A 576,716-nucleotide genomic window follows, 5' to 3' on the forward strand; every position below is an offset into this window, starting at 1 on the left:
GGGTACAGATTCAAAATAAGTGGTACCTATCAAAAAATGGAAATTTGTTTTTAAGAAGGTCATTAGTGTCTGGAATTCTCTCCCTCAGAAAACACTTAGTCATTTAGTATATTCAAAACTGAATTCAATTGACACGGGAGTCAAAGTTTATGGTGTACAATCAAGAGAGTGGAATCACGGCCACATCAGAGCAGAAATATCTTTATTGACTGGTGGAGCAGTTCATCTATTCTAGCTCTGATTTTTATATTCTTACTCAGAATTAGATATTCTCTGCTGTACGCCAGCACGGCTTGAGCCCATAATCTCCCGAGAGAGGAAATGCTATCCCGTTCCAAGGTCGAGAAAAACATGAAAAATTTATACTCAGGAATAAACAATAAATTTAGACGGTGTTGAGTGATTCATTCACTGTTTGCCTTTAGTCACAATTTTACGGACTAGGAGCTGATATTGGGGCACGCTGCAATTTGCAATTTGTACATGAAGCTTTGTACCCAAAGACAATATTTGACTTTAGTATAGTTCATTCTTGCAGCTCAAAATCTTTGTTCAAGTAATTTATGCGTAAATCATTCCTTTCCAATTGCTGCACACTTAAAGAAAAGTAAAGGCATATCTAAACAGTAATAAGGTTGCATACCATTTCTACACTGCAGGAAATAAGGTAAAGCACTTCTCCAAAGCATACATGGCTCTCAAGGTAAATTAACAAGCAGCAGATTTTACTGGTATTGATCACAAGATTGAAAAGGTTTGACCCCCCCCATTACTCATTGACCTTCCCTGTGCTAAATTCCAATATCATTGGTCATTTTTGTGTTCATGTGACATTCCACTTTATTTTCACATTCCAGCATGTTTGTCCAAAATTACTTTCAAATCATGCCTCTTCACTTACTAGTTCAAATGATTTAAATATGACTTACGTTGCTTTTAATGGTTCTCAATTTATTATTTTCAAGAGACTTGTAAGATCAGAAGGATAGTTGAAATTATGGTGTGACTATTTTTCCACGAGTAAGGTCTGTACTGGTAATTTGCCAGAGGCACGTTGGAAAGAACAATTACACCCTTGGATCCGCCTGACCAGATTTACGAGAAACATGTTTAGTGCAGTTATGTGCAGCCAGGATAGATGCCGGAAGAAACCACCCTCGAGATACCAACCACAGATGCATCACACAAAAGTGGTCCTTCCTTCAGGGCTTTCTCTGGTCATATTTTTGGTTTTTCTTACTTTTTATGTGAGCAGGCTGGAACGTTGTCTGCGTGCATTTCTCATCTGATACTGTATTGTAGCTAGATGCTCATGGGAAGGCATGAGGACTATGACGCACAAATACTCTGGCCTCATCTCACTGGAGCAGACAACTTGCAAGGTTTGTGGTAATGGTGGTACTTAGGAGAAAGTGAGGACTGCAGATGCTGGAGATCAGAGCTGAAAATGTGTTGCTGGAAAAGCGCAGCAAGTCAGGCAGCATCCAAGGAGCAGGATAATCGACGTTTCGGGCATGAGCCCTTCTTCAGGAATGAGGAAGGTGTGCCAAGCAGGCTAAGATAAAAGGTAGGGAGGATGGACTTGGGGGAGGGGCGTTGGGAATGCGATAGGTGGAAGGAGGTTAAGGTGAGGGTGATAGGCTGGAGAGGGGGTGGGGGCGAAGAGGTCGGGAAGAAGATTTCAGGTTAGGAAGGTGGTGCTGAGTTCGAGGGTCGGGACTGAGACAAGGTGGGGGGAGGGGAAATGAGGAAACTGGAGAAATCTGAGTTCATCCCTTGTGGTTGGAGGGTTCCTAGGCGGAAGATGAGGCGCTCTTCCTCCAGCAGTCGTGTTGCTATGGTCTGGCGATGGAGGAGTCCAATCCTGCATGTCCTTGGTGGAGTGGGAGGGGGAGTTGAAGTGTTGAGCCATGGGGTGGTTGGGTTGGTTGGTCCGGGTGTCCCAGAGGTGTTCTCTGAAACGTTCTGCAAGTAGGCGGCCTGTCTCCCCAATATAGAGGAGGCCACATCGTGTGCAGCGGATGCAATCTTCTTCCTGACCTCTCCACCCCCACCCCCAATCTGGCCTATCACCCTCACCTTGACCTCCTTCCACCTATCGCGTTTCTAACGCCCCTCCCCCAAGTCCCTCCTCCCTACCTTTTATCTTAGCCTGCTTGGCACACTCTCCTCATTCCTGAATGGTGGTACTTACACTGGTTGAGTGGACAATGCTATTGGCCTTCTTCCTACAATGCTGTATGTTGTGACAGGACTACCGAGACTGCACTGACCTTAGTGGTAACCTTGGATGAGGCTGACATAGTCTGGTGTCCTGATCTTCACAGTGGTCCTGGGAAAAAACGAAGTCCAACCTGTGCACCACCCTGTCCAACAGGAGCTCCAGAACCATGCCTGCAACACGGGATGCCGATTTCCCCGTTTGGTATATCTGGGGCATTATGTCAGGAACTGCATGAAGCGGCTGAAGGAGCAGGTAATCTTGAGGAGGCTGGGAAGCTGCAGAAGGACACGGACAGGCTCAGGGAGTGGGCAAAGGAGCGGCAGATGGAACACAATGTGGGAAAGTGTGTGGTTATGCATTTCAGTGGGAAAGATAGAGGAGCAGACTATTCGCTAAATGAGGAAAGGCTTTGAAAATCTGAAGTAGAAAGGAACTTGGGAGTCCTAGTTTAGGATTCTCTTAAGGTTTACATGCAGGTTCAGTTGGCAGTTAGAAAGGCAAATGCAATGTTAACATTTCTTTCAAGAGGGCTAAATATGAGAGCAGAGATGTACTCCTGAGGCAGAATAAGGTTTTGGTTAGATTGCATTTGGAATATTGTGAGCAGATTTGAGCCCCATATCTAAGGAAGGATGTACTAGCTGTGGAAGTAGTCCAGAGGAGCTTTACAAGAATGATCCTGGAGATGTAGAGTTTGTCATATGTGAAGTATACCCAGTGATGTTTAGAAGGATGTGGTCTATACCCAGTGATGTTTAGAAGGATGGTGGGGGAGGGGGGGGGGGGGATCTGATTGAAACTTACAGAATACTGAGACGCCTGGATAGAGTGGACACAGAGAAGATTTTTCGACAAGTATGAGAGATTAGGACCAAGGAGATAGCCTTAGAGTGAAGGGAGCGGCGGTGAAGGAGGCCCAGGACCTCCATGTCCTCGGCAGAGTGGGAGGGGGAGTTGAAATGTTGGGCGCTCCCTCACCACCAGACGCCTGGAGGAAGAACGCCTCATCTTCCGCCTTGGAACACTTCAACCCCAGGGCATCAATGTGGACTTCAACAGCTTCCTCATTTGACCTTCCCCCACCTCATCCTAGTTTCAAACTTCCAGCTCTGCACTGTCCCCCTGACCTGTCCGGACTTGTCCGACCTGCCTAGCTCCTTTTCCACCTATCCACTCCACCCTCCCCTCCTTGACCTATCACCTTCATCCCCTCCCCCACTCACCTATTGTACTCTATGCTACTTTCTCCCCACCCCCACCCTCCTCTAGCTTATCTCTCCACGCTTCAGGCTCACTGCCTTTATTCCTGATGAAGGGCTTTTGCCCGAAACGTCGATTTTGCTGCTCCTCGGATGCTGCCTGAACTGCTGTGCTCTTCCAGCACCACTGATCCAGATGCTGCACATTGATATTCATTTTACAAAGTGATTGGACTGGTACCAGGAGGTACAACAGTTAGTATAGGAGTCCTATCTTTATTTATGAAAACAAGAAAAGGGAGTTTTACTTATCAACTTACAGACTGTATCTAGTTGACCATTTTACAGATCAGTTAGAATACTGACAGAGGACAATTCTGGATCTATCTTGAGTTTCAACAGGAAACAAGCAAAACTCAAGAACATTTATTCATTCCCATATCTGCCTATTTTAAATGAAAACTGAAAGAACTGCGGATGCTGGAGATCAGAAACAAAAATAGAATTTGCTGGAAAAGCTCAGCAGGTCTGACAGCAGCTATGTAGAGAAATCAAAGTTAACATTTCGGGTCTAGTTACCTTTCCTCAGGACTTCCACAAAACTTTTCAGTTATGTAATGATCCTGCGAATAGTGAAAGTCCAAAAATAAATTTAAAAATCACACAACACCAGGTTATAGTCTAACAGGTTTAATTGGAAGCACTAGCTTTCGGAGCGACACTCCTTCATCAGGTTGTGGCCTCAGAAAGCTAGTGCTTCCAATTAAACCTGTTGGATTATAACCTAGTGTTGTGTGATTCTTAACTTTGTACACCCCAGTCCAACACTGGCATCTCCAAATCAAGAATAGACTGTTTGATTAGATTAGATTCTCTACAGTGTGGAAACAGGCCCTTCGCCCAACAAGTCCACACCGACCCTCCAAAGAGCAACGACCCAGACCCATTCCCCTACACCTAACACTATGGGCAATTTAGCATGGCCAATTCACCTGACCTGCACATCTTTTGGATTGTGGGAGGAAACCAGAGCACCCGGAGGAAACCCACGCAGACACGGGGAGAATGTGCAAACTCCACACAGACAGTCGCCCGAGGCGGGAATTGAACTCGGGTCCCTTATGGATTTCTGTTGGTTGTTTCCTAATAGATAGATATTTGAATCTATTCCCATCTCTCTTTATGAATGCTAAGTCAGTTTATAATCTAATTACTAGTATTTCCATGAAAGGTAACTTCCCTTAAAAATACCATGCACAGCATTTTATCAAACTACTTCCATTCATCATTTTTCAACCTCTAGAACTTTAGACTTTGGCAATAAACCTGGGCCTCAGGAAACCAGACAGATGGAGAGAGGTGAAGAGCAGGGATACTTTCTCCTGGACTCCCACTACCAGACCCTACAAGGACTTCCATAATCAGGGATCAGATCATACCCAAGGTATGGAGTTTAGAACCCTATTGGCTCTGGAATATAATGAACTCCTGATTTGAACCCTCTCAGAATCTGGGATTAGACCTTTTCCCCGGGATCATGGATTGATCCAAGTTGGTCCAGTGGTCTGCTCTGACATGCTATCTGCTTAAAGCCTGTCAATCAAGTTGATTCATGATGATGTAGTTGAGGGCATCAAACGACAAGTGCTGTGAGTGAAAACTCCAGGGAAACCCAGGTATTTAGCTTCACAACCTGAAACTCTACATTACCATCTACCACTGCCTAATACACCCAGTAAGAGCACAGTAACAAACATAGAATCCATACAGTGCGAAAGCAGACCATCATGTCCACACCAACCCTCCGAAGAGCATCCCACCCAGATGCAACCCCCTGCCTAATCCCTGTAACCCTGCATTTCCCATTGCTAATCCACCTAACCTGCACGGCCTTGGACACAATGGACATCTCAGCATTAGGCCAGTCCACCTAAACTGTACACCTTTGGACAGTTGGAGGAAACGAGAGCACATCCACACAGACACAGAACAATGTGCAAACTCCACACAGATAGCTGCCTGAGTGTCGGATCAAACCCAGAACTCTGGAGCTGTGAGACAGCAGTGTTAACCACTTGATCCACCCCCGGGTGGGTGCAGAATCGACAAATGTGACCCATCTTTAACAAAGATGTTCTGATCTTTCTAGATGATGCCACTACTTTATCCTAATTCGTTTAGCTCAGTTGGCTGGATTGTTGATTTGCAGAACAGTCTGATGCCGATAGTGTGGGTTCAATTCCTAACCCCTGTTTGAGGTATCTAACCACCTTCTCAATTTCTTCCCTCACCTGAAGTCTGGTGACCCTCAGGTTAAATCACCACCAGACATGGCTCTCTCTGATGAGAGAGCGGCCCCAATGGTCTGGTGAGACTTTGGCAACACAACAACAACTTTATCCTGAAAAATGGAATGCTAAGAGATTTCCCTTATTTTATGTTAGGAAAAGTGGCCTAAGCATTTTTTTCGTGAACTGTTTGGACATACTACAACACAAGATGGGAGGGACTTGAAACTGGACCTTTTGGCCCAGGTGGTAACGACACAACCACTGCACCAGAAAAGCTTTGACAAAGCGGTGTCGAGTTTAACTCATTGGTTAGGCAGCTCAGTTAAGTTTGGAGTCGATTTTTTTCTTTCTTTAAATGTATTCTGCTACATGATGGTTGCAGATATTTTTACTCGCCTTTTTCAGATAGGCTATGATATACCTCTGAATGTCCCTGAAGGTGGCAGGACAAGCTAATAGGATGGTGAAGAACGCCAACAGGCCATTTGCTCTTATCAGGTGTGGCATAGCTTATAAGTGTGGGAAGGTGATATCGGAGCTATATAGGACTATGGTTAGACCACAGTGGGAGTACCGTGTGCAGTTCTGCTCACCATACTATAGGAAGGCTGTGACGGCACTGAAGAGGGTTCAAATGAGATTCACCACGATGTTGCGTCAGATGGAGCACTTCAGTGACAAATAAAGGTTGGGAAAGCTCTGGTTATTTTCTTTGGAGCAGAGAATGTTGAGAGGAGACGTGATAGAAGATATAAGATCATGAGGGGCATAGACAAGGTAATTAAAAGGCAGCTGGTCCCCTTAGTCAAAAGGTCAATAACAATGGGGCATGGTTTTAAAGCGAAAGGCAGGAGATTTAGAGCGGACTTGAGGGCAAATGTTCACATATGGAGGGTTGTGGGAGGTCAGAATGCTCTGCCTGGATGCCTCACAGAATGTACTTGGATGAGAACTTGTATATTCAAGGCTATGGGCCTAGTGCAGGAAATAGCATATTTTTTGGCAGTACAGACTGCTTCTGAAATATGTAATTCTATAAAGGTGTTCTTGAGCCCAGACCTCCTGGTTCAGACACTGCTTGGACACCACTACTGTACCACAAGAACCTTCTCCAGAGGACAAACAGGTTGTAGATACTTATATCTTGATGTGTTATCGCATACCTTTGGTGAGACCTGAACCTGGGTCTTCTGGCTCAAAGATAGGGAGCCCTAACATTGCATCACGAGACCCCTGCTAAAATGAGCCTGTACAGTAGTTTAATAAGTTGGTTAGGCAGCTCAATTAAATTGGAAGCGGTTCTTAGCTCACAGCTGCCACCAAGTGGTATTAGTTAGCAACATCCCTTGAAGTATAAGAATAGCCAGAGTGGTTAAAAATTCCTCCTCAGGCCACGTCTAAGACATATTGGTAAAGGGAGGGAAACTCTTGGTTCTAAAGATTCCTTTTTAATGGGATAACATTCTTTCCACAACACAGTCATAGTTTACTTCAGAAATGTAAATGTTGTCGTTATGCAGACCATTCAAGTATACATTCTCTCCCTACAACGTCTCTTGAAAACATTCAGTTTGAAACCATTAAGATATGCACTGACTCCCAAAGTGATTGTGTTATTGGCAGAAGGCATAGCTTTAAACCAGCCCGTTGTGTAATCCTAATTACAGGATTGTTCTACGTGCTGGAAATTCTGCATTTATGATCTTGTATGCTCAGCTCAGGAAGATTGTGAGGCAACATGGTGGCTCGGTAGTCAACACTGCTGCCTCACTGTGCCAGGGACCCAGGTTCAATTCCAGCCTCAGTCTGTGTGGAGTATGCACATTCTCCCCATGTCTGCATGAGTTTCCTCCCACAAACCAAAGATGTGCAGGTTAGGCAAATTGGCTATGTTAAATTGCCCATAGTGTTCAGGGATGTTTAGGTTAGGTGTATTAGGTAGGTGTAAATTTAAAGGAACGTGTCTGGGTGGGTTACTCTTCGGAGGGTCAGTGTGGACTTGTTGGGCCGAAGGGCCTGTTTCCACACTATAGAGATTCCACTCTGTTCTGTAAATCTTAGCTCAGATTTTTCTGCTTGTCCCTGTTCTTCCCAATGGGGTTATTTCAGAATGGTCCCATTAATTCAGGTCATTAGAGTGGTCTGACAGGAATGAAATCTTATTTCAGGATTTCCATTCAACAACAATTCTGTAACTTTGGAAAAAAAAGCTTATTAAATATTTCTGGCAGAAATATTGTCAGTAGAGGAGGAAGGGATCAATGACAAGGGAGCATGGATTAAAGGTACAGGGCAGGAAGTTTGGAGAGACTGTGAGGCAAAGCCTTTTCAATCAGACCATGGTGGGAATCTAGAATTCAATGCTTGTGAGAGTAATCATAGAATCCCTACAACATGGAAGCAGGTCATTCAGCCCATCAAATCCACACCAGTCCTTCAAAGAGGCATAGAGTGAATCATCAGAGGCTATTTCCTAGGGCAGAAATGGCTGTCACGAGGGGGCATAATCTTAAGATAATTGGAGGAAGCTTTAGGGAGATGTCGCAGAGAATGGTGGGTGCATGGAATGCACTGCAAGCTGTGGTAATAGAGTCAGATACATTAGGGGCCTTTAAGCGACTCTTGGATAGGCACATGGATGATAGTAAATTGAAAGCTATGTAGGTTAGCTTGTTCTTAGAGTAGGATATAAGGTCGGCACAACATCAAGGGCTGAAGGGCCTGTCCTGTGCTGTACTATTCTATGATCTAAAGAGGATACTACCCACCCTACCCTATCCCTGCATTTCTCATGGCTTATCCACCTAACCTACACATCTATGGGTATTTTAGCATGGCCAATCCACCTAACCTGTATATCTTTGGACTGTGGGAGGAAGCTCATGCAAAAATGGGGAGAACATGCAAATTCCACATAGACAGTCACCTGAGGGTCGAATTGAACTTGGGTCCTTACACTGTGAGGCAGCAATGCTAACCACCATGCCACCCTAATAGAGACTAGCAGAGGCAGAAATCTTCACTACATTTAAAAAGAATTTACATGGGCATTTGTGATGCCAAGGAATATAAGGCTATGGGCCAAGTGTTGGAAAAGAAAATAAGAATAGTCAGGTGGTTGTTTTTGAACAGCGTAAACACAATGGGCCGAAGGGCCTTTTCCTATGCTGTAGACATCCAAGGTTCTACGAGGAGTGCAGTCTGAACATTTGAAGTAGTCACCTGTGATTTTCATTTCACTGAACTGAAGAATATAGGAAGCTGATTTTGACATAAGTCTGTAACGTAAATGCGGGAAGTCATTGTGCGCTGAAAATGTAAGCGAAAGGATACATACCTTGACACAAACAAAAATTCATTGAAATAATTTGGGGAAGAAATGCCATGTTTTGTCTCTTTATATATCTTTTCCTCAAATCATTATTTTGGAGAAGAAATTTAATTCATTGCTGTCCATTTTTGCATCTCAAAAACTGGCATTTAAGAGTGAAAAATCAGGGATTAATTTCCAACAATGGCAAAGACTCAAATATTCAGCACATCACCATAAGACAGATTCTATTTGTCTACCAAAAGGGTATCAGATTATTAAGTCAAATTATGTTTTTAATGCTAAGAATTCCAAGATTTTTGCAGGCTACTTTGAAAATGTAATGATGTCATCTGTTTTTTCTATGCATGCTTTAAATGCTAACTAAATTGGCTATATGAATGCATTGTTTAAAATTTGCATCAAACTGCAGTTTTACCAAGCTACCATTAGGCCAACAATGTTTACCATTCTGCCATAATTTCAGTGGAAATTCATCAGAAGAGACACAAACACTACTGCGGTGCATTGTAACAGAACTTAGTCAGCAAATATTATCCCAGGGGTGGTTTCCACCCACTAGCAGAAAAGCATTGGCTTAAGTGGGAGGTGGATCTAGACATCAGATTGGGAGTTCCCAACACTCTAGCCCTCAGGAGGGACTTGGTTCTTGGTCAACACCCCATGTCATCAGGAATACCTCTCCATCAAGTCCAAAGATGTGCAGGTTAGATGGATTAGCTATGCTAAATTGCTCCATAGCATCCAGGGGTGTGCAGGCTAGGTGGATTAGACGAAAGTGAGTACTGCAGATGCTGGAGATCAGAGTCAAGATTAGAGTGGTGTTGGAAAAGCACAGTACATCAGGCAGCAGGGAAGAAGCTTTTCTTGAACCTGTTGGTGTGTTTTAGTCTTTTGTACCTTCTGCCTGACGGAAGAGATTATAACTGGGGTGGGAGGGGTCTTTGATGATGTTGGCTGCCTTTCTGAGGCAGCAAGATGTATAGAAGAAGCCAATGGATGTAAGGTTGGAAGGTTGGCTTGCGTGATGGACTGGGCTGTGTTCACAACTCTCTGTAGTTTCTCACGGTCCTGGGCAGAGCAGTTGCCGTACCAAGCTGTGATGCACCCAAATAGAATGCTTTCTGTGCTACATCAATAAAAGCTGGTGAGGATCCTTATGGACTTGCCAAATTTCCTCAGCCTCTTGAGGAAGAAGAGGCAGTGTTGTGCCTTCTTGAGCAATGCAACAACATGGGTGGTCCAGGACGGATTTTTGGTGATCGTCACTCCCAGAAGCTTATCATCTGTATTCCCACAGAAGAAAAGTGACTGATCTTTCAAAGGTATGTTGCCAGATTTTATAATAATTAATAATAAAAAGGTCAAAAAGGCTCTATTTCTCTTTTACAGATGTGAGGAATTTAAAGATATGATACTTAACTCAGCCGAAAAAATGCAGAAACTCCTTATTTCTTGCCCAAGTAAAATATACAAAACGCATTCTTCCTAATGTACTGGGCAGAAAGCAAACAGCCCATTAATATTGCTCAGGACTGAGGCAACTAGCAACCAAATGTGACTTTGATGTCACAGGAAAGAGACAGAGAGCTGTCAGAGTACTGTCGCTTTCTGAATGCAGAGCTACTGAAGTTGAGGTTGCCATCAATAACTACCAAATTCCTGGAAAGACTGTGCATTGCTAACATAGAATCCCTAGAGTATGGAAACTGGCCATTAGGCCCAACAAGTCCATACTGACCCTCCAAGAGTAACCCACCCAGACCCATTCCTCTACACTTAGCCCTAATGCACCTAACCTACACATCCCTGAACACTGCGGGCAATTTAGCATGGCCAATTCTCCCTAACCTGCACATCTTTGGACTGTGGGAGGAAACCTGCAGAGAACGTGCAAACTCCACACAAGTCACCAGAGGTTGGGAATTGAACCCAGGTCCCTAGCACTGTGAGGCAGCAGTGCTCAGCACTGAGCCACCATGCCATCTACATGCAGGAATCTATCTGCAAAGTAACAACATAAGTCACACAGAGCAGTGACTTGATGAACAATATTTCCAATGGGTGGCACGGTGGCTCACAGCTCCAGGGACCCAGGTTTGATTCCACCCTCGGGTAACTGTTTGAAGTTTGCACTTTCTCCCAATGTCTGTGCAAGTACCATCTGGGTGCTCCGGTTATCTCACACAAACCAAAGATGTGCAGGTCAGGTGAATTGCCTATGCTAAATTGCCCTTAGTGTTAGGTGCATTAGTCAGGGATAAATATAAGATGGGGAATGGGTCTGGGTGGGTTACTCTTTGGAGTCTGTACTGTTTGTCCTGTTCGGGTCCGAACTCTGCTGGTTTAAAGGTGGTCCGGAGTGCCTGCCTCCGTAACCAATTCATCCCACACGGACTCCGGACCACCTTTAAACCAGCAGAGTTCGGACCCGAACAGGACAAACAGTACAGACTACAGATTCAAAAACACCAGCAACAGTTCTCCTTCAAGATCCTCCGCTCCACGCTCGCAGCAATGCGCCGGCACCTAACCTCTCTACAGTCATCCCTGCCTCAGCTGAGGGGCACACTCTCTCAGAATTGCAAAGGACCCACTCTGTACTACATCCTCAGGAGAATTCATACTCTCAACAAACAGTATTTCAATTCCATCTCAAACATCAAAAACTGTAAGTACAACAAACTTTTATCCACCCACCTCCATAACCAGCGCTCCTCGAATATTCCTGAAGATTCCCTTGGCCTCGGAAACACCATTAGCCATGTGGCTGATGCAGCTACCACCCCCACGCTGATTGATGATGTCACTTCTGCCCCCATCATGGCCACTCCCACAGCCACTTCCGGCCCTCACATCATCGCCGATGCCACACGGTCAGTGACTTCCGCCACCCCTACTGCCATGTCTGCCACCACTTCCGCCCCCACCAGCGCCACTCATCTGCATTCTGCTGACACGCCCCCCACAGACCCCACTGTCACTATCCCCACCCCCCAGAGCCCCGAGGGGAACACTACCCCTGCTCATGACTCTACCCCCATTCCCCCCACCATCACACCCACTCCAGGTACTGGCTCCGACCCCACTCCCAGCTCTACACCCACACCAGCTCCCAGGTCCCAGCCCTGCCGAGTTTTCACCATCCCTCCAGACCTCCCCCTCACTGAGGACGATCAGTCCTCAGCAAAGGACTCACCTTCGTTCCCCTCCGTCCACGCATCAATGAATTTAATACACGCTGTGACATCGAACAATTCTTCCGTCGCCTCCGCCTCCGAGCTTACTTTCACAATCAGGACTCCCGCCTACCTTCCGAGGACCCCTTCGCCCACCTCCAACACACTGCATCCACCTGGACACCCCGCGCTGGCCTATTTCCTGCCCTCGACCTCTTCATTTCCAACTGCCGCCGGGACATTAACCGCCTCAACCTGTCGACCCCCCTCCCCCACTCCAACCTCTCACCCTCACAACGTGCAGCCCTCCAATCACTCTGCTCAAATCCTGACCTCACCATCAAGCCAGCGGACAAAGGGGGTGCAGTGGTAGTCTGGCGCACTGACCTCTACATCGCTGAAGCCAAACGCCAACTCGAGGACACCTCTTCCTACCGCCCCCTTGACCATGACCCCACCCCCCATCACCAAACCATCTTCTCCCAGACCATACAGAACCTCATCACCTCAGGAGATCTCCCACCCACAGCTTCCAACCTCATAGTCCGGGAACCCCACACTGCCCGGTTCTACCTCCTTCCCAAGATCCACAAGCATGACCACCCTGGCCGACCCATTGTCTCAGCATGCTCCTGCCCCACTGAACTCATCTCTACCTACCTCGACACTGTCCTATCCCCCCTAGTCCTGGAATTCCCAACATACGTTCGAGACACCACCCACGCCCTCTACCTCCTCCAAGACTTCCGTTTCCCTGGCCCCCAATGCCTCATCTTCACCATGGATATCCAATCCCTCTACACCTCCATCCGCCATGACCAGGGCCTCCAAGCGCTCCGTTTTTTCCTCTCCATACGTTCCCAACAGTACCCCTCCACCGACACTCTCATTCGCTTGGCCGAACTGGTCCTCACCCTGAACAATTCTCCTTTGAATCCTCCCACTTCCTCCAGACCAAAGGGGTAGCCATGGGCACACGTATGGGCCCCAGCTATGCCTGTCTCTTTGTTGGCTACGTAGAGCAGTTGATCTTCCGTAATTACACCGGCACCACTCCCCACCTCTTCCTCCGCTACATTGATGACTGCATTGGCGCCACCTTGTGCTCCCGCGAGGAGGTTGAGCAATTCATCAACTTCACCAACACATTCCACCCTGACCTTAAATTTACCTGGACCATCTCTGACACCTCCCTCCCCTTCCTGGACCTCTCCATCTCCATCAGTGACGACCGACTTGACACTGACATTTTTTACAAGCCCACCGACTCCCACAGCTACCTGGATTACACTTCTTCCCATCCTACCTCTTGCAAAAATGCCATCCTGTATTCCCAATTCCTCCGCCTCCGCCGTATCTGCTCCCAGGAGGAGCAGTTTCATCATAGAACACACCAGATGGCCTCCTTCTTTAGAGACCGCAATTTCCCTTCCTACGTGGTTAAAGATGCTTTCCAACGCATCTCGTCCACATCCCGCACCTCCGCTCTCAGACCCAACCCCTCCAACTGCAACAAGGACAGAACGCCCCTGGTGCTCACCTTCCACCCTACCAACCTTCGCATAAACCAAATCATCCGCCGACATTTCCGCCACCTCCAAACAGACCCCACCACCAGGGATATATTTCCCTCCCCACCCCTCTCCGCCTTCCGCAAAGACCGTTCCCTCCGTGACTACCTGGTCAGGTCCACGCCCCCCTACGACCCACCCTCCCATCCTGGCACTTTCCCCTGCCACCGCAGGAACTGTAAAACCTGTGCCCACACCTCCTCCCTCACCTCCATCCAAGGCCCTAAAGGAGCCTTCCACATCCATCAAAGTTTTACCTGCACATCCACAAATTCATTTATTGTATCCGTTGCTCCCGATGCGGTCTCCTCTACATTGGGGAGACTGGGCGCCTCCTAGCAGAGCGCTTTAGGGAACATCTCCGAGACACCCGCACCAATCAACCAAACCGCCCGGTGGCTCAACATTTCAATTCCCCCTCCCACTCTGCCGAGGACATGGAGGTGCTGGGCCTCCTCCACCGCCGCTCCCTCACCAGCAGACGCCTGGAAGAAGAACGCCTCAGAACACTTCAATCCCAGGGCATCAATGTGGATTTCAACAGCTTCCTCATTTCCCCTTCCCCCACCTCATCCTAGTTTCTAACCTCCAGCAAAACTGTCCCCTTGACTTGTCCGACCTGCCCAGCTCCTTTTCCACCTATCCACTCCACCCTCTCCTCCCTGACCTATCACCTTCATCTCCTCCCCCACTGACCTATTGTACTCTATGCTACTCTATCCCCACCCCCACCCTCCTCTAGCTTATCTCTCCACGCTTCAGGCTCTCTGCCTTTATTCCTGATGAAGGGCTTTTGCCCGAAACGTCGATTTCGAAGCTCCTCGGATGCTGCCTGAATTGTTGTGCTCTTCCAGCACCACTGATCCAGAATCTGGTTTCCAGCATCTGCAGTCATTGTTTTTACCTACTCTTTGGAGTGTCAGTGTGGACTAGTTGGGCCAGAGGGCCTGTTTTCAAACTGTAGGGATTCTAATTTTAGTCAATGTGGGGGTGCTTATTCATTTAGGAGACAGTGAGGTCTGCAGATGCTGAAGATCAGAGTTGAGATTGTGGTGCTGGAAAAGCACAGCAGATCAGGCAGCATCCTAGGAGCAGAAAGCAGAATAACCTGCTGCTGACAAACTGTTAAAGTTTCTGTACACTCAACCACTTGTGTTCGCTGCTTATCAGCAAGATCAACAACTTACTTTGATCAAAAACCCTAGAATAACGCAATATGTGCCTACAAAGGGAAAAGTTGAGAGATTAGCCAGTATATATTTGGATGAGGTGGACATGAAGAGAATTATATTATACTAAAGTGCTAATTCTGTGTTACTCTTTCCATGGATATTGCCAAGTCTGTTGAGTCTCTGCTTTTTCTGCTTTTATTTAAGACTTCCAGCATCCACAGTATTTTGCCTTTAAAGAGACAGATAACTGTGAACATACTTCTATGTTGCTTAGTTAAAAATCAGCGGAGACTGGGCTCAAGCTGACGTTTGTGAAACGTTTTGTTTCCCATGACATTGGCAAACACTCTTGGATCAGACCATCTACTTTCAAGCAGATAGTGGTCACTATAACACGTGGTTGATTGCTGTGTCTAACAAGCAACATAGATTCGGAGGTGCCGGTGTTGGACTGGGGTGTACAAAGTTAAAAATCAGACAACACCAGGTTATAGTCCAACAGGTTTAATTGGAAGCACACTAGCTTTCGGAGCGACGCTCCTTCATCAGGTGATTGTGGAGGGCTGAAGGAGCGTCACTCCGAAAGCTAGTGTGCTTCCAATTAAACCTTTTGGACTATAACCTGGTGTTGTCTGATTTTTAACTTTGTACACCCCAGTCCAACACCGGCACCTCCGAATCTATGTTGCTTGTTAGACACAGCAATCAACCACGTGTTATAGTGACCACTATCTGCTTGAAAGTAGATGGTCTGATCCAAGAGTGTTTGCCAATGTCATGGGAAACAAAACGTTTCACAAACGTCAGCTTGAGCCCAGTCTCCGCATACCACTGAACATTACTAAATTCTCTCTTGCTGATGATGGCAATTGCCTGACACTTCTATTTCTCAGTATTACTTGTTACTTCTCATCTCAAGTTTAAGTGCTGTCCAAGTCTTCCTGCACATGGGCAAAGGCCCCTTCACAATCTCAGGTGTTGCAAAAGGTGCTGGACATTGCACAATCGTTCATGAGTTTTTGTGATAGACAAGTAATAATTTGATTAGATTAGACTCCCTACAGCATGGAAATAGGCCTTTTGGCCCAACAAGTCCACACCCCCCCTTCGAAGAGCAGCCCACTCAGACCCATTTCCCTCTGACTAATGCACTTTAGCATGGCCAATTCACCTGATCTGCACATCTTTGTGACTATGAGAGGAAACCCACGCAGACACAGGGAGAATGTGCAAACTCCATAGAGAGTCGCCCGAGGCTGGAATTGAACCTAGGACCCCGGTGCTGTGAGGCTGCAGTGCTAACCATTGTGCCACCCCTTAAAAGCCTACTGCACCTGGTATTCACAGGCAGTCTCCCATCCAAGTACTAACCAGGCCTGAGTCTGCTTAGCTGCCAAGATCAGATGAGATCCGGCTTGACCAGACTAGCATGGCCGCAGGCTACAATCAGGGGGTCCATTGTTACATAGGATGCTTTTGATACCTCAAAATCAAACTTATGTTAGCAGCTAGCTAGGGCCCTATTCATTGGCTTCATTAGACTGATCTTGTGTCATGTGGGAATGTAAGAATTGCCAAATGTAAATTGACCATGTAAATTTACTGTGGTAGACCAGTTAAGAACCATTTGCAGACTTCATACCTAATACATCATGGAAGGGAAACTCATTTAGTTGCTCCAGTTCAATGGTAACTTTGAGTGCAAAATGGAGTTTGTTTAACTGTGTAAACCATGAAAACAGGGTAATCTACTCATCTACAAAGGGGATACATGTTTTGTATTGAACACTGCATTGTGCATTTTGTCCATGTAAAGCTACAATATCCATGTACCAACAGAATGAATTAAGAGCAAGAATAAATGAATGCATTCTGAAGTCTCCTTGCAGTTTCTTCTAAAGGACTTCAGAGACTCAGCAAGTCGGTCATATTTATGTACACAGTAGGTAGGTTAACATTTCATATTTACACCTTTCAGATACATTAAAAATAAAATGTACTTATCTGAATTGCATTCTTAGTGGGTAATAATGAAACTAGTCAGATCTTCTAAGTGTTTTCATGATTCTGTCATAAAATTTAAACACCGTTGGATTTATATGGCACAGTCACAAATATGTATCAGAAATCTAGTGGTTTTCCAGTACATGGTTATGCAATTTCTCCAAGGTTTCCATAATATCAGGAGAAAATGTGGAAGTTCCCAGTGCAAATTTTTAGCTTACACTCATTACTGCAATGGGATATGAATAAATCATGCTATTTTATTGGGTGAGCTTAAACCAGAATACAATATGCTTCCTTAATTAGCAAAATTATCAGATTGATACATGAATTTTGTAGCTTTTTGTTGGTCCGTTGCCATAGTCTCACCAGACTACTTTCTTATTAAACAGAGAAGCGACTAGTGGTGATTTAACCTGAGGGCCACCAGACCATAGGGGCTGCTCTCTCATTAGAGAGAAGCGACTGGTGGTGATTTAATCTGACTGCTACCAGACCTCAGGCAAGGGAAGAGTTTGAGAAGGCAAGTCCTTCATGGCAACCTCAAACCAGTGATGGGAACTGAACCCACGCTGTTGGCATCACACTGCTCTGCAAACCACCAATCCAGCCAAGCTTTATGTGGAAAAATGCACAATGCAATGCTCAATACATAATGCGCTGCTCAACACATTAATTCTCTCCTTCATACATGAGAGGAATACTGACTTTTCACTAAAATGGAACAATCCAATGAGGTACCCTTTCTTGATGTGTTATGTAAGAAGTATGAAAATGGTTCTTAACTATGATCTACTGAAAGTCAAACTGATGAAAGGCATATGGGAAATTTATGTCACAATTGTCATGAACATTTCAAAGGCAAGCAATTAAACTCTACGGGATTTAATGAAAAGCACACTCATGCAGTGCCATGGCAACAACAATGAGGAAAATGAACCACAGCACTGTGCAATTCTAAAGGCTGGCCTGAGCTGGAGCAACAGCGCCATCATATGGCATGCCAGGACATTTCTCAAACATTTTCCATTACTCCAGTTGGGTCAGTAAGGAATCCACAAGGTCCATGTACTGGTCTGAGCCCACTCACTTCCACTTCAAGGAATCTCAGCAGAATTAATAGGAAGAACGATGGTGCGTGTGACTGAGACGCCAATGATGAGAAATCATTTTCCAAGGTGGAGAATTTAAAGTCAGGCTCCACATTCATTTTCGTTTTCAGCCCCACAAATGTGCACTTTTGCAATTACCTGTATATGTTGTAACAGTAGCGGGCTAATAAAGAAGGAAATTGTTGCTGTTTGATCCTCTAATGATATGTGCCATGCGGATGGCCTGTTTGCGTGACCTGAGGATGACTCCTGGCCTGTTCTTTTCTTTGACCTCAGCTGTGGTGCTTTTCCACTTTTTCCATTGGGACCTCCAGTTGATTCTCTCCCATGGTTAACCATTGATCTTTCACATACTGTGTAGATACAGAACCAGCTGAGTGCACCTCTTGATAAGACCATCCTTTTGCAAATATTATTAATCAATCCAGTCAGACATCTTAAACACACATCTAGTGTAGGTGGGATTTAAACCTGTACCTCCTCAACCAGATGTAGTGACTCTGCTGCTGTGCCACCAGACTGCCTTTAGTACTCTTTTAATAACCAATTTTAACCAATGTCAATTTAAATGCATCACCCTCTGCATGAACAAGTCACCCCTCAGGTCTTTTTCAAACATTTCCCCTCTCATCTTAAACTGGTGTCCTCTAGTTTTGGATTCCCAAGCCATAAAGATCTTGGCTATTCACCTTATCCATGTCCCTCATGGTTTAATAAACCTCTGTAAGGTTACCTCTCAGCCTCCAACACTCCAGAAAAGAAAGCACCAGCCTATTCAGCCTCTCTCTATAAATCAAACCCTCCGACCCCTGGGATTGAAATACTGTACAAGTATAGCACTGTATTCCTAAGTGAAAGCTGGCAGAATAAAGTGCAAATATAAATATGAAAATAATACAACAGGTTGCTTTTCAGACTGTGACCAGTGGTGTGCCACAAGGATTAGTGCTGGGTCCACTGTTTTTTTGTCATTTACTTAAATTATTTGGATGTGAACATAGTAGGTATGTTTAGAATCTTTACAGATTACACCAAAATTGAAGGTCAAGTGGACAGTGAAGGAGGTTATCAGAGTGTACGAAGGGATCTTGATCAGAGGGGCCAATGGATTGAGGAGTGATGGATGGAGTTTAATTTCGATAAATGAGGTGCTACACTGTTGGAAACCAAATCAGGGCAGTACAGGTCCTGGAGGAGGTGTGCGTGCATGATAACAAAGAGACCTTGAAGCGCAGGTTCATAGCTCCTTGAAAGTGGAGTAGCAGTAGATAGGATAGTGAAGGCGACATTTGGTATGCTTGCCTTTATTGGTCAGTGCATAGAGCACTGGAGTGGGGAGGTCATGTTGCAGCAGTACAGGACATTGATTAGGCCACGTTTGGAATATTGCAAGCAATTCTGGTCTTCCTGCTACAGGAAACTTGAAAGGGTTCAGCAAAGATTTACAAGGATGTTGCCAGGGTTGGAGAGTTTGAGCTACAGGGAGCTGAAGAGGGATTATTTTCCCTGGAGTCAGAGGCTCAGGGGTAACATTATAGACATTTATACAATCATGAGGGGCATGGATAGGGGAAATAGACAAGGTCTTTTCCCCCAGGTAAAGGTATCCAAAAGTAGAGGGCATAGGTTTAAGGTAAGAGTGGAACGATTTTTAAGGGACCAAAGGGGCAACATTTTTATGCAGAGGTTGGTGTGTATATGGAATGGGCTCCCAGAAGTAATGGAGACTCATACAATTACAACATTTAAAAGGTACCTGGATGGGTACATGAATAGGAAGGGTTTAAAGGGATTGAGCCACATGCTGGCAAATAGGACTAGATTTATTGAGGATATCTGACCCGCATGGACGAGTTGAACCAAAGGGTCTGTTTCTGTGCTGTACATCTCTATGATTCTGTATTACCTCTGTACAAGTCATTTAAAACATTCACCTCACTTTCACTGGAAAGCCAGAGGCTGAGCAGTGACCTGATAGAGGTCTGCAAAATTATAAACAGAGATAGGGTGGATAGTCAGACACCTTTTCCTAGGGTGCACAACAAGAGTGCACATGGCTCAAGGCGAGAGGGGTCAAGTTTAGGGGAGAAGTGTGGGCTAAGTTTTTCACTAAGAGGGTAGTGGATGCCTGGAATGCATTGCCAGTGGAGCAGGTACATTAGCAATGTTTAAGTCATATCTCGATAGATACATGAACAAGAGGCAAACAGAGGAATATAAACCACCTATGTACAATAGGTAGCGTGTCTAAACAAAGACCAGGAATCAGCACAGGCTTGGTGTGCTGAGGAGCCTGTTCCTGTGCTGTATTGTATTGTTCTGTACTTTTAATCATGTTCAATTTAGTAGCATAAATTAGTGCAGGAAACTTCATCTCTGCACAGGCAATCTCTGCCATTAGATGGAGCCCTTCAGAGAAGTTCAGAACGTAAAGCCGAAGAAGGAAATTCTTCAATCACAAAGGGAGCAGCATAAATGAGAGTAGAGACAAGAGACGTCAGGCTGGAGTAGCACAAGCTGGGAGGCAATGTTGGGGCAAAGGTGGAGAGAGGTAATGCTCAGGATAAGGGGTGATGGAGGCAAGAGAATGTTAGACTGGAACTGCAGACATATTAGGAAATACTCCTCAAAAATAAGGTAATGTCTATAAGAATCTAAAGCATGGGCTACGCTTGTGAAGCAGTAAACCAAAAAGCTATTGTGACCATGGATAAGTATTTTATAGAAAGACTATGCCAATAAGAGAATTTAGGTAAGTTTGATGTACTAGCTACTTCACTTTAATTAAAGTACACTATCTAAAAGCCCAGCTGCATTATTATACAACATTGAGTAGGCTAATAATTGTCTTTATTTTTGAGTCTTTAAAAAATTGTGGATTACAAGGAGAAAGAAGTGCTTTTAGGAACACTGATTTACTAGGATGGCTGCATCATCTCACAGCAAGACATCTAATACCTTTTATTAACTCTTTCTTTGACTCCTGCAATGTTCAGTTGATCAGGAAATAAGGAGTTACATGAGAAGCTGATTGTTGTTCAGTTAATTGAACAGGGGAGGGGGAGGGAGCCACAGGAAGGTGTGCTGTTGTTCATCTCAGAAGAACCTGCCAGTTCTCTGCAGTAACAAACTCAATTTAAACTTGATAAATCAGATATTTCCCAAGTGAATTAGTTGCTCTGTACTTCTAACAGACCAGTGGAAGCATCCAGAGGAGCAGAAATGAATATCATGAGCCTGGCTAAAGTTGGATCATCTCAGTATTGGAATCAGGAAGCAAAGATCACTAAATTGACTTGCCAGTTTTTCTCTATCTCCACCAATACTCTATTATCCCTATTTATTGCACCTCCCAAGGGGAGTTTGTTAGGGAATTAGAGTTTTAGTTAGACCATTAAGTGTCAATGGTTTGTATCAGTTTATTTGCAATGATAATTCTTGGTTCAATTAGAAACCTGGTCTATACTTTCTCTCAACCTTGTCTGAAGTTTTAAAAAAAGGTAAACATTTTGTATGATTCTGGGAATACAGGAACTCAATTTATAGTAGACTTCCCCACTGGGTCATAAAAATGCATTACTCCTACAGGTAACTAATCTCTTTGCTAATTAGTGATAGAAATATTTGAGATAGTCCCAATAAGTTAGAAAGAATTGGTTTTAAAACCTACAATAAAACAGGTGGGCCTTTAGTGAAAGAGAGGTGGTGGTGGTGGTGCTGGTGGTGTAGGTAACAGCGAAATTAGCTGTTGCTAACATTTCATATAGATCAATAAAAAAAAAAAATCAATCTATTGTGCTGTCAATTCTGTGTAATCACAAGTGGGGAATATATATATGATGGACATCCAAGAATAATGAAGACCTCAACGTCATTACTACTTAATACAGTCAAACAGACTGCTTTGTTCTGATGTTAAAGTTTAAGTATTGTGACCTTTAGTCACCAAAGTGAGTGCTGAATTCTCCATTGTTTTCTTGCCAAGATTTATAGATGACCAAGATAAATCAGGTAACGAGCCCCTCCAGCACAAATATTTACTCAATGCATTTTGAAATAACTGGTTCAATTAAGTTTCCAATTAATTATGATCCTATTGTGTTTGTTTGTTTATTCCAGACTCATTTCCAATAACTGAGGAAAACTGAAAACCCTCAAACTGATCAGCTCAGATAACTGCATATTTGATATACCATATGCTTAGCAAAAGAATTTCCCCAGAAAGTCGACCATAGGCCTGTGATTTTATTGCTATCACTAATACAGAATAAAGAATCCAAAAGGAAATGCATTGTTTTAAAAGCTACTTATCGTAAAATTCTGTTCTTTTTGCCTTCTAGAAAATAGCAGTGCTAGAAGTGATGACTTATTAAATCTAAATAACCTTTAAATGCAGAGAACGTTAACTCAGGAAAGCATTGTTTACTAGAGTATTTACTTTAATCTCGTTACATCCTTTAAACAATCCTGTTCATTTCTACTACATTGAGAGCTAATCAAGGCTTTACTGACCAGTGTGATTTAATAAAGGAATCTTATGGTCAAAAAAACTACCACCAAATGTAGATACATTTTTATGCTTCTAGCAAGGAAACAGAAGCATGGGTTAATCATTAATTTTTTGCGCTTCTTTGATCATTTTCCTAGGATGCAGATTGCCTATAACTCTCAATTTGAAGCATGCGAACATCAGTCTGGAACAGGCTCTCAGCAGATGTGTAGGTTGCAGTTATGAGAGTCTTGCAGCGAGAGGAATAGGGTTATGTTTTCCACTTCATTTTAGTAGGTTGCTATCTACATTAAAATTAAATCTGAACCAAAAAAGAGTTTTCCCAAAGCACACCTAATACAATGCTGTTCCAGATGTGTGTGTAACCAAGTCATTTTATTGTTTGAGAATGGATCATTTTGCATTCTAACATCAGCTGCCTTCATGCCACATTATGGGTGTTCTGCTCTGTGGGCATGTGTAAATAAAAAGGTCCCTACAGCAGTGAAAGGAAGCTTTCATTTAAAATCTGTGCAAGCTGAATTTAGACTACAGGTTCCCGGGGTTGGCAAGAATGGAACAGAAGAGAGAAAAGACAAAAAAAGGCATCATCCAATTCCACTCAGACGAAAGACAGCAAGTTGCTGATTTAAAAGCAAGCCGAATATTAAACTATTAACTGTAATGGAAGTAGCCAATGATGTTGGAATTTTTTTTATACAGTACTCTAATGGCAATCATGAAACTTGTCCAGCTGGCAAGAAAAATACAATTAAGATCCTTTTCCCTTGTAGAGGTGATTGAAAGAGTTGGAAAAATAATGCTTTATAAAAGTACGTGAAAAAAAATTACACAAATCACTATGATTTAATTATTTTAATCACTCCAGCAATTCCAATGCTTGATGGTTCACAATCTAATTAAGTTGTGCAGATGTGTTTAAGCATCAAAAAGCTAACAAGTTAACAAAGATCGTAGCATGTTAACAATCGAGATGTCACTTTGTAGTAATAAACATGCTTAAACCTCTATTGTAGGTTGTCTGCTTCTTTGTTGCACCAACCTGAGGCACATGCTACAATCAAAAGGGTTTGAAAAGTTGATTGGGAAGATAGCCAAAATGTAAGAAAGAGGATTGAGCCTCCTTTTCAAGAGCAGCCAATTCTTGTACTGCAGATGCTAAAGCATCAACGTGGCCCCTATACTGCCCACCTGCCAAGGGGAAGAGCAGAGAAAGTTAAAATAAGACAAAACTTGAATTACTTGGTCAGTGTTTTCTCATTAAGTTTCATCAACTACTGTAACACACATTCAGTACCAAAGCTGCCAGGCAAACTTATTGCTGTTGCTATGATCTAATTGGAACCATTCAATGAATGCAGTTAGCACAAATGAAGACTGGCAAAAGGAAATGGAACCCTTAAGTACATTTTTTAAAAAAAAGTAATTTTGTTGACAACAAGAAATAGCCAATTATAGACTAAGTAGAGAACACAAAAAAAGTAGGTATAAGCTCTTGGTACGGAAGTGATTTTACTTTGCTTCAGACCGAACTTGTACCCTTTACTTTCCTGAAAATGGTTTGACCCCATTATAGCTTTTGTGCTAAGTTGACTTCCTCTTCCCAGATTTATATAATTGGAAATAACATGTGACATGCGTCAAATTGTAATCTCCAGGTTAGCCCTTCACTTCAAGTCCAGCCAATGAAACGTTTGCAGGTTATGGGGACATATAGGGAATTGGAACTTTATTTAAATTTTTAAAAATATTTGTTCACAGGGATGACGACATCACTGGCTAGGCCAGCATTTATTGCCTATCCCTAACTGTCCACAGGACAGTTAAAAGTCAACCACATTGTGTGGGTCTGGAGTCACATGTAAATCTGACCAGATAAGGATGGCAGTTTCCTTCCAAAAAGGTTGTTATCAAACACTTGGGTTTTTCTGACAATCAATAATGGTTTTGCAATTAGATTCTTAACTCCAGATTGATAGTTCGTTCAAAGTATCAGCACAGAGAGGATGGCCAAATGGCCTTGTGTGTTGTATGTATAAAGTGTGTTCCCAAGAACCTTAAAAATAATTCAATGAGAGCTGAGGGCTTATGCAACAATAACCTGGGCAAACCCATTTCAGAATAAAAAGGAACAGAAAGTACCATGAACTTGAAGTTAATGAAGCAAATTAAAAACAGCATGGTTCTCAAACTGATGTTAATTCTTTAAAGATCTTCTGGTATAGTTAGATATAACTAAGTACTTTATTTTAAACAAGCTTATCCTTGGGAATTTGTGAACACTATAAAAATAAGGTAGATTCATTTAATGTTACAGCATTGTCTTTAAACCTCTTGCTGGTAATTTAACAAGGAAGATGTGCTTGCAAGACTCATCAAGACAAGATAATTTCCAAAGTTCAGGAAAAGGGGATTTAAAAAGAATTGCTCAGTAGGCAGGACTTCTGGCATTCATTTCACGCTCATGCGGCTGTCTGTTTCCACAAAATGGAAACTTCCTAAAATACGCTGGACTTTGTTATTTGTGACAGCAAAATAAAGTTGCACTTCATTTAGTGTTGTACTGACTTAGTTAATTATGATTATCTTTAGGAATAGGTGATCTAGGACACTTTCATGCATAAATTATCTAATTTCCAAAATGGTATGGTGTGAAGATGAGGAAGATTGAAAGAAGGGAGAAAGAATTATTTTTACAAGACGACATTTTTTGGATTAACTATTCAACTATTATTCACTCAAATGATGGTGACATGGAGATGACAACACAGTGGTCAGCACCACTGGATTAGAAGTCCAGAGGCCGACAGATTTTAATTCCTATCATGTCAATAAATAAAAAGTGGAATTTGAAAGTAATAGTGACCATAGCAGCTTATTGTTATAAAACCCATCTGATTTATTAATATCCTTTCAGGAACATGCCTTCTTCAGCCTGAATGGCCGACATATGACTTTCGGTCCTCAGCAATACGGATGACTTTAATTAACGGTCTGGCAAACCATTCAGTTGAAGAAAAATTAAATGGATTTATAACAAATGCTGTCCTTCCCAGAGACAGCCACATCCCATTAGAGATGCAAAAGTAGTATTAACCAAATAAAAGGCAGTAGTTACAGTCCTGAAATACGTAACACTATGCCCAATATCACAGATCATACCACTGGTATACAATGGTCTACATTTACTGCAAACTTTATTCACAGGTTTGGGTAAGCATTCATTATACCTTCAAATTTAACATTGTTTTGGAGATAGTGATTAAATGAAACAGAAAAAGGAGGTTTATGACCATTAAAAATTGTATCGTGGCAAAACGCCAAAAATTAAATATAGAAAATAAAGGAGATCTAAATTGGAAGAACAGATTAGTAAGAACCTTGAAAACAACCTTGAAGTCTTTTTTTGAAAAATGTAGGTAGGAGAAAAATAGCCAAAAGGAGAAGTGGGATTGGATCAATCAAAATCTCCTTTTTATACAAAAAAAGAGTTGTATAGGCAGCTGGTAAAGATTCAATGGGCTAAATAGCCTCATTCTGTGTTGTCAGTGACTCCATGATGTCAGTACAAGATAGATAAACATCATCATCTTTTGGGATTTTATGAACCCACAGAAAAGCAAAGATAACATGAATTTTTTTTTAAAACTGATGAATGTAATGTATCATAGTTCTACCTCTGTAAAATACTCACCTCCCGTTGCTCTTTTCTTTCCATAGACTACTTTGCCATCAAACTCATCCACTGGTATTTTCAGGTCAGGCTCAACTTGAGTGATGATGACATTCAAGTGCTCTTCAATGTCAGACAACAGCTTGGAAAAAAAATCAGATATTTTCTTATTGCCTTCTGAGATAACTTAAATGTATTCAAATATTTATAATTATAAATAAATGTTAAGTCATTCTAGCGGACATACTACCCATTGTATTATGCAGAAAAGAAAGATTTTTGTTCTCAATTGGTTATTTTTTAAAAACTAGACAATCTGGGCATGAATAATGTTTAGCATCCAAACTCATGAAGGAACTAGTTTAGGAGAACAAATTACTTGTTTTTATTTTGGGGGAGGTGCCAGACGACACTGTTGGGGAGGGACAAGTAGGTTGATTAAAACAAATAATCTGAATGAGTTCCTATTTGCATCAATACATTTGCACGATGTATGATTATTAGATGTATGACCTTCCCCAGAAACATTGCAATGTACTTCTCCTCAATAGCACAAAGCTCAGCTATATAGCCCAAAATATCAAAGTCAAATTCTTGGTCACTGTTAAGCAGCTAATCGTAAATGAATGTGGTTGATGATGTGACCATTCATCTTCAAAGAAGAAAGAAAATTAAAAAATGTTTAGCACAGCTTTACCACAATGTACATCAGCAGCAGGGTCAGAAATGGTTTAGTTGAGATCAAGTTTCCAAATCAATTTCTTGGATCACAGGTTCATACCTCATAACAAATGTAATCTTTATAAACAGCACACCATGCAATTCACCATAAACAATCTTGCATTCATTTCAACAGCTTCATTAGAATATCACATTTTGACACAAATACAAAGCAAAAAGCTGAGTCATTCTATTAACCAGACATTTACAAATCAGCTAAATCTGTCAGAAAATAATTACTGATTTTATTAATTAAATCCTCAACATGTGCTTATTTATACAATTAAACCTAAATGGCTGTAAAGATAGCCATAACACAATAATGCATTGAACACTATAAAATTAAATACCCCTATCCTCGTCTGCATTCTTGGATTAAACATGAAGATTGTATGATAACATATTCTGACAACGTTTTCTTTTGCAAAGGACAAAGTGAATGATATCCCAAGTTGGTGGCCAGCTGGCTGGCCAGTTAGAAATCTACCCTGCATCAAGCATTGCAAATAAGCTAAACAAGCTCCTATGGCATTCCTGCCCCTACCCTTCATGTAATCTTGCACCCAAACACTGTAGCCCTGACAGCGCCAGAACATCATTGTAGGTGCTGTTGGAACTGCAGAGGAAACCTGATAAGATACTGGAAGCCTTTAGACTTAGGCTGGGAGTTTCAGTAATTTGGGATATCTTCTCAAGGAGGGTACCCGTAATAGGAGAGGGGAGCTCTTCAATGATAGCAACCTTCCCTTCCTCCAATTTTCAACACTTAAAAACAAATTGCACATTCCTACCCACACTAATCATTTTATTCTCTGGACAGTGTTTTATTGGAAATTGAGCTTTTGACAGTTATTTGTTTACATACAGTGGCTGGGCTGCTGACATTTGTGCCTGCCAACTTTTTCTGATGGAGCTGATCTGGCTGGGTGGATGGAAAGGTAATGGGCTAATCACCTTATATCACATGTCACAACGAGTTCACGGCATTAACAGTCAGTTCAAGATCCAAGGCAGTGTTCGAGTTGTAACACGTTTCTCAAGTTCTATCGATTACTAACTTTATTTATTTGCTGCATTTCAAGAGATCAAATATCACTATTTTGATCCCTATGAGAGAAACTTCTTATAATCAACTAATCCATAACATACAGGTCACCAAAGTCTGAGATTAGGTATGTTACATTTAGGTGGAGAAAGTGAGGTCTGCAGATGCTGGAGATCAGAGCTGAAAATGTGTTGCTGGAAAAGCACAGGTCAGGCAGCATCCAGGGAACAGGAGAATCAACGTTTCGGGCATAAGCCCTTCTTCAGGAATGAGGAAAGTTTGTCAAGCAGGCTAAGATAAAAGGTAGGGAGGAGGGACTTGGGGGAGGGGCGTCGGAAATGCGATAGGTGGAAAGAGGTCAAGGTGAGGGTGATAAGTCAGAGTGGGGTGGGGGCAGAGAGGTCAGGAAGAAGATTGCAGGTTAGGAAGGCGGTGCTGAGTTCGATGGATTTGACTGAGACAAGGTGGGGGGGGGGGGGGGGGGGGGGGGGGGGGGAGGGGGGGAGGGGAAATGAGGAAACTGGTGAAATCCGAGTTCATCCCTTGTGGTTGGAGGGTTCCTAGGCGGAAGATGAGGCGCTCTTCCTCCAACCGTCGTGTTGTTGTGGTCTGGCGATGGAGGAGTCCAAAGACCTGCAGGTCTTTGGACTCCTCCATCGCCAGACCACAACATATGCAGGTCTTTGGACTCCTCCATCGCCAGACCACAACATATGCAGGTCTTTGGACTCCTCCATCGCCAGACCACAACATATGCAGGTCTTTGGACTCCTCCATCGCCAGACCACAACATATGCAGGTCTTTGGACTCCTCCATCGCCAGACCACAACATATGCAGGTCTTTGGACTCCTCCATCGCCAGACCACAACATATGCAGGTCTTTGGACTCCTCCATCGCCAGACCACAACAACACGACGGTTGGAGGAAGAGTTTTCTTTGTGGGAAGCCTCTAGTTACAGGCAAACTTGAAAATGCTCTCATTCATCTCTTCTGTTCCCTATTTGAAAGCCAAACCTTTATCCATGCTAACATATTGGCCAACATCATATGTATGTTTGCTAAGCATATCCTTGAACCAAAACAAGCATACATTCCTTACTAATATAGGTTTGAGGACCAGTTCAAATTTCAGCCATATTCAACAGTTATTCTGAAGTTAGGCTGAAACTCAGTGACTGAACAATGCCCAAGTATATTGGTGAGCTATTACAGTAGGAGAAAGGGTTTACATTTTTAAAATCGCACAAACTAACGTCATGAATAGCTGTGATCATTACTATTTAGGTGTAGAGGTTAACATACCTGCAGTTCATTGTACCATATGGTGCACCCACCCTGATCCTTAAGTCTGGTGTTATAGCAACCTCTTCCACGATTTGGACATACATGGTACCAAACCTAGAAATGATTACAATAAGATTTTCTTATTAGATCATTCCTAATAGTAATCTCTGAACAGCCACGATCTTTTTCCCCACAGTAGGGGAGTCCAAAACTAGAGGGCACTGATTTATAGGGAGAGGGGAAAGAATTAAAAGGGAACAGAGGGGCAACTTTTTCACACAGAGGGTAGTGAGTGTAATGGCGTGTGTTGCCAGAGATGGTGGTGGAGATGGGTGTATTTACAACATTTAAAAAAGGTATCCGTGTGCGTATACAAATAGGAAGAATTGAGGGATATGGGACAAATGCTGGCAAACGGGACTGGATTAATTTAGGATATCTGGTCGGTGAGGACAAGTCGGATTGAGGATCTGTTTCCGTGCTATGTAACAATACGACAAGTCAACTATTGGAAACATTAATTTAGTGATCAGATAGCAACAAATCAACATCAATGGTCCTTAAACATTTCTAAATTATGTATGTTCCATACGGATACAAATCATCTGATTTGCACTTCAAATGAGTGTGTGTGACAATTTACCCATCAGATCAATATATTTAAAAACAAACACTAATTGACAACAATTACAAACAGCTCCAGCTAAATTAGCAGCAATTTAGATTAAAGCACTCACAGGTTGTGGTTGTTATGATACTGAATAGTTTAAAAAATAACAAAACAATTTTTTATTATAGTAGAATTAACACAAAAGGATTACCTTCTCTTTCTCAGTTGCCACCAAGGAAACGGCTAGACCCATCCTGAAAAAATATTATTGCCATTTGTTATTTTGCAAACATACAATAAAAAGCAATATGTTAAAAAGTGTACATATAGAATGAATGCAAACTTTGTATCTTACCGGTCAGCTCTGCCCACTCTACCAATCCTATGAACATAGTTTTGTTTTTCGTCGGGAAGAGTCACATTAATTACTGTTTTTAAAAGCAAAAATAAATCAGTACTGAATTAAATTAATAAACAGCAATACACTAATGAATACCATACTTACCAAAAGGAATTCCATGAATGTCAATACCTCTGGCAGCAACATCAGTGCAGATCAGGTGTCTTACATCTGCTCTCTTCCCAAAACAAAAACCAAGCATCAAATCTTTGTATTTGACCTCTAATGTTTAAATCATGCCAAAAACATTTTTGTCCTTTATCCCACATTGTGTAGCACCTTTGATTTCTATCTATAGACTCCATCCCACTCAGTAATTGGAGGTGGCAAAAGACAAAGACTCATCATCAGTTCAAATGAATAATGACAATTATTGGGTGAGCTGAATTATCACCAACTAATGTCATTAAAATTTAAAAGACTACACATGATGTTACAAGATTATAGTGAAAAAATGTCAAATCTAAAAGACCAGTTTAACAAGAAATGCTGGTCATGAAACTTACTTACCCTTTACAGCGAGAAAAAAAATAGAATTAAGTCACATCCAGCTAAATATAAAATGCCCATTCCTGTTTATAATTATTTGAGCAATTATTTAATCCAACGTTAGTCACTAACATTATTTAACATTATTCATTTTCACTGAAATAAAATGTGTAACTTCAAATAAAAATATGTAAGAGAATATAGCACCTTGAAGTTTTTCAAATTTAGCTGAATTTGTGGTTCAATAACTGGCCAAATTCTGTAAAAATTGAATTATCCTCACAAAGAATTAGTCTTCAGATCTCAATTTTAGATTAGTTGCTTAATACTCAATGCTAAACAATACAAGTGTTGCCTGCTTTGTTCAGAAGAACAAACTAAAAAGCTACCAAATCCAGTTTCAAATGTCTCTAAAACAAAACAAATTCTCTCTTTCTCTCTACAATTTCACATTTTTAGATTGGTCTAAATAGGACTGACGATAATGGAACAAAGGTAAAAACAAGGACTGCAGATGCTGGAAACCAGAGTCTAGATTAGAGTGGCGCTGGAAAAGCACAGCAGGTCAGGCAGCATCCGAGAAGCAGGGGAAAAAAAAAATTCGACATTTCGGGCAAAAGCCCTTCATCAGGAAGAGAGGCAGGGAAAACATGCTGACAAACTGACTGAGTATCTCCAGCAGTCATGTTATTTTGCTGCTGAAGAAGCCATAAATCTTCCCTGAATTTAAAAAGAAATGTTGTTGTATCATCTACTCACAGCTTTTATAGTGGCATTTTTATTCTTTGAATTGGTGGAGATGTTTATATTTAATATTTGATCTTTAAGCATTATATTGGTGAATACATTTCTGAAGATCTCAAAATTTTAAAATTAATAAAAACAGTAATACATCAAGGAATATAAACCTATTCTTGAACTAAACTGATTTAATATAAATCATCACATATATAATGCAAATAGTCAGACACCAGGAGCTGAAGTTAGCAAAGTAACGTGCAGCAGTTGCTCGCCAATTAGACGTTAAATTGACAATTACATAATAAAATAGCAGCATAATCAGACCATTCATCCCTTCAAGCCGATTCTGCTCTTCGATAGATTCACAAATGATTTTGTATCTCACCTTTCCTTTCCTTCCTGCACAACTTGGTTCCCTTTGCATTGCAAAATCTATTGGATTGTCTTGCATACATACTCAACGAGTTACTCTGAAAGCAAGAGGATGCTCAAAGATCTACAACCCACTGAATGAATAAATTTCTCCTTATCTCTGTCCTAAGTGGATGACCCTTTATTTTCAAACTGAGCCCCAAATTCTGGATTCACCAGACAAGGAAAACATCCTGAAATAGAAAGATACTACTAGACAAACTCATGCCTGGCCGTTTCTGTAGAGACAGAAACAATTCATGTTTTGAGTCCAATGACTCAAAGCTCTGAAGATCGGAATTTATAGGTAGTTATGAGATTTCAAATAAATTACCAACTAGCCAGCTGGGTAGATAACTGCTTACACATTTGAGGACTTGAGTTTTGTGGCCACACAGAGAAAAGGCGAGAGACTCATTACAGCAGAAGTGCTGTTGTCAGCAGTCTCAAAACTTTCAGGGCTGGTAATGCTGAGAGGCCAGTAAGAAGATAGTTCCCAAAGCAGAAGGTTGTGGGGGTGTCAGAGACAGAAAACATCCAGGCTCTTGAAAACATGAATCTAAGGAACTTGTGTTAAACAGTAAGCAAACCGAATTAAAAGTTTGTTTCACGTGCTGCAGGGAGGGACGTCAATGTTCTTTTGCTAAAAGTAGGTTAGCAAATGAATATATTCAGGGACTGATTTCCATTGTCAATAGAAAAGGAAATAAAATTCATGATCTACCAAGTCAGATTTCACTCTGGAATATAACTTTACCAATGTTATCAGCTGGGATCATGACTATTTCAAGACAACAGACCATAATTCCTTTATGCTAAAAGGAACATTAGCTTAGCTTTGCTAAAAGGAACATGAGCTTAGCTTACACAGCTTCTCATACTCTTATGTACTTCAATACTTGAATCAGTCCAGTGAATCTTTGTTGCGCACCCTTTAAAAGGCAAGTACTCTCTTGGAGTACTGTGTCCATTTTGATCTCTACACCCTTATGCAGCCTTGGATCTTGCATAAAGCTATAAATAAAATGTATTTGCTTTCATACACCAATTCCTTCACTATAAAGGCTAATATAGGATTTGCATTCCTACCTGTTTGCTGTACCTCCATGTTAACTTCCTATCATTTGTGTACAAAGGTACCCAAGATTACTGAATTCTAGCATTTCGTTGCATCTTTTTAAAAAAAAATTCTGCTTTAATTTCCTTATCAAAGCAGAAAACGTCACACTTCCCACTGAGTTTTGTATTTTTACTAAACTTAGATGAGACTGTTAATAATGTATCCAAGTCATTGACACAGATTGTAAACAAGCACAAAAGGAGCAACCCACCAGTTACAGCTCACCAATGCAAAAATGATTTAGTCAGACAGTTTTCGATGAATCAATCCTCTAAGTGCAATCATGTTATCCCCATCCCACTCTAACTTTGTCTAATGAACTTGCTTTGTAAGTTATTGAATATTTTTTGAAAAATCCAAATTCACTTTGAGCTTGCTTCAGTTCCAAAAGAATCATATTGAACGGTTTCTCATGCCACAAAATGCTGCCAGACCGCAAATAAATTACTCCAGTACATTCTGATTTGATCTTAGACCCCCTTATCTGGTAACTCAAAAATGAGTTGACAAGTATTTCAAAACTACCTTGAATCTTTCCAGGTTTTGCTTTCGTTCATTTGGTTTTCTATCACCATGCAAGCAGACACACGAAAATTGATGTCCCTTTTTGTCTGGTCCTGAAACAATAAAAAAAAAATCTAAGAATCGGTACCTCAAAACATAAATGGCCAAAGAATAGCCATCAAAACGATCTCACCTCCTCCCATCTGAATAAAGTACTGTTCCATGTTATCACAGTCAATCTTAGTCCTGCAAAAAATGATTGCTTGGTCCATCTTGTGTTCTTTGATTGCACGGACTGTATATTCTCCCTTCAGCATTTTAATAGCTTCTGACCACATCTCTGGAGAAATTAGAAATGGAAATACGCGAATTAAAAATAGAACACTGATATTTCTAAAATACAAGCTACTGAATCCAGTCGATTCAGAAATTCCAAGTGCTAACAAGTTCATTAATGATTAAAAAAACCTTTTACTATTTCAAGCTATGGAAACCTGATATTCAATAATTAAATTCAGTACAATGTTTCTTGCTGCTAATGTACCATTTGAATTCATAGGATAAAGCTTTTAACTTAAACTGTAATGTGAAGGAAAGAGAATTTGCAGATTAATAAGTATTACTCGAAAAATGTACAAAGTAGTAAATTAGCTATTGGAATTTGGACATCAAGATTAGAAAGGGGGCCAGACAGCAAACAGTTTGACTTCAAACTTTCCATTTGGGTGAAAGACTTTAGCCCTGCATGTAGCTAATTAGTATTTCCATTTATAAGGCCCTTGTGATTCATGGTGCTATAATAAAAGGGTACAGAAGAGGCCATTGTAAAAAAAACTGACCTCAGACTTTCCTGGAATATCATCAAACATTATAGAGTATTTTGAGTCTGCATGGATCTGGGACGTGAGCAGCTGAAATTAAAAAGGTTTCTGTGGATCACTGTGCGGGAGCTCTTGCTCAGGTGTGAAAGATCAAATTTATGGGGAATTAACGAGCCAGGAATTGTTGATTAACTTGAGATATCTCATTGTAAAAGACAGTTCAAAGATTTCAAGCTATTAGGTAAAGAACAGAACAGGAATGAACCCACGAGAACTAAGAATCACTTTGGTTGAATCAGGGGAAAATTGAGTATGTAAAGGACAGTACAACTATACCTTTGAAGTACGTTTGTTGGTTAGACTAGTAATATGTCTTAATACATGAAATCTTGAGGAATGCTTTCAGTAATTAACTGGAAGTTTGAATTTCTTTTAAAATGTCATCACTCTCTCTGGAGAAGCTAACAGGTTTTAAAAGAATGTTTTGTGGCTACTCATTCACACCTATATAGATACAGGAGGTTCAAGAATTTCAGCTTGATGTTTGTCCACAATGTAAATAAGATGAAATAGCTGCACAAAATAGCTTTGCTCCCTTCCTGGGCAAAGATGTTGAGCTGCACATTCTTGAATTGCCCAAGACAAAGAATCACTGCTATTATCCTTGATTACTTTCAATATCCAGTTCAGAATTCTGCAGAGTTCGCATCATTCTTTCCGCAATAGAACAAGGTAGATTGAGATTGACCACCATCTGTAAACATCACAGGTAAAGCAGAGGGCCCTCTTGTCGCTCAGCAGTAGAATCTCTACCTCTGCAGCAAGAGGCCTGTGTTAAAGTCCCATCTGCTCCAGATGTGTGTAATGGCATCTCTGAACAGGGTGATTAGGAAAAGTAGGTTAAAACTTTTACTATTAGATGAAACACAGAGGGTCCTCTTGTGGTGCAGTGGTAGTCCCTACCCCTGGACCAAGACGATAAAGGTTTAAGTACCAATTGTTCCCCAAAAGTGTAATAACAGGATGACTAAAAGAATAGGATTTTTAAAAATTAATGAAAATTTGGATGAAACAGACTCAATTTACTCCTCTTTCCCATCTCTTCCAAGAAGACAGTCAGAAAACCAAAGTACAAATTAAAACTAAAGGGAATACCAGAAGGTGGCACATTTGAGGACCTTGAACAGCAAAGCTCACGAAAAAGTGATGAATTACACTGCAATGGTATGTACAGTTTTCATCAGCTGGAAATGCAGTTTTGATTTTTCAGGAGGGAACTATGAATATTTAGATGATACATAGGAAATTCAATTAAGATTACGTGCTACATGTTCAATAAGAAAAGCTTTTAGAATTCAATACCAATAATTTTCATTTAAAAAGATTGCGTACATTAGTATTTAGTAATCTAAGAAGGAAAGCTGGCAAGTATGACATATAATGTAAAGGCACTGACCTGAACTATTGGCGCCAGGTCTCGTGTTATCTTTTGCATGGACTTCATCTGTCTAAGGAAGCAAAACAGTTATATATTCTGATTATCAATTGGTTCAATGCATATTAGGAGTAATATTTTCTTGTCATAGCAACAAAAGTAAATTAAAGCACATCAAGATTACTTTGAAATTAGTTCTGAAGCTTAATTCAACAAATTTTCAGAGGAACATTTGTAATTTTTGTTGGGGGGAGGGTGAAAGCGGGAGAACAGAATATGCAGTACCTTGATAAGAAAGGTTCCACAAACATTAACACAGGATTAGCATGTTCCCTTTGTTTAGGCACTGGGTCCAAGATTGCTAGTAATTGCTAAATTGCTAATGAAAACAGTCCAACCCTCTTTACCCGGATATGCCTTTGAAGTTTCTCCCAGTGACGATCAGTTTTTGGATTAACTTTTAGAACAACATGATGTACGGTCTCAGGAACAGAATCTTCTCCTTTAAGATCTACCCAGGTTGGGAAATGCATTATCTTCTCTGACAACTTCTTAACATCAAATGAATGCAGTGTGGCAGAGCAAACAATGACCTAAACAAAGCAGAGTAAACAAAATCATTTCAGGCCATTTTACTACCTCGAGTGGAGGAATCATACATTTAAAGATACAACGGGTGAAGTCAGCATTTCAATTTCAGAAAAATTATCGTTTTCCATTGATTTGCACTCATGTTGTTAGACGTACGGCAGAGGATGACTTCCAAGGTCTTTTATTCTTTACCTACTCATTGTACTTATGAGTTAAAAAAAATGGAAAGAGCACTTTGCAATTTTTGACAAAATTGAATAGCTCTTGTAGTTCCCAATTGCAAGAAGGTAATGCTTTCAAAAAACAATTTCAAAACATGAATAAAAGATCCTTTACCAGCCAAGTTTCCAAATATCACTTTCTAGCAACTTTTGTAATTTGAAAAGTACCAATCCGCTTTAATTTCATTAATGAAGTCAGACTGGATTTTCTGCAAAGGCAAATTATGTGATATATTAAGAAACCCAAGTGTTTTTTTTAAAGAAAACAGCCCAATCACAGAATTGGAATATTTTTTTAACAGCCATTTCTACATATGGGATCATTTTAAAAAAAATGTTTGGTTCAACTCTTGAAGCCTTTATCACATTTATTTTTGTGTCAAGGAAGTCTGGTAAAATTTGTAAATAATTAATTAAATTTCAGTTTGCAGCTGATGAAAATAATTAGTCTTTTTCAAAAGCAAATTTCAGAATTCTGAAATCAATGAGACAAACAAAACCAAAAGCAGTGATTCCCCGATTGTGCTAAATACCCAGCCTGACCAAAATTACATGAAATATCAAAAGAATCCCCATGTGATCTTCAAACAAGACACCTTGATGTTACAAGGTGTTAAAATGTCATTGCCTTGCTTAACAAAGTTCATACCTGCAACCTTTTGCCATCAGATGTTACTTGAGGGATCTGAGAATGTATTCTTGAAATGAAGTCTGAGTAGCCTTGAGTAAGCAGTCCATCCTGCAAGTAGCAATCACACAAGATAGTTCCATGTGAAGTCAGCAAGAAATATGCAACATAAATCTTGTATACAAATATTTTTTCAACTTTCAAATATGTGATGTCTTTTAATCCAACCTTTTATATGTGGAAGTAGTAGGTCATTTGCCATCGAACTGTTCATGGCTGGTCTGATAATCTTGAACTTCACTTTCCTGCCTCTTCCCAATAACCCTGGATTCCCTTACAGATTAAAAATCTGCCTGAACCTTGATGACCCAGCCACAACAGTCCTCTGCAGTAAATTCTACAGATTCAATACTTTCAGACAATGCATTTCTAAATGCTCTATTACCACATTCTTTATAACAGACTCTACACATTTTCCTAATAACAGACACTAAGCTAACTGGTGTTTAGCTCCCTGTTTTTTTGTGTCCTTCCATTTTTAAATAAAGATGTTCCACTAACAGGTTTTTAATCCTCTGGAACTTTACCAGAATCCAAGGATTCCTGGAGGATTACTAACATTGCATTTGCTTTCTCTGTAGCTATCTCCTTGAATATCCTAGGAAATATATCACTAGGTCAGTGCATGATTTTGTCTTTAGCCCCATTAATTACCTCTAGTGCTAGTTCTAGTATTTATTTTCTCTCCTCCTTTTGCCTTTGATTATTCTATTAATGTTTTCTACTCAGAAAAAATATTTATTTAGCTCTTCTGGCATTTTCTGCTTTCCCCAAAGTTTCACTAATGTTTAAAACTTGTCCAAACCTCTGACTCAGAGCTAATATTCGCCATGTGTCACGTTTATTTTCTTTCAATTCGATACCATCCTTAACTTCTGTTAACCACGGTTGACTTGTCCCTTTCAAAGAATCCTCCTTTCTCTTTGTAAATACTTAGCACAAAGTTTAGACTTATTACCTACACAACCAGAGAACTTCCATGAACATATGACACATTAAACTTTGTTCTTTTTTAAACAATAGGTACCTTCTTTTGACTCAAAAGAAAAACGTCAACACAATGCTAACACACCTAAGGCTAAGGTAAATAAAACAGGGTTTTGTGTAAATAAATATTTGACAAAATCTAAAACTTTGATTTTTGTTTTTACTGTAAAATATAGGATGGTAAAATGCTCAAACTGTTTCCCATAATAGTAAGATTAGTCTACACCATTTTAAAATAAAAACACAATGTAAGTATTTCTGAAGAATGAACAAAATGTTGGCCTGAATTTTGTGGTGAGCAGTGCAACAGACCACCAACACAGGATAAATATCCTGGTGAATTTGCTACAATCATGGTGGTAAGAATTACAGCTACCTTGTGGGAGGCGAGCTACCTTGAAACCCAGCAGCACAGGCTTGTGCAGGCAAAAAGGAGACAGTCATGGCACCAGAGAATCTGAACATTCAGGGTTACAATAGGCTACAGCAGTAAAACGGCACAGGAAAAATCCCTTTTCTGTACACATTTCACAATTTGAAAAACGTTAAGATTTTTTTAAAAAAAGGTACAATAATTTTGATCAGATATATCAATTTAAAGTGTGACACTCAAAATGCTGGCAAGTCATCTCAAATTCATACATTTTACTTTTTAATACGATTAATCAGATTTTTAAAAAAGGTTCTAAAGTGAAGAAATAGTACAAAAAAATCATGAGTTTGAAAAATTATATAAGAGGGCCTCCCATTGTGAAGTTACAAATTGACCGTTGGCTCCTTACATTTTAAAATTTCACACCAATATTTTCAAAAGTATCTCATTCAAAATTTAGACTGTTAACGCAAATCCCTACTGGCTCCTTCGTGAGTGAAGTGTTGAGCCCTTGGTAGCAGCATTGGCTCATCAATTGCAACTTTCTGATCAATATGCCACAGATGTAATTCGAAAGCGGTGAGGCCTCAAAGTCGGGTCTTGTAAGTCTGTCATATTCATTTAACAGGTACCTGAATCAGTCTTGCAGCTTAGAAGACAGAATTAAAAGTAACTAAAAGCTGTTTTATTGAAACAGAGATTACAGATAGTATGTGAAGTTATGAAAAAGTGCTGGTGAAGATGAGCACAGATGCTATTCAATTTGCAGGATTGGCAGTGACAGTGACAGCGACAGCATTTCAGTTTTGATGAATAAACACTTACAGCTTCATCCAACACCAAGAATCTAACTTGGGACAGATTCAGTTTTCCTGTTGAGACAAGGTCATCTACTCTTCCAGGAGTTCCGACAACAATATCCACCTGGAGAATAGGCCAAAAAATTCATTTATTTGTAATTTAATGCCATCAAGACTTCAAATGTAGGATAGAACTAAAAGCTTGAATAATTGCTGAAAATGTGGTTTTCAAGAAAGGCACCTTGAGAAAAATAAAACAAATAGCTTAGTATTACAAACTAAGGAGATCCAAATAAACCATGTTGACGGCGTGTAATAGATTCAGTTAAATTTTGTCAAAGCTCAAGTTTAAACTTAATGTTGATAAAGACATAAAAACATTACCAAAATAAAGCTGAATTTTGTTCTTAATAAATTGTCTTCAGAGTGAAGTGATAAAATGCATAAATTAATTTAACCTCTCTTTTAAAGATGGGGGTTAACACAATTGTCAGAGAACACAGAAAACTGTACATCATGAAAGCTTGAGAAGGTCCCAGAAAGGAGGTTAACATACAAAATTAGAGTGCATGGAATAAGGGTAATATACTGGCATGAATTGAGCACTGGTCATCAGAAAGAAAACAGCATAGGTCAACGGGCATACTGAGCCTACTGGGATTTGGATGAGGGGGGGCAAGTGGAATATTTCTAAGTTTTTGGCTGAGACAAAATTGGAAGAGGCTGATGCATAGAGTCTTTGAAAGGGTACATACAAATTAGTCGGTAAGAACATAGCAATTTAAATATAACATGGATAAGTGAGAGGTTATCAACTTTGGCAGGAAGAAGACACGCAAAGTATTTCTTATAAGAGAGCAGTAAGTGTCAATGTCAATACACAGATGCAGATAGAAATCAGAAAGGTCAACGGTATGCTGATCCTTACTGCAAGAGAATCAGAGTACATTAATAAAGTTGAACAAAGGTGAGAGAGGGAATTAGATGGGTGCTCGTGAGGGAGAACAAATGATTGTGGTGTGAAATTGGGAGGGGGAGTAGGAACAGCAAAAGGATATTTTATGCAAAATGGAATGGTTAGGAAAAGGCAAAGGAAAGCTCCAAAAGAAAGGTTTAGGGAATGAAATTGCAGATCTAGATCATAATTAGAGAATACAACCTCAGGAAGAAATGGATGTCAACAAGATGCCTTTTTTGTTGGTGGGGCTGATGGTGTGCATTTATAATGAGGAAAGTGAAGGTTAAAAAAACACAGTTTCTCAAAACAACTATTCATTAGCAGTATGAGATGTTTGGCAGTGGTTGGTTTTAAGTAGCCCCAAAAGAAAATTGTGCAAATACACAAAGCAAAAACATTAAAAATACATTTGCAATGGCTATATTTTACATCAATAGCTTGCTATGGAAACTATTGGCAGTAATTTAAAAATACGTTGAAAATAATATTACTGTTTCTCCGTTAAGTCACAATAATTGATTAATAGTAGTATATATTAGGAAATAGAAGTTGTTTTAAAAGAAAATAAAATTTGAGACTGACAAACTTTGGGGTTTCATCAGTGCTTGGAAAGGAGAATTATTTATATTCAGACACCATTCACAACCTAGGCCATCACAATCCACTTTTAGCTCATGCTTGGTACTGCTGTGCACAGAACATCACTGCAACTACTGTTGAATCTTTTAACTCATGTACCATAAATTTATTCCAGGTTACTTTGTTCAGCTGACATGTTCAGTGAAATCACAAATAAATGTGTACATCAACGCATTTTCTTCAGAGTAAAAAAGTGAAAACTTACTCCTTGCTCCAGGACAGCTAGCTGATCTTTTGCAGAAACACCACCAATTATCAGAAGCTCCCTAAAACAGAACAAGAGAGAGTCCCAAAATAAGACTATCCATGCACGAACAAAAGAGTACAACACAGTTCAGTAGTTGGGTTTCGTAGTTTCCCAAAAGGACTGTTGTAAATTAACCAAAACATTTATCTTTAAAAATCAGCATTTGTACCATTGAATCTGAACATATATATCTGTGAAGATCAAATCAGAGACAAAAGTGCCCTGTCCTTTCTGAATGAGTTGGTGCAACAAAATAAAAACCTTGCGGTCAGAGGAAGAGAAAGTCAAAATTGGGATTCTAATCTCAGTGACTATCTGGTGAACACCGCTGCAAAATGAAGTGACACTATGTGGAGATATATTTTCTCAATGTGCGGTGTAAAGTTTTCTCTAGGTATGCAATGATGAGTGATGTTGGAGGGCTGATAGCATCTATGGAATTGTTCTCCGGATGGTAAGTCAAAAAGGGAAGAAACTAAAAACGTTCTTGGTTACCTTCCACTGACGATTCATACATACAACGTAACTGACAGCTTGACTGTTCCAAAGCATTTTGGGCACACTGCCAATTGGAATGCAGTCTAACCAAAACATTTGGTTAAACATTTACAAACAATACTTGCACAGAATTATTTCAACACACAAAAACGTGCTTTATTATCAGCATATTTCTATGACATACTGCCACTTGAGGAAATGATAGCTTGGCAATTTTATGCATTGTCTTGTATATTTACAGAGTCAAACAAAAATTTGACACATTCTTTGACCAAAAGTCAGAATTCTACCAAGTGTCAGAAACTTCTCATTCCTGCGCAAGCAAAATAACTGAAAATAATGCAATGTATTCTCAGAGTTAATAGAATGCTGGACAAAGATGCAGGATATAACAAATTACAGTTGAAATTAAATACAATAGAAATGATTCGTGATTTCAGAATGTTCAAGTGCAATGGCATCACCAACCAGATAATCCCATTAAGGCCATTATTTGTGATAGTCTGAGAAGTATAAACGACCCATAGCAAGTAAAGGACAGTTGGTCCAACAGTACAATTATTTATTGGATGGCTGGGGTAAGGGGGAAAAAAAGGGGCAAAAGCTTTGAAGACAAGCTACCTTAGTTTGGGATCAGAAATATTTTTCTTGAACTGCTTGACATTATTCAGGGTTTGTTCAGCCAGTTCCCTTGATGGTTCAATAATGAGTGCCTTTGGAGCATTTGGTAAGTTTTTAGTTTGAGCCACTTGTGCTGTACCTGGAAAAGAATGAACAGTACTGAATTGGTTTCTCTCATAACTTATGATCAGGTATGGTCTGAAGGAATTCTCTTAGTTTACAGTTTCAGTGACATTTTCAACCACCTACAGAATGAACAAGCCAAAGTCATGACCAAACATCTGGAAATTTCACAATCATGGATTTATCCAGAATTATTATTTAATTCAACAGTCCTGAAATGAGGTCAATAGTTGTGACAAAACATTGTTGACTTGAAACTTTAACAGTGTCCCTCTCCACAGATGTTGCCTGTTCATATTTCCCTGTCATGTTTTTACTTGAGACATTAGAAATCCAAAGCATTTTGTGTTTTGGAAAAACACTACATTAGGTATCATTGAGGCTGTTTGAATTCCTCCTCACTGTTGTCAAGTTTTGGCTTTCCCTCAATCCAGGTAGCAGTCTTCAATTACATTGGGTTCACTTGTGAACTTGCTCATCTCATTATCTCACTCTCCTTTAAAAATATTCTTAATATTCACTGTGTCAATCAGCAACTACTTCCCCATTTGCTAGTTAATTTTGACATGACTTTTCTAATGATTTCCTGGTCAGCCTCTCATCTTCCACCTTCCGTAGAAACTGACCTTACCTAGCATTCCTTGGCCTTATCCTAACTTGCACCAAGTCCTGTTTATCATGCTCACTTACCTACAGAGGTTTCAGATTCAACAAAACCTCAACATTGCAATTCTTATCCTTATTTTCATAGCTTCTATCACCTTGCTCCTTTCTCTCTCCAGTCAAAACCCTCTGAAATCTCTGCATTCAACACATTAGCAGCAGCTATTGTGTCACTTGCCAACTGTTTACAGCTCTAGAATTTCTTCCTTACACCTGTTACTTTCTATTCTTCTAAAATGCCTCTTAAAACCTACCCATCTAACTCATTTTGTTTTAGTTGCTGGTCCAAATTACATGGTATCAAGGTTTGCATAAAGATTTGTAGCTCAGATGCCAGTTGCCATATTTGTGAGTAAGTTCGCTGAGCTGGGAAGTTGATTTACAGACGTTTCATCCCCTGTCTAGATGACATCTTCAGTGTGAAACGCTGCTGTACTCTCTCTTCTGGAATTTATTTGGTTCAGTTTCTGCAGCTCCAGGGTGCCGGTTCCAATTGATCATTGTAGTGGCCAGTATTTTGGGTCTCGGTCTGTGTTTGTTGATGGATTCTGTGGATGAGTTGCATGCTTCTTGAAATTCTCTGGCTGTCCTCTGTTTAGCTTGTCCTATGATCGTTGTATTGTTCCAATTGAATTTCTGGTCCTTATCATCAGCGTGTGGCTATTAGGGACAGCCGGTCATGGCGTTTAGTGGCTAGTTGGTGCTCATGGATGAGGATTGCTAATTGTCTCAAGAGTGTGGTGCTGGAAAAGCACAGCAGGTCAGGCAGCATCCGATGAGCAGGAAAGTAGACGTTTCAGGCAAAAGCCCTTCAAAAGGAACGAGGCTGGGAGGCCTGGGGGTTGAGAGATAAGTGGGAAGGTATGCGGGGAGGGGGGGGAGAAGAGAGAGAGAGAAAGGTAGCTGAGAGTGCAACTGGTGGATAGAGGTGGGGGTAAAAGGTGCAGGTGTCCCAGAAATGTTCTCTGAAGGGCTCTGCGAATAGGCAACCTTTCCCCCAACGTAGAGGCGGCTGCATCGGATACAGTAAATGATAGGTGTGGAAGTCCAGGTGAAATATTGATCAATATGCTTTGGGACTCTAAATGGAGGTTGGGGGATGGTGGGGGGAGGTGTCACAGGTTTTGCAATTCCTGCAGTGGCAGGGGAAGGTGCTGGTAGGGGAGGGTGGGTTGTTAGGGGGAGTGGACCTGACGAGGTAGTTGCGGAGGGAACAGCCTTTACAGAAAGCAGATAGGGGTGGTGAGGGAAATATCTCTCTGATGGTAGGGTTCATTTGTAAGTGGCAGAAATGGGTGGAGGATGATGCGATGTATACAGAGGCTGGTGGGATAGATGATGAGAACCAGTGGGATTCTGTCCTTGTTGCAGTTGGAGGGGTAGGGTTCGACGGCAGAGGTGCGGGAAGTGGATGAGGTGCGCTGGAGGGCATCAACCACCACGTGGGATGGGAAATCGCAGTCTTTAAAAAGGAGGCAGCCATCTGCTATGTTCTGTGGTGGAACTGGTTCTCCTGGGAGCACATGCAGCGGAGGTAGTGGAAATAAGGGATAGCATTTTTGCAGGAGGTAGGGTGGGAGGTGGTGTAATCCAGGTAGCTGTGGGAGTTGATGGGTTTGTAGAAAATGTCAGTGTGGAGCTGGTCACAGTTGGTGGAGATGGAGAGATTCAGGAAGGGGACAGAAGTGTCAGAGATGGTCCAGGTGAATTTAAGGTCGGGGTGGATTGTGATGAAGAAGTTGATGAACTGTTCAACCTCCTCATGGGAGCACGAGATGGCATAGATGCAGTCAAAGTAGTGAAGGAAAAAAGGCGGGGAGTGTTGCCAGTTTAACTGTGGAAGATAAAATGTATAACTCAGCCGACAAAGAGACAGGCAGAGCTGGGGCCCCAAGCGGGTGTCCATGGCTACTACTTTCATCTGGAGGAGAAATTGTTGAGGATGAGAACCAATTAAGCCAAATGGATAAGAGTGACAGTGGAAGGGTACGGGTGGGGATGTCAGGACAAGAAGCAGCAGAGGGCTTGGAGATCCTGGTCATGGTGAATGGAGGTGAATAGGGACTGGATGTCCATGGTGAAGATGAGACATTGGGGACCATGGAAAAAGCCGCCTTGGTGGAGGTGGAGTCCCTAATGTTGTAGGGAGGTATGTGGAGATGAATTCGGTGAGGCTGAGTAGGCTGAGACCTTCACCTGGTCGGAGAAGTTAGTTCAGAGTGCTTTTTATATAACCAAAGTTATATAAAGGAATTTAAATATATTGCCTGTGAACACTTAAAATAGAGAACACAGATTTTATCTGCGCGAGATAATGTGTTTCTCAGGGCAGAATATGCAAAATGAAAATCATGAGGAATGCACTAACTGGCAAATACAACCCAACCTGATCCAGACATGGCACAGGTATACACACCATCACTTCCCTCCCACATTGCAACAAGGACAGAATCCCTCTGGTTCTCATCATCTAGGCAAGCCCTACCTAATCAACTAAGTCAAATTGCAGCAAATTGACAATACCCGGGATAAGTTTTCTTGGCCATTTCAGAGGCACTGAAGAGTCAACCACATTGGTGAGAATGTGGAGTCACATTTAGACTATCATAGATAGGAACGCAAGTTGGCTGGATCGCTTACTGTCTTTATGTCTTCTCCAGTTCCATGATATTCCTATGACATGCAGAGATATGAGTGGAACATAACTGCTGCTGTACCAAGATAGCTTTGAAATTTTATTTTCAGTTTCATATTGAACTATTCTAACCAAACAGTTGCAAACTCCTAAGTCCTTGCCCAAATGGCCTAACTGGTAGTATTAGAAACAAGTTTTTATCAAAGCTATGTAGCTAGATCGCTAATATAGATTAATAGATTGCAGAGAGATCAACTAACATTTTAATTTTCTGAATTACTCAAAGGAGTTGGAAAGTCAACATATTACTTCTAACGTACCAGTATGTGGCGACTTTACAACATGGCCATCGACAGCTTTGCTTAGTGCTGTAAAACCATCTTTTGGCGGGAACTTGAATTCTTCCTCACCGAAGTTAAATTTAAGTTCAGCATTCTAGGATGCAACAAAGACTTTTAGTTATCAGGACTATTTGCTAATCATAAAATTTGTCTCAAGTGATGGAGAAAATTACCTTTAAAACACAAGAAGCAAATAAGCCTTGGGTTTTTAAATGAGCAGGAATATCAAAGGCGTGTCCAAGATCTCTCCCTGAAAAAAACAAACAACTCTTAAAAACAATAAATAGTTATTTTGCAAGTGAGATATAACCAGAGAGTGTTAAACAATCTGTGTTAAAGCAAACGGATTGTGTCTATCAATTAAGTTTCAGTCGTTACACAAGATTGAGATTCTTCTAATAATTTTTCCATTCACAAATCTCCTTCACAGATATATAGCAAATGAGGAATAGAGTGAGGAACAGTACGAGGGGGAAGAAAATAAACTAGTGGTCACATTATCTAACTGTACACTGAAACATACAGTTTAATTATAAGAGATGGCCAGATATACAATCGTCCATTACGTCAAGTCATCCATTACGAAAAGTTAATCATTTGAGAGACGGAGCAGGAAAATTATAAAAGCCAAAAAAACTTACACCAGAGACTCACATCTGCTTTTAAGCCAGCATATTTGAATTAAGAGCAGTAAATGCAGAACATCTTGGGGAAAGCTTACCATTTTTTGAAAAGCTTACATTTCCTTTATCAAGATCGATATAGCATCCAATGGTATCATGCATGGTAAATTCCTAAAACGTAAAAAGTAACATGAAAAGAGTCATGAGCAGAACTGCAACATACAAACAAAACCACACCATGTTGAATTACATTCAACTTTCATTGTGATAGCAAGGGTTAAGTGCAAGTACCTCTCCATAGCTGTCAAACTGTTTGCAATGGGACTTCTTTCCAGTACCACCAAATCCAAAGCCAAATTTGTCAGTACCTATTCAGAATTCCCCAGAAAAAAAAAGATCAGCTGTTAAATCAAGAACATCCGTCAATCAAAACACCTTCACCTCAATTTTATTCATGACTATAATATAATTAGGGACCCTTGTTTTTGCCTCCTTCACAATTGGAAACATCTCCTCTGTATGTATCATATCAAACTCATGATTAAACCTCAATACCACTGTGGATGATAATTTAATCATCTTGCTTTGAGAAACGATTCTCACCTGATTGCTTAAAGATGGATTTTGTTCCCAAATTTAATCTCTGCCCAAAAAGATTATATATATGTTTATAAAAATTTTAAAATGATACAAGAATCAGATAGACTATAGATTCATCAATATGTATCTGGTCTAATACAGATGACTTGTGTCATTGTTTAGTACATTGTTTGAAAATGATCAGAAGTGACGATTTAAGATTAGCCAAGAGAATAACAAAAAACAAGATTACTGACTAGCATGGAAGTAATAGGAAAGTCATTTGCAATCACGTGAAGTCAGAATTGCCAAATCATCGAAGTATAATTAAAAGTTTTTAAAATATTTAGTGGGGCTTTGTGGTGTAGTAGGGGAAGTTTATTTATAAGAAAGTGAGGACTGCAAATGCTGGAGAGTCAGAGTCAAAAAGAGTGGTGCTGGACAAGCACAGCAGGTCAGGCAGCACCCAAGGAGCAGGACAGTTGACATTTCGGGCATAAGCTCTTCACTCCTGAACTCAGGCTCAGAAACATTTGCGGAGGGTTCATGGCAGCAAGAAATCAGTCCATCAGATTTTTAAACATTCCAGGCTGGTCCCACGTATGTCTGTGTATCAGACCTTCGCAGTCTCTCAAAAATGCTTTCTTTCCCCCCCTCCAGTGATCTGGAGTCACCTAAGAGGGTGGAAATTGAGCTATCGGAATAAACCTGATGTTTCTTAACAAAAAGTATGTACCTCAAACATTTGTGTGCATCTCAAAATTCATGGTCCCACATCATTAAGTGGTATTATCCATTGAATTGATCAAATGAAATGTGACTTGCGGTTATTAGCAAGTCAAAGTAGATCTGCAACCTGAGAGAGCAGAGCAAGCAACTGTGCGTCTCCTCAGCCAAATCTTTTTGAAGGCATTTGATGGAGCCATGATGGGTCTAAACTACGAACTGTAAATAAGAATAAGTTATGTGATGTTACACTCATTACCAAAGTGGAGTAGAGACAGGAACAGAGGATGAGAGAGAAAAGATAAGTTTGTTTTTAAATTTCATTTTAATTTGTCAACTTTAAGATCTTGAACAATAATTAAAATTTGAAGCAATGATGCTCCATATTTAATTAAATTCTTAACTTTGTTTTGGCAAATTTATTTAGCACACACTAAAGTTCACTTAATGTTGAACAGACACTCTTAATATTTTCTGTATTGTGGGTGCATGGGACAGCAGCTTCATGTCATATCTACATGAATGCTGAATCTACTGGAGGGATATCAACATAACATTTACAGAGAATGGGAGGACTGCAGAGTTGGAGAATCAGAGTTGAAAAGGGCGGCACTGAAAAAGCATTGGAGGAATTCCCGATGAAGGGCTTATGTCTGAAACGTCAACTCTCCTGCTCCTCAGATACTGACTGACCTGCTGTGCCTTTCCAGCGCCACACATTTTGACTAGTGGTGCAGAACTAGTGCTCCTGACACTGTGCCAGAAGTGCAGGTTCAAATTCCACCTGCTGCAGCACTGTTATCTACTAGATCGTAACAGACGGAATACAAATGTCTACCAAACACTTACTGGGAATGGTGAAAATATTAATTGCTTACTTTGCATTGGTCTTGAAAATTATTCATGATTACTGGAATTTCTTCATATATAGAAACAAACAATGGTGAAGATTAAAAAAAAACATTTTTGTAAATAGAAGTCGTCCATGTTCAAATGCAACAAGATCTGGGCAATATCCTGGTTGGGCTGACAAACGGCAACTAACATTTGCACCACACAAATGTCAGGTAATGCTCATCTCCAAAATAAGACAGGCGATCTAACCACTGCCCCTTCACATTCAATGATACAATTACTGAACTCCCATTAATATCCAGGCGGATTACCATTGAACTTGGACTTGCCATGTAAGAATAGTGATTACAAGAGCAGGTCAGGGGTTACAAATACATAGCAAGTAACTCACCTCCTGACTCCCCAGAGCCTGTCCACCATCTACAAGGTCCAAGTCAGGAGTATAATGGCATACTCTTCACTTGTGGTTGATGCAGCACAAAAAACAATTCAAGAAACTGTACATCACCCAGAAGAAGGCAGCCCACTTGACTGGCACTACATCCAGTCCCTCCACCACTAACATTCGTTAGCAGCACTATTGACATAATGCATTCCAGAAATTCACCAGAGGTCAATCATACAGAAGTACAGTGAAGCAGCAGATCCTTCGGTGAACTCATCCATGTCAACCAGAGATCCTAAACTAATCTAGTCTCATTTGCCAGCAGTTGGCTCATATCCCCCCTCAAATTTTCCTATTCATTTCGCCATGCAGATGCCTTTTAAATGCTGCAATTGTACCAGCCTCCACCACTTCCTTCTGGCAGCTCATTCCATACACGTACCACCCTCTGTATGAAAAGATTTCTCCTTAGGTCTCTTTTATATCTTTCCCCCCTCACCCTAAACCTACGCCCTCTAGTTCTGGACTCCCTGACCCAAGGGAAAAGACTTTGTCGATTTATCCTATCTATGCCCCTCATGATTTTATAAGCCTCTAGAAGGTCACCCCTCAGCCTCTGACGCTCCAAGGAAAATAACCCCAGCGTATTCAGCCTCTCCCTATAGCTCAAATCCTCCAACCCTAGCAATGTCCTCCTTTCAGGTTTTACCTCATCCTTCCGATAGGAAGGAGACGTGAATTGCACGGAATATTCCAAAAGTGGCCTAACCAATGTCCTGTAGAGCCGCAACATGACCTCCCAACTCCTACAATCAATGCTCTGACCAATAAAGGAAGTGCCTTCTTCACTATCCGGTCGATATGCATCTCTACTTTCAATGAACTATGAACCTGCACTCCAAGGTCTCTTTGTTCAGCAACACTCCCCAGAACCTTACCCTTAAGTGTACAAGTGCTGTTCTGATTTGCTTTTCCAAAATACAGCACCTCATATTTATCTAAATTAAACTCCATCTGCCCCACACCATCTTCCAAATCCATTACCATTCCCATTTAGAAAGACAAGGACAATAGATACATGAACACCACTACCTGCAATTTCCCCTCAAAGCCGGTCACTATCCTGACTTGGAAATATATGACTGTTCCTTTACTGTCGTTGGGTCAAAATCCTGAAATTCCCTAAGGTGTGGTGGATCTAGCCACAGCACATTTCAAGGTTGCAGCTCAGCACCACATTCTCAAGGACAACTTGGGATAGGCAAAAAAATTCTAGCCTGCCAGTGATGCATATGTTTGAAAATTGACTTAAAAAAAATTAGTAACCTGAAAAAGCGACATGACAGACCTGGGTACATATGACCCAAGTCTTTGTCATTAGAGGAAGAAAGGATACCCAAGGGAATAATCTTTTGGGGAAAAAAAGCTGCATTTATACAACACATTCTTCATAACCACTAGATGTTTCAAAGGTTTGCAACCAATGTAGCACTTCGCAAGCATAGTCAATACTGTAATGCAAAAATTGTCAGGGACACAATAGATAATTGACCAGATGGGGGAAAAAATTACTTGAGCACCATATTTGGTTTCACAAAAAAGACAGTTTGTATTAGTCCTACCATTGCAGAGTTTGGTAGTGGGACCAGAGGAAGTTGGAAATCTGGTGTGGGGTGGATATAGCTAATCACATGGCAGCAAGCTCATGGATGTAGGTGACAAACACATGGTAGAAGCTGCTCCGATGTCAGGAAACCAATGCCACCTGATATGGGAGAAGTCACCGGATTTAAACTTAACATTGCTCTTTAAAGTTGAGAAGTTTTATTATAGCCTTTAATCAGGTGCCTTGGCCATCCCTGCAGTTTAATTTGTTTTGTTAGATCTTGTAAGAGGTAAATACCAGCAGAGTGACTTGCCAAATTTAGGCAATTGCTGTCTTGATGCTATTACAGAGGGCAGTTAAGAGTGAACCACATGAAAAGGGGATCTGGATTCATTTTTAGATGACAAGTTGAGAATGACAATTTTTTTCCCGTAAATAATTTTACTGAATCAGATGGACTTTTGCAACAATCATGGTCACCATTAAAGTAGGTTTTAATTGCAGGTATCTTAATTCTAATCAAATTTCACTACCTGCTATGGTAAGACTCAAACGTAGGACATTATCCTTGTTCTCTGGATTACTAGCCCATTGACATTACCACTACGTCATCATCTCCACAATTAAACAATCATTACCTTCGAAAAGAAATAGTTTGTGCTTGAGGTAGCTAGATCTTTACCTCTATTGTAAAAGTAATATGAAAGGGGGTTCTTATATAGTGAAAATATCAAACATTAAAAAAAGAGAGTTAATGGCAAAACCAGCACTTATTGCCCAGGCCTTAATTCCTTTTGAGAGATTGTGATGAGGCACCTTTTTCAAACACTACAGTCCAGATGGTGGAGGGACACATCTATATTGCCATGGGGGGGGGGGGGGGGGGGGGCACAAGGTGGACGACAGGGATCAGCGTCCTTCAGGAGGGGCTGTACCAATGAGATCACCTTAGTTTGTGTGCTCAGCAAGCTCAGTCAGCAATTAAGAAAGTAGGATTTGTTTTGTTTCAATCCCATTTACACTATCTAGGTGCTACAGCAAAAGAACATGGATTCAATACATATACTACTCATTAATATTTGTACCTGATACAGTATGAAAAAGTACAGTAGTGCTTAAAATAGCTACCACTTTTACAGAATTTCACATAGGATAAAACTGAACATAACTGCAAAATAAAAAATGCATGGTAAGTATTAACCATCAAATTCATGAACAATTTAATCCTGATGTAAGCTCAGGAAAAGATACTTAGGTTAAATAACTTACCCAAATCTAGTGATGCCTGTGAGGTAGACCAACCAATTCTACACAAGCCTTGATCATGGCAATGTACTTCATAGTAATATTTGCCTGTTTGTAAAGAGGATAAGACAAATGCCAACATCCAGAAACACTGTTGTAATTACATTTCAAAACGCATTTGAAAATTGATAGAAGTTTTTACTAATAGAAAATTTAAATAGCTTGTAATTGAACAAGAGCTGGAAAAGAATTCATCTATTTTTTCAGAGGGAAGATTACAAAGCAGAATAGATAAAACAGCGAATGTCAGAAATCAAAATCACAAAAAACTGGAAATGCTAGAAATAAATAAGCCAGGTAACAATCTTTTTTGAAATTCTGATTTGACCCATGTTATAACACATTCATTATAAATGTTGGTAATCCTCAAATATATTCTGAAGTATTAGCAGTGTAGCCATTTTCTGCACTTTTCATATTAATGCCAGTTTTATGCACATTTAAAACATAGCACAAAACTAAAGATTGTACAATTCAATACAATTCCACATGAAAGATCCAGTTACTAAATTTCTAAATCACTGTAAATCTTACTAAACATTGTAACAGTTACTTGAAATATCAATATGCATAACTTGGTCTACCTTATTTATTGTATACTTGTAAGTGAAAAAGATACAGCACCAATTAGAGTCAATTAATCCTTCAAGAACAGAAAAGGAGACAACTTCCCCCCCAAATTCTACAGTTTGACGAGCATCGGAAAAAGATTGTTGTTCAAAGGTTGCACTAAATCTTTTATGAGCCAACTTCAGAAAGAAATGTTGAGGCTGCACTCAACATCCAAACATTAGAGCACTTCAGCAGTTTTAATTATAGAAGCTGGTTCAATAACATCTAATTTACAACACTTACCCTTGATCACTCCCTTTGTGGACCTGCATCCATGCCACTCTTTTACTTCCCTGCTCTGACAACACATGCCATCGGATCCAATGGCTGAGAAAAATAAGAAACAAAATGATTAACACATTAGCAATAAGCTAAAATTGGAAAAATAATGCTAGTTTTCACTGTCACAGTATAGTCTATTAAATTGCTCGAGTCTGTTTCAACACAAGTTATATCACAACTAATTTTTTTTTTAAATTTCACTTTCATTTACATATCTTTGTTCTTTATTCTTTAATTTCTTTAGCCAAGAAACACAACTGGTTTCAAAATATATTAAACAACTAAGCATGGGGAAGGAAGCTACGGATTTGTACCATCCCTTTGTGCAAACCTGTTTAAATGAATAAGCAGAGTTTGAAGGTTAACTCCAGTGCCCCTTTGTACCAAGCTATGCAGAGCTACATTATGCATTGTGTATCTCCTTTCTCTGCATTATACATTGATTTGAAATAAACCAGACTATGTTAGGTCACCAAGGATAAACATTCAAATTTTACCAAACAATTCAAAGTGAAGTGGGTTGCTAATTCATCTCCTGGTCTCTACTGAACCAATTAATCATGTCTAGGAGAGAAATTAAGAAGGAAGGGATAGCTCAATTCTTTGTATTAAGATAAAAGGAAGAACTCAGCAGTTCTTTAAATAACTATTTAAATAAGAACAGGTTCAGGACTGGCCAAGATTCCTGAAGAACAAAATTCTCTTGATCCTTGCCAAATAGTTTATCAAGACATGGAATACACTTCATTAGGGGAGATGATGCATAGCAGGTTAATTAATAAAAGCATAGAAGACAGATGGGTATGGTTGACCATAATGCTATAATTGTGTATTTATTGCATCTTTTTATTATTCTTCAATTTTGATTAGGGATGAAGTTGTAAAGGACTAGTTTAAAAAATAAGGATTGTGGAAGGGATTGCTGCACTTTCAGCATCACTGTCTATCAGCATACAGGAAGTTTTATAAGGAGGTTAGATTTTAACTTAAAAAAACCCCACATGCTGATAATTTACAATTGTTTCTGTTGCTAGAATCTATTCACTTTTAATAAGTAATAATTCTTGTTAAGTACAGAAGCCTGCGCCAAGGGCGAAAAATCAGGTAAATTGGGAAATTTTGTAAAACTGTTGTGCTTCTATAGAGTTTTTAACTTTTGTGACAACTCTGGGAACAGAGGTGTTTGAATTTCAATACAGTACCCCAGTGTGGTATAACAATTAAAGTTGATCAATCTGGACTAATTCCTTGAAAAATTCATTTAGGATGCTGTGAAGCAATGTTACAAAACCAAAAAACAGGAATACATTAAAAAAAGAGACATTTCTCCTTCATATGAATTAAGGCAATTTACATTCACATGTCACAAAATTACTCCCATTAATATGAACATGTCTGGCTGCTTTCTTCATAAGCCATATTTGAAAAAAAAACATTATAAAGCTGATCATTTGCATTCATGGTCAATAAAACAACATTAGTTTTAATTAAAATAACTCTACATCGGGCATTTTTAATGAAATTGCAGTTTCAAGAGTTGCAATTTTTATAAATTTTCATCCTAAAACTTTCATGTCTTTACTTGCTCTTGTGATTGCTCAAAAATAGCAACCAGAAAACTAGCATACATCATCTTTATGTTTAACATTTAACAAAAATAAGATTTAACTTACCAAAGGCTGAACCTCTATCATAGGGGTTCATCTGCCATTTGCTAAATACTGGAAGAGAAAAGAGCATGCATTAATAAAATTCCCAAATTACGTTACTGAAGTTTCAAAATACTGACAGTATGCAGTGCTTCTAAGTATCAGGATCACAAATTCTAAGTATCTTATAAAATACACTATGGAATTTGCTTGAAAATATCTGAACATTCAAGACTGTCATTGATCAATTCACAGAATTGATTTTTATTTTCTCTTACTTTCAGTCCTTTGTATACCGTGCTACAACAAATATATTAAAATCTTTATTCTTAAAGATTGAACATGAGCACATGATCTCATTGAATATGAGCTCTTGTCAAAGCTTACATTTACACAATATTAGCAAACAAAAATAGCATTTTCAAACTCAAAACAAAAACTAGGAACATTTCAATTGCAACATGTCATAAATATTTAGGATAGGACAAGTCAAGAGTTATTCTTAAATGCAACAAAAATATCAAATGCCATATCTTGTGATCTTAAGTTATTCCCAAGTCAGAATACTGTGCATATATTAGGAGAATGTATTTTTCAGCTGTTTTCCTGGAGTCAAAAAAGATACATTCAAAATGGGACATTTTCATCTACATATTAAAGCAACCTTAGCATCATTACCTGCACCACCAGTCTTGACAGATGTTTTTCCCCCTTTTTTGCCTTCTTCGTGGTCCTTGAGCGTTTCATATACAATCTGTATAACTGGTATACTGAATGCCTAAAAACAAATGTTTGTTAAAAAATATTGTACTCAATACAGTAACTGAAATTCTACCTCAATTAATTTTACAAACGCCTTTCAGGAACTCTGACATCTAGAATTCAATTTTGCTGAATACTGTTTATTTCACTATAATGGTGTCTAATCAGCAATCACTCTGTTTTACACATGATATTTTCAAAAATTGATATTAAATTATTCTGTACTTACTCCAGTCTTGCCACTGCCAGTTTCTGCTGCCTGTAAGTTAGAGGTTAGAAGTGAGCACCTAAGTTGAATAAGATGTCATTCCGTATTCTTCAGAATTGTATATAATGAACAAAATATAAACCAGGCCAACACAACCAATTGTGGACACACTTAAACATTGCAATATACTCACCATTAGCACATCGCCGCCACCCAGAATCAAAGGTATAGATTCAGCTTGGATATCTGTTGGAAGACTGAAGAAAATCGCTACATTAGGAAGAAAGGTATCTACATATATAACTAATAACTATGACCAAACAATTTTAAAAATCCAGCATATACTAGTTGTAACATGAAAATAATTGTTCTGATTTAGCCTGAAGGGGCAACAATTCATCTTAACAGATGAATTAAGAACAGAAGTAGGTCATTCAGGACCCTAACCCTGCTCTGTTATGCAAGAAGATAATTTCCAACCATGTGTTTTGAATTCTACTCCAATAGCCTTTGATTTCTTTGCCTAACTAAAATCATCATGCACCTTAAAAATATTCAATGATCCCACCTTCACCACCTTGAGTCAGAATATTCCAAGATTGGCAAAATGTTCAAATTCTAATTTTTGTGCAAAAAAGGTGACCCTAATTTGAAAATAGTACCTTCCAGTTAAGTAGCATTCTGTTAAATGCTTTCTGGAAATCTAAACAGAGAACATCCGCAGGTTTATCCATGGTGTACATTACACCCTCAAGGAACCCCAATAAATTGGTTAAATATGATGTACGTTTCAGAAAACTGATGATTTTTCTTGTTCACCTTGACTTTTTCTAAAATGTCCACCTGTAGCCTCTTTAATAATTGATACTAACACTTGCCCCACAATAGGTGCCAAGGTAGCTGGTCTACAGTCTCCTGTTTTCAACATCAGAACAGTCCAGCATCAGGAATTGCAAGTCATTTTGTCAAGTTCTCCAAAGAAGAAATAGTTTGCTGCACAAAGTTGCACTGGAAAATTAGTGGCACAGTTATAAGATGTCAGAAGAAGAAGAAATGATCAGACATATGAGCAGAAATTAGATCATTCAGCCATCGAGTCTGTTCTGCCATTCAATCGTGGCTGATATGTTTCTCAACCCAATTCTCCCACTTTCTCCCTGTAACACTTGATCCTCAAGAACCTATCTATCTTGGTCTTAAATATATTCCATGACCTCGCCTCCACAGCCTTCTGTGGCAATGAGTTCCATAGATTCCCCACTCTCTGGCTGAAGAACTTTCTCCTTATCTCCGTTCTAAACTGTCTTCCCTTTACTCGAAGACTGTACCCTCGGGTCCTAAGTCTCTCCTACCAATGGAGACATCTTCCTAACATCTACTCTGCCCAGGCCATTCAGTATTCTCCATGTTTCAATTAGATCCCCCTTCATCCTTTTAAACTCATCAAGTATAAACCCAGAGTCCTCAAAAGTTCCTCACATATTAAGCTTTTCATTCCTGGAACCTCCTCTGAACACGCCACAGGGCCAGTACATCCTTCCTGAGATACGAAGCCGAAATCTGCACACAATACTCCATACATGGTCTGACCAGAGCCTAACAAAGCCTCAGAAGTTGCATCCCTGCTTTTATATCCAAATTGCATTTGCCTTCCTAACTACTGACTCAGCCTGCAAGTTTACCTTGAAAGAATCCTGTACTAGAACTCCCAAGTTTCTCTGCACTTCAGACTTCTGAATCTTCTCCCCATTTAGAAATTAGGCTATGCTTCTATTCTTCCTACCAAAATGCATGAGCTCACACTTTCCCACATTGTACTTCGTTTGCCACTCTCCTAACCTGTCCAAGTCCTTCTGCAGTCTCCCCGAAGCTACCCCGATCCCTTTGTATCATCTGCAAACGTAGCCAGAATGCTCTCAGTTCATGTAGATCGTTACTGCATGAAATGAAAAGTTGTGGTCCAAAAACAACAGCAAAGAATATCCTGATTAATGGAAAAGGGAAATTTAGAGTATGAGAGAAAGCTAGCTTATTGTTTATTATGAGGGGAATTGAATGTAAGTGTAGGGGAGGCTATCTTTAAATTATACAGGACATGGGACTACTGTGTATATTATTGGTCGGCTTTTTTAAAGGGAGAATTTAACTGTGTTGGAAGCAGTTTAGAGGCTTACAACACTAACCTGGAATGGCAGTTTGTTTTCTGAGGAAACACTATACAGGCCAGTTTTGAATCTACTGGAGTTTGGCAGATTTGACAGAGTGTCTTGACAAGGTGTATCTGAAAGGAATGTTTCCTCTGGTGGGAGAAACTGGAACTAGGAGTAATGATTTTTTAAAAAACTCATCTATTTAAGACGGAGATAAGAGAATCCTTTTTCTTATTGAAAATTGAGTGTGTCCTAGAACACTCTTGAAGGATGTTGTGGAAGCAAGGCCTTTGAATATTTTTAGGGTCGAGGTAGGCAGATTCACAAATGAGAGAAAAGGGAGGATACTCTCATCAGCTAAAGGGCCAACTTCTTTTCTTAATTTTTTTATGTTTGCGAAATGTTTGTATCTTCGAGTGGAAAGGGTGAGGGACACTGCACTGCAAAATTACTTTTGGTATAATAGCACTGATTGTTATAAAACCTAAAATTATGCATTATAGAGGAAGCGGATCTCCTTGATTGATGCCAGTTTTCATTTGAATTGGTGACTGTGGATGCAATTACCACCCCTGGTAGAACAGGCCCTACTTGATTCACATAAGATAGTTAAAGAAAATAGGTATTTCAACCTCAACGCAGGAAATTTTAGAAGGGATTTTTTTTTCCTTTACAGCAATTATTTTTATGCATACCTAACTTTGCAATTAGGTAGTTGTAAGCCATTACTAAATACATGTGTAATTACTGGACAACTGATAGCAAGGCAAAAACAGAAATTGCTTGAGAAACTCAGGAGGTTTGGAAACATCTTTGGAGACAAAACAGAGTCAAATGTTTGAGTATGAAGACCCCTCATTAATTCCTGTTTTGTTTTCCCAGACTTCCCGTATCTGCAGATCTTTGTTTTATGTAACTGATAGCAAGACCTTCTATTAAATAAAAATCAGTTCAGGCATAATTACTTAGATAACAAATTCCTGAATTGACCAATTAACGATTTCCATTATTATACTTTTCTTCAATAATCCATCCCTAGGTTAATGTTTAATGTCTTTCTAAACCTAAGCAAAATTTATTCAAATCTGACCTCATAATATACAATATTCAGGTTTGAATAAACTTAGAAATCATACTTACAGCCAATCCATCTGTTCTACTGCCTCGGCAATTTCCGGCATAACACCCATCTCTTTAAAAAGAAAGCAGTTCTTGAGCAAACAATAAAGGAAATAAACAAACAGCTAGCATAGAATAATTTCATGACAGTTCTGATTCTGAATTGTTTCGTGCTTTAGAAATACAACATTTAAATGAGTGGAATAATTAGCCAAACAATTGCCACATTGTATAACATTGAAATCAAATGCAATCCTTTCAAACCTTCCAAGTTCCATCTTAGGAGTCTGATATCCTATATACATCTGTCAGCATTTGAAAAGACAATTCAGAAATTATTTGTTTTGTGTCACTTTCATGTAGGTTTTATGTGAATATGGGATCGTGGCTAAATGAAACATTGGAACAGAATTAAGTATGGAAGGACGTTTCCATCTCTTTTGAGAGTCTACAAGTAATTTTATGATGAAGGGCTTTTGCCCGAAACGTCGATTTTGCCTGTCCTCGGATGCTGCCTGAATTGCTGTGCTCTTCCAGCACCACTGATCCAGAATCTGGTTTCCAGCATCTGCAGTCATTGTTTTTACCCAAGTAATTTTATGTACCATCCATATGAAGTATAAACCTATTACAACTGCTAAAATGCAGAGTGTCATAGCGTCATAATGCACAGAAACTGACCCTTTGGTCTTCCCCGCTGTTAAGATTTCTAAAAGGATGTCCCAAATTTCAAATCTAATGTTGATCTTGCCTTTTGTGTACTTGGTAGGCAGCCGTAACTTGGTATTCCTTGCTCTGTTCAACCTTTGTTTGTTATGACCTATCTGAACTGCATGCAAAACAAAACTTTTCACTGTACTTAAGTACTTGTGATAGTAATAAATCAAATATCATCCATGCCAACCAGACATTCTAAATTAATCTAGTATTATTTGCCCATATTCCTCTAAACCCTTCCAATTCATTTACCCACCCAGATGCCTTTTAAATGTTGTAATTGCACCCATCTCCACCACCTCTTGTTCTATACATACATCATCCTCGGTTTGAAAAAGTAGCCCTTCAGGTCCTTTTTCTGTCCAATGTCTTATAGTTTCAAGGTGAGACAGAAGAGCAGAAATTAGGCCATTAAGCTCGTTGAGTCTGCTCTGCCATTCAATCATGGCTGAAAAGTTTCTGAACCCCATTCTCCCACTTTCTCCCTGTAACTCTGACCCCCTTGATCCTCAACAGCCTAGCCCTTGGTTCCTAGTCTCTCCTACCAATGGAAACATCTTCCCAACATCTACTCTGTCCAGGCCATTCAGTATTTTGTATGTTTCAATTAGATCGCCCCCTCATCCTTTTAAACTCCATTGAGTATAAACGCAGAGTCCTTAAACACTCCTTATATGTTAAGCTTTTCATTCATGGGAGCATTGTCGTGAACCCCCTCTGAATTTGCTCCAGGGCCAGTACATCCTTCCTGAGATATGGAGCCCAAAACTGTGCACAATTCTTCACATGTAGTCTGACCAGAGCCTTATAGAGCCTCAGAAGTACATCCCTGCTTTTATATTCAAGTCCTCTCAAAATAAATACCACCATTAAATTAACCCTCCTAACTACTGACTCTATCTGCAAGTTTACCTTGAGAGAATCCTGGACTAGAACTCCCAAGTCTTTGTGCACTTCAAATTTATGAATTTTCTCCCCATTTAGAAAAAAATTCGTCCTTGACTCTATTCTTCCAACCAAAGTGCATGTCCGCTCATTTTCCCACATTGTACTCCATCTGCCACTTCTATACCCTCCAGTTTTGGACTCCCTCACTTTGGGTGAGGCTATTCAACCCTATCCATGCCCCACAAGATTTGATAAACTTCGCTAAGGTCATCCCGCAGTCTCTGAAACACCAGGGATTTAAAAAAAGCCCCAAACTACTCAGCCTATTCCTGCAGCTCAAACCTTCCTATCCTGGCAACATACTTGTAAATCTTTTGCGAACCCTTTCAAGTTTCGCAACATCTGAGCTATAGCAGGGAGGCCAGAATTGAAAGCAGCAACCTCAGTGGACTGACGAATGGTCTGTACAGCCGCAACATGACGCCCTAATGAACAAGAAACTTCATTAACAAACCATCTTTAGCATCGGCAAACATCCCAGGGGGAGGCCAAAAGCGCGTCAAACAAAAGTTGGACCTTTAGCACCATTGCATTACCAAATCTAGAACCAATGAAGATGAACGACCTTGCGGATATTAACTGAGAGAGATTTGCTGCAAAAAAGGCAGATCATGGGAGGAGAGCGCTTTGGACGCGAGCTGGGATTTAGAAAGGGCGCAAGGAGAAACCGGCCGGCGGCCTCGGATGCTGCCTGACCTGCTGTGCCTTTCCAGCACCACTCTCAATATAAACGCATGAAGCGAATGACAGTGCCACGTCCGTGCGAGGCATCGTGCATTTTTCAGAGCTAGAAATTGTCCAACAGTGGGGCCTCCCGGGGGAAGCGTCCATGCGCGATTAAACCATGTAACTCGGAGGTGGGGGAGGTGCTAACATTTGGTTGTGAATCCCGTTGTTTTGGCCTTAAACCCAAGGCCCTGGAGAACCTGCTTGCCCCGGCCTCAGCTGCCCGACGCTTCCGAGAGAGGAAAGAGAAAGAAAGAGAAAAATTGAGAAGAGAAAAAGAAAAAAGAGAGAAAGAACGAGAGAGAGAAAGGAGAGAGAAAAAGGAGAGAGTATGAGAGGTGTGTAGGCAACATTAACATTAGAATATCTATCTATATGCACATAAAGGATAAAACGACAGCAGCCGGTGAAGAGCGGAGCAGGACTGACCTGAGAACGCCGCCATGTTTGTGCCGTTAGTGGGATCCGCGCGCGAGCTCGGAGCACAGCCCCGTCCCGAGACAGAGACAGGGGGGTGTCAGGGTCAATCAGCTCCGCCCCGAGACAGAGACAGGGGGGTGTCAGGGTCAATCAGCTCCGCCCCTCACAAAGGGCAGAAACAAACCACCCTCCCCTCCTCCCAGGGCCAATACTCAGCCGACTCCCTTCACACCGCTTCGCTTTTTGCAACTTCGTTCAGGAAAAAAAGATCGAATTTAAATGTGCCGGACGCATTTGAGTGACGGACCCCCCCCCCACCCTTTTTTGTTGTTGTTTCCGGCGGTGTCACACGATGAATGTTTCCCCCCCCCCCTTCCGGCCGTTTCCGCTGGTGACGATGGCGGTGGAAGAGGAGAACGTTCTGTACGACCTGCTGGTTCACAGCGAGTGGCTGCAGGAGAGCGAGGCGCAGGTACTGAGTGTGTATGTGTGGGCGAGGGAGGGGGAGAGACGGAGAAATAAATAAATAAATAAATAAAGGAGAGTGAGGGAGGATGCTGACAACACAACACGAAGGGCTGTGGAGTCTTTGAAGAAGTCTCACTGGTCCTGAAACGTTAGCTCAGTGTTTGCTTCTCCACTGATGCTGCCAGACCTGCTGAGTGTATCCAGCGGTTTGTGTTTGGAAAGGCTGTAATTGTGTTCCGCTGGGTTAGCTGTCCCCAGGCTGGACCATTTTATAGCGCTATCTCGCCCTGATAGACCTGCTCCCTCTTGGTGGACCCGTCCCCTGCTAGCTGTTCGTGGACCTGTCCCGTGACCTGCCCGGTATTTCCATCCCCTTATTGCAAAGATCACTTCTGATGCTCATAGAGAGCCACTGGACTCCGAACTTTAAGCCTGCTTTCTCACCATGGGCGCTGCTTGATCTACTGAGTTTCTCCAGCAATTTCTATTTATCACAGTATCAAGGTTTCAAGATTGAGCTCAATAACTTCAGAAACTGATTGTTATGTTAGTTCTTCATTTTTCTTGCATTCTCTCTTCCCCTGCACCCCCTGTCCTCCACTCTTTCTCTCTCTCTCACATCTACATGCAGTCACAACTTTGCCTTGTTTACTTTGCTCTCAGTAGATCCATAATGTCCTTTTCACCCCTTAATTTATACACATTTTACATAGTCATAGAGATGTACAGCACAGAAACAGACCCTTCGGTCCAACTACTTCTTGCCGACCAGCTATCCCAACCCAATCTAGTCATACCTGCCAGCACCTGGCCCATATCCCTCCAAATCCTTCCTATTCATATTCATATTCATATACCCATCCAGATGCCTTTTAAATGTTGCAATTGTACCAGCCTCCATCACTTCCTGTGGCAGCTCATTCCATACACGTCCACCCCCTGCATGAAAATGTTGCCCCGTAGGCCTCTTTTATATTAGATTAGATTACATTACTTACAGTGTGGAAACAGGCCCTTCGGCCCAACAAGTCCACACTGACCCGCCGAAGCGCAACCCACCCATACCCCTACATTTACCCCTTACCTAACACTACGGGCAATTTAGCATGGCCAATTCACCTGACCTGCACATCTTTGTGACTGTGGGAGGAATCCAGAGCACCCGGAGGAAACCCACGCAGACACGGGGAGAATGTGCAAACTCCACACAGTCGCCTGAGGTGGGAATTGAACCCAGGTCTCTGGCGCTGTGAGGGAGCAGTGCTAACCGCTGTGCCACCGTGTCGCCCCTTTTTCCCCTCTGATCCTAAACCTATGTCCTCTAGTTCTGGACTCCCCCACCACTGGGAAAAGACTTTGTCTATTTATCCCATACATGCCCCTCATTATTTTATAAACCTCCATCTCTCTTTCCTCTTCACCATGAACATCCCTTTTGTTTTTGTTCTGGGTTTCTGCCTCTGTCATAAATAAATCAAAAATAAAACACATTCCAACACCTTTCAGCTCTGAAAAAGAGACATAACCCAACTTGAAATGTCAACTCTGTTTCTCTCTCCACAGATGCTGGCAGACCTGCTGAGCTTCTCCAGCATTCTGTTTGTTTCAGATCTTCTGAATCTGCAGTATTATGCCTTTTAAAATAAGTGAAAAGAACTTTTATGTTCTGGTAATTAAAATTGAGACCATCTAATCCGCTCCCTCTGCAGTTTCCCTAACCCACCAGAGAAAACTTGCTTTACAGTTCCCTGTGTTAACCCCGAACTTGCAGCTTGCACTTGATGCTATCTTTTCATGGCATCTCTGGGCACATAATTTTCACATGACCTCTCTCCTATTCTCCCAACTCTATTTCCATTAAACTGCTTACCATCTAGCTTCCTCCCTAGTTCCCATACTAGCTGATAGAGCATTCTATCTCTTCAAGCTAGTCCTTTCCCTTTTTAAGTCTTAAGTCAACCATCATCACCCCTTCCTCAGTAAAGAAACCCTTACCCTCATCATACTTTGCGAATATTGTCCCATCTCCAATATTCCTTTTCATGCCAAAGCCCTTGACATTGATGTCATCTCCCAAAACTATGCCCATCTTTCTCAAGTCCATGTTTGAATTCCCTCCAATTAACTTTCTATGCCTCTTATAGTACAAAATGGATCTGACCAAATCACAAATGACTGGACAAAGGTGAACAATAAGATTCCCCAGACTTCAGTAATAATATTTCTGGTTGATATCAATGAATTGGACTTCGTTTGTACAGCACATAATGTTGACATTTGCAGAAGACATGAAATCTGGGATTATAGTGAATTGCGGGTAGACAAGTGGTTGACTTTGAGGAAGTGGTGGATTGGATGGACAGTTATCAGAGATGTTCTCCTTCGAGAAGATCAGGTTGAAAGGAGATTTGGTAAAAGCATTTACACTCCTGAGAGGCTTAAAGATTGTACATGCACTGTTTCCATCAACAGAGAGGTTGAAAACCAGAGGGCATGAGTTTAAAGTGATTGGCAAAAGAATTAGGTAATCAAAGGAAAAACAATTTTATGGAGTAAATCGTTCCAAACACAGTTTGAAAGGCTGGTGGAAACAGATCCATAGTTTTCAAAAATAAATTTGATAAACAAAATTTAAAAAGTTATAGGAGCAGGCAGGGCCTAGCGAAATTGACGTTGCAGAGAGGTGGCACAGATTCCTCGGACCTCAGAATGACCTCACTCTGTGCTGTAACTATTTTATGATTCCATTTGTTACGTCTAGCACAAAGCTAAAGTATCCCCTTCTGATCTTTCTCTATCAGTCTGCCAATTTTGACATGGTTGATCACAACACACTGCTCCAATGTTTCCCCACTGTCATCTAGCTGGTTCCAAGAGGTCCCACTAGTCTAGGAATCTTTTTCTGCTCCTGGGTTGTCAATATTGATGTTTCACAAGGATCTTTTTCTCTGTTCCCCTTCTGTTTCTATATATTGATAATCAAATTATTACCTGAAAACATAATTCATTTAGCGTTCACATGTGAACACTCAGATTGCTCATCAAGCATCCAGTACTGAACGATCTTGGGGTGCAGTGATAGTGTCCCTACGTCTGAGCCAGAAGGCCCAGATTCAAGTTCCAGGTTCAAGTCCCACCAACTTCAGAGATATGTAATAACATGTCGGAATAACTTGATTAGAAATCATTCTAAAACGTCCAGTACTGACCCCTGAACCAGGAGACCTGGGATAAAGTGCCACCTGCTCCAGAGGTATGAAACAACATCTCTGAACAAGTGGACCAGGCAATGAGAACATCTAGGACTGACTTTGTTAATTTACTGAGAGACACGGTTTAGTTGGTGCCGATTTACTGTTTCAAAAAAACCCTCCAATTCTGACAATGAAAGATTCTTCCAATTCTATATTAGGAAGAGTAAAGCCATTGACTTAGATTTCACTCCAAATTTCATTCCATCAGTAGTGACTGTGTCGCTCTCCCTGGTCTGCTTAATAACCCATTTTCTTGATCAAGCTTTGGACTATCTACTGTAATATTTCTTTTTATGGTTTATGCTCTAATTTGCTTGACTAGGATCTTGTGCAATGCCTTTGAAAGCTTTATTTGTCTTAAATGTGCATTCTAAATTAAATTGCTATTATGTTGGGAGACAGCCTGTTATGCGAGTTGGATGAGTGGGAGCTGGTAATGGTGAGGGAGCCTGTTAAGACAGTGTATGTATTTGGGTGAGCCAGGTGGTGGAGGTATTGTTGGAGAGATCCTGGTGGGAGAGGGAGAAGAGGTCATGGAAATGGTTCAACTTTGGAGCTTCTGATCTCAAGGGGATGCTGCATCATCAGAATCAGTGAATGCATCAACAACATGATGAGGCTGATGCTTGAAATTTTGTTTTGCTGGTTAGATGTTCTATCAACTCAAATCAAAAGGTTTTTTCAGCATTAAGGTCAAGGAACATGGATTTATTAAGCTTACAGTACATGCAGTGATAAAACTTCAAATCACATTCTATCCACAGCTTGTTATTGCTGTGTTAGGGAAACAATTATGTTACAGCTCTGAATTCTGTATCAGCAATTGTGAATACTCATTATAATCTGCAATTAGAATAATTTCTTTCACCCAACTAGATGGCAGTTAACTGATTTTAGTATTATATGATTAAATAGAAGTTAAATCCTCTTAATATCAAGGTGCATTTTAATCAAATCTTCCCTTATCAATCACTTCAATTTATAAACTGGTTTACTTGCATGAGTAGATTTTGAGCTTGGTGTAACTTATTCTGTAACATTATTTAAAGCTTCATTTCTGTAACGTATAATTGGAGTTCCATCAAGTGAAGTATTTTTTTGTAATGATGTCTAATTATGTATAATTTAGTACCAATCTCCTGATTCTTCAGTAACGCCAAAGAAAAGGGCTGATTTATTGCAATATGTTTCCCTTTTGCAGGGCTTGCTATTATGCCTGGAGCAAGCATCATTGATTGCACAATGATGAAACTAAGATTCAGTATTTATTGAAATGTCTTTAATTCAGTCCTCATTAATCAGCCAAATAATTTATCTTTGCTGTAGGACAAACGTTTATTCAAAAATTTGGTTTCAAAGTTGAATTATAATTGTGAAGAAATTGGATTTGCATTTCAAAATAGAGGCAGATAGCTCAAGTTCGTTGTCTGAAGGTTGTAACAGGTTAGGAATTCATTCTGGGACAGTGGCATACATATACCAGTTCCACAAAGATGCGTGACTACCATCAAGACCCTGGTGCACCTTGTTGAGTGTTAATTAAGGAGATGTTTATCATTTTGAGTTTATGACAGGAAGACTAAACAGTATAAAACTATTAGCTCATTTTTAAAATTTCAGTTTAGAAGAAAATAAGTGTTTAGTTAAAAGGGAAAATGTTTTTCCTTAGCAGGAGTTTGCAGTTCAGGGCCACAAACTACCACCCGGCAAGAGCGTTTTCTAATCTGAGGAACTTCCAAATCAGGACAGTTTGGGATAGAAGAAGCCCTCTTGTTGTTAGCCCAAATTCTTCTTCTTCTTGCAATCAAAATGGTGAAAGCTTCATGCCATCGGATTTGAAAAGCAATTCTAAAATTGTCTTCATAGAAAGAAACTAGAAATAATCAGTTAAGTCAAGATTTTAAAAAGCTTTAAGGCTGAGATTTTCCAGCGATTGAATCTTGGAATATATTGTTTTGAGAAACAAATTAAAACTTTGTATTGGATGTGTTGTGTTATAATCTTTCCAACTGTATTTTTGTTTGTTTGCATTTCTTTGTATAATAAACTTATGTCTTGTTGTTAAACAACTGCCATCTAATGTGAATATGTTTCAGTGACTAATAATCACAGAAACCAGCTGGAAAAGTTAATTATGCTCAATTAAGCAGGTTTAATTCTGAAATCTGACTTGACTAGTATTAGCATTATTTGGGATCATAACACGATACAAAGATAATTCAATTGTAGTCGAAATTAATAGACTTTGACAATCTGATCAATGTTTTCTTTACGTTAAAAAAGAAATGTTTGTGGCAAGCAAAGCTTGAATAAGCTATTTGGTGTCATGAGCCTCACTTGTTGCTTAATGAAGGCTTGGCTGGTCTATGTTTTAATTTTAATCCATATCCTTTAAATGTCATTGGCTTAATAATGTTGTTAGTAGGAGATTCAGTGATGATAATACTATTTACTGTCAAGACACAAAGGTTAGACTCTCACTTATTTGATCTTGCAGAAGATAAGACCTCATGGTATTGGCAATAGTATATTAGCATGGATTGAGATTTGATTAACACACAGAAGACTGTTGGATTAATAAGTCTTTATCAGGTTGGAAACAGATGGGTATGAGCAAGAATCAGCCCATGGCTCTCAATTATTTACCATGTATATTAATTAATTGAATGAAGGGGCAGATTGTAATGTATCCAAATTTTCTGTCTATAGAAATATGTAAGAGGCATTTTGTAATGAGGCAGAAGGGATCAGCAGGGGGGAACATAGATAGTTTGAGTGAGTTGTCAAAAAGTTGACGAGTACTTGAATGTTGGAAAGTGAAAGACCTTGATAGGAAGAATCAGAAGGTGTACTATTATTTAAAAAGTGCTGCCAAGAGGGGATCTGGGTGCATTAGTCCATGAAACATGAAAGGATGAAATGCAGATGCCGCAAACTTGATTGAGTTTTTTGAAGAAGTAACAAAGAGGATTGATGAGGTCAGAGCGGTAAATGTGATCTATATGGACTTCAGTAAGGCAATTGACAAGGCTCCCCATGGGAGACTGGTTAGCAAGGTTAGGTCTCTCGGAATATATAGAGAACTAGCCATTTAGATGCAGAACTGGCTCAAAGGTAGAAGATAGAGGGTGGTGGTGCTGGATTGTTTTTCAGACTGGAGGCCTGTGACCAGTGGAGTGCCACAAGGATCGTGTTTGGCCCACTACCTTTTGTCATTTACATAAATGATTTGGAGGTGAGCATAAGAGGTACAGTTAGTAAGTTTGCAGATGACACCAAAATTGGAGGTGTAGTGGACAGCAAAGAAGGTTACCTCAGAGTACAACGGGATCTTGACCAGTTGGGCCAATGGACTAAGAAGTGACAGATGGAATTTAATTCAGATAAATGCGAGGTGCTGCATTTTGGAAAGGCAGATCACAGCAGGACTTATACACTTAATGGTAAGGTCCAAGGGAGTGTTGCTGAGCAAAGAAACCTTGGAGTGCAGGTTCTTAGCTCCTCCTCATTGGAGTCGCAGGTAGATAGGAGAGTGAAGGAGGAGTTTGGTATGCTTTCCTTTATTGGTCAGAGTATTGAGTACAGGAATTGGGAGGTTATGTTGCGGCTGTGCAGGACATTGGTTAGGCCACTGTTGGAATGTTGCATGCAGTTCTGGTCTCCTTCCTATCAGAAAGATGTTGTGAAACTTGAAAGGGTTCAGAAAAGATTTACAAGGATGTTGCCAGGGTTTGAAAATTTGAGCTATGGGCAGAGGCTGAACAGGCTGGGGCTGTTTTCCCTGGAGCGTCTGAGGTTGAGAGATGACCTTATAGAGGTTTACAAAATTATGAGGGATATGGATAGGATAAATAGACAAAGTCTTCTCCCTGGGGTCGGGGAGTCCAGAACTAGAGGGCATAGGTTTAGGGTGAGAGGGGAAAGATATAAAAGAGACCTAAGGGGCAATGTTTTCACTCAGGGTGGGATGTGTATGGAATGAGCTGCCAGAGGAAGTGGTGGATGTTGGTACAATTGCAACATTTAAAAGGCATTTGGATGGGTATATGAATAGGAAGGGTTTGGATGGATATAGGCCAGTTGCTGGCAGGTGGGACTAGATTGGGTTGGGATATCTGGTCGGCATGGACAGGTTGGACCGAAGGGTCTGTTTCCATGCTGTACATCTCTATGACTCGAAGTAATTAAGAAGGCAAATGAAAGTTTGGCCTTTATTGCTCGGGGTCAGAGTTTAGAAGTAGGGAACTCTTGTTACACCGATACAGGGTGATGGTGAGGCAACACCTGGTGTCTTGTGTATGATTTTATCTCCCTATTTAAAAAAGAATACATAGGCATTGGAAGCAGTTCCAACAGATTCACTGGGTTGATGTCTGGATGCTGAAGGTAACGTTTTAAGAATGGCTAAATGGGTTAGGCCTTTATTCATTAGATTTTAGAAAAATGAGAGGTGATCTTATTGAGATCTTTAAATCCAAAATTTCAAAGAGGCTTGACAGGATATATGCTGAGATGTTTCTGCTCATGGGAGAAACTCAAATGAGGGGATATTGTTACACATTTCATTTAAAAGTGAAGAAATCTTTCAATGTCTTAAATGTCTGGCACTCAGAGAATTGTGGATAGTAGATCATTGACAGTATTTAAAGAGTTGGTAGATTTTGTTTTCAAGTATCAGGAGTTCAAGGCTTAGAAAATGGTGAAGCAGGCTAGAGTGTCTGAATAGCCTATACCTTTTATATTTATGTTCTTATGGTCATGCCTGGCACGTGTGGTGTGAATGTCATTTGTTCACGCAAACCTGGGTGTTGTCAGGTCATGCTGCATTTGGACATGGACTGCTTCGTATATGAAGAGTCATAACTGATGCTGAACATTGTGCAATCCTTGCCAAAAATCTCCACTTCTATCCTTTTGATGGAGGAAAGGTCATTGATAAAACAGCAGAAGTTGGTTGTATTGATGACACTGCCGTAACGAACTCTGCAGAGATGTACTGGAACTGAAATGACTGAGGGTCAGAGGGCATAATCTCAGAATAAAGGAGCACACTTTTAAGACACAGGTGAGGAGGAATTTCTTCTGAGGGTAGTAAATCTGTGAAATTCTTTACTACCGAGGACAGTTGAGGTTGGGATGTTGGGTATATTCAGGGCTGAGAAAGACAGACCAGTCCTTCCTCAGGAAGGAAATCGGGGAGAAGGCAGGAAAGTGGAGTTGAGGGTTATCAGATCAACCATTGAATGGCAGAGTAGACTCTGGCCGAATGGCCTACTTCTGATCCCATGTCTTACGGCTTTATGGACCTCAGCAACTGTAACCATCTTCTTTTGTATTGAGTGTGACTCCAACCAGCAGGGGGGTTTACCTGGATTCCCACAGGCTCTTATTTTGCTAGGGATCCTTGATGCCTCTGGCTAATCTGGGCTTTATCTCAAGTGCAGTCACTCTCTTAATTTCAAATTCAGTTGTATTGTCCAAGTTTGAATCAAGGCTTTAATGAGGTCAGAAGTTTAGTAGCCCTAGTGAAACCCAAACTGAGCATCAGTGAACAGGTTTTTGCTAAGTAACGTGCTAAAAACCGTTGATTACTCTTTCCATCACTTGATCAAAAGAGAATTGAAGGGGCAGAAAGTGACTGGGTTGGGTTTATCTTGCTTTTTGTGAACAGTACATATCTTAACAATTTTGCACCTTGTGTAGGTGCCAGGGTTGCAACTGTACTGGAACAGTTTTGTTTCGGGGAAATGGCAGGTTTTGTTGTACAAATCTCGGTACTTTGTCAGAATGTTGTCAGGGCCCATAGCCTTTGCAGTATTCAGTGCCCCAACTGTTTCTTGATATCACATGGAGGGTATCAAGTTGGCTGAGTCTGGCGTCTGTGACACTAGGGATGTCTGGAGGAGATCGAGAAGAAGCATCTGCTCAGTACATCTGGCTGGATATTGTTGTGACTACAGTCTTGTCGTTTGCACTGATGTGCTTGGCTCCCCCATCATTCTCTTCAGGTGAGTTGTTTGATTGCCCCACTATGATTCACAATCGGATGTGGTAAGACTGTAGATTTTAGATCTAATCTGTTGGTTGTGGAATTGCTTCGGTCTGTTTACAATTTGCTGTTTATGTTATTTGGTATGCAAGTAGTCCTGTTGTGTAGCTTCACCAGGTTGACACTTCAGTTTTAGGTATGTCTGGTGCTGGCCTTGGCAAGCTGTCCTGCACTGTTTGTTAAACCAGCATTGATCCCCTGGCTTGATGGTAATTTAGAATGGGGCATATGCTGTACCTTGAGGTTATATGTTGTATTGGAGTGTGATTCTGTTGCTGCTGATGGTCCATACTGCATCACAAATGCCCAGTCTTGAGTTGCTGGATTGGTTTGAATTCTGTCTCACTTAGCATGGTGATAGAGTCACATAACACAATGCACAGTGAAGGTAGGACTTTATCTTCACAAGGTATACGTGGTCACTCTTAAAGATATTGTCCAATTAGTGAGGTTGAGGTCAAGTACATTTTCCCTGTATTTGGTTCCCTCCTCTGCTGCAGTCTCAAGCTAATAGCTACATCCTTTAGGACTTGACCAGCTCGATAATAATGAATGGTGCTGCTGAGCTACTCCTGGTGGTGGATGTTGAAGTTCCCCACCTGGAATCCATTTTATGCTCTTCTCACCCTCAGTGCTTCCTCCAAGTGGTGTTTAACCTGGAAAAGTATTGACTCATCGATCAAGCATGAGTGGTTTGCGATAACCAAGAATTGCCCATGTTTGACCTGATGCCAGGTGATTGCATGGCTTTTGGAGTCAATATTGAGGACTCCCAGAGCGACTCCCTCTCACTGTATACCACTGTGCTGAAGACACTGTAATGACAGAACACATCCAGCAATAGTATCTGATATTTTCAGAAGGGATAACTGGGTTTTATTACAAAAGGAGTGGAATATAAAAGTGCAAAGGCTTGCCACAAGTGCACATGGAGGTAATGTGATGTGGATATTATATTCTGATGGAGCTAGGCAGGGCAGAGGCTGAGAGGATGTTTCCATTTACAACAATTTAGTATTGGATGCATTGTTTCAGAATAAGGGCTCCTCCATCCAAGTTAGAAATGAGGATGAATTTATCCTGAGATTCATTAATCTCCAGAATTCGCTACCAGAGAGCTTAGACATCAAATATATTCAAAGTTAAGTTGAACATATTTCAACCCTCAGGTGGGGTTGGAATGGGGTGGATTGGAAGTGGCGAGTTGAGGTGTCGCTGGGTTAGATCATGGCTGGGAGCAAGGTGGGGGTGATGGTGAGTTAGGCTAAGGTAGAGTTGAAGGAGGCAGGAGAGATGGATGTATGTTCTTGTAAGTTTTGTGGGATATATAGGGCATGTTGTTTTGAGTGGGATGGAGCCAGATTAGGCTTCATTAGGGAGCCCCTGCACCATGAGCAAATTTTGGGTTTGACTCAGATTGATCCGCATTTCTCAGATTTTCACCTAAGGGTGTGTGGGTTGGAGGGGAACTTGGAGGTGCCAGTGATTTCAGGCCTCTAGATGGTACAAGCCACACATTTGGAAAGTACTGTCGAAGGCGCTTGAATGAGTTACTGCAATATATTTTGGTCAATATCTAGTAGATACTGCAGTCATGATATTTTGGTGGTTATTGTGATGTCACTCAAGTGCATTGCTTAGTCCTGGATGGTGTTAAGCTTTGTGACTTGTTGGAACTGCACTTGTCCACGTAAGTGAAGAATATCCCAATGTGTTTCTGACTTGTGCCTTGTAGATGATGAGCAGGCATTGGAAATCAGGAGGTGAGTTATTTGCCACAGTATTCTCAGGGTCTAATCTGCTCTACTAGCTGTAGTACTTATCATATATACTCAAGTAATAGTCAAATCTTTTTGACTACTTTTAAGGTTAAATTTATGGGCACATGTTTAGCTGAATAAAGAAAGTGGTTTGAACGTTTTGGTTGTTTTCCAATCAACCACTTAACTTTTATGCTAGATGTCTTAATCCTGAAACAAAATTTCAGTCACTTTACTTCAGGATTACATTTTAAATTGATTGAAAATAAATTTATGTTCTGAAATCCTAACAAGCATTTTTTTTAGACAGTATTTAGAATCTTTGTTATTACATGAATGCAACTTTCGCGGGGCTGAAATTCATGCCTCTCAAAATTCATACCATATCATTAGCAGAAGCCTAATTGATTTCTAAATGAAAAAAGAAAAATAAACAGCGGATTGTGGTAATTTTGAAAACCCGAAGTGGAACACAGCAGCCGGCGAACTAGAAGACTGGGAGTGGAGCGAAGCAACTGGCGGATTGGCAAGCTGAAGTGGGATGTGACAGCCGGTGCACTGACTCATAAACGTTGATCCATTATCTGTGAAGAGCTTGGTTCGACTTTTACATATATGGAAAATTCCAAATTATTTGGCCAAAAAAGGGGATCGACTTTTACATGAGATTGACTATTATTGTCGTATATAAGGTATGTGCTTGGTACATGATCAGGTTGATGCTGGGGAGATTCAGTGCTCCCAATACCTTCAAAAAGAGATGGCAAGGTTCTCTTTTGTTGGAGATGATTATTGCCTGCGCTTGTGTGGTCGGATTGTTAATCAGCCCAAGCGTGAATGTTGTCCTGGTCTTTCTGCCTGTATTACAGACTGCTTCCATACCAGAGAAATTGAGTCGTGACTTGTGAAGTATTGAACACTGTGCAATCAGGATCAGCATCCATATTTCTGACATTATGAAAATTATGAATGTATTAGCTGAAGTATGTTAGGTCGAGGACACAACCCTAAGGAACTACAGTGATATCTGTGATATAGTGGGATTTTTAATTTTTATTGAGTATTGTTGAAAGTAAAACATGTTTCACCATAACCTGCAGTTTAATGCCTTGTTTTATTTTGCTGCAGCCCAGACGCCACCGACAATGTGGATCCATTCTTGTCAAGACCATTTCTGGTACGTAATATTAGCACCTCCACTCATGGTGAACAGCTTGGAATAAATTTCCAACACCATCTTTTGAGAGATGAATTATTAAAATAGAAATAAATATACATGAAGCTTATTCCTTCCATAAAGTCATTATGTGAATGACATGGCTGTTTTGGCAAAATAAGAAATGTAATTTCGCTGTTATTTTCCCTGAAGGCTTCGTTTATACAATCTGTTTGTGATTGAATTTTGTTTGTGACGCTGTGTATAATTTTAGAGATGATATGCTGAACATTTGTTTCCCAAATGTAAAAGTAATTTTATTTATATAACTGAGATTTATCAACCAAAGAGCACACGTTTAGCTGAATAAAGAAACTGGTTTGAAATTTTTTTTTTGTTTTCCAATCAACCATTTAACTTTATACTAGATGTCTTAATCCTGAAACAAAATTTCTGTCACTTTACTTCAGGATTATGTTTTAAGTTGAATGAAAATAAATTTATGTTCTGAAATCCTAATGAGCATAAATTTTTATAAAGTATCTGCATTTTAAATCTGCATACTGTTTTTTAAGACAGTATTTAGAATCTTTGTTCAGTTGTGAAATTCGTGAAGGTTGTTAGATTTATTTAAAAGTATTAAAGTTGTGTATTATCTTTGCAAATTAACAAAAAGCTTCATTGTGTATTTTGAATATTATCTTGCTGCATCTAAAAATATTAACACTGAATAAATATGTTCATTATTGTTCATTTCTCAACAATTTTCTGTTTTCAGGTCCCCTGAAATTTGTGCTTCAGTATGTCAGATATAGGTAATTGCTATTGACATTTTCTTTTCATAATTTTGGGATTGTAGGGAGGAGCGTGTCAGAGTTTGAAATTATTATTGATCCTGTCACAGATTAATTTTTAATTCAAATACTGAATAAATTTCCTAAGTCAACCTGTTCATTCACTATTAATTACACTTTGTAGTGTTAGTGGAGTGTTTATATTACTCCATTTTGAAACCTTTAAGTGACAATACATATTGTCAGTTCGTTGTGTTCTTGGTGAACCTGCATGAGTGTAAAGTTTAATTAGTCCAATAGTGTTCTTAGTTGGTTTACACTGAGTTTTTTTTATAGTGACAATGTTCTTGAACTCTCTCTCCCACACAGCCACTCCAGCTCTTTGCTTTCTCCTAGTTTTATCCAGTTGGTCAACAAGCAGATCAACTGGCAACTTGTTGTAGCCAGGTAATTATCTCAGTTGATAGCTGGACTGTTTTGATTTTCTAAACAGACTTAATATGCAGTATGATTTATCAATTATAGTAACGAGAGGCTTTGAGTGCTAATAACTTGAATGTTACCTATTTTGTCATCTTTCAGAATGAACCCTTTTACTGTTAATAAGACCTAAAAAGTCATGGCAAGGTTGTGTTAAATGTTAGAAATCACTTGCGTCACAAAGATACTATGTTCAAAATGAGCAAGATTTAATTTTGTGTTGTGCTTATCTAATATTCATTGCACAAGAATATCACTTTCACACCATTTAATATATTTTGATAAACTTAATTGCATAATAGTATTGTGAGGCTAATGGAGCAGTGCATTTTTGACAGTAACCTTTTGACTTTCATGTTTAAATCAACATTGTGTCCTCATCTGAATGTGTTACCACATTTGCACATTAATAGCAATAAGTGCCATTTGCTTTATTAGACAGAAAACTATTGTGCAAAGTAACCATTAAATCCAAGTTGGTATAGATTTTTTTAAAAAATCAAACCACAAAACATTTATCCAACATAATAAACCAGGTTTAAGCTGGTGATAAAAACAAAAGACCCTAATCAATGTATCTTTAAAACATTTTTAATGTATTTAGTATTGTTTTGCATTCCCAATGCTGTTGCATTAGCATGTTCACTGAATCTTGTTCTTGTGCACAGGAAGTGATATTCTGAAAACCTTTATGGTGCTGACTGTTCTGTTTTCACAGTTAATTTTAATGCTGTAGCGTGTTAGTCTCTTGCAAAAATATTTTAGCATATTATAACTCATTAAGTAATTTTGTTGAGAACACATAATAACCTTTGAGTATACTGGTTAAGAATTTTACATTTGAAATTATGTTTGTAGTTTTTTATTTTTAGGCATGACAATTTTGTTGAAAGTTATGTTCTGTTTTCTGACAGTAATGGGAAATTGTTGGCAGTGGTTCAGGACCAATGTATTGAAATCAGGTACTGTATGATATCAATCAAATATCCAGTTCTTTCATTATATTATTAAATTTTTGTATGATGGATGAGTGTTGTAGAATGAATTGACCTTTTTTTTTCTGTCATATGTTAATGTTGTGTGTAATTTACAGTACAGAGACATGACATTTGTTTCAGCTCGTTTGTGTCAAAGGTTAGACTCCACAAAAGCCTCTTCCCACCCACTTTGTTTAACCATACCTATTTATCCAAACAAATTGTTTAAATTTTTGCTTCAGTAAGTAATTGTGATTTACTGACTTTATTGAGGGATTTCTAACAGTTTTCTGTTGGTTTATTATACCACTAGAGGTGCTCTATTTTCCCTTTTTGTCTTCTTGCTCCCCCTCCAAATCAATGCAGATCACAATACAGCTTCTAACTGACTATCGAAAAGTTTGCAAATCAAAGTTTCTGTTAACCAGATGGTGGTGGGGGCGGTCTGAGGATGGAGTTCATTTTTGTTTTGTCACTTTTCACCCTCCAGTTCATAATTTCCCAAATGAGATCAGCAAACTTAGTTTGGCAGATCAGTCCGAGACCATGTAGCTCAGTTACATAATGTTAATTAACCAAATATGGTTAAGTTTAACTATCCATTGGTGAAGATATTCTGAAGAAATAATGAGAGAGTCCAAAAGTAATTGAACAAAAGTTAACATTTTTCAGTCCTTAATTCTGACATTTTTTTCCAGATCTGCAAGAGATGAATTTGGATCTGTCTTTGGAAAATGTCTAGGTACTGTATCAATTAGAATGTTCCCTACTGTCATTAAGGGACTCTATTGTTTAAAGGAAAGCTGGAAGATGGGATTTAGTTGTCATCTTTTTACAATGGTAATCAATGTTCATATTTGATCTTTGATCATTGATTGTTGTGCACTTAAAAACATCAGGTTGTAAGTTTGCTCACTGAGTTGGTAGGTTTGTTCTAGACGTTTTGTCATCATGCTAGGTAACATCATCAGTGAGCCTCCATTGAAGTGCTGGTGTACTGTCCTGCTTTCTATTTGTGTCTTGGTCTGTTAAGATGGGTGACATCATTTCGATTCTTTTTCTCAGGGGGTCCAAATCTATGTGTTTATTGAAGGAGTTCTGGTTTGAATGCCAGGCCTATAGGAATTCCCGTGCGTGTCTCTGATTAGCCTGTCCTCGGAGGGATGTGTTGTCCCAGTCGAAGTTGTGTCCTTCTTCATCTGTATGTAAGGATGCTAGTGCTCGCTGGTGCTCGTGTATCCTGGTGGCTAGTTTCCTGCCTGAATGTCCGATATAGTGTTTGTTGCAGTCCTTGTAGAGTCTGTAGAATACCCTGCAAGAACTGCAGACCCTGTAAGGATTGCAACAAACGCTATATCAGACAGACAGGCAGGAAACTAGTCACCAGGATACACGAGTACCAACTAACCACCAGAAGATATGACCAACTATCACTAGTATCCTTAGACACAGATGAAGAAGAACACCATCTTGACTGGGACAATACATCCATCCTAGGACAGGTTAAACAGAGAGACAGATGAGAATTCCTGGAGGCCTGGCATTCAAACCGGAACTCCATCGATTTGGACTCCACTTAGCAGCCTCTGAGGAAAAGAACCGGAAATGATATCACCCATTTTAAGAGACCAAGACACAAATAGAAATCAGGACAATACACCAGCACTTCAAAGGAGACTCACTGAAGATGTTACCTAACATGGTGACAAAATGTCTGAGAACAAACCTCACAGCCCAGTGAACAAACTTACAACCTGAACCTCAACCTGAGCTACAAATGTTCTCAAAAATCGCAAGCTTAAAAACATCCCAATATGTAGTTAACCCCTCGAGATTGATCTTTCAGTAGGTTACCTGCTGTTTAAGGAACCTGCTATGCGGTCTTGTTTGCCCATTTGAGCAACTCACTACTCAACTAGTTTCCATTCCTTATGCAATTGCTGACTCTTTGCATCATAGCTTGCAGCAGATGCACTGAACAGGGCATCTTTGACACCATTCATGTACCTTTTAACTGTAAGTTGATAATCTTTTGGGTTTCCCCGAGTTGAAAAGTTTGAGATTCATGTAAATGTTTGTGGTTTAGTGATGCTAATGTGATCAGTAAAATTTAGAAAGATGTGGATGATTTGAGTGAGCATCAGATTGGAATTTATAGAACAGAGTTTCTGAAATGCTTATGACCTTTTCCAGTGCTGTAAAGTTCTAAGGTTAGTGGTTGAAAAATGTTTACGTGGCTCAGCTAAATCTTCACCACAGATAATGTTCGTACAGCTACTTTTTATCATTAGAATGCAAAATAAACTTAGATCTTAACAAATGCATTTAGCATCCTGCAGGAACCTTTTTTTTTTAATCTGTGTCCTTATCATTGCTATCTCAATTTGATTGATATGTGTTGCATGTTTTTAATTTGGTGGATTGAAAGATAACTAGGATAGTTGAATCACAGCATTGTTTTTTGTTAAGGAACTGCTTGAAGAAACTGACACTAAATAGATGATGTATCTAGTGACTAATTATTTCTTTACAGCTGTCTTTCAGGCAGTGGATGAAAGCTAGTTTTCTTTCCAAAACTCATTGTGCTGATATATTAATGGTGTGACTTGTTTGGATGTTAAAAGTATAAAAAAATTAACAATTCCTCTTTATATCTGTCCATAGTTCCAAAAGATCCACACCCTCAGTGGCGTCATGTGACGTGGAGTCATGATTGTACACTGTTGGCTTATGCTGACAGTTCAGGCACAGTGAAAGTGTTTGATTTGATGGGCAGTGAACTTTTCATCATTCCACAGGTACCACTGAAATATCATCTTCTATTTTTTAAACGTAAATGTGCAAAGTATCATTCCCTGTAAATGATGTGCCTGTTTTGTCCTGTGGGCTTTCAGGTCCAGAACATCTTGAGTATGTAAGATTTCATTGAATCCGTACAGTGTGGAAACAGGCACACACTGATCCTCCAAAGAGCATCCCACCCAGACCCAACTACTTATCCTGTTCCTGTAACCCTGCATTTCATATGGCTAACCCAGCTAACGTGCACGTCCCTGGACACTGTAGGCAATTTAGCATGGTCAATCCACATCTTTGGACTGTGGGAGAAAACCAGAGCGCCCAAACGAAATCCACACACACATGAGAATGTGCAAACTCCACACAGAGGGTCTGAGGGTCAAATCAAACCTGGGTCCCTTGTGCTGTGAGGGATATTGTTGGGAAAAGTTAAGGGGAAAATATTTTTACCATGAATGCATGTGTTTAATTTTTATGTGGTCATCATAGAGTGGTAATACACTAAATTGAACTGGATTGAATTATTTGGTGAAGTTTCTTATTTACAGAAATGTAGAGAATGGTTGAAATAAAAGTATTTTGTCCAGCTTGAATGCTTTATAATGCAGTACTTGCAGTCTGTTTTGATGGCTCTTTCTGCCAATAATTTAAAGCATAAAAATGTATTGAATGTGGTGTGATGTCGATAATTGAAGGCATCATAAAGTTAGCCAATTTTGAGAAGATTTGTAACTCAGGTTGGGGTTCTGGATGTAAGTTTGCTCGCTGAGCAGGAAGGTTTGTTTTCAGATGTTTCGTCACCATACTTGGTAACATCAGTGAGCCTCCAGTGAAGCACAGGTGGTATGACCTACTTTTTATTTTAGCCTACATCAAAGACATCTCTGAAATGACTGCCAGACTACTCAGACCTCTTGGCATCATGGTAGCCCACAAACCCACCGACACACTAAAACAGCAGTTAATGAACTTGAAAGACCCTATACAGACAACTTTAAACTAATGTCATTTACAAGATACCTTGCAAGAAATGTAACAAACACTACGTTGGACAAACAGACAGAAAACTAGCCACGTGGATACATTAATATCAACTAGCCACAAAAAGACATGACCCACTCTCTCTAATATCCTCACATAGAGATGAGGAAGGACGCCACTTTGACTGGGACAACACATCCATCCTAGGACAAGCCAAACAGGGACACTCAGGAGAATTCCTAGAAGCATGGCATTCCAACCGGAACTCCATCAACAAACACATTAACTAGGATCCCATTTATCACCACTGGGAAAAAGAACAGGGAATGACATCACCAACCCAAGGAAACCTAAACACACACACAAAAAGCGGGCCATACCACCAGTGCTGATGATGTTGCCTAGTATGGTGACAAAACGTCTGAAAACAAACCTTCCAGCTCAGTGAGCAAACTTACATTTGGCATAAAGTAACTATCAGGAAGGTTTGCAATTTAATCAACACTTTGATCAATGCAGGTTGATGCAGAGGAATAGGACTCGCCAACTCTACTTGAATGGAAAGCAGAGAGAAATGTTTTGTTTCTGTATAGGTTGAGAGTAAGGAAATACTGGAGTACAAGTCTAAGCTCTTCCAGTACAGTACAATTCTGGCATGTACCTGACAATGTGGAAAATTAACTATCTGTGGTCTGTTCACAATACGCAGAACCAATTCAATCTGGTTAGTTATCTCTTCAATGATTTACTCTCAATCATCAGTAAAGTGAAGGGAGGCAGTGTTGACGATGAGGAAGGTTTAAAGTGTTTATTATTACTTGGGAGTTCCAAAGTAGAGGTGAATTTTTTTTTTCAATTCTGTGAAGGTGATATTTTCCAAGGTCAGGAACACTTTGGCATTGAGCCAAAATAGTATTTCCAATAAATCATGATTTGGAGGAGCCGGTGTTGGACTGGGGTGTACAAAGTTAAAAGTCGCACAATACCAGGTTATAGTGCAACAGGTTAATTTGGAAGCACCAGCTTTCAAAGCGCTGCTCCTGATGTGTTCGATTTTTAACCCAATGAATCATGTGATTTAGGATAAATACCCAAGCAAGGCAGGTCTGGTGAGATAACTGAAGATTTACACCCGGAGAAAGACAATTAATGAAGAGCCACAAGCACATCCATACCAGCAGAAGAGCAGTTAGTCTCCAAGGCCTTGGTGCGAGAAAGATGTCCTAAGCTGTTTCATCAGTTCAAATATACTGAGTTTGGGAAAGGCCCAATGTTTTTTCCTGGAATTTTGTTAGTTGTCTGTTCCTGTCCCTCTTAGGAAGCGATGCAATAAGAGAATATTTGGAAAAGAATTCAGTATTTCTTTTTGTTGTTCATGTTAAGAACTTTCCAAAATATGTTTACTTTGTATGGTATATTTATGTTTCTTTTTAATTTATAAGACTTTGACCGTCTTGTATGAATATGTCCAATTACTGACTATCTCAGTAACCACTCTGTAAAAGTTAAACATTATGGTCTATCAAGTCAGATTCATTATTGATCTTTTTCATGTCTGCCACGAGCTTGGTCATAACAGACCGTGCTATTAGTCTAATTGGCACAAAAGATGATGATTGTCACTGTTGTTGGCTAATGATCTCAGCCACAGGAAATAGCTTCAGGAGTTCCTCAGGATTGTGTCCTAGACCCAGCCATCTTCGGCTGCTTTATCAATTCAGTCACTCCACCGGATTTATTTTGATGCTTCTCACATTTTCACATTTGAATGACAATTGACATGTGACAATCCCAGAATCCGATTATGGAGGACATTTCTTTAGAAATAGGATTGTAGTCAATTAAAGGTTCAGGAGAAGATATGATTGAAAAAAAATCATGAGTGAAGACAGTGAATACCTGTTTCATGGTGTTTACTTTTGTTAAGTGATTTTTAAAAATATTGTGTGATTGGACTCCCTTATTTGTGAAATGTTAGGTCTTGATTATGTTATTCAAGTACAAGTTTTTGAATGATTAATATCAAATCGTGCAATTTTGTCTTTTCTTTCAGACTACTAATTCTGCAGGTGACCTGAGTTATGCTGTGGCAGGATTGATATTCCTGGAGTCTACTGATAATGCTCAATGTTCAACAGAGCTTCTGGTTATAAATTATCGTGGGCAACTGAAAAGTTACTGGCTCAGGTAAGATAGATTTTTAGGAACATTCAGTCCCTCTCGTCATACACTGAGATCATGGCTGTTCTGTGGCCTTACTCAATATCTCCTAATATCTTTTAACAAAAATGTATGTCTCTGATTTAATATTAACAATGGATCCAGCATTCAATGCCATTTGTAGAAGAAAACTCTTTTCCTGTTAAGCTTTTGAAGATTTCAATCAGATCACCCCTTAACCTTCTACATTCTGAAGAAAACAGGCCTAATTTGTGTAATGCCTCTTCATAACTCAATCCCTGAAGTCCAGGTATTATTCTTGTAAACCTATGTCGTACTCCTTCCAAGGCCAGTATATCCTTCCTAAGGTATGGTGCCCAGATCTGCTCATCATACTCAGCATTTCATATGACTGCAGCATAATTTCTGCGTTCTTGTATTTCATTACTCAAGATATAAACAACAATATTCCATTAGCTTTCTTGATTATTTTATGCACCTGTTCATGACATTGTAATGATCTATGCACCTGAACCTCCAAGTCTCTTTGGGCATCCACTGTATTTAACTTCAGGCAAAAGTGAGGACTGCAGATGCTGGAAATCAGAGGCTAGATTAGAGTGGTGCTGGAAAAGCACAGCAGGTCAGGCAGCATCCGAGGTGCAGCAAAATCGACTTTTCAGACAAAAGCCCTTCATTAGGAATCAAGCATTCCTGATGAAGGGCTTTTGCCTAAAACTTTGCTTTTCCTGCTCCTCGGATGCTGCCTGACCTGCTGTGCTCTTCCAGCACCACTCTAATCTCAACTCTATTTAACTTCATACCATCTAGAAATTACCCTGAGACTATTTTTGAGATTAATTTACAGTATTTTGCATTAAATTCCAGCTGTAGAAACATTGCTCTCTCTTTCCATCTGTATAATGTCATTTATTGCCAACTCAACTTAATTTCTAACAAACATAAATCAATTATTTCCTTTTTCAGGAAAAAAAATTACACTGTCAGAACTGGTAGCACATGCAGGTGTTGATCATTTCTAATTTTCAAATTACATCAATGTATTTATAGTGATTCATATACAAAACAAATTCTACTGAAGATTATTTGGTGTAGCATGGATTGAAATTAAGTAATGGCTTTGCAAACTGAAAGGCAGCTGCACTACGCATTTCTGAAATGTTTCAATTCCTGCTGAAGCAGAAGTTGACAGTGCAGCATCTCCAAGATAAATCCATCAAGCAGAGTTAAGCGAAGTAGAGGACATGCCTCTTTTTTATGCCTCTAGCAGCTGTATTCAAGTAAATTTGCAAACATCTTGAGTGTGGTTTAGTGAACGGCTAAGTGAGTGAATGAATGAAGAGTTTGATAAGTTGGTGTGCGTGCCCTGAAGGTAGTCCTGTTAGTTTAGGTAAAACTTTATTCATGGCTTAAAGATGAATGGGGCATGTGATGGGAGCGATTGGTACGTTGGTTTTGACACTAGGTTGCTAGCCAGTTGATAATTCGAGCATTAGACTAGCTAATGTTTTTCGGATAAGTTCACAGGAAAGTTACGGACTTCTGAACTCAGGATCAGAAATATTTGCAGAGGATTCATGGCAGTAAGAAAATCAGCCCAGCAGAGTTTTAAACCTTCCATGTTGGTCCCAAGTATGTTTGTGTATCAGAACTTTGCAGTCTCTCAAAAATACTTTTTCTTTTCTCCATTGATCTGGAGGCACCTAAGAGGGCAGAAAACGAGCTATCGGAATAAACCTGATGTTTCTCAACTAAAACATGTACCTCATCAAACATTTGTGTGCATCTCAAACTTTGTCTTCCCAAATCATTACGTGGTATTATCCATTGAATTGATCAAGTGAAATGTGACTTGTGATAATTAACAAGTCAAAGTAGATCCCAAACAGTGGATCTGTAACCTGAGAGAACGGGGCAAGCAACTGTGCGTCTCCTCAGCCAATTTTCTTGAAGACATTTGACTGAACCATGGTGGGTCTAAATTCGAAACTGCAAATTAGAATGGTAATTAATATTACATCATGTACTCAAAGTGGAGTAAAGATAGGAACAAAGGATTGGAACAGAGAAAAGACATGTTTGTTTTTAAATTTCATTTTAATTTGTCAATTTTAAAATGTTGAACAGCAATTAAAGTTTGAATGAATGGTGCTCCATATTCAATTTAATTAAATTCTTAATTTTCTGTGCTGGCAAAGTCATTTGGGATGCACTAAAATTCACTTAACATTGAACAAACAACTCGAAATATTTTCTGGATTGCTTGGTCCATAGGATAGCAGCTTCATGTTGTATATGCATGAAGGTTGAAACTTTTGGAGAGATGTCAATAAAGCAATATTCATGGTAAAGCAGAGGACCTTTTCACGAAATGTTCTAATTTCCTTGTTTAACTGTGAATATGCAAATGCTGGAAATTGCTGCCCAATTTCTTCCTTGAATAATGTTGTTAGTTGTAATTGTTAGACTTCTTAAAAAACCCTAGCAATTTTATTGATTGTTTTCCAAAATCTTGAAATTCTTTGGTCTTTTTTTCTTTTTTCCTGTGCAGTGTTGGAACTCAGCAAAGTTATCAAGAAAGTCACAGCTTCAACTTTAACAGTCATTATTCTCATGGAGTTATTACAGTGATCTATCACTCTGGCCACAAGTAAGTACACTTTTGTACATGCTGTAATGGAAATGTATTCTGGTATAGTTGGTAAATTATTGGAAATGGTCAGCATATCAAATGCTGAATCTGTTGGCAGGGTATGGTACCAAAGCTTGCAGTAAAGCAGGGCAGGAAAACTGCTTCAGCAAATATGTAACATCTTGCATATCTTTCTCAGACACCGATTGGATACACAACTAGTACAGATTAAACATTTATTTTTATTTGTTTGGACATGGAATGTGGCATTGCTGGTTAGGGTACCATTTATTGCCCATCCCTAATTGCTCTGGAGGAGTTAATGGTGAGCTCTCTCTTTGAATCACTGCAGTTTTTGGAGTATAGAGAAACCCATGGTTGTATTAGGATGTTAGTTCCTAATTTGACCCAACGACAATGAAGGGATGGCAATATTCCCCAACTTGGTACTACTGGCTTAAAAGTGCATCATTGAGGACGGGGATAATGGTGGAGACTCCTGTTGGTTCTTTAATTGTCCGCCATGATTCACAATGTTGGTTGGAAGGTCTTACAGGGTGAACAAGGCTTTGGTTGCTTTTGTTGCTTCAGGTTGCTTGCTAGGTGATCTATCTGGTTTTCGTTCCTTTTATGAAGATCTTGTAGTACTCTAATGCAACTGAGTGACTTGCTAGATTGTTTCAGAGGAATTAGCCACATTGCTGTGGGCATGGAGTGTATGTATTTTAACTACTTCAGTTCAAATATTGTACTATCTCCCCAGATTCTAAACTATTAACCTGCATGAAAGTGATCAAATTATTTAAGTATTTGTTTTGAAAGGGTGAGAACAGCAAAACTAAATTGCAATTATATGGTTTCTGAGTAACTGTATTGAACTTGTGCTGGTATCTTGCTAATAGTCTGTCAACTTACAAATACTGGAAATACACAGTAACACAGTCAGCATCTTTAAACAGAAATGCTGCTGAATTGTCTCTCTTCAAGTAGAAAACTTGCATTTGTCCATGTCTTTTGTAGTCACTGAATATCTCAAAATTCTTTGCAGGCAGTTAAGTATTTTGGAAATGTAGTGATGGTTGCACGGTAGGAAAGCAGGAGTGAAATAATTAATTTGCTCACCATGAACATGAACAAGGAAATGCAATAATGACCACTGAGTGTGTTTTTGTGATATTGAAGGACAAACTTTGACCAGGAGAGGTGATTTTATTGAAACATTGGATCCTGAGGGGACTCAATAGGATGGGTACTGAAAGGATAAGATTAGAAATAGGGGACACAATTTTAAAAAAAAAAGATTTCTCATTTAAGATGGGAATGAGCAGATCTTTTTAGAGATCTTTGAAACTCTATTATCCATAGTGTGGAAGCAGAGTCATTGAATATTTTAAGGCATTTTTTTGATCACCATGAATCCTGACCAGTGAAGTCCAAGATTATCAGTAATATGTGAGAATGTGGAATCTATGCAACAATTAAATTAGCCGTCATATTATTGAAAGGTGGAGTGTGTACAAGTGTCTGGCCGATTCCTGCTCCTAATTCATGTGTTCATCAACTTGTAGGACACTGATCACTGCCCTACTACCCTACAAAATAGTGCCCACCAGAGAGGGCAGACAGAGCCTCTCTTTAATATGTCATTCCAAAGATAGTGTGAAAAATGAAAACTTCAGTGGTGGCAAGATATTGATTTGTAAGTTTAATTCCAAGAGGCTTGATTCCAATATTTAATGATTATTAGAAGTGGAATTGAGGGTGATCGGAGCAGCCATGATCTCATTGAATAGCAGAGCAGATTTGATGGGATGAATGGCCAACATCTGCTCCACAGTCTTGTCTTAGACTGATAATAGAATTCTATCCTTTATAACTAGAGAAAATAAAATTGCAAGTAGTAATATTGTGCTTCGGTTTTATTGGGCCTTGGTGAGTCCATATCTCAGAAGGTTGTGCAGTTTTGCTCTCTTATTTAAGGAACAATACAGATCCGTTGGAGATGTTTCAGAGGAGGTTTACCAGATTGAAAGCCTGGAATGAATGAGTTGTCTTATGAAGGCAGGTTGGACAGACTGAGCTTGTTTCCCTGTTGTTTGGAAGACTTAGGGGTGACTTGATTGAAGTAAATAAGATGCTTAGAGATCATGATAAAGTGGTTGCCTCTCTTATGGATGGCTCCAGAATTAAGGAGCACTAATTTAAAAACTGGGGTCGCCATTTTCAGACAGAAGTGGAAATTATTTTTTTCTTAGTGAATTCTCTCAACATCTGTGGAATGCTGCTACAGAAAGCAGTGAAGGTACAGTCATTAAATGACCTTAAAGTAGTTGTATATTGATTTACTTTCTGAACAGAAATCTAAGTTTACTGGAAGTAGATGGGAAGATGGAATTCAAAACTCACCATTATCCCACTGAATGATGAAGCAGGCATGAGGAGCCTGAAGTGTTCATAACGAGATCAGCCAGATTGGGGCTGTTAATTTGCTCCAATCAAGGAGCCTTAGATGACTGACATAAACAGGAGTGTCAGATATCCTGTTCACTTTGAGACCTGGCTTTGAGGAAGCTGGATCAATGTCAAGGACTTTCCACATGTAAATAAAAGGTCACTTGGTGTCGGGCTACCAAGCCACTGTGAATTTATTTCAGGGCCGAATGATGTAGTTCTGCTCCTAATTCATAATATTAAAAACATGCAAATAATCTTTTATGCCCTAAAGCATTATTATGCAAGCATAAAATGTGTTGTTGAATTTATTTTGCCCTACTAAAATTTGAGTTACTTTACAAACATAACTTGGAAGATTGTAAACAGTATTTTCTTTAACATTCTACCCAATACCTTTCATTAAGGCGTGTAGTTTGGTATATAGCTGTCCAAAGACATGAAGGATGAATGATTGAGTTAAGGAAAGGGTATTGTGCATTTTTTTAAAGCACCATTTGCATCTGTGTAAAAGCAATTATTTTGTACAGTATTAAAGGCAGAATTTATAATGATGCAGGTTACTTCTGGTAGGAGGCTGTGAAACCAGTGAAGAAGGAATCTCTAAAGCTAGCAGTTATGGGATAACTGCGTGGCGGGTTCTTTCTGGTGCACCCTACTACAAGCAGGTCACCAACTATGAAGATGATGTTGCTGGTGTAAGTAGAAAATTTTTTTGTAGTTTTGTTTAAACGAATAGCATGTGTATTGCATTGGCAGAATTTAAATGAACAAAATTTTGGCCATCAAGTTCACAGTTTATATAAAATGCTGCAATTGGAGAAACTAATTTGCACAATCATTCATTTGAAGAACATAAAACCAGTGAACTGTACAGTTTAGAAAGAGACTGTTCAGCCCATCTAGTTTTGCCAGTTTCATTGAAGAACAACCTAATTCATCCCACTCACTCATTCTATCTTCAAAAGATATTTATCTAGTTCCCATTTTGACGGCTATTAGTGAATCAATATCTATAATAGTGGGAAAACCATTTCGATAATCGGAGGCTGAAGTTCCTCAAGGCGTAGAATCTGGATACAATATCAGTGTTAGAACTGATAAGTTCAATTTGAAGATCGTGTACTGGTTGCATCTCCAAGAGAAACTTGCAATTTACAGGTTAGCATTACAAGAGAATTGCTCAGTTGTACAGCGGCAGGAAATTATGTCATTCTCATCGTATCTGGCATGAGTACTTTTAAAAAAATAAATGTAGCAAGGGTTTTATTTTGTGATCAGAAACATCTGTTAAGCCATCTGCGAGGTCAAGAGCTGGAGTTCCTTCTTCAGGCATGGTGGCTCAATGGTGAGCACTGCTGCCTCACAGCACCAGGGACCCGCGTTCGATTCCAGCCTCAGGTGACTGTGTGGAGTTTGCATGTTCTCCCAATGTCTGTGGATTTTTTCTGGGTGCTCCGGTTTCCTCCCACAATCCGATGATGTGCAGGTTAGGTGAATTGGCTGAGCTAAATTGCCCATAATATTCAGAGATGTGCAGGTTAGGTGCATTAGTCAGGGTAAATGTAGAGTAATTGGGTAGGGAATGGATCGGGGTGGCTTACTCTTCAGAGGGTCGGTGTGGACGTGTTAGGCCGATGGGCCTGTTTCCACACTCGGGATTCTATTCTTCTAATTCTGGCGTCGATATTTCTTTTGTTCTGATGCTGCCTCTGCTCTCTCTGTCCCATGGATACATGTAACTACATAGTATTCATTTTGGAAGTTCTACTTTGGCTGCAAAGACCTCATCCACATCCTCATCACCTCATCAAAAATATCAATCAAATTAAGGGAATTTGATTTTTTGCTAGAAATCCATGTAGACTTTCATTTACTAGTTGCAGAACTGTTCTTTTTAACATTTCCAAATGTCTCTCCACCACTGACATTGAAGTGGCGAGCCTTTTTTTTTTCTTTCTCCCTTTTTTTTAATCAAACGGAAGTCTGAAATACCCAAGAGACAAAGGATTGGGTATCTCAGAAGGTTTGGAAGATTTCGCCTCAGTCAGAATTAGTCAGTCCGGTTAGGGTTAAGCCTGTTTCTTTTTTAATTCTAATAGTATGTCACAGATCTCCTTCCACTCTTTCCGTGGGCAGCTATGTATGAAACAGCCGAGATAACATTATTTTATTGTGTCACATTGAAACTATAACCTACAACCTCTGCTTTGTTTACAGTCACAAAGAGGGCTGTTAAAGTTGCTCAGTTTACGAGGATTGTGGAGACAGGAACCAAAGCAGGTAAGACTGTGAAACAAAGTCATCATCCTGAGTACAGTGTGTGTTACGTAAATCCTATTCCACTTGACTAATAATTTTAAACTTTCAGCTCACATTGGAAAAATAAACCCTAATGTTAATGTTTTAATTGTCCTTTTGTCCTGAGGCTGCTGGTAAACAGTCTGGTCAGGTGATTAGAGGTAAGATCCCCATCTTGTACCTTTCCACCTAATCACATGGCTCAAATCTGCTTTTTGTATCTGACTTGACATAGTGGAAAACATACACAATTTTTGCAATGAACGGGCAACTATCAGCAGCTTTGATTTATGGAGCATCTTTAATAGAGGAAAATGTTTAAAGATGCTTCACAGGAACATTATCAAACTACATTTGACACCATTAGGAAAGCATTAGAACCAGAGAACCAGCAGCTTGGTTTGAGGGAGTTTTGAGAAATATTTTAGTGGAATAAAGAGTGGAAAGATTGGTTGTTTTAAAAGTCTTCCAACAATAGTGAGAAACTTTATGATTTCAACTTCTGGCAGTTATATTTTTTAGTGAGCGAGAACTATAAACCTGCATCTACCCAATGGTGCAAAACACCACACCTATTCCATGGACATTTACGTTTCTGAAATTGGTTTTGTTTTGTGTTGAATTACATATGTCTAAAACGAGGTTGACATTTGCACTTGTAATGAAATGTCCTCCTATCTGCTCATTATCAATTGTGGTATTCTATTCAATTTGGAAAAATGTAACCATTTGTTTACAGTACCTCTCAGTATGAAGCGAGAAACAAGTTGCTATGAGTTACAAGCCCTATCTTCTTATGCAATCAAACTTTGCTTGGACACTATTTTCATTAGTGTAAAATAAATCAATTACGCACTAACATTAATAATCCAGAGTCCAACTATAGTAGATGGTGAACTTTTGATTCAATTAATTAATGGCTAATTTAAAAAGAACTATGGTGATTATGAAGTCATTACTGTCCTTACCAGGTCGAGCCTACCTGTGACTCCACATCCACAGCAATTTGATTCTTAAATGCCATCTGAAATGACCAGGAAGGCACTTTACTGTATATAACAGCTCTACAAAGTGTAAGAGTAGGATAAAACTAGATGGATCACTAATCTGGGCATCAGAAACACAATAGCGGGTTGATGTGGGGAGTCTTCAGCATTGGTTTTGGATGCCATGAAGTCTGAAGGTATCAGGTCAAACAAAGCCTATTACCTCCATCACGAAGAGGACCCTGACTGACTGATCTGCAAGAGTGGGTCTGAGATTACAAGAGGGAAAACCGTACATGACCTCATCCTCACTAAGTTATTTATCACAGTTGCTTTTGCCCATGACAGTATTGATGGGAATGACCACCTCACACGTATCTTGTCGGGATAAAGTCCCATGTTCTCATTGAGGATACGCTCATCATGTTGAATGGCACTGACATCGTACTGAATGATTTAGAATTATTAACAGATCTGTGTCTCAAGATTAGGCACTGTGGATCATTAGCAACTACAGAGGAGCTGCATTGAACCAAAATCTGTAACCTCTTTCTCCAGGATGTCCCCCACTCCACCAATACCAAGTTCAGGACCAACACTGGTTCAATAAAGAGTGTAGTTGGGCATACCTAAAAATGAGGGATCAACCTAATGATGTAATTTACAGGACAACATACATGATAAACAGCAGAACCTGCTTGTGATAGATGGGCTAAAAAATCTCTCAACCAACAGATTTGATCTAAGGTCTGCAGTCATGCCACATGCTGTCATGAGCAGTGGTTCACACTGAAGCAATAACAGGAGAAGGCAGTGCCCATAATATCTCCATCCTTAAACAAAGTGCATCTGTGCAAAAGACAAAGCTGAAGCATTTGTATCCATTTTTAACTAGAATTGCCAACTGAATGATCCAACTCATCCTCCTCCTGAAGTTCCTCGCATCCAAGGTCCCAGTCTTCAGCCATTTACCAACGTTCTGCACATGGCAGTCGGCATGCTGACATTAATTGCAGCATGGACTACCAGTTCCGGAAGTCACTGCTTCACGCTGACCTTTGAGGTCCGTGCAGAAGGCAAAAAGCATTGAACATGTGCTGCAGTGAAGTGATTTTAAAGAAACTGATTGATAAAGTTCATACAGCTAAAGGGATCAAAGGGTGTAGGGTGAAAGTGGAAACAGGGTACTGAGTTGGACAATCAACCATGATCATATTGAACCGCTGAGCATGCTCAATGACCCGTTCTTGTTCCTGTTTTCTATGTAAGTGATGGTAAGTGATGTTGACAGTGCTGTCAAGCAGCCTTCCTACAGAATAATCCACTTGCTGACAGTCCGTCTGGGTCTGTCTAAGCCACTCTGCTCCTGACCTCATTACAGCCATGATCCAAGCATGAACAAAAGAGCTGAAATTTGGAGGTTGAAATGACTGTCCTTGACATCAAGGTAGTATTTGAGGAGCCCCAGTTAAACTGGAGTCAGTGAAATCTGTGAGAAAGTTTTCCGCTGGTTGGAGTCATATATAATAAAAAGAAAAATGGTTATGGTTGCTGGAAGTGAATCATCTAAATTCTAGGGCATCTCTGCAGGAGTACTCAGGGTAGTGAGCTTAGCCCAACCCTCTTCAGCTGCTTCATTAATGACCTGGCTCCATCATAAGGTCAGAAGTGAGAATGTTCACTGATGATTACATTAGGCTTAGCAGTATGTTCAGTTTCTCAGATGCTGAAGCAGTCCATGTCCATATGCAGCAAGACTTGTAGGACATTCTGGTAGGAGTTATTAAGGACCAGGCTAGACACCCCTCAAAACATTTCAAGAAAGTAACTTTGCCAGTTGATTGAAGCAGATCTAATGCAGATTAGATTAGATTCCCTACAGTGTGGAAACAGGCCCTTCGGCCCAACCAGTCCACACTGACCCTCCGAAGAGTAACCCACCCAGACCCATTTCCCTCTGACTAATGCACCTAACACTATAGGCAATTTAGCATGGCCAATCCACCTGACCTGCACATCTTTGGAACTGTGGGAGGAAACCCACGCAGACACGGGGAGAATGTGCAAACTCCACACAGACGGTCACCCAAGGCTGGAATTGAACCTGTGACCCTGGTGCTGTGAGGCAGCAGTGAGCCACCATGCCGTCCCTATTCCAGGAGTGTTGCACGTGGTCAAACCACTTAGTTTTAAACAAAACAGAATTTATTTACAAGATTACTAAATGAAACACCAATAAAAGCAAACAGAATACCGAATAACTTAACTGAAAACCAAACAGATTACACCAACTTAATGATGCTGTTCCCAACACTTGCAACAATCCCAATAAACACCCCTTGGCACAATAGGTAAAATCCAACACAGGGTCTTACAGGAAAGAAGTCAGAGAGAGGGAGGATCAGCATGGACCTACTTCCTTGGGTTCAGCAGCTTCGCAACTGCCTGACTGCTTTCACTGAATAGCCAGACTGCCAAAACCCAAATCAAGCCAGAGAAAAGCTGAGCTGGGATAACTGGCCACTCCCCTTTCATTGTACAAGTGTGTTTTGTAAATTTGAAAGCCTTTGTCTGATGCAGTGTCTGTTAGCGAAAATCAAATTGGCCCTAAAATCCTTCAAACTTAGACTTCTCGGAGTCTGTGCCTTTTACAACCTCAGGAAAAAAAGGCCAGGACATCATGACCTTGTTAAAGGAGCAGCATTACACAGGGTTGACAAGTGAAACTGACATTTTTCTTTCCAAGCAAAGAGCCTCTTAAAAAAGAGAAAATCTAACCAACTACCAGTGACCTTGAATGATCATTGCTGAATTCCCCACTTTCAACAACCGAGGAGTTGCTATTGAACAGAAACTAACGTCAACTAGGCATACATATATATATATACACGAAGCTTACAAGAGCAGGGCAGAGCTTTGGCATCCCACAGTGAGTAACCCTCCTCCAGAATCTCCAAAGACACTGCTATATCAAGTGCTGAAGTTGGGACTGTGATGAAATACAACCCACTTGTCTGGACGAGTGCAGCGCCAATAGCTGTTAGGGAAGTTGACACCATCGAGGGCAAAAGGGCCCTAATGATCAGGACCTCAGCCACCACCTTGACCATTTACTCCTTCACTCTCTCTACCACTGCGCTCAACGACAAGCAATGTATGATACTTGGAAGATGAGCCCCAACTCTCACAGACCTCTTTGATAGCACCTTCTGAGCTCTCAACCTGTATCATTTTGAAGGACAAACCTATCATATGTATCAACAGCTGTAACTTTCCTCCCAAGCCACGCGCCATTCTGATGTGCAACTAAATTGGTATTCCTTCACTCACTGAATCAAAGTCCTTGAGGTCCCTTTATAGCATTGTGAGCATATCCATACAATGGTTCAAGAAGACAGGCCACCATCACCTTCTCAATGGCAAATAATAATGGGCAATAAATGCTAGCGCAGCTTGTGACTCTACTGCAAACATTTCCAAGTTTCAAAATGTCTGCGCTGCACTATTTGTACTTTTACCATCTCTGTTTCAGCTGAAGCTTCATTTATTAAACCTTTTCTCTAAAGGTTTTGATCATCAAAATCAGTGATTTTCATTTAGACTTTGCATGCTCGAGTTTTACAGTGTTGTTAAAACTCCTGAGATACTACTAATGCTTCTTGTTGTTCAGCCAGCTCCAGATCTGTCATCTTGAAATATTATGAAAATTTGATTTTGTTCACCCCATGCAAGAGGCAAATACTTGCACTTTTCCTGACGTGAAATGCTTAGTAAAAGCCCAGACTCAGCAGACAGTACACATTATGTTAATTAATGAACACATTGGATTGAACAGGTGTGATATCATGAGAGAGCCTCATTCAATGTTTTCCTGATTTAAGACACTCATTTAATGCTCAAGATAATCATATCCAAAGAATGATCAGTTATTATGGTTGTTGACCAGTGTTAATATGCACTAAATCAGTAAGCCTCGACAATAGATTTAAGTGCAGTCTTGATTTATGATGACATTCCATTAGAGGATTGAGAACATTGCCTGCGAATACTTGTGGTATTGAATAAGCAATTGACATCCGAGTGTGCTGTTATCGAATGGGAAGAATTGTGTCAGGTATCATTAGTGAACACATGCCTGTTTTTTATGTTGCTTGTAACTGTGTGGGAGAATTACTTAAAAAGAGTGAATCAGAAATGCAGGTGTGTTCTGAAATTTTTAACTTGAGTCCATTTCCTGGTAAATGTTGTCCACTCATACCTAAGGAATAAGCCACCAAAAACAATATTAAAAAAGAAACTATGATCATTGAGGGCTTTTTAATACCAATTGTAGTATTACAGCACGGTGTTAGTATCACTGTTAAAATAAGTTTGTAAGAAATTGCATTCTTGCCCTAGTTTTACAGTTTGAGAAAAAAACATTGTGAGGCACTTCAGGTGTGCATAATACAACTCCGAAATTAGGCAATTGCAGCACCTGCATCAATAAGTTGTGGAGAAACCTGCTTTTGGAACAACCAAAAAACATGAAACTGCTGGGCATTCTTCAAAATATTTATTCAGTTCTTGCACCATATAATGCTTTGAAACTGGAGGAGAAAGTGAGGACTGCAGATGCTGGAGATCAGAGCTGAAAATGTGTTGCTGGAAAAGCGCAGCAGGTCAGGCAGCATCCAAGGAACAGGAGAATCAACGTTTCGGGCATAAGCCCTTCTTCAGGAACTTTGAATACTTTGAAACTGTCATGATGTTATTTGCTGCGAAACATAATTGTAAAAATACTAATGAAATGATATGCCTTGAGATTTTAATTGTTGAAGATTGTTTTAAATTTTGTTTATACAGCTGTGTGTAATGGTTATGTATAGTTATCTTTACATTTCTTTGCGTCATTTTTCCAGATATTGTGCAATTGCGTTTTCAATTACACAAAACTCGAGTTGTATATTTATCTGTCGAAGAGTGTGGTGCTGGAAAAGCACAGCCGATCAGGCAGCATCCAAGGAACAAGAGAGTCGACGTTTCGGGCTGGCATTGACATTGTTAATTAATGAAACCCCTTTTTCTCCTTGTCTATTTTTCTGTTTGTCTTTAAATTGAAAAACAAAGGGTACCTTAATGTTTGCCTTTTAGAGTCATAGAGATGTACAGCATGGAAACAGACCCTTCGGTCCAACCCGTCCATGCCGACCAGGTATCCCAACCCAATCTAGTCCCACCTGCCAGCACCCGGCCCATATCCCTCCAAACCCTTCCTATTAATATAACCATCCAAATGCCTCTTAAATGTTGCAATTGTACCAGCTTCCACCACTTCCTCTGGCAGCTCATTCCATACATGTACCACCCTCTGCATGAAAAAGTTGTCCCACAGATCTCTTTTATATCTTTCCCTTCTCACCCTGAACCTATGCCCTCTCGTTCTGGACTCCCCGACCTTGGGGAAAAGACTTCGTCTCTTTATCTTATCCATGCCCCTCATGATTTTGTAAACCTCTATAAGGTCGCCCCTCAGCCTCCGACGCTCCAGGGAAAATAGCCCTAGCCTGTTCAGCCTTTCCCTATAGCTCAAATCCTCCAACCCTGGCAACATCCTCTTTCTATCAAACAAAATAATAACAATGCTATTTTAATTAAACATGCTTGCATTTTCTTATGCCATTCTTTCTGAAGGTCTCCAGTGTGATCATGGACAATGGATGTATTGTTTTGATGACTGCAATGTTCTTGTCATAGAATACGGTTTATACTTGAGTAATAGTCAATCCTGTGCCCTATTTTTGGCCAAAACAATCTTGAATTTTCCATACATCTTGTGTAAAGGTCGACCTTTGTTCTTCACAGATAACAGATCACATTTGTGAGCCAAGGTAATATCCTGTACATAAATGTTAAGATGAGGAAATGAATTTTTTTGTGCTATCATGTGATGTGATGGACAGTTCGGTGTGAAAGAGTCAGGTGACAACCAACATCGTGAAATACAGTCATATATCTAGATGAGGTTTTGACATTCCTCCATAATTTTGTCTAAAAATGTCCTAGAGGAAAAAACAAGTAGTATACAGAAGCATTTTTACTGAAAGTTACTGAAATTGCAGGGAAGACCAATAACTGCATAACAGCAAGAGAATTTTGTGTTTCAGAGAAACTGGAGAACAACTTCAGACAAAGCTAAAATTCAAGTGTCAAGATTAGAGTGGTGCTGGAAAAGCACAGCCGGCCAGTCAGCATCCGAGGAGCAGGAGAATCGATGTTGCGGGCTCCTCGGATGCTGCCTGACCTGATTTGCTTTACCAGCACTACTCTAATCATGACACTGATCTCCAGCATCTGCAGTCCTCACTTTTGCCTCAAACAACGTGTGCCATCAGAGTAAGCCTACCAAGTGGTCACAGTTGGAGGAAAACCGCTGAATGGCTACAGGTAGACAATCCTTTATTCCCAACCCTCCGGACCAGCTGTGTTTCGGATTTTGGAATTGTTTGGATAAAGGATTAAATGACAAATTCATAGTAAAAATAAAACTAAATGACCAAACAGCAAATGCACCTATGATTACGACAAGCACCAAGCAATTGACACCTGCCAGTGCTGGACTTACTCCTCTGTCACACCTGAGTGACGTGGGTCAAGTGGTGTGGAGTTGAGTTAATTGTTTGCACACCAAACAACATGGTTATTGAGAAAAAAGGTTCAGGGAAAAACTTTGGATTTTGGAGCTTTTTGGATTTTGGATAAAGGAATGTCTGCCTGTACTTGAAAATTGTCAAAAAGGAAGGTGTGTTAGTTGTGCAGCCATCCGAATCCATGCATGAAACAAATGAAAGGAGAATGGAATTTTGGATTTTAAGGCAAGTGCTTCTTGAGAAGGCATGGCTTAATCCTTCGACAGAGAACTAAGATTGCATAAAAGCAGCCTGCTGAACTAGAAGCTAAGATAGTACAGTTTCACTTGTTTGGAATCAGAAATTGGCAGAAGGAAGGCTACAAGTTATAATGCATTGGAAACATGGACGAAACGCCTGTTACACTCGACGTGCCGGAGAATTGAACTGCAAAGCAAATAAGAGAGATAACAGTATTGGTGAGTTCCACTGGCTATGAGGAAAGTAGGTTTACTTCAGTTCTTTCTTGTATGGCTGATGGCAGGATTGTTATGGAAAAGGACCAGATCAGTTAAAACTGATGGCTGTTTTTAAGAGAAAAAAGTTTGCCAAAAGAGAAATTTCCAAAAAGAATTGTCATCCATATGCATCCACGTGGGTGTAAAAAATGGATAAAGGAAGTTTGGGATTTATAACCTGGTGGTCTATGCAAGGAAAAAATTGTACTCATCTGGGACCAGTTTAGATCACATCTCACGAAGAATGTTGTTGGTAACATCCAATCCCGTAACAGTGACGTATCTGTAAATCCTGGCAGATTTACAAACAATAGATGTTAGTACCAATAAGCCATTTAAGGACATGATGAGAAGGAAGTGGAATAACTGGATACATGATGGAGAAAAAACATACACAAAAGGAGGCAGTATGAGGGCTCCATCACTGTCATTGATGTGTGAATGGATCATTGATTCATGGAAGGAAATAAAAGCTGACACTGTTTCCAAATCATTAAAAGTAGTATCGATGTAATAGTTGACCCCATAAATTTAACCTTAAAAGTGATCTTAAAAATTTGACTATTACTCAAGTATATAAGGTAGTTTGGAAACAGGTCATTCGGCCCATCGAGTCCACATATCCCACCAAAGAACATACCACACAGATCCAGCACCCCCTCCCTTACCATATCCCTGTAACCCTGCATTCCCCATGGCTAATCCACTTCACCTGCACACTCCAGAGCAATTTAGCATGGGCAATCCACCTAACCTGCACATCTCTGGACTGTGGGAGGAAACTGGAGCACCCAGAGGAAACCCAAGCAAACACTAAGATATTGTGCAAATTCCACACAGGCTCTCACTTGAGGGTGGAATCGAACCCAGGCCCCTGGCGCTGTGAGGCAGCACTGCTGACCACTGAGCCACCGTGCTATCCATGTGCATATCCTGATTTGTATTTTTCTAAGCAAATTTTAATCAGTATTGCACTGATATAAAGGAAGATATATGGATCCTGTGAGCTGTAATTTTCATTTTTGACTGGGAAAATAAACTTAATTTATTGAAGCTATTAATACTGATATATTAATAGAAATTTATTCAGAATCTGAGCATTGTTGAAAATTTTTTCCTTGTCAGATATTGTATGGCAGCATTTTTAACGGAGGAAGAGTCATTCAACTCAAAATGTTAACCCAGATTTCTCTCCTCAGATGCTGCCAGACCTGCTGAGCTTTACCAACTATTTCTGTTTTGGTTTCTGATTTAGTGTCTGCGGTTCTTCGGGTTTTTATTTTGTAACAATTGTGTTTATTTTTTTCAGGATGGGGTTTTCAAAATGAGTTTGTCCCCTGATGGGACGATCCTGGCTGTCATCCATTTATCTGGCCAGCTGACTTTATGGGAGCTTCCCTCCTTGAGGCACCAGAAAGAATGGAAACAAGAAATGCAGGTAGAATTTGTAAGTTCTGTTTAATACAGAGAAAGCATAGTGTAATACAGTAAGTATGGATCTCTAAAGAGAAGGTTATGTTTGATCAACCTGATGCAGTTCGTAAAAGTGCAGGGTCAAGAGTAGACAAACTTTTTGGATTTTCCACAGGCCGTCCAAATACTGCATTGTAGATTCATGATTAATATTAGAACGTTTGGATTCAGGGAGCATGCAGCAGAATGTGTAGCAAACTGGTTGATAAAGAGAGGTGTAAGGGCTCAAGGAATTTACTGAGATTGGCAAAGGTGGGAAGTGGTGCTTCATTCTCAGTTTCAGCATGATGGCTATTACATAGCTTTGGAATGTACAGCTATGCTTGTTTTTTTTCCAGGTTGGATATGATGCCATTAACCCGGAGTGGACAAAATGTATGGAGAAAAGGAAGAAAATAAAAGGTATCCAATTCCTGAATAAAGGAGTGACTTCTTTCGGATTTTTAATCGAGATTTATTTCTATTTTGCTTTTCAAAGTCCTGCTGTAGGAAATAACTTTTAATTAGATAGCTCATCCTTTTTCCTTTTCTTGTATTGTTGTGCAGTATGTTATGAACGGACTCCATTTATACAAAATAAAGCCCTCGCTCTCATGGTTTGTTTAAACTGTGTGTAATTTGAAAATAAATCTGACAGCAAGATGTTACAAAACATTTTTCTATGACTCTATGGTCGTCATTGGCAAGGCCAGTAGTCTTCAGTCAATTGAACATGTGCTCCAAGCGCATTAGCCTGGGCCTCTGGATTACCATAAGACCATAAGACACATGAGCGGAAGTAAGGCCGTTCGGCCTATCGAGTCCACTCCGCCATTCAATCATGGCTGATGGGCATTTCAACTCCACTTACCCACATTCTCCCCGTAGCCCTTAATTCCTTGTGACATCAAGAATTTATCAATTTCTGCCTTGAAGACATTTAGCGTCCCAGCCTCCACTGCACTCTGTGGCAATTACTGGCCCAGTGATATTAGTTGAAACTTTATTGCTGGAACAGCACAGCAGGTCAGGCAGCATCCAGGGAACAGGAGATTCGACGTTTCGGGCACAGGCCCTTCTTCAGGAATGAGCAGAGAGTGTTCAGCAGGAGAAGATAAAAGGTAGGGAGGAGGGACTTGGAGGAGGGGTGTTGGAAATGTGATAGGTGGAAAGAGGTCAAGGTGAGGGTGATAGGTCGGAGTAGGATGGAGGCGGAGAGGTCAAGAAGAAGAATGCAGGTCAGGAAGGCGGTGCCGGGCTGGAGGGATCCGGCTGAGACAAGGTGGGGGGAGGGGGGATGAAGAAACTGGTGAAGTCCAAGTTCATCCCCTGCGGTTGGAGGGTTCCCAGTCGGAAGATAAGATGCTCCTCCTCCGACCGTCGGGTTGTTGTGGTTTGGCGGTGGATGAGTCCAATGACCTGCATATCCTTGGTGGAGTGGGAGGGGGAGTTGAAATGCTGTGCTACAGGTTGGTTGGGTTGGTTCGTCCGGGTGGCCCAGAGGTGCTCTCTGAATCGCTCCGCAAGTAGGCGGCCTGTCTCCCCAATATAGAGGAGGCCACACTGGCTGCAGCGGATGCAGTAGATGATGTGGGTGGAGGTGCAGGTGAATCTGTGGCGGATATGGAAGTTTCCTTTGGGGCCTTGGAGAGAAGTGAGGGGGGAGGTGTGGGCGCAAGTGTTGCACCTCCTGCGGTTGCAAGGGAAGGTGCCGGGAGTGGAGGTTGGGTCGGTGGGGGGTGTGGATCTGACAAGGGAGTTGCGGAGGGAGTGGTCTCTACGGAAAGCTGATAGGGGAGGGGAGGGAAATATTTCCTTGGTGCTGGGGTCTGTTTGGAGGTGGCGGAAGTGACGGCGGATGATGCGCAGTACATGGAGATTGGTGGGGTGGTAGGTGAGGACCAGTGGGGTTCTGTCGGCTGTACATGGAGATTGGTGGGGTGGTAGGTGAGGACCAGTGGGGTTCTGTGTCTCCAAACAGACCCCAGCACCAAGGATATATTTCCCTCCCCTCCCCTATCAGCTTTCCGTAGAGACCACTCCCTCCGCGACTCCCTTGTCAGATCCACACCCCCCACCGACCCAACCTCCACTCCCGGCACCTTCCCTTGCAACCGCAGGAGGTGCAACACTTGCGCCCACACCTCCCCCCTCACTTCTCTCCAAGGCCCCAAAGGAAACTTCCATATCCGCCACAGATTCACCTGCACCTCCACACACATCATCTACTGCATCCGCTGCAGCCGGTGTGGCCTCCTCTATATTGGGGAGACAGGCCGCCTACTTGCGGAGCGATTCAGAGAGCACGGTGGTGGGCGGCACGGTGGCACAGTGGTTAGCACTGCTGCCTCGCAGCGCCAGAGACCCGGGTTCAATTCCCGCCTCAGGCGACTGACTGTGTGGAGTTTGCACGTTCTCCCCGTGTCTGCGTGGGTTTCCTCCGGGGGCTCCGGTTTCCTCCCACAGTCCAAAGATGTGCAAGTCAGGTGAATTGGCCATGCTAAATTGCCCGTAGTGTTAGGTAAAGGGGTAAATGTAGGGGTATGGGTGGGTTACGCTTCGGCGGGTCGGTGTGGACTTGTTGGGCCGAAGGGCCTGTTTCCACACTGTAACGTAATCTAATCTAAAAAAAAATCTAAAACCTCTGGGCCACCCGGACGAACCAACCCAACCAACCTGTAGCACAGCATTTCAACTCCCCCTCCCACTCCACCGAGGATTTGCAGGTCATTGGACTCATCCACCGCCAAACCACAACAACCCGACGGTCGGAGGAGGAGCGTCTTATCTTCCGACTGGGAACCCTCCAACCGCAGGGGATGAACTTGGACTTCACCAGTTTCTTCATCCCCCCTCCCCCCACCTTGTCTCAGCCGGATCCCTCCAGCCCGGCACCGCCTTCCTGACCTGCAGTCTTCTTCTTGACCTCTCCGCCTCCATCCTACTCCGACCTATCACCCTCACCTTGACCTCTTTCCACCTATCACATTTCCAACGCCCCTCCTCCAAGTCCCTCCTCCCTACCTTTTATCTTCTCCTGCTGAACACTCTCTGCTCATTCCTGAAGAAGGGGCCTGTGCCCGAAACGTCGAATCTCCTGTTCCCTGGATGCTGCCTGACCTGCTGTGCTGTTCCAGCAATAAAGTTTCAACTTTGATCTCCAGCATCTGCAGACCTCACTTTCTCCCAGTGATATTACCACTACATCCACCATCTTCGTAAGTTGATAGAGACTCCAATAAAGAATGTCTTCGGATCCATGTATTGATAAAATTAAAAGCAGATACAGAAAATCTGCAATGAAAAGAACATTTCTTGATAGATACTACCTCACCTGCTAAGTGTTTTCATTTTTAAAGTTCCTTTGCTCTTACAGGTAGTTAAATATATCTTTAATCGTGTCTGACCATTTTATATTGTTGCTTTGAATGATCTTGACACATAATTTATATTTTCTCCCGTCCTTTAGATCGATCATCATTCTACCCCCTCTGTGACATAAACTGGTGGTCTGACAGTGCAGTTATTCTGGCTCGCTGTTCTGGTGCTTTAACTGTATCATCTGTGAGGACGTTGAAAAACTTGCTTGGACAGTCTTGTGAATGGTTTGAACCTTCTCCTCAAGTCGGTGCTGCTCATAATGGAAGCTTCATGTGTTTAGAGGTACTGAATGTAAAATGTATTTTACTAGATTGAAACTTTAAAAAAAAAGCCTATTCCTATTGAAACTTGTTTAAAAGTTATTTTTCGTTTTGTTTTGCTGTTGTAACTTAGACTTTTTGATCAAATTATTTAAATGTTCGTGACTGAGTTTGTTTTCAACCAATCTAATTTTTTCTCCCCATCTTACTCAAGATCTAATCATAGTGCAGCAGAAATAAAACTAGTATCCTGGACTCAAAAATAATGGCATACCCTGAACACAGAGTCTTTCTTCATTTCTGCAATTTCCAATTTCAGAGATGGAAAGGATTAGGGAAGCCCATTTCAAGAAGATTAAACATGTCAAAGATGGGAAAGGTTCATTGATCCTAAGCATCTAATACACTTCCCTCGGCTGGGAAAGCAAGATATTGCATGTTGACATTTCCAACTTGCCCCAGAACTGTAAATCCCATGGTCTCTTCATTTTCTAATTTATTTGATTGAGATTTCTTCAGTACATATCTCTGCTGATCATGCTTCATTCTTATAAACAGTACCTTTGCATTTGATAATATTAGAATCCAACCTTTTCTCGACTTAGTGATCTAACTGATACGTTGTTCACTAACATGCTTATGAACCATAACCCAATTTACAAACCCTTTGACAGATGAGTGCTGTTTTTGTTTGATGTCTTAAAGTATGTATGCATGTTGGTCTTCTGACTATGGTCAGTTCAGCAATGATATTCTGTCACGAGTGATATCTTGGGTTCAATTTCTGGACCACATTCAACTCTCCCATTAACCATTTCTACTGATCTTTTTGCATACTTAACAACCTTTTTAAAATTGATATGTTTGACTAAAGCTTTTATTAACTGCCCATCTTGATAATCAGATAATAAGAAATAGAAACTGGATTATTGGCCATTTAGCACATCAGCTCCACCATTCAGTAATCCATTTGATAAATTGGCAAATTTGACTAATCTATAGTCTGTCCTTTTATCCAAGTCATTTTTAATATAGTTTATAAAGCGCTGAGGCTCCAACAGTGACCCCAGTTATAGTTTACTAAGCTGGAAATTATCTATTTATTCTAACTGTCTTTCCTATTATTTAACCAATCTATCCACGCTTTTATACCATCTGGACTTGTTGGCTTTCATGTAGCACCTTATCAAATGCTCTTTTTTGGAAATTGCAATGCACTCCATCTGAGTTTCACTTTATCCACCCTGCTTGATTCATCCTGAAAGAATTCTAATAAATTTATTAAACATGGTTTCCCAGTCACAAAATCATGTTGACTCTCTTTAATTATGTTTTACATGTCCTGCGATTTCCTCGATAATGGAGGATTTCCCAATGACATGCTTTACTATCCAGTCTGAAGGTTCTTCTGTTTCCCTACTTTGTTGAATGGTGTTGTTAGATTCATGTTACAACCACAATCTTGCTAGAGTTTACAGAATTTTGGAAGGTTTGCATGAATTAGCCATTCTTTTATCCTTCATCTTTGCTTAGCCCTCACTAGAGGAACAAAAGATTAAACTGGCAGGTGGTAGATTGGCAACAATCACAGTTATTACTTTATTTATAATGAATAATGTGTCATCTTTTTCGAATTCTCTGAGATACATTTCCAAAAAAAACATGGTGCTCCTTCACAAAACAATGCAGTCCAACTTAATTGCTCCATCTCAAAATCCATTCTCGCCTCCACTCGAGTTAACTGTGATTAACGCCGGTTCGACTAACTACCTTCTCAAAAGGTGGTTACTGGAACCTGTAAGAATAATACACTATTTTTCTTTAACATTCTTCTTAGTGTGAACAGAAAGTAGCTTACAAGAGGCATCGTTTGGAAACTAATACATTAGAAGATGATGAAGGCGATGAAGAATCTGACTCGGATGATGAGTCCTCTGCCAAAGCTCGATATTTTAGTTATGTGAAGCAGGGCTTGTATTATTTGACAGAAATGGAGCGATTTGCTCCCCCTCGAAAACGACCACGAACAATCAGTAAAACTTACAGGCTAGTAAGTTTGAGGTCGACAACTCCAGAGGAGCTGTATCAAAGGAAGGTCAGTATATGTTTTGATCTGATACTTTTCACAAACATAGCATTGATAAGAATTAACCAGAGAACATCCTTTTGCGTTATGAACCAGATCGTACTGTTACACAATCAACAAAACCTTGGAAGCTGTGGTGAACCCAAGGTTTGAAAGATGCACTTGTTACTGTAATTTATTTGCTGAATAGAACAATTTGCTCATTTACATCCCTTGAATTTGGATGGCAGCATATAATTTAATTGCACAGAAGTCCTTATGAATAGTGCATTTCTGAAGTGCAAACTTTATGTGAATTATTGGTTCCCATCTGAATCAGTGCTAAAGTCAGAGTTTGGTTCCTTCAGATATTTTTGCCTGCAGAAAGACAATGTACAAGTTGAAATACTATACTATGTATGTGTAACACTGTGCATTCCTAGTTAAAATAACCAACAAAATAACATTCACTGTTAACTATGGACAAAATGCAGTACAGTAAATACTCTGCGCATTACTGTAATTTTACTCACTTACCTGCAATTTTAAATTAACTAGGCTCCAACTAATGGCAGAAGTCGTGCTGGCAATTGCAGAGTTCCAGCACCAATCAACCTCTTCCACAAAATGGAGCCCTTCAGTATAAGTTCTGAATCATGTTTAGAAAGGAAACTGCTTCAATGAAAAAGAGGTTGCCCTTAGTTTAAGGGCAGATGGTGTCAAGGCTGGAGGGGGAAGCGGGGAGAAGCAAACAAAGGTGTGTTGGGGGCAAGGGCAAAGGGTAGCAAAGCCTGGGGGAGGAATCAGTACAGGGGAGGTAACTTTGGGAGACATGAGGGGAGCAAATCTGGGATGTGGGAGTGGGAGGAAGAAAACTGGCAGACAAGGTCAGATGAGAGGAAATGACTTTGAACCCATAATGATGCTGGCCTCCAAACAATGTTGAAACAAAATTACATTGAGTGATGGGCACAACTTAAAGCGAAGTCTTAGTGTAAACCTACATGTACTTCCAATAAAGTTTTTGTCATTGCATTTTTCCCTTCTGAACTTCTGAATGTCCACACTTAAATCCCTCCATTCCTGTCCAACAGAGGACCTCATTTATCTTAACATATTTCATAAGAGTCATAGAGATGTACAGCACAGAAACAGATCCTTCGGTCCAACCCGTCCATGCCGACCAGATATCCCAACCCAATCTAGTCCCACCTGCCAGCACCCGGCCCATATCCCTCCAAACCCTTCCTATTCATATACCCATCCAAATGCCTCTTCAATGTTGCAATTGTACCAGCCTCCACCACTTTCTCTGGCAGCTCATTCCATACACGTACCACCCTCTTTTTAAAAAAAATTTCCCCTTAGGTCTCCTTTATATTTTTCCCCTCTCACCCTAAACCTATGCCCTTTCGTTCTGGGCTCCCTGACCCCAGGGAAAAGACTTTGTCTATTTATCCTATCCATGTCCCTCATAATTTTCTAAACTTCTATAAGGTCACCCCTCAGCTTCCGATGCTCCGGGGAAAACAGCCCCAGCCTGTTCAACCTCTCTCTATAGCTCAAATCCTCCAACCCTGGCAACATCCTTGTTAATCTTTTCTGAACCCTTCCAAGTTTCACAACATCCTTCTGATAGGAAGGAGACCAGAATTGCACATGACATTCCAATAGTGGCCTAACCAATGCCCTGTACAGCCGCAACATGACCTCCCAACTCCTGTACTCGATACTCTGACCAATAAAGGAAAGCATACCAAGCGCCTTCTCTACTATCCTATCTACCTATTTTGCTTAAATAAATTAGACATTTCATTAACTAAATTATTATCATCCAAACTTATTATATGCAAAGAATGGCATAATATAACTTAAAATTGGTAATAATTATCGCATGTGTCTTTGGAATAAAATTCAATAGAAGTAAAGTTTCATGGGTTTTACAGTTGTCAGATTTAAACAAGCTTAGCAGTTAACTATTTTTGGTTAACTATTTTATTATGGCATCTGATTTGTCTAGAATTAGCATCAGCTTGGATAATAACAAATTCACTGTCTCACTTCAGAACGATTACCTTTCACTTCCTTGCTTATCAAGAATTGATCTACATCTGTCTTAAAAATATTCAAAAACTCTGCTTCCAATGTCTTTTCGGAAAGAAATTCAAAGACATATGACGCTTAGTGATAAAACATTTCTCCTCATCTCTATCCTAAACCTTTGACTTTAAAACAGTAAACCCGAGTTCAAGATTCTCCCAGTAGAGGCTGGAATTGAACCTGGGTTCCTGACACTGTATGGCAGTAGTGCTAACCACAACCACCGTGCTCCCCCCAATTTTCTACAGTATGATGTGGTGCCTTATCAAATAATTTTTTTTCGAAATCTAGAAGCAGTATTAGCAAGTTTTGAGAAGATTTATAGCTCAGATTGAGGTTCTGGATGTAGGTTTGCTCACTGAGCTAGAAGTTTCATTTTCAAGAAAATAAACCTTCTTGCTCAGCGAGCAAACCTACACCTATATGCAGTGTATCCACTGGTTCCCCTTTATCAATAACATATGTTACTTCTCAAAGAACTCCAATAAATTGACCAATGATCAAACTGTTGTTTATGTTTTGTGACCTTGAGCTTTTCTAAATGGCATGCCAAGTTGTCTTAACTAGTAGTTTTCTCTGTGATGTGTTGAATTTGGTTGATTGTTTCAGAATCAATTTGATTTATGTTACTATACTCCATTTAATTACAGTCCTTTGGAGACAACTGCACACCAAAAGCTAACTGGATTGATTGGTATTTGTAATGAACTGATAGGTAAAAGTAGGGAGAATCTGTCATTTTAATACATGTTCAATGATTTCTCCTCATCTGAAGCTTACTCTAAGTGATTTGTAAAAATTTCATAACTTGCATAAGTAATTTAATTTATGTGGATGCATATATATGTATGTTTCTATTTGTATAAATAAATGTTATGCATAAGTTTTTTGAGAGGGATAAATGGTTATAAACTTGTTTGTTTTCATGTTCCTGAGAAAATTAAAATTTGAGTATACTAGACAAATTTGTGGATATAGAACAGTACCCAGTTAGGAATGAGTTTCCGTGTAATCTTCTAAAGTAAAATTGAATCACTTTGTCAAGGCTGTATAAGTATGACTCCATGGATTTCCTCATCTTCCATTCCCCAAGATACCTGATTTTTTACTTGACAGGTACAAAATGAAATTAATTCTGTATTTCCCTCGGTACTGTCTACCTCTATCTTATGCATCCAAATGTGTTTCTTTAAAATGTTGTGGACTAGATTTTGCCACGGGCAGACAGACAGTTATTCCAGTATAGATGCGAGTTGCACGTGGGGACCTTATAATAACCACCATCTTAGTAAACTCTGAAAGAATCATCTGGAGTTTAGAATTGTCTCCATGAAAATTCCACCATGCCTTTTATCAACTTTTAAATAGGATACTTGGGAGGTTCTGATGAAATTCAATAAAATGGTCTCTCAGAAAATGTATACTTCCACAAGAACACTCAATTATACCTCTTATACCTACTGATCCTGACCTAATCTCTCCCAGCCCCAAACTCCTTATTGCCACTGGAAACAATCTGATTTCCTTTCCTACCCACACCATTGAAAGCAACTTCTCTCACCCTTCCCTGCTAGACCTGATTTCTCTCACCCACCCAACCTACCTAAGCGTTGCATTGATAACCTTGCTAACTTGCCCCCTATACGGCGACAAACCGACCCATCTGATATTCTACCCATCTGGTACCTGACATCCTCAGCAGCTGGCACTCTACTTATCTGGCAACTTTGCCAATACTCACCTGGTGCCCTAGCCTTGGCTTCCTGCTCCCAAGATGGAACCCTTCCTAGCTGGCATCAGATCCTCTTATCCATATGATACTCTACTTCCCAGCACCCAACATCATAATTACCTTACCTATGTATCATTTAACACCTATCAGAGTGGCTGTCAGGACCGATGAATGTCAGAATATACCACTCGACTGCTTTAAAAAGGGGTGTGGTTTGTCTTCCATTGACTGTTCTGTGCTATTGAAGAACTGTCAGAATGGAAGTATGACTTTGCACTTTTGAGAGAGCCCTGAGCAGAGTATCCGCTCTGAAATGTGAATTACCTTCTTTCGGTAGTAAAGAACGGCTGGATTGTCATTCCTTAGAAGATCCAACCCTAAGTTTTTTTTTTATGCTGTAATTTGCCATTTTGTCTGACCATTATTTTTTTCTTTATCATTATACTTGAATTGAATTGAATTTATTGTCACATGTACTGAGGCACAGTGAAAAGCTTTGTCTTGCGAGCAATACAGGCAGATTACATAGTTAACTAGCATAGGTAAGTAAATAATAGGTAAACAGTGGCAAAAACAAAAACACAGGTACAGGCGAATGTTAAGAGTTTGTGAGTCTGTTCAGTGTTTTAACAACAGTTGGGTAGAAACTGTTGAAATCAGCTGATGCATGTGTTCAGGCTTCTGTACCTTCTCCCCAATGTTAGCGGTTGGAGAAAAACATTGCCAGGATCTTTGAGAATGCTGGTGGCCATTCCTTGACAGCAGGCCTGCTGGATGGATTCTGTAGATGGGAGGTTGGCCTTTGTGATTGTCCAGGCCGAGTTCATCACTCTCTAACTGTCTCCGATCTTGATTGGTACAGTTGCCATACCAGGTAGAGATACATCCAGACAGAATGCTCTCAGTTGCGCATCTATAAAAGCTGGCAAGGGTATTGGCTGTCTTGCCAAATTTCCTCAGCTGCCTGAGGAAGAAGAGACTTTGGGCATTTGTATCCAGTGTTTCCATGTGAAGAGTCCAAGAAAGCTTGTTGTGAATGACCACTCCCAGGAGCTTGAAATTCTCCACTCGTTCCACCTCTGCACTGTTAATGTGTAGTGGGGCATGAGTAGCATCCTGTCGAAAGTCAATAATGAGTTCCTTAGTTTTGCTGGCATTATGAGCTAGGTTGTTCTCAGTGCACCATTTTTTCAGGTCTTCCACCTCCTCTCTGCAGTCTGTTTCATCGCCACCTGAGATTCAACTGACTATGGTGGTATCATCGACGAACTTGCAAATGGGATTAGTCTGGTATTTGACTACGCAGTCATGGATATACAGTGAGTACAGTAGGGGGCTGAGTATGCACCCCTGGGGGGTTCCAGTGCTGAGTGTTAGTGAGGATGAAATATTGTCCCCAATTTTCACTGATTGTCTCCTTGTCTATCTGAACATGAGATGCTGTTCTCTCAGACTTGTATTGTTCTTCAGTTGGTTGTTAAGACTGTAAAAAGCAGTTTGGTGAAAATTGACACTTTCCCCACACTAATCAGATTGTGTCCTGCTTGGTGCTTTCCAATTGTGGTGAATCAGATCAAACTCGCAACTCAGAACTTCATAGTGCAGTAAATTATAAACATGCTGTTGTACCAAAGAACGAAGAGCAATACAGCTCAGGGACAGGTCCTTCGGCCCACTAAGACTGCGCTGACACATGATGCCTTTCTAAACCTAAAGCCTTTTGCCTCTATGCAGTTCCTATCCCTCTATATGCTGCCTATTCATAAATCTGTCAAGATGCCTCTTAAATATTGTTACTGTGTCCACCTCCTTTGGCAGCACATTTCAGACACTTACCACCATCTGAGGAAAAACTTGCCTCTCACATCTTCAAACTTGCCTCCTTTAACTTAAACCAATGTCCCTTACGTATGTCCTTTTACCTTAAACGTATGTCCCCTTGAAATTGACATTTCTACCTGAGGAAAAAGACTGACAATCCATTTTCTTCAAGCCCCTCATAATTTTGTGAACTTTAATCAGGTTGTCCCTCATCCTTTAGCGCTCTAGTGAAAACAAATCAGGTTTATTCAGTTTCTCCTTATAGCTAATACCTTCCAAACCAATCAACATCCTCGTCAACCATTTCTGTATCCTCTCCAAAGTCTCCACATTGTTTTAGTAAGCTAAAAATCACTCAACACCAGGTTATCGTCCAACAGGTTTAATTTTAACTTTGTACACCCCAGTCCAACACCGGCATCTCCAAGTCCTTCTCCTAATGTATCGACCAAATCAGCAGTAATATTCCCAAGGTGATTTAATTGAAGTTCTCTACAACTGCAACGTGACTTGCCAATTTTTACACTTTGTCCTGACTGATAAAGGCAACAATGCCATGTGCGTTCTTGATCACGTTATCCACTTGTGTTGCCCCTTTCAGGGAATTGTGGAGCTGTACGCCTAGATACCTTGTATGTTGATGCTACTAATGGTACTGCTATTTACAATATACTTCCTCCAGATCTCCCAAAATGTATCACCTTGCATTTGTTTGGATTAAACTCCATCTGCCATTTTTCCGCCCAAGTTTCCAGTCTGAATAAATCCAGCTGTATCGTCTGGCAATCCTATTCACTATCTATAGTTCCACCACTCTTTGTGTCGACCACAAACTTACTAATTGAGCCACCTACATTCATCTCCAAATCCTTTATAATTATTACAAACAGTGGGAATCCCAGCACTGATCCCTGTGGGATACCATTGGTCACAGATCTTCAGCCAGAATTGCTATTGGCTACTTATGGCAAAATCATCTGAATGACTGGATTTGATTAAGACTTTTAAACAAAGATGTTGTAATAGTCCCAAAATATGTTTTTGGTTTAGAAAAAGGCGATGAGCTTTAAAATTTATTATTTTGACAAGAAAATAGGACAAGTGGATTTCTAAAAAAAATTGTAACTATCATATAATTTTATTATGAGACTATGTATTATATGTATTTAAAAATATTTTGTTAAACCATCTTTTTTTCAGATTGATAATGAAGAATATGGTGAAGCACTGGCTCTGGCACAAGCCTATGATCTTGACAGTGATCTAGTATATCAAAGACAGTGGAGAAAATCCCCCGTGAATCTTGAGTCTATTCAGGACTACCTGGTATGTTAATGGTTTGCAATGTTTTGGTATTCTTTCAGTGCTGCAAATTACTTCTGTATTTTGATTACTGCTCAGTACTTTTTTTTTGTATTTTGCTTGATCATAATGCTGATTTTCTTATCGGTAACTTTTTGCTCCTTGAATCTGCCTGATTGGTTTTGTTCAGTGATATTACCAGCTAATGTGTCCATATGATAATTGCCCTCTGTGTGGAAAAAGTTCTGCCTGAATTCTCTACTTGGATCTTTCGCACGAAACAAGAACAGGATTGGGCCATTCAGCCCATCTAGCCTGCACCACCATTTCATAAGATCATGGCTGGTTAGCTGCAGGCTTCAATTCCTCTTTGGTACCAGCTTCAGATAGCCTCAGGTCCTTGATTTGTTCAAAGATTTACCACCCAGGTCTTCAAATACTTTCGATTTTGTTCCCACAGCTCTCTGAATTCCAGTCATCCATTAACCCTTGAGAGAGGAAAATCTTTCATATCTCGGTTTTAAATGACAGTCCCCTTATTTTGTAACCATGAACCCTAGTTTGAGTTTCTTCCACAAGTGGAAATATTTTCTCAACATCTACCCTGTGGAGTCCCCTTAGAATCTTGTACACTTCAGTAAAATCACCCCTCATTCTTCTAAAGTCCAATGAATAAAAGCCCAACTTGTTTAGCCATTTTTCATAAGTCAGCCCCTTCGTCCCAGAAATTACCCCAGTCAATCTCTGTTTAAAACCAGCCTGTATTATCTCAAATATGGGGATCAAAACCATATGCAGTAGACTAGGTGCAACCTCAACCACACCCACTGCAGGTATAACAAGATTTCCCTGTTTTTAATCACCAAACCCCTCTTACATTCTAACGAAGAGGTATCTTTTTCGTGCTTGCATGGGGTGTAGCCCACCTGTAATTGCCTTTGAACTGAGTGGTTTCCTCTGCCATTTCTGAAAGTACATTGCTGTGTCTGCAGTCATGTGGAGCTAAGACCAGATAACACATACCATTTTCCTTCTCTAATGGGCATTAGTGAAACAGGTAGAGTATGCCACATTGGGACATGAGTCTCAACTTCTAGTTCCAGATTTTATTGAATTCAAATTTCAACATATGCCAGGATTCAAACCTTTATCCCTATGACAAGAGTTCTGAATTACTAGCACAGTGATATTATCATGAGGTCACTTCCTCCCCTTGGTTAGGGACCATCACTTTAGGTACTTGCCTCTCTTTTAAAATCTCTGCTGGAATAGACTCAAATTAAATCTAATATCTTTTCTACACTTGCAGCTCTGATTTTTGTTTTCTTGTGTTATTAATTTTGGTGATCAAATTGTGTAGTTTCATGCTTTCATTTTGGTCCCTCTCTATCCTGAATTTGCTCACGCATCTGATATTTATTTGAGCTGTTTCTGCTCATTTTTCCCCACAGAGTAAAATTAAGAAACGTTCATGGGTGTTGCATGAATGTGTGGAAAGAGTGCCTGAAAATGTTGATGCAGCAAGAGAACTGCTTCAATATGGATTGAAAGGGACTGACCTTGAAGCACTTATTGCTGTAGGAAAAGGAGAAGATGGAGGCAGGTTTGTCATCTGTTGCAGTGGTGAATTGCTAGTTATTTGTCCGAACTATTGAAGAGTCACAGCTGTACAGCCTGAAAACAAATCTTTTGTCTGATTCATCCATGCTGACTGGATATCCAAAATAAATCTAGTCCCATTTGCCAGAATTTGGCCCATATCATTCTAAACCCTTCCTTTGCATATACCCATCCAGATGAATTTTAAAGGTTGTAATTGTACTAGTCTCCATCACTTCGTCTGGCAGTTCATTCCATACACACACCACCCTCTGCATGAAAAAGTTGGCCCTTTAGGTTCCTTTTAAATCTTTCCCCTCTCCCCTTAAACCTATGCTCTCCGGTTTTGGGCTCCCCTACTGTGGTGAAAAGACCTTGACTATTCACCCTATCTATGTCCCTGATAATTTATAAACATGTATACGGACCCCCCTCAGTATCTGACGCTCCAGGGAAAATAGCTCCAGCCTCTCCCTTTAGCTCAAACCCTCCAACTCTGGCAACATCCTTGTAAATCTCTTGTGAACCCTTTCAAGTTTTACAATTGTCTATATATTTTTTATTTTCCACTAACAGCAAGGAAAATTTCAATTCCATCTCCCCCGTCTTTCTGTTTTAACACTGTTAATCTTCTCTATGAATGCTGGCAGACCTGCTGAGTTTCTAATTTGGTTAACTGAATTTTGAGCTGGTTTCAGACTATTCAGAACAATTCACTCTACCCCAAGCTTTTCTGCATTTTATACTGCTTTATGTACACAATACTTTAAATGTTATGGTTGCTGGAAATGTGAAATGAACACAGAAAATAGTGGAAATACCCAGCAGGTTAGGCAGCATTCGTAGAAAGAGAAATACCAGAGTTAACAGTTAGCTCTGTGACCTTACATCAGAACTGCATTTTCTGTTTTTATTGCTGTATTTTCTCAAATCTATGACTTGCTTTAATTTATTCTAAAGAAGTTTCATTTTGGAAAAGTTTTTAAAAGAACCCTATAAATCTATCATTTACATACCATAAAAATAATTAATGATTCAGAGGCAGTGTGTTTCACAAGTTCTTTTCAATTATTTGAATTTTATGGCAACTAAATTTTTTTTTACAACACTTGTAAAATCTACTCTGGTTTACTGCATTGTTCAGAAAATGTAGGCCACTGGGAGAATATTTTTACACACTGTAATAAAACCTCTTGAACAGGTGCATTACTTTATTGAAACAGTACCTTTATAATGATATACATTAAAGTTTGAAGCAGTTTTTGGTTCTTGGAGAAATATTCTCTTTCATTTTAACAGATTTATTTTGCCTGGAGATGTAGATATTGATGATCTCCCCTACGAAGATTATATGTCACCAGTTGAAGAGATGCAGAAGAGAAAAGAAAAAGAGGCAGCCAAGAGACAGGAGCTGCTGCAATGTGTAAATTTTTCCATGTGAGTAACAATAGTTACTGTATGCAGTTATCCTGATTCCTGATGAAGAGCTCATGTTTTGAAATGTCGACTCTCCTGCTCCTTGGATGCTGCCTGACCGGCTGTGCTTTTCCAGCACCATACTCTTTGATTCTGTATGCAGTTATATGCCTAATTGCTGTGTGTTTCTCAAATGTTGTCCGAGCAGTTTATATCTCACTTGCTCTAACTTGACATTGTAGCTCTGAAAATCCACACTGGTGTAATGTATGGCTAGCATAAACTTAATATACTGAAATGCAAAATCTCAGCAAAGCACTTAGCTATTCTTTATTTCATGAGATGAACTTGCTCCCAATGTTTCACTTATGAATAGGACTAATGTGTAATCCTGACTTCTGGTCAAGCTTTGATTTTCACATCAAATCACATAACTAGCTTTAAAAACTATTGTCCACTATTAGTATATGTAATGTTAGAAAACATCGTGCAGAGTAAGGGAAGACTTTATAGTGACAGTTGATTGTGTTTCGTGATATTTCCAAGCATTATAATTTTAAAATATTGATCACCCTATTTTGTTGAAGCCATTATTGTGCAATCTTGCCAATCAACTGACCTGCATTTACTTTAAATTCATGCATTGTTACTGATGCACACCAATATAAATGTGCAAATTGACCAGTAAATTCAGAGATTGAAGAGATTTGGTGTAAAGTACAAATCTAGACAACTTGGTGGGTTGGCATAAATCCATCAGCTTTTTTTCCCACAGGCAGAGAGTCCTTATCCTGCCTTCTGCTTAGCATTAAGAAAGATTCTTGTATCGAATGATGGCCACAGTCCTGGCTGTAGGGGAAATGTAAATTTCAGTGCTTTAGATTTGTGAATACTATGGGTATGCATTGGAATAAGTGATCTGTGGGAATCACATGATTGTCAAATCCCTGGAGGATGACTGACTGCACTAATGAGAATTGCCAGAAGTAAAAACTGTGCAGAGTTCCGTTCTAATTGTACATTTGCAAAGAATTTGTTTGGAGATTGAAAAAGTATCAACTGTAAAAGGCAAGAGCATTGTGAAGAATTGAAATCAATGTTATATGACTAACTTTGTGTGCTATATTTGAGATGAGGCACTGCAATGCCTGTTGGAAGAAGAGTTTGCTCATTTTTTTCTGTTGCATGGAGCTTTGATTGCAATGGAAAACTGCTAGTGTTTTCTCAACTCTGGGCTTGGATTTATGTCTATAATTTACTGCTTGGAGCCTCAGCAAGTCTTCTAATGCTGAGAAAATTCCAATACATCACAAGATGTAGCAGCTGAAGTAGGCTATTCAGCTCATCGGGTCTGCTCTGCCATTCAATGAGATCATGATAGATCTGATAGTCCGCAACTCCACTAGTCTGCTTTTTCTTCATAACCTTTAATTTCCTGACTGATTAGCAATCTTTCTGTCTCAGTCTTGAATTTAATGATCTAGTTTCTACAATCCTTTGCAGTAAACAAATTCCATAAGTTCACTATCCTCGAAGAGAAGAAATTACTCCTGATTTTTGTCTTAAATTGGCTATACCTAATTTTGAGATCTCAAGATATCACTGAGGTTTAGTTGCTAAAACTCTGCTTCGTTGCATCCATTGTCCCTTTCACCTGCTTAAAGGATTGCTGAATTTTGGCACTTCTTCGATATTTAATTTAACTCTATTATTTATCATAGAATCAGATCATAGAATCCTTAAATGTAGAAGCAGGCCATTCGGTCCATCAAGTTTACACTGTCTCTTCTGAAGAGCACCCCACCCACACCCACCCCATCCCTGTAACCCTGCATTAAATTCTCTCAGGCCCCAGTAAGAAACAAACTCATAAACACTGGTTTATAAGACCAGAGTTCAAACCACTGAACTACAGAACCAGCAACTAAGCTACATGAGACTGTGCAAATGCCTGCTTATGAAATGTTATTAGCTATTATTTTTCCTTTGTACAAGTGTGTGAAATGGAAAATAATTGGGTATAATAATCCCAGGGAAGAATGGCACATCATTGCGTATGAGTTGAGTATGGAGTTGAGTATGGTTACCATTACAAAAGAGAAAGTGCTAGAAAAGCTAAAAGGTCTTAAAATTGATAAATCTCCTGGCCCTGATGGGTTACATCCTAGCGTTCTGAGGGAGGTGGCTGAGGAAATAGCGGAGGTGTTGGTTGAGATCTTTAAAAAGTCACTGGAGTCAGGGAAAGTCCCGGATGATTGGAAGATCGCTGTTGTAACCCCCTTGTTCAAGAAAGGATCAAGGCAAAAGATGGAAAATTATAGGCCAATTAGCCAAACCTCTCTTGTTGGTAAAATTCTAGAATCCATCATTAAGGATGAGGTTTCTAAATTCTTGGAAGAGCAGGGTCGGATTAGAACAAGTCAACATGGATTTAGTAAGGGGAGGTCGTGCCTGACAAACCTGTTGAAGTTCTTTGAAGAGGTGACAAGTAGGTTAGACCAGGGAAACCCAGTGGAAGTCTACCTAGACTTCCAAAAGGCCTTTGATAAGGTGCCACACGAGAGGCTGCTGAGCAAGGTGAGGGCCCATGGAGTTCGAGGTGAGCTACTGGTATGGATTGAGGATTGGCTGTCTGACAGAAGGCAGAGAGTTTGGATAAAAGGTTCTTTTTTGGAATGGCAGCCGGTGACAAGTGGTGTCCCGCAGGGTTCAGTGTTGGGGCCGCAGCTGTTCACATTATATATTAATGATCTGGATGAAGGGACTGGGGGCATTCTAGCGAAGTTTGCCGACGATACAAAGTTAGGTGGACAGGCAGGTAGTACTGAGGAAGTGGGGAGGCTGCAGAAGGATCTAGACAGTTTGGAGGAGTGGTCCAGGAAATGACTGATGTAATTCAATGTGAGCAAATGCGAGGTCCTGCAATTTGGAAAAAAGAATAGAAGCATGGATTACTTTCTAAACGGTGAGAAAATTCATAAAGCCAAAGTACAGAGGTATCTGGGAGTGCTAGTTGAGGATTCTCTAAAGGTAAACATGCAGGTTGAGTCCGTGATTAAGAAAGCGAATGCAATGATGTCAATTATCTCAAGAGGGTTGGAATATAAAAGCACTGTTGTGCTACTGACACTTTATAAAGCTCTGGTTAGGCCCCATTTGGAGTGCTTTGTCCAGTTTTGGTCCCCACATCTCAGGAAGGACAAACTGGCACTGGAGTGTGTCCAGCGGAGATTCACACGGATGATCCCTGGAATGGTAGGTCTAACATATGAGGAACGGCTGAGGATCCTGGGATTGTATTCATTGGAGTTTAGAAGATTAAGGGGAGATCTAATCGAAACTTACAAGATAATACATGGCTTGGAGAGGGTGGACACTAGGAAATTGTTTCCGTTAGGCGAGGAGACTAGGACCCGTGGACACAGCCTTAGAATTAGAGGGGGTAAATTCAGAACAGAAATGCGGAGACATTTCTTCAGCCAGAGAGTGGTGGGCCTGTGGAATTCATTGCCACAGAGTGCAGTGGAGGCTGGGACGCTAAATGTCTTCAAGGCAGAAATTGATAAATTCTTGATGTCACAAGGAATTAAGGGTTACGGGGAGAATGCGGGTAAGTGGAGTTGAAATGCCCATCAGCCATGATTGAATGGCGGAGTGGACTCGATGGGCCGAATGGTCTTACTTCCGCTCCTATGTCTTATGGTCATATGAAAAGTGGTCGATGACTCTGGGTCTGTACTTGATAGAGTTTAGAAGGATTAGGAGGATCTAAATGAAGCTTTAAAGGATATTAAGAAACATGGATAGAGTGGACATCGAAAAGATGTTTCCAGTAGTATAAGAGACTAGGACCTGGAGGTACAGCCTAGGGATGACCATTTAGAACTGAGGTAAGGAGAAATTTCTTCAGCCAGAGGTTGGTGAATCTGTGGGATTCATTGCCATGAAGGACTGTGGCGGCCAAGACATTAAGTGTATTTAAGCCAGTAAGAGATTGGTAAGGAGATCAAGGGTTATGAGGAGAAGGCAGGAGAATGGGGTTGAGAAACATGTCAGCATGATCAGATGGTGGAACAGACACAATTGGTATATTAGCCTAACCCAGCTTCTACATCTTATAGTCTAATGGCCACAGGAGTAGGTTGTCACTAATGAGATTCCTGCCTCCTTTCAGAATGAAGTTCTGGGTAGGAAGGCTCCTGGTAAATCATTTTCACCCAATACTGATCAAGGTCCTTCAGAGGCTAATTAATGACCATAAAAGTGCCTCATCCTTCCACTCGCCTGATTAACCTGTTTCCCAGCAGATTAAAAAAAAGTGACAGATTTCCCAACTGATGAAATGGGTGGCCCACCTGCCGGGTTGTGCATGGGATCCACAATGGGGGGTGGGGATGGGGGTTGGGGTGTTCATGAATAGTGCAGGTTGGATGACCACCGAAAGCCAACTGCTACTCTTGCTTCCAACCTGCTTGATCCCCTCTCCTCACAACTATCACTCTATACACTCTCCCAAAACATCTCACTCATCTTCTTGCTTTTCCTGGTCTTCAATAATGCAGTGTAGCCAGCAGTATGACTCTTCAAAATTGTTACTTTTTAGTGTGGCTGTTAGATTGGGTGATAGCTTCTTCCAGGGTAGGACATCATAGTGACAAAGCCAGGGAAAGGATCATGCTGCCACACCAATGTCCCACCCATCCCTTCGCATGACCATCACCTGCCCTAAGTGTGACAGAGCCTGTGGTAGCTACCTATGGACTCACCCTGAGAGTGAAAGAGAGTCTTCCTCGTCTGCAAGGGACTACCAATGACGATGAAGTGATTGATGTGGATTGCCCATGGGACAAACAGTTGGGCAGCTGATTGGTACTTAACCTGGTGGGCTTTCTAGTTGGTGGTAGGAAGTATCTCACTTCAAAAGGTCTCCCACCCCCCCCCCCCCCCCCCCCCCCCATGCTTTATGTATAAACTTCCTAACCCTTATAATTTTCAGCATATCAAAGAAAATGCTTTCTTGTACATAACGCAATGTGCATAGCAATATTTTAGTTGTTATTGATCATAAAATTAAATTTAATCATAGAATCCCTACAGTGTGGAAACAGACCATTTGGCCCAGCAAGTCCAGACCGACCCTCCGAAGAGGAATCCACCCATGCCCATTCCCCTACCCTAGTACTCTACATTTACCCCTGACTAATGCATCAAACCTACACACTATAGGCAATTTAGCATGGCCAGTTCACCAGAGTTGTACATCTTTGGAGTGTTGGAGGAAATCCGATTACCCAGAGGAAACCCACAAAGACGTGGGGAGAATGTGCAAACTTCACACACACAGTTGCCCAAGGCTGGAAACGAACTCGGGTCCTTGGTGCTGTGAGGCAGCAGTGCTAACCACTGAGCCACCGTACTGCCCACAGTGTTTGAGTGTTTAATGTTTGAACATCTGATTTCATTTTTACAGGTTGACATTAGAACAAAAGGAGCTCTGCCGCTGTAGGTTGAAATTATTAACTTACTTGAATCGCCTAGCAACATATGAGGTATGATACTCACGTTTTGTACACTAAGTGAAAAAAATCACTTCTTGATGATATAGTTTTCTCTATAATGGAGTTGTAACAAGTGCATATTGATTCATAGTTTGTTGTAGCTCATTATTCTGATGGCTTGACTTCATTGCATTGGAGGTGCTAGTAATTAACTATTCTCTAAGTTGTCAATGCACCTTTAATGGAGCTATGTCTTGAATCTAGTACATCGATAACAATTGCTTTTATTTCTACGTATAGGAAATTCTTGGAGGGCCTCATGCTGCTGAAAGAAGATATGATTCAGAATTTTCCAAAAAGTTTAGAAGTCAAAATATTGTATTGTCAGCAAGAACTTATGCAAGGGTAAGATGTACTTTCTGAAAACGCATCTCCACTCATGAACTAAATTTCATTCAGTGCATGGAAATAAATTTTATCTGATTTATATCCAACAACTTGAATTCATATGATGTTTATAGTACTTGTAGCAGGGCCTAAAGACTTTGAATTTGATTTCTGCTCATCTGGTGTTAGTTGTCAGATACCTTAGGCAGTTTGATACCTTAGACAAGTGATGGTGAGGAAGAGGTTGGTTTGGAAACTGACACTGTTTCAGCAAAAGGCAAAATATAGCTGATAATTAAGAGGAACTCTAGACTAGGTTTGTTGGGAGAAAAGCAGAATTAAATAATTTATTTGTCAGTGTTTAACTTGCAAACATGACAATATGTTCTTGCATTTTATTTTAATATTCGCTACAAAAAAAAATCAGATATTGCAACTGGATTGCCAAATTTCAAGACTCTTCCCTTGTCATGATCACAAGTTGTCAGATAAACCAATGTACGACCAAGTAGTGGTTGTATTACTGACTGAGTAATCTAGAAGCCTCGACTAATACTACAGAAATATGAGAGTCCAAGTTCCCCAATGACAGCTTGAAAATGTAGAATCTGTTGTTAGAGAAATCTAGAAATTCAAAGCTAATATCAGCAAAAATAACCAGGATGCTGTCTGATTGAACAAAAACATTAACTGTCTTTTAGACCAGAAAGCCTACTTCCTGCCTTGACTTGGTTTGTCTTGTGTGTGATTCCAATCTATTACTAATACGGCTGAATCTTAACTTATCTCAGACAACCTAGCAAACTATGAGAGAGAATAACAAAGACATACTTCTCCAACAGGTCCACTTGACAAAGATAGTCAATCTTCTAAAGTTCACCTCACTTGCGTCTCAGGGCTAATACCAAATTTGAGCTGGCCTGTGGATTAACAGGGCAATACCCTAATGTAGTTATTGCAACAGAATCATACAATTTAGCCAATGCTCAAAACTCTATCTACCTCCATTGTCCTATCTTAGGAGTCAGATAGCTCCTCAACCCTCTCCCCAGATGAAGGGACACAGTCGTATGCAATTGCAGTCAGTGGCCCTAAGAAATCCTTACATTGACTTTGTATCATGTACCAACAGGCCAAATATAGAATAATATACCTCATGCTGAAGACGACCAAATGGCCCATGCTTAGCTTGAGTCTGTACTGGCTTATATTTCATACCATTTGAAAGAAGCCTTGAAGGTAGCAAGGACAATGGTGCAGGACCTCAAAGTCCATTATTGAAGGTATCACTAAAGTTCCACCAAAAATGGAACTGACTGGACACTGAAAGACTTGGCTGCCTTGCAATAAGTGTGGAAGGAACTAAGATAACAATTATGACAAGGATAATTTTTGGTTACCTCTCATTGCACATGCAATGTTCATTGATAATAGTGGCTACCACACAGAGCATTTCGAGACTGATTCCAATTTCACAATAAGGGGACCTTTCACTGTTCTTGCATGGCTTGATCACCGTAATGAATCGAGAATAAATCTGGAAGCTGAAAACTGGGTATTCTTGAGGCATATTTCAACATATTTCTCAATGCTCTTGAATGAGCCGACAAACCAATGATTAATCTGACTTGAATGAATAATGTAGCAGAACATGATTTCGGCACGTGTTGGGACAATGAAAGGGTAGTTGGGCCTACATGATGTAAAGAATGGACTCTTAGCCTTTCATGATGAATAAAGGATCAGTTAATGTAAGCAAAGCTATTCCGAGTAATAATAAAAATGTACAGCATACTGCAGAAGTTAATTTTATTAGAAACACATTTCCATTATTACGGACAAAAGGGGAAACTGGGTAAATTTAAATTAGGATTGTTTTCCTTTCTTAAACCTAAGATGGCAATATGTTGTTTGATTTACTCTTTTCCCTTTTTATTCCCATCCCGTAATGAGGGAGCCAAAGCAAGTTCCCCAAACTCTGGTTTACAAATTTCAACTTCTGAAGCAAATCCAAAGCAAAAATCCTTCAAGGTCATATCAAAGATAGAGTTTATTGACACACGTCCAAAACTTGGGAATTGCTTTTGCTATTTCATCGACATGTACCAACATTTGGGAAATTAAGAGAGAAGAGACCCTCTGGATTTACCAAAGGTTTTAAATTGAAAGTTATGAAAAATCAGTTCGTCTAAGTCACAATATCCTGGAGGTGAATGCACAATAACAGTTTACTGAGCCTGGGACAAGAAGAAGGTTTCTTTCTAGCAGTCAAAGTGTAGGTTTCTTTCTAACTAGCAACTTTGAAATAGATGGTGGATCTGTAGTATGCTGCCAACTCAGCGTGAAGTCTTGCTGACTGGAGGTTAAACAGCAACTGGCTGTGAATCCCAGAATCGTATGGTAAAGGAATTCAGCAAGCTCAGATTTCAGTTGTGTAACAAGACAGCCATTTCAGTTGGCAATGGTCTATCTCAGTGGGAAAATTAAGATTATTAAGATCATGGGATAACTTTACTTCCTCCAACAGACTTCCAGTTGTGAGGCGAAGAGGTAACAGGAGTGATTGTAATGTGGTCAGCTAGCTGGACCTCAGATAATGAGTTCCCTATTTGGACCAGATTAACAGCCCCAATGAGGGAGCCCTGGCTGACATTAAAAAAGGGACTGTTGGAGATACAGGGTGGCACAGTGGTTAGCGCAACTGCCTCACAGCGCCAGGGACTCTGGTTCGATTCCAGCCTCTGACAACTATATGTGTGGAGTTTGCACATTCTCCCCATGCCGGCGTGGGTTTCCTTCGGGTGCTCCAGTTTCCTCCTGCAGGCCAAAGATGTGTAGGTTAGGTGAATTGGCTATGTTAAATTGCCCAAAGTGTTCAGGGATGTGTGGGTTAGGTGCATTAGTCAGGGGAAATGTAGAGTAATAGGGTAGGGGAATGAATCTGGGTGGGTTACTCTTAAGAGGGTTGGTGTGGACTTGGGCCAAATGGCTTGTTTCTACATTGTAGGGATTCTTAACAAAAAATACTGACATTTTGATAGGTGACTCTGAAAAGGCAGTATGAAAGTCAAACACTTTGTGTGTAAATAAAGGGTGACCTGGTGACAGGCTACCAGCCTTTTTGGGGCTATTTGAGTACCTGAAAGCATTAGTGCCTACTTTAACATAGTGCATTTTAATGTTTTCCTTCATCCAGAGCTGGTGGGCAAGACTTAGCTCGTGTCCAATCTTTTTGTGACACCTTTAGCTGGCATCTCTCGACAATGCAGGGTTTTCAGAAACCTCTGAAATTAAAATCATGTGATCACCATCTGCAACTTTGAGCCCAGAAAAGTCATCCATTTAAAAAAAAAAAGAATTTAAGCAGAATAATACCAAAGAGAGTAAGGTTTTTCATGAGATTTCTCATCGGGATATAATATTCAACTGTCTGACTGTCAAAGTAGGATAGACCAGCTTTTGTAAATCATATTGGCCATGTGTTCTGATAAAAATAGTTATTGTATTCTGTGCAATTCATAAATATGTCTAGTTTTTCTGAATGGAAATTTAAATTCTGTTCCAAATCCAAGGAAGGCCAAGCTAGGTGTCAAGAATTGTACACCAGTTTTGGGTTTTCATATTACAGTGTATATGCAAGGTATTATAGCTTCCGAAGTATATTTACCTGTTGCATAAAAACACAATCTTGACTTTTGCCCTCCCTTGTTGACAATGTAATTTTCACTCGTCTTTGTTCGTAGACGTACAAAAGCCAACTGAGTGCAGGGCATTAAGGCAATCCATTACAGGCTATAAGTTACAGTTGGAGAAGCATTTAAATGAAATTGTACTTCATTTGCTAATGTAAAAATAAAAAAATGGTGGCGCTGTTCTCTGCTCATGACAGATGTGACTCCTATCTATGTGTTAATAGGTTTGCTTGGCTTTATTAAAGGAGACTTTGTGTAAATAATGTGTAATCATTCCAAATACTAAATATTTCTTCTGCCAAATTATTGCATCTTTGCTGGTGGCTCACTTTCCCCTGAGTCCGAAGCTTTTAGATTCAAGTTCCATTTGGGCACTTGAGCACAAATATCAAGACCATCTCTTCAGTGAAATACTGAGAAAGTGCTGCACTGTCAGAAGTGCACCATTTGGGCAATTCATTTAAATAAGGGCAACCCTGCCCTCTGAGGTGGAAATACAAACTTTCACAGCTGTATTTCTGAAAAGCCCCATGTTACCTTGTTTGTTGCTGTAGCTGTTTGTGAGAGCTGTCGGTCTGCAAACCTCCACCTTCTCGTCAAACCCTGAATATTTGTCCAAAACAGTTTACTGATTGTCAAGTGCTTTGACACATTCACTTGTTGCAAAAGACACTCATAAGTGTAATTTATTTTCTATTCCGCTGTTTCATTTTTAGATAGAAGATTATTGGAAGAATGAATGCTTGTTGCATGAAGGCAATTGTTTTTCAAGTGTTGATGCATATTAATTTGGTTATACCAGCTCGAAACTTTATTTTAGTGCCAACTGTGTTGGCAATGTCGTGGAGAAAATGTAGAGAATCACAAGGAGACACGGAGAGTTCTTCAAGGAGTAGGTCTTTTATTTGCAAACAAAAACCATGACACTCAGAAAACAGATTCTTGAATGCCCACGAATCTCAGGGTGGACTCTTTATACCTTTTTTATCATGTTTTTATTATCATGGGCTTTTTTTCTTTAAACAGGAGAGCAATGTTCAGGCTTTGGAGATTCTTTTTACCTATCATGGATCAGATTTGCTGCCTCACCGGTTGGCCATTCTTTCAAACTTCCCTGAAACAACGACTCCTCATGAGTATTGCTTCCTTCTTCCAGAAGCCAGGTAAGAATATTTTTTTAAAATACACATGTGCAGATTTATATGAAAAAGTTATTATCAAAGCACAGATTATTATATTTCATTTTATAATCTAACCTGAAATAAAGCTGAGTATTATGATGTGAGTCATTTACTATGCCAGTTCATTAATGTCTGAAATATTGTAAACTAAGGCTGCCACAGGTAGCCTAGTGGCATACTATTTCAGAACTGAACAAACCACTAGATTGTAGATATTTCTTTTTTTATAAAATTTAGTGATAGTTATAAAACTATAATTAATTGCTGATCATTTCAAAAGCACAATTCTAATTAAATCTGACACGTTTACCATGTTTGAGAGGTTTTTTCAATTGTGTCTAATTCTGGAAAATCCTGGACAGTTAAAGCTATCTACAAATTACAGATTCATTAATTTCTTGAAATGAAAGTTTAAGTTACATTAGCAAATACATGATCACCTGAAGATGATTAGGTTTCAGAAAGCTATTGTATAGTTCTCTGTGCATAAACCTCCTATTCAAGAATAATATTACTTCAGTGTTAAAATAAAATCAAGAACTGCAGATGTTGGACATCTGAAGCAAAAACAGAAATTACTGGAGAAACCCTAGCAGCGTCTTTGGAGAGAAAACAGAATCAGCTTTTCATGTCCAGTGACCCTTCGTCAGTACTCGTAGTATCTAGAAAAAGCTAGTATATACGCTGAAAGCTACCATTTCTGATACCTCTAGTGGGATGCTACCACCAGACTCATTCCCTCATTCTCCTCCCATCCCCTCCCTTATCAGCATTTCACAGGGGCCATTCCCTCTGGGATACCCTGGTCCACTGCTCCTCTCCCAATATCTCCCCACATCTACTTCTCATGCAATCACAGAAGGTGTAACACTTGCATATTTATTCACCATCCAAGGCTTCATCATACTTTCCAGGTGAATCTGCGATTTACCTGCATATCATTCAATTTAGTCTACTTTATTTGCTGCTCACAATGTGGTCTGCTCTACAGTGGGGAGATGAAGCACAGCCTGGGTATCTGCTTTGTGGAACACCCACATTCTGTCTAAAAAAAATGATCCTGAGCTTTCATTTGCCTACTGCTTCAATGTGCCACCATGTTCCCGAGCCTAACATGGTGGCACATTGAAGCAGTAGGCAAATGAAAGCTCAGGATCATTTCTGTCTCAGGCTTGCTACAGTCCTACAGTGAAGCTCAGCACATGCTGGAAGCCCAGCATCTCACCTTCTGCTTGAGGACCCTGCAGCCTTCAGAACTGAATATCAAATTCAATATTTTTTAGGGCCTCAACATCACCTTCTATTTCCTTTAACTATTGCCACATCCCCAGGCCTTGTCATTACAAGGGCTGCTTTCAGCATAGCCAACCCCTTTTAGGGTCCCGATTATTATCTTTTCTTTCTTCATGGCTCACCATTGTTACTTCCTTTGTTTGCTTAAGTGCTATTCTGTCTCCCTGGTTCCATCTCACATATCGCGTACTCCTTTACTCCACTGTCTTCCAGTATTCAGTGTATCTACCACCTTTTCCTAGCTACTACTGGTTCTGAAGAAAGATCACTGGACCTGAAATGTTGACTCTGCTTTCTTTCCATAGATGCTGCCAGGGCTGCTGAGTTTCTCTGGTAATTTCTGTTTTTGTGTCACTTGAATATTGTTGGATCACGTACTTTGAGGTACAAACTAATGAATTGGTGGTGAGATATGAAGACCTTGTGAATGTCCAACATCAAGCTTGCATTTCAGAAATAATATTGTTATAATTCTGTTAGAGAACATTTAAAAGGAAATCCGAACACCCTATAATCAACTGAAAGAACAGTGAGGAGAAAGTGAGGATTGCAGATGCTGGAGACCAGAGTTGAAAAGTGTGGTGCTGGAAAAGCTCAGCAGGCCAGGCAGCATCCAAGGAGCAGGAGAATCAACGTTTCGGGCATAAGCCCTTCTTCAGGAATGAGGCTGGTGTGCCAAGCGGGCTGAGATAAAAGGTGGTGGTGGGGGGGTGGAATTGGGGGAGAGGCGCTGGAAATACGGTAGATGGAAGGAGGTGAGGGTGATAGGCCGGAGAGGGGGTGGGGGCGGAGAGGTCTGGAAGAAGATTGCAGGTCAAGGGGGAGGTGCTGTCCCTTCCCCCCCACCTTATCTCAGTCCCAACCCCCGGATTCAGCACTGCCCTCTTGATCTGCAATCTTCTTCCTAACCTCTCCACCCCCACACCCTCTCTCCGGCCTATCACCCTCACCTCCTTCCACCTATCGTATTCCCAGTGCCCCTCCCCCAATTCCTCCCCTTACCTTTTATCTCAGCCCGCTTGGCACACCAGCCTCATTCCTGAAGAAGGACTTATGCCCAAAACGTTGATTCTCCTGCTCCTCAGATGCTGCCTGGCCTGCTGAGCTTTTCCAGCACCACACTTTTCAACTCTGAAAGAACAGTGACACAGGATTTAATGTTTTTACACAAAACAAACTTTGTTGTCTGTAAAAAAAAAAAATTCAGCAAAGGCAGGCACTATCAATTTAGGTTTATATAATTGCTTATGCAATGATCTCAGTTCCACTTTGTATGACTCTCCAAGAACTCCTTTGTACATGAGCAGAATCTTGCAGATTAATTTACTTCTTGAGAAATGAACCCAAAGGTATTCCAGCTTTCTCCAAGGAGCAAGGTGTACAGGGATTCTTCCGCTAACTTTTGGCTAAAAGACTCTCTAATTTTGCTTTGAACACCTTAAAACTGTGAACTCTGCAGCTTCTTGCTTGGCAGTCAGTACATACCCAAATGCTTTCTCACAGCCTTGCAAGCTAGCTGTGCTGACTGCTTTCTGATACTGCACTCTGTGAAGGCCACTGTAAATTTCATCCTGTAGCTTCGATCTGGACAAATCTTCAACTTCTTCCTCCTTGTATATTCCCAGCTAAACCTGAAAGCCTTCTGCATTCCATGTGGTAAATGATCAAGTTAATTTTTCTCTCTGTTTAAGAACATGCCTGATTTAAAGTCATTGCCGTTTGCTCTTGATTGAGGTGCAATTGATAGCAAATCAAAACTGCCAACTGCCTTCTGTGAGAAATACTCACCTGAATTAAACAAAGGAACCTTCTTAGCTCCACAGGCCATCTCCAAGAAAACCTAACATGCTTTGGGATGGTCTCGACAGAAAAGTGAACTGATTATTTTATCTTCAAAGCAATTCTCTGGTTTTCTAACCCATATGAATAATTTAAATCTAGCACAGGGATTTACAATAACTTCTCAGAATTTGTAGCCCTGTTAAGCACCTATCTCGTTTACAACCAATGTTAAGCATCTTTTCATCTGAGAACAATATAAATAATTTATATCTTATATTGAAGTTAGGATAAACCTTCTGACACCATTACAATTCTAAACATGGGTCATCCCATCGTTCAGTAATTCCCACTCCTCTCTCTGATTTTGTAAGATAAACGGTGGTTACAATTGAACTGAAATGAATAATTCAAATAGAAGTTTGGATTTAGACTTGCATACCAATTTCTTAACCAGATATTTCCATTCATCGCGAATTTAACATTCCAATTTCCAAAGCGAAAAGTTACATTTTAAAGCTTACAGATTATGAACCAGATGATGACAATATTATTGCATCTGAAACAAAAACAGAAATTACTGGAAAATCTCAGCAGGTCAGTTCTGAAGAAGGGTCACTGGACCTGAAACGTTAACTCTAGTGTCTGTCCATAAATGCTGCCAGACCTGCTGAGCTTTTCCAGCAACATCTGTATTTGTTTCGGATTTCCAGCAACTGCAGTCTTTCAGGTTTCTTTGGGTCCAACCCCAAACTGACCTTAGCCTTAATCCTATCAGTTTTTTTCTTTAGTATTATTGTATCAGAACATTTTCAAAGTAGTTTCCAATGTATTAACAGTGCTCAGATGTTCTAATTTAACTTCTAATAATTCTGTAAAAAGCCAACTCTCCTCTTTGTGAACCAGGTGATAAAATCTCAACAAGCTTCATACCGAGATGAAGTCAGAGGACTGTTTGCCTAGTTTCTTACTGGGGGAAATTTTTAAACGTGTGCTGCATTAAGAATGGATTCTCGCCGTTCCTGCACAGAATAGTTTGGTAGACACTTAATTTGTTTTATACAGGAAAATATATTGTCAAGCTTTATTTTGAAAGCAACTAGATGAAAGATACGAAGAATAAAAGTTGCTTTCAAATAAAGCTGACTTATTGGTGCCTCTGATCCATCGTGGTGGGGATTCTGAGATACCAGTTGATCTTGGCTAAATAAGATAAAATCATCAATCATCAAAAATCCCTTGCATGTTTCTGTTTTTTTTTAGAATAGTGCAAAGGTCTTTAAAAATTGAAATATGTGAGGGTGTTTATTTTGCCCTAATTTAGAAATTCTGGAGAATGACATTTGATGATTTTGTTGTTATCAAATAAAATGAACCCCTGATCCAGGAAGTTTAACACATTCTTCATTTTGTATATTCTCATGTTGATGAGTTGCACTGATTGGATTAATTTGATTTCAATCATAATTGCAACTCTGTTCATTCATCGCATGAAAGAAAACATGTATTATTGATTTGTATACAGAATTGTCTCATCATGTGTTTGCCTGTTTGCTGATAGAAGGATTGAAGAAAAATAAATGTGAAAGATGTGAATCTCTTGCTCAGATCACAAGGGGGTACTGTTGTTATGCCTCAGATTTCACTATCATGCCTGGAGATATGGGACAGTATGAGTCAATTTCTATTCAAGGTGGATACTCAGACTGATTGCATGAGTGACTGCACTGGGAAATTGTCTGCAGTAGACCAGACATTATTAAACACAAGTATAATGTATAGTAACTACAGGTTTTTTTTTTGCATTAATGTAATGCCTTCATATTTTCTTTGAAATATTGCTGCTCGATACAATAAAACTAGTTGACATGATGACTGAGTTGATATACATCAGTGACAATATCAGCAAAATAAATCTGGAGCATTGTATAATGTAGTCATCTGCCACAAAATTTGTTGCCAGAGTCAACTAGGAACACTGGGTAGTGGCAAAGTAACAAAAATGTTCAAAATTAAATGTGTTATCGACAAAACTAATTTGTAAGTATTGTCTCTTGTAAAATTTTTGAATTCCCTTGTGTGTCTGTATACTATGTACTGAGATTATACTTTATTTTGTTTGAGCTATGTTATGGTTTTGGGGGAAAGAAAACTAATGCAAGCTACTTTTATTACTATAAAATGAGATTTTGTTTACATTGAAAACTGCCAGAATCTCTCAAAAACAGGATAACAAAGGGGTACATTTGTGAAGTCTGTTGCTGTTTCTCTGTTAGTACTGTTAAAATCATCTCTTAGTCGGCAGGGACATGGCCCCCAGCATGGTTTATTTGGAGACCATCACATTGACTCTGATTCCACCTTCCCTGACATTTAGTGCCTATGCCCCACAACAGGAACACACTTCGCCCACACCAGTCATTGAGCAATGTATACATCTGTCTAATCTGATTTACATTTAATGCCGAGATTATGATCTGTGGGTTGTGCTGCTTTATTTGGTACCTAACTCCTCATATTGACTGTGCAGAATTTCCTGTTTTAACCTGCCAATATTTGGAGGTGCCAGCATTGGCCTGGGGTGCACAAAGTTAAAAATCACATAACACCAAGTGATAGTCCAACAGGTTTATTTGGATGCACTAGCTTTCAGAGCACTGCTCCTTCATCAGGTCGTTGTGGAGTATAAGAGCATAAGACACAGAATTTATAGCAAACGTTTCGTGTGATGTAACTGAAATTATATATTGAAAAGACCAGGATTATTTGCTAAGTCTCTTATCTTTTAGAATGACCATGTTGTTTTCAGTTCTTTCATATGTAAGTCACAAAACTTCTTAAAAAAAAAAAGTTACATTCTCAAGTGAACTTTAACATGTCAGCGCAGATAATGCATTGAAGATGTGAGGCAGGAGACGGTGAACATTTGTATTTTAAGGTTTAGTATGAGGATTGATCTGTCTTAGTTTTGAATGTATTGCATTTTTTTTTCCACAGGTTTGTTGATGAGCAGGGTGATTTGGTGGTATTGCCGTGGAATGAACAAAGGCATCAGGATCTAGATTGGTGTGAAGAACCAAATTTAAGGTAAATTTTTGCATGTTCGTATTCAGTTTTATAGATTTACCTACTGTGCTGGGTACAATACAATCAACACTTTCTTCTTGAAATATTTTGTTGAAACATTCTTTGGAAGGGATTGGGTAACTTGGGGTGGATTTTAAAAAAATAAATTGATCAGCTGATCAACACAAAAGCTGCGCAAGATTAGTGAGGCAAGTGGGGAAGTCATGTTGCTTACCAGTCAGAATTATAGATTAGTAGCCTGTAGTAAAAGGTAGAATGGCTGTGACTGAAGTGTTTCTTAACAAGTTTTGGGAGCTAAGAGGCATTACATTTGTGGAAAAGTATACATTAAAGAGGGGCAACTTGGAAGGAAAGCTGTGCTTTTTTGATATCTTAGTAAATGTAGGGGCAGCCAACACATTTTGATGCTCTTTAATGTGAGTTCAAAAATTGTGACTCACTCCAACTGCAAATATCTTCCTAAAGTTTTGCATAATCTCTGCTGCATGATCACCCTGTAACAAAAGTTCACTTTTGCTGTTGCTGTTGCTGTTGACATAAAAAAGCTAGTATCAGTGAATGATGGTCACATAATATTAGATAAAATAGAATTGTGCTACTGTGTCACCTGCAAGAATGATGGTAATAAAATGTTGCGGTCATTCGTGATTTTTAGTATTTAATTGATAGGTACACAACAACCTACAAAAGAGCCAACAATTTTATGTTTAAAAATAAACTAATTTTGATTAAAATTCATATTTGTAACTGACATTAATAACCAATTGTTTCTGACATTGCCATCTTTGACTGAGGTTTCTGTATGTGCTTTCTGTGATAATTCTACAGTAATTCTGAGTAATAAAATTTGTTCAATCTTGTCAATTCAGCTCAGGGTAATTAGCAAGTTACTGGACCTGAATGACTGCATTCTTCAAAATAAAGTATTTCTTCAAGTTAAATTATTTTGATTTTGAAATGCACGTTCTTGTGTTCAACTTCCTCCATGGCCTCATCCCTCATAATCTACAGCACTCCCAAGATCGCTGAATCCCTTGTGCCTTGGTGTTTTACATCACAAATCATAGGTTGCTAGTTATTAGCTGCACAAACTCCAAATTCTAGTTTTCTACCTTTCTCCTCCTTTTGAGATAATCATAAAAATCTGTTTGTTTTTTGGCTAAGCTTTTAGTCATCTGTTCAGTCACATCTCTGTAAGTGACTGTCTCATCTGTAAGCAAAAGAGAGGAATAAGATTAGAGAGCAGAAAGCAAACCTCCAAAAAAATCAAAACATGGTGGCTGCAAAGGCTATAGTCTCAAATTATTGAGTTCAGTATAAGGTACAGAAGGTTGTAAAGATCACCATGATGCAAGAGTCAACAGATCAGGTCAAAACAAACTGCTGCTGCTTTGATAGAACCTTCTATTGTAACCTCTGCCATGTAAGACAAAGGCACAGACACATCGTAGCAGACACACCAGCTGCAAATTCCCCTCCAAGTCAAGCACCATCATGACTTAGAAGTATATCATTATTCCTTCAGTTCATTGGATCAAATCTTGGGAACTCCTTTCCTAACTGCAACTTAAGTGTTCCTAAACTGAATGGACTGTAGTAGTTTAGGAAGACTGCTCACCACTAACTTTCCAACATCACTTTGGGTTAGGCTGCCAGTGACACCCATGTCCTGTGGATAAATTTTAGTAAGTTTCTAGGGAAAATATGCGGTGTTGCACTGCAAGCTTGCATTGATGTTCACTGCATTACTGTAAAACTGAAGAACAGAGAAGACTGAAAGGGAGTAAGGTGGAAAATTTAATGAAAAGTGACTGGAAGGTCAAGGTCACATTTGTGAACTGAACTCTGGTATTCTGCAGAACAATTGTCCAGTCTACCTTACTTTTTGACTTGGCAGTTTGCAAGCTTTCATGTTCAAACATATTCAATCAAAACACTGCCCCAATTTATTTCGTTCAATATTGTTTTCTTCTTTTCTCGCTAATTTTCTCTTTGCTTTTATACAGCAGCAATTCAGATTTCTGCCACTCACACCTCCTGCAAATATTTTCACCTTCAATGAAGAGCATTCCTGCTTAATTATACATTATTTTTCCCCATTCATTTGTTTTTGTTTAAAATCATTAACTTTGTTCTTATTGGCTGCTATATGTGGGAAATGCTCTGGGGATCCAACACATCATGAACTTTTTTTCTTTCCCCGGCCAATTGAAAGCTCAGATTTAGGACATTATCTAGTTCTGATGTGTGTGATTGAAACAGGTTTTGATGCCTAGTGATATTCAGCTTTCGAGCCTGGAAATGCTCAAATGGTTAAACTTGATTGGGCTCGATGAAAAAATCTTGATATAATAAGTTGCTGGAAAAGTAGACTCTGTTACTGAGAAAATAGTATTACCGAGCTTTCTAGAATAAGAGCCTTAGGTCTAAAAGAAAGACAGCTACTATAAAATAAGATGATCAAGATCCCTCTCCACAGATTATGCACAAATTAGAATATTCGAGCATTTTCTAAAATAATTTATATTTTCAATGTGTTAAGTTCTTTGCTTTTAGTCCATAATCAAGTTTATTTCCTTAGTTATTTTGGTAAATATTTTGCAACAGGCATCCTAACTTGATAATTTATATTAACATTCTCAACTTTGATACGGTACATACCCCTAATGAATAAAATGCATTCAGCCGTGACTAGCTTATTTTGTTCATCGTAGACTAGCTTATGGCTTGCATAGTTATTCCTTTATTTGTAATTTCTATTCATCTGATTAAATGCAATGTGTGTTCCATTCCTGCAGACAGGTCATAGACTGCAGTCCACAAGATGTAGCTGAATTTCTGTATCAAGAGCAGCCTGAATTGTTGAAGTTCAGCACAACTGAACCCTCTATTGAATGTCTGACAGAGTGGTATCAGAAACGTGCAGAGGAGATTGAGAGCTACTCCAGACAGGTGAGATCAGAAGAAAATTCTATGTTTTCACCTTTTTGTTGAAATAGCGTTATAAATTGTTGGAAGTGAGAATATTTCTATGCAAGAAGGTGACATTCACCACCTTATTTTAGAGTTTTTCCTCAAAAGATATTTATTGTTACATGTAGCATTCAGACTTCTGAATTCTAAAGGATTGATGGGAAAAGCTCTTAAGGTCATGTGTGTATATTTCTTTAGCCATTGTTATAACTGAGATTGGAGAGCTGCATTATTCCTCACTAGTGGAAATCAGCCTCACTATTCCAAGAGTCAACACAGAAATTAAAGTTTAAAAAATATAAGAATTCCCCAATTTAGCTATCTTGCAGATCCTGATTGACAGAAAACATGGACTAAGTTTCTGTACTTAACAAGATTTGTTACAAATAAGTCGATTCAGTCTCTGGACAAGCAATTATGAACTGTTGTATATAACTACTAGTTAAGACTCTAGCTCTCTTTTAAATTCTCCATTTACACACAAATACAAAAGAGGGAAACAAACGTGTGTGATGGGCAGATGGAAAGACTGGTAAGGTACTTTAATGGCCCTTGTTCACAGCGTGCACTCATTTGGCTTGTCAGGACGTGGTGCTCCCTGATTCTCTTTCTCAAAAACATGTGTTTGGTCTGGGTCTCAAGCTGAGTTTGATGTTGCCTCTTGGTGTCTCTGGAGTTTTATGTATAGGTCAGGATTTCCTGGGGTTGAACGCCTCAGACCTGGACTTCAGTTGGGGGTGGATTTCCCTGTCCACCAATGATTTCCATTTGGGGAACCTTCAAATTAACTTCCATACACTGTCGTCTGCACACTAATGAAGTTTGTAATGGTAGTAGCGTACTCATATAGGTTGACTGCTGAGTTCGCAAATATGGACAAGTCCCTTGATTCTAAGCAGTCCAGTAGAAACCCTTCCGTTGCCTCAGACCAACATTGCACTACTTTGTGTACTGGGTCCTTACACTTCAATCCCTGCATGTAAGCTGGGAGGGGGAGACAGCATTGTGATCTGATTGTCCAAAATGCAGATGGGAGATGGAGCAGTAGGCACCTTTTAGTTGCATGGTAATAGTCAAAGATGTTCAGACCTCTGGGACAGGAAAAGTGTTGACAGTATCTTGGTAGCATGTTTTTGAGGTTGGTATGGTTGAAGTCACCAGCTACAATGAAGAGGGCCTCAGGGTATTCTTTCTGAAAACAGTTTGTAGTGTTGTATAGTACATCAGTGCACTTTTCACTTCTGCATTGAGTGGGATGTAGACTCAATCAGCATAGTGAAGGTGAACTCATCTGGCAGGGACAGCACTTCACTTCTATGATATTCCAGACCTGAGGAGCGGTAACTTGCCAGGATTGCCATGTCTGAGCACCAAGAATTGTTGATTAGGAGGCAGGCTCCACCGCCCTTTGCCTTGTCCAAGGACACCAAGGGGTCCATTTGGTAAACTGAAGAACACTCCGGTTGTAAGGCACAGTCAGGTGTAGCAGGAGTGAGCCATGTCTTTGTAAAACAGGACACAGTAGTCTCTGAATTCTCTTTGGAAGGTGAGTCTCGCTTTAAGTTCATCCATTTTGTTTTCAATGGCTTGGATGTTTGCCAGAAATATACTTGGGAGAGGGGACTGGGGGTGTGGGGGCGGCTGGTGGGAGGGGGACTTTAAACTCCAGAGTTTCAGTCTCCCCTGAAGTTCAGCCCATATCCCGAGTACAGTCCAAGATTATACTTCGTAAAAATGACTACTTATTACAATTGGTTAGACTAGCTACAGCTAAACATTTACCAACTGTTGGCATTTAACACTACTAATTAAATTCCCTTATAAACTCTCCATTACACAGACAGGGAAATAATATATGGGGAGGAAAAACTGGAAAGAGATTCAAAAACTTTTGTCTACAAATTCTCTTGGATTGGTTCTTGCTGATCTGAAAGCTGCTGCTTTTCCAAATGTGTCAACTAGTTTGCAAGAGGCACAGGGTGGTTGATTCATTTGTAAAATATTTCTGATATCAGTTAAAAGTCACAGCTTATATCAACTGTTTAAGGGAAGATTAATTGGTTTTCTTAAGGCTTAAAGTGAGTTTTGACTGCAGAGAACTGAAACCACTTCTGAACTGGTGGATATCAACATCTTCCCATCTTGTTCCCAGCCCCAAGCCTGTTGGTTTACCTGACAACTAGTCACACAGTTGTTGGCAGGAAAAAGGCTTTTGTCATCAATAACTGGTGACTATTCAATCGACCAATTAACTTATTGTTGCTACTCAGCTGCATCTATACATAAAACTCCATGGATCCAGTTCCACTGCAAGTACTTCAATTACTGATTGTTAGAATAGCTGTTTATAGAATGTTCACCACGGGTGTCAAGCTACCAGCTGTTTACATAATGTTCACCATGGGTGTCAAGCTACTTGCTTTTCAAAACACGAAGCACTCTTGCAAGACACCAGGTTTGAAAATAGTTCTTAGTAATTTTAGTTCATAAATTATGAAAAGCACAAAAATAAAAAGACACGGTTCTCATACTAGCCAGCAATGCCTGTGAACAAATAAAAACAATTATTTTAAAGATCAGAAATAGAAGGAATCAGGTTAGTGCAGAAAGCTCCTGTGGGAACTGTACTCCATAATTCATCACTATAAATAAGTTGTGGCTTCAAAGTGATCCAAAACCTAATCATAACTGCAGTGGGAGATGTGACATTGAATCTTGAATGTTTCCCCACACGCTGTTGTAGAGCCTTCATGTAATTTGGTGAAGAAGCCAGAAGGCAAATCTTCTGTGGATTAAAATTGAGGTTTCACTGACATTCAGTTGCTCTTAAGCAAAGGTCTACCAGTATAGACTTCAGTACCATGTGTGGACCTTCCTTTTCTTTCAGTAGTTTCTTTCTAATGGCAGAATTGTCATTAGAAAATATAGACCTTTTTTTTTGCTATATTTGTTGATTCTCTCCCTGCAACTAGCTCTTATCAAAAGTTGTATTGCTTTTAGTGACCACATAGTGGCACCCAATCTTAATTTATGTAAGCAATCAATTTAAAAATAATGAAATCACATGAATCATTGCATCATATCAGTTATGGATAGTGTAACAATTTTGCTTTCATGTTCGTAAGGGAAAAGGAAGGAGCAATAATTTTATTTGTACATAAATGGAGCTGCAACTATTCTTGACCATAAAAAGTTTAAATAGGAGAACACATACTTGAATGGATTAACTATATAAAAATCAGAATGAAAAAAATAGTAAAGATTCTGTCATTTTTTTTTTGCTGAAATTTTAGTCATTAGGATTCCTGACAAATGGTCAATAGCAATTTTTTTTAGCTACATCAAATCTTTTTGTCTGAGTCAAAGATTGTTTTGACAATCAAATTTAAATATCATTTAGTGATGTAATATATGTGATCTACAAAGTATTTATCAAAGTAATCATCCTGTTCAACATTGCTTTGGATTAATACTCATTGACTCAGACGAACATAATGAATAAAAGTAGCAGTAGATAATGGCCCCTTGTGCACATTCCACCATTTAGTATGATTATGATTAATTCTCTGCTTCAACTCTATTGTCCTGCCGGTTTCCCCAATATCTCTTGATTTCTTAACTGACCAAAAATGTTTCTATTTGCTGTCTGGGATGCTTTCAATATGGGGCATCCATAAGTCTCTGAGGAAGCAAATTCCAAAAATACACAACCCTTTGAGTGAGAAAACTCCCCTCCTTTCGGTCCTAAAGAAATGTCTCTTTATCCTAAAACTGTTGCTCTCTGTGTTAGATTCCCCTGCCAGGTAAAACGAGCTCTCAATATTTACCCTGTCTGATCCTTTCCAAATCTTGCATGGTTCAATGAGATTATGTCTAATTCTCAAAGAGTGTAAATCCAATCTGCTCAGTTTCTCAATATAGGGCAGCCCTCTCATTATGGTGATCAATCTAGTAAAGTTTCACCACCTGCAAGGCAAGTATACAAGCAGCAATCCAGTGCTGTCTTACTGTAGAGTAGGTAAACCCTTCAGGTTTATTTTTCTCAATTGCCTATCCCAGTTATCTCTTTAAATAATTTATTGTCTCACTTTTCCTATCCTTGTGGGCATTGACTGTTTACTTTTATAGTTTTCATTTATTTAGAGAGTGATCATTTTTATTTTGAGCCAGTGGCAAAGTTATGTTGATTTATTTTGCTCATTTTCCCCCAAACATCTGATTGAGCACAGTTCAAACAGAGTAATAACTGTGTTAGAAAAAATGTAAAGGTTATGCAAGAACTTTTTCAATTGCATGAAATAATTCCACCTTTCCCTCACTAAATCTACTACATATTCAAGAAATTCATTGATGTGCAAGAGAAACACTGCCATTTTTTGAATCAAGATATGTACAAAGACATGGGAAAATGTCAGCAGCAGTGAGTGCATTGACAAGAGTGGATTTTTAAAAAAAAGTGTCTGATGAAGATTACTAAAGGTTAATGAAATGAAAAGCTGCTGGCAATTATTTTAGCTCCTTTGTGACATATGTAGATCTTCCATTTCTCTGTTTAAAAAAAGTTTTTGCATGTTATGCATTGATAATTCTCAGTACATTCAGTTTTGAAAGATTATTTTTAAGCACTTGAAATGCACACCTCTTACTTCATAATATCATTTTTAACCTTCATGCAATAATACATTTCTGAGCTTCATCAATAATTCCCTTATTGATGGCATTGGTGGAATTAAAATAAACAATATCAGTTCTTTTCCATTTTTGATTATTTGCAGCTTTCAAATGACCTGTTTCCTTTTAATCAATTAAATTGGCGTAATGTAAAGATGGGTAGGGACAGAGGTAGGCCATTCGGCCCCTTGAACCTGCTGTGCCATTCCAAAAGATCATGGCTGATCGTAAAGGGTGACCTCGAATTTTTAAACAGTGACCCCCCCCCACCCGTTTTAGACTCGCCCACGAGAGTAAACATCGTTTCCATGTCCACCTTATCAAGAACATTTAGAACTTCAATTAAGTCATTACTCACATTTTAAACTCCTGTGTAAATCAGTTCTGTCTGTCCAAGTTTTCAATGTTAGACAACCTGCTCATCGAACTGTCCATCAAGTAATCTTTCTCTGATCTGTATCTGACATATTTGCATCCTTCCTTAATTGAGAGTCCAAAATTGTGTACACAAATCAAGATGTGGTTTTATCAATACCTTGCACCACTGAAGCATAACACTTTTTGTATTCACTTCCTCTTATTATAAGGATAACATTCCATTAACCACCTTAATTATTTACATTTAACATTTTGTGTGTCGTGCAGTGGAACACAGTGATCCCTCTGCACCTTGGATTTCGGCACTTATTCTCTATTTAAGTAATGCACTTTTTTTTTTAACTTTTTCTGCCTCATGAACAACTTCACATTTTCAAACATTATGTTTCATCTGCTGGATTTTTGCCTACTCATTCAATGTATCCATGCCCAGCTACAACTTGATTTTGACTTCTACAAATCTACTTCCCTACTTAGCTTGGTGTCATTGGCAAATTTTGTTTCTGTGTTTTTGTTTTGCTCATCTACATCATGGATACAAATTGTAAAAACTCAAGATTCCTACAGCGCCCTACTTATCACACCCTTCCAATCAGAAAAAGATCCATGTATGCATCCTTAAGGCCAGCCAGCCAATCTTCCTGATGAAGGGCTCCTGCCCAAAATGCGATTTTTCCTGCTCCTCGGATGCTGCTCGACCTGCTGTGCTTTTCCAGCACCACTCTAATCTTGACTCAGATCTCTAGCATTTGCAGTCCTTTTGTGTGCATCTTGTGAAATGTCCTTTGCAAATCCAGTTGATTAAGGAGCTCCCCATTATCCACAACAAGTTACTCATTTGAACAACTTCAATAAATTTGTTAAAACTGACTTTCCTTTCACTAAACCATACTGGCTTTTTCCAATTATGTTGAAGGTTTAAAGTGTTCAGAACAAGCTCCTTTAGTGATCAATTCTAGCACCTTCCCTACATTAGCTATCAAGCTATCGTGCTTAAAATTCCATTTCCTGCCTGCCTACCTCCCTTGGCTATAATGTATATGCTTGCTACTTTCTAGTCTGATGGCACCTTTCCGACGTCAATTGAATTTTAAAAAATCAACACCAACTCATCAGCAACCTCATGTGAGACGCTCAAATGGAGTTATTCAGGACTGAAGGCATGGAACCCTGCAGTTCATTAGTTTGTTAGTACTGTTTCCTTGATGATTGTAATTTCATCAAATCTTTGCTTTCTTCCACATCCTAATTTATATTAAATCCATGTAATAACTGTTGCCTCAACGGTGAAAATAGAAACCAAGTATTCAATCATTATGATCGCTGCTTTACTGTTATCAATTATTAACTTTCCTTCTTACTCTGTAGAGGACCAGCATTTACCTTTTCTCTTTTTAGATATCTATCGAAACTCTTGGTCTAGCTTTACATGACGAGCTTGCTGCCTCTCATACCCTATCTTTCCCTGATTAAACTTCGAATCATTTTCTGCAGTTCTTTGTATTCTGACTAAATATCTGAACTGCCACTTTTTGTGCAATTGTACACTTTTTCTTTAAGTTTGATGCTTTCCTGAACTGATTAGCTACAGGCGTAGATCCTCCCCTTTGAATTTACCTTTCTAGTCAGATTGTAATTATTCTGAGAATTCTGAAATATTCGCTTTAATATCTGCAACTGCTTGTCTATTTATCTATCCACTGGCTAGCATTGTAGTTCACTTCAGCTTTCATTCTCATATAGTTGCTGTAATTTAAGTTTAAAATACTCGACTTCTCCCTTTCAAACTGAAAGTACTGTAAATAAAAATCACATTGTCATTCCTGCTGCAAAGAGGTGACTTTACTCTGTGGTTCCTAATTAATCCTGTCTCATTACACAATTAAAATGTAAAAACCTGTGCTTTGCTTGGTTCCAGAACTTGCTGTTCTAAAGACCTATCACAAAAGCATTCTATAAATCCCTCATCTAAGCTACTATTGTACGTCTTATTTATCCAGTTTATATGTAGATTAAAGTCATACACGAAAATTGCCACCCCTTTATCATAAACCCCAATATTTAGAACATAGAACATAGAAGAATACACAGTATTTCTTCTTGTATACTGTGTCTCACACTGGTTATTGTGTGGGTGCAGGTAGATTGCTCCCACTAGTGACTTCTTTTCCCCTACCAAACCAATTCTATGTAATCTCCTGAAACAAGATCATTTCTAACTACTGCACGAAAACCGCCTTTGATTAACAGTGCTTTACGTAGCCTCCTATTCAACTAGAATGTCATGTACCCGTCAATATTTCAGGAATGATCCTTGTCCTCTTGCTGTCTGGTCTGAATAATGATCAGTCATGTTTATTTACTTGATTATACACTGTCAATTTATTTAATTTCTTATGAATGCTATGCACATTCAGGTACAGCACTTCTAGCTAGTCTAGGTTTTTTTTTCCCTCACTGTCCCTTCCTGCCATTCTTGATCTTTTCCCATATTTTCTTTTGCTCTCCTGCCTTTACATTCTCTCTCTTCACTGCCCCCACTACTTTCTCCATGACCTTATTTTGCTTAAAAGCCCCTCCTCATTCTTAGTTTTGTCATTGATATTTATGTGATAAATCTATCATTTTCACAGTTACACATTGTTTCCCTTAAAATGAAAGTTTCATTTTACTTGCTGTTATCTGGATTGATCCATCTTTTTTAATTCATTTCTTTGCATATTCACTTAATCTTTTTTTGGTTTTTAATTGTTCACTAGACTCTGTTTATCTTCTTCTTACTATTCATTTCTTATTCATCAATGCAGCAGAATAAAATATGAACTAAGCATTTCTGTAACTTGATTGTAATATCCAGAGGAGAAGGATAAAAGCAATTTGTTTCATTCTTAATTTTGAGTTTCTTTGCCTGTTATGTATGGTCAAGGTAAGAGATTAGATAAAATAATGGTAGAAACTACGCCAGTAAACCATTTGAACATCATAATTTGTTTACTTTATTGCAATCAGAAAAGGAAATTTTGATTCATGTGATGCAAAATGCTATGAACTTGAACATTATGCAGCAAATCACTTTTTGAGTTAAAATTTTGATTTATTTAAAAAGCACATCTGTCTTTCTGTAATGGAATCAATTTGCTGATAATACAAGAAATGTTTCTGAAGATATTAGACAAAATAATTTAGGCTCATACGGTCATGTCATAAAAGCATCAGGCACTCTAAGTTTATGAGTTCATAGTTACAAAATCAGTACTGCACATTTTTTGAATAACATTGATATGCTGTAGCTCACCACCACCTTTTTAAGGGCATCTAAGAAGACCAATAAATAGTCATCCAGTCAGTGACACCCCAAATCCCCTGAAGAAAACAGGTAATATTCTGTAAAATTGCTTAGGAAGCAGATTTATAGAACATATGCTCAACATTTCTTGATGCTCACAAAGAGAATGCTAAAGAAACTCAGGTCTGGTAGCATCTGTGGAGAGAGAAACAGTGTTAACGTCTTGAGTTTTACTTGGCCTTTCAAAAAGCCATCTTGCTCTCTCACTCCTATTCCTGTCCTGGGCATGCTGCAATGTTCCAGTGAAGCTTAAGGAGCAACACTTCATTTTCTACTCAGGCATTTTATGGCTTTGAGGTCTCAATACTAGATTCAGTAACTTCAGAAACTGATCGCATCATACCTGTTATCCTTTTCTGTTACATTCTCTTCCCCAAGCCTTGTCTTTTTGTGTGTTCTTTACTCTTATTATAAAGGACCCACTCCCTTTCACACCTTAAGTTACACCCATTTTACATTTCTTTTTCTCTTTCTCCACTATTAATAACCTCGTTGTCTTTTGTACTGGGTTTCTACCTCTGGCAAAAGTGAAATGAAAAATTTATAACACCCTTTAGCTGTATAGTCATATTGGATTCGAAATTCTGCTTCTCTCTCCATAGATGCTGAATTTGCCTAGTGTTGAGTGCATTTATTTCAGATTTCCATCATCCAATGTATTTTATCTTTATTCGGAAATTTCTTGATTCTTGCAGTTTACTGCAGAAAGGTAATATCCACTGACAAAGCAATTATCTCGTAATTTATTCAAAGTGTATTTCACATACTTATTAACAAATATAGCCTTCTGTTTTTATTGTCATTTTGGGGTAAATTAGACTAAACGCAAAGTTTTATTTTTCTTTACTCACTCATGGGATGTGGCTGATGCTTGTTAGGCTAACATACATGCCTTTTTTTCTTGTTGCTTTTGAGGAGGTGGCATTGAACTCCTCTAATACATATGATGTAAACAGATCCAGAATATTGTTAGGGAGGAAATTCTAGGATTTTGACTCCGTGACACTGAAGGAACGGTGATATATTTCCAAATTAGGATAGTGAGTGGACTGTAGGGGAACCTGCAGGTGGTTGTGTTCCACCTATTTGCTATCCTTGTCTTCCGAGATGGTAGTGGTCATGCATTTGAAAGGAGTCTTGGTGAGGTTTTGCAGTGTTTCTTGAAGATGGTACGTTCTACTGGTGCTGAGCCTCAGTGCTGGAGGGAGTGAATGTTTGTGGACAGAGTGCCAGTCAAGTATACTGTTTTTTTGCTGTTTGGTGTTCAGCTTCTCGAGTATTGTTGGAACTGCATCCATCCAAGCAAATGAGAAGTATTCCATCACACTCCTGACTTGTTCCTTACAGGCTTTGGGGAATCAAGAGGTGAGTTATTTGCTGCAGGATTCCTAGCCTCTGATCAGGTCTTATGGCCACAGCATTTATCCGGCTGGTAAAGTTCAATTTCTGGTCAGTGGCAACCCTTTGATGTTGATGTCAGGGAATTCACTGATGGTTATGCCATTGTGTTTCAAGAAGCACAACAGATAATCATTGCTTGGAACTTGTGTGGTGTGGAAAATACTTGCGACTTGTCAGCCAAATCCTGAATATATAGGTTTTCCTGCATTTAGACATTGACTGCCTCAGAGTCTGAAGAGTCACGAATTGTACAGAAGATTGTACAATCACTATCGAACATCTCCACTTATGATGGCAGGGACTGATTGATGAAGCACTTGAAGATGATTGGGCCTTTTAGCTATATTAGGTTACACATTTGGTTTTGGATGAATATGTCACATGTTGAGTATTTGTTGAAGGTCTTCTAATGGTTTTTTGTTTTGTTGGTGGCATTTTTTTGTCAGGGAAGCATAAAAGCAGCTGATCCAAATTAATTATGCTGCATTATACCTCATTTTCTTTTAATTCTTAGACAACCAGTGACTTGTATGTTTTTCTGTTTTGTTGTTTGACCATCTGCCTTTTTTACTGCAGGAGTTACATGAAACAAAAGTAAGGAATGCACTTGGCAAATGAATGCCTTGTTAATTACAAACTGTTGTGGCCAGTAAAGTACATAGGCAGCAAATGAATGAGACATAGAAATTATGCTCACCTGCAGTATTAGTCTACTCTACTTCTGAGGAAAGACACTTCTGTTGGAGTTTTTAATTATTGTCTGGTGTAATGTCTGACCTATAATCGATGATGCTGGGCTTTGAAAGTACTTCCTCACTTCTCTTTCTGTATATGTTCACATTTTTGATGTCTCTTTAAGTAATGAAACCACTGCAGTAACATCAGCTACGACCAGTAAATATTTAGTTTGTGCAATAATGTTCATGGAATGAAATAAATTTATATTTAAACTGATTTAAGACATCACACCTACATGCACACAAACACACAAAGCTATATATAGTCTTCATTTTGGGCACTCAAAAACCTACATTACTGCAGTATGTAAAAGGACAGATATGTAGTATGAATGTACAAGTACTGTTCAGTGGAAGCTAATTGGATTGATTTGAGAAGTCAAATTTTTCAACATCTTGCACATGAATTAACTTTGAAAGACTTTGGGATCCATGTCATTTGCTGTCCCCTCACTTTTAAGACTGGAATCAAAATCCAACTCCACTTCATGACATGAAAGCCTCTTCTGTTTTTTTTTGGAGTTTTTAATTGAGTGCAAGTCTACTTCATATAATGTTCCATAATTCAAAAAATGATAGTCAAATGATACTCCTTATCCAGATGGAGAAATGAAAGAATTGTCATTGGAGTTTTAGATAATGCTACAGAATGGATGTTAAACTGGAGCCAACATTTAAGCCAATAAATAAAATAGGCATAAGGTAATGGGTCAGAGGACTGAAAATCAAAAAGTTTTCATCTGTAAACCATGCCAAAGGCTTTGATCAGTTTTAATGTTGCTCTATAACATGCCTTTAGGTGGATTGTGCCTTATCTCTAGTACGCCTTGGCAAGGAGAGGAACATCCCTGGATTAGAGATTCTATGTGATGATCTGATCACTCTGGAAACTCTCGTGTATGAAGCAGGAGCTGATCCAACTCTTTCTCTGAAGGAATTGCAACAGATGAAAGACATCGATAAACTGAGGCAATTAATGATCAATGTAAGCTGTACAAATTTGGTTCATTTTTATATTAATAATACTGTAGTTTGGCGATTTCGTTTGTCACTGGCTCCCTTTATAAGCTGAGAAGTAATTCATATGAAAAGATTTTACTGTCAGGTGTTTAAAACAAATTCTTCTAGTCCCCGCATTGTTCAATATGTAAAAAGCATGAATGCCTACCTTTATCCCAAGCCATTGCAAGAAATAAAGGGAAATCTAATCATCAGGATGTGGATGCCTCTGCTAGCTGGAAATATGGTGGCAGCTCTAAGGAGCCATTCCCAAGAAACCCAACAGGATTAAGTTCCAAGTAGGCATTTGTTTTCATGACGTCAGTCTTCCCAGTTCCTCTGAGAGCAACACCACCTCCTCACCTCTACCCCTACCCCTACCCCAACCCCAGAAATCCTTGACTGTCAGACTGTCAGACTTTGGCAGCACTGCTTAAAGCAGTGGCCCCTGCTGATACTGTAGCAGGTCCAGGTCAAGAAACAGTGTCCATGCCTCAGGGAACAGGAGAGGAAGGGCAGGTTCAGGTCAGACCCCCCCCGCCCCTCCATAATAAGTTAAGAAGCTAGCCTAGACCAGAACTTTTTTTACTTTTAAAGGCAGATGTGATGTGGGTGTTGCAGGTGGGATGCAACTGGTCAAAACACTCTCCTTTGAGCAAAACAGAATTTACTTAAACACTATTGTTGAAACACAAACAAAAGAAAAGCAGAATTCAGAATAACACTCACTATAGGAAAACTTAACCAAATCAATACAGCAACTTAATTAATTATTCCAATGCATATCATCACATAAACACACCTCTTGACAAAAACATAATTTCAAACAGATTTTTACAGACAGGAGAGAACAGCGTCCAGAGAGATTTCAGAGAAAATCAGAGGAATTCTTTGACTGAAACTTGCAACACTTCTGGACTCTCGCATTTTGTGACTGCTATAGCAAAAAAACAAACTAGAAAACCTGAACTGGGAGAACTGGCCACTTGCTTTCCATTGTTAAAATATTTTTTAAAAACTCAAAGGCCTCTTGAAAGCTGGACTCTCTGGCACCTCTGCTTTTGCACTCTCTCTTAAAAAAAAAATCCAGGACTTGATAACCTTTTTTAAAGTGATTGCATTGTCACATGAAGGCCCCTGTAAAACATTATAGAGGCATTAATATTTAGGGCAAGCAGTGAAGATCTACAGCCACGATGATTCATGTCTCCATTAAGTCTTTCATTTGACCATGTCTGCCCTTGTCAAAGTCACCCTAACCCCCACACCAAATGACCAAAGGCATATGGGCTGATCACAATTGACAGATTAGTTGTGTGTCACGGCTCCTTGCTGGCTAAGTATCGGTGTTGGTGGAGAGAGGTTTCCAACTAGCCACTTTAGAGCCTCGCTTTCTCAGCCAGAGGCGAAGTCTCCTTGGGCTGTTCCACTTTGGACCAAATCAGAGGAAAATGGGAAACTGTGGACTGTCTGCCAATCCTCCCTGTTTGTGAACCCACCTATTGAATTCTACTTAGATGTGCAAAAGAAGCTGACTGTGAATTGTTATCTGATTTATCCTTAAATGCTTTTGGAATATTGTGAGCAGTATTGGGTCCAATATCAATGAATATACTGGTGTTGAAGGAGATCTAGAGGAGGTTTACGAGAATGATCCTGGGGATGAAGGGCTTGATGTATGAGGAGCAGTTGAGGAGTCTGTCTGTTTTTGATGGAGTTTTGGAAGATGAGGGATGATCTGATTGAAACTTAATGAATACTGAAAGGCCTGGATAGAATGGATGTGGAAAAGATGTTTTCACTCAGAGATGAAAGCATAGCCTCTGAGTGAAGGGATGGCCCTTTCAAACTGTGATGAGAAATTTCTTCAGCCAGAGGGTGGTAAATCTGTGGAACTCATTGCCTCAGAGGACTAAGGAGGCCAAGTCATTGAATGTCTTTAAGACAGAGAGAGAGATGTTCTTGATTAGTAATAGGATCAAGTGTTAGGGGGAGAAGGCAGGGGAATATGGTTAAAAACAATCAGCCATAATCAAATGGCAGAGTGTTTTGATGAGCCAAATGACCCAAGTCTGCTTCATATCATATGGTTTTAGTGGAATTTAAACTTTAGTTATAAGTAAAAAGCCAGTGCCTACCTATTCCATACGGCTGAACAGTATATTGCTAGTTGTTGTGGTTGTGTTCACCGAGCTGGGAATTTGTGCTGCAGACATTTCGTCCCCTGTCTAGGTGACATTCTCAGTGCTTGGGAGCCTCCTGTGAGGATGTCACCTAAACAGGGGACGAAACGTCTGCAGCACAACTTCCCAGCTCGGCGAACACAACCACAACAACGAGCACCCGAGCTACAAATCTTCGCACAAACTTTGAGTATATTGCTTGGTATGTTATATTTTAAACAATTATTATGATGTATCTATTTTAAAATAATTAATTGAAAATAATGCATTGTGATAAACCTCAAGTTTTTAAAATATGGTGAACATTTTCTTTCAATAATACAATACGTATGTACAAGTTACTATGATGTAATTGATGTCTTTTTTTTATATTCTTGTAGTCCTCTGAGGAAATGTATATAAAGAATGTCTACCAGTGGGTGGTTCCTTTCCTGCATCGCTGTGAGAGTAAAAATACTGGACATGCAGATGAGTTGCTAAGAGAGTACTTAGTAACAGAAGCAAAAGAGGATTTGAAGTACCCTTTGAAAATATTTCAGCAATCTAAACCTGATGTATGTTTGTTGCACTGTTAGTTTTCATGGTTTTAATGAATAATGAAGCAGAGTTAACTTTTTCTTAATTAATCTTCCCATTGCAACCCATTTACCACATGAGTTCTCTGGCCAAGTGCACAGTTAAGCAGACAGCTCCCAGGAATGTGTTGCAATGCCCAAGTAATAACTTGCGCATAATAATGCCTCTATCCTTTGGGAAAATTATTGCTGTTGGCTCTTTTTTAGATGATTCTGTAATTGAAAAGTGTGGAAAGAAACCTTTGACCTGCTGTTCTTCAGTTCAGCCCATTTATATTAACAAATATTATGTAGTTTCATTTTTGGAAGGATTCCACTTTGCCGTTAATAAGTCACCTAAACCAAAAACTGAAATGATCAGAGTCAGTTTTCACTGTTCATTTAGTTACTGAGATATCATAACATACTGAGGCAGCATGACATGAGATTTTCGCTCTAAGCATTTTTTCTGTCTATACGTTAGCAGTGTTCTTAATTCGATGCCAACGTACATGTTGTTTCTTGTTTGTCTATGCTGGGAAACCACTAGATTTTTATGCACTTGATGCTTTTTGTAACTTGCTGTACATTTCTTTCTTGCAGTGTTTTCAATTCTTTTCACAAAACAAAGCAACAAGAATAACAAGAGTTATTCTCAAAATACACCAGAAACCTGGTTCATTCCATCCTTATCTTTTTTTTTTCAATTAGTGTCAGCAGAAAATTATTCCTGACCATCACCGGTTAATGGCAGTAGCCCTGGAATGTCTCTACAACTGTGAGCGGGATGATCAATTGGCTCTTTGTTATGATATCCTTGAATGCTTACCACAGCGGGGCTTTGGGTACGTATGATCCAAATCATGAACATGTATTGGTTGACTGTTTTGTTATACAACAACTATTATTCTGAAGACCATTGACCAATTTCAAAATGAATTGTTGCCAGTGCACACTCTTCTTCTACCTCATATATTTCCAAAAATGTATTTTTTTTAGTTGTAATTGGGGTTCATAAGATAAACAAATATCGAACAGACAGGGAATTGAGGAATTGATATTTGCTTTTTTATTTATTCAGAGATATCAGCTTTGCTGGTTGGGCCACCATTTATTGCCCAACCCTAATAGGTCTTGAGAATGTGATGATGAGTTGTCTTTTTGAACTGCTGCACTCCATTTATTGGACCCACAGTGCTGTTAGGGAGAGAGTTCCACAATTTTGAGCCAATGATGGTAATGGATCAGCAATATATTTCCAAGTCAGGATGGTGAGTGGTTTGGAGGAGACCTTCCAGATGGTGTTCCCATGTGTTTTCTGCCTTTGACCTTCTAGATGGTAGTGGTCTTGGATTTGGAAGATAGTCTGAAAGGAGCCCTACTGAATTTCTGCAAAATGCTTTGTAGATGGAGCACACTCTTGCTGCTGTGTGTTGGTGGAGAGAGTAAATGTTTAAGGATGTGATGCCAAACAAGCCAGTTATAAGCTAGGTTCATGGCATACATGAAGAATGGTGGTTGGAGACTCATGTGGATCCCAAACACTGGAATAATCCGTTGCATTGAATATCTTGATTCTCTGCGGTAGATTCTACATAATATTACATTGCTTAGCACGTATTTTCATTTTAAATTTGAGTGAAGTAAATTTATAAAAGTCAATGATCCGGTATTTTTTGAAAACTTCTGCTGAAACCAATGTGTAAGTATGGCATATCTGTCATGCAAACATTTGTTGAAACTCAGGCATAAATAACTTGTGCCAATTCCAAGCCACAAGCAAGTTTTCTCTAATTTTCTGCCAATATTTTGTGGCATCTCCATCAAAGCAACACGGTATTGCTTCACCACCTACAAGTCTCCAGCACTGCCTGACACAATAAAAGTGCAACATAGATAAATTTCCTGGAATTATTTCGGTTCTGAACAGTCTGTACACATAACTGGAACAGAACCCAAAGTATAGATTCTGATCACTAATGGTGCAGATTTGTTTTTTCTAATGTTGAAAATTGAATTCTTCTTAATGATGCATTCAGCGTATTTCAATTTCTTTTAAAACAAATCACATTGAAACTTGAAATCTTCCACAATGTTTTTAATCATGCTATGTCTAATATCCGTAAATGATATTTGATGTATTTTGCTGGTTTTAATGCAGACCAAGGTCCTTCAAGAAGGAATATGGCCAAAGTTCACTGTTTTCCTCCCCAGTTAGAATTAAAATACCTGCAGTGTGGAATCAGGTCATTTGGCCCAACAAGTCCACACCGACCCTCTGAAGTGTAACCCAACCAGACCCATTTCCCCTACACCTATTACTCGACATTTACCCCTGACTAAAGCACCTAGCCTACACATCCCTGAACATTATGGGCAATTTAGCATGGCCAATTCACCTCACCTAATTGTGGGAGGAAACCCATGCAGACACGGGGAGAATGTGCAAACTCCAAACCAAGAGTGGCCTGAGGCTGGAATTGAACCCAGGTCCTGGCGCTGAGGCAGCATAAATAAAATTATTTATTTATCCAGTTGTTTGTGCTGATTTCTATTTATTTTCTGCCCCTTTTGCACCGGCATATGATAATGAAATCTCAATATTTCAAAGTAACCAACTGAAGATCAATGGAAATTTTGGCATAACTTGCCAGTTAGACTGTTCCAAGGCAGTCAGGAATGCATATATGTGCAATACTCACTGTGAGGAGGGTAAGTAAGCAATAAATTTGGTAGATAATTAGTGTTAAAACTAAAATTGTCCCCACAAATACTAGAAATGAAAGCAGAAACAATGAGTGGTTATGCTTTGGCTTAATTAAGAGCTTAAAAATGTGTTCCTGGAAAGGCACAGCAGGTCCTGAAAAAGGGCTTATGCCCGAAACATCGATTCTCCTGTTCCTTTGATGCTGCCTGACCTGCTGCGCTTTTCCAGCAATACATTTTTAAGCTCTGATCTCCAGCATCTGTAGTCCTCACTTTCTCCCTATGGCTTAATTAAGTTTGCTTAAATAGGTCTATATTCCTATGAAGAAATATTGCCACATGAAAAGTGAGGTCCGTCCGAGCTTGACTTGGTAATAGCCTCAAGTGAATGCTCCCTGTTGTCTCAACTGAAGGTAAAACATAAAGTGGATAATGTGTTTTTGATTAATTAATCTGATTATGATTTTTTTCCTTTCCTCATTTTTGAGTTTCTCCTTTTCGATGAATATTACCAATAATTGTAACAGAATAAATTCAAAATTGGCCTTGGTGGAAATTTTGTTCCAAATTTCACTTGAACCATTAATGTCAATACTTAATTGTGAAGTAGATGTAATGTCTATCCTCTTTGTTGCTGCTTGCAGCTACTTTTGCCACAAGATTTGTCATTACCATACTTGTTTGTCATGAGCCATTCTCACTCATACATTGTAGTTCACCTCTTCCTTTTTTATTGCATCCTCCTCAAGCGGTTATTAATGACAATCCTTGAACACCGTATAGTTAATTAATTGTGTTGTAAAGGCAATGGCAATAATTTTGAGCAGAGGATAATGCTGATTGGAGAAAATAGTTGTTCGAATGCCAGTTTATTCCTACTTGTGTTTCCTGTCCATTTTAATACACTACCCCAATCCAATTGCTTTAATTTTACACATTAACCTCTTGTCTGAGACTTTAACAAAAACCTTCTGACAGTTCAAATAAACCACATCAACTGACTCCCCTTCAACTCTACAAGTTGCATCCTCAAACAATTCCAGTTGATTTATCAAGCATGATTTCCCTTGCTGACTCTGCCCAGTCCTGTCACTGTTTTCCAAGTATTCTGCTATTAAATCTTTTATAATGGACTCTGACATTTTTCCTACTACTGCCAGCAGGTTGAGTAATGTATAATTTCTAATTTTATCTCTACTTCCTTTTTTAAATAGAGAGGTTACTTTAGCTATTCTCCAATCTGTAGGAACTGTTCCAAATTGAAAGAATCTTCTAAATTGACCACCAATGCATCCTCTATTTCTATGACTATTATATACTGGGAGATGTAGATTATCAAGCCGAGGGGATTGACCAGTCTTCAACCCCATCAATTTCCCCAGTGCCATTTCCTAACTTATACTGGTTTCCTTCCGTTTCTCCGTCTTGCTGAATGCTGTGTTCCCAATATTTCGAAGATGTCATTTGTGTCCTACTTTGTGAACACAGAATCGAAGTATGCATTTAGTTGGTCACCTATTTTCTTGTTAGCCATTATAAATTCCCCTGTTTTTGTCTGTAAGAGACCTACATTTGTCTTCACCAATCTTTTTCTCTTCACATGCATATTGATTGTACTACCTGTTGATTTGATTTTGTTAGCATCTAGTGAGCTCCAAATTTAGATGTCAAAATGTGTTACCCCTTACAAGCATAATGCAACATGAAACTGCTGCATTTCTTTCTGTGGTTCTTTTATGTCTCAGGAAATTGCTAATTCCATTTTTTCTTTGTCTAGCTACCCATGATTCAGATGTTTAATATAATTTCCCTCCGATGACTACAAAATATATTATGCTGTCATAATATTTTAATATCATAGAACTATAGAATCCTACAGTACAGAGGGAGGCCACTTGGCCTATCCTGTCTGTACTGGCTCCCATATGAACTTGGCAGATATTCCAATTCTCCATGCCTGTCATAGCCTTTGAAATTCATCACTTTGACATATCTATCTGGCTTTCTTTTGAAAGCACCAATGGAATCCAGCACCACCACTCTCCCAGGCAATGCATTCCAATTCCTGAATGCGCTCTCAGAAAAGAATATGGGCTCGAACTTTCAGGAAAACAATATCCAACCAAAGACTTAAGTCAGTTAATAGGATGTACATTCAGCTGATGAATACCTTGAAATATCTTCAGTCTTTTAATTTAGTTTATCAGTAAAGGTAAATCAGATTTAAGAATCTAAAAATATCATCCACCAAGAGTACCATTAGGTTAGAATCTTGAGTTGTGTGGAAGGTGATATTGTAAAGATAAGTAGATTCTATAAGTTAGTCCATTTTCCCAGTTTCGCCATCTCCACCACAGTTCTGAAGGGTCACTAAACTTGAAACATTAACTCTGCTTTCTCTCCAACGATGCTGCCAGACCTGCGGAGTTTCTCCAGCAATTTCTGTTGCTGTTTGTTTCCTATTGCTTAGATAATTGTTTTACAACTTTGTATCAAATAGAACTCCGACTAATGGCAGTATCAGTTATTCAGCCAAAAATTGCTGGCATGTCATTTAAAGGTATAAAAACAATTTTTTTTCCGTTGTGCTTTTATCACAGTCCAGAGACAGAAATGTCTAAAACTCTGCATGACCAGGTTGACCTTTTGGAACAACATCTGAGGTAAGACTTCTCCCCTTCTGATTTATATGCGTCCATTTAAAAAATGCCTAACGATAAAAACTTGATGATGAGATATATTGTCAGTAATTGAGTGCAGCACAGTACGAGTAAGATGTTTTGAAATGCTGTAGTATTGGGACATGATTGTTTCTTTGTGTGTCTGCATTCTAGTTTTCAATAACTGAGGCACAAGGGCATTCAGGTCCCTTTGAACATCAACATTTCCCAGTATATCACCCATTAAGAATTACTCTGCTTACCTGTTTTTCCTGTCAAAGTGGATAAATTCACATTTTTCCACATTATATTCCATCTGTCATGTTCTCACCCACTCATTTGTGTCTAAATTCCCTTTGATTGTTATCAACACACATTTTTGCACAGTTTTATATCATCAGCAAACTTGGAAATGTTACATTTGGTCCCCCCCATCTAAATTGTTCTGAAGAAGGGTCACTGGATATGTCATATTAATTCAGCTTTCTCTCCTCAGATGCTGCCAGACCTGCTGAGTTGGTCTAGCAATTTCTGCTTTTGTTCCAAATTGTTGACCTAGATTATGAATAGCAAGAGCCCAAGCATCGATCCTTCTGGTGTCCCACTCATCATAACCTGTCAACCTGAGAATGATCCATTTAATCCTATTGTTTCTTTTCTGTCCATTAACCAATTCTCAATTGATACCATTATAATACTCCCAATCTCACATGCTTTAATATTACTTAATCACTTGTGTGTCAGACTGAATTGCGAACATCTTTGAAAATCCAACCATAATCACTGGTTCTCTCCTATCTGCTCTGCTAGTTGCATCTTCAAAGCAACTTCAAGAGATTTGTCAAACATGATTTTCCTTGCGTAAATCCATGCCTAATCCTACTGCAGTTGTTTCACTCTCCAGTTATCTTGTCTTTTACAATAGATTCAAGTTTTCCCTCTACTGCATGGCTGGTTAGCAGGTTTGGTGTTCCTCAATTTCTTTCTCCCTCCTTTCTTAAATAGTTGTGTTACATTTGCGACCTTCCAATCTATGGAAGCATTCCAAAGTTCTTTGAATTTTGAAAGATGGTCACCAATGCATCTATTATCTCCACAACCAGTCTTTGAAATGACTGATCATTGGGTCCAGGGGATTGATCGACTTTCAGTCCCATTAATTTCTCCAGTACTGTTCTTTTAAACTGTAATTTCTTTAAGTTTCCCATTTTCACTAGACCCTTGATTGTCTCGTATTTCTGGAAAGCTTTTTGTACCCACTTTATGAAGACAGACGCAAAGAGAAACTAAACAAATCTTGCCATTTCCTTTTCCCTGCCTGTAAGTTCTACTCTCTGCCTACGATGGGCCCACATTTGCCTTTGCTACTTGTTTCCTTTTTACATAGTTATACAATCTGTTTTTGTTTTTAGCTGTAGTACTTGGACGTTCTATTTCCTTTTTCTTCTTCGGTTTCTTCGGCATATTTTAGTGAATTATAAATGCTCCTAGTCCTTAGGAGTACTTTTTTTTTATTGCAACTTTCTAAGCCTCCTCCTTTGATCTATTACAGTATTTAATTTTTCTTGTTAGTCATGATTAACTAACATTTCCACCTAGGTTTTTGTTCCTCGAAGGCTAATTTGTTGGGAATCATATATTAGTCTTTAAATATTAGCATTTGTTTGTCTCCTATCATGCCGTTTAATGTGTTTTCTCAATCTGCCACAGCCATTTTGCCTCCCGTTCCTTTGTAATGTCCTTTGTTTAGATTTAAAGCTTTAGTGTTAGATTGAGCCACATCATTTTCAGACTCAGATAAAATTCTATCATACTGTGGTCACTGCCCCCTTGAAACTTCTTTAAAATGACACTATTAATTACCATTTCTCAATGCAAAATTCTCAACCTGACACAGTTTATTTTCGAGTTGGTTCCTCAAATATTGTTCTGGAATGCCATCTCCGATACAATCCATGATTAATATGAGTGTACTTGGACTAGTACTATTCCACAGCATTAGTACTAATTAGGTTTACCCAGTCTTTATGTTGACATCTGAAATAAATACCATTTAATCCTTGTTTCCTTATTTTTTATTCTGCCCTACATTTTTGCTACTGTTTGATGGCCTATAAGCAACTCCTACCAATGTTTGTTGCCTCTTAGTGTTTCCTAGATCCACCCAAGCCAATTCTACATCTTGATCTTTCAATTGAAGATTCCATCTCACTGATGTACTGAGCACACCCTTGATTCATTAACCTCTCATCCTTTTCACATTTCTTAAATGGTCCCTTCCTTGGTCACCCTAAATCCATGTGTCATAAAAATTGCATTATATCATACCTGTTTCTTTCATCTGTGCTGTTTATTAATCTATCTTGTTGAGAACATTGTATGAATTCATTCTGTCCTGATTATTTTCACAACCTCTCAGCTTATCTGCTGGCCCAGACTTAGGTTTGTCCACTCTGTTCCTTCCTGTCTTAGTCAGATTATTACTTTCCTTATTTCTGCTTTGCTGTCTTGCCTTGAGCTCTCTCTCAAATTTATCACAGCTTAAAAAATCCCTTTTTTTGACTATTTTGTTTAAAGCGCTCTATGTGCCAGCCAGAATACTGGTCCTAGCATGGCACAGGCAAAACCTATCCCAATAGTACAACTCCCGCTTTCCCCGGTACAGGTGTCACCACTTTCTCAGAATTAAAACTCATTTCTCTCACAGAAATCTTTGGACTAATTTTATTTACCCTACTTCAATTATATTGTGGTTTAGGAAATAATCTAGTGATTATTATCTTTGAAGTTCTGCTTTTTAATTTAACTCTGAGTTGCTCATAAACCTAATGCAGAACTTCCTTGCTTATTTTGTTGGCACTTAATGTTGACCACAACAGCTATGCCCTTCACCTCTCACTACAAGCTTCTATCTTGCTCTGTGCAAGATGTCCTAAGTTAAGAAGTCAGGTTTTGTAACAATTAAATTGCCTATTTACTTTCAAGCTGTGGAGTTGAAGGTCTTAAGAATAGCTAATTAGCATTTCTACTTGGTTACTTCTCCCTTGTTTCTGTGGAGATAGGGTGTTGGGATGGGTAGAGTCCATAGCAAGCAATTGTAGTATTAAGTTACCAGGATGTCATATAACTTTATTCGCAGCACAAGTTATTGCCTCAGGGAGCTCCAATAGACTGGTTCAGACTTACTGACTGTCCGCAGCATCATGTTGACTCTGATTAACTTGAACATCTCCAAGTGCTTAGTTCTAGGTGCTTCTGTAAAACCTTCAAACATTCTCCCTCTGACAGATGTTAAGTTAGCTGGTCTGAGGGTTCGATTTATGGTACGACTCCCTTTTTGAATAAAGGATTGACATGTGCTAATGAGATCACCTTTGAATCAAGGGGATTTTGGAAAATGAAAATCAGTGTATGAACTCTCTCTTTTAAGTAAAGCTATTACTTTTAAAATGGGATGCAGCCCATCAGCACCCAAGCACTTTTCAGCCTGTAGCTCCATCAACTTACTCAATACCACTTCTCTGGTTCGTGTCATTGCCCTGAGCTCCTCCCTTTTTTTTTAATGAATGCTGCTCCTGGATTTTTAAAAAAATTTCCTCCATAATGAAAAATGATTCAAATTGCTGAATTCATGTCCTTTTATTCCATTATTTCTTCAGACTCCCTTTCTTGACAACAAGTGTCGCTTGTTAAGCCTTCTTCTTGAACTATTTATAGAACCACTTTGGATAAGTTTGTATTTTTGGCCAGCTTTTCTCTCGTTAGCTAATTTTTTCCTTATTAAATTTCGAGTTCCTTTTATGTTCTGTCCAATTTTCTGCCACCTGGCTTCGTAAGCTTTCATAGAATTGTTAGCCCACACAAGGAGACCACTCAGCCCATTGTGTCAGTACCTGTTCTATTACTTTGTAAAAAAAACTCCTGCTATTTCTATCCAAATAAATTATCCAATGTTGTCTTGAATGCCTCAATTGAACCTACCTCCTGTACACTTGCAGTTATGCATTCCACAGCCTAACCATTCGCTGTGTGTAAAGATTTTTCTCTCATTACCCTTTGTTTGTTTGTACATCACTTTAAATCTATGCCCTATCATTCTTTTTATTTTATGGGCAGTTACTCCATCCAGCCCAATCATAATTTTGAAAATCTCTACCAAATCTCCTCTGAGCTTCCATCTTTCCTCGGAGAACAGTCCCAGCTTCTTCAATCTATCCTCAGAACTGAAAAGTGTCAGTCCTGGAACATCCTTGTAACTCACTCTGCACTCTCTCCAATGCCTTCACATCTTTCTATGCTGCGGCAGCCACAATTGTACACAATATTCCAGCTAAGATCTAAAAGGTGTCTTGGACAAGTTCAGCATCACCTCCCTGCTCTTTTACCCTCTGTCCCTATTAATGAAGTTGGGAACACTATGCTTTATTAATGCTCCCTCTAACTGTTCTGCTCCCTTCAACATGTATACACCTGTACCACCTTTAGAATTGTGCCCCCTCATTTCATATTGACTTTCAATATTCTTGTGACCAAAGTGCATCAGCTCGCACTTCTCTGCTTTGAACTTCATCTGCCACCTGTTCACTCACTTCGCCAATTATCAGCATCCTTTTGGAGTTCCACACAGTTCCATCCTTTTGAAGTTCCACACTCTTCTCACAGTTCACAATTCTTCCAAGTTTACTCTCATCTGCAAACTATGAAATTATCCTCCGTACACCAGTTGTATCAAATGCCTTCTAGAAATCCACATATGCTGCATTAACAGCATTAACCTCGTTGACTCCTTTTATTATCTCTTCAAAAATTGAAACAAGTTAGTTAAACATGATTTCCCCATTAGAGATCAATTCTGACTCTTTCTAATCAACACACAATTTTTCATGTGATTAATTCTATCCTGAATAGAACTATGTTTGTTCTTTAAGTTTGTAGTGTCATGTAGTTATATAGTACGGAAACAGACCCCTTCAGATAACTTTGACCAGATATCCTCAACTGACCTCGTATAAATTCTGTGTGCTCTGAAATATCTCAAGTGCCTGCCACTGTATCTCTTTCAATTTATCCTTTAAGCTAGTTTATCAATTCATTTCAACCATCTCTGCTTCATACACTCATAATTCCCCGACTTGAAATAAAATCTTGGACCCATAATGTTAAATTCATTCATATTGCTGAGGGGTGCTTGCTCTATGAGTTAATTCATTAATCCTACCTCATTGCACAATAACAGGTTCAGTATAATTTGCAGCTTGGCCAGTTCCAGAGCATGCTATTCTGAGAAGCTATCCCAAAAACATTGTAGGACTACTTCATCTGGACTTTTTTTGCCTATCAGGCACTTCCAGTCTATATGAGAATAAAATCTCCTACGATTATCCTCATGCCTTCCTGACAAGCTTTCATTATTTCTTCCTTCATGTTCCACCCAACCATGCAGTTACTGTTAGGAGGCCTGAACACCACTCCCACAAGTGACTTCATCCCTTTATCATTTTTCACTTCTACCTAAACTGTTTCAACATCTGTGATACCTGAAGTTAGTATTCTTTTTTGTTGTGCTAATAATAAGGCAGTTATTGTAGGGAATTTTAATAATACAAATAGCAGCTGGAATAGTTCAAGCTCACAAGTTGGGGAGGGAGCAAGTTCTTAAATTGCATCCAATAGAACCTTTTTTAGTCAGTACATAGCCTGACAAGGGAGAGGGCAGTTCTGGACCTGATATTCAGAAATGACCCCTGGCAGGTGGAAGACTTGTTAGTAGAGGAGCTTTTTGGAGCGAGAGGTCATAACTCAATTTGATGTTGGACAATTAGGAAGGTGGATAAAGATGTGCCTGAAATAACAGTCAAAAAATTGGGGAAAGACTGATTTTACTAAAACTAGATACAATTTGGCCTAGGTGGAGGGGGAATGGAGATAGCGGTCAAGAAGAAATAGCAAGAGTAACATGCAAACATGTTCTTTCAAAATAAAGGATGGGACCAAGACTGAGAATCCCAGATGTCAAGAGACAATAATGGGATGCTTAAGAAAGAAAGAAAAGTTTATGACAGATACCGAGGCCTCAATACAGCAGAGTCTCTGCAGGGGTATGAAAAGTGCAGGGAGGAACTTAGGAAAGGAAATTAGGAAAGCCAAAAGCATGTGGGAGAATAAAGTAAAACACAAAATATGTAAAGAGCAAGAAAATAGCTAGGGGAAAAGTAGGATCCATTAGGGACCACTGAGAGAATCTCTATGCAGACCTGGTCCAGTCCTTGCCTGCTGCTTATATCTTGCCCTTTTTAAATATGTCAGCCTATGTGCTCCTTTAACACTGTCAGAGAAAATTGTAAGTTGTTACTTTAACTCATTACTTGTAATTATTTGCTTCAGTGTGGCAGAAATTTTGGAAAAGCATGGTCTGCAGAAACCAATTTCATTTGTAAAGAACACACAGTCAAGTTCAGAGGAGGCTCGTCTGCTTATGGTGCGGCTAACCAGGCATGTTGGACGCAAGTGAGTAAAGCTCATATTGCCTTCTAATGGTAAAGTTCCAAAATGGGTTTCAAAGTGCATTTTAACATGCAACTTCCTCTTACCTTCAACAAATTAGCTGATGGCAAATATTCTGGTAAAGTCTTAGCCCATAATAAAAAAAAAAGTAACTTAATTAGATTGTGCTCGTAATGTTGCTTTCATTTTCCCTCCAAAAGTCAAGTCATGAGGCAAGTCAAATTAAACTAAGCAAATCCTCTAATTTTCCATAATGAAACAACCACAAAAGAAATGAGGGTGAGAAAACCACAAAACACAAAATTGACCTTAGTCCTTTTTGAGAGCAATGTGTAAGGTCGCCTTGGCATGGAATAGGCTCCAGTGTCGTAGGGCTGATGGAAGACTATAAACTGAGATAGTTAAGTGCACAATACCCTTCATTATTGTTATCAGGTAATATTGCTCAATAACTAATCTTCAGAACAAGATGTGGGAGACTTGAGATTTTTCCCACAAAATGTCCCATGTACTTCCATAAATCATGCCAATCTGATTCAGAGTAAATTTGAAGTTTGCCATTTCTCTGTGCTGGTAATCAGTGCACCTTCAAATGCACAAGCAACTTTGTTCTGTTTGGAGGCCCTTGATCTTGACCAGGATGTATTTATGCTTTCAGTGCTTGGGTAATTGGGTTTTATATCCTTGAGGGAAGATTTCATCATCTCTACCTGGTACGCGCAAAGGTTTCCAGTGTGAGTAACTGGTTACAATACTCACACGGACCTGAGTGTGTTTGTTTTTGAGTGATTTAAAATTAGCATGCAAGTGTAGCAAACAATTAGTAAAGCGAGTGCTACGTTGGCCTCAGATGAAAGAAGATTTGAGTACAAGAAAAAAGATATCTCGCTACAGTTTTATAGAGCCTTGGTAGATCTCATCTGCTTGTACTATTTTGGTACTCTGAACTAAGGAGATGTTACGTTGAGAATGCAATAGGGATTCAACAGGTCAATCCCAGGGATAAGTGGATTGTTTTTTAAAAAGAGCTTGAAGATCCTGGGTCTGTTTTCCATAGAACTTCAACAAAGAAAAGTGACATCATTTAATACCTAGGAAATTCTTGCAACTTGTGGCAAGGTGGATATAGCTGATATGTTTCCCCTGACTGCTGAGGCTAGAACCAGAGAACATAATTTCAGGTTAAGCGATAGGCCATGTATGACCGAGATGTGGAGGAATTTCTTCATTCAGAAGGACGTGATTCCTTGGAATTTTCTACCTCCGAGAACTATGGAAGTTGTAAAGCAACACGTTTTCTTTTGGAACTATAAATCAAAATGGAAATTGGACAGCTACAACTGAAATGCCAGGTGAGATTTATAGTTTGAAATCAGATACTACATACTTTTTGAGCTGGATGATATAATGATGTTTTCTGAAGCAGCGAGAGAGAGAATGAGACTGAGCAGCCGCGAGAGTCATAGAGTCATACAGCATGGAAACAGACCCTTCGGTCCAACCCGTCCATACCGACCAGATATCCCAACCCAATCTAGTCCCACCTGCCAGCACCCGGCCAGTGTTCCCTCCAACCCTTCCTATTCATATACCCATCCAAATGCCCCTTAAATGTTGTAGTTGTACCAGCCTCCACCACATCCTTTGGCAGCTCATTTTATACACGTACCACCCTCTGCGTGAAAAAGTTGCCCCTAAGGTCTCTTTTATATCTCTCCCCTCTCACTCTAAGCCTATGCCCTCTAGTTCTGGACTCCCCGACCCCACAGAAAAGACTTTGCCTATTTATTCTATCCATGCCCCTCATAATTTTGTAAACCTCTATAAGGTCACCCCTCAACCTCCGATGCTCCAGGGAAAACAGCCCCAGCCTGTTCAGCCTCTCCCTGTCGCTCAGATCCTCCAATCCTGGCAACATCTTTGTAAATCTTTTCTGAACCCTTTCAAGTTTCACAACATCTTTTCGATAGGAAGGAGACCAGAATTGCATGCAATATTCCAACAGTAGCCTAACCAATGTCCCGTACAGCCACAACATGACCTCCCAACTCCTGTATTCAATACTCTGACCAATAAAGGAAAGCATACCAAACTCCTTCTTCACTATCCAATCTACCTGCGACTCCACTTTCATAGAGCTATGAACCTGCACTCCAAGGTCTCTTTGTTTGGCAACACTCCCTAGGACCTTACCATTAAGTGTATAAGTCCTGCTAAGATTTGCTTTCCCAAAATGCAGCACCTCGCATTTATCTGAATTAAACTCCTTCTGCCACTTCTCAGCCAATCTGGTCCAGATCCTGTTGTAATCTGAGGTAACCCTCTTTGCTCTCCACGACACCTCCAATTTTGGTGTCATCTGCAAACTTACCTGTACCTGTTATGCTCGCATCCAAATCATTTATGTAAATGACAAAAAAGTAGAGGGACGAGCACCGATCCTTGTGGCACTCGACTAGTCACAGGCCTCCAGTCTGAAAAACAACCCCCCACCACCACCCTCTGTCTTCTACCTTTGAGCCAGTTTTGTATCCAAATGGCTAGTTCTCCCTGTATTCCAAGAGATCTAACTTTGCTAATCAGTCTCCCATGGGGAATCTTGTCGAACGCTTTACTGAAGTCCATATAGATCACATTTACTGCTCTGCCCTCATCAATCTTCTTTTGATTTAAAGAAATATTGCTTGACAACAACCCTTTAGTTAAGCGTCCTTGTGGTTTTAAAAGAAACTCAGTGTGGAGGGAAACTTCCAGAGCCTACAATTAAAAAGCATCCATCTCTCTGTCTGTCGAGCTCTCTCTCACTCTCAAAATACAGTAAAAAATAAGAAAACTTAGATCTCTAAAACAAAAATATTGATTCTACCTGTTCAACAATCTGATCAAAGAATGACCATCACCTTACAGACTACAGCTTTCATCTGTGTGAAAAATCACGTCAGAAAAACAATGTAACCCAATCTTTAAAACTAGACTTTTGATCTTTGGAATGTCATTACCCTGTTTGTATCATTTTCCATCCCTAGTACCGATGTAAACCATTGTCCTTTTGTCTGCCTTAATTAGAATTGTGTGTATTTGTAGTCTTTGAAGTTTCAGGTTGTGTAATAACAGATTAGATATCCTTTCTTTTCTCTGTTTTTGTTAAAGTTCACTGTGCTTCAATAAATAAAGCTGTTTTCTGTTGATGACAAAATCTGGTGTGAATTGCTTTTGTCGTGATGGCAGTCAGTTAGGCATATTGTTCATCTTGATGGTCTAATTGGAATTTTGTAAAATTTTTGGGGTAGTTTGTGGGAAAGTGGTATATGATTATCAGCAGCTGAAAATGTGTTGCTGGAAAAGTGCAGTAGGTCAGGCAGCATCCAAGGAGTAGGAGAATCGACGTTTCGGGCATAAGCCCTTCTTCAGGCTCATGCCTGAAGAAGGGCTCATGCCCGAAACAGCGATTCTCCTGCTCCTTGGATGCTGCCTGACCTGCTGCGCTTTTCCAGCAACACATTTTCAGCTCTGATCTCCAGCATCTGCAGCCCTCACTTTCTCCATTATGATTATCAGCAGTCCATCTTCCCAGTTAAGTTGTTGCAAAGATCAATCATTGAACATGTTCAAGACAAAATCAATAAGTTTCTGAAGCCTAAAAACTTCAAGAAATATAGAGATTGTGTAGGAAAGTAGCATTGAGGTAGGTAACCAGCCATGATCCACTTGAATGGCACAGCAGACTTCATTGGCTGAATAGCCTACTTCTGATCCGATATAAAGCAGGTTAATGAATGACTAGAAATTTATGGAAGATACAATTTGGGCAGCAGAGTTTTTGGTGAATTGAAATTTCTGGAGGCAGAATGATGGAGACTGGCAAAGAAAACTTTGGAGTTGTTGGTTCTGGTGGTTGCAAAAGCACAAATGAGTGTTTGAATAACAGGTGGGCTGAGGCAGGGGAGGACATGTTATGCAGGTGGACATAGGCACTGCTTGTAGTAGAAAATGTAGTAAAATAGGATGCCAATGCTGTGAAAAGATGTAATTGGTGGCAAGGATATAAACTTCATGCTGGGGCTAAATGTAACTTTACCATCCAGATGTTCAACTGAACAAGATTCCAGCTTATCCAAGACGATCTTCCAACACCACATCAATAGTGGCGAGATGGAGGGTTGTTGCCAGCATCAGATGGACCCTGATCTTCAGTTGACTTTATGTAGATGAGTCAGTGTAGGTAGGAAGGATAAGCCAGTCCTGAAGTTGCTCTGGCTATGATTGCATAGGTAAGTGTGAAATCAAGTCTCCCGTGGGTAATCTTGTCGAACGCTCAGTCCTACTGAGCTGAATGGTAAAGCTCAATGCCCTTTTCAATCACTTGAATCATTGGAATATTGCCATTCATTTCACTGCAAGGAGAAATGGTAATGTTGAGTTAAAGTCAGGTTTTTACTTGTAACTTTGTGCCCAAATAACCAAAAAGAGGAGCATGCTTCCCTCCATGTGATCAGGAATAAAACTTCTTAATCTATTGGGTAATGTAATCTTAAATTCTCTTAATCAGGAACCCACCTGTAAGTGAAAGTGAGTGGCGAGGCTTGCTTCAAGATCTTTTGGAAATGCAGCGTTCTGTATACAATTGTCTGGACTTCAATATCTGCTGTGAGGTACTTTTCTTTTCTTCCAGTTCCGACTTGATAAGAATGAAAGTGTTTGAACAGATCCCAATAAATGTGCTTGCTTAACAAATATTCGGAAGCGAAGAAAGATTTAATTGGATCTGAACTTAAATCTCAAATCTGAATTGTTACTTGCTCTTTAAAGACTCAGCTTTCCCCTTCTATTCCACCTGATTTTGGATGTATCCGATGCATGGTTTCACAGTCAGGCTATCATTCTATTGACATAGCCTTTCACGTAATCAAGTTTCTGAGTGGGAAGGTCATTTTGTATATGAGGGTTCAATAAATAAAATCATGTTTATTTGCAAACTGTTTTACATACTCTTACCTCTACTGAATGTAATTCAGTTTTGGTTTTGAAAAATAAACACTTCATTGTTTCCAGACAATATTATGATTATTTTGTAGAAAATCACATTCTAATTCACAAGTTCATACTCTGTATGGTGTTGGCATTTGTTTATTTTGTCCCTATGAATTTTACAATGTGCAACATTATATTTGAAATGCATGAAATAGAATTATACATTTGTTCCCTTGTAAACCTTTGACTGAAAAAGATGCAAATTTGCAATTGAAAAGGACAGACTGAAAATAATTGAGAGAGACAAAAGGAAATTGAAGACCAAAATAGTAAATCTCAAAAAAATGTTAATTTTCAGAGAAAGAGAATGGAATAAGGAAAGATAAATTGAAAAATAAGATGCAATGGGAAATATTTAAATACATGATCAGTAAGAAAGCAAGTGAAATATATTCTTCTAAAATAACGAAATCATCTTGTCATTAATGAATAAATAGGCCAAAATTAAAACTATAGATAAAAATATATGTTCACTGTCTAGAAAGATAAATTGGTGCAGAACATTTGTCATTAGACCAGTCATCCTGGAGCCAGGACTACTAATTTGAAGACATGAGTATAAATCCAACTCAGCATTAGAATAACTTGGTTCTGTTAATTAAATCTGCAATTAAAAACTGGCTTCAGCCTCGTTCATTCAGGTCCACAACCTCTGATACTGGTCTCACGTGCCACTCCGTTATATCAAAACCGCTGAGATAAAATCAAATAAGAGTAAAATTGGACAATTCATGTAGCACCAACTTAAGCATTAGATACCACAAAAGCATGATCAGCATTAACATCCGTGAACTTGTGCCAAATTGAGAGGACTGTACGAGACGAATAAATGCAAGGCCTTGACTTTCAGAATTATGTCAATGTCCCAGACTCCTCCGTCACCATCTGAAAGATAACAAGCATGAAGGGGTGGCCCTAGGAGTTCTCGGTATTCTCTCTGGACCCTGTGATATCTTATGAAATCAGATCAAACATGAATAAGGAAAGCTGCTGCGAGTTTTCATCTTCACCATTCTGGTCAGAGTCTAGGAATCCTGTGGCAAGCAGCTCACCACCTTACGTCCCAAAGCCTGTCCACTGTTTACAAGGCACAAGTCAGGAATGTGATGGATTAGTCTCCTATTTGCCTGAGCAAGTGTGGCTACAAAAACACTCAAGAAGCTGTAACCACTGGGACAAAGCCACGCTCTTGATTCACAGCACATTCACGAGCATTCACTCCCTCCATCACCAATGTTTAGCTATAGCAGTATGTACTGTCAACAACATGCACTACAGCAGTTCATCAAAGCACCTTGGACAGCATTTTCCAAACGTTCTGTCTTGGAAACGCATCGCCATTCCTTCATTGTTACTGGGTCAAAATCCTGGAACTCCCTCCCTCCCTAACAGCATTGTGGGTCTACCTATGTCAAATGATCTGCAACAGTTCAAGAAGGTCACTCGCTACCATCTTCTCAAGGTCAACAAGGACAGCCAATAGATAGTCATAGAGTTATAACGCCCTTTGGCCCAAACTAGTCCATGCTGACCAAAATGTCCCTTCAAGCTAACCCCATTTCCCTGCACTTGGCCCATATCCTTCTAAACCTTTCCTAAGCATGTATTTGTCCAAATGCTTCTTTAATATTGTTAATGTACCCACCTCAACCACTTCTGCTGGCAGCTCATTCCATATGCATATTACTCTGTGTAAAAAATGTTACCCCTTAGGTTCTCTTTTATTCTTTCCCCTCTTACCTTAAACTGATGCCCTCTAGTCCTCCATTCCCCCAACCCTGGGAAAAAGACTGAGTGCATTCACCTTATCCATCCTCTCATGACCTTATACTCATATATAAGTCCCCCCTCAGTCTCATACACTCTAAAGAAAAAAGTCTAATCTTGTCTAACCTCTCCCTATAACTCCGATCTCTGAGTCCAGGCACCATCCTTATAAATTTCTTCTGCACTCTTTCCAGTTTAGTAATATTGTTCCTATAACAAGGTGACCAAAACTGAACACATTACCCCAAATATTGTCTCACCAGTGTCCTGTATAACTACATCATAACTTCCCAACTTATATACTCAGTGCCCTGATTGATGAAGGCCAGTATGCCAAAAGCCTTTTTCATTGCCTTGTCTACCTGTGACTCTATTTTCAGAGAACTGTGAAACTGAACTCAAGATCCCTATTTGCCACTACACTCCTTAGGTCTTATAATTCACCATGAAACTCCGACCTTGATTTGACTTTCAAAAATGCAAAACCTTACACCTCTCTATAAAACTTTGGTTAGACCGCACTTGAAATACTGTGTCCAGTTCTGGTCGCCCTATTATAGGAAAGATGTGGATGCTTTGGAGAGGGTTCAGAGGAGGTTTACCAGGATGCTGACTGGACTGGAGGGCTTATCTTATGAAGGGAGGTTGACTGAGCTCGGACTTTTTTCTTTGGAGAAAAGGAGGAGGAGAGGGGACCTAATTGAGGTATACAAGATAATGAGAGACATAGAGTCGATAGCCAGAGACTATTTCCCAGGGCAGAAATGGCAAACAAGAGGGGTCATAGTTTTAAGCTGGTTGGAGGAAAGTCAGAGGCGGGTTCTTTACACAGAGAGTTGTGAGAGCATGGAATGCGTTGCCAGCAGCAATTATGGAAGCGAGGTCATTGGGGACATTTAAGAGACTGCTGGACATGCATATGGTCACAGAAATCTGAGGGTGCATACATGAGGATCATTGGTCGGCACAACATTGTGGGCTGAAGGGCCTGTTCTCTGCTGTATGCTCTCTACATTAAACTCCATTTGCCACTTCTTGGCCCACTTCCCCAGCTGAACAAGGCCCTGCTGCAATTTCTGATGACCTTCCTCACTGTCCATAATACCACCCATTTTAGTATCATCTGCAAACTTACTGATCGTGCCTTGTACATTCTCATCCAAATCATTGATATAAATAGCAAACAGCCTCCAGTCCAACAAAAATCCTTCCACTATTACCCTTTGCATCCAAACATCAAGCCATTTTTGAATCCAATTTGCCAGCTATCTTTAGATTCCATGCAATCTAACTTTCCAGAGTAGCCTACCATGTGGAACCTTATCAAAGGCCTTATTGAAATCCATATAGACTACGTCTACCGCCCTGTCCTCATCAACCTTCCTGGGCACTTCTTCATCAAGAACTCTAACAAATTTGTGAGGCATGATCTCCCACTCTAAGTCATGCAGACTACACCTAATCAAATCCTGTCTTTCCAAATGCACGTGTATCTTATCTCTCAGTTTGTTGTCAAATTAATTGCCCACAGGCACTAGCTTACTGGTTTATATTTCCCAGGCTTTTCTTTGCAGCCCTTCTTGAATAATGCGCAACATTCGCTACCCTCCAGTCTTCCGGGGCCTCACTGGTGGCTAACAATGATGTGACAATATCAGCCGGGGCCCCCGCAATTTGTTCTCTTGCCTCCTACAGTGGATATATCTGATCAGGGCCAGGAGATGTATCCACGTTCATACATTCTAATACATCCAGCACCTCCTCTACTGTGATGTGGACTGTCTCCAAGAACTCACTACTAACTTCCCCATGTCTTCATGTCTTTCTCCCTGGTAAACACAGAAGAAATATTCATTGAGAACATTGCCCATCTCCTGTGGTTCTACACATACATGTCCTCTTTGGTCCATGAGGGACCCTATTCTCTCTCTACTTATTCTTTTTCCTTTAGTATACTTAAAGTATCTCTTTGGACTTATCCTAACTTTCTCAGCCAATACAATCTTGCGCCCCCTTTTTTGACCTCCTGATTTTCTCTTTCAGTGAACTCTTGTATTTCCTGTATACCTCGAGGGAATGCCTTGATCGCAGCCTCCTGTACCTGAGCCACACCTCTTTTTCTGGTCAAAGCCTCAATATCTCGTCATCCAGGGTTGCCTATTCCTGTTTACCTTTCCCTTCACCCTCATAGGACATATAGACCTTGACTGCTCTAGCTATCACACTTCCAAAAGCCTCCCACTTGCCAGAGGTTCCTTTGCCTGCAAACAAACTACTCCAATCAACCTCTGCAAGTTCCTGTCTAATTCCATCAAAATTCGCCTTGCCCCAGAACTAGAACCTGTGGACCATTTCTGTCCCTCTCCATGACTATTTTAAAATTAATAGAACTATGGTCATCAGTCTCAACCTGCTCCCCTACTGTCCCCTCCGTCATCTATCCTGTCCTATTTCCCAAATGTAGGTCGAGTTTTGCCCCTTCCCGAGTTGGACCCACTGTATACGCTTGAGGAAACTTTTCGAAACGCATTTCGCAAATTCCACCCTATCTCAGCCCTTAATGCTTTGGCGGTCCCAGTCCATGTTAGGAAAACTAAAATCCCCTACTATGATAACTGTATTGCTCCCGCAAGTCTCCCCAGTTTCCCTGCGTATTTGTTCCTCTGATTCCCATTGATTATTTGGGGTCCTATAGTACAACCCCAATAACATCACTATCCCATTCTTATTTCTTAGCTCCACCCACATGGCTCAATCAGTGAAGCCTATATCCCATTTATGCATTTTTAAAAACCAGTTGATGTACCAATAGTCCACCATGTTGAAGAGCATTTGGAAGTAACATTGAAGTGAACAAGAGAATGGAATGTCCTTTGGGTTGGGACAATTAACAACTTGAAATCAGAGTTGAACTGAATTCAGGAGGATTGTACTGGACTTGAACTGTTAACTCTGTTTCTCCCTTCACAGATGCTGCCACACCTGCTGAGTTTCTCCAGCATTCTTTAGCTTAATGGGAGAGTTCAATGTTCATCACTAAGCTCTGTCACTGCTGATGTACTGGCTCAGTCCTGAAAGAGAGCTGCCACACTGAGCTTGTGGCAGATGGTGAGCGAATCAACATGAGGAAGCCTGAACCATCCTCCCTCACCTAACTGTGACAGATGAATCTGTCCTGGACTATACAGATTGGAGCGAACAGTACACAATTCTTGTGAAAACGAAGTCCCGTCATACTGAGGATTCCCTTAATCATATGCACAATTTCTCGAATAACTGGAATAGATTTAGGACAGATCTAACAACCCAGTACTGAAGAGCCATGAAGCCAGGAGCAAATGAATTGTCAATAACTGCAACCAGTTGCCTCGTAGCCCCTCATTTTACCAAGCCTAAAGGGCTATCAAGCTAAGGGACCAATGCATATTCTATGAAGATGTGTATTGAAGAGGCAGTATCGAGAATACCAGATAGCATTCTGGTGAACTCACAACATAGGATGTCTTGCGTGTTAAGCAGAAGCAGCAAACTGTAGGCAGAGTTAAGCAATCCCACAATGAAAAGACCAGGTAAAGTCGTGGAGATCTGTTGCAACTAGTCATTAATGCTGAGAGAAAATTAAATATCTTTTAAGAGGAAGTGACTCCATGAACGTGACTGTGTTCAATGAGGGGAGACCTTAGCACATGAGTGAAAAAGAAGATACTGAAACCATTGGGTTATTTTCAGTCATCTGTTGTAAGTGAGTGTTCTATCTCAACATTTTCCTGAGGTCCCCAGCATCAGTGAATCTTGTTGATTCACTCCATGTGATATCAAAAAACAACTGATTGGCTGGATGCAGTAAGGTGTATGGTCCCTGAGTGCATTGAACTAATGATGTACCGTGCAAAACTAGTCACATCTGTAACCAATCTGTTCCTGTAGAGTTATGGTACTTGAATCTAGCTGCCAAGGTTGAAAAATGCCAAACTGCAAGTCCAATCTTTAAAAGCAGGATCAATCCAGTCCAACCAATTGCCGCACATCAGGAACAGAGGCAGTGATGGACATGGCACCATGTGGCCCTTAATCAGAAATAACCTGCTCACTGATATTCGATTTGTTAGAGTCACTGAGTTCCAGGCTCATGGTCGAAAGAGAAGTTTCAGGAAAGATGAATAACTGCCAGTGATACCAAGGAAATATTTAATGGGATTTGACCTGAAGAATCCCCACACAAAATTGAAGTTTATGATAATTGAGGCTCAATTTCCTCAAGCGCTCCTAGCACAAATGACGATTGATTGTAGTTGTTAAAGGCTGATCACCTCCGTCTCATGGCATTACTGCAGGCAATCCCAGGGGCAGTATTCTAAGCTCATCTGGCTTCAGTTGATTCATTAATGACCTTCCCTCCTCCATAAGGAATGGGAAAGTTTACTGATGATTGTGGAGTTCAGTTCCGTTAGCAATTCCTCTGATAAGGAAGCAGTTTGTGCCCGCATGCAGCAAGACTGAAGAACGTTCAAGTTTAGATCAGTAAATGGCAAGTCACATTTATACCACAAAAATGTTAGGCAATGATCATCTGCCATAATAGAAAGTGGAAGCATTTCTCCTTGACATTCCATTGCAATACTATTGTTGAATCACTCACCATCAATATCTTGGGGTTACCAATTACCAGAAACCTAACTGGACTAGCCACGTAAATAGGAGAAAGTGAGGACTGCAGATGCTGGAGATCAGAGCTTAAAAATGTGTTGCTGGAAAAGCGTAGCAGGTCAGACAGCATCAAAGGAGAAGGAGAATCGATGTTTCGGGCATAAGCCCTTCTTCAATGCTATGAATTAATACTGTAGCATATAAAGAGACAAACTGGGAGTGTGATGGAATTCACTGTACTTGCATGGATGAGTGAGGTTCCCATAGCACTGAAATAAAACTCAGCACCATCCCAGACAATGCAGCCTTTGAACAGCATCCCATTCACCTTGGCTGGCAAAAAAATCACTTTGAAGATATTAAGATTCTAAATATTTTTGGTGGTTACTTAAACATTTAACCTGACTGCAATATTTCGGGTAAAAGCGACTGACAATGGATTTTCAGATTTAACATAAGTAGTTGCCATTTCCACTTGTCTGGAGTGGGCAGTGAAAGTGAGCTGCCTGTTGTGCAAAGTTGGGAATGCATTCCACTTTCCTTAATAAGTCACCTAATTTGAAATTCTCAGTATTATTTTTAAGTATGATTTCAATAAGGTGTTGCTGCCAATTATCCATTATCATGGGTGTCAAATAGATTATTTTAGATTTATAAATAGACAATGAATTGAAGACTGGGGTGGATTCTTCGGACTAAAGGGCATTAACCTTAATATTAACTTTATTGCTTTGTAACCATATTGCTACCACTACAATCTTGTCAAAAAAAGAGTCCCCACATGTTTCAAGGTTAAGAGCATAGATTTATGGATCTGTCATTCTTGGAACCAGAACTCTGAATGTGACCAGATATTTCAATTTTTAGATATTCACCGAGAGCCTACTATGTTCTAATCGTTTGGAGAATATCCGTTTGGCTGGGCAAATGATGCACTGTAATAGTGTATCTGTTGATCCTCCCACTAGTGCTATTTCCAGAAGCAAGATACAGTCCAAGGTCAACTATGAGAAAAGTATTGAATTGGTTCTAACTGCAGCGAGAGAATATTTTAACTCATCAGCCACCTTAACTGACAATTGCATGGATTTGGCCAGGTAATTTATTTTTACAGATATATTTATTTGTGTTTTTGTTTTGAAACACAAATGTGAAGACCAATCCAGAAGTTTCTGGAAAAGCTCAGCAGGTCTGGCAGCATCTGTGAAGAGAAATCAAAGTTACCGTGTGCAGTTCTGGTCTCCAAATTTGAGGAAAGACATTCTGGCTATTGAGGGAGTGCAGCGTAGGTTCACGAGGTCATTTCCTGGAATGGCGGGATTACCTTACACTGAAAGACTGAAGCGACTGGGCTTGTATACTCTTGAGTTTAGAAGACTGAGAGGGGATCTGATTGAGACATATAAGATTATGAAAGGATTGGACACTCTGGCAGCAGGAAACATGTTTCCACTGATGGGTGAGTGCCGAACCAGAGGACACAGCTTAAAAATACGGGGTAGACCATTTAGGACAGGGATGAGGAGAAACTTCTTCACCCAGAGAGTGGTGGCTGTGTGGAATGCTCTGCCCCAGAGGGCAGTGGAGGTCCAGTCTCTGGATTCATTTAAGAAAGAGTTGGATACAGCTCTCAAAGATAGTGGAATCAAGAATTATGGAGATAAGGCAGGAAGAGGATACTATTAGGAATGATCAGCCAAGATCATATTGAATGGCGGTGCAGGCTCGAAGGGCAGAATGGCCTACTCCTGCACCTATTGTCTATTAACGTTTCGACTCCGGTGACCCTTCAGAACCTGTGCTGAGGAAGGGTCACTGGCCCCGAAACGTTAACTTTGATTCCTCTTCACAGTTGCTGCCAGACCTGCTGAGCTTTTCCAGCAACTTCTGATTTTGTTTCTGATTTATAACATCCGCAGTTCTTTCGGTTTTTAAGAAAACCAATCTTTGTATAATGTCATTATAACTTGGTGTTGTGCCATGAGAGTTGCTAAAGTTCATTTTGTGCTGCTGATGCCAGAAGAGCTGCTACAAATGAACTAAAATATTTGTATCAGTCTAAAAATGTTCAGCATGAAGTGTCAGTCATGTTATCACCACCACCTTCTTCTCCTGCAGTAAACTTCCAGGTAGGTGATTGCATGGAAGATAGTACCTCTTATACAGAAAAATGAATGTGGTGTAGCATGCAATAAGTCAAACCTTTTGTCTAAGTGAGCCACATAACCCCCAAAGGCTGCATGCACATCCTAATAGTTCCAAAGCCCCCATCAAATTAACTGTTAACTTTAATTGCGTTCACATAATTTATCCCAAACTAAATTAAGATTAAGAATTTTCCAAGAAGGAAAAAGCAATGCTAAGCACCAGAGTTGAATTTTTGCCGAGGAGGCAGGAAATAGGAGTGAACTTGTTTTTACATCAAAGCTCAGTGGTCGACCTCTTCGTTGGCATGGAGATGACTTTTCTGTCAAATGACAGAGGTGGCTAGCCCTTCATGCAGAAGAATTCATTAGAGGCCTTCTAGCTTCATGGGAACACTTGGTTGCAGTTCATGCTAAGTGCTGGGAGGACGACTCAACACAATAAGGTGTCCTTCCAAATTTAAAAAAAAAATCTTCGAGAAAGCAATAAAGTGTGCGGATGGTCTGCCACTCTACAGGGTGGTCTTTGGCTGTACCCTCAACTGGCACGTGTTGCCTGCCTCGAATACACATAATCGAGTGAGATTTTCTATCCTGTATGAGATTGAATAACACCCTTCTTTCCACCTATCCTGCTGAGAAGTTTGCTTTAGACTAAACTAATAAAATTATTTCCTGATGGGGCACATTGGAATAAAATTCAGTCTTGTTATGAGCTTTAAGGTACTGCTGTACTGGAGAAGTGATATTACAGTTCATAACAAAAAAATGGAAAATCCAAGTTCCTCTGGGCTTGGTGGAAAAATATACTTTACAGTCAATTTCTCTCCAGTGGTGAGGTTTATTATTCATAGGATGAGGTGGTTATCTTATGAAGGAAAGTTGAGCAACTTGGGCCGGTGCTAATTGGATTTAGGATGAATCAAAGATTATCTTATTGAAATAAAGTATTCTCAGGAACCTTGACGGGATAGATGCCGAGAGGATATCCTTCCTTGTAAGGGAATCTCAAATAAGAGGCTTCCCATTTAGGACAAAGTTGAGAAAAGAAATTCATCCCTTGGATGGTTGTCAGTCTCTAGAATTCATTTCTTCTAAGAGCAATAGATGTTCAGCTATTGAATATATTCCAGATGGAGTTGGGTGCTTTCTTGATCTACAGGAGAGTCTCCAATTATGAGGGGGTAGATGGCAAAGTGAAGTTACAGCCACAATTATGTCAGCCATGATCTTGTAAAAGAATGGAGCATTCTTAATGGCCTATTCCTATTTCATGTTTCTTATGGCCTTGGTAGGAGTTAAGAGGCAACTCAGGCACAGATGAACCTGGATGTTTACAATTGATTAGGAATAAGAAAGCTAGATTTATGAAGCTTGTTAAATTGGCTTTTATTTGCTGCACATATTCTGCACCTCAGTACTATCGATTTGTAATAATGTGCAGACAGGTGCTCAGGTACAGAGTGAAAATGGAGCTTCACTGCTGGGCATTGAAGTTAATATGATTGAGACAGGTTTTAACATTATAAATAACACTGCCTACAGGACTAATGGATATTCCAGGAAAGTGGTGTAATTGCTAAAAATAGGTTTTCTATTGAAAAAATCTTTGTGGGTGTTTGCATTGTAATTTTAGAGATAATGTTGCAACTTGCTGAAAGAAAGTCATGCAATAGTGTAATTGTATTACTCAAATTATAGAGGTTAGGACTAACAAATGATTCTGAAAATGGAAGCTTGAGTTTAACTATGCCCATTTGAAGATAGGAATTTACATTTGTCAATAATAGGTGACTATCATAAAACTGAGCTGAGATTTAATTTATAAAGACCCTCTACATTTTTATAAATTATTGCATAATCAGTATAATTTGATTTCTGTTATTACATCTGTTTCACTCACATCATCTGTTATCATCTGTGTCTTTCCTCATCTTTCTTTTATTCTACTTTATTTCTCTCTGTTTCTTACAGAATAGAGAGGATATGTAACTAGTTGGCTAAGTTGTGGATTTATATAGCATGGAAACGGACTCTTGTCCACGCTGACCAAGCTTCCCAAACTAAACTAGTCTCACTTGCCTGCATTTGGCTCATATACCTCTAACCTTTCCTGTTCATGTACAAGTCCAAATATCTTTAAAATATTTCAACTGTACCTCCACCTACCACTTCCTCTGGCGGTTCATTCCATGTACAAGCCACTCCCCCTGCAAAAAAGCTCCTTTTAAATCTCTCTCCTCTCCTCTTATTATTAAAGCCCCTCTAGTTTTCAACTCCCTGACCCGAGGGCAAATACTTCTGCTACTCACCCTATCTATGTCCTCGTGATTTTATAAACCTCTATAAGGTCACCCCTCAACCTCCTACAATCCAGTGAAAAGATGTTGCAGTCTATCCAGCCTCTCCTTATAACTCAAACCGTCTATTCCTGGTAATGGCCTGGTGAATCCTTTCTGCACCCTCTCAAATTTAATAATATCCTTCCTGTAGTAGGGTTAAATGCCACTGAGAAATTATAAAATTTCACAAGCTTCAGCTAGAGCTCCTTTCTTTATCTGGCGGAGTGACCATTTATCATCATCCTAACCTGCATTGAGGATAGATAGTTGACTGTATTGATGTAGTGTCAAAGATAGTAGGAAGATGATTTTAAGGAACATGTCTTGGATAAAATGCGCTAGCTCAAGAATTAGAGTGAATGAACTCAAAAGCTGTAGTCAAGGGTTGATCAATTCTCCTTTTAAGGTAGTAAAGGAAAAGAAAAAATCTTGTATTTGTAAAATCAGCATCCCACGGGCAGTTAATTACATTTGATTTATTGTCACGTTATTATGGAACACACACAGCTGCCAAGTTGTGTAAAACCATGTCATTTTTTGTCGTGCTGGTTGAAAGATTAATATTTTTCAGGAGACTAGGAAAACTCTTTGCACTTTGATATTAGTCACATGATAATACATGAACTCAACAAGCAAATGACTTGTGATTTAATTGCTCATAAAAACAATTTTCTGAATCTGCCATCACTGCCAACAATTGGAGGTTTTTAATTTTTTTTCCAAATGTTTTTGTTATAATATGAGAAATGTTCCTTCTAGTACTACATCTCCTCAGCATACACAAGACAACATGGTGAATAAAAGGTGTTTCAAACAATATTTTGCCTTCTCTTTTTGGCCAGTTTGTTTTGCTTACTATTTTACAATTGTCCATGAGCAGTATTCCAAAGAACTAGAAGGTTTATGGAGATACAACACTTTTAACATGTTTGTTGAAGTTAGAACAACAGCTTTCATACAATATTCTTTTCCTATCCAAGCCATGTGAACACTGCTGGTAAGATTGACCTTTGTTGGACATTCCTAATTGTACTTTAGAGGGTGATGGTGAGCCTAATTACAGTCTAGATACTGTTTAGATGTTTAAATACCTAGTGTGGAAACAGGCCCTTCGGCCCAACAAGACCACACCAACCCTCCGAAGAGAAACCCACCCCCTTTATTTATCCCGACTAATCCACCTAGCACTACGGGCAATTTAGCGTGGCCAATTCATTTAATCTGCACATCTTTGGACTGCGGGAGGAAGCCAGAACACCCAGAGGAAACCCACGCAGACACGGGGAGAATGTGCAAACTCCACACAGGCAGTTGCCCGAGGCAGGAATTGAACCCGGGTCCCTGGTGCTGTGAAGCAGTAGTGCTAACCACTCAGCCACCGTGCCGCCCACAAAAGCAATCACCAACCCTGACACCGTACTGCAAACCTCACTGGCTGACACACCTCAGCCCGACACTCAGTCAGTGTGGGGATTGAACCCACGACCTTGGCGTTATTAGCACCACGCTCCAACCAGCTGAGATAACCAACCAACCGACTAAGTCATAGAGATGTACAGCATGGAAACAGACCTTTCGGTCCAACCCATCCATGCCAACCAGATATCCCAACCCAATCTAGTCCCACCTGCCAGCACCCGGCCCATATCCATCCAAACCCTCCCTATTCATATACCCATATATGCCTTTTAAAAGTTGTGATTGTACCAGGCTCCACCACTTCCTCTGGCAGCTCATTCCATACACATATCATTCTCTGTGTGAAAAAGTTGCCCTGTAGGTCTCTTGTATATCTTTCCTCTCTCACTCTAAACCTATGCCCTCTAGTTCTAGACCTCCTGACCCCACAGAAAAGACTTTGACTATTTATCCTATCCACGCCCCATATGATTTTGTAAACCTCTATAAGGTCACACCTCAGCCTCCGTGCTCCAGGGAAAACAGCCTCAGCCGGTTCAGCCTCTCCCTATAGCACAAATCCTCCAACCCCGGTGACATCCTTGTAAATCTTTTCTGAACCCTTTCAAGTTTCACAACATCTTTCTGATAGGAAGGAGACCAGAATTGCATGCAATATTCCAACAGTGGCCTAACCAGTGTCCTGTAGAGCCACAACATGACTTCCCAACTCCTGTACTCAGCACTCTGACCAATAAAAGAAAGCATACCAAATGCCTTCTTCACTATCTTACCTACCTGCGACTCCATTTTCAAGGAGCTATGAACCTGCACTCCCAAGGTCTCTTTGCTCAGCAACACTCCCTAGGAGTGTTACCATTAAGTGTATAAGTCCTGCTAAGATTTGCTTTCCCAAAATGCAGCACCTCGCATTTATCTGAATTAAACTCCATCTGCCACTTCTCAGCCCATTGGCCCATCTGATCAAGATCCAGTTGTAATCTGAGGTAACCTTCTTCACTGTCCACTGCACCTCCAATTTTTGTGTCATCTGCAAACTTACTAACTGTGCCTGTTATGCTCGAAACCAAATCATTTATGTAAATGACAAAAAATAGAGGACCCAGCACCGATCCTTGTGGCACTCCACTGGTCACAGGCCTCCAGTCTGAAAAACAACCCTCCACCACCACCCTCTGTCTCCTACCTTTGAGCCAGTTCTGTATCCAAATGGCTAGTTCTCCCTGTATTCCGTGATATCTAACCCTGCTAATCAGTCTCCCAAGGGGAACTTTGTCGAACACCTTACTGAAGTCCATATAGATCACATCTACCGGTCTGCCCTCATCAATCCTCTTTGTTACTTCCTCAAAAAACTCAATCACGTTTGTGAGACATGATTTCCCCCATACAAAGCCATGTTGACTATCCCTAATCTGTCCTTGCCTTTCCAAATACATGTACATCCTGTCCCTCAGGATTCCCTCCAACAATTTGCCCACCACCGACATCAGGCTCACTGGTCTATAGTTCCCTGGCTTGCCCTTAACCACCTTTCTTAAACTGTGGCACAACGTTAGCCAACCTCCAGTCTTCCGGCACCTCACCTGTGTCTGTCGATGATACAAATATCTCAGCAAGAGGCCCAGCAATCACTTCTCTAGTTTCCCACAGAGTTCTAGGGTACACCTGATCAGGTCCTGGGGATTTATCCACCTTACCCGTTTCAAGACATCTGTAATATGGACATTTTGCAAGATGTCACCATCTATTTCCCTACAGTCTATATCTTCTGTATCCTTTTCCACAGTAAATACTGATGCAAAATACTCATTTAGTATCTCCCCCATTTTCTGCGGCTCCACACAAAGGCCGCCTTGCTGATCTTTGAGGGGCCCTATTCTCTCTCTCGTTACCCTTTTGTACTTAATATATTTGTAAAAACCCTTTGGATTCTCCTTAGTTCTACTTACCAAAGCTATCTCATGTCCCCTTTTTTGCCCTCCTGATTTCCCTCATAAGTGTACTTCTACTTCCTTTATACTCTTCTGAGGATTCACTCGATCTATCCTGTCTATACATTACATATGCTTCCTTCTTTTTCTTAACCAAACCCTCAATTTCTTTAGTCATCCAGCATTCCCTATAGCTGCCAGCCTTTCCTTTCACCCTGACAGGAATATACTTTCTCTGGACTCTCGTTATCTCATTTCTGAAGGCTTCCCATTTTCCAGCCGTCCCTTTACCTGCGAACATCTGCCCCAATCAGCTTTCGAACGTTCTGGTCTAATACATCAAAATCGGCATTTCTCCAATTTAGAACTTCAACTTTTAGATCTGGTCTATCCTTTTCCATCACTATTTTAAAACGAATAGAATTATGGTCGCTGGCCCCAAAGTGCTCCCCCACTGACACCTCAGTCACCTGCCCTGCCTTATTTCCCAAGAGTAGGTCAAGTTTTGCACCTTCTCTAGTAGGTACATCCACATAGTGAATCAGAAAATTGTCTATAACACACTAACCAAATTCCTCTCCATCTAAACTTTTAACACTATAGCAGTCCCAGTCTATGTTTGGAAAGTTAAAATCCCCTACCGTAACCACCCTATTATTCTTACAGATAGCTGATATCTCCTTACAAGTTTGTTTCTCAATTTCCCTCTGACTGTTAGGGGGGTCTATAATACAATCTCAATAAGGTGATCATTCCTTTCTTATTTCTCCGTTCCATCCAAATAACTTCCCTGGATGTATTTATGGGAATATCCTCCCTCAGCACAGCTGTAATGCCAACCCTTATCAAAAATGCCATCCACCCCCCACCCCTCCTCTCTTGCCTCCCTTTCTATCCTTCCTGTAGCTTTTGTATCCTGGAGCACTCAGCTGCCAGTCCTGCCCACCTGCCCATCCCTGAGCCATGTTTCTGTAATTGCTATGATATCCCAGTCTTCCCCCACTATTTTAAATCCTCCCGAGCAGCTCTAGTAAATTTCCCTGCCAGTACATTAGTCCCCTTCCAATTTAGGTATTCTTGAATACCCTGCAATCTATACAGCAAAGGAATGTAGCCAGTCATATTAAAGGGTCTTGTGGTGCAGCGGTAATGACCCTACCTCTGAGCCAAGAGGCCTGGGTTCAAGTCCCACCTGCTTTAGATGTGTGTAGTAACATTTCTAAACAGGTTGATTAGAAAATATCAAGGAGAAAGTGAGGTCTGCAGATGCTGGAGATCAAAGTTGAAACTTTATTGCTGGAACAGCACAGCAGGTCAGGCAGCATCCAGGGTACAGGAGATTCGACGTTTCGGGCACAGGCCCTTCTTCAGGAATGAGCAGAGAGTGTTCAGCAGGAGAAGATAAAAAGTAGGGAGGAGGGACTTGGAGGAGGGGCGTTGGAAATGTGATAGGTGGAAAGAGGTCAAGGTGAGGGTGATAGGTCGGAGTAGGATGGAGGCGGAGAGGTCAAGAAGAAGACTGCAGGTCAGGAAGGCGGTGCCGGGCTGGAGGGATTCGGCTGAGACAAGGTGGGGGGAGGGGGGATGAAGAAACTGGTGAAGTCCAAGTTCATCCCTGTGGTTGGAGGGTTCCCAGTCGGAAGATAAGACGCTCCTCCTCCGACCGTCGCGTTGTTGTGGTTTGGCGGTGGATGAGTCCAATGACCTGTATATCCTCGGTGGAGTGGGAGGGGGAGTTGAAATGCTGTGCTACAGGGTGGTTGGGTTGGTTCGTCCGGGTGGCCCAGAGGTGCTCTCTGAATCGCTCCGCAAGTAGGCGGCCTGTCTCCCCAATATAGAGGAGGCCACACCGGCTGCAGCGGATGCAGTAGATGATGTGGGTGGAGGTGCAGGTGAATCTGTGGCGGATATGGAAGTTTCCTTTGGGGCCTTGGAGAGAAGTGAGGGGGGAGGTGTGGGCGCAAGTGTTGCACCTCCTGCGGTTGCAAGGGAAGGTGCCGGGAGTGGAGGTTGGGTCGGTGGGGGGTGTGGATCTGACAAGGGAGTCGCGGAGGGAGTGGTCTATACGGAAAGCTGATAGGGGAGGGGAGGGAAATATATCCTTGGTGCTGGGGTCTGTTTGGAGGTGGCGGAAGTGACGGCGGATGATGCGCTGTACATGGAGATTGGTGGGGTGGTAGGTGAGGACCAGTGGGGTTCTGTCCTGGTGGCGGTTGGAGGGGCGGGGATCAAGGGCGGAGGAGCGGGAAGTGGAGGAGATGCGGTGGAGGGCACCGTCGACCACGTCGGGGGGGAAATTGCGGTCCTTGAAGAAGGAGGCCATCTGTGTTGTACGTATTTTGAACTGGTCCTCCTGGGAGCAGACGCGGCGGAGACGAAGGAATTGGGAGAATAGGATGGCGTTTTTACAGGGGGCAGGATGGGAGGAGGTGTAGTCCAGGTAGCTGTGGGAGTCGGTTGGTTTGTAGTAGATGTCAGTGTTGATTCGGTCGCCTGAGATAGAAACAGAAAGGTCTAGGAAGGGGAGGGAGGAGTCCGAGACTGTCCAGGTGAATTTGAGGTCGGGGTGGAAGGTGTTAGTGTAGTGGATGAACTGTTCAACCTCCTCGTGGGAGCACGAGGTAGCGCCGATACAGTCATCAATGTAGCGAAGGAAAAGATGGGGGGTGGGGCCATGGGCCCATGGAGTAGCCATGGGCACCCGCATGGGCCCCAGCTATGCCTGCCTCTTCGTAGGGTATGTGGAACAATCCATCTTCCGCAACTACACTGGCCCCACCCCCCATCTTTTCCTTCGCTACATTGATGACTGTATCGGCGCTACCTCGTGCTCCCACGAGGAGGTTGAACAGTTCATCCACTACACTAACACCTTCCACCCCGACCTCAAATTCACCTGGACAGTCTCGGACTCCTCCCTCCCCTTCCTAGACCTTTCTGTTTCTATCTCAGGCGACCGAATCAACACTGACATCTACTACAAGCCAACCGACTCCCACAGCTACCGGGACTACACCTCCTCCCATCCTGCCCCCTGTAAAAACGCCATCCCATTCTCCCAATTCCTTCGGCTCCGCCGCATCTGCTCCCAGGAGGACCAGTTCAAAATACGTACAATACAGATGGCCTCCTCCTTCAAGGACCGCAATTTCCCCCCCGACGTGGTCGACGGTGCCCTCCACCGCATCTCCCCCACTTCCCGCTCCTCCGCCCTTGAGCCCCGCCCCTCCAACCGCCACCAGGACAGAACCCCACTGGTCCTCACCTACCACCCCACCAATCTCCATGTACAGCGCATCATCCGCCGTCACTTCCGCCACCTCCAAACAGACCCCAGCACCAAGGATATATTTCCCTCCCCTCCCCTATCAGCTTTCCGTAGAGACCACTCCCTCCGCGACTCCCTTGTCAGATCCACACCCCCCACCGACCCAACCTCCACTCCCGGCACCTTCCCTTGCAACCGCAGGAGGTGCAACACTTGCGCCCACACCTCCCCCCTCACTTCTCTCCAAGGCCCCAAAGGAAACTTCCATATCCGCCACAGATTCACCTGCACCTCCACCCACATCATCTTCTGCATCCGCTGCAGCCGGTGTGGCCTCCTCTATATTGGGGAGACAGGCCGCCTACTTGCGGAGCGATTCAGAGAGCACCTCTGGGCCACCCGGACGAACCAACCCAACCACCCTGTAGCACAGCATTTCAACTCCCCCTCCCACTCCACCGAGGATATGCAGGTCATTGGACTCATCCACCGCCAAACCACAACAACGCGACGGTCGGAGGAGGAGCGTCTTATCTTCCGACTGGGAACCCTCCAACCACGGGATGAACTTGGACTTCACCAGTTTCTTCATCCCCCCTCCCCCCACCTTGTCTCAGCCGAATCCCTCCAACCCGGCACCGCCTTCCTGACCTGCAGTCTTCTTCTTGACCTCTCCGCCTCCATCCTACTCCGACCTATCACCCTCACCTTGACCTCTTTCCACCTATCACATTTCCCAAGTCCCTCCTCCCTACCTTTTATCTTCTCCTGCTGAACATTCTCTGCTCATTCCTGAAGAAGGGCCTGTGCCCGAAACGTCGAATCTCCTGTACCCTGGATGCTGCCTGACCTGCTGTGCTGTTCCAGCAATAAAGTTTCAACTAGAAAATATCAAGCCAACCATGTTAACTTTGAATAACAATGCATTTCCAAGCCAGGGCACTGTGTTTCCATATGTCTGTTGCCCTTGCCCTTGCCCTTCTTGATCATCTAAGTCAAAAGACTGGGAGATTCTGCAGAAGAAAACTTGGTAAGATAGGAGAAAGTGAGGACTGCACATGCTGGAGATCAGAGCTGAAAATGTGTTGCTGGAAAAACGCAGCAGGTCAGGCAGCATCCAAGGAGCAGGAGAATCGACGTTTCGGGCATGAGCCCTTCTTCCGGAATGAGGCTCATGCCCGAAACGTCGATTCTCCTGCTCCTTGGATGCTGCCTGACCTGCTGCGCTTTTCCAGCAACACATTTTCAACTTGGTAAGATCGTCAATGGTGCAGAAGTGATGGAGGGAGTGAAAGTTTAAGGGATAGATCAGGCACTATTCAAGAGAGCAATTTTGACCTGAATGATGTTGCGCTTTTTGAATGTTGTTGGAGTTGGAACATGCAGACAAAAGGAGAGTATTCTATTATATATCCGAGCTATGCACTGGAGGTGGTGGAGAATGTTTGGCGTCAGATGGTGAGTCACTTGTTGCAAAGTTCACTGCATCCTCCGCCTCCTTTGCCCTGTATTCATGTGGCAGCTTTTGGTGAGTGATGACCTTAGTTTCCAGTCCCCACATGATTATGCCAGAAGCTGCAATAACAGCAATTTCACTGCATGTCACAAGAAGGTGGCCCTTCTTGGTTATGGTCATTACCTGACACTGTGTCATCATTAGGTTACCTGGCAACCTAAGTCCAAATGTTCTCCAAGTCTTGCTTCATGTAGGGATGGAGTACTCCTGAGAGTTTGGAAGAGTCCGATTCAGTCTTGGCTTTCAGGAGGAAAATGCAAAGATACCAAAAGGGGAACGCAAGTGCAGAGCAATAGGAAAAGTGCAGGGGAATGGAACTAGCTAAATTGATCTTTTCAGGAACCAGCAGGGACTCAATGGGCTCTTTCTGTGCTGTGACTACTTCATAAATTCTGGCATATTGAGCATTTGTGCTCTAGACATCATTGTAAATTTAACCAGCTTTTCCAATATTACTATAGCACAGGAGTCTACCAACATTGAAATCAATAGACAAAGTGGAAAATGTCTAAATTGTTTGATTCCACAGTCAGTGTACTTTGTTGTAACAATATATGAACAGCTTGGATAATATTACAGCTAGGTACAAATGTTCAACACTATCCAATCACAGAACAATCATGGTGTAGAAGGAGCCCATCATTCAGCCCATTGTCCCTCCAAGACCAATTTCATTAATTCCACTTTCCCAACCTTTTCCCAAAACTCTCAATTTTTGCCCCTTAAAGTGTCTTTCCAATTTCTCCTTCAGAGCCATGACTCAATTTGCCTCCTCCAGATTCCCAGGCAGTGCATCCAGGATGTAACCACTCACTGTTTTTCTAAGCAAGTTTCCTTCATGTCACCTTTAGGCTTTTCACCAATCACTGTGATTTGTGTCCTCTGTTGCTTGACCTTTCAGCCAGTAGGGCTTGTTTTTCTCTGGTTCTGATGAAGAGTTACCAGACTCAAAATGTTAAGTCTGCTTTCTTCGCACACATCTGCTACCAGAACCTGATGAGTTTTGCCAGCAATTCCTCTTCCAGGTTTTCTTTATCTATTCTGACAAGACCATCATCAGCATTTCTATCAAAACTCGCAACCTTCTCTTATCTAAGCAGAACAACTCCACGTTTTAAGGCTTTCTAAACGGAAAGCCAAAATTTTGGAATTGCAAGCTCCAAGACAGCAATGAGTATAGTGTTGCTCTGACCAAGTGCTAACGGCTACACAACACTGTTAAATCCTTGCCTCTTTTTAATGATGGCCATGGCCTAGCTTGCCATTCGTTGAGATTGAATAGTCTTCCTGAAAAGTCCAGTGAAGTGGTAGATGGACAGGTGTATTTTACTAAAAAGCCTCCACACCACTCCCACCCAACTCTGTGCCAATAGCTGTATCACCACTCTAGTTTCATTACTATTGAGTAACCACATCTGAAACAATGGAACTTTGAGTAGCCCCAAAACCTATTGCTCACACCCAGTATTGTATATTTTAATAATTAATTTAAGATACACCAACAATACTACATCAGTTAGGATGTTGGTCAGCTACTCGTTTGAAGGTTGATTCTGAAAAAAAGCTACAATTTTCAATCATGGCTGGAAGAGGATTAATCTTGTTGCTTATTCATTCTTTGTTTGTTTTTTGAATTTCTACCTTTGAATTTTTTTGTGTAAATAAAACCTTAATTATATAATGAAATGCAAAATATCATGGATAGGCCACTTACAGCCAGCTACCATACTGTTAGCAATGGACCTTTGCATTGAAGCCTCACTGTTCAGAATATTATGATATGAAACTAAAATTCAAATAATCCATTATCTTATCAGCACCTTCCACCTTTGAACCTTTTTACACTCTTATGTGCTCGAACTTGGTTTGAAACTCATCAGAGGTTAGTTCCTGTATTAGGATTTGCCTGTGTAAGCCTTGCCAAGCAGTAGTAATTCCATTATCACATGTCTGTCTCACCTTCATGAAAAAAGTTGTGTTGTCTTTGTACTTGGTAGTTTCTAAAGGCAGCAAGCTAAAAATCAAGTTGAAGTGGGCTTTTAATTAATTGAGACCTGTCTGCTTCATTTGATTCATTGTTCATTTGGGCAGGATATATTTAAGTGTTCACGGCCGCCTGTCTCACAGAACTCTACACCAGATCAGTTGACTCAGCCTGAGTAGATTCTGTATTCGTGTCAGCAGTGCCTGCTTTTCTGATGCAGTTGAGAGAATGTTTGGTCATTGGAACATTTGGAATTGGAATCTTTGTCAGGCTCAGCTATATGCAAAATCCTTAGATTCAGTTTTTCCCATTTTTGTTTTCCATTTACATTTGACTAGTTAATAATACTTGACAAAATAGATGTTTGCTACTTTGGCAAAGAGATTTTCAAATAAATTTTATATCATTGTACAGGTTTTGATTCTCTCATTATCAAGAAGTGTCAATTGAGACTGAAAGGTTTTCAAAGTAATTGACTTTTGGGACATTGAATCACAAATAGAGACGCTTAAAACCTTAGTACTATAATTTGAAACTCTGGATGATTCATTCTTCTGCTTTGAGAGATTGAGGGGCTAATTCTTTGTTAATGCCTTCCTTGATATGTTTCTTCTTCTCAAACTTAAAATCGCTGTTTTTTTCTATTAATTGCTGTAATTACAACAAAGCAGTTAGCTGGTATCTTTTGTTTTTTTCCTATCATCTGTATGGCTTGATAAAACAACTCTCTCTGTTGTGGCTTCCTTATCTCCCCTTGTCCTTCAAAAGTACAGCAAATCTTGCCTAGCCCTTTAGCTTTACTAAAGATAAAAAAAAGATTAATCTTGCAACATTTTGAAGTACTCATATCTTCCAGCCTTAAACTTCTTAGCCTGCCATCTGATTTCAATCAAGATTAGCTGTTAAGTATTTTATCCTTTCTCAATTAAATTCTGTTCATTTAACAAATAATCAATCATTTTAAGCTTATCTTCTAGTGAATACTTCTTTTAAAGTCCATATTTTTCCATCACCTTTTCATATACAGCCGCACCAGTGTGGTTTTCATGTTATCTGCAGTCATTTCAGAATTGTGTTGGATTCTTTTATGCCTGAAAGCTTCTTCACCAACGTTTGAGCCCCTCATATCATCTGTCTTATGCAGGATGTCATAAAAGTGAGTCATGGCTCAGAATCCTATTTCAACAGTTTTGCCCTCTGTCTCAAAAACCCCCTTGAACTGCTAATGAAGTGGAGATTTTTTGTTAATTTCATGGCTGGGCTCATCCAACTATTTCACATTGACAACTGTCTTTAGATTCATGAATATTAATAATAAAGTTACTTTTCCCAATCTTAGCATAGAATTTCCTCTGAATGTTCTGTAGTGATCCAAGTATGAAGTCTTCTTGCTGATCAGTAATGCTTGATAGATTTGTTTTTATGCTCAAGATAAGCAATAACTTCATTTAGAAAGTTTTCCTTTTTTCTCTCTGTTCTGAGCAGAAAAGCAATGGCAGCAATAGTGCTCAGGGATCCTAATGATTTAAGTTTATTAAGATTTGGGTTTTGCTAAGTCATACTCCACTCTGTATTATTTGGGATATCACAAAAAAGAGTCTGTTGCTCAGGCTTTAGTTCATTAATTCATGGTCACACACTACTCTGATATCAGATATTACTTGACACACTTGAAACTTCATAGGTAGGATTAGTTAAATCATGACTGTTGGTGTTCAGTTCTTAAATCAGTATGTCTCTTCCCTTCTCCCAGAGCAAGGTAATGTATTGCTTGGTATCAATATTGTTGTGTTCACAGTTTTCAATTTTATGATGCCTACTATGGGAGCCCCTTTGTCTCTACAAGTGTGAAGTAGAGTTCTAATTTGTTGCTTCTAGTTCTCCAACTTAAAAGAATTTGATCAATGAGTCTGCGTTCATTTTCAGGACTCTGCAGCAGAGGGTTTCACTGTGAGTCTTTGCAGCAAGTTTGTTATTAAAATCCACTAGAGCTCAGTTTGTCAGTGTAGGTTGTTAACAGAGTGTTCATTTGTCTTGCATTCATCAACTTCTGATCGTCTTGGTCCCTTCCAATGTATGGTGTACTGAAGTAGAATTACTGAATTAAGTTAAGCAATTCTTTTTCTTGAGATATCAGGGGGAAGCGTTGAGTTTTCATTATTAAAATCAATTAGCACATCTGAAATGAAGCTGCATAGTAAACAGTACATTACAGACTATAAAGTGGCAAACAAATGTATTAACTCTTAATAGAACAACAACTCTCACTTTATAAAACATCTTTAACAGAAGATATTTCGAATCCCAGCAAGATAATGAATCAAAATTTGACACCATGCCTCATAAGGCAATGTCAGGATAGGTGACCAAAGCCTCAGAATGATAAGTTTTGTGGATTATCTTATCAAAGAAAGGAGAAATGGAGATAGCACTTTGGGAAGGTAGAAACCCACTGCACATGGTGGAGCATACACACGAGGCCAGAATTGGAGGAGCATGTAAATCTGGAAGGATTGTTGTGCTCATGGCACCATGCAGGGATTTAGAAGCAAAAATAGGAGCCTTGAAGAAGGCTGCTGGAATAGGAACTGCCAAAGGTGATGTGTTGCAACAGAGGTGTTAGGAGAGGTTGCAGTGAAATAGAGATGGAAATGTGTTGCTGGAGAAGCGCAGCAGGACAGGCAGCATCTAGGGAACAGGAGAATCGACGTTTCGGGCATTAGCCCTTCTTCATTCAGGAATAAAGAAGGGCTAATGCCCGAAACGTCGAATCTCCTGTTCCCTAGATGCTGCCTGACCTGCTGCGCTTCTCCAGCAACACATTTCCATCTCTGATCTCCAGCATCTGCAGACTTCATTTTCTCTGCAGTGAAATAGAATTAAGTGTTATTCTGGTACATGTGAAAACTAATGCCACTTTTGGATGGATTGAGAGATTTAGCTCCTAACTCAAGCAAAGTGTTGTAGAGTTTTCAGTATTTATTTATTGTAACACAATTGTAGAAACCCAACAGCAAGCTAAATATTTGCAAGCTATTAATTTTTATAATAAACACTTGCACTAATGTTTGATCATGATATTTGTAGTACGGAGACCAGAACCGCGTGTTGGGTGTGTGGTTTGATTTCAACAAGAACTCTATATGAAGTTAGCAATCCTGCTTCCTTTTTATATTCTATTCTGCTTGAAATTAATTTGAGTATTTTATTTCAATGTTAAGAACTACCGAATCTTGTTTTATTACTTTGGAGTGTCTGTACTTATACATCCTTTTTTCTTCTAATTTCACACCTTCAAAAAAAAGTGCGTCTCCATATTTCTCTTAACAAAATGAACAATCTCATGGTTAGCTACCTTAAATTTATTTGCCAGATAGCTGCTCACTTTGTAAGCCTGTCTAGGAGGAGACTGGGAGGAGTGTGTAGCAAGTCACCCTCACTCTGAAGCAGACTGGGGGATTGTGCAACAGGGAGTATCACTCTGAAACAGGTTAAGCAAGTGAGAGCAGGAGCCTTTGCTCCTGAAACAGCACAGGAAAGAGCAGAAACAACACCTTCAGAAAGAACATGAGAGCAGGGTCAGCAGCTTCATTAAGAGCAAGAGTGAGTGTGGGGTCAGCAGCTTCTCAAACAATGTGAGATACACAAGTCAGCAGTTTCATAAAGAGAACAATGGATCTATGTGAGAGAAGCAGCAACAGCAAGAGATAAAAACTAGCAGCAGAGAGCTCCTCCAACTAGTTTGTTCCTTTAAGAGCTGAAGTGTGATACCATAGGAGAACAGGTAAGTAATTGGTGAGCAAAGTAAAAATGATTTGATTTATCATGGAGAAATGGTTAGAGGAAGGCCAAAACTGGGAACTCAATATTTAAGGGTATTCAAAATTCCAGAAGAACAGGTTAAAAAGGAAAAAAAGGGTGAGGTAGCTTTGCTAATAAAGGATGGGGACAAATCAGATGGGGAAGGGTGACATGGAAGGGGAATTTGTCAAGTGCATCAGGGATTACTTTTTAGAACAGTATTTTGCAGAACCAACAGGGGAACATGCTAGTTTAGATCCAGGAATGTATAATAAGGCAGAAATGATTGATGCATTTTAGAAAATTCATAAAGCTTATGAGTGAGAAAGGATAGACAGATATGTGGGGTGGAAAGAAGATAGGAGGAGGCATCTTGGGTTCTAACTATCACCTAATCAGATGGGCTTAATTTCCTGTTTCTTGTGTGGACTCAATGTAATTTTACAAGTATTGCTGTATTTTTTTTATTGGAGACCGAGTGAATGTAGTCTCCATAGATGGATTGCTTGTGAGAAATCTGGACTCAGAACCATTTTTGTACTATTTAGCTGTTAATGTGACCAATTCTTCTGGCAAATCAGATAATTACACTTGGTTGCACACTGGGATCATTAACATGACAATTTTAACTGATTGAAAGTCACCTGCAGCCCTTTTACCCAAAACGTCTTCATAAATCTGGCAACATGTGTGATGCCTCGTGTGTGGTACACATGCATGTTTAGTTGTAAAGCCTTGGTATATGCCAGCAGGACATCCATGATGTTGCTCATGAAGCATCAGAGATTTTGTTGCTTTGATTAGGAGGGGAGGCACATTGCCACTGAGAACTTGGAAAACATATTTGCACAGAAAATATGCAGAGTTGTTCAATTGCTTCATTAAAAAATACTTTTATCATCTTTAGGTCGATTATATTCATTTCTTCATGTTATGTTCTTATGTAATGTTCTACGTAAATACATGAGCTCAGCTTACAAAGTACCAATAAATAAAACAAAACTTTTTTTTGTATTTTTACATTATTACTAAATATCCTTGCACAGTAGTCAGCCACCCCCTTGTTCTTGTATAAACTCTGACTCACTATCATTGAAGCTAGAAATAACCTATTAGTGATATGTAATGCAGAACTGAAAATAGTTGTTTCAATAAATAAATGTTGCTATTTGCAAAACTGACCGAATTTTCTACCTGAAAAGCTGTTCCAAATTAATTTTTTCAAACTTATGAGGGAGACAGGTACCTTTACATTGGAGACAGCATGGTGACTGTGAAAAAGACTCTAGAGAATGCAGGGGAGTGAATTACTGTTGCCAAGTTCAAGGTGGTGACCGGATGGAATCTTGTGCTGCTCCCAGGTGTGGGAAGTTTGGCAGGTGGGGAACCTTATTATGCAAGAGGTTGAAAATCATCCTCATGGGAGCAGGATTAAATTGCAATATTAAGTTCTCACGAGCTTGAAGGCGAGTCAAACTTGCATCCATTTGCTCATCATGCACACTAATTAAAAGTTAATCTCTCCTGAATCAAGTGCACTTTCAAATTAACTGATCAATATGTGCCTTCAGATTCATGACTGCACTGTCAGTGAGGTATTGTACTTGGCGTGGAGTATACCGCTACACTTCCCTCTTTGGGGACACTATTCTGCAATGGACCATGAATGAGATTGTGAAGTAGCAGATTAAAGACATAGTGCGAAAGACAAACCTTTCTCTGAGTGAATGTCAAGATGCAGGAGCATGCAAGGTCCTAGCAACATGGTTATGTTGTTTGGTGGAGAATGGGACTTGAGCATAGAGATGATTGGAAAGAGGTGATTCTAAAGGGAGGGTCTGTGCTGTGAATGGTGGGGAACTGGTGTAGAACTGGAGGTACCTCGCAGTGAGAGGAATGGGATGCAGCAAGGTGGGACTTCTAGGATTATGGTCCTTTATTGGATGTCGTGAGTTGAAGGCTGTGGAGTCATATGATACAGTTGGAATGGTTAATGGGTCAGAGAGGGCAAGGGGATGGTAATGAGTGTAGGCTCAGATGGGAGAGAACGCATGTGGTGTCTGATGGTAATCGGAACAGGAGTGACAGAGAGGTGTGATTCAGGAGTAATAGAAGAGGGAGGAGTAGCTATAGTTGGTGGGTCAAGCTATTTGGATGAATTTAGTGGATCACTCTGGGAGGATGAAAGCTGGATGAACAAGTTTGAAAAGGGATGACTTGTTTTTGTCTTCGCAACTGATCCTTAATATGCAATAACCCCAGAAGTGTGACTCCTCCAAAGTGGATGAAGTGGAGTCATTTTTTGAATGCAATTGACCAAATACAGAGCCATCCTGATAATAAATTAAATATGAGAACCATGGTCAGATATCTACCCATTGCGATGCAAATCTCTGAACACTCTTCCCTGAGCCCTGGTTCTCAGTTACATAACATCCCAGAAGCTTGGGCGGATATGCTATAGAACAGTTCTTGCTGACTGAGGAAAGGAAGGAATTGCCCGGTCTGTGATCACTTGGGAATAGGGGAGAGTAATGTACCGTACAGCAACTTCACTCTTGGCATTCCATTGGTCTGAAATATTTGCAGGGAGAAGCAAGCCTAATACTGGGATGCTCCCAAAGTTGTCAATCTCAAGGATGACTGTTGAAAATTTGAAGGTGGATCAAGAGAATACTTAGGTTGATGGGTGGCAGGTTGAGTGGGATGGATGGAGGACTGCCACTGTATTGGGGAAGTCCAAGGTTCCCTGATAGCTGGTCCGGGCTCATGTGGAACCTTTCTGAGGGCAAGGCGAGGAGTGATGGTGGAAAATCAGTGGTAATTGAGGGTGGGTGTAGGACCTATTTCTAGTGCTCCTGAATCCATGATCTCAATAGTGACTATTCAGGATGGTATTGATCACTGTGTGGTATATGGCCAGGTGATTCTCAGTGCCTCTGATTTGGCAGAAGTACACAGAACAAAGGCAAGGGTATGCTGATCAGATTATTCCCTGTAGTTTGTTCAGACATGTTAGTGGGTCATGTCAGCCCAGCACTTCTGATCGATCCGGTACAGCAGCAAAGGGTGATCCCAGGATAGGACAAACCATCGCCAGTTCAGCCCCAGGGAGTATATGGTTATACAACTCAAGGGGCTGGCAACTAGGAGCCATCACAGTCAAAACCCTGAAGAACAATCTAACGTGCAGCAGGCAGTGCAGCTAATTGCCAGTGTCAGAGGCAGCTGGGGATATCATCGGTTGCCATCATTCACATGTTCTGCTTCTCCAGGAAGGCCTGCATTTAAAGGCTCGGGAGCCAGTCCAGTGTGCCCAATGTAGATTCACAATAGACCCAAAGTTAATCTGGCAGAGATGTGGGATTTGCTGTCATTGCTGGATTTCCACAGGTGCAATTCGCTGCTCATTTGTGATTTTGAGAGCTCTCTGGGTCCCTCCTCGCTATTCAATAACAAAAACAAGTTTCACTCATTATATCTGAAACTGGTCTGTGATCAGTGGAAACATCCTTTAGCATGTGTGCACTACCCAGGGAGTCTGACAACTCCTACATCTTCACACTCAGCTGCCACAAATGATTGCTCCCCTTCATCAACTGCAAGGTTGTCCCAGTGGTGACAGGGGATACCCAGTTGGTAACACCAGTGTAGAACTCACAAAATGAAGCAGGGAAAAGGTACAATACTGCCTGAGCCTCAGATGGGGGAATGATAAAGCATGCTGGTTGACTTAGTAAAGGTGAGGTTCTGCTGTCTGCGCTGATCAGGCAGAATGATACAGTACATGCCAGAGCTCTGCACAATCTTACTTAGCAATGTGGGGAGGAATTTGCAAACAGTGAGATGGAGGAGTGAGGTTGGTCCTCTGATGCTGTGATAAGGAAGTGAATGATGTGAGTGCAGCAGTAGATGCCAGGGCAAGGAAACGATGTGGCAGACAGACCTGTAAATTCCTCAGATTCCAGATTACTATCAGTATCAACCTCTGTTGACTGCACACCCAAGGTCCTCTCGTGGGTACTGTTTCATTGAGTTGTAGTATAGCTTTAATGGGTACATTGATGATCTGGATATTGTGAGGAACTATAATCACACTGCCATTTTGCAGTGAACATTTTTACATTAGAACTGTGATCCACGTTTCTAGCCAGCAATTCCAAAGTCGTCATCTTCAAAGATGGGGAACATACCTGAAGTCAACAAGTCCTCCTTTGTGCAGGATAGTCAAGAGACATGAAACTACATCTCCTTTTTCATAGTAGTAGATGCCGCTCTCTGTGAGTTAAATGTCCAGCAACACAGCCACACACTTTGACAGCTCCTGTGAAAGCAAATTATGTAGATTCATGTGAGGTTAGGGTGACCTTTGGCCTAGGTGCTAGATGCCTAAGGCACCAGAGGAGTTATGAAGTGCTTCAGATTGGAGAGAGTTGGATGCCTCAAGTCTGATGGCAGGGACTGGAGGAGAGTCAAAGTTGTTAAGTCCTGGGTGAGGGAAATGGAATTGTGTTGGGTTGGGGGAAGGTGGTCTGAGGTCCACAGTGTACTAAATAAGGAATGATATAATTGGGTCGTTGGAGGTGAGTGGGGGTTAGTTTGATACTTAGGGGTTAGATGTTTTAATACTCAATTTTTTTTTCTGGTTACTGTTAGCTTAACTGAAGCAGAACTCTCTGAATTCTCTTCTTAATGGTTCAGAGAATTCCAGATGAAGGGAAATTGCCCTTCAGTGTGTTCAATTTCCTGGGCAATTCCCATAGATCAGCTGCATCTGGGATTTCATCTGGTCCAACGTACAACTACTGTTTATACCGCTCCAGTGACTATCTGGCATTGAAATATCTCGGCCAGCATTTTCGTGTCAAGACTGTTTGCAATGTGATTCTGTGCATGTCAATCTGACATAATAAGCGTATTATTACTGCCACGTAAGCCTTTGTCTTCACAGTACACCTGTGAACTAATCAATCTGACTACATTCAAGGACATAATCTGACACATCCTTCTCAAGATGATAAATGTAACTCGTCCCTCTTCTCATAATGAGTTTGGACTTGTCATTTTCTTCGGGGTGGATTCTTTCTCCCATTCTTGCACCAATTTTTCTCTAATGCCCAATTCCTTCACTGCAGCATGGTTATTTGATGATATCACAAATGTATCATGCCTTTTAGCTTGAAACTAGCTTCATATGTCATTAATTTTGTTAGAAGTCTCATTTCTCTTCATTGTTCACCAATTATTCACAACCTGTGTGTGTGTATGCATGTCTTTAAAGTCACATGCATCTTCACAACACAGCTGTATCGCCTATTAGATCCCCTGAGCAAAGTTATAAAGACACAGGGTGTCCTTGCTTACAATTGGGATTATGTAACTGCAAACTTCAACTTTAATTGAAAAGACTTCAAATGGAGCATTGATTCCTATGGGAATCAATGTTAAAAATGAAGTCATATTTCATTGCGCCCTGCTTAGAACAAACAAATATAGCTGTACCCTCCAAACTGAAATACAGTATTTTAAATTCCTAAATACATCACTGGTAAATGAAATAACTGTTCAAATAAAATGAATTGTAAAATATAAAATTGCAATGTAACGTTCTTCTTCCACACGTTCCAGTCATGTGCTCTCGGAGAGTGCAGCCAAGGGGATATTGCAGAGTGAATGCTGGGGGACTTAGGTCAGCTGTTGAGGGCGTCACTTGTTCCTGCCTTAGGGTTTTCCTTTCGGGAGAGGTATTTGCAGATTCCCTTTTTGTTGTCTGCAACCAACCCCCAGGGTCCGTTTGGTCCACCACCTTGCCTCTTTTAGCTGTCTACTGCACCCCCTCATGACTGGACTCTCTAGCATTTCCTTCTCTCGTTCTCTCACACTCTGATGTTGGCCAGCACTGTCAATGTTCCTGAGGCAGATGATGACTCTCAGCCATTGGCGCAGGCCAACAGGGGGAGCAGCTTGGTTTTTATTTTCCTAGCAGTAGGACAGGCAGAGGGTGAAGACCACTCTGATGTGGTAGGAGATCGGTGGCTCCCCTTTAGTTTATGTAGGCTATGCACTGCAATCTGCAGCAGTTGTAGGTCCACAGGGGTGGGATGGGTGTTGCCAAAAGCTCAGAGGCGAGGGTACTGGTACTGGGCTCAGGCAGGGCCTCTCTGTCTTAATAAGGTGGATTCTTGCGGCTGGTGGCAGCCTCTTGGTGTGAGGATGTATGTTGATGTGCAACAGCTACAACTTGGCTAGAGGCTAGCACCAGCTCTGGGAGCCTATCTGTGTCCTGGTGGGAGGGGGCTCTTTGATGAAGACCTCAGGCAGTGTTGAAGCATAGGGAGCAACCTAAGAAGTCTGAGTGAGGGTTAGGTTATGCCATTTGTGACATCCATCGCGATTTGTGGGTCCTGTTAACTTAGCAACATTAAAACAAAACAATATTAAAACTGGCAATGTTAAGTTTGGACTCCCTGAACTGATAACTAAAGCGCATCTATTTCAGCGTGAAAAATTGAGGCTGACAACTGATTTGAGTCCAACACATTGTGGCTGAGAAGGGGGTCAACTTATTCCTGCTTATCAACTTATGCCACCATCTACGGTATTGCTTTAGTTCACTGTATACACTTGGAGAATTCATAATTAAGTGTTGCATTAAAGCGACTGATAATGAAGGTAATTGAGTGTGTCACCTTGCCTTTGTGGTTGAAATTAATTTATCCACTTTATTGTGTTAATAGGTGCTGTTTACAACTCATTATAGACTGCCCCCCTGTCATTCAGGAAGAGCTGGATCTCATTAGTGCTCTCAATGTGATGGAAGAGTTCAACATGAAGATTTTGCCCATGCAAGGTATAAGAGCTTGCTTCTCGAATGAAGCAGGTCAAAGAAAACATATCTCACACGTAGAAGAGAGTGAGGGGCATTCGTAGTTACAAAGTGGGAGTGATGGGATGAAGACCACTGGGCAATGTTGGCAGGCAATACAAGGAAATGGTGATGCTATTGCTGTGTTGTTGCTGGACCAGAAACCCAGAGATCTAGGTAATGAATCAGGTTCAAATCCTAGCACAGCAGATGGTGGAACTAAACAACAGTTTTTTTAAAAAAAGTCTGGATTTAAAGTCTGTCCTGTACCCATAAAGCAGAATGAGTCTAACCTGTTCAATTACCAACCCCTCCGTCTAAGCTCAATCTCAAGGAAAGTGATTGAAGGTGTCATTAACAATGCTATCAAGCAGGGCTTGCCTAGCAATAATCTCCTCACTGCTGCTTGGATGGATTTCTCCAGGGCTACTCAGCTCCTGACCTTATTACAGCTCTGGTTCAAACATGGCCAACAGAGCTGAATTCTAAAGGTGAGGTGACAGTAACTTGCACTTCACATCAAGCCCACATTAAGGAGCCCCCAAGAAACTAGAGTTATTGAGAATCTGGAAGAAAACTCTTTTGGTTAGTCATACATAGCAAAAAAAAAAGTTGAGTGTTGGAGGTCAGTCATCGCAGCTCCTGAACGTGTCTGCAGGAGTTCCACAGGTCACTGTCCTCAACCAAACCATCTTCAGCTGCTCCATCAACGATCTTCCTTCCACCAAAGATCAGAAGTGGAGGTGTTGGCTGATGATTGCATAACGTTCGGCACCATTCGCGATCCTCCGAATCTGAAGCAGTCCAAGTCCAAGTAAGAAAGACCTGGACAGTCTCCAGATTGTCCTGACAAATGGAAAGTACATTTGTGACACACAAGAGCCAGGCAATGCCTAGTTCCAACAAGACAGAATTTAACCTTGCCTTTTGGACTTGTGTTGGCATTACCATCACTGCATCTTCCACAATCAACATCCCGAGGAATTACTGTTGACCAGAAACTGAACTGGACAACCCGTATAAGTACTGTGGCTATAAGTCATAGAGATGTACAGCCCAGAAACAGATCCTTCAATCCAACTCATCCATGCTGACCAGATATCCTAAATTAATCTTGTCCCATTTGCCAGCATTTGGCCCATATCCCTCTAAACCCTTCATATACATGTACCTATCTAGATGCCTTTTCAATGTTGCAATTGTAGCAGCCGCCTCCACTTCCTGTGGCAGCTTATTCCATACACGCCCCATCCTCTGCATGCAAAAGTTGCCCCTTTGGTCCCTTTTAAATCTTTCCCCTCTCACCTATGCCCTCTAGTTCTGGATTCTTCTAGCCCAGGGAAAAGACCTCATCTATTTACCCTATAAGGTCACCCCTCAGCTTCTGATGCTCCAGGGAAAACAGTCCCAGCCTGTTCAGCCTCTCCCTATAGTTCAAACTTGGCAAAATCCTTGTAATTCTTTTCTGAACCCTTTCAAGTTTCACAACATCTTTCCTCGAGGAAGGAGACAAGAATTGAACAAAATATTCCAAAGGTGGCCTCACTAATGTCCTGCAATATGACCTCCCAACTCCTATGCTCACTGCTCTGACCAGTAAAAGGAAAGCATACTAAATGCTTTCTTCACTATCCTATCTACCTGCGACTCCACTTTCAAGGAGCTATGAACCTGTACTCCAAGGTCTCTTTGTTCAGCAACACTCCCCAGGACCTCACCATTAAATGTATAAGTCCTGCTAAGATTTGCCTTTCCAAAATGCAGCCCCTCACGTTTATCAAAATTAAACTTTATCTGCCACTCCTCTACTCATTAGCCCATCTGATCAATATCCCATTGTACTCTCAGGTAACCTTTTTAGCTGTCCATTACACTCCAATTTTAGTGTCATCTGCAAACTTACTAACTATACCTCTTATGCTCACATCCAAATTGCTTATATAATTGATGAAAAGCAGTGAACCCAGCACTGATCCTTGTGGCACATCACTGCTCACAGGCCTCCAGTCTGAAAAACAACCCCTCCACCACCACCCTCTGTCTTCCACCTTTGAGTCAGTTCTGTATCCAGATGGTTAAATCTCTCTCTATTCCATGTGATCTGATCTTGCTGACCAGTCTATCATGAGGAACTTTGTCAAAGGCCTTACTGAAGTTCAGACAGATCACATCCACAGCTCTGCCATCATCAATTGTCTTTGTTACTTCAAAAAAACTCAATCAAGTTTGTGAGACATGACTTCCCCCACACAACACCATGCTGACTATCCCTAATCAGTGCTTGCCCTTCCAAATACATGTACATCCTGTCCCTCAGAATTCCCTCCAACAACTTACCACCATCGATGTCAGGCTCACCGGTCTATAGTTCCCTGGCTTTTCCTTACCACATTTCTTAAATAGTGGAACCACGTTTGCTAACCTGCAGTGTTCTGGCACTTCCCTTGTGACTATCGATGATACAAATATCTCAGCAAGAGCCCCAGCAATCACTTCTCTAGCTTCCCACAGAGTTCTAAGGTACACCTGATCAGGTCATGGGGATTTATCTAATTTTATACATTCCAAGACATCCAGCACCACCACCTCTGTAATATGGATGTTTTTCAAGATGTCACCATCTTTTTCCCCACATTCTGTACCTTCCATGACCATCTCCACTGTAAACACATGCAAAATACTCTTTTAGTATCTCCCCTATCGCCTGTGGCTCCACATGTAGGCTGCTTTGCTGATCTTTGAGGAATCCTGTTTTTTCCCAAGTTGCCCTTTTGTCCTTAATGTATTCATATAATCCCTTTGGATTCTCCTTAACCCTATTTGCCAAAGCTATCACATGTCCCCTTTTTGCCCTCCAGATTTCCCTCTTAAATATACTCCTACAGCTTTTATATTCTTTTGAGGATTCACTCGATCTCTGCTGTCTATACCTTACATATGCTTCTTGTTCTTATCCAAAACCTCAATTTCTCTTATCATCCAGCATTTCCTACACCTACCAGCCTTTCCTTTCACCCTAACAGGAACATACTGTCTCTGGACTCTTGTTATCTCATTTCTGATGGCTTCCCATTTTCGAGCCATGCCTTTCCCTTTTCCAAACACTCAATTAACTTTTGAAAGTTCTTGCTTAATGCCATCAAAATTGGCCTTCCTCCACTGTAGAACTTCAACTTTTAGATCCTTTTCCATCACTACTTTAAAACTAATAGAATTATGGTCACTGGCCCCAAAGTGCTCCCCTACTGACAGCTCAGTCACCTGCCCTGCCTTATTTCCCAAGAGTAGGTCAAATTTTGTACCTTCTCTAATATGTATATTCACATACTGAATCAGAAAATTTTCTTGTACTCACGAAACAAATTCCCCTCCATCTAAACCCTTAACACTATAGCAGTCCCAGTCTATGTTTGGAAAGTTAAAATTCCCTACCATTATCACGAGTATTCTTACAGATAACTGAGATCTCCTTCCAAATTTGTTTCTCAATTTCCTGCTGACTGTTGGGGGATTTTTAGTACAATCCCAATCCCAATAATCCTTTTCTTGTTTATCAGTTCGACCCAAATAACGTCCCTGGGCGTAATTCCAGGAATCTCCTCCTTAAGTACAGTGTAATGTTATCCCTTATCAAAAACACCACTCCCCCTCCTCCCACATCTCACTGCCCCCCTCCCCAATTCTTCTTTTCCCTTTTCTGTCCTGGAACATTAAGCTGCTAGTCCTGTCAATCCCTGAGCCACGTCTCTGTAATTGCTATGATATTTCCAGTCTCATGTTCCTTCCCTGTTAGGCCTCTTCCATAGAAGTTCAGGTGCAATTCGTCCTTCTTGTACTGAGATCTCCTTCTACGACAAAAGAGCTTCTAATGATCCAAAAATGTAAACCCTTCTCCCCTGCACCAGCTCCTCAGTCACGCATTCATCTGCTCTGTCTTCCTACTTCTATCCTCAATAGCTCGTAGCACCAGAAGTATTGCAGATATTACTACTCTCGAGGGCCTCCTTTTTAAGTTCCTGCCTACCTTCCTTTATTCTCCCTTCAGAATCTCATCCTTTTTTCTTCCTATTTCGTTTAGTTCCAGTGTGTACAACGACCTCCTGCTGATCCCATTCTCCTTTGAGAACATTTTGCACTGCCTCCAAGATATCCTTGACCCTGGCACCAGCGAGGCAACACACCATTCTGATTTCTCGCTGTTGGCTGCAGAAACGTCTGTCTGTGTCTCTGACTCGCGAGTCCCATGTCACAGTCGATCACTTGGAACCTTACATACTCCTCGTTACATTAGAGCCAGTCTCGGTACCTTGGCCATTCATGCAATATTCCCCTGAGAATCTATCACCTCGTTTGTTTTCCAAAACAAAGTACTTGTTTGAGATGGAGATAGCCACAGGAGACTCCTGCACTAATTGCATCCCTCTCCTGACAGTAACCCATCTACCTGACTATAAATGCAGTATTTCTCCCTTCCTCTAACTGCCATTCATCACACCCCTGTAAATTCCTCTTTGCCTCGAACTGCCGCTCCAAACGATCCATGTGATCTGATAGGATTCACAACCAAACACACTCGCTGCAGACATAATCAGCAGCAACATGGAAATGCTCCCTAATCTCCCACATCTGACAAGAAGAGCACATCACTGTACAAAAGGCCATCTTTGCAGTCTTACTGCTCTGAAAAACACTGCTGTAGGCTAACTTAGTAACTGTATTTTATATTTTTAAACTTTAATCAAGAGACCGATCTCAGTAAAGCATTTAATCAAATAGACCCCACTCTACTCACTATTAAAAAAAGATGACAAGGTTATATTTGAAAACCATTACTTATCTGATCCTGTTCTGTGAGCTCTCCCACACAGGATCCTTAAATTCATCTCTGAATGTTGTTTGTTAATTTTTTCCAGATGTACTCTGTCTGGAAATACTTGAGCTCAAACAGCAAAGACAGTGGCTGTACAGATTCACTGCTGTGTCAGACAGCAGTGTAGGTTTCTTTCTGTCTTTCTCTCACTGACCATTGGTCCCTGCCTTTGTTCTGTTCATCCTTTTAAAAGTGCCATTATTTTGATTTTTTTTTTCTCCAAAGTTCCAAACCAATGCAACAGCTTATAAAACAGTAAATACTGCTTTCTGAATTCGAGGAAATCGCCTCTAACACCTAAAAGATCTCCTAAAAAGAGCAGCTCTTAGAGCCACAATTTATTTCCCATCCTGCATCAGGTTTAGAGACTAGGGATATAGCAGTGCGTAACTCGTCACCTGACTCAAAGCCTATTCACCATCTACAAGGTACGAATTGGGAATATGATGGAATGTTCACAAATAGCTGGATCAATGCTGGTCCAACAACACTCGAAGCTTGAGGCCATCCAGGACTAAGTGACTGACTTGTTTGGCACCACCTCCACAAATATTCCACCACTGGTATACAGCTGCAGTAATCTGTACCATCTACAAGATGCACTGCAGGAATTCACCCAGGTTCCTTAAGAAGCACCTTCCAAACTCAGGGTTACTACTATCTAGAAAGACAAGGGCAATGCATACATGGAATGCAACACTTCCATGTTCTTTACCAAACTAATCACTAACCTAGGACTTGAAAATATATCACCGTTCTATCATTGTCACTGGATCAAATTCCTGGAACTGCATCCCAGTTGGCAATGTGAGTCTACGTACATCAAATAGACTGCAGATATTCAGGAAGGCAGCACACCAAGGGCAATAAATTTGGCCTAGCTAGCAGTGCTCATATTCCATGGATTAAAAAAAAATTCCTGTTCTCACATCAGTTGAGTTAAGCTTTCTTTTTGCGCTTTCTCCAGGATCTCTGTATTCTTTTAGTAACAAGGAAACCAGACTGATGACAATAGTGCAAAGTCTGCATCTGCAGACTACGTATGGTCTCAGTAGAATGGGTGGAGCCAATATCACATTAACATCGACCCTTCAGAATCATAACCTTTGACAACAATTAACAGGAGATAATCAAAGGACAAAAGAACTTTGCTTAAAGCACCCAAATACTAGAGTTCCATTAAACAGCATGGTTGCTCTCTGTTTTGATTAACTATAATTCTGAATCTAAAATATTACAACAGGCACTTGAACTGATTCTAGAAAACTGGAGCATCAAAGAAAAATTTCAAAATATTTAAAAGGAAATTTACAGAATCTAATCTTGCTGATAAGGTTCATTATCTGTCAGCATTTCAATCAGAACACAGTTTAATCTAAGAAAAGGAGAATCATAGAGATGTACAGCACAGAAACAGACCTTTCAGTCTAACTCATCCGTACCGACAGATATCCTAAATTAATCTTGTCCCATTTTCCAGCTATTGGCCCACATTCCTCTAAACCCTTCTTATTCAGTGAAAATACTCTGGAACAAATGTTCTGGCATTGACTTCAGTCAGTGTCTAAATGCAGGGTGAAATCCTGTCACTTCACAATTGAGATTGTTAATTCATCACTATGGACAGATGGTACCACATTTACAGCATGTTGATATAAACCACAATTTGCATCCCAAAATGTGTTGATACCATGATTCATCCATCAAATAGTTTGGCCTTGAGAAATGCATGAAATAAATTTAGTTACACTTAATTTTGTACTGGATTCTTATTAAAAGTGTGAAGAGGATTTGTCATGCATGATTGACCTCAGTTTTATTTCTAAACTGTTTCCGATTCTCAAGCTGTATGATCAGGAACAGAATTATTTGGAACAATGAGTTTTTTTTTCAATTATGACATGAGATTTCATGCATATATTTCAACATTGAGAATTTTATGTTAATATATCTAAAATAATTCTCTTATTTTCACTTTCCTGTCTTTGAGAGTGTGCAGACTTTGATACGTAAAGCTATAGTTCTTTTACCAAAATATTTTCACAGTGTTTGATCAATGATTGGTAGACTGTTGATTTTACTTGTAAGCCCATTAAAAATCTGAAGTAAAAACTCCATGTACTTCGCAAATGCTGCTACATATCTTTGTCAGCATAATTAACCAGCTGTTACAATATGGTGCCCAGACCAATTAATGAGTGCATAGTGTAATTTTTCATACAATTTGTGGTGAAAGACACTATAACAGTCATTGTTGCTAGATAATTAGATAGAAGACAACTGGTTTGAAAATGGAAATAACTTCAAGGCTTGATTAATTGATTCAGAGGTTTTCAATTTATCAAAACTATTCGTGCATTAAGACCACCTTTATGCTTCTCCTTGTAGATTGCTGCCTGGAAAATTTAAAATTGGAAACAAAAGTCATCTAAATGTGAAACATTAACAGTTTCGGAAGGCAGCTTACAACTTTGTTGTATATTGATCTGGCAATGACCTGTTGCTCCATTGTAATGCAAATTCCTACAGTGTTTTCATGTAACTTGTGATATTTTTGATAGCAAGTTTATTTTCTCCCTCAAGTATTGGAAGTCTGCCCACAAGATTACGTTTAATTTGTTGCTGATAAGGCTGTTTCTGTCTTGGGTTCCTGAATCGAGTAAATGTTTCCGATGGAAGTAAAAACAGTTGTTTAGATTTTCTGGAGGATGTTTGGCACCCTCATCCAAGTGCTGCTGCTTAGGACACCAATGGCCATCAAAGAGAGTGAGGGTTTATACATTTGAAATAGGTATGGAACTAGACCATTACATCCCTCAAGCCTGCTCTACTGTTCCACTATAGCTGATAGTTTTGTGTTTGAATTTCACTTTCCCATCTTCCTCCGATAGCCATTTTCTTTGACAAGCAAGAATCTATGTATTGAAAATATTTCATGACCCTACCTCCATTGTCTTCTGAGGCACAGAGTTCCAAAGTTGCACAGCCCTCTGAATGCAAAACAAATTTCACCTTTGTCTAAGAAAAAAGCTACTCCTAATTTTAAGGCAGTGCTCTCTGCTTCTTGGCTGACTTGCAACGTCTTTTCCATGTCCGCCTTGTCAAGACCTTTCAGAGTCTTCCACTTAAATCAAGTCACCCCTCTCAATCTTCTGAACTCCAGGGGAGACTAGCTCAGCTAATCCAATCTATCTTCATAAGCCAGCTCATTTATACCACACATGAATCCAGTAAACTTCATCTGAGCCGCATTCAATATATTTATGTCCTTTTTAAATAAGCAGACTAAATCTTTTTAAATAAGCAGACATTCGAGATGTGACCAGAACTGTATGCAATATTCAAGATTTGTGTTTCTAAAATAATTAATATTAAAGTGCAATTATTCCAAATAATTACATTTTTGATGGTGATTTTCAGTATTATTATTTGAAAGCATTCATACCTGTGACTGCCCACTTTTGTTCAGGTGGATTCGAAGCTTGGACATGTTCCGTGAATGCAGAAATTGTCCTCTCTACCACTCCGTTTCTCCATATTCATCATTCAAGCATGTACTGCTGCATTCTATATTTGTCACCTTAATTCAGCTCTACATTATCTGTATTCATACCCCCAGTGGTTAAATCATTCCACCTTTATGTCCTCTGTGTCCTGTCAATTGTTCAGTGAAGAACTTGCTTCACCTTTTTGAAAATAATTTCTTCATGGCTTTGTGCACCTCAGCACCAGCAAATGGGAAAGAATCGCAAAGAAGATTTATTCACAAAATGGAATCCATGAATTAAATGGAAGTGACTGCTTGGGTACAAAATTGGTTGAAGCACAGAAAGCAGAAAATGGTAGCAAATGATTGTTTTGAAGGGAAGCGTGCAGTGTAGCTCCGCAGAATTTGCAAATGACATACTCAAAAATTTGACAGTGAGAAGGTTAGCAATTGATTTTTCAAGAGGACATTTCACACTTGTGAAATACACACTTGTCAAATGAAATTTAACAAGCGTAAGAAGTGATTCTCCTTGGTATGAGGAATGAAAAGAGATAGTATAAACTGCAAAAAGTTTAAAGGCTGGCACAGGGATATGAGAGATTTTTTAAACACTAAATTTTAAAAGGTGAGAATTTGTGAAGGCTGTTGAAAAGACACATGGATGGGATCGTTGGTTACATAAGTACGTGGTAGTTCATAAAAACAAGGAAATTATGTCTCAGAAATTACTGGTTTGCCACCATCTAAGTTTACTAAACATTGGGTACTGTTCTTTGTCAGGCAAAGTCTGACTTCGTCTGACGAAAGAGCAATGCTCTGAAAGTTTGTGATTTCCAGTAAACCTGTTGGACTGTAACCTGGTGTCATGTAGCTTCTGACCTTGGCATTCTATGGTTTTACAATCCGAAGTATACGTGAAGCAAATGTTGTCAGTCCCGATATCTCAAAGCATGAGTGGACTGAACCAGTATAGGGCTTAGAGTCGAGTGTGTGGTGCTGGAAAAGCACACCGGTCAGGCAGCATCCATGGAGCAGGAGAATCGATGTTTCGGGCATAAGCCCTTTATCATTTCCTGCATGTCCTCCTGTGCTTTTCCAGCACCACACACTCGACTCTGATCTCTAACAACTGCAGTCCTCACTTTCTCCCAGTATAGGGCTTCGGCTGTCACCAGTTATGGCAGGCACATATTGCTATGATATGAACACTTATTATTGTAAAAGTTTTTCTCTTGTTATGACTGTGGAAACAGTCTAAAGAAGTTGCAATTTTCTTTCTTTTTGCCTTGTCTCTCTATAGTACGTATGTGCTCAGACCGACTCCGACTCATAAAGGAGTGCATTACTCAGTGTCCAACAGCATACAAACAGTCAAAAAAGCTCTTGATTCTTGCAGATTTGCTGAGAGTAGCAGGTAAGTGGGCTTGTTAGTAAAATGCATCTGTCCAATGAGATAGCAATAAAGATACAAACCGTTATTGACAGAAACCTGTTCACTTGGTTCTCCATGTAATCTCCACCGAGATGTTGTGATCTTTGTTAAAACATATCCTTGTAATATCAGTATGTAATATAAACTACAACTTAATTTTAGTTTTCACATGTTTGAATTTGTCACTTCTAACAAAGGGTCATTGACTTCGAAATGTTAACTCTGTATTTCTGTCAACAGATGCTATCTGACCTGTTGTTTCCCCAACTCTCTGTTTTTGTTTCAGCTTTCCAGTATCAACAGTTCATAATTTTTATGTTCATATTTGTATCTGACAATTATCCTCATCTTGCCCTTTTAAAGTTTGAGACCATCTCCAGATGTTTTAGGTAATTTATTTTAAAGATGGTCATTTGTTCAGTAAGTCTTACGCATCATCTGAACTGTTATTTTGTTTTTCCAATATTTAAACAGGGCAGGATAAGGCACAGAGGAAAGGAGAGGTATTGGTTCTCCTGGCTGAGCAGGCCCTTGAGTATGAAGATTACAAAGCTAGCAGTATTCATTGCCAAGAGCTTATGTCTGCAGGTGACTTTTTTAATTTTGATTGCACTGACTTTGTACTGTTCTCAGAATAGGGATTAATTGATTTAGTTTTATTTTCCATATTAAAACCTGTTGTGAATTCATTATATAAATTCGCAGTTGCTCATAAAACCCTATGCAATTGAATTTTGGAACATAGCCATCAATAAATACATCCGTATAAAATTTACTTGAACTTAAGCAGAATCTGATATTCCAGCAGAATTTGAGCAATGTAAACTTCTTTTGGGTAAAGTTAGCCTGTTACTACTTCTTTGTCTGTTGGTTCTTGCCATATTTAGTCTACTTGCATTCCTCTGTATCCCATAAAAAGATGCAATGTGGTTATAAATTAAGAGCATTGAGTCATCCATTCACACCTAAGCTCTGTGAACAGCAGGATCTTCTATTGACTGAGTAGCAGAATATGCACCTTCACCAATCAAATGACTAGACACAATTATTCATGTTAATTGAATTCTTAGCATTTTGTAGCAGGGAGGAGAATCAATGGCATACTCCTTTTAGCAATGAATTTTTCATATCTGTAGAGACAAAAAAACCTGCAGATGCTGGAATCCAAAATAGACAGGCAGGAGGCTGGAAGAACACAGCAAGTCAGGCAGCATCAGGAGGGGGAGAAGTTGACATTTCGGGTGTAACCCTTCTTTGGGACTTGAGTCGAAACGTCAACACCTGAAACATCAACTTCTCCACCTCCTGATGTTTAATATTTAAAATATTTAAAATGTATGCTTGGTCAAAGAAAAATCTACCTTCATTAATAACACACCTCCCCTCCCCCCCCCCCCCCCCCCCCGGCTCCATGTCAAAATCTAAATCATTTATAAGCAGAATGAAAATGTATGGCTACAGCACCACTTGCCTGTTAACTCAGTAACATGCTTTTTATTCACTTATCAGTTTTGCTATTGATATTGCCATTTCCAAGTTCTTTAGTTACAGATACTTATCCTTTATATAAAACATTCGACTTGTTATGTTAAAATCCTTCTCTATCTACCATTTCGGTGATGACATCAAGAACTCAATTGGTTGTCATCACTGGCTCGGTTGGAAGCACCCTTGCCTGAATCAAAGTTGTGGATTTCCATCTCACTTCAGGACTTAAGCACACAAAAAAATATCCAAGCTGACGCTCCAGTGAAGTACTGAGGGACAGAGCACTCTCACCTTCTGGATGAACTGTGAAAGCAAGTCCTCGATCTGCCCTCCAGATGAATGTAAATGATTCTACGGCACTATTTCAAAGAAATGTAGGGGAGTTATTTCTGTTGGCTGGTACTTATTCCTCAAACAACAAATTATTTGTCCCCTTGCCTTCTTGCAAGCCTTTTTTTTAAAAACCTTTCCCGACTTTGAGGCGAGATGTGAGAATTGAGCGCAATATAAAATGATGTCATCTCTTTCTCAATTCCTCTAAAACAAGAAATGGTACAAATCTGAACCAGATTACCTTTATTTATCATTCAGTCATATTTCCAACATTTTAACTGGACCATATTTCCACACTTAAAATATATACCCAGTGTGGTTCACTGAGACAAAGTTTACTGGCAGTCAGATTAAAAAGGCTGGTTGCACAGGCGTTTGGCCACTGGATGGATTGATAAGTGGAAACAGATTTAGCAGTCTGTTTAACAGCAATGTATAGATGATCTTTCATTGTCAAATATAATGCATAATATTGATTTACAGGAAATAGGTGATGGAACCCTCACGTTCACATGATAGTGGTGCTTCATCTCAGTCAGTTTAGCAATATATGATACTGATTGGATGTTACAGAAATTACAGTATTAAATATGTAAAAGTTGTTCGATACCTGGAGGTCTATGATGCTTTAGATACTAAATATTAGAGAATTACTCATCGTAAGGTTTCAAAACGCAAGCTGATGCACAAGTCTGCAGTTAAGTATAGCTGACTAGGGTCCATTACTAATTCAGTAATTAACAGACATGACCAGACATCTTTAAACAATTCACACATGACATTGAAGATTAGCCTAAATTTGAACAGATCCACGTTGAATGAATTTTATTGGATTGGAGTAAACTCTCTACAGCTGATGTTTGTAAATATGTGTCATTTCCTCAAGAACTCTTGACTTGCCTAGACTCAAACTTGAAAGCCTGGTTGTTTCCAAGCTTTCTAGGAATTTCCATAATCATGGATACCAAAAGCAAGTTCTAGAAAAGGGCTGTACAAGAAATAATATTCATTCACTTAAGGTTCAATTAGTTGTATCCTTTGCGTGGACTTCATATTCTCTATTCTGTAAATAATCCATGTAATTGTTATGCTGTGTCAACGTCACTGGACTAATATTTAAGATGCTCACACAATGAGGACATGGGTTCGTATCCGACTATGGCAGCTGGTGGAATTTAAATTCAATTAATTAGCACAGGAAAGTAAAAGTTCTCCATAATGAACACCAAGAAACACTCATTAATTGTTGTAAAATTGCACGTTTACTTTTGTCTTTTGGGGAAGTAAATCTACCATCCTTACCAAGTGTGGCCTACCTGTGACTCCAGATCCACAGCAATGTGGTTACTTTACATTACTCTCTGAAGTGTCCCTGAAAGCCACTCAGTTCAAGTGTAATTATGGATGGCAACAAATGCTGGCCTTGCTGGTGATGCTCATGTCTGATGAAGAAACTAAAAAGACGTGCATTTTAAAGGTTTTACCGTGTTATTAACTTCTCATCTTTACTTGCTTTTAACTATTTTCTAATACGAAAATCAGTTTCTTTTCCTGATTCTTTCTATCCATCTCAACTGTCTGTTCAATTACCTTTCTTTCTGTTTTGCCTAATATTCTTGCATCTGTTTCTCTTCATTTCAAAATCTTTTGGTTTTTCTTTTTTAATAAACATTCATATTGTTAATACACAAGATAAATGCCTCTGTTAATTTAAACCAGATAGACAGAAAAGCTCACCTTGCACTGTAATCTGCTAAATTTCGAGTGGCAAAACTATCCCAAATATCAGTATTTTTAAAAAAAAACTAACAATTTTACTCTTTAAGTCCAAAAGAGAAGACTAAACAACAATTATTTATAATTCCTTTCTCTTAAATCTATTTCTGCCTCTCACTCTACAATACTGGTCTGATAAATTCCCTCTTATATTTACAGCAAATCAATTTCAAACCCACTTGTCATCTTCGGATGTCAATCTTTCTTAGCAGGTTTCTCCAGGTCAGCTTCAGTCTTCTGCTGCACAAACCACCGAAGTCTTCTAAGCCTTTCCTTCACAGACACAGCATAATGAAATATACAGATAACCCGTCTTCCCCAAATGATGATGAAATATGAGAGGTTGAAACACAGACCCTTACATAATCTGTTTAGGTATCAATACTGGACTCAAAAAAATGATGCTATATTTGTTTTGTTTTATATTTCCATTACTTTAAAAGCCCAGCCCCTTTAGCATATTGTTTTCTGTAGTACCTAGGTTTCCTTTTCAGAGTTTTGAAGTTCTCTGAATAAATTGGTTATTCTTTTTACTCCTAAGAGTAATATTGTTTAAGGAGAAATTGTACATTTAAGGACAAAATGGCAACTGGTACTTGTGTATCTTTTGTTGAAAAGAATAAGTACAATGCCATTTCTGCTGCAGTTCGCATATGACTAAAGTTGAGAAATTATGCAGTGCTAAAACAGGTGGTGACCCAGCTTTAATTAATCGAAGTAACAGGTGGGTGTTTATTTTTCTCCGAAAGGTTACAGCGCTGGTTGGCAGGTGTGCAGCAAACTGGGGCAGTCAGATGGCTATCATGACCTGACAACTCGGCAGGAATTCATGTCCTTTGCTCGGACTTACTGCCCTCCCAATGTTATCCAGTCCCTGCTAGCTGTCAGCAGCTCACTTCAAACACAGGTATGAATGAATTAGCTCTATGCTGCCAAGAACTGCGGGACCTGGGTATTAACTCTTGAATTTAAAGAATATCAACTAGTACTGTTTGTCCCACTAAGTTTGATGTTCTGTTGAAAAATAAATCAATCGTAATGCAGTCTCCTTCAGTGTGTTCAGGAGAACCTCATGGGTTGTTATATTCTTGGCCTAACTAGAAAGGTGTATTGCTGGATCTACTGCTGAGAAATGTGGTAAGCCGAATGGACCAACTGTCCATGGGGTGGGGTGTGTGGGTGGTGGTGGTCAATTGGGTAAGAGTGATCCTCACATCGGAAGGAATAGGTTAGCCATGCAAGAAATGGTAGAATGAACAATGTAGAGAATGGAAGAGGGCTCATTTCAATGAGATGAGAAAAGATCCAGCCTAAGTAAAATGGTGCCAAAGGCTGATAGGAACTGTTTTGGAACAATGGATAAAGTTCAGCTACAAACCGGGTACGTTCCTGTAGGAGCAAAAGGTAGAAGAATCAAAACACAGCTCATTGAACGACGAGTGAAAGAGAGACTTTAATGACATGAAATTGTGATTGCATGATGCTTGACATGTACATTCTTCCAAATGAGCACTAGGTAAAGTACCTGAGATGAAGAAGGTGAAAAGGGATATAAAACAACAAGAGGGACTGTGAGAATACAGTGGCAATTAACATAACCTGGAACCCAATAATTCTCAGCATTTAAATACTTAAAGGCAGAAAGATGTGGAATGGACCCTATTAGGGACGAGGAAGATGCTGTGTAGTTTGAGGCACAAGGCAAAGCTAGAACACCTAATGAGTACCTCGTGTTGGTATTTGGTAATGAATATGGAATCTGACAAAATATCAGTTGAAGTGGATTGTAGATACAATGTATAGGATGAAAATTGAGTAGTAGTAGGCCTGGAAATGAGGGTCTACTTGAGGTAGATAAGTCAATTGGTCCAGATGGCTTGCATCCAGCATGCTAAAGAAAGATGGGGGATGATTAGGAGATTGGGAAAGGCCTTGCCATAATCTTCCAACTTCCCTAGATAGAGTGACAAATTCAAGGAAGGATGTGAGGACACTTCTACTAACTACGGGCCAGTTCGCTTAACGTAAATGACCGGTAAGGTTTTAGAAACAATAATCCAGGCAATGGATGGCAGAGTAGAGAGAGAATCAGCAGGAGAGGTTGCAATTAGCTAAAGATGGCCAGCACCGATTTGTAAAATGCATATTGATTGATGGTCACATGTCCCAAGATCCAGTGAAAACTCTTGTTTTGTGTGCTATACAGTCAGATTGTACCATTCAAAGTGCGTCTGAGTAGCAAAACAGAATCCAGAATATCATGTTATAGTTGCAGGGAAGGTGCAGAGCGAGAGAAATCCAGATTAACATTTGAGAGTTCCATTAAAAAATGATGACAACAGGCAAGAAGCTGTTCTTGAAACTGTTTGTATATGTATTCAAACTTTATATCTTCTGCCTGAAGAACAGGTTGGAAGAGAGTATAACTGGGGTGGGATGGGTCTTTGATTATGTGGGTTGCTTTCCTGAGGCAGCGGGGAGTATAGATGCAGTCAGTGGATCGAAGGCTGGTTTGAATGATGGACTGGACTGTGTTCACAACTGTCAGTAGTTTCTTACAATCTTGGGAAAAGCAGTTGCCATACCAAGTTGTGATGCATCCAGATAGGATGCTTTTTATAGTGCATGTATAAAAATTGGTAAGAGTCATTGTGGACATGCCTAATTTCTTTAGCCTCCTAAGGAAGTAGAGACATCGCATTGACGTAAGTGTACTAGGACAGACTGTTGATGATCATCACTCCAGGAACTTGACATTCTCACCCATCTCCACCTCAGCACCATTGATACAAACAGGGATGTGCCATCCAGTCTGCTTCCTTAAGTCAATCACAAGCTCGTTCGTTTTGCTGACATTGATGAAGAGATTGTTGTCTTTACACCATAGTGCTAAGCACTCGATCTCCTCCCTCTATTCTGTCTTGTCATTGTTTGAGATTCAACCTACAACCGTGGTGTCGTCAACAAAATTGTAAATATAAAAACGGAAAGAACTGTAGATGCTGTAAATCAGAAGCAGAAACAGAAATTGCTGGAAAAGCTCAGCAGGTCTGGCTGTAATTGTGAAAAGAAATTAGAGTTAAAGTTTCGGGTCTGGTGACCCTTCCTTGGAACTGACATAGACCTGTTGCACCTGTAGATGAATTGCAAAAAATCAAGGAAATTTGGTAGGCCTGAGTTGATGTGAGCCATGACAAACCTTTTGAAGCACTTCATAATTATGGAGGTCAGAACCTGGGGACAGTAGTCATTGAGGCACGCTGCATGATCTTTCTTTGGCACCAAGATGGCAGTGGTCACCTTGAAGCCCAGGTGGGGACTTCAGATTGTAGTAAGGAGACGTTAAAGATGTCTGTGTATACTCCCGCCATCTGGTTCACACAGGATTTGAGTGCATAGCAGGGGATTCCATTCGGGCCAATTGCTTTCCAACTCTGTAAGGCCGATCTGATGTCTGTGGCGGTGACCGTGGATACGTTGTACCGAGGCTGTTGGGATAGGTGATATTGTTTTACTGATATACTGTTGTGATCCTGGATAAGACTGTCAAAAGTGATGTTACGATCTTGTTGGGGGCTAGTAAATACTTTTGTTTAACGAGGACATTGTTTAAGATCTCAGATATTCATGAAGAAAATAAAATCATGAGTGACCATAAGCAAAAGTGAGGACTGCAGATGCTGGAGATCAGAGTTGAGATTAGAGTGGTGCTGGAAAAGCACAGCAGATCAGGCAGCATCTGAAGAGCAGGAAAATCGATATTTTGGGCAAAAGCCCTCCATGTGGAATGAAGGCAGGGAGCATTCAGTGTGGAGAGATAAATGGGAGGGGGGTGGGGAGAAGGTAGCCAAGTGTACAATTAGGTGGATGGAGGTGGGGATGAAGATGATAGGTCAGAGAGGAGGGTGGAGCAGATAGATGGGAAGGAAGATTGGCAAGTAGGACAGGTCATGAGGATGGTGCTGAGCTGGAAGGTTGGAACTGGGGTAAGGTGGGAGGAGGGGAAAAGAGGAAAGTGGTAAAGTCCACATTGATGCCCTGGGGTTGAAGTGTTCTGAAGCGGAAGATGAGGCTTTCTTCCTCCAGGCGTCGGGTGGTGAGGGACGGTGATGGAGGAGGCCCAGGACCTGCGTGTCCTCAGCAGAGTGGGAGGAGGAGTTGAAATGTTTGGCCACAGGGCAGTGGGGTTGATTGGTGCAGGTGTGCCAGAGATGTTTCCTTAAGCGCTCTGCAAAAGGGCTTTAGGGAACATCTCCAGGACACCCGCACCAATCAACCACACCGCCCTGTGGCCGAACATTTCAACTCCCCCTCCCACTCTGCCGAGGACACGCACGTCCTGGGCCTCCTCCAACACCGTCCCTCACCACCCGACGCCTGGAGGAAGAATGCCTCATCTTCCGCCTCAGAACACTTCAACCCCAGGGCATCAATGTGGACTTCACCACATTCCTCACTTCCCCTCCCCCTACCTTTCCCCAGTTCTAACCTTCCAGCTCAGCACCATCCTCATGATCTGTCCAACCTGTCAATCTTCCTTCCCACCTATCTGTTCCACCCTCCTCCCTGACCTATCACCTTCGTCCCCACCTCCATCCACCTAATTGTACTCTTGGCTACCTTCCCCCCACCCCCCTTCCATTTATCTCTCCACCCCGGAGGCTCCCTGCCTTCATAAGTGTCCATAGTTTGGAATAAACAAAGTCAATTTTACTATACAAAATTAGAAAAGTAAAACAATCATCAAACAATACACACGGAAAAATTTGCTTTTTAACATTTGGGAGTAGCATGAGGTAAATTTGAGTTAACCAAGACATTGTGGGTCACCAAATCTCATTAAAACTCTTGCTTTCTTTGCAAGGGATTCTAATTCTTCACTTTTGAAGATTCCGTCTTAGAATACCATCAAAGCCTCCGTGTTCTGAATGCTTCAGTGACTGTACGTCTCGGTAGTTCAATCTCATCTCCCGAGACAAAGTTCCCCTGAATTGCTGTCAAGCATATAATTAATGGAACAGTTTCAGCTTTTATCAATCAGCTAACTTCCCTAAGCTGTTGCTGAATTTCTCGAGGTTCCAATTTTTCTCAACTGCATCAAGCATATACTAATTGCAGCTTCCTTCAACCCACACTCAGCTGCACTGAACGAGGATTAAAAGCTCAGAGTGTTACTCTTTAGCCTTCACCTTTATTGCATTGAACCACAAACTTCTTGGGATTTGTTGTAAACCCTAATTTTGAGGGGTCTGCTTGCACTAGCGGTCATGGTGACTGGAGCTACTCGTTTGCGTCAGCACTGTTCCAGTTCCAAAATATCCTGGACATTTCCCAGCAAGCACACAAATTGAAATCAGAGATCCTGCATAAGCTGCAACCATTTTCAAGACAACATTGCCTTTGCTGAGTTGTCCTTAACCTGACTTTCAAGTTCCAAATCCTCATTTACAATTTCCTCTTTGATCTGAGCAAGTGAATGATTTTTAACAGCCTTTCAGAATTCACAAAATTCATTTAATTAATTTAGTTTTACCTCCCGGATCACTCCGTCTCTCTGGACTTGCAAATAGTGCAAGCAGTTCAGGTGCCTCAGTTCAACAAGCTCTCCTGCTGTTGATCTAGCTATTAATCTGTTAAAGCATCATGATCTCATCCTTTTAAGTGCAGTAGACTTGCACATGCTTCAGTTGTTTTGATCGTATTTTCTACTCCTCAATGCTAATTCCTAAAACTAACCATTACATTGTACTTGGATTACGAAGATCTCAAACCACACATTCACAAAGATATAATGCACCTCCTTTCCCATCTTCCTTCCCTTCTCCTCCACCCTCACTTTGCCCCTCATTCAGTGCTCCAGTTGCCTACATTGCAGTCAATCTCATTATCTGTTCAGTTTGTTTGCCTTTTGGCTCACTTTGTTTCATTTAAATGTCACCACAATTGTCACAATGTTTTCAAATGTGAAGTCAAAATTCAGATAGAAAAACTCTCTCTGGCCTAATCAATGAGAAAAATCAAAGTATGTACCTAGACATTTTGATGGTCCTTGAAGTCACCTAAGGCATAATTCATATCCATTTCTTGAGAGTCATTAACAATAACTTCTGTCCTCTTCAGATGGAATGGTGTTTGGATTTTGGGACCAGATCTATTAATCATTCCCCATGATGTTATTAGAGTTAAATAATGTGAACAAAAAATGTAATTACTTTTAACTGAACAAACCACATGGTACTTTAGCTAATATAATATAATTGTATTAAAATGAAATAAATTTTGTTCCAAGTATTTTTGTCAGAGCATTGGAAATTATTCTCAAATTACATATATGTTTGTACAACCATGCAGGCAATTGTGTTTCTATCTGTAAGTAACCAGACTGAGATAGTATTCATGAACTGCACAAAGCCTGAACCAGGAAGTGTGCAGGTCTCAGGGACAGTAAACAAAATAAAGGGAGACAAATAATTATTTGATGAAAGCAGTCATAAAAATCCAACAATTAAAAGCTGAAGTAATAAGATTCCACATTTATAAATTTAATTTTCAGTGCCACAGAGATTAGTAATTTAAGACTCATCATACCTTTACAAAGGCATCTTGACAAAAGCTAGCATGCCATAACTTTCTGTGGCTTGTTTAGATTGTATCTGACGGGTCGTAAGAAAGTTAGCAACATTTTATGATTTTAAATGTTAAATTGGATTGCAAGATGCTACTTTCAGGTCTCGCTACAAACCCGCTGTCGTAGGAAGTCGTTATGTGATTTAAGTGCAAATACCATTAAATTCAATGTCATTTTGACAGTAATTCTTGACTCCTATACCGTATCCTCCAAGAAAGAAAGTCAGTTTTTAATTTAGACTAATTATCTGAACAATGCAGAACCATTTTTGAATTGAGCTTTGAAGCAATTGTGTGTGTGAATTAATGTTGAATGCAGCAGTTTCTAGTTATGCAAAGTGTTTGTTTCATTTGTTGAGCCATTAGACAGTTACATTCGATGTATCCCTGCAATTTGTTTGTTTTTGTGACTCATTTCTTAATGTTGCTTTATTTGAGGAGTAGTACTTTCTCAACAGACATAAAAATTCAAACATTTTATGCTAGAAAAGATCAATATACTTGTGCGTTTCATAGTTCATTGAAAGTAATCAATGTTATAATTGCAAGGTGCTAAATCACTGCTTCTTGTTGAATTAATTTTGCAGATTTTGTATCAAGCTGTAAATTATCAGATTGAGCCATCAGAGAGGAGCGAGTCTTTAAATTCTACGGGCAATGCTCAGCAGGTCAGAATTGGCATATCTTCAGCGGGTTCTCCCGCCTTTCTGAAGCAGGATTTTACCATCCCATCTAATGCACAAGATAAACTGTTGTCTCATAACTTAGAGAGTGTGAATAATAAAATGCATCCATTACTTTCAATGCCTTGTAATTCAGGTAACCTGTTTATTTTAAATATCAACAGCAACTTTTATTTATGTGGCATTTCAAAGCAGCCTGCGATACTTCAGCACTATGACAGCTGCTTACATCTTAAATCTGATAAGCAGGTTACCAATCTGTATAAAGTTTTAGGATTAATTGAGACAGGATTGTACATTGTGGCATGTTCTTCTTTTTGTGAATTTGATTTAAAAAATGTAAATAATATCCTTGTAAGAAAGAATAAGATCAAGTAGATGATGTTAAAAATGAAGCAGCCTGTCAGAGAAAAAATTACATAAAATTATGATTTTTATTTTGGAATATTGTTTGATGATATGACAACTGAGGAAAAAGAAAGTTGAAATCTCTACTTTGTCACAAAGCTGGTCCTTTTTTTCTTTTTGTCAAGGATACAGTGTCCTTGGTTTTTATCAGAGGGGTTGTAAACCACTCAGGCTCCGAATAGAGTCGTTTGGTACAGAGATGAAAGGTCTTTTTGTTTTTACATAAACAGATGAGACTTCAGGCCAAAGCTTTTTTTTAGAAGTAACCTGTATAGGTCAGTGAGGCGTGGCCAGCTCACTAGCTGAGCAGTTCAGTTCAGAAGTTGAATTAGAGTCAGATCAGCTGTGGGCTGTGTGGAAACAGGCTGCTAGGCTCTCTCTTCTGCCCTTCTAACTTCGACCTGTAAGCCTTTGTTTCACGTTTTGCTCTGTGTTTATTGGGACTGTTGTGTATATTCAGAACAGCATAATTAAGTCGAGTTTGGGATAATCTGAGTTCTGTGGATATTCTATATTTTGTTCTTTGTATTCCATTCTGTAATTTTGTGAATACATTTTTGTCTGTTTTAAAACCTAGTAGTCAACCTAGCTAACTTACTCTGGGTAATTTTCGAAACAAATTGCAAAGTTACAGTCTGGGCTGCCAGCTTAAGAATGTTTTGAGTGGTTTGGCCTAGTCCAATAACAATTTTCTTATACTCTTGCCAATTAACTAATAGTGCAAGAAAGCTTTGAAACTTACCATTAAAGTGTTGGTTAATTTTTCCAAAACATTAACAAACCACTTCATTTCTTCTGAATGCCATAGCTTTGTTAGGAACCATTTCTTCTAAAGCACTAATTATTTTGCTTTTTGATTCAAACTTTTAGATTGAAATAAAAGTTTCAAATAATTCATCTGATCTGCTTCATCGGACAACTGCAAAGACTATGGAGGTTCTCAGTAGTACTTCAATGACAACTAAAGCAGTGTTGCATGCTGTCAGTGATGCGCAGTGGTGGAAGAAGTCCCTCAGCTACCTGCGGCCTTTACATGTAAGACCTTTTTGATCATAGCTGAAGAAATAGAAGTTAGATTCTCTCATTTCTATCATTTTAAAGTGTAATTTTCCTTTAGGATCAAGGACGAGAAGCAACATTAAGACGTGAGGCCGGTGTAAATGGAGATTTGGAAAAACAAGGCTGTCATCCCTTTTATGAGATCCTCATCGATGATCCTTTCATTGACAAAGTAAGTCAAACTAGTCCAGGATTTGCACTAAATTACCTTTCAAAGGTAGAGTAGTCACACTTATCAATAATAGATTAGATTAGATTATTTACAGTGTGGAAACAGGCCCTTCGGCCCAACAAGTCCACACCGACCCTCCAAACCCATTCCCCTACATTTACCCCTTCACCTAACACTACGAGCAATTTAGCATGGCCAATTCACCTGACCTGCACATCTTTGGACTGTGGAAGGAAACCAGAGCACCCGGAGGAAACCCATGCAGACACGGGGAGAATGTGCAAACTCCACACAGACAGTTGCCTGAGGCTGGAATTGAACCTGGGTCTCTAGCGCTGTGAGGCAGCAGTGCTAACCACTGTGCCACCGTGTCACCCCCAAATAGAGAACTGAGAGGTTCCTGCTAGATAAAGTTTCCCTTTACTCAACAGCTGAACAAAAAAAATTGCAGCAGTAAACTATTTGTCTTGTACAGACCATTTGAATATTTAGGGCTAATTGAGAAAATTTACCTGAGATTTATTTTCTAGGTTTCAATTGATTATTGATAATGTGTATCCTATAATATTGTTTGTATTATCCAAAATATTTGATACACGAATGTATTTGATCTTTTTGGTTTAGGAATTCATTCTCTACAAAACTATTAGTATTTTTGTTTTCTTTTGAGTTACATTTTTGGTGTTGGAGATGATATTCTAACAATTGAAAGTGCTGCAGAAAGCTGCATGAATTTTTTGGATCATTTATAATGACCCAGAATTTGGTGGAACTGAGCTTCTCGTGGGATGTTTCTTCACCCTTTAACTCCAATTGTTTTGAATTGCAAACTGCTGACAGTGTAAATTGATAATGGTGCAGTAAGGCCAATGGGATACCTGGTACAAGACAAAACTTAATCTATATCTAAGTAACTTTAATTTTCTGCTGACCATCTTCATTCCCACTAAGTATTCATGACATCCTTCAATTTAAGCTTACTCCATCAGTGGCTCTTCACCAATCACTGTCATGGCGGTTAGCAAAGTTAGTATAGGCCTGTGACCTGGATCAATATTTGATCACCTCAGATACAGGATCCTCTCCAGGATGTTCTGCTTTGTTAACATTTGAACAGACTCTGCCAACTGGTGTATTCCTGTGTGGGTAGTTGACTCACAATTTATAGGATCTAGGTCCAGAGCAGGTGTAATAAGCAAGTACCCACCCTTACACATCAAATGTCTTGTACTTCGATGTCTTTTTCATTCTCAGATATTGCAAGTTGGTGCAGAGCATGTTAGCATAAAGTTGGGTCAAACAGCACAAGTATTGACCTTTTCTAAAGAAAGGTCACTGGACCTGAAACATTGACTCTGCTTTCTCCCCACAGATGCGAGCAGATCTGCTGAGTTTCTCAAGCAATTTGTTTTTGTTTCACAATTATTGAATACTATCATTTTCAGGTTCTATGTCACAATAAGATCCAGCCATGTTCTCAACCACCCCCTCATAATATCAATTGACTATTTTTAATTTGGCTGTCAGATCCAGTGGATTATTAAACATGTCACTAAAATTCATATAAAAAATAAATTCCTGTTATCATTTGGAATTAATTTGTGATTTATCTAGGTTGCTTTATCACTTTAAGATAATTTTTTTGTCTTTTTAAGCAAGAATTGTACTGAACCACATTGTCAATTGTGATGACTATTCATTGCATTTAGTTCCAGAGTTCACTGAACTCTCGTGTCTAAATACAAGTTGGAAAGTGGCTAATGGAGTGTGTTATCTAATATTGCAACCTCTTTCCAAGAAACCCAATGGCTCAGTAATGGACACCACATTAGGAAAGATGTATTGGCCTTGGAGAGAGAAGAGCGTAGGTTTACAAGAATGAAGCGTGGACTTCATGGATTAAGTAATAAAGAGAAATTTTAGAAATTAGGCCAGTTTTAAAAATTAAAGAAATTTTAAGCATTTAAAAGATTAAGGGGTGATCTGATCAAAGTCTTTAAGAAATTAACAGGAAAGAAAAGGACTGAAAAAGACAAACTATTTCCACTGGTTGGGGATTCTCTGATTATGTGACATTGTCTCTGAATTGGGATCAAACTGTTCATGGAGATGTTAGGAAGCACTTTTGTACACAAAGGGTGGTCGAGGTTTGGAACACGCTTCCACAAAGAGCTGATGCTCGATCAGTTGTAGATTTTAAATCTGAGAAAGATCGATAATTATTATTAAACAAAGGTATTTAGATATATTGGCTTAAGGCAGGTATATGGAACTAGGCCACAAATCTCATTGAATGGCAGAACAGGCTTGAGGAAGTCCTGTTCTTGTGTTCCTGTGAATTATTTTGTTCAGTTCATCAAGCATACTCAGAAACATGTTCATTGCTGTTATGTTTAAAGCTGACATGTAGGGCTGAATGTTTGTTCTGAGGTGTTGACCTTGCCATTAGGATGAAATTCACGTCAGGATAACCAAAAATACCAATAGCAAAGCCCACAAGACAATTTTGAAAGAGGGAGTCAGTTAACTGGCCATCTCCTTTTTAGGACAGTAGACTGATTGCTGAGTCTGGAGGGCCAAGAAAAGGTGTGCAGCATGAACAAATTTACAGCCCTACTATCAGGGTTGGGAGTTGCTGTAGTACATAGAGAGGCACTATGACACCTGCATTCCCAGTCACTGGCTGCAGATTAGGTCATTCAGAGGACCAAGAGGACCTTTCGACATAAGTGGTAATGCCCCATCTATAGTAATGGCCACAATAACGCAAGTGTTTGGAACAGCAACTTCTAAATAGATTGGAGTTTGTTACTTTAATGCCTATTCCTACTGCCATTCAAGGCCACCACCACTGTTTCACAGATGGCCTACTGACATGGCAAGCACCGCGTGGGCCAGATTGGAAATCTGGTTAGGTTTTGGGGAATGTCCATAATTGTGCCCACTTAGTTTTTGGATGGGTAAGGTATGTAGGACATGCTGTCTCTAATAAAATTGAGATTGGACTAAGTCATAAAGCTAGCATACTGTTTAATAACACAAATCTCCAACCTTGTCTGCTTTTGATCTTTTTCCCTTGTCAATGATATTGATTCATTTTCCAAACACTGCTAGTTGTTCTTTGCAATTTTTGATGGTGAAACTTCACACAGGTGTATCCTGGCAATTAAAATGCACCTCCTTGTAGGATCTAGTCACTGCCTCATAGTTTCTAACGTACTCATTTGAAAAAGCAAGTGAGAAGGGTTGTGTTGATTCTTCAAAATGAAGTATTCTTTACACATTAAATCAACAGGATAGTTTGGTAGGAGTAGGCAGTAATTTAATTTTGTTCATTTAAATTCGTGATGTTCTAATATATATTTTCTCTCATGCAGAGTGAAGTAAACTACACTAGTTATCAATACAGTGCTCTGGAGAACTTTGCAGAAGTCTTGTTGAGAGCTGGAAAATTGTCTGAAACCAAAAGTGAAGGGGAAAACCTATTTCCTGCCACAGAAGGTAAAAGTTATTGTCAGTAGGCCCTGTTACAAATTGTATCTGGTTTTACACCATACTCAGTCTTGCAATGTTATCTGTACTAAAAATGTCTCATAATCAATAGAAATCAAATTCCTTTGACATATCATGTGTATGCAGAAATGTAAACAGTACATCGTGAAAAATATTAAGCAGACACACGTAAATATATTGCTTATTGCAGCAAGTGTGCAGATTGTTAGTTCAGGTACACGGTCCTTTATCCGAAATTGTCAGGACCAGCTGTTTTTCAGAATTCAAAAGTTTTCAAATTTCAGAATAAGTGACAGGTTGATGGTGAAATTTTATAAAGTCTTAGGGGAGGGGCAGACTTATTACGTAAAACAGGCCTTGAGAGAGAATCCAGGCCTATCAGTGCTGGGCCACGCCCCCACATGTCGCACCTAAGTGACACGTTTCGAGTGGGTGTCGACTTGGGTTAACTGTTCTCTCCATCCCTAAAGAAGGGCTTTTGCCCGAAACGTCGATTTTCCTGTTCCTCGGACGCTGCCTGACTTGCTGTGCTTTTCCAGCACCACTCTAATCTAAACTTTGGTTTCCAGCATCTGCAGTCCTCACTTCTGCCTAGTTAACTGTTTGCATGCCAAACAACATTGTTCATGACAAAACATTTCACAAAAAAAATTTCAGATTTTGGAACTTTTTGGATTTTGGATTTCGGATAAAGGATTGTCTACCTGTAATATCAAGAATGTGCATGGTACTTTTTTTAAGAACTTGTGTGAGTGAAATCCATCCTAAATTTTCATCTGTTACTAACCTCAGCTGTTGAAAGTTCATACTTTTTGAAATGCAAGTCTCTCTCGTGGTGGCAGGCAGAACTTTATCACTTTCAGTGAAAACGCTGTAGTTAATAACGTTTCCAAAATGTTTATTAAAGAATATTTTTGTGAGATTTTGATTTTGTCCAATATTGTGGAATATTCTGTGGTATATGGAAAATAATATGTGAAGATTGAGAACCGTGCTATAAAATAGTTGATCTATTTCCTAACAGTTGATTTATAGTTGATTTGTTTCCTTAACATCTAATCAAAATTGGGTATTGCATTGTCGGTATCTATAGTTAACATTTATGAAAGGCTGATGCATGTGTTTGGGGTCGGTAGATGTGTTGTCAATTCAGTGTCATCTTTGGGTAGTATTGAATTTTAGGACAAAAGCAATCCAACTGTGCTCTAAATAATTTAGACTAGAGCACAACTGGACACTGTTCTTGAATGTCATTTACTCAGTCTTTTTTTCCCCGATTTCTCTTTTCTTGGCTATTTCATGTGCTTTTCAGAGTGTTCAGCTAATGTACTGAGGACCTTATTCTCTCTTCAGAGAGGTGAATCAGTTCCTAGCTCCATTAAAACCAACCTGGGAAAAACACATGTCCGTCAGTAAACCTCATGAGCAATGCTGATCCAATTTATAATTATGTGTTCATTGATTATCTCATTTATTTAAAAATAGCATTCACATTAATTAAAAAGAATACACATTAATTAAAAAGAGTACACATGAACATTTTTTCAACTAATCTCCTCTGAAAACAAACATTTTACTCAAGTACTCAAATCTCTAATGAAAACAAGCATTTGTACTTTAAATCAATGGACTGTCAATCAAACTGTTCACATAACAGGCACCCCACCACGCTAATGTTATGTAGTAAAATCAGTCATGTCGCACCAGTCTTATAATGATAACCCATGGACTCATGTCAAGGGAGAGGGAAATAGCAATAACTTTTTTAAAACCCTGAACAGCCAAATCATTTGACAGCTTTGAACATTGTCTGATAGCTTTGAACATTCTCTGGCAGATTTCACTTTTTAAACACATTAATGTGTTTAAATATAGCAATGCCAAAGGGCATCTGTCACCCTTGTGGTGTCCTGAAACCAAATCCAAAGGACTATCTAATATCTTAAAAGTGGTACCCTGGCTATCCAGAAAAATACATGAAAAACAGACCAGATCGAGCTTGTTCTGCTTTGTACACACCGGATTATACAATACAGGGGTGCCAGAATCCAGTTTGACTAGAGGGAGCTGATCATTTAACTAGCCAGCAGTCTCTGTGAACTACATGGAAACCTATTCTGTCTTGCCCCCAATCCTGTCCCAGTAAAAATAAAAGACACCTTGTTTGGGGCAGGATTGGCAAATTGCAGCTGACCTTTGACATGACAGAAGCCCTGTCTGTCAAAACTTCAGGCCTGAAACATAATTACAAAAGGTGGAAATGCTACTTCAGTGGAGTTAATTTAAATTTCCGGCTCAATGAATTTAGTGTTAGGTTTCTGATTTCAAGAAAGTAAGCTGCCCAACAGTTTTCTATCCGTTCATGCTTGTATCAATATAATGTAGATGGCATAGATTATTATGCTTCTAAGAGCATTAAATAATATCCTTGGGATCTCTGATTGATGAGCCAGTAACGATTGAAGTTATGTTTTCATTGGCGGCTATTTGATGATAGTAGAGTGCCAGAACCTGAAGTGATCATGAATAAGTCATCCATCAATAGATACCCATTTATGATGTGATTTGAAATCTCAAATGGAATTACTAATCGGGCCATTTTGTAAATATGTTAACTGGATATGACGTCAGGATTAATTTGCTCCTCATGCACAGCTATTGGGCAAGTGTTACAAAAATTAGTAAAACTTTCTAATACCCTAGATCAGTCATGATTTGTTCTAAAATTGCATTCAGTGCTAAGTCTGTTCATCATTTGAGAATTAGGGTTGGTGGAAACTAAAAGCTTAAAATAAAATACTCGATTGTTAAGAAATCTGAGTTTCTCAATTGGATTTCATTTTTGTGCATTTAGATGCAAAAGCTAGATAGCCTTATCTAAATGAATATTCTGTAGATGTAGGATTTGCTTTGTTGTAAAGTCAATTTGTGAGATCTGTATGGCACAGTGGATTCAAGTACTGCCTTTTCATTTTTAGTGTATGGATGTAATTTCATTTTGAGATTGATCTGATGAAGTACTGTATCCATTGGTATCAGGCAAAATGATTGTGGGCAGATCTGAGCTTCCTTCTGAGTGGGTGTGACTTGCAGCAGAAAAGTATCTGTAATTCAGAATTTCTTCATTAGTCTCACCCACTCACTCTCAGCCCACAGTGATTGCTGTGAGAAATTGAAATGTCACACAACGCAGGATGGATTCAATTCTGGAGCTTGGTTCGTTTTTAGAGCAGTGAGGAGGATTTGATCCTGTACTTAATCCATCTTGCGCTTAAAGAAAAATTTCAAAGGAAAGTAGGGGTGTCTGTTCTCTAGCCCAGTCCTCCTCTTTGCTTCACCAACAAAAAACATCCGGACATTCAATATTTGCCTCATTGCCATTTACAGAACTGCTGTGTTCATTTTCAAAACATTTTTATACTTTCAACTTGCCTTATATAGGCATTTATTACGTTTCTCTGAAAGATCCCAAAGCGCATTTGAGTGTTAGCCAATAGAGTTGTGCTTAAAGCAGATTCCACCAACAGAGCTGAAGTGAATGATGTGTTTGAGACTAGAGCTTGCCTACCTCGTGAGAGTTTGTGCTCCGTTACTTTTGGTTCTGTTTGATGAGAGAGGATCTGCATATCCCTGGTATAAAGACCAGTTTGCTGCTTAATGTTTTCATGTTATGGATAAAGAATCAAAGGATAATCAGTTATTTACTGACAACAGAAAGTTTTTAGAAGTTGTGAAATGAAGATTAGTAATGAATTTTGTTGTAAAAGGTGAGTCAGTATGCATGTTTAGTTCAGTTACAAATGCAATTAATACACAAATTTAACACTACTAAAGAAGGTTACTGCAGTGGTCTATCTTACACGTTATGAATTCTTTACCATCTTTTCACAGTTCTTTTGCAGCTAGCCAGTGATGCTTTACCCAAAGACATGACCTTAGCCCTAGCCTACCTTCTGGCCCTGCCTCAGGTACAGTAATGAACTTTCTGCTTGTATGTGTAATCTGCAATTTTAAAAGAATGATGCAGAATAAAGTTTTACTGCAGCTTCATTTGTATATTTCTGAATTTCTTTGAGGATAAATTATTTCCAGCTTGATTGTTTTTAAAAGAAACTACCCCCCACATAACTGTGTACCATCACTAACCAATTGCTGAAGCCTAGAGATGGAAGTGAAATAGCCATTATTTTTGATAATGGCTCATATAAATTCAAATATCTGTGAGTAAGGGTTGTTGTAGGCCTTACTTCTAGCATAATGACCAGTCAAAAAATGTTTGTACTTTTCACAATATTAATTAATGTAATTGATTATAAGAATATAATGGTTACTACATCGCCTCTTATAGGATAATATAAATCATAGAATCCCTAGAGTACTGAAGCAGGCCATTCAACCCATTGAGTCCATATCATCCCTCTAAAGAGCATTCTACCCAGACCCACTCCCCTACCCACCTGTAACCCTGCAAGTCCCATAGCTAATCCACCTAGTCTTTACATCCCTGGACAAAAAGAGCAATTTAGCATGGCCAAACCACTTAACCTGCACATCTGGGAGAAAGAGGGTGGAATTGAATCTGGGTCCCTGGTACTGTGAGGCAGCAGTGCTAGACACTGAGCCATTGTACTATCCCACTACAGGCAGCATGCACACGCAGAACTTCTTTAAAACTCCCCTCTAACCAAATAGTCAACTGTCCTAATATCAGCGTTTTCATTTGGAATGTTTTCTTCTGAGTTATGTAATCTTTCAACCTTGCAAGCCATTAAGTCTGTTGTGCTTGTGCCAGCTCTTTATTAGAGCTTTCCAATTAAATTCATTCCTGTTTTCCCCATAGCCTTGTAACTTGTACATTTCTGAAACATTAATTCATATTTCCCATGTTAAAATCCCTATATAAAGACAAGTTGTTGCTTTCTTTACATTCTTGTTAGCAATGTGCTTGCTTGATTGCGTAACAGTTTTATATTTTCAAGTTCCAAGACTGAAAATAACTTTTATGAGTTTTAACTCTATGACTGTGTTTTCTGTTGGAAAGATGTCAGAATGTATTTCACAAGTTTGTTCAATCAAGTCCAGGCAATAATTTTCGTCAAGTCACGTTTACTTTGATTTGCTGAACTATTTCTATCGAAATAAAAGCCACTCTGAAGCTACTACTAATTTGTTAGATCCAGTTGAATGCATCTTGTTCTTCAACAATTGCAGGATTTGTGCAACCTGCATGAACAATCTCATATCTGTCACAGGGAAATGTTACAATCTGCCACAAAGGATGTGATAATTGGATACCCAGAACATAAGAATTTAATTGGGAAGAGAACAGAGAAGCAGAATGGTAGACTGTTACTAGTGTATTACCACAGTACCAGTGCTTGGAGTACAGCTGTTCACTATATAATATTTTCCAAATCTCCTGATGACACAAAAGCAGGCAGGAATGTGAGATGTGACACAGTTGCAAGCAGGCTTCAAGGGACTTGGACAAGTTAAGTGAATAGGCAAGAATGTGGTATACAATACATCATGTTACTTAATGTGACCATATCTACTTTAGTAGAAAACCTTAAAGGTAGACTGTTTCTTAAATGGTGAGAGAGTTGGAAGTACTGATGTCCAAAGAGACGTGGGTGTCCTTGTTCATGATTCACTGAGTGCTAGCATGCAAGTACAGCAAACAATTATGAAAGTAAATAATATGTTCATCAGAAGGGGATTTGAGTACAGAAGTAAAGATGCATTGTTTTGATTGTATATAACACTAGTGAGACTTCACCTGGAGTATGATGCATAGTTTTCATTTCTTTATCTGAGGTATCTATCTGAGTTTATCTTGCAATAAAGAGAATGCAGCAGAGATTCATCAGAACTATTTGCTGGGGTAGCAAATAGTGACTTGAGGAGAGAGTAAAGAAACTGGGCCTGGTATTCACAAGACATTGGGAGAATAAGAAGTGGTTTCATTGAAAGTTGCAAAATTCTTACAGGGGTATATGTGGATAAAGCATTTCCCCAAGTGGAGAGTCCAGAGTCTCAGACTGAGTTGAGGAGGAAATGCTTCAGGCAGAAGATGGTGAATCTTGGTAACTACCTAGTATGGACTTGTAGAAGCCCAATCATTGTTCAATACAGAAATCAATAAATTTCTGAAGGCTCATGACACAAGGGACAATATGGGAGAAATGGTGTGCTATTGATGAACAACCATGGTCTGTTTGAATGGTGGGCCAGGCTTGATTGGTGGAATGCTCCTGCTCCTGTGTTCTTCCGTCACAGTTATGTCATTTTTAACTTTGACTGGTATGGTGGTGAAAGGTTGGCTATGAATTTGTGAGGCTGGAGTATGTTCAAGTAGCTTGGAGCAGAATAAAAGATTGTAGATGGGGCTCCCTTTGCAAGGAGGGCGAAGGTGTTTTTTTTTTCCAGCTGGTTTGATGACAGCAGTTTTAAGGGAAAGGAAATGGTTTACAGTATCAGCTAGCGTGGACGTTGGTGGTCGCATTTTAATGAGATTTCATGTGAATGACATCAAGGGAGCTAGAGCTGGGTCTTAGCGAAAAGATGAACTGTGATGGTGTATTCAAGTTGATGCTGAAAATGTGTTGCTGGAAAAGCGCAGCAGGTCAGGCAACATCCAAGGAGCAGGAGAATCGACGTTTAGGGCATGAGCCCTTCTTCAGGAATCTATTAAAGTTGATGAGATAGAAGCAAAAAATGGTGCAATCCTGATGCATGGGCAAGGTTTGGTTTAGTGATAAAAAAGAAAGCTAAGGGAGACATTAGCGGAACTGTGTGGAGGTGATTAAAGTTTAGAATAAATGGTAGGAACAAGAAATGTAGGAGGCATAAACTGTAGTCTAGGAAGGAAAGATGACTCTGAGAAGGAAGGAGAAGAGACTGGTAAGGGCCCAGCAACAAACAAAAGGTGGTCAGCAGCAGAGCCTACAGTGTACTTAAGAGTTCAGAGTTCAGGCATCATGTTTGCTTCCTCCTCAACGTTTTCACCAAAACTGGGTGGTACACAGTAATATCAGGCATGTCTTATCAATGTCTGTATTTGTGGACTCTTTCAACAAGAGTATGTGGCAGAAATCTCCACCTCCCAATCATACAATATTTCCACCCTCCTTTTACTCCTTGTTATAACTATCCTATTGACATTTTAAGAATCAGTGGAAGCACCATGTTCCACATATTGGTAAACTGTTGAGCATGCAGATGTGTGAAGCTCTGCAACACTGATGTCAAAATTGAATCCCATCAGTACAGAGGAGGTGAGATTGCAATCTGTTTTGCTTGTTTATCTAATTTTGTGTCATCTAGTAATAGCTGCACTTAGGTGTTGCAAATGTTTTCATATCATTCAGTGAACTTTTAGAGATGCAGCAACTTCCAGAAGATTTTTATCCATATAATTGTCTCCCTAAGACCCAAGTTTTACTAGTCACTAAAGGGAGCTTTCCTAATACTGGCAACTTTATATACTTTGAATTACAAACACAACAGGACTGTTATCATATGATGATTTCCTCAACTGCCTTTGGACTCCTGCATGACTTTTGAAGTGCAGATATCACCACAGCCCATTCACCTAGATTCTTTCAGATAATTTTATTGGTTACTGAAGTTGAAGAAGGAGCATGAAACCATGAAAATATCTGGATCTAAAGATGCAGTAACCTGGTTTACATTAGAAGATAAGTGACATTTAGTATTACTTATGAAACAGAGTTGTAGACAGAATTAGAAATGTAGTTTTCTCCCTTAAGAAGTTCTGAAAGGTGCACATCATTCCCCTTTTTCTGTTGTCTCTTCATCTTAATCTTAAAGATATCTCCATAATTCTATTGGAAATCCATTCCTCCTTGAATAAGTTGACTAATTGCTGGAATAAACACATTTGATGAAATTCAACCAGTTGCTGTGCAAGTGGGTTTTTTGCCAAGACAAGAAAAGATGCAATAGTGGCCAATTTAAGTGGTAAGATGTGAGATATTTTGTAAAGAAAAGGCGTAATATTGAACAAGAGCTTCTGGAGTGAGGGCTATTCTTGAAGCTGTCTTTCTCTTCTGACATGGGTTACTCTGGAAGGTGGAAAGATCCACATATTTTCCTCTTTGGGCTCTAGCAATAGAAGTTGGATGGCTATATCACTGAAATACCAGGAGAGTTCTGCAACCTGTAAAAAAAAAACTTGGTTATGTGTATTTTTAGCTGTGTGGCAAATTATTGCTTTTTGAAGCAGTGAGCAGGATACTTTGAGACAAACTAGTCCCAAGAGTCTTTGGATTAAAGAAAATATGCCTGATTATAGTCCTTTTAATTGGGGTGCTGTTTGTTACAAAGCTTTAAGTACATGACAGGCAGTAACATCCAAAACCTTCCAACCAAAAACATATCTCTGTCTTCCCCTCTCTCTCTTTCCCTCACTTTCCTCATCCATGAAAGGACTGAATAACCAAGGAAGCTTAAAGGAAAGAATTCTAACATGTAAAGACCGAGTCCACAATATCAACTATCAACATGAAGAACGACCAGCACTCTATAGACACCAGTGTGTTCTCATTACTAAAACCAAAAGAAATTGAAAGAGACATTTTAACTTGAGATCTGGCTATTTGATCTTCAAAACTTCATTCTCTGTCTATTTTGTTTTCCATAGATTGTGCGCACGTGTGCATGTGTTTTATATATATTCAGAATTTCTGAAAGGGTGTAGTTTAAAATGTGTAATAGCTGATTTGAAATTCGTTCTCATCTCTGCCATTTGGTAAAGCTAAGTGTGTTGCAGTCAATAAATTTATTTTCCATTAATGACGAAACCTGGTTTGTCCTGAACAGCGATCCACCAGGATTAGTTATCTTACTAGTTGTCTTGAGTTTTAATGGTGGGGCATGATTATCTGTGCACTCCTCCCAGTTAAATCATGACAAAGGGTTTAACAATCAGAGTCACTTTGTCCATTGTGCATCATGGGCAGCTATCGGCTAGTATTAATCCTGTATTGAGGCAACAGTTCTGGATCTGCCGCAAACTCAAATCGCCAGAAACTGGCATTCAGATCAAATACATGAAACTATCGCTGCATTAAAATGGGGGAGAGAAGATCTATGACCAGTGTAAAAAATGTTATATTAACTGAGAGTTACACCACTACCTTCTGGCACATGAGGCTCTGCTCAGGTTTAGAAAATGGGAGGACAGGTGGTAAATGTAATTCAGTGCACAGTAATGTGGAGAAGTATATTTTGCAAAAAGAAAATGCAAATCCTGAACAAGTTTATTGGCAGCATGAAGAAACAGATGGAGATAGGTATGCTGGTAGTCTCATTTTTGCAGCTGGGAATGGAAATAAATATCATAAAACAAAGAAGAATTGGTGTTTTATGGATGGGACATTGAATGTAAAAGCAATTTTGGTGAAAACAAAACATTTCTGTTGGTATTTTATTAGATTTTCTTTCTTTCTTGCGACTAAATTTATTGGGTGAAAAACCGTGTTGGCTCATCAGCTTTTTTTTTCTATCTGGTTATCATACAACTTTGTTCAGTTTAGGAGTCAATCATTGAATCCCTTCAGGCCATTGCCCATTGAGCCTGCACTGACCCACTGAAGAGCATCCCACCCAGACTCTCACCCCCTACCCTTTCCCCTGTAACTGCATTTCTCATGGTCAATCCACCTGCCTGCACATCTCTGGACACCATGGGCAACTTAGCATAGCCAATCCATGTAACTTGCACATCTTTGAACTGAGAGAGGAACCCAAAGCACCCAGATGAAACTCGCACAGACACTGAGAGAGTGTGCAGGCTCCACACAGAGTCACCCCAGGATGGATTTGAACCTGGTTTCCTGGCTTTGAGGCAGCAGTGTTAACCACTGAGCCAGCCCTAATGTGACCTGCATTCTGATATGTAAGCATATTATACCAAAATCCTTGATTTTATCAGTCATTGTGTTCAAAGTATTATTGTTTTAACAGCAGCCTGTGATTATAAAGAAATCATTTACCACCAGCATGAATCTAAATGCTTAAAAAACAATTTTCAGTTTTGAAAGTGTAGTCACTATTGCATTAGCAAATGTAGCAAAACTGCCCATGACAAAGTCCAAAACAGAAATTACTTGTATGTCAATTAATTTGTTTCGGTGAGATTGAGGGGAAAGTCTTGACTCTCCGAACCCCCCACCCCCTCTCCTTCCTTGCTCCTGCCATGCAGTCTTCCACATTCTCCTAAACAAGCAGCTGTGCTCCTCTGTCCTCTGGAGACCAGATTGAAGGTTTTGTGTGGAAATAATTAAAAATGGAGAACAAGACCAATAAACTCCATTCCTGCTGGCATCTCGCTGATTCAGACTTTAAGGACACCTATCCCCTGTTGAAATTTTACAGATGCCTATCTGATTTTGACAGAAATTTCTTTAAATTTAGTAATTCAGTCATGTTATCACATCACAGATTTCACTTTAATTTGAGGTTTGATCAGAGGAGCGGTGGTAGCTGAAAGAGATGTGATAGAAAGAGTAGGGAATGTAATACTGTTAAAGTGGATAGCTGTGATTGAGGAGTTAAAGCAAGTGCAGTGTACCGAAAGGTCCCCTAAGCGGTAATGAAGATTCTTCAGAAACGGAAATGCCACACTCATACTATTGCAAAAAGTGAAGAGCAGTTTAGTGGTGATCCTGCAATGTCAGAGAATATCACTTCGAGATCTTGTATAAACTACAACCAGGGCTGCTGCAAACAGCAGAAGCAGGGTATTGAATGTAGCCTAGACCAAGATTTCAAATAACAGCATGGTCAAAGAATCACATCATAAAATTTCTTTTGAAATGGTACAAACGTTACTACTAACTGCAGGATTTCATCATGTTGAAAATACCTGAAAGATTTAAATATAAGTAATTATTATCATTTTGCTCACCTGCAGAGTAGTATTTGTACAAAGTGGGCACTGGAGAACGAATTGTGTCATGTCTGCAAACTGCAATATCCCTTCAAAGGGAACATTTCTGTGTTTGCCCTCTGTTGGATAGCTGAATTTAGAAAAGTATGAAATAGTCTACTTGATTTGGAAATGAACTATACCATAATCTGCAAGTTATTTATGAAATACATTATGACATTTAAATGAAAGAAATGACTTTGAATGGACTTTTCACATATTGAATAGCATCCTAAAATATTTCAGCATTTTCCTACCAGATAGCTGAAGTTAAAGTTTACTTTTTAAGGATAAATTAGTCCTTGATGACAATTATACTGTAAATAGTTTGATTTATGAAATTTCTGTTGTTCTTTCATTTCTGATAGATTGTGGATGCCACTAAGTGCTTTGAGAAGCAACCTCATTCAGCTTTGTCCCTCCAGTTTGCTGGATACTATTACGCCTTACAGATCTACATTCGCTTGAGTCCATGTTTTAAGGAAAAGTGTCACTCCATATACAGGGTTAGTGCTTACTTTTCCTTAAAATTAAATCCAGTCACAATAGAAATGTATGTATGTCATTAAAATGCCATTTGTTGAAAGCAGTGTCAAAATTGTATTCCAAATTATGTTAGGAACTGTGTTTCATTCTCTGTCAAGTAATGACTGGCAAATCAGTATATAAATAACAATAATAGTAATTATGTAAAAAAAACTATATGACAGTAACAGAAACATCCATTTGTGGTGAGATCTTATTAAAGTTCATGTTTATTACTTGCACTGAACTGCATTACTTTGAACATGATAAGAAGGTTGATGCTAAAATAAATTACCCTAAATGATGTACATTAGATATTATTGCTGCAGTGTTTTGTAAAGTAATAAGCTGCATTTTTTAAAATCAAAACTGACAACCACAGACTTATGTAATCAATCTAAAAGCAGTTTATTTAGCCATGTTGGTATGGGGTATTGCTAAATTTTGGACTTTATTTTTGTACAAGGTTTGTTGCTACCGTACATGTACCGTACCCTGTACTTAGAGCTGCTCAAGTTGATTTAAAAAAAATCACCATTCATGTTCTCAAGATAACATGTCTTAATCCATCATTTAATATCTGTTGAAACTTGAAATCTATACTTAGTTTTGATAGCTGAAAGTAAAACTTTTCTACTTAAAGTGCGTCTTTCTATGCTATGGAGTTTCAAATCTCTAAATAAATGATCATGGCTTAAATAATATCATTAAAAATATGAAGAATTTAATCTGAAAGATTTAAAGAAACCATTTTGTTCTCATTTTCATTGAAGTATTGAATTTGTTATGTGGAAATGTTTGTGCTAAGTTTTAAGTGCCCTGCTTGCATGACTTAAGATTAAATGGCACCATCTGTTAGTTAAGCCAGATTCCTGGTGCAGTCACAAATGGTGTGGCCTGGGACTGCCAAAATGTCATGAGTCTAGCCCTCATTACAATTAGAAGACCGGTACCATCCTATGTAGTAACTAAGAGCATAAAGAATGGTACTTTCCTTCATGATTTTCTGCCCCTGCCTATTTTATTTTTGATCCTGATATCTTATTCATCTACGAGCATCTTTTCATCATATTAGTTTTGTTCAATTCCTTATGCCAAAGAACAAATTAGTATTCGGTTGTAACAGGAAGCATTCCGCAAGATTATGGAACTTCCCCACATGATTGCCACAGTTTAAATGGATACATCATCAGCAATGGTGTGCAGCTCACCTTTTCTCACTAAATTACTAGGTATTAGCTAATTCCATGTTCTCCAGTTAAATACTTCTGTCACTTCCTTTGCTATTTGGTCTCTCCTAGAGCATAAAACTAGAGTCTGTTAGCAATTGTTCCTAGAGCTATTACAGGTCAGGTATCCATTGCCCACATGTCAGAAAACCAATAAGACCGAAAAACTGAAGGTCTTTTCAAAAGCAGACCCAAATGGACCCATAGACACACTGAGTGCTGGCCTATTCAGGGGAAAAAAAAAACTTTGCTTTCCCCCAATTAACCTTTATCCCCAAGAGCTGAACTCAGTGAGTCTACAGGCCCATTTCGGTCCAATCAGTTATGCAAACTTTTTTCCAAAGGGCTCAACACAGCTGAACAGATCCAAGCAGACCATATTGGGGCAGCAAGGTTGCTCATTGGTGAGTACTGTTGCCTCAATGCCAGGGACCTGGGCTTGATTCTACCATCAGGTGACTGTCTGTGTGGAGTTTTCATGTTTTTCCCATGTCTGCGTTGGTTACCTCCAGGTGCTCTGGTTTCCTCCCACAGTCCAAACGTGCAGGTTAAATGGATTGGCCATGGGAAAAGTAGGGTTACAGGGATAAGATAGGGTGGTGGGTTTGGGTGAGATGCTCTTTAGATTTGGATTTGGTGGGCTTTGGTGGGCTTCACTACTGTAGGGATTCTATGATATTCAAAAACATCCTTTATCGAAACCGAGTTAGTTCCAATTTTTTTTAGATTAAGGATTCCCAACCTTGGTATTTCACATTCATACTCTTTCTACAGATGCTTTACATTTCTCAGATTAAACTGAGGATGACCTGGCACCATATTATTTTCTTTAGTTCCTACCTTGTCCAATGACCATTCTTTTAATAACCCAGATAATGTGTGATTGAAATCAATGATTTGTGTGAGTCGAGATCAACACAGTGCAAAATACCCAAAAAATCCCAGTTGACTCTGTTTAGTAGATTTCCTATTTTTATGCCTAAACAAAATGGATAAGGATCATTCAAATTTTAATTAAAGTTGCATAATGATGGGTAGAGATACAAATGGATAATCTGCACTCATAAAAGGGTGATATCTCGGAAGATTTCTGTATGGAATATCTTGACTGAATATTATTCCTCAGGCACACTCCATCTTAATTGCCATCAATGCTCACTTGTGCAATTTACTGAAATGTCTTCCCAAGTTATGCTTTTTCTCCACTAAGACATCAGTGTCAATGTTTTGTTGTCAATGTTTGATGCTTCGGCAGTTTATAATTGTTTATTTTCATGACCTTGGTATAGTCAACTGGCCAGCCTTAGTATAGTCAACCTTTAGCAAACTGTCTCTAAATAAGGCAGGATTTGCTTGACAATTAGTATTATTTTGCAAATCTACTCTCAATGCAATGTGTAAAACTGAAGAAACTATTTTGTCCGAAGACCTTCTGAGAATTTTGAAGAATGGATTTGAAACTATTTTCTTCATAGTGGCAGTAAATGGCATTTTTTTTTTTACAGTTGTCAAAATAATTCTTGATGCCAGCTGTAATCGATATTAATAGGTTATGAGTATTTTTTGAGGCTATACTACATCCTGCATATATTAACTACACATATTGTAATTATTCAGAAATCCAAGAATAGGTCTGAGACATATTCAGAGAAGACCTCTGCTCAGATCTTTCCAGTGGGAAGGTAGTTGTTGTAGCAGCATAGACAGGAGTTCATCAGGACCTGGGAAAAGTCCCAAAGTGGTTGACTTCACAGCACCATATGATACAGTTGCAGAATTAGGCCATTTGGCCCTTCAGGTCTGCTCTGCCATTCAATCATAGCTGATACATTTTGCAACTCCACTGGAGTTACCTAAGAAGTTGAAACTTCCAAAGAGCAATTACCTGTCCTATAGAATCTTCTGGAAAGATCCTAACTCTGAGGTGGAGTCTCTGTAGGTTCGAGCTGACTAAGCTTAGAGGAATTAAAACCTGCTGTTATTCCTATTCAATTGACTTTCCACAGACACCCCACCCCCGCCTCACTCCAAGCTTCTCCAGCTGACCTTAACCACCACCCTCCTCCTTCTTGGACCCAATCTATCCCAGCAACCCTAAATTCCCCACCCACTCCAACCACTGCCAACCTAAAACAACCTCTTGCCCACTTAACTATCACCCTTACTCCTCCATCTATCACCCCTACTCTTTCAACCACCTGACTGCCCCTGCCAATCCTACCATTCACCCTGACACCCCAACTCCTCACCCAATGTCAGCCTGCCACCTCAACCACTGAGCCCTCAACTTCCACATTAATTACCTTGCACCACCTGGCACTTTCACCCCTTACTTGCATACCTTCTTTCAGTTGCTGTGAAAGTGGTTTCAGAATCTTTTAAATCCTGGAATACAGATTGCTGTGATAAAGGGTTGTACTTTGAAGACTGATCCACTTCCCTTTTGGCTGGGTGGATTCCTGGACAATGCTAGACTGCTTTTGCAAAGCTCAGACTTCTGCACAGAGAGCTCCTTTAAAGTTGTGTAAACCTTTGATCAGGATTGGAAATCCTGTTTCAAATCTGGATTGAAAATAGAGTTTTATTAGGAGCATCCTGTATTCCATGGAAGATTCAGAATGAAAAGAATGAAACTCCTTTTTTTTTCAAATCATGGATACTTGTAATTGATCGTTGTCAGATTCAATTTACTTCACCTTCACCTCAAGTCCTTAAGAACCATCAGGGTGAATTTAGTTTGTCTCAGTTCCACTCAGGCTTGAAAAATGGTACAGTTATTTTGGCATACAAAAGAAACCATCTTTGTACAATCACTCAATTTTTCAGGAGCCATTTCTTAACATGTCTTAGAGTCAAAGAGATGTACAGCCCGGAAACTGACCCTTTGGTCCAACTTGTCCATGACGACCAGATATCCCAACCTAATCTAGTCTCATTTCCCAGCACTTGGTCCATATCCATCTAAACCCTTCCTATTCATATACCCATCCAGATGCCTTTTAAATGTTGTAATTGTACCAGCTTCCACCACTTCCTCTGGCAACTCATTCTATGCACACTCCACCCTCTGCGTGAAAATGTTGCCCCTCAAGTCCCTTTTGTATCTTTCCCCTCTCATCCTAAACCTATGCCCTCTAGTTCTGGACTTCCCCCACCCCAGGGAAAAGACTTTGCCTATTTATCCTAGCCATGCCCCTCTGAAACAAGGTTTTGAATTTGTTATTGTCAACACCCTGACAACAGGCTTGAGAAGAATGATACACTTTTTAAATTATTTGTTCATGGGATGAAAGCATCTCTAACTTGGTGAGCATTTATTGTTCATCTTGAATTTTCCTGCACGATATGGTGATGAGCCACATTGAACCACTGTGGTAACTGGGCAGGGTGGGGGGAGCGGTACGTAGAGGGAGAGTATTCCAGAATTTTAATCCAGTGTCTGTGAAAGGACAGCAGTGTAGTTTTTAGTCAGTATGGTGTGTGGCTCAGAAGGGAACTTTCAGGTTGTGGTGTTGTCCTGCCTCTGCTGCTCTTTCCTTGTAAGTGATAGAGGTTGTGGGCTTGTAAGGTGCAGTATAAGCATCCTGAGTGAGTTGCTGCCAAGCATCTTGTAGATGGTACACACACCTACTATTGTACGCCAGTGGTGATTGGAGTGTCTGCAGAAGGTGGTGGATGTGGTGCCAGTCAAATTATTGCTTTGTCCTGAATGGCACTGAGTTTCTTGAGTACAACAAGCTGAGTAGTAAAAAATTCAATTAAATCTCAATTTGAATTTATTTGATCAGCTATTTAAAATCCATTATGTTTTCAACCATTATCTGTGAAATGGGACATTTAGCCATTGTAGCCACCTTATGAGGGGTGGCTAACAAATGCTGGTATGCCAGTGAGGCTAATTTTCCATGGAATACAAATGTGTGTGTGCGTGCGCGCGCATTTATATTTTATATGTTATGTATAACTACAGTGAATACTGAAACAAAATGTTTTTTCTCAATGCAAAGTTCTGGCAAGCATGCTAATTTGAAAATCATTTATGCAATGTTAGATTCGTTCTTACTGTTTTGGTTTCATGGAGATGATAAAAGAATTTCTGCTATAAATATATCAGTAACTTGACTTGGATAACTTATTTAATTAATTTGCTCGATTTTTATTTTAAAGTTTAAAGCAAGCTCTAATGACATTCTTTCTCATTTTTAAAAACAACTGAGAGGCCATGTACCTAATAGCGATTATGAAATGTGACATGCAATTCATTTCTCTGATATCATCATCAAAAGCTAACATAGATTTCAATAGAGTACCAAAAGTGTGGGTGGATGCAACTTAGGTATTTCAGTTTACTGAAATGAGGGTCAACACAATCTACTATAAGGAGAATTAGAAATAAATAAATAAATATCAACATACTGCCTTGAAAGTGATTGTACATTAATTGGTGTGAGGGAAGTCAGGGTGATGGAGGGGGCTGGTGGGAGCCAGAATTAAATGTACAAAGAAACATTTAAAATCAGTGAAGATAATTAACTGTCAGTGACCTCAAGAACAAATTGACGGATGTTTGTTCACTTTGTAACATGAAAAGGGTGTGGTTTCACAGGAATTATGCCACCCCACTTATCTTGCTGATGGATCCATGCTGCAGCTGGGACCACACATTCTTGTTACAGCTTGTTATGATTCTAATAGAGTCTGATAACATCTAAAAACAGACTTGAATTCCCAGTAAAAGAGTTATATTACATTACATAAGATTTCAAGTTTTAAGCCTTTTACTTAACAAGCAAACTGAAAGCAACATCAAGTAACCATTACTTCCTAGGCAACGAAACTACAGAAAAATTACTTTTACTAATGTTTAACTTGACTGGCAATGCAACATTGTATACATATACATTTATAAATGTCCTCTCAACAGGAATCTACAGTCATTGCCAGGTCCTAATGGGTTTGAGTTTTCCAATCTGCTAGATTGTAACATCCTGAGACCGCTAAAGGGTGCTTCTCTCAATTTACAGAGAATTCTCAAACCATCTACCAACAGCAAAGCCCACCCCTGCGATTTCCTCTCCTGGCCTTGGCCTTGGCAATGGCAATTCTTCCAGAGTCAATAGAATGTCATGGGATGGTCCTTTCAAACAGAAGTATTGTCAGTCCTCATGCATTCCACCTGGGAGCTTGTGAAGGATTCATAACCTTGTCCACTCTGCTGATTTTTATGTCAGGACAACAACTCTCATTCTTTCTGCCCAAAAAAGGCTCTGCACCAAAGGTCTGTCCACTGTTAGCACAGCTACTCTTGTCCTTTGTTCTGATATGGACATTTTGCACCTTGCTCCCAGTAAGTCTCAACTTGGATCCTATACCTTTTGCCATGATAACCAAGCCACCCAGGCTTGCTGTTCAATGCAAAGCAGATGATATGGCCCTCTTTATTGCTGCATTTAACAGTGAGTTAGGAGACTTGCAAAAACATAATATGTTTATGAAGCCTCATCCATGTTATTCTGAACACAGTCAGTGGCATGTATCTCCATTCTGATTACAGTTATTGGTTAATGTAAAATAGAACATTAAGGTTGGATATTGTTCAATTTTCACATAATCCTGAACAACTTATTCATAAGTATTACAAACACTGACCAATACTTTGGCAGTTTTAATTAAAGTAGGACAGTACTGCCTTAGCTTTTCATAACTGTTGACATTTTTCATAACGTTTGGTTTTTTTTTGCAGAAATTTATTTAATTAGCAAAATATAGTAGCGAGGGTGATTTTCTTCCAGAAAAAAAAACCAACTTTCATCATTGCATCTGCAAATTTACAGGCTGATCCCAAAGAGGTAATTAATCTGGTCACGAAACATGTGACTGAAAATGCAGAGTTCAGTTGGCCAGAAGAAATTCAGGTGCTAATTCATCAGCTTTGCTATTACAATGAGCTGTTGACAGACTTCACACAAGCTCAAACACTTCAAGGCCTTGGCAAAGGTGTGGATGTCCAGCGATTCGCAACAGACAGCCAATATAAAAGGGAGACAATTCTGGGGTTAGCAGAGTAAGTATGATATCATTTGTTTTATTTTAGTCATGGTAAATAAAGATTGGTAAATAAACACCAGGTGACTGTGTTAACTTGTAGAGTCTTTCCCACAATTCAGCAGCTGTTAAGGAATTTAACGAAGGCAATGTATTTTTCATAAGGGGTGAAACTAATTAAAGTTAACTCCAACAGATTCAAGAATAACTGACTTAACTCTGATGTACTTTGAAGGTAGTCTAAGTAAAGAAAAACAAGAAAGATGAACTGAAATGGATGCTAGGATGATCAATGTGATTTTCATTAAGGATTCACTTTTTAACTTTGCACATTTGACCAGATGAATTTCTTTGCATTTGATTATAGGTGTGTGTATGTTTTACTCTAGTGATGCTGGTTAGGTAATATAAATGGGGAAGTGGGAAAGTTTGTAAGAAGGCCTGAGAGCTATTGATTGAGAGTACGTTTTTCTTTACCTGCAGTATGACTTTCCAGAGTTAAGCAGCTATGATACTTGTCAAACATAAATCTTATGTTTTTGAAATAATTTAAGGTAACTTGATCCCTTTATGGTCCCCCTTTCCTTTCACTTTAGTAATAACTCAAGACATTTTGTAAAAGCAAATTACTACAGATACTGAAAATTTGAAATGAAAACAGCAAGTGCAGGAGAAAAATCAACAGGTCTGGCAGCATCTATGGAAAAAGAAAGTAGAATTAATGTTTTGAGTCTGATGTGACTGTTCAGAAAAGTTCTGAAATTAAGAGCAGCTGTCATTCATTTTTTTAATTAAACAAATGACACAATTTGCCAGGTTATTGTGGCAAATTAAAAGGCTGATCGGAAATTGCAAAAACTACACTTAAAAGTCATCTATGTGTTGCACTTGTGAATTAAAGAACAGATTGCCCAATTGTGCAAGAATAATTAATTATGGGTTTTTAAGGAGGCAACCTTTGACCTGATAGTTTGCTGGGGAAATAATGCCAAGTTCATTCACCATTATTGCAGTGTTTTGAAGAAAACAACAATTTGTGATGAGATTTAGGTTCTGAAGTATCTCATGTTGCTGGCCATTTTTTTCTTAGCCTTGCCAAGCCAGGTACTACTGTTAATATACCAATTAATATCAAGAGATATTGGATTGTGTCATAAATACAAATAAGACAGCTAAAATTTAAGGCTGATATTTCAACACTCAAGGACTTTTTTTTATCATTGACTGGTGTAGCAGTAATGTACATTTAATGTTGGAAGACTGGAATGTCAACAATCGAAACTAGAGCAATTGCTCTCTCAATCTAATGAATACAAAGCTGAACTTTTAGTAAGCTCTGGTTAGACCACAGCTATTTCATTGCATCCACTTCTGGTCACCAAACTTTATGACAGATGATAGGACTCCTGAAGAGTAAGACAAGTTCTTTGGGCTGGCACTTACAGTATATCTCAACTTGCCCAAACATGCATGTAGTGGTATTCTCATGATTTTGCTGCCCTTGACCTTCTAGCTGATAGAGGTAACGGGTTTGGGAGAAGTTATTGGAGGAGCCTTGGTGAGTTGCAGTAGTGGGGCATGCTATAGGAGGCATACACTGCTGGCATTGTGGTAATGGTTGGTGGAGTGAACATTGAAGGTAGTGGATGGTATATTGGTTAAGCAAGCTGCTTTGTCATGGATGGAATCTTGAATGTTATTAGAGCTGCACCCATCAGGGCAAGTAGAGATGGTGACATGTAGATGGTGAACATTTCTTTAGGGAAACAGGAAGTGAGTTACTCTCGGCAGAATTCCCAGTTTCTGACCTGCTTTTGTTGCTATTATTAGTGTGGCTGGACAGTTCAGTTTCTGGTCAATGATAACCCCAGGATGTTAACAGTGAGGGATTGAGCAATGATAATGCCACTGAACGTCACTGTTCGATTCTCTCTTGTTGGCGCTTCTCATTCTCTTGCATGTATGCACTGTGAATGTAATTGCCTCTTATTGCTGACTTAAGTCACCAGAGTGTTTGCAAGTATGGGAGATTTTAACTAAAGGTTCGATCGGAGAAGCTTGTGTTGTTTTACTTAGAGTAAATGAGACTGAAGGGAAATTTGCTGGGGAAATGTACAGGATTATGACAGGTTTGATTAAGATTGAGGAGGAGAAACTGTTCCAGTTAACTCTGGATCAAGAACTAGGGTCAAAGATTTAAGACTTCTGGCAAGAAATGCAGGATGGATGTGACGAGAAACCGTTTTACGCAGTGAATGTTAAGTACTTGGAATGGTAGAAGCAACGATGATCAGTGATTTCAAATGGAAGTTTGATGGACATCAGACGAAAATAAACAGAGAATGGGACTGGAACTGGGATTGGACAAAGAATAAGTCCATTAGTCATTAGCTTTCCAAATGCGTCATTGACCTTATTAATTGTCACTGAAAGCAATTTGTAGCTCTCAAATTATGAAGTGCAAGGATAAAATCTAACTTGCAGAGCCCACCACAAGCTGGTCCACACAGTGGTTAGCACTGCTGCCTGGTTTAATTCCAGCCTGGGTGACTGTGTGGAGTTTTCACTTTTTCCCCATGTTGGCATGGGTTTCCACTGAGTACTCCAGTTTCCTTCCACAGTCCAAAGATGTGCAGATTAGGTGGTTTGGTCATGCCCTTTAGTGTTCAAGGACATGCAGGGTAGGTCGATTAACCATGGTAAATGTTGGATTAAGTGGGGTAGGGAGGGTGAGGGTGTGTGGGTCTGGGTGGAATGCTCTTCCTGGTGTTGGTGTGGATTCAATGGGCCAACTGGTCTCCTTCTGCATTGTAGGGGTTCTATGATTCTGTGAGATACCCCACTGAAATACATTCTGGCCATTTAAATTTTTGATAGATAACATTCTTTAGTTCATATTTTTATTGCCTCCGCATTCAACTTTTCCAATACACTCCCAACATCCCTCTCCTCTTCACAAATTTGAACACATTGAAAACTCTGATTTTCCTAACTCTCAAGTCTTATTTATCCATTATTTCCCCATGGCTTACCAAACAATAGTGCCTTCTACTGCCCAAATACTTGGATTTTAAGATTGTCCTCTTGTTGTGTCAAAAACACAATTGGAATTTCCATCTGAAATCATTATCAGCTCTGTTGACCATATCCCGTCGTCCTCTATAATTTAATTGGGCTCTTCAATGGTTCAAGAACTGCAAGCTCCTACAGTTCTGGGCTCTTGTGCATCCCCTCATTCTTAATTCTATCATTGGCACTTTTAAGTTGTTCTGTCTCTAAGCTCTAGAAATCTGTTTCCAAGTCCATCCACTTTGCCTTTTAAGGTGTATAGTTAAGCCTATCCTTTTGACCAATCTTTTATCCATCCATTTTTAAATTTGTGTCATTTACTCCACTCGTGAAGCACCTTAAATACACATTGTTATGCAAGATGTAGATAACATAAGTTGAATAACATCATCTTGTTTTCACATTTTGGTATTTGCTTTTTTTTTTGCATCAGTCTATTATAACATGATAGTTGGTTGAACGCCAAGTTCAGAACAGTTACTGAAGTAGATCCAAGTCCACTGGGAGCAATACTGCACAGCAATAATGAAGTTCAAACTCAGCTTTTCTGGTGACGTTTCAATTAATCAGTGCAGTCCATTTAAATTAAAATAAGCCAAACATAGAATTTTTTAACATGTACTGGGTGTTTCAGTTCACTGGGAAATGTCTTCAACTGTGTGAATGATTAATTAAGAGCTACATATTATTGAAGTTTTAATCATGTACACTGTTGAATACATTGTCTGGGGAATCAAAAGAGTGATTGGACGAAATGAACTTATATGGTTGTAGCACGTGTAAGTGGATTAGAAGTTATGAGTTTTGTAAACTTTGATCTGGGCTCAGGCACCTCCATATTTTTCATCCTGAAAATCTTCAACCTGAAAGCTGAATGAATATATTCTGAAATTCCAAAGTAGTTTTTATTGTATTCCACGGCAACTTCTGTGTCATAAAGTCATACAGATGGAAACAGACCCTCCAGCCCAACTAGTCCATGCTGACCATGTTCCCAAACTAAACTAGTCCCACATGCCTTCGTTTGGCCCGTATCCCTCCAGACCTTTCTTATTCATGTACCTTTCCAAATATCTTTTAAATGTTGTAACTGTAGCTGCATCCACCACTACTTCTGGCAGTTCATTCCATTCATGAACCACTCACTCTTAAAAAGGTTGCCCATCATTATCCTTTTTAAAACTTTCTCCTCTTACCTTGAAAACATGCACATGATTTTGAACTCCCCCATCCTAGGGAAACAGCCCTTGCTATTCACCTTATCTACACCCCTCATTTTTTAAAAACCTCTATACGGTCACCTCTCAATCTACACATCTCCAGTGAAATACAGTCCAAGTGTATGCAGCCTATATTTATAACTCAAACACTCCATTCCAGGCAACATCCTGATAAATCTTTTCTGAACCCTCTCCAATGTAGTAATATCCTTCCTATCGCAGGGTGACCAGAACTGAAAAACTTGCCGACGTCTTCAGCAAACATTCAATTACATTTTTTAAAATTTCAAGTTCTGCCACTGTGTAGCAAAGTCACAGTGAGAGATTCTGGAATATAGTCATGGTACTTCAAGACCTTAACCTCCTGAATCACTATCTCTTAAAGGAAGACAAAACAATCCAATTCAATTTTAACAACTTACGTATTTATCTGTTGATTAAATTTTGCCATTAGTCTTTGTTTCATTCAGATTACTTGCATGATATTCTGGATGACTGCGTAATTTCAAATGCTGATATTGAGAAATTATTTGTTTTTTCATAGAACCTTGGAAGAAAATGTGTACAAAATCTCTCTGTCTTTGGCTCAACGTTACAATATCGCACTCTGGGAAGTTTACATGACACATTTGGAATTCCTTTTCACTGATAGTGGGTGAGTATCCTAGGTATTAGGTCATTGTACAACTAAGAGCATGGACCTTATCATTTTTACATCATTTTTCAGTACACCTCTCCATGCTGACTCTTCATTCTTACTCTAGCTAATAGCAGCAATTGAAAATATAATCAATCTGTTTTTGGTTATATAATTAATGAGGACAAAAAGACAAAACATGCAGTTTAATCCTGCATTTGGGAGATATGCAGGGACATTGTAATAGAGAGGAGCAAGTTCTGTCAAGTTCTGTTTTAAAATTAATTTCACAGTTGCTGAAGGAGTATAAACAGTGTCAGATATTACATGTAATAGTAAATCAGAGACTGTTTTTAGTGGTAGCGTGCCATATTTTTGTTTTAACGAAGCCAAAAATATTCATTACTGAAATCTTTTTGACACATTACATGTCTTAGACATCACAGCAAATTTCCTACTTAAAGTTTGCCCATTTTAATCAAGCTCATTTTGTTTTAATAGAGGTGCAGAATTTATATAGCCTTTCTAGATTTAAAAATTATCTTGAGGTCTAAAGACTGATTGGACAAGGATATCAGGGCAATGTATTAAGCAACAAAGGATATATTTAAAAACTGAAGCTAGTGATCATCCTTATTCAGCTGGTTCTTACTTCCAACCCAACTTTGAGTGGCACAAGCAACTTTATAGCACTTCACCTGAACTCTGTCCATCTTCTCTATATCTGTGGCTGTGTTCTGATGTTGATGTCATGTTTTGATCTTGTTATTTCTTCTGTCAATACATCAATTCACAATCCTAACCTAAAATGATTATCGTCTAAGCAGCCCATTGTTAACTTCTTCATGAATGACTGTTTGTCAGACTACTGACCGCAACATTCATTGATTAGAACCCGAAAGTCAATTGATACATTACAAAACATATCCTGTCATTACAGCTGGTAAAATTGTTTGGACATGTATCTTACTTTTACCCTGTTCATGCTATCAGTTCACACCATCGGTCTTTTGCAATGTGACTCCAGTTTAACTCAAACCACCCATGCAATATTTTCTCACATGTCTATAATTCACCCTTTGTCCACCAGGATTGTTCAGTAAATACAAAATATATGTAAAAATGAATGCACAGCATCATATTATAAAAATACAAAGACTATGAAAAGATTCACCTGTCTACATTGTCGTGGTAAAGTAATATTCCGTAGTTATGAGTCGAGAGTGTAGTCCTGGAAAAACACAGCAGGTCATGCAGCATCTAAGGAGCAGGAGAAGTCCTTCATCAGGAATGAGGCTTGTGGGTCGGAGCTGAGAGATAAATGGTTGAAGGAGGGGGATGGTTGGAGGAAAGTACCTGGGAAAACGATAGGTGGATGAAGGTGAGAGCAAAGGTGATAGGTCAAAGAGGGGAGTGATAGACGTGTCCAGAGGGCGGTGCCAAATTGGAGGCTTGGGACTGGGATAATGTGCGAGGAGGGGAAATGAGAAAGCTGTTGTAATTATGAGTCAATCAAAGGTCAGAAATTACCAGAGTTTATTTTCATTAAGTAGTGAAAATGTATCCAAAGTCATTAGATTAAGAAATGGAGTTCACAGTTGTGGAGCACAAAGATTACAAAAAGAATTTTGAATAATCCTGATTAAAGTCTCTAAGCCATGAAGATGAGGAAGCTCATCACTTTGCTTCTTGATCTCTGCTGAGGTGGAAAATCTCAGCCAGGGCAACATAAGACTGCAATGCTTGACTGGAGATTTCTGGACAGATTTACTAACCCTAATCTTGATGCTATACCCATGTAGATATTCAGCAAGAAAAGAGCTTGTTTGTAATGGCCTTATTTGAAATTGTTTATAGGCTGTTACTGCTATATTTCACATTTGAACTAAGACCAATTGGTTGATGTATCAGTGCGACTAATGCTCATGGAACCAAGCAATAGGGTACCATCTCCATAATCGGCAGGAAGAAAATGGGAGTAGGAAAAAACTTGAATATCTATGAATTTTCTGTTCAATACAAACAATAGTTTTGATTTAGATCTGCTCAATCATTTAGTTTAACAACATTGTAGAAAGGTTTCTACTTATGAACTTTTTAGTCTTTAGAAACACCTAATGTTCAAAAATCTTAGTACATTTAAGGAATTAAGTATCTGTCTCATTCTTGGACACATGAATCTCCATCAAGGATGGGCCCCTCAGTACCTCACTCGACTGCAAACCCACGGATAACCTCACAGTGCTATACTTCTCCAGCTTCCACCCGAAACATATTGAAATAGCCATCCCCTACGGACAAGCCCTATGCATACACGGGATCTGCTCAGATGAGGAGGAACATGACGAGCACATGGAAGTACTCAAGGATGCCCTCATAAGAATGGAGTATGATACTCAACTCATTGACCACCAGTTCCAACGTGCCACGGCGAGAAACCATAATAACCTCCTCAGGAGACAGACATGAGCTGCAACCGAAAGAGTTCCCTTCACTGTCCAATACTTCCCAGGAGCTGAAAAACTACTCCATGTTCTTTCAACCTGCAACACGTTATCGGTGAGGATGAGCACCTCGGCAAGATCTTCCCCACGCCTCCACTTCTCGCCTTTAAGCAACCACCAAACCTCAAACAGATTATTGTTCGCATCAAACTGCCCGGCTTTCAGGACAACTCCATACAACCCTGTCACGGCAGACGCTACGAGACGTGTCAAAGTGTCAACACGGATACCACCATTCCCCATGGGGATACCACCCACCATGTACGTGGCAGGTACTCTTGGGACTCGGCCAACATTGTCAATCTCATACGCAGCAGGCAAGGATGCCCTGAGGCATGGTACCTTGGCGAGAACAAGCAAAGGCCATGGCAACCGATGAATGGACACTGCACAACAATCAACAGACAGGTGTGTTCCCTTCCAGTTGGAGAACGCTTCAGCCTGGGACATTTGATCTCGGACCTTCGAGTGACCATCCTCCAAGGCGGACCAGGACAGGCAACAACACAAACCGAGCAGAGGCTTGGGGATGGCCTCAACTGACCTTGGTTTCATGTCACACTACAGGTAATCCAGTGCACCACAAACACACGTGCACACAAAAGTTTGGGGGGTGAATTTGTACTTGCAGAAATACATTTTATTTTGCTCAAAAACTGCATGAATCTATGTCAGATTCTCTAAATCTCTTTTTTTAGATTAGAATCTAAACATTGAGGCAGACAGCCTCACACAGGGCATCCCACCCCTTCAATGCATTATCTGGACCAACATGGCACCTATTGTTAAAGTTCACTTGAGATTGTAACTTTTAAAAAGTTTTGGGATTTACATATAAACATAATATGGTTACTCTAAAAGATGAGAGACTTACAAACAATCCAGGTCTTTTTTGACATTGCACTGTAAACCTTTGCTATAAATACTGTGGAGCAGCACTCGAAAAGCTAGTGCTTCCAAATAAACCTGTTGGACTGTAACTTGATGTATGATTTTTAACAATTAAGGAAAGATTACCTTCAGGTATGAAGCAGAAAAAAAAATGCAAAATTATTTATTCATCAGTGAGTTGCATGATAGTCTAAGTTTCTGTCATGATATCTAGTGATTCTAAAGAGAATATAATTTGCTGATTGTTTGTATCTTTTGAATCTCCTTAAGACGCTACTGTTAAAAGAAATCCATCTTTGTGACTCTATATTAGCAGCTGTTTTCTTTGCTTGTTTTGTACTTACATCTTACTACTTCAATAATCTCTATCCTTTCCAATTCAATCTCTTCTTGGGTGTTTGCCAATCTGTCTTTGTTGTGCCGTATTTGTCGGCCTCACCCCCTTGTGCCATATTTACCAACCTCACCCCCTTGTGCCGTATTCACCCGCCTCATCCCCTTGTGCCATGTTCACCGGCCTCACCCCCTTGTGCCATGTTCACCAGCCTCACCCCTTGTGCCATATTTACCGACTTCACCCCCTTGTTGTGCCGTATTCCCCCGCCTCACCCCCTTGTGCTATGTTCACCCACCTTACCTTGTGCCGTGTTCACCAGCCTCACTCCCTCGTTGTGCCGTATTCACCACCCTCACCCCCTTGTTGTGCCGTGTTCACCGGCCTCCCCCCCTCCCCCCCCCACCCGCCTTGTTGTACCGTATTCACCAGCCTCAGCCCCTCATTGTGCCGTATTCACCGGCCTCACCCCCTTTTTGTGCCGTGTTCACCGGCCTCACCCCCTTGATGTGACGCTTTCACCGGCCTCTCTCCCTTGTGCCGTATTCACCCGCCTCACCACCTTGTGCCGTGTTCACCTGCCTCACCCCTTTGTGACATATTTACTGACCTCAATCCTTTGTTGTGCCGTGTTCACCAGCTTCGCCCCCTTGTGCCGTGTTCACCGGCCTCACTCCCTCGTTGTGCCGTATTCACCACCCTCACCCCCTTGTGCCATGTTTACCAGCCTCACTCCCTTGTTGTGCCATATTCACCAGCCTCAGCCTCTCATTGTGCCGTATTCACCAGCCTCAGCCTCTCATTATGCTGTATTCACCAGCCTCAGCCTCTCATTGTGCCGTATTCACCAGCCTCAGCCTCTCGTTGTGCCGTGTTCACCGGCCTCACCCCCTTGATGTGACACATTCACCGGCCTCTCCCCCTTGTGCCGTACTCACCAGCCTCATCTCCTTGTTTTGCCGTATTCACCCGCCTCACTACCTTGTTGTGCCGTGTTCACCTGCCTCACCCCTTTGTGCCATCTTTACTGGCCTCAACCCTTTGTTATGCCGTGTTCACAAGCCTCACCCCCTTGTGCCGTGTTCACCGGCCTCACCCTCTTGTGCCGTGTTCACCGGCCTCACCCCCTTGTTGTGCTATATTTACCGACCTCACCCCCTCGTTGTGCCGTATTCACCAGCCTCACCCACTTGTGCCGCGTTCACCTGTTTCACCCCCTTATGCTATATTTACCGACCTCACCCCTTGTGCCGTATTCACCAGCCTCACCCCCTTGTTTCGCTGTATTCACCAGCCTCACCCCCTTATTTCGCCATATTCACCAGCCTCACCCCCTTGTGCCGTGTTCACCAGCCTCACCCCCTTGTGCCGTGTTCACCAGCCTCACCCCCTTGTTTCGCAATATTCACCAGCCTCACCCCCTTGTGCCGTGTTTACCGGCCTCACCTCCTTGTTGTGCCATGTTCACCTGCCTCAGCCCCTTGTGCCGTGTCCACCGGCCTCACCTCCTTGTGCCATATTAACCGACCTCACCCCCTCATTGTGCCGTATTCACCGGCCTCACCCCCTTGCTGTGTCGTGTTCACCGGCCTCACCCCCTTGCTGTGTCATGTTCACCGGCCTCACCCCCTTGTGCCGTGTTCACCGGCCTCACCTCCTTGTTGTGCCATGTTCACCGGCTCACCTCCTTATTATGCCATGTTCAGCGGCCTCACCTCCTTATTGTGCCATGTTCAGCGGCCTCACCTCCTTGTTGTGCCATGTTCAGCGGCCTCACCTCCTTGTGCCATGTTCAGCGGCCTCACCTCCTTGTTGTGCTATATTTACCGACCTCACCCCCTCGTTGTGCCGTATTCACCAGCCTCACCCACTTGTGCCGCGTTCACCTGTTTCACCCCCTTATGCTATATTTACGAACCTCACCCCTTGTGCCGTATTCACCAGCCTCACCCCCTTGTTTCGCTGTATTCACCAGCCTCACCCCCTTATTTCGCCATATTCACCAGCCTCAACCCCTTGTGCCGTGTTCACCAGCCTCACCCCCTTGTTTCGCAATATTCACCAGCCTCACCCCCTTGTGCCGTATTCACCTGCCCCACCCCCTTGTGCCATGTTCACCGGCCTCACCCCCTTGTGCCATGTTCACCTGCCTCACCCCCTTGTGCCGTATTCACCTGCCTCACCCCCTTGTGCCGTATTCACCGGCCTCACCCCCTTGCTGTGTCGTGTTCACCGGCCTTACCACTTGTGACAAGTTCACCAGCTTCACCCCCTTGCTGTGCCATGATCACCGGCCTCACCGTCTTGATGTGACATGATCACCAGCCTCACCGTCTTGCTGTGCCGTGCTCACCGGCCTCACCCTCTTGTTGTGCAGTGTTTGTCGGCCTCACCCCCTTGCTGTGCCGTGCTCGTCGGCCTTACGCCCTTGCTGTGCTGTGCTCGTCGGCCTCACCCCCTTGCTGTGCCGCGCTCGTCGGCCTCACCCCCTTGCTGTGCCGCGCTCGTCGGCCTCACCCCCTTGCTGTGCCGCGCTCGTCGGCCTCACCCCCTTGCTGTGCCGCGCTCGTCGGCCTCACCCCCTTGCTGTGCCGCGCTCGTCGGCCCCACCCCCTTGCTGTGCCGCGCTCGTCGGCCTCGCGCCCTTGCTGTGCCGCGCTCGTCGGCCCCACCCCCTTGCTGTGCCGCGCTCGTCGGCCTCACGCCCTTGCTGTGCCGCGTTCGTCGGCCTCACCCCCTTGCTGTGCCGCGCTCGTCGGCCCCACACCCTTGCTGTGCCGCGCTCGTCGGCCTCACCCCCTTGCTGTGCCGCTCTCGTCGGCCTCACCCCCTTGCTGTGCCGCGCACGTCGGCCTCACCCCCTTGCTGTGCCGCGCTCGTCGGCCTCACCCCCTTGCTGTGCCGCGCTCGTCGGCCTCACCCCCTTGCTGTGCCGCGCTCGTCGGCCTCACCCCCTTGCTGTGCCGCGCTCGCCGGCCTCACCCCCGCCTTGCTGTACCGCGCTCGCCGGCCTCACCCCCGCCTTGCTGTACCGCGCTCGCCGGCCTCACCCCCGCCTTGCTGTACCGCGCTCGCCGGCCTCACCCCCGCCTTGCTGTACCGCGCTCGCCGGCCTCACCCCCGCCTTGCTGTACCGCGCTCGCCGGCCTCACCCCCGCCTTGCTGTACCGCGCTCGCCGGCCTCACCCCCGCCTTGCTGTACCGCGCTCGCCGGCCTCACCCCCGCCTTGCTGTACCGCGCTCGCCGGCCTCACCCCCGCCTTGCTGTACCGCGCTCGCCGGCCTCACCCCCGCCTTGCTGTACCGCGCTCGCCGGCCTCACCCCCGCCTTGCTGTACCGCGCTCGCCGGCCTCACCCCCGCCTTGCTGTACCGCGCTCGCCGGCCTCACCCCCGCCTTGCTGTACCGCGCTCGCCGGCCTCACCCCCGCCTTGCTGTACCGCGCTCGCCGGCCTCACCCCCGCCTTGCTGTACCGCGCTCGCCGGCCTCACCCCCGCCTTGCTGTACCGCGCTCGCCGGCCTCACCCCCGCCTTGCTGTACCGCGCTCGCCGGCCTCACCCCCGCCTTGCTGTACCGCGCTCGCCGGCCTCACCCCCGCCTTGCTGTACCGCGCTCGCCGGCCTCACCCCCGCCTTGCTGTACCGCGCTCGCCGGCCTCACCCCCGCCTTGCTGTACCGCGCTCGCCGGCCTCACCCCCGCCTTGCTGTACCGCGCTCGCCGGCCTCACCCCCGCCTTGCTGTACCGCGCTCGCCGGCCTCACCCCCGCCTTGCTGTACCGCGCTCGCCGGCCTCACCCCCGCCTTGCTGTACCGCGCTCGCCGGCCTCACCCCCGCCTTGCTGTACCGCGCTCGCCGGCCTCACCCCCGCCTTGCTGTACCGCGCTCGCCGGCCTCACCCCCGCCTTGCTGTACCGCGCTCGCCGGCCTCACCCCCGCCTTGCTGTACCGCGCTCGCCGGCCTCACCCCCGCCTTGCTGTACCGCGCTCGCCGGCCTCACCCCCGCCTTGCTGTACCGCGCTCGCCGGCCTCACCCCCGCCTTGCTGTACCGGCCTCACCCCCGCCTTGCTGTACCGGCCTCACCCCCGCCTTGCTGTACCGGCCTCACCCCCGCCTTGCTGTACCGGCCTCACCCCCGCCTTGCTGTACCGGCCTCACCCCCGCCTTGCTGTACCGGCCTCACCCCCGCCTTGCTGTACCGGCCTCACCCCCGCCTTGTTGTACCGGCCTCGCCGGCCTCACCCCCGCCTTGTTGTACCGTGCTCGCCGGCCTCACCCCCGCCTTGTTGTACCGTGCTCGCCGGCCTCACCCCCGCCTTGTTGTACCGTGCTCGCCGGCCTCACCCCCGCCTTGTTGTACCGTGCTCGCCGGCCTCACCCCCGCCTTGTTGTACCGTGCTCACCGGCCTCACCCCCGCCTTGTTGTACCGTGCTCACCGGCCTCACCCCCGCCTTGTTGTACCGTGCTCACCGGCCTCACCCCCGCCTTGTTGTACCGTGCTCACCGGGCTCACCCCCGCCTTGTTGTACCGGGCTCACCCCCGCCTTGTTGTACCGTGCTCACCGGGCTCACCCCCGCCTTGTTGTACCGTGCTCACCGGGCTCACCCCCGCCTTGTTGTACCGTGCTCACCGGCCTCACCCCCGCCTTGTTGTACCGTGCTCACCGGCCTCACCCCCGCCTTGTTGTACCGTGCTCACCGGCCTCACCCCCGCCTTGTTGTACCGTGCTCACCGGCCTCACCCCCGCCTTGTTGTACCGTGCTCACCGGCCTCACCCCCGCCTTGTTGTACCGTGCTCACCGGCCTCACCCCCGCCTTGTTGTACCGTGCTCACCGGCCTCACCCCCGCCTTGTTGTACCGTGCTCACCGGCCTCACCCTCGCCTTGTTGTACCGTGCTCACCGGCCTCACCCCCTTGTGCCGTATTCACCCGCCTCGCCCCTTTGTGACATATTTACTGACCTCAACCCTTTGTTGTGCCGTGTTCACCGGACTCACTCCCTTGTGCCGTGTTCACCGGCCTCACCCCCTTGTGCCGTGTTCACCGGCCTCACTCCCTCGTTGTGCCGTATTCACCACCCTCACCCCTTTGTTGTGCCATGTTCACCGGCCTCACCCCCTTGTGCCGTGTTCACCGGCCTCACCCCCTTGTTGTGCCGTGTTCACCGGCTCCCCCCCCCACCTTGTGCTGTATTCAACAGCCTCAGCCTCTCGTTGTGCCGTATTCACCGGCCTCACCCCCTTGATGTGATGCATTCACCGGCCTCTCCCCCTTATGCCGTACTCACCCGCCTCATCTCCTTGTTTTGCCGTATTCACCCGCCTCACCACCTTGTTGTGCCGTGTTCACCTGCCTCACCCCTTTGTGCCATCTTTACTGACCTCAACTCTTTGTTATGCTGTGTTCACCAGCCCCACCCCCTTGTGCCGTGTTCACCGGCCTCATCCTCTTGTGCCGTGTTCACCGGCCTCACCCCCTTGTGCTATATTTACCTACCTCCCACCCCCTCGTTGTGCCGTATTCACCAGCCTCACCCCCTCGTTTCACCGTATTCACCAGCCTCACCCCCTCGTTTCACCGTATTCACCAGCCTCACCCCCTCGTTTCGCCGTATTCACCAGCCTCACCCCCTCGTTTCGCCGTATTCACCAGCCTCACCACCTCGTTGTGCCATGTTCACCGGCCTCACCACCTTGTTGTACGATGTTCACCTGCCTCACCCCCTTTGTGCCGTATTCACCGGCCTCACCCCCTTGTGCCGTATTCACCGGCCTCACCCCCTTGTGCCGTGTTCACCGGCCTCACCCCCTTGTGCCGTGTTCACCGGCCTCACCCCCTTGTGCCGTGTTCACCGGCCTCACCCCCTTGTGCCATTTTTACTAACCTCACCCCCTCGTTGTGCCGTATTCACCGGCCTCACCCCCTTGTTTCACCGTATTCACCAGCCTCAACCCCTTGTACCGTGTTCACCAGCCTCAACCCCTTGTACCGTGTTCACCAGCCTCATCTCCTTGTTGTGCCATGTTCACCTGCCTCACCCCCTTGTTGTGCCGTATTCACCAGCCTCACCCCCTTGTGCCGTGTTCACCGGCCTCACCCCCTTGCTGTGCGGTGCTCGCCGGCCTCACTCTCTTGTTGTGCAGTGTTCGCCGGCCTCACCCCCTTGCTGTGCCGTGCTCACCCCCTTGCTGTGCCGTGCTCACCGGCCTCACCCCCTTGCTGTGCCGTGTTCACCGGCCTCACCCCCTTGCTCTGCTGTGCTCACCGGCCTCACCCCCTTGCTCTGCCGTGCTCACCGGCCTCACCCCCTTGCTCTGCCGTGCTCACCGGCCTCACCCCTGTGCCGTGAGTGTAGAAGTTATCTTTACTTGTGGTTTAACTTCAGAAAGTATTATTGCTGTCCTTACGAAACCAAAGCCCTCAAACAGAGAGTGTGGGGAAAATGCGTCACCACTATTTAAAAATGTGGAAGGGTTAAATCTCAATCTGGTTTCAGTCAGGTGGTGAGACCGAGAAGTGAAATTTGTTTTAAAACTTGTAATCTGTCTGTAACACCAACTATATAGAAAGTCGTTTTTTTTGACAAGTTTATGCATTTCCATAAGCCTGCAAAGGCTAGAAACATTCTGGAGGAAGTCCTAAAGAGTTGGGTTTCCAGCCTTTAATGGACTTTCCTTCTGGCCAGAGAAGATTTGGCCTTAGAAATAATCAATTCAGACAGGATGGGAGTGGGAATGTTGCTTCTATTTCAGAAGTTACTTGTTGGCCATGTATTTATAAGTTAACTAATTAAATTCAAGGCTGTAATATAATATAAATTACCTTGGTTTCAAATTTTACCCAATTATGCAGAGCGTCATACACCATGGACATAGGCCCTTCAGTCCTGCACTTCAATGCCAATTAAGTTTCTCAAACTAAACTAATCTCACTTGCCTGCATTTGGCCCATTTCCCTCTTAACCTTTCCTATTCATGTACTTGTCTAAATGTCTTTTAAGTGTTGTAACTGTACCTACACCTACAGTTTCCTCTGGCAGTTCATTCCACATAAGAACCACCCTTTGTGTGGGGGAAAAAAAGGCAATCTTTCAACTCTCACTTGAAAATTGTGTCCTCTAGGTTTGAACTGCCCTACCCTCGGGAAAAGACTTTTGCTACTCATGGTATCTATGCCCCTCTTGATTTTATAAACCTCTATAAGGTCACCTCTCAACCTCCTACACTTTAGTGAAAAAGGTCCCAGCTTATCCAGCCTCTCCTTATAACACAACCCGTGCATCCCAGTAACATTCTTGTAGATCTTTTCTGCACCGTTTAATAATATCATTCCTATAGCAGGATGACCAGTACTGTACACAGTGCACCAAAAATGGCCTCACCAACATCCAGTACAATCTCAACATGGCATCCCAACTCCTATACTCAATGGTCTGAACAATGGAGGCAAGCGTGAAAATGCAAAGGAAGACTACATTACGATATTTTCAGAATGAGTTGCTTTTAGTACTGACAACAACAGTGAAATGCTGCCATAAAAAATAGATGTGCTGGAGAAACTCAGCACGACTGGCAGCATTTGTGGAGAGAGAAAAAATAGTTAACATATCAAGTCCAGTATGACTCCTCTTCAGAACCCTTCCAATAAATGCTGCCAGACCTGTTGAGTTTATCGAACACTTATTCTTTTTAATTCAGATTTCCAGCGTCTGCAGTATTTTGCTTTTATTTCTGTGGACAGAGTCCAATGTTTATCAGGTACTTGGGTGATGATAGATAGATAGATATGAGAAATGTGAAGCTCAATCCCTGGAACTGTTTCATTCATAGATGATTTTGGTTTAAATTTCAGGCTGTCAACGTCAGAAATTGAAAATAGAGTCCGAAATCTTGATCTTTTCGATGTTCTGAAAACCAACCAAGAAGCTTTTCATGAGCACATGTCAAAATATGTTTATCCTGGCATTGATGGTGTGGACCATGTCCGATTACTTTATTATTTTACTCTGCTGGAAAACTGCGGCTGTGCTGAATTTGTGAAAAAACCCATCAAACCAGACACTAACATAAAGCTTCTAAAGAAGTTGAAGGTCGTTACGCCAGGTATGATGGTCAATAGTTTAAAGGCTAAGTTTTTATCTCTGACTTGTGCACTTCAACTGCATTAAAAATAATATAACTACAATTTCTTTTTGCCGGACTCTGAATGGTGCATTCCATCTCATTAGACAATGATTTGTGCCATGATGATTGAGTTTGTGTTGGCCATTGCCTCTTGTGGCTCCGGAGCCCTTCTCTTGTATGGTGCACTCTGCTACATTTGCTGCAGGTGAAGACTGTGGGACTGAGAGTACAAATCCCAAACCTTTTCTTTCTCTAAGTCCACTTCTCAGTCAGTTTGTGCTTCTTTTGTTTCTGCTCACCTCTTCCAAAGCCCTTTCAAACAGTTAACTTCCAGATCTTAAACCTTCAGTGACTATGTCCCAGATTTGGAGGTGCCAGTGTTGGACTGGGGTAGACAAAGTTAAAAATCTAAACAACACCAGGATATAGTCCAACAGGTTCATTTGGAAGAATAAGCTTTCAAGGCGATGCCTCTTCGTCAGGTAGTTCATCAGACAATGAGGCAGCATCTCGAAAGCTTCCAAAAAATCTGTTGGACTATAACCTGGATGTTGTGATTTTTAACTTTACCTCCCACGTGTCAATGTCACTATCTGCTACCTTATTATCTCTCTTATGGATGTCCTTGTAGCAGACATGAAAACCCTAGCAATCTGTGCCCCAGTGGCCTATTTGCAGCACAAGCTCTCTGGGTTTATGGATACAATTTATCATGATGAACATGGACAAGTCAGTTGTTTTGTTTGCTTGCCTGGTGCAATGGATTCTATCCACTTCTTGAACAGAAACTGTGAACTTGAAACACTAATTGAAGCAAGTGGATTGTGGCTGGTCAGCTCTTCAGAATTCAGGGTATTCCAACTTGAGGTGAGGCAGTGGCTGAGCAATCAAACATGAGAGACTCATTAAAAGATGGACTGTCCTATCCAGGGCACAAACCTGGGCAAAATGTGTTGAGTGTTTGGACTGTCCATACATCAGAAACACACTCTCAACTCCCCCAGTTGAATCCGAAGCATTGCAGAGTATGATGTTGCATTGTTCGGTAGTAGGTGTCTCTGGAAAGATGAGTTATTCGGATATCAGTTTACCTTTGGACTGCACTCAAGATTTACTGATTTAACCTTCAGTTCTCCCAAGATATCTATTAGGAAGTGGAGCTATTCACCCATAGTTCAGAGTTAGTTTCATGAATGTCAGAATGCGTCACTTGTCAGTAGGCTTGCATGCTGCATGGAGTTCCTCTGAAGCCTTGGACTAAAGCTGCAAAGAATCCAGGTTCCATCTGTCACAAGAGAGATGCATAGCTGAATGAGATGGGGATAGGATTATTGAAAAATCATTATAGTGCCAAATTGTGATGACAATATAAATAAAACAAGTAAGCATAATTCATGACAGTGATGGTCTGGACATTCATTAAAACAAAAATAGATGTTTAATAAAGCATTACACAATAATGATCTTTGGCATTTAAATAATTATAGTGCATTGGAAAATGCAGACACCTTTAATTTACAGAATAGAAATAGTTACTGCACTGTACATTTTATATTAAACTCCATGAATTACATGGTGTCAGGTTGAGTTCATTGAACACTTGTGTTATTTATGAGTCATGTTAGGAGGGGATTGGGCTGTCTCTTAGTTAATTAGTTCTTTACCTCATTGGTAGAATGAGTTACATGTATCATGGAAGAAAAACCTAATAGAAAATTTCTCAATCTACTTGGAAATGTACAAAATAATTCTGGGCAATTTTATTTGATCAACGTATGGTGGAAACTTGGAGTCCAAAAGGATGTGGAACGTGGATTTTCAGAGTTATGTAAGTTGCTGGTAGTCGAGTTCTTTGTGCTTTTCAAATTCAGCAGTTGTTAATGGGGCAGTAAATGTATAATCTATTTTGCATTAAGTACATTCAGATATTATTTACATTCCATCTTTCTTTCTGCAGCATATTTCAGTCCACAGTTTGTTCTCCCCCACTAGATTTCCATTTTCCCTATCTCCATCTTGCCTTCCATCCCAACCCAGTCACACATTTAATGTTGTATTTGAAAAAAATAAATATTGCTCCAACTAGTTTCCTTTTAATATCTAAACAGTACTTTTAAACAGATTAAAGCTAACAAGATGAATCGTCACATTGCAAAATAATTGGTGGAATGAAGTTGGGTGTTAGAAGATAGCCATGCAAAATGCCAATGAACTATTAGGCACATGTGATTACCTCACCATGTCGGTGAACTTTGAGAGGGGAACAAGCCATAGTAAACCATTGTAGTTACAGCCTGTGGGTTTTTCTTAAGAAATCCCGAAATGCTTCAGACAAGTCAGTCTTCAAAGAGAGCTACAGGAAAAGATAGAGGTGGCTAGTCCTCATTTTAACCACAGAAAATGCTGGACCTCTTAGTCACCACACAAAATGTGGACGGGAATGTGCATTCAAACTGAAGAGTTTGTGTTCATGAGGATTTAACCAAGACTGGAAGATTCAGCTAACTTTAGGTAGAAAGCGTGGGATCGCTAGAGTAACCCTCACTCAAGAATCAGTTTGGGAATTAGGTGTTACCAGCTGGGAAAGGACAAAACAAGCCATTGGGAACTGAGAACAGCTTTGTACTAGTTTCTGGAGATTGAGATGTCTGCAGAAGAAGTGGAATACAACTGTGGACAGTGATTTTCTGTCAGTTAAAAGGTAAAAGGTGAATAGGAGATTTTTTTCTAGAATTTAGATTATAAGTTACCAACTGAGATTGAGTGTGTTATTTTTGGTTTGTTCATTACCGTAGAAACCTTTAAAAGTGAAATATTGTTATTTGATCTTCCTCGTCAACCAATGGGAATTGAAATATCCTTCTAAAAATTATTAGTCTCAATAATATCTCACATGAATTATATTTTGTTACTTTGGTCAATTAAAACAATCTCAATTCAAAGCTAAGTGTTGCAGATAATTAGTTTCTAATTGCTGTTCCATGTGTGCGCTGGCTTTATTTTCTTTCTTTTCTGTATCAGATCTTAATTACAAGAAGCTGATAGATGGAGACGCTGATCCTTTGGAATCTTTGGAGCCAGTTCTTAACAGCCATAATGTCTTATCAGTTTCTAAACTAGCACCCAAAATTCCTGGGAAAGGTGGCACAATGCTTTCAGCAAACCGCATCTATGCTACATGGCTTCGTAAACTTTTCTGGATTGGAGATATCCAGCTTATTAAAAAACCACCACAGGAAGAAGCTGAATGGTTGCATGCCTATGATACATGTGCAAAATATTTCGACAGGCTTCTCCCTGAAGATGTTATTGGACTAATAGATGACTTCACCTTTTCTGAAAATTCTGTGAACAAGGTAATGGAAGTTGTTTAATTTGATTGGCTGCATTCTGCATTCTATATGTTGACCCACAATCCCTCATGGAGGGAACTCCAAGATCTTGATCCAGCAAAAATGAAGGAACAGCGATACATTTCCAGGTCAGGATGGTGAGTGACTTGGAAGGGAACTTGCAGGTGGTGGTGTTCCAGGTATTTTTGCCCTTGTTAGAAGGGGGCAGGGTGTGGCTCATATATAGATTTCATTTTAGCTCTTACGAGAGTCTGAATTTTATGGAATATATATATATAAAGTCTTGATGTTTCTATAAGATCAGTCTAACTATCATGATGTAAAATTATTTAAATCGCCAGTCCTTTAAAATGAAAATGAAAGGCAACCAGTTTTGGTGTCCGTTTAATCAAGGGAACTTAATTTTAGCAGATTTAGGCACTGTTTGGTGACATTTCCCTCTGGTCTCTTTGCAAATACATGAGCTGATTTTCAAAACATATTTATCTCAGCAAAGTGCTCTACGTTCACAATATATTTGACAGCTCAAAGAGGCTATTAACTGGTTTTCTGTCTTTGTGTGTTTATGAATAGAAGTTTGGTTTTGAAAGTGATGCACCATTTGAGTGTTAAAAGTTTTGAATGGTTTTCATGAATGAGAGTTTTTAAAAAATATAGTTGAAGTTGTATTAGACTTGATTTTATTTCATCTTAACGTGAGTCAGAGGTCTGCCCATGGACGATATTGACACGAAAGGCAAGGTTGTTTGGTGCGTTGGTTTGGTATCAAGTCGTCCCCTGATACCTAAGAATTACACACAGGGCGTAGGATGGGGATGAAGGGTGATGGTGTGTGAGCATTGAAGTCGAGCGGGCTAAAAGATGTAACTGAACAGTTGGAACAAAGGCAATGGTAGACTTGTTAATTAACCTACCTCAGCAATTGGCCATTCCTTTAGCCACGGGGGGCTTTGAGGCTGGCAAGTCTGAATCATTCTCCAAGCACACACCCCTGGCTGCCCTACCCAAAAGCATCCAAGATTTACCACCCAGACATTTCGAACAAGACAGGTGTTGTGATGAAATTTCCCAATTCAAACCACCCATGTTAGTGGAGAAAATCCAGGGCTTAGGATCACTGAAAGGAACTGGGTTTTGTTGTCATTGCTGCTACAGAATCCAGACCATTACTCCTTAGAACTGGTTGTGCTTAATAGACAAGATTACTCAGTGCATTTCTTTTGTGTAATGTTGCCTGTGATGTGTAGAAAACTATATTTGTGACTCATCCCTTTAAGGGCATTTTGAGTACTTAAATTTGTATCTCTAGTCAAACACTGAATAATTCCCAGTTGAAGCATTACAAGTATAGGGCTAGTCAACACTTGCAGTGTGATTTCAATGCATACAACTGCACTGATTCCTATCACGTTAGGATACTTTACTTACACCGCCTGGATTGTTAAAATAACAACATGCAAGATTCTGTTATATGTAAATACAAACGAAATACAAGAGGACATTAAAACTATTATAATTATTATGATGGTTAAAAGGATCATAATGTCAGTAGTTCCTAATAATTGCATAGGACTCGGATTTTGGAACAACACTGAATGTTATTGTGAGCCTTCAATGTGTGAAATTGTTTTTGATAAATAGAACATGTTACCACCACACAATTTTAACAGGCTCACAATCAAAATGAAGATTACACGACTGTCGGCCAAATCTGACAACAGTTGTAGAAACTGTAAGATTGCATGAAGTATTAAAATAATGCCTGCAGAGAGATCCTGTCCAAACCTACTGACCCAATTATTTATGGTGCGTTCATAGACTTGCACGACATAAACAGATTTTTTTTTCGATGCAACAGACATTGCATGCAATCTGAAGCTATTACCATCCAATGACGTTCAACGTTACAACTAAAAGGCTATGCGCATCAATATCTTATTCATAAGGTGATCTGCAGACAATCATGAATTTAGGTGCTGCAGGTGTTCTCCATAACCAAATTTCATGCAATACTAACTCCTGATTTAAAAGTGTAAGGCAGTCCTTCAAAATTTCAATCATGCCATTAATGCAAGGGAGGCATTATTCTTATTTGTCTAAAGCCTGCCCAGAAATAATGCTGAACATTAACACATCCTCAGTGCCCTTATGTGTACCAAATGTTTATTGTCAAAATACAGATGATTTTTAAAATCACGTTTAAATGCTATACATTTAGAATAATTAATGTAATACTTATGTGAGTTGGAATCTTAAAATAACAATAGTTTAGTAAGGATGAATCGGTTCCACAAATACTGCCAGACTGCATTTTGTAAAATATTGTATTATTGGCTGAGTCTCTGTGATATTGCAGTCAAAAATATTTTTAAACTTTCTCCTTTCACAGTGTCACTGTTCTCAGAATTGTATTGAAAAGTAAGTGGCAAAATTGACTTGAATTGAATGAAAATTATTGTGTGGTGTCAAATAGGCTGTTAATTCACTGTTAAAAATCACACAATACTAGGTTATAGTCCAATAGGTTTATTTGTAAGCACTAGCTTTCAGAGCGCTGCTCCTTCATCAGGTGGTTGTGGAGCATAAGATCATAAAACACGGAATTTATTGCAGAAGATTGCAGTGTCATGTAACTGAAATGATATATTGAACAAACCTAGATTGCTGTTAAGTCTTTTAGAATGGATTGCAGGTTTCGGTTCATTAATATGTAAATCCCAGAACTTCTCTTAAGTCACCTTCTCAAGATAACTTGGGGTTTTATAACAAAAGGTTACATCCCAGCTCAGACAACGCATTAAAGGTGTGAGGTTAGAGTCTGTCAGTATCCCAACATTGAGTCAGACTGCTTCTATTTCCGACGTGGTATTTACAGAATATTAAATGGATTGAATGTAGGCATTGACTGCCTGCAGATTGTGCACTTTTTGAGCAAAATAGAATGTATCTGCAAATACAAATGAAACCAAAAAATTGTGTGTGTGCGTGTGTGAAAGCTTGGTAAAGTATTTGCGTGGGTGTGATGGAGTATCAGCTTGTGAGGGATTGTGTGCATGGGTGTGAGCGTGGAGGATGTATGTGTGTGTATGAGCGAGAGTGTGTGTGTGTGTGTGTGTGTGTGTGTGTGTGTGTGTGAGAGAGAGAGAGAGAAAGAGAGAGAATAGTGTAGTGCAGTCCCCTATAGTCAGAACCCAAGTCCCAGTTGAGGCCACCCTCATGGGTACCGAAATTGGCTATCAGCCTCTGCTTGGCCACACTGCATTGTTGCCTATTCCGAAGTCCACCTTGGAAAATGGTCACCCAAAGATAAGAGGCCAAATGTCCCTGACTGCTGAAGTGTACCCCGACTGGGAGGGAACACCTCTGTCTGGTGACTGTTGCATGGCGTCCATTCAGATGTTGTCGTAGTGTCGTGTGTGCCATGCCTTGGGGCGTCCTTGCCTGCAGCATATGAGAAAGACAATGTTGGTCAGGTCATATGAGTACCTGCCATATGGTCAGTAGTGTCCTCACGGGTAATAAGACCATAAGACATTGGAGTGGAAGTAAGGCCATTCGGCCAATTGAGTCCACTCTGCCATTCAATCATGGCCGATGGGCATTTCAACTCCACTTACCTGCGTTCTCCCCGTAGCCCTTAATTCCTTGTGACATCAAGAATTTATCAATGTCTGCCTTGAAGACATTTAGCGTCCCTGCCTCCACTGCACTCTGTGGGAATGGTGGTATCCATGTCGTCACTCTGACATGTCTTGCAGTGGTTAGCATGAGAAGGTTGTACAGTGTTGTGGTCGATGCTGTCCTGAAAGCTGGGAAGTTTGCTGCAAGCAATCATCTGTTTAAGGTTTGACAGTTGTTTAAAGGCAAGAAGTGGCGCTGTCGGGAAGGTCTTGGCGAGATGCTCATCCTCATTGATAATGTGTTGCAGGCTGTGGAAGACATGGTGTAGTTTTTTGGCTCCCAGAAAGCACTGGACAATGAAGGGTACCCTATTGGTTGCAACCTGTGACAGAGACATCAAATCACTGTTACCCTGTTCCGCTCTACTGCTGTTCACCAACTTTATCTACATAATATTTGAGATGTGTGGACTTTTTTAAAAATTACTTCTTCCACATGTGTACTCTCACACAAAAGCATATACATATCTCACTACCAACCAAATAATCAATTCAATAGCCATTCTGTGAATGCAGCAAATTTCCTCAGTTAGAAATTGGCTCAGGTTGTTTGTAAAGTGATAGCAACAGTTGATTGTTTTCATTCCTGTTATTGAGGTCATGTCTGCCATCTTGGATTTGTCTAAAGGAGGATTGACCTTTCAACCATTGTCGTGGCCTAAAGTATAGTTTTATGATTGTTGGGCTGAACATGGATGCCGCTGTACATAAATCATAAAAGTTACAACTGTGCATTACGAGCTATCATTAGTAAATATGTGCCTCATCTTTATACAGAGCAGATTCATAGCAAGGTTATTTCCATTCTTGTCTGTAACAAGAATGAGATTTTTGCCTCAACAGCAAAGCCTGTCAAACTTTTGACACAGGAACCCCTCTAGTCAGTTTCTTAGCATTGGTCAACTTGACAATTGCACTGAAAAGGAGTGAGCTATTGACACTTACATGAAGTATATAATTTAGAAAACGTTTTGATTTTTACAGTTAGAGTCATAGTCATAGAGATGTACAGCATGAAAAAAGACCCTTCGGTCCAACCTGTCCATGCCGATCAGATATCCCAACCCAATCTAGTCCCACCTGCCAGCACCCGGCCTATATCCCTCCAAACCCTTCCTATTCATATACCCATCCAAATGCCTCTTAAATGTTGCAACCTATGCCCTCTAGTTCTGGACTCCCCGACCCCAGGGAAAAGACTTTGCCTATTTATCCTATCCATGCCCCTCATAAATTTTGTAAACCTCTATAAGGCCACCCCTCAGCCTCTAACGTTCCAGGGAAAACAGCCCCAGCCTGTTTAGCCTCTCCCTGTAGCTCAGATCCTCCAACCCTGGCAACATCTTGTAAATCTTTTCTGAACCCTTTCAAGTTTCACAACATCCTTCCGATAGGAAGGTGACCAGAATTGCACGCAATATTCCAACAGTGGCCTAATCAATGTCCTGTACAGCCGCAACATGACCTCCCAAAGGCTAGATTATTAATTATTCAAGTATTTTAATATTGCAACAGATGTATAGAAACATCTAGATCTAGAGTGTATATTAGGGCCAGACCGTTCAGGAGAGATTTTAGAAAGTACTCTTACATACAGAGGATGGTAGTGGTTCGAGACTGTCTCCCACAAGTACAGTTCATGCTAGATTAGTTGTTAATTTTAAGGCTGTGATTGATAAATTTTTGATAAGCAAAGCTATTAAGGGATAGAGGCCTAAGGCAAGTGTATGGAGTTAGCCTGTGGATTGGCCATGATCTAATTGGCAGAACAGGCTCAAGGGGCAGAATGTGTGCCTATATTCCTAAATGAAAACTTAATAGACCAAGCTAATTAAAAATATTATTGTGACTTGTTTACAGAAAAAGATTTCTTATGGTTTATGAATATCTTAATATCCAGTTTCTTACTGCACATATTGAGATTGCCTGCTTCTTTCCTCCAAGTACAGTCATAAAGATAATGCAGTATATATTCTGGCTACAGCATTAGCTGTAAGGTGAGACTAATTTTGCATTGGCCTATACCATTCCTTTTAAAACTTTCTCCAAAAGGATAATAGCTGAAAACTGATAGTTATACTTAAGGAACATTATTGCTGAGGTTCTTGCTTTTATCTGGATAGTATTCTTTTAAGCATTTTTTAAAAAACACAGTTAAGCCTCTTATGATTGGGAGAGAAGTACAAGAGTTCATACCACAAAACCTAGAAACCTGACCACCTGCAGCATGTGATGATGCTGCTACTTCAACAAGGTTGTGTTGTCCTTGGTTTTTTTTTTCAAAAGTGTTATACAGGACAGAGTTGCTGAGATGTCTGGGTTATTTTCTTGAATAAGTTTTTAAGTATTAGAAAAAACACTTGTACAATGAAAGGGGAGTGGCCAGTTCTACCAGCTCAGCTCGGCTTTTCTGTGGGTTTTTTTGTGTTTTGGTTTTAGCAGTCTGGCTGCTCAGACCTGCTGATCAGTTATTAGCTGGGAATCCAAAACAAACAGCTCCATGGAAGAAGGTGTTCGATGCTGAATCTCTCTGCCATTTCTCTCTCTCTCTCTCTCTCTCTCTCTCTCTCTCCCCTGTAAGACCCTGTGTTTGAATTTACCTTTTTTTTAATCAAGGATTGTTTATAGTGATTGTTGCAGGTATTTGGAACAGCATCATTAAGTTGGAATAGTCTGGGTTTTTGGATAGGTTAAGTTATTCTGTATCCTGTTCTATTTTATTTGTGTTTCTTTCAGCATTCTGTAAATAAATTCTGTTTTGTTTAAAACCGGGGGGTTTTGACCAGCTGTGTCAGTCCTAGAATATCTAAATTACACCTGCTTAAAGAAACTAGAAAAATTAGGGTCCAGGCTGAAATGTTTTGAGGGGGTCTGGCCTGGTCCGTAACACTCCCCTCAGTTGCAAGGTGATGCATTTTTGGATGGACAAATTCAGGGGTGATTTATACAATAAATAGCAGAACCCTTAACATTTAGAGGTATCTGGATGTACAGGTCCACAGAGACTTGAAAGTGGCAACACAAGTGGACAAGACATTCAAGAAGGCATACTCAGAAATCTCACAATACCAGGTTATTGTCCAATAGGTTTATTTAAAATCACAAGCTTTCAGAGCAGTGCTCCTTCGTCAGATGACTTCACCTGAAAAAGGAGCAGAGCTCCGAAAGCTTGTGCTTTAAAATAAACCTGTTGGACTATAACCTGGTGCCTTAAAACTTATGACCTTATCCACCCCAGTCCAACACCGGCATCTCCACATGAAGAAAGCATATAGCATACTTTCCTTCATCAGTTGGGGCATCAAATATAAAAATAGACAAGTTATGATACAGCTGTAAAAAACTTTAGTTAGGCCGTATTTGGAATATTGCATGCAATTCTAGTCACCACACTACCAGCAGGGCATGGATGTTTTGGAGAGGGTGGAGAAAAGATTTACCAGAATGTTGCCTGGCTGAAGAGTCTTAGTTATGAGGAAAGTTGGATAAACTTGGATTGTTTTCACTGGAAAGATGGAGGCTGAGGGTCAACCTGATAGAGGTCTACAAAATTATGTGAGGATTACATAGGGTGGATACTAAGAGCCTTTTTCCCAGGTTGGAAAGGTCAACTACAAGAGGGCTCGGGGTCAGAGAGGGAAATTTTAGGGGAGAATTGCAGGGAAAATATTTCACACGGAGGTTGGTGGGTGTCTGCAATGCACTGCCACTGAAGGTGGTGGAAGCAGGCATGTTAGCAACATTGAAAATGTTATCTTGATAGACCTGAATGGGAGGTGAACAGATGGAAAATGTGCATTAAGTAGCAGATCTAAATAAGAACTCTGGATCAGCGCAGCCTTAGTGGACAGAAGGGCCTGTTCCTCTGCTGTATTGTATTGTGTTCATAGTCACTCTGTATGTGTATGATCATACTTAACTATTCATTCACAATAGTTTTCAGAGTAAAGCTGCATATTCAGTCTGTGTAGCTGCTTTATTCCTCAATCTATAACTTTCTTACTAATGTGAGAATATCCACCTGAGAAGATTAAGTAACTAAGTTGGCTATCCAAGATCAGCTCAGTTGTCACCTAAAAGTAGGTGCAATGCAGAATTAGGATCTCAGTTTCTGAGAGCCATGAGGCAGTGAGTTGGTGATCTCATATGATTTTGTGGTATTGATACCTATTCACTAGCGAATTGTAATCAATTTGCTGATATGGCAGAGACATGTCAAACAACTTCAATATTGGATACACATCAATAGAAACTTTACACTAAATTTCTAGTTTATTGCTAATAAACAAGTGCAGTTAAGTTGCATAATGTGATCTGCAGCAATCTACTAAAGCATGAAAATTAACTTGCATAGTGTTTTGTGCTTCAAATGAAAAACCTGTTTCATCTCCCCCACCCCCACCTCTCCACTGCCCTTATTGCGCATTCTAAAAGGGAAAGTGGAACACGAGGAAGTTAGGCACTAACTTTGAATATATAGTTTGAACTTCATTTTCTTTCCTTCTTGATTCATGCACCCCTTTTTTCATACTTCTGTGCACAACTCATTTATGTCAGAAACATATTTTCTTGTATGTGCTCACTTTCTTTCTATTATTTTGTCTTTGCTTTGCAGCTGCATGTTCAAGCTAGGTTGGAGATTACTAAAAGAGCAATGAAAGCAATCAAACAGGCCAGTGAGAAGCAGCAGAAGAAGGCTTTCGAAGGCAACATCCCACCTGCTTCAAATTCCCAAGTCAGCTATGAAGAGGCTTTGACTCATCTACAGCAATCATTTGCTCATCTAGAAACACTCAACCACAGCTTTGTGCACTCCCTAAAGGCTAACAAACAGGTAAAGCTAATCCTGTCCTTCACAACCAACTGCACAATGTTCATCTTCCATAAAAAGTGATTATATGACATGCACAAGGCAAACCCTTTAATCATAGCTTTGTGTATATAAAATGAAGGCTAGTTGTGCTTGGCAATCATATGTTGTTCATGTTTGTTAACACCATGATTGCTGTTGTGTTAAGTACAATAAAGGTCAATCACATTACTGACAATATAACTCTAACCTGAGGAATGTAAAAGCAAAGTCCCAACTAGAATTTTCCTCAATTCCACAAAAAAAAACAGCTCCATCATCAAGCTAGTTTAAAGCCCTGTATTCCTAGGTCTCCTTGGTGTCTTACTTTGTTGCAGTTTATGGAAGTTTGTACTGTAAATGTTTGTTGCTAAAATTCCCAACACTTTAGCAAGTGAATACATTTCAAAGGTGCTTGGCTCTAAAGCATCTGGTGACACAATGGAGTCACATACAGCACTATATAAATGTAAGTTTGTTCTTTAATTAAAAATCTGCAATTTAACAGCACTTTAAATATTAAAAAAAACCTTCTGCCTTTTATAATGGTATAACAGAAAAAACATTTGGAAATTGAACAACTAAAAAGACAATGCCAGAAATACTCAATCTAATAAACACCATCCCAATTGAACCCAAAATCCCCTTTCCTCTAGGACCCAACACCACCATCCCCCCCCCCGCCGCAAGACCCAACGCACTGCCCCCTCCACTCCTCTCCAAGAGACCCAAAACCCCACTCTACCTTCAGGTTCCAAAACACCCCTCTACACCTGGCACTCGGCACTCTGCCTATCTAGCACTTCCACTCTGCCTATCTAGCACTTCACCCACACGGACTCCGGACCACCTTTAAGCCAGCAGAGTTCGGACCCGAACAGGACAAACAGTACAGACTACAGATTCAAAAACACCAGCAACGGTTCTCCATCAAGATCCTCCGCTCCACGCTTGCAGCAATGCGCCGGTACCTAACCTCTCTACAGTCTGCCCTGCCTCAGCTGAGGGCCACACTCTCTCAGAATTGCAAAGGACCCACTCTGTACTACATCCTCAGGAGAATCCATACTCTCAACAAACAGTATTTCAATTCCATCTCAAACATCAAAAACTGTAAGTACAACAAACTTTTATCTACCCACCTCCATAACCAGCGCTCCTCAAACATTCCAGAAGATTCCCCTGGCCTCGGAAACACCATTAGCCATGTGGCTGATGCAGCTACCACCCCCACGCTGATTGATGATGTCACTTCTGCCCCCATCATGGCCACTCCCACAGCCACTTCCGGCCCTCACATCATCGCCGATGCCACACGCTCAGTGACTTCCGTCACCCCTACTGCCATGTCTGCCACCACCTCCGCTCCCACCAGCGCCACTCACCTGCATTCTGCTGACACGCCCCCCACAGACCCCACTGTCACTATCCCCACCCCCCAGAACCCCGAGGGGAACACTACCCCTGCTCATGACTCTACCCCCATTCCCCCCACCATCACACCCACTCCAGGTACTGGCTCCGACCCCACTCCCAGCTCTACACCTACACCGGCTCCCAGCCCTGCCGAGTTTTCACCATCCCCCCAGACCTCCCCCTCACTGAGGACGAACGATCAGTCCTTAGCAAAGGACTCACCTTCGTCCCCCTCCGTCCACGTATCAATGAATTTAATACACGCCGTGACATCGAACAATTCTTCCGTCGCCTCCGCCTCCGAGCTTACTTTCACAATCAGGACTCCCGCCCACCTTCCGAGGACCCCTTCGCCCACCTCCAACAACTGCATCCACCTGGACACCCCGCGCTGGCCTATTACCTGCCCTCGACCTCTTCATTTCCAACTGCCGCCGGGACATTAACCGCCTCAACCTGTCGACCCCCCTCCCCCACTCCAACCTCTCACCCTCACAACGCGCAGCCCTCCAATCCCTCTGCTCCAATCCTGACCTCACCATCAAGCCAGCGGACAAAGGGGGCGCAGTGGTAGTCTGGCGCACTGACCTCTACATCGCTGAAGCCAAACGCCAACTCGAGGACACCTCTTCCTACCGCCCCCTTGACCATGACCCCACTCCCCATCACCAAACCATCATCTCCCAGACCATACACAACCTCATCACCTCAGGAGATCTCCCACCCACAGCTTCCAACCTCATAGTCCGGGAACCCCGCACTGCCCGGTTCTACCTCCTTCCCAAGATCCACAAGCCTGACCACCCTGGCCGACCCATTGTCACAGCATGCTCCTGCCCCACTGAACTCATCTCTACCTACCTCGACACTGTCCTATCCCCCCTAGTCCAGGAACTCCCCACATACGTTCGAGACACCACCCACGCCCTCCACCTCCTCCAAGACTTCCGTTTCCCCGGCCCCCAACGCGTCATCTTCACCATGGATATCCAATCCCTCTCCACCTCCATCCGCCATGACCGGGGCCTCCAAGCCCTCCGTTTTTTCCTCTCCAGACGTTCCCAACAGTACCCCTCCACCGACACACTCATTCGTTTGGCCGAACTGGTCCTCACCCTTAACAATTTCTCCTTTGAATCCTCCCACTTCCTCCAGACCAAAGGGGTAGCCATGGGCACACGTATGGGCCCCAGCTATGCCTGTCTCTTTGTTGGCTACGTAGAGCAGTTGATCTTCCGTAATTACACCGGCACCACTCCCCACCTCTTCCTCCGCTACATTGATGACTGCATTGGCGCCACCTCGTGCTCCCGCGAGGAGGTTGAGCAATTCATCAACTTCACCAACACATTCCACCCTGACCTTAAATTTACCTGGACCATCTCTGACACCTCCCTCCCCTTCCTGGACCTCTCCATCTCCGTCAGTGACGACCGACTTGACACTGACATTTTCTACAAACCCACCGACTCCCACAGCTACCTGGATTACACCTCTTCCCACCCTACCTCTTGCAAAAATGCCATCCCGTATTCCCAATTCCTCCGCCTCCGCCGTATCTGCTCCCAGGAGGAGCGGTTCCACCATAGAACACACCAGATGGCCTCCTTCTTTAGAGACCGCAATTTCCCTTCCCACGTGGTTAAAGCTGCCCTCTAACGCATCTCATCCACATCCCGCACCTCCGCCCTCAGACCCAACCCCTCCAACCGCAACAAGGACAGAACACCCCTGGTGCTCACCTTCCACCCTACCAACCTTCGCATAAACCAAATCATCCGCCGACATTTCCGCCACCTCCAAACAGACCCCACCACCAGGGATATATTTCCCTCCCCACCCCTCTCCGCCTTCCGCAAAGACCGTTCCCTCCGTGACTACCTGGTCAGGTCCACGCCCCCCCTACGACCCACCCTCCCATCCTGGAACTTTCCCCTGCCACCGCAGGAACTGTAAAACCTGTGCCCACACCTCCTCCCTCACCTCCATCCAAGGCCCTAAAGGAGCCTTCCACATCCATCAAAGTTTTACCTGCACATCCACTAATATAATTTATTGTATCCGTTGCTCCCGATGCGGTCTCCTCTACATTGGGGAGACTGGGCGCCTCCTAGCAGAGCGCTTTAGGGAACATCTCAGAGACACCCGCATCAATCAACCAAATCGCCCAGTGGCTCAACATTTCAACTCCCCCTCCCACTCTGCCGAGGATATGGAGGTGCTGGGCCTCCTTCACCGCCGCTCCCTCACCACCAGACGCCTGGAGGAAGAACGCCTCATCTTCCGCCTCGGAACACTTCAACCCCAGGGCATCAATGTGGATTTCAACAGTTTCCTCATTTCCCCTTCCCCCACCTCATCCTAGTTTCTAACCTCCAGCAACTCGACTTGTCCGGACTTGTCCGACCTGCCCAGCTCCTTTTCCACCTATCCACTCCACCCTCTCTTCCCTGACCTATCACCTTCATCTCCTTCCCCACTGACCTATTGTACTCTATGCTACTCTCTCCCCACCCCCACCCTCCTCTAGCTTATCTCTCCATGCTTCAGGGTCTCTGCCTTTATTCCTGATGAAGGGCTGTTGCCCGAAACGTCGATTTTGCCTGTCCTCGGATGCTGCCTGAATTGCTGTGCTCTTCCAGCACCACTAATCCAGAATCCCTATCTAGCACTTGACCTGCCATCCACTTTTACTATCTTTTTTCAGGAGCTGACAAAGTGGTGGATTGTGATGTTGGATCTTTAAGGCACAGGGTTACAGCAGCTGATTGATGTAAATCCTGCACTATGAGAGACTTGTCAAATTTAATACAGAATTGACTGAGAGTCAGAAAATCTGTCCCGAGCTTGTTTTCAGACCCTAGTTCAAGAAACAAATCTGAAAAATATTATTTTCTGCTGTGGTTCTGTTCGCCGAGCTGGAAGTTTTTGTTGCAAACGTTTCGTCCCCTGTCTAGGTGACATCCTCAGTGCTTGGGAGCCTCCTGTGAAGCGCTTCTGTGGTGTTTCCTCCGGCATTTATAGTGGCCTGTCCCTGCCGCTTCCGGTTGTCAGTTTCAGCTGTCCGCTGTAGTGGCCGGTATATTGGGTCCAGGTCTATGTGTTTGTTGATGGAGTTTGTGGATGAGTGCCATGCTTCTAGGAATTCCCTGGCTGTTCTTTGTTTCGCTTGCCCTATAATGGTAGTGTTGTCCCAGTCAAATTCATGTTGCTTGTTGTCTGCGTGTGTGGCTACTAGGGATAGCTGGTCGTGTCGTTTCGTGGCTAGTTGATTTCGTGGATGCGGATCGTTAGCTGTCTTCCTGTTTGTCCTATATAGTGTTTTGTGCAGTCCTTGCATGGAATTTTGTACACTACGTTAGTTTTGCTCATACTAGGTATCGGGTCCTTCGTTTTGGTGAGTTGTTGTCTAAGAGTGGCTGTTGGTTTGTGTGCTGTTATACGTCCTACTGGTCAGAGTAGTCTAATGTAGTGTACAAAATCCCATGCAAGGACTGCACAAAACACTATATAGGACAAACAGGAAGACAGCTAACGATCCGCATCCACGAACATCAACTAGCCACGAAACGACACGACCAGCTATCCCGAGTAGCCACACACACAGACGACAAGCAACATGAATTTGACTGGGACAACACTACCATTATAGGGCAAGCGAAACAAAGAACAGCCAGGGAATTCCTAGAAGCATGGCACTCATCCACAAACTCCATCAACAAACACATAGACCTGGACCCAATATACCAGCCACTACAGCGGACAGCTGAAACTGACAACCGGAAGCGGCAGGGACAGGCCACTATAAATGCCGGAGGAAACACCACAGAAGCGCTTCACAGGAGGCTCCCAAGCACTGAGGATGTCACCTAGACAGGGGACGAAACGTTTGCAACAAAAACTTCCAGCTCGGCGAACAGAACCACAGCAACGAACACCCGAGCTACAAATCTCCTCACAAACTTTGAATATTATTTTCTTTCCAGGTCCTGTTCCAAAAATACTATCGGCTCTATGACCTTTCGAGATCTGAGAGTAGTAAACTGCACAACCTGGTGGTTACTATGGTTCTAGATGGGCAACCTCTTGATATAATGCAGCAGATGCTTCTAGTTGCTGTGGAATCTCAAGACATATCCCCTAAAGCTGTCGTGCAAGATGCTATACAGAGAGTTACAAATGTGCTAAGGTAGGCTTCCAAGCAGGTACATTTTGGTGTTCTGAATTAATTAGCTCAAGTTACCGAATATTTCTATACATGGGCTATTTAGCTATCTTTGCATACCAGCCCACGACATCTAGATTATGTTTAGTCAGAACCAGTGACATGGTGGTTATATCACTGGACTGGTAACCTATTGTCCTGGACTAAAACTCTGGATTAAAACGCCACAATGACAGCTGGTATCATTTAAATTCTATGAATAAAATCTGAAATATAAAACTAGTCTTGGTGATGATGACCATGATAGCTAATATTGATGTTGTGGTGTTCATCAAGGAGGAAGATCTGCCAACCTTATCCTGTCTGACCTACATATGATTCCAAACTAGACAAAACGGTTGACCCTTAATTGCCCTCTATGATGGCCTAGCAAGCCTTATGATATTTATGAGAATAGATTATTTGTATTTGAATAAGGTGGGATAACAGGAATCATATGCTTATTTTTTAAATCATGATTTTGTATTGCTTTTCTGTAGTCTGCATTGTGCATTTAACATCGTTGATCATTCTCTCTCATATAAAATTCTCCTGGGTATTTTAATTTTTTCCCCACTGTGTTACTGCAGGCAGTGCGAAGTTTATACCAGGACAATGTTTGATAATCGTTACTGTCAGAATATGCTGTTGCTTTAATCTATTTGCATTTTAACTAACACAAAAGGCTTTAAGCGATGAATGACTTAGGTATTCAGAGATCTTGATCACTACCTCTGATTGTTTGCCTATTGTTTTTTTAATTATTGTGACACAAACTTAATTTTAATTGTGCTGAGTTTGCAGCAATCATTATACAGACTGAAATAAATATGCAACAGAGAAACTGGCTATTTGATCCAATAATGCTCTGTGCAAATCCCTTCCCATTCTTCTTCTTTTGAACTCTACTTGCGTAACTCCCGCGCTCTCATATGATTACCTGACTTCATTTTAAATACATTCTCAAAATATCTTCAAAGCACCTTACAAACCTGTATCATCTAGATGGCCAAGGGCAGCAGGTGCATGGGAGCATCACCATATGCAGGCTTCCCCTCAAATTGCACACCATCCTGACTTGGACCTCTATTGCCATTCATTCAAAGTAGCTGGGTCAAAATCCTAAAGCACCCTCCCTGACAGCGCTGTGGGTGTCCGTACCAAACCCCCAGACTGCAGTGGTTCAAAAGAGCAACACACCGCAAACATCTTTAAGATCATTAGAGTTAGGCAATAAATGCAGATTCAGCTAGCCATCCCATGAACAAATTAAACAAACGCCCTTACTTATTCATCTAAACTAGTTTCTGTTTTAGGGAGTTCAAAATTCTCACTTACTTTTACCTCTACTGATCAGGAAGTTTCCCATGCTTTCTCTATTTAACTATCTTTGTTCTAATGGCCTCTATTTTTACTTTTCCTGCTGTGAGAGAGGGTGGAAATACTTGTCTGTCAACTCTGTCAATATTTTTCAAAATTAGGTTATGTTCACCGTCAAAAAAGAAAGGAAATCCAGCCTGTTCATCGTTCCCTGATTAATATAGTCTTGTATTCCAGGTATCACCTTTAATGAATCTGTCTTTTTTCCATCTTTTGACCCAGGATCTACATAGTGCTCCTTGGGTTGGATTTGCAACTCACCCCCCCCCCCCCTCACAATCTGCCAGCTGGTTTGAAGGTTGGCAGGACACTTAAACGTCCAGGCAGTGTATAATGTGTAGGTTAGGTGGATTGGCTGTGTTAAACTTCCCACAGGGTCTGTAGGTATGCATACTAGGTGGCTGTGTCATGGGAAATATGGAGTTACAGGAAAAGGGTGGGTGGGGTGTGGGTTTGGGTGGGATGGAAGGTTGGTGTGGACTCATACTGTCGGGTTTCTGTGAATTGCTCCTTCCTTTCTAAAGTTTTATGTTTGAGTGGTTCAGTCCTAATGAGTCCAGAATGAAAAGCTTCAACTTCATGTCTCTTTCTAGCAACATTTAAGTTACTGCCATGTAATTGTTTATATATTTAATAATGGATTTTTATTCTAAATTTAATTGAGTGACTAATTTAAAATCCCCAACAAATTTGGTGGGACTTGACTGCTCTGATGGGCATGGAGACATGGCTGCAGAAAAATCACAACTGGGAATTAAACACTGAAGTGTATAATCTGTGTGGAAACATTAGAGAGAAGGAATGGGTGCCAGAGTTACTGTTCTTACTGGAGATAACATAATAGTATTAGAATAAAGAGTAACTGCCTCTGAAAAAGGCATATAGAATTGCTTAGTGTTACATAACTTAAATATTGCAAAAACAGATTAAAGTGGAAGCTTTTTTGCACATATCGGGATTGAAATGTAAGAATAGAAATACAAATCTGTCTAACAATGTGGTTGATGTTCCTCATTTGGTCTTTGTTGTCCACTTTGTCTCAAATATTAAAAAAAAACAACGTAAGTGTATGTTCCCTTGCTCTGTATTCCTGTACGCTCTCTGGATCGATCATACTAATTAACTATACCATGTCAGTGGCTTACACATGGTCTATATGTAAACGTGTGGGGTTGGAGCTCTTTCAAGTGAGAGACTTGGGAGATAAAATTGAAAGTAACCTAAAGTAAAAGGTTGAATAAGATCCAAAATGGTCAAAGGAACTATGTACTATCAATTTCCTTCACCATGTTTAGAGTTTTATTATTAGCAGAAATGGCAATTCTATCTAGTTATGCTGAAAGAGTGTCAAAGAGTTCAAGAATTTGGCTTTAGATTTTGAACTACATTCTTTATAACGCAGCTGAGAGATTAGCATACATGTGATTCTAGACCACGTTACAGAGCATTAATATTAAGCACGTCAATAATTTAAATTTTTATTTGAACTAAGATTAAAATAAGACGAGTCATGTCACAGTGAGGAAATTAGAAGGGGTATGGCCTTGGTTAGTGAAGAAGGAAAAACAATGGAAAATTACTTCTGTTACTTGAATTGTTAAATAAAAACCGTGCTAATTAAAGTTCAAATATTAATCTCATGACAGACCTTTGCTTTTAAACAAAAATTTTTGCCTACCAAAATAAATTTAATTAACCAACACAACCAAAAGTTACACTGTAATTTTCACTCCTCTGAGGTTTCATATGCTTTGAGAAAGGCAGACATTTTATGAGGCAATGTAAATCCTGAATTGTCATTGCATGGAAAGAACATTTGTGACTGCAGTTCAGTGGTGCATGTCATGCAAAAGTGAACTCTACATGCACAGATTTTCGATCAGCTCTTTTCACGATCAGTTGATTTTAATCCAGTTGTAACTGGCATGATATTGAGCAAGCTCATTTATTTGGGACCTTCCAGAGAATTTGATCAGTTAGTTCAGGTTTAAATCCTGAAATGATCAGTGTTCGTTGCATACATTTAGTCAAATAGGCCTGGCAGCATTCAAGAAAATCATACTTGCCCAGAATGTTTTCGTGGATGTCCGGTTTGAATTGACAAATATTTTTGGAGAAGTTTTGAATATGGAGAGGTGAAAGATCTAATCATGAATTTGGGAAAATGATTGTTGCATATCTTGTAAGGACAGGGTGAACATGAGAACTGCAGATGCTGGAGATCAGATTCAAGAGTCTGAAAAAGCATAGAAGATCAGGCAGCATCCGACGAGCAGGAAAATCGAAGTTTCGGGCAAAAGCCCTTCATCCGGAATCTTGATGTTGCCTGACCTGCTATATTGTAAGGACAGTCATTCCAAGCTCTTCATCAGAAAGTGGCCCTGACTTAGGTAGATCATAGAACAATACAGCACAGAACAGGCCCTTCGGCCCACGATGTAGTGCCGAACATTTGTCCTAGCTTAAGCACATATCCATGTACCTATCCAATTGCCGCTTAAAAGCCATCAATGATTCTGACTCTGCCACTCCCACAGGCAGCGCATTCCATGCCCCCACCACTCTCTGGGTAAAGAACCTACCCCTGACATCCCTCCCTATACCTTAAATTTATGTCCCCTTGTAACACTGTTGTACCTGAGGAAAAAGTCTCTGACTGTCTACTCTATCTATTCCCCTGATCATCTTATAAACCTCTATCAAGTCACCCCTCATCCTTCGCCGTTCCAATGAGAAAAGGTCTAGCACTCTCAACCTATCATCGTACGACCTATTCTCCATTCCAGGCCTGATTCGGAGATGCCGGTGTTGGACTGGGGTGTACAAAGTTAAAAATCACACAACACCAGGTTATAGTTCAACAGGTTTAATTGGAAGCACACTAGCTTTTGGAGCGACGCTCCTTCATAAGGTGATGAAGGAGCGTCGCTCCGAAAGCTAGTGTGCTTCCAATTAAACCTGTTGGACTATAACCTGGTGTTGTGATTTTTAACTCCATTCCAGGCAACATCCTGGTAAATCTCCTCTGCACCCTCTCCAAAGCTTCCACATCTCTCCTAAAATGAGGCGACCAGAACTGCAGACAGTACTCCAAATGTGGCCTTACCAAGGTCCTATACAGCTACGACTCTTGAATTCAATCCCTCTGCTAATGAACGCTAATACACCATAGGCCTTCTTACAAGCTCTATCCACCTGAGTGGCAACTTTCAAAGAGCTATGAACATAGACCCCAAGATCCCTCTGCTCCTCCACCTTACTAAGAACCCTACCATTAACTCTGTATTCCGCATTCTTATTTGTCCTTCCAAAATGGACAACATCACACTTGACAGGGTTGAACTCCATCTGCCACTCCTCAGCCCAGCTCTGCATCATATCTAAGTCCCTTTGCAGCCGACAACAGCCCTCCTCACTATCCACAACTCCACCAATCTTCGTATCGTCTGCAAATTTACTGACCCACCTTTCGACTCCCTCTTCCAAGTCATTAATAAAAATTACAAACAGCAGAGGACCCAGAACTGATCCCTGCGGAACTCCACTTGTAACTGCGCTCCAGCCTGAATATTTACCATCTACCATCATTCTCTTACTTTGACCGGTTAGCCAGTTCTCTATCCAACTCGCCAAACTTCCCACTATCCCATGCCTCATGACTTTCCGCATAAGCCTACCATGGGGAACCTTATCAAATGCCTTACTAAAATCCATGTACACTACATCCACTGCTGTACCCTCATCCACATGCTTGGTCACGTCCTCAAAGAATTCAATAAGACTTGTAAGGCAAGACCTACCCCTCACAAATCCGTGCTGGCTGTCCCTAATCAAGCAGTATCTTTCCAGATACTCATAAATCCTATCCCTCAGTACCCTTTCCATTACTTTGCCTACCACCGAAGTAAGACTAACTGGCCTGTAATTCCCGGGGTTATCCCTATTCCCTTTTTTGAACAGGGGTGCAACATTCGCCACTCTCCAGTCCCCTGGCACCACCCCCATTGACAGTGAAGACGAAAAGATCATTGCCAACTGTTCTGCAATTTCCTCTCTTGCTTCCCACATAATCCTAGGATATATCCCGTCAGACCCGGGGAACTTGTCTATCCTCAAGTTATTCAAAATGCCCAACACACCTTCCTTCCTAACAAGTATCTCCTCGAGCTTACCAGTCCATTTCATACTCTCCTCTTCAACAATACGGTCCCTCTCATTTATAAATACTGAAGAAAAGTACTCATTCAAGACCTCTCCTATCTCTTCCGACTCAATACACAGTCTCCCACTACTGTCCTTGATCGGACTTATCCTCGTTCTCTTCATTCTCATGTTTCTCACAAATGCATAAAAGGCCTTGGGGTTATCCTTGATCCTACCCGCCAAAGATGTTTCATGCCCTCTCTTAGCTCTCCTAATCCCTTTCTTCAGCTCCCTTCTGGCTATCCTGTATCCCTCCAATGCTCTGTCTGAACCTTGTTTCCTCAACCTTATGTAAGCCTCCTTCTTCCTCCTTACAAGACAGTCAACCTCCCTCGTCAACCAAGGTTCCTTCATACAACCATCTCTTTCCTGCCTGACAGTTCGTATCAAGGACACGTCGTATCTGTTCCTTGATAAAGTTCCACATTTCAACGACATCCTTCCCTGACAGCCTGTGCTCCCAATTTATGCTCCTCAGATCATGTCTTGCAGCATCGTATTTACCCCTCCCCCAATTGTAAAACCTGCCCTGTTGCAAGCACCTATCTCTCTCCATAACCAAGGTGAAAGTCACAGAATTGTGATCACCATCACCAAAATGCTCACCCACTAACAAGCCCATCACTTGTCCCGGTTCGTTACCAAGTACCAAATCCAATATGGCCTCCCCTCTGGTCGGACAATCTACATACTGAGTTAGAAAAGCTTCCTGGACACACTGCACAAACACCGCCCCGTCCAATCTACTTGATCTCAAGAGCTTCCAATCAATATTTGGGAAGTTGAAATCGCCCATGACTACTACCCTGTGGCTTCTGCACCTTTCCAAAATCTGTTTCCCAATCTGTTTCTCCACATCTCTGCTGCTATTGGGGGGCCTATAGTAAACACCCAACAAGGTGACTACACCTATCCTATTTCTGACTTCAGCCCATACGACCTCTAAAGGCAGATCCCCCTCGAACTGCCTTTCTGCAGCCGTTATACCATTTCTAATTAGCAACGCCACCCCCCCTCCTTTTTTACCACCTCCCCCTAATCTTACTGAAACATCTGTAACCAGGAACTTCCAACAACCATTCCTGTCCCTCTTCTATCCACGTTTCAGTGATGGCCACAACATCGTAGTCCCAAGTACCGATCCACGCCTTAAGTTCACTCACCTTGTTTCTGATACTCCTTGCGTTGAAGTATACACACTTGAGCCCATCTCTGTGTCCGCAAGTATTCCCTGTCAGTGCTACCTTCTCCACAGCCTCCCTACATTCTTGGACATCCTGAAAAACAGCTAACCTACTTGCTGGACTACAAGTCCGGATCCCATCCCCCTGCCAAACATTTTATTAACTGACACACCTCCTAAAATTGATGTAAAGACATCCACTAAGTAATAGAAACTTAATGCACATTACTGTTATACTTTATATGCAGCGTAAATACTCAGACCTCGCAATAGTTGATGTAGATAATTCTTAGTGGTCTAACAAAAGTGCCGGTTGAGAAAGTGCCAGCAAAAACAGAGCTTGCTGAAGTTGTTATGGCTCACATTTTAATGCATAGGTTTTACTTGCATTCTTGGGATCCTGTTGAAAGACTTTTGTCTGAAACGTCCATTTTTACTACTCACAGAATCTATCATGCAGTGTGAAAACCTATGTGACAGGTTGCGGCAAAAAAAAGGTTCGTAACAGAAGGTAGCAGCAGCAGAGATGGAACTGGGCTTGAGTGAATGTAGTCACAGAAATAACATGGGACACTGTCTCAGGGAGGAGTTGAGTGACTGCAGAGAGTAGTTTTGGAGCAATGTGAAGTAAAAACTAAGCGTTAGAAAGCCTCAGCTGACTTGGCATCTGTTGCATCGGTGGATAGAGAAAGAGTATTAGCATTTTGAGTGCAATGTTATTTTTGCTCGAAACTCAATTTTCTGTACACAGATACTGCAAGACATTCTCAGTTTCTCCTGCACTTTTTTTTTAAAAGACTCTGATTTACAGCGTTTCTGCGGTATTTTGTTTTGTGTTGGGCACTCTGAGCTGGAATGCAATTGCCTGACAACTTCTTGCAGGAAGAAGCAGCAAAACTGCTTCCTGTGGAGGGAAACCAGAGGCTAAGTCCACACAGAAGATCCGAAATCCCTCATGAGAAAGTGATAGAGTTTAAAAGTTTTTCTGACTCAGAAAGATCACAAACAACTGGGTGCGTTGCTGAGAACATGTTGGGCCTGTCTTTATTGGGTCTGCAATTTAAAGTGCAGTTTGTGGTGTGTTTGACTACAGCTTGCCTGTTCATTCATGCTGATGGATTTCGGGGTACAACATAGCTGATATTAACTTTGTTTTGTTGTCTCTTGCATAGTTAAAAAAGAACTTTGCTTTGGAAGTTTAGTTTTATTCTTTTGATAACTATGATTTCAAATTTTGTCAACTGTGCAGCAACGCCACTTCAAAGGGTAATTATTAAAAACCAATCAATCTGAAATGGGAGAGTTGATAATAAATCAGAATGAAGACAACTTTTCTTCCTTAAAAGAAAGTCGATAGTTAGGATGTACAACAAACCAGTAACTTCACGATGATGTTTTTGCTAACATAAGAGCATTTTATTTCAAGATCTTCCTCCAACTGAATGCACTGCCTCAAACTTCTCTGATGAGAAGTTGAATTAACATTTTGTGATTAATTAATTCAGCCTCTGAATTATGAGTGCAGCAATGTAACAACTACACAATAATTTCTGATGAATCTAAATGATAAATTGGACATATAATTCTCTTCACTTACCTTCCTGTTTGTTCCTTTTGTGGCAGTGGTACTAGTACCGATGTCCTACCAGAAAAGGATCCACTTCAGGTCCTTGAAGGTATTGTTAAATCTGTGCATTCCAATGTTGTGGATGGGTAAGTAAACATTCCACCTTTAAAGATGTCAAAACAGCCATAAAATGCTTGTATCTTAATGTTACATTTTTTACATTGTGGGGAAAAAAAATAAAAACTCTCCTCTAACTTAGGGGTAACCTTGTTTCTTCGGATGACCTCTTGACATGGCTGAGACCTTTTTGCAGTGATGCAGATTTGCCTGTAAAGCCTCGTATTTATGTTCTGCAAGTTCTTGAGCAGGCATTTGATCTCAGTGATGAAGACAGCAAGTTACTTGTGCTGTTCAGAACTCAAGCTGTTCTGAAGGGATGCTGGCCAGAGAAACAGGTAGCTTTTATTTATACATTGTGTTGTTTTGTTTTCTAACTCGTAATTGTATCATTGAAACTACTTTAAGAATGCTTTATTAATACAACTATTTTACATGTGTTCTGTTTCCTCAAATACATTTTTTTTATTTAGAAGAGATCATGCTTGTATATTGGCTTGTTACATAACCAAAGTGAATCAACATATGTGTTAAAATGGATTTTTTTTTTTTCAAACTTGATAGTTGCATAGAACTACTTCGATCCACTTCTAAATCTTACTGTCTGAAAGTTACAGGCTATGTGGAGATGGGCGTTAGGATGTTCTAACTGGTAATTTTTATTTTGGGAACCTGAAAAAAAAGCAAGCTCAATCCTTCTTCAAAACCAGCAAATTTAAATTGTTCATTTTCAAACACAAATATCTGTCAACTGCAGGAAACCATATGGTACTCTGTTAAAGAAAGAAAAACATGCAATAATATATCTGGGAAACTCAAAATTGCATTTCCCAGCAGTACATTAACAGTTGTATGAGTTGTACCATGTAAATTATAATCAAAATTAGGCTCAAATCATGGAAAAAAAATCACCGTGCTATGATAATTACCTAAAATGGCACCATATGTAGTGACTTATAAACTTCTCACTGTACTCATTTGAGTACATGTGACAATAAAGCTAATTCAAAATTTTTAATTGAAAGATTCTAACTTCTTACATATGTGTACTGGATGTTTTTGTCTTGGTATTCTCAGAGTATAATTTCTTAAACTGCAGCTAGTTAGTTTTTCTCTTCTGAACTCTTACTTCAAGTCCACTCTAGTTGACAAATTTAAATAATTTCTGTTTTATAACTCCAGTTGATTAACATGTCTAATCAGAATTTATTTTTCTGATGTTATAGATGAACCACCAAATTAAGAACTCACTTACCAAATGTATAATATTTTCCTTAATTCTGTGAAATCCAGTTTTCAACGTAAATAGGTATTTGTTGTCTGGTGTTTTTTTATTATCCATTGGTTGGTTCCCTTTTCTAACACAGTGCATCAGCATTCATTTATTAAACTACATGTCTGTCTGAGGTGATAAATCAATAAACCTCCTCCTTGTACATGCTGAGCTTTCTGACTGTACACAGATACTTCTTCTGAGCTTCTGAAACCAAATTACCATTCCAAGTTCTTTTTTCTTCCATGACATATTATGCATGTTGTGACTAGTATAAATTTCTGTTCAAAACATATCATTGGTACTATGCAGAAAGGTAGTAGTTGCAGAAGATACATCATGCCCATCATAACTTACTGTAAGGTGTTTTATTTGCATGGATCATTCACTGACTAGACTCTACATAGCATTATATTTGCTCCTCCTTCAGCTGGTAAGTTGAAGTGTTGGATGCATGTTTCTTGGAACTTGATCACCATGATTGAAAATAAACATCATAATCAGTATTAGTTGCTTTCTGTTGCTTTTTATACAAGCTCTGCATGGTGTCATCTGGTCTCGTAATCAATAACAAGAAACCTCTTATTGGGAGAACCAGTAAGAAACAAGAGGAATAGTCCTGTGATTGAATCACTGTGTGTTGGAAACTGGCACTACTTCAGCTAATTAACATGCCTGTTTCTTCAGAATGGCTTTTGCTTATGTCATTGATGAACGAGAGAAACAAGAATTGGCTCATCAAATGTACAATTTAGTTTTTCTTAAATCAAACCTCTAAGTTTCCAACCCATGTGTCATTTGTTGGTCTGTTGGTCTGACTTTCATGCATTCTCTCCTACTTTCACTCACTCTCCTACTTACATTCACTCTCTTACTTTCACTCACTATTTCCTACTTTTGCTCATTTTCTCAATCCTTCTGCTTTCATTTGCCATTGCACATGTTTGTTCCCACTCCTTTTTTTTGCCTTTGGCTGTCTATCTTCATCACTCCCCTACTGTTGCCTGCCCATTTTTTAAAATCCTATGCCACATTCTGCAAAAAGTTGTTTTTTAACCCTTTTTTTCACTTGTATTTCAAACATAATGCTGAACCAACCATTTTCCTCTGCAAGCTTTTGTGAAGGAATACAAATCTCAGTGAACCTTACCAAAGCTCGTGTGGCAGTATGTAATCCTCTTAGTCAGGCTGTGTGGACATTAAAGAGTTTAATATTTAATTAATTTCTGTGCACTGTAAGTATGTTTTTATGGATTGCCATGGTGCTGGGAGATAAGCTCTTTCAAAATTTAAACAGTTGCATTGAGGCAAACAGCATTTGAACCATTAAAAAATAGCAGATGCTGAGGCAGTAATGAATAGTTGACAGAATTAATAATTTAAATGTATTCAGTTTGCAGGAGACTTTGAATCTTTACTTGAAGGTTGAACTTGGAGCCCTACCTCCACCACCACTAGAGGGAGAAAGTGTGCTCTTCCAATTGCCTTGGTGTGTCTTATCTGTGTTGTGTAATTTTCTAGTTACATGGTGTGTGGATAATTAGAATCCAGAAAACAGGCTGTTTGTTTAAAGCAAATGAAAACTGATTTTTGCAGCCTCTTTGATAAGTACAGAAATCTCAGTTGTCCAGTCCAAGCTTAACTCAGTTTCACTAGGTACAGTATAGATGACCGACTGCTCAACATACTGCAATAATATTTAGCCTAAAGACTTTGTTAATTGTAATTAGGTTTCTTCTGTGGGTACCAGGCAGGCCTGTGTGCCCTGCATTGGACTTAATAAGGCAGAGGTCGATGGTTCTTGGAGGACAATTGAGAATCTACATATTAGTTGCAATCTGGGTGTGTGATTTTAAAGACCTGTTTTCATCCATTCTATCAAAAAAAAGTACAATGTTGCAGCGTGCCTTCCTTTTATAGCAGTTAGCAAATTGAAGAAGAGCACAGCATATTGTTTATAATATCTCTAAGTAAGTTGAGTAAAATGTGTAATTATAAGTGCATTTTTTTTAATGCCACAGTAGACTTTTGCAGTTCAAAACTATCTCCCTCATCTGGATGTTTGTTTGATCTGTGAGTGAGGGAACCACTTTCAGAACATACCTTCCCAAGCCACTCTAAAATCAAAGAAAACTCATCAGCTTAAGAAAGAATCAGTATACCTATAACAAATTTTGGACTTCACTCTAAATGATGTCATTACATGCAGCTTCCCCTGGATTTTTATTATCTGTTTTTTAAGACATGAAAATATAACAAAAAGCTGAAGTCTCTGAAAATCTTAACCAAACAGAAATTACTGGAAAAGCTCAGCAGGTTTGGCAGTATCTGTAGAGAAAAGTAGAGTTAACATTTTGAGTCCAGTGACCCTCCTTCAGTCATCTGGTTAAAAAAAGTCAGTAGGATGAAGATAGGCATAAATAGTTAAATATTCAATCTTCTCCCAATAACAGTTTTTTGGGTTCAGTATTGACTGACGTAGGGTATAAATTGAATAACCTCATTTGATTTTTTTTCTTAATTCTACTCTAAACCAAGAGTAATATGAGTTTTATTGTCCTTTGAAGTTTTACATAGAGTGATAGAGATATACAGCATGGAAACAGACCCTTCGGTCCAACCTGTCCATGCCGACCAGATATCCCAACCCAATCTAGTCCCACCTGCCAGCACCCGGCCCATATCCCTCCAAACCCTTCCTATTCATATACCCATCCAAATGCCTCTTAAATGTTGCAATATCTAGTTAATTGTTTCCTTCAGCCAATGATAAGTAACTTGAACAAAACAATAATGAGCTTGAATTGTATTTTCTAGCTATGTACTTGGTACCGATCTGCTTTGGCGTTTTGGTTTGTAAATGTGATTTGACAAATTCACAGTTGAAATAGCCATGAAAGTGCTCTATCTCCATTTGTGTCCGAAATTTTGGACCGAATTCTTCCTGTTTCAAAGTGCTAAAAGCCATATCTCTTGGCACCTGCCTCCTTCCTACCAATCAAGTGTTGGATGGGAAGGCCTGTGGACAGCCTTCCTGACCTGCTCCTAATTAAAGCCGTTAAGCTGCCAATTCATTATCTTTCTTACACACTTCTGTCCTCAGCCCCTATTAACCTTCCTAACTGGCAGGTGAGAAAAGTGACTCCTTTCCCAATAGGGAAACCAGGGCAGCCAAAATGAAGTTCTATTTGCCCAGCCTGGGGGTAATTGATGGAATGAACGATGGACTGGGAATGCCCAAAGTCATCCCCTGACATAGCCTCTAAGTTCTCTGCAATCCACCATGTGATTCTCTCTCTTTCACCCCATTACCATGAAGATGCACACCTTTTGTCACTGCAGATCATTGTGGCTGTGCAGCCTAGGTCTCTATAAACTTTCTCCATCTCCCAGTGGTTGCTGGACTCTGACCACAAGCGTCAGGTCAGGTTTGTGGTCCATCAGACAGGACTGGCAGCAAAGAAATTACACATTGGCACTTGATCAAATGGGATTTCTGACTGGTAGTGGGACATCATTATCACACAGAGTTCCAAAAGTCTTGAATCCTCAAAGTTTATGCGAAGATTTGTCGCTCAGGTGCTCGTTGTTGTGGTTCTGTTCGCCGAGCTGGAAGTTTTTGTTGCAAACGTTTCGTCCCCTGGCTAGGCGACATCATCAGTGCTTGGGAGCCTCCTGCGAAGCGCTTCGCAGGAGGCTCCCAAGCACTGATGATGTCGCCTAGCCAGGGGACGAAACGTTTGCAACAAAGACTTCCAGCTCGGTGAACAGAACCACAATAGTCTTGAATCCTCACCTTGGTTTATTTCTAGTGAATGTTTTTAGTGGTTATATGTACTTTGTATCGAATTGGATTTACACCACAATATATATTTTGCAGATTATGATTTACTGTCCTTTAGACAATACTATAAATCAAATATTTCTTGAATGTATCCAGTTCTATGACTGTGCTTTGTCATGCTGATCATAGCATTCATCACCAAGAGTATTTTTTACTGATGTCATATGGTAGCAAACTCCCATTGGAGAAAACCGAGGAGAGCAGCCATAAAAATGAGAAACTGAATCTGTGCCCTTGGGGAGAGGTGCAACAATAGGCATCTTTCAAATCATAACTGAACGCAGAAATGCTTACTGTGGTCCTGAGGGTGTTGAAGTATTTAATAAATCTGTGTTTTCTGCATGTTTTATCATCAGGTTAATGTAAATGACATTGCAAATGAAGAGAAACGTTTCCAGCTCTTTTTGGAGTTGCTAGATTCCAGTAACCATGGGACTAAATTTCAGCATTTGGTGATGCTCCTTCAGGCTTGGCCACCCATGAACAACGATGATATGTAAGTGTCAGTGCCTGTAAGACAATGTATTCATACCTACATTAGCTGCAGCAGCAGATCTGGGAAATGCTCTAAGTTATAAGGAAGTACCACTCAAACATACATCATCAATTAAACATTTAATATTGTAGCCATCCCCATTTATCTAAAGGAAGCGTTTGGCTGCATTCCAAGAAAATTTCCAACTTGCACTACATTTGTACATTATGCCTCCTTGTAGTTATGTTATTGAAAACTGTGTTTTCTCATAAATGGAATAGGCCATTCAGCCCTCCAAGCTGGCCATATCTTTTAATAATAACATTACTGATCTGTATTTTAACCATTGTTCCATATCCTTTAATACCCTAACAGAATCTATCAGTGTAGTTGACTCTTTGCTGGGATAGGCGATAAATGCTGCTTTAGCCAGCGACGCCCACATTAATTTGATTTCATTTCATTTTGATGTGATTTATTGTCACATGTACTGAAGTACAGGGAAAGCATGCAGAAACATCTCAGGGAAACTGGGAGAGCACATTTGCAGCGTTTGTGTTTTAAAAAATAAAGCAAAAGTATCATTTAAGGCAAAATATATGTACATTTTCTTCTTTTGTGTGCTAGTCTCTTATTATTAGCCATATTTTCTGAGTTTTTTTCCAAAGTGTTTTAGTCTTGTTTTAACTTTGATAATCTTAATAATATACAATTTAGAAGGTATTATATAAATGATACAGTATTATGGGAAATATGTTTTACTGAGTGGATTGCATTGTGGATGAGCTGAAGATGTAATAGTGTTAATATGTATGACTCTGCTTATCTGCAATTATTCTTGAGGTTGGTGGTACATCAAAAGTTTGGTAGTTCACCTGTTACACTATATACTTGCTACATGTCAGTGAAGGCTAGAAGAAGTGATCAAATTTTGAAGAATTTCTGCTGGTGCACTATAATGGTTTATTTGACAAGATAGTTTTTCCAGCTTGAATCCTAGCACACTAAGACATATCTGTTGATGCTCTAAAAGTTTGTATGTAATTTATTTCTCCACCCCCCCCCCCCCCCCCCCCCCCATACATTCTATATTGACATCACATGCATGATTTCATTTGCACTGCAGGCTCACTCATTTTATTCAAGATTTTGTATTCATCAAATCTCAATGCGCATGTTGGAAAATCTATCAAAATCAATGAATGAACCAGAACCTGAGCTAATTGAATTGCTCCAATGAAAATTCAAGATATTTTCAGCCAATGAATTATTTCTGTATCTGAATTTTGAATGTTTAAAGTAGCTACTTTAAGATAATCAAGGCAAACAAAGTAACGCAGTAACTTGGCTAGGTTTAACTAAAAAGCTCCAATTTTTGAAATTACATTTAATATACTGCCTTTCACCCACACCATTTTAGAACCAGTTAACTGTTTGAAATGTGGTCACTGATGTCAGTCAGTAAGCACTGCATTAACTTTTTTATTGTTTAGAAGTCTCTATCCTTTTGCAAATTGAAATTGATGTTCCTGTTACTCCCTGCCTATAAATGGAAGAATTTCCTATGTCTTCAGGTCACAATGTTACTGAGCACACATGCTGTTGCTATCCTGAAGCCCTATAATTTGTCTGCCTGCATTAGTTTCTCAATGTTTAACTTACATGTTATGTTGTTTTTCCAAGTAATTTGAAAATCATCTTGGCAGAGAAAAAAAAACTTTAAAAGCTATTTCAAGGAACAATTTATTAGAAAATTAAATGCAAACATGCTTTCTAAACATTGAAGTAAACCTGTCTTAGAAAATGGCATTGACACACAGAAAGACAAAAGGCACGTGCCATGTTTCAGGATTTTGCACAATTCTTTCCTGAATGGAAATTTGGAAATGTTTTACACTTAGATATTGCAAGTTTAAACAGTAAATGTTTATCATCTTAAAAAAAAAATTGGCTGCAGGAATCAAAGATATGCATTGATGGCATGATAGAAATTGTGTGAAATGACACACCTCGAACTGATACTATCAGGTTCAGTTGTATTATTTGCAATCTATGAATCTCTCAGTCATTTTGAGGTTAACAAGAGTGGTGGCTGGTTTTATTGACAAATTTATTGGCAAGTTACGTAAGTCAAGATGATTGAGGAAAATTGCACTTCTCAGGACAATAGTCAATCAGGATCACAAAGCTGACGATTAAAAAGCGAAACAAGCATGATAATTGCAATATATTTGCTATTGATTTGTTTAATGTTTATCTTATTATCAGATCTGTTCTTCAATTCCTCAAGATTTGATTACAACAACAACATTATATTCATTCACATGCTCTCTAAAATGATACAGCTTTTTGGTGGTACAGAACTGATGTGCCCCAAGGCCTCTATGTGCTTTATGATTCTATGATCACATGATTCCAAGAACTCATACCACATTTTGTCTCACTCTGTGTTTCAGAACAACTTCAGGAGGGTTGGGGGTGGCTGTATGAGAACACAATTCCCAGTTTTGATAATCAAAGTATCTTAAATCCAGGTGTTATTAGATTAGATGCCCTACATCAAGTCCACACTGACCCTCCGAAGAGTCACCCACCCAGACCCATTCCCCTACCCTATATTTTCCCTGACTAATGCACTTAATGCTATGGGCAATTTAGCTTGGCCAATTCACCTACCCTGTACATCTTTGGATTGTGGGGGGGACACCAGAGCACCCGGAGGAAACCCATGCAGACACGGGGAGAATATGCAAACTCCACACAGACAGTCACCCGAGGCTGGAATTGAACCCAGATCCCTGGGAGGCAACAGTGCTAACCACTGAGCCACCATGCCGCCTTGTTAGTTAATCAGAAAATGGGCAGGATGGGCACTTTTAAGTATATGATGCTTAGACTCAGAGTCATATGGCACAGTGGTAGTGCCTCAGTCTCTGGACAGAAGGCCTGGGCTCAAGTCGTACCTGCTCCAGAGATGTGTCATAACATGTCTGAACAGATTGATTAAAAATATCTATGACACTTGGATTACTTAGCAAGTGGCCAGCTGCAGTCCAGCGAGCATCAAAAACTTCAGTCTTATAACCATTTGACTTAGCTCTCAAAACGCTGATTATTTCTGTGACAAATGTGACTTAAAGCACTGAAAATTTGTGTCAATTCTCCTTTACATTTAAAAATCATCAAAATCTAATAAAGTTAGACATGCATTATGAAGGTTAGCTGCTAGAAAGATAAAATGAGAAAGTGTAAGAAACATCATGAGCAGAGTTAAAGATCACACAACACGAGGTTATAGTCAAACAGATCTAATTGAAAGCTATTGTTTCCAGAGTGCTCCTTCCAATTAGACATTTAAATTACTTACAGTGCGGAAACAGGCCCTTCGGCCCATCAAGTTCACACCGACCCTCCGAGGAGCAACACACTCATACCCATTCCCCTACATTTACCCCTTCACCTAAACTACGGGTGATTTAGCATGGCCAATTCACCTAACCTGCACATTTTTGGAGTGTGGGAAGAAACCAGAGCACCCGGAGAAAACCCACGGGGAGAATGTGCAAACTCCACACAGACGGTTGTCTGAAGCAGGAATTAAACCCAGGTCTCTGGTGCTGTGAGGCAGCAGTGCTAAATACTGTGCCACCGTGCCAACCTGTTGGACTATAGCCTGGTGTTGTGTGATCTTTAACTTTGTACACCACAGTCCAACACCGGCACCTCCAAATCATCATGAACAGGAGCAACTTAATTTGAGACCACAAGAAGGAGAAGCAAACTATCATGAGGTAATGCTGTAATTTCAATGATAGGGAGAAATAACATTTTTGCACTCTTGATCTGGCAGAAAAATATGGACTTCAAGGCTTCAGCAAATGGCAGGCATATTTCACAGACGAAGGGATATTGATACTAATAACTCTGGTTGCACAGGAAGTGCTATTAACCAGCCACACCAAAAACTAAACGGAAACCTAGAAACTAGGAGCAGGAGTAGTCCATTTGGCTGTTCAAATCTGCTGTGCCATTCAGTATGGTTGTGGCTGATGAATGCCATAATGCTCACTTTCTCCCCATAACCCTTGATATCTTTAAAATCTGGAATGTTATCTATTTCTTCCTTGAATATATTCAGTGACTTGGTCTCCACAACCTTTTGTGGTGGAGAATCCTAGAGATTCACTACCCATTGTGTGAAGAAATGTTTAATCATCTCTGTCCTAACTGGTCCACCCAGTATCCTGAGATTGTGAGTTGAAACTTTATTGCTGGAACAGCACAGCAGGTCAGGCAGCATCCAGGGAACAGGAGATTCGACGTTTCGGGCACAGGCCCTTCTTCAGGCCTGTGCCCGAAACGTCGAATCTCCTGTTCCCTGGATGCTGCCTGACCTGCTGTGCTGTTCCAGCAATAAAGTTTCAACTTTGATCTCCAGCATCTGCAGACCTCACTTTCTCCTGAGATTGTGACCCTAACCAGGGAAAACATTCTGTATCTAGTCTATCTAGCCCTGTCAGAGTTTTATGTTTCAATCAGTTCCCCTTCCCACACTTCTAAATTCCAGTTCAGTATCAGCCTAGTGAACCTCCCCTGCACTCTCCCGATGGCGAATATATCCTTTCTTAGGTATGATTTGAAGGTGCTGGTGATGGACTGGGGTGGACAAAGTTAAAAATCACACACCACGAGGTTATAACCTGGTGTTGTGTGATTTTTTAACTTGCTTAGGTAGGGAGAGCAAAACAGCAAACACTACTCCAGGTGTGGTCTCACTGAGGTCCTATGTAACTGGAGTAGAACATCCCTATTTCAGAACTCAAATTCCCCTTGCAATGAAGGCCAATATACCATTTGCCTTACTAATTGTTTGCAGAACCTGCCTGTTTTCTTCCATTGAAAAAGTGGACAGCTGGAAATTTGAGCAGTGAATGAGGTTGATTAATAGAGTTGGATGGATATGGCATTTAAAGATGCATTAATTGATCTTTGACCACTTGTATGAAATAATTGAATTTCTTGTAGCATTATGTTCCAAGTCTTCAGAGCTTGATCACTGACATTGATTATAATGACTATAAGTTCTCACTGCTTTTTAATTGTGTGTCTGGATGGCCTTTGGCCCCCTGCAAATACAAGATAGCTGTTATCTCCCCTACCAAGGCCTCCAATTCAGCACAGAAAAACAATGTAATCCACACTGTCCCCATTGTGATTTCTTCATTCACAGGTCAGCTTCACTTCAACCTGTTCTGTGTACCATATTCCCCAGGCTGCAAGTGATTACTCATGATAAGTGGTTAGCAAAGTGTCCACCTGCGCAACATCAAATTAAAATGACACTAGAGTTATTCAGATACCTTTGCAATCCAATTTGAGAATTGTGGTTTCGTGGTCATCTTTGATATTTTTGAATGTGGATTAAAACCCTTAGTGAAACAAAGTTAGGTATAAATTATAGAGTCATAGAGATGTACAGCATGGAAATAGACCCTTCGATCTATCTCATCCATGCCAACCAGATATCCCAACCCAATCTAGTCCCACCTGCCAGCACCTCCCTCCAAACCCTTCCTATTCATATACCCATCCAGATGCCTTTTAAATGTTGCAATTGTACTAGCCTTAAGTCAATTCTCAAATCAATTCAAAATAGGAGCAGATTAAGAACACTCAGCCCCTCAAACCTGCTCTGCCATTCAGCAAGGTCATGGCTAATCTGCTTACGTCACACTCCTGCCTTTCATCCCCTTGCTTGTCAAGAATCTATCTCTCTATCCACCACTGCCTTAAATATATTCATATACTCTACTTCCACTGCGTTTTAAGGAAAACGTTACAAAGATTCACCACCATTTGTGAGCAACAATTACAATCAGCAGGTGTGGATTAACTGTGCATTGTGATCCTTGTCCCTGTTTTGTGAAGATCTCAAATTGTACTTCCTGACTCCTCCATCCCTCTCATCCTTGCTGCTACTCTAATCTCTTTGTCTCTCTTCTTCCTGCTCGCCTATTTCCCTGCTCCCACTTGTTTCCGTTTCTGAATTGGGTAAGTCGGTAGTAGACTGGATGGGATGGTAATGCGTGATAACCAATAGAATGACGGAGTGTGGTGGCACACAGCTGTCAAATCAGAGGGTGGAAGTCAAGATAATCTTGTTATTTGTAACAATTGATTTAGAGCAGTTTTTGTTAAAAAATGCTATCTGCAATATAATTAAGATGGAAAATGCAGGTCAAACCTGTCAGCAGCTGAAATTAGAAAACGGCAAGTTAAGTTGGGTGCTAGGTTGGCTAGCAGAGCACTGAACTGTCCATTGTTGGTGCTCAGAAAAGCACAGATAAGGGTTTCAGTAGCAGGTAGGTTGAGATGGGCTTAAACAGGTGATATTTGAGAGAGAACTCTCTCTTACTTTACCTGACCTTAATTACAACTTGGTGCAATCATTTATACCATGGTGCTAAAGTGGTAGTTATGCATTAAAAGACAGGAGTAACTTTAGAATTTTCTGGTTGGAGAGTGAAAATTGCTAGAATATAAATGATATTTACCTTCCTAATTAAAACAATCTAACCCTTACAGGTCAACGGAGGAGCATAATGCCTGGATTAAGCTTGTTACTGCCATGTTGGTAAAGTGTGGTCCTGAAAAGCAAGATACGACTGGAAATGAAATACTTTCCATCTGCCGCTCTCTTTACTTGACAAAGCACAAACTGCCATTTAAGGTGATTTTAGAATTGTTTTTCAATATTACAATCAACCCAAATTAAATATAATTGTATCAACATCATAAAAACCAGCTCTGAAAGTAAAATTCCCACAGAAATGGTGTTAACAATCCAACCACAACAGATTAGTGGCAGTGCATTCACATTAAGGATATAACTTCATTATTCCTGTAAAAACAAAATATTCATATGTAAACTTAATTCACTTAGAACCAATGAAGAACAGAAGTTATGCTTTCCTCAGTCTTTATGATGATAGTGCATTTATCCCATGGGGACAGAGAGACTCTGCAGAGCTGTGGCTCCTGATATTACTTTGACAGTGGCAAGTAAAGTGAAGCTCTGATCTCCAGCATCTGCAGTCCTCACTTTCTCCTATTCCAGTACTCGCCAGGCTGGTCTTTGTGAATTGATGAGTTCTGACTGTCCATCCTCTTTGTGTGCACTGACCTATATTCGGCTCCCAGTTAAGCAGTTCTTTTCTCAAATCCTGCCATGGCTCATGGCAGGGTTAAATCAATAGTAAGAAACGAAGTAGGGTCAGATGGTGGAGAATTTGTATAGAATTGAGGAACTGCAAAGATTTTAAAAAAAAAACATAGTTGAAGTTATGTACAGGCCTCTAGATAGTGGTCAGGAGCTGAGGTGCAAGATACACCAGGAGATAGAAAAGATGTATAGAAAAGATGTATCGGAAAGACAATATTACAATGATCATGGGACATTTCAATATGCAGGAGGACTGGGAAAATCAGGTTGGTTGTGGATTGCAAGAAATGGAATTTGTGGAATGTCTATGGGATGGCTTTTTGGAGCAGTCATGATAATATAATTGAATTTACTCTGTAATTTGAGACTGAGAAGACAGAATCAAAGGTAACGGTATTACAGCTGAATAAAGGCAACTACAGAGGCATGAGGGAGGAGCTGGGTAGAATTGACTGGGAGAGGAGTCTAGCAGGAAAGGCACTGGAACAGCAATGGCAGGAGTTTCTGGGAGTAATTCAGGAGACACAGTGGAGATTCATCCTGAGGAAAAAGAAACATGATGCTGGGAGGTTGAGACAACGATGGTTGACTAGGGAAGTCAGGGATAGCATAAAAGCAGGAAAGCATATAATGTGGCAAAGGGCAGTGGGAAGCTTACAAAGACCAACAGAGGGCAACAAAAAAAGAAATAAGGAGGGAGATTGAATATGAAAGTAAGCCAGCCAATAATAAAAAGGAAGACTGTAAGAGTTTGTTTAAATACATAAAGGGAAAAAGAGAGGCAAAAAAATGGACATTGGGCTACTGGAAAATGACGCTGGAGAGGTATTAGTGGTAAACAAGGAGATGGCTGAGGAACTGAATAATTATTTTGCATCAGTCTTTATGGTGGAAGACATGAGTAATTTCCCAAAAAAATCAAGAGATTGAGGGGGCAGAGCTAATTATGGGGGCCATCACCAGGGAGAAGGTGCTAGAAAAGCTGAATGGCCTGAAGGTGGATAAATATTCAGGACCAGATGGCCTGCACCCCAGAGTTCTAAGGGAGATAGCTGAAGAGATAGTAGAGACATTAGTGGTGATCTTTCGGGAATCGCTAGAATCAGGAGGGTCCCAGAGGACTGGAAAATCACTAACATGACACCCCTGTTTAAAAAGGGAGTAAGGCAAAAGACAGAAAATTACAGACTAATTTACCTAACCTCTGTTGTGGGTGAAATCCTGGAATCCATTGTGAAGGATGAGATTTCTGAATGCTTGGAAGTAAATGGTAAAATAGGGCAAAGTCAGCATGGTTTCATCAAGGGGAGGTCATGCACAAGAGGCTTCTAAGCAAGATGAGGCCTATGATGTCAGGGGCAAGGTGCTAGTATGGATAGAAGCTTGGCTGTCTGGCAGAAAGCAGAGCGTGGAGATAAAAGGGTCCTTCTCAGGATGGAAGCCGGTGGCAAGTCGTGTTTCACAAGGCTCAGTTTGGGACTACAACGTTTGACTTTATACATTAACAATCTAGATGAAGGAACTGAGGGCAATCTGATTAAGTTTGCAGGTGATATAAGGATATGTAGAGATACAGGTTGCATTGAGGAGGTGGGGAGGCTGCAGAAGGATTTGGACAGGCTAGGAGACTGGCCAAAGAAGTGGCAAATGGAGTACAATGTGGGAAAGTGTAAGGTCATGCACTTTGGTAGGAAGAATAGAGGCATGGACTATTTTCTAAATGGGGAGAAAACTCAGAAGTCTGACGTGCAAAGAGACTTGGGAGTTCTAATCCTGGATTCTCTCAAGATAATTTTGTCGGTTGAGTCGGTAGTTAGGAAGGCAAATGCAATGATGGCATTTATTTTGAGAGGACTTGAATATAAAAGCAGGGATGTAACTTCTGAGGCTCTGTAAGGCTCTGGTCAGACCACATTTGGAGTATCGGGCCCCATATCTCAGGAAGGATGTACTGGCCATGGAGCGTGTTCAGAGGAGGTTCACGAGAATGGTTCTAGGAATGAACAGCTTAACATAATAGGAGCATTAGAGGACTCTGCGTTTATACTCGAAGTTTAAAAGGATGAGGGGGATCTAATTGAAATACACAGAATACTGAACAGCCTGGACAGAATAGATGTTGGGAAGTTGTTTCCATTGGTAGGAGAGACTAGAACCTGAGGGCATAGCTTTAGAGTAAAGGGAAACCTTTTAGAATGGAGATAAGGAGAAACGTCTTCAGCCAGAGAATAGTGAATCTATGGAATTCATTGACACAGAAGGTTGTGGAGGCGATGTCATTTAAGACTGAGATAGATAGGTTCTATGGGATCAAGGCGATCAAGAGTTACGGGGAAAAAGTAGGACAATGGGGTTGAGAAACTTATTAGCCACGATTGAATGGCAGAGCAGACTTGATGGGCTGAATGGCCTAATTTCTACTATTATGTCTTATAGTCTAATGACCTCACTAATCACCACCAGCCCCACAATCCTTTATAATTCCAACTTCTTAAGTATTCCTAATTTGAATAGCTTCACAATACTGTGCCTTCCACTGCGCAGACCCTAAATTTTGGATTCCCTCCTAGACCTCTCAATCTTACTTTCCTCCTTTTTATAGATGTTACTTTAAACTGGCCTCATCTGTCCTAAAATCTCCTTATGTGCCTCAGCATCAGATTATATTTATAATGCTGTTTGAAGTTCCTTAGGATGTTTTATTGCACTAAAGGTGCAGCATAAACACACAGTGTCCCATGTTCATCAAATTTTAAGATGTTAATGGTGAGAATGAAACTCTTCCCACTTTAGGAAATGGCATCCACAGTCAGGTGAAGCAGTCACAGGGAAGGATGAAAGTTCCCTGGTGTGATTTCAACCCCAAATCCTAAATTGAAGCACCAAACATCCAGGATTTTGCAGGATTTGGAATAAATCCTCATTGGAATTTTGGGGCTAGTTTTGAAACTCATTACCCTTTCTGCTTTGGGAATTAAATAACCTTGTGCCAAAAGAGCTCTGTTGAATAATGTTTACTTCAAAGAATCCCTACAGTGTGGAAGCAGGCCATTCAACCCATCAAGTCCATACACACCCTCCAAACAACAACCTATCTCCCTACCCTATCCCTGTAACCCCGCATTTACCATTGACTAACCCACCTAGCCTGCACATCCCTAGACACTATGAGCATTTTTTTTTAAACATGGCCAAACCACCTAACTTTATTTCTATAATCCAACTCATTTTCAGAGTTCAAGATCTTTCCTAAAATGTATCCATCTTGTAATAACTGCTTTGGAACAAATAATAGATAATTAATTATCTTTGGAGAGTCTCTGTTAACTGGTTGGGCCAAATGGCCTGTTTCCATACTGTAGGGAATCTAATCTAATCTAATCTAATACATTGTTAAGGGTTGTTAGTGGAGTTTCATAAAAGAGCAAGCTAGTTGAACTGTTCATAACATTGAGTAAAATCTTAAATTTCCAGAAAGGAAGTAGTAAATTGTATAGAAAGAGCTATCGATTAGCACCTTATTTTGTGATTGCTGTAGAATGAAACGACACAAACCTTTTGGTGTGAGCGTTTCTGTACATTGTGTTGTTCCTGTTTACTGTGGATTTTCCGTGTGAAGTTTATTGAGTTATAATACTGTTCCAAATTGACTAAAGCTCTCATTTTAAATAGTGTGTGAAACAAATTTATCTCCTACTCCTGGAACAATCCATCCTACTGCCAGCATTGAAGCTTGGGATAGAAAGTGGTAACCATGAACTGCAGAAACTGGTCATGGAACAGATAAGGGCTGTCTCTCAGGTAAGGACTGTTCATTTAGAAATCTCTTAAATCTTGTATGAATGAACCAGCTATTTTATCGAAACTTCAAACAAGATAAATATTTCTAATATACAATAATCAGATCACACAACAGATTCCACGATAAAGTATATATAAGCCGAATAAATTAGATTTGAGCCTATTTGATCTACAAACCTAAGTAACTGTTATCATAAAAAGAATGACTTGTCCGAGATTATCCTGATTTTGTATCTGAACAGGAAAGCAAAGTGATGTAATAAATTAAATAATTAACATTTACAATGGAACAAGGTGATGGCTGAAAATAATTTGTCTTGTCATCTTGGGTAAGGAATGCAACAACTGCATTTCCACAATAAATATCGAGGTGCATTAAGTTAAGTTAACTAAGATTCATTCAGAATTTAAGCAAAGCTTACTGATTAAATTGATGTGACAGTTTTATTTCACTTTTAGTTTGGAATGCAGTATTATTATTTGTAATACTACTGAGTATCAAACGTGAATTTATTCCACTGTGTGGTTAAGACCATTGTTTTCTGGAACTCCAGATGTTTTACTCTTGTTGCCAGTTAGACCAATGAAAACATTTTTGTTTATCGACCGCTTGAGCAGAGCTGGTTTAGCTCTTGTTCTCCCTGGGTCACTATATGCAATAGCACAAAGTTCAACCCAGTTGAATTTAACCTCCCATTTGTATGGAGCTAGTAGAAAAAAAGTACCAGCCCAAATGGAAAACAGACATGTGAGTGAATGTCATGCAAGCAAAGGAAAAAGTGTGCATCCACAGAGGAAATGAAGCCAGAAACAAATTACACCCAATATCATGAGACCATAAGACATAGGAACAGAGTTAGACCATTTGCCCCATCAAGTCTGCTCTACCATTCAATCATGGCTATTATGTTTCTCAACCCCATTCACCTGCCTTCCTCCCACGCCCTTTGATCCCCTTGCTAATCAAGAACCTGTCTATCTCTGTCTTAAATACGCTCAATGACTTGGCCTCAACAGCCTTGTGTGGCAGAGAGTCCCATAGATTCACCACCTTTTTGCTGAAGAAATTCCACCTCATCTCAGTTCCAAAAGGTCACGCTTTCACTCCAACACTGTGTCCTAGGATCCTGGTCTCTCCTATTAGGGGAAACATCTTCTCCACATCCACTCTATCCAGGCCACTAAGTATTCTGTAAGTTTCAGTGAGAACCCCCTCATCCTTCTAAACCGCATCAAGTGCAGACTCCAACTTCTCAACCACTCCTCATATGCCAAGCCCTTCATCTCCTGGATCATTGCTGGAAACCACCTCAGATCTCCTCCAAGATCAGCACAATCTTCCTTAGATATTAGGCTCAAAATTTCTCTCAATATTCCAAATACTGTCTGATCAGAGCTTATACAGCTTAAGCAGTCCACCCCTGCTCTTGTACTCTAACCCTCTCAAAATGAACAGTAATATTGCATTTACCTTCCGAACTGCCAACTGAACCTACTTGTTAACCTTAAGAGATATAGGATGCCAAAGTCCCTTTGTGCTTTAGATTTCCAAATCCATTTTACCCATTTAGAAAATAGTCTATGCTTCTATTCATTTCCAGAAGAAGGGCTCATGCCCGAAATGTCGATTCTCCTGCTCCTTGGATGCTGCCTGACCTGCTGCACTTTTCCAGTAACACATTTTCAGCTATGCCTCTATTCTCCCTACCAAAGTGCATAACCTCTCAGTTTCCCAAATTGTATTCATCTGCCACTTGTTTGCCCAGTCTGCTACTTTATCCAAGTCTTTCTGCAACCTCTCCACCTTCTCAACTCTATCTGTCCATCTGTCTATCTTTGTGTCATCTGCAAATTTATCATGCTTTTCAGCAACTGTTGAATTAAGCTGGTAATGTGAAGTTTTACAGGCTGTGTACTTAAATTTAACATGTTGAGTGACTGTCGATTCGAGTCGGTAGTGCAGCGAAGTGTTTAGAAGGAAAATCTACAAATGTGAAATCAAAGCAATGGGTGTTGGCATCCCATCCAAGTTCATCAGCATTGGATACAAGAAAACTTAGTCTTACGCAGAACTTCACCTTCACATTTGTAAAGGTTATCCAGTCAAAGTGATAAACTTCTTGTATAGAAGCGGAATTCAATTGATAAAAATAAATCTAATGTGAATGTTACTTCTATCAGTAAGCCCTCCTTGGATTGTAAGCTGAACCAGTTGATAATCATAGTTGTCCAATTTTAATGTGTTTTTTGTGTCTGGCACAGAACATTCTGTGCAATAATGAGGTATATGTTTGAAATAACGTCAAATATTTATTTAATATTTGTAAAATATTTCTTAAAATATCTTTTATTAGGACTTTCTTAGCCTCTGGTGTGCACAAATATATGACAGCATCTTTCCTATCCTCTAACCCTGTTTGACAGGAAAACTGCACTTAGCCTTGACTTTCAATATACAAAGCTATGAAATATCAACTAACATTTAAAATTAATTGTCATCCTGGACAGTCAAGCTTGGAAACTGTTATGTTTTAGAGCATCTCATGTGAAAAACATGTCAAATTTATCTGTTTGGCTCATATAATTACCATCTGTTAAGTTCATGGTACTGATTCTGTTCATTAAAGGCATGCAAGAAAGCTGCTCCATTGTAAATCAGTAAACTGGTAGGAAAAGCAAACAGGTCTAAATCTTAAACCAACAATAAACCAGCAATTAAATGTGGAATTGATAACTGTGAAGATATCAGTTGGGCAACTTCATTAAAGTTGAGCAATCAAATATTTGTTAAAAGCTGATTTGTTTCCTCACTAAGTTGTTTACTTTGCCTGACACATGCTTGAAAGTCAGTGCACAAGTAGGACTACAAATATGAAAATTGTATGGATGAAAGGGGTGGCATATCAAAGGAGAATCCTATGTTAACACTGAGTCAGACACCGACAAAGTGGACATGTCTCAAGCATGAGGGAAGATCGTCATAGAGATGTACAGCATGGAAACAGACCCTTCGGTCCAACCTGTCCATGCCGACCAGATGTCACAACCCAATTTAGTCCCACCTGCCAGCACCTGGCCCATATCCCTCCAAACCCTTCCTATTCATATACCCATCCAAATGCCTCTTAAATGTTGCAATTGTACCAGCCTCCACCACATCCTCTGGCAGCTCATTCCATACACGTACCATCCTCTGCGTGAAAAAGTTGCTCCTTAGGTCTCTTTTATATCTTTCCCCTCTCACGCTAAACCTATGCCCTCTAGTTCTGGACTCCCCAACCCCAGGGAAAAGACGTTGACTATTTATCCTATCCATGCCCCTCATAATTTTGTAAACCTCTATAAGGTCATCCCTCAGCCTCCGACGCTTCAGGGAAAACAGCCCCAGCCTGTTCAGCCTCTCCCTGTAGCTCAACCCTCCAACTCTGGCAACATCCTTGTAAATCTTTTCTGAACCCTTTCAAGTTTCACAACATCTTTCCGATAGGAAGGAGACCAGAATTGCACACAATATTCCAACAGTGGCCTAACCAATGTCCTGTACAGCCGCAACATGACCTCCCAACTCCTGTACTCAATACTCTGACCAATAAAGGAAAGCATACCAAACGCCATCTTCACTATCCTATCTACCTGCGACTCCACTTTCAAGGAGCTATGAACCTGCACTCCAAGGTCTCTTTGTTCAGCAACACTCCCTAGGACCTTACCATTAAGTCTATAAGTCCTGCTATAAGAAAAGATGCAAAAAGAGTGAGAATTTGAATAATGCTTCAGGTATCAGTAACATTATATAGCAATATACAGCAATACATGTGTCAAGTTGGAAAGAATCCCTGCTGCTTTGAAACACCAGGCAGGTCACTATTCATTTTTTGACACATGAAGTGTATTGTCAGGATTTTCTATTCTTTGTTTCAGAGCTGTTGAATCATTTTGTTTTTTGTAGAAATGTCTTATAAGATCAATTATTTATTCAGTAGAGCTGTCTGTACATGGTACAAATAATGGAAATTGGCAAAGCATTTGAGTATTCCTGAATTCACAGCTGAAGAAATTAAGGCCTGTTTTTGAGTTCAGAAAGTTATTTTGACAGACCATAAATTGAAAATATATCTGGTGCCAATTTTGTCGGCTTCTAGTTTGTTTGTTTACCTTGTACGGAAAAGTTAGATTCAATCGTTTCATAACAATAGATGTAAATATGGTAAATATATTCATTTATAGTAGTCCTGTTTGAAACATTCTGGCAGAGAAATAATTCTTCTCAAAGCAAATATTTTCTCTCAATTTTGAGCAATGAGTGCATTGTCTCTGACTGGTCACTTTATCAGCTGGGGTGTCCTTCCCTATCAAGGCAACCTATTTCAGCATTCTCTTCGTCATAGTGTGCATTTTTTTCAGCATCCCTGTCCTGCCTGTTGCCTTTTTTTTTAATTTCTTCAAACAACTTTCTATTCTTTCAGCTTCTGCAGTGTTCATGTTGAGTGGTCATCAAAAATCTAGCCCTAGCAATTTAAGTTTTTGTTTGAGAAATTTGTGAGACTCTAGAACGCATTGTCAGTGTTGGTGAATGAAACCGAAACTTAATCAATTATAATGTAAGGTATGTTATGTTTTTTAAAATAATTTATTTTACATTTTGGAATTTGAACTAGTGGCATGTGGGTTTAGATCTGTATGTATGAGGAAATTTAATGAATAAGACACCCATATTTCTGAAGCCAAGTTTTTTTAAAAAAGACAGTTACCAAGTTATGTATTTGTGCAAGAGAGAGAGAGAAAATGGGAGTTTCTTAGGTGATAATCAAAACTTGTTTGCATTTTGGAAGAGCAGACCGAGTAAACTTTGAGGAGCATTAATTTGCTTTCAATTAAGAGTCAGGATTTTCTTTTCTTTGGGGAAAACCCCAGAGCTTGGAAAGCTGTTTATTTTTCAGTTTGCAGAATGAAATCTTGTCTTACAAAATTGATTGAGTTTTTTGAGGAAGTTACCAAAAAGATTGATGATAGCAGAGCAGAAGACATTGTTTATTTGAATTTTAGTAAACCCTTTGACAAGATTCTGCTCGGTAAACTAATTAGTAAAGTTAGGTCACATGGGATGCAGGGTGAGCTTTCCAATTGGATGTGTAATCTTAAGAGTAGAAGACAGTATTGATGGAGGGTTGCTTTTGGACTGGAGGCCTGTGACCAGCAATGTTCCATGGACATCAGTTATGTTTGTCTTTTGTTTGTCATTTATATAAGTGATTTGAATTGGTGGCATAGTAGATGGTAAAGAATTTTTTCTAAGATTACAAAGGGATCTTGATCAAATGGGTCAATAGGCTGGAAAATGGCAAATGGAGTTCAATCTGGATAAATGCAAGGTATTACATTTTGGTATAACAAACAGTGGTAGGGTCTTGGGTAGTGTTGTAGAACAGAAGACCTGAGGGTGCAGGTATGTAATTCTTTAAAGTTTGTGTCACATATAGACAAGGGAGCTAAAAAGGCATTTGGCATGCTCACCTTCATTGTTCAGTCCTTTGAGTGTAGAATTGGGATGTTATGCTGAGGTTGTATGGGACATAGGTGAGGCCTTTTCTGGAATACTGTGTCCAGCTTTGGCTGCCCAGTTATAGGAAGGATATTATGAAGCTGGAGAAGGCTCAGGAGAGATTTAGTCAGGTATGAAAGTTTGAGTTAGAAAGAAAGGCTGGGACTTCTTTCACTGGAATGTAGGAGGTTGAGAGGCGATCTGCTAGAAGTTTATAAAATAATGAGAGGTGTAGATACAGTTAATAGTAGTTGTCTTTTCCCTAAGATGGGGAATTTCAAGATTAGGAGGTACATCTTTAAGGTGAGAGGAGAGAGATTTTAAAAAAGACATGAGGTTAATTTTTTTTAAGAGGGTGGCTGTGTGTGCAATGACCTTCCTGAGGAAGTGGTAGATGTGGATACAATTATATTAAAAAGACATTTGGATAGATACATGAAAAGGAAAGGTTTGGAGGGATATGGGCCAAGAGCAGGCAGATGAAACTAGTTTTGATTGGGATTATGTTCAGCTTGGACCGGTTGGACTCAAGAGTCTATTTCCATGCTGTATGACTCTATGACTGTAAGTCCTAAGTGACAAAAAGCAAAATACTGCAGATCCTGAAAATCTGCAATTAAAAACTGAAAGTACTGGAGAAGCTCAGCAGGTCTGTCTATATCTGTGAAGACAGAAACTATTTCAAGTTCCATATTACTCTAATTTGGAACTGTAAGGAGCTGGAAAATAGTGTTGCTTTTATGCTGTTGACAGAGGGACAAATGAGCATGTGGAATAGCTTATGAAGGTGCCCAGAGCAAAAGACAAAGGGAGTGATAATGGTGGTAAAGGAGAGTTTGATATGTAAAGTGGGTGTTAATGTTCAGTATGAAAAGAGTATGAGTCTGCTGTGGAAGTACAGCCAATAATCAAAGCTTTGAGGTGGTAGATGTAAGAACAAAAGTCATACTCTGACTTTGGAACGCAGTACTGAGTCCTAAAGGATGTAAAGTGCCCAAAATGAGGTGTTGTTCCTCCAGTTCATGTTGAGTAAAGGAAATAAAATAATGTGGATGCACAGTGAGCACTTGGCATTAAGATTGCAGTTGATATGGAGAATCAAAGCCCACAAGAACTGGCTGCTCCTAAGTAGTATTTGTAACATGGGAGTAATTCCACAAAGGCAGGATTTATATGACACACTTTATACTAATTTACTTCCCAAAACAAGCCTAGGAGTTTGTGCATAAAATAACTACTGTTCAATTGCTTACTAATGCATAATTGTGTTATTTCTTTAATCTGAAATAGCTCCAAAATACAGTATATTCCACTTAATAAATTATGGCTGTTGTTACACTAATGTTGATGGCCTTGAATAAATGTAAACTCCCAAGATCAAGTTTGTGACAATGGAAGTAAATAGAGGCATCCTACTGCCAAGTAGGAATTATTATTCTTTCACATTGGTGATTAGGATGTGCATGTGCATGGTGAGAGACACTAGCTTCAGGCAGTTATGCTTCACAATTTGTTGTTCTGGATGATTTTTTTGTTGATGGAATTTGCCAAACTACTTCTTGGATCTCCACAGCTTTCCAACCTTGCACAGAATACCATCTGTTTCTATCTTGCTGACACTTTGACTTTGACCAGACTTTTCCAGAGAGTGGAGAAAAACATTTGCATGCAGTGTGTGCATTTAAGAACAAATAACATTACAGCGCAGTACAGGCCCTTCGGCCCTCGGTGTTGCGCCGACCAGTCATACCAATCTGAAGCCCTTCTAACCTACACTATGCGTCCATTTGTTTGTCCAGTAATGCACTTAAAGTCGGCGAATCTACTACCATTGCAGGCAAAGCATTCCATATCCTTACTACTCTCTGAGTAAAGAAACTACCTCTGACATCTGTCCTATCTGTCCTATCACCCCTCAATTTAAAGCTATGCCCCCTAGTGCTCGCCGTCAACATACTTGGAAAACAGCTCTCCCTGTCCACCTTATCTAACCCTCTGATTATCTTATGTCTCTATTAAGTCACCTCTCAACCTTCTTCTCTCTAACGAGAAGAGCCTCAACTCGGTCAGCCTTTCCTCGTAAGATCTTCCCTCCATACCGGAGGAGAAAGTGAGGGCTGCAGATGCTGGAGATCAGAGCTGAAAATGTGTTGCTGGAAAAGTGCAGCAGGTCAGGCAGCATCCAAGGAACAGGAGAATCGAAGTTTCGGGCATAAGCCCTTCTTCAGGAAGGGCTTATGCCCGAAACGTCGATTCTCCTGTTCCTTGGATGCTGCCTGACCTGCTGCGCTTTTCCAGCAACACATTTTCAGCTCTTCCCTCCATACCAGGCAACATCCTAGTAAATCTCCTCTGCACCCTTTCCAAAGCTTCCACATCTTCCTTATAATGTAGTGACCAGAACTGTACACAATACTCCAAGTGCGGCTGCACCAGAGTTTTGTACAGCTATAGCATAACCTCATGGTTCCGGAACTCGATCCCTCTATTAATAAAAGCTAAAACACTGTATGCCTTCTTAACAACTCTGTCAACCTGGGTGGCAACTTTCAAGGATCTGTGTACCTGGACACCGAGATCTCCCTGCTCATCGACACTACCAAGAATTTTACCATTAGCCCAGTACTTTGCATTCCGGTTACTCCAACCAAGTGAATCACCTCACACTTGTCCACATTAAACTCCAATTGCCACCTCTCAGCCCAGCTCTGCAGCTTATCTGTGTCTCTCTCTAACCTACAACACCCTTTGTCACCATCCACAACTCTGCCATCTGCGAATTTACTAACCCACCCTTCTACACCCTAATCCAGGTCATTTATAAAAATGACGAACAGCAGTGGACCCAACACCAACCCTTGCGGTACACCACTGGTAACTGGACTGCAGGATGAACATTTCCCATCAACCACCACCCTCTGTCTTCTTTCAGCAAACCAATTACTGATCCAAACTGCTATATCTCCCACAATCCCATTCCTCCTCATTTTGTACAATAGCCTACTGTGGGGAACCTTAGCGAACGCTTTGTTGAAATCCATATACACCACATCAACCGGTTTACTCTCATCCACCTGTTTGGTCACCTTCTCAAAGAACTCAATAAGGTTTGTGATGTACGACCTACCCTTCCAAAACCATGCTGACTATCCCTAATCAAATTATTATTCTCTAGATGACTTTAAATCCTATCTCTTATAACCTTTTTCAACACTTTACCAACAACCGAAGTAAGGCTCACTGGTCTATAATTACCAGGGTTGTCTCTACTCCCCTTCTTGAACAGGGGAACCACATTTGTATCCTCCAGTCTTCTGGCACATTCCTGTAGACAATGACGATTTAAAGATCAATATCAAAGGCTCGGCAATCTCCTCCCTGGCTTCCCAGAGGATCCTAGGATAAATCCCATCCGGCCAAGGGGACTTCTATTTTCACACTCTGCAGGATTTCTAATATCTCTTCCTTGTGAACCTCAATCACACCTAGTCTAGTAGCCTGTATCTCAGTATTCTCCTCAACAACTGCATTGGTATTAAAGTACATTAAGCAGAAAAGAATACCAAACGATACACAAATATGCACTTTCTACACAAAATTACTGTTTACCAGGAATAAAACTTTAAAACATTGTAGCATTGACTTTGCAAATCAGAAATTGTTTATCCTCCTTCCCAAGCTACAATTGCAAGTTCTTCAGAGTTTGCGAGCAGGAATGCTCTCCTCTTACACGTTGTTGGATAATATACAAGACAAAAGTTAACTGATAGATGATCTTTTTATCTTTTTTATAGTCAAGAATTCTTCCATTTTTCTTAACTGAATGATTAGAGGCTGGAATAATAGGACGGGAGGTGAGCTGGAGAAGGGGAGTTTAGGGAAACAGAAGTGAGTCGGTCGTCATAAAGATCATCTGGCATAGCACTGCTGCAGAAAAATGAACTGAACTGGTGGTGTGGAGCCATAGCAAAAGACCGCTGAAGAAGGACAATTGAAATTCAGTCAGCAATATGTTCCCAAACTTCGTGGTACACTGTTGCCTGAAGGAAGAGGGGAAGGAGAACAAAGAGGAAAAGATTAGTTTGAAGGAGAGTGAAAGGTTAGAGTAGAACAAACTGGGAAAAGGAGAGGAGGAAGTAAGTGAACGAATGAGGAATGGATGCGAGGAGTACTGCAGGAGGTGCTGTTAAGTGTACTGGGCCTCATGCCTGGGAAAACTACTCAATGTGCAAAGTAAGACTGAGCAGGATCAGCCAGAATGAGGAATTAAAATAAATAACATCTACTGCTTTTCGAACTGCATCTACCATGAGTCATAGAGTCATACAGCACAGAAACAGATCCTTCGACCCAACTCATCTATACTGACCAGGTTTCCTAAACTGATCTCATCCCATTTGCTTGCACTTGGCTCATACACCTCTAAACCTTTCCTATCCATTTACCTCTCCAAATGTCTCTTAAATGTCCCCACCTGTACCCCACCACCCTCTGTGTGAAAAAGTTGCCCCTTTAAATCTTTTCCTTTTCACCATAACCAATGCCCTTTAATTTTGGACTCACCTACTCTGGGGAAAAGACCTTATCCATTCCCCGTATGATTTTTTACAACCTTGTTCTGAGAAGCAATATTTTGCTCAAGAAATCTGTTGGGAGCATGGAGGCTTATCAGATGGAAAAGATCTTCAACAGGTTTTTGTGTGGGGTTTGAGATGTGAATGGTTGTAGGGCATGGCTAAAAATCTCAATGTGTGATTTAGATTTGCTCAAGTGTGATTTCAGGAGGAGGAGGAGTTGTTGCCCATGTTTTCAGGATGTTGGGATTAGGGATATGGAGGATTGGTAGCAAACAATAACTTAAGAGCGCTAAGGATTCACTGATTTTTGGAAAAGTTTGGGTGGATGGTGGACCTCACGAAAGCCAGATTCCTTAGTTTGTTGATAGTCTGTTGGATATGGTGCAATCACAACATGCTCAAAAGAGGGATAGAAAATCTCATCATTTGGTGATGGAAAGGTTTGATGCTGAAAGTCTGCTCTGTGGATTGAGAGTGGGGAGTAGTTCATCAGCAGAGAGATGACAGTAAAATGCTCTTGATCAGTGCCTGAATAGTTGGAGGTTAGAATTTCCAAGGAGTGAAGTATCAAAGACAGTTTCAGATCCAAAGGGCTACAATGTAGTTTGAGGTTGCTGAAGACTTCATTATAGAGGACAAAAATCAAAATCAAACATTTAGGTTTGAGGTTTAAGATGGTTGCTCAAGCGATTAGAGTGGAGATAGGACTCTCATTGAAAACTTGCTTGGCAGGTTGACACAGTAATTTTATTACACTTGTACCATTTGCACTAACATTTAATTTGTGTGCCTTAATAAATTTTGAACATTCTAAAATTACCTAAGAATGGGTGTTTGTTCTGGCTATTTGGTTCATGATTTGCCACTTTTGCTTGGGTTCCATTTCAAATTTCAGTTGGCATGTAATTTGCCCAATCTGATTTCTTCATCACGCTGGCATCTTATTCACCCAAAGTGCCAGTGCCACTTGTATCTTTTCACTTTGGTCGTTTTGTCATCTTTGCAACTTTTACTCCACCAGAATTTTTAGTAAATATGCTTCACACCTTTCAAAAGGAATGCAATTGTAGCTCCTGAATTTATCTCCTCGTGGTCTCTATTTATGCTTCCTGGGATGTCGAAATCAGTTATTTCTTTGACGAATGATTACCTGGAAGTTTGTAGGAGAGACATTTAGGCTGTCACATAACATTAGGTGGTACTTTCCATTCAATTTATGTTGACAATGTCGCTTGATAGTGCAATATCTTTAGAATCCAAAGATCAATCACACATCTACTTTAAATATGTTATACTTGGCATGTTCTCTTGCAGTCACAAGTCTCTTTTATAATTATGCAGAATCATGTTTCAGACAGAGAGATGTGGAAGAATTCACATCTTGAATTGATGGTACAGAATGAAGCAAAGCTTCATTGTGTGACAGAAAATAATTTAAAGGGGGGCAGGAAATTGATGATACCAAATCTGCTATCCATTTAAAATCTGAATTGGCTTGTTGATTGAATTGTATGCACTGATCCTTGCTTTACAAATCTTTCTGATTACATACTGAACAGCATGTTAATGGCACTGAAAGGACTATTAAATGGATCTGTGTACTTGGTTGCTTCCTGAATATGAATACACAATCAATTTCAAACTGCTTCTCAGGAACATATTCTTTCAAGTCTTCCAATTACAAACTAAACTTGAATTCCTCCATTCAATTGATGCAATTACCTGGCATCTGAAACCCTCCAAAAATGCACCCAATTCTGAGTTTAGTCCAAAACATTGGCGCATTGTGACTTATTTAAGATTGATAATTGTATGGGAAATGTTAGTTGGTTAAAATCTGTTCTAGCCTGGATAGCTATTATTCTGAATCCTGACCACTGATACCCTCCCCAACTAGACTGCCTGACTTCTGACAGCCCCCTGCTCACCTCGAACTTGCTGACCCAACTACCACATCCCACACAATCCCCCAGCAACCGGACACCCCACCTCTTTCCGTGACATTGATAGTTCCCTCAACCCAATGCAGCTGCATCCAGCACTAAACCCCCAACCATATTGCTTGATTATAAATCCTCACCTCCCTTACATTCGTGCATTCTTTCAGAAGCTTTCAAAGTGGCTGCCAGGCATTTAGACCACAAAATACAGCAACCTACTGCACCTTAAGCAGATGCAGTTTCCACACTGATCCACTCTGCTGCTGGTTGCGAGCATTTCTGAATTGATCCCCTCTGGGGCAGAAGTTTTATTTTGTCCCATCGTAATCCTGATAGGAAAATACAATGTTCTGGAATCCTTGTTGGATCCCAGCTTGCATTTTGCTACATTTCGTGCATCCATGCACAGTGTATTTCTGGTGATGATGTAAGCGTTTGACTATTTTTGAGGACACATTCATATTTGTGCTTTTCAGTCCTGTAGCTGGCTCCATTTCCTCATGGTCATTGACATCATCCACAGGGCAGGTTCCCCCTCCTCCTCCTAATGCTTCTTTTTGCTAACATCAAGCTTTTCACTATGCTTTGTATGCATGTGTCTTAATGCATCTTTGCAACACACTATCTGCTTGGTCCCTGGTACCCAGTTCTAAGATTGTTAAGTAAAATATGTATTTTTGGGGAGAATAAAATTGAGACTACTATTGTGAGTATAGCATGTCTTGTTTGAAAGATGGGGGTTGGGATTGTACCCTGGGTCAATTTATATTCTGAGCAGTCAGCATACAGGTAGTTCTTTGATAATGCATAGGCTGTGTTCTTGTGCAATCTCGTGTTGATGAAAAATCGCATTTTAGAAACAGTGCTTTTATGTTGGCGATGTAATCGCATCACAGCCAACACATGTTTTAAAAGTTCACATTTTAGAAACAGTGTCCCCCAATTCATCAATCGCATTACAGCAAATTTGCATTAACGAAACACGTGTTATTGGAGGTGTAGTGGACAGCGAAGAGGGTTACCTCCAATTACAACAGGATCTGAACCAGATGGGCCAATGGGCTGAGAAGTGGCAGATGGAGTTTAATTCAGATAAATGCAAGGTGCTGCATTTTGGGAAAGCAAATCTTAGCAGGACTTATACACTTAATGGTAAGGTCCCATGGAGTGTTGCTGAACAGAGAGATCTTGGAGTGCAGGTTCATAGCTCCTTGAAAGTGGAGTCGCAGGTAGATAGGATAGTGAAGAAGGCGTTTGGTATGCTTTCCTTTATTGGTCAGAGTATTGAGTACAGGAGTTGGGAAGTCATGTTGCGGCTGTACAGGACATTGGTTAGGCCACTGTTGGAATATTGCATGCAATTCTGGTCTCCTTCCTATCAGAAAGATGTTGTGAAACTTGAAAGGGTTCAGAAAAGATTTACAAGGATGTTGCCAGGGTTGGAGGATTTGAGCTACAGGGAGGGGCTGAACAGGCTGGAGCTGTTTTCCCTGGAGCGTCAGAGACTGCGGGGTGACCTAATAGAGGTTTACAAAATTATGAGGGGCATGGATAGGATAAATAGACAAAGTCTTTTCCCTGGGGTTGGGGAGTCCAGAACTAGAGGGCATAGGTTTAGGGTGAGAGGGGAAAGATATAAAAGAGACCTAAGGAGCAACTTTTCCTCGCCGAGGGTGGTACGTGTATGGAATGAGCTGCCAGAGGATGTGGTGGAGGCTGGTACAATTGCAACATTTAAGAGGCATTTGGATGGGTATATGAATAGGAAGGGTTTGGAGGGATATGGACCGGATGCTGGAAGGTGGGACTAGATTGGATTGGGATATCTGGTCGGCATGGACAGGTTGGACCGAAGGGTCTGTTTCCATGCTGTACATCTCTATGACCTGTAGATTTGGTTTTAGCAAGATTCTGAAAATATTTGTGAGATTAAAAAATTAATTAATCTGTTTGCACAGTAAAGGTTTAAGGTTAATTGTTAGCCAAGACTGAAGGAGAGCTCCCCCGCTCCTCTTTAAAGAGTGCTGTAGGAATTTTCAAGCCCACCTGAACAAACAGTCCATTGTCAAATCCAATAGATGACACATTTCTTCAACACAACACTAAATTGTCGGTCCAGAATCAGTATGTGTGCTGTTCAGATAATGATTATCAAAATTAGTTCACCGTCTTGATTGCACAGAAAGGCATAATGGCATTCTGTTGGCAGTAGGCTACTTTTGATTAGGAGAGTAAATGAATACTAAAATTCCTTCCACTCAAAGACTGCTGTACCCAATTCCAAAAGAATTTTCAAACCGAATCTCTGTATGAGTGTGTGTATCCTTAACTTGGTCGACATCCCCCACACCCCCATCCTGAAAGACCTGATAGCAGATTCATCTGTGAAATGCCAAACATAATCAAAATTCAGCTCTCAAAGAGAAAGTGGGTTATGACTCTAATATCAGAGAGAGCCCTCAAAAAAATCATTTCTGTCCCAAAGGGATTCCTCCCAGAAGGAGTTCACCATGCATTCTCATGCTTTTAGCACTTGCAGCCAATATTCCTTAGCCAGTGCATATATGATAGTAACATACAAATTTTATCAGTTAAAGCTTTGAACCAAAAGGAAAGGGTTATCAGCTCTCAGTAAATATTTTAGACCTTTTTTCTCTTTTTGACAAATTTCAATGAAAGTGAATCTCAAAATGGTGTATTTCGGTTTGTCAACATTTAATATTTTCCCTATGAAGAACAGTAATCAGTGTTTGCTCAGAATGTTGGAACTAGGAGCAGTTGTGGGGTTTTTTGCCCCCCCCTTGAACATGCTTAACCATTCGATAAGGTCATGGTTGATCTAATTGTGCCTTTAACTGCACCTTTATACCTACCTTCTGAATCCCTTGGCCCACTTGTCAGACAGAATCTGTCCAAACTCACATTAAATATGTTTTTCCTTTAAATTCATCTTGATAGCTGGGCCAGCATGTATTCCCCATCTGGGGGTGATAATGTTCTTCAAACACTACAGTCCTGCACTGTAGGTACACCCGCAGTGCTTTTTCAAAAGGGAGTCCCAGGGCTTTGACCCAGGAATGGGAAGAAACAGTGGTATCATTTCAAATCAGTCAATGGGTCTGTTCACCTGGTTGTTTCTTGAACACGAATGCACAATCAATTTCAAATTGCTTCAAATTGTGAAGTCTTCCAACTCTGAACGAAATTTTCCTTTCTCCATTCAGCACCTGTTTACCTGGTGACAAAGGTTTTCCGTCTTTGGGTGAATATCAAAGTAATAGCCCAGAAATTCATTGCAAGAGCATAGGTTTGAGTTGTTGTTGGGATAATGAAGCAGTCTTGACACAGCTGACCGCATGGAATTGCCTACGAAATTGAAATTTCCTCGGTGCAATTATCTGGCGTCTGCAAGCCTCCAAAAAACTACCCAACCCTGAGTTTAGACCAAAATGTGGGAGGATTGTGACTTACTTAAGCTTGATAATCGCACAGGAAATGGTGGTGGATTAAAATCTGCTCAAGTGTCTGGATAATTAATAAACTGGCTCGCCATTGATGCCCTCTCAACTAGTCCTCCTGATTTCTGAAAGCCCCCTTCTCACTTCAACCTCACTGACCCAACTACGTCCCATCGAGTTGCACTGACCACTCAGTCCCTCCACCAATTGTACATGGCCTGGAAGGGAGCTTGCAGATAGTGATGTTCCCTTGCATTTACTTTGCTGGCTTTGTCCTTCAAGATGGTAGAAATCGGGGATTTGGAAGAGACATCAACACAACTTTCACTGCTGTCAAATGTAACCAAATTCAAAGATTAACAACAACTGAGAACAAATTTCTCCTCATCCCCATTTTTACTCTTATTCTGATAGTATCATGCCAGGCTCAAGATATCTCAACATCTACCTTCAGTCAAGGCAATACAAATCTTATGTTTCAATAAGATCACCTCTAAATTCCAATAATTATAGGCTCAATTTGCTCAGCCTTTTCTAAAGAAAACCACTTTATGGAAATAAAAGATAATGGACTGTCTCCACTCCAAGTGTATCTTTCCTTAGGTAAGAGATTAAAACTGTACTCTGGATGTGATCTTATTAACAACCTTTACAGTTGAAAAAAATCTATTGTTACACTCCATCCTCCTTATAAAATAGAATAATATTTTGTTTGCCTTTCTAATTATTCCACTGTCTTCTAACTTTTTGTAGGAGTTTCTAGGGGTAATTCAGGAGACATAGCAGAAATTCAATGAAAGAGAAAATAAAGATACTCAGGGGAGGATGAGTCAACCCTGGCTGACAGTAGAAATCAGGGACAGCATAAAAACAAAGGAAAAACATTCAGTATAGTGAAGAATAATGGGAAGCTAGAGGATTGGCAAGCCTTTAAACTCCAGCAGAGGATAATTAAACAAGCAATAACAAGGGGAGAAGGTGAAATATGAGAGTAAGCTAGCTAGTAAAATAAAAGAAATTTGCAAGAGTTTTTTTCAAATATATTAAAGGTAAGAGAAAGATTGGACCACTGGAAAATGAGGCTGGAGAAGTTGTAATGAGGAACACAAAAATGGCGGAGGGCCTGAGTAGGAACTTTACACTGGTCTTCACAATGGAAGACACCAGCAGTATACCAGAATTTCAGCAAGATCAGTGGGCAGAGGTGAGTGGAGTGGCCATCATTAAAGAGAAGGTGCTGGGAAAGCTGAAAGCTCCACAGATGGAAAATCGCTTTGGTAAGATCAACAGGGGCAGGTCTTCCACAGTAGAGCTCTGGGGAGCGTTGTCGAACAGAGACTTAGAGATTCAGATATATAGTACTTTGAAAGTTGCATCACAGGTAGATAGAATAGGAAAGGTTTAGAGGTATATGGGCCAAATTAGAGCAAATGGGACTAGGTTAGGACATGTATGGCATTATGGTCTAGTTCAGGATTCTCTTAAGGTTAACAAGAAGGTTCCGTTGGCAGCTAGGAAAGCAAATGCAATGTTAACATTAATTTCAAGTGGGCTAAAATACAGAGCACGTGCTTTTTTTTTAATTCATTCATGGTTTGAGACATCACTGTCTCGAGCAGCATATATTGCCTATCCCTAATTACCCAGAGGGCAGTAAGCAGCCAACCACATTGCTGTGGGTCTGGGTCACATGTAGGTCAGACTGGGTGGGTATGGCTCTTTCCTTCCTTTAAGGACATTAGTGAACCAGAGTTTTTTCCAGCAATTGAAAATTGATTCACAATCATCATTAAGTTCTTAATTCCAGATTTTTGTTGAATTCAGATTCCACCATCTGCAATGATGGGATTCAAACCTGGGTCCCCAGAACATTACCTGGGTCTCTGGATTAATAATCTAGTGTTAGTACCACGAGGTATTATCACATCTAGTGATAATACTAATACGCCTTTCCCAATATTTGGAATATTGTAAGCAGTTTTGGGCCCCATATCTAAGGAATAATGTGCTGGTGTTAGAGGGGATCCAGGGAAAGTTTACAAGAATGATACCAGGGATGAAGAGCTTATCATGTGAGGAGCAGTTGAGAACTCTAGGTCTATCTTTGTTGAAGTTAAGAAACATTGAGAGGGGGAGGAGGTGGTGGTGGTGTGTAGGGGGCAATGGTTCTCATTTGAAATTTACAGAATACTGAGAGGCCTGGATAGAGTAGATATGGAAAACTTGTTTCCACTAAAATGAGAGACTGTGACCCCAGGGCACAGCCTCAAAACAAAGGGACCACCCTTCAGAACTGAGATGAGGAGGGATTTTGTTAGCCTGAGAATGGGGCATATGGGGAATTGATTGCTGGAAAAGGCTGGGGAACCCAAGTCATTGAGTGTATTTAAGACAGGAATAGGTTCCTGTTTGAGAAGGGGATCAAAGGTTACAGTGAGAAAGCAGGAGATTGGTTGAGAAACTCATCATCACATCAAATGGTGCGGCGGACTTGATGGGCTGAATGGCTGAAATCTGCACCTACATCCTACAGTCTTATTCCACATTTCTGTTTTGTGTTAGTTCATCAATTCTGTCAATGCTAATATGACTCTCAACACCATGAGTTCTTATTTTGTGCATTAACATTTTATCTGACAAATGCCTTTTAGAAATCCAAATCCTCTACATCTGCTGGCTTCTCTTTATTCAACCTGCTTGTTACATTCTCACAGAGCTCAAACAACTTTGTCAAATCCAATTTCTTTTTATAAAACCATGCTGACTGTGCTTGATTATGATTTTTGTTCTAAACCATCTGCTACTGATTCCTTCGTAATGGATTCCAACACAGACATTAGGAAGTAGACCTGTTTTCTGCCTCCCTCCTTCCTTGAACAAAGATATTACATTCATGATTGTCTAATCCACTGAAACTGTTCTACAATCTAGGAAATTATAGAAGGTTGCAATCAACACATCCACTTCTCTGCAGGCATTTGCTATAGGACCCAAGATGTAGGCCAGGCCTGCTGAACTTTTCCAGCAATTTCTGTTTTTCTTTCTGATCTCCAGCATCTGCAGTTCTTTTTGGTTTTCATTTACAAGAATGCTGATCTAGGCTAACAAAAACGCCAACAGATTTGCAGAACAGCTCCTTACTATCAGCCACGGTTATTTAGTTGCACTTCAATCATATTAGCAAGGAATTCAGTCGTTGTGCTGCATAAGCAACTTGCTTCTTATCTGTCAATAATCTATGGGTGCATGATATTGTTCAAAATTCATCTAAATTATATGTCACCTTTTGTCAGCTATCAAAAACATTTACTGATGTAAATGTAGACTTGGGTTATTTCATCCATGAGCCCAGCTTCCCAGAATGTTGCCTTGCTTGTGGGGGAAGAGCTATAGTACAGTTTGAGATGTGATTGAAAGGTCCGTGTCCTCATCATTGTCATTGTATGTGTTTATACAAGTAGCTTTGAGAGACATTTTACCTGTATTAACCCAGGCAAAATTGCCTGTGGAATTATTAGGGTGAGAACACAGTGTTAAACACAATAATTTTAAAGCTGCTTCTGTTTTATTGTTGCCCCACTTAGCAAGTTGAAATCATTCATCGTATTTGCCTTAACTTAAATGCTTAAATCGGTATGGATGAGCATTTTTTTGTGAGTCATGAAACCATCATGCTTTAAGCAAATTCATGGTATATTGATCTGTTTTATATCCGCATCCACACTACATAACATCTGTAAACTTTATCTGTCTTACGTCTGTCTTGAGATTTTCTGCAACATGCATTATTCATTGTACAGACCCACTAGATTTTTTTTCTGGATATCATTTATTAGTCTCTCTCACTCTATAATGGCAGAATTTCCATTATTTTATTAGCTACCACATGTTCCATTATTTAAGATTGCCTGTTACTTGTCACCAGACGATTATATAATTCAGTCTACACATTTTAATTTCAAGTCTTTGGACTTCCTCATTAATTTGACACAACCTATGTGATTAAGATGGTGGTCCAAGTATTTCTCCTGGTAATTCTCAATCTGTTTGCAACCTTTCAGGTGTTTGAGCACACATCATCCTGAAATGCCACCACTCTGACATCCAGCTGAAATATGACTGATCCTGCCTGATCCCATTGTCATCTGGGATGGCTTACTTTCTAGTCATGCACTGCTATTTCAGGCATTTCTTCAAGGATCTATCTTCAGCTCCCTCCTACTTCTCACCTAAGCCCTGTCTCTTAACAACAATGTAGAATCATAGAAACCCTACAGTGTGGAAACAGGCCATATGGCCAATCGAATCTATACCAATCCTCCAAAGAGTGTGCCATCCAGATCCACCCACCTATCCTGCACATCCAGGACACTATGGGCAATTTAGAATGGCCCAATCCACCTAACCTGCTCATCTTTGGACTGTGGAGGGAAACCCACGCAGACATGGGAAGAAAATGCAAAGTCTACACAGACAGCCACCCAAGGGTGGAATCGAACCTGGGTCCATGGCGCAGTGAGGCAGCAGTGCTAACCACTGCGCCATCATGCCACCCCATCTGAAGTATCTGAAAGCATGCAAGATACAACACGTGTGCTGATAACCCCCAGCTTTGCCACCACCTTTATTTCAACACATCTATTGTCTATTATTTGCTGCTGCTTCAACATCCAAAGCAAAATGTCCTCCAGCTAAACATTAGGACTTTGGAAGTTGGTCTTCAATCCCACCACAATTCTGAGGCCAAATGATACACTCCTCCTCTCTCTGAGGGTTCTGATGAATGTTCATCAACCTGAAACATGAGTTCTTTCTCTCCACAGATGCTGTCTGACCTGCTCAGAGTTTCCAAAAGCTCCTATGTTTGTTTAAGATTTCCAGTATTTTGCTTTTGACTCTCTCTCTTCTCTCTGGTCAGTCTGTGAGGCTGAGTCAATTAATTGTTACATTCTGATTGGGCCAGACATGAGCTGTACCACATAGCCACTGTCCATCATCAAGGGTGAACCTCTGTCATTTTTTAAAAATTCTGTCAAGGAATGTGAATGGTGCTGACAAGGCCAGCTTTTTTTTTACATCCCTCCCTCAGCTTTCAAGCTACTGATGGCCTCCCCCAGACTTCGCAGCAGCTAATTCCAGTGTTCTCTTTGTGGGTCTGTTGCCTTCCATAAACTTCATTCTGGATCAGTGGTGCTGGAAGAGCACAGCAATTCAGGCAGCATCCGAAGACAGGCAAAATCGACGTTTCGGGCAAAAGCCCTTCATCAGGAAAGGCTTATCCAATCTTTTTACAACCTCTCTCCTAAGTCCTGGCAAGTCTTATTAATGATTCCTTCGACCTATATTCATTTCTGACGTGTCAACTCCTCAGTTTTAAAACCCTCCTCCTTGTTTTCAAAAGCCCCATGTCCTTTCCCTGAAATCCTGCCCCCACTCCCTAACATCCTGTACTGGTGCAGATTTAAATGCTTCATTACTGGTAGCTGTAACTTTATCTGTCTGAGCTCTAAGTTCTGGAATTCCCTCCCTAACCATCTCTACTTTATTACCCGCTTCCTCTCTTTAAATCTCCTTAGTACCAACCTTCTTGACCACATATTTGGTCTCTAGCCTTAATATCGTCTTACATGGCTGCAGGTGTTTTGGATATTTCATGAAAGTTTTGGTCTTCACTTATTCTTTCTTTCTTTCTTTCTTTCTTTGTGGCTGTGGTAATGTTCTTAACTCTGAATCAGAAAGTTATGAGATTGAGCCACTCTTCAGAACTTTATCATGTATTCTAGACTGACACCAGTGAAATATTACATTTCCAAAGGTCTTTCAGTTAAGGCAATAAATTGTGCCCTTTTCTGCCATCTCAAGTGGGTATGCAAGATGCTGCTGTTGTTGTAAGTGGAAGTGAGTTCTTGTAATGTCTTAACTGATATTTATTTCTTGAGCAACATTACCAAATCAGAAAATTTAGTCATTTCTATGTGGAACTTGACTGCGTACAAACTGGCTTGTATGTAGGTCTGGTATCGTCAAAATAGAGAAAAGTAGAGCTAATATTTTCAATCCAGTGATGAAGTTATTGAGACTCATTTTCATTTTTAATCTAAAGTAACTCCAAGTTTTGAGTTAGTTGGTCACAATGTAACCCTTTGACAAAGGACACTGGACTGAAATACTAACTCTGTTTTTCCTTCTACAATTGCTGCCAGACCGGCTGAGTTTTTCCAGGATTCTGTGTTTTTGGCTTTTACGTTTGCTTGCACTGCCATGATCCCTGCACTTTAAAAATGTTTAATTGTTGCTAACGCAGACACCCTGCGTCATAAAAACTGGTTTATAAATGCAAGTACTTCTTTCCTTTGTTACCATGGAATAAATCTACAACATTGGAAATCATTCCACAAGCATTCTATGACAATGTAAAATTCCCCAAAGTCAGCAGAGATATATTAAATCAAGAGTTGCTTCAAGCACAATAACATTAAGAAAAAGCAATTTCAGCTTTTCATTGCGCTGCCGAATGACATTCCAAACATTAAAATATCAAATGAAATATGTGTTGTACAAAAGTGATAGATTTCTAAAAAAATGTTAATGTTTGCAGGTAATCCTAGCACTGGCATTTGATTCCCAGTGAAAACAAATATGAATAAAAATGTTGTACTTGTATTGTTGTAATATTATTGTTACTTCTTTTATTACTTTGCTTTTTACATTAATCATTCCAAAAGGTTTTATAAGCTATTGTAGTGAACTAAAACTTTTTTAAAACCAAAAAAATTACTAAAGTTTAGCAACCTGGACATTCAGTTACTGAGACTCACTAATTGATAATCTTACTCTAAAGAAATTCCAAATTGATTTAATTGGTCACAATGTAAGTCTGTTGAGTAAAACAACAATGTGCTTATTATCTCTCTGCCACTTCACCCTGTCTCATACCCAACTCATTCCATGCTGTCACAATTGCCACATTTGTTTCAAATGCCCTATACCGATGGGTTGAGGAAGCCCATATCGATTATTGCTGTAGGGGTTAAGAACAGGAAGTTGTGGATAGCAGGGAACAGGCTACAAATTTGACATGGGAGGGAGAGAATGTTCAAGAGAGTCAATCTTTGTTTTATCCTACCACCCAGATCCAAAAGTATCCAAGGTGGAAATGATTAAATTTTATTCTGGCAAATGCAAGACATCTGATTCAAAACAAACTAACCTTTTTAATATAAAGCACCATTTGACTGCACTACTTAATTTGGAGGTTCTGTGTAATGGAGTGAATATGCATTGGTTATTACAAGTCCTTTTTAAAAATTATGTAAGCATTTATTTAAAACTAACTAGTGAGCAAAAAAGTCCTCTGAATATTCATGAGTGTTCAAACCTGCTTTAAATCCCTGGTGTATGATCAAATTTATCAGTGCATGTTAGTCTGAAGCTGTTATCTCTTGCACTGATGACAAAAAGATCAAGATAATGTGTATAAGAACATAAGTTCAGTAATCATTAATAGTTAAGCTGCTTATATATTCATCTAGGTTTTTATTTCTATTTACCCAGTATAAATTAAAATTACCATGTAATGTATAAACAAAAATAGAAGTCACAATAATTTAACCACTAACATTAGAGAAGTTGCCGATGACAGCTTCACTCAGTTGGTAATATTCCCACCTCTGGATCAGTTTTTCTATTGGAATTTGTGCATAAGTTCAAATGTTGCTATTCAAATAGAAATCTAAGTGTACCCTGCACTGTTGCAAGGATTGTCCTTTTGATTACATGTCTGTCTGTTTCTGTGTTTCAGGTGAACTATTAAAGACCTAATAGAAACACATTTCAGAACACTATTCAAAACTGTATTTCTCAGTTTTCCCAGCTCCCTTTCCAATCTCATGTCACTAAAATTATTAACTTGTCACCTGTCGCCAATCACTGAAAACTCCATCCATACCTTAGAAATAGTCAAACCTGAAGATATTATTCCATGTAATCCTTTATAAACTTCTTGCAAACACTTTGTAACCCTTCAGGCTCTATCCTATCTCATACTAAATCATACTCATTTATTACTCCTGTTTAAAAATTCCCACCCTCCTCTGTCTTAACGATTTTGCCCCTGTAAACTGTAAAGGATTTTGCCTCGATAGCAAAGTTTCAGGTAAAGGACAAAGCATGGACTTTCTGACTTACTCGTCTTCAATGCCCCTGTAAACTTTCCTGGCATTATAACTCTTTCCCATCTATCTAGATCTGTCCATTCTTTCAACAGTGGCTTATTGTGAATTCATCTGTAATTTCTTCCTTAAAACTTCCTTTGTCCGATTTAGAGTTATTCTAAAAGCTTATGTCTTTTATCAAGCCTTTTTTGTTTCGCTACAAGCCAGCCCACCTTCTAACCCCCAAGCCCCCCAAAACCCCACAAAAACATACACATCTGCACCTTTCGTACAGGATTCATTTTGTCAGATTAGTATTGTGAAATTTGCTATAATTATGCTCCATTCTTAAGATATTATATCAAAGTGTACTTTAAAGTTAGTGAAATGGAAAGAGCTATGATTTGATGTGTTTATATATTTATTCTGTGATCTCAGTACATAATGTGTAGGTTGTAATTTAAACCCTTTGGTAACTAATAAAATGTCGATTTTTCAATAGTCTATCCAGAAATGCATACTCATCATATTTTCTTTCTTTAGATTGATGCTTCAAATTGTGATACAGAGCTGCTTTCCTTGCTGTTGAACAATAAATTAGTGGTGGACTGCGTCTCTACTGTTTTCTACCCTTACCTTCTGAAACATCTTTTGGCCAATCATGAGGAAGGACAGTACACTGTTGAAGAGATAGCAGAACAATTGAATGAAGCAGGCTGCACTGCAGAGGGAGGGTCTTTACTGATGTATCATAGGGCAACACATCCATCATTAAGTACATTTAGTGCTGCATTAAGTGTAACAAAGAGGTGGTTATGAAAGGATTTTGCCTCGATAGCAAAGTTTCAGGTAAAGGACAAAGCATGGACTTTCTGACTTACTCACCTTCAATCAGATACTGCAATGAAGTTTAACATTACTGCATTTGCTACCTGGAAATGTTTGTGTTTCTAGCTATAGGGCTGTAATATCAATGTGGTTCTGTAAACAATTTAAAACCTATTACTGAAAATTAAAATTTGAAACCTTTTTTCAGTTTATAAAGATAGTTTAATAAGGATGATGTAAAAAGGGTTGCACCACAGTAGTTTACTTCGGTGCACTCCTAGAAATTTCACTGTGAAATAGTGTATCAGATTTTTCAAATAAACTTGCAGTTTTAAATTTGGAATTACTTCATGTTTCCTCAATTTTATATCATCTTCAGGCTAGCAGCCTTCCTTACATTCAAAGATGTTACTGTATGTATTTTATAATGGCATAAAAATTTTCTTATTTGTAACCATAGACACTGCACCTGAGCAGCAAGTTGAGCTTTTCTTTGTGTGAACACTGAGCTTGTTACTTTTAATGGTGTTTACATTTTTAATTCTTAGACTTGCCTTCATAGATCATCAGGTTTGTGCTTAGCCAGTTCTTCTCAAGCAGCATTAATAAGGGAAAATAGTTAACTTACTTTGACTCCAGCTTTCTAACCCATACTTAAAAACCCATTACTGTATGGACCCAGAAGGAGGTAAACATTGTAAACATTTATATAATCCATTAACAAACAGTGACAAAAAAATACATGTAATTTCTGAATCAAAAGTCATGCAGGAAGCTGGAAGAACACAGCAAGCCAGGCATCATCAGGAGATGGAGAAGCCGACATTTTGGGTGGAGCCAGTCCTGTTACACCCATAACATCAACTTCTCCACCTCCTGATGCTGCCTGGCCCTGCTGTGTGCTTCCAGCTTCCTGCCTGTCTACTTTGGATTCCAGCATCTGCAGTCTTTTTGCCTCAAACATCATGCAGCTATTAATCACCTTGCCTGCCTCGATCTCTTTCAACTGCATCCATAGCCATTACACCTGTATCTGTTTGTAACACTGTTACTGCCTCCTCCTTTCACAATGCATCGATAGAAATCTCTTCCGTAAGGAAGACAGTGCAAAGTAATTATTTGGTTTGTCAGCCGTACATTCTCCAAACAAAAGCAAACCTTCTTTTTGGCTCCTAATTGACCCCAGCATTTTTGTTTAATAACCTTTGACTATCTCATAAGTTTATAAACGATCGGTGGGTTCCCTTTGGTATTAGCTGCTCAGCCATTCTTTTGCTGTCTTTTGCATTTCTTACGCACTCTGTGTCTCTGCTGTAATTCCTCCATTTAGCTTGGTTTTTTTTTACAAATTATGAATTTGTCATAAGTTTCCTTTTTCTGTCTCACTTTAACCTCAGTTCCTACAGACATTCAGGGACCTCTAATTTTGCACAGCCTTCCTTTTCTCTCTTCACAATGTGTCTACTTGACCATTTGCTGCCGACTATCCAACTAGTGCTAGATTAATTTTTGCCTCCAAAACTAATCATCTGGGCCAGACCATTCTTCATCTCGCTGAAGTTATCTGTCTCCAGCTAAGTATTATATAGAACATAGAAGAATACAGCGCAGTACAGGCCCTTTGGCCCTCGATGTTGCGCCGATCCAAGCCCACCTAACCTATACTAACCCACTATCCTCCATATACCTATCCAATGCCCGCTTAAATGCCCATAAAGAGGGAGAGTCCACCACTGCTACTGGCAGGGCATTCCATGAACTTACGATTCGCTGAGTGAAGAACCTACCCCTAACTTCAGTCCTATATCTACCCCCCCTTAATTTAAAGCTATGCCCCCTTGTAATACCCGACTCCATACGCGGGAAAAGGTTCACACTGTCAACCCTATCTAACCCCCTAATCATCTTGTACACCTCAATCAAGTCACCCCTAAACCTTCTTTTCTCTAATTAAAACAGCCCCAAGTGTCTCAGTCTTTCCTCATACGATCTTCCTTCCATACCAGGCAACATCCTGGTAAACCTCCTCTGCACCCGTTCCAGTGCCTCCACATCCTTCCTATAGTATTGCGATCAAAACTGCACACAATATTCCAGATGCGGCCGCACCAGAGCCTTATACAACTATTGTTTTATTTTTCATTGTGTCTTGTCCCTTACATTGACTTTTACATAGCTGATGATACATTGACAGTTCTCCAAATGCTCTCCTACTGAAACATGTTCTACACAGTTCCCCAGAACCATATCCAGCACTCTTTCCTTCCTCATTGTTCTGGGCACAAACAAATCAAAGTTATCTTGTACGTAATTTAGCAACGTCAGACCCCTATTTTCCTTTTACTCTGCTATCAACCTAATTTTTAATCAGAATAATTTATGTTTCCCATTATCACTGTTTTTTAGCATTTGCATGTTTCTGTAATCTGCTTGCAAATTTATTTGTCTATCTGCTGCCAATTTCATAGTCACTGGCAGTGGCTCGTGGGCAGGATACCCCCAAAAAGTCCAAGTCAAATGAAGTAAACACCAAAAGAACTGTGGGTGCTGTAATTCAAATAAAAAGAGATTGCTGGAAAATCTCAGGTCTGGCAGCATCTGTGAAGAGAAATCAGAGTTAACACTTCAAGTCCAGTGACTCTTCTACACTGGACCTGAACCGTTAACTCTAATTTCACTTCACAGATGCTGTCAGACCTACTGAGCTTTTCCAGCATTTTCTGTTTCTGTTAATCGAATTAAAAGCTGGTGTTAAAAGATCAGATGCAGAATGATGCTGCCACTCTCTGACCTGTCCTAGGAACTAGCTATAAAGAAGTCATCAAGTTCATGTTGAGTTCCTTGTTTATTCACTTCAACTAAGTGCCAGAGAGTTCCTTCACCAGAACTGCATGCAAATTTAGGATTGATCTGGAGATAACATCACCAATTAATTGGTCTGGTGAACAAGTAGGTTCAGCTATCACTGTGTCTCAGTCAGTGGCATACTTGCCTTAAATCACCAGCTTCCAGATTGAAGTCCCACTCCAGGACTCTGGTACAAACATATACCCAGCCATTCTAGTGCAGGACTGAGGGTGTACTGCACTGTCACAGGTGCCAACTTTCCACTACGGCATTGAACCAAAGTCCAGCTTCATTAATGGATGTAAAAGATCCAGTGGCATTATTTCAAAGAAGAACAGAGAAGCTATCCATAGTGTTCAGGTTAATATTTATTCCTTGGTCAATATCACAAAAATAGATTATCCAGTTATAGAACCACAGAGCTGGACAGCATGGAAACAGACCCTGCGGTCCATTGGGTTCGTGGGCGGCACAGTGGTTAGCACTGCTGCCTCACAGTGCCAGAGACCCAGGTTCAATTCTCGCCTCAGGCGACTGACTGTGTGGAGTTTGCACGTTCTCCCCGTGTCTGTGTGGGTTTCCTCCAGGTGCTCCGGTTTCATCCCACAGTCCAAAGATGTGCAGGTCAGGTGAATTGGCCATGCTAAATTGCCCGTAGTGTTAGGTAAGGGGTATGTAGGGGTATGGGTGGGTTGCGCTTCGGCGGGTCGGTGTGGACTTGTTGGGCCGAAGGGCCTGTTTCCACACTGTCATGTAATCTAATCTAACTCATCCATGCCAATCAGCTACCCTAAATTAATCGACTCCCATTTGCCAGTGTTTGACCCATACCCCTTCCTATTCATATACCCACCCAGCCTCTTAAAAATGTTGTAATTGTACCAGTCTCCAGCACTTCCTGTTGCAGTTCATTCTATACATGCATCAACCTCTGCATGACAAAGTTGCCCCTGAGGTGCCCATCTGATCAAGGCCCCACAGATGTAGTCTGAGGTAACCACCTTGGCTGTCCATTACACCATCAGTTTTGGTGTCATCTGCAAATTATGCTAACCATACCTCTTATGTTCACATCCAAATAATTTATGTAAATGACAAAAAGTTTGATATCACATTATTCTTTGTGCAAATTTGTATTCAGAATTGGCTGCCGTATTCCCTTCATTATAACAGAGACTACACTTTGAAAGTACTTAATTGGCTGTGAGGCACTTTGAGGTCTGGTGATCCTGATGGGTGAAGCTACAGGCCAATGACCTGCAGAGCGCTATCTAAATTCAATGCTTAAAACCAGTACTGTCACTTGCCAGCAAAATGGATGCACATCAGCTTCATTTCAGGTGATTTAGTAGAGAGGTTGGGATTGATTTGACATTCTAGTTATTGAATCACGATTTGCTTTTATTAAGAATCTCCCATGTTTGCAACAAATTATTTCTTATGCCTGAGATGGATCTAACTGTTCAGGTAAACAGATCAGAAGGAGCCCATTTATTGTAGTTTAGTAGTTCAGGTCTTCATGCCTCAGGTCTCCATAGATTTGTTGCTCAGCACCAGGAACAAATTTCATGTTAAGCAAAATTAACCAAAGGCTCAGATATTCCGTGGACCATCAGGACTCCAGCAGATGACAATGATGGAAGGAAAGGTAGGTGAAGGATTAGGAAGATAGGGTGGGGGCATGGTGAGGGTTGAGCTGTATCACGTCCTGGGAGCTGGGAGGAACAGCATACCAGAGGGAAAAGTGTCAGGTCTGGGAAGGTGGATCAAGCTAAAGGCAGAGGAGAAAGCAGCAGTGGACATTGGGTTTAGGGTGAGGCTACCGAGTCCACGCAAGCTCAACCTGCTGGAAAGAGAGAAGTGTTGGGTCAAGCAGGGTGGTGACATAGAGTAGGGTAGGGCGTTGTGCAGTCAGGTTGTGGTGGGGTTGGGTGGAGGCTTCTGGTCAGGATGTAGTTGCATGGGTCCAAGGGCTGTAAGGGATCAGCAGAGATCTACTTCAGCAGGTGAGGGGTGTAGGGGGAGCCACCAGTTTAATAGTTACCCAGGAGTTGGACAATGTCAGTAATTCTCTCACCTTTCGTAGGTAACTTAAGTGAGATGAAACCTTGAAATTCTCCTATTTATGAACTTGTTCAAAGGGTTCCCAATGCGGGTGAGTTGCTTTTTGGAAAATTCAATATCAGCTGCACTGAGGACTCCATATGCTCCCAATAAACAACTTCATTTTGTGCTTCTCCAGTGACTGGCCATCAGAATATCCAGGCCCGTATTTACCTCCCTCATCTAATTTTTACACCAGTGCAAATGGTGAGGTGGAGACTGTTACAAATTTATAATACTGCACAGGAAGGGCAAAGAACCCTCCCCCCGGCTTGTTGCATACATCCCGTCATGTAATAACTTCTGTAGTGTTTGTTTGTAATCAAATAGTGTTTTTTGGCTCCCTAAATTGCATTGGCCAAACTTTTTGATCCATTGTGGGTCTCTCAATCTTACTCTGTAATTCATAGAAACCCTACCGCGTGGAAACAGGCCATTTGGCCCAACAAGTCCACACTAACCCTCTGAAGAGGAACCCACCCAGACCCATTCCCCTACCTTATAGCTCTACATTTACTTCTGAATAATGCAACTACCCCTGAACACTATGGGCAATTTAGCATTACCAATTTACCTAAACTACTGTCGTGGAAATTAAATCGACTTGACTCAACTATTAGCAAGAGCAAAGAAAGGAGCTTTATTTTAAATTCTGCAGAATTGACTCCATTACAGTAAGCTAGATACCTCAATGTAAGGAGTACTGAGCATTGTTCAGATGCTTGCCTTATACTGTTTGTTATCATGTGCTCAAGGGCAAAGACTGGGAGAACTCAAGTTGTTATCCTTTCATCTCCTGGTCTTAGACATAACAGTTCTTCAGCTTTCACTGAGTTTGACTATCGCAAGGTCAAGTTGAATGTTTACCGAATTCAAACAGAGATAAGCTGACTGCAGACCTTCATCAAAGTATTGTTTACAAAGCTCAGTACAGCATTAAATTTAAGAAAAGCATTCTCTTTTAAATTTCACAGTAAATGGATAATTAATTTCACAGTAAATGGATAATTTTCCATTACATTTTCCCCCTTTTTGTCATTTTATGACAACAAGGACAACTACAGCAACAACAAGAAAAATACAGAGCCGTGATAGCTATACATCAGAAAATGTTGAGGAAATACCAGGCCTTTCCTCCAACACCACCGACCTGAAACACAGCTTTGTGGTGATATCGTCACTTGCTCTGGTGTGCCCTATACACATCCCATGTTCATACGTCACACTCGTCAAAGCCATGGCAGGGTGGGGTCCATGCAATGCCACTGCCCTTACGAATTGACCTTCCAGGGCGCTTGCTAGAAGTGTGAGCTGGGGCAGCCCCATATTTGTATGAGGTTTCTAATCACTACTTGCACTCAATTGGTTCCGGTGCTGTCCGATGTCTCCTCAGGCCCAGCTACACGCTTGCAATGGCTGACGTGTTTCCACGTGGCTCTTCCTGCGATCTTAACTGCTCTCTGTGTTGCAAGGAGCACTTGAAACGGTCCCAGCCACCTCTTCGCCTTCCAGTTTTTCCTCCTGAAGTCTTTCACCACTGTCCAGTCTCCAGGTTCTAGATCATGCAGCTTCCCTTCTGCTGGTTGGGGTAGTGCTGCTTTCACTTGATTCTGTATTTGAGATAAAAGTGTAGAGAGTTTTATACAGTAACGCAACATCTCATCCTCACAGTGGTCTGATATCTGTCTTACCTTAGGTCTTGGGCCAATTCCTGTGTTGGACGGCCTACCAAACGTAATCTCAAATGGGCTAAGATTAGCTCTTCCTCTCCTCCTAGATCTCATATACATTAGCACAATTTGAAGTGCCTTTGTCCATGTCCCCCCAAGTTCCTCACAACATTTTGTCAATTTAAATATTTTTTTAGGGTAGCATTTTCTCTTTCCACTGCCCCACCGCTTGCTGGGTGGTAGGCACAGTGTTGTCTCATGTTTATTCCCAATAATCACTGATCTGCTGTAAGGCATTATTGACAAATGGTGTCTCATTGTCACTACTAAGCGTTTCAGTGATGCCCCATCTCAGAATTATCTCAGTTAGCAGAGCCTTGGCTACTGCACTGGCATCCTGTTTAGACGTGGGGAACGCTTCCACCCATTTGGAAAACATATCAACTATTACCAGACAATACCTTTTCCTTTCGCTGGGCGTTAGTTCAATGAATTGAAGGGCTTTTGCCCGAAACGTCGATTTCGAAGCTCCTTGGATGCTGCCTGAACTGCTGTGCTCTTCCAGCACCACTGATCCAGAATCTGGTTTCCAGCATCTGCAGTCATTGTTTTTACCTCGTTAGTTCAATGAAATCCATCTGTAAATGTTCAAAAGGTTTTTGGGGTTGGGGGTGTGCTGTCTGACTCATCTGTATTCCCCTCCCCACATTATTAGTGGCACAGATAACACAACGCTCATAATATTTCTGGGAGTAATGAGTAAATCCCTTAGTGTCCCAGTGTACCGAAATACTGTCGTACATCCCCCCTTTTGACACATGGTCCTTACCGTATGTCAGTTTGGCATAGAATGGAAATAATGATTGTGGTAGACAGGGTTTCCCATTGGGGCCACACCATACTCCTTCCCTCACACTGCATCCTGCTTCCGTCCACTCACGCTTTCCTTCCAGTGTGGCCTGTGACTGTAACTCCCGTACATCTGCTGTTGGGGTACAAATTTTTGTCACACACGTCAATCTGCTCACTTGCTGGGCTGCCATTTTTGCTGCTGAGTCTGCCCTTGCATTGCCTTGGGAAATAAAATCATTATTTGTCGTGTGGGCTTCACACTTACACACAACGATTGATTTAGGCAATAGAACCGCTTCCAGGAGGTCAGAAATCAGGCCACAGTGTGTGATGGCCTTTCCTGTGGAGGTCAAGAAGCCCCTGTGTTTCCACAGGGTTCCAAAATCATGTACAACCCCGAATGTGTATCTGCTATCGCTGTAAATATTCACTGTCTTTCCCTCAGCCAATTTACAGGCCTCAGTCAGCTCCGTTGCTTGTGCTGACAGGTGAGAAGGGAGAGATCCCGCTTTGACTATCTCGTAGGTAGTCACTACATCATACCCAATACAATTCTGGCCTGTCTCCTTGCTCCTCAATGCTGATTCGTCCACAAAAAACTCCATATCTAGATTCTGAAATGGTGAATCCTGCAAATCTGGTCGAGGGCTGCAAATTTCATTAGTTACAGCGACACAATCATGTGGGTCTCCGTCTCCTTCTGTGGGGAGAAGGCTAGCAGGGTTAAAGATGTTACATCGTTTTATTGTAATGTTAGGCATCTCCAAGAGCACAGTATTATATCGGAGCCAATGTGCTGCTGATGTGTGCGGTCCTTGGCTCGCTCAGCAGTAAGGATACTGCATGTGGGACCAGAAAGGTTAATTCACCATAGCCAACTATATCCCTGGATGCTACAACAGCCTTTTCAGTTGCGGCCACGGCTCGCAGACATTTAGACAATCCTGCCACTACGGGGTCAAGTTTAGCTGAAAAATATGCCACCGGCCTCCATCCTCCCCCATGATCCTGCAACAGCACAGATGTCATGCAGCCACGCTTCTCATCCACCATTTGTACAAAAGGCTTGTTTGGGTTCGGAATTCTCAATACAGGTGTAGTTTGGAGGGCCCTTTTTAATTCAACAGAGGCACTCTCGGCTTTGGAATTTGCTGGATTGCTTGAACTCTGTCCTGACCAATGGCCTTCCCTTGTTCAGATATTAAGTGACCTAAGAACTTCACCTGTTGTTGCACAAATTGTAGCTTTGTGAGACTGGCTTTGTGCCCTTCCCGCGCTAGATGGCAGAGCAACGCAAGGGTATCCTTCTCACATTGTTCATTTGTTGGTGCTGCTATTAAGCAATCGTCTACGTACTGCAGGAACACTGACCCCAGGGTTAGAACAAGAGTCTCCAGACTCCTGCGTACAGCCTCATTATATATGGTGGGGGACTCACAGTAACCTTGACAAAATTGTGTGAAGGTATATGATTTCCCTTTGAATGAAAAAGCGAGCCAGAATTGACTAGCTGGGTGCACCGGTTACACTAAAGGAGGCATTTGCTAAATCCCCAACAGAGAACCATTTCCTGTCCAGTGGAATTTGAGCTAATATAGTATAGGGGTTGGGAACATTCGGGGCACGTGGCACAACAGTGTTATTGACTGCCTGCAGGTCTTGAACAAACCTCCATTTCTCCGGTTCACCCGGAATTTTTGCCTTTTTGACCCGAAAAATGGAGGTTCTCACCGGTGAGTTTTCACAGGGGATTATCATGCCAGCCTTTAGGAGGGATTCAAAGACTGGAGTAATTCCTTCTATGGCCTCAAGTTTTAACAGGTATTGTGCTCTGCAAGGACAATACTCAGACCTTGGGGTTATCCTTATGGGCTCACAGCCTCATATGAGCCCCACATCATGTTTGCCCTTTGCCCACAACTCAGTAGGGACCATTTTTAATCTTGGATCCAAGACTTCGATCTTAGGGAAACGTCAGGCTATCCCCCTAGGCTTTTCAGGGCTAGTGGGGGTTACCTGGACTGTCCTATCTGCCTGAGTTAGCCAATTTAGTTTCTTCCTATATGTCCGCATATCTGCATTGAATCAGACACCCACATCATCCCTGAAGACCCAACTTTTCGTTCTTTGTGCCTTTAGCACCCATGGTCCCAAATCCTGCCACCTGTCGCCAGTGACACGTGAGGAGCGGAGCCTTCCACATCCAAAGGATAGGGTCTACTTGCTGTTACAGACACCTTAGATAAGTTCACACTGACTGCACATCTGTGATTACTCCAATACAGTTCACACAATAACAACTGATCTGGTCTAACCAATCTCCTGAACCAATCCTTCTCATATGGTTTGTCAGGGCCATCACGGTATATGTGGGCTGTGCAGTGCAGCATGTCCCCGGCAAGAAAATCGGTGTTAACAGGATTAACATGGCTGCTTGCTTCCAGGGTGAGTGATTCGTTCACTGAACTTATCACTCTCCGGCTTAATCGCTACTCATAGACATAAATCAGGGGTCGTGGGTCATATTTTACAGCCTGCACTGGTAAATCGTCCCTTTGAATTACCTGCAAGCCCGTCGGAGTACTGAGCAAGTCCAACCCCAGTCTCCCTATGAGATCCCGACCAATCAGTTTTAAAGGACAGAATCCCGATAACAAGAAGGAGAATTGGAATGTTTCCCTGTTACTAGTTTCGCACAATAGGGGTGCAGAAAATCTCTCTTGTACCACAACTCCTGATGCACCCATTGTGTTCAGGAACCTTTCACTCATCTTTATTTGTGTCGATTGTCTAAACTGGCTTAATTTAAGGACTGAGTATGTTTCCCCAGTATCTACCAAAAAGGTAACTAATGTACCTTCCACATATAACATAGAGGTAGGCATCGACTTATACGCATTATTGTGATATTGAACATACTGTCCACACTTTGCAATCTCAGCACTCAACATGGAGGTGTGATATGTCTCAGTGCCCGTAAGGTTAGTAGAAGAGATTAGCATAAGCGAGTCTTCATTGCCAAGCATAAAGGAAAGAGACTGACCTGTACCCTGTGGGCTGCCCACCACCACCTCAGCCTTCCCCTGTCAGTCCCCCTGTCGCTCAGCCTCCAGGGTTGATTGAGGCTGTCTGTGCGGGCTCTGTCTCGCCCAGTGGTCCATTGCACCGGAAACAAAGCACCCTCCAGATCTACCTCTGCCAACGCCTCTTCTGCGACCTCTTCCTCTTCCATGACCTCCCCCTCTGCCTCTCTCTCTTCCTGCAGTACCTCCCTCTAATGGCTGGGTGACCATTTGCATCAGAGTAAGCTGAGTTTTATGTGCTTGCTGTTCCATCTTTAGTTTCCACTTATCCTTCTGATGGGTAAGCGATTTTTCAGCATGTATTGCATGTTGTTCTATCAAATTCAGCTTTCCCGTGTCCCAGGTAATACATGTGTCTTTTACCTTTTTCACTATTTCGTCCTTCATTCCATTGATGAAGCTGTTCCTCAGATGTGCTTCATACGCCGTGATTTCTGTCGCCGTTATGTTGTTGGGTGGTCTCAGTCCACTATGGGCATTATGGACTTCAGTGAGGCGTGTCACTGGGACACTGTCTCACCTTCCCATTGTTTACACATTTCTATTTTGGTCATGTCCATTCGCACTGGGAATGCCCCCTACAGGCGGTTGCCAGTGCTACAACAAAAGCATCAAAGTCTCCGTTCTCTTCCACTTGCGGGTTGGCTGCTCTGGCATGGACATTTGCGGCTGGCCAGTTATACTTGATTTTGGTGACATCGGCGCCTAGTTTTCATCCCAGGAGACGTCTTATCTCATGTGACGTGGGACGGAACTCGACACTTCTTCGGCAAACTTATCACCTCCAACCTCGCGTGGGTCAGGCAACTGCCCATAGGCACTTTCCAGATCCTTCATGGTCCATGGCTGATGGGCCAACGCTGGATACCCTTCTGGACCTGCAACTTCAACCATTGGGGCTTGCAGAACGACCTGGTCAGGTGATCGTGTGCCAGTACCCTCACTGTCTGACTCATCATCCGTTGGGGTGTGATCGCAAATAGGCCTTGGATGCCTTTCCGTCTTGGAGTGGCCGTCCTTCTTTTGGACTTCTTGTTTCAATTGGTTGCGGCTGTGGTGTGTTATTGGTGATCCAGCAGACCCTGAGGCAGCGGCCGCTGCTGATGGGGAACCTTCGCCAGGCGGATCTCGTAGTGGGGGCTGTAGGTATCGGAGGGCAGGCATCAAGGTCAGGATCTGAAACAGACATAAGACACTGTACAGCTTCATTAGGTTATTTTCTGCACGCGTCTGCAGGTGCGCTGGTGTTTGTACGTGTACTTGATCTATCTATTACTTGAGATTTCCTTTCTCTGATATCAGCCTCAGCCTTGCACATGTGAGAAGCACTCCAATTCACAGGTTCTATTTTTCCCTTTCTTTTCTCCTTCTCGCTCTCCTTCAACCTCGAGCTCAATATTTCCAGCTGTCTTTTACTAAAACTTCCTCCCTCCGGAAAACCACATTCCTTGATCCACAATTCTAACTGCTTCACAGACTCTGGGCCATGATTATTTAGCATGTAGTGTATTTTTGGTTGGCCATTCCAAGTCCTGTGTGGACTCTCCCTTTATTTGCTCTTGCCGAAGCCCATTTTTAGTGTAACTGGAAAAGTGTTCAGCTCTCTCTCTCTCTCTCTCTCTATCTCTCTCTCTATCTCTCTCTTTCTCTCACGGTACTGTTATCTTTTCCCTTTTGACTTGCTTTTTACCTCCGGAGGCCCCCTCTCGCATTGGGCACATCCGCCTCAATGCCTTGGTTTTCATAAACCAAGAAACCACGTACCCGGTAAGTCTTAGGCGAGTCCAACTCAGCCAGTGGTGGTTCCAAATCTAAAACCATCCTTAAATTTGCTGTCTCCGAAAAACACTCTAGAGACGGCAATCCCCTTCCCTGGGGTTTTGCTCTAATACCACGCGAGAATTAACTGAACCCTTTTCCTGCTGTATTTATTCTCTTAGAATGATGCAGGATTACTTAAGCCACGACTCTTACCCCGAGCCTATTCGGTTCGCACCCCGGAGCTAGGGCGATCCACAGATTCCCAATCCTCTCACGCAAAGGGGTCAATTCAGCGTTCGAGATAAAGTGAAAGACCTTCAAGGCGCTGGCGCCTGCACCTCCTGGGAATCTTCAGAATCTCACCCAGTCGCTGGGTCCCGGGACGATTCCCCAAGTTTACTGTCGTGGAAATTAAATCGACTTGATTCAACTATTAGCAAGAGCAAAGAAAGGAGCTTTATTTTAAATTCTGCAGAATTGACTCCGTTACACTAAGCTAGATACCTCAATGTAAGGAGTACTGAGCATTGTTCAAAAACACAAAACCGATAACACAGGGGCATGGATAAAGAACTTATCAGACCGGACCCTATCAGACACAGAAAAAGCGGTACTAGTAAAAGGATTAAATTTCAATTACCGAGATGCTGACTAGAAGGATTTCCTCGTGGCATTAGAAACCACATTGAAGGTCAACAATCTCACGGAAGGAACACAACAAACGATCAGACAGACAGTTGCACCTACTCTGAGCCGAAAGAGGGAAGGAATCAAACTGAGCACACAAGAAAAGAAAACCCTAGAAAACCTCAAAAAAGACAAAAACATCATAGTTTTGTGGCTAGTTGATGTTCATGTATGCGGATTGCTAGCTGTCTTCCTGTTTGTCCTATATAGTGTTGAGTGCAGTCCTTGCATGGTATTTTGTACACTACATTCGTCTTGCTCATGTTGGGTATCGGGTCCTTCGTTCTGGTGAGTTGTTGTCTGAGCGTGGCTGTTGGTTTGTGTGCCGTTATGAGTCCTAGGGGTCGCAGTAGTCAGTTCCGAACTGACTGCCAGACTACTGCGACCCCTAGGACTCATAACGGCACACAAACCAACAGCCACGCTCAGACAACAACTCACCAGAACGAAGGACCCGATACCCAACATGAGCAAGACGAATGTAGTGTACAAAATACCATGCAAGGACTGCACTAAACACTATATAGGACAAACAGGAAGACAGCTAACAATCCGCATACATGAACATCAACTAGCCACGAAACGACACGACCAGCTATCCTTGGTAGCCACACACGCAGACAACAAGCAACATGAATTCGACTGGGACAACACTACTATCATAGGACAAGCCAAACAGAGAACAGCCAGGGAATTCCTAGAGACATGGCATTCATCCACAAACTCCATCAACAAACACATCGACCTGGACCCAATATACCAACCACTACAGCGGACAGCTGAAACTGACAACCGGAAGCAGCAGGGACAGACCACTATAAACACCGGAGGAAACATCAAAGAAGCGCTTCGCAGGAGGCTCCCAAGCACTGATGATGTCGCCTAGCCAGGGGACGAAACGTTTGCAACAAAAACTTCCAGCTCGGCGAACAGAACCACAACAGAACTCAAGTTGTTATCCTCTCATCCCCTGGTCTTAGACATAACAGTTCTTCAGCTTTCGCTGAGTTCGACTATCGCAAGGTCGAGTTGAATGTTTACCGAATTCAAACAGAGATAAGCTGACTGCAGACCTTCATCAAAGTATTGTTTACAAAGCTCTGTACAGCATTAAATTTAAGAAAAGCATTCTCTTCTAAATTTCATTGTAAATGGATAATTTTCCATTAGACCTACACATCATTGAAAGGAAACCAGAGCACCTGGAGGGAACTCATACAGACACAGAGAGAACATGCAAACTCCATACAGACAGTCACCTGAGCTGGAATCAAACCCAGGTCCCTGGCGCTGTGAGGCAGCAGTGCTAACCACTGAGCCACCATGCTGCCCAAATTGTTGGGTCTGGAAATGTATTCAACCAAATATGAAAAATCAGAGCACAAGTAGGCTATTCCACCTTTCAACGTGATCATAGCTGATCATCTACTTCAACATGTTTTTGCATGATGCTCTGTATCTTGATGTTTTTAATATGTTGAAGTCTGTCAACCTCAGAGTTGAACGTACTCGATGACAAAGCCTCCTCAGCCTTCTGGAGCAGAAACCTCCCAAGGTTCACTACTCTCTAAGTGAAAGAAATTCATCCTCCTCTTCATGTTAAATAATGTGTCCCTTATTCTGAGACTCTCTCCCCTGGCTTTGAGCTCCCAGCCAAGGGAACATCTTCCATGCATGTTGCTTGTTGATTTCTAAAGAACTTGAATGAAGTCTGTAGGCTGTGTGGTCTAGTCATACAGAGATAGGGTAGGAGGATGGGTGAGGGAGGGTGGTCTTTGGAGGGCTGGTGTGGACTTGGTGGGCCAAATGGCCTGCTTCCACACTGTAGGGATTCTATGAAAACACCCCCTTCTTAGAAAACAATCTACTTAATCTATTAGGGAGACATGAGGGGCAAGTGTTTTACACAAGGAGTGGTAGGAGTCTGGAATGCGCTACCAGGAATGGTGGTGGTGGCAGATGCTATAGGGGAGTTTAAGGGACTTTTAAATAAGCCCATGAATATGCAAGGAATGGAGGGATATGGACCAAGGGCAGGCAGAAGGGATTAGTTTCATTTGGTATCATGTTCGGCATAACATTGTGAGCTGAAGAGCCTGTTCCTGTGCCATGTTCTTTGTTCCCTCCGTCACAGGAACCAGGAGGTGTACTCTCACTAATGCTCCATTTTATTCCCATTTGCAGTTCCCTGTAATAAAGACCATCATGTCATTTAACACCTTTAAAGATATAGTGCTGGACAGTCTTCCCTTGCTGCTTATTGAGAATTCACCAGTGTGGGAATAAAAGGTCAGGTTTACTTTGTCCTATATTTTGTAAATAAAAGATAACAGAGTAAATTTGCATTTTGCTGGGTCAATACCAACGTTTTAACTGTCATGGATCAACCTGGTTCAGGGCGCTGCTAAATTTGGAGCATGTCTTCGGTACTATTGCCAGAATGTTGTCAGGGCCCAAAGCCTTTGCAGTATCCTGTGCCTTTGGCCTTGTTTTGATATTGCACGGAGTGAATTTATTGCTCTGAAAAGGGTTCTCCCCATCCTTTCCAGTGAATTTCATAATCATGGTGCACAGCATAACAGCCACCTGGGCAGATAAAGCAAAAGGGAAGAAATTTCTGTCACGTTTTAAACTAATTTGATGGCATTTCAGCAGGAAGAAATCTCAAGAAAAGCTAAACATTATTTTGTCGAGGCTACAGTTGAGTTGAGCCAAGAAAGGCTTGTTGGGATGAAATGATTGAAAGTGACTTTAAAGATGGTAATTTGAGCCTAAGAATTGGTGTTTTGGCTTTCATTAACAGGGGAATTGAGTTTAAGAGCTGTGAGGTTTTGCTACAGCTCTACAAGTCCCTGGTGAGACCACACTTGGAATATTGTATCCAGTTCTGGTCACTCTACTATAGGAAAGGTACAGAGACTTTGGAGAGGGTGCAAAGAAGGTTTACCAGGATGCTGCCTGGACTGGAGGGCTTGTCTTTTGAAGAGAGGTTGACTAAGCTTGGACGTTTCTCTCTGGAGAGAAGGAGGAAGAGAGGAGACCTGATCGAGGTATACAAGGTAATGAGAGGCATGGATAGAGTCATAGCCAGAGACTTTCCCCAGGGCAGGATTGACTGGGATGAGGGGTCATCATTTTAAGTTATTAGGAGGAAGGTATAGAGGAGACGTCAGAGGAAGGTTCTTTACTCAGAGAGTTGTGAATGCGTGGAATGCGTTGCCAGCGGTGGTGATGGAAGCAGAGTCATTAGGGACATTTAAGCAACTGCTGGACATGCACATGGACAGTAGTGAATTGAGGGGTGTGTAGGTAAGGTTATTTTATTTTACATTAGGATTAATCCTTGGCACAACATCATAGCCGAAAGGCCTGTTCTGTGCTGTACTTTTCTATGTTCTATTTTAACCATATTTTACAATTTTTCAGTTTCTGGATTTTTGTTATGTCATTTCAATTTATAAAGCCCATGTTGGCCCCAAATTGGGATCATAGTTTGCTGCTAGATATGATATTTCTGTCTGATTCAAATCTATATGAATTCATAAGCTCAAGCTTCATTCTTGAAGGTTGCATTCTGTCTTGTAAGAGAATTGCAGAATGTCATAGGGGAACAGCTTTAAATTATTTGAAATTGAGACCATAAAGTGCTTTTCTTGTCACTACCATCTGTCAGTGTTAATGCATTGATTAAATTTAAGAGTTAATCACAAACCCCAACATTTTTTGTTAAATGTAGAAAACACCTGTTGATAATTGTTTGTTTCCTAGATTGCTGTGGCCGAAGTAGGACTGCATTTTATATTTTCCGAGCTCGGAATCAGGAAAATCAGAGGGTGGGTTGAGAGTCTGTTGTGCCTGCTCTTTAGCTGTTTCCCAGGCATCTGAATCAAGTCCCGATTGGGAAATACTGACACTGGGTGAAATCCTTGTAAATTCATTAAACATTACTCACTGGATGGCAAAACTGCATCGTCAGGTCTCTAACAACGGTTAGCTGGCTATAAAGCTCTTTTTCAAGGACCTTGCTTCTAATCTGTCACACTTTGATGTGCTGCTACTAAGTGCTGAATGTGTAAAAGGAGACAGAATAGATTATCCCTACCTTGGTGCAATTGTTTTCATTTTTTAAATAGCATCCTTCTTCACATATCACAACCCACGCACTCTTATCAACTGTTAAGTTCTACGGGAATCTCAGTTACCTGTGGCAGTCTTGGTCAAAATGGATTGGTACAGTACACTGGATAAAGAGGGAGTTCTGGCTTCTTACTGCAAGTTGAGCTCACATTCAATATGAGTCCATTCTCCTACAGTATATGAAAAATGTTTCCACCTGATAAAAAGAGAAACCCCTGCCATCTCCCCTTAGTATTTCTAAACACACCATATATGTTTGTGTAAAAGCCACATTTATTAGACTAATTTTTAAGATTAAATTTATGGGGTCGACTATTACATGAATACGACTTTTGAGGAGCTGAAATTCATGCTACAGTCCAAAATACCAGCTCATTAGCAGAAACCCAATTGATCTCTGAACATATTAAAAAAAACGCAACGAATTACTGTAATTACCGGATAAAGACAATAGAAACAAAAATGAATTAGTAAGCTTTGATTTATGCATGCAAAAAGTAAAGTAGAAATATAAGATGCCATTAAATTACAAATTACATGGTACATCTTAAATTACACATGTCAAATACAAAAGTTCATTAAAATCCTGCACAAGTACACTGTTCAACATCTTCAGCCCTAAATAAAGCTTCATAATCATCAGGATGAATGATATCATTGAATGGATCCTCTTCATCCTCGCTGTCCGTAGTTAGAGGTAGTACACTAATGATAAAGTGCTCGGTCAATAATGAGCTTAAGAAATCCATGGCCTAACATTGATGTGAGTTGTACATCCAAACACATAATAGCACAAAAAAAATTAATTTCCCCATTACAATATTTATGTATGGCACAGTACCTTGACTTACAAATGTTGATCTGTTATCTGGGAAGAATTAGGATCAAACTTTACATGAGACATATGGAAAATTCCAGATGTTTTGGCCAAAAAGGGTCGACGTTTACTCGAGTATATACGGTAATCCGAAAATGGAAGCAGTTCTGCCTGTTTAATCATGGTTATACATGATTAATAAACAAACCATCAACTAATCACATTTCTATGAAAATGTGATCTGTTGCTGAAACATTTCTATTTCCACTAAGAAAACAGAGTTCCCTATACCATAAATGCCGAAACTGTATCCTAGAATATTATTGTTCTGTGGGAAAATTAAGTTGATGTGAGAGATGTTCTTCAGAAATCTGTGTGAGTTTACCTTTTACCAGGTTTGTGGAGTTGTAGGCATTGAAATCAGATGTTCCTGATTACCAATCTTTCTAGATAGCTCAACTCATTGGAATGCTATTTGTAAGACATTCCATGGAATAGTTGGAAAGCTGAAGTAAACAAACTGACCACACTCAGCTTATACCTTGGTTGGAGAAAGGCAATTGTAGCATTAATATTGTAGCTGGCTTTTTGTAGTCATGCGAGCTGTACCTCTGCAGTCAGTGTTGTGTACAATCTTTGGCAGCTATTTAACATACATCAGCCAAAGCACACTTCTTCTTTGTTTATCTTGGAACTATACTGATGCCAGCAATAAAGGTAATCTACAGGGAATACCTAGCTGCCAATAGGTTTTAACAGGATAAGCAATGCTAATGATAAAAGAAAATTAGAACTGATTTCATTGGCAATTTGAAGAGTGAATGGATATTGCTTCTTTGGAAAGCAAGGATTAGAGACAGGAGTGTGGGATACAGCCATAGTTGTCTTTTCAAATTTCACACCTGTATAAACTCCAAAATGGGGATAAGAATGATTTTCACTCATCTAATGTTTTATCCTGTTATGTTTTTTCGTTATGATCATTAGTTGTAGCTATTGTTGCACAAACTATGAAGTCAATGTGACAAGTTTAACAAAATGCCATCTCAAGTAAGCAATGTCTTTCCCACTTTCAAGGACACTCTGATACAATTGATAATATTCAGTCATAAAAGTAAAATTTCCACGTTATAGTCAGAATCATAGCTTCACAAAGGAGGCACTGCTGTCCATCAAATCCTTATTGTCTCCAATCAGTAGGTCCAATTTCCCCACTCCATCATGGTAGCTCTTACATTTCTTAGATGTGTAGGCATGGTGGCTCAGTGGTTAGCACTGCTGCCTCACAGCGCCAGGGACTCAAGTTTGATTCCTGCCTCGGGTGACTGTCTGTGTGGAGTTTGCACATTCTCCCCGTGTCTGCATGGGTTTCCTCTGAGAGCTCCGGTTTCCTCCCACAATCCAAAAATGTGCAGGTCAGGTGAATTGGCCATGCTAAATTGTCCATAGTGTTAGGTGCATTAGTCAGGGGTAAATGTAGGGGAATAGGTCTGGATGGATTACTTTTCAGAGGGTCAGTGTGGACTGGTTGGGCCGAAGTGCCTGTTTCCATACTGTAGGGAATCTAATCTAATGTGCCCATCAAAATTCCTTTCAAAATCATTTAATGACTCTTCTTTTGATTTATTTGTGGGCAGCAAGTTCCAAGTTATTGTCATTTGTGTAAATATGTGTAAATATTTATTCCTCATGACCTTTTTTTAAATTTTCCAAAGTCTCCAACCTGTGTCCCTTAGGCCTCGTAGCATCAGTGAATTGGGAAGGTCTAAAGGACCATTGGAGATGGTTGAGGGACATTGACTGACATGGAGAGAATAAGGGGCATTGCAGGTGGGTAGAGGATATAGATAGGCTTGGAGACTATAAAGAAGCTTGGGTCACTTGGGGTTCTTGGGTTGGTGTGGATGGGATGTGGGAAGTGGGTGCAGGTGTCAGGGATAAGAGCTAGAACTTCTAACATCAGACAAAGTCTCAGAGGACTGAGGCAGGCCTGTAATACAGCCCTTTGGCAGCCCCTGTGGCCATTTCAGATCTGTATCCACCTTGTACCTGCAACTCCCACCCTCTTGCACCACTGTACACTGGAGCTATCAAGGATTGGGTTCAGTGTTCCATTTGAGGTTAAATCATTGTTTAATAATAACTCCTTATGCCTCTTCAAATATAGCCCAGGTTTCCATGTACTGTTTTACTCAATCTGTCCTGCCTCATTCAATGTTTCGAGTAAATATATCCCCAGGTCCCTCTGATCCTGTGCCTCATCTCGAATTATACCCTCAATTTTATATTGCCTCTCCTGAGTCTTTCAACCAAAATTAATCATTCACACTTCCCTGTGTTTCATCTGCAATTTGTCTGCTCATTAAACCAACCCAGCTAGGTTATCTCAAAGTTTATTAATATTCTCCTCACCGTCCTCATTACTCCCAAGTTTTGTGTCATCCTCAAATTTTGAAAATTTGCCCTTTATACTATATTCTAGGTCATTATCATAGAATCCCTACAGTGTGGAAGTGTGGCCATTTGGCCCATTCACCAACCTTCCAAAGTGCATCCCACCCAGACCCAGTTCCACCCCACCCCCCCCCCCCCCCCCCCCCCCCCCCACACACACACACACACACACACACACCCAACCTATCCTTGTAGTCCATGCATTTCCCATGGCTGACCCATCCAGCCTGCACATCCCTGGACGCTAGGGGCAATTTAGCATAGCCAATCTACCTAACCCACATATGTTTGGACTGAGGGAGGAAACCCATGCAGACACAGGGAAAACGTGCATGACACTGTGAGGCAGCAGTGCTAACCACACCAAAGGGTCTAACACAGACCCTGGTGATACTCACAATGCACCTTCCATTAATCTGAAAAACAATTGAAAAAACATAGCACTATTCCCTGTTTAATTCAGTTAATTTTGCATTCAACAATGCTACTACTCATTTATTTCTTCGGCTTCAATATTGCTGATAATCCTGCTATGTAATTCTTTTTATCAAATGTCTTTTGCAAGTGTATGTACACCACATCAGCTTAATGGCCCTCATTAACCTTCCCTGCTGCACATCAAACAATTCAAGCAAGTTAATTCAACAGAATTTTTTCTTATCAAATCCGTGCTGCCTTCCCTTAATGAATCTACATTTGTCCAAGAGACTTTTATCTTTATTAAATTATAATAGCTTTTCTATCACTGAATGAAGATGTAACATTTTAAACAGAAGTTGTGACATTTGCAATTCTTCCATCTTCTCGTACCACCTGTGTGTCAAAGGAAAATTTGAATATTCTCCTCCTTTCCCTGCCTTTGTTTAAAACTTGTTACATCTCTAAGTTGTTTCATGTTCTAGTAAAGCTTCATTGACCTAAAGGGTCAAATCTGTCTCTCTCTCTCCACAAGTGCAGCTGGAATCACTGAGTATTTTTTGGAGTTGTTAAAAAACAGTCTATTTTCACTAATGTTGTAGATAAAAGCAATTGAATGTACAAAATTGGCAGCCGTTGCCAAATGGAGGGAAAGACATTTCACTATACTCCAAACTTTAAAAGCTAATCAATGGTAGGTGCAATGCACTATAACATAATTTAAGCCGATTTTATGACATCAATGACTCCAATATTTGAGTGTAAAATTCCCTGATATGACTGCTCCTGAAACCAGCATGCTGGAAAAGATATTTGCACTGTTCCCTTCTGCTAGAATGAGATAATATTCAATACTAAGACTGTTTCAGGGGTTATTAGTTTCATTTGTTGAAACTGTCATTCCGAGAATGAATTATTTTGGACGCCATTACAGTAATTACCAGGAAGGTGTTGTGCATGCTTAACTTTGCACATATGGATGATAGTATTAAACTATTATACTCAGATTTTAATAAATATACCTTATTGCTATTCTTTTCTCAGTAATCTTTTGTAATAATTATTTAGCTTTATCACTTTCTCAATCTGTTTTCTTTTATACTTATTAAGAGTCATTCTTTTGTGTAGACATTGAAATGGTACATAGTTCTTTGTGAAAGCATTTTAGTTTCTGCTAACTGAATTTCTTTTGCAGTTAAAATGGTCAAAATATTGTTTGTAATTTAATGCTGCTATGTTTTAAGGATGTGCATAAAACCCTGCTGTATGAGCTGTTGCTCGTGATGAAGATAGCTACCACCATTCTCTTTAAGTGTAGGAAACTACAAAGTCTACTTGGTCTCGTGTGACAGAAAAAAGGCACTTCCTGATCAAACTAAAGGAATCTGCTATTAATCAATATCTTATCAACAACTTATAGGTCCTTGTATGTTTGCAACAGTTACAGCTTCCATTGCTATGATAGACATTTTTACAGAGATGTTGAGGAGGACTAGAATTTGCTTCCCACTCATCTGAACACACAAAACAGAAGCAGTGGTAGGTAATGCTGTGCTCCATCATTCAATAAGATCTGTTTCTGTTTCAAATTCCCTTCTACTCCTGATAAACCTTGATTCCCTTCACTAACAAAGATCCCTGTCTTAAAAATATTCAACTACCCCATTTCCCCCTTATTCTGAGGCATCGGGTTCCAAAGTTGCACAGCACTCAGTGAAAAATAATTCTCTCCAGCTTGCACCTAAAGGTGGACTCCTAATTTTAAAACTGAGCCCTCTAGTTCTAGAACCATCCACAAAAGGAAACATCCTTTCCATATTAATCATGTCAAAACCTCTCAAGATCTTTTTCACTTTTATCAAGCCTCCCCTTACTTTCCTAAGCTCCAGTGAAGGTAAGCCCAACCTGTCCAATTTATTCTCAAAAGACAGTTTAATCATTCCAGGTATCAACTGAGTGGATCTCATCTGAACTGCTTCCAATATATTTGCATCCTTCCTTACATAAAGAGACCAAACCTCCTGTGTACCTGAAGAATAAAGAACTGTGGGTGCTGGAGATTTGAAACAGAAATAGAAATTGCTGGAGGAACTCACCAGCTCTGGCAGCATCAATGGACAGAAAGCAGAGTCTAGTCACCCTTCTTCAGAACTGACGGTAGCTTGGAAAAGGTGATATATATAGTCTGAAGATGGGGTTTGGGAGAGGTGGCAGGAGAGGAGTAAAGGATAGTTGGAGACAGAGCTCCGGGAGAGAGGAAAAGACAGTTCAGCAGACAAAGGGATGGACGAGAGAAGCCAGGGAAGGGGGAAAGCCTATAATGGGGACAATGAGTAGCTGAAAATGGGTTGGCTGTGCTGAAGGTACAGAATGTCCTGACAGGGCCTGTGGTGTGGGGATGGGTATAAGACATGGAAGAAGGTTTTCAGGATGTAAAATTATTGATCTTCAGCCGCCCTCCACCTCCTCCACACCCCCCCCCCCCACCCCTGCCTTGTCTTCAGTATATATACCACCTTTTCCCACTATAACCAGCTCTGAAGGGTCACTGGACTTGAAATACTAACTCTGTTTTCTCTTCAGACTCCCTTACTCTAACATTCAATGCCTGTCTTAATAAAGGATTATACCTCCTTAGTCTTCTTGATTAGGTGCTATATCTGAACACTAACTTATTGTGACTCATGCATGAGAACACTGACACCTATCTGCCACCTCAGAATTCTATAGTTGTTCTCTATTTAAATAATATTTTGCTTTTTCATTCTTCCTACCAAAATGAACAACTTCATATTTTTTAAAACAACAAATACTGGAGATCACAGTGGGTCAGGCAGCATCCAAGGAGAGACAGCAAGCTTACATTTCGAGACTAGATGACTCTTTATCAGAGCTGAATTGAGGTGTGGAGGGGACTTCATTTATGCAATAACTGGGGGAGTGGGGGTGGGGTATGGGGGTGCTGGTGGAGTCACGGTGAAAGAGTCAACCAGAATTCCTGTTAAGAGCAAACCTTCTTCAGGGTAGACATTCATCAGAGATGTGGTAGTAAATTAAACACATTGTAGGAGCAATTTACTGCAGATGCTGGAATCTGTACTGAAAACAACCAATGCCGGTGCGTTAGACCTCACATTTCCCACATTATATACCATCTGTCCAAATATATATACCAAATGAAATTTACTTAATTGATACCAGGAATGAGTTAACCATCTTTTAAGATTTTTGCCCACTCAGTCTATTTAAATCTTGCGCAAATTCCTATATATTTTCCTACCTATATTTTTGTTGTCTGCAAATTTCACGACCACGCCTACATTCCCCTCATCCAAGTCACTGATTTAAATTGTAAAATATACCCCAGCACATACTCTGGTGGAAGCCCAGTCATCACTTTTCGCCAATCAGACAAGGACCGTTACAGATATTCTCTGTTTTCTGCCGGCCAGCTAATTTTCTATAACACGATGTAGCACCTTGTCAAACGTAAATTGAGTACAATACATCGAAAAGCTCCTCTTTAACTCCAATATAAGTTACTCCTTTCAATGAAAGCTAAATATTTTTTTAAGCACGATTTCCCTTTCACAAAGCCATGCTGATGCTTCCTGATGACCTTGAGTTTTTCTAAAAGCCCAGTTGTAGAACATCTAAATGATTGATTCTCACATCTTCCCTGCAGCAAGTTAACCAGCATATAGTTTCCTGTTTTCAGTCTCCTTCCCAAGCCTGCTTACTTGAATAAAAAGCTTAAATTTGCTACTTCTCACCCTGATGGAAATTCTGCTTAATCTTGGAAATTTTAGAGAATTATTATCAATGTATCTACAACTCCTTCAAGATCCTAAGCTGTTCTACCCATTAGTCCATGACATTAATATAGTGTTTGGTGATTATGACACTCCACAACATTAATCCTTTTAAACTCAAATATAACACACACTGCGCTCCCCCAATGCAAATCTTCTGTCCTTTACCACAGCTTGTCCAAAATCAAAAAACGCAAGGTGGAATACTTCCCTCTGCTCTTCTCCATCACAGTCCCTCTAAAAGCACAGGCAGAATTGCATTTGCACCCTGCATTAGTCAGGGGTAGCAAGGTGGTGTCATGAACCATAGTCACGGTGGGTAGCACTTGTTTCCCCAGCAACTGGCCTTACCCCGGATCATCAAATGCACCAGGTGCATAAGACTGCTTGCTCCAGGATCACCATGTGTTGTGGCGGCCACCAGGAAAGCGGGAACACACCTATACGAGTTGTCACGATGTTCACAGATCACTGGAAGTTTGTCCGAATAGAACCCTTTCCTCTTGACAAATGACATTGTTGTGATACAGTCCTCTCAATGCCACGTCGTTGATGGCACCCTGCATCTGGGGGCAGAAATTCCTGAATGCCTCTGCCTAGGCTGCAGTGCTGACCTCTTCATTGGGGAACAAAATGAGCTGGTGTGACCCTTGGACCAATGGCAATCAGTCACCGTCCTGATGGATTTGTGGGTACACGCCAGGGAGACCCCGCACCAGTCGCCCATCAGTCCCTGGTAAGAGTCAGTTGCATTGAGGCTCAAACTATCTGTCACCTTCCCAGCTATTGGGAGAGGAATGGCCTCCCATGCTTGCAGCTTCACTGTCTGGCACAGATCCATCACAGTGTCCCGGGACATACAGAGGATGTGTAAACACTGTGGCTCAGTCATTCCTTGTCTGTGACAACTGCCCTTGACTATGTACATACAGTAACAGTGATTGACAGTACCAGGACTCATTGAATGACAGCACAAGAACCCACCTCAGCATCCCCCCCAGCCTCAGCCTTGACTAGATTGAGGGCCCAGCTTCTGATATGGCCATGTGCTGTTGGGGTTAGACTGACATCATGGTATGTTCGCACGCACACACACTCCTTCTCAGCCAGTGACAAGCTAAAGTGCCAGGTTCCCACGCTGAGCTCCACATCAGGATTTCCCAACATCCAGCCTGTTCAGCACAGTTAGTAAGATAGGAAGCTAAATAAGGCTAGTTGTGGCATCTTACAAGCAATAAGCCTCCTTAACTGGCAATTTACCACTTCCTAGTAAGAGACTCACTTCGTCACTTGGCAAAACCATAATAGTTACGGCAAGATGCTCTTGACATCAAAATAGGACTCACTGGACTTCTTGCCCAATTTTGACACAAACCCTATCCTCACCTGACCCCTATGACATTGCGCCCAGAGTGCTAGATCACTGTATCAACAGGAATTAGTGTGCAGACAGCTGGTAACAGTTCAGGAAAGTAATTTTGTGCCATCATATTTGAGTTCACTGTTGACCAGACTATCTGATCTCACTCCAGTCCATTACCAATCAGTTATTGGTTAAAACTTGTCTTACTGAGAACGAATACTATCTGGAAACCTAATTCAAAGAGATGTTAGAATAGACTTTTTTGGGAAATGAAACCGGTTTACTGCAGAAGCCACTTTGGAGCAGAAACCTTGATGAAGTTTTGTGTTGTCCGTGTTCTGCTCATACTGAAGCCAATTGCAGAGTCCTTGGTCTGTTAATAAGAGCAAAGATTGAAACTGGCCCTTTGCAGAGCTGTATGGTTCAGTTTTATACCTGGCATTGAATTTGTCAGCTAAACCACTGGGGAAATAATAGTAATGAGGAAAATGGAACACACATATTCTATATAATCTGATGTAATGATAATGAAAGGAGACCGATGTCAAGGTATGGAAAGGGAGAAAAAGTCGCACTTGTACGAGGCTCAGGCTATGATTTCAAAATGTTCACAGAAATGGAAAACAAAATCCCATTTCACAGCAGTCATTTCTCATCCTTAAACATAGTTACACCAGCAAATGGAAATGTGCCAGATGTGAAGAGCTACTATTGATGTAGTGCATTATTATGAGAAATCTATGCTTCGTGTGTAGATTCTGCTAATGTATATCATGTGGGAGATATTTTCTTTTATAGCAGTTGATTCATGATGGCAACACATTGCGGTCATAATGCAAACACCAGCAACTAATGCAGGAGGATGGCAAGCTGATACAATATTTAAATCTAAAAACACTAGAAATCACTCAAACGTAACTCATGTTGTCATTATAGTCCTTCGAAGATGAACTGTCATTAATTATTTTCCTTTGAATTTTTCCCAGGACTGTGACGGAGGGAAAAGAGAATGGAATTGGGACATTTTTATCCCAAAGGGCAGGCAACACTCCTAAATTCCCTCATAATAAAACTGATATTTGAACTAGTTTAACTGGGGGTGAGGGGATGGTGGGCGGTAAATGCTTTCAAAGTGAAACTGAACGGGACTCCAGCCCACCAGCAGCATTTTTCATAATGTCAGATGTTAGCGAGTCTGAGTGTACTAATATGAGGAAGTGGGATGCTCAATTTAAAATCAGGTTCCAACATTGCAATTGCAAGGCTGATTTGAATTCTGCTGAAGCTTTGCAGACATTACAGGCAATCAACATTCTTAGCGATGGGAAGCCACTTTCAGCGTTCCATGTGGAGCAGGCATATGCCAGCTCGTGCTGTGAAGGTACCTTTGGCCTCCCTAGTTGCCAACCTCCCTTTAGCTTTGATCATGGGACACCCTTTGCCTTAGTAATCAATGTGCTTGCTCCATCCTCTCAATTTGTCAGGGACTAGTCCCAAAGGCCTCACCCCAGTGTGGGCCCTTGGTATGTCCTCCAACTGCCTATCAGCAGGCCCAGTCTGCTGAATGAACCACAGATTTGAAAGGGTTGAAGTTTGACATGGACTCCATGTCTTTAGCCATCCCTGGCTCTTCAGACATTTTTCAGGAGAGATGGTAATGGTAATGTCATGTAAGACATATGCTCATAACCCACTGCGACAGATGGTAAAAGCAATTTCATTAATAATCTGGAATTAAAAGCCAGCCTAATGGCAATCCACTGTCCATTGCTGTAAAAACCTATCTGGTTCATTAATGCCCTTTAGGAAAGAAAACCTGCTATCCATTGTCCTTAGTCCATGTCAGACTGCAGCTCTTGTGAGACAGCCATCTTACCAGACAGAAGATGGACCAGATACGGTGGGGAGGATCGGGGAAGAGCTCTCAAACACATCAGTGAGGAAGCAGAATAATGCCAGAAGAAAATTCTGAGATCAACACACTGTGCCAAGCATCTGTTCATTCTTTGAGATAGGTTCTCAGCAGTTACAGGTGTCTATTTGGAAACGTATTGTAGTTAAACAAATCTAACAATTTGTTAAAATTACTTACATCTACCTATTTTAAGTATCAGTGGCTTTCAAACCCAACTCCTGATACCAGGTGGATAATGCCATTGTCTCTTTCCACAGACTACCTGGTGAATATGAAAAACATTAACCTTTAATTGTGGTGTTAAAAATTTATTTACAGGATGAGGGTGTTGCTGACTGGGCCAGCATTTATTGCCTATCCCTAATTGCCCAGAGGGCAGTTAAGAGTAACCACATTGCTGTGGATCTGGAGTTTTTACAGATTTGCAAGGGATTGGTGGAATTATTGTTCCTTGCAAAGTGTAATTCTTCACACGGTTGGAAGTGAACATATAATTAGGAATGAGAAGGGCAGCCCATTTAACCGATTCCTTCAGGCAGCTCCACAGAATTGATTCCACAGAATTCATTTTTTTTTGCATACATATGAACATACAGACACACAAACTAGGAGCATTATGCCACTCAGCCATCAAGCAGTGCTCAATCTGATCATAGCTGATCTGTTGTAACCTCAAGTCCATATTCTTAAAAACCCTTGTAAACATTCACCTGCTTACTTAACAAAAATCTATCTACCTCTGACGTAATCATTGTTTGCATCGCCACGCTTAAAAATTTCTCTTTGTTTTTGTCTTAAATGGTGACCCAACATTCAAAGCTTTCCATAACAGCAACAAATCCTGAAGAAGGGCTCATGCCCGAAACATCGATTCTCCTTCTCCTTTGATGCTGCCTGACCTGCTGCGCTTTTCCAGCAACACATTTTTAAGCTCTGATCCCCAGCATCCGCAGTCCTCACTTTCTCCTAGTTCATTCCAGACATTATCCAAGTAAACTGTGAATGCTTCCGATGTATTTCTGTCCTTCCTTAAAACACGGAGACAGTACATGGTACTCCAGATATGGTTTCTGCAAATCCTTGGAACACTGAAGGAGAACCTCCCTACTTATTTTTCCTAATGGTGTATCAAAGCTGAAAACTAGCCTTTTGCAATTCATGCACTCGGACACCCAGGTCCACATACACCTCAGAGCTCTGCAATCTTACATTATGAAATAGTACACTTCTCATTTTACACTGTGGACAAAACTAGAGTCCCAGACAAACCACATGAACACACATCGGCTGTGGCAACATGTACACAATATTATAGGATGCAAAGCAAAGTTGAGTGGAATCGCTGACAACAATGCCTGATGAGCTCAATGCATTCGATCTCTGCAAGCTGGGTAGCAGAGGAGGACACTGCAGTCTGAGCTCCTCTGCTTTGCCAGTTCCTTTTCCAGTTTCTTCTTTTTCTTCTTCTCTTTTCTGCAGGTTTTCTCTTCCCCACCAACCCAACTTTTAACTCCTTAAACTTTCCCGGATGGAATTTTGAATGGAGGCGAGTCTGAATCCAGCCGGTGTGGGAGACGGGTCAGAGACCATGTCAGCGCTGGAGGCTAATCCGGAAGCAAGTCGTGGGCCACAGCCTGGAGCAAGAGGCAGTCTGAGCCCAGGCCAGCATGGGAGATGAGTCCCAGAGGTGAGTGTGTCCCAGAGGTGAGTAAGTCCCAGAGGGGAGTGTATCCCAGAGGGGAGTGTGACACAGAGGTGAGTGTGTCCCAGAGGTGCGTGTGTCCCAGAGGGCAGTGTGACCCAGAGGTGAGTGTGTCCCAGAGGTGAGTGTGACCCAGAGGCGAGTGTGACCTAGGGGTGAGTGTGACCCAGAGGGAAGTGTGACCCAGAGGCACGTGTGACCCACAGATGAGTGTGTTCCAGAGGCGAGTAAGTCCCAGAGGTGAGTGACTCCCAGAGGTGCGTGTGTCCCAGAGGGAAGTGTGACCCAGAGGGGAGTGTGACACAGAGGTGAGTGGGTTCCAGAGGTAAGTGTGACCCAGAGGTGAATGTGACCCAGAGGTGAGTGAGTCCCAGAGGTGAGTGTGTCCCAGAGGTGAGTGTGTCCCAGAGGGGAGTGTGACCCAGAGGGGAGTGTGTCCCAGAGGGGAGTGTGTCCCAGAGGCGAGTGTGACCTAGAGGGGAGTGTATCCCAGAGGGGAGTGTGTCCCAGAGGTGCGTGTGTCCCAGAGGTGAGTGTGACCCAGAGGCAAGTGTGACCTAGGGGTGAGTGTGACCCAGAGGGAAGTGTGACCCAGAGGCACGTGTGACCCACAGATGAGTGTGTTCCAGAGGCGAGTAAGTCCCAGAGGTGAGTGACTCCCAGAGGTGCGTGTGTCCCAGAGGGAAGTGTGACCCAGAGGGGAGTGTGACACAGAGGTGAGTGGGTTCCAGAGGTAAGTGTGACCCAGAGGCGAGTGTGACCCAGAGGTGAGTGAGTCCCAGAGGTGAGTGAGTCCCAGAGGTGAGTGTGTCCCAGAGGGGAGTGTGTCCCAGAGGTGAGTGTGTCCCAGAGAGGAGTGTGACCCAGAGGGGAGTGTGTCCCAGAGGGGAGTGTGTCCCAGAGGGTAGTGTGTCCCAGAGCGGAGTGTGACCCAGAGGGGAGTGTATCCCAGAGGGGAGTGTATCCCAGAGGGGAGTGTGTCCCAGAGGTGCGTGTGACCCAGAGGGGAGTGTGATCCAGAGACGAGTGTGACCCAGAGGTGAGTATGACCTAGGGGTGAGTGTGACCCAGAGGCAAGTGTGACCCAGAGGCAAGTGTGACCCACACATGAGTGTGTCCTAGAGGCAGGTGAAACCCAGAAGTGAGTGTGACCCAGAGGCGAGTAAGTCCCAGAAGTGAGTGACTCCCAGAGGTGCGTGTGTCCCAGAGGGGAGTGTGTCCCAGAGGGGAGTGTGACACAGAGGTGAGTGGGTTCCAGAGGTAAGTGTGACCCTGAGGCGAGTGTGACCCAGAGGTGAATGTGACCCAGAGGCAAGTGTGACCCAGAGGCAAGTGTGACCCAGAGATGAGTGTGTTCCAGAGGGGAGTGTGATCCAGAGGTGGGTGTGTCCCATAGGCGGGTGTGACCCAGAAGTGAGTGTGACCCAGAGATGAGTGTACCCCAGAGGCGAGTGTGACCCAGAGGCGGGTGAGTCCCAGAGGTGAGTGTACCCCAGAGGCGAGTGTACCCCAGAGGCGAGTGTACCCCAGAGGCGAGCGTGACCCAGAAATGAGTGCGTCCCAGAGGTGAATGTGTCCCAGAGGTGAATGTGTCCCAAAGGGGAGTGTGACCCAGAGGTGCCTGTGACCCAGAGGTGAGTGTGTCGCAGAGGCGAGTGTGACTCAGGTGAGTGTGACCCAGAGGCGAGTGTGACCCGAGGTGAATATGACCCAGAGGCGAGTGTGTCCCAGAAGTGAGTGAGTCCCAGAGGCGAGTGTGACCCGAGGTGAGTATGAACCAGAGGCGAGTGTGTCCCAGAAGTGAGTGAGTCCCAGAGGGGAGTGTGACCCAGAGGTGAGTGTGACCCAGAGGTGAGTGTGTCCCAGAAAGGAGTGTGACGCAGAGGTGAGTGTGACACAGAGGGGAGTGTATCCCAGAGGTGAGTAAGTCCCAGGGGTGTGTCCCAGAGGCGAGTGTGTCCCAGAGGTGAGTGTACCCCAGAGGCGAGTGTGACCCAGAGGCGAGTGTAACCCAAAGGTGAATGTGACCCAGAGGCAAGTGTGACCCAGAGGCAAGTGTGACCCAGAGATGAGTGTGTTCCAGAGGCGAGTGTGATCCAGAGGTGGGTATGTCCCATAGGCGGGTGTGACCCAGAAGTGAGTGTGACCCAGAGGTGAGTGTACCCCAGAGGCGAGTGTGACCCAGAGGCGAGTGAGTCCCAGAGGTGAGTGTACCCCAGAGGCGAGTGTACCCCAGAGGCGAGTGTACCCCAGAGGCGAGCGTGACCCAGAAATGAGTGCGTCCCAGAGGTGAATGTGTCCCAGAGGTGAATGTGTCCCAAAGGGGAGTGTGACCCAGAGGTGTCTGTGACCCAGAGGTGAGTGTGTCGCAGAGGCGAGTGTGACTCAGGTGAGTGTGACCCAGAGGCGAGTGTGACCCGAGGTGAGTATGACCCAGAGGCGAGTGTGTCCCAGAAGTGAGTGAGTCCCAGAGGCGAGTGTGACCCAGAGGTGAGTGTGACCCAGAGGTGAGTGTGTCCCAGAAAGGAGTGTGACGCAGAGGTGAGTGTGACACAGAGGGGAGTGTATCCCAGAGGTGAGTAAGTCCCAGGGGTGTGTCCCAGAGGCGAGTGTGTCCCAGAGGCGAGTGTGTCCCAGAGGCGAGTGTGACCCGAGGTGAGTATGACCCAGAGGCGAGTGTGTCCCAGAAGTGAGTGAGTCCCAGAGGCGAGTGTGACCCGAGGTGAGTATGAACCAGAGGCGAGTGTGTCCCAGAAGTGAGTGAGTCCCAGAGGCGAGTGTGACCCGAGGTGAGTATGAACCAGAGGCGAGTGTGTCCCAGAAGTGAGTGAGTCCCAGAGGCGAGTGTGACCCAGAGGTGAGTGTGACCCAGAGGTGAGTGTGTCCCAGAAAGGAGTGTGACGCAGAGGTGAGTGTGACACAGAGAGGAGTGTATCCCAGAGGTGAGTAAGTCCCAGGGGTGTGTCCCAGAGGCGAGTGTGTCCCAGAGGCGAGTGTGTCCCAGAGGCGAGTGTGACCCAGAGGCGAGTGTGACCCAGAGGCAAGTGTGTCCCAGAGGTGGGTGTTTCCCAGAGGTGAGTGTGTCCCAGAGGGGAGTGTGACGCAGAGGTGAGTGTGACTCAGACATGAGTGTGTTCCAGAGGCGAGTGTGATCCTGAGGTGTGTGTATCCCAGAGGCGAGTGTGACCCAGAGGTGAGCGAGTCCCAGCAGTGAGTGTGAACCAGAGGTGAGTGTGTCACAGTGGTGAGTGAGTCCCAGAGGTGAGTGTATCCCAGAGGCAAGTTTGACCCAGAGGTGAGTGTGACCCAGAGGTGAGTGTGTCGCAGAGGTGAGTGTGTCCCAGCGTTGTATGTCCCAGCGGTGAGTGTGTCCCAAAGGCGAGTATGACTCAGGTGAGTGTGACCCAGAGACGAGTGTGACCCGAGGTGAGTGTGACCCAGAAGCGAGTGTGTCCAAGAGGTGAGTGTGTCTCAGAGGTGAATGTGACCCAGAGGCGAGTGTGACCCAGAGGCGAGTGAGTCCCAGAGGTGAATGTGACCCAGAGGCGAGTGTGACCCAGAGGCGAGTGTGACCCAGAGGTGAGTGTGTACAAGAGGCGAGTGTGACCCATAGGTGAGTGTGTCCCAGAGGTGAGTGAATCCCAGAGGTGAGTGTGACCCAGAGGCGAGTGAGTCCCAGAGGTGAGTGTACCCCAGAGGCGAGTGTACCCCAGAGGCGAGTGTACCCCAGAGGCGAGCGTGACCCAGAAATGAGTGCGTCCCAGAGGTGAATGTGTCCCAGAGGTGAATGTGTCCCAAAGGGGAGTGTGACCCAGAGGTGTCTGTGACCCAGAGGTGAGTGTGTCGCAGAGGCGAGTGTGACTCAGGTGAGTGTGACCCAGAGGCGAGTGTGACCCGAGGTGAGTATGACCCAGAGGTGAGTGTGTCCCAGAAGTGAGTGAGTCCCAGAGGCGAGTGTGACCCGAGGTGAGTATGAACCAGAGGCGAGTGTGTCCCAGAAGTGAGTGAGTCCCAGAGGGGAGTGTGACCCAGAGGTGAGTGTGACCCAGAGGTGAGTGTGTCCCAGAAAGGAGTGTGACGCAGAGGTGAGTGTGACACAGAGGGGAGTGTATCCCAGAGGTGAGTAAGTCCCAGGGGTGTGTCCCAGAGGCGAGTGTGTCCCAGAGGCGAGTGTGACCCAGAGGCGAGTGTGACCCAGAGGCGAGTGTGTCCCAGAGGGGAGTGTGACGCAGAGGTGAGTGTGACTCAGACATGAGTGTGTTCCAGAGGCGAGTGTGATCCTGAGGTGTGTGTATCCCAGAGGCGAGTGTGACCCAGAGGTGAGCGAGTCCCAGCAGTGAGTGTGAACCAGAGGTGAGTGTGTCACAGTGGTGAGTGAGTCCCAGAGGTGAGTGTATCCCAGAGGCAAGTTTGACCCAGAGGTGAGTGTGACCCAGAGGTGAGTGTGTCGCAGAGGTGAGTGTGTCCCAGCGTTGTATGTCCCAGCGGTGAGTGTGTCCCAAAGGCGAGTATGACTCAGGTGAGTGTGACCCAGAGACGAGTGTGACCCGAGGTGAGTGTGTCCCAGAGGTGAGTGAATCCCAGAGGTGAGTGTGACCCAGAGGCGAGTGTGTCCCAGGGGTGAGTGTGATCCAGAGGCGAGTGAGTCCCAGAGGTGAGTGAGTCCCAGAGGCGAGTGAGTCCCAGAGGCGAGTGTGACCCAGAGGTGAGTGTGTGCCAGAGGTGAGTGTGACCAAGAGGCGAGTGTGACCCAGAAGTGAGTGTGTCCCAGAGGTCAATGTGACCCAGATGCAAGTGAGTCCCAGAGGTGAGTGTGACCCAGAGGTAAGTGTGACCAAGAGGCATGTGTGACACAGAGGCGAGTGTGCCCAGAGGTGAGTGTGACGCAGAGGCGAGTGTGACCCAGAGGCGAGTGTGTCCCAGAAGCGAGTGTGTCCCAGAGGCGAGCGTGGCCCAGAGGCGAGCGTGACCCACAGGTGAGTGTGTCGCAGAGGCGAGTGACTCCCAGAGGTGAGTGTGACCCAGAGGCGAGTGTGTCCCAGGGGAGAGTGTGACCCAGAGGTGTGTGTGACCCAGAGGTGAGTGTGACCCAGAGGTGAGTGTGACGCAGAGTGTAACCCAGAGGTGAGTGTGACCCAGAGGTGAGTGAGTCCCAGAGGCGAATGTGACCCAGAGGTGAGTGTGCCCCAGCAGTGAGTGTGTCCCTGAGGTGAGTGTGAACCAGAGGCGAGTGAGTCCCAGAAGTGAGTGTGACCCAGAGGCGAGTGTGACCCAGAGGCGAGTGAGTCCCAGAGGTGAGTGTGACCATAGGTAAGTGTGATCCAGAGGTGCGTGTGACCCAGTGGTGAGCATGACCCAGAGGTGAGTGTATCTCAGAGGTGAGTGTGACCCAGAGGCGTGTGTGACCCAGAGGTGAGTGAGTCTCAGAGGTGAGTGTGACCCAGAGGCGAGTGTGACCCAAAGGCGAGAGGTGACTGTGACCCACAGGTGAGTGTGACCCAGAGGCGAGTGTGACCAAGAGGCAAGTGTGACCAAGAGGCGCGTGTGTCCCAGAGTCGAGTGTGACCCAGAGGTGAGTGTGACCCAGAGGCGAGTGAGTCCCAGAGGTGAATGTGACCCAGAGGTGAGTATGTCCCAGAGGCAAGTGTGACACAGAGGCGAGTGTGCCCAGAGGTGATTGTGACCCAAAGGCGAGTGAGTCCCAGAGGTAAGTGTGACCCAGAGGTATGTGTGATCCAGAGGTGAGTGAGTCCCAGTGGCGAGTGTGACCCAGAGGTGAGTGTGACCCAGAGGCGTGTGTGTCCCAGAGGTGAGTGTGTCCCAGAGGTGAGTGTGACTCAGAGGTGAGTGTGACACAGAGGTGAGTGTGACACAGAGGGGAGTGTATCCCAGAGTTGAGTGTGTCCCAGAGGTGAGTGTGTCCTAGAGGTGAGTGAGTCCCAGAGACGAGTGTGTCCCAGAGGTGAGTGTGTCCCAGAGGTGAGTGTGACCCAGAGGTGAGTGCGTCCCTGAGGTGAGTGTGACCCAAAGGTGAGTGTGTCCCAGAGGTGAGTGTGTTCCAGAGGCGAACATGACCCAGAGGCGAGCGTGACCCAGAGGCTAGTGAGTCCCAGAGGAGAGTGTGTCCCAGAGGCAAGTGTGACCCAGAGTGATGAGTCCCAGAAGTGAGTGTGACCCAGAGGTAAGTGTGACTCAGAGGTGAGTGTCATTCAGAGGTTAGCATGACCCAGAGGCAAGTGTGACCCAGAGTTGTGAGTCCCAGAGGTGAGTGTGACCCAGAGGTAGGTGTGACCCAGAGGTAAGTGTGACCCAGAGGTGAGTGTCATTCAAAGGCGAGCGTGACCCAGAGGTGAGTGTTTCCCAAAGGCGAGTGTGACCCAGAGGTGAGTATGTCCTAGAGGTAAGTGCGTCCCAGAGGTGAGTGCGTCCCAGAGACGGGTGTGTCCCAGAGGTGACTGAGTCCCAGAAGCGAGTGTGACCCAGAGGTGAGTGTGTCCCTGAGGTGAGTGTGAACCAGAGGCGAGTGAGTCCCAGAGGTGAGTGTGACCCATAGGTAAGTGTGATCCAGAGGTGCGTGTGACCCAGTGGTGAGCATGACCCAGAGGTGAGCATGACCCAGAGGTGAGTGTGTCTCAGAGGTATGTGTGACCCAGAGCTATGTGTGACCCACAGGTGAGTGAGTCCCAGTGGCGAGTGTGACCCAGAGGCGAGTGTGTCCCAGAGGCGAGTGTGTCCCAGAGCTGAGTGTGTCCCAGAGGTGAGTGTGACTCAGAGGTGAGTGTGATCAAGAGACGTGTATGTCCCAGGGGTGAGTATGACCCAGACGCGAGTGAGTCCCAAAGGTGAATGTGACCCAGGGATGAGTGTGACTCAGAGGTTAGTGTGACCCAGAGGTGAGTGAGTCCCTGAGGCGAGTGTGTCCCAGAGGCAAGTGTGACCCAGAGGCGAGTGTGTCCCAGAGGCGAGTGTGCCCCAGAGGTGAGTGAGTCCCTGAGGTGAGTGTGAACCAGAGGTGAGTGCGTCCCAGAGGTGAGTGCGTCCAAGAGACGGGTGTGTCCCAGAGGTGACTGAGTCCCAGAAGCGAGTGTGACAGAGGTGAGTGTATCCCTGAGGTGAGTGTGAACCAGAGGCGAGTGAGTCCCAGAAGTGAGTGTGACCCAGAGGCGAGTGTGACCCAGAGGCGAGTGAGTCCCAGAGGTGAGTGTGACCATAGGTAAGTGTGATCCAGAGGTGCGTGTGACCCAGTGGTGAGCATGACCCAGAGGTGAGTGTGTCTCAGAGGTGAGTGTGACCCAGAGGCGTGTGTGACCCAGAGGTGAGTGAGTCTCAGAGGTGAGTGTGACCCAGAGGCGAGTGTGTCCCAGAGGTGAGTGTGTCCCAGAGGCGAGTGTGACCAAGAGGCAAGTGTGACCCAAAGGCGAGAGGTGACTGTGACCCACAGGTGAGTGTGACCCAGAGGCGAGTATGACCAAGAGGCAAGTGTGACCAAGAGGCGCGTGTGTCCCAGAGTCGAGTGTGACCCAGAGGTGAGTGTGACCCAGAGGCGAGTGTGACCCAGAGACGAGTGTGACCCAGCGGTGAGTGAATCCCAGAGGTGAGTGTGACCCAGTAGCGAGTGTGTCCCGGGGTGAGTGTGACCCAGAGGCGAGTGAGTCCCAGAGGTGAATGTGACCCAGAGGTGAGTATGTCCCAGAGGCAAGTGTGACACAGAGGCGAGTGTGCCCAGAGGTGATTGTGACCCAAAGGCGAGTGAGTCCCAGAGGTAAGTGTGACCCAGAGGTATGTGTGATCCAGAGGTGAGTGAGTCCCAGTGGCGAGTGTGACCCAGAGGTGAGTGTGACCCAGAGGCATGTGTGTCCCAGAGCTGAGTGTGTCCCAGAGGTGAGTGTGACTCAGAGGTGAGTGTGACACAGAGGTGAGTGTGACACAGAGGGGAATGTATCCCAGAGTTGAGTGTGTCCCAGAGGTGAGTGTGTCCCAGAGGTGAGTGTGTCCCAGAGGTGAGTGTGACCCAGAGGTGAGTGCATCCCTGAGGTGAGTGTGACCCAAAGGTGAGTGAGTCCCAGAGGTGAGTGTTTCCCAAAGGCGAGTGTGACCCAGAGGTGAGTATGTCCTAGAGGTAAGTGCGTCCCAGAGGTGAGTGCGTCCCAGAGACGGGTGTGTCCCAGAGGTGACTGAGTCACAGAAGCGAGTGTGACCCAGAGGTGAGTGTGTCCCTGAGGTGAGTGTGAACCAGAAGCGAGTGAGTCCCAGAGGTGAGTGTGACCCATAGGTAAGTGTGATCCAGAGGTGCATGTGACCCAGTGGTGAGCATGACCCAGAGGTGAGTGTGTCTCAGAGGTGAGTGTGACCCAGAGGCGTGTGTGACCCAGAGGTGAGTGAGTCCCAGAGGTGAGTGTGACCCAGAGGCGAGTGTGTCCCAGAGGTGAGTGTGTCCAGAGGCGGGTGTGACCCAGAGGCGAGTGTGTCCCAGAGGTGAGTGTGACCCAGAGGTGAGTATGTCCCAGAGGCGAGTGTGACCCAGAGGTGAGTGAGTCCCTGAGGTGAGTGTGACCCAGAGGTGAGTATGATCCAGAGGTAAGTGAGTCCCAGAGGCGAGTGAGTCCCAGAGGCGAGTGTGTCCCAGAGGCGGGTGTGACCCAGAGGCGAGTGTGTCCCAGAGGTGAGTGTGATCCAGAGGCGAGTATGTCCCAGAGGCGATTGTGACCCAGAGGTGAGTGGGTCCCTGAGGTGAATGTGACCCAGAGGTGAGTATGATCCAGAGGTAAGTGAGTCCCAGAGGCGAGTGAGTCCCAGAGGCGAGTGTGTCCCAGAGGTGAGTATGACCCAGAGGTGAGTGTGTCCTAGAGGTGAATGTGTTCCAGAGGTGAATGTGACCCAGAGGCGAGTGTGACCCAGAGGTGAGTGTGTCTCAGAGGTGAGTGTGACCCAGAGGCATGTGTGACCTAGAGGTGAGTGAGTCCCAGAGGCGGGTGTGACCCAGAGGTGAGTGTGACCCAGAGGCGAGTATGTCGCAGAGGTGAGTGTGATCCAGAGGCGAGTTTTTCCCAGAGACGAGTCTGACTCAGAGGCGAGTTTGACCCAGAGGTGAGTGAGTCGCAGAGGCGAGTGAGTCCCAGAGGCGAGTGAGTCCCAGAGGCAAGTGTGTCCCAGAGGTGAGTATGTCGCAGAGGTAAGTGAGTCACTGAGGTGCGTGTGACCCAGAGGCGTGTGTGACACCGAGGTAGGTGTGAATGTATCCCAGAGGCGAGTGTGTCCCAGAAGCAAGTGTGTTCCAGAGGTGAGTGAGTTTCCCAGGGGCGAGTGTATCCCAGAGGCGGGTGTGTCCCAGAGGTGAGTATGACCTAGAGGCGAGTGTGACCCAGAGGCAAGTGTGTCCCAGAGGCGAGTGTGCCCCAGAGGTGAGTGAGTCCATGAGGTGAGTGTGAACTAGAGGTGAGTGTGACCCAGAGATGAGTGTTCCAAGAAGTGATTGTGACCCAGAGGCGAGTGTGACCCAAAGGCTAGAGGTGACTGTGACCCACAGGTGAGTGTGACCCAGAGGTGAGTGTGAGCAAGAGGCAAGTGTGACCCAGAGGTGAGTGAATCCCAGAGTCGAGTGTGACCCAGAGGTGAGTGTGTCCCAGAGGCGAGTGTGACCCAGAGGCGAGTGTGACCCAGAGGTGAATGAATCCCAGAGGTGAGTGTGACCCAGAGGCGAGTGTGTCCCAGGGGTGAGTGTGACCCAGAGGCGAGTGAGTCCTAGAGGTGAATGTGACCCAGAGGTGAGTATGTCCCAGAGGCAAGTGTGACACGGAGGCGTGTGCCCAGAGGTGATTGTGACCCAGAGGCGAGTGAGTCCCAGAGGTAAATGTGACCCAGAGGTGAGTGTAACCCAGCGGCGAGTGTGACCCAGAGGTATGTGTGACCCAGAGCTATGTGTGACCCGCAGGTGAGTGAGTCCCAGTGGCGAGTGTGACCCAGAGGCGAGTGTGACCCAGAGGTTAGTGAGTCCCAGAGGAGAGTGTGTCCCAGAGGCGAGTGTGACCCAGAGTGATGAGTCCCAGAGGTGAGTGTGACCCAGAGGTAAGTGTGACTCAGAGGTGAGTGTCATTCAGAGGCGAGCATGACCCAGAGGCAAGTGTGACCCAGAGTGAGTGAGTCCCAGAGGTGAGTGTGACCCAGAGGTAGGTGTGACCCAGAGGTAAGTGTGAACCAGAGGTGAGTGTCATTCAAAGGCGAGCGTGACCCAGAGGTGAGTGTTTCCCAAAGGCGAGTGTGACCCAGAGGTGAGTATGTCCTAGAGGTAAGTGCGTCCCAGAGGTGAGTGCGTCCCAGAGACGGGTGTGTCCCAGAGGTGACTGAGTCCCAGAAGCGAGTGTGACCCAGAGGTGAGTGTGTCCCTGAGGTGAGTGTGAACCAGAGGCGAGTGAGTCCCAGAGGTGAGTGTGACCCATAGGTAAGTGTGATCCAGAGGTGCATGTGACCCAGTGGTGAGCATGACCCAGAGGTGAGTGTGTCTCAGAGGTGCGTGTGACCCAGAGGCGTGTGTGACCCAGAGGTGAGTGAGTCCCAGAGGTGAGTGTGACCCAGAGGCGAGTGTGTCCCAGAGGTGAGTGTGTCCAGAGGCGGGTGTGACCCAGAGGCGAGTGTGTCCCAGAGGTGAGTGTGACCCAGAGGTAAGTGAGTCACTGAGGTGCGTGTGACCCAGAGGCGTGTGTGACACCGAGGTAGGTGTGAATGTATCCCAGAGGCGAGTGTGTCCCAGAGGCAAGTGTGTTCCAGAGGTGAGTGAGTCCCAGGGGCGAGTGTATCCCAGAGGCGGGTGTGTCCCAGAGGTGAGTATGACCTAGAGGCGAGTGTGACCCAGAGGCAAGTGTGTCCCAGAGGCGAGTGTGCCCCAGAGGTGAGTGAGTCCATGAGGTGAGTGTGAACTAGAGGTGAGTGTGACCCAGAGATGAGTGTTCCAAGAAGTGATTGTGACCCAGAGGCGAGTGTGACCCAAAGGCTAGAGGTGACTGTGACCCACAGGTGAGTGTGACCCAGAGGTGAGTGTGAGCAAGAGGCAAGTGTGACCCAGAGGTGAGTGAATCCCAGAGTCGAGTGTGACCCAGAGGTGAGTGTGTCCCAGAGGCGAGTGTGACCCAGAGGCGAGTGTGACCCAGAGGTGAATGAATCCCAGAGGTGAGTGTGACCCAGAGGCGAGTGTGTCCCAGGGGTGAGTGTGACCCAGAGGCGAGTGAGTCCCAGAGGTGAATGTGACCCAGAGGTGAGTATGTCCCAGAGGCAAGTGTGACACGGAGGCGTGTGCCCAGAGGTGATTGTGACCCAGAGGCGAGTGAGTCCCAGAGGTAAATGTGACCCAGAGGTGAGTGTAACCCAGCGGCGAGTGTGACCCAGAGGTATGTGTGACCCAGAGCTATGTGTGACCCGCAGGTGAGTGAGTCCCAGTGGCGAGTGTGACCCAGAGGCGAGTGTGACCCAGAGGCGAGTGTGTCCCAGAGCTGAGTGTGTCCCAGAGGTGAGTGTGACTCAGAGGTGAGTGTGATCAAGAGACGAGTATGTCCCAGGGGTGAGTGTGACCCAGACGCGAGTGAGTCCCAAAGGTGAATATGACCCAGGGATGAGTGTGACTCAGAGGTTAGTGTGACCCAGAGGTGAGTGAGTCCCAGAGGCAAGTGTGACCCAGAGGCGAGTGTGCCCCAGAGGTGAGTGAGTCCCTGAGGTGAGTGTGAACCAGAGGTGAGTGCGTCCCAGAGGTGAGTGCGTCCCAGCGAGACGGGTGTGTCCCAGAGGTGACTGAGTCCCAGAAGCGAGTGTGACCCAGAGGTGAGTGTGTCCCTGAGGTGAGTGTGAACCAGAGGCGAGTGAGTCCCAGAAGTGAGTGTGACCCAGAGGCGAGTGTGTCCCAGAGGCGAGTGTGACCCAGTGGCGAGTGAGTACCAGAGGTGAGTGTGACTCAAAGGTATGTGTCATCCAGAGGTGCGTGTGACCCAGTGGTGAGCATGACCCAGAGGTGAGTGAGTCCCAGAGGTGAGTGTGACCCAGAGGCGAGTGTGTCCCAGAGGCGAGTGTGTCCCAGAGGCGTGTGTGTCCCAGAGCTGAGTGTGTCCCAGAGGTGAGTGTGACTCAGAAGTGAGTGTGACACAGAGGTGAGTGTGACACAGAGGGGAGTGTATCCCAGAGTTGAGTGAGTTCCAGAGGTGAGTGTGTCCGAGAGATGACTGACTCCCAGGGACGAGTGTGTCCCAGAGGTGAGTGTGTCCCAGAGGTGAGTGTGACCCAGACGTGAGTGCATCCCTGAGGTGAGTGTGAACCAAAGGTGAGTGAGTCCCAGAGGCGAGTGTGACCCAAAGGCGAGAGGTGACTGTGACCCACAGCCGAGTGTGACCCAGAGGCGAGTGTGACCAAGAGGCAAGTGTGACCAAGAGGCGAGTGTGTCCCAGAGTCGAGTGTGACCCAGAGGTGAGGTGTGTCCCAGAGGCGAGTGTGACCCAGAGGCGAGTTTGACCCAGAGGTGAGTGAATCCCAGAGGTGAGTGTGACCCAGTGGCGAGTGTGTCCCAGGGGTGAGTTTGACTCAGAGGCGAGTGAGTCCCAGAGGTGAATGTGACCCAGAGATGAGTATGTCCCAGAGGCAAGTGTGACACAGAGGCGAGTGTGCCCAGAGGTGATTGTCACCCAGAGGCGAGTGAATCCCAGAGGTAAGTGTGACCCAGAGGTATGTGTGATTCAGAGGTGAGTGAGTCCCAGTGGCGAGTGTGACCCAGAGGTGAGTGTGACCCAGAGGCGTGTGTGTCCCAGAGCTGAGTGTGTCCCAGAGGTGAGTGTGACTCAGAAGTGAGTGTGACACAGAGGTGAGTGTGACACAGAGGGGAGTGTATCCCAGAGTTGAGTGAGTTCCAGAGGTGAGTGTGTCCGAGAGATGACTGACTCCCAGGGACGAGTGTGTCCCAGAGGTGAGTGTGTCCCAGAGGTGAGTGTGACCCAGACGTGAGTGCATCCCTGAGGTGAGTGTGAACCAAAGGTGAGTGAGTCCCAGAGGTGAGTGTGTTCCAGAGGCGAACATGACCCAGAGGCGAGCGTGACCCAGAGGTTAGTGTGTCCCAGAGGCGAGTGTGTCCCAGAGGTGAGTGTGACCCAGAGGTAAGTGTGACCCAGAGGTAAGAGTGACCCAGAGGTGAGTGTCATTCAAAGGCGAGCGTGACCCAGAGGTGAGTGTTTCCCAAAGGCGAGTGTGACTCAGAGGTGAGTGTCATTCAGAGGCGAGCATGAGCTAGAGGCAAGTGTGACCCAGAGTGAGTGAGTCCCAGAGATGAGTGTGACCCAGAGGTAAGTGTGACCCAGAGGTAAGTGTGACCCAGAGGTGAGTGTCATTCAAAAGCGAGCGTGACCCAGAGGTGTGTGTTTCCCAAAGGCGAGTGTGACCCAGAGGTGAGTATGTCCTAGAGGTGAGTGCGTCCCAGAGACGGGTGTGTCCCAGAGACGGGTGTGTCCCAGAGGTGACTGAGTCCCAGAAGCGAGTGTGACCCAGAGGTGAGTGTGTCCCAGAGGCGAGTGTGAACTAGAGGCGAGTGAGTCCCAGAGGTGAGTGTGACCCATAGGTAAGTGTGATCCAGAGGTGCGTGTGACCCAGTGGTGAGCATGACCCAGAGGTGAGTGTGTCTCAGAGGTGCGTGTGACCCAGAGGTGAGTGTGACCCAGTGGCGAGTGTGTCCCAGGGGTGAGTGTGACCCAGAGGCGAGTGAGTCCCAGAGGTGAATGTGACCCAGAGGTGAGTATGTCCCAGAGGCAATTGTGACACAGAGGCGAGTGTGCCCAGAGGTGATTGTCACCCAGAGGCGAGTGAGTCCCAGAGGTAAGTGTGACCCAGAGGTATGTGTGATTCAGAGGTGAGTGAGTCCCAGTGGCGAGTGTGACCCAGAGGCGTGTGTGACCCAGAGGCGTGTGTGTCCCAGAGCGGAGTGTGTCCCAGAGGTGAGTGTGACTCAGAAGTGAGTGTGACACAGAGGTGAGTGTGACACAGAGGGGAGTGTATCCCAGAGTTGAGTGAGTTCCAAAGATGAGTGTGTCCTAGAGGTGACGGACTCCCAGGGACGAGTGTGTCCCAGAGGTGAGTGTGTCCCAGAGGTGAGTGTGACCCAGAGGTAAGTGCGTCCCTGAGGTGAGTGTGACCCAAAGGTGAGTGAGTCCAGGAGGTGAGTGTGTTCCAGAGGCGAACATGACCCAGAGGCGAGCGTGACCCAGAGGTTTGTGTGTCCCAGAGGCGAGTGTGTCCCAGAGGTGAGTGTAACCCAGAGGTATGTGTGACCCAGAGGTGAGTGTGACCCAGAGGTGAGTGTCATTCAAAGGCGAGCGTGACCCAGAGGTGAGTGTTTCCCAAAGGCGAGTGTGACTCAGAGGTGAGTGTCATTCAGAGGCGAGCATGAGCTAGAGGCAAGTGTGACCCAGAGTGAGTGAGTCCCAGAGATGAGTGTGTCCCAGAGGTAAGTGTGACTCAGAAGTGAGTGTGACACAGAGGTGAGTGTGACACAGAGGGGAGTGTATCCCAGAGTTGAGTGTGTCCCAGAGGTGAGTGTGTCCTAGAGGTGAGTGAGTCCCAGAGACGAGTGTGTCCCAGAGGTGAGTGTGTCCCAGAGGTGAGTGTGACCCAGAGGTGAGTGCGTCCCTGAGGTGAGTTTGACCCAAAGGTGAGTGAGTCCCAGAGGTGAGTGTGTTCCAGAGGCGAACATGACCCAGAGGCGAGCGTGACCCAGAGGTTAGTGAGTCCCAGAGGAGAGTGTGTCCCAGAGGCGAGTGTGACCCAGAGTGATGAGTCCCAGAGGTGAGTGTGACCCAGAGGTAAGTGTGACTCAGAGGTGAGTGTCATTCAGAGGCGAGCATGACCCAGAGGCAAGTGTGACCCAGAGTGAGTGAGTCCCAGAGGTGTGTGACCCAGAGGTAGGTGTGACCCAGAGGTAAGTGTGACCCAGAGGTGAGTGTCATTCAAAGGCGAGCGTGACCCAGAGGTGAGTGTTTCCCAAAGGCGAGTGTGACCCAGAGGTGAGTATGTCCTAGAGGTAAGTGCGTCCCAGAGGTGAGTGCGTCCCAGAGACGGGTGTGTCCCAGAGGTGACTGAGTCCCAGAAGCGAGTGTGACCCAGAGGTGAGTGTGTCCCTGAGGTGAGTGTGAACCAGAGGCGAGTGAGTCCCAGAGGTGAGTGTGACCCATAGGTAAGTGTGATCCAGAGGTGCATGTGACCCAGTGGTGAGCATGACCCAGAGGTGAGTGTGTCTCAGAGGTGCGTGTGACCCAGAGGCGTGTGTGACCCAGAGGTGAGTGAGTCCCAGAGGTGAGTGTGACCCAGAGGCGAGTGTGTCCCAGAGGTGAGTGTGTCCAGAGGCGGGTGTGACCCAGAGGCGAGTGTGTCCCAGAGGTGAGTGTGACCCAGAGGTGAGTATGTCCCAGAGGCGAGTGTGACCCAGAGGTGAGAGAGTCCCTGAGGTGAGTGTGACCCAGAGGTGAGTATGATCCAGAGGTAAGTGAGTCCCAGAGGCGATTGAGTCCCAGAGGCGAGTGTGTCCCAGAGGCGGGTGTGACCCAGAGGCGAGTGTGTCCCAGAGGTGAGTGTGATCCAGAGGCGAGTATGTCCCAGAGGTGAGTATGATCCAGAGGTAAGTGAGTCCCAGAGGCGAGTGTGTCCCAGAGGCGAGTGTGTCCCAGAGGTGAGTATGACCCAGAGGTGAGTGTGTCCTAGAGGTGAATGTGTTCCAGAGGTGAGTGTGACGCAGAGGCGAGTGTGACCCAGAGGTGAGTGTGTCTCAGAGGTGAGTGTGACCCAGAGGCATGTGTGACCTAGAGGTGAGTGAGTCCCAGAGGCGGGTGTGACCCAGAGGTGAGTGTGACCCAGAGGCGAGTATGTCGCAGAGGTGAGTGTGATCCAGAGGCGAGTTTGTCCCAGAGACGAGTCTGACCCAGAGGCGAGTTTGACCCAGAGGTGAGTGAGTCCCAGAGGCGAGTGAGTCCCAGAGGCGAGTGTGACCCAGAGGTGAGTATGTCCCAGAGGCGAGTGTGTCCCAGAGGTAAGTGAGTCACTGAGGTGCGTGTGACCCAGAGGCGTGTGTGACACAGAGGTAGGTGTGAATGTATCCCAGAGGCGAGTGTGTCCCAGAGGCAAGTGTGTTCCAGAGGTGAGTGAGTCCCAGGGGCGAGTGTATCCCAGAGGCGGGTGTGTCCCAGAGGTGAGTATGACCTAGAGGCGAGTGTGACCCAGAGGCGAGTGTGACCCAGAGGCGAGTGTGTCCCAGAGGCGAGTGTGCCCCAGAGGTGAGTGAGTCCATGAGGTGAGTGTGAACTAGAGGTGAGTGTGACCCAGAGATGAGTGTTTCCAAGAAGTGATTGTGACCCAGAGGCGAGTGTGACCCAAAGGCTAGAGGTGACTGTGACCCACAGGTGAGTGTGACCCAGAGGCGAGTGAATCCCAGAGTCGAGTGTGACCAAGAGGCAAGTGTGACCCAGAGGTGAGTGAATCCCAGAGTCGAGTGTGACCCAGAGGTGAGTGTGTCCCAGAGGCGAGTGTGACCCAGAGGCGAGTGTGACCCAGAGGTGAATGAATCCCAGAGGTGAGTGTGACCCAGTGGCGAGTGTGTCCCAGGGGTGAGTGTGACCCAGAGGCGAGTGAGTCCCAGAGGTGAATGTGACCCAGAGGTGAGTATGTCCCAGAGGCAAGTGTGACACGGAGGCGTGTGCCCAGAGGTGATTGTGACCCAGAGGCGAGTGAGTCCCAGAGGTAAATGTGACCCAGAGGTGAGTGTAACCCAACGGCGTGTGTGACCCAGAGCTATGTGTGACCCGCAGGTGAGTGAGTCCCAGTGGCGAGCGTGACCCAGAGGTTAGTGTGTCCCAGAGGTGAGTGTGACCCAGAGGCGAGTGTGACCCAGAGTGAGTGAGTCCCAGAGGTGAGTGTGAACCAGAGGTAAGTGTGACCCAGAGGTAAGTGTGACCCAGAGGTGAGTGTCATTCAAATGCGAGCGTGACCCAGAGGTGAGTGTTTCCCAAAGGCGAGTGTGACCCAGAGGTGAGTATGTCCTAGAGGTGAGTGCGTCCCAGAGGTGAGTGCGTCCCAGAGACGGGTGTGTCCCAGAGGTGACTGAGTACCAGAAGCGAGTGTGACTCAGAGGTGAGTGTTTCCCTGAGGTGAGTGTGAACCAGAGGCGAGTGAGTCCCAGAGATGAGTGTGACCCAGAGGTAAGTGTGACCCAGAGGTAAGTGTGACCCAGAGGTGAGTGTCATTCAAAGGCGTGCGTGACCCAGAGGTGAGTGTTTCCCAAAGGCGGGTGTGACCCAGAGGTGAGTATGTCCTAGAGGTGAGTGCGTCCCAGAGGTGAGTGCGTCCCAGAGACGGGTGTGTCCCAGAGGTGACTGAGTCCCAGAAGCGAGTGTGACCCAGAGGTGAGTGTATCCCTGAGGTGAGTGTGAACCAGAGGCGAGTGAGTCCCAGAGGTGAGTGTGACCCATAGGTAAGTGTGATCCAGAGGTGCGTGTGACCCAGTGGTGAGCATGACCCAGAGGTGAGTGTGTCTCAGAGGTGCGTGTGACCCAGAGGCGTGTGTGACCCAGAGGTGAGTGAGTCCCAGAGGTGAGTGTGACCCAGAGGCGAGTGTGTCCCAGAGGTGAGTGTGTCCCAGAGGCGGGTGTGACCCAGAGGCGAGTGAGTCCCTGAGGTGAGTGTGACCCAGAGGTGAGTATGACCCAGAGGTTGAGTGTGTCCCAGAGGTGAGTGTGACACAGAGGTGAGTGTGACCCAGAGGTGAGTGTGTCTCAGAGGCGAGTGAGTCCCAGAGGTGAGTGTGACCCAGAGGCGAGTGTGTCCCAGAGGTGAGTGAGTCCCAGAGGCGAGTGAGTCCCAGAGGCGAGTGTGTCCCAGAGGTGAGTATGACCCAGAGGTTGAGTGTGTCCCAGAGGTGAGTGTGACACAGAGGTGAGTGTGACCCAGAGGTGAGTGTGTCTCAGAGGCGAGTGAGTCCCAGAGGTGAATGTGACCCAGAGGTGAGTATGTCCCAGAGGCAAGTGTGACACAGAGGCGAGTGTGCCCAGAGGTGATTGTGACCCAAAGGCGAGTGTGTCCCAGAGGCGAGTGTGACCCAGCGTGATGAGTCCCAGAGGTGAGTGTGACCCAGAGGTAAGTGTGACTCAGAGGTGAGTGTCATTCAGAGGCGAGCATGACCCAGAGGCAAGTGTGACCCAGAGTGAGTGAGTCCCAGAGGTGAGTGTGACCCAGAGGTAGGTGTGACCCAGAGGTAAATGTGACCCAGAGGTGAGTGTCATTCAAAGGCGAGCGTGACCCAGAGGTGAGTGTTTCCCAAAGGCGAGTGTGACCCAGAGGTGAGTATGTCCTAGAGGTAAGTGCGTCCCAGAGGTGAGTGCGTCCCAGAGACGGGTGTGTCCCAGAGGTGACTGAGTCCCAGAAGCGAGTGTGACCCAGAGGTGAGTGTGTCCCTGAGGTGAGTGTGAACCAGAGGCGAGTGAGTCCCAGAGGTGAGTGTGACCCATAGGTAAGTGTGATCCAGAGGTGCATGTGACCCAGTGGTGAGCATGACCCAGAGGTCAGTGTGTCTCAGAGGTGAGTGTGACCCAGAGGCGTGTGTGACCCAGAGGTGAGTGAGTCCCAGAGGTGAGTGTGACCCAGAGGCGAGTGTGTCCCAGAGGTGAGTGTGTCCAGAGGCGGGTGTGACCCAGAGGCGAGTGTGTCCCAGAGGTGAGTGTGACCCAGAGGTGAGTATGCCCCAGAGGCGAGTGTGACCCAGAGGTGAGTGAGTCCCTGAGGTGAGTGTGACCCAGAGGTGAGTATGATCCAGAGGTAAGTGAGTCCCAGAGGCGATTGAGTCCCAGAGGCGAGTGTGTCCCAGAGGCGGGTGTGACCCAGAGGCGAGTGTGTCCCAGAGGTGAGTGTGATCCAGAGGCGAGTATGTCCCAGAGGTGAGTATGATCCAGAGGTAAGTGAGTCCCAGAGGCGAGTGAGTCCCAGAGGCGAGTGTGTCCCAGAGGTGAGTATGACCCAGAGGTGAGTGTGTCCTAGAGGTGAATGTGTTCCAGAGGTGAGTGTGACGCAGAGGCGAGTGTGACCCAGAGGTGAGTGTGTCTCAGAGGTGAGTGTGACCCAGAGGCATGTGTGACCTAGAGGTGAGTGAGTCCCAGAGGCGGGTGTGACCCAGAGGTGAGTGTGACCCAGAGGCGAGTATGTCGCAGAGGTGAGTGTGACCCAGAGGCGAGTTTGTCCCAGAGACGAGTCTGACCCAGAGGCGAGTTTGACCCAGAGGTGAGTGAGTCGCAGAGGCGAGTGAGTCCCAGAGGCGAGTGTGACCCAGAGGTGAGTATGTCCCAGAGGCGAGTGTGTCCCAGAGGTAAGTGAGTCACTGAGGTGCGTGTGACCCAGAGGCGTGTGTGACACAGAGGTAGGTGTGAATGTATCCCAGAGGCGAGTGTGTCCCAGAGGCAAGTGTGTTCCAAGGTGAGTGAGTCCCAGGGGCGAGTGTATCCCAGAGGCGGGTGTGTCCCAGAGGTGAGTATGACCTAGAGGCGAGTGTGACCCAGAGGCGAGTGTGTCCCAGAGGCGAGTGTGCCCCAGAGGCGAGTGAGTCCATGAGGTGAGTGTGAACTAGAGGTGAGTGTGACCCAGAGATGAGTGTTTCCAAGAAGTGATTGTGACCCAGAGGCGAGTGTGACCCAAAGGCTAGAGGTGACTGTGACCCACAGGTGAGTGTGACCCAGAGGCGAGTGTGACCAAGAGGCAAGTGTGACCCAGAGGTGAGTGAATCCCAGAGTCGAGTGTGACCAAGAGGCAAGTGTGACCCAGAGGTGAGTGAATCCCAGAGTCGAGTGTGACCCAGAGGTGAGTGTGTCCCAGTGGCGAGTGTGACCCAGAGGCGAGTGTGACCCAGAGGTGAATGAATCCCAGAGGTGAGTGTGACCCAGAGGCGAGTGTGTCCCAGGGGTGAGTGTGACCCAGAGGCGAGTGAGTCCCAGAGGTGAATGTGACCCAGAGGTGAGTATGTCCCAGAGGCAAGTGTGACACGGAGGCGTGTGCCCAGAGGTGATTGTGACCCAGAGGCGAGTGAGTCCCAGAGGTAAATGTGACCCAGAGGTGAGTGTAACCCAGCGGCGAGTGTGACCCAGAGGTATGTGTGACCCAGAGCTATGTGTGACCCGCAGGTGAGTGAGTCCCAGTGGCGAGTGTGACCCAGAGGTTAGTGTGTCCCAGAGGCGAGTGTGTCCCAGAGGCGAGTGTGACCCAGAGTGAGTGAGTCCCAGAGGTGAGTGTGAACCAGAGGTAAGTGTGACCCAGAGGTAAGTGTGACCCAGAGGTGAGTGTCATTCAAAGGCGAGCGTGACCCAGAGGTCAGTGTTTCCCAAAGGCGAGTGTGACTCAGAGGTGAGTGTCATTCAGAGGCGAGCATGAGCTAGAGGCAAGTGTGACCCAGAGTGAGTGAGTCCCAGAGATGAGTGTGACCCAGAGGTAAGTGTGACCCAGAGGTAAGTGTGACCCAGAGGTGAGTGTCATTCAAAGGCGAGCGTGACCCAGAGGTGAGTGTTTCCCAAAGGCGAGTGTGACCCAGAGGTGAGTATGTCCTAGAGGTGAGTGCGTCCCAGAGGTGAGTGCGTCCCAGAGACGGGTGTGTCCCAGAGGTGACTGAGTCCCAGAAGCGAGTGTGACCCAGAGGTGATTGTGTCCCTGAGGTGAGTGTGAACCAGAGGCGAGTGAGTCCCAGAGATGAGTGTGACCCAGAGGTAAGTGTGACCCAGAGGTGCGTGTGACCCAGAGGTGAGTGTCATTCAAAGGCGAGCGTGACCCAGAGGTGAGTGTTTCCCAAAGGCGAGTGTGACCCAGAGGTGAGTATGTCCTAGAGGTGAGTGCGTCCCAGAGGTGAGTGCGTCCCAGAGACGGGTGTGTCCCAGAGGTGACTGAGTCCCAGAAGCGAGTGTGACCCAGAGGTGAGTGTGTCCCTGAGGTGAGTGTGAACCAGAGGCGAGTGAGTCCCAGAGGTGAGTGTGCCCCATAGGTAAGTGTGATCCAGAGGTGCGTGTGACCCAGTGGTGAGCATGACCCAGAGGTGAGTGTGTCTCAGAGGTGCGTGTGACCCAGAGGCGTGTGTGACCCAGAGGTGAGTGAGTCCCAGAGGCGAGTGTGACCCAGAGGCGAGTGTGTCCCAGAGGTGAGTGTGTCCCAGAGGCGGGTGTGACCCAGAGGCGAGTGTGTCCCAGAGGTGAGTGTGATCCAGAGGCGAGTATGTCCCAGAGGCGATTGTGACCCAGAGGTGAGTGAGTCCCTGAGGTGAGTGTGACCCAGAGGTGAGTATGATCCAGAGGTAAGTGAGTCCCAGAGGCGAGTGAGTCCCAGAGGCGAGTGTGTCCCAGAGGCGAGTGTGTCCCAGAGGTGAGTATGACCCAGAGGTTGAGTGTGTCCCAGAGGTGAATGTGTCCCAGAGGTGAGTGTGACCCAGAGGTGAGTGTGACCCAGAGGTGAGTGTGTCTCAGAGGCGAGTGAGTCCCAGAGGTGAATGTGACCCAGAGGTGAGTATGTCCCAGAGGCAAGTGTGACACAGAGGCGAGTGTGCCCAGAGGTGATTGTGACCCAAAGGCGAGTGAGTCCCAGAGGTAAGTGTGACTCAGAGGTATGTGTGATCCAGAGGTGAGTGAGTCACAGTGGCGAGTGTGACCCAGAGGTGAGTGTGACCCAGAGGCGTGTGTGTCCCAGAGCTGAGTGTGTCCCAGAGGTGAGTGTGACTCAGAGGTGAGTGTGACACAGAGGTGAGTGTGACACAGAGGGGAGTGTATCCCAGAGTTGAGTGTGTCCCAGAGGTGAGTGTGTCCTAGAGGTGAGTGAGTCCCAGAGACGAGTGTGTCCCAGCGGTGAGTGTGTCCCAGAGGTGAGTGTGACCCAGAGGTGAGTGTGAACCAGAGGTGAGTGCGTCCCTGAGGTGAGTGTGACCCAAAGGTGAGTGAGACCCAGAGGTGAGTGTGTTCCAGAGGCGAACATGACCCAGAGGCGAGCGTGACCCAGAGGTTAGTGAATCCCAGAGGAGAGTGTGTCCCAGAGGTAAATGTGAACCAGAGGTGAGTGTAACCCAGCGGCGAGTGTGACCCAGAGGTATGTGTGACCCAGAGCTATGTGTGACCCGCAGGTGAGTGAGTCCCAGTGGCGAGCGTGACCCAGAGGTTAGTGTGTCCCAGAGGCGAGTGTGTCCCAGAGGCGAGTGTGACCCAGAGTGAGTGAGTCCCAGAGGTGAGTGTGAACCAGAGGTAAGTGTGACCCTGAGGTAAGTGTGACCCAGAGGTGAGTGTCATTCAAAGGCGAGCGTGACCCAGAGGTCAGTGTTTCCCAAAGGCGAGTGTGACTCAGAGGTGAGTGTCATTCAGAGGCGAGCATGAGCTAGAGGCAAGTGTGACCCAGAGTGAGTGAGTCCCAGAGATGAGTGTGACCCAGAGGTAAGTGTGACCCAGAGGTAAGTGTGACCCAGAGGTGAGTGTCATTCAAAGGCGAGCGTGACCCAGAGGTGAGTGTTTCCCAAAGGCGAGTGTGACCCAGAGGTGAGTATGTCCGAGAGGTGAGTGCGTCCCAGAGGTGAGTGCGTCCCAGAGACGGGTGTGTCCCAGAGGTGACTGAGTCCCAGAAGCGAGTGTGACCCAGAGGTGAGTGTGTCCCTGAGGTGAGTGTGAACCAGAGGCGAGTGAGTCCCAGAGATGAGTGTGACCCAGAGGTAAGTGTGACCCAGAGGTGCGTGTGACCCAGAGGTGAGTGTCATTCAAAGGCGAGCGTGACCCAGAGGTGAGTGTTTCCCAAAGGCGAGTGTGACCCAGAGGTGAGTATGTCCTAGAGGTGAGTGCGTCCCAGAGGTGAGTGCGTCCCAGAGACGGGTGTGTCCCAGAGGTGACTAAGTCCCAGAAGCGATTGTGACCCAGAGGTGAGTGTGTCCCTGAGGTGAGTGTGAACCAGAGGCGAGTGAGTCCCAGATGTGAGTGTGCCCCATAGGTAAGTGTGATCCAGAGGTGCGTGTGACCCAGTGGTGAGCATGACCCAGAGGTGAGTGTGTCTCAGAGGTGCGTGTGACCCAGAGGCGTGTGTGACCCAGAGGTGAGTGAGTCCCAGAGGCGAGTGTGACCCAGAGGCGAGTGTGTCCCAGAGGTGAGTGTGTCCCAGAGGCGGGTGTGACCCAGAGGCGAGTGTGTCCCAGAGGTGAGTGTGATCCAGAGGCGAGTATGTCCCAGAGGCGATTGTGACCCAGAGGTGAGTGAGTCCCTGAGGTGAGTGTGACCCAGAGGTGAGTATGATCCAGAGGTAAGTGAGTCCCAGAGGCGAGTGTGTCCCAGAGGTGAGTATGACCCAGAGGTTGAGTGTGTCCCAGAGGTGAATGTGTCCCAGAGGTGAGTGTGACCCAGAGGTGAGTGTGTCTCAGAGGCGAGTGAGTCCCAGAGGTGAATGTGACCCAGAGGTGAGTATGTCCCAGAGGCAAGTGTGACACAGAGGCGAGTGTGCCCAGAGGTGATTGTGACCCAAAGGCGAGTGAGTCCCAGAGGTAAGTGTGACTCAGAGGTATGTGTGATCCAGAGGTGAGTGAGTCCCAGTAGCGAGTGTGACCCAGAGGTGAGTGTGACCCAGAGGCGTGTGTGTCCCAGAGCTGAGTGTGTCCCAGAGGTGAGTGTGACGCAGAGGTGAGTGTGACACAGAGGTGAGTGTGACACAGAGGGGAGTGTATCCCAGAGTTGAGTGTGTCCCAGAGGTGAGTGTGTCCTAGAGGTGAGTGAGTCCCAGAGACGAGTGTGTCCCAGAGGTGAGTGTGTCCCAGAGGTGAGTGTGACCCAGAGGTGAGTGTGACCCAGAGGTGAGTGTGACCCAGAGGTGAGTGCGTCCCTGAGGTGAGTGTGACCCAAAGGTGAGTGAGTCCCAGAGGTGAGTGTGTTCCAGAGGCGAACATGACCCAGAGGCGAGCGTGACCCACAGGTTAGTGAGTCCCAGAGGAGAGTGTGTCCCAGAGGCGAGTGTGACCCAGAGTGATGAGTCCCAGAGGTGAGTGTGACCCAGAGGTAAGTGTGACTCAGAGGTGAGTGTCATTCAGAGGCGAGCATGACCCAGAGGCAAGTGTGACCCAGAGTGAGTGAGTCCCAGAGGTGAGTGTGACCCAGAGGTAGGTGTGACCCAGAGGTAAGTGTGACCCAGAGGTGAGTGTCATTCAAAGGCGAGCGTGACCCAAAGGTGAGTGTTTCCCAAAGGCGAGTGTGACCCAGAGGTGAGTATGTCCTAGAGGTAAGTGCGTCCCAGAGGTGAGTGCGTCCCAGAGACGGGTGTGTCCCAGAGGTGACTGAGTCCCAGAAGCGAGTGTGACCCAGAGGTGAGTGTGTCCCTGAGGTGAGTGTGAACCAGAGGCGAGTTAGTCCCAGAAGTGAGTGTGACCCATAGGTAAGTGTGATCCAGAGGTGCATGTGACCCAGTGGTGAGCATGACCCAGAGGTGAGTGTGTCTTAGAGGTGAGTGTGACCCAGAGGCGTGTGTGACCCAGAGGTGAGTGAGTCCCAGAGGTGAGTGTGACCCAGAGGCGAGTGTGTCCCAGAGGTGAGTGTGTCCAGAGGCGGGTGTGACCCAGAGGCGAGTGTGTCCCAGAGGTGAGTGTGACCCAGAGGTGAGTATGTCCCAGAGGCGAGTGTGACCCAGAGGTGAGTGAGTCCCTGAGGTGAGGGTGACCCAGAGGTGAGTATGATAGGGGTAAGTGAGTCCCAGAGGCGATTGAGTCCCAGAGGCGAGTGTGTCCCAGAGGCGGGTGTGACCCAGAGGCGAGTGTGTCCCAGAGGTGAGTGTGATCCAGAGGCGAGTATGTCCCAGAGGTGAGTATGATCCAGAGGTAAGTGAGTCCCAGAGGCGAGTGAGTCCCAGAGGCGAGTGTGTCCCAGAGGTGAGTATGACCCAGAGGTGAGTGTGTCCTAGAGGTGAATGTGTTCCAGAGGTGAGTGTGACGCAGAGGCGAGTGTGACCCAGAGTGATGAGTCCCAGAGGTGAGTGTGACCCAGAGGTAAGTGTGACTCAGAGGTGAGTGTCATTCAGAGGCGCGCATGACCCAGAGGCAAGTGTGACCCAGAGTGAGTGAGTCCCAGAGGTGAGTGTGACCCAGAGGTAGGTGTGACCCAGAGGTAAGTGTGACCCAGAGGTGAGTGTCATTCAAAGGCGAGCGTGACCCAAAGGTGAGTGTTTCCCAAAGGCGAGTGTGACCCAGAGGTGAGTATGTCCTAGAGGTAAGTGCGTCCCAGAGGTGGATGCGTCCCAGAGACGGGTGTGTCCCAGAGGTGACTGAGTCCCAGAAGCGAGTGTGACCCAGAGGTGAGTGTGTCCCTGAGGTGAGTGTGAACCAGAGGTGAGTGAGTCCCAGAAGTGAGTGTGACCCATAGGTAAGTGTGATCCAGAGGTGCATGTGACCCAGTGGTGAGCATGACCCAGAGGTGAGTGTGTCTTAGAGGTGAGTGTGACCCAGAGGCGTGTGTGACCCAGAGGTGAGTGAGTCCCAGAGGTGAGTGTGACCCAGAGGCGAGTGTGTCCCAGAGGTGAGTGTGTCCAGAGGCGGGTGTGACCCAGAGGCGAGTGTGTCCCAGAGGTGAGTGTGACCCAGAGGTGAGTATGTCCCAGAGGCGAGTGTGACCCAGAGGTGAGTGAGTCCCTGAGGTGAGTGTGACCCAGAGGTGAGTATGATCCAGAGGTAAGTGAGTCCCAGAGGCGATTGAGTCCCAGAGGCGAGTGTGTCCCAGAGGCGGGTGTGACCCAGAGGCGAGTGTGTCCCAGAGGTGAGTGTGATCCAGAGGCGAGTATGTCCCAGAGGTGAGTATGATCCAGAGGTAAGTGACTCCCAGAGGCGAGTGAGTCCCAGAGGCGAGTGTGTCCCAGAGGTGAGTATGACCCAGAGGTGAGTGTGTCCTAGAGGTGAATGTGTTCCAGAGGTGAGTGTGACGCAGAGGCGAGTGTGACCCAGAGGTGAGTGTGTCTCAGAGGTGAGTGTGACCCAGAGGCATGTGTGACCTAGAGGTGAGTGAGTCCCAGAGGCGGGTGTGACCCAGAGGTGAGTGTGACCCAGAGGCGAGTATGTCGCAGAGGTGAGTGTGATCCAGAGGCGAGTTTGTCCCAGAGACGAGTCTGACCCAGAGGCGAGTTTGACCCAGAGGTGAGTGAGTCCCAGAGGCGAGTGAGTCCCAGAGGCGAGTGTGACCCAGAGGTGAGTATGTCCCAGAGGCGAGTGTGTCCCAGAGGTAAGTGAGTCACTGAGGTGCGTGTGACCCAGAGGCGTGTGTGACACAGAGGTAGGTGTGAATGTATCCCAGAGGCGAGTGTGTCCCAGAGGCAAGTGTGACCCAGAGGTGAGTGTGTCCCTGAGGTGAGTGTTAACCAGAGGCGAGAGAGTCCCAGAAGTGAGTGTGACCCATAGGTAAGTGTGATCCAGAGGTGCATGTGACCCAGTGGTGAGCATGACCCAGAGGTGAGTGTGTCTTAGAGGTGAGTGTGACCCAGAGGCGTGTGTGACCCAGAGGTGAGTGAGTCCCAGAGGTGAGTGTGACCCAGAGGCGAGTGTGTCCCAGAGGTGAGTGTGTCCAGAGGCGGGTGTGACCCAGAGGCGAGTGTGAGCCAGAGGTGAGTGAGTCCCTGAGGTGAGTGTGACCCAGAGGTGAGTATGATCCAGAGGCGATTGAGTCCCAGAGGCGAGTGTGTCCCAGAGGCGGGTGTGACCCAGAGGCGAGTGTGTCCCAGAGGTGAGTGTGATCCAGAGGCGAGTATGTCCCAGAGGTGAGTATGATCCAGAGGTAAGTGAGTCCCAGAGGCGAGTGAGTCCCAGAGGCGAGTGTGTCCCAGAGGTAAGTGTGATCCAGAGGTGCATGTGACCCAGTGGTGAGCATGACCCAGAGGTGAGTGTGTCCTAGAGGTGAATGTGTTCCAGAGGTGAGTGTGACGCAGAGGCGAGTGTGACCCAGAGGTGAGTGTGTCTCAGAGGTGAGTGTGACCCAGAGGCATGTGTGACCTAGAGGTGAGTGAGTCCCAGAGGCGGGTGTGACCCAGAGGTGAGTGTGACCCAGAGGCGAGTATGTCGCAGAGGTGAGTGTGATCCAGAGGCGAGTTTGTCCCAGAGACGAGTCTGACCCAGAGGCGAGTTTGACCCAGAGGTGAGTGAGTCCCAAAGGCGAGTGAGTCCCAGAGGCGAGTGTGACCCAGAGGTGAGTATGTCCCAGAGGCGAGTGTGTCCCAGAGGTAAGTGAGTCACTGAGGTGCGTGTGACCCAGAGGCGTGTGTGACACAGAGGTAGGTGTGAATGTATCCCAGAGGCGAGTGTGTCCCAGAGGCAAGTGTGTTCCAGAGGTGAGTGAGTCCCAGGGGCGAGTGTATCCCAGAGGCGGGTGTGTCCTAGAGGTGAGTATGACCTAGAGGCGAGTGTGACCCAGAGGCGAGTGTGTCCCAGAGGCGAGTGTGCCCCAGAGGTGAGTGAGTCCATGAGGTGAGTGTGAACTAGAGGTGAGTGTGACCCAGAGATGAGTGTTTCCAAGAAGTGATTGTGACCCAGAGGCGAGTGTGACCCAAAGGCTAGAGGTGACTGTGACCCACAGGTGAGTGTGACCCAGAGGCGAGTGTGACCAAGAGGCAAGTGTGACCCAGAGGTGAGTGAATCCCAGAGTCGAGTGTGACCAAGAGGCAAGTGTGACCCAGAGGTGAGTGAATCCCAGAGTCGAGTGTGACCCAGAGGCAAGTGTGACCCAGAGGTGAGTGAATCCCAGAGTCGAGTGTGACCCAGAGGTGAGTGTGTCCCAGAGGCGAGTGTGACCCAGAGGCGAGTGTGACCCAGAGGTGAATGAATCCCAGAGGTGAGTGTGACCCAGAGGCGAGTGTGTCCCAGGGGTGAGTGTGACCCAGAGGCGAGTGAGTCCCAGAGGTGAATGTGACCCAGAGGTGAGTATGTCCCAGAGGCAAGTGTGACACGGAGGCGTGTGCTCAGAGGTGATTGTGACCCAGAGGCGAGTGAGTCCCAGAGGTAAATGTGACCCAGAGGTGATTGTAACCCAGCGGCGAGTGTGACCCAGAGGTATGTGTGACCCAGAGCTATGTGTGACCCGCAGGTGAGTGAGTCCCAGTGGCGAGCGTGACCCAGAGGTTAGTGTGTCCCAGAGGCGAGTGTGTCCCAGAGGCGAGTGTGTCCCAGAGGCGAGTGTGACCCAGAGTGAATGAGTCCCAGAGGTGAGTGTGAACTAGAGGTAAGTGTGACCCAGAGGTAAGTGTGACCCAGAGGTGAGTGTCATTCAAAGGCGAGCGTGACCCAGAGGTCAGTGTTTCCCAAAGGCGAGTGTGACTCAGAGGTGAGTGTCATTCAGAGGCGAGCATGAGCTAGAGGCAAGTGTGACCCAGAGTGAGTGAGTCCCAGAGATGAGTGTGACCCAGAGGTAAGTGTGACCCAGAGGTAAGTGTGACCCAGAGGTGAGTGTCATTCAAAGGCGAGCGTGACCCAGAGGTGAGTGTTTCCCAAAGGCGAGTGTGACCCAGAGGTGAGTATGTCCTAGAGGTGAGTGCGTCCCAGAGGTGAGTGCGTCCCAGAGACGGGTGTGTCCCAGAGGTGACTGAGTCCCAGAAGCGAGTGTGACCCAGAGGTGAGTGTGTCCCTGAGGTGAGTGTGAACCAGAGGCGAGTGAGTCCCAAAGATGAGTGTGACCCAGAGGTAAGTGTGACCCAGAGGTGCGTGTGACCCAGAGGTGAGTGTCATTCAAAGGCGAGCGTGACCCAGAGGTGAGTGTTTCCCAAAGGCGAGTGTGACCCAGAGGTGAGTATGTCCTAGAGGTGAGTGCGTCCCAGAGGTGAGTGCGTCCCAGAGACGGGTGTGTCCCAGAGGTGACTGAGTCCCAGAAGCGAGTGTGACCCTGAGGTGAGTGTGTCCCTGAGGTGAGTGTGAACCAGAGGCGAGTGAGTCCCAGAGGTGAGTGTGCCCCATAGGTAAGTGTGATCCAGAGGTGCGTGTGACCCAGTGGTGAGCATGACCCAGAAGTGAGTGTGTCTCAGAGGTGCGTGTGACCCAGAGGGGTGTGTGACCCAGAGTTGAGTGAGTCCCAGAGGTGAGTGTGACCCAGAGGCGAGTGTGTCCCAGAGGTGAGTGTGTCCCAGAGGCGGGTGTGACCCAGAGGCGAGTGTGTCCCAGAGGTGAGTGTGATCCAGAGGCGAGTATTTCCCAGAGGCGATTGTGACCCAGAGGTGAGTGAGTCCCTGAGGTGAGTGTGACCCAGAGGTGAGTATGATCCAGAGGTAAGTGAGTCCCAGAGGCGAGTGAGTCCCAGAGCCGAGTGTGTCCCAGAGGTGAGTATGACCCAGAGGTTGAGTGTGTCCCAGAGGTGAGTGTGACCCAGAGGTGAGTGTGACCCAGAGGTGAGTGTGTCTCAGAGGTGAGTGTGACCCAGAGGCATGTGTGACCTAGAGGTGAGTGAGTTCCAGAGGCGGGTGTGACCCAGAGGTGAGTGTGACCCAGAGGCGAGTATGTCGCAGAGGTGAGTGTGACCCAGAGGCGAGTTTGTCCCAGAGACAAGACTGACCCAGAGGCGAGTTTGACCCAGAGGTGAGTGAGTCCCAGAGGCGAGTGAATCCCAGAGGCGAGTGTGACCCAAAGGTGAGTGTGATCAAGGGGAAAGTGTGTCCCAGACGTGAGTGAGTCACTGAGGTGAGTGTGACCCAGATGTGAGTGTGACCCAGACGCGCATATGTCCCAGAGGCGGGTGTGACCCAGACGGGAGTGTGTCCCAGAGGCGGGTGTGACCCAGAGGTGAGTATGTCCCAGAGGCGAGTTTGACCCAGAGGTGAGTGTGACCCAGAGGCGAGTGTGTCGTAGATGTGTGTGTGACCCAGAGGTGAGTTTGTCCCAGAGTCGAGTGTGACCCAGAAGCGAGTGTTTCCCAGAGGCGGGTGTGACACAGAGGTGAGTGTGACACAGAGGGGAGTGTATCCCAGAGTAGAGTGTGTCCCAGAGGTGAGTGTGTCCTAGAGGTGAGTGAGTCCCAGAGAAGAGTGTGTCCCAGAGGTGAGTGTGTCCCAGAGGTGAGTGTGACCCAGAGGTGAGTGCGTCCCTGAGGTGAGTGTGACCCAAAGGTGAGTGAGTCCCAGAGGTGAGTGTGTTCCAGAGGCGAACATGACCCAGAGCCGAGCGTGACCCAGAGGTTAGTGAGTCCCAGAGGAGAGTGTGTCCCAGAGGCGAGTGTGACCCAGAGTGATGAGTCCCAGAGGTGAGTGTGACCCAGAGGTAAGTGTGACTCAGAGGTGAGTGTCATTCAGAGGCGAGCATGACCCAGAGGCAAGTGTGACCCAGAGTGAGTGAGTCCCAGAGGTGAGTGTGACCCAGAGGTAGGTGTGACCCAGAGGTGAGTGTCATTCAAAGGCGAGCGTGACCCAGAGGTGAGTGTTTCCCAAAGGCGAGTGTGTCCCAGAGGTGAGTATGTCCTAGAGGTAAGTGCGTCCCAGAGGTGAGTGCGTCCCAGAGACGGGTGTGTCCCAGAGGTGACTGAGTCCCAGAAGCGAGTGTGACCCAGAGGTGAGTGTATCCCTGAGGTGAGTGTGAACCAGAGGCGAGTGAGTCCCAGAGGTGAGTGTGACCCATAGGTAAGTGTGATCCAGAGGTGCGTGTGACCCAGTGGTGAGCATGACCCAGAGGTGAGTGTGTCTTAGAGGTGAGTGTGACCCAGAGGCGTGTGTGACCCAGAGGTGAGTGAGTCCCAGAGGTGAGTGTGACCCAGAGGTGAGTGTGTACAGAGGTGGGTGTGACCCAGAGGCGAGTGTGTCCCAGAGGTGAGTGTGACCCAGAGGTGAGTATGTCCCAGAGGCGGGTGTGACCCAGAGGTGAGTGTGACCCAGAGGCGAGTATGTCGCAGAGGTGAGTGTGATCCAGAGGCGAGTTTGTCCCAGAGACGAGTCTGACCCAGAGGCGAGTTTGACCCAGAGGTGAGTGAGTCCCAGAGGCGAGTGAGTCCCAGAGGCGAGTGTGACCCAGAGGTGAGTATGTCCCAGAGGCGAGTGTGTCCCAGAGGTAAGTGAGTCACTGAGGTGCGTGTGACCCAGAGGCGTGTGTGACACAGAGGTAGGTGTGAATGTATCCCAGAGGCGAGTGTGTCCCAGAGGCAAGTGTGTTCCAGAGGTGAGTGAGTCCCAGGGGCGAGTGTATCCCAGAGGCGGGTGTGTCCCAGAGGTGAGTATGACCTAGAGGCGAGTGTGACCCAGAGGCGAGTGTGTCCCAGAGGCGAGTGTGCCCCAGAGGTGAGTGAGTCCATGAGGTGAGTGTGAACTAGAGGTGAGTGTGACCCAGAGATGAGTGTTTCCAAGAAGTGATTGTGACCTAGAGGCGAGTGTGACCCAAAGGCTAGAGGTGACTGTGACCCACAGGTGAGTGTGACCCAGAGGCGAGTGTGACCAAGAGGCAAGTGTGACCCAGAGGTGAGTGAATCCCAGAGTCGAGTGTGACCAAGAGGCAAGTGTGACCCAGAGGTGAGTGAATCCCAGAGTCGAGTGTGACCCAGAGGTGAGTGTGTCCCAGAGGCGAGTGTGACCCAGAGGCGAGTGTGACCCAGAGGTGAATGAATCCCAGAGGTGAGTGTGACCCAGAGGCGAGTGTGTCCCAGGGGTGAGTGTGACCCAGAGGCGAGTGTGTCCCAGAGGTGAATGTGACCCAGAGGTGAGTATGTCCCAGAGGCAAGTGTGACACGGAGGCGTGTGCCCAGAGGTGATTGTGACCCAGAGGCGAGTGAGTCCCAGAGGTAAATGTGACCCAGAGGTGAGTGTAACCCAGCGGCGAGTGTGACCCAGAGGTATGTGTGACCCAGAGCTATGTGTGACCCGCAGGTGAGTGAGTCCCAGTGGCGAGCGTGACCCAGAGGTTAGTGTGTCCCAGAGGCGAGTGTGTCCCAGAGGCAAGTGTGTTCCAGAGGTGAGTGAGTCCCAGGGGCGAGTGTATCCCAGAGGCGGGTGTGTCCCAGAGGTGAGTATGACCTAGAGGCGAGTGTGACCCAGAGGCGAGTGTGACCCAGAGGCGAGTGTGTCCCAGAGGCGAGTGTGCCCCAGAGGTGAGTGAGTCCATGAGGTGAGTGTGAACTAGAGGTGAGTGTGACCCAGAGATGAGTGTTTCCAAGAAGTGATTGTGACCCAGAGGCGAGTGTGACCCAAAGGCTAGAGGTGACTGTGACCCACAGGTGAGTGTGACCCAGAGGCGAGTGTGACCAAGAGGCAAGTGTGACCCAGAGGTGAGTGAATCCCAGAGTCGAGTGTGACCAAGAGGCAAGTGTGACCCAGAGGTGAGTGAATCCCAGAGTCGAGTGTGACCCAGAGGTGAGTGTGTCCCAGAGGCGAGTGTGACCCAGAGGCGAGTGTGACCCAGAGGTGAATGAATCCCAGAGGTGAGTGTGACCCAGAGGCGAGTGTGTCCCAGGGGTGAGTGTGACCCAGAGGCGAGTGAGTCCCAGAGGTGAATGTGACCCAGAGGTGAGTATGTCCCAGAGGCAAGTGTGACACGGAGGCGAGTGTGACCCAGAGGTGAATGAATCCCAGAGGTGAGTGTAACCCAGCGGCGAGTGTGACCCAGAGGTATGTGTGACCCAGAGCTATGTGTGACCCGCAGGTGAGTGAGTCCCAGTGGCGAGCGTGACCCAGAGGTTAGTGTGTCCCAGAGGCGAGTGTGTCCCAGAGGCGAGTGTGACCCAGAGTGAGTGAGTCCCAGAGGTGAGTGTGAACCAGAGGTAAGTGTGACCCAGAGGTGAGTGTCATTCAAAGGCGAGCGTGACCCAGAGGTCAGTGTTTCCCAAAGGCGAGTGTGACTCAGAGGTGAGTGTCATTCAGAGGCGAGCATGAGCCAGAGGCAAGTGTGACCCAGAGTGAGTGAGTCCCAAAGATGAGTGTGACCCAGAGGTAAGTGTGACCCAGAGGTAAGGGTGACCCAGAGGTGAGTGTCATTCAAAGGCGAGCGTGACCCAGAGGTGAGTGTTTCCCAAAGGCGGGTGTGACCCAGAGGTGAGTATGTCCGAGAGGTGAGTGCGTCCCAGAGGTGAGTGCGTCCCAGAGACAGGTGTGTCCCAGAGGTGACTGAGTCCCAGAAGCGAGTGTGACCCAGAGGTGAGTGTGTCCCTGAGGTGTGTGTGAACCAGAGGCGAGTGAGTCCCAGTGATGAGTGTGACCCAGAGGTAAGTGTGACCCAGAGGTGCGTGTGACCCAGAGGTGAGTGTCATTCAAAGGCGAGCGTGACCCAGAGGTGAGTGTTTCCCAAAGGCGAGTGTGACCCAGAGGTGAGTATGTCCTAGAGGTGAGTGCGTCCCAGAGGTGAGTGCGTCCCAGAGACGGGTGTGTCCCAGAGGTGACTGAGTCCCAGAAGCGAGTGTGACCCAGAGGTGAGTGTGTCCCTGAGGTTAGTGTGAACCAGAGGCGAGTGAGTCCCAGAGGTGAGTGTGACCCATAGGTAAGTGTGATCCAGAGGTGCGTGTGACCCAGTGGTGAGCATGACCCAGAGGTGAGTGTGTCTCAGAGGTGCGTGTGACCCAGATGCGTGTGTGACCCAGAGGTGAGTGAGTCCCAGAGGTGAGTGTGACGCAGAGGCGAGTGTGTCCCAGAGGTATGTGTGACCCAGAGCTATGTGTGACCCGCAGGTGAGTGAGTCCCAGTGGCGAGCGTGACCCAGAGGTTAGTGTGTCCCAGAGGCGAGTGTGTCCCAGAGGCGAGTGTGACCCAGAGTGAGTGAGTCCCAGAGGTGAGTGTGAACCAGAGGTAAGTGTGTCCCAGAGGTGAGTGTGAACCAGAGGTAAGTGTGACCCAGAGGTGAGTGTCATTCAAAGGCGAGCGTGACCCAGAGGTCAGTGTTTCCCAAAGGCGAGTGTGACTCAGAGGTGAGTGTCATTCAGAGGCGAGCATGAGCCAGAGGCAAGTGTGACCCAGAGTGAGTGAGTCCCAAAGATGAGTGTGACCCAGAGGTAAGTGTGACCCAGAGGTAAGGGTGACCCAGAGGTGAGTGTCATTCAAAGGCGAGCGTGACCCAGAGGTGAGTGTTTCCCAAAGGCGGGTGTGACCCAGAGGTGAGTATGTCCGAGAGGTGAGTGCGTCCCAGAGGTGAGTGCGTCCCAGAGACAGGTGTGTCCCAGAGGTGACTGAGTCCCAGAAGCGAGTGTGACCCAGAGGTGAGTGTGTCCCTGAGGTGTGTGTGAACCAGAGGCGAGTGAGTCCCAGTGATGAGTGTGACCCAGAGGTAAGTGTGACCCAGAGGTGCGTGTGACCCAGAGGTGAGTGTCATTCAAAGGCGAGCGTGACCCAGAGGTGAGTGTTTCCCAAAGGCGAGTGTGACCCAGAGGTGAGTATGTCCTAGAGGTGAGTGCGTCCCAGAGGTGAGTGCGTCCCAGAGACGGGTGTGTCCCAGAGGTGACTGAGTCCCAGAAGCGAGTGTGACCCAGAGGTGAGTGTGTCCCTGAGGTTAGTGTGAACCAGAGGCGAGTGAGTCCCAGAGGTGAGTGTGACCCATAGGTAAGTGTGATCCAGAGGTGCGTGTGACCCAGTGGTGAGCATGACCCAGAGGTGAGTGTGTCTCAGAGGTGCGTGTGACCCAGATGCGTGTGTGACCCAGAGGTGAGTGAGTCCCAGAGGTGAGTGTGACGCAGAGGCGAGTGTGTCCCAGAGGTGAGTGTGTCCCAGAGGCGGGTGTGACCCAGAGGCGAGTGTGTCCCAGAGGTGAGTGTGATCCAGAGGCGAGTATGTCCCAGAGGCGATTGTGACCCAGAGGTGAGTGAGTCCCTGAGGTGAGTGTGACCCAGAGGTGAGTATGATCCAGAGGTAAGTGAGTCCCAGAGGCGAGTGAGTCCCAGAGGCGAGTGTGTCCCAGAGGTGAGTATGACCCAGAGGTTGAGTGTGTCCCAGAGGTGAGTGTGACCCAGAGGTGAGTGTGACCCAGAGGTGAGTGTGTATCAGAGGTGAGTGTGACCCAGAGGCATGTGTGACCTAGAGGTGAGTGAGTCCCAGAGGCGGGTGTGACCCAGAGGTGAGTGTGACCCAGAGGCGAGTATGTCGCAGAAGTGAGTGTGACCCAGAGGCGAGTTTGTCCCAGAGACAAATCTGACCCAGAGGCGAGTTTGACCCAGAGGTGAGTGAGTCCCAGAGGCGAGTGAATCCCAGAGGCGAGTGTGCCCCAGAGGTGAGTGTGATCAAGGGGAAAGTGTGTCCCAGAGGTGAGTGAGTCACTGAGGTGAGTGTGACCCAGATGTGAGTGTGACCCAGACGCGAGTGTGTCCCAGAGGCGGGTATGACCCAGACGCGAGTGTGTCCCAGAGGCGGGTGTGACCCAGAGGTGAGTGTGTCCCAGAGGCGAGTTTGACCCAGAGGTGAGTGTGACCCAGAGGCGAATGTGTCGTAGATGTGTGTGTGACCCAGAGGTGAGTTTGTCCCAGAGTCGAGTGTGACCCAGAAGCGAGTGTTTCCCAGAGGCGAGTGTGACCCAGAGGTGAGTGTGATCCAGAGGCAAGTGTGTCCCAGGGGTGAGTTGACTCAGAGGTTAGTGTGACCCAGAGGTGAGTGAGTCCCAGAGGTGCGTGTGACCCAGCGGCGAGTGTGACCCAGTAGTGAGCATGACCCAGAGGTGAGTGTGACCCAGAGGCGTGTGTGACCTAGAGGTGATTGAGTCCCAGAGGTGAGTGTGACCCAGAGGTGAGTATGTCCCAGAGGCGGGTGTGTCCCAGAGGTGAGTGAGTCACTGAGGTACGTGTGACCCAGAGGCGTGTGTGACACAGAGGTAGGTGTGACCCAGAGGTGAGTATGTCATAGAGGTGAGTGCGTCCCAGAGGTGAGTGCGTCCCAGAGGTGAGTGCGTCCCAGAGACGGGTGTGTCCCAGAGGTGACTGAGTACCAGAAGCGAGTGTGAACCAGAGGCGAGTGAGTCCCAGAGATGAGTGTGACCCATAGGTAAGTGGGATCCAGAGGTGCGTGTGACCCAGTGGTGAGCATGACCCAGAGATGAGTGTGTCTCAGAGGTGAGTGTGACCCAGAGGCGTGTGTGACCCAGAGGTGAGTGAGTCCCAGAGGTGAGTCTGACCCAGAGGCGAGTGTGTCCCAGAGGTGAGTGTGTCCCAGAGGTGAGTGTGTCCCAGAGGCGGGTGTGACCCAGAGGCGAGTGTGACCCAGAGGTGAATGAATCCCAGAGGTGAGTGTGACCCAGAGGCGAGTGTGTCCCAGGGGTGAGTGTGACCCAGAGGCGAGTGAGTCCCAGAGGTGAATGTGACCCAGAGGTGAGTATGTCCCAGAGGCAAGTGTGACACGGAGGCGAGTGTGACCCAGAGGTGAATGAATCCCAGAGGTGAGTGTAACCCAGCGGCGAGTGTGACCCAGAGGTATGTGTGACCCAGAGCTATGTGTGACCCGCAGGTGAGTGAGTCCCAGTGGCGAGCGTGACCCAGAGGTTAGTGTGTCCCAGAGGCGAGTGTGTCCCAGAGGCGAGTGTGACCCAGAGTGAGTGAGTCCCAGAGGTGAGTGTGAACCAGAGGTAAGTGTGACCCAGAGGTGAGTGTCATTCAAAGGCGAGCGTGACCCAGAGGTCAGTGTTTCCCAAAGGCGAGTGTGACTCAGAGGTGAGTGTCATTCAGAGGCGAGCATGAGCCAGAGGCAAGTGTGACCCAGAGTGAGTGAGTCCCAAAGATGAGTGTGACCCAGAGGTAAGTGTGACCCAGAGGTAAGTGTGACCCAGAGGTGAGTGTCATTCAAAGGCGAGCGTGACCCAGAGGTGAGTGTTTCCCAAAGGCGGGTGTGACCCAGAGGTGAGTATGTCCGAGAGGTGAGTGCGTCCCAGAGGTGAGTGCGTCCCAGAGACGGGTGTGTCCCAGAGGTGACTGAGTCCCAGAAGCGTGTGTGACCCAGAGGTGAGTGTGTCCCTGAGGTGTGTGTGAACCAGAGGCGAGTGAGTCCCAGAGATGAGTGTGACCCAGAGGTAAGTGTGACCCAGAGGTGCGTGTGACCCAGAGGTGAGTGTCATTCAAAGGCGAGCGTGACCCAGAGGTGAGTGTTTCCCAAAGGCGAGTGTGACCCAGAGGTGAGTATGTCCTAGAGGTGAGTGCGTCCCAGAGGTGAGTGCGTCCCAGAGACGGGTGTGTCCCAGAGGTGACTGAGTCCCAGAAGCGAGTGTGACCCAGAGGTGAGTGTGTCCCTGAGGTTAGTGTGAACCAGAGGCGAGTGAGTCCCAGAGGTGAGTGTGACCCATAGGTAAGTGTGATCCAGAGGTGCGTGTGACCCAGTGGTGAGCATGACCCAGAGGTGAGTGTGTCTCAGAGGTGCGTGTGACCCAGATGCGTGTGTGACCCAGAGGTGAGTGAGTCCCAGAGGTGAGTGTGACGCAGAGGCGAGTGTGTCCCAGAGGTGAGTGTGTCCCAGAGGCGGGTGTGACCCAGAGGCGAGTGTGTCCCAGAGGTGAGTGTGATCCAGAGGCGAGTATGTCCCAGAGGCGATTGTGACCCAGAGGTGAGTGAGTCCCTGAGGTGAGTGTGACCCAGAGGTGAGTATGATCCAGAGGTAAGTGAGTCCCAGAGGCGAGTGAGTCCCAGAGGCGAGTGTGTCCCAGAGGTGAGTATGACCCAGAGGTTGAGTGTGTCCCAGAGGTGAGTGTGACCCAGAGGTGAGTGTGACCCAGAGGTGAGTGTGTATCAGAGGTGAGTGTGACCCAGAGGCATGTGTGACCTAGAGGTGAGTGAGTCCCAGAGGCGGGTGTGACCCAGAGGTGAGTGTGACCCAGAGGCGAGTATGTCGCAGAAGTGAGTGTGACCCAGAGGCGAGTTTGTCCCAGAGACAAATCTGACCCAGAGGCGAGTTTGACCCAGAGGTGAGTGAGTCCCAGAGGCGAGTGAATCCCAGAGGCGAGTGTGCCCCAGAGGTGAGTGTGATCAAGGGGAAAGTGTGTCCCAGAGGTGAGTGAGTCACTGAGGTGAGTGTGACCCAGATGTGAGTGTGACCCAGACGCGAGTGTGTCCCAGAGGCGGGTATGACCCAGACGCGAGTGTGTCCCAGAGGCGGGTGTGACCCAGAGGTGAGTGTGTCCCAGAGGCGAGTTTGACCCAGAGGTGAGTGTGACCCAGAGGCGAATGTGTCGTAGATGTGTGTGTGACCCAGAGGTGAGTTTGTCCCAGAGTCGAGTGTGACCCAGAAGCGAGTGTTTCCCAGAGGCGAGTGTGACCCAGAGGTGAGTGTGATCCAGAGGCAAGTGTGTCCCAGGGGTGAGTTGACTCAGAGGTTAGTGTGACCCAGAGGTGAGTGAGTCCCAGAGGTGCGTGTGACCCAGCGGCGAGTGTGACCCAGTAGTGAGCATGACCCAGAGGTGAGTGTGACCCAGAGGCGTGTGTGACCTAGAGGTGATTGAGTCCCAGAGGTGAGTGTGACCCAGAGGTGAGTATGTCCCAGAGGCGGGTGTGTCCCAGAGGTGAGTGAGTCACTGAGGTACGTGTGACCCAGAGGCGTGTGTGACACAGAGGTAGGTGTGACCCAGAGGTGAGTATGTCCTAGAGGTGAGTGCGTCCCAGAGGTGAGTGTGTCCCAGAGACGGGTGTGTCCCAGAGGTGACTGAGTACCAGAAGCGAGTGTGAACCAGAGGCGAGTGAGTCCCAGAGATGAGTGTGACCCATAGGTAAGTGGGATCCAGAGGTGCGTGTGACCCAGTGGTGAGCATGACCCAGAGATGAGTGTGTCTCAGAGGCGTGTGTGACCCAGAGGCGTGTGTGACCCAGAGGTGAGTGAGTCCCAGAGGTGAGTCTGACCCAGAGGCGAGTGTGTCCCAGAGGTGAGTGTGTCCCAGAGGTGAGTGTGTCCCAGAGGCGGGTGTGACCCAGAGGCGAGTGTGTCCCAGAGGTGAGTGTGATCCATAGGCGAGTATGTCCCAGAGGCGATTGTGACCCAGAGGTGAGTGAGTCCCTGAGGTGAGTGTGACCCAGAGGTGAGTATGATCCAGAGGTAAGTGAGTCCCAGAGGCGAGTGAGTTCCGAGGCGAGTGTGTCCCAGAGGTGAGTATGACCCAGAGGATGAGTGTGTCCCAGAGGTGAATGTGTCCCAGAGGTGAGTGTGACCCAGAGGTGAGTGTGACCCAGAGGTGAGTGTGTCCCTGAGGTGAGTGTGAACCAGAGGCGAGTGAGTCCCAGAGGTGAGTGTGACCCATAGGTAAGTGTGATCCAGAGGTGCGTGTGACCCAGTGGTGAGCATGACCCAGAGGTGAGTGTGTCTCAGAGGTGAGTGTGACCCAGAGGCGTGTGTGACCCAGAGGTGAGTGAGTCCCAGAGGTGAGTGTGACCCAGAGGCGAGTATGAACTAGAGGTGAGTGTGTCCCTGAGGTGAGTGTGTCCCAGAGGTGATTGTGACCCAGAGGCGAGTGTGTCCCAGAGGCAAGTGTATCCCAGGGACGAGTGTGTCCCAGAGATGAGTGATTCCCAGAGGTGAGTGTATCCCAGAGGCGAGTGTATCCCAGAGGCGAGTATGTCCCAAAGGCGAGTGTGACCCAGAGGTGAGTGTGTCCCAGAGGCGAGTATGAACTAGAGGTGAGTGTGTCCCTGAGGTGAGTGTGTCCCAGAGGTGAGTGTGTCCCAGAGGTGATTGTGTCCCAGAGGCGAGTGTGTCCCAGAGGTGAGTGTGTCCCAGAGGTGAGTGTGATCCATCGGCGAGTATGTCCCAGAGGCGATTGTAACCCAGAGGTGAGTGAGTCCCTGAGGTGAGTGTGACCCAGAGGTGAGTATGATCCAGAGGTAAGTGAGTCCCAGAGGCGAGTGTGTCCCAGAGGTGAGTATGACCCAGAGGTTGAGTGTGTCCCAGAGGTGAATGTGTCCCAGAGGTGAGTGTGACCCAGAGGTGAGTGTGACCCAGAGGTGAGTGTGTCTCAGAGGTGAGTGTGACCCAGAAGCGAGTGTTTCCCAGAGGCGAGTGTGACCCAGAGGCGAGTGTGATCCAGAGACAAGTGTGTCCCAGGGGTGAGTTGACTCAGAAGTTAGTGTGACCCAGAGGTGAGTGAGTCCCAGAGGTGCGTGTGACCCAGCGGCGAGTGTGACCCAGTAGTGAGCATGACCCAGAGGTGAGTGTGACCCAGAGGCGTGTGTGACCTAGAGGTGAGTGAGTCCCAGAGGCGAGTGTGTCCTAGAGGCGAGTGTGTCCTAGATGCGAGTGTGTCCCAGAGGCGAGTGAGTCGCTGAGGTGAGTGTGACCCAGAGGTGAGTATGTCCCAGAGGCGAGTGTGTCCCAGAGGTGAGTGAGTCACTCAGGTGCGTGTAACCCAGAGGTGAGTGTGACCCAGAGGCCTGTGTGCCACAGAGGTAGGTGTGGCCCAGAGGTGAATGTATCCCAGAGGCAAGTGTGTCCCAGGGGTGAGTATGACTCAGAGGTTAGTGTGACCCAGAGGTGAGTGAGTCCCAGAGGTGCGTGTGACCCAGCGGTGCGTATGTCCCAGAGATGAGTATTTCCCAGAAGTGAGTGTGACGCAGAGACGAGTGTGACCAAGAGGCAAGTGTGACCAAGAGGCGAGTGTGTCCCAGAGTCGAGTGTGTCCCAGAGGCGAGTGTGACCCAGAGGCGAGTGTGACCCAGAGGTGAGTGAATCCCAGAGGTGAGTGTGACCCAGTGGTGAGTGTGACCCAGAGGTGAGTGTGACCCAGATTCGAGTGTGTCCCAGAGGCGAGTGTGACCCAGAGGTGAGTGTGACCCAGAGGTGAGTGTGTCCCAGAGGCGAGTGTGTACCAGAGTCGAGTGTGACCCAGAGGTGAGTGTGTCCCAGAGGCAAGTGTGACCCAGAGGCGAGTGTGACCCAGAGGCGAGTGTGACCCAGAGGTGAGTGTGACCCAGAGGCGAGTGTGTCCCAGGGGTGAGTGTGACCCAGAGGCGAGTGAGTCCCAGAGGTGAATGTGACCCAGAGGTGAGTATGTCCCAGAGGCAAGTATGACACAGAGGTGAGTGTGACCCAGAGGTGAGTGTGTCCCAGAGGTGAGTGTGACCCAGAGGTGAGTGTGACCCAGAGGCGTGTGTAATCTAGAGGTGAGTGAGTCCCAGAGGTGAGTGTGTCCCAGAGGTGAGTGTGTCCCAGAGGTGAGTGTGACCCAGAGGTGAGTGAGTCCCAGAGACGAGTGTGTCCCAGAGGTGAGTGTGTCCCAGAGGTGAGTGTGACCCAGAGGTGAGTGAGTAGCTAGAGGTGAGTGAGTCCCAGAGACGAGTGTGTCCCAGAGGTGAGTGTGTCCCAGAGGTGAGTGTGACCCAGAGGTGAGTGAGTCCCTGAGGTGAGTGTGACCCAAAGGTGAGTGTGTCCCAGAGGTGAGTGTGTTCCAGAGGCGAACATGACCCAGAGGGAAGGGGGACCCAGAGGTTAGTGAGTCCCAGAGGAGAGTGTGTCCCAGAGGCGAGTGTGACCCAGAGTGAGTGAGTCCCAGAGGTGAGTGTGACCCAGAGGTAAGTGTGACTCAGGGGTGAGTGTCATTCAGAGGCGAGCGTGACCCAGAGGCGAGTGTGACCCAGAGTGAGTGAGTCCCAGAGGTGAGTGTGACACAGAGGTAAGTGTGACCCAGAGGTAAGTGTGACCCAGAGGTGAGTGTCATTCAAAGGCGAGCGTGACCCAGAGGTGAGTGTTTCCCAAAGGCGAGTGTGACCCAGAGGTGAGTATGTCCTAGAGGTGAGTGCGTCCCAGAGGTGAGAGCGTCCCAGAGACGGGTGTGTCCCAGAGACGGGTGTGCCCCAGAGGCGAGTGTGTCCCAGAGGTGAGTGTTTCCCAGAGGTGAGTGTGTCCCACAGGTGAGTGTGTCCCACAGGCGAGCGTGACCCAGAGGCGAGTTCATCCAGAGGCGAGTGTGACCCAGAAGTAGGTGTGACCCAGAGGCGAGTGTGTCCCAGAGGCAAGTGTATCCCAGGGACGAGTGTGTCCCAGAGATGAGTGATTCCCAGAGGTGAGTGTATCCCAGAGGCGAGTGTATCCCAGAGGCGAGTATGTCCCAAAGGCGAGTGTGACCCAGAGGTGAGTGTGTCCCAGAGGTGAGTGAGTCCCAGAGGTGATTGTGACCCAGAGGCGAGTGTGTCCCAGAGGTGAGTGTGTCCCAGAGGTGATTGTGTCCCAGAGGCGGGTGTGACCCAGAGGTGAGTGTGTCCCAGAGGTGAGTGTGATCCATCGGCGAGTATGTCCCAGAGGCGATTGTAACCCAGAGGTGAGTGAGTCCCTGAGGTGAGTGTGACCCAGAGGTGAGTATGATCCAGAGGTAAGTGAGTCCCAGAGGCGAGTGAGTCCCGAGGCGAGTGTGTCCCAGAGGTGAGTGTGACCCAGAGGTGAATGTGTCCCAGAGGTGAGTGTGACCCAGAGGTGAGTGTGACCCAGAGGTGAGTGTGTCTCAGAGGTGAGTGTGACCCAGAAGCGAGTGTTTCCCAGAGGCGAGTGTGACCCAGAGGCGAGTGTGATCCAGAGACAAGTGTGTCCCAGGGGTGAGTTGACTCAGAAGTTAGTGTGACCCAGAGGTGAGTGAGTCCCAGAGGTGCGTGTGACCCAGCGGCGAGTGTGACCCAGTAGTGAGCATGACCCAGAGGTGAGCATGACCCAGAGGCGTGTGTGACCTAGAGGTGAGTGAGTCCCAGAGGCGAGTGAGTCGCTGAGGTGAGTGTGACCCAGAGGTGAGTATGTCCCAGAGGCGAGTGTGTCCCAGAGGTGAGTGAGTCACTCAGGTGCGTGTAACCCAGAGGTGAGTGTGACCCAGAGGCCTGTGTGACACAGAGGTAGGTGTGGCCCAGAGGTGAATGTATCCCAGAGGCAAGTGTGTCCCAGGGGTGAGTATGACTCAGAGGTTAGTGTGACCCAGAGGTGAGTGAGTCCCAGAGGTGCGTGTGACCCAGAGGTGCGTATGACCCAGAGATGAGTATTTCCCAGAAGTGAGTGTGACGCAGAGACGAGTGTGACCAAGAGGCAAGTGTGACCAAGAGGCAAGTGTGTCCCAGAGGCGAGTTTGTCCCAGAGACGAGTCTGACCCAGAGGCGAGTTTGACCCAGAGGTGAGTGAGTCCCAGAGGCGAGTGAGTCCCAGAGGCGAGTGTGACCCAGAGGTGAGTGTGATCAAGGGGAAAGTGTGACACAGAGGTGAGTGTGCCCAGAGGTGAGTGTGACCCAGATGTGAGTGTGACCCAGACGCGAGTGTGTCCCAGAGGCGGGTGTGACCCAGACGCGAGTGTGTCCCAGAGGCGGGTGTGACCCAGAGGTGAGTGTGTCCCAGAGGCGAGTTTGACCCAGAGGTGAGTGTGACCCAGAGGCGAGTGTGTCGTAGATGTGTGTGTGACCCAGAGGTGAGTTTGTCCCAGAGTCGAGTGTGACCCAGAAGCGAGTGTTTCCCAGAGGCGAGTGTGACCCAGAGGCGAGTGTGATCCAGAGACAAGTGTGTCCCAGGGGTGAGTTGACTCAGAGGTTAGTGTGACCCAGAGGTGAGTGAGTCCCAGAGGTGCGTGTGACCCAGCGGCGAGTGTGACCCAGTAGTGAGCATGACACAGAGGTGAGTGTGACCCAGAAGCGTGTGTGACCTAGAGGTGAGTGAGTCCCAGAGGTGAGTGTGACCCAGAGGCGAGTGTGTCCTAGAGGCGAGTGTGTCCCAGAGGCGAGTGAGTCGCTGAGGTGAGTGTGACCCAGAGGTGAGTATGTCCCAGAGGCGAGTGTGTCCCAGAGGTGAGTGAGTCACTGAGGTGCGTGTAACCCAGAGGTGAGTGTGACCCAGAGGCCTGTGTGACACAGAGGTAGGTGTGGCCCAGAGATGAATGTATCCCAGAGGCAAGTGTGTCCCAGGGGTGAGTGTGACTCAGAGGTTAGTGTGACCCAGAGGTGAGTGAGTCCCAGAGGTGCGTGTGACCCAGAGGTGCGTATGTCCCAGAGATGAGTATTTCCCAGAAGTGAGTGTGACGCAGAGACGAGTGTGACCAAGAGGCAAGTGTGACCAAGAGGCGAGTGTGTCCCAGAGTCGAGTGTGACCCAGAGGCGAGTGTGACCCAGAGGTGAGTGAATCCCAGAGGTGAGTGTGACCCAGAGGTGAGTGTGACCCAGAGGTGAGTGTGACCCAGATTCGAGTGTGTCCCAGAGGCGAGTGTGACCCAGAGGTGAGTGTGTCCCAGAGGTGAGTGTGTCCCAGAGGCGAGTGTGTACCAGAGTCGAGTGTGACCCAGAGGTGAGTGTGTCCCAGAGGCAAGTGTGACCCAGAGGCGAGTGTGACCCAGAGGCGAGTGTGACCCAGAGGTGAGTGTGACCCAGAGGCGAGTGTGTCCCAGGGGTGAGTGTGACCCAGAGGCGAGTGAGTCCCAGAGGTGAATGTGACCCAGAGGTGAGTATGTCCCAGAGGCAAGTATGACACAGAGGTGAGTGTGACCCAGAGGTGAGTGTGTCCCAGAGGTATGTGTGACCCAGAGGTATGTGTGACCCAGAGGTGAGTGTTTCCCAGTGGCGAGTGTGACCCAGAGGTGAGTGTGTCCCAGAGGTGAGTGTGACCCAGAGGTGAGTGTGACCCAGAGGCGTGTGTAACCTAGAGGTGAGTGAGTCCCAGAGACGAGTGTGTCCCAGAGGTGAGTGTGTCCCAGAGGTGAGTGTGACCCAGAGGTGAGTGAGTCCCAGAGGTGAGTGTGTCCCAGAGGTGAGTGTGTCCCAGAGGTGAGTGTGACCCAGAGGTGAGTGAGTAGCTAGAGGTGAGTGAGTCCCAGAGACGAGTGTGTCCCAGAGGTGAGTGTGTCCCAGAGGTGAGTGAGTCCCTGAGGTGAGTGTGACCCAAAGGTGAGTGTGTCCCAGAGGTGAGTGTGTTCCAGAGGCGAACATGACCCAGAGGGAAGGGGGACCCAGAGGTTAGTGAGTCCCAGAGGAGAGTGTGTCCCAGAGGCGAGTGTGACCCAGAGTGAGTGAGTCCCAGAGGTGAGTGTGACCCAGAGGTAAGTGTGACTCAGGGGTGAGTGTTATTCAGAGGCGAGCGTGACCCAGAGGCGAGTGTGACCCAGAGTGAGTGAGTCCCAGAGGTGAGTGTGACACAGAGGTAAGTGTGACCCAGAGGTAAGTGTGACCCAGAGGTGAGTGTCATTCAAAGGCGAGCGTGACCCAGAGGTGAGTGTTTCCCAAAGGCGAGTGTGACCCAGAGGTGAGTATGTCCTAGAGGTGAGTGCGTCCCAGAGGTGAGAGCGTCCCAGAGACGGGTGTGTCCCAGAGACGGGTGTGCCCCAGAGGCGAGTGTGTCCCAGAGGCGAGTGTTTCCCAGAGGTGAGTGTGTCCCACAGGTGAGTGTGTCCCACAGGCGAGCGTGACCCAGAGGCGAGTTCATCCAGAGGCGAGTGTGACCCAGAAGTAGGTGTGACCCAGAGGCGTGTGTGTCCCAGAGGCAAGTGTATCCCAGGGACGAGTGTGTCCCAGAGATGAGTGATTCCCAGAGGTGAGTGTATCCCAGAGGCGAGTGTATCCCAGAGGCGAGTATGTCCCAAAGGCGAGTGTGACCCAGAGGTGAGTGTGTCCCAGAGGCGAGTATGAACTAGAGGTGAGTGTGTCCCTGAGGCGAGTGTGACCAGAGGCGAGTGTGACCCAGAGGCGAGTGTGACCAAGAGGGGAGGGTGACCCAGAGGTGAGTGTGTCCCAGAGGCGAGTGTGCCCCAGAGGTGAGTGAGTTCCAGAAGTGAGTGTGTCCCAGAAGTGAGTGTGAACCAGAGGTGAGTGAGTCCCAGAAGTTAGTGAGTTGCAGAGGCGAGCATGACTCAGAGGCGAGTGTGACCCAGAAGTGAGTGTGACCCAGAGGTGAGTTTGTCCCAGAGATGATTGTGACCCAGAGGCGAGAATGTCCGAGAGGCAAGTGTGACTGAGTGGCGAGTGTGTCCCAGAGGTGACTGAGTCCCAGAAGCGAGTATGACACACTGGCGAGTGTGTCCCTGTGGTGAATGTGAACCAGAGGCAAGTCAGTCCCAGAAGTCAGTGTGACCCAGAGGCGAGTGTGACCCAGAGGCGAGTGAGTCCCAGAGGTGAGTGTGACCCAGAGGTAAGTGTGATCTAGAGGTGCGTGTGACCCAGTGGTGAGCATGACCCAGAGGTGAGTGTGTCTCAGAGGTGAGTGTGACCCAGAGGCGTGTGTGACCCAGAGGTGAGTGTGACCCAGAGGCGAGTGTGTCCCAGAGGCGAGTGTGAACTAGAGGTGAGTGTGTCCCTGAGGCGAGTGTGACCCAGAGGCGAGTGTGTCCCAGAGGCGAGTGTGACCTAGAGGTGAGTGTAACCCAGAGGTGAGTGTGTCCCAGAAGTGAGTGAGTTCCAGAAGCGAGCGTGACCCAGAGGCGAGTGTGACCCAGAAGTGATGTGACCCAGAGGTGAGTTTGTCCCAGAGATGATTGTGACCCAGAGGCGAGAATGTCCCAGAGGTGAGAGTGACCCAGAGGCGAGTGTGACCCAGAGGCGAGTGTGACCTAGAGGCGAGTTTGTCCCTGAGGTGACTGAGTCCCAGAAGTGAGTGTGACCCAGAGGTGAGTGAGTCCCTGAGGCGAGTGTGGACCAGAGGCGAGTGAGTCCCAGAGGTGAGTGTGACCCAGAGGCGAGTGTGATCCAGAGGCGAGTGTGCCCAGAGGTGAGTGTGACCCAGAGGCGAGTGAGTCCCAGAGGTGAGTGTGACCCATAGGTAAGTGTGTTCCAGAGGTGCGTGTGACACAGTGGTGAGCATAACCCAGAGGTGAGTGTATCTCAGAGGTGAGTGTGACCCAGAGGTGAGTTTGTCCCAGGGGTGAGTGTGTCCCAGAGGCGAGTGTGACCCAGAGGCGAGTGTGTCCCAGAGGTGAGTGTGACCCAGAGGCGAGTATGTCCCAGAGGCGAGTGTGACCCAGAGGTGAGTGAGTCCCTGAGGTGAGTGTGACCCAGAGGTGAGTATGATCCAGAGGTAAGTGAGTCCCAGAGGCGAGTGAGTCGCAGAGGCGAGTATGACCCAGAGGTGAGTGTGTCCCAGAGGTGAATGTGTCCCAGAGCTGAGTGTGACCCAGAGGCGAGTGTATCCCAGAGGTGAGTATGACCCAGAGGTGAGTGTGTCCCAGAGGTGAGTGTGACCCACAGGCGAGTGTATCCCAGAGGTGAGTATGTCTCAGAGGCGAGTGTGTCCCAGAGGCGAGTGTGTCCTAGAGGTGAGTGAGCCCCAGAGGTAAGTGTGACCCAGAGGCGAGTGTGTCCCAGAGGCGAGTGTGACCCAGAGGTGAGTGTGACCCAGAGGTGAGTGTGACCCAGAGGTGAGTGTGTCCTAGTGGTGAGTGAGTCCCGGAGGTGAGTGTGTCCCAGAGGCGAGTGTGTCCCAGAGGCGAGTGTGTCCCGGAGGTGAGTGTGACCCAGAGGTGAATGTGTTCCAGAGGCGAATGTGACCCAGAGGTGAGTGTGACCCAGAGGTGAGTGTGTCCCAGAGGCGAGTGTGTCCCAGAGGTGAGTGTGACCCAGATGTAAGTGAGTCCCAGAGGCGAGTGTGTCCCAGAGGTATGACCCATAGTTGAGTGTGTCCCAGAGGCGAGTGTGACCCAGAGGCGAGTGTGACCCAGAGGTGACTGTGTCTCAGAGGTGAGTGTGACCCAGAGGCATGTGTGACCTAGAGGTGAGTGAGTCTCAGGGGTGAGTGTGACCCAGAGGCGAGTGTGTCCCAGAGGCGAGTGTGACCCAGACGTAAGGGAGTCCCAGAGGGGAGTGTGTCCCAGAGGCGAGTGTGTCCCAGAGGTGAGTATTACCCAGAGGTGAGTGTGTCCCAGAGGCGAGTGTGACCCAGAGGCGAGTGTGACCCAGAGGTGAGTGTGATCCAGAGGAGAGTGTGACTCAGTGGTGAGCATGTCCCAGAGGTGAGTATGTCTCAGAGGTGAGTGTGACCCAGAGGCGAGTGTGACCTAGAGTTGAGTGAGTCCCAGAGGTGAGTGTGACCCAGAGGCGAGTGTGTCCCAGAGGCGAGTGTGACCTAGAGGTGAGTGAGCCCCAGAGGTAAGTGTGACCCAGAGGCGAGTGTGTCCCAGAGGCGAGTGTGACCCAGAGGTGAGTGTGACCCAGAGGTGAGTGTGTCCTAGTGGTGAGTGAGTCCCGGAGGTGAGTGTGACCCAGATACGAGTGTGACCCAGAGGTATGACCCATAGGCGAGTGTGACCCAGAGGCGTGTGTGACCCAGAGGTGAGTGTGACCCAGAGGAGAGTGTGACCCAGTGATGAGCATGTCCCAGAGGTGAGCATGTCCCAGAGGTGAGTATGTCTCAGAGGTGAGTGTGACCCAGAGGCGTGTGTGACCCAGAGGCGAGTGTGTCCCAGAGGCGAGTGTGTCCCAGAAGCGAGTGTGACCCAGAGGTGAGTGAGTCCCAGAGGTGAGTGTGACCCAGAGGTGAGTGTGTCCCAGTGGTGAGTGAGTCCCGGAGGTGAGTGTGACCCAGAGACGAGTGTGACCCAGAGGTGAATGTGTTCCAGAGGCGAATGTGACCCAGAGGCGAGTGTGTCCCAGAAGTGAGTGTGTCCCAGAGGTGAGTGAGTCCCAGAGGTGAGTGTGACACAGAGGTGAATGTGTTCCAGAGGCGAATGTGACGCAGAGGCGAGTGTGTCCCAGAGGCGAGTGTGACCCAGAGGCGAGTGTGACCCAGAGGTGAGTGAGTCCCAGAGGTGAATGTGTTCCAGAGGCGAATGTGACCCTGAGGTGAGTGTGACCCAGAGGTGAGTGTGTCCCAGAGGCGAGTGTGTCCCAGAGGTGAGTGTGACCCAGATGTAAGTGAGTCCCAGAGGCGAGTGTGTCCCAGAGGTGAATGTGACCCAGAGGTGAGTGTGACCCAGAGGAGAGTGTGACCCAGTGATGAGCATGTCCCAGAGGTGAGCAAGTCCCAGAGGTGAGTATGTCTCAGAGGTGAGTGTGACCCAGAGGCGTGTGTGACCCAGAGGCGAGTGTGTCCCAGAGGCGAGTGTGACCCAGAAGCGAGTGTGACCCAGAGGTGAGTGAGTCCCAGAGGTGAGTGTGACCCAGAGGTGAGTGTGTCCCAGAGGCGAGTGTGACCCAGAGGCGTGTGTGACCCAGAGGCGAGTGTGTCCCAGAGACGAGTGTGACCCAGAAGCGAGTGTGACCCAGAGGTGAGTGAGTCCCAGAGGTGAGTGTGACCCAGAGACGAGTGTGACCCAGAGGTGAATGTGTTCCAGAGGCGAATGTGACCCAGAAGCGTGTGTGTCCCAGAGGTGAGTGTGTCCCAGAGGTGAATGAGTCCCAGAGGTGAGTGTGTCCCAGAGGTGAATGTGTTCCAGAGGCGAATGTGACCCAGAGGCGAGTGTGACCCAGAGGCGAGTGTGTCCCAGAGATGAGTGTGTCCCAGAGGTGAATGTGTTCCAGAGACGAATGTGACCCAGAGGTGAGTGTGTCCCAGAGGTGAGTGTGACCCAGAGGTGAGTGAGTCCCAGAGGTGAGTGAGTCCCAGAGGTGAGTGTGTCCCAGAGGTGAATGTGTTCCAGAGGCGAATGTGACCCAGAGGCGAGTGTGTCCCAGAGGCGAGTGTGTCCCAGAGGTGAGTGTGACCCAGAGGTGAGTGAGTCCCAGAGGTGGGTGTGTCCCAGAGGTGAGTGAGTCCCTGAGGTGAGTGTGTCCCAGAGGTGAATGTGTTCCAGAGGCGAATGTGACCCAGAGGCGAGTGTGTCCCAGAGGTGACTGTGACCCACAGGTGAGTGAGTCCCAGAGGTGAGTGAGTCCCAGAGGTGAGTGTGTCCCAGAGGTGAATGTGTTCCAGAGGCGAATATGACCCAGAGGTGAGTGTGTTCCAGAGGTGAGTGTGACCCAGAGGTGAGTGAGTCCCAGAGGCAAGCTGCAGGCCAGAGGCGAGTGCATTGAAGCAGCAAGGCCTCATGTTCTGAAGCCCAGCAGGCATGGACTCAATGAGAAGGACTATCATTTGAGTACTTTTTAAGGATAAATATTATTCTTAGTCTGGACTTTGAGTAATTTGTTTACTTTTTAATCTTTGTATTATGCTAGACTTTTTTTTACTTTTAATTCTGTAACAAATATTTAAATTTTCTGTACCTAGGTACCCTGTACCCAAAGCAGTGACATTACAAATGTTTCACTGTATCCATTCAAATGCACGTGACAATAAAGGCCATATAGAACATAGAACATAGAAGAATACAGCGCAGTACAGGCCCTTTGGCCCTCGATGTTGCGCCGATCCAAGCCCACCTAACCTACACTAGCCCACTATCCTCCATATGCCTATCCAATGCCCGTTTAAATACCCATAAAGAGGGAGAGTCCACCACTGCTACTGGCAGGGCATTCCATGAACTCACGACTCGCTGAGTAAAGAACCTACCCTAACATCTGTCCTATACCTACCACCCCTTAATTTAAAGCTATGCCCCCTTGTAATAGCTGACTCCATATGTGGAAAAAGATTCTCACTGTCGACCCTATCTAAACCCCTAATCATATATTTCTATATTTTGAACAGAAGGTCAGTGAAATGACGTCACCTGCCCCGATAGTCTCAGCTGCACATATACCCACAGTCACTGCCACTGACATCAGGTCGGCCATTTTGAGAGTGAGCCCACGGAAAGTGACTGGCCTGGATGGAGATCCCAGCTGTGCACAGGTCCTGCACAGAGCAGCTGGTGGGAGTATTTGCAGACACCCTTAACCTCTCCTAACCAAGATGTGAGGCTCCCACTTGCTTTTGAAGAAGACCACGATTATTCCTTGCCAAAGAAAAATTAGACAATGTGCCTTGATGGCTACCACCCAGTGACTCTGACATCTATCATTATGAAGTGCTTTGAGAGGTTAGTCATGGTTTACATCAACTTCAGCCTCCTAAATTGCCTTGATTCACTACAATTCACATACCATCATGATAGGTCGATGACACATGCCATCTCTCTGGCCCTAACTCATCCCTGCAACATCTGAAGACACCAATGTAAGACTCCAATTTATTGAATTTAGCTCCAACTACAACACAGAAATTCCAATAGAATTCATCTCTAACCATGATGTGGAGGTGCCGGTATTGGACTGGGGTGTACAAAGTTAAAAATCACACAACACCAGGTTATAGTCCAACAGGTTTAATTGGAAGTTCTCGCTTATGAAGAAGCATCGCTCCGAAACAGTGAGTCCTGAGACTTTGTTCCCCTCTGTGCAACTGAATCCTTGACGTCTTGACCTGCAGACTGTAATCACTAAGGGTAGGTGACCACATCTCCTCCACAACAATCCTCAAGGTTATGTACTCAGCCTTTTACTACACTCCTTATGCACTCACGACTGTGTGGCCAAAGTCAACACTAACTGCATTTATAAATTTGCTGCTGACACCACCGTAGTGGGTCGGACACAGTACAGAAAAGAGATCGACAGCTTAGTGGCATGGTATAAAGACAACAAGCTTTCCCTCAAAGTCAGGAAAATGAAGGATCTGGTCATTGACTTCAGAAAGCAGAGTGGAGGACACACCCCTGTCTGTATCAATGATGCTGAGGGGGAAGTGGTCAAGAGCATCAAGTTCCAAGGAGTAAATATCACCAATCTGTCCTGGGCCATTCACGTTGATGCTACAGTCATGAAAGCACACTGACTTCCTCAGAAGGCTAAGGAAATTCAGCATGTCTACATGATCCTTACCAATTTTTATAGATGCATCAGAAAAAGCATCCTATCTGGATGCATTACAGCTTGACATGGCAACTGCTCTCAAGACCTCAAGAAATTACAGAGAGCTGTGAGTACAGCCCAGTCTATCATGAAAACCAGCCTTCCTTCCATTGACTCAATCCACACTTCCCACTGCCTCGGGGAAGCAACCAATATAATCAAGGACCCCTTGCTCCCTGATTATACTCTCTTCCATCCTCTTCTGTCGGGCAGAAGATACAAATTTTGAAAGCACATACCATCAGTTTCAAGAACAGCTTCTTCTCCACTGCTATCAGATTTATGAACGGACCTCTCATATAGTTGAGTTGCCCTTTCTCTGCACCTTCTCTGTTGTGTAACACTGTATTCTGCCTTCTGTTCTATGACCCTGGTGTACTTATGCAAGGTATAATTTGTCTGGTTAGCATACAAATCAATACTTTCACTGTATCTTGATATACGTGACAACATTAAAGCATTTCAAACCAAATCAAAAACATCACATTTTCCCATATTATACTCCATTTGACAGATATTTAACCACCTCTTAACTTATTTATATCTTCTTGTAGCTTCCTCATGTTCTCATTAGAACTGACTGTCCTTACTATTTCAGCATTGTCAGTAAGTTTAACAATTCATTGAAGACGTTTACATAAATTGTGATAAAAAACTGAGGCCCCAACATTGATCACTGTGGCACAATGCTAATATGTTATTCCCTTTGGAATGAAGTTCTGTTTTCCACAATAATGTTTGATGTGGCATCTTATCACACGCCTTCTGGAAATCGAATTGCAGTATGTCCAGCAGTTCTTTTTTATCCATGGCACAAGTTCTGTCTTCAAAGAACTCCAATAATTTATTTTTATTAACTCACAGAATGTGGATGTCAATGGCTGGACCAGTATTTAGAGCCTAACCCTAGTTGTCCTTGAGAAGGTGGTGGTGAGTTTTATTGAACTGCTGCAGTCCATTGATGTAGGTACATCCCCAATGGTTAAACATGATTTCCCTTCCATAAACCATACTGACTCTATCTGATTATCTTGAATTTTTCAAAGTGCTCTGCTATAATTTCTTTAAAAATAGCTTCCAGCATTGCTTTATGACAGATGCTAAGCTAAGTGGCTGGCAGGTTCCTGTTTTTTGTCCCCCATGATTTTTGAATGAAGGAGTGACATTTATTATTTTAGAAACTTCCCTGAATCATGGGGATTGGGAAAACAGTGCATCCAAACAGCTATAGCGTCATAGAGATGTACAGCATGGAAACAGACCCTTCAGTCCAACCCATCCAAGCCGACCAGATATCCCAACCCAATCTAGTCCCACCTGCCAGCACCCGGCCCATATCCCTCCAAACCCTTCCTATTCATATACCCATCCAAATGCCTCTTAAATGTTGCAATTGGCAGGATCCAAGGACTTGGAGAAAGTGAGGACTGCAGATGCTGGAGATCAGACTCGAGTGTGTGGTGCTGGAAAAGGTGCAGGTCAGGCAGTATCCAAGGAGCAGGAGAATTGATGTTTCAGGCAAAAGCATTTCATCAGGAATCAAGGACTTGTCAGCCTACAGATTCAACATTTTACTCAATACAACGTCACTGTTGATCGTAATTTTCTTGTGTTTCTCTCTCCCTTCCATTCCTAAGTTACAGCTATTTCTGTATCTTCAATAGTGAAGACTGATGCAAGATCTCTGTGCAATCCATCTGTCATCTGACCCATTATCAATTTCCCTAGACTCACTTTCTATAACTTTTAGAAATGTTTGTCTCAAAACCAAAAATAAGTTGAGTAAAATACCAAAATATTGATCTAACATGACAAGCTATTAGTTCCCTTTTACCTTCTCTCCCCAGTGGATGTATATTGAAGGAAATAGTACAATTATAATCTTAAATCTTGTTATTTCAATTTAATTCTTCTACATTTCCTGCCTACACACACGATCCAAGTTAAACAATCTGACTGCGTCAATTTTATCTATTCTTCGTGGTATTTATAAATAGATACTCTATCTCCATCCAACAACCCTTTTTAACAAGAAGAATGATATCATTGTGAATCAGAACTTGGAGCCCTCGATTCTAGAATTATCCTCAGCATCTTGCTCTGAAATCTCACCAATGCATCGACCTCTTTGAAAGCGATGTTACTGAAGTATTCCAAATCTAGTCCATGCAACCCTCCCAAAATAGGGTCTATGCACTAGGGCCAGGCTTTGAGCTTTAGTTCATGCCTCAATGGCCTTTGAATATGAACAAACTATCGGTTTGGTGCATGACTTCTGCAACCAGTAAATACTAAGTGAAATATTTCCCTACCCTGACATTTTTGATTCAATTTGTCATTTTAGTGCGTCTGTTTTAAAAGTCATTTTGAGAGACCAAATCAACCACACATTAAATCAAAATATTGTCTTTGTGTTCCCCTGGCCCTACCTTGGACAGAGGTAAAAACAATGACTGCAGATGCTGGAAACCAGATTCTGGATCAGTGGTGCTGGAAGAGCACAGCAGTTCAGGCAGCATCCGAGGACAGGCAAAATCCGAGGACAGGCAAAATCGACGCTTTCCTGATGAAGGGCTTTTGCCCGAAACGTCGGTTTTGCCTGTCCTCGGATTTTGCCTGTCCTCAGATGCTGCCTGAACTGCTGTGCTCTTCCAGCACCACTGATCCAGAACATACCTTGGACAGGTCTACAGCAAAGTAAGAGGTCTTCATTAAAAGCTCCATTACTAATAGAAGTCATAGATTCAGAGAGTCATTGGGATGTACAACACAGAAACAAACCATTTGTTCCAACATGTCCATGCCCACCAGATATCCTCAATTAATCTAGCCCCATTTGGCAGCATTTGGCCTATATTTTTCTAAACCCTTCCTATTCATATACTCATCCAAATGCCTTTACAAAGTTGTAATTGTACCAGCCTCCACCACTTCCTCTGGCAGCTCATTCCATACACGCATTACCTTCTGCATGAAAAATTTGCCTGTTATGTCCATTTTAAATCTTTCCCCTTTCACCTTACACCTATTCCCTCCAGTTTGGACTCCTCCACCCTGCGGAAAACACCTTGGCTATTCACCCTATCCACACCAAAGTCACATTTACTGCTCTACGTATTCTATTATGCAATATTTTTGTTTGTCGTTGCAGCTATTTCCACCAGAAGCAGAGGATAATCTATTTCATTACTTTCCCCATGGATACCTACGATGTCACCCTGTGAGTAGTTGAAGTTCTCCAGGGTGGATCTGTAGTCTGAGTATGCAAGTTCCTGTGTCAGAACATTAATGCTGGAGTAATCAAGCTGTTGGTAAACTCAGAAAGTTACTCACTTGCAATTTGGAATTTTCTGTAGCTTTGCAACTTTTTTGATGATGAAAACCTATTTGCATTCTGCAAAGACTTAAAAAAAGATTCATGCACAGTATTGGAAAAGTCAGGCCAAAGGAACAATTGACTTTGAGTAAGGAATTTGTTTGCTCTGTACACTAACTAAAAAGATTATTTTGGTCAGACTTTTGTTTAATGATCTGGTTGATAATTAGTTACCTCAAGTGGCCTGCTTCATTTATCATTTAATTCTTTTGACCCCATTCAGTTGAAAGACTCTCATCCTTGCTTAAGGCTATTGTGCATGGAGGTAATTAGTCCCAATGAATTAGTCATATGTACACATCTGGAGTTTACAATTCAGTGGGGAACTAATGTTGTTAAAATGAAGTTTTCAACTACTGGTAATTGTTCTTAACAACAGCAACAGCTGAACAAAAAATAATTACTTATTAGCAGATCTCATGACAGGTTAATGCAGGTGGTTCAGTACTGAAAACCTGTGTGGCACTCTAATCATTACTTCTATAAATAATGCCACTTGATAAGTTAATGCTTTGGACGTTATTGATAGGTTTGTGGCTTGTTGTTAGATAACACGGATTTGCACAGCAGTCGTGCTGATGCAGGATTTTCTATGAAATTAATTGACCATAATTCCCAAAACTCATTAATTCTTTTGGATTGAATGTGAACTGATGAAGTGTTCTTTTATAGTTTGCATGATAAAGGATATGCTGCACTTCAGTTAAGCACTTTCAAGATTGCAAGGAACTTAAATCTTTGGGATCAGAGAAAATATTGCAGTGAAAACGGAGACTTTATACCGATGGAATTTATGATCCCTATTATGTCAATCATTTTAAAATAATTCGCAACCATTGATGTTTTGCTATCCTCATGTGTTTGATTTATCTTGTAACACATGGCTACTTTCAGCAGCATTCATCAAATTATCCTGCGTTGATACAATCAGAGCTAAAGCTAATGAAGAAGGTGTACACTTCAAAGAAGATTGATGGTAACATCTTATCGGGGATGAGTGGGAGGAGATTTAAACCTGAGGTTACTCACTTCAAATTCTAGCTGAGCAATAAGAATCCTCCTTGTATTCTCTGCAAATGCAATTAAACTTATCAAATGAAATTACGAGTAAATTTCCATTAGATGAGTGTGGGAGATATTTTTTGGCCAAAATTAGAAGTCTCAGCTGCAAAGGTGATACTACAGTTTCCAATAGCCTCAAGGCTTCACTGGTGAAGTGCAGCATTCCGTAAAACACCTGGGAAGCCCTGGCCCAAGACCATCCAAAGGGGAGGAGGAACATCCGGTAAGGCATTGAGCTCCTTGAGACTTGACTATTGGGAAAAAATGGAAGTCAGGTGAAAACAACACTAGGAGCATGATCAATGCCCCAATCTCCCCTTCCCAGGACCACCTTCTGCCCCAAGTATAACAGAGCCTATGGTCTGTACAGCCACCTTTGGACTCACCCCTGAGACTGGAGCAGAGACATTCTCATCTTAAGGGACCGCCAGTGATGATGATGACGACAGTTTCCAACAGAGAGATAACGTCGGTGGACTAAGTGGCCTCCTTCAGCTATTTTTGGTTTGCGTTTGCTTTCCATTTTTGACAAGAGCTTTCACAGTTAATCCCCAGAAAGATGAGCTACCTCTTGGGGTTGACAGGATATGTGTTGACTTAAATCTAATTTGTTGTTTATTAGAACTCATTTGTCTGTGGGTGAAGGTTCCCTATAGTCATCTCTGTCAATGAGATTTTGAGAAATACTGCGGCTCATTCAGATTATTTCAGCCATGCTTGTGGCACAAATGACTAATTGGTGTGGACTGCAATATCTTCCTATACAATTTATTTTCTCTCCTCATCCTTTCTCTGTTGCAAACAAATGCAGGTGGAGGGTAATAGAGATTACAGGTCCCTAGGCTTTAAAATATATGAAAGACCAACCAAAATATTTCTTATCAAAAGTACTACTTCAATATACATGGAAAAAGAAATATAATTTGAAAATGTGTTTTTAACTTCTTTAAAATAAAATTAAATGTCCTGGCTTAGTGGGTGTGTTCTTTCCCACATCATCCTTGTTAATTATTAAATGAGTGTATATCTGCTAAGGCAACTTCATCCATTTATAAAAATTCAGGCTAATCGGTGAACTAATCAGGTATTATCTACTTGTGCTTTATACCTGCAAAAACATCTCCTGACTGATCAGGAAAAGATAAATTACAAGAAAATATCTTTCTGTGTGTCACGCTTAGTGAGTGTGCGTTCTAATTGGTACCAACATCAGGAATTCTTTTAATTCTTCATAATTCGCTTTAATCATCACTTTCACCTTAACAGAATATAATTCACTCCTAGTTTAGCTTTATCAGCTCAACACCTCTTTCTGAGTCATAAATGTTCCCAATTTTGAGATGGACGTATCTGAAGAGCATGGTCAATGTAGCAACGCAATAGCTATGTTCCACATTATAGCTCCTTTCTTAGAATACAGGAGCTCGCTGTGCATAAATTATTTGCTGCATGACGACAATAAAGATTACTTGATTGCATGACCTCCCAAAGTACTCAGAGCTAATAAACCAGGTAGGGAAGAAATTAATTCTGGATTAGTGGTGCTGGAAAAGCACAGTAGTTCAGGCAGCGTCCGAGGAGCAGTAAAATTGACGTTTCGGGCAAAAGCCCTTCATTAGGAATAGAGGCAGAGTGCCTGAAGGGTGGAGAGATAAATGAGAGGAGGGTGGGGGTGTGGAGAAGGTAGCATAGAGTGCAATAGGTGAGTGGGAGTGGGGATGAAGGTGATAGGTCAGGGAGGAGGGTGGGGGAAGGTAGCAAAGAATACAATGGGTGGATGGGGGTGGGATGAAGGTGATAGGTCAGAGAGGAGGGTGGCGTGGATAGGTGGAAAAGAAGATAGGCAGGTAGGACAAGTCATGGGGACAGTGCTGAGCTGGAAGTTTGGAACTGGGGTGAGGTGGGGGGAGGGGAAATGAGGAAACTGTTGAAGTTCACATTGATGCCCTGAGGTTGAAGTGTTCCGAGGCGGAAGATGAGGCGTTCTTCCTCCAGGTATCGGGTGGTGAGGGAGTGGCAGTGAAGGAGGCCCAGGACCTCCATGTCCTCGGCTGATTGGGAAGGGGAGTTGAAATGTTGGGCGGGTTGATTGGTGCAGGTGTCCCAGAGATGTTCCCTAAAGCTCTCTGCTAGGAAGCGTCCTAAACCTCTGGAGGGGAGAGGCAGTGTCTCAGAGACTGAATGCCAGGATCTGTGGACCGAGTGACACAGTCAGTGAGGAGGCAGTGAAGTGATGGCACCACATGGGACCCGTGCAGGCAGGTAATTGGCTCATTAGAAAGATCATTAAGATGAATATACATACCCCTGACTGGGCTGCTCTCTGAATTTAATGTATGCCGTAATGAATCATGGACCATTTCATCAATGACCATACAATGATCACAGTTTGGAGTCTCTAACAGTGAGGGGAATGTTAGTTTCTGAAGATGTCTTCCATTGGACTGCAAACTTTCACAGAAAGAATGGGGATGTCACCCACGATCATGTCTGCTTTTTTATTCATTCATGGGATATAGGCATTCCTGGCTGGAACAGCATTCATTGTTTATCCTTGAGAAGGTGGTGATGGACTGTCTTCTTGAATTGCAGCAGTCCATTTGGCACAGGTAGAACCATACTATTGTTATGAAGAGAGCTTTAGGATTTTGACCCACTGACACTGAAAGAACAGCCATAAATTCCCAAGTCTGGATGGTGAGTAGTGTGAAAGAGAACTTGCTGCAGGTGCTATTCCCATGTATTTAACTCCTTGTCCTTCTAGATGATATTGTCATGGGTTTGGAAAGTGCTATCTAAGGAGCCTTGGTGAATTTCTGCAGCGCATCTTATTGACAATACACAAAGCTTCTACAGAACATCAGTGGATGTTTGTAGATGTAGTGCCAAAAAGCAGATTGCTTTTAACTGGATGGTGTCAAAGCTTTGAGTGTTGTTGGACCTGCACACATCCAGGCAAGTGGGAAATATTTCATCACATTCCTGATGGAATTCTAGTCTGCCATAACTGCAATATTGATAAGGCTGATCCAGTTCCATTCCTGGGCCAAAGTAACTCCTAGGATGTTGACAGAGTGGTATTCAATGATGGTAATGCCATTGAATGCCACAGGGCGATGGCTGGTTTCACTCTTGTTGGAGATGATCATTGCCTGTACTGGTGTGGTGTCACTTTACTTGACACGTGTCAGCCCAAGACTGGATATCATCCAGGTTTTGCTGTATTGGGCTAAAGATATTTTCAATCTCTGAAGAGTTGTAAATGATGTTAGTGTTTTGTAGCATTCTGCTCAGTTTTTGATGCTTGATGGAATTGACTGTGAATTAGTTTGTCAAGTGTCCCCAATGTGCAGCTTTAAGGCTTAGGCTTCTGGTGGAGGTAGTTGCTGCAACGCAAGCCTCCTCATTTATAGCTTTTCTATTAGGAGAGAAATGAGTCTCTTCATGACTCCACGCACACATTCTCCCTCCCTGACTGCACAAACTTGTCAAGTGCACAGCAAACAATGATTCTGAGTAATACTGCAGAGCACTTCCAGGAGACAAAGAGAGGTAATTATAGGTTAGTCAGCTTAACATCTGTCATTGAGAAAATGCTAGAGTTGATTATAAAGGATCTAATAGCCAAGCAAGGAGAAACATATCATGTGATCAATCAAAGTCAGCATGGCTTCACAAGGGTGAAATCAAGTCTGACAAATTAATGAAAGTTCTTTGAGGACAGCTACAAATCACCAACTCTTCATCAGTAATATTACTAATACCATCCACTGACAAGCATCTCCCAGGTCTGTGCTCCATGCACTGTCTTCGCTCCAGAAACAGGCAGCTAACTGTGTGAGAGTTCACCGAGGGATTCAGTGACTCTAAGATACAGAATAAAGCATTCAAGAATCAATGTAACAGCATAATTTCATAAAACACAATAACCATTAATTAATTGCAGAAGTATAAATATCTATCCTGAAGAGGGGTCATGAGACCCAAAAAGGTAACTCTGCTTTCTCGCCACAGATGTTGCGAGACCTGCTGAGATTTTTCCCAGCAATTTCTGATTTCGTTTCTGATTTCCAGCATCCGAAGTCCTTTGATTTTTTTTTTTACCCATTTAAATGTGTTTGAATGCCCTTTCGAATGCATCTCTGAGTGCTACGGTATTGTCCAGTCATCTGCAACCAGGTTGCCTGCTGGATCCGGTGGCCCATGGCATGAAATGATCCTGGTGGTTGTGCTCTGGTTGTCTGGAGCCTGGAGATTCCCAACACACCTGATGAAGGAGCAGTGCTCGGAAAGCTCGTACTTCCAAAAAGATCTGTTGGGTGGTGGACACACTATTCTGTCCGTAGTCACTACTGAAAGGGAAGTGCAGACCCAATCACAACTTTCAACCTCAGGTTACAGTCAATGGAAAGTACTGCATGGAATTCTTTCCTGTTATGATTCAAAACTACTTTTGACATCTCACGAAAATCTTCCCAAAGAACCATCAAAAATAAGACATGTGAGTGGTTATGCAGTACAGAATAGGTAAGAGTATCCCGTGAGCAAACCAGAAAATGGCAGTAATACACAACGATTGACTGGGATGTGAAGGAAAACACAGGTTAATGGTCTGGGTTTTCTGCACAACTAGAAACTGAAAAATAAGCGTCCTCTTATTGGGGCGGCACGATGGCTCAGTGGTCAGCACTGCTGCCTCACAGCAGCAGGGTCCCAGATTCGATTCCAGCCTCGGGCGACTGTCTGTGTGGAGTTTGCACATTCTCTGCGTGGGTTTCCTCCGGGTGCTCTGGTTTCCTCCCACGTTCCAAAGATGTGCAGGTCAGGTGAATTGGCCACGGTAAATTGCCCATAGTGTTAGGTGCATTAGTCAGAGGAAGTGGGTCTGGGTGGGTTAATCTTCGGAGGGTCAGTGTGGACTGGTTGGGCCGAAGGGCCTGTTTCCATACCGAAGGTAATCTAATCTAATCTCTTTAACAGGTCTGCAGGAGGAAAGGAGGATAGAAGAGCAAACAGGCAAAAGTAATAAAAAAAGAACAATGGCTCTTGTCGCTGAGAGGCAGTTAATGCGTTTAATGGCCTGAAAACTGTTTGTTTGGAAAGGCTGTGGAAGAGGACTGGTAGATGATTTTCAAAGCTCATCTCCATGTGGCAATGCAATGGCATTGAAGAACAGGAGAGTGTGAAAATCTGCCGAAAATGCAAGTGTAATATTCAAACACACACAAAAAAAAGTGAAGAGTAATGGAATGGAATAAAAATGAGCACAAAGAGAGGTAACTTTGGTCTAAAGTTGCCGAAGCTAGAATTCAGATGGAGAACTACAAAAGAATTAAGATGTTGTTGGGGTTCTGAACTATTTTTCCCATTTCACGGTTGTACTGCAGAGTTAACCATGCCAAACGTAACTGAGCCACAGCCAAAATTTGCTGGGATTTTTGTTTTAGCAGCATCCTGAACTGTGCACAAGCTTATTTTGAGTTTTTGTAATAAGGTACCTCTGGAGAGAATAATTCCTCTGAAACTCAGTGAGACAGATGGAAAGACATGCCTGTTGTATATGGAAGAAACCCTGAAAGTCGATCTGCTGTATAAAGAGGGTAGTAAGCTGGAAGCTGTGCATTAGAGAATGTAATGAAAGAGGTGTCTATCATTATTGTGAGAAAAGTGACATAAATGACAGTGGAGGCATGGCAAATGGTAAAAATGGTCAAGGCACATACACAGCTGAGGAAAGATCTCATGTCTATCTTCAGGACTTCTGCTGCTAAGAGGGAGACTGCTGTGTGGCAGAGAAAATGGACAAAGTTAAAAATCACACAACACCAGGTTATAGTCCAACAGGTTTATTTGGAAGATTGGAAACTTTAAAGCTCCCATGAGTGAAACCGAGTAAAGTTGGATGGACAAACTAACAGAGGTAATTAAATTTGAAAGGATACTCATAAATTTCATGTAAGAATCTGCATGGCAACCAATTTTATTCACTAGTGGGATGTGGGTGTTACTGGCTGGACAACATTTATCACCCGTGCTTAGTGTATTTCTGTAGCTTGTACCTTTAGGGACAATAGTTTATCATGAAAGTATCAATTTCTAGGTGGATGTCAAAATTAATCTAATTCTTTAAAAGGTTTGGTTAGGAGTGCTTCTTTAATTAAGATTATATTGGAGAAGGAAATTACAATGGGTTCTCAACAAAGAAACGTTTAATTAAGAACATGTCGGTGAAGAAAATTACACAGGCTTCACAACAAAAAAACTGATCACCCAGAGAAGTTGTAAGCTACAAACCCCGTGAACACTACCTTCTGTGCGAGGTTCCAGCTGCCACATATAGGCCACACTCTCTAAGGTGATACCCTACAAGATTCCACAATCTGGCTCCAAAGGGGTGGTCCCCCATACTGTCAGGCCTAATAGTGAAACTGGTGGATGACCCACCCAACACTTGGCTTATCTGATTGTATGAAGCAAGCAGTTTCATTCGAGTTGGTGAACCCCTTAAATTATCATCTTAGTCCTGTTCAACAGAGGTGGGAGAAGACCACTCCCTCTGGTACACCCTCTTCTGGGCTATCCCTACCACTAGGACTTACTGCTTCTCACTGGTGTTGGCTGATTCAGCACAGGCAGATCCCTCCAGTACAGTTTGAACCCAGAAAGTCGACCCTAGGAGTTATAAAGTATTAGTTTGTGCCTCCTCAGAAGGATTCTCCACCTCATTCAAATGTGGTAAGATTGAAGCTTTTTACAGAACCAATACAGAATCATGACATCTGTTTGAATTCCAATGACATATTTGAGTGAAAAGTTGTGACATTTCCTAAACACATTTCCTCATCCTTAAATCCCATCATCCAGCATTTCACACCATTGCTTTGTACTTCTGCTGGGATTATCTTGAACTCCAGCAGTAATTTAATCTTCAGGTTGGTGACTGCCCTAGTGAAGTCATATAAGTGGCAAGCTACAGTGTCCCCAATTGATTTCCTCACATCTTTCACTGCTGTTACAGCAGAGATCAAGAGAATGGTGTGGAAATCCCAATGCTTTGTGATGTTGGTGAACTGTTGGTTTTTAGAAGATCACTTTGAAATGCTGAAGAGCTGCTCTGGCCTGACTGCATATTAATTGTCCTCATGTCCTTGTACGAATGTGGTCAGCCTCCATTCGCTGCTTCTCTATTACAACATAACAAGACGTAAAAAATAAAGCATGGAAACCATGCCATATCATTGCAATACTCAGAGCATTGGAAATACAATATGCAGCACTTTGTGGTCATATTATAATTTGTCATTTTAAACTGGGGCACAAAAACAAATGTTTTTGAATGTAATTATATTTGAAAATCAGACATTAAAGTCTTAATCTAACCTACTTTGATGAAATTTAGTGAATTTATCACCATAAAGAAATCAAGATTTCCACAGACAGACTTGGAGAACAGTTAAAGTGCAATATGAGCATTTTAATAATTCATTCAAGTCTGCCTATAGATCTCCTGTGTAATAGTAATAGAAAATTCAAAGTAGGCGGATCTAAAGTGTCATTAGTTTAGCAACAGGAGACTGTCATAATGGCAGAATTAATGTAGGAGTAGACCTCACATTGATCTGGCAGTGGGTCAGCTCATTGTTGTTTTCACAATGATATTCTTCATCATCACTGCTGCAAGTTCTTACAGACTAAACTGTGTCTTAGCTACGATAGTGTGTGACTTGTCATCAAACATATCAGCAGTTTTTCCACAGGTTTTTATCCTGATATGAATGGGAAGGGTTTGGAGGGATATGGGGCTAAATGCTGGCAAATGGGAGTGGATGAATTTAGGATATCTGGCATGGGCAAGTTGGACTGAAGGGTCTGTTTCTATGCTGCACAGCTCTATGACTCTATGGTTAAATTCCTGGTTTCATATTAAAGGTTTGAATGTTGAGATTCAAGAAATTGAACAACTCAGGTCCAATTCCAATGGGGAGGCACATTCCAAAAGTATTGAGAACATTGATTAGCAAGTAATGCCCTCTTAAGGACCTGATCTCATTGCCACTAGTATTAACCCAACACTGAGTGGGCACATACCATCCAAGGAGCATAATGTGCAAATTTCTGTGAGGTTTCCTGTGGGATTCTAGGGGTGCCCTCATTCAAATACATTCAGTAGCCTGATTGAGCAACTTGGTATCAAGAAGGAGGTTGGAGCCTGACACCCCACTCTCCATCTTCCCCATCACCCCAAACTCTACTTGGGTCTTATTTAGAGGTTTTGATTCAGACTTTCCCTGATCTGTCAAGTTTACACTAGGTATCAATAATCCAAAGCAATTCTAATGACAGAACTTCCCCAATGTTCTTTATTTTAAAGAAAGCACAATACAAAAATACTGCAAATGTCTTATCCATACAATGCTTACAATCACAAGACCCTTTTACACAGACTTGTCAAATGTCAGACTGGATCAGTGACCAGCTGATACTGTTTCAACTTCCCGTTGTTGATCTGTTGATCTCCATGAGCTAACCAGCGTTCTGCTTTATGTGCTTTCCAAACAAAGAAACTATGCATTTTATACTTTTGACACGATCGAGCCTCCAGAAAATGATCAGTTTAAAAGCTGGCAAACATCACATTTGTTATGTTTTCCACATCGGTTTGATCAGTTATTCACTAAATCTTGCTTGTGTTTCTTGGAAAGATGCTTATGTTTCACCCACAATTAACTTTGATGTAACATTTAAGCTTGCACTTGTTACTCACTTATATGTCATCCAATCAACTGTATTTACACAGCACAATTCCATGACAATCACAAATTTAGCTGATAAGTACTCAACATTGTTATATCTGATTCATATTAAACAAAACTTCAGCTTTACTGGAATAATTGCAACAGTTCGGTTCATTACTGCTAGAGTTTGATGCTTGATGCAACTATTTTCAGGCTAATATGCACACTTTCTCATCACGAGAACAACACCAAGTTTCATATGTTTTCCCCTTCTAAGTTCATTCCAACCTAATTTCATTAACCTTCATTTTGACTGACCCAGCAAATTTTAGATTAATATCTCTACAACCACCTTATCAAAACCCCTCAACATCTAATATGTCCTGATAAGATAATTATTCTTCTAAGTTCCAACTTAGAAGAATAATGATATAGATAGAAGTCCAATAAGATAGAGGTCCAAGCTGAGCAACTTTTGTTCACTGGCTAAATCCCTCATCCCAAGAATGAGTTGAGTGCACCTTCTCCATACAGTTTTTAATGCGGTTATATATTTTTTTCCATAGAAGTGGGGCGATATGACTGATAATATAAGATTAGGGAGATCCATCAACAACTGAAGCAATTCAAAATTAGAGAATTAGGTCAAGTACATTTTTCCCCTTTGTTAGTTCCTTCACCACTTGCTTCAGGCAGTAGGTTGGAATCAGCAGAAGGTTTCCCTTCCCACATCTGATCTAATGTTCGGTGACTTCAAGAGATCAGGAATCAACTTTGAAGGTTCAGAGCAGAAGTTGCAGCCGACTCTATATTAGGGTGCCACCAACTCTGCCAGGCCTGTGGGAGGGAGAAAACATGTCTGGGGCTGATGTTGGAGGAATCTATAACATTGGCTGGAAAGTATGTTGTTTGTGAATTTCACTACATCAGAGAGTTGCTTGATATGTCTTTGGGATTAAATTATTAGATTACGCCAAATTACTTATTTGGATGTCTTCACTCTGTTGCATGTTTGAACAAGAGCAATTTAAAGAGAAACAAAGAGAGGAAAAAAGATGGGATAATGCTTTGGGAAAACTTATAAAAACCTTTGGAGCCATTGCTAATCCCTGTTGTTAAAGAGACACTTTAGTTTGAGTGCTTGGTGATTTAACTAAAGGCTGGAGCTTTCTGTCATAACCTTTCTCTTTTTGATTGGAGTTGTCTGAATAATTAGACTTGTTCACGTGAGAGAAATCTAATTTTGAATTGCTTCAGTTGTTGATGGAGCTCCCTAATCTTACACTAAACAGTGAAAACTATTTAATGGTTATTGTTGACCTATATTTACTGGTGATGTGGGTTTGCCTGCAGAAACACTGTAAGTATTTGTACATCCGCGTGTTGGGGAAACATATGAAAGGTTGTCAGGTAACAGAAACCTATGGTCATTTAAATTAGAAACCCAGGTTGTGACAATAGATTGGAATTTATATTCACATTCCGCTGGGTTTGAAGGTGGGTGTTGGATGTGGGAGTGGGCTCTCTGTCTGTCATTTACCTGCACTTAATGGTTGCATCCACTGGGATTTGCCTGGTTGTAGGAGAGATCCCCCAGGTCTGTAGGCTTCCCTATAGTGGCTGGTGAAGGGTGGTAGAGGTGGTGTCCACTTAATAGACTCCCCACCTCAACAGGGCTTCCCACTTGCTTTCAGCAAGACCCTAAAACACTTACCAAGTCCTAACTGAATGGGAGACAGTGCGGGAATGAGCTCTGACACCCTGATGGTTTTTTAAAATTCATCCACGGATTCATCCAGCTCTGAGGGAGCTGGATCAGTGTCAAGTACTCTCCATGTGTAAATAAAGGCTGACTTGGTGATGGGATACCAGCCTCTGTGGAGATATTTCACAACCAATTTGATTTAAGGATTAAAAGTAGACTTCAGAAGACTTTAGAGGGTGAATGATTAGAATAGGAGGGTTTAATATCAAATCAGGTAAAGAAAGCAAAATAAGAGCAACAAGGAAAGATTGGATTGACAGAGGTACAGAAAAAAAGACACAAAGGAAAAGTACAAAACAAAAATTGGAATCTTTTAAAATTTCCAACAATTTGAAGAAATGAAATTCTACATCACTAATTATTCATTTTCTGAACAAGAGAGCTTGATTGGCAGTCATTTACAAATATAGCAGCCCTAAAAAGGTACTTATGTTATTAATTATGAGCTTGACTTTGTGTTGAGTTTAATGGGCAATTAATGAGCAATTGCAAGTTCAGGAAAATCATGGGGGAGTTAAGGGTGACGTGCCATTTCCACAGTGCTAACACAATGCTGCAAATTGTTCATCAATTTCTAACAATTCACAACTTTCAGGTATCTCTCCCTCACACTCATGGGTGATTTGCTCATTACTGGCAGTGTTTATCATGCACATGGCATTACTTATTTCAGCCCACAATGTTTGGCAGCTGCAGAGATTTATTTTTAATGGGTTTACATGCTTTGTCACTGCTCAAAGTAATGAGGGGGTTTCACATTTTCAGTGCAGAAAAATAAAACAGGGTACAGTCCAAAATGAATGCGCTGGCATCCCATTTGTTTTACATATATGAATATGCTAACAGGTTGAACAGAGAGCAAGGAGTGAGTCACCCATGAATGGGTAAGTGCTGCAAGGTGGCAAGGTCCTCAGAAATTAACTGAGCAAAATTATCTGGAAACAAGGTTCTGAGCTCAAATGTAAAAAGCGAGGCAAGTAATCAGTAAGAAACTGTGTACAGTGCTCAGAAATTGGTTTTGATGTAGTACAGGAAAAACTTGTAATAATTTGATAAGAAGTGCCAAGAAAAGATTTTGCTTCACAGTTCTAACACTCACAGCTGTTAGAGCTGAGGCCAAAGTAGGGTATTGATCGATTGTTCCCTTTCCACTTCCCTGCCATTCTCCCCAAACGAACAGGGAACACTTCACTGTTCCATACATCCTTACTGCTTGCACTTACCATGCTCAATACCTGTTGTTTTTATCACTACTATTACTCCATCATGGTTTCATTTGCTATTTGATCCTGTCAGCATCCATGCTAGGCTAAACTGCTTCATCAATATTGAAAACCATTGCCTGGGGCACACATCAGCCCATTTCTACACTGTGTAAGATTAAGATGTCACATAAAAGGAGAGAGACAACAGAGAAGGATGCTTGACTTCATGCTTCAAACTATTACTGGTCCCTGCACATTGAGATACAGGTCTGGATTATCATGGGCTATGGTTGTCTGAACATACAGCATCCCTGAGGCTACTTTTTCATCATCTCTAAATAAGGTTCTTCAACGCCTTATGTAAAACACTTCTTTTTTCTATCTGTTCATTGTAAGTTATTGAATACAACTCTCTGGTGTAGAGTCTTTCTCTTTTCATGCTGTTCTAGATTGGTACCTTCTCTCTGACTGATGTCAGGTTCATGTGATTGGTTATGTCACCATAGAGTCATAGAGGTATACAACTCAGAAACAAGCCCTTTGGCCTAACTCGTTCAGGCAGACCAGGTTTCCTAAACTGAACGAGTCCCATTTTCCTGCATTTGGCCTAACTCCCTCTAAACCTTTCCTATCCATGTACCAGTCCAAATGTGTTTTAAATGTTGTACTTGTACTCATCTCTATCACTTTTTTCTGACAGCTCGTTCCATACACGCACCACCCAAAGCTCGTTCCATACATGCACCACCCTCTCACCTTAAACCTGTGCCCTCTGGTTTTGGACTCCCCTATCCTTGGGAAAAGTCCTTGGCTATTCACCCTATCCATGCCCCTCAAGATTTTATAAACCTCTATAGGGTCACTCCTCAGCCTCCGATGCTCCAGGGAAGGGTGTCCCAGTCTATCCAGCCTCTCCATGTAACTCAATTAAACTCCATTTGCCATTAAGAGTATTACTTAAGTGGAAAACGATTGCAGAACACAAAGGTAGACAGGGATCAAAATTTTCTAGTGCATGAATCACAAGAAATTAACATACAGGCAGAGTCATAGAGGGTCATGGCATTTTGAACAGCATGGCGAGAGGCTCTTCAGCTCAACATGCGTGTACTGGTCGTTCAAAAAAAGTATGTAGGAACAGAAGTAGGCCATTCAGCCCCTCAAGCCATTCATTAAGATAGAATAGTACAGCAATAGGAGCAGACCTTTTGGCCCACCATGTCTGTGCCAGTCATGATGCCTTTCTAAACTAATTCTATCTTCCTGTACATCTGTAAACCTCTATTCCCTGTCTGTTCATGTTTCTGTTTAAATGGAGGTAGGCCACAGATCAGCCAAAGAAACATGGGAATATGGAAATTAGGAGCAGGAGTCAGCAATTCACCCTTCGAGCCCGCTCTACTATTTAACATGATCCTGGTTGATCTTATCCTGGTCTCAACGCCACTTTTCTGACCACTTCCCATAGCCCTTTATTCCACTTTTCATCAGAAACACATCTATTTCTTTCTTGAATCTATTGATTGATTCTGCCTCCACTGCACTCTGGGATGGTGAGTCCCACAGATTCACTGCCCACTGAGGGAAGTAGTTTCTCCGCATCTCAGTTTTGAATCTACTCTATATTTATGTCCTCTTGTTTGAGTCTGTCCTACAAGGGGAACTCTATTCAATGTCCACCTGATTAAACCCCCTTTCACATTTTATATACCTCAATCAGATCCCTCCCCCCCCCACATTCTCCTGAACTCCAGTGAGTACAAGCCTAAACTGTTGAACCGCTCATCATAAAATGGCCCTTTCATCCCTGGAATCAATCTGGTGAATCTACTCTGAACTGCCTCCAGTGTCACTACACCCTTCCTCAAGCATGGAAACCAGAACTGGACACAATACTTCAGGTGTGGTCTCAACAACAAACGTATTTTATAATTATACCAACACATGTTCACTTTTATAATCCAGTCATTTTGCAAAAAATATCAGGATTCCCATTTGCCTTTCTTATTATATGCTGCACCTGCATACCCACTTTCTGTAATTGGTGCACAAAGATGCCTCAATCTCCCTGCACTAATACACTTTGAATCTGCTTCCCACTTAAATAATAATTTGTCCTTTTATTTTTCCAACCACAATGGACAACCTCACACAGATCTACATTAAACTCCATCTGCCAGATTCTGACCCATTCTCCTTGCCTATCAATAGCCATCTTTATCTCTTCATTACATTTCCCACTTATTTTAGTTTCATTCGCAAGCTTTGCTATGTTACAGTCTGTCCCTGCTTGCAGATCATTTATACAGATTGTACATAGTTGAGGTCTGAGAATTGAACCCTGCAGCACTCAAATCGTTACAGTTCAACATTCAGAGAAGGACCCACTTATACCAACCCTCCATTTTCTGTCAGTCAGCCAATCCTCTATCCAAGCCTGTACTCTACTCTTAACTCCATGTGATCTAACCTTCTGGATCAGTGGCACCTTAACAAATGAAGTATAGATATACTATATCCACCGGTTACCCATTATCTACCTTGCTGGTTACATCCTATGAGAACTCCAACAAGATTGTTAAGCATGACTTGCCCTTCATGAAACTATGCTGACACTGGTGAATAGAGTTTTGTTTTTCCAAGTGTTCGGTTATCTCCTTCTTTATGATTGCTTCCAGCAACTTCTCCATTACAGAGGCCAAACTACTGGTCTAACTGGTCTACTAACTGGTCTTTTTTTGAATAAGAATGTCACTTGAGCATGTTTCCAATCCACTGGTACCTGAATCCAGAGAATTTTGGATTTGGGTAAATCATAACTAATGCATCCACTGTCTCTGCTATCAATTCCTTTAATATCCTAGGCTGCAAGCCATCATGCCCTGGGGACTTATCTGTCTTTAATCCAATTATTTTACTTAATACCTTCTCCCTAGTTATTGTAATTTCATCAAGTTCCTACATAGTAACTGCAGTTTTTGGGAAGAAATGATTATCTTCCACTGTAAAAACAGTCAAAATATTAGTTTAATGCCTGTCTGAGTTTCCCACTATTACCTCACCATTTTCATCCTCTAAAGGGACAACATTTACTTTCACTCTTCTCTTCTGTTTTACATACACTTATAGCAGCTTTTGGTTCAGTGCTTATGTTCTCTGCTGGTTTTCTTTTGTAGTTCATCTTAGCTACTTCAGTTTTGTTTTCAGCAACCCTTTTGCTGAAGTTTAACATTCTCCCAATTCTCCAGAGTGTCACTAACTTTTGCAGTGTGATATGCCCTAGTTTTTGCCTTTATGTTATCCTTGACTTCCATATTAAGCCACAGATGATTTTTCATCTTCTTACAATTCCTATCCTCTCAGGAATATACTTTAATTGAGATATATTTAGTATCTCCCTGAGCATTTACCAATGTTCTTCAATTGTTTTGTCCTTTAATATTTTTTGCCCAGACCACCCGGGCCAACTCCTTCCTCATGCCTGTACAATTACCTTTGCCCAATGCTAAAACTTTCATATCTGACTGTCTCTTCACTCTTTCAATCTGAATTTGAAACTCTACCATGTTGTGGTCACTCAGTCCAAGAGGATCCTTAATTACAAGGCCATTTATCAATTCCTACCAGTACAAAATCTAATGTAGCTAGTTCTCTGGTTGACTCCACGACATGTTGCTCTAAGAAACAATCCCTCACACACTCTATGAACCTTTCTTTGAGGCTACCCTTGCCAAGTTGATCAATCCAGTCAATATGCATGTTCAAATCACCCATAATTACTGTTGTGCCCTTCTCACAGGCCCTCATTATTTCTTGGTTTATACTATGCCCTACTTTAGAAGTACTGTCTGAGGGTCTGTAAATTACTCCTACCAAAGGGTTTCTTCCCTTGCTTTTTATTTCCACCCAGACTGATTCAACATTTTGGTGCCTAGTGCCAATATCATTTCTCAATACAGCCTTGATTATCATCTTTAACTCCACCCTCTCCTCCTTCTTGTCTTTCCTATCGGAATATTGAGTATGCTTGGACATTTAACTCCCAGGTCTGATCTTCCTGTAACCACGTTTCTGTAATCCCCATAAGGTTTTACCCATTTGTCTCTATTTATGGTGTCAGCTCATTAACATTATTCTGAATACTGCATACGTTTAAATACAGGGTTTTGAAATAAATTCTATTGGTTTGTCTTTCTCTTTTAATATTTTCTTCTGCTCTACACTTTCCACACTCTCCATCCTTATTTATTATTTCCAGATAACACTGAGTCTCATCTCTATCACTTACTCCAACTTTCAACTCGCATTTTGATTTTGTATGATTCCTTCCCTCACTATGGTCATTAGACTGGCCCTGTTTGTTTATCCTATTAAACTCTCCCTTCTGCTCACTTTCTAATCTGTTGTTTTGGCTCCCACCTCATTCCCTTATAAGTTTGCATCCACCCGAGTCGTACCAAGAAACCTCCCGAACAGACTACTGGTGCCGCCACGCCCAGCTGTGATGTAGGTGGTCAAATCCGTAAGTTTGTAGACGACACAAAAATTGGTGGAGCTGTGCATAGTGAGGAAGGTTATCAAAGGCTTCAGCAGGATGTAGATCAGCTGGGAAGTGCGGTAGAGAAATGGCAGATGGAGTTCAATCGGACAATATGAGGTGATGCATTTTGAGAGGCCAAATGCACGAGGAGCCTTAAGAGCATTGAAGTATCGATGGACCTTGGGGTGCAAGTCCCTAACTCCCTGAAAATGGTAACACAAGTAGATAAGGTGGTAAAGAAGGTATATGGCATGCTTGTCTTCATTGTTCAAGGCACTGATTATAAACGTTGGCAAGTTATTTTATAGCTGCTATTTCTCTGCCCAAACTTCCAGCCGACCTACATCCTGCTGAATCCTTTGACAACCTTCCTCACTATCCAGAGCTTTCATGTCATCAGACTAATCCAACAACCTACATCATGACTGATCTGTAGCTGAACTTCACATACCTGGTGGTGGTCCATATTTCTTAATACCTTTGCTTCACAAAAAAATTATCTATCTCAGGTTTAAAATTAATTCCACTCCCGTTTGTGGAAGAGAGCTCCAAACTTCCATCACCCTTTGTATGTAGAAGTGTGTCCTAACATCTCTCCTGAATGGTGTGGCCCTATTTCCCAGACTAGAATCCCTAACCAGTGGGGAAAAAAAACTTTATATTTACCTACACTGGCTTTTCCTGTTAATTTCTTGAAGATAACTCCTTAACCTTTTAGAAAACAGGCTTAATTTGTATAATCTCTCCTCAAACCTAAACACCGGAAGTCCAGGTATCATTCTTGTAAAAATCAAGTCATTAAGAAACCATGTGGAATGTTATCCTTTATTGAGAAAGCAATGAAAGACAGTATTAAAGTAAAGATGTTACACTGCAGTTATACAGGGTCTTGGTGAAACAACTACTCAAATAATGTATGCAGTTCACAAATTTTTATTTAAGGAAAGATATAAATATGTTGGAATCATTTCAGCGGCAGTTTATTAGATTAATGCCTGGAATGAGCATGTCTTAGGAGGAAAGTTTAGACAGGCGAGGCTTGTTTCTGATGGAGCTTGAGTGAGATCTGACCTGATTGAAGTTTATCTGATCCTGAATGGTCTTTATAAGGTCAATGCAGATCACTTGCGGGTGATTCCAGAAGTAAGGGTCACTGTTCTAAAATTAAACATCTCTCTTTTAGAATAGCAATGACAAGAAACCTTTTCTCTCAAGAGTGTTGTGTGACTTTGGAACAGTCTGCATCAGTAGGCAGTGAATGCAGGATAATTGAATATTTTTAAGCAGAGATTATAGATTCTTATTAGGAAGCCGAATGGGAACGTGGAATTAAAACACAAACAGATCAGCCACAATGCTAATGAATGATGCAGCAGGCTCACATAGTCATAGAATCCTGACAGGTAACAGGCCATTCAGCCCATCGAGTTCACATGACTCTCTGAAGCACATCCCATCCAGGCACATCCTATCTCCGTAACCTTGCATTTCCCATGGCTATTCCACCTACCCTGCACATCCCTGGACAATGTCGTCAATTTAACATGGCAAATCCATCAAAACTGCAAATCTTTGGACTGTGGGAGGGAACCAGACCACCCAGAGGAAACCCACACAGACACAGGGAGAATGTGCAAATTCTACTCAGTCCAAGGGTGGAATCGAATCTGGCACTGGGAGGCAGCAGTGCTAACCACTGAGCTACTGTGGGCCCCTGCAACAAGCTCAAGGGGCCAAATGGCTTACCTCTGTTCCTTACACATATGTTCACATGTTCTTCAAAAGATGGGAGTACAGCACACACTTACTGCTGAGGAAGGGTCAATGCTGTTAGCATACATGGATTAATCTTTGCTTTCTCTGTCCAGGAAACTCAAAGCTAGACTTGACAAAATGTAAGTGTATAATTGCTTTTGTCCAATCAAGGGTTTCCAACCCTGACAAGAAAATCTCAATCGTTTTTTCTTGTTAACTAAAGAGACATTCTCGCTACACCATGAAGTGAATGAAGTGAATACTAGATCATAGAGCATGAAGTGAACTTTCTACCACACTAGATCAAGCAGCAACTTTCACCCTGAGCAGCAGCTCGTAGAGTGTACTGAGCTGGCATGATCATACACCATATTAGGCAGTGGTGCAGATTTAAAATGACTGACAGCAAGGTTAATGTGAGAGTCCCTTTAGAATGTAGAGAGGGATGTATTCGGTTGATGGGATGTGGATGTCTTGGTATCTCCGCAGGAACAGTCCAGGTCATCTTCTGCAAGAGTCATAATTGTCTCCTTGGAGAGGCGTGGAGCATGATTTTGAGTACATCTGTACCTGAACTGGCTCTCTCTCTGCCCTGCCTTCTCCTGCGATGATGAAAACTGTGGGGGTAAATGGGTAAGCTGACCAATGGCTGGCTTGGCTTGTTGTGTTGGTTCATTTGGGGGCAAGTTGAAAAGGTATTCTGAGGGATGAAGAAGGTAGCCATAGATGGTACGCAGGGTTGGCGGTCACTGAGGGGGTGAATCTTAGTGATGGAAGATGTTGCAGGCAATAAAAATCCCTAACCTTCCTCCCTAAAGTCCTGTGTGTATATCTACAGCAGATGGACAGACGAGGAGACTGACACCTTCTCAAGAGCAATTAGAGGCGGGCAATGAATGTTGGCCTTGTCAGCAACAAACAAATCCAACGGAAGATTAAAAAAAAAACAGGCAGTCTTTTGCTCAAAGCAAGCACAGATGACAGACTGACCAATGTTACTAATAGATCTTGTCCAAGCCTGTTGTAACCAGAGGTAAAGTGACCTTGACAACACCTGATCACGCTGAGTCAATTTGGAAATTTGTTTTGCAGATCTCTGATAGCCTCAACAGAAAAATGACACCTCCTTAAGTGCTGCACCTTTGAGAGGTATGTGGGTGTTAGAGAGCCTACAATCTCAGTTGGGCAGTTTGCTCTGCCTCCATTTACAGGTCTGCAATGAGTTTCTGTGTTGTCCCAATCCCCATCTTGCCAGATATGAATTCCTATGGGGGGATGGCCATGAAGGATTCAGTTTAATACCAGAATCCACTTCGGAATGTGCAGCAAATGTACAGATTTCAAAGTCACCTGAGTAGCAAGAAAGTCAAATAGAGACAAAATGTAGTCCAACATGTTCTTCAGTTTCATTTGATAGCAGCTGAGAATACCTTTTAATACCACAGCAAATCGCTCCCTCCCATAATTGTTGCATGTAGGTTCTGTAGGTGGGAACACAAACTGGCAGTAGCAATTCAGGCAGCGATGATAATTGTATCTTAACTTTGTCATTTAATCTTGATTAGGTTCCCATCTGTTTCTGGCAATAACTCTGACAAAGTAGATTGTGGTCAACGTAAAAATTTGGAATGGGTAACAATGTGGGAGTAAGCTAGCAATGCCATTTTGCCAAGCTATTTTGGTCTGATATTTACCTCCATTTTAAAATGCAAAAATGAAAAATCACGTGTTAAAGTTATTAAAAAAAACCTGAATATGCATACCATTAAACTTTGACTTTACCAAGAAACTTTTAACTTTGGTACCAAACCAAATATTTTTGTGTGAGTATTAAACAATGTCAATGGCACTTAAACCTATAAAACTTGAATGCTAAAGATGAGAACTGTTAAAGGTTCAATTTGCGGCAAAATTAGAATCCTTTTTCTCGATGGTTTAACCACTTCTGTGGCAATACAAATAAACAGAGAAGTGGGATTTGATCACAACGAATGTTTGAGGGAACGTTAGAATGGTGGTGATACAGTGCAAGCCTGGTAACGTCCCTGCCTCTGATTCAGAAACTCTGGGCTCAAATGTCGCGCAGTTATGCAGAGGTTTGGGTCTGCTATGTGGATGGCACCTTTATAATCACAAAACTCAACAAACTTGAAGATTAGATTTTTTTTTAGATTAGATTCCTTACAGGATGGAAACATGCCCTTTGGCCCAACAAGTCCACACTGACCCTACGAAGAGTAACCCACCCAGACCCATTCCCCTACCCTAAATTCACCCCGACACTATGGGCAATTTAGCATGGCCAATTCACCTGACCTGCACATCTTTGGACTGTGGGGGGAAACCAGAGCACCCGGAGGAAACCCCGCAGACACGGGGAGAATGTACAAAATCCACACAGACAGTTGCCCGAGGCTGGAATCGAATCTGGGACCCTGGTGCTGTGAGGCAGCAGTGCTAACAAGTGAGCCACTGTGCCGCCCCACAAACACATAAACAACATCCTCACCAGTATAAAATTCACCAAAGAGGAAGAGAACAATAACCAACTCCTCTTCTTGGACGTCATGGTAGAACAAAAAGCCAATGGAGAACTGCAGACCAGTGTTTACAGAAAACCTACACACACACTGACCAGATACTCAACTCCAGAAACAACCATCCCAACATCCATAAATGGAGGTGTGTCAGGACACCATTCAAATGAGCCACAACACACTGTAGCACCCCATAAATGGAAGAAGCTGAGCAAAAATACCTATATAATGTATTCAGAAACAACGGTTACCCAATAAATGCAGTCTGCTGATTCCTGCACAACAGACCTAAACAGGAAGACACAATGTGCCCAGAGACTGTAGTCACCCTGCTGTACATCACAGACATTTCAGAGATGACCACCAGACTACTGTGGCCTCTGGGCAACATGGCAGCCCACAAACTTTCTACCACACTAAAACACAACCGATGAATTTAAAGGACCCCATACCCACAGCAGTAGAACAGACGTAATACACAAAACACCCAGCAAGGACTGCAACAAACATTACATTGGACTGACAGACAGGAAACTAACCACTAGGATACATGAACACCAACTAGCCACCAAAAGACATGACCAACTATCACTGTTATCCAAAAAAAAGACAAAAAAGGGAGACCAGTTTGACTGGGACAATGCATCTATCTTGGACAGGCCAAACAAAGACACACGTGGGAATTCCTAGAGGCCTGGTATTCAAACTGGAGCTCCATTAACAAACATAGATTTGGACCCCATTTACCAACCTCTCAGAAACAGAACCGGAAACGATATCACCTACCACAACAAACCAAGACACATAAATAGCAAGCAAGACAGAACACCATCACTTCACCAGAGGCTCACTGATGACGTTACCTAGCACGATGATGAAACATTTGAGAACAAACCTACCAACTCAGCAAACAAATTGACAACCTACTCTGGTACATGATGGTCAAGAAGCAGAGTTCACAATGAGACCAAACAGGTCGAGTATCAAGACTTCAAATGTCAATGGCAGATGGTGACAGTTTGAGAAATATGATCAGCTATGTCAAGGAAAGAGAACTGGATCCTCCACCAATACTCTTCATAGTTCAAGCATTATAGCCCTCATGGAGAGTTGCATAGGTCCCCAGCAACTTTGACTCATTGGGGATTGGTTATCTTAGCTGGCTGCTTGGTTGCTGTGAATCAAATTGATGCCAGTACCATAGTATTTCATCTCTGTTCCAATGAACTTGATTTGGGACCTTCTTCCTTGTTTCACTTGTAGAGGGAAATCACAACGCTATGAGTCTGACTTATTTTCAGACAAAGAATTGAAGAACAGTAGAGGGGTTTTAGCTTAATCACAAGAATGTCAATGACTCTTCATGAAAAAAACTGTTGTGGCTCCTGCTCTTGTAGCTCTTCAGCCTGGTATTGAATTCACTTATGTCTCTTATATTGAAAATTTCTTCTTGTTGCCAGTGGCCCTATGGGAAATGAGTCTGGTCTATCTCAGCCCAAGTTCAAATGGGTGTAAGACTACAATATAAAACTGCCCTTATCTTATTGCAAGCAGAAATCTGACTCAAATAAGGCATTTAGGTGGTTGATTGTAGGAGGTGGATTTACCACGTTCCAATGTTGGGTTGCTCCACTTTTCAGGCACAGTAGTCACAATCTGGGGCCTGCCAAATCTTGGTGGTGGTCAAGATGTGCTGCTCTTAAATTTGGTATTGCCACATGATTTACCTGATAGTCTTGTTGGCTGAGCAACTCCCATGCCACTGAATGAACCAAGCAGTGCGGTACTGACAATTCCTGGTCCAGTTCATTCTGTTCTTAAAGGCAAGTTGTCCCTCTTAACTGGAAGGTGCACCGGCTGAAAGGAGGCTGCTGTGGAACACTTTTGCTGCATTTGTAAACAGGGAAAATAGAATCTGTAGCAGGACAGTGAAGGCAATTCCAAAAACACAGATGTAACTTTGAAGCTTTAATGGGGGATGTGGACAAGGGGAGAAACACCACTCTGATGGAGGAACGGTGGCATCATGTTGGTGGATGGATTTGGTAATTGGAGCTCCTCTCAGATTTATAATGAATACAGTGATCCCAGATATATTCCTCCCTCTTCCTCTTCTGCTTCCTAAACTTCCACCTTTCCTTCCTCTTTTGGATGTGGGTTCGGGATGCCTGGTCACGTCAGTTGCACTTTCATGACCGTAATGTTATGAAAGGTGCAGTAGACCACTATAGAACTGGACACCAGCTGCTGCATTATACCGGAGAACTCCTGACCCTCACCCACACAATGGCCTCCTAAGAGCACTGCAGCGACTCTGTGGGTATCTCCTATGTGTAATCTTGGTTCAGTATAATTCCAGGATTCGTTGGTTATGGGAGAGGTCCGCAACTGGTGCAGATAAGCCAGTGTGTATCAGTGCCAGACTCCAAACTGGTTAAATTGAGAGGGTTGGCAGTGGAACGGTCAGTCAGCAGAAAGGCAGCTGTAAAATCGTCCACCAAACCAAAAAATATAATGGTTGATATAAAGGTGGCCAATCAGTATTGTGGCAACCCAGATAATTTGCCCCTACAGGGAATCCTCCTCTTTGGTCTTTGCAGACCCCAAAAAAATCCAACTATAGTTCCCATGTCTCTTTGTAAACTTGAATCACCAACTCTTTTGAGTTTTCCCGATTGAATGCAACACACTTGCATGAGGATGGATGGTCCTTTAAATAACAATTCGTGGGTAAGTGAGCTCCTTATATAGCTAAATGTATGATTGGGTGTAGGTAAGCGTGGACCTTCAAAGTAATGTATCAAATCCCCTTGCTCAGTGTCCTGCACTGAAAATGACCAGCAGTGGATCTCCAATATTTCACATCCTTGGGCTTTCGTAACATTGTCAGCAATGTTTCACTGAGTCCAATTTTGCACTCTTGCTTTAAGTGGTACTTTTGGGTATTTACTGTATTTTGTTTAATTTGTTCAAGATTGTGCCAGGACATTACTGCAAAAATATTTGAGACCAATTTTAATTAAATGTTCTTAACGTGCACTATTCCTTATGTTACTAATCATGAAAATTTATTGTATAATTTATATCATTTGGATTTTTTTCAAAATAATTTGTTAAGAGAAAGGGATGTTTCTTCCACATAGGGTCTGTTATGGTATAGTTCCAGCTACAAATATATAAACTCTATATTATATTTTCTGTGAGTAGCAACGGAGTTAACGTTTCCACTTGATGATCTGAAACATTAAGTCTGTTTCTCTCTACAGATGAGACCTGCCTGACCTGCTGAGAATCTCGAGCAGTTTTTGTTTGTATTTCAGATTTCCGGCAGTATCCACAGAATTTTCCTTTTGTGGATTGTATTTTCCTCACTCTTCAAATTGTCCAACAAAACAGCTGCAATTCTGAGTATCTTGCTCTTTCTGATTTCCAAGAAAGGCTCAATTTGAAAGCACATGAGCACTTAATCCTGCCTGCAATTATAATTAGTTTAGATTGTCTTTTAAGTGCATGAGATCTTCAAACTGCTCAGACAAATATTGATTGTATAAAGATCAATAGTAGCTCTGTGTAAAAGTGCCAAACTATTGCACCAGGTCGACAGATGCACGTTGATCGCTCACAAGAGGTCACCTTTTACACTTGGCTGAAACGAAAGTAGTAACAATCTGCCTATGTAACTGGCCTCTGATCTGCATGTCAAGTCAATGCTAGCTGGTGGGAGAAATGAAGAGAACCATTAACCCTGTGCTGATGATTTGTAAGAACATCACATTAAGCATTAATTACATCTATTAAATTGCTATATTGCCTCGTGCGTACATTTTAAAAATTATTTCGTTGTCCCATATACTTGCTTCTTTAAGGGTTCTTAAATCATGTAGAAAACTGGATGTAAATTGTTCTAAAACATTTGCTAAATAGTCATTAAACAAAACAATCCAAGTAGCTTTCTGTTCTCAAAAACCTCACCTCGAGATCAGCTTTCTGTACCTTGCATTGACCTTCAAAGGAGGGCAGTAAGTTACCATCTGTATTGTTTCAGCTCTGTACCTGACCAATGAGCAGTGTTTACTAGCAAGACAAGTCATCTGATCTTTGGCCATTTCTTCAGAATGGCACGATATAACCTTCCTCCGTTACCCCTGGAATATCCCATCCCCCACATCCATCCATACAGAGACATATAGTCTGATTATACAGTGAGTGCAGATTATATGCAATTTAATATAGTTTATATTCAAGTTTGGACATTTGAATATTGGATTAATGATATACTGGTTTCTCCGTGAGTCTGAGGGTTTAATGATTAACTTGCAAAAATACCATCTATCAATTCCAATTCAAAGATACTTTCTGGTGCAAAGGTCAGTATTTTTGATGCTGAGGTAACCATGTTTTCATCTCTTGAAACACCCAAAGACCCTTATTATTTCAAACTCTCAAGGTGTTTAACCAACATCACAGGATGTGCAATCCACATAATGAGCCACCTTATTCAGAAAAGGAATTGAACTTGTCAAAGGCTACATGATGATATAAGCATGTTTTCTGTTTATTTTTAGAGCTGATTGTAGATAGAGTTCTGCCATAATGTTATCAAACAAACTGTGCCTATCAGCATTCTGCAGGCCAGAGAGAAACCCTTGGTGGGTTGTACAGTGTCCTTTGGGTTGTTAATGGACAACCTTTATCTACACATTATGCCTAATCCTGAGCACCATGATTTAAGTTAAAAGAGAATTTTTATTGGAATGAATTTGATGTATCAGAATAGTATTTTAGTTGTGTGGAGAGAATAAATAAACTGAAATTATTCTCCTTGGCTCAAAGCGATCAAAGTTAAAATTGATCTGAGAAAAGGAACAGGAAGTGACTTCTCCATAGGAAATGACATCACCAATCCAAAGAAACCCAAACATATAAATAGAAAGCAGAAATTTTCAGTATTGCTTTGCATGAAGTCCACTGAAGATGTAAGGTAATGAAACATCTGGAAATAAACCTTTCAGCTCAGCAAGCAAACATACACCCAAAAGTTAAATTTTATTGAGATGGAAAAAACTGTTTCCATTATGGGAGCTGATAATAGAGAATAAATAGGTTAATCTAGTTTATAGTTATACAGCATGGAAACAGACATCCCAATCTGAGCTAGTCCCATTTACCAGCATTTGGCCCATAACCCTCCAAACCCTTCCTATTCACATATCCATCCAGATGCCTTTTAAATGCTGTAATTGTACCCACTCTACACCACTTCATCTTGGTCTGCAAACTGTGCTAATTGAATATTTGTGGATTGGATACCTTCTGCAAGACAGCCTCCACTGTACCACTATCATAGTCAAGAGTGCGGTGCTGGAAAAGCACAGTAGGTCAGGCAGCATCCGAGGGGCAGGAGAATCGATGCTTTGGGCAAGAGCCCTTCATCAGGAATGTATCACTATCATGTCCTTATCCTTCTTATATTATAGCATAAAGTGTTGGAAGTATGCCAGTTGGCATTCTGGTATAACACAGCACGAGAGGTACAGTATTTGGATAAATAAACAGGTTTGTCAGTGCTTTTTAATGTTTTGACAATATTTTACATTCCAAGAATATATTTCAATCTGGTTCACATTTGTCATTAGGCATTCAAATGTTACTCTATAGTTCTGAAAATTCCAAATTCAAGAAATACATTGATCCCAAACATTCTTGAATCAAAAGGATACAGTGTGATTGCCAAGAAAAAGTATAATACAATGCTTGAAAGTAATTTGCAAACTGATTTAGTTGGACAATCACTTGAAGTAGGAGAAATTTCAAGTGCATGAAGCCAAAGCCAAAACAATTAACTAATTGGATATCTTTTCCAAAAACACAGTTGGTCCAGAGGCCTTTTTCTGTGCTGTAGCATTCTATGAAACAGGACAGAAAATCCAAAGTGAATGTTCTTTCATTAGTCTAATCCCATATTTTCTTCACAGTACCATCTCATGCAGGCATAGTGTGATAGAGTTGTACAGCATGAAAACGGATCCTTCAGTCCAACTTGTCCATGCCAAGCAGATATCCTAAACTGATCTAAACTCATTTGCCAGCTTTTGGCCCATATCCCTCCAAACCTATTCATGTATCCATCCAGGTGCTTTTTAAATGTTGTAATTGTACCAGCCTCCACCACTTCCTCTGTAAGCTTGTTTCGTACACACATCACCCTCCGCAAGACAAAGTTTACCCTCTCACTACACCTTCTTGTTTTGGACTCCCCCAACCATGGGGAAAAGACCTTAGCTATTCACTCTACTCATGCCTCTCATGGTTTTATAAACTTCTATTAAGTTCACCCTTCAGCCTCCAACCCTCGAGGGAAAATAACCCCAGCCTATTTTAGCCCCTCCCTATAGCTCAAACTCTCCAATCCCAACATCCTTGTAAATCTTTTCTGCACATTTTCAAGTTTAACAACATCTTTCCTATAGCAGGGAGATCAGAACTGATTGCAGTGTTCCAAAAGTGGCCAAACTTATGTCCTGTACAGCAGCAACATGACATTCCAACTCCTATCCACAATGGACTGAACACCCTTCAGTCATCCTCTGGTTTGTGATCAGTGACCATTCTTTAGAAGTGATCTTAAACAGTGCGTAGTAGCAGAGCAATAATGTTGTCCATGAATATGAGTTCATCATAACCCATTACAATTTCCCTCACTTACTTTACAGGGCAGACAGGAACACTGTACCACTTCAGGCGTTTCAGACACTGGAATCTTTAAATGATTGTAGCCAGTTCAAGAGATGCAGCACTTTCTCAACAGCAAAAGGAAGAGTGGCAGCAATGGCTGAAACAACAGCATCAGAAAGTCCACAACAGCTACAGGAACCCTCCGATTATCGGGTGAATCTCTCTGAGTGTTTCTGGCTGAACCAAATGCTAGTTGAGACAACCCATAACCAGAGTCATCGAAGAACTACCTCATTGGTTTGTCAAAGAAAACACTTGCCAATTACCAATCTTACAGCCTTCACTCATCTCCATTTTTCTTCCACAGCATTAAGGTCTCAGGGAAATTGTAATAAATAATATTATGAATGTTAATAAACTATAACCTCTGTAGATACTTAAGTACCTTCTTCACTTGGAAGTGTTATGGCATTTCACATAGCATGCCACAAAAGCGAGTCATTACTCAGAATTCATTTAGAGGGACAATTGCACATCCACATTTTATAATGGCACATTATGAAGCAGCTCTCTCTCTGAGCCAGAAGCTATCATTCCTGGACATCCTGGCCAAAGTAGCTGCATTTATAATGGGACCAAACAAGTTTTTATTGATTTATAAATCCTTCCAACATACATCCACAATGACAGGTGTAGGAGTGAGAGGTTCCTGGTCAGCTTTAGGCTACCATATGCATAGAAAGGTTCATGTTACCACAACAACTCAGACTTCTTGAGCAGCCAGTTGGTTCAGTTAGTTGGACTGTTGATGTGAATCAGACGGTGCAAAGGAATGGGGTTTGACCCTTGTTCCAGCTGGGCTGGAATTGCAATCCGTGTTCTTGACGTAGCACTTTGGATTGAGCCTACCTTCAGGCACAGAACCCAATTACAAATAAGTTTTAATTACAATGAGATCCATACACTCATATGGATGGATCTGTCCATATCATTTCCATGCCTTTCACTCCTAGAGAAAGCAATGGTCTATAAACGTAACAGAAAGAAAGCCAGGGTAGAAGGAGCAACACTAAAATTCGTAAGCTCATGAATAGGAGATACTTCAAAATTTGGGTTGACCAACAGACACATGGGAATGGGTGCATTTGTAGGAGAGTTGGGAACATTTCATTAAGGCTGGAAATTGCTCTGTCATAAAGGTAAGACTCAGTACCACTGAGTTTTTGAGGACATAAATCCATCAAACAAAGTTCTTAACTGAGCACCATCTTTTGTTAAAGGTTTCTATTCAATAAAACCTACATACAGTCTATTTAATAGAAAACCATTCCTGTCACTTTTCGGACATTAATTTCCATACTGTTATTGTCTCAGTGATTACAGTTCCACATGGACACTGACATCAGTCTTACACTCTGATTGTTATATTCAGCTCAAGCCTCATCAATACAGCAGCTCTCTTATATGAAATACTTCGCATTTGCAGCTATTTTTAAATTCCTTGAGTTCTGAGTATTTTTTCCCCTGAAACAGACATATCTCATCAGTCAAGAAAAACTGAAATGCATCACTACACGTGATACTTCTGTAAATCATATTGCTCAACTTTTGCCTCGACTGATTAAGCACAAAAAAGGTACCTGGGCTATACAAGTTTCTCACCAGGAACTGTTCATGGGTAGAGAAAGGAACATGAAAAGCACCATAACATCACCATCCAACTTGGTCCGATTACAGAAGGTACCAGAATAATGCTTAGGTCAGCCAGCATCTGCAAAGAGAACAGACAAGTCAATATTCCTTCCATCAGAACTGGTAGACTCAGAAGATTTCCAGCATTTCAAAAGGGAACAGAAGAAGAGAAAGGTAAGGTGGGTGAAAAACACAACTACACACAAAGGAAAACAAGTTTAATGATGTGTAAAGTGCTTAATTGGAGAACAGCAGATGTTTAAATAGCAGTACTGTTATTAGCAAAAGACAATGGGAAGCAACGGGCTAAATCTCAGTGTTGGATGGCTACAAAAGCTTTTTGTTCAGTTGATTTAATTAAAGAAAATTCAGTTGGGAGCTGTACAGGTGACTAAATCACTGTTACATTTCTCCTGGCTTCACCAAATTTCACCCCCATGTGAAAGAATTTAAAAACAGACAAGTGCAAGTGAGGGTATGACTGGAAATGGAAGGGAAGGAAGAGAAGCATGAAAATTAATAAAATGAAGCATCTTTGGAGCCCAGGAACTAGTCTAATTAAGTAGTCAACAACAGCTGGCCATTACAGAGAGTTGCCTGGTGAATGTCTTGAAAGTTGAGAGTTATTAATCAAATTTCTTTGTTCTGGGTAACATTCACAATTTAAGGATGCTTGGGTAGGCTATTTATGACTGAGATGAGGAAAAGTTTCTTCACCCAAAGAGTGATGAATCCATAGAATTCTCTACCACAGAAAGTGGTTGAAGCCAAAACTCCTGTTTTCAAAAAGGAGTTAGATATAATTCTTAGGGCTAAATGGATCAAAGAGTATGGAGACAAAGCAGGAAGAAGGTACTGAGATGGATAATTATTCATGTTGAATGGTGGAACAAGATTCAAGGGCCAAATGGCCCACTCCTGTTCCTAGTTTCTATATTTCTACACATTTTCCACAGAAATAGTTTGGAAGTGTTCTAAGAAGAGTGAATAACTTGTATTCCGTTTTTGAAGTCAAAGTATTAAACACTTAAAGCACTTGAGCAATAGACTAAGGCATCCAATAACAAAAGAATAGAAAGAAAACAGTTAATAATACCTATTTTTCAGAAAGGTTAAAACGGCTATGTCAGGAGGTCTTACTAGAGGGAAGAAGCCATTGAGTAGCCAATTACAACTGTTAATATGGATGAGGTTTATAAAATAATGAGGGGCTTTGACAGGGTCAATAGCCAAGGTCTTTTTCCCAGAGTAGGGGAGTCCAATACGAGAAGGTATAGGTTTGACGTGAGAGGGGAAAGATTTAAAAAGGACCTAAGAGGTAGTACATTTATGGAACGAGCTGCCAGAGCAAATGATGGAGGTAGGTGAAATTACAATATTTAAAAACATCTGCCTAAGTACGTGAATAGGAAGAGTTTAGAGGGATATCGGTCAAATGCTGGCAAATGCGACTAGATTAATTTAGGATATCTGGTCAACATGGATGAGTTGGACCGAAGGGTCTGTTTCCATGTTATACATCTCTATGAATTTGTGACTACCTTCAAAAGGATTTAACATTTTTTTCTAGTTTGTGTTTATACAAGTCCTATCTGTGATGTCAATGTTTTTTGGAAACACTATATGTTGTAAAAGGGCCATTGCTTTTTATAATTCTTCAAGGAGCTTGAAAGATAGAACTAGAAGCCAAATTAGACTGATCCTTCATTCTAGGTGTCAATAAAGATTGTTCCACACACTGTAGTGTCCAGTTTTTTGTGCTTATCCTAACATGCTGTTAGAAACCATCAAAAGAGATAATCTGTTAGCACAGTCTATCCTGTACATTGTGCTGATGATGTGGAGGTGTCAGTGTTGGACTGGGGTGGACAAAGTCAGAACGACACCAGGTTATAGTCCAACAGGTTTATTTGAAATCACAAGATTTGCAGTGCTGCTCCTTTGTGTTTGAGCAGAGCTTGAAGGAGCAGCACTCCAAAAGCTTGTGATTTAAAATAAACCTGTTAGACTATAACCTGGTGTCATGTGACTTCAGATATCATCCAGATGGGAAAGAAGCACCATCCAACTTGGTCATTTACTACCTCTGCCCCAAGCACCCACTTCCTCCACGATCCCTAAACAGGTTCATTAATTGTTTTATTTTAAATCTAAAAGCAATTCTAAAAGCAACAAAAAAACCTGTGTGAGATCTGCCACAGGGTATCATTCTCATCAGACATCAGTATCCTTTCTAACATATTTTCTCTTGCCGTGATATGTTAGGGAGTCTGCACTCTCTTATTGTACAAGCAGATGAAAATAAATGGAGCTTTTCAATCTATGATTTATATGGATTTATATTGGTGCGTAATGTTTGGTTCTGAACCTTCATCCCCACGGCCCAGCAATGCTTCACTATAACCACCCAGCAGGGGGTGGGCTTGAGCTATGCACATGAATTCTCCTTTATGAGTTCAATCCTACCCGTTGATGAAATTACTGTTGGGTTTGAATTATGTCGCAAAAGTTCCACCATTTAACTTGAACACATATGGAAGGTGATTCTTTTATCTGCAGACGTTTTCATATACATAGTAATACAATAACATATTTTGTAAATAATTGTCTCACTTAATGTACATAATGAAATGTGCACAACACATAATTTTCTTGCAACTACTTTTAAATATATTTTCAGGGCAATTTTCTCGTGTGAATGCATGTACTAAACAAGTTACACTGCCTTGTCTGTCACCAATCTTTGTATTTCCTATTTATCCCATAATAAGATGCTCAAATTATATATTACTGTATTAAAATAATGTGTCTGGTATAAGTAATGACTACTCATTTGAATTGTATTACAACCATAACACAACAATGCAGTTTTCATATTCTTGCTACCCTTAACTAACAAAAAAAGTCTGTTGCTGTCTGTCTGAAAATATCAACTGACACAGCATCCATTATCTTTTTTTGAAAGAAAGTACCAGATTTCAACTACTTCCAGATTTCAATCCCAATTAAGTTGGCACTAATTTGATGTCATCCCCCCCCCATTGTTCTGAGTAATAATCCTGCTGGCCTGCTTATTTTTGACATTCTTTAATTGTTCTCTTTTTCAAGCAGATATTTCATTAACCTTAAAATTGAAGTCACACAGTTTTTGGTTCATCTAACCCACACTGATGAGAATGGAAGTTTACAGTAAAGGTGCTATGCAACACTTGCATTTTGGACAGTAGAAATAGGACCATAGCAAAATATTTGTTCTATTTAGGACTTATTTATATTAGTTTAGCCACTTCACTCCATGTGATTAATGTGACTAATAGAAAAATGTCAGATAGGTGGTGGATAAAGTATTTTTTTCTGAGGTGAGGGTGGTGACACATTGTTGAGAAGGATAAAGGAACTTTACAGAACAGCTGACCATCATTAATGTAATCTACAAGTATAAAATATGTGAATTTGTAGCAAAATTTCCATATTTAAATATCCTCTCCACCTTGAAGTAAAGACCATCATTCCATTGCCTTCCTGGTACCTGCATGCTAATATTTTTTTGGATTCATGTACTATGGCACCAGATCCTTCCCTACCACTGCACTCTGCCACTTCTTTTCATTTAAATATTATTCTGCTTTTCTATTCTCCTGCCAAAGTGGACAACATTTTTCCACAATTTACTTCATCTGTCAATTTTTTGCCCTTTCTATTATTAATATCCATTTGCAGACTTGTTGTAACCTCCTAACAATATGCCTTTCCATCTGTCTGAGTCGTCAAATGTGAAATTTGACTACAGTACAATTGGTTCTTCATCCAAGGGATTAATACATACTGTAGAAAGTGGAAGCATCAGCATTGATCCATGTAACATACCACGATACACAGCTTACCAACCTAAACATCCATTTATCCTGACAATATTTCCTGTTAGCCAATTATTTATCCATGTTAATATATTACTCACAATATCATAAACTTCTCTTTTATAATGACCTCTTGAGTGGCATCCAATTGAACGGCTTTTGGAAAGCTAAAAATATCATATCTGCTCATTCCCATTTTTCCATACTTTCGGCCAAGACTCTAATATATTTGTCAAACACAATCTTCCTTTCAAAAACCAAGTTGCCTCGCCTGGACTACGATATTCTAAAAGTCTTATATGATCCTTAATAGAAGATTTTACCTTTATCCAAAGGCCAAAACAGACATTGGTTTAATGTCTCATCTTCTAACAGAGCAGGCTATGCAGAATGTTCAACAGAGGAGTGTGAGAAACGAATACAACTGTTCCAGGGATCAGATGATTTTGGAAAATGCTCAAGCTTCATTTGTGCAATTTCTAAAATTATATCAAAACCTTGACTGTATAACAGATGTCGAATTCATAGAATCTTACCTAAAATTAATTGCAGCCAATTAACTCACTGCAATCCTTCAGTAATTTTGCCAGGAAGTTAAACCTTCAATGATGATGTCAGAAACAGAATACAATTGCTTTAAATTAAGCTGTTTTGGGAAAAGCAATACTGGATGAAGCTAGAGGCATTTGTCAGCTGAAACTCTAGATAAGGATATTTCCATTCCACTATTCTCCCACGCCAAATCTATTTCTGTTAATCCATAATATAAAAATATTAAATTCTTAAATTTGAAATGCTTACCATCTTAAAGATTTTACTCGAATCTTTATGCAAGCATATATAGACTGCATTTATAAACAGTATCAAAATTCAACCTACACATCCTATTTGAAAAAGAGGAATACTATAATTAGCATTTTTGATGATCTAATTGAAATTATTGTGATCCTATTACCAGCAATCACTCAATTAAAAATATAATGAGAATTTATTTTCCTCAGCATGTATAACATCCAGGAAGACACACAGATATAATGGAATATACACCAAGCCAAAGGATTATTAGGGTGGCCAGAAGCTTAATGAAATGGGTAAATTTTGAACATGGCCTTAAAGTTAAAGTTAGGAATTCGACAACATTGGGCCTGCTAAAGATTATGAGGGCATTTAGAAACCTGGGTGAGAATTTTAATATTGTGATATTGGCAAAATGGTAGCCAATGGTGGCCACCAAGGACAAGGCTTGATGAGAAAATAAAATATTTGATGTAGTGACAGGTAAGTTGGATTAAGCAGAGGTGGGTGACAATATAGAGATGATGGAGAGGATGAGGTCGGATGTTCAGCTTGGCATTAATTAAGCTGTTCAAGTTGCAAACAACTCTGGTAGCTCTTCAGCTAGTGCTTTTCGAAGGAAATTAGCTTAGTGGCATGGTTTTGCAGTTCTGTGGCTTGGGTTGTACTAACAGTTGACTGGAAGAAACTGTATTTGTCAATAATGCCCAGCGTTTACTTCTGCACATAACCTCGATTCTATGAGCTGTCTGACTCCCTCTATAAAATTAAATTGTGTGACACTAAAAGCCTTCTGCTGCTTAGCATTAACAATAGTAAAGCCATCTTTTTGACCCCTGTGAGAAATCTCATACCCCAACTTCTGATTACAAGCACATTTTTTGGATTCCTGTGATCAGCTGATCCTGCACAACCTCACTGTCCTACTTGACTTTCACCTTTGCTTCAAACCCATATGAGTCTAATACCATTATCTTGTTGCCTCTTTCACCAAAATATCTTCTTTTCTATCCCACTGTAACTACTTATTCATACCATCATCACTCCAGGTGAATTCTCCTTGCTGATTTTCCAAGTTACATCTTACGTCAACTCAATTCATTCAGAGATAACCTTATATCATTTTCCTAACCTATAAAGCTCAGCTTCCCCTGAATACCTTGTCCTTCTTTTATCCCTCCCCAAAACAATCTAACTTCTGTGATTTGTGTTCAGAACTGTAACTCACTCCTTTCTGGTAACATGTTAGCAATTTTGCATGGTAATGGAAATTGCTTTTATATTCTCTGGTCATGGAGTACTTATTCCAACTATGCTCCAATTGAGGTCAGTACAAATTAAGCATTACCATCTTACGGTTGAATTCCATCCCTCTAAGTAGGGCCAAGATCAAAGACTGCAAATTTGCTCAGAGCTGCTTCTACTCCACTGCTGTGACGTTGCTGAAAGTTCAAGAAACGATTTGTTCAATGTGCATAAATGGGGTTTCTGCTGCACTTCTGATGTTCCTATGGTGCTAGAATGAGAACACCTCTGAGGAGGTTTGCAGTTAACAAGTTAATTTACCTTTTCTAACTACTTGGTGCTTGTGTCATCACTTTAATAAACTGTGCACTGGTGCAACAAAATCTCATGATTGTTAATATTAAAATGTTTAGCCATTACATTATGTATTTTCTCAATTCTTACTTCTAAAATGCACTACATCAAGTTTACTACATTGAATTATATCTACCACCTACCTATCCATCCTGCTGGGCTATTAATGTCATCCTGTCATCTTCAGTTTACCATACCCCTCCTAAGTTTCAAACATCAGCACATTTTGATATTTTTTAGTATTACAAGGTGGAATTGTTTTCATGTTATTTTTGCACCAAAGGTTAACCTGGTTGCATCTTCGGATTCCAAGCTTTTAACAGGTCACAAACTGACCATTTTCAGCCATAAAAAAAACACATTTATTTTAAAAGAAGTGTCTACCTCTTTGAAATGGATAGTGGATGCAAGGAGCCAGATGGTGAAAATGAAGTATAAACATCATCAGTAAAATAAATAGGAAAGACAACTAGAGTCAGCAGACAGGAGTAGAACAAAAATTTATAGGAGAAGCAGTTGATTTCTCTGATGTTCCTCTGCAAATCATGCACCATCCTAATTTGGAATTTTATCACTTTTCATTCATTGTTGTGGGATTAAAACTATGGAAATCTGGGTCTACTATGGGCACAAGGATTAGAGGGTTCATTTAGACTGTAAGTGTTAGTCTCAGATCCCAATAATAAAAAAAACTGCTTACTCCTCCCAACTTTTCAGCATGCCATTGTCATCAGCTGGTTCCCAAATGGTCCACACCACATTTCACAGATGTGAATAATTCTTCATCATACCTTTTTGGTATAATTTTTGTTCGTTCTGCTTTCTTCAGGCAACTGTTAGTTCTTCATTAAGCATCTGATTCATGGGCATACATCACTGTAAAGTCTTGTCTAGTCCAACAGGGTTGAGGACTGATGACCACACCCTCAATGCCGATGCAGTTAACAAGTTCCACAGCTTCATTTGTCGTGATCTTCCTCGACCATCTAAAGCAAAGCTTTTCCTATCAGAAAGATGTTGTGAAACTTGAAAGGGTTCAGAAAAGATTTACAAGGATGTTGCCAGGGTTGGAGGATTTGAGCTATAGGGAGAGGTTGAACAGGCTGGGGCTGTTTTCCCTGGAGCGTCGGAGGCTGAGGGGTGACCTTATAGAAGTTTACAAAATTATGAGGGGCATGGATAGGATAAATAGGCAAAGTTTTTACCCTGGAGTTGGGAAGTCCAGAACTAGAGGGCATAGGTTTAGGGTGAGAGGGGAAAGATATAAAAGAGACCTAAGGGGCAACTTTTTCACGCAGAGGGTAGTACGTGTATGGAATGAGCTGCCAGAGGATGTGGTGGAGACTGGTACAATTGCAACATTTAAGAGGCATTTGGATGGGTATATGAATAGGAAGGGTTTGGAGGGATATGGGCCGGGTGCTGGCAGGTGGGACTAGATTGGGTTGGGATATCTGGTCGGCATGGACGGGTTGGACCGAAGGGTCTGTTTCCATGTTGTACATCTCCATGACTCTATGATTCTAAATACAGAGTGCAAAGCTTAACAGGTAAATGCTGAGAGGATATTCTCCCTCATGTGAGAATCTAGGCTCAGAATCTCAGAATAAAGGGCTGCTAATTAAAGACTGAGATGGGGAAGAATTTATTCTCTCAGAGAGTTGTCAGTCTTTGGAACTCTTTGTGACAGAGAGCTGTGGTGGTAGAGGTCTTGTGTATGTTTAAGGCTGAGATGGATAGATTCTTGATTGGTAGGCATTGTCAGGGTTTATTTGGAAAACACAGGAAAGTGGACATGAGGAATGTCGGGAGTGTGGTGCTGGGAAAGCACAGCAGGTCAGGCAGCATCCGAGAAGCTGATGAAGGACAATTCTCCTGCTCCTCGGATGCTGTCTGACCTGCTGTGCTTCTCCAACACCACATTCTCTCCAGCATCTGCAGTCCTCACTTTCTCCTACTCCATGAGGAATGTCAGATCAGCCATGATCCTATTGAATGATTGTGTAGGCTCAAGAGGCCAACCTGGCTACTCCTGGTCCTATTATTTATGATCTTAAATGTTTTGATGAAGTTTTTCCAGCCTGAGTAATGTTTGTAAAAATATGGACAACCATTGTTTCTATTCTTTCGCAAGTTGTGGGCAATGCAAGACTAGCGTTTATTGTCCATTCATAATTGCCCTTTAAAAGCTAGTGGTGCCTTTTTGAACCACTGAAGTCTGTGATGGGTAGGGAAGAGTGTTCCATCAACTTAACCGACCAATGGTGAAGGAATGGCATTATACTTCTAAGTCAGGGTAGTGTGCAACTTGGAAGGAAACTTGCAATTGGTGGTGAACAGATACAGTTGGCCTCTTAGTTGGGAGAGGTTGTCAATTTGGAAGGAGCAGCTGAATCATAGGATCCCTACAATGGGGAAACAGGCACTTCGGCCCAACAAGTCCACACCCAACCCTCCGAAGAATATCCCATCCAAACTAATTCCCGATTACTCTACATTTGCCCCTGACTAACTCACCTAACCTACATATTCCTGAACACTATGGGCAACTTAGCATCGTCAATTCACCTAATTTGCACAACTTTGGACTGTGGAAGGAAACCAGAGCATCCATAGGAAACCCACACACACACACGGAGAATGTGCAAGCTCCACACAGACAGTCGTTCAAGGCTGGAATCGAATCCAGGTCCCTGGTGTTGTGAGGCAGCAGTGCAACCCCCTGAGCCACCGTGAAAAGGACATTTGGTGAGTAGCTGCAGCCTATCTTACAGATGAATATATTACTACAGCGATGAAAAGAATGAATGCTAAAGGTGGTGGTGAATGTTATGGGTAGCCATACATGATCTATTCCAGTAAAATCATGAGAGGCACAAATAGGGTGAACAGCCAAGGTCTGTTCCCCAGGGTAGGAGAGTCTAAAACTAGAGAGCATAGGTTTAAACTGAGAGGGGATAGATTTAAAAGGGACCCAAAGGGGCAACTTTTACACGTAGAGGGCGGTGTGTGTATGCAATGAGCTGCTAGTGAAGGTAGTGGCGGCAGGTAAAATTACAACATTTAAAAGGCATCTGGATGGGTACATGAATGTATGGAAATGTGTTGCTGGAAAAGCGCAGCAGGTCAGGCAGCATCCAGGGAACAGGAGAATCGACGTTTCGGGCATAAGCCTTTCTTCAGGAAGTTTCCTGAAGAAGGGCTTATGCCCGAAACGTCGATTCTCCTGTTCCCTGGATGCTGCCTGACCTGCTGCGCTTTTCCAGCAACACATTTCCAGCTCTGATCTCCAGCATCTGCAGACCTCACTTTCTCCACATGAATGTATGGGCCAATTCCTGGCAAATGGGACTAGATTAGGTTAGGGTATCTGGTCAGCATGGACGAGACAGACCAAAGGGTCTGTTTCCCTGCTGCACAACTCTGACTGTAGTGCATTTCTAGGTGACTCTACATTAAATTGGATGACAAGGGAGTGTGCGGGCTTAAGGGATCTTGGTAACACTAAAGGGGAGTGGGACCTGGTATTTTTGAAATTTGATTCAGGTTCACTCGGTCAGACAAAGTGAAAAATAATAGGCTTTCATGTTTTGCAAAATGGGAAATGTTGATATTTTTGAGTATGAGGGCAGGGGAATCTGGATTTTGTCAGTATTAGGGAGGTGAAAGATTTGGTGTCTTGGTATTGTGGAATATTGCAATGCTATTGTTAAATATTTTTGCAGTGTTTGTTTTAGAACTCCCAAAATTAAAAAAAAAGCAAGAATTGTAAACCATCCCCATTTTTATCCTTCTGAGCATGCTTACTGAGATAAAAATAGATTTGAAATGAAACTTGTACTGACATAATATTTTAAATTCATCTAACAATTTCCTTTGAAATGATTTGAAAACAAACTCTAGTGCCAAAACCTGAGCAAAGGCATGTTTACACAATTTGACACTTACTTTTTTAAGGAATTAATTAATGATTCAATATAAATAAAAGTCAGCACGTATGGTAAAATCACTTGCTTTCATTTATTGCATTTTTTTCAGCTTAGCTTTAAATCCAAAATAAAAATAAGCATTTGGCAATTGTTTAAATCTGAAAATCTTTCTACAAACAAAATTTTAAATTAATTCCGCTGTCTTTTTAAAAAAAAAACATTTGGAAAGAAGCAAAGAAATTCAGAATTCCTTATTTTGTTTTATTTGCATTTGATCATCCTGGTAAATTCTGCGCACAGCCCAATCTCTGACTGCAGTATACGAAGAACTGCAGGTTCCCGTATAATTGGTAAATGCTTTCAATTGATTCAAAGAAGCACACCTTGCAAGAAAGGCTGAAGCTGAACGGTAAATCATTAGAAGGGATTCAAAGACACAAAAGACAATTTAACTATTACGTTTAATTATGTTGCTGTGAACTGCTTGCATTTGCCCTCTTTTTACTTATGAAAGCGACCTTCCCCAGCCTTTTGAAAAAAGAGAAAAATTAACAAACATTCTTTTCTCAAACGTTACTTGAAAATATTTTGTAAGTTCAGTTTATTTTCCTTAAATCTTAAATCTTCCTCGGTCTTCATCATGATATAGTTTGGATTCTGAGAGGTGATTTTGAAAAAAATCCTCTTGACAAATAAGTTTACATTCCTTAAACGGATGATTAGATTTTCACACTCCCTTTTTATCACTGAATGTGGGCTGCTGCTAACTTCTGAGTATGAACTGTACCAATCAGCTGCACATATAATTATCTTGAATGAAGTGCATCTAATCTGTGGTAGTGGAAAGCAACATAGATGGTTTAACCATCTGAAATATACTGGACAGGAAGTACAGCTGATATAATATTAAGAATATGTATGAGGAGATCTCCCATGGTAAGTTGGAAAATTGAGTTGTTTCATAACAGCGAAGAGGAAGTGTATCATTCTACGGCAAACTGAAGTTGTGTTTGAATAGATCTGTTTTTAAAGTTATAATGTTTGATTATAAATAGACTGAACTAATTCAGAATTAAATCACTTTCTGTGTGCTAATATATCATATTTAATATGGCTTCTCGTGCTGAGTCGTATGTCACACTGTCACAAAGGAGAAGATCCACACTGTGTGATGGTGCACTTCTCCAGTGGAAATTATCTGAAAAAAAAATTGCAAACTGTCTGTTAAGAAATGTGAAGCAAGTGGTTTGTTATTGGTTCATGGAAAGTAAGTCATCGGTATTTTCCTCCAGCACCGAAGTTTGTTTTAGAAAGATAAATGAGCGGCACAAATGTATAATCGCTTTGAGTAAACAGTGTTTATCTTTGCATTTTGCACATAAATGAAACATCACATAGAAGTTCTAGTCATTATTTTGACTTGCTCCACCCTTAATTGTCAGGTGCACAAAATAAGTATCATGTAAGTTCAAAAAAGCTTTAAAATTCAACTTCCTGCATGTTATTTAATAATTTGCAAAACATGTACATATTGTCTTGGCAGAGCAAAGACCCTGGCCATTTTTGTGCTGAAAGATTAACCATTATCCTTCCTTTTCTCCTTTCCTTTCTCCATTCCTTCCTCTTTCTTGATTTTGGTCTCTTGCTTTCTCAAGCAGTCCTTCTGACATAAAAGGTAAGTACATAATAATAGTTTGCATAGGAAATTTTACCTTAAGCTTTTAAAATTCATCCAATAACATTTTTAAAATCAATTGAACAAAGAAACGTAGAAATCTCATTACACATGAGGAAAGATGTGTTTGCAGTTGTACTGAATCACATTGATGTATTCTATGAATATTTCAGATTGGATATGCTCAGAATACTGTATTTTGGGAACTTGCAAACACAGAAGTAATGATAACTCCATTTAGCTGACGAGTTCTTCGCTTTGGGGAAAGTAACTCCAAATGCAAGCTTTTGAAAGAGCTTGGAATCACAAATCAAAAGAAAAAGCTTCAAGAATTGGGGTGGCACAGTGGCTAGCACTGCTGCCTCACAGCACCAGGGTTCCAGGTCGATTTCAGCTTCGGGCGACTGTCTGTGTGGAGTTTGCACGTTCTCCCGTTGTCTGTGTGGGTTTTCTCTGGGTACTCCGGTTTCCTCCCACAATCCAAAGATGTGCAGGTTAGGTGAACTGGCCATGCTAAATTGCCCAAAGTGTTAGCTCCATTAGTCAGAGGGAAATGGGACTGGGAGGGGTACTCTTTGGAGGGTCGGTGTGGACTTGTTGGGCCAAAGGGCCTGTTTCCACATTGTAGGAAATCTATCTAAATAACAAGGTCAAGTGTTATTGTTGAAATAATTTTATTGTACTTATATTTCCAAGGCTTTAAGTAAGTATGTAAAAATGAAAACCAGCAAATGAGAGATTTTAGTGATAAGACATTGTTATTAGTTTGGATTGTTAAGTTTCTTTCGCTGTAGAATTCCATTAATGATGAGTCACAGACCTCATGACAATATTCACTGCACTTCCCTTGTGTTTGTTCTTGCACTTCCTTCTTCTATAACAATAGAAGTCTCCCTCACCTATACCCTCCCTCTTATCATCCATCACAGTTACTGGATTGTTTTCTGTCACCTACAGCATGATGCCACTACCTGCAAAGTTTCATTTTCCCTCACCTCTCTGTGCTTTTGAGATTGGTCAATAACACGTTTGTGCATTTGTCAATGACCCCAGATTTTCCACTAGCATTTGTAACCATACCAAATGTAGTATTTGTCTATTCCTCTCTCTCTATGTCATTGTTGTGGCTCTGTGTGAGGCAGAACTTTGTCTGTACTTCTTTCATTCTAAAATACTGTATTCGCTGCTCACGGTGCAGTTCACTCTGGGCATCAGAAAGACAAATCTAGATTAAGTGGTAAGTCTATCAAAGAGTTAATTATATTTTCCAATGTGACTCTCTCTGTGGCTCATTAGCTAACTTGCCATTCTAATCTGACCCAACTATCTTTAAACCCTACTTCATTCCAATTTAAACTTCAGGAATGTCATATTTTCTCTCCCCCATGACATTTTCATATATTGAAGCACTCTGGTTTCAGTAATTTTAGACTGGAGATATATTTCTCATATACTTTTTAGCAGTGTTGATTGCATCAACAGCCAATGGCTTCTCATGCAGTATGGTTTAGTAGATTATAGTGGTCAATATGCACTTGAAGGAATGGTCTAGAGGTTTTCCATTTCCTGTGTTACTAACACCAGTACTGGGACAGGAGTAGGATCCTAGAAGAAAGAATAAATACGATGGTCATAAGGACTTTAAATGAGTGGAGGAAGTCTTAAGGTTGGAAAGATGGTGTAACTCATAATTCGAAATAAAATATCAATGAGGAGAATTGGAATGATCGAAAATTGTGCATCAAGCATAAAGAGAAATCTGAAATATGTAAAGCAATTGAAATGGGAAACAAGGAAGAAGAAGTGTGCAAAAAAAGAACCTGAGGTTTAACACTGATAGCAACTTACCTGGAACTAGTCATACAAACGCTGTGGTTACAAGAGCAGGTCAAAGGCTTGGAACACCACAGCGAGTAACAAACACCATGATTTCCCAAAGCTTGTACACCATCTACAAGATGCCCAATCACAGGGTGAGAGTGGCTCCAAGAAGTTCAACTTTATTTTAAACAAAGCAACCAATCAATTAGCATCACACCCAGTACTTTAATCATTCACTCCTCCATGACTGATACACAGTGGCAGTAGTACACAAGATGCACTGCAGCAACTCACCAATGCCACTTCGAAAGCCAATTCCAATCCTGCAACTTCCACCACCTCAAAGATCAAGAACAGCAGATGTACAGGAATATCAGAACTTGCAATCAAGTCATGCAACATCCTGATGTAGCAAAATTCTGGCAATCCTTTATTATTGCTGAGTCAAACTCCATGGACTTTAGCAGTTCAGGAAGGTGACCTGCTCAATGGCATTTAGGGATGGACAACAATTGCTGGCCTTACCAGTGGCGCTCATATCTCATGAACTAATAAAAGAATGCTAATGACCAGAATAGATATATGTGGCATTATAATAATGTATCTTAGGCAAATGTGAGGAATATAAGGAGCAATTATGAATTGCATGCATTATTTCAATTTAGAGGCCAACACTAAGATATAGTTTCAAGATGGTAAGGATTAGAAATTGAATATATCAGATGATTAAATCCACGTCAAAAGGCAATGTACTAAATTTGTTTGCATACCATTGGTGAATCAAAATGAAATTTCTTGAATGTGCTCTGAATAGTTTTCTACAAGGATATGTCATGGAACTCATAAAGGGGCAGGCAGTATTATGTTTAATGAGTAATAAACCATTTTTAGTTAACAACCTAATGGTCCATAAAATTTATCTGATAGTGACCATAATATAATTGTGTTCAGTGACGTATGTGAAAGGGAGAGATACAAAACATCAAATAAGAGTCTAAATTTAGATAAGATCTACGTCAAAGAATGAGACAGAAATCATCAACCATAAACTGAAAATACCTTCTTAAAGACAGAAGGTAAGTGATAATTGTTCACAGAATAATATAATATGACAGAGAACCTGCTTAGTTCCCTCAGAGCGAAGAGGTTTGCATATACAAATTAGTCATGGACAAAGATAAAACTAAAAGAAAACATAGGAAAATGCAAAATGCAAAAATACAAATTGGAGCAAGGGGGAATGTAGGGAAAATACAAAGAATAACAAAGAGTGTCTCAACATAATAAGAGCTACAAAAAGAAATGAAAGTAGAATGTTTCAAGTGACAAATAAAAATAAATCACGAAGATTGTGGTTAAATTTGATTCTGTAATGTAATTAAAGTGATATTGTCAATAAAAACAAGGAAATGGTGGACATATTGAATAATTATTTTTTAGCATTATTTAGAATAGAGGATGAGGAGAGCATGCTGAATATTCCAAGGAAAGAATAATTCATGCACAGGAATTCACCAAAATTAACAGCGTAAAAAAACAGTAATGAGGAAAGTATTAGCATTAAAGAGGGGAAAACAAGATGATTGGACAGATTCATCTGAAGTTAGTGACAATACTGCAGATGCCTTAATATAATAATTCAAAGTACTTTTGATTTAAGAGTGGATCTTTCAGACTGGAAAATTACACATGAAAGATGGAAAACAGGTAATTAGAGACTGGTTGGTCTAACATCTTATGGCAGAAAGTGACTGGAGTTTATAATTAAGGATGAAATCACTAAACACCTTGAGACTTTTCAGCTGATGAGAGAGAACAAGCATAGCTTTCTAAAAGATGGATGATGCCTAATGAACCTAACTGAATTTAAAAAAAAATTCTTTCATAGAATTGAAGTGCCATTGTCTAGGTCAGCATTTATTGTCCATTCCTAATTATTCTTGAGAAGGCGATGATGAGCTGCATTTTTGAACTGTTGCAGTTCATGTGGTGTACATATACCCACACTGCAATTGGTAATGGACTTCCTGGACTTTGCCACAGTGAGAGTTGAGCAATGTGATATAGTCACTTATGTTGTGTATTTTGAGAGAAGCATGACAAAGGTGATGTGCATTTACTGTCCTTGTCCTTTTAGGAAGTAGAGATTGTGAGTTTGCAAGATCTGGTCAAAAAGACTAGGTGAGTTGCTTCAGGTCATATTTTTGATGGTACACCCCACTGCTAATGTGCATTGGTGGTGATGAGTGACTGGTTAAAGTGGTAAAGGCAATACCTATCATGCAGGCTGCTTTGTCTTGGATTATGTTGAGCTTCTTGAGTTGTTGGAACTGCATCCATCCAGGCAAGTGCAGAGTATTTCATGACCCTGATGACATGTACCTCGTGGACAATGGACAGGCTTTGGGGAATCAAGCGCTGAGTTTGTGGCTGCAGAATTTCCAGCCCCTGATTTGCGTTTTAGCCATGGTATGTGTTTGACTGGTCCAAATCAGATTCTAATCAATAGCAAACCACACCCCTTCCAACAATGTTGATAGCAGGTGATCCAGCAATAGTGATATTACTGAATGGTTCCACAATTATTTTCTCTGCTGCTGGAAATAGTCAGTGTCTGATACTCATGTATTATGAATTGTACTTGCTACTCCTCAGCTCAAACCTGAGTGTTATCCATGTCTTGTTGTATATGGACATGTTGTGTTTCAGTATTTAAGGTGTAAAGAACAGTGCAGAACTCTGTACATCAGAAAACCTCCACTTCGGACATTATGAAGGAAGGAAAGTAATTAACGAAATAGCTTGAGATGATTGGTTTTAGCATACTATCCAGAGTACCTCTTGCAGAGCCGTCCTGTGGCTCAGTTGATTGACTTTCGATAACCACGACTATTTTCCTTTGTGTCAGGTATGATACCAAACGCCAGAGAGTTTGAAGCACATGGAATTGTAGATAAATTATTAACACACCTAGGAGATTGGTGAAATGACAACAGACTGAGAGGAAAAGAAATGAGTGGAAAATTTAAGTGACAGAATGTTACTAATAGTGTCAAACACTGATCTGTGTTAGACGTGAACTATTCACGGTACCTGACTTAGATAAAAGGTCAGAAAGCTATATTTTCACATTTCCCAAATGCATAAAGATCGATGCATTGTAAACAGTACAGGTAGAAACAAAATGGCTGATGGATCAACTGAAGGGTCAAAACTGTGGCAAATAAGTGTCCCTGTGAGGCCATTCTCTTTGGATTTATAAATATTGAAAATTCAGAAGCTATAGAGAAGCAAAGGGACTTCAGGGCCCATCTACCAGGATCATGAGACAAAATAATTACACAAGGCTAATGGAATGTCAGTCATTATCTAGAGAAGTAGATTAGTTGAGGTTATAAATCATTCTACTGCTGTACAAAGTATTGGTTAGACAGCACTCGGAGTTCACTTGAGAAAAGACATAGTGACCTTGGAGGGGTGCAAAGTAGGTTAACGAGAATACTACTTGAATTCTAAAGGAGAAGCTGCAAGGAAATGGTCCAAAAATTAATGTTATATTTCTTGGAATTTAGATGCTTAATTAATGATTAGTCAAAGTGAGTATACAGAGAAAAGATAGTTCCACTGGTTGGGGTTTCTAGGACTAAGGTGGATGGCCAAACAGTAGCTAATGACAAAGAGACTAAGATAGGTTAGGAACTAGAAACAATCATTATCACAAAAGAGGTAGTATTGAGCAAGCTAATGGAGCTAAGGAGAGATAAGTCTCCTAGCCCTGATGGAATGCATTCCAGGGTACTAAAAGAGATGTTGGGAGAAATAGCAAGTGCACTTGTGGTAATTTTCCAAAATTCCCTGGACTCTGGGGTAGTTCCAGCAGATTGGAAAATAGCAAATGTGACGCTACTGTCTAAAAAGGGTGTAGACGGAAGATGGTGAATTATAGACCAGTTAGCTTAACTTCTGTTGGGGAAGATACAAGGGTATATTATCAAGGAAGAAATAGCATGGCATCTAGATAGAAATTGTCCCCTTGGGCAGATGCAGCATGGGTTCATGAAGGGCAGGTCATGTTTAGCTAATCTTTTGGAATTCTATGAAAACATTACGAGTACAGTGGACAACAGGGACCCAGTAGATGTGACACAGTTAAATTTCCCAAAGGCCTTCAACAAGATGCTGCATGAGAGGTTGCTGCATAAGCTAAAGATGCATGGTGTTACGGGTAAAGTATTAGAATGGATAGAGAATTGGTTGATGAACAGGAAGCAAAATGTGGGGATAAATGAGTATTATTCTGGTTGGCAATTGGTAACTAGTGGTACACCTCAGGGAGTCAGTGTTGGGACTGCAATTATTCACAATTTACATGGATGGTTTGGAGTTGGGGACCATGCGCAGAGTGTCAAAGTTTGCAGATAACACTAAGATGAGTGGCAGAGCAAAGTGTACAAAGGACTGTGAAACTTTGCAGAGGAACATAGATACTTTAATTGAGTAGGCAAAGGTCTAGCAGATGGAATACAATATTAATAAATGTGAAGTAGTCTATTTTGGTAGGAGTAACAGTAAAAATGAATATTACTTGAATGGTAAAAATTTGAGGCATGCTCCTGTGCAGAGGGACCTGGGTGTCCTTGTGCATGAATCACAGAGAGTTGGTCTGTAGGTGCAACAGGTAATTAGGAAGGCAAATAGAATTTTGTCCTTTAATGTTAAAGGGATTGAGTTTAAAAGCAGCTATATAGGGTGCTGGTGAGGCTACATTGGAGTATTGTGTGCAGTTTTGGTCTCCCTATTTGATAAAGTATGTAATGACACTAGACAGGGTGCTGAAGATGTTCACTAGATTGATTCAGAGTTGAGGGGGTTGGCTTATGAGGAGGAACTGAGTAGTGTGGGATTATATTCATTGGAATGTAGAAGAATGAGGAGGGATCTCATAGAAACGTATAAAATTATGAAGGGAATAGGTAAGATGGACGTAGAGAAGATGTTTCCATTGGCAGATGAAACTAGGACAGGACAGCATAGCCTCAACATTATAGGGAGCAGATTTAGGACTGAATTGAGAAGGAACTTTTTCACCCAGATGGTTGTGACTCTATGTAATTCCCTGCCCAGTGAAGTAGTTGACACAACTTCAGTAAATGTTTTTAAAGCTAAGATAGATTTTTAATTGAACAATAAAGGGATTCCGGGTTAAGGTGAGAGGGCGGGTAAATGGAGCTGAGGCCAAGAAAAGCTCAGCCATGACCTTACTGAATGGCGGAGCAGACTCGAAGCGGGAAGTGGCCTATTCCTGCTCCTAGTTCTTATGTTCTTATATTAGAGGCAAACCGTTCAGGTGAGTTGTAAGAAACACTTCTACATGGTCGCATGGACAGGTTGGACCGAAGGGTCTGTTTCCATGCTGGACATCTCTATGGCTCGATGTGAGGGTGGTAGGAGTTTTCAGTACTCTTCCAGCCAACTGATGAAAAATTAATTGTTATCTTGAAATCTGAGATTGGTAGATGTTAGTGGCCAAAAATATGAGTGCATATGGGGCAAAGATGGAGAGACAAAGTTAGGTTAAAGCTCAGCCATGATCAAATTGAATGATAAATTAATTCCAAAGGTGATCTGGCTTACTCCTAAATCCCTGATGTGGAGCTCTCAACAAAAGCCCAGTTTTTCCTTTATTTTGAGATTGACTAGCATGCACTGTGCATTTCCTGTGTTCACTTTACATCTCTGGTATCTCTTAATGTTTTTGCTTTTTATAGTCTTTCTGCTGTCTCTTTGGCTATTTTGGCTACGTAGTCTAATATCATCTAATTTATTTGATTAAGCGGCTTTTAGGCATTTAGCACACAGACTCCAGTGGTAATGACCCTACGTCAGGACCAGGAGATGCTAGCATAATTCACACCTCTCCAGAGATGTGAAAAAAATTCCGAACAGGTTGATCAGAAAATACATTCTCTCTTGATTGCCAAACCTGCATGTTACTTGTTTTATATCCTCTTGTGCATCTTACAAGAAAATGTTTACACTCTGGGATGATTTATTTTCTCCTCATACAGAAGACCTGTTGCGCACAACAGCATTCTCTGGTTCTGGTTGAGATTTACTTTCTCTGTTTTAGATGCTGTCATTACACATGGTTCCTGGCAGCTGTGGAATTAGATTGTGAGTGATTTGAAACGGTACGATTTCAGACTGGAGCCATGTGCAGTCAGAAATGTAAAGTTAGCTCATATATTGTAGATTAGGATGACTACTAATAAACTACATTTGGTGTTGTGAAACTTACATTACCATTGTATTCCTGGTGCTTTCAACCTCTTATCTAGAAATAACATCAAATCAAAGGTTTTGTCCTTTAAGGGTTTATTGAAAAAAAAACTGAATAATGACTTCTTAATTCTAAAAGTTAAAATTGCCAAAGGCAGTTTCTGTACCAGACTTGCTAATGATAGGGGCTGAATTTTCCTTTGAGAATTTCCACAACTTATCCTAACATTTCCGGCTGGTGATCAGGAGACGCTCGTGCAAGTCACACCTCTCCAGAGATGTGAAAAAGAAATTTCCGAACAGGTTGACCAGAAAATACATTCTCTCATGACTGCCAACCCTGCGTGCTGGTTGTTCTATGACCTCCCGTGCACATGTTGGTGACAGCGCAAGTGTTTAGTCGGCAGAGCTACCTCTTCAGACTTCAGAGTGTTGTTCATCGTCCAGGTTTTTAAGTGCAAATTCGAAAGCAGGCATCGCTAATTGAGACCAACCCTCATCACGGCGAAGTTTGTGTCGACTTAAGCTGCAAGTACATTAGGGTGAAAATGTCCTTCCAACGCGATTTGCCTGTTTGTCGTGGGAGTGAAACTCTCGGACTGATGCACTCATTAGTGGTCCAGGCGACCCTATTGCATTCCGCAGTCAAAAAGTCGCCAAAACTAATGAGAGATGAGTTTTTTTTAAAAAAAAAATAATTCTGGTCCAAGTCGTTTCGGTCAATCGCGCTTTTATTTTGGCAGAACACGGCGGAAGTTGGATCGGTTCTGCGATCACATTGACCAGAGTGTCCCAGGCTCTCCGCCCCTTGAACGAGGGGCTGGTTCCAAGAGTCGGGCTGCCAGTTGCTTTGATTGACAAGCCGGCTCGGAACAATCAGGGGAGCTCCCAGCGCTTGGGAGAATGTGGAGCAGGCGAATGAATGAGGGTGGGAGGCGGGAGCAGGAACACAGCCCCGCTACATGTGCAGAGCTACAGAGGGGAATCTGTCTATGTCAACCCCCCCCCCCCCACCTCTTTAGGACAGTGCGGATGGAGGAGCGCTGAGACAATGCTGCCCTCCCCACATTGAGCAGGAGGACAGGGGGGGGGGGGGGGGGGGAGAGAGAGGTGGGCGCCAGGTAAGTTCAGCCAGCTTCTCCCCGAAACGAAACCCGTCGGTTTTTCAACTGAGGCTTGTTTAAGAAAGAAAGCAAGAGAAAGGGGGAGGGTGCACCTTCACGAACATTTGGTAGTTTGGTAGAGAGTGAAGCCTTAGTCGAGGTGAAATTTTGCCCGGAGAGCGCACGAAATTGACTGACTTTGTGGAAGGGGATTTCTTAATTTTTTTTAAAAAAAAATATAATATCTTTAAGGGCGGCGTTTCATTTCTCAGCGATGCAGCAGTTCAGAAGCGGAGTTGTGCAGGAGAGTTGCTCGGTAGGAATTGTCCGATTTGAGGTGGTATGTGTGTGAGAGAGAGAGCTGGAGAAAGATTCAGGACCCATCTTTTCCAGAGTGTGCAGTAATATCTCAGCAGGTGGAATAAAACAAATGGAGAGGGAGAAACAATTCCATGGAGCTACATTTGTGTGTCTCCAAGAGAGAGAGAGGTGGAGGTACATTTGTATGTCTGCCAGAGAGGTGAAGGCAGACTGGAGAAACAGTTCCAGAGAGCTACATTTGTGTATCTGCCAAAGAGAGGGGTGAATGTGCACTGGAGAAACAATTCCAGAGAGCTACATTTGTGTATCTGCCAAAGAGAGGGGTGAATGTGCACTGGAGAAACCGTTCCAGAGAGCTACATTTGTGTGTCTGCCAGAGAGAGGGGTGAATGTGCACTGGAGAAACCGTTCCAGAGAGCTACATTTGTGTGTCTGCCAGAGAGAGGGGGGTGAAGGTACACTGGTGAAACAAGAGCTACATTTGTGTGTCTGCCAGAGAGAGAGAGGGGGGTGAAGGTACACTGGTGAAACAAGAGCTACATTTGTGTGTCTGCCAGAGGTGGGTTGGAGAAACAATTCCAGGAGCTACATTTGCATGCATCTCTCGCTCTCTTTCTCTTTGCCTTTTTTTTTATTTCTCTCTTTGTTTTAATCCAGGTTTATATATTTTTTATTATTATTTTGTTAACCCCCAGTGTCCTCACTGCGGGTCCGGTCCGGTCCGTCTCCATGTGCCATCGATGGGAAATCAAATCGACCGGATCACCCACCTGAATTACAGCGAGCTGCCCACCGGGGACCCCTCGGGCTTGGAGAAGGACGAGCTGAGGGTGGGGGTCGCTTACTTTTTCTCGGACGAGGAGGATGAGGGGGACGAGCGGGCGGCGGCGGCGGTGGCGGGGCCACCAGCGCCGGCAGGGGCGGCGGAGCTGCAGCGGATGGAGTCGAGCGGCGCCGGGGCTGAGGTGGCGCCGCAGGTGCCTGCAGGGGGCGGTGTCGCCGGAGAGCTGGAGTACTCGGCGTTCTGCCGCCAGGAGTGCATCTTCTCGAAGCTGAGCGGCAACCAGGACCTGCAGGTGCACTCCCTCAACGCGCTGCTGCCCCGCTGCCGGGCCGGCGACCTGTTGGAGCTCACCGCCCACGGCCAGGCCGCCCACTGGGCCGTCTACGTGGGCGGCGACCAGGTGGTCCACCTGCAGCACCAGGAGATCCGGCTCGACCACTTGGCCGAGGTCGGGGCGGCGGCGGCGGCGGGAGGAGGAGGAGGAGGCGGCGGCAGGGCAGGCCGCATCGTCAACACCTGGTACCGGTACCGGGCCCTGCCGCCCGAGCTGGTGGTGCAGAACGCCCGCGGCCACCTCGGCCTCAAGGGCCGCGACATCTGCTGGACCGACTCCGAGAGCTTCGCCGCCTGGTGCCGCTTCGGCAAGCGGGAGTTCAAGGCGGGCGGCGAGGTGCCAGGCGGCGGCGGCGGCGGAGGGGGCGAGCGCCGCTACTTCCTCAAGCTGCACCTCTCGGACAACTGGGTGCACACGCTCAACTTCGCCAGCCTGCAAGATCTGATCAGGGAAAAGCGCCGGAAAGACGCCTGCGGGAAAATACGAGTGCTCAAGGAGCTGTCCATACTGAACCACAAGTAGCACACACTCCCTGGTTTCCCACTCTCTCCCCCCCCCCCCCCATCTGTCTCTTCATTTCTCTTCCTCCCCTCTGCCTGTTTATATTTCCCTCCCCAACTCTCTGCTATAATTTCTCATCTTATCCATACCTCCTCTCTCTGCCTCTATTATTCCTCATCTTTCCCTATTTCTCCTCTTTGCCCTTCCTCCTGATCTGTGATCTCATCTCTCTGCCACTTCTCCTTCCCTCCTCTCTGCCTCTATAATTCCTTCTCTTTCCCTGTTTCACCTCTTCACCTTGCCTCCTCTCCTCATTTCTCCTCTTCACCTTTACTCCTGATCTGTGATGTCTCTCTCTACCTCTTTATTATTTCTCCTCTTACCCTTCTCTCCTCTCTCTGCCTCTATTATTCCTCCTCTGCTTATTTCTCCTCTTCGCCTTTCCTCCTGATCTGTGATCTCTCTCTCTCTCTGCCGCCTTTATATTTATCCTCTTTCCCCTTTCTTCCTTTCTCTGCCTCTGTTACTCATCCCCTTTCTCTATTTCTCCTCTTCGCCTACCCTCCTCTTTGCCTCTTTATTTTTCCAGCATGTTACCCTGAGAAGAATTTATTTCCAGCCCCAGCAGTTATAAAGTCAAAGAGCCCAAATTGAGGGTTACCAGCTCCACTGACTGGCCGAAAACACTCAGACTACTAAGGTGTGAACTTGACCACGTACTGTACACTTTTTTTTTGTAACTGCCAGTTTCTTAATACAGCCCAGTGTTCTCATTCCTTGTGCCATCTTTTTCTTATGTTATCGTTTGAACTTGGACATTGAAATGTTTCTATTCAGAAGTACTGTTTTTATCTCTTCGAATGTCCTCTATGTTAAGGAAACCTTTTGTTACTATCTTTATTCAAACTAAGTTCTTAGTTTTGCATTGCGTTTGTATTTGGGTGGGTTTGGGGTGCTGATGTGGAATTTCGGACTTAGAACTAGCAAATTAAATGAAAGAGGCAATGCTCAACTTTGAGATTTCACCACTCCAATTTTCCTGTAACTTTCCCGAAGGGATGTTATGGGGATAGTGCTATTACTAAAATAGCACAAAAATAACATTATCAATGTGGCCGCAACATGTCAAAAAAAATGTGCGTTCTTAAGCTCTGGGGACTGTTTAACACTCAGATCTCCTTGTCATATTCTGTCAAAGCATTTGACACAGTCTGACAGAGCATATCAGTCCCTTTGAGCCAAGCGCAGAGCAACATTGGTCAAAAGTTTGGACCATACAATTTTCAGCTCGGGTGAAGTATGGGGAGCTCTGTCCAGTATTCTGTGGCACTAGTGAGTAACACTAAGTGGGAAGCTTTGGATTGCAGGAAGAATAATACTTTTATTAGGAGTATTGTTAATGTGCAAATATTTGGGTATGGCAATCCCCCTTTTTGTTTTGTTTTGTATTTTTGTGCTGGCCCATATTTTGGACATTTTCACTTTAAGAGGGATATGTTAGCCTTGGGTGAAATGCAAAATAGGTTTACTGAAATGATATCTGGATTCCTGAGAGTTTCATGAAGCAGAGGTTATACAAATGTGCTATATTTTTGTGGAATTTAGATTTAAGGGATGGTGGCTTCATTTAAGTTTTTATATTAAAGATGAGCAGACAGCAGACGAGGCATATTTCTGTTGATTGTGGATTCTAGAACTAAGTGAGAATAATTTTAAAACCGATTAAACCTTTCTGGATGGTACAAGTTTTAAACTCTTCCACAACTGCCATTTATGTTGAAGCAGTTATAATTTTTAATTGCAGCTTTGTTTTGTTATCCAAAGGTATTAAGAGATATTGACAAAAGAAGTAAAAAGCTGGCTGTCATGATCTCGCTGAGAGACTAAAAGACTGTTCTTTTCCAAATATTCACTTCATGTATGGCTGGCAAGTGACTTCTCACGGGTCACTGGAGTTTACTGATTGCTCATTTGATCCAGTGTGCTGCCCACAGGAGCGGGGTGGGGTTTGGGGAAAGCATTGCTCTCTGGCTTTCTGAACAGTGAAAGCTGCACTGAGGCTGCTCACTCAGTGTGGTTGAAGAACCTGTAAACTCAAGTCAGCGTCTTTTTTTTTAGATCAAAAATGAGCAACTACCCATAATTTACACTTGATACACTAATTTTTCTACAGATACTGCTAACAAAGCCCCCACCCCCCATGGAGTGGTTGGCAGAGACTTCTGGGCTCCCCAGATTTAATAGTATAGGGGTGAATACCATACATTGCTGTATGTTATGCTATAATGACAGAGAACATTAACATCCTTGATGTTTTTAAAGCAGCAAAACTCAAACATTGCTTTTGCTCGGTATGGCTGAGCATATTAAAATCACCATGTTCTTTAAAATTTGCTCTGTGAACTCACCAGGACTTTCTCTGGCCAGTCTTTGATCTTCCTCTCAGTTATCCCGTAAAGCTTTGCAGTGATGGAACCGCAAGTTAGAAGTAGAATTTATAACAATTTTTTTTTAGTTAATTCAGAACCTAGATTGTAATGGAACAGGCTAAATTAAATGACTTAATTTTTGTTGTAATTTTCTTATTTGTAGTTGTCTGTTTTTCACCTGTTGTGCTGTTTCAGTACACTGCTGGATTGTAATATTGGCAGACTGTTTTCGCTGTCTTGTAAGTTTTGGCACAGAGCCCACTGCTGGTTAAAATAGTAACATGAACAACCTATACCCTATGAAAGAGAAGGACTTAATTCACTTGTAGTTAGAGATATTAAGTGCAAAAAATAATGTTTTTTATGCATTACCACTTAACTAGATCTGTGATCATTTTCACATTCAATATTGCCCAAGTATTATCTCTCTCCCCCCCCCCCCCCCTCAAAATTACTGTTTTCTACACTCTGCTCTTAAGTGGCACCTCTGGAATTTCGTTAGAACTGTTACAACCTTTTTGAAATTTGATTAAATACTTTGATAAGTCATAAAATCGTAGGCCTGTGGTAAAGGAGCTGTTATTATTGTTGTAACGAAAAAAATCATTAAATTCACATTAAAGGAAATTCCTTCTGCCAGTAATATGCATTTCATAGGAATGTCAAAGCAGGAAATTTAACTGCTGTTGTTTGAAGAGTACTATACCATAGACTGTTCATGGAGATGTCTATTGGCCACTTTACTCCCCTAATTATATCCTTCGATGTTATATATTGAGATTACTGCAAAGGAATGTCTGACTAGTTTGCCACTACCCTTATGTAACTACTCAAGATTAATCTATACCCCAAAGTAGCTTCCCTTGACTTGCTAAAAATCATATTTATCTTTTAATAATTTAACAGAAAATATATTGACTAGCTTAGTCAGTTTTTAACTGATCGAAGGCATAGTTCCAATGATCCCTCAATTGTCATAAGACCGACCAAATTGAAGGAGTAGAAGGTTGACTAGAATTGAGAAAAGAGAGACTTTGTCTCCAGTCAGGCTTTTATTGAACCTAACCAGCACCAACTGATCTGTGATAAAGCAATCTGCCCTTGTGGAGTGACAAGCATGAAAAAAATGTAATTAAAATTCCAAACTAATATTTACTTTTGGACTGCAAAAGGAAAACGAAAGTTTATGAACCAAACTCAATGCAGTTAGAAAACCAGGCATTTGAAAATGGTAGTTTTTGGGGCATCTCATTGCTTCTGTAAACTATTTTTGTTTCAGCGACTGCATTTGGTAATTCATATTTCAGTTGCTGTTAGTTTTGTAATGACCTCCATCTGAATATCTGCACAAACCATAACATTTCTACTCTTTAGCCAAAGTGTGGAATCCAACTATAGAAGCTCAACCCATTTCTGTTTTCCCTTGGAGGAGTAGACAGATATTTTTGTGTTTACTTCTCCCAATGACACATCCTAACCATTTTCTCAACAGTAGGACTGATTTAAAGCTTTGACTTAGAACGTTTACTGCCAGTAACTAGTCCAAATTCCCCTGAATAATTTAGCCAAATCATCTAAATCTGATTTGCATATCTAGTAATGTACAACTCTGTTCCAGTTGTCTAATTTGGTTGCTTATTTTTCATTATCCAACCATGAATATAAATAAGATTATTGCAGAAAGCCCAGCATTTCCTAGAATTGTTTCATATTCTTTCGTGACTAAGCAAATGTGTTAGAATTATACAACCTACACAGCAAAAGAAATTGCATTTTCTGACAGCTGTTTCCTGCTTGCCTCACTGTCACTATAGTAAGTGCACTTCATAGGCTGTTTGACATGTAGGGGCAAGTAGTCACAGCAAAGTGAACGTATTATTTCAATCGAGCATTGTATGTGCCCATGAGAACATGGTCGATAATACAGCCAGTTTTCTAGGATAGTAGTACAAAACTGGAAATAGTGAATCCGTTTCTCTACAGTACCCTCAGCCTGACTCATGTTTCACAAAGTAATGCAGTGGCATTCAAAACTGACTGCTGATTTTCTTATTATCCATTTATACAATTGTCCACAATGAGTGAACATCCTAGAACTTCTATGATAATTTTATTATTTGCTCATGAACTTTGGGCATTGTTGGCTGCGCCAGCATTTATTGCCCTTGAGAAGATAGTGGTGAGTTGCCTTTTTGAACTACTGTAGTCCATGGCCTTTAGGTAGACCTACAATAGGATAGGCAGAAAATTCCTGAATGAAATCAAGAACTTTCATTTGTTTAGTGCTTTAATTTAGTAAAACATTCCAAGACACTTCAGTGTTATGAAACAAAAATGGCAATCCAATCATGTAAGTGGGGATGTCCAGAGACCTCCGACTGAAATCGTAGTTTGCATCATTTTGAGTGCAGGATACTTCAGATGGAGCCAGTGTATAAAGTAAGTTTGTTTTTAGACAAATTATGTATGCTAGTACATGGTGCATGACTTCCATCTGATCTATTATATAACTTCCCTTGAAGAACATACTAGAGGACATATATTTAAGGTGAGAGAGGAAAAGATTTAAGAGACCTAAGGGGCAACCTTTTCACGCAGAGAGTGGATGTGTATGGAATGAGCTGCTGGAGGACGTGGTGGAGGCTAGTACAACTGCAACATTTACAAGGCATCTGAGTGATATATGAATAGGAAGGTTTAGAGGGATATGGATCAAATGCTGTCAAATGGGACTAGATTAATTTAGGATATCTGGTTGGCATGGGCAAGCTCAATGGAAGAGTCTGTTTCCATGCTGTACAACGCTCTGACTCTATAGAACAGTACAGCACAGGAAAAGGACCTTCAGCTCGCCATGTCTGTGTTGATCATGACGCCATTTTAAACTAATCCCATCTGCCTGTATCCTTCTATTCCCTTCCTCTTATTTCTGTCTAAATGGCTGTTAAATGTTGCTGATGTGCCTGCTTTTACCGACTCCCCAGGCACTGTGTTCCAGGCATCCACTACACTGCTTTTATTTTTTCAAATAAAAAAGTCCCTCATCTTTTAGTTCTGGCAGTGAAAGTCTTCTCAAGTTCCCTCCCATTCTTAAGTCAGCTTCTTTTGTAAGAAAATATACATGAGGCTTTCGGATTTTTGTTGGGGGAGGGTGGGGAAGTGGTCAGATTTTGGCCAGCATTTTACTCCTGATCTTTGATGCTTTCCATTCTGTCGTTCATATTGTTCCTATGTGGCTTTTTAAAATATAAAGTGAGCCATTTCACACAACCGAAAAGTTGAATGTACCCCCCCCTAACATCATGATGTATGTGCCTGCTAGGTGGGCTTGAACATTTGAATGCCTTGAGTGGAGTAGGGTTTTCTCACATTGATCTGATTTAGTAAATACCCACTATTTTAAAAAAAAAAGCTAAGAGCCCAAGAAGCAGCTTCTGATTATTTCCAAAGACTACTGCAGACCTATTATTGGTATTTCCCCACTTCCCTTGCCAGGGTTAAGCAGACAAGGCCTGGGCTTTAAATTCATCTGTTTTAAATAACGAGTTTCCTCAACCACGGTTCAAGACTCAATTTTGAGCTATCAATATCGCCAGTTGCAGTGTGTGCATTTGGTCATAGATCTGAAATTCAGTCATAACCAACCATATTTTAATTTAGTGCACCATAAACATCAGATTTGGCCTTTAAGTCTCTGAAGTCTACAGATAAAGTTAATAAAAGAATATTAAATTCTTCAAAACAAACAGGTATTTTAAAAGTAATAAACAAATACTGGAAATACTGAACCAGTCTGGCAGCATCAGAGTGTTCTGATGAAAGGTGATCAATATTACTCTTTCTCTCACCACAGGTGCTGCCTGAACTGCCAGATATTTCAGATTTGGCAGTACTTTGCTCTTGAGAAATAAATTGTTGGTCTATATTGAACATGAGGTTCAGTTCCAGTTTAGTGCACCAAGTTAATTAGATTCCAAGATAGAAGGTAGCAGCTTATATATGTGAACATAAGCCATAAGTAGCTAATGCCTCACTTAGTATAAAATCCACATCCGCATTGCCCCAAGCTGTGGCCTTCCTTGGAAATGCTTGCAGGTAAAATAATTGCAGTTTTCAAGCTGGTTCCAAATACTTCAATTCGCTGCAATGCCATTTGATATTTACCTATATTTCCTGTTCGAATTAAGATTTTTGTACCGTGAATTGGCAAATTTAAATTTGCACCTAGATCAGAATAATACTGCAGTCTGGTATCTGTTTATCTCGCTAATGCTATTCCCAAAGTAAAATGCTCCTTGATTAATCATGCAAGAAACACAGCATTCCTGCATTCGTTCAATGAAATTTTACAACATAATTTTTGCTGTGCAGTGTCTCCTGCCCTGAATTTCTTAAGGAAGATGTGTGTTTAGCAGGTTGCTGGTTTAATGTTGGAGGATTAGTATTGAAGGGACTTTTTTTTGTTTTCAGTTTTTTTTTGTTTTACAAATTTGGAGATGTAAACACTTTTAAAACGAATTGCAAATTGGGTGAGACAGTTAGTTACATTCCTGATTTTTCCTGTCTGTTTTTCACTGATTCATCATCCTAATCAAGGTGAGGCAAATAAATTGGAATGGTGAAGGTGACATGGTAGCCCTCTTTCACTTTGCCAACAGTGTTACCTGTCTGAAGTGCTGTTGAGTTTACAATGAGTCTGGTTGTGCACTGGAGGATGTGTTAATGCAGATAACACCATACTGTACATTTCCCATCAATAGAACCCTATTGATGCTGAGCCCCGAGATTGCTGATTTCTTCCTGTCGTTCAATGTTACGTGCTGAGGTAGAGAGGATCGAATGTAGGAAATATTAAAATCCTTCGAATATATTTTTAACTTTTAGCCAGTGTCGTTACTCATGTCACAACAGAACACAACACGAGGGAGTTGAAAATTAATGATGCCAGTATTTGGGCAAGTTGGCCTTGGAGAGATGCTCAACTTCTACTTGCCAACTCACTAGTAGCCAGCAGCTTCTAGGGGAGCTGCTGTTGAGGCCTGTGATGGACTAAGCAGCTCACCAACCAGCTCTTGAGCTGATAGGCATGTGTTTTTGGTGAATTTTCTTGATGGTTGGAGCAGCAAGTTGGTTGACTGCTGACAAGCTTAGCCTTGCAAAGGGAAAATTTCAACCCACGACTGATGGGGTAGTCTCAAATAAAACCTAGAAGGAAATTAGGTGACATATTTATCCAGAGTTTTTAGAGGTCATAATGTCCTACCGCTTACAAGTATTTGAAATGATGCATTTGAAGGGAAACTATAAAAATGTTAGAGAATGGGATACAGATACTATATCCATATGAAATGGTGTGAGGGGACCCGAGAGAGCATAAATATAGACCATTTGGGCTGAATGGCATGCTTTGGTATGTTTAAAGTCTAATATTTGATAACATTCCTCCTCTTTTCTCCTGCCTCCCCAAACAAATTCAGGTCTGTGTGTTTTGTCCTGTGTTCATGATCAAAAACGTCAGGCATTGCTTAGGGTGTGGACAGGTGCAAGTCCATTGTGCTTATAAAGATCTATTACAGTAGATTTGAATTTGATATCAAGAAGATAAATGGCGATTTGTTTTTGTTCACCTGAAGATGTTCTAACATAATTTACAAAGTGTTTATTGAGAAGAGTATACCACCTGAATCTTGTCAGAAACCAACTCAAGTGTATTCCTCAAGTCATTCAGAAATGAATTTCCAATCATTCAACCTTATTGAAGTTTTTAAAATATTCCTTCAATGTTATGAATCTTGTGACAATGATTGACTTTGTAAATAGTTCATCTCTACTTTTTTTCTCTCCACCATGTATCCATTGCTGAAACAAATTGCAGCAAGTATATCTAACGTAATTTAATATTCCATTTTAGAAAGTATTTCCACTGGGAACTATTAGTCATTGGCATCTTTTAAATTAAGTAGGAATAATTTTGAAAAGTAATAATGTTACCTTAAGTAACAAGTTATCACAATTGATAAGTGGACTCGATGGAAAATTGAAAATCATGACCCCATAAATTGAATTGTTATCCACCTCTAAAACTGCTCATTTATCAGTTACGTCATCCAGCTAGCAATGATAACTTTACTGCCTGTCTGTCCCACATGTGCTTGCTCCAATATCCTTCCCTTTTCATCCACATGCCCTCTCAATTTGTTCAGCTCAACTACTGGCTGAGCTACTTTGCAATGCAGGGTGATGGAAAAACATGTGTTCAATTACCATACTGGCTGAGGTAACTATGAAGGGTTCTCCTCGTCAACCCCCCCCCCCCCCCAAAAATCCTGAGTTGTGTCAAGTAAAACCATCACCAGTTGCCTCATTCTGGGAAGACTGTTGATTTGTTTTTAACCTCACTTCACCATCTCTTTCCATTTGTTCAGCCCATGTATACTCCCCCTCCAATTTTCCTCACTCAGTCCCCCTCTCTGTTCCTCCAATCCCAACACCTGCTCGCTCCTCATCCCTTGTATTCACTCTTGCCCCATTTCCTGCTTACATGTAGAAGCTTGCTTCCTTTTCTTGTTTCAGAACCTCTTATAGTCTCTCTCTCTCATTTGCTGTCACCCTCGTGCTCACTGGCACACTCCACCCTTGCTGCTCTTTCATTCACTCGTTCTCTACTCTCCATCCCTCACGCGCGCTCTCTCAACCCATCATCTTCTCATGCACTCATTTTTCTACCTGTTACTGCACCTCCTTTGATCTCTGAAATTAGATTAGATTAGATTAGATTACAGTGTGGAAACAGGCCCTTCGGCCCAACAAGTCCACACCGACCCGCCGAAGCGCAATCCACCCATACCCCTACATTTACCCCTTACCTAACACTACGGGCAATTTAGCATGGCCGATTCACCTGACCTGCAGGTCTTTGGACTGTGGGAGGAAACCGGAGCACCCGGAGGAAACCCACGCAGACACGGGGAGAACGTGCAAACTCCACACAGTCAGTCGCCTGAGTCGGGAATTGAACCCGGGTCTCAGGCGCTGTGAGGCAGCAGTGCTAACCACTGTGCCACCATGCCGCCCACAAATGGATAAGGACTGATGGGGAAGTTTACAAAAAGTACAACTGAAATAATTTAAATCCAAGAGTTTGAAACTGAAAGAAATCAGTGTTTGTAAAAAGCAAGCTACTGCATATACTCGTAGTTAAAAATCACACATCACCAGGTTATAGTCCAGCAGGTTTATTTGGAGGCACTAGCTTTCGAAGCGCTGGTTCTTCATCAGGTGGTTGTGAAGCAGTACCATAAGACACAATTTATAGCAAAAGATTACAGTGTTGTGCAGCTTATACTGAAGTATTAGTTGCATTTTTTTGACTTTTAAGATTAAATTTATGGGGTTGACTGTGAAGTGGATACCATTTTTGAGGCACTGAAATTCATGCCTGTCAAAATTCAGACTATCATTCGGAGAAGCCCAATTGATCTCTAAACAAATAAAGAAAAATTTGTGGCAATTCTGAAAACCCAGTGTGGAACACTACAGCCGGCGGACTGAAAGTTTGGGAGCGGGACAACCGGCAGACTGGAAAGCTGGAGCCGGGTGTGAACAGCTGGTGCACTGATACATAAAAGATCTGTTATCTGTGAAGAACTAGGGTTGTCTTTTACGTGAGAGATATGTGGAAAGTTTCAAGTTATTTGGTCGAAAATAGGGGTTTGACCTGTACGTGTGATCGACTATTACTCGAATATATTCAGTATTTAGGACTGCGAGGAGGAGGACCATTTTCACTCAATGGGTGATAAATCTTTGGAACTGAAAACAACAAATGCTGGAGATCTCAGTGGGTCAGACAGCAAACTAACATTTCGAGTCTAGATGACTTCTTCAGAGCTAAAATGAAGTGTTTATGATTCTGTACTCAAGAGGATCGTGGAAACCAGTCCTTCGTTCAAGACTAATAGATTTCCAGCTAGTAATGACATTCAAGGATATGATCTGGTACATAATCAGCCAAGTTCTGGAATGGTGTAGCAGGCTTGGGGATTGAAAAGCCTACTCCTGCTTGCATGTACCAGATTTCCATGTTTGGATTTTCCGTAAATCTCCAAACTGTGTGAAAAATGAGACACCCTTGAGAAAAAGGCTGATGTGCTGAGTCAGATGCATACAAATGAATAAAAGAAATGAAATATTGACACAGTTACTACCAGCTGGAGGAGGATGTTTAACTTTTTTAAAAAAATGAAATTTATGGGCTTAAAAGCAGTGCAGCAGTAATGTAGTTGTGCTGAGGTCCACACTTGTTTTATATGGGAAGTCAGGGTGCTGCTAAATTGGTTGTTTGTATGTGGCCCCTGAGACCTGATACAAATATAGACTTCATTTCAGACTCCCCACTTGTTTGTTAATTGTGTTGTGCTGAACCCCAGCTGACATCTCCAGAAAGGCTGCACTCCTTTTTAATGAAAATGTTCAAAATTTGAGCAAAGTGGGAGTGCCCCTACTAACTTGCTGAAATAATTTTGGCTTGCTACCAGTACTGCCTTACTCCCTGAGGCTTATTGTCAATGAAATTTGCAAAGCCTTAACATGCAAGGTACATGGGGCTGCTTTTGTCGATTTGTAGGCTACCTGATTAAAAGTAAGGTACAGTGAATTTACTTCATCCTCTGGCTTCTTTGTACTGATGGACTGTTACTGCAGCTGTCAGAACAGAGTTTTAATTTGAGACTCTAAGAAACTTGAGGTGCCCAGACCTGTCCATTATGCGAGATGAACTAAGGTAAACTTTGAAGTACAATGTTTAGAGGTCAGATAAAATAACTTGATTAATATCCTATGTGAGAATGACACAAAGGAAAACCGTATTGGCATGAATTTTGTTTGTTGTAAAATACATGCCAGTGTTTTAAAACCATTTTAAAATCCTAATAACCAAATTGAGCAAAGACTAATCCTTGCAATATATCAATCAGCTAGCAGAGAAGAAAAAAAATCCTTTTGTGTTGCAATACACAGATTTTTGCTTCTGTCTTTTAGATATTTAGATTTTCGAGCCTAAACCAGTGTATATATCATATGTAGTTTCTTTCAGATTGAATGGTTTCAAGATACAAGGCAACAAGTTAAACATTAATTGGAACTTAACCAGTAATTGTTTGAAAGTAAGTGGTTGCTTCATTTAAATGTGAGGTTAACTAAGCAACTGTGGATTTGGCCTTTGGAGTGATCAATTGCTTATGAAATAGAATGTTCCACTTCAGTGCTGTGTTTTATCTGAATTTGTAAATTATTTTTCAACAGTACAGTGTTTCCAAAACCATTCAATTTGATTTATATTTTGTTCTTAAATGAGCCCTGCTTTCTTTGAAGGCAATCCTTTTCATTTGTAAATACAATGGGAATAACTGAGTCTCCCAGGAGAGATGCAGAATGGGCAGTTGAATCAATATAGTCTGTTTTATGCTATCATTCCAAGTCAATTTAATTCTATCAAGTTCTATTATGTGTATGACAATGAGAAATTATTGTAGCATATCTCTACATGCTGTGTGATTGAAATGTAAGAGGAAAACCAATATGACAGTAATGCTTGACAAGGCTTTTTAATTACAATTAATAGTCAACTTTTTTGACCGATCACAAGATAAAGAAAGGAGTGAGGCCATTCAGCCCATTTTAGGTAATCCATCAACTTTTTTTTTGAAAAGCTTATGGTCTTCCCAGGCTTAAAATTGCTGGAGGCATTTATCTTCACAGCTTGCTCCAAAGTACATTCTAATTGTCAATCATTTATCACGTAAAAACATCTTTTAATGTCCATTCCAAGCTTGTATTTCTCCAGTTTCTTATGTCCTTTTTCTCTTTGTCAAACTTTTGAAGGTGTGTTCCTACTTTATTTACTCAGTACAGTGTAATACATTATGTTCATGTTTGCAGGGAACCTCTTGCTATACTGCAAGTGTCAAGAGCCATTGTTTTATTAATATTGTTTCTTATTTCAACCTGTTGACATTTGTGAAGAAACTTTGGTATGTAGTAACCTGTTTTGATAAGACCTTGAACAATAGCCTGATCAACATCAAAATACAAAATTTGCTGACTTCATCATCCCTCCTCTGAGTTTGCTTCAGGCCTTGAAATAGCCTTGCCCAGAGCTTTGCTGGAAACAAGCAAACCTAAAAATGTGCAATTGTGCACAAGCCATTCTCATCACAGCTTGGCCAAGTCAGCATCCTTTAATGGCTGCATGAAAAGACATGGGTGTTAAGTGGACTTTTTAGTATATTAGTTGGGACGAGGATGTGCATAGTAGCTGAGCCTCTGAAAATGTTTGGACTTTTTAAAAGCATATTCAAATGTGGACCTCTTACGAAGAGAGTATTGTTGGGGAAACTAAATGCATCACCAGAAGGTGACTGATACACCTCAGCAACTGGCAGCATCAATTGCCATTTTCAGTTTGTCAGAGAAGCAGGCATGTAAGTGGGTGCCTGGCTTTGGGTTGATATTAACTTTGGTGACATCAGTAGTCATGCTCCTAGCATTTTCCCCCAAGCATTATTAATTGCTAGTTTGGGACACTATAGTACATGTGTAATATCACTTTTTTTTTTATTTCACTGTATGGTATTTTAACTCACTCGATCTTCAGCTCAATTACAGATTTGGCTCTTGTTTGCTAATGGTTGCTGCTTTTCTCAGTTTTCAGAATGGTTCAGACCTGTTTTACCCCAGAATTGCAGTGTCTATTAAAGCTTTTTGCACAGATTCTGCTCCACCCATTCCCTTCTATTCCTTTTGTAAATGATATCTGATTTACCAATTGTTTTCAAACAATATACATCTCTTTTTTTAAAAAAAAAGTAACAATGACTTTTCTCTAGCCATTTATTATTTTTTTTAACTCCTATGCTGTATGTATTTGCTCACATAATTAGGTATTGCAATACATCGTGTAGCTTTTTGTTGTGCATGTATTCTACTAATGTGGATTGTATGTCTGTTCCCAATGTTGAAACCTAACCTAAAGTATTTGGTCTATCTCACTGGGGATAGACAGCACATATGGACTCAAAGCTATGCATTAAAACCATAGTCAACTGGCATTTCTTAAGTACTGCTAGAATGCCTGAGGAGCATTTAGAACGCATTCTTGAGATTGATGCTATGTAGAGGATATTGATTAGCTGTCATGTGGTCCTCTTTTGAATATATCCTCATTTTTTTTATTGGAGTCTTTAATTTCAGAAGCTCAATCACCAATGGAATCAATAAGCCAAATTAAGAACTCAGCTTTTCAAATGCACTTGTTTCAGACTCTCTTGTTGATTCATGCCCTGGGGTAGGTAGGACTTGAACCCTGAACTTCTGGTCTAGAGAAGTGTGCCACAAGATGCCTTTTTTTTCTTGTGGGTTTTTACTGAACTTTATATTGCCAAACAGAAAAAGGAGTTATTGTGTAGTTGGGTTAGCCAAAGTGTGATGGTGCTGTACTGAGAACTTGGAGTTCCTCATCAGCAGCTTTTGTGCAGCGTATTACCTCCTTTTCACTGGGGCATTTCCACTGTACTAGAAATGTAAATGAATTGATCCCAAATTTATGGAATGGAGTTAACCTATTTGAACATGGATGTGACAAGTCCTTTGGGAGCAAAATGAATACATCATCATTGATCAATATATAACAAGGTGGAAATGAAAAATACAAAATACTATTGTCAAATTGAAATGTGTTAAAGTGTTTATAAGTATTCTGGAAACAAATGTTATTCATTGTACGCTATATATCACTTAAGTAGATCCATTAATAATGCTGTAAAAGTGGGATATTGATTTGAGTGTAACAATCATCTCAGTGTTTTGACTGACCTCTCCAAAAGGACCATTGCCTCAATCATTTTTGCTGCTTCACATTTTGTTCTGAAAAAGGAAAGAAACATAAAGAATGTTCATTTTTCTTCCCCTGTGTGCTGAACTGCTTATCTGATCTTCACATTTGATCAGATTGTGTTTATGCAAATGTTTTAAAAACTCCTTTTTATAAGCAATGAAATCAAAAAGAGAATAGTGCAAGAGTATTACTAAAATGGTGAAAAGTATGATAATAGCTCAACTTATTATTGGAGCATGAAGCTAATTTTGTGTAGATAATGGTGTTATCGGGTCCAAAAGAACACAAGGTTTCTCTTCATCTTTATGCTCATATTTATAATCCACAGGCCCTGCTATGTATGCTTTGTTCCTTAGTGAAAAAATTCTGGCAGAAAGGGATTTTTTAAAAAATCGAAGAAACATGTTAATTATTATGGTGCAATTTAAGACACTACAAAGAGTATAAATTGAACTTTATGCAAGTAAGAACCTATTACTATAGAGAAGTAGAAGTTGTAGCAATAATACCATTTAAACGTAGTGAACATATTAAGCTACCTAATGAAATACATGTTTTATTTCTTTGACGTGAGTACAGAAAAGCTACTTGTATTGGATTTTATTTTTAAATCCCAGAACTCTAGATCGAATTTTGATCATTTGCTTTAAATGTTTTTTTAAATATTCTTTTTTGATTTGTTGGTCCCCTTGCATGCATTTATAGTTTGAGGGATTTTTTTTAGTTTTAGTTAGCAAACATGGGTAACAGAGTGGGGAAAAAATACAACATGGCATTGGCTCAATAGGTACCAAATCTGGCAGCGAACACCAGATTCCTCAGTGAGGTACAGGTTTACCATTGCACAGTACAGTTTATTGAGTAAGCCAAATTTGGGACTGCGTGTTAAATGGCTCCATCATCAATTCATAAAGTTATGTCTGATAACCTCAAATTCATTTACAGGTTTTCTGTTTATCTACACTACAGAAGTATAGAATTTCTTATTATGTAATATTCCTGTCACTGGAGATTATTTGCTGAAGCCAGTGGCTGGAATAATTGGAGACCCAATGGTTGTTTGATATTCACGCACTGAAGTGTGCATAATTTAGTCTGCAGTTCCTTTTTGGTGTTGGATTTGTGCTTGTAAGTGTTTGCGTGGGTCTGTGTTGAAGGCACGTGGGCAGTTTGCAGATAAATCGCAGGGCTTTAAATATCAAGGTCGGGGGAAGGTAACACGACAATGAGAGATTACTAGCTCAAGAACATCTGATCTCCACACAAGCCAGGGCATGGAGATGGAGACTGATTTTTTTTTTTAAGCAATGCACTTTGATTGTTGTTCTGTTAACACTGTTCAGGGAATATGTTCATGCAAATGCACAGATCTGTGTTCAACTGCTACAAAGCAAAATGTGTTTTCTGTTCAAGTACAATGTCTGTTGCGCTGTTTAAACAATTAATATGCATCACACTGTAAACTTGCAGATCAAACAAAATGTGCATCTGGAAACTGGTGTTAAATGTGAAAGACTCAAAGTATGTGCTGTAATAAAAATTCTATTTTTGCCATTCGTGTCTCTGTGCATTTCCTGGAACAATTGTAGTTGTAAGGGTTTATTGTAAAAGCCTCCTATTGAACAAGCTAAGGAAAGTTTTAACCTTTTATGATGGTGTAGTGTGGAGAGATAGAATGTCTGTGACTTTCTTTCACCTACTTGACTGCCAAAAGTATTATTGGATGTGCTTAATGTTTTTCATTTTAAGTTTAAGAATATTCTCTGTTCAGTCAACTCCTTAATCCTGATTTACATCTCTGCTGTTGGCATGTCTGCTCCAAACATGAATAAAGTTCATCAAAGAGGAGTCATGCTATATAGAATCAGATTTTTTTCATACAGAATGAAGTTTCTGTTCAGTATTTTAAATACTAGTTTTATTGGTAAGTGATATAACAGTGCAGGCTTTACTAGACTAGCAAATTAAGCCATGAGTTCAAATTTGCATTCTAGCAGATTGGCAAAATATAATTAAATATTGCAGTTTGGCACCAGGAATCAAATTGCCTTGCAAATTGTGGAATGTTCATACAACCCAGGTGGTTTACTAATACACTTTAAAGGGAAAATGCCATACTACTTGGACAAAGACTTTGGGAAAATAAAATTCAACTATGTGCATTGCTGGCTAGACCAGACTTTATTGCAAATCCTTAATTGCCCATGAACTGGTTGGCTCCCTAGGCCATTTCAGAGGACAGTTTGAAATATCATCTGCATTGCTGTGGATATGGAGTCCTTTTAGGCCAGGCCGTAAGAATATCAGATTTGAACCAGAAGGGTTTTCACCACAATTGACAGTGGTTACATGATTGGCTTTAGGCTAGCTCTGTCTTCCAGATTTCTCAATAACCTTTAATTCAAGTTTCACAGCCAGCCGTGGTTGGATTTGAACACTGCCTTGAGGATCACTGATCAGAGGTTCTGAATAACTAGTCCAATAGTTGTTGCGATGATCATACCACTTTAAGTACCACCTTTTTCAGGTAATGTATGCAGTTGTGGGAATGTTGCCCTCCTAGAACAAAAGCAGAATACACTTAAGTGCAGAAAAGTCATCGATGTCATTCCTACCTTATTTTTGAATCAAACTACAGCGTAGACTTAACTACAGAGTTGATGCAAAGAATTGAGAGGATATTAAATGCTTGAGTACCTTGATAAATGAATAATCTTTTGTGAGCTTCATTTATTTCTGTTACCCAAATTTAATGTAAACTTTAAGATTTGACATTTCTTGTAAATGCGCACTTAATTTCAATTAATAACACTGGTTTCTACTGCCTTAAGCTACTTTTTATGGTTTTATAGTTTTGTATGTTTAATAGTTTGCAGTTAAGAATCCAATCACATTGAGTGGAACTATGAAAATAAAAAACTACTAGATATTCTTAGATATAACCTTTTACTAAATGTTTTACAGTGATACTTTATTCCCAGCGTTGTTTACCGAACAGCATAAATCTGTGGGGAGAGATGAAGAGGAAAAACTGTAGCATAATATAAACTCAAGTTGATACTTCAGATGGGCCCAGGAGAGCAGGTGATCTTTGAATCTCAAACACATTGGTCAATAAAATAACAGGGTTATAATCCCAATCTTGTCAGTGACGTTTTTGCTGATACTTTATTGCATAAGCACAAATTCATCCTGGGGTTACCAATAGACCTGCTATTGGGTACAGGGTTCATAATGCTTGGTTACTCTGTGCCAGGTCCTGTTAAAATGGGTAGTACTTAAACCAATTCAATTTGATGCTACTTATTCATTGTGAATAGTAGTGTGCAACCAAGCATACAATATGCTACTGCCATATTGGCAATCCTGTATCACTAAAACAAAGAGACAGGTTGCCTTTAAAAGGGATAGTGTGTTCAAGTCACAGCAACACCTGGAGCATATTGATCTTCTGTAATTTTATAGGGCAGCATGGTGGCTCAGTGGTTAGCACTGCTGTCTTACAGCGCCAGGGACCTGGGATCAATTCTCAGCATGGGTGACTGTGCAAGCTCCACACACACGTTCTCCCTGTGCCTGTGTGGGTTTCCTCTGGGTGCTCCAGTTTCCCCTCTCAATCCAAAGATGTGCACGGTAGGTGAATTGGCCATGCTAAATTGCCCATAGTGTTAGGTACATTAGTTAGGGGTAAATCACAGCACCAGGGACCCAGGGTTGATTTCAGCCTAGGGCGGACTGTGGAGTTTGCACAATCTGTGTCTGCAGAGGTTTCCTCCGGGTGCTCCGGTTTCTTCCCACTGACCAAAGATGTGCAGGTTAGGTGAATTGACCATGTTAAATTGCCCATAGTGTTAGGTGTGTTAATCAGACAATAGTGTAAGGAATGGGTTCAGTGGGTTACTCTTCGGAGTGTCAGTGTGGACATGTTGGGCCAAATGGCCTATTTCCGTATTGTAGGGAATCTTAAAAAAAAAGGTTGGGAAATTGGTCTGGATGGGTTACTCTTTGGAGGGTCGGGTTGGAGTTGTTGGGTGAAATGGCCTGTTTCTACATGCTAAAGAATCAAATCTAATGTTCCTTGAAGGAAAGGGAACAGGGTTAGAGCAACCTCCAACCTTCCACATTTGCTACTATGTCAGGTGCTTGGAGTTCTTGCTGAGGGAGGTTGTAAGGATTTAATTTCCAGAAGGTTGTGCTATATTCAAGGTATATGCTGCAATACACTGGGAGCAGATGGTAAAATAAATTAATTCCCACCCCACACACACGTGCACATACACTGTAGTCTCAAAGACCTGGCTATGTTGCTGGAAAATGTACACTGATCTCACATGGTTTAGGGTGTTAACCTTGATGAATATGTCTTTAAATGGCATCCAGCCGTTGTACCACGAGCCTCATGTTGCTCAGTGTACCATAACTATATCACTCCTTAGCAGCAATTGAGACTTGTCAACCTTTCAATGTTCCACTTTGCCCTCTTACATCAGTGCTGCTAGTTGACCACACCATCTCTTGCAGTTACCACACAATCTCTGCTGACACATTAACCATGACACTTCACAATGCACTTGCTGGCATTCTTTCCTTTAGCAGGACAATGGTGCACATAATTGGATGATGAAGCTGCTTCCATCCACGAAGCCCTTTTGGGCAGCTGATGCTCTGCTCCTGGGGCAAGCAACGGTGAGGCTGTTGCATCTGGTATCATTGAGAACATTAAGGATGACAGGATGTTCACCTGTTCTGTTTTCAATCCCATTTTGCCCACATCCTGCTACCTGGTATGCTGCATCAGCAATAGATGGATGTGATAGTAGATTTCCTTTTTTTTTCCCCCTTATTTTCCAACTCTTCCCTTGGGCAAGTTTTTTTTTAATTGTTCATTCAAGGAATGTGGGTGCTACTGTTTGTCAACTTTTTTGCCTACAGGTAGATCTCCTATAATGCGTTTCATTAATGCAATTTGAGAATTAGATTTTTTTTAATAAAGTGAACTCCAGTTTGCTGTTACGCCATTCCATCCCCTGTATTGTCAGCCAGCTAGGATTTATTTTGGTGGCGCATCTGTTGTCCCAGGCTGTCGTCCATGTGTGTGCATTTTTGTTTTTTTTTGCTTCAGTATGCAACTAAGATAGGGGAAACGGACATTGGAATTTTTTTGCTGGAAGGACTACCGGGGTCATGCATGGAGTTGGTGTGGACGAGGAGTGGGAAGGGAGACAGAGAGAAATAGGGACCGAAAGAAAGTGCAAACCTAGTGACGTCCAGCGAGTGTTGTTAAGCAGAGGCTCAGTTGCTGGCAATCTGAAGATTCAATACAAGGTGACTTTACAAGAGAAGGTATATGTGTGTGGAAGAGGGGAGGTGTGAACTAAGGATAGACCACTGGCCACCCTCATCGCTCCTCACCCCAGCTATCCCCAAGTTATGTCTGATCCAAGGTCACCCTGTCTCTGTTTGAAAGCAGAGGATCTGAGAATCTTGGCCCCTCAGCTTCTCTGAAACCTGAGACCCATCAAAACCTCCAGCTGTTCAGAGCATCCCAGCCCTTTGGCCACCCCCTCAAAAAAGAAATTTTACTCGTGCCAAAGAAAAACTTGGGGAAGTTTCACGAAGTTTGATGGCAGAGAGTTGGGTTCTGAATAAACTTCACTCCACAAGGAGCCGGGAATACTGCAATACATTGGGAAGTTTCACTTGTAACAACTTGGTATTTCTGTAACTGACCAGAAATGGACAAGTTCATTAAACTGGAGTCCCTAAACCTGTTTTTCCCAGAGGCCCCGTCACTTATTTTCTATAACACAATGTCGCACGGAAATGCAACCACTGCGTTATAGGAGAACTACCTGTAACTTTAACTTCCCTTGAACTTGGTGAGCTGTCATCTCAAACTGCAGCAGTCCACTTGGTGTAGGTAGACAGACATTACTGTTAGGTCAAAACCCTGGAACTCCCTTCTTTACAACAGAGAAGGAAAGGTGAACCAGCTCTAGGTTAGGCAAGTGTGTGGTTTGAATGAGAAGTTACTGATGGTGTTTCCTTCTGCCCAAATATTCAAACCTGAATATGTTCAGCTACCCTCGAGCCAATCACATAACTTCACAAACAGAAGGCTTTTGGCATTGACAACAGTCCACCAACCAATCGGCTGTTTGCTGCCAGCTGAACCAATATCCATGGACCACGCCCATCCCAGGCTCCAGTTCACCTGTGTAGCAATCCTTCAACAACCCTTTGGCTTTCAAAATCAATCAATCCTCTTAATCTTTTCCTTTTTCAGTCCGCAATAAAAAATGCAGAAATGTAAAAAGATATTTGTATACTATTTCTGCTAGGGCTCCTGGGTGCCATACTCTGTCAAATGCTCTCTTGATATGAAAAGCAGTCACTTTTCCCCATTACCTCTGAGGGTCCGTTATTTGATTGTAAGATCCAACATCTACCAACCTCGCAGCTGAATATCTGCTTGTGGATAGTGCAAGATGGTCTTGGTTATCTCCTCTCTTTCTCTTTCTCCTCTTTCTGAACTCCAAAGGCCTGCTGTCATCAAAAGAGCAAGGTTGTGGTGAACTCAGCATGATGTTGACCTTGAAGAAATGCTCAAGTGAGTTTGGAGTACCATTGTCCACTTCCCAGTGCAACCATAATCCTGATAGTTTCCTCTACAATGTCCTGGTGTCAATGTGGCTCCAATTGTAGGCATACTGGATGGATGGGGAAGGGAGTTGTAAGCCAAATCCGAAGTGGGTATTCGTTGTTCCCCCAGCAGTCAGCCACTGGTTTTTGTGATCCTTCAAGGCTAGTTTGGTTGACTGTCTCAGGGTGAATGCATAATGACAGCTGTCAGGATAGTGGGCATTAATCAGCAGCATTTTAAGAGTATCACCAACAACAAATACACATCCAGGGAGTAATTGCCTGTGTGGTTGAGATATGCCACCTTCTTGATGCTTAAGGTCCACAGAGCTACATGAAACAATCACTGGCATCCTGCATATTGAGAATCACACTTGATAAAACCACAAGCTCAGTCTCCCATCTTCTCTTTGGTTAGAGGGGAGGTGATGCATTAATCTATCACTCTGTAATAGACCTTGGACACCTTCACAGTCAAGAATGCATGCAATACTGTTCAATACCAAAAATGGAATTTGCTGGCAAAACCTAGCAGGTCTGGCAACATCTGTGGGAAGAAAGCAGAGTTAATGTTTCAGGTTTGGTGACTCGGACAGCAGCTTTTGTTTCAGATATCCATTATTTGCAGTTCTTTGCTTTTATTTTAGTGCACGACCGTTAAATGTTGGTGATGCCACTGCTTCCACCTGAAGCATCTACTGGTGGAGAAATTGAGGAAATTCAAGATGACTGGCAGTGCTATCCTTGTCCTTATGCAGATTCATGTCTCGTTGTAGGAGGTGGTACCTTACTGTTACTGCCACCCTTGTGAAATCTAGGTGTCTCAGGCGCTGTCATTAGTCAAGATAGAGGCAGAAGTTCTCTTTGAAAATCCTCGATGAGGAGGTCTTCTATTGAGAGCTATTATCCTCTTCCCTCCATGCACAATATTCCTTTTCAATTGCCAGGCTAATCTTTTAAGTCGTGCCACAATGTAAGAGCAAGTGTAACTGTAACATTCATCACCAAAAGGAGGCGTTCTCTACGAAAACCTCCTCACTCCTTTGACTTTTTAGAGTCCAGCAACACTCCCTTTTCTAATGACACTGAACATGGTGAGTCCACTAACTCTGCAGCAACTGGCAAAAGTCAATAGCACCTCGCTTGGACATCCCACGATGATCCTCGTAAATAGGACTGATAGGAAACAATTTGGAGGAGTGGTTCCTCAGGCATTAAGTTTTAGAAGTCACGTTAACAAGACCCACAAGGTCCAAATTACCAGGTCATTTCTTATGTATTCATTAATGTTCTGTGGGTATCACTGGTGAGGTCAGGATTTGTTGCCAGCTCCTAAAAGCCCTTGAAAAGAATAATTTGCTGAATCAAGAGTCCAGCAGATTGCTATAGGCCTGGAGTCACATATAGGATAATTATGCAAGAATAGCAGATTTCCTTATTGAAACAGCAAAGAAGATTAGTTTTAAAAATTAAGGGCAGATGCCCTGGTCACCACTATGAAGACTAGCTTTACATTCAAGATTTATTTATTAGCTTAACTTCCACCAGCAGCAGTGTTGGAATTCGGACTCATATTCACCAGAGCAGTAGCTTCAGCCTCTGATTTAGTTACTCCACTGAAATTGCTGCTTTGCTATCATCTCTTTTATACCAAAGGTAGTGTTGTGCACAGTTTGACTTCACCTTCTCATTCTGCTGATTCTGACTCATTCACAGCCCAGCCAATCCCCCATCCTTAAAGTCACAGCACACCATAGCGGAATATTTAAGCTGGTTTTTTTTGTTTGCAATTTTAGGATTCCATCATGCTGTTATCAGTGGTGTTACCGCACTGTACTTTGGATCTCTAACTACTTATCCATCTTCAGTCACTTACCTTCCTCACCTGAGCGTCAAAAACACAGTCGAGATGATCATAGGTAAAATGTTTGTACAAACAGTCCAATGTTCTAACTAGTGTGGGAACTCCTGAACCATTCTTAGCTGACAGTTTTGTTATCCTAGGCGAAAGTGAGGACTGCAGATGCTGGAGATCAGAGTCAAGATTAGAGTGGTGCTGGAAAAACACAACAGGTCAGGCAGTATCCGAGGAGCAGGAAAATCAATGTTTTGGGCAAAAGCCCTTCATCAGGAATGAGTTTTGTTATCCTGGTCAACAACTCAGCAGCTATTTACCGGTCCTTCTTGAGATGCTTTTCATATTTAGTTAACTTACAATCACTTTCTGCCAAAGAGGGCTGAGGATTGCAGATTGCACCTTTTCCACTGAAAGAGTGTTTCCTGTTGCATGTGGGCCTGTCATTTATGATAGCTGAACCATGTTGCATCTAATTTATGGTATGTAAAGAGATGTCTAAGTCAAAGGGGCTTTATTGAAGAACAGTTTTACCGAAAGTGCTTTAGACACATTTATATTTGTAGTTCAGTGCATTTGGAATTTGCAAAGAGAAGAGGTTTGGAGGCCACCCTGAAATAGAGGTTAACTTTTTTTTGAGAATAAGTTAATTCTCATTGCAGACATTAAGGGTGTCACAAGGGCTAATATTACAGCTAAAAATACAGTTGACCTTGTGCTTAAAATATGCAGGCATTACTAATTCATGATTTGGATTCTTTCAAATCAACCCAGAGCCAAGTAAGTCAACTATTATTTTGGAATTGGCAGAGATGTTTCTAGAATCATTGCACTTTTGGCTCATTATAAACTGTTCGGGGTTTGGAAGGTTGCTTTGAAAAATGCAAAATTTTAATATATTGCTATGTTTTTCTCTCTGTAGCTCCCAGACATTATTTACTCCTCCACTCAAGGTGTTGGCGCTGATGGTATGCATAGACGGCCAATCTATTGAAATGAAATTAATTTGAAAATAGTGACTTTCACTCACAAACAATCATTGCCACCTATAGAGGGAAATGGGGGCTTAATCTATGGGTTCCCAGATTCAAATGCTCTTGAACCTGTTCACTCAAACTGGAGGGTCAGAAAGGGCAGAAAGTAAACCTGGAAAGACAACAAAAACATAAAGAAGCACTTTTATAAATTGAGTACTGGTTCCTAATGAATCATCATGGTTGGAAGCCTGCTTTTGGACAACAGCCAGAAGGCATTTCTGGCAGGCCCTACTTTGGGTGAGCTGAAAAGGTGGGAGAAATAGTGGAGCTCAGCTTTCCTATCAATGTGAGAAGGAAACTTTGCAGATTCTGGGAGGAGAGCCATAAGACTGTTGGAGATTGGAACAGTGGAAGGGAATTTGCCAACGGAGGCTGCGTCAGAACATTCTGTTTCCTCTTCTATTGTATATATCACAAACTGATACTCAACTATGTTATGAAATCCTGATGTCATTTTTAATTGAATGTGATGCATGAGTTAACGCTCTCCAGAAACCATTGTTCCCTCTTTAATGTTTTGAAATCTGCCACATCATGAGAAAGGTGTGGTCCTCCTTCATCTAGGAATGGTGGCATTTCACATTGTAGGCATGTGTGGGGATGCTGATCCTTCAACAAGGTTATGCTGACCTTGGCTTTTTTTTTTCAGAGAAGTCGTAAAAGCAGCAATTCCATAAAGTCTGGCTTGGATGGGTTTTAGGGCCAATTTGATGATTGCTAACTGATACTGCCTTAGGAAAAAGGCTTTCAAGTTTAAAAAGGAACACTTGTACAATGAAAGGGGAGTGGCCAGTTCTCCCAGCTCAGCTTTTCTCTGGTTTGGTTTGGTTTTTGGCAGTTTGGCAGTTCACTGAATGCAGTCAGGTAGCTTTGAAACTACTGGACCCAAAGAAGCAGGTCCATGCTGATCCTCTCTCTCTGTGACATTTCTCCTGTCAGACCTTGTGTTTGATTTTACCTTTTGTGCTTAGGGGTGTTTACGGGAATTGTTGCAAGTGTTGGGAATGGTGTCATTAAATTGATATAATCTGTTGGATATTCAGATAGGTTAAGTTACTCTGTATTCTGTTCATGTTTCTTTGTAATTCATTTGGTAATCTTGTATATAGATTCTGTTTTGTTTGAAACTCAGTGGTTTGACCAGCTGCATCCCTCCTGGAATATCCATATTACAAATGCTTATAAGATCTAGTAAAGCGAGGGTCTGGCTACTTTCTTGAAATGTTTTGAGGGGGTCTGGCCTGGTCCATAACACACACATTCGCTATTTATCTCTGAACTGTGGTTTGGAGATGTTGATCCAAGGGCAGTTACATGAAAACAAAACAAATATGTAAGAAATGGGACACACCCAACCCAGAAATGAGAGAAGTGGTTGTTGATGCACGAAAAAGGGGGTAAGTGCGTCAGGAGCTATCACCTTCTGGTTATAGCATCTGGGAATTTGCAGAACTGCATTTCAAAAGGTAATATTCACAGAACTTTTGGTGCAGGCAAAAGGAGCTGACCCAGGCAGACTCTATATGGCAATTTGAGTAGATGAGTTTACCATAAGGTTTTGAATGACAGTGATGGTAGCATTGATAGTCCTGAGTTAGAAGGTCATGACCTCTAACCTCACACTAGATACTTGAACGTGTAATTGAGGCTGATGCATACATTATCCAGAGAGTGTTGCATTGTTAAAAGTGCTGTTTCTCAAATAAGATGTCAAACCAAGTCTTCTGTTTGCTAAAGATGCACTGCATTGCATCAAGTAAGTATAGTTGGCCAGTATCCTGGCCAATAATTATCGATCAACATCATTTCAAACATAATTTTTTTATTCTTAATAAAACTTTGTGAGTTTGCTGTGGTCAAATTTACCATCTTGTTTCCTTATGTTCTGAGATGTGACTTTGTTTTCAAAAGTGCTTCATTTGTTGTAAAACACTTTGAGACCATGAAAGATGTTAAATGAGAAAAGAAACCTTTTGGTTTATACAGCTATAGCTTAACCCATCAAAGAGGAACATCTATTGTAAAGAGCTCCTTGATAGAAGGCTTAGAGCAGTCTCCATGCTGTGCAGATGCTCAGACTGATGTGAAACTGGTCTTAGGTATTTGATTGGAGAGAACTACCTTTTCTGGGTCAGCTTAATACAGGGCACGAATATTGGAGCAATTAGACTTGTATTCCTGCAGTTCAGCCATCATACAGAAGCAGTGTTCAGAACTGGTGGCTTGACTGATCATCAATAAAGAATATTCTATTCTATTTGAGAGAGCATGAAGAGTGACCGAGTATAAAACTATGTTCAAGTCTGCACCTGAGGGAGTGTGAGAGGAGTGATCCAGAATAAAACCAGACCTGAGACCTGGACCAACAGAGGAGCAAAGGAATAACTGAAATTAAAACCAGGCCTTAGAGTGGATTTGCAGGAAAATGAGCTAGGTAAAGACGAAGTGGTGCAAGCTAGTATAATTGCAGCATTTAAAAGGCATTTGGGTGGGTATATAAATAGGAAAGGTTTAGAGGCATATGGGCCAAGTGCTGGCAAATGGGACTATATTAGTTTAGGGTATCTGGTCAGCTTGGATAAGTTGGACCGAAAGGTCTGTTTCTGTGCTGTACATCTCTATGACTCTATGATACCTATCATGCAATTTAGGAAATTCTGCCTCCAAATTGTGCACAGCATACTTCCACAAACAGCCATGTGATAATGACTCTATTATTGAGGTTGACTGCAGGACAAATATTAGCTAAAACGCTGGGGATAAATCCATGACTCTTCTTTGAAATAGTTGCCATGGAAATGTTTACATCCATTCGAGAGAGAGGCTGGTGCTTCATTTTAATATTCACCCAAAATGTAATGCCCCTAACAGCACTGATGGGCTAGCTTAGACTTTGTGCTCAAGTAGATGTGATAGATCGTACATCAAATGTTGTCTCCCACCCACCTATTTATCAACCCAGAATTACCTTCTTAAAATGTACCAGCACAACTACAAGCCTGGGTCCTTAGACTCGGAATGTAATGAGTATTCAAACAGTATTTCACAATGCTAACTATACTTTGTCTTTAGTTGTATTCTTATGATTCCCCTTTAAGAAAAAATATTTAATTCCTTGTAACCGACTTAGTTAATCCAGAAGTCTGACATTACAAATCTGTAATATTAATTGGACAAGCAACCATTATATATATAATATTTTACTTCAGAAGTATTTGCCTAGAATATTAGAAGAATATTCACTCACTCTGATACAGTACTAAGTGCAGAGTTGTCAAATGCAATTACAAGTATGTAGTTAGGCAAGTTATGATCAAGCTAAGGTTCAATCTGTCTAATCTGATTGTCCTTATAGCACTCTTCGAAGAACAGTATGAAATTCTTTTCATGTCATAACCAATATTCCTCCCCCAATCAACATCTAAAGAAACCTTTCTTGGTCAGTTATGCTGTTCAGTATATGATTGTAGGAGAAGGTAGAGAATCCTGGTGGCATGGAGGACTTAGAAACATATTTGTGGGCAATCTTGAAGATATGTAGAGGTTGAGTAATCTTGGAGATACAGATTGAGATTGAGCAGCTATAATCTCAAACACTTTGCCATAGCTTTGACAGCAGTAATGAGAAATCAGAGTGAAATGTCACTGCATCATTTCCCCAGGCTATCGTGGATCTTCTGCTCTAGTGGTATGGTTGACAATTGGAAGAAACCCAATGGAAATTGATTCCTATGGAGAAGTTTGGGATATCTCAGATACATGGAAACATTTCAGAAGTTTGGCATCCAGAAATCTACTAGTTTCATATCTTTTTATACAAAATGTAAAAAATGGTCATATCATATGATGCATCTCAGCTAAGATGTATGATGTTTCAAGGATTTATGTAATTTGTGTGTATTAGACATAGTACAAATATTTACACTTACCTGATAGGAAAAAGAGTTTAAAGAGGAACAAAATGAAAGATTAGGAAGAGAAGGACGGGCGGCACGGTGACACAGTGGTTAGCACTGCTGTCTCACAGCACCAGAGACCTGGGTTCAATTCCCGCCTCAGGCGACTGACTGTGTGGAGTTTGCACATTCTCCCCATGTCTGCGTGGGTTTCTTCTGGGTGCTCCGGTTTCCTCCCACTGTCCACAAATGTGCAGGTTAGGTGAATTGGCCATGCTAAATTACCCGTAGTGTTAGGTGAAGGGGTAAACGTACGGGAATGGGTCTGGGTGGGTTGCGCTTCGGTGGGTCGGTGTGGACTTGTTGGGCTGAAGGCCTGTTTCCACACTGTAAGTAATCTAATCTAAGGAAAAAAACCACTGAAACAAAAAAGTAAAGAAGTTATGTTGACGTTACATCAAATTTTGGAGAAAAGCATATAATATTGTTGTCATATTATAAAATAAATTACAAGGATACCATGAATGCAGGAGTAAATCTCTTGGGAGAGAATGAACAGATTTGGTCATTTTGCAAAAGTAAAGGCTGACCTAATGACGATGTTTAAAATTATGCAAGGTTTGATAGAATACTCACTGAGGGAACAAGTACATTTGGGAAAAAGAACAAAACTAGAGCTGATCAGTATAAAGTAACCACTAAGAAGTTTAGTAAGGAATTCGTAAGAAATTGCTTTATGTTGGTGGAGTAGTCAATAATGTGGAGGATAGCTGTGGATTACAGGAGGATGTAGGTGGGCTGTTTAGTTGGACTGTTCAGCGGCAAATGGAGTTCAGTTTGAATGAGTGAGAGTTGATGCACTTGGGCAGACAAACAAGGTAAAATGGTACATGAAGAACAGTAGGAACTGGGAAGCACTATGGATCAAAGGAAGCACTGTTCTCTTTCAGTAGCGGGATAGGCAGATAAAATGGTTAGGAAGGCATATGGGATACTTGTCTTTATTAGGTGAGGCATAGACTTTACGAGCAGGGAGATAGATTGTGAAATTATATAAAACCATATTTGGAGTATTGTGCGCAGTTCAGGAATCCACATTCTAGGAGGGATGTGATTGCACTGAGAGTATGCAGAGGAGGTTTAGCAGGATGGTGCATGGACTAGTGAATTTTAGTTATGAAAAGAAATTGGATAGACTAGGATTGTTTTCCTTGAAGCAGTGGAGACTGAGGGGCCACATGATTAAGATATATAAAATTAGGAGCGGCATGGATAGGATAGACAGGGAGATGGAGGGATCAATGCCTGGGGTGTAGGTTTAAGGAAAGGGGCAAGGGGTTTAGAGGGATTATGAGGAAAATAATTTTCATCCAGAGGGTGGTGGGAATCTGGAACTCATTGCCAATAGGTGTGATAGAAGCAGAAACCCTTATTACGTTTAAGAAGTATTTAGCTCTACATTTGCAATATTAAGACACACAGGCCTCCCGGGCATGTTCTGGAAAATGGGAATAGAATGGTTAGGTGTTTGATCAGTGCAGATTCAGTTGCTTGAAGGGTATTTTACTGTGCTGTACACACGTATTGGCTCTACATATCTATGAATCAGAATGCTGAGAATATTGAACCTTCCACAGGGAGTAGTGAGATGAATAACATAAATGCATTTTAGAAGAGTCTAGGTAAATATAATGGTAAGAAGGGAGACAGCTAAATAAGAAAAGATGGGAAGAGACTCAAATGGAGATTGGCCTGGTTGGACTGGATGGCTTGTATCTGTGTTGTATATCCTGGCAATCCTAGATTCAAAAGAAAATAAAGCAATTTGGACTGTTCAGGACAAGGTACTCTGTTGGTTTATCGATTGACTGCTAAATGTTACAAGAGCAAAGTTAAGTGCAATTGTCGTTAAAAAGCCTGCTTTCAGCATATTGAAACGTGTGTTAAACATCACTCCTTGTCATAATATTTGCCAGGGTGAGCACTAATAACTAGTTATTAACAATATTAATCACATCCGGTGTGGTTTTACATTGTATGTTGCATATGCATTATATTGGCATCAGCTTGCGTGAGAAAGTCCTGAGCTACATTTACTTGAATACTTGAGCGCTGTGCACTTTTAAAAGAAAGAATAGTAAAATTGACAGCTTTTTGTTAGTTTTAAAGCAGAACAGACATTTAAAAGCAAATGACACAAAATGATAATAAGTAATGCACTTTAAAAGATCTCTTTATCCAGGTTAAATAATTCATGACACATTTTATTTTGAATAAGCTGTGATTGTACTTGCGTTTTCAAGAATAATTGACTGGGCAGGCAGGCAGTTGGTTTTTCTGCTTTTGGGAATGCATGCACAGACTTGCCCTCAATCTTTACCTTCTCTACCAGACAAGTAAAACTTGATTTTTATTGCTCATCTGAGATGTTGGACAAGTCATTGAAAGAGACACTTGTCTGCTGTCCAGTGTGGACACCCCAAATCTCATGATGCTACATTGAAGATGGTCTCCCTAGTGTCTTGATCAACATTCATCAATCAATCCATATCTTAAAGTCATAACCACATGCTGTTTGAGCTTTTTTAAGGTTGTGAATAAATATAACTCCACACTGGTAAATAATGATAAAATAAAGATTTGTGCCGTAAAAATTTGTGATTCAGAACCAAACAGAGCTGTGGCAATGGCAGCAGAAATTTGTGCACACCTGCCAAAGTGTTTAAAAACTCTCTGTAAGATTTCTTAACACATTTAAGGCCCAGACTGCATCTGTTCTTAGGTGTCACAGAGACTTGGCTAAATTATACTGAGGTGGTAAATGAATTCCTAATACTCCGTAGTGAATGTTTTATCCTGTGAGGAAGAGCATAACTGGAAGCCTTCAATTTAAGATGGTCACCAAGAGATCCAAAAAGTTATTGAGAAGAAACATTTTTGTTCAAACTATGTGGTGGAACTTGCTACTGCAAGAAGATGAAAGTAGTGTAGATGCATTTACAAAAAAAATGAGGGAAAAGGTTGGAGGGTTATGCAGATCTATTTAGATGAGAAGATGGGAGGAGAATTAACTGTGACATGAAAGCTAATATGGCCGAGTTAGGCAATGCAGCCATGTATCCTATGCAATGTGCTCCTATTTTCATCTATAGTATGGTTCAGAGGTGCCAGGGCATGCGCAAAAACTTGGGGTGAGCCGAGCACCAAGGTGAGGCAGAAACTGGGTTTTTGGGAGCACCACTCCCTCTCCATTGCAGGAAAAAACCTGATTATCAGGTGTGGGCTACTCTGTGTTGTTGTACATAGCACACTGGCTCATGGCCGAACGTGCGCTGTTGCAGTCACTCAAACAATTTTTTACTTCCTCTGGAGGTGTAAGATACCTGGGGGAAGAAAATACCCAATGCCATCCTCATCCTGATGGCCATTTTTGTGTGTGTAGCTGTATCAATCTGTGTGTAGACCCTTGATGCGCAAACACCAAGTGTCGCTATGTACTGTGATTCTACTTGTCCTCGGTATTGCAGAGGATGAGACTTGCCTTGTTGCAGCCACGTAATTGGACTGATCCATATCACCTGTCCCTTGTGGAAAAATTTGCAAACAAAAGCACTTTTGACCACAAGCCCATCAGGAAGTGGTCAATGCATAATGCCCTCAAGATCCTGCAGGAAAAAGAGAGGGTTACGCCTTTGTCAAAGGGTTGAAACGTCAGCTCTTTTCTCTCCTCACAGATGCTGCCAGACCTGCTGCGATTTTCCAGCATTTTCTCTTTTGGTTTCAGATTCCAGCATCCGCAGTAATTTGCTTCTATAGAGGGTTACTCTTGTTGGGTTGTTCCCTAAGTAGACTATCAAAATCATTTGGCAGAATGCCTCATCTTCACAATGCTTCAACAAGCACCTAGACATGGCGTGCCTGGTATTAAGGAGGGCACTGCCCGCCAGATCCTTCATGTACACCCAGACTCTCTCTGCCATTCCATGCTGCCCTCAAAGTGGCTGCGAGCAGGAAGAGACTGTCACACGTCTCCTGCTGGAATGTGCCTTTGCAAAGGAAGTCTGGAGAGAGATGCAATGACTTTCGTTGAGGTTTGTCCCTTGGGATGGGACCATTCGCCACAGCAGATTCGCCACCGATGATTAGCCACTGCCCTTTGACCCCCGAGGACGCTTAGCCACCACCCATTGGCCACTGAAGACGATTCGCCACCACAAATAAATAGTATATTTTGAAGCACTCGCAGATTTTCTGCCTCAAGAACTACAACCAATACTAGATTGGTTTGAATTTAATTATATTGGACTCTACAATAAACGTGACAGTGGCCGAAGGGCACCTTTGTTTCCCCATGATATGTGGTCGGTCTATGAGACAACAATAAACGATGAAGTTCGCGCAAATAATCACGCTGAAGCCGCTCATTGGAGAATTGCTTTTGTACTCAGAGCTCACCACCCAACCATATGGAAATTTATTGGAACATTAATGAAAGTGCAAAAGGGGTGAGATTTATATATGGAACAGCTGATAGCGGGTTACCCACCACAAATAAAGCTAAAAAAAATTGAGAAGCAGACAATAAAATAAAAAAAAAATGTTCTTGAATACAGCGAAAGAGATTGTTTGGAATATCTTAGAGGAATAGCACATAACTATCAAATGAACTGAAATTTCATTGCTAATATTAATGTGAGATTTTACAGCCATTATAAAGATTTTTAAAATGTATTTCCTTTTTCTGGTTAAAGTTTGTAACTCATTTTTATATATAAACCAATAAAATGATATTTATTTTACCTCTTTTTTTATCAATATGTAGTACGTAGTTATATAAATAAAGGGGACTGAGAAGCATGAAAGAACAGGCAGGAGGGAAAACAATCAATACATATATATATTTCCGGTGGCGAGTAGTCTCCAGAGGTCAAACTACCCCAGTGGAGAAATGCTGGTGGAGAACTGGCAGTGGCTAATCATCGGTGGAGAATCTGCCGTGGCGAATCGTCACCCACCCTTGTCCCGAGCAGCTCCAGACCGCAGGACTTTGTGCTCCGGGATGCACACCGAGACAAACAGTGACTGCGCTTGGAGGACCATCAACTTGGTGAAAGATGCTCTTTGGCCAGCCTGAAACTTGTTGCTTTCTCAGAGCAAGGAGTTGACCCTGAGGGAAATCTTGATCCTACAATTAAGTCTGGAGTGGGAAGAAGCAAATGCGTGGTATTTGTCGGGTAATGGCAGGCTGTCAATTTATTTTAATTACACCTGATACCACCACTCAGGGATTAAATGGGAATTGCATGGATTCCCTATGCCCCCCAAAGGCTACCTAATGCCGAATTGAGGGATCCAGTATTATGAAATGCAAGGCCACAGTGTTATAAACTGGCCCATTCTAAGGTCCAGGACTGTGTGCTGACGGACGCACTGAAGTTTGGGGCAGCTGCTGCCATGGTGCAGTGAGGGAAAACCACCATCTAAGGTCTTTCTGCTGATGTTAAATAGGCATCCGTTCAATTATCAGACCTTCCCGATGTCTCAAATATATGTAAATAACATGTTGCATGAGTAAGAAGTGCCTTTGGCTTGTTGGAACTGTTAGGAGAATCTAAAGTTTGTTGTTTCTCAAAATGCAAAGTCTGCACAGAACCAAACTACTCTAGTGACCATGCATCTTTATGTATATAAAGATACTTTTATGAATAAAGCATATTTTTGAAATTAAAAAAAGTCTATCTTATTGGAACCTGATACAAATTTATCCACCTCAGTCACTTTATCCTTCTTTAAATAAAACACCACACGCTCTGTTAGGTAGTGCTTTCTGTGTCCACCATTTTACACTTGTTGGCACTCTAGTACTTGCCCCTTTCCTCCCATTCTCTTTCTTGAAACCAGGTATTAGAAAGAAGGGCAGGTGTTGTTTTCAGTGGCCTTGCATTTCATAATACTGGATCCCTCAATTAGGCATTAGGTAGCCTTTGGGAGGCATAGGGAAGGCATGCAATTCCCATTTAATCCCTGAGTGGTGGTCTCAAGTGTAATCAATATAAACTGACAGCCTGCCATTACCCGACAAATACCACACATTTGCTTCTTTCCACTTTAGACTTAATTGTAGGATCAAGATTTCGCCATCACCAAACTGGTGAGTAGGCCTCTCTCATGATTAAGCGGTTTTTAGCTGTCATGTTTCCTGCCAAAGTGGGCTGAATTAAATTCCACCCAAGATTGCAATATTTAATGGTAGAAAGAATGTTTACCAATTTAGCTGGGAAGTGATTTACACCCAAGCTGTAGAGGTGGTTGACTGATGTGTCGTGCCAATTTTGTTAGATATCTAAAATATTTTTAAGATTTGTGTTTATGTCATTCGGGTGCCTAACATCTGTTGAAGGACCTGTCTGTCAAATTGGACTGCCTAAGCTGACCTCTGTTCAGAGTCTCCAGGGGTCATGAACCCACTGCCACTGAAAAGGCTGTTCTTATATTTTTAGTCTCAGCTCTAGATGAGCACGGGTGCTTATCTCAACTTTGTGTTAGTTTGAAAGGTCAATTTATCTTGCTATCAAGATATTCAGAGAACAGATATGGTAGACTGGGGGTGAGCTTATTTCTGATGGCTGACACACTTATTAGGCCGTGGTTCAACCATTAAAGCCAGTTGGTTAAGGAGAAAAAATAGGAAATACTTCTACATCTAAAGGCTGGTGGGAATTTGGAAGTGTCTTCCCAAAATGGCAATTGGTATTGTATTTATATTATTCACTTTAAAACTGAGATTGATACATTTTTGTTGGTTAAAGATACTAATGAATATGACACACAGGCTAGTTTAAGAAGTTAGGTTGCAGGTCAGCCATGACCTCATTGCTTGTTGCAGCAGGCTCAAGAAGCTAAATGAACAACTGCTATTCCTATGTTTCTCCACCAACCCACCCCAAACTGGGCCTTACCTAGAGGCCAGTGCTGGCAAGTTGAATGACCTGAAGCTGAATTTGTTCAATAGGAGAGCTACCTGTATCAGTGGTACGAGGTGGAAAGTAATGATTCCAACTATGTTGTCTTTTCCCGAGGATGGGGGATTTCAAGCCTAGGGGACACATTTTTAAGGTGAGAGGAGAGACATTTAAACAAAACATAATGGGCAACTTCTTTACACAAAAGGTGGTTCGTGTGTGAAATGAACTCCCTGAGGAAGTGGGCACAATTACAACATTTAAAAAACATTTGTATAAGTACATGAGTAGGAAAGGTTTGGAAGGATATAGATCAGGATCAGGCAGGTGAGACTAGTTTTGTTTGGGATTATGTTTGGCATGGAATGGTTGGACCAAAGGATCTGTTTCTGTGTTGTATGACTCTATGTAGGTGAGACTACGTTGTAATTTATTGTGCTGTGCACACAGTCTATTCTAGAGTTGATTCAATGGAATTTCTAGGTTTTATATACACTTACGTAATCCACACTACCTTTAAACATGTGCCTTAGGTGGGAAGGTGGCATGATAGAATTTAAACCATTGAAATGTCCATGTTTACAATATAGCAGTCACTTATTTTAGTCAGAAGGGGGAAATGATTATCTATTTGCATTAAGAACAATTTCAATTGCTGGTTACAATGTTTTAAGTACTATTTATGTTGTGTAGAAACAACTATATTTACACACTCATTCACTCAACCAGTCAATAATTAGACCATTAGTCTCGTGCTAGTCACATTTGAGCAAACTGGTATAAGTGTTCGCTGCTCTGTAACAGAGTGAATAAAACAATTATTATTAAAGCCATGAAGTGACCTACATGGGTGCTACTTGACATTAACGTATATGGTTCATCTAGATTAAATACAAAGGGTGGAATTTTCTTAACCCATGATGTACCATTTTTTTTCAGGTGAGAAAACCATCTGGCTAATTAGCAGTAAAATAATGATGAAAATCTGAGGCAAAACCTGACATTTCAAACTCAACAACTCTGGCAGCATTATATTAATTTTTAATCTGAGACTTTAAGTTTTTATTACAGAAACGTATTAAAGGTTATGGGCTAAGGGTGGTATATGGAGTCAGGCCACAGATCAGCCATTCCCTGGTAGAACATACCCGAGGGACTGATTGGCCTACTTCTCTTCCTATGTTCCCATGTGTAAACTTCAGAACTGTTCTGAAGAAGGGTCACTGGATTCAAAACATTAACTCTGCTTTCTCTTCACAGATGATGCCTGATCTGTTGAGTTTCTCCACCAATTTCTAATTTTGTGGCTAATTAGAACACTTTGCCAAGTCTCTGTCACTGGGTCATGGCATTGACTTCCAGGTTTGAAAAGTGTGGTGCTGGAAAAACACAGCAGGCCTGGCCTGCTGTGTTTTTCCAGCACCACACTTTTCAACTCTGGTCTCCAGCATCTGCAGTCCTCACTTTCTCCTAATTGACTTCCAGCTTCCCTGAATGATTAGGAAGGGCAGATAGGGTGACAAGTCAGTTCTGTGAAAGGAAGGATTTCTAATTAAAAGGAACTCGAGATGCCCGCAATGGCTCACCAGCTCTTGGATTTGTGAGGCTTTGGCAGCCACAGCACTGAAGGGGAGATCTGGAAAGGCTACTCTGCTGGAGCTGTTGGTTGGGATGTTACTCTTGCCTTATCCCTCCCCAGAGGTGGATAGTGGTGCTGCAAAACCAATTTCAATGCCATAACAAAGGCTGGCAGCAGGGATGTGCAACTGAAAGGAATTGACGGGCTATGCAGGTGAAATACCTTCCAAAAAGTTGACAATCACCTATCAACACCAATGACACTTCCTGGGAGAAGCAATGTTTCAACAACAGTCTCCTAATGGCTGTGGCTCAGTTGTTCAGTTTCACCTGATTAAAGCCTTCCTAACATGTCAATTTCAGTGAAAAGCTCTTTCTACTTTCACTCACACCTCATTGACCCTGGTGAGGTGTGAGCAGGTTAGGAAGCCAGTGTCAGGATGGGAAATCCAGAATTCAGCATTAACACAGTTCTTGATTTGCTTTTCAAATTGCCTTTATTATTTACCAGCCAGATCCAAGGGTGTTACTTGCTCACCTTCAAACCTGCCTGGAGAATATCTGGAAGAAATGGGTGATGTAAGGATCCCAACCCAACATCACTTGGGAAACTGCCCCCAGAATCTCCATGATTCCTAATTTTTCTGCAAGGTCAAAGGTTGACAGGCATGTTTTAAAATTAATAGAACATAGATCATAGAACAATGCAGCGCAGAACAGGCCCTTCGGCCCTCGATGTTGCACCGACCTGCGAACTATTCTTAGCTCGTCCCCCTACACTAACCCATCACCATCCATGTAATGTTGCAGAGTTTGGTGGGGCATTTCAGAAAATGAACTGTGAGGAGAAAGAGTGCCCGACAGCCATAAACTCACCAACCATGAAAATGCATTTTCGAAATGTACAGTAAAGAGGTTAAGTGCTTAATATCATGCTGTAAAGACAACAATCTCTCCATCAACATCAGTAAAACAAAGGAGCTGGTCATTGACTTCAGGAAGCGGAGTGGAGGGCACGTCCCCATCTGCATCAATGATGCTGAGGTGGAGATGGTCGAGGGCATCAAGTTGCTGGGAACAATGATCACCAACAATCTGTCCTGGTCCACCCATGACAACACAGCAGTCAAGAAATACAACAACACTTCTACTTCCTCAAGAGGCTAGGGAAATTCGGCATGTCCATAAATTATTGTTGATGCACCATCAAAAGCATCCTATCGGGATACATCACAGCATGGGATAGCAACTACTCTTCCCAAGACCGAAAGAAACTACAGAGAGTTGTGAACACATCCCAATCCATCACACAAACCAGCCTCTCATCCATTGACTTCATCTATGTTTCCCACTGCATTGGAAAAGCAACCAACATAATCAAACACCCTTCCCACTTTGGTTATACCCTCCTCCACACTCTTCCAAGGGAGAGAAGATATAAATGTTAACACACATGTATGAACAGATTCAAGAAAAGCTTTTTCCCCACTGTTATCATATTTTTGAATGGATCTCTAATGTTAATGTTGATCTCTCTCTCTGCATCTTCTTGCTGTAACACTGAATCCTGCACTCTGTTCTATTACCCTGATGCATTTGGTATTACAATCTGCCTGTAAAGTGTGTAAGACAACTTCTTTCACTGTACCTTGGTATACGTGACAGTAATAAATCAAAAAGGTATGATTTTATGCAGTAAACATCCAGATGAAAATCTCTCAAATATCATTCCACGCAAACACAATTGCCCAAACCTTCTCAATATGAACAGTGGAGACTGTATCGAACAGGTAATCATATCAATTTTTTAATGAAATGCAAATGTCACATCAGATAGCAATGCGTTAGACATAAGCTATATAATAACCCCTTATAGATCCTTCCCTGTACTTGGAGTATCATGCACAGTTTAAGTTTCTATGTGATACTCAAATGTAGAGGAATGTGAATAAACTATTTGTATGTTATCAGATCTGAGAGATGGTACACCTTTGGAAAGTTTAGACAGGCTACAGCATTGTTCTTCAGAATAGAGAATGCTTGGGGTGACCCAATAAAGGTCATCAAAGTGATGAAGGGGCTTGAAATGTTTCCACTTTCAGGAAGTGTGAAACAGAGGGATCATAAATGTAAAAAAGTTACAAATAAATCCAAAGAGGAATCCAGGAGAATTTTCCCAGAGAATGGTTAGATTGCCAAACATATTACCAAATGTGAGCATCTGAGGAGCAGGAAAGTCCATGTTTCGGGCAAAAGCCCTTCATGACCAGCATCTGCAGTCCTCACTTTCATCTATATTACCAAATGGACTAATTGAATCAAATTATTTAGATTCCTTAATAGAAAGTTGGACAAGTATAAGGGTATGGTAGAATTCGGTTAATAAGGATGCAAGAAAACTGTTGAAAAGAATAAACACATATAAATCTGTTGGATTGAATGTCTTGTTTCTCTAATTTGTGTTCCATGTCGGTTCAGCACCTCAAAAACAAATAAAAAGGAAATTCTATTTCAATCTTCCTCTATAAATTGTTACAATTGTCGTGAAAATGGACTATCAACATTCAATGCTGACTTAAAATGGTTGCTTTGATCACCAAATGTGCTCAGGCACCCACACAGAATATATTGTATATAACCAGCTGTCTGAAACTTACCATTTTAATCAAGGAACCATGAAACTCAGTGAGATATGAAGCATTTTGCAGTTCTTGTTTTACTCACAACTAAATGATAACTTTATTTATGGCAGTTGAAAGGTTACCTGCAGAGTGTTGAATTTGAAAGAATTTAAAAAAAGCTTGACTGGAAATACTCAAATGAACCATATTTTAGTAGCTTACTTAAAGTAGCAAGGAAAGAAAGTGACATAGACTGAACACGATAAGCTTCTCTCTCCCTCTTGTTTCATTACCAGCAAATCTGCACCGATTTTAGCAAAAAGCGAAGTGTGACAACCTCTGTTGACTGAGAAATCAATGTTATTTCTAAGCTTTGCACTCCTGAGGCAACGGAGGGCTAAACAGTTGGACTCAAGTTTCACTTCTGCAACTCAAAGGCTCTCTAAAAATCATTGAACTGCAACTGCTGTTATCTTTCAGTCTGTACTAGATACAATCTCTGTAAGCTCATTATCTGTATTTTGTGTGTACTTTGTGTTCTGGTATTTTGTTTTTTTTCAGGTACTAAAACTCCAGCCTTTTCATTCAATTAAATCTTGGAATTGGCTCTTTACTTTTGATCTGGTTACTTGAGTTTAATTGCACTGTGATAGCTGCGGCTATTAAAGGTTTTGTTGCAACTGACTGAGAAAAGGATCAGAAAAGAGAGGAACCGTGGCCCCTCCTGGTCATAACAATGTGGGTAGACATTAGATGTTGCACCCTACAAAGTAAAATGTACAGGGCTTTTAACTGGTTATGTGATTCAGTTGTGGAGATAGGGAGGGTGAAGTAGCTACCTAATTTCATCAGTATGAGATCCAGGGAATTTTAACTGCTGGCCATCATGAACATTTAACTTGTGAATGGACTAACCCCCAAATTCTCTGCTATGTCCCTGCACCTTGAAAAGGTGAGGATATGGCCGATAGTCTCTTTCTAGTGGCTCAGGGATAAAGAAACGAAAGCTGGCATCAAATTAGCCAAGAGAGATGTGGCATCCATTCAAGAATTACTCCCAGGATGCATGTTCAAAGAAGGAAATATTATAATGACCTATCCAGAATGATGGAATTCTTTCCATTCTTGGAATATGAGCATCACTAGCAAGGCCAGTATTTATTGCTTTATCCCTAATTGCCCTGAGAGGGCCATGTTTCTTTGATGTTTCAGTGGACAGAAACTCAAGTAGAAAGGGATGGAAAGTCTTCCTATGGTATTTGAATAAGCCTGTTTCTGCCAGATAGGGTGAGTTAAAATTCCCTCTTGCATTGCAGTATCATTATGTTAGATGGAGAGAAATTTTCAACAATAAAGAAATACTTTCTGAATAACATTTTGTTATGAGATCCCGGAAACACAGATTGACAGACTGTAGCAGCTAGACAGTGCTTAGCCCTTGTTTTCAATATAAAATTATATTTTTGCATCAAAGGCAGCATGCTTGGAACGCTTTAGCTGCAGAAAGTTGCTTAGTCAGTGTCACAACGAAGATATTTTGTAAATTAGTTGCATGTGTGATCTCTAGGCTTTCCAGAACCTCTATTTTTGTCAGAGTGGTGTGATAAAGTTAAAAGTTGCATTTCGCAGGAGCTAATTACAGAACTGGGTGGACATCTTGCTCCCTGTGTAATACCTCGTACAAGACCACAGAAATTAGGAGAAGGCAGGAAGTACTTTAAAAGTAGTTTTGATAATGTTGCTAAGCATATTCAAGATGTAGTGAAGATGTATTCAAACTTGGAGTTTGACTCCTATGACAATGAGAGTTCCAGAAATGCAGGTTTGATTGTTTTAATAAATTCCTATTTTCTAATGTAAGGAATTTATTATGAAATGCAAATGAAATAAAAGAGAACAAAAGAATAATTTCCCAGCAATTCTGTGATAAAACATTATTCATTTTCATGAAGGTCATTAATTTTAATGTCAGTAACAAATGTCGGCGACTACTTTTTATAATCTAAATTTTGACACTTGGTTGACCATATGAAGCCATAGCAATCATTGTTACATATTTTTGTCCTATGTAATCAATCCTTGGGGACTCTTATTACTTGTTAGTGTCACATTACTCAAACCAAAATAACATGCAGATAAGAATGTTAAAAACATTAACAAATTACAATACAGCTGTGGTTACATTTCCAAAGGACTTCCTTGGCTGGGACATCCTGGCTTTTGAAAAGAGCCACATAAATGCAATTATTGCTTCCTTCTTCCCCTCTTTTTCCTTCTTTCTTCCCTCCTCTAACTTCTTACAAAGGACACAATATACTTTATGTTTTGGTTCATGTAAATATTGTCCAAGCATTCTAACCAAATCACCAGAGCATCTCAATGTCATAGGTTATTAAACAGTTAAGAAAAAGTATATAATGCCTTTGACAACATAAAGACATCTCAAAGTGATGTATAGCCAAAGGAGTACTTTTGAAGGTGTAGCTAATGTTGTTATGCAGGAAAAGAGTGAGTAATTTGCATATGGCAGTGTTCCCCAAATAGTAGTCTGGTATTGATCAATAATCCATTTTGAGATGCTGCTTGAGGGATAATATTAACTAGGGTGCATGGGATAACTACCCATCACTTCTTCAAAATAATGTCTTGGGATTTTACCATCCACCTGAGAGAGATGTTACCTCAATGTAAACTAACATCTAAAACACAGCCCATTTGACTGTGGGTCACACTCTGAGTACTATACATGGATTTCTGTGGTTGAGCTGCTGAATTGAAACATAGTAACTCAGAAGTATGAATGCTGCCAACTGAACCATGATTGCCAAATGAAGCCTACAACAATCCCAGAGTTTGTCATGCTGAATAAGTATCTTTCAAGATTGCTCATATTATCCCAAAACACTTAGACACCGTCTTGTAAACGCTTTTGAGAAAAGGCACCTTGACTTGCACACGAATGAAAAGTTAAGATGTGTACAACTGAGCAAACTTGTAAGTGAGGCCAGGTGAATATTGCAGTAGATTTTAGGAAGTATTGACAAAGTAAGAATGTAATAATGCAGTTCGACAGTAATGACATCAATGAACACCAATCTGTTTGCAATAGTGATAATTTGGCATATATTATCAATATCTTCAAGCTTTTTTAAACTGCTGTTGTCAATAGAGTACCTTCGGTAATGTGGCAACAGAAGTGCAGATGTCACAGGGAGGGAGTGATGATCAAAGAGATCATTGTCAGCCCCCTAGCTCATCTCCTAGCAACTGTTTCTCTGGGTACAATGGTGGAGCATGGATTGTCTTTCTGCTCTCTTGGTTACAGTTAGTTCTAATTGCGGGATAGGAAGGCCATATTTAAAAATAATTTGAAAATAGAGATTCCTGTTGTCATGAGGTTAAAAAGGTACAAATTGGTGAACTGGATGAAGTGAGATTTGGAAAGAATTCACCATTTGAGAAAAGTAACTGAATTAGAGACTAGGATAGTCATATTATTATTCCAATATGAGTTAAGTATATGTTCAGAGATATGTATACGCAAGTATTCAAAGTTTCACATTACTCACCATTGCACCAATCTGTTCATTGAAACTGTGAGGTGTGACCTAAGAAACAATAAATGCTGAATTAGACTAAGAAAAATCAATCTTGATTAGTGTGATAGGGAAACATAAAAACTGAATGAATCATGTGGAAAAAAGAAGTGACCTTCATAACAGCATTGAATGTACTATTCTAACTCAGGATAAATGGGAAGGCTGATGATGTTGTAGAGGCATTTGAGAAATTTAAATACAAAACCTTAGATTGATATTAATTTTTTAAAAAGCGTGCTAGTGATGAAATCAGGGTAAGCTACATCATTTTGTGTCAAGAGAGAAAGGATTAAACCAATTTGATAGCTGGGAGATCAATGAAGGTGACAGTAAAACTAGACAAATGTGTTGAGAAATTCAGCACATATCTGCCATCAAAGTCAAACCATTGGATCCACCATTATAAATTGTAAAGCCAGAGGCAGTAACCAGGTGAACAAGTTAACAATTTCTCAATTATATTGGGAAATGCCAATATGTACAAATTCAAAGCAATGAAAGAATGATCAACAACTTCATTTGAGGCATTGCATATTTCCTTATAAAATGATCTGGTTAGAGTAAAACAAGCTCAAAATGGTTCAGGTATACCCACAGTGCTGATAAGTTCCATACATTTTGATCCTGCAATGGTGAGGGAACAGTGACATAGTTTCAAGTCTGAATAATATATGATTTGAATGGGTATTTGCTGGTGGCAACGTTCCCATGCATCTGCTCCCCTTGGCTTTTGGGTGGTAGAGTTTGTGGGTTTAGAAAATGCTAAGGGAGGAAACTGGATGAGTTACCATAGCACATAGATAGTACACGTTGCTGCTACAGTGTCAGTGGTGGAGCGAATGAATATTGAAAGTGGTGAATGAGCTGCCAAGTCAAGTGGGCTGTTTGGCCTTGGAAGGTCCCAAGCTTGTTAAGTATTGTTGGAGTTGCACCCATGCAGGAAGGTGGGGTGTGTTCCATTACACGTCTGTATTGTAGATGGTGGACAGACACTGGGAAGACTGTAGTTGAGTCACTTGCTAAGCAATTCCTAGCATCTGACCTGCTCTTGTAGCCAGAGTATTTATACGCCTGGTCCTGTTCAGTTTCTGGTCAGTGACACTCACTTGGATTGTTGGGGAGCTGACGATGGTAATGTCATTGAATGTCAAGGGATGATTATTAGATTTTTACTTGTTGAAGATAGTCATTGCCTGGAGATGCAAATGTTTCTTTGTGCTTTTCATCTCAAGATTGGCTCTTAGTCCAGGTCTTGCTGCAAATGGAAATGGACTGCTACAGTATCTGAGGAGTAATAGTGTTGAAAATTGCATAATCATCAGTGAGCATCCTCAATTAGTTAAAGAGGATCAAAGAGGAAGATCCTGAACCTTAGATCAAATCTTCAGTACATTCTTCAATATGAAACAGAATGAAAATGCAGAGTTCAGACAACAAATGTTTCATCTGCAGATGCAGCTAAACACAACACATTAGAAAATGATTTATTGGAGACCAATAACAAACTGTGTGAAATGCTGGAGCATGTAAAAGAGGAACTGTAAAAGGTAAGAAGCTAAGACTGACTGACTTTTAAACTGTCTGGTCCCGTAGGGATAACATGCTATAGGGAATTCCAGACAAGCTGAGAGTTGGAATTGTAACCCTACTCTTGAGAATGGACAGAGTTTATATAAATGGTCAAAAATGGACAGGTAAATGTCCTTGCTGCATCTCCATGCCAACAATGACCAATCCATTCAGCATTCTCTTCTGATGCAGTATACGTAGGGGCCCCTTTCCTCATGTCTGTTTCTTACATCCTAGTCCTGATGAGTGCAGATGACACTAAAGTCGGTGGAGTAGTGGATAGTTTGGAAGAATGTTACAGGTTGCAGGGGGACTTGGATAAACTGCAGAATTGGGCTGAGAGGTGGCAAATGAAGTTCAATGCAGCTAAAAAAAAGGGAGGTGATGCACTTTGAGAAGAATATCAGTAAGGCAGAATACTGGGTCAATGGAAAGATTTTTAGTAGTGTGGGTGTGCAGAGGGATCTTGTAGTCCATGTACGTAGATCCCTGAAAGTTGCCACCCAGGTTGAAAGTGCTGTAAAGAAGGCATACGGTGTGTTAGGTTTATTGGTAGAAGGATTGAGTTCCTGATCCATAATGTCATGCTGCAACTATACAAAACGCTAGTGCGGCCGCACTTAGAATATTGTGTACAGTTTTGGTCACCATATTTCGGAAAGGATGTGAAAGCATTGGAAAAGGTGCAGAGGAGATTTACCAAGATGTTGCCTGGTCTGGAGGGAAGGTCTTATGAGGAAGAGCTGAGAGACTTGGGTCTGTTCTCATTGGAAAGAAGAAGGCTAAGAGGGGATTTGATAGAGACATACGGATGATCAGAGGATTAGATAGAGTGAACAGTGAGAGTCTTTTTCCTAGAATGATGACGTCAGCTTGTATGAGGGGGCATAACTACAAATTGAGGAGTGATAGATTTAAGAGAGATATCAAAGGCAGGTTCTTTACTCAGAGAGTGGTAAGGGCATGGAATGCCCTGCCTGCCAATGTAGTTAGCTCAGCCATATTAGGGAGATTTAAACAATCCTTGGATAAGCACATGGATGATGATGGGATAGTGTAGGGGGATGAACTGAGAATAGTTCACAGGTTGGTGCAATATTGAGGGCCGAAGGGCCTGTTCTGGGCTGTATTGTTCTATGTTCTATAAGTGCAAGGTGAAAAGCTTTGACTTGTCTCATCTTAGCAACGTTTAAACATAATTTTTTATTCCCACATAACTTCCATTCAACCCTTGGAATCTGCTTTGAAGAGCTGATAATTGACACAATAGTGCACAAACTATGGACATTTTTGAGATGTTCAAAATGAGATCCCTACTGATAGACTGGGGGAGTTGAGATACTTCTACACTGCAAATATGAATAGAAATGTGAGACCATTCAACCAGATTATTTAAAGACATTTCTATGAAAATACCTGACTTGGAATAACCTGAATAAAGGACAAAAGTAATATAAAACCGATGACCATAAAATGAATACACCTTACTTTCTGAAATAGTGATAAATTTGTGAAGTGTAACCAAATTTTAGTTTCAAATGACAGAAGCTATTTTGCAACTCACTGATTTGAAAAGGTTAATATTTATTTGATGTATTTCAGGTGCAGAAAACAATGCAAAGTTCAGAAATGCTATCCACAATAAAGCTCAACATGGACAAAAGTATCTTTTGCTTTTGACTGGGGCATTGCAAAAAATAAATAAAATGTGATTGACTGCTAGTTCAATGGATGTTGTTTAAAATTTAGACAAGTTATTGGGAGTGACCTCCATATGAGAATATGGTAGAACCATGACAGATTAGTTAAGTAGCGACAACACAGTCATGTTGGTTTGAACGTATTCCAAAGAGAATTAATGGAAAATGAACAGAGAAATTTACACTGAATCTGTGAATAAAGTCTCAGAAGCTTATCTTTCAAACAGCCTGTCTATTCTCAGGAATTTTTTTTTTCCTTTGCAATGACAATTTGGAGAATAAATATTATATTTTATCTTTAACACTGCTGCCAGTGGGTGTCTGCGATAAGTTTATGTGAAATTGTATTTATTTAAAGTTTCATATGTCATGTCATGTCATATGTGACCTGTCTGAAGGCAGGTTTTTGGCATGTTGTCAACTTAGCTTCATGTCGAGCTGTTTTTGTCATGGCACTTTGCCATTGTCTGTCATTCTGAGGGGCTGGGTAAGGAAGTGGATCTGAAGTTTATGACAGCTAGAATGAGATCTGAACTTTTGCCGTTGGTATAATTCTGAACCACATATTAGTCATCTAGCATACTGAGATAACTGGCCCAGAACAGTACAATACAAACAGCACAGGCTCTTCAGATCACCAAGCCTGCGCTGTTTCCAAATCCTTATTTATTGCCCGTGCACATTTTCTGCCCATCTCTTGGCCTCCCATTCATGTGTCTATCAAGATATGCCTTAAATGTAGCTAATATGCTTGCACCATCTCCACTGGCACTGAGTTCCAGGCACCCACCATCTTCTGTGTGAAATATTTTTCCCTAAACTTTCCCCCTCTCACCTTGGGCATCTACCCCTTTGTATGTGACCTTTCCATCTTGAGAAAAAGAACCTCTGACTATCCATCCTATCTATGCCGCTCATAATTTTATAGACCTCTATCAGGTTTCCTCTCAGCCTCTGTCAAACTGAGTTTATCCAACTTCTCGTGCAATGTGCCCCCTCCATTCTGAACTTTGTTGAGGATAAGATTTCTGAACTTCACGTTATTTTCTGCACCTGAAATGCATCAAATAAATATTAACCTTTTCAAATCAGTGAGTTGTAAAATAACTTTTGACATTTCAAACTAAGTATTGGTTACGCTTCACAAACACATTTTGGAGTCACTGCTGAGTACAGACCTCAGGGGTCTGTGCACTGACAGAGGGAGTATTGTCTGAGACGCATAATAGCACAAATGACGCACACCAATTTCTGCCTGCCAGTGGGTGGGCATTAGTCTTCTCATTCCTTAAGAGAAGCACATTTTAGAATTAGCAGAGAAGTGCATGATCACTGCTCGGGCAGACAGACTTCAATGGCCAACCAAACCAATAAGTTTCATTATGCTGTTCAACACTGCTCTCCCATTAACACTTTTGCGAAACACTCTTTATCTGTACAAGCATTTACACAACTAATTCCCTCTCATCTCCTATCCAAACTGTCAACAAACCTCCACCAGGAAGAGGTCAGTGCTGAATACCCTCAGCTTTATCCCCACCTCTGTCAAGGGGAGGAGAAAGTGAGGACTGCAGATGCTGGAGATCAGAGCTGAAAATGTGTTGCTGGAAAAGCGCAGCAGGTCAGGCAGCATCCAAGGAGCAGGAGAATCAACGTTTCGGGCATGAGCCCTTCTTCAGGAAGGGCTTCCTGAAGAAGGGCTCATGCCCGAAACGTCGATTCTCCTGCTCCTTGGATGCTGCCTGACCTGCTGCGCTTTTCCAGCAATGTCATGGGGATCCAGGTCCAGCACACTCAGTGTCTTCTGGATGTGCAGACAGACATCACTCTAGATACATGCTCAGCATCAATGGCATGGCAGGAGGGTGTGTGGTAGGACAGAGATTTGTGCCATTGTTATTTGATCTTAATCATACAACAGGAAGAGACAGTATGAAGAAAAACCCAGGAGTTTGCTAAGATAGGTGGGCGGCATGGTGGTACAGTGGTTAGCACTGCTGCACCAGAATCTGGGTTCAATTCCCACCTCAGGCGACTCTCTGTGTGGAGGTTGCACATTCTCTGAGGGTTTGCTTCGGTTTCCTCCCACAGTCCAAAAATGTGCAGGTTAGGTGAATTGGCCATGCTAAATTGCCTGTAGTGTTAGGTGTAGGGGAATGGGTCTGGGTGGGTTGCGTGTCAGTGTGGACTTGTTGGGTCGAAGGGCCTGTTTCCACACTGTAAGTAATCTAAAATAGCAGTAAAATAAAACTGAATGACATTTGACAAAATTAAGATTTTGAAATGGATTGTGATACAGTTTTACATTATTGCACTGAGCTTATGAAGAGAATATGACTTAAAAGAAGTTCTGGGATTTATATATTAATGAACCGAAACCTGCAATCTGTTCTAAAAGATGAAAGACTTAAAAGCAATCTAAGTTTGTTCAAGATATTGTTTTAATTGCATGACACTGTGATCTTTTGCTCTAAATTCTGTGTCTTATGCTCCTGTTCCACTAGTTACCTGATGACGGAGCAACGCTTTGAAAGCTAGTGCTTCCAAATAAACCTGTTAGACTGTAACCTGGTGTTATGTTAAAAATCACACAACACCAGGATATAGTCCAACAGGTTTATTTGGAAGTGCTAGCTTTTGAAGTGCTGCTTCTTCATCATGTGTTTGTGGAGAATAAGATCATAAGGCACAGACTTTATAGCCAAATGAGTGCAGCGTCATGGAGATGTGATGATGCATTAAACAAATTTAGATCAAGTCTTTCATCTTTTAGAATGGAAGTGCTGGTTTCTTTTCTTTGATATGTAAATCCCAGAATATCTTTTAAATTATATTCTCAAGAAAGGTCTAGCTTTTCTAACAATAGGTGCCATCTCAACTGAGACAATGCATTAAAGTGTGAGGTCTGTCTGTCCCAATGTTGAGTTAGACTGTTTCTATTTCTAAAGTGGGAGTTACAGAGTTTTACATGGATTCATGCAGTTTTTGAGCAAAATGAAATGTAGCTCTGCAAAAACAAATTCACCCCATAAAATTATATGTGTGTGTGTGTAGGAGAGACAGAATGAGTGTGAGAATATGAGTGTGTGTGCGTGTGAGTGCATGTGATAGAGTGTGTGTGTATATATGTGTATGTGTAAGCTTGGTTAAATTTATATGTGAATGTGATGGGGTATGTGTCTGTGAGAGAGTGCATTTGTGGTGTGTGTATGAAAGAGACCTTATATATGAGATAGGGTCTGCATGGGTGTGTGATATGTAGGAGTGTGTGTGAGAGAGTGTATAGTGTAGTGGGGTCACCTGTAGTGTGACATGCATCCAAGGTCCCACTTGAGGCCATTCCCATGAGTACCGAACTTGGCTATCAGCCTCTGCCCGGCCACTCTGTGTTGTTGCTTGTCCCGATGTCTACCTTGGAGGATGCTCACCCGAAGGCCTCAGGCCGAATGGCCCGGACCACTGTAGTGTTCCCCGACTGGGAGGGAATGCTCCTTTCTGGTGATTGTTGTGCGGTGTCTACCCCAGTTCAACACCAGCTCCTCCAAGTTCTGGTATTGCTTTTGGTATTCATTTTTAACCTTATGAAGAATGGTAGGGGGAGTTTTAAATCTAGAAAGAGCCATTTTCTCCTTTTTGGTATATCAATGCATGTGATTCCTAACTTTAAAAAAATAGTATAACATAATGGAGGAGTGGGTATAATATAGTTAAAACATCATTCTTGTTCCAATACTTTAATGCAAATAAAACCAGTTGAGTAACTCTTATACATTGAGCAGAATCTTACAATATTTAGTTTAGTGTTAATTTTGTTGAGTTTCATGGAAGGTTTGTCTCAGGTCAGGCCTGACTCACTTTCCTGCTGTATCATTCCAAACTCCCCAAACTAACTATCTCCCAAGCCTCAACATTTCCCTTCTTGCCTGGCACTGGCTCATTTCTATAATTTCACCGTAGTTGGCAGAATTTCTTACGCATTGGCATGATCATAATCCACTCTCTAGACTCCAGAGGCACAGATCCCTGGACTGAGAGCACCCCAACTGAACACCTGGCTGTGTTGAAGCCCCCAGACCCATCTCAGAAACTGCTTTGATTCATTGTGCTGGAACCCAATGATAAATGGATGTCTTCATGGACTTTACTGGGGGCCACTTGTCTTGGGCTTGAAGACATGGCCGTTGTTTACAGCACGCAGTGTGATTGCCACGAGAGCTGCTGACACATGATGCAGGTGTGAGAATGACGTTGTTATTCGAAAGATTTAGCATGCTTACCTTCATTGCTCAGACCTTTGAGTATAGGAATTGGGGCGTCATGTTGAAGTTTTACAGGATGTTGGTGAGGTCCCTTCTGGACTACTTGTGTGCAGTTCTAGTCGTCCTATTACAAGAAGGATATTATTAAACTGGAGAGGGTTCAGAAAAGATTTACCAGGATGTTGCCAGGAATGGAGGGCTTAAGACATAAAAATAGACTGGAAAGACTGGGACTTTTTTCACTGGAGTGTAGGAGGTTGAGGATTGGCCTTACAGAGGTTTTTAAAATCTTGAGGGACATAGATAAGGTGAATAACAAGGATCTTTTCCCTAGGGTATGTAAATTCAAACGTGTGGGATATATTTTTAAGGTGAAAGGAGAATGTTTTAAAAAGAGCCTGATGTGCATCATTTTTACACAGAGAGTGGTTTATGTATGGTTTGAACCACTACAGGAAGTGATGGATACAGGTGCAATTACATGAAAAGACATTTGGATAGATGTATGAATACGAAAGGTTTGGAGGGATATGGGCCAAGCACAGGCAAGTGGGGCTAGTTTAATTTGGGAACATGGTGGGCATGGATTGGTTGGACCATGACTATGACTCTGTGTCCATGAGCTTGACTGAGGAAGGCTGACCAGCAAGATATGACTGCACTAAGGAGGCCAAGGAACACTGTGAGCTGCAGGTTGGTGCTGGGTGAGTGAGCTCTAAGGGACCTAGTGAGCAGCCTGCCCATTATGTGCACTGCATGCTTATTCCATGCAAAGTGGCTTTGCAGCAGTATTGGAATGCTGGTGCGTGGTGCAGCGTTACAAAGCAGCAGCCTCCTGTCAGTGGATTGGAGATGCACAATGAGGGTTCTGCAAGTCTGGTAGCTGTCAGATGCCTTGGGTGCAAGGTGGAGTCTGCTTCATCATTGTTGACACAATGGAGCAGGTACTCACTCTGACTTACATGCCAGAATTGTTGACATCTCATTTTCATGCGGTGGCTGGTAGAATGGGAAGTTGCATGTTAAAGAGATGAGATTTGTAGTTAGCGAGGCTGTTAACAATTAATAATCCCCCTCAGTAGACATCTCGCTACTCCCTAGCAAGAATCTCATCTCGATGTCTGGAATTCTGTTTGAACATTCAACGAGTTGCTCTCAATGTTGAGAATGTCCTTGCCCAATGTCTCATGTGACCTCTCCCTATAATCGATATCACTCAGGCCCCTGTAAGATTCTACCCATTAATGCAGTTCCTACTTCCCTTCAGTAGTGAAAGGTAAGAGGGACATCTCAAATGTTTTCAAATTTGCTTAAATATATTCATCGAAGCAAAGGCATTTTCTGTTACAATAAGCATAATGCATATGCATGACTGCTGTCATCCAAATATAATTGAATTAATCTCATTATTGCATTATTATGGCCTGACAAGGTTTCATTCAACCATTAAAATAATTCAGTTCCAAGAGTTCAATGAAAAGGCAGGGGCAAGACAACTTCACCATGTCAGAAGAAAAACTTTCACTTAAGAAATTTAGATGTATTCCAGGCCCATCACCTATTTTCCTAATTTCAGGTGTCAAAAAGAATGGTGCCCCAAATGATTTATTGTGACTGAAATGTGCAAACAAGAAGCAGAAAGTACTACAAAAGAGTAAATATTAGCTCAGGGCACTATTTGTTCGAGGAAACTTGTGTTCTAGGTATTGATGTGTACTGCACCAATCAGTCAGAGATAGGAAACATCAAAGTCTTAGAGGAATTGAGAGACAAAAAACTCTCCTCGGGGGGAACGCTGAGATAAGATGAGGTCACCCCAGCTGCAAAAGAAAATCTTTAAATTTTACGAAACTGCAGTGAATAATCGCTTTTGTAAAGACGTACTGAAAAGCATCCAAATAGAAATGTGACTGTACTGGTAAAGACAACTTATTATTTTAATGAAAGTATTGGCTCATTTTAAAAGATTGATAAGAGAAAAATGCATCTAGGGTTTTAACATTCTGCAGTAGTATTTGGCAAGTGGTTTGAGATAAAATATTGTTGTGTTTTCCCTTGAGACAGGGCTGAATCTTATCATGCTTTGGCTGCGTGACAATTATGCTGAGTTTCACAAAAGGTTTTCTGTGTGGGGCTCTGTGAAATGTCTTGGTATATCATCCTACATTCACCCCATTACCTACCTACCCTACACCTATGGCCCTTCTCTTGTCCAATGTCAGCCCAAATGACCACATGCCATAGCGGAAGAACTCGCCAGTCAACCAGGTTTCCTCTCTGGCACCACGCCATCTTTAAATCCCTACTGAATGATCAGCTAAACACTGGCATTCACTGTTCATGGCATATGGCTGGCATGGATACACATTCTATCAAAAACAGCTCAAATTTCTTGCCCCAGTCCACCAGCAGTACACACAGCTTACCTGTCCTTGGCCACATCCCACCTTATTACTCTCTGTAAGTCATTGCTACTCTGCTCCCAATGCCCAGTGCAGACCCATATTTTTTCATTGAGCAGTGGGGAAGGTCAGAGACAGGCAAACACTTGGGTGGTTCCAAGGATGAGCTTTTGTATGCAGTCATCAAAAGTGAACACAAGCAAAACTAATAGACCCTGCAGTTTTCTCCCATGATGCGAACAATACCAGCCCCATTACCAATGACTGATCTCCAGACTATGATGATCTGCTACACCCAACTCTCACCTACTGGATACAGGTGTCAATGAGGTTCTGTTGGGTTTGTAGCATTCAAAACAGTTGAGCTCTGGCATGGAGAGTGTCAGCTTCCTCCTCTCCAGTGTCTTCATCGTCCTCCTTGGAAGCTCACTCCCATTCCCCCAGCTCCTCAGCATCCAGCACACCACATTGCTGCCTGCTCCAGTAGTGCAGAGCGCTATGATGGTGTGGCACGCTCTGAACCTAATACAGAAACAAACCCTAGACTAGTCCAAGTAGCAGAATCATGTCTTCAGAGCCCCTATTTCTAATGTGGAAATGAGCCCACGGCACAAATCATTCTTTGACTTTACACAACATTCCATGATAGAAAGCCACAAAGTGTAGGAAGTGGGAATGCCACTCCAGAAGGGAAGTGATCTTCAAGGCTGAACATCCAAAACTATATTAGGAACATAGGACTCAGGAGCAGGAATGTTGGAGGTATATCTTACCTTTAAGAGAGTAGAGCTCTAAGGACATATAGTATTTGCTGTGTGTATAAAACATCACTATCCATTTAAGAAATGTGCTGCTTTTAGTATTCTTCCTTTAAAAAGTATTTTCTTATGTTCTTATTGCCCACTCACTCAATCTATAAACTTTCTGCTATTGCAACCTTCTGTTATTGCAAGACCTTGGATAAAGTTCCTCAATTTACCCCAATTTCCAAATGGGATACACAAATTGTCAAGTCCCGCGTAAGGAGGCATGAACTGGCCCCCTTTCTTTATTCACCTTTCTCCTCAGTTGGTCACAGCATGGTTGATCCACAAAGGATCCTGCTTATTTCCTCCTTTCTTCAAAACAAAATGATCTTAAGTTTTAAAAATAGCCAATTTGACCAGGTTTTCTTGTGTTCGCAGAAGTGTGATTTTATTTGTTACTCATCCGAAGAAATAATAATGCAACATAAGCACACAGATCAGAAATGAGGAGTGCATCCCATAAAAAGATCCAAGTTAAAATATAGGTGCTGGAAAAACACAGCAGGTCAAGCAGCATCCGAGGAGCAGGAGAATTGATGTTTTGGGCAAAAGCCCTTCATCAGGAATGAGGCTTGTGGGCCGGGGGCTGAGAGATAAATGGTAGGAGGGTGGGGCTGGGGAGAAGGTAGCTGACAGTGTGATAGGCAGATAAAGGAGGGGGAGAAAGTGATAGATCGGAGAGGAGGGTGGAGTGGATAAATAGAAAAGGTGATGGACAGGTCAAGAGGGTGATGTTAAGTTGGAGGCTTGGGACTGCGATAATGTGGGAGGAGGGGAAATGAGGAAACTGGTGAAATCCACATTGATCCTGTGTGGTTGCAGGGTCCCGAGGCAGAATATGAGGTGTTCTTCCTCCAGGTTTTGGCTGGTAAAGTTGGAGGAGGGCCAGGACCTGCATATCCTTGTGGAGTGAAAGGGGGATTTGAAGTATTCAGTTAGGGGGTGGTGGGTTGGTTCGTGTGGGTGTCCTAGAGATGTTCTCTGAAAAGATCCGCAAATTGGCATCCTGTCTCCCCGATGAAGAGGAGACCATATTGGGTGCAACAGATAAATTAGATGACATTGGTGGAGGTACAGGTAAATATCTGTCGGATGTGGAAGGATCCGTTAGTGCCTTGGATGGAGGTGAGGGGGGAGATATGGGTGCAGGTTCTGTACTTCTTGCACTGGCAGGGGAAGGTGCTGGGTGTGGGGTGTGGGATAATGGGGGCATGGATCTGATGAAGGAGTCATGGAGGGAATGGTCTCTCCGGAGCGCTGATAGGGGTGGGGAGGGAAATATATCCCTAATAGTGGGGTCTGTTTGTAGGTGGGGCAAGAGGTAGAAGATGATGCAATGTATACGGAAATTGGTGGGGAGGAAGGTGAGGACTGGGGGGTTCTGTCCTTGTTGCTTTGGGAGGGGTGGGGTTCAAGGGCAGAGGTGTGGGAAGTGGTGGAGATGTGCTGGAGGGCATCGTCGACCATGTGGGAGGGGAAATTGCAATCTTGAAAGAAGAAGGCCATCTGGGATTTTCTAAGGTGGAATTGATCATCCTGGGAACAGATGCGGCAGAGGCAGCAGCACCACAATCTCGACTCTGATCTCCAGCATCTGCAGTCTTCACTTTCTCCAAGTTAAAAGATACACTGGTTAGTCCCTGTGATGGATAGTGGAATATTGATAGTTAAATTTAGTTGAAGTTGTTTATCCTGTTTCCTTTAATGGTGGTTGGCTTGCAGCACTCAGATCAATGGAAGCCCAGATTTTTCTTGTAGCCTTTTGAGACCTTGCAGGCTAGCTATTTTCCAGCATGTGCAAGCCCTGTATCTGAAATGCAAGTTGGTTCCTCAGCTGTGACCCAGAGAACCCACTGGTGCTTGCTCCTCAGCTATTGCACATGAATATCCTAGCCGTCTGACGCAAATGAGCATGTCAGCTGACTGGCATACCTTCTTCCTCTAGCGCACACAGACCAGGGTTCTACTGTTTTTTAAAACCCTGTTCTTTTATCATGAAAGGAAAGACACAAACCATATCTCTGTCCCATACTGGTTCAGTCACAGCAACAGGGACCTGGGTTCAATTCCAGCCTCGGGGAACCGTCTGTGTGGAGTTTGCACATTCTCCCGTGTCTGCGTGGGTATCCTCCCGGTGCTCCGATTTCCTCCCACAGTCACAAAGATGTGCAGGTTGGGTGGTTTGGCCATGGGAAATGCAGAGTTACATGGATAGGGTAGAGGGGTGAGTCCGGGTGGGATGCTCTTCGGCGAGTCGGTGTGAACTTGTTGGGTCATATGGCCTTTTTCCACACTGTAGGGATTCTATGATACTGCTGTGTTTTCTCTCCTATCATAGTCACAGTCTGAGATAACTCCTAGAAGAATACAGTTCATCTTTTAGTGCATTTTCTCACTTTTAAGTCAATTCCTTTGAATATTCATTGATACTCCTGGGTCTCTGCCCACAAAACCACTTAGTTTTACATTTGAAGGGATCATTTCATTTTGGATATAACAGTACTCTTTTTAAAACAATACACATTGGAATTAAATGTTTTATATGTCCCAAGGTTATCCAAGGTTATGATCCATTATTATGACACTACTTCCGTTCTCTTCACAACGTGCGCCTCTCACACAACAGATCTAATGAGATTTATGCTCATTTCATCACAAGGAGAATACTAAAGCAAAATCCACTCATCATGCATTCATTCCTCTGCACTTTTTCAATTATACTCTCTTCAGTTCTGTCTGGTGTCTCGAGATTCTGGATAGGTCATTTGTAATTACATTTGATTTTTCAGCAATGCGAATGATTATAGTGTCACTATACACTAGAAGGTTGGTATGGTTGAAGGACCAAACTCCAATGGAAAAAGCTGGATTTTCTGGGTCTTCAATCTTTTCATCTTAATGGATGTGATCAGCATAGATTGAGATCTTTTTTGTATACATTGTGGACATATACCTCAAGCTGTTTAGGAGTCAGTAATAAACTGACGTTTCCCCTCTCTACAGGGGAATACAATCTCTGACGCTTTTTTTTTTTGGAAAGTATTCAACTAGTCTCTTTATTTTAGATTTGTTCTCCTGAACAAAGACATTCCCAATTCTGATGCCGCTTGTATCGATGACTGCTTTAAATGCTTTCGCTAAAGTTTGGAGCTGCATACATAAGCTTGCTTGCCACAATAGCCTTCCACTTTTCAGAAGCTATCTGGGATTTCTCAGTCCATACTATCTTTGCTTTTTCTGTTGTAGGTCTGTCAGCAGTGTGGCTCCTGTGCAGATGTTTGGGACAAGCATTCAGTCGAACCCACACATTAATAAAAACGTCATGGTGTTATGTTTTGTTGTGAGAGTAGGGAACTGTGATACTGCTTGTATATCTGCAGCCCTACAGTGCCCCTTCTGGATCTGCTACATATCCTGAACTTGGATCTTTGTGAAGCTGCTCTTTGAAACATAAGGCCAGCTATCTGTATTTTCTGAAGGAAGATAGCTCAAAGTGCATTTCCCAGATGCCACTATACACTAGAAGGTCATCTTGGGAAATTATGCAATGACTATAGATTGTGTCTATCTGGTTCATTGGACTTTGAAAGATGACTGGGTAATTTTGGTGTCCAAATAGCATGTATCAGCATGGCATCTGGAGTTATAATGCTAAGATTTCCTTTGTATAGGCAGTCCAAAGAATCTGACAGAATCCTTTGAGTAAATATATCTTGATAATATAAGCTTTTTTACCCACTCAATCTCTGCAATTCAGAGCCGTGTTATCACTTAAGAATCAACTCTGGCCACCGCATTAACATTTCAGTAGCCAATGTAGAGCCTTGAAGAGCAGTCCCAAGCACAAATGGGAGCTCTAAATGGGAACCTTTAAGGCATAGTTGAAGGTCATTTGGCCCATCGTGTCTGGGGCAGTCAACAAAGATCTGACTAGATTAAACCTATTTGTCAGCTGTTTGCCATTGCTCCGGATGATATCGCATTGCAAATAAACACCGAAATACTATTTAAATGGTACGAGAGTTTCTGACTTAATCACCATTTCAGATGCTGAGTTCCAGATTCCTACTACCCGTTGAGTGAACTTTTTTCTTCAAATCTCCTATGTTCCACTGTTTATCTTAAACTTATTCTCCCTAGTCATTGACCCCTCTACTCATGGGAAAAGGTGCCTATCTATTCACTTCATCTATGCCCCTCATAACTCTATTCACCTCCATCAAGTCCTCTCTGAACTTTTGCTGCTTAAAGAAAAGTAGTCCCAATTCCAGCCTAGGTTCTGGATTAGAGTGGTGCTGGAAAAGCACAGCAGGTCAGGCAGCATCCGAGGACCAGGGAAATTGACATTTTGGGCAACAGCCCTTCATCAGGAATAGCGGCAGGGTGCCTGCAGGATGGAGAGATAAGTGAGAGGGGGGTGGGGGTGGGGAGAGAGTAGCATAAAGTACAATAGGTGAGTGGGGGTGAGGATGGAGGTGATAGGTCAGAGAGGAGGTGGAGTGGATAGGTGGAAAGGAAGATAGGCAGGTAGGACAAGTCATGGGGACAGTGCTGAGCTTCCAGCATCTGCAGTCCTCGTTTTTACCTAGTTGATTTTAACCTTACTGTGAGTCCTCTTGCAAGGATGCCTGCCTTGAAGAAGTTTTCCTCCTCTCTCTACAAAAATCTCAGGAAGTCCATTTCTCACTGCACCCCTCAGGTCATCTCCTCTGCCCTGAAGCTCTTCTACCATATCCTGAAACAAACTCGCTACCACAGCCACATTTGCTTCCTCAGTGCCTGTCTCAGTAACCAACTCATCCCACACGGACTCTGGACCTTCTTTAAGCCAGCAGAGTTCGGACCCGAACAGGACAAACAGTACAGACTATTTATTCAAAAACACCAGCAACAGTTCTCCTTCAAGATCCTCCGCTCCACGCTTGCAGCAATGCGCCGGCACCTAACCTCTCTACAGTCAGCCCTGCCTCAGCTGAGGGCCACACTCTCTCAGAAAAAAATACTCCCACCCCCACCCTCCTCTCATTTATCTCTCCACACTGCAGGCACCCTGCCTCTATTCCTGATGAAGAGCTTTTGCTGATTTTCCTGCTCCTCGGATGCTGCCTGAACTGCTGTGCTTTTCCAGCACCACTCTAATCCAGAATCTGGTTTCCAGCATCTGCAGTCATTTTTTTTACCCAATTCCAACCTATCAAATAGTTCCTCATATCTCAGACCCTCCAGTCCAGGCAGTATCCAGGTGAATCTCTCTCTCCCAAGCCAATGTTTCTTGCCTTGTAGGAGAGGTCTCTCCCACACCCACATGATGTAGAGCGTGAGTTGTTCAGTAGACCTTTACCCTGCAAGCACCCTGAAATGCAGTGTGCAGCCTCGTTACAACTGCTCACTTTTCAGCACCAGAGTTAATCTTTCTGTTTTGATTAGCTAGGTGATAGAGGGTTCAGAGAGGAAAGAAATTCACCATCCTTACTCAGTGTGGCCTTCATGTGATTCACAGCACTGTGGCTGACTCTTTACTCCATTCTGAAATAGTCTAGTAAGCCGTTCAGTTCAAGGCCAATTACTGAAGGACAGCAAATGCTGGCTTTGCCAGCACCACCCACATCCCTTGGCAGGAAAACAAATCAGTTGTGCAAGAGATGTTGCATTATTGGATAGATTTCAAACCAAACAGGCACTGTACCATTAATGTCGATCCACTATCACAATATGTTACTTTCAGCCATAAAAGATACATGCCCCACCTTCAATTACTCTGTGTGCAATGGAATCAGCACAATGTCTTTTCGGTCAGTCCGATATATGCAGTAACATCACAACACAACTGCTGGAGTAAATCTGTGATACTTTTCATCGTATAGTTACTGTGAATGATAAACTCAAGAATCTCAACAAGAAGCTGGCACTCTGTGGGATAGTTATGTGGAATGACATACAATAAACCATAAAACCTATCCAGGAGAGTCTGTGATGCGATATCTTCAAAGCTTATAGCTGGCAAGTTCATTGATGTAAGTACAAGATACTCGTTCCTGACATACACCAAATGTGAATCTGTTGGAATACATATTCCATAGTTACTTCCATGTTTCTAAAGCATCTGTATTTTCCAGGGAAAATGCCATTTATGTGAATACTGGAAGAAAAGTGAGCATCTGTAAGTAAATAAACAATCGCAAAGAAAGAGAAAAAGGGAATGAGTGTGTGGAAGAGGATGAATAATTGTGAGAATGAGAGAGAGGTTTGTTATTACTAATGGTCTGTAAATCAATTGTAATATTAAAGCTAGAGGCTGTGTCAAACAGAGAATGATAGGTATGTATATATCGTAATAGGGACCATAAAATAGCTATATTCAATGGTTGAGGTTCCATTACATTAGTGGTATTAAAGCGGGTTAATGAGAAATTCCGGCCTCAACCAAGCATAGGAATTGTATTTACAGTGTAGCAAAATCACAATTTCATTGCTTCTACAGTTCACTTGCTGCATAATCACTCATGAGAACATATGAGAAAATGCTAAAGGAGCATCTGGAAAATGCAGAAGGAAAGAAATTTCTACAACAAATTATGAGTCTGAGTTGAAAACAGCAATAGATTTTGTTTCTTCTACTTATTGAACACATTCATTAATTTGTTAAATTTTCACCTTATATGTCCTATAATTTGGAATTTGTGTAGCATTTCAGCTACGAGCTGAATTTTCCCATTTGCAGTTAAAATGTGGTGGTGAGTGAGTTTCATAATGCTCAGTCCATCGTGGCATGGGTTGAATTTTTTCGTGCTTTTTCACCTCATTAATTATGCAACTGAGCTATCTGGTGCATTTCTTGGGTGAGGAGAGTGAGGTGAAAGTGCTCATCATTGCCTGAACCTTGTGGCTTCCACACCTCTGGTGCTGTCTGCAAGCAGCCACGCACTACTTCCAAAACTCAGATGAAACCTTAGATGAAAGGCAATCCAGCTCACTGCATCAGTAACAGGGATCTGGAGGAGTTTTGTACAAATTCAGCCACATGAGAAGGTTTGATGCTCAGTAGCTGATGCACCTGTCTCAGTTTCAGAAGCTTTGAGATCAAGTCCCACTTGCATGTGACACAGGTCTGGCCCATTCCCTGAGCCTGCACCATTGCAGTCACCTGGGGCTGGCCATCTTCCATGTCAGCTGGATGTCTAAGATGGACTGTGACTGCAGGCACACCATGTACAAAGCTCTGTATAAAGGAGGTCAGGGGGGATGAAAGTACCCAATATTGCCCTCACCCTGATGACCAACTTTGTGTGAGGCTGCATCAAGCTGTGTGTAGACCCTCGCTGCACAACCACCAAATGTACTGCGATTCTACTTGCCCGTGGTGTTGAAGAGGATGGGACTAGCCTCAGTGTGGCCAAGTAGTTGGACCATTCCATATCATCTGTCCTTTGTGGAAAAATTTGCAAAGCAAAGCACTTTTGCCCACAGGAAGTGGTCAGCATATAATGTCCTTGATACCCTACAGGAAAACGGGATGGTTCCCTGAGTAGACCGCCAAAGTCATTTGGCAGAATGCATCATCGCTAGAACTTTCCAACAAGCACCAAAACATCACTGGGCTGGTAGTGAGAATGGCACTACCTGTGCGATCCTTCATGCATGCCGATTGCTATGCACTATTGCATGTTACTCTTAGGGCAGCTCTGGGGGCAAGGGAATGGGGGAAGAGACTGTCACACTGCTCTTCTGGAATATGCCTTTGCCAGCAAGGTCTGGAGAGAGATGCAGTGTTTTTTTTTAATTAATATTCATAGAATCCCTACAGTGTGGAAACAGTCCCTTCGGCCCAACAAGTCCACACCGACCCTCTGAACAGTAACCCACCCAGACCCATTCCCCTACCCTATTACTCTACATTTGCCCCTGACTAATGCACCTAACCCACAAATCCAAGGACATTATGGACAATTTAGCAATCCATGGCCTGCACATCTTTGGACTGTGGGAGGAAACCAGAGCACCCAGAGGAAACCCACACAGACACGGGGAGAATGTGCAAACTCCACACACACACAGTTGCCTGAGGCTGGAATTGAACCCGGGTCCCTGGTGCTGTGAAGCAACAGTGCTAACCACTGAGCCACTGTACCATTGTGTCAAGGCTCGTCCCAAACAGCTTGATAATGTAGGGGTCGCAGGCAGTTCCCCTGGAAGGCCATCAACTCAGTGAAAGATGGTTGTCTGTTGGTCTTTCAGTTGACCTTGACCAAATGTTGTAGATGGGCACACCTCAAGGTCCAGGACTACCTGCTGAGGGATGCACTAAAGCCTGGGGCAGCTGCCGCCAACACACAGTGAGGAAAGACTGCAGTCTAAGGGTCTTTCTGCCAATGTTTCATGAGTGTCCTTTCAGTTGTCAGATCCTCTTGTTGCCTCAAAATGAACAGAAACAGCTTCCTGCGTAAGTTAAAAAAAAGCTTTTGTTATTGCAACTGTAGAAAATATCTGAGGAATGTCAAAATTCCAATCTTTTGTTTTATTTTTCAAAGATGGTACAGAATTAACCTAGAACCTATCCACAGGATTTAGATGATACTTTATGAATAAAGCATACTTTTGAAATAAAGAAAATCATGTCCCACTACAAGATTAGATTAGAATCCCTACAGTATGGAAACAGGCCCTTCGGCCCAATAAGTCCGCACTGACCCTCTGAAGAGTAACCCACCCAGACCCATTTCCCCAACCCTGTATTTACCCTTCACTAATGCACCTGACACTATGGACAATTTAACCTGGCCAATTCACCTAACCTGCATATCTTTGGATTTTGTGAGGAAACCGGAGCACCCGGAGGAAATCCACGTAGACACAGGGAGAATGTGCAAACTCCACACAGACAGTCACCCGAGGCTGGAATCAAACCCTCATCCCTGGTGCTGTGAGGCAGCAGTGCTAACCACTGAGCCACCATGTCGCCCCCAAGACTAAAAAAAAAGCAAAATGCTGGAGATCTGAAGCAAAATGAAACTCAGAAAGTGTTAGAGAAGTTCAGCAAATCTGGCAGCATCTCTGGAAAGAGAAACAGAGTTAGTGTTTCCAGTCCAGAAGAGTTATTGGAGTTGAAACATTAACTGTATTCCCCTCTCCACTGACACTGCCAGACCTGCTGAGCTTTTCCAGTACTTAAGTAAAAGCGAAATATTGTGGACGTGAAAAACTGAAACAAACACAGAGAATACTGGAGAAAATAGTGGAGCGAGAAACAGAGTTAACATTTCACGTCTGGTATGACCCTTCTCCATTTCATTCTGCATCTCATTAAGTTCTGAAGAAGGACTTGAAACATTAACTCTGTTTCTTGCTCTGCAGATGCTGCCAGACCTGCTGAGTTTTTCCAGCATTTTCTGTGTTTGCTATTCCAATGCATTCTGTTTGTGTTCCATACCAACACTTGTTAGCCGAGAAAGGCATGTTCATGATGTGGTTCAATGGGTTCAAAACCAGTCTGCGAATATTGCTAACACTTTCTCACTATCACCCAGAGGGAATAAAAACATTTGGATAAAATAGGAAACAAATATTCAAAGATGGTTTCTTGATACATAGTCAATGTCTCCATTCATATATAGGAATCCAATTTTACAGGATTTTTTTTCAAAACCATCCCTATTTTTAAACATTTATGTATCTGCATGTCAATACCTTCTGTTTCTTCCCTCTGGTAAAAGTCCTATCATACTTTGTGCAGTTTCATTGTTGTTTTGCATTGCATGGCATCTGCCACATAACCATCTACTGTTTGCATTCTCCCCAGTTCTTTATTTTTTGTCTCAGTTTTCCCTCCCTTGGTATCATCCATAAACCACAACAAGTTTCCTCTCGTAACATTCCAAATTATTTATGTGAAAGCAAATCAGAAAACCGACTCACAAAAACAGCAACATGCTCTCCATATTGAGCATCCCCTCCTCTGAGTATTGAGGACAGCAAGGAAACAAAGTGTTCTCTTGCTGGGAGACATCAATGTCCAACACTGTGAGTGGCTGCTAACAATGCTAGCTTCTTACTGAAAAGGACAACTTCCAGACTCACTAGTTGACAAGAACTCCATCACAACAGAGAAACCCTTTTTGACCTCATCAACACCAACTTGCTGTTACAGTTGCATTATTAGGTCCATTTTCCATTATCTGTATTGGTGGTCATGACCCTGCACACTTCTTTTGGTAGGGTTCTTTACCCTAAGAGCATCTCGATATATTGCTTAGAATTAATACAATGAATTAGGCTGTATCAGTATGGAATTCATGCAAGATGAGGCGAAGTCATAAGAAAAACACCCATTTACTCTATTTTATTCTTTATGTTTATAAAATCACTTGCTAGGCAGCAGTTGCAATTCTGGGCAATTCCAACATTTTAAGAAGATGCCTGTCCCTGGAGAGTGTTCCAAGATGATTTATTAGAATGTTGCCTACGATGAGGAACGTCATTTGCATGGGAAGGCCAGAAAAGCTGCAATGTTTCTTAGAACAGAATTATGAAGGGTTTTACAACCATAGAATATTTCAGCACAACACCTGTTGTGCTGGTTCTCATTCTTTGCAAGTCTAGTCATGCTTCCTCCCACACATCCACTTTTCATCCAGAATTCTGCAAATCCCTCATCCTCAGTCATGTGTCCAACATCCCATTAAAATTATTTATGATAATATCCATAATATTTTCACATAGAGCATTCCAGATTTCAAGAGCTGTCTGACTGAAAGCCTTGGTCTGAGGTGGGGGCAGCATGCTGGCTCAGTAGTTAACACTGCTATCTCACAGCACCAGGGATCTGCGTTCAATTCCAGTCTTGGACAACGGAGTTGTCTGTGTTGAGTTTGCACATTCTCCCCTTGTCTGCATGGGTTTCCTCTGGGTGCTCCGGTTTCTTCCCACAATCCAAAGATGTGCAGATTAGGTGAATTGGCCACGGTAAATTGCCCATTGTGTTCATAGATGTATAGGTGAGGTGTTTTAGTCAGGGGTAAATGTAGAGTAGTGGGGAATGGATCTAGGTGGGTTACTCTTTAGAGTGTCAATGTGGACTTGTTGAGCCTAACAGCCTGTATCCACACTGCAGGCTTCTTGATGAATACCTCCAACTTCTAAACTTTCCAGACCTTCTGCAGGTAATTTTAAATCTACATCCTCAGGTCATTAATCCATTTTCTGAGAGTAGTTATTCTCACTTTAATGGATTAAAGCCTCATGCTGTCTTGAAAACCTTTATAAAGTTGCCCGTCAATTTGGAGATCAAGCAGAGTTAATGTTTTGGGTCGACAGTTCTGTAAGAGATTTCTGAAGAAGTGTCACTGGATCTGAAACATTAACTCTGCTTTCTCTCCATAGATGCTGCCTGGCCTACTGAGTTTCTCCAGCAAGTTTTGTTTTTGTTTCCCTATTCTCAGCATCTGTAATTCTTTTTTTTAGATGCTCTTAACTTTCCAATTCCAAGAGAATGGGCTTAATGTTTCCAATCTCTCCTCATAACTGAAGTCTCTCCACTGTAACATGTTAGTGAATATCCTTTGTACTTTCTCTGAAGGCATTGCACTTTTCCTGAAATGTGGCTTGTCCATAATATTCCAGCTGAGCTCCAACCGGTGATTTGTGATGTTTCTGCATCATACTTTTTCTTTGACATTCTGTGACTCTCTTTATTAACCCAAACAGTTCACATGCATTTAAATCCAAAGAAATACTCAGCAGTTGGGCAGTATCTTTCTTAAGACACTTTCGGGTCAGTGATCTTTCGCCAGAATCCATTATTGATACCAACCTTGGAGTGACTTTTGCAGCGCTACAGTGTTCATTGAGATATTAGCCATGTGACGCTGCATTGTGGTTGGATCCATCAGTGGTTTGGAGTTGGAAACCACTTCCATGATGTAAAGGAAGGAAACCAAATAGTGCATCTTGTGGTTAGTAGGACTTGACCCCTCCATGCTCCATGACCATGATAATAGGCAGGTCTGTCAATGCATCAGATATTGTTCTATGCATAGATATCGGTTTTTCTTGCACATTGCCTTGGAGAACTCATTTGAGTCCCTTATAAACCCCTCTCCCCCAACTGTGAGCTGGTATAGGCATGATATTTACTCCTTGGCGTGGCAGGTGGCCATTTATATCTGATCTCTCAACACATGCAGGTTGTGCCTCTGCTTCTCCAGCTGCCTGCTGTACCCTGGAAAAAAACGGAAAAGGTGTCAGTGAGTGTGTTGCAACCACAGTGACGTGCCAACCACAATTGAATAGCAGACAGTATATGGAAGAACTATATGGTGGGTTTGCAGTTTCTAGTAGGGAATATATGGCAGCTAATTTGGCAGTCATGTAGTTAACTTAGTGGTGTATTGCATGCATAGGTAACAGATAATGGTAGCACACTATGATAGGTTAGTTAAATCACATGATAAATGAGCTAATGCTAAAGACGATAGTGATGTACTGTGATAGGTTAAGTGTAAGCAGTAGATCAGTGTGGCAGAGATGATTAGTTTAGAAAGACGAAGCAAGCTAGTATGATTGGTTATGCTAATACCGCCAGATAAACGCGGGAACTAGAAAAGTATAAACAGAAGAGGCTCCAAGAGGGGTGTGGGCAGAAAGGAAAGACACTTTCTGTCTTGCATTTGCGAATAAAAGTTTAGCTTGGTGAAAGATTTTCTGCGTCTCCTGGCAATTTTCTCAGAGTATTGGGTGATCTTTCCAAAACAAATTTGGTGCAGCGAGTAGGTTTGGAAAGAGACCCCTCTGATAAATAGCGGCAGCTGCAGGGCACTTCCCAGTTTTTAATGAGGACCCTCCTGAACCTGACAGAAAAAAGGGTTGGCCACCTACAAAAAAAAGATAAGCATTTTGCTGCTAATTTGGACTATATTCTGTCAAGTAAGGGAGGTCCTTGGGGATGTAGAGGTGCAGGGAAACTGCCGAAGGGTCTCTCTATCCCAAAGAACCATAAGGTGGATGGTACATTAAAGTTTGGGGAGACGCAGAGGATTGTTCAGGAAAACTTCTCAGTGGGGTGAGTAGGTGTAGAACAAAGAGATTGACTGAGATAAAATTCCACGTGGTGTAGGTAAGTTCCTGCGGACACTACCCTGAAAAAAAGTAGGGGACTGTACAGGCAGGACAGAAAATTCTGTGGATACGACTCTGAAAAAAAGCAGGGGACTGGATGGGCAGAACAGGTAAGAAAAGATTGTTTTATTGTTAGTATTAATGATTCTGAGTGAAATTGAAAGCCGGCAGATTGGTAACAAATGATTAAAAGTAAAGTAGCAGAGAATAGCCAAATTTTCCAAAGCACTATAAGACTATTGGACTTTAAAAACTAGGACTGTATGGATAATCAGACTGACATAACTTGAACTATTGACAAAGGGAATGCAGTTGAAATATTGAGTAGGAAATTCCCAGTAGCAAGAAATGATATCATAAAAATTTCTGAAAAATGGGAAAAAGGAACTAAGGATTTGCTATCGAAATGGTCAAAAGAAGGTACCTTTGATATAAATATGTGCGATGAAATGGAAGAGCCACAGCCCCAAAGATAAAACTAGAAAGTGAATTCAGAAAAGGGAACAGGAGGCAGAGGTCTCAAAACGTTTTAGAATTGAGGGAGAAGAATTGAGGAAAATCTATCAGGCACAAGTTATGACTGGGGTGGGGGTGTGGGGAGGGGGGGGGGGGGGCGGGGTGTGCCAGAGAGCAGAACAAACAACATTTGGAAACAAAGACTTCTGGAGGAGAAAATCTCCACGTGTTCAGAGCAGAACAAAAAGCCTTTGGAAATGGAGGCTCAGCAAGAGAAAACATCCATATATTCTGATTTAAAGCAATTAGAAAACACTCCTCCTTATTCAGGTCAAGAGAATGTGACACACTGTCCTGTAATAAGGGCAACAGTCATGGTAGAGAGAGAATTGGATGGGGAGGGAGCTGACCAAGAGCTGAATATATTAAGAATGAAAAGAGACAGAACAGGAGAGGAAGAAAAAAGAAATAGAAGCTGTACAACAGGAAAAAGAGAGATTGTGAGGTGAAATTCAGATATTACGCATGTTAAGAGAACAAAGCGACTGTAAGGCATATCTAAATCATTACAGAAATGTTGAGTGGAGGCAGATGGAGAGTGATAGGGAAAATGACAGGGGGAAGGGAGCAGAAGATGCAGCAACACAGGCAGGAAGATGGGCCTGAGCAGAACAAAAGTAGGAAAAGAATGGAAGGAATTGGAAGTAGAGTCAGAATTGGAACCTGGTGAGGAATCACAAAGTAGCAATTTTAGTAAAGAAGCCCCCACAGGAGAAGATGCTGCCATTGTTTATAAAAGCCCGGGGGGGGAGACAGCCACAATACAGTCCTTGGGGAACACAGGATGGGCTAAAAAATGTGTTGCCCAGCTTACATGAGGGAACAGGCAAGTTGATTAGAGCCTTTGAAGATGAAACCACAGGATGGTTGTTGGCTATGGGGGATCTGAAGGCACTGCTAGTACAGATGGTGGGACTCTTGAAATTAAGAGAGATAATGGACCGAGCCCGCCTGAAGAATGTGGTGGACAATCCGATGATTGGTGCTGGGTTTGATCGAATAAGACAAAGGGTATGGCACGCCCTTAGAGATCGATTCCAAAGCTTTGAGAGGAGATCCACTGGGAGACACTGAAACCCCTGCAGTTTGTCTAGAAAACTAGTTCAAAAGGTGGAGGCTTGAAACAGAACAAGACGTGGAAGGTAGCCAACTGTTGACCACAGTGTTCCAGATTGCAATTGTCAAGGCAATGCCCCCTCAAGTCAAATCTAAGCTAGAGGAGGTAGTGGGTCCAACGTCAATGACCCGCCAGGAATTCAGAGATCATGCAGTCTATGCAGTCGAAAGAAACCAGAGAGACAAAAAGAAGCTGGCCGGTCAACAGGAGGAGGTGCAGAGAAAGTTGACACAAATGCAGCTCGAGGAACTTAAAAAAACAGAGAGAGAGAAAGGCAAAAGGATGTTGCCAGTGACAACTGAGTTGCTAGGTGCTCCTGAAATGAACAGCATGCTGGTCCAGGGTGAACCCTCTCACACCGCCTGGCAGGCACCGGAAAACCCCAATGATTCCAATAATGAACATTTTTGGGGGGAACTTTTCAACCAAGGGCAAAATAAAATTAAACAACAGCCCAGACAGAACTGGAGTTTCCAAGGACAGAGACAAAGAGATTGGGGGTGGTCCAAAGGGTATGGTGAGAAGTCAGACTCAGAGAGGGTCAGAAATAGTGTGTTGGGGATGGCAGGATTTAGTTCAGACTGGCTTGGGGAATACGCCAAAATTATGGCTTCCCTGAGGAAAGTAATGAAGGGGGCGGGACATACAAGTCTGAAGAGTGCGCGCAGTGGAATGAGGACGCTGCAGCAGCTTTCAACACCTTTAAGCAGGCATTGTAGTCAGCTCTGGCATTAGCCCTGCCTAACTATAAAGCAAGACGGCCTGTGGAGCACAGATGACAGTTTGTGGTTGGTACCTAACCCTTTGTTAACCATTCTCATCTCAGAGGCACATGGGTTGGATCACTGTGCTATAGTAGGGGGGAAGTACTGAGGAAGGTAAAGAAGGACGGCTTCTGGTCACCTTACTTGCAGGCCTCAGTGGATTACATATTGTCACAATGCGATGTACGTGCTCAATATAATATCAGAAAGGGGATAGTGACCCCTATAGGATATATACAAATACCTGAGGAATGATTTAAACATTTGGTGATTGACTACGTGGACATGATAAAGACAGTGAGAAGGAGGAGATATATGTTAGTGGTAATCACTAGGTTTCGTAGAAAGGTTGAGGCAGCTCCATTGAAAGACTCAGCGGCAGGCACAGTAGTGAAATTCTTAACTTATGAGGTTATTCCGAGGTTTGGCATACCGTTGGAGATCAGTTCAGAAAATGGATCTGCTTTTATCTAAAGAGTGGTTAAGTTGATGCTGCAGATTTTGAGGATCAAGCAGAGATTTGGATGTGTGTATCGTTCCCAATTACACGGTATGGTGGAACGGAGTAATGGAACTTCAAAAGCTAAGTTGAATAAAATTTGCGCAAGTACCAATCTTATCTGGATCAATGCGCTGCCACTGACACTGATGAGAGCTACCATATGCAGACTAACCTCATGACTAACTTGACACCACATGAAATGCTTACTGGTAGACCCATGCCGGTGACCAGGTGGAGGGGTCTGTATGAAGAACTTAGCTTGGAACAACTGGAGCAAGAACTTAAGCAGTAGTTGCAACAGCTAACTATGATGCATGAGTCTATCCACACACAGGATAAACTGAGGGAGCCGGTGTCTGCCAAAGAAGAGGGACCTGTTAAACCGGAGATCAGATATGTGTATGAGTTTTCCGCAGAAAATGGGATAAGCCGAGAAGTGGGGATATTTTCATGGTAACCAAGGTGTCGCCCACTGCTGTTCAAGTGGAGGGACAATCCACACAGTATCATCTGAATCATTGCACTAGAACTGTCCCACAGACACAGACAGACTCTAGAGCTGAGGTAAGTGAGGGTGAAGAAGGGGCAACAGAGACTGAACGGGGACATGCTGGGAATCAATACTCCTTCATGTGAGCTGTTGATGAGTGAGGTCTTTGGGGATACTGGTGCCTCCAGGGCTATCAGAGATGGGTCTGTGGAAGGTGAAGTTTCTCCTGTTGTGTGGTTGGGGATGGGATGGGGGAGGCCACTAATGCCCCCTCCCCAGTCCTGCACCTTCCTACTCCTGTACAGATTTAGGGACCATCAGTTTGGCAGACCTGGTGGATCTCACTTGGTAGTGCCAATGCCCTGCAAAGCCTAGCCCAAAGGTATAGAGGAGTACAGAGTGTGGAGCCCACTCCCCTAGCATGGTTGTCTGCCCACAGCAATCATTGGTACCAATGGACAAATTACACGGCAGCAATGTTGTCTAGACAGGACTGTTTTCTATGCGCTAAGTCACAACCCTCATACTTTGTTGTTCCTGTGCCCTATAATTCTTCCACCTGCTCCCAAAGGCTAAGGTGATGACCCGTTGGCCATTTAATCCGAATCACTTATCGTTATATATGCGGCCCTGTTGCCCTTTCTGATGCCTCCTCCTTCAAGCTTCCAGATTATACTGTTAGGATGAGTGGGGGAGGCAGCAACTCCAACAGTGTTGCAGTTATTAGATTAGATTCCATACTTTGTGTAAACAGGTCCTTCAGCCTAACCAGTCCACACCGACCCTCTGAAGAGTAACTCAGCCAGATCCATTTCCCTCTGACTAATGCACCTAACACTATGGGAAATTTAGCATGGCCAATTCACCTGATCCCTTGGTCTACCAGTAAGAGTAACCAGACGTTCTCTGTAGTTGATTTCATGGTGCGTAAAGGCTTGAGCTTTGAATATTTCAGAGGGAATGGCTCTGTTCTGTTAGGCCACTTTGAAGGCTGTTGTGTGAGTATGCTTGACACTGTGACTGTCACACCTTTTGGTGCCAGTGTGATAAAATATGAGTTTGTTATGAATTCTCAGCACGTTCCCTTAGCAGATAGCTGGTGGCTGTGTAGTCTGGATGGCGGGGGGGGGGCTGCATCTGATGCTTCACTCTGGCTGGAATGGTGACTGCGCCCATGCGATACTCCTCCATGAGATTGTTGTGTCACCACGGGCCCAGTTTGATGCCCTATTACAACCAATTTTTCACCGCCCTAGATGGGAATATGTCCCAATCCAGCAATATGCACTGATGGTATAGGTCAGCCGAGGGCCAACTCTAATGAGTTCAAGGCCCGAAATGAGATTGCCGTGGGCTGGGAAGCACTTATCCCTGCCATTAGTGTTAGCAGAAATGCTGAATGGATTCATTACGGCAGAGATTTACTACTTACACCGATGATGCCCTCTCGGCATTAGGTGAGCAGTTGGATGCAATCAGTAAAGTGGCATGGGAAAATAAGCAGGCCTTGGACTGGCAGTTGGCTGAGAAAGATGGTGTCTGTGTACTGTTTGGAGAACATTGCTGTACCTTCATACCCATTAAGACTAGCCCGGAGGAATCCTTTATTGAGGCGATGGATAAGCTAACGACTTTACAGAAGGAGCTTAAGGAGAATGCAGGGTCCAGCCATTGATTTTTTTGGCTAGTTGGGTAGCGTATTGGGTGGATGGGGGGATGGGGGAGGTGAGGTCTTGGTTTGCCTGTTGCATGTATTGTTCTGATTATTGTTGCATTTGTATTTTACTGTGCTGTATCTCTTGTTAAATCCTTTTTTAGTGCGACTTGTGGCGTGACAATTCCCTGTCGTTCGGGTGGACTCTGGATCAAACCCCTCTTCAGCTAAGGTTCCAATGCTCTATTACTATGATCTGATGTCTGCTGAAGTGCTGGAGCCTTGTCTAGATGAAGATGCCTGACTTACATGTGTTGCGTGTGTGCTTAGATTGTGCGGAGACCTTGGGTCTTTTTTCCGTTCTAGCTAATGTGGGATGGGTCTTTGGCCCGGAGACTCCAGGTGCAGAGGGAGAATCCTTTGAGAACTGGACCCTGGAAATTGTTTTTGCTCACTTTTGGGGCTGCAACTACTGATTTGGCCTTTGTACGCCCAGCCTCAGTGTATTCTTTCTCTGTGTGAGACCAGTATCTCTCAAAGGAGGGAATATGGAATGTATGGAGGTTAATTTGGCAGTTATGTAGTCAATTTAGTGGTGTAATATATGCATAGGTTATGTTGCATGGCTCAGGTTACAGATAATGGTAGCAAATCTTGATAGGCTAGTTAAATCACATGATAGATTAGCTAATGCTAAAGATGATAGTGATGTACTGTGATAGGTTAAGTGTAAACAGTAGATCAGTGTGGCAGAAGATGATTAGTTTAGAAAGACAAAGCAAGCTAGTATGATTGGTTATGCTAATATCACCAGATAAACGCGGGAACTAGAAAAGTATAAACAGAAGAGGCTCCAAGAGGGGTGTGGGCAGTCAGGAAAGACATTTTCTGATTGCCACAGCTTGTGTTTGCAAATAAAAGTTTAACTTCGTGAAGGATTTTCTGTGTAACCTGGTAATTTTCTCAGAGTATTGCTTGATCTTTCCACAACACTAACAACAATGTTCAGATTGGCTTCTGAGCAGGTGACCATGGATTGTGCAGAGCCAGTGCAGCAGAACTATCTAACCTGTAACGAGAAAGTATTAAAAATTTCCTTCTCTGTCTCTCTCCTGTGTTGAGATCTTCAGAAAGTTTCCAGCAACACCAAGCGGCATCTGCTCAGCTTTCTCTGCAAATCCTGTTGACGGAATAATCAAATATCTTCAGAGAATGGAAGACTGAACATCATTGTGCAAATAACTTTGTGTCAACATCAAAGAAGTGAAAGGGAGTCAAAGGAAATAATTCATTGAATTCTATGGTCAACATTGGTGTTATTGACAATGCGTGACAGTGAGGTGAAACATGCAAATATAATGTGCAGTTGATAAGATAATGTCTCGTTGCTTCACTGACCTTGAACATAGGTGTGTGACGATTAAATATCTTGAATCAAGACAGAATGAAATGTTATTAGCTCTCAGTGAGTGGAAAGCTTCAGTTATGTTGCTTACATGACAATGGGTGACAAACTGTTAGATGTTGCAAATATCTCCAAACCTAGTTTGGAAGGAGTCAGATGTCTAAATATTAATATCCACAGCCATTGGCAATGCCAACCTTGCAATGCTCTGAGCTTGCATTTGTGGTTGCAGCATATAGTAAATTTCATGAAAACTTGTATATTAAAGTGTAGATGTCGCACAATTTATTCCTTCCAAGGTTCATAGAAGAGAACCATTCTTTGAGTTGATATTGGCCTCCTCCCAACAGCCCTTCTGTCCCTCGATTTTTCTTTCCAGGCAGTGTTTCCTGCTCTATGCAACCTACTTTAATGCTCTCAGTTTGTTGTATTCCCAAGAGAATTCCTTCGAGGGCATATCTGGAAACAAGTGGCTTGTACAGAAACCATGACCTCCAGGGAAAAAAAATCTCTTCAGCTAGTTGTAAAGACCAATACTTTTATTTTGTTGATGTTTGGGCTATGGATCAAACAAAGGAATTGCTTAAAACCAAAGAGATTGTAGAGGGATGCCTGCAGTTTTGAATATCATAATCACTGGAGCATTATGTGAGTTCTATATAATGTTGCCTTGCCTTGGAACAGTGAGAATGGAAGCCAATGGGTTCTAAAAAGGAGATAACTACTTTGCAACAATGTTCAGATTGGCTTCTGAGCAGGTGACCATGGCTTGTGCGGAGCCAGTGTAACAGAACTATCTGGAGGAGAAAGTGAGGTCTGCAGATGCTGGAGATCAGAGCTGAAAATGTGTTGCTGGAAAAGCGCAGCAGGTCAGGCAGCATCCAAGGAGCAGGAGAATCGACGTTTCGGGCATGAGCCCTTCTTCAGGAATGAGGAAAGTGTGTCCAGCAGGCTAAGATAAAAGGTAGGGAGGAGGGACTTGGGGGAGGGGTGTTGGAAATGCGATAGGTGGAAGGAGGTCAAGGTGAGGGTGATAGACCGGAATAGGGGTGGGGGCGGAGAGGTCAGGAAGAAGATTGCAGGTTAGGAAGGCGGTGCTGAGTTCGAGGGATTTGACTGAGACAAGGTGGGGGGAGGGGAAATGAGGAAACTGGAGAAATCTGAGTTCATCCCTTGTGGTTGGAGGGTTCCTAGGCGGAAGATGAGGCGCTCTTCCTCCAGCCATCGTGTTGCTATGGTCTGGCGGTGGAGGAGTCCAAGGACCTGCATATCCTTGGTGGAGTGGGAGGGGAAGTTGAAATGTTGAGCCACGGGGTGGTTGGGTTGGTTGGTCCGGGTGTCCCAGAGGTGTTCTCTGAAACGTTCTGCAAGTAGGTGGCCTGTCTCCCCAATATAGAGGAGGCCACATCAGGTGCAGCGGATGAAGTAAATGATGTGTGTGGAGGTGCAGGTGAATTTGTGGCGGATATGGAAGTATCCCTTGGGGCCTTGGAGGGAAGTAAGGGGGGAGGTGTGGGCGCAAGTTTTGCATTTCTTGCGGTTGCAGGGGAAGGTGCTGGGAGTGGAGGTTGGGTTGGTTGGGGGTGTGGACCTGACGAGGGAGTCACGGAGGGAGTGGCCTTTTCGGAACGCTGATAGGGGAGGGGAGGGAAATATATCCCTGGTGGTGGAATCCGTTTGGAGGTGGCGGAAGTGACCGCGGATGATACGCTGTATATGGAGGTTGGTGGGTGGTAGGTGAGGACCAGTGGGGTTCTGTCCTGGTGGCAGTTGGAGGGGTGGGGCTCAAGGGCGGAGGAGCGGGAAGTGGAGGAGATGCAGTGGAGGGCATCGTCGATCACGTCTGGGGGGGAAATTGCGGTCTTTGAAGAAGGAGGCCATCTGGGTTGTATGGTATTGGAACTGGTCCTCCTGCGAGCAGATGTGGCGGAGACGAAGGAATTGGGAATATGGGATGGCGTTTTTACAGGGGGCAGGGTGGGAGGAGGTGTAGTCTAGGTAGCTGTGGGAGTCGTTCGGTTTATAGTAAATGTCCGTGTTGATTCGGTCACCCGAGATAGAAATGGAAAGGTCTAGGAACTATCTAACCTGTAAAGAGCAAGTGTTAAAAATTTCCTTCTCTGTCTCTCCTGTGTTGAGGTCTCCAGAAAGTTTCCAGCAACATCAAGTGGCATCTGCTCATCTTTCTCTGCAAATCCTGTTGAGGGAATAATCAAATACCTTCAGAGATATGAAAGAACAGGCTGAACATCATTGTGCAAATAACTTTGTGTCAATGTCAAAGAAGTGAAAGGGAGTGAAAGAAAGTAACTTATCGAATTCTGTGGTCAACATTGGCATTATTGAACTACATATCTCTGATTCAATTCCCTTTTTCACCCGTAATATGATATTTTGTCTGTACTTATCTGATTGCCTGTTTCTGAAAGGCAGAGTTTAAGAACGGATAGTTTAAGCAATCAGTTTAGATGTTTTTTAGATTACTTAGTGTGGAAACAGGCCTTTTGGCCCAACAAGTCCACATCGACCCTCCAAAGAGCAACCCACCCATATCCATTTCCCTCTGACTAATGACCTAACACCACGGGCAAATTAACATGGCCAATTCATCCTAACCTGCACATCTTTGGATTGTGGGAGGAAACCGGAGCACCCGGGACATGACACGGGGAGAATGTGCAAACTCCACACAGACAGTTGCCGGGTCTCTGGCGCTATAAGGCAGTAGTGCTAACCACCGTGCCACCGTATTTTTTTGCCATTGATTAAAGACACCTTGGTTGCAATAAATAGTTATTTTCTTATTAGGTACCCAAGACTGGCCTGCATAGTCTTCTAACTTGAATTAAACAGGGCAATTCAATGGTTTCAGTTCAAGTTAAACATTTCCACACATATGATGACTCTGAGAATAGAGGGGCTGATTTATCATCGTACTACTCCAGTGAATCATGACATTGTCAACTATAATAACATTAAACACCCATAGAAAACACCAAACTCTTGCAGAATCAAAGTGAAAAAAAAAAATCATGATAAACCAAACAGCAGTTACCTGTAAGTGATTGATAATGCCTTTGAATGATGTTGGTGGGCGCGAAGTGGTGTTTTTTTTCTGCTGACAAGGATATCCTTAACTGTACAAGGATATGAGAGTGTTAACTGGACTTCTAAACTCTGAAATTACAGTGCTGTCATTCAAATCAGTGTTGATACTGTCTGACCATAATGAGTTACCTGTCCCGCACATTTTTGGTGGACATGTATGCTGAAGTTATGCTACACAATTTACCCTGAAAGAATGCACTTATTTTGCAGATGCCATTTTGAAATTGCAGGGGCACTCAGGATCCAAAAAAAAAGAATGCAAACAATCCCAGGTTCTTACCCCTTATCCCTAGCTGGAAATCAATTCACCATCGTTAAAATGATGAACATATTGGTAAATGGACCAAAATCTATGAAAACCTATCATTAAAGGATTTGTTCCATCTGGTGCTTTGGGCTCAACTTGTTCAACTACATTTCTTTGGGTCAAAACAGTTGTACGTGTTAGGAATGAATTTCTCACAATTATAGTTCTTGCCTCTGTGGAAAAGAAGCCTGCTTATAATTACTCTGATAATGGTTTGTTATCCATGAATGCAAGTCAAATCCCTCATATAGAGTAAATGGGTATGATTTATTCTCTAGTGGGATTTATATGAGCAGTTAAACATGGTTTAATTGAATTTTTTTAAATTAAAATAATTGACTCCCAGCTAATTAGGCTGCCATATTTTCACTTCCCTCTAAGTACAGGTGTCAGCAAGTTGCTGTTCACCTTTTTCAGGTCAGTTTCTTAAAGACAAATAGCACTCACATTTTAAAATTGTTTTACTGTTCAAGAAGATGTGAGCAAATGTTTTCTGAATCAGGTCAGAAAACTAAACATAGAGCCAACTGTCCCAATTCCACTCCCAGGTGGTAATACATTCAGTTTTAATTTAAGAGAATATTTAATGAAAGATGTTGTACAGTAAGAAAACAAATTGCAATTAGATCCTAATGACACCATCTTAGCTAAGGCACCTGACAAGCATCAGAAACAAAAAATGCCAACTGCATTTGCAAATGTTTGTGCCAACTGGATAGTACTGAGTAGAACAATCTGGATTTATTCAAGATATTAAAATCCCCTAATATTATGTCTGGGAGGGTTGCACTATCTGATTTCTGACATTGCAAAATTTTAGGGAACAGAATTTGAACTGTCGTGCCACTGGAGATGAATCTATGGAGAGTGATCACCCTCATTGTGATGGACACTGCACCTCCAGCTGTGGGTGCTGCCATTCACATATGGGTTGCACTCACCTGAGAAGGCAACTTGCAAGGCCAAGATCCTCTGGGAGTGGATGCTGCTTTATATTTTTACTGATCCAAACACAAGCTTTATTATTATCTTTACTGTACACCAAGTCTGATCAAACATAACAAAGGTGTAGCTGTCATTTCGTTTTTGTTTCACAGTACAATTTGTACCATTCTTTATCAAGAAAATATGTCCTAAAAATATTACCCCACATTTGCAGGAAAAATAATTGATACTACCCATGTAACATTAACTGGAGACAACTTCAAATATGGATGTTAGTTTAAAATAATGCACTCATTTGTTCTGCATCTCTTCTGATTTCATTGACTTGAATGGAAATAAATATTGGTGTTATGAGGCTGCTCAGGACTTCCTGCTGAACCATGTTGATCCACTGAGTGGATTTTCTTGTGTTCTCCTGCTGAACACTCTCTGCTCATTCCTGAAGAAGGGCCTGTGCCCGAAACGTCGAATCTCCTGTTCCCTGGATGCTGCCTGACCTGCTGTGCTGTTCCAGCAATAAAGTTTCAACCTCTCTAACAGCAAATACTGCACTGGACGAGGAGGGTTCCTGCTTAAAGTTCCAACTCGCAGCTAAGGTAATGTTGAATAATTCTTGCTCTTGGAAAAATTGCTGGGGTGTTCTTGAAAGTATTGTGGTGCACTTCTGGTTTTGGCAGGGAGTGTTTCTGCATCCTCACAGAGAGAATAGAGGATGTCATGACATATCCACTCAAGGCTACAAAAGCAAGGAGGTTTATAGTTCAATGCATCTGGATCTGCAACAAAACAAATAGATGAACTGGTAGCTGTACAGAAGGGAGTTTCTGTACCCTGACCTCTGTCAACTTGGAACAGACTCCTCCATGCTCTGACAGTAACAAGACGCAACCTGATAGATCAGCCAATGCCCCCAACATCTTCGTGAGTGCACTCATTAGTTACTATATTGTCTCATTTAGATTCACCTGAGTCCCCTGCAGCAATATGTGTATGTTAATTTGTCCTTCAGTGAACTAACAAACCATCCATTGCTCCCAGTCGCATCACCTGATGAAGGAGCAATGCTCTGAAAGCTTGTGATTTCACATAAACTGTAACCTGGTGTCTTGTGACTTCTGACTTTGTCCACGTGTCCAAAACTGGCACCTCCACATCATTTCTTGCAGAAGGCACAGAGCAATTGGTTCACAGCTCATGAAGTCTCTAACATATGAGGGTAAAAACAATAACATACAGCAACAGGTGAGAGAAGGTCCATGGTTACATGATCAGTAGCTCGTTAATTGTGTTGGATAACTGGATGAGGATAGGAGTTGAGATGAGGAATAAGGCATCATCATCTCCAGTGTTCTCCATATTATCACTGAATCTGTCGCAGTTGATCCCATGATTATGAAGAACCATTTCCTTCATTGAACTGAGGGGATGCAGTCCTCTTTGTCTCACACTGGGTCAGTTCTGTTCCTTTCTAATGTGTGGCTGATTGTGCCCTGCTGGAGAGGGGTAGGATATATATGATTGGCTAACTCTATGTTTTGGTGATGTGCCTAAGACCGCTGAAGGCCTGGAGGAATGTGAAGACAGTAGGAACTGCTGTCATCGGAATGTGTATGAAGATAAGGTGGAGTAACTTAATGTTGAGCATGAACCCTGAGATCCAGGAAGTGCTGATTAATGCATAGTGCATTGAGCAGCACTAGAGATTATTTGAGCAGTGGATTGGAGATTTCATGCAAAGATGCATTTGCTGACCTATCCACCCATGAGAGACCGCTTTTTCTTGAACTGCTACCAAGTCCTCATGACTCGGCACTGCGTTTGACCCCGATCTACTCCTGAATACTTTTATGAGTGGTCCTTGGGAGCTTCCTGTCTTGCCCCTCTCTTCTCATGGAACTGTAGAATTTCTCCTTCTGTCCACACCCTCCAGTCAAAATTCCTGTACTCCATCCTTGAACTTTGGATCTTTTTTCTGTCCTGCTGTTCCACTTTCTTCTTTATAATTACTGGAATTTTATTCATTGATAATGTCTTGTAATGTTCTGCAGCTTACCTTTAACAGGGAATAACGGATGGTTCACTAAACTGTCCTTGAATTTTTAAACATTGATCTTTTCGTGGGATGTGGACAGCACTGAAAAGACCAACACTCGTTGCTCATCCCTAATACCTAAGTGACTCACTTGGTCATTTCAGAGCTCAGGAGAAAGTGGGGACTGCAGATGCTGGAGATCAGAGTCAAGAGTGTGATGCTGGAAAAGCACAGCAGGTCAGGCAGCATCTGAGGAGCAGGAGAATCGACGTTTCGGGCATAAGCCCTTCATCAGGAATTCCTGCTGTGCTTTTCCAGCACCACACTCTCACTTCAGAGCTCAGGTAAGAATCAACAATGCAATCACATGTAGGCTACAACAGGCAGATTTTCAGTCCTAAATTGCTGTTCAATGCCCTGCTGAGTTTTCAGGTAACGGGCAGCATGGGATCTACTCGATTCATGTAACTATGAAGTGAATGAAGACAGGGTCAAATTTGAGTTATCTACCTCCATGACAACTGGAGACAAATCACAAATCATGACCCATTGCCTAAAATTGCTGTAGATCAATTTTGAGCTCTGAGCCTTGGAAAAAAATACTTAATACCTTTATTTAAATCATTTAGATCAATGTCCTTTGTGCGGACTATCATTTGTCAATACACTTTCCCTCCTATGTCTTCCCATGCCCTTAGTTAGTTTGATAGAACTTGTTTTTGTTCTGTTTGATTTGTTACAAACAACAGCTGCTTTATATTTTTACTGATCCAAACACAAGCTCTATTATTATCTTTACTGTACACCAAGTCTCCTACCAGTCTGATCAAACATAACAAAGGTGTAGCTGTCATTTCGTTTTTGTTTCACAGTACAATTTGTACCATTCTTTATCGAGAAAATATGTCCTAAAAATATTACCTCACATTTGCAGGAAAAATAATTGATACTGCCCATGTAACATTAACTGGAGGCAACTTCAAATATGGATGTTAGTTTAAAATAATGCACTCAATTGTTCTGCATCTCTTCTGGTTTCACTGACTTGAATGGAAATAAATATTGGTGGCAATGATTTGCTGTTATTCATTTTATACCATCGCCAAAAGTATGAATTATCAATCATGTTGTTTGAGTCAGAACAGATGATTACCCACAATCTTAAATGGAGAAAAACAGGCAGTGGGAAATTCAAGTTAGTAAAAACATCACTATCACAGTTCTGCGAACACGATTCAACTTGGAAACATGTTTCTTTGTGTTATTTATTTTGGTAATGACTTTAAGGTAGGTGTTTAATTTGTCATCTCATTAGTGATTCACTAATTCTGAACCTCTCATTCAAATCTAGTAACAAGGTCTACCACTGGCTGTGCATCATTGACAGCCTCAGTATTCTTTGGCAGTGCAGATCATTTACCTAGCACTGTCAAATGCTGTTTATCCTATCTGGTGAAAAATATATGCCAAGTAAAAAGCTTGTGCAAGAAAAGTTATCCCATTGCTGCCCATGCAATAAAAATACAACCCTGGAAACTTGCAAACATATTTAGGCTTGCAACAGCGAGATATGTTGGTTTTCATGTATATTTATAGTGTAATCCAGTGCAGGTTTCAGTGCATTTTTGTATTATTAATAACAACAATGAACCTGCTTGAAGTGCTAAAGGGAAGAGTGCAGGACATGACCAAGGTTAAAAATAGTAGATGAGGGCTAAAGAACAGTAAGGTGACAACACAACACTTAGGATTTAAAAGCTTGCAGTTTGTATATTGTGTTTCATGTCTATGCTGTTTTACAAACTTGAAACAAAAGATTTCAGCTCAATCTGTGTTCAACGTTTAGTCATTGTTAAAATGCACTAGGTGCTTCAGGATTTGCTTGATGTGTGTCTATAGACTGAGTGGAGTAGCTGACTGTATTTATTCTTGGCTGGGCAATTTACATGCCCTGGACATATTCCAGGTACAGGCCTGTATCCTGGGTTGATCAGAAGCCAGAGGATCTAAGAGGAAATTAAGTAGACAAACAAGCTTAGTAGATACAGCTGCAATTGCACGAGTGGTGAGAGGCCTATTTTCATTCATTTGCCAGCCTCAGCAAACAATTATCATCTAATCTCAACTTGCTGATGCACAGTTTCCAGTTCTCCCACCTGTCGGATGGAAATTAGATTCCAAGTGTTCCTGGCATGAAAATCGTGGTTGGCATCTGGCAACTCCAGTTTGCTGCTTGCTCATCTGGGCCTCCGTCCTGGACAAGAGTCACCTGGGAATGAGTCACCGTCAGACCTGCATGTCCAGTTCCAGTCTGGGGAAGTTGTGGGTAAGTCAGTCACAGAGCTGCACATGCGTTGCCCAGGGATTCGTTCATGCATCAGATTGGACTGTCCGTCCAAGTAGGCCTGCACCATTGGAGGAAGGTGGGTGGTGAGTCACAGTCGGGTCCTGGGAGTGGGTCTGCTCAATGAAAGTCAAGGGGGTGATCAGGTGCTGGGAAAATAATTGTGAAGAAGGCAACTCAACATATATTGAGGTGGGGGGATCGTGGTGAGGAAGACTGACAGTGCATTAGACGGCATTTTTGATTTGATTTTGATTTTTGATTTCAATTTCATTGTCACATATTCTCAAGAACAAAAGAGTACAATGTCACCTCATGTGCCATCTTAGGTACATGAACCTAGTTATAGCATCTTAAGAACAAGGTAGTAAGAACAAAGTTAAAGGTTAAATGTTGCAGTAATTACAGTAAAGCATAAAACGTACAAAATAAGGTTAAAAGTTACACATTGCAGAACTTCTTAGTTTTAAGTAGAAAATGAAGTAATGCTGTGGGAGGGAAATGGTCACCCTGACTTCGGGGATACTGTGCAGCCCAATTGTTGAGAATGCTGGGGCTCAGGGGGTAACAGTGAGGGGTGTGGTCATAATTCAACGTGGTGTGTGGGAATGTGTGGACTTTCAGTACTAATGGGCTCAATAGGGAGAGCCAGGAAGAAAGGAATGTGGAAGTTCAGGGAAATGGCCCATGTTCCCAACACTGCACACATCCAGCTGCTCTGACAGCGTATGCATGGCAACCGGTGTGCTAATAGCATTCGCAACATTAATTTCCAGTTCAGGACGATGCTGCCACACACAGACACTTCGGATTTCCCACAAAATAAAAGAAAGAGGGAAAGCTGGAGATTGCCCTTAGATTCCTGGCTGAACCTGTGACTCTCTTTATAACGTATGACCAGCATCACCATCCATTTTCATGTTGATCGTATTCATGTAAATTGTTAAGGAGCACATGAGATGGAAAATAGCTGCAACCACACCCAGACTGGATGAAGCAAGTGCTTATTCTTTTTTCTTTCAGCAGGCAGGCTATAGTTGTGAGTGAAATTCAAGTGAGAAGTATGTTAATCAGGCACTTACATAGTACAGAAGTGAAGACACCTGCAATCATAGGTTACATTGTTCAAGGAGATAACCCTGGAAATTATAGACCAGTGAGCCTTACTTCGGTTGTGGGTAAAATGCAGGAAAGGGTAATAAGAGATAGGATTTATAGTAACGTAGAGATAAATAAGTTGATTAGGGATAGTTAACATGGTTTGTGAAGGGTAAGTCGTGCCTCACAAACCTTATTGAGTTTTTTGAGAAAGTGACCAAACAGGTGGATGAGGGTAAAGCAGTTGATGTGGTGTCCATGGATTTCAGTAAGGTGTTTGATAAGGTTCCCCATGGTAGACTATTGCACAAAATATGGAGGCATGGGGTTGAGGCTGATTTAATTGTTTGGATCAGAACTTGGCTAGCTGAAAGAAGACAGAGGATAGTGGTTAATGAGAAATATTCATCATGGGGTTCAGTTACTAGTGGGGTACCACAAGGATCTGTTTTGGGTGCACTGTTGTTCGTCATTTATATAAATGACCTGGATGAGGGTGTAGAAGGATGGGTTAGTAAATTTGCAATGACACTAAGGTTGGTGGAGTTGTGGATATGGATGAAGGATGATGTAAGTTACAGACAGACATAGATAAGCTGCAGAGCTGAGGTGAGAGGTGGCAAATAGAGTTTAATGCAGAAAAGTGCGAGGTGATTCACTTTGGAAGGAGTAACAGGAATACAGAGTACTGGAGCTAATGGTATAATTCTTGGTAGTGTAGATGAGCAGAGAGATCTCAAGCATAGATCCTTGAAAGTTGCCACCCAGATTTATAGGGTTGTTAAGATGGCATACATTGTGTTAGCTTTTATTGGTAGAGAGATTAAGTTTCAGAACCATGAGGTTATGTTGCAGCTGTACAAAACTCTTTTTTTTATATAGATATTTTTATTAGAAATTTAACATTTTTACAAGTTCACAAAAATAAACAAAACTCTCAAATATAAACATTGATATACAATTAAATCAAATATACAATAGCCAAAATTTAACAAAAGAAAAAATACCGAAAAAGAAAAAAAAACAAAACTCAACTGAAAATGTGTTGCTGGAAAAGCGCAGCAGGTCAGGCAGCATCCAAGGAACAGGAGAATCGACGTTTCGGGCATAAGCCCTTCTTCAGGAATGAGGAAAGTGTGTCCAGCAGGCTAAGATAAAAGGTAGGGAGGAGGGGCGTTGGAAATGCGATAGGTGGAGGGAGGTCAAGGTGAGGGTGATACGCCGGAGTGGGGTGGGGGCGGAAAGGTCAGGAAGAAGATTGCAGGTTAGGAAGGTGGTGCTGAGTTCGAGGGATTTGACTGAGACAAGGTGGGGGGAGGGGAAATGAGGAAACTGGAGACATCTGAGTTCATCCCTTGTGGTTGAAGGGTTCCCAGACAGAAGATGAGGCACCCTTCCTCCAACCGTCATGTTGCCATGGTCTGGCGATGGAGGAGTCCAAGGACCTGCATGTCCTTGGTGGAGTGGGAGGGGAAGTTAAAGTGTTGGGCTACGGGGTGGTTGGGTTGGTTGGTCCAGGTGTCCCAGAGGTGTTCTCTGAAACGTTCTGCAAGTAGGCGGCCTGTCTCCCCAATATAGAGGAGGCCACATCGGGTGCAGCGGATGCAATAGATGATGTGCGTGGAGGTGCAGGTGAATTTATGGCAGATATGGAAGTGTCTCTTGGGGCCTTGGAGGGAAGTAAGGGGGGAGGTGTGGGCGCAAGTTTTGCATTTCTTGCGGTTGCAGGGGAAGGTACCGGGAGTGGAGGTTGGGTTGGTGGGGGGTGTGGACCTGACGAGGGAGTCACGGAGGGAGTGGTCTTTTCGGAACGCTGATAGGGGATGGGAGGGAAATATATCCCTGGTGGTGGGGTCCGTTTGGAGGTGGCGGAAATGACGGCGGATGATACGTTGTACATGGAGGTTGGTGGGGTGGTAGGTGAGGACCAGTGGGGTTCTGTCCTGGTGGCGGTTGGAGGGGCGGGGCTCAAGGGCGGAGGAGCGGGAAGTGGAAGAGATGCGGTGGAGGGCATCGTCGACTACGCCTGGCGGGAAATTGCAGACCTTGAAGAAGGAGGCCATCTGGGTTGTACTGTTTTGGAACTGGTCCTCCTGGGAGCAGATGCGGCGGAGACAAAGGATTTGGGCATATGGGATGGCGTTTTTACAGGGGGCAGGGTGGGAGGAGGTGTAGTCTAGGTAGCTGTGGGAGTCAGTCGGTTTATAGTAAATGTCCGTGTCAATTCGGTCAGCCGAGATACAAATGAAAAGGTCTAGGAAGGGGAGGGAGGAGTCTGAGATGGTCCAGGTGAATTTGAGGTCAGGGTGGAAGGTGTTGGTAAAGTGGATGAACTGTTCAACCACCTCGTGGGAGCACGAGGCAGCGCCGATACAGTCATCGATGTAGCGGAGGAAGAGGTGGGGTGTGGTGCCAGTGTAGCTGTGGAAGATGGACTGTTCCACATATCCTATGAAGAGGCAGGCATAGCTGTGCCCCATGCGGGTGCCCATGGCTACTCCTTTGGTTTGGAGGAAGTGGGAGGATTGGAAAGAGAAGTTGTTCAGGGTGAGGACCAGGTCAGTCAGTCGAACAAGGGTGTCAGCAGAAGGGTACTGGTTGGTACGGTGGGAAAGGAAGAAGCGGATGGCTTTAAGTCCTTCGTGATGGGGGATAGAGGTGTACAGGGACTGGATGTCCATGGTGAAGATAAGGCGTTGGGGACCGGGGAAGCGAAAATCATGGAGGAGGTGGAGGGCGTGGGTGGTGTCCCGAACATAGGTGGGGAGTTCTTGGACTAAGGGGGACAGGACCGTGTCGAGGTATGCAGAGATGAGTTCGGTGGGGCAGGAGCAGGCTGAGACAATGGGTCGGCCGGGGCAGTCAGGTTTGTGGAAAACCTACAACTAACCAGAGTGTATATTTAAGTCTCTTACATGCTCGGAATGTGTTAACATCAGATGTAATAAAACCAGTATTCGTGCAGGATTCCTCTCCTAAGGGGCCCCGGACCAGCCAGGTTTGTAATCTCAATTAAATAAAAGCCCTTGTTAGGATAGCCGAAATATCTGTATTTATGTAATTCAAAAAGGGCTGCCATATTTTATAAAATAATTCGGTCTTTCGGTGCACCATATTTGTAAGGAAGTCAAGGGGAATACATTCCATAATTAATCTGTGCCAATTTGAAAGTCCAGGGGGGCCCTCAGCCGCCCAGTTCACCAAAATATTTTTCCTTGCACAGAAAGAGAGAATAGAAAATAGTCTCTTCCCGTACATGTCCAGGGAGGGAAAGTTCGAAAAGCCCAAAAGGAGAGATACAGGGTCCACTTTAATTTCCGTTCCTAAAATTTCTGTCAGGGTACTTGCTACTTTAGTCCAATATCTTCGGATCTTATGACAGCTCCATAGGCAATGTACAAGAGTACCCACCTCTATTTTGCATTTGGGACACATTGGAGATGCTCCTGCCTTAAATTTCGCCATTCGAACCGGTGCTACATGGGCCCTATGAAGTATCTTCAGCTGGATAGCCTGGGTTCTGTTACAGATAGTAATTCTTCTAGCGTTTTCCCAAATATCATTCCACATGTCTATAGAGATTTCTAGTCCCAAATCCTGATCCCATGTTTTAAGCAGATTATCCATATCTCCCGATACTTCATCATGTAGTAAATGATAAATAGTACTGACGGAAGATACCCCCACTGGTCGTAGGACACTACATTCTCTATCTGATTTATAAAGACTATCTAATAACGTAGTCTTTTTTTGTATATAGTCTCGAATTTGGAAGTATCGAAAGAGGTCACCATTAGGTAATCCGAATTTCTGACGCAGCTGTTCAAAAGACATCAGGACCCCATCCTTAAGTAGGTCCCCTAGACATGAGATACCCCTGGATTTCCAGAGTTTAAAAGTGGCATCTGTAAACCCCGGTTGGAATCCCCATGCTCCCACTATCGGTGCATAGGGGGATGTTTTATGTGAATTACCCTCATTTTGCCGCATTATATTCCAAGCCTTAATTGTGTTTAGTATTATAGGGTTTTTACAGTGATCTGTAATGATTTTCCTCTTGTCTGAAAATAAAAGGTTAATAAGTGGGTATTTTACTTGAGAGGCCTTGATGTCCAACCAGATTGATTGTGGATCAGACAAGACCCAATCAGCTACATAACTTAATAGGGAACTTAACTGATATTTCCTAAAATCTGGGAAGTCCAATCCTCCCCTTGTCTGTGGAAGCTGTAGCTTCTTCAGCTTAATGAGGGGCCGTCTATGATTCCAGATAAAGGAACCCAGCCAGCCATATAATGTACGTAGAGCTGTCCTCGGCAGCATCACCGGAAGCATTCTCATAGGATATAGGAGACGCGACAGGACACTCATTTTGATTAGTGCTATTCTACCCAACCAGGAAATTGGAAGGTCTCCCCATCGCTGGAGGTCCTGCCTGATCCTTTCCAGTAAATGCACAAAATTGTACAAAACTCTAATGCGGCCACACTTGGAGTATTGCGAACAGTTCTGGTCACCGCATTATAGGAAGGATGTGGAAGCTTTGGAAAGGGTTCAGAGGAGATTTACTAGGATGTTGCCAGGTATGGAGGAAAGGCCTTATGAGAAAAGGCTGAGGGACTTGAAGCTATATTCGTTAGAGAGAAGAAGGTTAAGAGGCGACTTAATTGAGACATATAAGATAATCAGAGGGTTAGATAGGTTGAACAGTGAGAGCTTTTTTCCTCAGATGGTGATGGCTAGCATGAGGGGACATAGCTTTCAACTGAGGTGTGATAGATATAGGACAGATGTCAGAGGTAGTTTCTTTACTCAGAGAGTAGTAGAGGCGTGGAACGCACTGCTTACAACAGTAGTAGACTTGCCAACTTTAAGGGCATTTAAATGGTCATTGGATAGCCATATGGACAAGAATGGAATAGTGTAGGTTAAAGGGGCTTCAGATTGGTTCCACAGGGATACTCTCTGTAACTATGGCTGATAACTCCATTATACAATGTCCAGACTGAGCTCAGACAAGAATACAATGCAGCCCCTTGTGATGGTCCCATATGGAACAATGAGAGGATGTTGAGCTACACTAGGCATTGGAGAGAGAGTACCCCTCTCTTAGACATACAGAGGTGAAGGATGGTTAACTTGTGTAGCTTGTCCCTAAATCATAATAGGTGAATCAATATGCATTTGTACTTGCAATTAAATATCACCTAAATACCCTGAGAACTGTTTCTTTTGGTTCCCTTCCTACAATATGTCCAGCGAAGGGCAGTTCCTGGCAGGCATTACTTGACTGGGTCCATGGCTGGGGTTGAAAATGGCGCTGACAGCAGAAATCTTGGGAGGTCCCTGCAGTGTTGATTAAGTTGGAAAGTGGATGATCAAACACCGTAGAATTGTGTTGCAGGGGTAATGAGTTTCAGAAAATAATATGAGAAACCTTGCTAATGGAGTGAAACCCATCATGAAATGTACCAAAATAGACACTTGAACTTTGGGTGAAAATCAAGTGAAGGAACTGGCAAGAAAATCTGAAAGTTCTTGATCAGTTTAGAATGCTAACTGGATGATCTTGTCGAAAGCACATGAGCAACAGAAATGGCTAGTTGTTTGGCAGCCAATTAGTAGCAATTAACTAAGCAACTAATTAATGGCATTCTGGGCATACCTATACCAAGAGAGGTGGGTACAAATGCAACATTCAAAAGATGTTCGGACAGGTCCATGGATAGGAAAGGTTTAAGCGTGATATGGGCCAAACGCAGTCAAATGGGACTAGTTTAGGAAACCTAACAAATTAGGCTGAAGGGTCTGTTTGCGTGCTGTATGACTCAATGATTCTAAATGGACTGTAGCATTTCAAGGAAGTAGCTCACTACCACCTTTGAAAGGCAACTAGTAAATGCTGGCCCAGCTAATGAAACCCAAATCTCAGACAGTCATAGAGATGTTCAGCACAGAAACAGACCCTTTGGTCCAACTTGCCCATGCTGACCAGATATCCTAGATTAACGTAGTCCCATTTGCCAGCAATTGGCCCATATCCCTCTAAACCCTTCCTATTCATATACCCATCTAGGTGTCTTTTAAATACTGTGATTGTACCAGATTCCATCACTTCCTCTGGCAGTTCATTCCATACGCGCATCACCCTCTGCGTGAAAAAGTTTCCCCTTAGGTCCCTTTTATATCTTTCCCCTCTCACCCTAAACCTATGCCCTCTCGCTCTGGATGCCCCATCCCAGGGAAAAGGCCTTGTCCATTTATACTGTCCATGCCCCTCTTGGATTTTATAAACCTCTATGTCACCCCTTAGCCTCCGATGCTCCAGGGAAAATATCCCCAGCCTATTCAGCCTCTCCCTATAGCTCAAATCCTCCAACCCTGGCAATATCCTTGCAGATCTTTTCTGAACCCCTATGGATAGTCAACATGGCTTTGTGCGTGGGAAATCCTGTCTCATGAACCTGATTGATGTGGGCAGAGCAGTAGATGTGATCCATATGGACTTCAGTAAGGCATTTGACAAAGTTCCCCATGGGAGATTTTTTAGCAAGGTTAGATCTCATGGAATACAGGGAGAACTAGCCATTTGGATACAGAACTGGCTCAAAGGTAGATGACAGAGGGTGGTGGTGGAGGGTTGTTTTTCAGACTGGAGGCTTGTGACCAGTGGAGTGCCACAAGGATTAGTGCTGGGTCCTCTACTTTTTGTCATTTACATAAATGATTTGGATGAGTGCATAAGAGGTATAGTTAGTAAGTTTTCAGATGATACCAAAATTGGAGGTGTAGTGGACAGCGAAAAAGGTTACCTCAGGTTACAACAGGAATCTGGACCAGATGGGCCAATGGGTTGAGAAGTGGCAGATGGAGTTTAATTCAGATAAATGCAAGGTGCTGCATTTTGGGAAAGCAAGTCTTAACAGGACTTATACACTTAATGGTAAGGTCCTAGTGAGTGTTGCTGAACAAAGAGACCTTAGAGTGCAGGTTTAAAGCTCCTTGAAAGTGGAGTCACAGGTAGATAGGATAGTGAAGGAGGTGTTTGGTATACTTTCTTTTATTGGTCAGAGTATTGAATACAGGAGTTAGGAGGTCATGTTGCGGCTGTACAGGACATTGGTTAGGCCACTGTTGGAATATTGCATGAAATTCTGGTCTCCTTCCTATTGGAAAGATGTTGTGAAACTTGAAAGGGTTCAGAAAAGATTTACAAGGATGTTGCTGGGGTTGGAGGATTTGAGCTATAGGGAGAGGTTGAACAGGCTGGGGCTGTTCTCCCTGGAGTGTCAGAGGCTGAGGTATGACCTTATAGAGGTTTACAAAATCATGATGGGCATGAATAGGGTAAATAGGCAAAGACTTTTCCCTGGGGTCAGGGAGTCCAGAACTAGAGGGCATAGGTTTAGGGTTAGAGGAGAAAGATATAAAAGAGACCTAAGGGGCAGAGGGTGGTACATGTATGGAATGAGCTTCCAGAGGAAGTGGTGGAGGCTGGTACAATTGCAACATTTAAGAGGCATTTGGATGGGTACATGAATAGGAAGGGTTTGGAGGGAAATGGGTCGGGTGCTGGCAGGTGGTACTGGATTGGGTTGGGATAGCTGGTCGGCATGGACGAGTTGGACCGAAGGGTCTGCTTCCATGCTGTACATCTCTCTGACTCTAAGTTTCACAACATTCTTCCGATAGGAAGGAGACCAGAATTGCACGCAATATTCCAAATGTGGCCTAATCAATGTCTTGTACAGCCACAACATGACCTCCCAACTCCTATACTCAAAGGTCTGATCAATAAAGGAAAGCATACCAAATGCTTTCTCCACTATCCTATCTAACCGCAACTCTATTTTCAAGCAACTATGAACCTGCACTCCAAGGTCTCTTTGTTCAACAACTCTCTCCAAGACCTTACCATTAAGTGTATAAGTCCTGCTCTGATTTGCTTTCCCAAAATGCAGCACCTCACATTTATCTAAATTAAACTCCATCTGCCACACCTCAGCCCATTGGCCCATCTGATCAAGATCCCGTTGTACTCTGAGGTAACCTTCTTTGCTGTCCACTGCACATCCAATTTTGGTATCATCTGCAAACTTGCTAGCTATATTGTCTATGATCACATCCAAATTATTTATATAAATGACAAAGAGCAGTGGACCCAGCACCGATCCTTGTAGCACTCCACTGGTAACAGGCCTCCAGTCTGAAAAGCAACCCTCCACCAACACTCTCTGTCGTCTACCTTCAGGCCACTTCTGTATCCAAATGGCTGTTCTCCCTGTATTCCATGAGATCTAACCTTGGTAACTGGTCTCCCATGGGGAACCTTATTAAACACCTCACTGAAGTCCATATAGATGACATCAACCTCTCCGCCCTCATCAATCCTCTTTGTTATTTCTTTGAAAAACTCAATCAAGTTTGTGAGACAGGATTTCCCACGTACAATAATCAGTACTTGCATTTCCAAATACATGTAAATACTGTCCTTCAGGATTCCCTCCAACAACCTGCCCATCACTGAGGTCAGGCTCGCTGGTCTATAGTTCCCTGGCTTTTCCTTACCATCCTTCTTCAACAGTGGTATCACATTAGCCAACCTCCAGTCTTCCAGCACCTCACCTGTGACTATTGATGATACAAATATCTCAGCAAGAGGCCCAGCAATCACTTCTCTAGCTTCCCACAGAGTTCTGGGGAACACCTGATCAGTTCCTGGGGATTTATCCACTTTTATGCGTTTCTAGACATTCAGCACTTCCTCCTCTGTAATATGGATCTCATGAATGAATAAAATAAAACAGACCCCTTGGGGCAGGACTGGAGATATTGTTCAAATTTTGTCAACAGGAGATGGGCCCCGCATTGAGTGAAGCCTGGGAACACTGTCTTGGCAGCAGGTTGGAATGTCAGTGAGTCTTACTCACCCCTTCCCCAGAAGCAGCTTCTGTAACATGGTTATAGCTGCAGTCAGAGGCCATTCTGTGGAAGGTTCCTGCTGTCTCCTTCACCACCACATAGGTGGACACAAGTAATTTAATAATTTCACCCATCTTCTGACAGAGCCTGTATATCTGCAGATGCAATAGGCTTACAATATTTTGTCTTGTTTCAAATTTCTAACGTCCATAGTAATTTGTTGTTGGCAAAGTTTCTGTCAATTTATTGATGCATAAATTACATGGGGTATGAGGTTATCTCTGGCTGGGCCAGCAGTTATTGCCCACCCCTAATTGCCCAGAGGGCAGTTTAGAGTCAGTAACATTGCTGTGGGTCTGGAGTCACATGTAGTCCAGACCAGGTAAGGATGACAGTTTTCCTTCTCTAAAGGACGTTAGTGAAACAGATGAGATTTTTCCCAACATTCAACAATGGTTTCGTGGTCATCATTAGACCCTTAATTTCTGATTCTTTATCAAACTCAAATTACACCATCTGCCATGATGGGATTTGAACCCTGGTCCCCAGAACATTAGCTGAGTTGCTGGATTAATAATCTAGCAATATTACCACTCGGCTATTGCCTCTCCTTCAATATGAAACCCAGGCTATCTTGCGTTCTTCATAATACTGATCAGGGAATATCAGCTCCCTTTTTAATTCTAGTTCAGGTTACATCCTTGCTGTCCTCCTAATTCACGGAGACATGGAAGGACATTCCATGAAGAATGCACGCTGAAATGCAATATTCTTTGCATGAAGTCACACATCATTGGGATGTTCATGGAGTGGCAACATTTCCTGTTAATTTCCTTTTCAGTCACAGCTAGCTGAAAACAGAATTTTAAATTATATTTATCCATCCTACCTAAAGTCATAAATTACAAGATAGAAATCTCCAAATCATTACAATCTAAATGTAAGTATATTATCTATTATTGATGGGGTGTTGAATATTGCACATCAGTTGTTATTCCATTATTCTCTGACTCTCTCTAGGTCACATTCCACATCACTGCTATAGCAGCCTTTACATTAAAAACATTATTCAAGCAACCCTAGTGTTTATAGTGCTTCTCTGACTCGTACATGCCACATGCACAGTGTGCTACGGATGAGAGGTATTCCCTATTGATGGCATTGGCTGTCATTATTTTAAGTCCAGGTGTCCTGGCATTTTATGATACACCTTTGGGGACTTGAACCCAGACCTCATGGCCCAGGAGTTGGGAATACCAATACTGTACCACAAGACTTTTGGGACACCTAGACTGTGAGCCAACCCATCAACCTGAAAGGGGTTGAGAAGCTCACGATTGCTGTGACCTGGAATTTGTCCAGGTGATTACATAGTTGTATGAGTGTTTGACATGCCTTTCACACCAATTCTCTCCAACGGATGATGGATCTTCATGTTGGGCCTTAAAAGCATGCTAAAACTGAGATTCAATAATGTAGGGATAAACTGCAAATAGAACGACGTTTTCTAGTAGTGCCAAATAGAATCCAAGTGCAGATAAATTTGGTGTTGTTATTTTTGATGTACCTGGTAGCCATGTGTTAGTGGTGTTTCTACAGGAAAGGCCTGATTTCAGAACATGAAGGAATCCCTGAATGGCAGAATCAGAGAAATGTAGTTCCATAACACAGTGCTCCTCACAAGGTTAGGGCACTTTATGTTAGACATGCTGTCTAAGATAATAGCAAAATCTATTCAGCCTAGATGGCACAGTGGCACAGTGGTTAGCACTGCTGCCTCACAGCGCCAGGGACCCGGGTTCAATTCCAGCCTCAGGCAACTGACTGTGTGGAGTTTGCACGTTCTCCCTGTGTCTGCGTGGGTTTCCTCCGGGTGCTCCGGTTTACCCCTACAGTCCAAAGATGTGCATGTCAGGTGAATTGGCCATGGGAAATTGCCCGTAGTGTTAGGTAAGGGGCAAATGTAGGGGTATGGGTGGGTTGCGCTTCGGCGGGTCGGTGTGGACTTGTTGGGCCGAAGGGCCTGTTTCCACACTGTAATGTAATCTAATCTAATCTAATCTAAATTCTTGGATATGCTCAACTCATCTCAATGTATTCAGCAAAACAAGACTGTTACCACATCCTGCATGGGGGACAAGCAAGTCATTAATTAATAACTCCCAATGACATTAGAACAAGTAAGGGACTGCAGATGCTGTAAATCAGAAACAACAATTGCTGGGAAAATTCAACAGGTCTCGCAGCATCCATGGAGAAAAAGCAGAGTTAACATTTCTGGTCCGTTGACCCTTCTATAGAGCTCCTTATGTAATGTTTTTGTACTGCTCAATAATGGTTTTCTGAGTTTTACTTATTCTGAGAATGTTTGAGGCTGTAACCTGAGTAATTTTGGATGAAACTCGAAACCAAAAACCAAAATGCTGGTCTGTGCATTGTTTTAACACAGTAGTAATTGCAAGAAAGGGGAGTGGAATTGTATCTGTTGCCAGTGTATCATCCAAAATCCCAGTGGGAAGCTGACAGGACCAGAAGGGAGGTAGTATGGGGGCTGAAAACTCTCCAAATTGAGATTTCCATTCCTCAAATGTTTGTTGGGTCCAGAGAGGCATCAATACATGGGGAAGGCATTGGCCTAGTAGTATGCTCACTGGACTGTTAATCCAGAGAGCCAGAACATGTTCTGGAATCCCAGGTTCAAACCCAGATGGTGGAACTTGAATTCAATACAAAACAAAAGCTGGAATTAAGAATCAAATGATGACTGTGAATCCATTGTTAGAAAAACAAATCTGGTTCACTAATATCCTTTACGAAAGAACCTGCCATCCTTACCTGGTCTGGCCTACATGTGACTCCAGACCCACAGCAATACAGTTGACTCTAAATTGCCCTCTGGGCAATAAATAGAACAATACAGGAACAGGCCCTTCAGGGCTGCGCTAACACACTAAAACTGTCTTCACTTACAGGATCCGTATCTCTCTATTCCCTTCCTGTTCAGGTATTTGTCCAGGTGCTTCTTGAATATTGTTATTGTATCTGCTTCCACCATCTTCTCTGGCCTCACATACCAGGCACTCAACACCCTTTGTGTGGAAAACTTGTCTCGCACGTCTCTTTTAAACTCCACCCCGCCATGCAACATGAATCTCTCTCACTTGGTGACTGACGCCTCCACCCTGGGAAAAAGCCTCATACTTCCAACTCTCTCCAAGCCATTACCAAAATTAAAAACATCGATCAGGTCACCCCTCAACCTCCTGCATGCCAGTCAAAACAAACCCAGTCTATCCAACCTTTCTTCAGAGCTAAACTCCCCCACATCAGGCAAAATCCTGTTAAAGCTTTGGGTAGTGTGGTGACTGGCTGCCTAGCCAGTAATGTCTCATCCAGTGAATGAGAAAAGGAAAAGGAAATACTGACTACAGCTGTTTATCCCAAAAATCATCTGACCGGCCTGTTTATAAAGTAGATCAATGATTGTTCAATGAGCCTGGCACACTTTGAGATGTTTTATAAAACACGTTTGCTGTTGTATCAATTCCTGCCAATGTTTGCTTTTCTTTTTGGCAGTCAGTCTCTCCACTTCTGCATTCAACATATTTTATTTCTCTCCATATGTCTGTCGTTTCATTGAAGTCTTCGGTTTGCAAAGCTGCATATTTCGGGAGGCTCCCAGTTCTACAGTAATTGATGTTACACCTCAAAAACCCCTTTGGGTGTTGTGATTGCACTGAGAAACAGCAGTTCACGGGGGGACAGCACAATTGGATTCAACAACTCCCTGATTTTTCACCACAAAGAATGCCTGAGGAATTTTGCTACCATCAGCCACCTCAGCTGGTAGTTACAATCACTGGTCTTCCACGGGGATTCAGTAGCCATTCATTGGCAGCTGGTGCATAAACTTCTAGGTTCAGTTCAGCACCCAATATGTCATGTGTTATTCAAATAAGTCTACCAGCAATATCAGATGGTTATCAAACCATTTCTGTGTAAGTTCATGAGGCAGTTAAATGACTTTGGCATCAACAATTGCAACATGAGCTCAAGCACATCATGTGGCATCCTTTTTTAAAGCTGCTGTTGCAGAATTGTGAAGCTCTCTTCAAGAAAAGGAAAGTATTTCATTTATATAGCACCTTTCATGACCACAGATCATCTCTAAACACTTTATAGCTCACAACATGCTTGTGATGTGGTTTCTGGTGTAATGCAGGAAAGATAGATCCAACAGATTAATGTGTTGCACCTACTGTGTGGGTGAAGAGAGTTAGCATGATTTACGATTTTGTGTGTGCCTGCTTTTCATTTGCACCCACACCACTGGCTAGTAGCAATGAAGAGAGACAAATGTATAAGTCTGTCCCTGTCAGCACACAGACTTTCTACTGGCACGTTCCTCAGCTTCTGTGTCTTGTCATGACAACAAATGGAAACTGGGTCTGTTGCAGTCCAGGCTGAAGCAGGACAGGATCCTGGAGGTGATTGGCCTCCAGATATGCAGAGCCCACTGCTACATGGAGGTACCCTGCCAGTTATGTATTAAACTACCAGCTTTAGGTATATAGCTCCACTTCTCTGCGGATAGCTCTGAAAATTTGCAAGCAACGGAAATAAACATTGACCAAAACATCTAGAGTAGAGTCTGAAAGTGAACTGAAGCTTAAATATGTCATTTTTCTGGGAACTCCTACAACCAAGATGCCAAACTTCATACGTTGCATCCATTCGGACTCAGTTAAGGAGTTCAAGAGGACAACGCTGGTGTTTGGGTAGCTGAGCGTCTCCATTAGTTTTGTGCAGGCTAGTGCAATGGAGAGGACAGAGTCGAAGAGTGCAGTGCTGGGAAAGCACAGCCGGTCAGGCAGCATCCGAGAAGCAGGAGAATCCATGTTCTGGCTTAAGCTCTTCATCAGGTCCAGTCTCAGGACAAAGCATGAACAGAACATAATGAGACAGGAGATAAGCCCAATTCAATTAGCCTGCAGAACAGGGGCTAGAGACTGCCTCTGATGGTGGGAAGACCATTGTGCGCCACTGTCCAGCCAACATCCACCTCAACTTGGGCTACTTTACAAATGCACGCACAGTCCATTTGCTTCAATTGGTTTCTCAATTTCAGTTTCTGCTCAACAATTGGTTCTATTCTATCAGCCGAACAAAAAAAACTAAGACAAAGGAAAATGAAATCTCTTTGATTGCAACCTGAAACATCAGGATCAAATACACGAGATTGACAGATGACTTGCAGTTAGGCAATAACACACACAATATGTCTGTAATTGACAACTACAACTCCCTACCCGACCACAGATCTGACTGCTGAGAGCAGTTCACCAACAGAAAGATGCTACACATCCATTTAGCAACCGAAGAGCATAAATCATGAATTATTGTCTTACTTCCTTAGACATCTTGGCCTGGATGAATATAGGTGAGAATGGAAAGGAACTATCTTGAACTTTGGCATTACTGTGAGCTTTGTGTAACTAACCTACCATTTTTCAAAACAAACTGTGCCCTGTAAATAAAGTCATAGAGATGTACAGCACAGAAACAGACCCTTCTGTCCAACCTGTCCATGCCGACCAGATATCCCAACCCAATCTAGTCCCACCTGCCAGCACCCGACACTCCAGGGAAACCAATCCCAGCCTGTTCAACCTCTCCATATAACTCAAATCCTCCAACCCTGGCAACATCCTTTTAAATCTTTTCTGAACCCTTTCAAGTTTCACAACATCTTTCTGATAGGAAGGAGACCAGAATTGCACGCAATATTCCAACAGTGGCCTAACCAATGTCCTGTACAGCCGCAACATGACCTCCCAACTCCTGTACTCAATACTCTGGCCAATAAAGGAAAGCATGTCAAATACCTTCTTCATTATCCTATCTACCTGCGACTCCACTTTCAAGGAGCTATGAACCTGCACTCCATGGTCTCTCTGTTCAGCAACACTCCATGGGACCTTACCATTAAGTGTATAAGTCCTGCGAAGATTTGCTTTCCCAAAATGCAGCACCTTGCATTTATCTGAATTAAACTCCATCAGCCCATTGGCCCATCTGGTCCAGATCCTGTTGTAATCTGAGGTAACCCTCTTCGCTGTCCACTACACCTCCAATTTTGGTGTCACCTGCAAACTTACTAACTGTACCTCTTATGCTCGCATCCAAATCATTTATGTAAATGACAAAAAGTAGAGGACCCAGCACCGATCCTTGTGGCACTCCACTGGTCACAGCAGAACCTGATCATTACAGATGTGATTCGTTGAACAGCATCTCATGCAGTTACTGGAGAGGTGACTGTGATACAAATTGCTCCATGAGATGACACCAGGATTAGAATGCAATCTTTTAAGTTTCCTTCATTTAGATTGAAAGTAGCATCCTCGTCTATAAACCAACTACTCTTGGACTTAATTCAACAAGTGCTCTCCAAACGTCCCACCCAGAGGTAATTAGAATAAATATCGAAACACCATCTACAATCCTGTACTCCAAACATGAGCAACAAGAATGAAGCAATGCTGTCTGGCTCGGATTTAACATTGCTGAGTTACAGCTTGTCATTGAATCCAAGTGGTCCACTCTCATTCATTAAGGGAGGGGTCTGAATAAATAAATTCTGAGTAAGAACTGAATGCTCCTTGATGTAAAGCACAGCAAAGTGTTAACTGGTGTGCCAGAGACTACTCATTACAAGTTTTCCAGAATATCCAGATGTGCTACAATAAGGGGAATATTTGATCAAAAAGGTAACAGACTCATCAGTAAAACAAAATGGCTGCATTGCAAACAAAGGCAGGGTCATCATTACCTGCAGCGAATAGTTGGAGAGTTGGGTGGACCATTACCTTGAATTGTACCCTAGGGAGGACACTATCAGAAGGAAAGTTCTAGGTGTGAGAGAAAGCCTTGCTGTCCTGGGAGAGTTGGGTATCCAACTGACAATGGAGGAGTAAAGTAAAGCAATTGACTCACTTGCAATAGGCAAGTCTCCCAGTGAGAGTTAAGGCAAAATCTGCCAGGTGACGTAGAGAACAGAGGAAAATACGTTTCCCACATTTTGCAGCTGGGAGATGCCTCGATAATTATTGCATCACCTTGCTCAATCTTGTATTAGGTCATAATCTTTGTAATATTCATACGCTGGCATACTACCCTCTGCTGGCATCAGAGACAGAGAAGCTTGTGCAGGTAATGGAGGACTGCCAGTTTCCTGTGTTTAATGAGTTCAGGCAGCATAGTGTCAGCACTTTTGCTGACATCTATCCTGAGAACAAGTATGGAACTGGAAGGCCTACAGTTGATGTTCTTCATCCAGCAGCAGCTGCCATGAACAAAACGTAATTCTGGATAATGCACATTTCAGCAGAATGATTTGGCAAAAATGCCACTGAAGAATTAGGGAACAGTATTGCGCACTTCGTTCTGCGCTTGCGTGATGTCAGCTGCTAACACAACAGCTTTCTGTGAGAGGTACTGGACAGAGAGCAGCTTTCTTCCATCTTTTAAATGTACTGTGTTAAATTTACTTTTGTTTCATTAATAAATATGATTTCAACCTTCATCCAGACTGTGCTTTACTTTGTGTTAGACATCTGGGTGATTTTTGAGCAATTGTGAGTGATAATGTTTGTTGGTCTGCTCTGACCTCACTTTTCCCATAGGCCCCATTGTTTCCATTAAGCGAGGTTTCACTGGAATGCAACTGCAGCATTGTTTTCATTGATCTCACTAAGGTTCTTGACCAGGGGTACAGAGGCGACCTATTTAAGCTGCTGGACAAAATCAGCTGCCCACCAAAGCTACTCAGTGTCATCACCATTTTCCATGACATGATGACAGGTAAGGTCAGCTAGGATAGAGATACATTCGAGCCCTAGATTAGAGTGGTGCTGGAAAAGCACAGCAGTTCAGGCAGCATCCGAGGAGCAGTAAAATCGACATTTCGGGCAAAAGCCCTTCATCAGGAATACAGGCAGAGTGCCTGAAGGGTGGAGCGATAAATGAGAGGAGGGTGGGGGGCGGGGGGAGAAAGTAGCATAGAGATTCTTGAAGAGAGAGGAGGAAAACTTCTTCAAGGCAGGCATCCTTGCAAGAAGAGTATTCGCAGTAGGGTTAAGATCAACTAGGTAAAAACAATGACTGCAGATACTGGAAACCAGAGTCTAGATTAGAGTGGTGCTGGAAAAGCACAGCAGTTCAGGCAGCATCCGAGGACCAGTAAAATCGGGCAAAAGCCCTTCATCAGGAATACAGGTAGAGTGCCTGAAGGGTGGAGAGATAAATGAGAGGAGGGTGGGGGTGGGGAGAAAGTAGCATAGAGTATTCTTGTAGAGAGAGGAGGAAAACTTCTTCAAGGCAGGCATCCTTGCAAGAGGATTGAGCCCTTTGAGATCTGCAGTGGGATCAAACAGGATTGTGTTCTGGTACAAACTTGTCGGTCTTTCTTTTGCAACTTTCAGATTCCTTCGAGTAATCTACAGAAGGCGTTTATGTATGTACCAAAACTGATGGAAAGTTATTCAGTCTTGCTAGACTGAGATCCAAGTCATCAAAGGATTGCTTTACACTGGTGATGCTGTACTAGCATGTCATTTTATGGAACATCTTCATGGAAACTGGGTAGATTGTCTAATAGCTGTAAAAGTTTGTTTTGGCCAACGGCATCAGATAAAAACATGCCCTGGTTTAAGATATTATCGAACCACTATCTATTGGCATTGAAAATATGATGTTGGAGTTTGATGATTACTTCCCATATCTAGTTTTCACAATCACCCACAATCAGTCATTAGATACTTAAATCAACACACATTTAACAAAAGCTGCAAATATTAAGTTCAAACTGAATAAGGAAGTGAGGAAAGATTACCGAGTCTATCAGGTCTGTATTCTTGGTCTTTCTCTCTGCATCTGAACAACAAAGAAACAAGTTGAACAGCTTCCACCTTCGCTGACTCAAATGTGACCTTGACATCTCTTGGCAGAACAAAGTCATCAAATCAGAGGTCGCGGAGTGTGCTAATCCCAACTGCAGACACTAATTGTTAAGACAATGACATTTGCACTGAATTGGCTATATTCATCAGATGGATGACAGCCATATACCCAAAGATGTTCTGCATGGTAACTAGGTCCCAACCCCTGGGCAGCTGTACCTCTGCTACCAGGACAACTACAAGTAAGGTATGAAGAAGGCAGACGTTGACACTGACCACTGGGAGCCATTGTCTGCTGGCTATGACCTCTGAAAACTCATTATTTGAAGGGTCATGAGAAGAGGTGAACAGAGATGAAGAGGTGAACAGAGATGAAAATCCCAGCTGACCAAGAAGGGACCCCAGAGAAAACAGAGGTGAACAAATTATTCACTTCCTTAGCCCACTGTCCTTCTTTGCAGTAAATGCAGCAGACTCTGTTCTGCTTTCAATTATGCTCTCAAACCACAAAAGGTGATGCGAAACATAGAGTTTACTACCAGAGCACCATCTCAAAAAGTGGAAGATTGACCTACAAAATGTAGAAAAGTAGAAATCCATTTGCACACAGCAAGTTGCCACAAACTGCCTGTATTAATGACCAATTAATTTGTTTTTGTGACAATGATTGATGTATAAATATTGGCTCAGAAACCAGGAATTGCTCTATTCTTTTTCTTCGAAGTAAGTGTTATGAAATTTTAATATCAACTTAAAAGAGCTGGCAGAGCTTTGATTTGATGTCTCAACTGAAAGATAGTACCTCTGATAAGTAGCACTCTCTCAGTACTGCACTGGGTGTACCCAAGGTTATGCACACGAATCCTGGACTGGGATTTTAAACCATAATCTCTGACTCTTAGGTATGTGTGTTACCAGTGCTAATGCTTGAATTGAATTGAATAATTTACAAATAAACAAATAAATATAAGGAAAAGTATAATATGTCACCATGCTCCGGTGTCATTTTGCATCACAGAAGATATTAAGCTACAACAAAACACAGGGTTCTTCCTCTTTCCTTATGCTCTGCTCGACATCAGGGGAGGGGTTGGGAGGTGTAGGTCTCCAGAGTGGGCTCAATGCCCACGAACGGCCTTGCATCACAGTCCACACCAGGACTCCTGCTCCGGGGTCAATCATGCCAACGCCCATAAATCCTCTAGGAGTACCAGTTTGGACCTACCACATTACCACAGCTGACTGATGCCAACCACAGAGGCCGCCCTGTCACTGCCGCCATCTTGAAAACTGGTGCCACCACCAAATGCCCGAGTACTGTGCTGGGCCCACCAACCTCAAAGTCACTGCTGGCACCATCTCTTGCTGCTGGACCCACACTTGCCATCGTCACACTCTCTCTGAAGGCTCTCCCCAAGGGGCTGACTCCTACTGTCACATGTGCTCGGGCTGCCAAAGACACTAAATTTTGGGAAATTAAGAGAAGATTTAGTGAAATCAGATTTATGAAAATAAATGGCCTCAGTACTGTAAGTGCAGAGCCAAAATTGTAAAGTAACAAGATCATGAGTTGATCCCAAATGGGCTGTGCTGAGGTTAGGCTGCAGTTCTAAAAAATATGGCTAGGCCCCACAGGAGTACTATGAGCAGATCTAGGCACCACACCTTAGGAAGGATACATGGACCATGAAGAGAGCACAATATGGATTACCAAGAATGATACCTGGACTCCAGAGTTAAGTTGTGAGGCAAAGTTATTCAAATCAGGTCTGTTTTCTCTAGAATGTTGAAGGTTAAGGGGAGATTTGATTGAAGTCTTCAAGATATTAACAGGAAAAGACAGGGTAGATAAAGATAAATTAACGTGTGGAGTTTACACATTCACCCAGTGTCTGCGTTGGTTTCCTCAGGGTGCTCCAGTTTCCTCCCACAATCTGAAGATTTTCAGGTTAGGTGAATGGCTGTACTAAATTGCTCATAGTGTTCAGGAATGTGCTAGTTAGTGGCAAATGTAAAATAATAGCGTAGGGGAGTGTGTTTCAGTGGGATGCTCTTCAAAGGATTGGTGTGGATTTGTTGGGCCGCAGGGCCTGTTTCCACACTATAGGGGTACTATTCTAATTCCACTGTTTGGGATTCTAGAATTAGAGGGTATGGTCTGAGGAGTGCGACCAGACCATTCAGATGTTAGGCAACATTTCTACACACAAAAGCTGGTAGATGTTTTGAACTCTCTTCCATAAATGTCAGTGGATGCAGGATCAATTGTTAATTTTAGATTTGAGATAATTTTTTTGTGTAGCAAAAGGTATTAAATGATTTATGCCACTAAATGAGTTAGGCCACAGGGCAAAAGTGTGGACTGCAGATGCTGGAGATCAGAGTCAAGATTAGAGTGGTGCTGGAAAAGCACAGCAGGTCAGGCAGCATCCGAGAAGCAGGAAAATCAATGTTTTGGGCAAAAGCCCTTCATCAGGAATAAGTTAGGCTACAGATGAGCCATGATTTCATTGAATGGTGGAGGGGCTGAATGGCCTACTTCTGTCCCTATATTCCAATAAAATGGCGAATGGTAAAGTTAGAATCTTTTTGGGTTTTCAATTTGATTTGTTGCTTCTGCTGTAGAATACAACTAGAGTTCCCACATGCTTCAATTTTCATAGAATGGCAAGAAACATAAGAATGTGAAAAGATAATTAACCCATCTGATTTCATCTGTCCAGAAAGAATGTTGACTCCAACACAGAATTCAACTGTTTCTTTAATAATTCAGTGGCTACTGTCTTCACTACTGCACCACCTGAAATGTCATTTGACAAGCTGCTCGCTCTCAATTGTATAACTTCATTGAACTATTTTGATGACCTTTGTGCAATAATTACATGGCCCACACGTTTTCTTCCTAGTGTTGTAATTTACATTCATCCATATTCATTTTCACCTGTCAATGTAATGCCCATTTCTGTGTCTGTTTTGAACTCATTTGCAGTTTAATGGTCGTTTTCTCAGATTCAGTTCCTTCTGTTCCTCCTACTCCTTGTTTGAAATTGACTGTGGCTTTGACCGCCAACTTCAGGATTCAAGTTACGCATGTAAATGAGGAACTGGAAGGAACTTAACATCAATCATTGAAGCACTCTACTCAGCACAGGCAACACAACAGGCAGTAAACCAGTTAACACTACTCACCTCCCATTAGCCTGACCTGCTTCCACCCTTTAATGTTTTATTTCTGACTACTCTACATTATTTATTTGTTAAACCAGGTTTAATATTGAGGGAACTGACTGTTAATCTAAGCCATTTGTTCTTCTGATATAAACATATTTTATCCCTATTAATTATATGTGAATCAGAAGTGAAACCACTCAGGAGCCAGTGCTATAGTCATTGCTCTGTGCAGTGAGGATGCACAGTTCTACACTAATATTTTATGTTTATTTTTACAAAATGTGCTTACCTTATAATATTGATGACCATGATGTAAGCTGATGCACAGATTATGAAAAGTTTAAAGTTTCTCCATTCTATAGATTTGGCTTTTGTGGAGTTTTTAAATCATTTGGAACTTCTGCTGCAGAAGGCCAATATTCGATCAACGCACATGTTATGATCATATGAATGTTTCAGCTATTCCACTCTCAATATCTTTTTTAGCTTAACACAGACAGCAGGGACTCAAGGACCTATCTCTTTTCTGCTATTTGATTGTGTGTATTTCATGAAATAATCTGGCATGGAAAGTTCAGGAGGATGTAGAACTGAAGATATTATACATTATAATATTAATTTGTACATTAATATTGATGTACCTGTGGCAACAGTGAGGATTAGAGTGGTGCGTGAAAAGTACAGCAGGTCAGGCAGCATCCGAGGAGCAGGAAAATCAACGTTTCGGGCAGGAGCCCTTCATCAGGAATGAGGCTGGAAGCCTCCAGGGTGGAGAGATAAATGGGATGGGGTGAGGCCTGGGGGGAAGGTAGCAAAGAGTACAATAGGTGGATGGAGGAAGGCGTAAAGGTGATAGGTCAGAGAGGAGGGTGAAGTGGATAGGAAGGAAGATTAACAAATGATACAGGTCATGAGGATGGTACTGAGCTGGAAGTTTGGAACTGGGGTAAGATGGGGGGAGGGCAAATGAGGAAACTGGTGAAGTTCACATTGATACCCTAGGGTTGAAGTGTTCTGAGGCAGAAGATGAGACGTTCTTCCTCCAGGCATCAGGTGGTGAGGGAGTTGCATGAAGGAGGCCCAGGCCCTGCATGTCCTCGGCAGAGTGGGAGGGGGAGTTGAAATGTTTGGCCACAGGGCAGTGGGGTTGATTGGTGCGGGTGTCCCAGAGATGTTCCCTGAAGCATTCTGCGAGAAGGCGTCCAGTCTCCCCAATGTAGAGGAGACCGCATCGGGAGCAACGGATGCAATAAATGACATTTGTGGAAGTGCAGGTGAAACTTTGATGGATGTGGAAGGCTCCTTTGGGGCATTGGTTGGAGGTGAGGGAGGAGGTGTGGGCGCAGGTTTTGCAATTCCTGCGGTGGCAAGGGAAAGTGCCAGGAGGGGAGGGTGGGTTGTAGGTGGGCGTGGACCTGACCAGGTAGTCACGGAGGGAACGGTCTTTGCGGAAAGTGAATATGGGTGAGGGAAATATATCCCTGGTGGTGGGGTCTGTTTGGAGGTGGTGGAAATGTCGGCGGATGATGCGGTTTCTGCGGAGGTTGGTGGGGCGGAAGGGCTCCTGCCTGAAATATCGATTTTCCTGTTCCATGGATGCTGCCTGACCTGCTGTGCTTTTCCAGCACTACTCTAATCTTGACTCTAATCTCCAGCATCTGCAGTCCTCACTTTCGCCCTGTGGTAACAATGAGTCAAGGCGAGAGATTGGGGGACAGCGGTCCACAATATAATCAACAAAATATAACACAGCAGTTTGAGAATCTTTAATAAATTGGAGATTTCAGTGCAAGTTTTTTCCTGAATTAATCTTTTTGTGATAAATATATTAATTTCAGAATTATTTATAAATGACAAAAGAAATAAAACTAAAAACATTAGGAAGCATTCTAATAGCTGATGCTTTTCTTTGAGTGGGCAGAACAAGTAAAAGCCACTGATGGAGGTTCGATCTCTGGAAGTACTTAAAGGGATAATAGATGGATTTTTGAAATATCAGGAATTAAAGGCATGAGGAGTTGGCAGGAGAGAGGAGTTGAGGTCTAAAGCAGATCAGCCATGATTCTATGGAATGGCAGAACATACCTGAGGGGCCAAATGGCCTACTCCTGCTCCTATTTCATACTTTCTTATGTTCAATAGTCATGTGGGTAGCAATGTGACAATGGAACTTAATCCAGAGAGTGTGAGGTATTGCGTTGGAGGGGACGAAACAAGCCAATAAGTGGTAAGATATAGAGAATTATAGAGGAACAGGGGGGGCCTTGATGTTGATGTCAACAGAAGGCAGGAAGGTAGCAGGATGGGTGGATAAGGCAGTTGAGAATGCATCAGGCTAACTTGCCTTACTGTTTGTTTAGTTAACCTGTACAGCTCTGGAGCAGGTGGAGCTTGAACCCAGGCCTCTTGGGTCAGAGGTATCTCGTTGAACGGCGAATGGAGTTTGGAATTCACTGCCTGAAATTGTGGTAATGGCAGAGAACCTTAATCCTATTCAAAAAGTATTTAGATTTACCTGTGAAATGGAACTGGAAATTGGGACCAGGCTACAAAGCTGCTTTTTGGTTCGTACAGGCATGGGCTGAATGACCTTCTGTGCTCCAAAGCTCTACAATTCCAAACTTTTGTGTCCTACATATGCTGGAAACATCATGCAGAAAGTTTTTTGACAAGATAACGTACAGAATGTAGGAAGAAAACAAATGTGTATGGATTCAAAGAAGCAAGCCAGCATGCTGGAACAGCAAGATGGATACATCAAGGGCATAATTTACGTCTTTGGGTTCACTGGCATTCTCTCCATCCTTTGTTATTTGGTTTACTCTTACCAAACTAGTTGATTTTGCTGATATATCTGATCCCAATCAAAATTCCAGACCCTTATATGATCCTAATCAAAAGCAATTTGATTATTCGCCAAAAAATGTAAAGCAAAATCTATGAAAATCAATTATTTTCTAAGGAAGGTCATAATGTTTCCACTCCTGAATGCATGTATCAAAATAATATTTAGCCTTGCAAGTATTTATATTTACATTACACAGATTCTGTTTTTGTCTTTGCAAAACATTTACAGCAGTTAATGTCTTGCAAACAACAATATTTACTCAGTCGTTATACTCTTAAGTCTCGAAAGCAAACTCCTTGGTCTTTTGCAATCCCAGACTTTAACGATAATAAGTATCCACAGATGGTATGTTAGTCCTCTCAAGGTGTAGTATAATAAATGTTTATGTGTATCTATCCATCACAGTTATCTAATAATGACCCACTCGGTTATGCGCAATTCCGTTAAAGAAGAAATCATCAGCCAATGGAAAGATTCATGTCCCTTGCAATTTTGTTTCTCTCCGTATACCCTTTTTATCAAGGGTGTCCACTTGTTGTGACCATCCAGGAAATCAGTATAAGTATTATGTATTCTTGGCATGTTTTGCAACAACCATCTGTCCGATGCTGTACTGTGATCTGCCTGTCGCTGTCAAACAACTACCCTTTATTTTGAAGAGTTTAAACTGTTTGTTTTATGACTGTCATCTAGCATTGTAAATTGGCAATGCATCTCTGGTATGGTCTCTCTTAGGGTTTCAGTACAAGGATCCTGACTCTTGGCTTCAAACCAGCCACTTTCACCAAAGGAAGTAAGGATGACATTAATTTGTAGAGTTGTTGCACATGCTGTTAGGTGTGTGGTAGATGCACTAATGACCCCTCTAATGACTAATGTGCCAACTAAATTATTTCCCAACTCACATTTTGGATCTGCAAGGATTCTATCAATCACCCATTGTAACTTTTGGAAGATGCCTAAAAAGTTCCTTCACATCTGATTACAACACATCGCTGGTACTCTAGGAGCTCTCTGTAAGGGATTGGACCTCTGTCTACCCATTGTAAGGCAAATGACAAGTTAGAGAGAGCCAGTTAGTTATTTAGCCAGGATTTAGACTTTCTAAGCTTTAGTTCCCACTTCTAAGGCTCATCAATGGCCAGGTGCAATACTGAGGGCCATTATGCTCAGAAACGTAATTTCGTATCAAGACATACAAGAATACATTAAGGATGCACAAGGGTGGAATAATCACTCTGCATCTGCCTTATTTGCTAAATGGGAAGGATTCTAGCATCCAAAAATGGATCTTCACTGTTCACAAGCCCAACAACTAATTATCATCAACTGTCCCCTGGGGTACTGCCAATATGCCTAGGACTGGGATCTGATTAGCAAAACCATCCAGATTGGATTGCATTCGGCACATTACTGAGTAATAGCTCAGGGGGTGGTTGGCTGGTCTGACTTGTGAAATCAGCATCCTATGATAATTCTATTTTGTTTCCTTCATAATGTTGGCTTTCTGTGATGATTACAGTTAAAGAGGTTATAAATCAAATTAAAAGTGCAAAAATTACTTCAACACCTTTAAAGGCTCATATTTTAAAAGAGAGGAAGATTGATATTAATGTTGTTAACCTTGTTGTTACAACCCTGGCAGATTCATAACGGTTTTGCTAGATTAATTCCAAAACTCATATTGCAGGCCACAATTTCCATAGGGATACTACCAATCTCTTTATGAGACTAATTTTTGAAAATTTTGCAGTGAGTAAAAGTTTCAATGCAGATGAAGCAGCCATTAACTTGGATTTGAGAGCAGATGGTCTTATGACATTTCACTGCAATTCCTGTCAGTTGATTGGCAAAGAGAGAGTGTGTTGCTGCATCAAGCAGTTATGAAGAAAGTTACATCCCATGGCCATCCACGCAATCTACTCCAAAGTCAACTGACAGTGGCAGCTTAGCTCAACGTGTCATATAATGGAATAGTTCTGAAAGAGTTAGTGTTTGTGCGATACTGAACTCCATCCAGTCTGATGCTGTTGCACAGCTTCTCAGTTATTTGGATTCTTACATTGAATTCTGACAGAGTCATAGAGTGATAGAGTCATACAGCACGCAAATAGACCCTTTGGTCTAACTCATCTATGCTAACCAGGTTTACCAAACTAATCCAGTCCCATTTGTCAGCACTTGACCCACATCCCTCTACACCCTTCCTATTCATATATCCATCCAGATGCCTTTTAAATGTTGTAATTGTACCAGTCTCCATCGCTTCCTCTGGCAGCTCATTCCATGCACGCACCACCTGCTGTATGAAAAAATTGCCCCTCAGGTCCCATTTAAATCTCTCTCCTCTCACCTTAAACCTATGCCCTCTAGTTTTGGACTCCCCTGCCCTTTGCTATTCACTTTATCTTTAATTCCACAAACCTCTATAAGGCCACTCCTCAACTTCCCATGCTCCAGAGGAAACCTATGCAGCGTCTCCTTATAACTCAAACCTTCCATTCCCAGTAACATCCTGGCAAATCTCTTCTACATCCTTTCCAATTTGCTAATATCCTTCCCATAGCAGGGTGACCACAGCTGTACACAGTGCTCCAAAAGTGGCCTCACTAATGTCTTGCCCAGGTGTAACATAATGTCCCAACTCCTGTACTCAATGCTCTGAACAATGGAAGCAAGCATGCTAAGTGCCTTCTTCACCATCTTGGAGGGACGCATCTCTTCCTTACCCCTGATTAGCAACTGTTAATCAGCATGAGAGTTAATGTAGTTCCTGGGATTTATGGATGACATTTTGTTTTCAGAGCCAAAAGCCTTTTCTGCTGAGACTTGTTTGTGGGTCATCTCCCAGCAACAGATTGCTGAACACTCCCTTTGACTAGCTCAGGAATGGGGATGGTGCCAGCACTTTATCGCAGCAGCGTTTGGTACCAGGCATCAAAATCATTACCATGGTCAGTGGCAATGTGGATTCCATTTAATTGCCTTATATAGCACATTAGAAGTAGCAGACTATAACAACTTACTGGCTGCACAAAATGGCTAGCCAGACCTGGGGGAGAAAAAGCACAAGGAAGACAATGTGTGCAACAGATAATCACACTCTGGCAGAAGAGAGCAGATCTGAGTTAGGCTTCGGCTGCAGAGCTAATGGACACTGGGGCCTTTGGCAGTAATTTGCACCCTGGGAAAAATGTGCAAAAACTGTTCTTAACAATGTAAAACCCAGACTGGGAGTCTGGATAAATAAAACAGGAGCACCTCCAAGTAAAACTTGCATTTTTGCTGTTGTGAATGAAAGGATCAGATGCAATATTAAAATGGGTCATAAGTTTAACTTATATCAAAATTAGGAATAGCAGAAAACAAATGTGAACATTCTTAGTGCACTGAAGAAGATAATTAAGAACAGTAAAACCTTTCAGAGGCATGAAACAAGAAGAGTTTAAAAATGGAATAAATTTCAGTGGGGGTAGGAGTGTGAACCATTTTGTCAGGAAAAAAGGCATGATTCATTGCAAGGAGGTAAGGACGCACAACCTCCATTTTGCTCAAAAAAATCAGAAACTTCCCAAGAACCAGTGAAAAAAAAAGAATTGATTCTTAAATTTAGAAGGAATACGCTGAAAATTTACTGAATTATCTAACAGAATCTACGAGTCTTGAAACAGCTAAAATTAATCAGAAAAAAATGGAAGGACTGCTGACCCTGTAAGTCAGAGACAAAAACAGAAATTGCTGGCAATGCTCAGCAGGTCTCGCAACATCTGTGGAGAGAAATCAGAGTTAATGTTATGAGTTGCTTATCTAAAGAATATTGCAACAGTGCAGAATTTTAAAGCATGAAACAATTTTAAAAATACAAGTGTTTTACAAAAAAAAGATTTAAAAGCTGGAAGCAGTACATTGCTACAGATAAACATGTGAATATAATTGAAAGCTTTATTCGAAGAGTTTGATGCAATTCAACAATGATGCAGGGCTGAATTCTCCCAGGCCCTGAACAATGTGGGCAAATGGCAGTTCAGAAATGGTTCTACAATGTGTGGAAACCCATCATGCAGCCCGTCGATCTGTACTGACCCTCCAAAGAGTATCCCGCCCTGACCCACCCCATCCATGTAAGCCTACACTTCCCACGGTTCATCTATCTAGTTTATACATCCCTGGGCACTATGGCCAATTTACCATGACCAGTCCACCTAACCTGCAATCTTTGGACTGTGGAAGGAAACCAGAGCACCTGGAGGAAACCAGCACAGGCAATCACCTGAGGCTGGAATTGAATCTGGGTCCCTGGCGCTGTGAGGCAGCACTGAGTCACTGTGCTGCCCCGAATTCATTTCATTATCTCTCTCATCAGTGCCTCCAAGCTCATAGTCTCCCAACCCTGCCAGCCTGTTTCTACCTCCTTCCCGAAATCCAGAAACAAGGCTGGCCAGGCAGACCTATCGTTTCTGCCTACTCCTGTCCCATGGAATTCATCTCTTCCTGCTTCGACTTGATTTTCTTCTCCCCTTGTCCAATTCCTTCCCACTTACATCCACAATTTCTCTGACGCTTTATGACAGTTTCAGAATTTCCAACACAATCAATGTACTAATGGGTACACACATAAAGACTCTTAGAGTGGATCAGTCACCTCCATTGGAAGACACACCTTCATGACTATATATGTAGCACCATTGGGGGAGATACCTAAAATTTCCTAATGGGAAAAAAAGGAGGTCAGTCAGAACCAGGTCCTACTGAACTTAGGTTAATGGACAGCTCACTCAATTTATGCTTGATATTGGGGTGAGTGTAACTATCCAACTAACAACTATTGCTGCACAAACAGAAGTTAAAGCTTACAGATCTGGAGCAACATAGTGCACGTGGAACAACTCCTAAGGTTAAAGAAATGCTGCAATTGCTACTGCATTTGGAATTCTGGATGTTTGAGGATGTATGTGTCACTCAAAATCAACAAAACTCATTCTTGAGTACGGAAGCATCTTGCAGTTCATTGACAGAATTCAATTACTGCATAAGACAACTATCAACTCAGGGAAACACAAACAATTAAAAACTCTGTGGGCCTTTCACAGTTGAGGACTAAACCCAACAAGAACATTCCACCAGTGAAAATTATTTGTTGAAGTCTGAATTTATTTTACACTAATAGTGTGGAACAAGGCATTGATCTCACAAAGCTCCAGAAAATTCTTTCCATCTCTGATACCACTGACGATAACTATCAGCAAGACTTGAGTCAAAACCAAATATTCACCTAATGTTAAGCAAGCAATATAATCCATCTGAGATCATTGAACAAGCACTGACAGCACAGCAGTCTGTTACAGATGGATGTGATGCAGAAGAGACAATATTACTAATGACATTGCCTGGTGTAGTTGAATTTTTTTACACCAATACAGCATGACAGAAGATGTCCAACACATTCAAAATCTTGAGAGATATCAGTTGCATTTCCAATACTTGGATGAATTTACTTCTATCATCAGCCACTGTTTTCCGTGATGGACATTTACAAGATGAAAGTTCCTCTGGATAATGGAATAGGATCAATATCAATGTCCACGAAAGAGAAAGTACTCTATGTGGTAAAATATCCTCCAGCAGAGAGATCAAGGTCAACAATCCCAAGGCAAAGACCAACCAACCTTCCAAGTTTGGAATGTCTGTCTTCTGGAAGAATTGTGAAACCTTCAGGCTGCTTGAGTTTGTGAAGACAGAGACTTGGATGGAGGACAGAAGGTCTGTTGTTGAATACCATATAGTTAAATAGGTGATTGTACAATGGATTAGCTAAGGGAGTAAAGCTTGAGGTGGAGGGAGATTTTGTAGAATGTTGACTCTGAAAGAGTCAATACGTGAGTTCTGCCCATTCTGATGAGGTTTGGGTAGAGAATCAGTTATCTGGACTCTGGTATGGTCTCCTAGTGAAGTCATACATCTCTTCTTTACCACTTGTTAGT

The 576,716-nt window shown here is 42.3% G+C and overlaps 3 protein-coding genes, 1 long non-coding RNA gene and 1 pseudogene across 14 annotated transcripts; 3 read left to right on the plus strand and 2 right to left on the minus strand.

Moving 5' to 3' along the window:
• Positions 1-16,289: 16,289 nt before the first annotated feature.
• Positions 16,290-16,408, minus strand: LOC122548694 (5S ribosomal RNA; annotated as a pseudogene).
• Positions 16,409-23,433: 7,025 nt separating this feature from the next.
• On the minus strand, positions 23,434-62,165 carry ddx1 (DEAD (Asp-Glu-Ala-Asp) box helicase 1). The gene is made up of 27 exons (XM_087977605.1): positions 62,024-62,165; positions 61,916-61,980; positions 59,117-59,168; positions 56,020-56,083; positions 55,848-55,877; positions 55,535-55,634; positions 54,881-54,928; positions 53,169-53,252; positions 52,278-52,361; positions 47,149-47,225; positions 46,956-47,028; positions 46,408-46,484; positions 46,214-46,328; positions 42,473-42,611; positions 41,312-41,372; positions 39,535-39,633; positions 37,311-37,400; positions 36,257-36,442; positions 35,871-35,922; positions 33,787-33,933; positions 33,615-33,706; positions 30,434-30,506; positions 30,284-30,356; positions 30,140-30,182; positions 29,337-29,432; positions 26,288-26,408; positions 23,434-23,784 (listed from the first exon to the last, which is right to left on the minus strand). The coding sequence occupies exons 2-27, from the start codon at positions 61,929-61,931 to the stop codon at positions 23,654-23,656; spliced, it is 2,223 nt and encodes a 740-aa protein (XP_087833731.1). The 5' UTR covers positions 61,932-61,980; positions 62,024-62,165; the 3' UTR covers positions 23,434-23,653.
• A 114-nt stretch (positions 62,166-62,279) lies between these two features.
• Positions 62,280-326,972, plus strand: nbas (NBAS subunit of NRZ tethering complex). 6 transcript variants are annotated; one of them, XM_087977595.1, is made up of 52 exons: positions 62,283-62,378; positions 74,566-74,614; positions 75,372-75,408; positions 75,757-75,834; positions 76,782-76,829; positions 77,543-77,586; positions 79,509-79,642; positions 82,678-82,811; positions 85,357-85,455; positions 88,448-88,586; positions 90,109-90,171; positions 99,611-99,748; positions 100,113-100,176; positions 103,223-103,416; positions 105,232-105,489; positions 112,313-112,438; positions 113,866-114,017; positions 115,313-115,450; positions 120,900-120,978; positions 121,228-121,332; positions 126,033-126,169; positions 132,257-132,346; positions 135,145-135,298; positions 146,652-146,837; positions 149,415-149,588; positions 150,300-150,433; positions 154,895-154,957; positions 161,339-161,461; positions 166,008-166,110; positions 173,771-174,000; positions 198,049-198,161; positions 207,837-207,950; positions 208,443-208,556; positions 212,315-212,472; positions 218,780-218,860; positions 220,154-220,318; positions 220,401-220,514; positions 223,892-224,015; positions 227,919-227,995; positions 235,350-235,487; positions 242,570-242,799; positions 247,614-247,724; positions 259,293-259,543; positions 262,586-262,920; positions 271,213-271,431; positions 276,849-277,051; positions 285,456-285,545; positions 285,659-285,854; positions 290,990-291,129; positions 297,694-297,838; positions 302,003-302,131; positions 326,345-326,972. In XM_087977595.1, the coding sequence occupies exons 1-52, from the start codon at positions 62,304-62,306 to the stop codon at positions 326,618-326,620; spliced, it is 7,071 nt and encodes a 2,356-aa protein (XP_087833721.1). In that variant the 5' UTR covers positions 62,283-62,303; the 3' UTR covers positions 326,621-326,972. The 6 variants fall into 6 exon arrangements, with proteins under 6 accessions (XP_087833726.1, XP_087833721.1, XP_043533426.2 ...); XM_043677491.2 differs by having other exon boundaries at positions 99,611-99,739; XM_087977596.1 differs by lacking the exon at positions 62,283-62,378 and adding an exon at positions 74,085-74,129.
• A 134,581-nt stretch (positions 326,973-461,553) lies between these two features.
• On the plus strand, positions 461,554-480,070 carry lratd1 (LRAT domain containing 1). 6 transcript variants are annotated; one of them, XM_087977619.1, is made up of 2 exons: positions 461,554-461,679; positions 463,271-480,070. In XM_087977619.1, the coding sequence occupies exon 2, from the start codon at positions 463,316-463,318 to the stop codon at positions 464,213-464,215; it is 900 nt and encodes a 299-aa protein (XP_087833745.1). In that variant the 5' UTR covers positions 461,554-461,679; positions 463,271-463,315; the 3' UTR covers positions 464,216-480,070. The 6 variants fall into 6 exon arrangements, with proteins under 6 accessions (XP_087833745.1, XP_087833748.1, XP_087833754.1 ...); XM_087977622.1 differs by having other exon boundaries at positions 461,576-461,693; XM_087977628.1 differs by having other exon boundaries at positions 461,662-461,683.
• Positions 480,071-523,201: 43,131 nt separating this feature from the next.
• Positions 523,202-537,162, plus strand: LOC122541066 (uncharacterized). The gene is made up of 3 exons (XR_006309510.2): positions 523,202-523,456; positions 523,559-523,602; positions 535,760-537,162. It is a non-coding gene; the product is annotated as an uncharacterized LOC122541066 (long non-coding RNA).
• The last annotated feature ends 39,554 nt before the right edge of the window (positions 537,163-576,716 follow it).

This window comes from Chiloscyllium plagiosum, unplaced genomic scaffold (genome assembly GCF_037043375.1).
Source record: "Chiloscyllium plagiosum isolate Xiang-an unplaced genomic scaffold, Cpla_swu_hap1 HiC_scaffold_3, whole genome shotgun sequence".
NCBI lineage: Eukaryota > Metazoa > Chordata > Chondrichthyes > Orectolobiformes > Hemiscylliidae > Chiloscyllium > Chiloscyllium plagiosum.

Excerpts from the sequence above, each read along its gene's own strand:
- ddx1 (XM_087977605.1), bottom strand. Across the intron at positions 56,084-59,116 it reads GTAGAACAGATGGATTGGCT|TCTTCCAACAGATATCCAAG; the intron begins GTAAGTATGATT and ends GATTTTCTTCAG. Across the intron at positions 37,401-39,534 it reads TCTTGGTGTTGGATGAAGCT|GATGGACTGCTTACTCAAGG; the intron begins GTAAGTGTTTAT and ends TGCTACTTGCAG.
- nbas (XM_087977595.1), top strand. The coding sequence starts at position 62,304 with ATGGCGGTGGAAGAGGAGAACGTTCTGTACGACCTGCTGGTTCACAGC. Across the intron at positions 82,812-85,356 it reads CTGAAAAGTTACTGGCTCAG|TGTTGGAACTCAGCAAAGTT; the intron begins GTAAGATAGATT and ends TTTCCTGTGCAG. Across the intron at positions 166,111-173,770 it reads ACTTCAATATCTGCTGTGAG|ATATTCACCGAGAGCCTACT; the intron begins GTACTTTTCTTT and ends TTCAATTTTTAG.
- lratd1 (XM_043677540.2), top strand. The coding sequence starts at position 462,529 with ATGCAGCAGTTCAGAAGCGGAGTTGTGCAGGAGAGTTGCTCG. Across the intron at positions 462,571-463,270 it reads TTGTGCAGGAGAGTTGCTCG|TGTCCTCACTGCGGGTCCGG; the intron begins GTAGGAATTGTC and ends GTTAACCCCCAG.